Below are 523128 nucleotides of genomic sequence, written 5' to 3'. Positions count from 1 at the left end.
AAAAACCATTTTGAAACACAATCACTTGGAACCAGATATAACCTTATATTAGTTTTCACAATGTTTGACACAAGGATAATAGAAAAGGGGGTATCAAAAACAAATGTCAAAAAACTTTAAACTGATACTGTGTCATCTCAATCTGACCAAGATTCTCCAGCCACTACATCAAATGATTGTTTTAAGTTACACCAAAAACAAAACAAAAAAAATCCTTCAAGTATTTTTTCTCAATTTTAGCTTTTTAGCTCATAAAATGGTAGACACAAGATGGCAGCATTCACTAAGCAACCAAATTATTTGTGTTCTTTGTAAAGTGACTTTACAATTTAATCGTGAATCTCTTAATTTTGTAATTCCATAAAAGTAAGGCTTTTAATCCACTGAAGAAATAAATAAGGCAATAGCTGCAGGGGAGAGTGAGGAAGGGGCAAAATCGAAGAGGTGAACACCTTAGAAGATCCTCTTAGAATCCCAAGGTCCCATGAAACCCCAAAGAACCTGAGAGATCACCTAGTCCAATTCAGCATTCAAGTTATTATTGCCTAGAAGTCAAATGACGTCTTCAAAGTCACACAACCAGTATGTGTGACCAAAACTTGCTAATATGCCACACCACTTATTGCCTGGGAAGGAGTCAATGGCATATCGAAATGGCAAAAGAAAGAGAAGTGCACTAACATTAGATATTGGTTTAAATTCCAGCTCTGCTAGTTATATGTGCAGTAAATAATCTCTCTGAGCTGCAGTTTTCTGATCTGCAAAGTGGAAAAAAGAATATCTAAATTCTAGGTTTGTTGTGAGAACTGAATGATTTAAATGTAGAACCGACCACAGCCTCTCTCACAGGGCAGGCCCTCCAAAAATGTTAGCTCTCTTCCCTGGTCAGAATCCATTTAGATGAGCAGTTGGCTAAGCCTGATTTTGCTGTGTCCTGATCCCTACCCCTACACAACAGTAGACTGATAGGAGGCCTACCACTGTGCACAAGTGGCTTTGCATTTTTGTGTATGGCTCTCATTTGAAGGCTTCTAATTGAATATTAAAAATTCATAGAAACTGTTGGGTGTAGTGGCTCAGGCCTGTAATCTCAGGACTTTGGGAGGTAGAGGTGGAAGGATCACTTGAGACCAGGAGTTCAAGACAAGCCTGGGCAACATAGCAAACCCTATCTTTACAAAAAATAAAAAAAAATATATATATGAACTTTGCATTCTTCTCCAAAATACTAATGCACTTGTTTAATTTTTAATTTTAATTTTTTAGAGACAAGGTCTCACTCTGTCACCCAGGTTGGAGTTCAGTGGCACAATCCTGACTCATTGCAGCCTTGACCTTTGAGGCTCAAGCTATCTTTCCACTCTGGCTTCCTAAGTAACTGTGACTACAGGCGCACGCCACTATGCCCAGCTAATTTTTAAATTGTTTTTGTAGAGATGGGGTCTTGCTATTTTGCACAGGCTGGTCTCAAATTCCTGCACTCAAGTAATAATCCCCCTGTCCCAACCTCCCAAAGTGCTGGGATTACAGGTGTGCGCCATTCTGCCCATCTAATGAACTTGTTTGAAATAAAAATGTTTTCCCTCTTCAAATCTTCAAGTAAAAGGGATGTGTTTCAGCTTTTGGTACTCACTGGAAAAACAAAAACAAACCCTTTTTGGTAAACCCATGAAGCCTACACTTCTCAGTTTGCCAAAGGTTGTGTGGGCACGTGGGTGCCAAGTATAGAAAGCTACAAGATAGACATGGCACATCATGTCTCTAATACAACATTTAGAAGTCCATTAAATGTACTGTCTTGATATAATAAATAGTTGTACAGTAAGTGAAAGATACCGAGGGACTTACAAAATTTAGGAAGACAACTTAGAGAAAAAAAATGAACAAAATGTAGGCATTCATTAAGTATATAATCTCAGTTCCCACTATTACTGAAATTAAAAAACTGAATTTTTCAGAATCTTTGTCAACCTTAGATGGATATACGAGCTCAAAATTCATATTCAACTTCAAAAAAATTATTCTGTCAACATGCTATTTATTAGGGACAAGTCAGAGATGTGCTTACATATAATTCCTGTGCTACCAGGTAGATAACCAGAGAAAGGCCACATGTATGTTTACATATGCACAAAAAGGATGGCATGTACCCGAAACCATAAATGAAAGGAAATTACAGGTAAAATTAAAGATCATAACCTTAAAAAAGTAAATCTATGAATCTACAAGGATATAAAGGAAATCTTTTTATGATTTTTGGGTGGGAAATCCTTCCCAGGTGTGACACTAAAATCTACAAGCCATCAAAGGTAAATAGTTATAAAACTTAGAACAAAGTTTTAAAATTTCTTACATAATAAAATAGAACACAAACAAAAGGCAGATGATACATATGAACTATTTCCAACACAAAAGGGTCAAAATGTTGAAAGTAAAAAAGGTCTTGTAAATCAAGGGAAAGAAAAGGATCGGGAAATGACAGGAATAGGTAAGCTACAAAAGAATACAAACAGCTCCACCAAAACCAAATACTAATATATATATTTACCATGTGCCTGGCCCTGTGGTAGTATTTTTCATAATGAATTCATTTAAAACTCACACTACAGTTCTAAGAAGTATGTCCCATTATCACTCTGTACTGCAACAGATTAGGAAACTAAGGCACATAAAAAAATAATTTGTCCAACCTCACACAGCCAGTAAGTATGGAAACCAGGATTTGAATTGGACAGACTAGTACTCCATTTCAGGCTCTTACCTGCAATACTGTATCATCATCTGTAGGTACCAAGAAGAGGGACAATTTGTGTTTACGGAGCACTTTTATTTTAAGAGTAATTATGACATGGTAACTCCTTTGTACTAGACTTAAAACAAAGTAAATTTATTCCTTTCACATGAAGAGGAGTTATGTACTTTTTTTTGTATACAAGCAGATAGTACTATTAACTTTGTATTAATGGTCACCAGGAGTAATTACTACTAAACTATCAGAACTGCCAGGAGTTATACAACCATTCTGTTTCTCTTAATCCTCCTATCACTTGTGATGATGAGTACCAACTATGCAAACTTGGGTGGCAATAAGGATTCAGAGTTTGTGGCTAAGGAACAATGCGAAGGCAGTAGCTTACAAATGATAAATATGCATGATTAAATACCTTCCTCTATGTAACAAAGCAAGGCAGAATTAGGATCAACACTTTCAAGGGCAAACTAGTATATATGAAGTTTAAAGACAAGTAGTTTCTCCAGTGAAAATTTTAGTTAAAAGTATTAACAACAAAAATGCAATATCGATACTGACAATTCAAAATATCACTTTATTATACTTGGGGTCTAAGTTTTGGTTTCATAACACAAAAGAACTGAAAAGTTAGGTAGCCCCAACAATAAATATTCAAATTTCACACAAGGAAAGTCAATTTACTCTAGGATAACACAATATTTAAAAATCATTTGTTAATTTATATGTGGGAAATAAATCTCGCTCCTATAGGTAAAAATATTTTTCACAAAAATATTTAGGGGAAAAAGAGTTACATTATTGATGTTATCTGAACAGAATTTGGCAAAGTCTTAAAAAATGGGTTGTTGCTTCCTTATCACTATCTAGCTCTCCAATCCCGTTTCATTACATAATATGTTATGCTTTTTCTCTTAGAGACAGAAATATAACCAGGCAGGCACATCTATAAAGAAAATCAAATGCACAAAAGCAACCCATATCCCCATATCAAGTTCTACCTGAGGTTATAAATGGGCACAACCAAACTGGTCAAATGCCTCTAGAAAGAAAGGCAAAGAGCACTGTTTATGCTGTATTTAGAAATAGTGGAAATTCACATTTGCAGTCACTTTGTCAGTCACTTGAACAAGAATATAAGCACTGACATTTCAAAATGTTAAATGTGTACGTGATTTGTAAACAGTTACTGTCAACTAACAAAAATTTGCCAAATAACCACAGAAGGCACTATAGCTTTAATGAATATCAGCTAAATTTAAAAAGAGTAAAGAGAATGAACTCCCTTGACCTAAAAGAGTTTGTTAAATCCTGAAGAGGTTAATGATGACACTTATCAACTAATATAAATAATAACTTTAGGAGGACATTATAAGCAGACGGAAAGAGTTTTGGTAGTTGAATAATTTATTATTGGAGTCTTGTAAGACTATATGAAACAAATTACTTTTAGGGAAAAAGTTATATGGAGAGGTAAGGTGTTACATGAATGTGCTGCATTCTGAGTGGAGAAATGGGGAAGACACTGGGCCTCTCATACACTGTGATCCACTTTAGAAAACAATTTGTGCTATCAAATGAATTTTAAATCCCACATATCCTATGGCTCCACATTTCCACTCATGGTGTAGATGCACCCTAAGGAAACACCTTATACAAAGGGACATGTACAAAAATATTCACTGCATTGTTTTATTTAAAAGCAAAGAATGGGAAAGACCAAATGTATTAATAGGAAAATTGCTTTTTTCTTTTTAAAGTAAAATCAACTGTGGCATATTCACGTTGCATGATACCATGAAACGATTAAAATGAAATGAACTAAAACTATAGGTACAAACATAAGTTCAAAGAATGTCAGAATGTTTAGTCAAAAAGCAGAATGAACTCTGTGTAACTCTATGAACTCAATGTAACGAATATAAAAATTTAAAAACCACACAAGCATGGATGGGAAGGGTATATACCTATTTCAGGTTAGTAACTACCTCTGGAGAGGGAAATGAAAGGGATTGGTTAAGACAGAGAAGGGACTTCAAATCACATCTGTATTATTTTATTTTATTTATTTTATTTTTTTTTGAGACAGAGTCTCGCTCTGTCGTCCAGGTCCAGATTAGAGGTCAGTGGCGCGATCTCAGCTCACTGCAAGCTCCACCTCCCGGGTTCACGCCATTCTCCTGCCTCAGCCTCCGGAGTAGCTGGGACTACAGGTGCCCACCACCGCTCCCAGCTAATTTTTTGTATTTTTAGTAGAGACGGGGTTTCACCGTGTTAGCCAGGATGGTCTCGATCTCCTGACCTCGTGATCTGCCCGTCTCAGCCTCCCAAAGTGCTGGGTTTACAGGCGTGAGCCACCGCGCCCGGCCTATTTTATTTTTAAAAAAGATCTCCAGCCAATATAACAAAGGTTAGCAATTATTAAGTCTGAGTGGTAAGTAGTGAGTGTTATAATGCTCCTTTTTTGCTTATGACATTTTTCATTTAAAATGTCCTAAAAATAAATGAGAATAACATTAAAAAATGTGGATATATTTGAAATTAAGATTAGAAACTTAGTATTAGGCTGGGTGCGGTGGCTCATGCCTGTAATCCCAGCACTTTGGGAAGCTGAGGCAGGTGGATCACTTAAGGTCAGGAGTTCGAGACCAGCCTGGCCAACATGGTGAAACCCCGTCTCTACCAAAATACAAAAATTAGCCTGGCGTGGTGGTGCGCACCTGTAATCCCAGTTACTCGGGAGGCTAAGGTAGGAGAATCCCTGGAATCCGGGAGGCAGAGGTTGCAGTGAGCTGAGATTGCACCGCTGTACTCCAGCCTGGGCGACAGAACGAGACTCCCTCTCAAAAAGAGAAAAGAAGAAACTTAGTACTGATCCCAGGAGGAACAGGAAGCTTGAGTAATAGAGGAACACATTTTAAGAGAAGCCAGGGAGAATGATTTTAGCTACAATATAGATTAACCCTGTTCTAGCAAACAAAATGTTGAAAGTTTGGATGGACAGTGACTAGAGTTTACACAAAGAATTAAAAGGTGAACGCTGAAAAGGAGAAAAGATATTCCATTCATTCAATCTCCAGACTGGATACTATGTACAGAGAGCACTGTTCTAGGTAATAGGTATACATGAGTGAACTAAGCAGATGGGATCCTAGAACCTAAAATGCTTACATTCTAGTGCAGAGACAAAATATACAAGGTAATTACTGATAGCAGTATGTGCTGTGAAACCGGTAATATTAACAGCAAACCCTTAAAAAGTTACTTATTATTTACTAAGCACTATTCCCAATGCTTTAAGTATATTAATTCATTTAATCCCCATAAAAGCAGTATTATATAGTTTGTAGATGAGGAAACTGAGGCAGAGGAAGATTAAGCAGTAGCAAGACTAGTAAGGGGTAGAGTTAAGATCTGAACTCAGGTAGTGTTGGTTCCAGGGCCCTTGGTATCAGCCACTACTTGTACTTCACGTAGAAATGAATAGATTAATATAACAGAAAGTAACTAACTGGGGGAAGCCAATTCAATACAGGAATGGTCAGGGAAAAGGTAAGGGCCGTGAGAGTTGGTAGAGTTATGAGAGGACACACTGAAGGTGCAGGTAGTGCTTGCTACCACTAACTATAGGAAATACAACTGGGAAGAAAATGGATTTGATGGCAGAAAGATGACTTTGGTTTTGCATAGTTAATTTTAAGGTGTCTTCAGGACATTTAGGTGGAGAAATCTAACAGAAAATTGGATATATAGACTTGGAGCTCAGGAAAGAAGTCAGTTAATGTTATTTTTTGGTGGAGAATCACTATATAGATCGAAGTTTTGAGTTATCAGTGTCAATGAAGTTGCCCACAGGCCTTCATTGAAAAGAGTGGGTGTGGGATAGAATCCCTAGGGAACACTGACCCCTGAAGAACTGAGGAGGAAAGTGGAAGATCACAAAGAGTCTACATGATTTGGTAACAAAGTTAGCAGGAGATGCAAAGTTAGAGGAAGGTTGTCATAATGAAAAAGTGTGTAGGCCACAGAAGCCAGTAAGGAAAGACAGGGAGAGGCTAGAGGTTTAGGAGGAAAGAAAGGTAGTAAGAAGGAAAATCTGAAGAAGTGGGATGAAATGAGAAAATGTTATCAGAAGCACAAACTGGTGAATAAGCCTGAAGTGTATTCATTATCCTCAGAAACTGAAGGGAATGTGGCAGGAAAAGGAGGGAATTCATACCTAATAAATTTCTTCTATTTTACCCAGAACCTATTTGCTAGAAGTGAGGGAGCTGGGATGGCTGCACAGCTTGTGGAGAATGGTGAGTGAGTCACTAAGGGGTGGATCATTAAGGCCAACACCAACATTCAGGACTGTTTTGGCACAGTCCTTCCAAGAAGTCTGTAGACTAACAAGACTGGGGGTTTCTCTAATTCTTTGACTGGGGATTGTAATGAGCGAGAGTGACGCAAATGAGAAAGCTCAGATGCTACTTGTCTATGGAATAGGCTAAATGTTTTTTTCACAGTCATTTCCAGATCTGACTTTTTATCACTGTATGGTATAGTAGCTTAAGAAATGTAATTAAAAATGCCAAATCAAAACATAAAAACTTGGAAATTAGGAATGCTAGAGTACTAAAAGAACTATATATATACCTTAATGTAATAGCGATCCTAGTTTAAGTCAAAGCAAAAGCTAAAGGAAGTGTTTTCACAGAACCAAAGCAGGGGAGATGTGGGAGACAAGCAGCTCCTGTGCCCACCACAGAAGCGGGGGAATGGCTTGCCCAGCTTCTCTGAGGATGGCATGGTGCTGGTACATAGAAAATTCTAGAGAAGGTCAGACGCAGTGGCTCATGCCTGTAATCCCAGGACTTTCAGAGGCTGAGGCAGGTGGATCACTTGAGGTCAGAAGAGTGAGACGAGCCTGGCCAACATGGCAAAACCTCATCTCTACTAAAAATACAAAAATTAGCTGGGTGTGGTGGCGCGTGCCTGTAATCCCACCTACGTGGGAGGCTGATGCATGAGAATCGCTTGAACCCGGGAGGTGCAGACGGCAGTGAGCTGAGACTGTGCCACTGCACTCCAGCCTGGGTGACAGAGCGAGACTCTGTCTAAAAAAAAAAAAAAAAAAAAAAAAAAGAAATTCTAGAGAATATGATATCCTGAAGACTAAAGATGTTGGGTACACTGAGAGATACAACTTTTGGCAAGGACATGAGCTAATTCATGGCAAGCACTAGCAAAATGGTAGTGGGCAGTGGGTTAGAGAAAGACAAAACTGGAAGATCATGAAAGGGCTATTCTTGAACTCATGAGGAGATCCTGGATAATCCTGGGGATAACCTGGTAAGATTCTAAAGGGGTTGAGATATTGGCAGATGTAGGTAAGAGACAATGCAAGAAAGTCAGGGCCATTAATGTAACTCTAAACCTGAAGTTAATGATCTCCTAATATAGCCCTAGTGAGGGTAAAATGTATTTTGCCTTAATTCTGAACCTACCATAGTCCAGGGTTATATTGAGAGCTCCCTATGTATGTGCTAAATGCAGGATTGAAATAAATAACTCATGGTGTAATATGATCCGATTGGAACGAGGTAAAATCTCTTTTAAAGACTACACAGAGGCCGGGCGCGGTGGCTCAAGCCTGTAATCCCAGCACTTTGGGAGGCCGAGGCGGGCGGATCACAAGGTCAGGAGATCGAGACCACAGTGAAACCCCGTCTCTACTAAAAATACAAAAAATTAGCCGGGCGCAGTGGCGGGCGCCTGTAGTCCCAGCTACTCAGGAGGCTGAGGCAGGAGAATGGCGGGAACCCGGGAGGCGGAGCTTGCAGTGAGCCGAGATTGCGCCACTGCACTCCAGCCTGGGCAACAGCGTGAGACTCCGTCTCAAAAAAAAAAAAAAAAAAAAGACTACACAGAGGGCCAGGAGTGGTGGCTCGCGCCTGTAATACCAGCACTTTGGGAAGCTGAGGTGGGTGGATCACTTGAGGTCAGGAGTTCGAGACCAGGCTGGCCAACATGGTGAAACCCCATCTCTACTAAAAATACAAAAATTAGCCAGGCATGGTAGCAGGCACCTGTAATCCCAGCTACTTGGAAGGCTGAAGCAGGAGAATTGCTTGAATCCAGGAGGTAGAGGTTGCAGTGAGCCAAGATGGTGCCACTGCATGCCAGCCAGGGCGACAGAGTGAGAGTCCATCTCAAAAAGAAAAAAAAAAAAAAGACTACACGGAGGTAGAGTACGGTGGCACACGCCTGTAGTCCCGGCTACCACAAGAAAGGATCCCTTGGGCTCAGGAGTTTGAGGGTGCAGTAAACTACAATAGTGCCACTGCATTCCAGTCTGGATGACAGAGCAAGACCCTGCCTCTTAAAAAATAAAAAATAATAGTAATAATAAAAAAAAAAACTACATGGAGGAAAGAAAACCCCAAACTCGTATTAACATCTAGTCATGTTCTAAGAAATAAACAGCAAAGAGCATTGAAAAGGTTTGGATTCCTGGAAATTGAGCCATAGATAATAAGGACATGAGAGGACAGCTTAACAGGCAGTAACAGAAAATATAGATTTTTTTTGTTTGTTTCCATCCTGAATTGGTTACAATTCATTTTTTTAAAAATAATTCATTCTTTTATTTATTTATTTTTTTTGAGACGGAGTCATGCACTGTCGCCCAGGCTGGAGTGCAGTAGTGCAATCTCGGCTCACTGCAAGCTCTGCTCCTCTCACACGCCATTCTCCTGCTCAGCCTCCCAAGTATCTGGGACTACAGGCACGAACCACCACGCATGGCTAATTTTTTGTACTTTTAGTAGAAACGGGGTTTCACCGTGTTAGCCAGGATGGTCTCTATCTCTTGACCTTGTGATCCGCCCGCCTCGGCCTCCCAAAGTGCTGGGATTACAGGCGTGAGCCACTGCGCCCAGCTGATTCATTCTTTTAAAAGTGATCTGCTTAGAGATGCTTTTAAGGTACAAAATCAGCTAAAGGGAACTGGTCAGAAGGAGAAAGATCACTTATTCAGTCTTGACCTCAGAGTTATCTCATATATAATTACCATAAAAGTAAATTACTTCTCATATAGGGTATACCAAAGACATTATCAATAATTGGAAAGTAAGATATTGTGTAATAGAAAATTTGGCTGACCTTTGTCCCTGGGTAGGCAGCTTCTAAATTTTTGGGATTTCTGGACTGATGGAAATGTCTTTGTCATTCATGGTGGGTCCTGATAGTGTACGCTAATGCGGTTACTCATGGTGGATACTTTATGTTAAGATGGTGATTCCGGATGGGGATTGGCTGGGAAGACTAAACATGTTAATTAGAAAGTTGGGACTTTGAGGAATGTGATAATCAGTCTGACTTCCAAGGAAGGTAGTGAGGCTAGATATTGAATTCAATTGCATGGCCAATGATTCAATTAACCATGCCAATGTAATGGGATCCCAATAAAAACTCTTAACACTGAAGCTTGGGTGAGCCTCCCTGATTGTCTGCAAATTGCTCTGCAAATTAACAAATGCCAATGTGCAGGAAAGACAATACATCTTGACCTCACGGGGAGAGAACAAAAGCTTTGCATCTGGGACATGCCCAGACCTTACCCTGTGTGTCTCTCCTTTTGGCTAGTTCTGATTTGTATTCTTTTGGCACAATAAAGCTCTAATGGTGAGTCTAATTGTGAGTTATTCTAGTCAATTAAACCCGAGGGAACCTCCAAATTTGTAGCCAGCTGATCAGAAGGGTGGTCTGGTGGCTGAAGTGAGGGCAGTCTTGTGTAGGACTTATCTGGCCTAACTGCACATTAGTGTCAAAAGTCATTGTGGGTGCATAATCTAGTTTCATTAGGTTATATTCTTTCATGTATTTTGTGCTACATTCACAGCATGATAATGTTGGTAGTTCATAAGTAAAGGTGAACATCATTATGAGCATAATCTTGATTTCTAAAATTTAGCCATTCAGAATGCCATCAATGAGTAGGCATTTGCTTTACAGACTTTGGCAAGTGTTGGACTGTTTATAAGAAATCCTCAGTCTTATGGTATTTTAGCTAGACTCTGATGCGGTGTTTCCTCCATGCTTTCAAAATTTGATTTTACTTGATATATTTTTCTCTACACTACTAATATATGACTAAATGAACATCTATCTCTGTACTTTTTACCCATGACCAACATTTCATTTTTATCATAGGGTCACAAGGAAAATCCTTTACAGGTCTTAAAGGTACAAAGCTCTATCATCAAAGCAAAATTCATGCTGGGCTCCTGGCACATTAATCCACCTAATGGTTCTTTGATGGCTTAAAATGTGAAACTTCACACTCTCTAGCATTTGAATCAGTAGATCTAACATGACCTATTTCCTTCCTACACCAAAAAATCTGTTTCCTTTATGGGATTTTAATTTAGGTTACAATTGGTAGACATTCGGTTTCATAACTACTAATGTGCCACCCTTTATTTCTTGAATTGCCAACTACATTTTTTTCTAACAAAGGATCACAGCCCTCTCTCAAGAAAGCACCTAAGGATTATGTTAGAAGGAAAAGGCTAGAAAATGTTTGATTTCTTCTTTCAGTCTAAGAGCATTTTTATGGCCAGTAAAAATAGCTTAAAAACAGCTTGAGGTAGAACAGGTGCTGTCTTTCAGTTGCCATCATCTACCTTCATACTCTATAAAAGGATGTAAACAACAAAGTGAAAACAATTTTACAGCCTGAAGGTGCTGCTGCTGGGCATGGGTGAACACTGCTAAAAAGCTCACAATTTCTCATAGTTCACACTATATACTATATGTATAGAGCTAGCAGATACAATTTCTCTTTAAAGTACCTGTCCAATTTAATTGGCTCAGCTTCCTATGGCTTTGCACAAAATGCAAAAATTCAATGGGTTTAATGCACTTCAGACTTGATTTTTTTTGTGGCTTTATTTCCCAGCTATGTCTACCAGATCAAATTGTTTTAGTAGTTATTCCTATTTAACACATGGGTTTCTTTACAATTGTCTCACTGGAGCTCAAGGGAGCATACAGTTTTCTATTTTTGTTGTCATTCATTTTCTACCTGTTAAGGAAAGCTGTGGTTTAGCCAGCACTCTGAAAGTACTGGAATAAAAAAACGTTCTATTATCTCTCTCGGTGACCCCAAGCTGAAGTCTGACATCTGATGTGCCAAGTAATCAATCAGTCACTGTATATTTTTAAACTACTTCAAAAAAACTGTATGTGATCTCTGTTGATGTGTCTGCTATTGCAGAGGTAGCTACATAACTTTCTAAGCATTTGAAAATAAATGAAAAGAGAGAAAATTTAAAATTAACAAAGCATGTTGAACAATGATTTATAAACACTATAAAGCAGTGACTCTTAATTATTTTTGGGCCATGAAAGGATTCCTCTTGAAAAATCTTATTAAACCCAAGGATCCTCTCCTCAGAAATGCAGCAGTCACATGTGCTTACTCACACGTGTATGTTCACAGTTTACACATGCTTTTAGGGGTTGCTTGGTTCTCCAGAAACCTATACATGAATCTTAGTAATAACTCCCTTTATCTATGTATATAATAATAAAATGATATGCATATTTATAAGATGACAGATTTGCATCATATATATTAGATAATGTAACAGATTTGCATCATATATATTATATAATGTGACAGTTATATTATCCAAGTCACTTTATAACATACATATATAAAATATAAAACAAGGGTTAAGTAGGATTCATATATAGGCTTCTGGAGAACTAAGACCATGGAAACATGTATTTATTATATAAACTTGCTCTGTTCAAGTGAGAAGGTGGGGATGAGTAGAGCAGTGTTAACTGGGCTTCAGGCTTTCTTATGTTTCCTGAAGTACTTTGTGGTACTCTGGGGCTTAGAGGAACTCAGTTTGGAAAAAATAAATTATATTAACTGTATTAAAGATCTCAGTTATTAATCAGAAGGAGGGTTGGTCAGCTGTGAAAGTTATGGCAAGATTTAGAGATGATGATTTTGTTGGTTCTGTTTCATTCCCACCTTTTGTCCCCTACAACCAGAGGGGGATCACAGAGCAGAAATGAAAACTATACAAAGCAGTAGAGACATCAAAAGAATGCAGAAACAAGCAATGCTACATAATTTCAGAGGAGGAAGAGCTGTATGTGAAAATGACATTTAACTCAGCTCTGAGAAGATTTTCATCTTATACATCTTTCTTTGCTTCTTGAATACTTTATATATATATATATATAACTTGTTACTTGTAAATCTAACTTTCTTTCCTGATGCGAGTTATGACAAAGCCATACTGCTATTAACACACACTATGCTTTCATCAAATGGTATTTTAATCTGCTTTACAAAATGAAATGAAAACAATATAATGGCAGTTGCTAGGTTCGTGATTATGTAAACAGGTAAATGCTAAATGAGTGTCTGTTCTTCTATTTTAAATACTCATATACAAAATAAAAAATCTTGAGGAAAACATTTAAAAAATACTCTCTGTTCTATTTTTGCAACTTTCTATAAATCTGTAATTATTTCAAAACAAGAGATTAAAAACAAAATAAAAAAATACTAGCATATATCTGCTATTAACACATTTGAAAAATACAGATGGTATAAAAAAGTCAATACAAGTTTTAAATACAAGCTTACCCATAATCTGAAATATAATTATGAAGTGGGATATTATCTTATGTATCCTTAAAAGGAAAATATTTTAAATTGCTTTGTATAAATCTTAAAAATTAATGGAAAAATCCTTTAAGAGAAAAATAATTCCTTTTAATAATGGCCTAAAATGTATATCTTTAGAAGATAGAAAATTTTTAATGATTTCAATCTACTTATAAGACCTCAAGTATAAGTTTCTCAAAATTAAAAAACTGAGCAAACAGTAAATCATGTTTATTTAAAATATAGTATTTAATTTCTTTATCTAATGGTTTATTAACCAAAAAATTTAAGTGCACATCTAGGCTGCAATAAAAACTGAAAACCTGTATGAGAATGAAAATTTGCAGAGTGAATGTGTGTGACTGAAGCTTAGACAGAAAAGAGAAAGATCTGGCAGTAGGGTGGGAAAGGGAGCAGAGTGCCAAGAGAGGGAAGGACGGAGGCAGAGAGACTGAAAGAGGTGAAGCCAGGGAGACACACAGAGAGACAGAAAGGTAGGGAGAAAGAGAGGCACGGAGTAGCAAAAGGATGAGAGGGAGAAGAAAGAAGGGCACACAGAGAAACAGACAAAGGAAGAGGGAATGATGGACAGAGACTAACAGATAGGGACAGGAAGAGACCAAGACACAGTGGGAAAGCAAGATACAGAGAATGGGAGATACTGAAACAGACAGGGAGTGAGAGAGGGTCAGAGGGGCAGAAAAGGAAAGGCTGAAAGAAAGAGAAAGAAAAGAGAAAGGGAGGGAGAAAGATAAAAGAGAGAGAGAGAGAGATTAAGATAGATTTAGTCAGAAAGGGAGAGACACCCTGAAACACCAGGTAGATGAACAGAAAGGGGGACAGATTGAGACAAAGTGGGAAAGACAAATGTAGAGGGAGAGGGGGAGAAAAATGGGTGGGGATAGGGAGAACGGAAGATGGAGGGAGAGACAAGATAAATCAAGAGGGAGAGACAAATATTTAGAAAGTCAAACAGAAAAAGAGAGGGAGGGCAGGATAGAAGCACACCGACAAACAGAAACCTAAAGGAAAAAGAAGAAATGAAAATGAGGAAAAGTATGAAAAAGAAAAGCAGAATGTGACAAAGGATGGATAAAAGCAGTTGTAAGTAAGAACTAAGAGTATGTGCTGCTTATTTTAATTTTTTTCATGTATAGTTCTCAATATAAAACTTAAAATCTGAGGCTTAAAAATAATGAAATTCTCTTGGCATTAGGGTGAAGCAATGCATCTGATAAAAGACCCTAATTTTAATAATAGCTATTAATATTTTGATGACCCTAATTACTTACACAGTTGGGAATCAGAAATAGACAAAAGAAAGAGCAATGACATTCAGCATTGATAAAAGGCCATTTAGTGATTTTCTTCCTATTTCCTCTAAAAAAGAGATGAATTATTTCGTAAGAATAAAATAATTGTTTCATAAACGGAGGGGGAAGGAATTCATATCATAACAATTCCAAATGCTGTTAAAATTTCAGCTAATTCCAGATAAAAAGCAAGCAAAACTCTCAAAAACCTTCTAAACAATTCAATTATACGAAAATGACATGTGCTATTCAGTATCACCTACATGATGAGATTTCAGTTTTGAGGAATCAAAATATCGAGGTAAATGTCAAAGTTTTCAGACTGTATAATTAGGAATCAGATACTCCTCAAAAATTACATAGTTTGATTAGCATTTGCTCTCTTTTGCAATGTGATATCTGATTACGCTAATCATAGCAATGACAGATCTAGGTTTTGCTGTTACAAGCACTTTAAAAATTATTCCACCTCTTCCCCCAAAAGGGTAGCACACCATTACCATGAGTTTTGAAAGTTAAGATTCTTAGCTTCTTAATTTCCAAAAGTCTCATTCATATTGTATTTGTTCCACAATAAAATTTTTAAAATTGAACAAGTCATATAGTATGTCTATTTTAAGATGAACTTCAAAGAGAAGTCATTTTTCCAACTGACAATTTGCTGTGCTATACACAAACACCGATTAGCACACAGGTAAACCATTCTATCAGTAAGTTACAAGAAGTATCAAACATGTGAGGGACTGGGAGAAGAAACTAGTGCTACAGCTGAGAAGTAAATGACGCTACTTTTCACTCCATCAACCTAAACAAATATATCTTTGCAAAAATAAACAAAAACAATTTTAAAAGGCTCTCACTTTCAACATGGTGGAATTTTATCACACATCCTCTAACAAAAATTATGGTACTAAGTGGACATGAATACTTCTTCATGTATCAGATTACCTTCTATACAAATTTAGCAAATGAATTAAGAGTCACATACCTTCATTGTATTGGTATTTGCTTCATTATACAGAGTTAAGAAGATGTTCTTTCCATAGTACCTGTAAACTGCTGCTCTGCATTGCTCCTCTACAGAGCTCACTGCACACATCCAGCTGATTAGTCAGGCATTGGGAGTGCCTGCTACAGCAGTCTAAAGCACTTGCTGAGGACTCAGACAATAGAAAGTCAACAGCTGTATGTTGTGATGTCAGTAACACTCTAGCCAGTCACCACCCAGAATATCTGAAATGCATCAGAAGCTATATTGAGCTCTTCATTAGCAATTCAGAAGCAATGATGCAAAAGCCCATGAAACTGTGAATATGCAAAGACTGTCAGGATTTTTGAGATTTCTCGCTATTAAAATATTGTTGCACAATGATGCCTGATCCCAGGTTGAAGAAAAAAAGTTGAGACAACCATATTTTTCTGTAATTCCTTAAAGAACAAGCCATAAATAATTTAGGTATGGTTAATATGTCATTTTTAAATTACTCTCTTTGACACTTCTAATATCACTAACAAAAAGCCTTAAAAAAGGCAATTTGTCTATGATAACCAACTTCCTGTGACAGTTTTGCATCTTCCAACTGACTTTACCTGTCACAAAGAAAGAAAATGAATTAACAGCACAATTCCTTATTTCTTAATCTGTTTTTGCTAAAATTAAAATAAGCTTGCTTATTTCTGGCAAGAGCATTACTTCTTCATACCAACAGATGGAGATAGCAGTAGAGCTGCAATCTGAGGACAATTCTGCCTCGTGTCAGATGCTTGTTGGCTATATTAGCTCAAGTGGTGGACTTACAAGAAAAGGAATCAACCAAAATCGAATTTAAAAAACCAGGTTTAATAATTATAAGGCAAACAAATAAGATAAAGAAAACAGAATACTAATTGTATCTATTGGGCAACACACTGAACCAGATGAGTATGTTTTCCGGATTCTAGCTATTGTTTTCAGTGATAGCTGGTACAGCATGCGCCTCTGTTTCCCATTTTGTTAAACAAAGATCATACTTTCCAAAAGCATATAGGGATGTTGTAAGGATCCATCAGACAATGCTCATATATTACCTGCACTACGTGAAGAAAGATCTATACACCACTAACCAGAAATCCCACTTTTCCATGTCACTAAAATGTTAAGTCATGTAGAGTTTATATAACCTTACGGATTAATAAACCAGCAGTGCTCTTTATACCAATTTGACAAACACTGAAAGATACCAGCTTTATAGTATAATGTGAAAAAATATTAACACCTTTTCAAAAATGCTCAGCCCTAGAAGTAGACTGTTGAAAATACATGAAAATCCACAAAATCTTCCCAAATCTTCAAACAACAAAGGTGATGAGGCAGCTAACAACACTGAGACTTATCTGAGAGGCTTCCCACTGATTTACGTAAAATTTCTCCAGTATACAATCTTTTACTGCACCCTGCACTTTCTGGTAAAAATCAAGTGCCAGCCTAGGTACCCAAAAAACAAATATCCAAGCCCCTGACCTTTCCATGACGAGTTTCCGCTTTTGCCAAAGGGTATAAATAATTCTTTTCTCAGATAAAATCTTTGTTACTTATGAGAAACATATTTCAAGGCAGCTTTTCTTAAAAACTGTAATAGAAACTCTTGTTATGAAACAGATGGACAAGCTAAAATGCAGAATAATGAAACAACCCACTTACATTGTAGCAAAAACAAATGAACATTTTCTACTACATTTCAAAAGATTCTCTTTCCAAGCTTTGGAAATTGTTAGGCAGGCCTTATAAACTCAAGTAATTGTGAATTAGTAAAAAGTCATAATTTAAAATATCTTAAAATACAGTTTTATTGCTGTCAAGTAGAGGTTTTCCTCTAATTATGAACGGAAGCAACTTAGCTGTTAATAGTGAGATTTTAGTGACAAAAAACTGTTAATTTAGGAATAATCTACAACTTGTTAATAAGACAGAATCTTATCTTTAATATTCTTTTTGGATGCTACACCAGTAATTGTATGAGTTGGCTTTGTCTCTACCTTACAAATGTTAAAACACAAATAGTGAAACAGGTTTAGGTTTGTAATGATGTTGTGGAACTGTGCTTAAACATGCTACCATGGTCAGGTAATGATAACTTTCAAATAAACCCTCAATAACAGAAATTTGAGTTAATATTCATTTATTTTTTTAGACAGAATCTCGTTCTGTCACCCAGGCTGGAGAGCAGGGGCGCAATCTCAGCTCACTGCAACCTCTGCCTCCCAGGTTCAAGTGATCCTCCTGCTTCAGCCTCCCAAGTAGCTGGGATTACAGGCACCCGCCACCACAACTGGCTAATATTTGTATTTTTACTAGAGATGGTGTTTCACCATGTTGGCCAGGCTGGTCTTGAACTCCTGACCTCAAGTGATCCACCTGCTTTGGCCTCCCAAAGTGCTGGGATTACAGGTGTGAGCCACCACGCCCAGCTGAAATCTGAGTTAATAAAATTTAACTTTTTGCTTGCACCTTAAATTTTGTGCTATCCATTTTGGAAAGTCCAGCAACAACTTCTGCAAAAACAGAAGTACACTGACTCTACAGGGTTTACCTGTAGTTATAAGGCAAAAAGATAATTCCCATCTGAATGATAGGAACTGGGGCAACTATGGGACTAATATCAGAAATTTTATTATCTAAATCTAATTACTGACATGGCTGATAAACTTTCTTCTTAATTTTTCTGGTGCCTTAGCTCTTGTGGAACTTTAAGATCTCAACCTTTACAGGTAAAGACAACATTTGAACCTAATTCTCTCACATACTTCCTAATACATTCTAAACAAAAACAGCAAATGATTACTATAGCCAAGGGCCATCTTACGGTAACAATTTTTTAAAGAAATTTTAACACATCTTTTGAAGGAGAAACTCAATTATTTTGCAACCACTAATGTAATCACTAATTCTGGCAAGGATCATAAATATATGACAAAATCTGTTAGATGAGAGATGGTCACTGAACAAGATATTCTTTGGTTACTGATAACTTTTAATTTCAAAGGTATGTTCATTACCAGCAGACTCTACCTTAATCAAGTGATCAAATTTAACATCACCAATAATCAGGCAGGCTAACCTTTTACGCCTCCTGATATAATGCAACAGGGAAAAAAATCACCTATGCTGTATCTCCAAAAATATTTAATCTGAATCTAATCATGAAACAATCAGATAAATTCAAACTGTGAACCTACAAGACAGCTAGCTTTAATGCTGAAAAAAATCAGTATTATGGGAAAAAAACCGGGAAAATTACAGAAGACTAGAGAGACCTGTAAACAAAATGTAAAGTGTTATATTTGATTAGATTCGGGAATCTGAGGAGCAACTGAAGTAGTATATACACGGTTGGTATATTAAATGATTACATTTTATAAATGTTAAATTTCTTGGGTGTGATAAAAATACATTAGCCAGAGAAACAGACACACATAGAGAGAGAAAGCAAATGTGCCAAAATGTTAAGAAGTGGTGAAGACAGAAGGCTATATCTGTGTGTCTATTTTATAACTTTAAACTTTTCTGTGAAACCCTTTCCAGTAGGCCTTTCATTTTCTTTTTGAAGTAAAGATCTATATTTACTGCAGCATTTTTTATTAAGAATTTAAAACATTTTAAAAACAGGTTAGGATTTTTTTTTTTTACAATGCTATGGGGGCAGAAGGAGACCATTATATAGCAATAAACCTCTATTAGCAAATATACAACATTCTCCTATTAACTATATACAGTACTGTAATTTGAAGTAAAAATACCTCACTTTGAAATATAAAAATAGAATGCAGAGGATGTTATCCTCCTAAAGGAGGGTTCTTTTCCACTACTCCATACCACGCTGTGTGGGTTTCTGGCCCTCCCAGCTTCCCGCGTTCCCTGCACCCTGTACTGAGTAAGTTGATCTCCCCAAGTGGTATTCTGTAGCAGAGTCACTGCCAACAGCCCAGGGACACAAAAAGACCAAGGCGTTTCAACTCTGGAAGCTTCCTCATTCCCTTAAGATTCTGCTTTTACTGAACATAAAATTGTAATAACCTAAAAGGAGGTAAGAAATTCACTTCCTATGATTTTAAATTTTCATTAAAATTAAAACCATTAACTAATTTGTATTTATTTATTTATTTGAGACAGTCTTGCTCTGTTGCCCAGGCTGGAGTGCAATGGCACAATATCGGCTCACTGCAACCTCCGCCTCCCAGGTTCAGGCAATTCTCCTGGCTCAGCCTCCCTAGTAGCTGGGATTACAGGTGTGCGCCACCACGCCCGGCTAATTTTTTGTATTTTTAGTAGAAACAGGGCTTCACCATGTTAGCCAGGCTGGTCTCGAATTCATGATCTCAGGTGATCCGCCCACCTGGGCCTCCCAAACTGCTGGGATTACAGGTGTGAGCCACCGCGCCTAGCAAGATGGAAGGATTTTTAAAAGGAGGGAATAAATCAAGAGGTATGGATATACAGTTACAAAGGACTCATCCATTATCTCATTTAGTCCTTAAAATTCTGAGGAAAAAATCAATTCACCAAGATAATTTGATGTCAAGGCTTAGAGTCAACATAATTCTTAAGAATCTAAGTTGAGGATAATGATGCAAAGTAATTAAGAATATAAACTGAGAGATTTTACAATAATTTAGATGTAAGGTACCATGAGTTAAGGTCAGAGTGTTAACTGGGAAAGAACAATGAAGACAGTGGAGAGACACTTCAAAGCAAAATTTAGAAGGCTAATAAAAATTCAAAAACTTGAAAACCTAGATAAATTAAAGAATGTTGATGCCACTAGAAGTAGGAAATTTGGCATGGTCAACTGGAATAGGGGCAAAAATACTAACTTCTACTCTTGTTCACCACTGACCAAAAGCAAATAAACAAACATTAAGCAGATAAACAACCCTAAATCATCCTCTTCAACTTAACATGTCATAGAGAGGAGATACTACTTACTACTAAGTGGTGAGGAAAGATTGTGGTATTACTCAGATAGTCAGGTGAAGTCAATCAACAGTCCACAACCAATGGTGCAATGAGGTATCCAAAGTTCCAGCATCAAAGACTACACAGATAATTATAGAAGTAAGGCACCAAGACCGTTGAGGGTAAAGTGAAATGTTCCACAGGTGGGAAATGGAATTGAATTATGAGTATAAGGAAGGACTCATGAGAGTTCCCCTACTGTGGATCTACAGGCAAACAGGACAGACAATGCTCTCAAGGATCTTATACCCCACTTTCTACATACAGTATCTCTGGGCTCCACCCTCACTAATACTGTAATATAGGTAACCATTATTAGTTCCTGCTTAGATTTACCCAAGAGACTTCTTACTGGTCTGCAGCCTTTAAAATGGTTCTGCTTCCCTCTAATTTATTCTTTATACCATAGATGGTCTAATATAAGATATAAACATTATAAAAGAGTAGTAAGTGCCAGGACAGGGGAACTAAAGGATGCCATGGAAGTATCTGAGGGGGACACTGAAAGCCAGTCTTTGAAGGTCAAATAATGTTTTGTGGATGAACTAACATTTAAGCTATCATTTGAAAGAATTAGCCAGGGAAAGAAGACAAAGAATTAGAGGAAGAAAGAACAATACGAACAAGACCCAAAAAGCATTAGGAAGAGTGGATTTGAAAGTAGCTCAGCAAGGCAACAGCTTCAAGTTCAAGGAATGAGTGAATTTCAGAGTAGCTCAGCAAGGCAAGAGCTTCAAGTTCAAGGAAAGCTAAGAGTTTATTGTTGTTTTAAAACAATAAAGCTGAAGATGTAAGTAGGAGCAGACAGGCAAGGCCTTGTGAGTGAAGTTTAAGAGCTAGGACTTTTCCTGAGACTCATTAGGGAGATAATGAAGACAATTAGGGGAGTGACATGTACAGATTTTTCACTTAAAGGGTGACAGCTGATGCCAATCAAATGGATGAGTCCTCTAAGGGAGAGTATATTAAGAGAACAAGCAAAGAAATCAATGGTTGACTCCAGGGGAATAAGAAAAATTCTATTTAGAGCAAGCCCCAATAATACTGCAACAAAAATATCAATAATAAATACAAGTATCTCTTGTGACTCTATTCAATCTTAGTTCAAATAGGGAGAGCTCTGATAGCAAAGCTTACTGTGTCATGAAAATTTTTCTGGCTTCTGAGCTCAGATAACAAGAGTTTAGGTAACAACATACCTGGTACCTCAAGCCTTTATCACTCATCCATTCATTTATTTAGAGACAGGGTCTCCCTCTTGCTCAAGCTGGAGTGCCGTGGTGTGATCTCAGCTCACTGCAACCTCCAGCTCCTGGGCTCAAGCCATCCTCCCACGTAAACCTCCCGAGTAGCTAGGACTAAAGGGTGCATGCCACCATGCCCGACTAATTTTTGTAGAGATGGGTTTTTGCTATATTGCCCAGGCTGGTCTGGGCTCAAGTGATCCGCCTGTCTCGGCCTCTCAAAGTGCTGGGATTACAACAGTGCTGCGCGAGCCACTATGCCTGGCCCCTATTTTTAAAGATGTTTTATTGGAAATAATTTTAGAATTGGAGAAAAGTTGCAAAAATAGCACAGACATCCTGTATATACCTCATCCAACTTCCCCTTCTAACATGTTACATAATTATAGTACAATTACTGATATCAGAAAATTATAACACTATTAACTAATACTACAGACCTTATTTAGATTCCTTAAGCAAATGTCACCAGTTTCATGATTAGATTAGGCATTTTTGGCAGGGACACCACGGAAGTGAAATTGTGCCCTTTCAGTACATTAGGGAACACATGACATTGGCGTGTCTCAGATTACTAGTGATTTCTACTTTACCTGGTTAAGGGGGTATGTGCCATTTCCCCCCACCTGCTGCCCCATAGTTACCATTTTTCTCTTTGTAATTCACATCTTGTGGGGAGATATTTTGTTACCTTGAAAATATCCTGCTTTTCATCACAAATTCTCCCATTGAGTATCCACCGATAGTTCTTGCATGCAATATTTATTACAGTGTTGTCTGCCTAATGATGGTTTTTATTTCTCTCTTTTCAGCTATGCTAACTGGAATTCCATGTAAGAAAGAGCTGTCCTTCCTATCCCTCCCATCTATCTTATCTACCTAAATGCCTGTACATGTGTTTTATTTTGTGGGTTATAATCTAATATTATCATTATTTTGTTTCTCAAATTATCCCAGTTTGGGCCATTGGGAGTTCCACCAGATTGGCTCCTGTTGTCCTTTCAACATGCTTTCATCGTTTTTTGAATTACTTTCTGGCACCACATGATGTTTCAGGCACATCTTGTATTATTCTTGCCCCCAGACTCAACCATTTTTCCAAGGACCCATGGTTCCCTTTACTGGAGAATGGCATTTAAAGAAGATCTGAACACTAATGTGCTTACTAGGGTATCATTCCTCTGGCTCTCTCAGGACAGAGCTCGGGAATATGTGTATGTACAGTATACACATATTCACACATCTGTATTATGTATTTTTGTATTCATACATCATACGTATATTAAAAACCATGACTTCATATGGATACCTCAAACTCCAGTCAATGAACATAGCGTTAATTCTAGCCTACTCCTATCTTAATCTGTAACTTCTTTAGACAACAATGAGAAGTCTGACTTTCATTATCTACAATATATTCACTTATTTTTAAAACTTTACACAAAAGGCAGTTTCATAATTCCTAAGTGATACCTCTGTGAGAAACACATTTACTACTTACAATATTTGTTTTTTGTCTTGTGTTTAGCTTTAGAATACCTATCAAAATACAGTTTTCCAAAGTTACTTAATTCTTTTCTTCCCCACTCAAGTCAGTGTTATTCATTGACTTCATAATCAAGTTAATATTGTTCATCTGTTAGTGCTTGCATTACATTTTGGGCTCCTTTCTCCATACCTGCCAATATCCAAGTTGATTTCTGTTATTTCTGAAGACTATGTAAAAAATTACCAGGGTTCTGAGAGTCAAAGTCATAATAAAAAATTACAGTCAGAGAAGTGCTGCTCCCTATCCCTACTATCTTATTCCCATTACTCCCAATCTTTCTATACCATTCTCATGTATTCCCTGTAAGAAACTAGTTTCACTAGTTTCTAGTTTATCATTTTGGTATTTCTTTTGCACAATAAGTTGACATCTGTGCCTGTATTTCCCTGCTTCATAAAGAGTAGCATATTATAGATACTCTTCATACTTTATTCCCTTAATTGCACTGCAAGTAGTTCAGAGATTTTCCTCATTCTTTCTTACAGTGACACAGTACTACTCCATTGTGCGGCTGTACCATCATTTATTCAATCATTCTCCTGAATGGGTATTTAAGCTACTTGCAATATTTCGTAATTACAAACACTCCTAAAATGGATACACTTCTTTAGAGAAGATTCCTAGAATTGGGATTGTTGGGTCAAAAGATAACTGCATATGTCAACTTATTAGGCACTGCTCTCCAGAAAAAGGGCTATGCCAGTGTGCACTTTTACCAGCAGTATAGGAAAGTGCCTCGCAACAAAATTAGCTGACATTCTTTTTAGTTTTCACTAATCTGACAGACGAGGAATGGTGTCTCAGTGCTGTTTTACTTTTTTTTTTTTTTTTTTTGAGATGAAGTTTCGCTCTTGTTGCCCAGGCTGGAGTACAATGGCGCAATCTCAGCTCGCCATAACTTCTGCCTCCCAAGTTCAAGCGATTCTCCTGCCTCAGCCTCCTAAGTAGATGGGATTACAGGCACCTGCCACAACGACTGGCTAATTTTTGTATTTTTAGTAGAGATGAGGTTTCTCCATGTTGGTCAGGCTGGTCTCGAACTCTCGACCTCGGGTGATCCACCCACCTTGGCCTCTCCAAGTGTTGGGATTACAGGTGTGAGCTTATTTCTCCGTATGAACTTAAAACTTTTTATGTGCTTAAGGCCCAGTTTTCATTGTTTGTGAGTTGTCCATCTATGTATTTTCCCCATTTTTTCTATCAGGTCTTTGGTCCTTTGTTGCTCAGGGTTTTTTTTTTTTTTTTTTGGTTATTTAATTATTAAGAGTTCTTTATATATCAGGGATATGGCTTTTCAGCCTTTTGGCTAAAATCAAGTGTAGTATATTACTGCTATAAGCCTTTTGGCTAAGGTATATGTAGAAAAAATTTTCTTCGAGTGTGTCAGTTTGGTTTTTTGACTTTTTTTCATGTTGGTTTTTGCCATGTAAAATTTTCTTATTTTTACGTAGATGTGTTTGTCAATCTTTGGTTGTCTCTGCATTTTGAATCATAGCCCAAAAGCCTTTTTCATTCACAAAGGTTAAAGAAGAAAACATGGGTTTTCTTATATGGTCTTTTTTTCTCTCTCTTTAAACATTTAGATCCTTAACCTGTTTGGAGGGTTTTTTTTTTTTTTGGTAACAGCTAATTATTGGATATAATTTATATAGCATACATTCATCCATTTAATTTCATTCGGTGTCTTGTTCAGTGGCTTTTAGCATATTCATACAGTTGTGTAGCCATCACTATAAATTTAAGAACATTTTCATTATTCCAATGAGAAACTACTATACCTTTTATCAGTCACCCCTCTTTAAACCAAACTCCCTTAGCCCCCAGCAACCACTAATCTACTTTCTCACTTTACAGATTTGCCCTTCATTGACATTTCATATAAATGAAATGGTACCCAGATATCTGAATGTCCCAGATAATAAATGATACCACTGAATAAATAGTACTGAGATATTTAGAAAGAAATAACATTAGATACATCTTGTGTATTATACATCTTGTGCCATGTATAAGAATAAACACAACATATACACAAGTGTTCATAGCATTATTCGTAACAGCCAAAAAATTCAAACTCATATGTGTATTAACTGATAATTGGATAAGCAGAGTGTGCTGTGGTATGTCCATACAATGAAACATAATTCAGCAATAAAAAGAAAAGCTGTGATACATGCTACAATGTGCGTGAAACTTGAAAACATTATACTAAGTGAAATAAAGCAGTCACAAAAGACCACAGATTGCAGGAGAACTGGTTGAACCTGGGAGGTCAAGGTTGCAGTGAGCCAAGATCACGCCATTGCACTCCAGTCAAAACCAAAAAAGTTTGGGTCGAGATATTTCGAATTTTTTTGCATTTAGGAATTTCTTCATTATTTTCATTGCGGCCTTAATCCAAAATCTGAAATGCTTCAATAAGCATTTACTTTGTGCATCATATGACTGCTTAAAAAGTTTTGAATTTTGGAGCCTTTCAGATTAGGAATACTCAACCCGTATTATATAATCTGCAGAGATGGTCTTTCTTCTTTACCCATTCTTATGCCTCTAATCAATGTATCTAACTATATTGGTTAATACCTCCATTATAATGTTGAACAGCATTAAGATAGTGCACATTTGCCTTGTATAATGCACATTTGCCTTGTTTCTGTATATTGTGGAAATACTTCCAGTATTTCCCATTATATATAAGACTCCTGGCTTTAGGACTAAGATATATAAATTTCATCATTTCAAAAATGTATCCCACAATCCCTATTTGAGAGAGAGAGGGAGAGAGAGAGAGAGAGAGAGAGAGAGAGAGAGAGAGAGAGAGAGAGAGAGAGAGAACGAGCACAAAATGGGTGGATCTTGTTGAAGGCTCCTTCAGCACCTATGGAAATAATGAGTTTTCCTCACAAATCTATCAATAGGGAGTATGCTAATGAGTATCCTAGTATTAAGCCAGTCCTGCATCCCTGAAATAAATCTCACATGGTCGTGGTATATCACCTCATAATGATAATATTTAATTCAGTATTTCTACATCAATATTCTTATGCGATGCTGATTTATAGTTTTCTTCAATGCTGTTCTTACCAGGTTTAAGTATCAATAGTATATTTGTTTCACAGAAATTCAGAAGCTTTCCAGCATTTCCAGTGCTCAGGAACAATTTATGCAGCAGTGGGACTATCTGGTCTCTGAAGGTCTGATAGAATTGCTTGGTGAAACCATTCAGGTCTAATGCTTTTTGGTGGGATAGTTTAGTAGTATTCTTTCTTTTATGGAAATTAGTCTGTCCAACTTCTTTAACTCCATGTTGGTAATCTGCATTTCCCTAGAAAATTACTCATTTCATCTAGGTTTCCAAATAACTGCAGTGAGGTCTGCTAAGTAGTCTCTTGTGATTTTAAAATTTTTAAAAAATTTTTAGTGGTTATTTACCACTTTCTTATCTTATTTTGCATATCTATGTTTTACTCCTTTCCTTTACATGATTAAGTTAACTAACCGTTTGTCTATTTTCATAATTTAAAACTTTCAGAATACAGATTTATTAGGTCTTGTTTTTCTATTCCCTACCTCATTAATTTCTGCTTTTATCTTTATTATTTCCTTCTAGGCATGCTGTTTAGGTTTACTTTGTTTTCCTAAATTTTGTTTTGAGCTCAAAATTTAATCCATTTATGTTCATTTTTTCAGATAAATGTGTTTACTGCTATAAATTTCTTTATTAAAGCACCATATTACTGGGATGTTTTACAAGATTCCTATTTTAATAGTGCCCTCTTCTGTCAGTATAGCAAAGTCCTGCCAATTATTTGTTTTGTTGTGAGGGGAACAGTTGGCTATGAATTCTGTAACTTAACTTTGTGGTTCTCTTTGTTTTGCTGCATTCTGAATCTCCTCCTTTGCTTTATTACCTTTTCACCACTCAACTGCCAAAGGGTGCTTCTCCTCTACTTATGTACCTTCTTTTTCTCCCCTAGAAGCTATGCACTTTGAAGACTGCCTCTTCAGATTGTATGTATTTTTCTTTTGATTTTTTAGGCAGAGTCTTGCTGTGTCACCCAGGCTAGAGTGCAGTGGCGTGATCTCGGCTCACTGCAAACTCTGCCTCCCAGGTTCAAGCAATTCTCCTGCCTCAGTCTCCCGAGTAGCTAGGATTACAGGCGCCCGCCACTGCGCCCAGCTAAGTTTTGTATTTTTCAGTAGAGACGGGGTTTCACCATCTTGGCCAGGCTGGTCTTGAACTCCTGACCTCACGATTCACCTGCCTCGGCCTCCCAAGATTATGTATTTTTAAGTCCCTCCGCTGTAATCCCTACTCTTACTCTATTTGGATACCTTAAAAAAAAAAAAAAAGAATTTTCAGACTTAGGGTAGACTTTTTCTGGCTGAACATTTAGATAACGTTAAGATTCCCTCTCCATTTTGTCTCCATTTTTCTTTGCCTATGCTTGCCACAAAGTCTTGTGGCAGGCAGGAGATGAACGGGAGTATGAGAGATCACATGCCAGGATCTGCTGAGTGCTCTCTTTTTAGTTACAGTAATACTGAATTCTTAGACTCTCTTCAAGTTATGCTGTCTTCAAATTCTGTATAGATTTTTTTCCTTCCTATTCTATATTTATTTGAAGGAAAATTGGGAGGCAGTAGATCCATGACCACTACTGTCTTTAGTTATTTGGAAGTCCTCCTTGAAAATTTTCTTTTGGTAACAGCTTATCGACATACAAACGACATGTCATATAACTGCCCATTTAAAGTGTATAATTCCATACTTTTTAGTATACTCATAGTTATGTAACAATCACAATCAATTTTAGAATATTTTCATCATCCCATAGAGCAAATGCCCTCTTTAGCTATTGCCTCCTGATTCCTCCATTCCCCATCCAGACCGAGACAACCACTGATCTACTATCTCTATAGATTTACCTATTCTAGCCATTTTATATAAATGGTATCATACAATATATGGTCTTTTGTGGCTGACTTCCTTCACTTAGCACAGTGATATCGAGAGTCATCCATGCTGTAGGATTTATCAGCAATTCATTCTTTATCGTGAAAATAATATTCCATTTTATGGATACACCACATTTTGTTTATCCATTTGTCAGCTGATAACATTTGGCTTGTTTCCATCTATTGATTATTATAAATATGCTGCTATGAACATTCATGTACTATCCAAATTTTTGTGAGAACACGTTTTCATTTCTCTTGGCTATATATCTGGGTTGACTTGATGGGTAAAATGACAACCCTGTTTCCCCAGCAATTTTGTACAATTTAACATTCCCAACAACAACGTAGGACGGTCCAATTTCTGCACATCCTTACCAATTCTTATGTGTTTTATTTTATTATAGTCATCCTAGTGGGTATGAAGTCATATCTCATTGTGGTTTTGATTTCAATTTTGGTTTTGATTTACATTTTCTTGATGGCTAAAATGTTGAGTATCTTTCCATGTGCTTATTGGCCTTATGTGTATCTTCTCTGGGAAAATATCTATTCATATCACTTGCCCCTTTTAAATTGGGTTATGTGTCTTTACTACTGAGTCATAAGAGCTTCTCATGTATTCTGTATACAAGTCCTTTTTCATTTTTTAAAATTTTGCAGGCTGGGGCCAGGTGCAGTGGCTCATGCCTGTAATCCCAGCACTTTGGGAGGCCAAGGCGGTGGGTCACTTGAGGTCAGGAGTTTAAGACCAGCCTGGCTAACATGGTGAAACTCTGTCTCTACAAAAAAAAAAAAAAAAAAAAAAATTAGCCGGGTGTGGTGGTGTGCCTGTAATCCCAGCTACCTGGGAGGCCAAGGCAGGAGAATTGTTTGAACCTGGGAGGTGGAGGTTGCAGTGAGCTGAGACGGCACCACTGCATGCCAGCCTGGATGATGAAGTGAGACTGTGTCTCAAAATAAATACAATAAATTAAAATAAAATTGTGCAGGCCAAGTGTAGTGGCTCACGCCTATAATTCTAGCACTCTGGGAAGCCAAGGTGGGTAGATCGCTTGAGTCCAGGAGTTCGAGACTAGCCTAGGCAGCATGGTAAAACCCCATTTCTACAAAACATACAAAAATTAGCTGATATGGTGGAGTGTGCCTGTAGTCCTAGCTCCATTGGGGGCTGAGGTGAAAGGATTGCTTGAGCCCCAGAGGAAGAGGCTGCAGTGAGCTGTGATTGTGCCACTGCACTCTGGCCTGGGCCACAGAGTGAGACCCTGTCTTAAAAAAAATAAATAAAATTAGGCTGGGTTCAGTGGCTCACGTCTGTAATCCTAGCACTCTGGGAGGCTGAGGCAGGTGAACTGCCTGAGCTCAGGAGTTCGAGACCAGCCTGGGCAACATGGCGAAACCCGGTCTCTACTAAAATACAAAAAATTAGCTGGGTGTGGCAGTGTGTGCCTGTAGTCCCAGCTACTCAGGAGGCTGAGGGAGGAGAATTGGTTGAACCAGGGAGGTGGAGGTTGCAGTGAGCTGAGATTGCGCCACTGCACTCCAGCCTGGATGACAGAGCAAGACTCCGTCTCTAATAAATAAATAATAAAAAATAATAAAATAAAATTTTGCTAGTAAATATCCTGTAAATCTTTTATCAGATACATAGTTTGCGAATATTTTCTTCCATCTGTGAAAATATTTCACTTTCTTGATGGCATCCTATAAAATATAAAACTTTTTAATTTGGTGAAATCCAGTTTATCTGAAATTGACATACTTGAAAAACATTTTTCAACAAACATTTTATATTCCTCATTAACTTAAAAAATATGTTGCAACTCCAGGAATTTCTGGCAGTATAGGCATGTTTTAAAAAGCACTGTATAGTTATTTTTGGCCTCAAGAATAGTAAATCAAAAATGCTAATAAGTATATTGACTTTTCTGACGGGTCGAAATGCAATTTTTGATCAAGTCATTGCCTAAATGAGTCTTCCTACCATTAGGCTACAACACACATGTTGAAAATACCTTTGTGACACTTTAGGCTAGATGATATTTTTAAAAAGAAAATAGTTTTAAAATTAAGACAATAAAGCTAAATAAAAGAGCAAAGGACCTGAAACAATAAAACTGTACATTTGATGGCATGTAAGAGCAACAAGGACTTCGTCAATACTGGCAAGAAGCTTTATTACACATAATCTCTACAACGAAGTCTGTGAATTACTTAATTTCTATCTTCTTGTGCTCATTTCTACAATTCTGGGAGAACTAATTTTTATCCTAGGCCCTCAGTTGTAAAGGGGAACTGATTATAACATTAGGTTTAGGATGCATAATGCAATCAATAATTTTTTTTTTCCAAAAAGGTTTTCCTTTCCCTTTGAATATATAAACCAGTTTTCCCTCCTCTTTTTAGCTGCTAAGTTATACAAAATAGTTTCTTGAGAGGCTGATGGTAATTGTGACACAGTCATCTAATCACTAACAGAAATCAAATGAAAGATTTTTTTTTTTTTGCAAGTACATGGGCCACAAAGTAGAAGGCAGTATTTGCTTATGTATTCCTACAGTATACAGACACATCATTACACATGGAAGATAACACTTTAGACAATACTTTACTACCCTATATGACATTTAACACTGAGATCATTTAACTTGTATAGCAAATAATGAAAGGTCAGAGAATTATTCTAGATGCAGTTGGTGGAACACAAGCTTAAGTGGCAGAAAATAAGAATAATTTAGCTGTTTAAAATTCCTTATCTCAAATACCCTAGTAAATAAAAGATATGTTTATAATCAATAATTAATTCAAAATCATCAGCTGAGGAAATAGATTTTTCTATTTATTGAATGAAAACAACAAATGGATCAAGAGTTAACACTTAAAAAAGCTTACTGGCCAGGCGTGGTGGCTCACACCTGTAACCCCAGCACTGTGGGAGGCCAAGGCAGGCAGATCACGAGGTCAAGAGATCGAGACCATCCTGGCTAACACGGTGAAACCCAGTCTCTACTAAAAATACAAAAAATTGGTGAGGCATGGTGGCGGATGCCTGTAGTCCCAGCTACTCGGGAGGCTGAGGCAGGAGAATGGCGTGAACCCGGGAGGCGGAGCTTGCAGTGAGCTGAGATTGCGCCACTGCACTCCAGCCTGGGCGACAGAACGAGACTCCCTCTCGATAAATAAATAAATAAATAAATAAGAGCTTACGATATGAAAGGTATGTTCTAAGCATTCCCTGTGAGGCAAGCTGTACTAACATCCTTATCTCTGAGTTGGGAAAACTAAGACACAGATAGGTTAAGTAAATTGTTTAAGGTCACACAACTAGTGAGTGGTAGAGTCTAGTATCTGAAGTGAGCGGTCTGGCTCTATAATCCATGTGCTTAACTACTTTGATATGCCACCTATTTCTCTGTGATTATGAATTTTTTTTTTTTTTGAGATGGACTCTTATTCTGTTGCCCAGACTAGAGTGCAGTGGCATAATCTTGGCTCACTGCAACCTCTGCCTCCCAGGTTCAAGCGATTCTCCTACCTCAGCCTCCCAAGTAGCTGGGACGACAGGCATGCGCCACCATGCCTGGCTAATTTTTGTATTTTTAGTAGAGATGGGGTTTCAGTATGTTGTCCAGGCTGGTCTTGAACTCCTGACCTTGTGATTCACCCGCCTCGGCCTCCCAAAGTGCTGGGATTACAAGCATGAGCTGCCGTGCCCAGCAGTAATTGTGGAATTTAAAAAAATCTTCTATATTCTTAATAGTTTTAACTGACAAACATCACCATCTACTCTGATTTATTCCTACAGAGTCGGGCAAATCTAGCCCATGTACTCCAGAGTATTAAACCAGTGAAACTTAAATAGGCTACAGTAAAAACTGCAGGACTTTGTAAGTGATTGGACTGGAGGAGATAAAGGAGATATGATGCCCAAGTTTCTGGTTTGAGGGACTGGGTATACAGAGTGAGAATTAAGATCAGGATTTCCTGAGATGGGGGTGGGGGAGGAGGAAGTCTTCCCTTCACTGTCCTTTTACACATTCTTTGACTTTTAGGGCAGTGAAATCTCAAGACTGAGTGGTTGGACCTCATCCACTTGAGTCTGTTTCCCTTACTGGCCAAGTGACAACTCCTTATCCCTTTCTTCCGAGAGGTCACCAATACGCCCTATGAATAGAATTGTTTTTTAAATGAAAAACTGTTTTTTAAAAAAAATACTGTTAAACTTGTATGAATACTGAACTCCATCTCAAAGGTTAAAAAAACTGTCACTAGGCCAGGCACAGGGGCTCACGCCTGTAATTCCAGCACTTTGAGAGGCCAAGGCGGGTAGATCACCTGAGGTCAGGAGTTCAAGACCAGCCTGGCGAACATGGTGAAACCCTGTCTCTACTAAAAATACAAAAAATTAGCTGGCTGTAGTGACAGACGCCTGTAATACCAGCTACTTGGGAGGCCGACGCAGGAGAACCACTTGAACCCGGGCGGCGGAGCTTGCAGTGAGCCAAGATCGCGCCACTGAATTCCAGCCTGGGTGGCAGAGCGAGACTCCATTTCAAAAAAACAAAAACAAAAACAAAAAGACAAGCAAACGAACAAAAAAAACCTGTGGCCAGGTGCACTGGCTCACTCCTGTAATCCCAGCACTTTGGGAGGCCAAGGTGGGCGGATCACTTAAGCCCAGGAGTTTGAGACCAGCCTGGGCAACACGGTGAAACCCCATATCTACAAAAAATTAGTGGACATGATGGCATGTGCTTATAGTCCCAGCTACCCGGGAGGCTGAGGTGGGAGAATCACCTGAGTCTGGGGAAGTTGAGGCTGCAGCGAGGCGTGATTGAGCCACTGCACTTCAGCCTGGGTTATAGAGTAAGGCCCTGTCACAAACAAACAAAAACAAAAAAACACAAAAATGTGGCCAGGCATGGTGGTTCAGGCCTGTAATCTCAGCACTCTGGGAGGCCAAGGCAGGAGGATCCCTTGAGACCAGGAGTTCAAGACCAGCCTGGTCAAAAGAGTAAGATCCTGTCTCTCCCCCCAACAACAACAAAAAAAACAACAAAAAACAAAAAGCCAGGTGTGATACACGCCTGTAGTCCCAGTTACCTGGGAGTCTGAGGTGCGAGAATCACCTGAGCCCAGGAATTTGAGGTTGTAGTGAGCTATGACTGTGCCTCTGCACTCCAGCCTGGGCAACAGAGTGAGACCTTGTCGCTAAAAAAATAAAAAACAAAAAAACAAAGGTAAAAAATAGAAAAACTAGCTCCAGGAAAATCCTGAAATGAGAACAGTAGATGACTCTTAGTCATGGTTTACCCTTTCGATGAAAAAAACCTGTTAGTTTAAATATTTAATTAAAGATTTTAAAATTTTACTTTACTTTTTTAAAGGGAAGATAAAAGAGATGCATCTTGATATACTCTAGGATACTAAGCTCTAGAGGTGAACAGGTGAAATACTCAGATATACCATTCTCACCAGAATACTGGTCACGCAGTAAACCCCTCGTCCCCTTCCCCACATTGGTAAAAGGTCACAGTTTGGGAGTGAAAAGTAAAGCTTATGAGTGTACGTGTATGCATATACATAATGTACTCATTCATCTTTGGGAAAAATCAAGTTACTATCTATATATATGACTCAAGAAATTAACAGTACCCAAAGTACCTGGGTGTGTAATTCCAAGGAATAAGTACTAATTAATTATATTGGGCTCTAACTGGATGAAGTGTATAAAGAGAAGCAGGACTGTTAGAAGACAGCAGAGACTACCTGTCTATGGGCTGCAGATTGGTAGGATACTGCTCAGTTACTGCAAAAAATTCATACATTCATCTGTATCCCAAGCACTATTACAGATACTTTTGAAATTAAAAAGAAATTCTTTCACACTTGAAAAAGCTGAGAACTTGACCACAAAGACAAGTAGTAGAGCCAGTAGTGCCAATACCAGCAAGGAAGAAAGCATCTTGCTGGGGTTTACATTTTTTTTTCTGAGACGGAGTCCCGCTCTGTTGCCCAGGCTGAAGTGCAATGGCACTATCTCGGCTCAGTGCAACCTCTGCCTCCCGCGTTCAAGTAATTCTTCCGCCCCAGCCTGCTGAGTAGCTGGGATTACAGGTATCCGCCATCATGTTGGCTAATCTTCCTATTTTTGTAGAGACGGGGTTTCACCAAGCTGGCCAGGCTGGTCTTGAACTCCCGAACTCAGGTGATCTGCCCGCCTTGGCCTCCCAAAGTGCTGGGATTACAGGCATGAGCCACCATGCTGGGCTTACAGTTTTGATCATTTCCTTCCCTAGGACCATCCAAACAACTAACAAACCTTAATCTGAACCTCTTGCTCAACAAACAGCCTTCTAATTAATAGTCTGGATTTCCATGCAGATTAACCTGAAGAAGAAAATATACTGGTAATGCTGACAGAAGCACTACTCAACTTTCACAGTAAATTAATAATCTGGCATTCGGATTTATTCAGTCTCTGCAAACATCATTAGCATATATAACCTGAGCTTATTTTATGTGAATCTACAAAAACAAAATTTCTGAGTTCTCAAAGTTGAGGCCACAAGCACTGTATTTCAGTAATGTAAACGATGCCTTGTAAGATCTCTGGGTAGTACCACTCTTACTCCCTAACTTATCCCCTTTCACATAAAGACGCTATGTAAGATAGTACAAAGAGTTTTACAAATATTCTGGATTAGCATTACAAAACAATTGCCAAGTTTTTTTAAAAGAAAAAAATCCCCCTGCTTCCCCCCCAAAACCAAGGGTGTGTCTAGCTCAGGGAAGGTAGAAGTTGTTCAGGGTAGACAATCAGATAAAATAAGATGCAAATACAATATATAAATCATAAGTTACTTATTTTTAAAAAAGTTTTCAATTTTACTATACATATATCTGAAGTTAAGTTTCAAATGTATCTGTTGGGAGAAAAGCTGAGTGTTGGGAGAGAAGCTGAGGCAGGGCTTGCCTGTTGGCTAGATTTGCTGGCTCCTTGCTTCTAGCACTCCCATTATCTCAAGTAGCCATATGTTTCCCATTCACTTGATACACCGTTTCCTTTCAACCCCCACATCTCACCACCTGTTTCTTTCTTTGATCACCAATAAACAGCATAGGCTCCCAGAGCTCAGGGCCTTCACAGCCTCCACACCAGCCATGGGCCCCTGGTCCCACTTTCTCTCTCAAACTGTCTTTTTCTCATTCCTTTGACTCCACCAACTCATCGCCCCCAAGACCTGGTGTTGGGTCTGATCACCCCAACATGTATCTTTTTATTGTACAAGGCAGTGATTTAGTTTCTTATTGTTGAAACTGAAAAAAAAAAAAAAAAAAAAAAAAAGAAAAAGAAAAAAATCAAGTCTGGCTGTGAGCAGTAATTTCTACTAATTAAAATTTAATAATTACTATTAAGTTATATTTTTAATTTTGCAAGTAAAGAAGAAAAAGATGAACATACCTGAGAGAAACAGCCAAAGAAATGAACAGGTAGTCCAAGGCAAAGAAATGAAAGATTTTTGATTGAAGAAAAGCAATTTTTAAAAAAGCAGCATTTTTGAACTAGATCCAATGGCACGTGCCTGTAGTCCCAGTTACTTAGGAGGCTAAGGCAGAAGGATTCCTTGAGCCCAGGATAAGTCCAGCCTGGGCAACATAATGAGATCTTGTCTCTTAAATAAATAAATAAAACATTTTTTTTCATTGGCAGGGACAGAAGATAACTTTGCCAAGTGCAAGGAGGGCTCAGCAAATGTACACTCTCATAAACTGTTGTGAAAAATGGTCCAAACTCTTTGGAGGTCAGTTTACCAGTATGTATCAAAAGCCTTATACTGAATATATCTTTGATCCAGGAAGACCACTTAGAGAAAGTTTATCCTAAAGAAAAAACTACAACATACATCAAAGTGTTGTTTTAACAGACTGAAAAACTGTACACAGTAGAACTGGCTGTGTTAAATGGAAATACAGTACATTCAATAAAATCAGAAATGTCCTTACTGGCAGCAAAGAGGATAATGATATTTTAAGTGAAACAAAAAAGTAGACCATAAAATGGTATGCACAGTATGATCTGATTTTTAGTTAAAATAAGAAAAAGGAATACCTTATCCATTTTGCGGTAACTACTTGCCAGGCAATGTGGAAAATACACTTTTAAAAGTTTGGAAGGTTATACACCAAATGTTAACAGTAAATAGTAATTTATTGGTGGCTAGTTTTCATATTTTTGCTTATCTGTATTTTGTCCTCTATGAATATGTATTAATATTTATTTTTAAAATATAAACAAAATCTATGTGCTAAGACCTATATATGTGGGAAATGTGACTCTTTGAGACCAATCTTACTCTACTCTGCACTGTAGAAATTTTTCTGCAACATTTAGAGGATTCAGCACTTTGGGAGGCAGAAGCCAGGTGGATCACCTGAGGTCAGGAGTTCGAGACCAGCCTGGCCAAATGGTGAAACCCCATCTCTACCAAAAATACAAAAATTAGCCGGGCATAGTGGTGCACACCTATAATCCCAGATACTTGGGAGGCTGAGGCAGGAGAATCGCTTGAACCTGGGAGACAGAGGTTGCACTGAGCCAAGATTGCGCCACTGCATTCCAGCTTGGGCGACAGAGTGAGACTCTGTCTCAAAAACAAAGCAAAACAAAAAAAGGAAATTTTTCTGCAACATTTAAATTCACCATTTGCAGAATGCACATTTCATTTATCTCCTTTCTAAGTACAATATTACACATGGTAAGAAAGCAGCTGCATATAACTTACTGCCTAGGTAGAGGTACAAAATATACAGTAATATAGTTTGGATATTTATCCCGTTCAAATTTCATGTTGAAATATAATCCCCAATGTTGGAGGTGGGACCTGTTGGGAGGTGTTTGGGTCACAGGGGGAGATTCTTCATGAATGTCTTGGTGCTGTCCTTGTGATGATGAGTGAGTTTTTGCTCTGAGATCACGGAGGATGTGATTCATGTGGCACCTCCCCACTCTCTCTTGTTCCTGCTCTCGCCGTGTGATGTGCCTGCTTTCCTACCCTCCCTATGATTGTAAGCTCCTTGAAGCCCTCAGCAGGAGCAGATGCTGGCACCATGTTTCCTGTACAGCCTGCAGAACACTGAGCCTAAACAAACCACTTTTCTTTATAAATTACCCATGCTCAGGTATTCTTTAATAGCAATGCAAGAATGGACTAACACATATAGAATAATACATGAGCTAAACTGTAACCATAAAAAAATTAAGGCTGGTATTGTACAGCTAGCTTATTTTTAGTGGTTGGTCTTTTCCTCCCATCACAGGATTATAAAAGTATTCCACTGGGCTTTGGGTACTTACCCCACCCTAGTCCTAACTTATTTAAAAAATAGTAATGGCTATTATTATGGAGTCCTAAAAAGATATTTGTTATGATTTTATACCAAATACCTTGCCAAAAATTTTAAATGGCTACTAAAGAGCTAAAAAGTATACAATCAAATCAAATAAATAAATAACCCTTACCAAAAGGAAGACATATGCTAACCAAGACCGCTGATACAGAATTGACAGACCAAATCTGGGCCTAGGAGTCATGGCAGCAAGAGCAAAACGGAACAAGATATGTACACAGTTCTCATTCGCAGAAAATCAGGAAATGTATCAAAGTTTTTAGAACAAAGACTTTTCTTGCTTTAAATTAAAAGGCAATTCTTAAGTTTGCTTTGGCAGTGCATAAGCAAAAATTATATTATACAGCCCCAGCACAAGAGTGACACACATGCACACATTTATTCCCCATGCTAAGGATTTCAGAGTGCCTCAGTGTGATCTCATCGACTAACTGTTAGTTGTAATGGGTAAATGAAAAAATTAGGTTATCAGCCAAATGAAATAAAAACACTCACATAAGACATTTCTGCCAATCATTGCCAAAAATGGTACACAATAGTGAGGATGACCAAATAACTTATCCAAACTGGAATACTTTTCATAATGAAAGGGGATACTATTATTTTTGCTGGGCAGCAGGTAATGTGGTTGCCCTAGTTATCAACCTGACAGCAAATGGTAAAGGCAGAAAGTAAAAGGATAAAATGGTCCATTTATTTCCATAAGAAATTAAATAAAAGGAACAGTTAACATTTACTGAGGTTGAAACAGGAAGTTTTCCTTTGGTAAAGATTAATTTATCCCAACCAGATAAGGTTAGTTGACTTAGCACAGTTGGCTTTAAAAAGATACCTGATAAAGTATGGGACTAAAGTAGGAATGTAAAGGTGAAAGCACCTGGCCACTTAAAATCAGTTCAACTGTGCAAGTCTTCATGAACCTGAAGGTGTAAATAAATTTGAGATGGAAAGTGTTATACAATTAAGGAGATAAGATTTTTTAAGTCTAGATATTGGTAAGTGAGCTCCCAATTTGCAACAAATGGTGTAAGTCTAAGACTTATGGCTTAGTGTATCTGATGCCAAGTCCTACCAAAATTATAGTCTGGATTACTAGAAGAAATGCAACTAGAAAAAGAAAATAATAAGCAACCAAATAATTAAGAACTAGCATTGACAGAATAAGTCATATCATCTAACACTCAATTTCATCTTTTTTTTTGATAGGACTAGTATGTTGTTAATATACTACAGACTATATGTTGTATGATTTCCAAAAAGTTCTTGACCAAATATCCTATAGAAGCTTTGGGGATCATGGTCAAACACATAATTGAAAGATGTTGGCTATAAAGATCAAATGTAAAGCCTAGATGCCCATCTGCCTCATTCCTACAAAAAGCTATTAGTCACCTGCTGTGAAGATAGAGAAAGAAAATTAATAAAAGACAGATTTCATTGTAACTATCTGAGATCATGAGATGTTGTCCAATGGGCTGTTTCTCTTTAAGTATCTCTAATTCCTTTAGCCATTCACTGTGTTTAGGGTGTCTAGACTTTTGTTGAGACATTCTGGTGACCATTCCTCTAGACTAACTTTGTCAATTTTTCCTTTAAAACTTGGTTGCCTTTAATGTAACAGATGTGGCTGGACTCGTTCACAGTACAGGAGAGAAATATTTGCCATAAACAAAACACCAAGCATATAATTCAGTTAATTTTTTAACGGTCATTTTATTGTTTTATACTAAGTTGACAGTTGTTTTCTCAGAACTGGGTCAAATCTTCTTACCGCTTGTGTAGTTGATTTTTCTAAAGTTAAATGTAGTTTATTATATTCTAGTTAATACAACTTTTAAGCTTGGTTTTTTGTTTTTGAGACAGGGCCTTGCTTTCATCACCTAGGCTGGAGTGCAGTGGTTCTGATGGCTCGCTACAGCCTTGACATCTTGGGCTCAGGTGATGCTTCCAACTCGGCTTCCTGAGAAGCTGGGACCACAGGCACTTGCCACCACAACCAGCTAATTTTTTATATTTTTAGTGGAGACGGGTTTTCGCCATGTTGCCCAGCCCGGTCATGAACTCCTGGGCTCAAATGATCCGTCTGTCCTGGCCTACCAAAGTGCTGGGATTTCAAGTGTGAGCCACCATGTCCCACCAAGCTTAATGTTTTTTAAAATGTCATTTGCTATTTTATTCTGTTTTCTCCTAGGTTAACAGACCAGGGAGACCTGAAAACTATCTTTGGATAATGAAAAGCTCCCACAAAATATAAAACTCATCTGGAGGCAGAACTGGAACCAACAGATAAAATGGAATCAGGACTTTGGCTCACTAAAGAGAGAAAAATTAGTTATAGATAAAGTTGTCCATCAATGGAATAGGTTATCTCACAGAATGTACAGTGCAGAGATTCCTGCTATCAGAAGCATTCTTTAGAAATATGGTGGAGTCAGACAGTTAGATGAGATCACCTGTGATCTAGTAAGTCAAGTAATGCTATGATAATGAACCCTTAAAACTTATTGGATTAACAGAAAGACTTTTGTCTTGGTTGCACCACACATTTGTTACCACTCAGGAGACAAGCACAGAAGTTAGCAAACTAGGGCCTGTGGCCTGTTTCTGTATGTCCCTTGTACTAAGAACGATTTTCATATTTATATTTATTATCTGCCTTCCATGTCATGACCCAGAGACTCAGGAAGCTTTAAGTTTGGGGTTCCTGGCTTCTTTCTGTAAGTGGCTCTGCCTTCTTAACATACAGCCTCCACAACAGTCTCTCCTCACACTCCAGAATGAGTCACCTGGTACCACCTAAGTACAACGGGACTGGGAAGTATACTGTTCCAGATGCCCAGAAAGCAGAACTGAGTACAGATAAGCACCTTAAGTCTCTACCACAACTTGTATATTTTTTATTCTTATCCAAAGATTCTACGATTCTAAATATTTCAACTCTAATTTTCATTTTTAGTGCAAATTTTAGTGAAATGGTTTACATGAAAGATTCAGAAAGAGCCTATAATCCTAGCACTTTGGAAAGCTGAGGCGGGCTGATCACGAGGTCAGGAGATTGAGACCATCCTGGCCAACATGGTGAAACCCCGTGTCTACTAAAAACACAAAATTTAGCCAGGTGTGGTGGCACGCACCTATAGTCCCAGCTACCCGGGAGGTTGAGGTGGGAGAATCACTTGAATTAGAGAGGCAGAGGCTGCTGTGAGCAGTGATAGCACCATTGCACTCCAGCCTGAAAAAAGATGCAGAAAGAAATGTGTCAAAATATCATGGATGGTGGTAAAGTAAAAATGCTTTATGGTTGAGTTAGACCTGAGACAAAGGGAATCTAAGTATCACCTGCAGCATGTTTAAATTCTTTGGTTTACATAGTCTTCAATTTTTAGTATGCTCACAATGTTACTAATAAACCCTAAAAACTTGAAATTTTAAACATTTTCCACTTAAGAGTGGAAAAATCCTGCAGAAAAATATATACAGGTGCCGACCCTGTATATATTCCCCCATCACTGCAGGGAAAATTTGTCATTTGGTCATTTCAAAATCTCAACCCTCTCACTGAATTGATTTAGTAAGTTATGGAACAGATGCGAACTGAATTATACATAATGATAGTGAAATATTTAAAAGTTTTGGTCAACTCTTATCTACTGGGCAGAGCATAAATTAAGAGTAATTCTTTTTCCTTTATTTTAGTTAACCAAATGTTTCATTACTTAGACGAATTTATTACTAAGAGAAAGCTATAGTCAGCTCCACATTCCAAAAACATAAAGAGCTCTGCCAGGGCACACTTCAAACATTCATGGAGACAGACAGGTCCTTAAATCAACTAGTGATAAGAGACAACCAACCACTAAACAATTGCCTAAAATATTGAATTGCAGACAGTAATAAATAGTTGGATCCTACTGCAGGAAGGAGGGAAATGAGATGGTCCGAGGGGCTCGGCACAAGTATCTAATAATTGATAATACAGAGATTAAGGCATATAAATATACTTCTAGTCAAGAGTTGATATTTCAAAAGCAACAAAAATAATATAAATGAGAAGAAATGCAGGATGGACCTGGTGATTTTCTACTATCCCAAAATATCTCAGGGGACAAAAGAACAATTTAGTAAGGAATGCAAGATGGTAATACATTTTGTAGGCCAAGCATAGTGACTCATGCCTGTAATCCCAGCACTTTGGGAAGGTGAGGTGGGAGGATTGCTTGAGCCCCGGAATTTGAGACCAGTCTCAACATGGTGAGACCCTACTTCTACAAAAAAAATTTTTTTTTTAAATTAGCTGGATGTGGTGGCATGCACCTATAGCCCCAGCTGTGTGGGAGGCTGACATGGGAGGATCACTTGAGCCGGGGAGGTCGAGACTGCAGTGAGTTGTGATCATGCCACTGCACTCCAGCCTGGGTGACCAAGCGAGGCGCTGTCGCCAACAACCACACACACACACACACACACACACACACACTTTGTGGAATCATAAATACCAGTGATAAGGTATTTTACTTTTAAGATTTCGTAAAACAATTTTAAAGTTAAGATAGGCTAAAAAGTAGTAACCTTTTACACTTTTTAAATTACATTTTGACTTTCAGAGAAGAAAATCCTTAAGGAATCCTAAAAGGAAGCCGATTATCATTTTAAATGTTTAAAAATACGTTTAACCACCTTAGAAACAAAATACTGACCAAATCACCACGAAATATGTACAGAAACCTTTGTTTGATAAAAATTTTAAGTTGCCAAGACAGTACTGAAATGTTCATCCCTAAATCTCCCCAAACTACATTTTCTGTACTCAGTCTATAATAACATACACATTAATAAATGGCTCAACTGCCACAGCTCCAAAGATGTTCAATAAAATTTTTAACTGTTGGATTACTGGCTACTCATTTCTTTAGCTCCCATTCCAAGGTAGTGATAAAACAATGACAATAAAGACTAACACTTAAATGCCATATGCTCGGTGAGTGCCAAGTACATTTACATGGATTAAGCCATTTAATCCTCAAAATAACCCACTAAGACAGGTTATTTATTATAAGACATTTACTCTCATTTTACAAATGGGAAAACAACAGCAAGCAAGGTTTGTAAAACTCCCCAATATCTTAAAGATATTAAATACAGGAGGCAGGATACTGATCAAGTTATTCCAAATTTAGATAGCTGTGCTGTCTATTAAGTTAGCTACCAGCCACAAACAGCTATTTAGTATTAAATAAAATTAAAAATTCAGTTCTTTAGTTACACTAGACACATTTCAACTGCTCAGCAGGCATATATGGCTAGTGGCCACCATGTTGAGCAGTACAGATATGAAACAATTCCATCACTGTATAAATCTCTATTGGAGGGTACCAATGTGTGAAAACTGATGTTTTCATATCAGCTGCTTATGATGTGTACTTAAAGAACTGGCATTACACTTGAACCAATTAATCTATAACTCAATATTTCTAATGTTTTATTGTTATTTTTCTCCTAACTCATTATCATTTATCATTATCCACCATATCTCTTAAAATACGTACTTCTCTAGCCCTTTGGGCTCCATGCAACTCAAAGAATTACATAGTTTTAATGTATTCTAAGATCTGATGTCATTCCTTTGTACATGGGCCCATGTTTTTTGTTCAACATATTTTTTTTTTTTTTTGAGACGGAGTCTCGCTCTGTCACCCAGGCTGCAGTGCAGTGGCCGGATCTCAGCTCACTGCAAGCTCTGCCTCCCGGGTTCACGCCATTCTCCTGCCTCAGCCTCCCGAGTAGCTGGGACTACAGGCGCCCGCCACCTCGCCCGGCTAGTTTTTTGTATTTTTTAGTAGAGACGGGGTTTCACCGTGTTAGCCAGGATGGTCTCGATCTCCTGATGTCGTGATCCACCCGTCTCGGCCTCCCAAAGTGCTGGGATTACAGGCTTGAGCCACCGCGTGTTCAACATATATTAACTACACTTACTACCCTCTATTATTTTTGTCTCTTGAATGCCTTGTTCCTCCACCTCTCCTGGTAATAATACCACTCAACGTAAGCAGCCTTGCCTGGCACTTAAGTTCCACTTCCAGCCCCAGGGGTGAGAACATGACCTAGACATGAACTATACTCCAGTCTCTGGCCACAATTCAGTGTTGAACATGTAACTTAAGCTGGGTCATTCAGAATATGCCATATGATCTTCCTTGCCACTGGCTCATTACTATCGGGATCAAGAGCCATAAGGACCAAGTAAGTCAGGATTTACAGCAACCAATTTTTCCTGGCAACATGAATGCAGTTGACTACAGAATACCTGTGGAGAAGAAATAAGACTCGGATTATACCACCTAAGACCTGAACCTGGCTGCTGCTTAACTTCTGGACCTGGCATTCAGATGAGTTTAGTAAATTCCCCCACTCGCTGAGTTTGTATGCTTTGGATTTGTATCACTTACAATTTAAAGTGCAGGAGCAGAATAATCAGAGATAAAGAGTTTTAAGCCCCTTGGTATAGTATGTGAAGAAAAAGATACAAAGGATATACTTATGTTAAATATGGACAGTAAAAAGAAAAAAAAAAGTAAAATTAGTAGAGGAAAAAAACAGCAATAAACTAACAACAAAATATTTCCTTAAGGTTACTAAATTGCTAATTACCACTGTAGAATAAGTAAAACCATAAGGGCACTTATCCTAGAATTCTAGATCTGGATCTTCGTAGAGGTTCAAAAGTCACTGATCAAGAAAGAAAAAAGGCTGCAAGATCCTACGTTTCAGTCTTCATCAGAGAATCTAAGCAGAGGAATTTTAATGTTTTTTTTTTTTTTCTATATGAATTCTAGTAAGTGTTGCTTCAAAATGACAGTTTTGGGCCGGGCGCAGTGGCTCACGCCTGTAATCACAACACTTTGGGAGGCCAAGGCGGGCAGATCACGAGGTCAGGAGATTGAGATCATCCTGGCTAACATGGTGAAACCCCATCTCTACTAAAAATACAAAAAATTAGCCGGGTGTGGTGGTGGGCGCCTGTAGTCCCAGCTCAGGAGGCTGAGGCAGGAGAATGGCGAGAAACCGGGAGGCGGGGCTTGTAGTAAGCCGAGATTGCACCACTGCACTCCAGCCTAGGGGACAGAGCGAGACTCCATCTCAAAAATAAATAAATAAATAAATAAATAAATAAATAAATAAATAAAAAATCGGACATAGCACATGCTTAATAAATGATCAATCAATTGCTACTCTTAAACATAGATTACTAGGTCTAGTTGACTTTTTCATTTTTTGGTCATATATGTTCTGTTTTCAAAAAACAGCTCTGATGAGATATTATTCACATACCATGCAATAGCATATTACTACCGAATGGTATAAAACCCATTAAATGGCTTTTGTATATTCAGAGTAGTGTGACCCTCACTACGATCAATTTTAGAACATTTTTATTACCACAAAAAACAACCCCACTGCTCTTAGTCATCACCCGCTAATTCCCTCCATTCTCTCGACACTAATTTACTTTGTGTCTCTACAGATTTGCCTATTCTGGACATTTTGTATGCCTGGAATCATATAGTACATGGTCCTCTGTAACTGTCTTCTTTTACTTAGCATGTTTTCAAGGTTCATTCACATTGGAACACGTAACAACACCTCATTCCTTCCCTCCCCTCCACCCCCGCCCCCTGCTTGGGACAGGGTCTTGTTCCGTTGCACAGGTTGGAGTACAGTGGCAAGATCATGGCTCACTGCAGCCTCAACCTTCTGGGATAACGTGATCTTCCTGCCTCAGCTTCCCATGTAGCTGGGACCAGAAGTGTATGCCACCATGCCCAGCTAATTTTTTTTTATTTTTATTTTTGTAGAAATTATGTTGTCCAGGCTGGTCTCAAACTCCTGGACTGAAGCACTCCTCCTGCCTTGGCCTCCCAAAGTGCTAGGATTACGCCTAGCTTTTCACTGTTTTTTATTGTCATACAATATTCTACTGCATGGATATACCACATTTTGCTTATCCATTCATCAGTTGATGGATATTTGGGTTGTTTCTACTTTTTCACTATGATAAATAATGCTGCTATAAATATCCGTGTACAAGTTTTGCTTGGTCATATTTTCATTTCCGTTAGTTATATACCTAGGAGTGGAATTCCTGGGTCATATGGTAACTCATGTTTACTTATTTAAGTGTTTAACAAATTGAGGAACTTCCGGACTCTCCAAAACGACCACACCCTTTCAATTCCTACTGGCAGTATATGAGGATTCCAATTTGTCTACATCCTTTTCAACTGTTATTATCTGATTTTATAATTATAGACATTATAGACACAGTGGTATCTCACTATGGCTTTGATTTGCATTTCCATCATGACAGATGATATCTATTTTACCTTTTTTTTTTTTTTTTTTTGAGATGGAGTCTTGCTCTGTCGCCCAGGCTGGAGAGCAGTGGCGCCATCTCTGCTCACTGCAAGCTCCGCCTCCTGGGTTCACGCCATTCTCCTGCCTCAGCCTCCCGAGTAGCTGGGACTACAGACACCCGCCACCACGCCCGGCTAATTTTTTGTATTTTTAGTGGAGATGCGGTTTCACTGTGTTAGCCAGGATGGTCTATTTTACTTTTAAGTTTACTACTGTATGTCACAGGAGGAGTGTGTGTCATCGAAACAAAAGAAGTTTGCCTATTTGCTAGGACAGAACGGACATGGACCACTTAGCAGTAGTTTGCGAGGGTTTCTGTGACAAAGTATGACAAACTGGGTAGCTTAAACAACAAAAATTTATCTTTGCACAGTTCTGACGGTAAAATCAAGGTGTTGGCAGGGGTGGTTCCTTATAATGGTCAAGTAGGATCTGTTCCAGGCCTCTATACTTGGCTTGTCAATGGCCATTTTCATGTTCATGTGGCATTTTTCCTGTATGAATAACTGTCTCCAAATTTCTCCTTTTTATAGACATCAGTTATTAATACATTGAAACAAGGGCCCACCCCTAATCCACAGCTTGATGAGAATGCAAAATGGTATAGCCACCTTAGAAAACTGGCAGTTTCTCAAAAGGTTAAACATAGTTATCATATGCCCCAGCAAGTCTACTCCTAGACATACAACCAAGAGATATGAAAACATACATCCACATAAAAACTTGTCCAAGAATGTTTACAGCAGTGATGCTCACAATAACCAAAAAACAGAAACAACCCAAATATCCATCAACTGAATGCATAAGTTATATATCCATTCAAACGCATATTATTCAGAAATAAAAAGGAATGAAGTACCGATTCATGCTACAACATGGATGAATCCCAAAAACATTAAGCTAAAAAAAGCATCCAGTTGCAAAATACCACATACTATATGATTACATGTATATGAAATGTCCAGAATAGGCAAATCTATAGAGACAGAAAAGTATATTAGTGGTTGCCGAGGACTGGGGAAGAGGGAGAATGTGGAAGGGACTGCTAATGGGTATGGGGTTCCTTTTTGGAGAGATGAAAATGTTCCATAATTAGATTATTGTGACAGTTGCATAACTGTGAATATATAAAAACTGAATGAACTGTACACTTTAATAGGGTTAATTTTATGGTACGAGAATTATATCTCAATACAGTTGTTTAAAAAACCAGCAGAGGCTGGGCCCTGTGGCTCATGCCTGTAATCCCAGCACTTTGGGAAGCCGAGGTGGGCGGATCACCTGAAGTCAGAAGTTCGAGACCAACCTGGCCAACATGGCGAAACCCTGTCTCTACCAAAAATACAAAAATTAGCCGGGCGTGGTGGCTCACACCTATAATCCCAGCTACTTGGGAGGCTGAGGCAAGAGAATAGCTTGACCTGGGAGGCGGAGGTTGCAGTGAGCTGCGATTGTTCCACTGCACTCCAGCCTGGGTGACAGAGCAAGACTCCGTATCAAAAACAAACAAACAAACAAACAAAAAACACATACAAAAACCCCAGCAGAACAGCAGAATATTAACATTGGCCACTTTCAGCATGATTCATATAAGTCAGGTTATATACAAACTTGTAAAAAAAAAAATCACATTTTGAAACCTCCTTATAGAAATTTATAACAGTGCTTGATCGAGAGCATCAGCTTGACTGACATTCAAATATTTTGATGCTCCTGAATCCCTGATTTCTGCAACTGCTAGACATCTCAATTCCTGCCTACTCCTCTTTCCATGGTGATGACTTGGAAACATTATTATCTGGATCTGTTGAAATTTTGTACAAATCACTGCTGTTTGGCTTTTGCCAGAATATATTTATTGTGATCCTAAAAAGCACAAATGTCACTTTATAAAAAAGGAACCGAGGGTTGTACTTCATTTGAGTATGAAATATACTGAGTTTCCTCCCATTTGGCTGAACTTTAGTTCAGAAAGACTCTTTCAAATATTTAAGCAAACATAATCTAGATAACCAAGAAATCTATTCATAGAATGGATGCCAAGCAATATTAGAGCCAGGCACGGTGCCTCATGCCTGTAATCCCAGCACTTTGGGAGGCCAAGGCAGGTAGACCAGTTGAGTTAAGGAGCTCAAGACCACCCTGGGCAACACAATGAGACCCTGTCTCTACAAAAATTAACCGGATGTGGTAGCACATGTCTGTGGTCCCAGCTATTAAGTAGGCTGAAGTAGGTGGATCTCTTGAGCCCAAGAGGGTGAGGCTGCAGTGAGCTATGATCATGCCACAGCACTCCAGCCTGGGCAACAGAGTGAGAGACTGTCTCTGAGGAAAAAGAAAAAGCAATGTTAACAACAAACTACCTATCAAACTGTTCTGCTTCACAAAATTTACTTCATTTAAAAATATATCCGGGTTGCGGCCGGGCGCGGTGGCTCAAGCCTGTAATCCCAGCACTTTGGGAGGCCGAGACGGGCGGATCATGAGGTCAGGAGATCGAGACCATCCTGGCTAATACGGTGAAACCCCGTCTCTACTAAAAAAACCAAAAAACTAGCCGGGCGAAGTGGCGGGTGCCTGTAGTCCCAGCTACTCGGGAGGCTGAGGCAGGAGAATGGCGTGAACCCGAGAGGAGGAGCTTGCAGTGAGCTGAGATCCGGCCACTGCACTCCAGCCTGGGTGACAGAGCAAGACTCCGTCTCAAAAAAAAAAAAAAAAAAAAAAAAAAAAAAAAAAAAAAATCCGGGTTGCAAAATGAGTAAGAAATTACAACTTTCTAAAAACTCTACTTTTTCAAGTCATTACAGTATAGAAAGTCAACTCACACTGCAGTGCCAATGATGACCTGGGATTTTAAGAACCAATATCTCTATCAACTTCCTCCAAAGCCACCCTTAATTAATACGCAATCTAAATAAATATAGTATTTTTGCTATCAAAAAAGTACCTAGGGTCAACTATCAGATTGTCACTCTCAAGTTACTCATTAGAAATTCTGAAGCTATGACTGGTTGACTTAGTGTATAGTGTGAAGAATTTAAATTCTGGATTAGGCCGGTGTGGTGGCTCATGCCTGTAATCTCAGCACTTTGGCAGGATGAGGCGGATAGATCACTTGAGGTCAGGAGTTCGAGACCAGCCTTTCCAACATGGTAAAACCCCGTCTCTACTAAAAAGACAAAAATGAGCCAGGCGTGGTGGTGTGTGCCTATAATTCCAGCTATTTGGGAGAGTGAGCTGGGAGAATTGCTTGAACCCGGGAGGCAGAGGTTGCAATGAGCCGAGATCACGCTAATGCACTCCAGCCTGGGCGAGAGAATAAGACCCTGTCCCTCCCCGCCCCATCAAAAAAGAAAAAAGAATTCTGGATTAGGTCAAGCCATAAGTTAAAAGAGATGTAGGTATGCTTTCATAATTATTATAGCATATATTTTATTATTAAATCTTACAATGCTGAAAGCAAAATCCCTTGCACAGTAGACACAAAAACTTTACTAAATAAACTGAAATTATTTTTCATTTATATGATGGACAATTTATGCTAACTTTTCAATTTTGCAATTAGACTCTAAGCAGCTTATGTTAATTTATGATACAGTCAAATACTAGCATCAACAAACGAGCTATCATTTTCATATTAAAATAAACATTTGCCTTCAAGGTAATACTGAGTTAAACAAAATCTGAAGTTTAATGAATCAGATAATGAAAACAACTCTCAAATCAGTTTACAATAATTTTTGACATTTCACTCAAAAAATTTAGAAAGCTCTAGAACCAGAAAGAAACCAGAAAGATACACCCCCGATCTCAAACAGCACTCACTCTAGGAATTCCATTTGAAAAGATTCTCCAAATGCCTCACAATGTAAAAGGAGAAAACTATAAATTATATATGACTTTGCTAATGTGAGTCTGAAATAACTATCAGTGCTCACATGCAATTCAACGTGATTTAACTTTTAATGCACACTCAATTATTTGGTAATATCTTAATTACTTGGCATAATCAAAGAATGAGTATATTTTCTAGATGACTGTTGCACTGTTTTTTGTTTTTTGTTTTTTTTAAATTCTTTTACAAACAAAATACCAGGGTGCAATACAACAACCTTGGCAGTTTTTTCTTTTAGTAGGTACAAGGACAATTCATCCTATGTTAAATGGTCCTGAATAGTTTTAAACTACTTAATACCTTTTATAGTTCTCTTTCCTTCTTTGATTTTAGTTATCAGTTTCTGCTGCTAGAGCAGCTACAGCGGGCAGCCTCTCCCACTTCTAATTTTGTTTCTAATTTTCTATGAGAAAAAACAAACCTGTCAGTCTGCCTGCATCTCCTACTAACCTACTGTCATCGCATTGGCTAGATAAAAGTGTTAATGATAGAACGGCAGGGAATCACTACTATGTGCCTATGATCTTAAAACTATGATCAATGATGAAATTATAGATTCCCTCAGCCACCTGTCCATAAATGAACTTACAAATTTGGATTACATGGTATAGGTCCCTTGTCCACTGGTGGATGGATTTATTTTTTTCTTAACCTTCATGACTTCAGTAAATACAGAAGGTCTTCTAAGTACATAGTTGCTGTAAGCAACTAACAATTCTAAGAACATTACAAAGTCTGAACAAAATATAGAGTAGAATTGTAGTATGCCTGACAAGCTATCCATTTTGAAAATTTCCCCAATAATCCCATTTAATGTTGGGGATAAAGGCATATGAATTGACTTGATTCCTAAAATGATTTATACTTGATACAAGCATAAAGTTGAACTTTTATAAATGACATAAGATGATAAGCCCTTTCTAAAATTACAGTATAGGTGTTAATTGCTAATGAAGTGTTAATTGCTAATGAAGTACAAGTGATACAAACTTCATTTAAGTCAATTCTCTTAAACTGCCACCTATTTTACCACTGGGTTCTCCATTTCAGTAGCAAGATAAAAGCAACAAAAACATGGTAGAGCAGCTGTATGAAAGCTGCTTGCCTAAGAAAAGACATAAAGAAATTTCCATATACTACAAATAAAACTTAAATGCTAGACTAAAAACACGCTTTATCCTTTCTTTGCTTTAATTAAGTATCAGAATCAGCATTCATTAAAAAGAAAATAAACACAAAGAGCTGTGGAGTGTGTAAAAAAAAATTTCGTGTAACACAGAATGACAACCAAAAAATTTCATTTGTAATTTATCATATGGACTTAACAAAACTTCAGCTGGAAAAGACATTCCAGATCATGAAAAGAAGATTTTAAACTTGGGTCTTATTGAATATAAACTGTCATTCTAAACGCTATGAGAAGTAGAACTGACAATAATCTTTACCAAAGAACAAACAAAAATTTATAACTACAAAAGTTACACATCTTTGTGTTAAGGGTAATTCATATGTAATGTATTCTTATTTAAATGAGGTGAAAATCAAACATACAATTGACCATTATAAAGGTACAATTTAGTAGTATTTAGTCTATTCACAATGTTTGTCTCTACCAGCTATCTAGTTTCAAAACTTTTTCATTACCCTGTAAAACACCCATTCCCATTTAAGGAATAACTATTTTTCCCTTCCCCCAACTCCTGGTAAACTCTAACCTGTTTTCTGTCTCTCAATTTGCCCATTGTAAATATATCATATAAAATGAACTATATAAGCTGGGCATCCCTTGAGCCCAGGAGTTCCAGTTCAGCCTCAGCAATAGAGCAAGACCCTCCGTTTTTTTTTTTTTTTTGAGGCGGAGTTTCGCTTTAGTCGCCCAGGCTGGAGTGCAATGGCGCAATCTCAGCTCACTGCAACATCGACCTCCCGAGTTCAAGGGATTCTCCTGCCTCAGCCTCAGCCTCCCAAGTAGGTGGGATTACAGGCACCCGCCATCACACCCAGCTAATTTTTGTATTTTTAGTAGAGACAGGGTTTCATCAGTTGACCAGGATGGTCTAGAACTCCTGACTTCAGGTGATCCACCTGCTTCAGCCTCCCAAAGTGCTGGGATTATAGGCGTGAGCCAAGACTCTATTTTTTTTAAAAAAAAAACCAAACCAAAACAAAACCATACAATATGTGTTCTTTAAAATTAAATGACTTCATATGCTGCATATGCATATAAATGCATTCTAGGAAAGATACATACTTAATTACACCTAATTAATATAAACACCTACTTACCTAAAGTCAATTAAGAGTTAAAAAGGTTAATCCTAGTTTCAATACAAATGTTGAAAACTTTTTTAAAAAGGAGATGACTTTAAATAATCTTCTTCCTGCTCTTATTACTGAGAACAAGAAATCATAAAAAGTTTGACAGTATTAAATTGACTGAATTTTGTATTAACAAAATTTCAAAAACTAGGAATAAAGAAATGTAGGACTAAGAAGTAGATTATTGTGCACTGCATGTTAGCAGGTATTACTTATTTGAAGATTTAAAACATTCTTAAATTACTAAATAGAGACAATACCAGAAGCCATAAACAGAAAGGAAAAATTAACTGTGTATTTATATAATAAAATACTATTCTGTAATAAAAATATTCATATGTGCAATAAAATGGATAAATCTGAAAAACATGTTGAGTGGAAGAAGCCCTACACAGAGTATATACTGTATAATTTCATTTATGTAAATCCTAGAACAGGAAAAGAATCGGAAATTTTGGTTGCTGCCTCTTGAGGTATGGTGCAGGGGGAGCGATGACTGGGAAGGAAAATGAGGGAACTTTCTTGGGTGACAGCAATGTTCTATATCTCGATGGATGTACGGGTTGTAGAGATGTATACAATTTGTCAAAAACTAACTGAATGACATATTTATGATTTGTGCATTTTTCTGAATGCATGTGTACCTTTAAAAAGCAATCAAACATTGAAATCTAGTTAAGGATATGCGTACCCAAGTGTTTAGGGGGTGATGTATACTATTATAATACCTGCAACTTAATTTACAATGCATAAAACATGGATTAATATGGGAGAAAGCAAAAAGAACAAAAGGTTAACAACTGTAAAATTGAGTAATTCATCAAATTTTGTGTACATTTGGAAAATTTCAAAATAAAATGAAATATCAGATTGGCAACAGATCTCTCAACAGCAATCTAGATGTTAGAAGATACTAGAGATATGTCTAAGTACAAAAGGAACATGATTCTGTACTTAGCATTCTATGCATCAATCAAGTCTGATGTCAGAAAAAAGACTTCAGGCCGGGGAGGTGGCTCACGCCTGTAATCCCAAAACTTTGGGAGGCCAAGTCAGGTGGATCATGAGGTCAGGATATCAAGACCATCCTGGCCAACATGGTGAAAGCCCGTCTCTACTAAAAATACAAAAATAGGCTGGGTGTGGTGGCACGTGCCTGTAGTCCCAGGTACTCGGGAGACTGAGGCAGGAGAATAGTTTGAACCCAGGAAGCAGAGAATGCACTGAGCTGAGATCGTGCCACGGCACTCCAGAGTGAGACTCCGTCTCAAGAAAAAAGAAAAGAAAAGAAAAAAGACTTCAGACATGTAAGTTCTCAGAAGGTTTATTTCCTAAGCAACCTTCCTCGGGAAAATATCTCAGACTATTACCTAGACAAATGAATGTAAAAAACAAAAGAAGGATCCAGAAGATCCAGCAAACAGTTGATTCAACCTAGTAGGGCAGTGAAGGAATGAGACCTGTGAGCAGGACATAAGATTCCAGGAGAAAATCTCATGGAAACACAGACTGGATAATCTTGAGGATTGCTGATGGTGCACTATTGTTTGTCAACCAGAAAAAAAAAAAAAAAAAAAAAAAAGGCAATTAGAAACTCCATAAAAAAAAAAAAATTCGAGGACAGTCATGCTTCTAATGTGTAACAAGTAACAATGTGGCATAATTCTGATAAACTGATGGAAGCATCAAAAAAATCCATTTGATTTTTGGTGCTAGAAACATTCTCTTCAAGTAACTCATGAATCCTGACAATAAAACAGAGGATGAGAATGATAGTCAAATGCAGACCCACCATACTGATTTCTATGTGTATGTACTGTTTTGATTTTTTTAAATACTACTTGAGAAAAAGTTCTAAAAAATTAATTTTAGAAATGTAGTTCTACACAGGCTCAGTTTCTTATCCCATGCCTGCCACCAAAATGTTTATAATTTGTCAAGCATACTGAACAATATGATGTGTTTCAGTTCAAAAGATAGAGAAGTTATCAAAATTACTCGAGATAAAACCAATCCGACCATCCTCTTTCTCAACTTATCAAAATGATCTTAAAGAAAGGTTTTTAAAATGTCCTTCAAAACATTTCTTGGCAGGGCGTGGTGATTCATGGCTGTAATCCCAACATTTTGGGAGGCCAGGAGTTTGAGACCAGCCTCGACAACATGGCGGAACTCCATCTCTACTAAATACAAAAATTAGCCAGGCGTGGTAGCACACACCTGTAATCTTGGCTACTCAGGAGGCTGAGGCAGGAGAATGTCCTGAATCTGGGAGGTGGAGGTTGCAGAGAGCCAAGATAGTGACACTGCACTCTAGCCTAACCATTTCTTTTCTGTGGTCAAACCATCCTGAGTAAGACAAAAACTAAAATCACAAAGATAACATCATGGTCTGGTTGCCTGGCTCTGTGATAACATCTCATGTGCTTTGGGTACTGAATCTAGCGTCTTAGCAACAATATGTAATACAACCTGGTAAGCCTAAGAAGGGTGCCAAACAGCCAAGGGGAATATAAAGGGGAGATAATTACTTACTGAGGACATTTATAGAATTACTCCTTCGGCCGGGCGCGGTGGCTCAAGCCTGTAATCCCAGCACTTTGGGAGGCCGAGACGGGCGGATCACGAAGTCAGGAGATCGAGACCATCCTGGCTAACACGGTGAAACCCCGTCTCTACCAAAAAATACAAAAAACTAGCCGGGCGAGGTGGCGGCGCCTGTAGTCCCAGCTACTCGGGAGGCTGAGGCAGGAGAATGGCGTGAACCCGGGAGGCGGAGCTTGCAGTGAGCCGGATCTCGGCCACTGCACTCCAGCCTGGGCGGCAGAGGGAGACTCCGTCTCAAAAAAAAAAAAAAAAAAAAAAAAAAAAAAAAAAAAAAGAATTACTCCTTCATCATTTCCCCCTTTTTAGCACAAGTGAGCCAGGCAGGAGGGTCTTGAGTGCAAAGTCTCCCATCCCTATTCCCATCCCATCTATTCTATTCTCTTAAGGGTGGAGAGGGAAGGGAAGGGAAGAGGGGACAGGTGACATTGATACTGATGCACTTTTAGGAAAACATCTCATTTGTGTCTCGGACCAGGTGGATTTCTTCTCCCCTGCCTATCCCCTTCCTCCCTATATCCAAAAAAAGAACAGAAAAGAGAACAGAACAAAAATTTATCAGGTAATCTTCAGACCCTGAAACAAAGAAATACAACGTAGAGACAAACATTCTCTTTAGGAATGCGCTCTTGTCACTAGAATAGTTCAAGCAAAGAATAAAAATATTATCTGCCTGACTTCAGATACCCATAGGCTCTTGCTCAAAAGGCATAAGCCAGGCATCTCCTCTTCCCCTATTCTGATATCCTCTGGAAGAAGGCAAGGAAAAGCAGACAATTTTAGGCAAAGCTGCCCAGGTGATTGCCCCTGGATGTGTCCCACACCACTGAGGTTGGATCGGATGACTTCTCACATTCTAATAGCTGAGATTTATCAGTCTGTCTAAATGCAGGTAATTTTGTTTAAGAAAAACTATGGCATCTTTCGTTTAAACACTAAGAAGACAGGAAATCCTTGATATATGGAGATTAAAGATTGGGGTTTAGATGTCACAAGTGTACCCCCAAATCCACTACATTTGGGATGAAGCGATAACTGTGGGAATGATTCACTTAACTAATGAATACACCTAGCTGACAGCCCAGAACCACAACTCCAGTCTTCTTTATGTATTCGTTATTTTAATTCACAATTGTCTACAGGAAAACACTGCTGAACTTCAGTAAACAAGTGTACTTGCAACTTCATCCAAGTATATACTTCTTTCATGGCCTTTGCACTTTCTGTTCCTTCCATCCAAAACATTCTTCCCTGATATACCTCACAGCTTGTTCCTTCATTTCATTCAGGTGTTTACTTGAATGTCAAGAGCTGTTGCTCTGACCACCCTGTGTAAAATAGGCCCTACACTCCATTTCATCATGTTCTAACCTTTCAACCTCCTTTTTTAAAATCATTGCAATAGTTTCTATCTGACACTCTATTATACATAAATATTTCATTCTTTGTCTCACTCACCAGAAAATAAGATCCATGAGGACAAGTACTCTCTGCTTTATATATGCAGTACAAGGCACATAGTAAATTATCAACAAATATTTCATGAATGAATGCTGAGTGGATCCATAATGTCCTGGGTGGGCAACAATCCTATCACTTTAGTTTTGCAGATATATTCAAAATTAAAATTACCATTGGAATAATAGACTTTTAATGACAGGAATTTATTTTATAGAACTTTATATATGATTTGGGCCAGTATTTATGGAATCATTAAGGAGGTGGGGTTATTTACATTTTATTTGATTAACAGAGAAAATACATGCTAAAGCATCATGCTCTATCACCCAGGATGGAGTGCGGTGGTGTGATCTCAGCTCACTGCAATCTCATGCCTCAGAGCCTCCCAAGCAGCTGGGATTAACAGGAGTGCACCACCATGCCCAGCTAATTTTTTGTATTTTTAGTAGAGACAAGGGTTTTGCCAAGTTGCCCCAGCTGGTCTCGAGTTCCTGGCCTTAAGTATTCTGCCCGCCTCAGCCTCCCAAACTGCTGGGATTACAGGCGTGAGTGAGCCACCGTGCCTGGCCCTGTGCTCTACTTTAATGCAGAATTTTTGCAGTTTCCTTCATTCTTCAACAGTTGATAGTGGAGTTAGGGTGAGTGGCAAATGGTTTTAAAGGTGCTGCTAATTTTATTCCTCCATTTCTGGAAATTTTTACCTTTTTTTTTGTTAGCCCTTTCCTTTCCTTTATTTGTTTGACATCATTTGTAGTTAAAAGGCCTGATAATAGGAAACTATATGAATACAGTCAACTCACTGTAGATACCACTACAATAAACTAAAGTTTCATGCTGAGACTACTAAGAGTTTGTCAAGTTGTGTTTGCCCCTACTGCAGTAACTCTAATAAACACAACTTTGATCAACACATTTTTTTCTGGTGTCCTTTTTGGGGAGTCAGTTGACAGTTAAATGTCTATATGATGTGTTTTTACTATATAAGTATATTTAAAATTCCAACCTCTCTCATTTCCCAACTATTTGTACCTTTCACTGGAAAAAAATTAGCTAATCCTATAGAGAGAGGTCAACAAGTATAAATGAACGAAAACAGCATAATTTCTTTAGTGGTTTCCACATACCAAAACGTTTACAGGCATTATCTTGTTTCCTCCTTACAAAATCCCTAAAAGGAGATGTCATTATCTTCATTTTATAAATGAAGAAACAGACTGAGAGGCTAAGTAACTTAACTTGTTCAGCTGTTAAGTGGCAGAGCTGTGAATTTCAATTAGGTCTCTGAGTTTCCAAACACATACTTGTTTCCATTCAACATGTGGTTCTCAAAGTGTGGTCTAAGGACCACTGCAGGGTCACCACGATCCTTTCAAAGGGTTCATGAGGTCTTCCCCTTTTTATCTTTGTATCTACGCTTGGCCAAAATTGTCTTCTTATATTTCAATCCAAACCACGTATATCAGAATGAATGCAAAAGCAAGTATGTGAACCCAGCCATCTTCTTAAGTCAGACATTAAGGAAATTTGCAGAAATGTTAAACAATGGGATTCTTCTTTTTTAAAGTTATTTTGCATAAAACATGGTATTTATGTAAACTTGCAATAAGTGTATCATTATTAATCATTAAATATTTAAAAAAATTTCTCATTTAATATTTTTAAAATGGCAATACTATCCACATTGACTTATATATTTGACATAAACCCAATTAAAATCCAAGGTGGCTTCTTTGCAGAAATTGGCAACCTGACCCTAAATTATATAGAATAATAAATGGGATCTGGAATAGCCAAAGAAAGACAAAAAGAAAAAAAAAACTCGAAAAAGAAGAACAGAATTGGAGCTCTCATATATCCCAATTTCAAAACTTGCTACAAAGGTACATAATCAAACGGTGTGGCACTGGAATTATGACAGACATAGAAATCAATGAAATAGAATTGAAAGTCCAGAAATAAAACACATTTTTTGATCAATCAATTTTCAACCACAGTGCCAAGACAATTCAATGGGGAAAGAACAATCTTTTCAACAAATGGTGCAGAAAACTAGATATTCACATATAGAAATAAATCTGAACCCCTACCTCACACCATACACAAAAATTAATCATCCATTTGACATATTACAGAGAGTGTATCCTCCCCAAGTTGGTGGTCTTTTACTGTTGATCTCCTCACATTCCATTTCCATTGCTTTAAAACATTTAGACCAGGCACAGTGGCTCACACCTGCAATCCCAGCACTTTGGGAGGCTGAGGCAGGGGATCACTTGAAGTCAGGAGTTTGAGACTAGTCTAGCCAACATGGTGAAATCCCATCTCTACTAAAAACATAAATATTAGCAGGGCATGGTGGCACATGCTTGTAATCTCAGCTACTCAGAAGGCTGAAGCAGGAGATTTGCTTGAACCTGGGAGGTGGAGGTTGTGGTGAGCCAAGATTGCGGCACCGCACTCTAGCCTGGGCTACAGAGTGAGACTCCGTCTCAAAAAAACAAACATTTAATACTTTTGGTCATATGGTAACCATAGTGTAACTTAAGCATTTACATTACCCTCTTCCCTCAAATTAGTTATCATCTCCCAGTTTGATGCTTGTTATGTCATCATAGGGGAAGAAATCTTTTATTTCATCTTAAAGATAATATGCTTACAATATAAACATCTGGTTGAAAAATGCCTCTTGACAAAACCATATTACAGCAACCGGACAATGAAAAATGCAGACAACAGATTCTTTCTAGTTTAAATGACGAGGAGTTAAAAAATGAAAGAACAGCAAGACCTAACAAAAGGACAATGAGAAAAGAACTGGCATTTAGAAAAAAACAAGGCACACAAAGTGAAAACAAAAACTGTAACTTGGATTTGTTCAGTGTTAGAGGTATTTCTATTGTGCTCTATACATGCGAACATGGCTTAGTAATAATAACACAATTGAACTATGTTAAATATATGAATGGTATTTTACAGAGGATATTCGTTTAAAAACAGGTATTTTTCCCCCTTAGTACTATACAGGAACACACACAGGTTGTGCATTCCTAATCTGAAAATGTGAAATCCAATATGCTCCAAAATCCAATAGTTTTGAACACCAACATGACAATACCAGTAGAAAATTCCACACCTGACCTTACATGATGAGTTGCAGTCAAAACTTTGTTTTATGCAAACAATTATTTAAAATAGTGTATAAAATTATCTTTAGGCTATGAGTATAAGGTACATATGAAACAAATAAATTTCCTGTTTAAATTTGGGTCTCATCCCAAAGATATCTCAATATTCCAAAATCTGAAAAAATCCAATACACTTCTGGTCTCACAAATTTCAGGTAAAAAATACTCAACCTATATGCACTTCAGAAACATTGCTTTTCTTTTTTTCTTTTACTATTTTTTTTTAAACAAATTGAAGGTTTGTGGCAACTCTTGAGTCGAGCATATCGATCACTACCATTTCCCCAACATGTGCTCACTTCATGTCTCTGTGTAATTGTTTGGTAATTCTTGCAATATTTCAAACTCTTTCATTATTATGTCTGGTGATGGTGAGCTGCAATCAGTGATCTTTGACCTTACCACTGTAATTGTTTTAGGGGACCACAAGCCACACCCATATAAGACAGTGAACTTAGTTGATAAATGCTGTAGGTGTTCTGATTGTGCCACCAACTGGCTAATGCCCCATCTCTTCTCCCTCTCTTTGGTCATACCTATTCACAATATTGAAATTAGGTCAATTGGCCAGGTGTGGTGGCTTACCCTGTAATCCCAGCACTTTGGGAGGCCAAGGCAGGCGGATCACGAGGTCAGGAGATCAAGACCATCCTGGCTAACACAGTGAAACCCTGTCTCTATTAAAAATACAAAAAATTAGCTGGGTGTGGTGGTGGGTGCCTGTAGCCCCAGTGACTTCAGAGGCAGAGGCTGAGGCAGCAGAATGGCATGAACACAGGAGGTGGAGCTTGCAGTGAGCCGAGATTGCACCACTGCACTCCAGCCTGGGTGACAGAGCAAGACTCCCTCTCAAAAAAAAGAAATTAGGTCAGTTAATAACCCTGCGATGGCCTCCACATGTTTAAGTGAAAGTAAGAGTCACAGATCTCTCACTTTAAATCAAAAGTTAGAAATGATTAAGCTTAGCAAGAAAGGCCTGTTGAAAGGTGAGACAGGCTGAAAGCCTAGGCCTCAAGCTAGGCCTCTTTGCATCAAACAGTTACCCAAGCTGTGAATGCAAAGGAAAAGTTCTTGAAAGAAGTAAAAATTGCTACTCCAGTGAACACACAGATGGTAAGAAAGCAAAATAGCCTTATTGCTGATATGGAGGTTTCAGGGGTCCAGACAGATGATCAAACCAGCCACCATATTCCCTTAGGCAAAAGTCTAACCCAGTAGAAGGCACTCTCTTCAATTCTATAAAGGTTGAGAGAGATAAGGAAGCTGCAGAAGTTGAAAGCTAACAAAGACTGATTTATGAGGTTTAGGGAAAATGACACCATCTCCATAACGTAAACATGCAACGTGAAGCAGCAAGTGTTGAAGAAGCTGCAGCAAATTACCCAGAAGATCTAAGATCATTGATGAAGGTGGTCACTAAACAACAGATTTTCAATGTAGACAAAACAGCTTTCTATTGGAAGATGCTATTCTAGGACTTTCATAGAGAGAAGTCAATGCCCTGCTTCAAAGCTTCAAAAGACAAGTTGACTCTCATTAGAAGCTGATGGAGACGCTTAACTTTAAGTTGAAGCCAGTGCTCATTTAACATTCTGAAAATTCTAGGGCCATTAAGAACTATGCTAAAAGTACTCTGCCTGTGTACTTTTATAGAGCCTGTGCTCCATAAATGAAACAAAGCCTGGATGACAGCACATCTGTTTGCAACAGGTATGCTATTTACGAATACTTAAAATCCTCTGTTGACACCTACTGCTCAGTAGACTCCTTTTAAAAGACTCCTTTTAAAAGAAGACTCCTTTTAAAGCATTTACTGTTCATTGATAAAGTACCTTGTCACCCAAGAGCTCTGATGGAGATGTAAAAAGAAATGAATGTTTTTTTGCCTGCTAACACAACAGTATTTTTCAGCCCATGTGTCAATGATTAATTTCTATTTTTAAGTCTCATATTTATGAAATACACTATGTAAGTCTACATGGCTGCCAAAGATAGTAATTCCTCTGATGCACTGGGTAAAGTAAGCTAAAAACCTTCTGGAAAGGATTCATCATGCTAGATGCCATTAACAACATTTGTGGGCATGGTGGCTCATGCCTGTAATCCCAACACTGGGAGGCTGAGGCAGGATTGCTTGAGGCCAGGAGTTTGAGACCAGCCTGGGCTACAGAGCAAGACCCTGTCCCTACAAAAATAAATAAATAAATAAAAATAAAAACAGACAGATGTGGTGGCATGCACCAGCAAAGAAGTGGGAGAACTGCTAGAGCCCCAAAGTTCAAGGTTACAATGAGCTATGACAGCAGCACTACACTCCAACCTGGGCAACAGAGCAAGACCTCCATGTCTTAAAAGAACATTTATGATTCATGGGAGGAGGTCAAAATATCAACGTTTAAAAATTTTTATTTTTTGACCACCTAGGCATCTGTGAAGTTACAAAATATCAACAAGAGTCTGGAAGAAATCGATTTCAACCTTCATGGATGACTTGGAGGGGTTCAAGACTACCCCGGGTAAAGTAACTACAGATGTGGTGGAAATTGTAAGAGAACTAGAATCAGAAGTGGGGCTTAAAGATGTGTTTGAATTGTTGCTCATTATATCATTTGTTCACGATTATGGATGAGCAAAGAATGTGATTTCTTGAGATGGACTCTACTCCTAGTTAAGTCTATTTCTGTAAGCATTGTTGAAATAGCAACAAAGGATTTAGAATATTACACAAACTTAGTTGTAAAGTAGTAGGAAAATTGGAGAGGACTGACTACAATTTTGAAAGAAGTTCTACTGTGGGTAAAATGCTTTCCAACAGCAGCACATGCTATCGAGAAATCTTTCACGAAAGGAAGTGCCCATCAACGTGGACACTGCTGTCATTGTTGTCTTATTTTCAGATATTGCCACAGTCACTCCAACCTTCAGCAACAACCATCTTGATCGGTCAGCAGCCACCAACACTGAAGCAAGACTCTCCACCAGCAAAAAGATTACAACCTGCTGAAGGCTCAGATGATTATTAGAAGTTTTTAGCAATATTTAAAAATTAAGATATGTGCATTTTTTAGACACAATGCTCTTCACACTTTAAATAGACTACAGAATTATATAAAACTCTTTTTTTTTTAAAAGTGATAACGTCAGTAGTAAACCTAACTTTCAAATGCACTGGGATACCAAAAAAGGTATATAACTCACTTTTTCATGGTTGTCTGGAACTGAACTCGCAGTATCTCCTAGGTGTGCCTGCAATTCTTTTGGGATCCATTCTAGTTGCTGTATCAACACAATCACGCACTGCATAATGACATTTCAGTCAACAATGGACTACATCATAAGACTATGTTGGTGAAAAATTCCTAGCACCTAAGGATTATCACAGCCTTCGTAACACATTACTCACATGTTTATGGTGATGCTGGTGTAAACCTACCGCATTGCTATATGCATATGACTATATGAAAGTATAGCACATACATATGTACAGCACATAATACTTGATAATGGTAATAAATGACTGTGATACTGATTTATGCATTTACTACACTTATTATTTTAGAGTGTACTCCTTCTATTTAAAACATTAGATTAAAAATTAGATTAAAAATTATATTTTAAAAATTGTATTAAAAATTATATAAAATAATTAGAAGTTAATTGTCAAACAGCTCAAGGAGGTCCTTCAAGAAGTATTCCAGAAAAAGACATTAACACCAAGATGATAGATTCATGTGTGTAATTGTCTTTGAAGACCTTCCGGTGGGACAAGATACAAAGATGGAAGACAATGATACTGATAATCCTGACCACATGCACAGGCCTAGGCTAATGCATGTGTTTACATTTTAGTTTTTAACAAAAAATTTTAAAGGAAAAACAACAACAACAACAAAAACTTTTAGGCCAGGTGCACTGGCTCACGTTTGTAATCCAAGCACGTTGGGAGGCTGAGGTGGGTGGGTCACCTGAGGTCAGGAGTTCAAGACCAGCCTGGCCAACATGGTGAAACCCTGTCTCTACCAAAAATACAAAAATTAGCCGGGCATGGTGGTGGGCACCTGTAGTCCCAGCTACTCGGGAGGATGAGGCAGGAGAATCGCTTGAATCCAGGAGGTGGAGGTTGCACTGAGCCAAGATCGTGCCACTGCACTCCAGCCTGGGTGACGGTGATGACAGCAAAACTCCTTCACAAAAACAAACAAACGAATCCCCAAAAATTGTAAAACAGAAAATGCTTATAGGGCAAGGATATAAAGAAAAAATATTTTTGTACAGCTGTACTATGTCTATTTTAAGCTAAGTGTTACTACAAAAGGGTCAAAACTTAAAATTTTAAAAAATTTATAAAGTAAAAAGTTATAGCAAACTTAATTTTTTAGATAGAAAAATATTTTATAAATTTAGTGAAACCCAAGTATACAGCATTTATAAAGTCTACAATGGTGTACGATTATGTCAGAGGCCTCTGCATCCACTCACTGGCTCACCTAAAATAATTTCCAGTGCTGCAAGCCACATTCATTGTAAGTGCCTTAGGCATACTATTTAAAAATATTTTATACCTTATTTTTACTGTACCTTGTCTTTATTTAGATATACAGATACTTAACCATGATGTTAGAATTGCCTACAGTATTTAGTGTAGTAGCATACTGTATAGGTTTGTAGCCCAGGAGCAACAGGCCATACATACCATATAATTTAAGTATCTATAAGGCTATATACCATGTAGGTTTGTGTAAGCACACTCCATGATGTTGGCACAACAAAACTGTCTAATGACACATTTCTCAGAACTTATCCCTAATGTTAAACAACGTGTGACTGCAGTTTGTTCCTTTTTTTATAGCAGCGTAGTATACCATGGTATGGATGTATCACAGTTCAACAATTCATGCAGCAAAGGACATCTGGGTTGTTCCCAGTAAAAAACAAATAGATATGCAGTAATTCTGTATGAAGGAAGCTTCTTTCCCAAGAGCATGTTACAAATGAGAGCCCACTGGGCACAGTGGCTCATGCCTGTAATCCCAGCTACTAGGGAGGCTAAGGCAGGAGAATCGCTTGAGTCCAGGAGGAAGAGGTTGCAGTGAGCCAAGACCACAACACTACACTCCAGCCTGGGCAACAGAGCGAGACTCTGTCTCAAAAAAATAAAAAAAAATAAAAAAAAAAATTAAATAAAATAGAGGCTTACTAAAATGAAGGCCTAGGCTGTGGGCATGATGGCTCATGCCTGTAATCCCAGCACTTTGGGAGGCCAAGGTGGGCAGATCACTCGAGGTCAGGAGTTCGAGACCACCCTGGCCAATATGGCAAAACATCGTCTCTACTAAAAATACAAAAATTAGCCAGCATGGTGGCTTGTGCCTGTAGTCCCAGCTACCTGGGGGACTGAGGAAGGAGAATTGCTTGAATCTGGGAGGCAGAGGTTGCAGCGGGCCAAGATTGTGCCACTGCACTCCAGCCTGGGCGACAGAGTGAGACTTCGTCTCAAAAATAAATAAATAAATAAATAAAAAGAAAGACTAATGCTCACTTTAGCTATTGTTTTGTACACATGTTGTATACATGTACAAAGAAGTTTGATTTCGCAACAGTAAGACTTTTTTTTTTTTAAATTCCAGAGCTTCTCTCCCCACTGAGGGGCAAGGTAACAAAGTAAATCCACAGTTAAGCTACCTCAGACTGTAAGGTGGTAGTTTACTCTAGTTATGGAACTTGTTTCTGTCCTAAGAGCACCAGGGACCTGTTTTGTGGAAAATAATTTTTCCCCAGATGGTACAGGGGGTGAGGAGGATGGTTATGGGATGAAACTGTTCTATCTCAGATCTTTAGGCATTAGATTCTCATAAGAAGCACGCCACCTAGATCCCTTGCATGTGCAGTTCACAATAGGGTTTGCAATCATATGAGAATCTAATGCCTCCGCTGATCTGACAGGAGGCAGAGCTCAGGTGGTGATATTCACGGTTCACTCACACACCTCCTGCTGTGTGGCCCAGTTCCTAAGGGCTGGGGACCCCTGCCTTAAAGGACAGGTTAGCGAAGTTAATTGTACAACTAACCCACAAAAGTAATTTATATTTGTCATTCATGAAACTAATGTTGTGAGAAGTCAAATTCGCTATTTTAAAACCTTAGATCAGACAATATCAAGTTATTCCCTCTTGAGAATGGTCAAGAATAAAAACAAAGGTAGTTTATTTTCTCTACTTAATTTCTTTGTCAGACGAAGTCATTATAGGGAGTTGTAGATAAAAACTTTAGTAAAGCAAACATCATTTAAACACGCTGTGCAATCTACTATTCATGAAACAGGCTGGGTGCAGTGGCTTATGCCCGTAATTCCAGCACTTTGGCAGGCCAAGGCAGGAGCATCGCTTGAGCCCAGGAGGTGGGAGACCAGCCTGGGTAACACAGTAAGAACCTGTCTCTACTAAATTAAAAAATTAGCCATGTGCCTGTAGTCCTAGTGACAAGCTTGTAGTCCTAGTTACTTGGGAGCATAAGATGGGAGGCTCACTTGAGCCTCAGAGTTTAAGGCTGTGGTAAGCTATGATCCTGTCGCTGCACTCCAGTCTGGGTGACAGGGTGAAACCTGTCTCTTAAAAAAATAAAAAATGAAATGAGGTGGCTCAAAAACCTTACAACTTTCCTAAAAAAGTGAGCTGACAGGTAGAAATTTGGAAAAAACTCACAAATATAAAATTCACAAGTCAAAGAGGGAACAAAGATCATAAACTATAGGTTTTCAAAATTCTCAGAAAAAGAAATTTAAGTTAATATGTGTGTATGGAGACTAAGAATGGGTAAGATGAGGCAAAATATTAAAGATAAAACCTAGATATAAAAAAACAAATTGCTGGAAAATAAGGTATAAAACTAGCTTTGGGCCAGGATTTAGTTTCATCTCTATTTCAACCCTCAGCCAATAACTAATTGAATTAAATTCTGGAAATGACATACCTTCATGAGGACACCAATGTCTTATTAGGTACAAGCAAATGTGTTTAATTATATAACTTCCTTATTTGAGAAGCAAAGTTAACGTGACAAAATTTTGTTTAATTATATGATTTAATTCTTTGCACATGTCCATATTATTAAACAGTACAGGAAGTCTTAAGAATTAAGTCTTAAGATGATTTTTTTTTAAAGTTTACAATTATACAGAGAAAAAACTGACTTCCTTCTCTTCACAATAGCTATCTCATTCCATTTTATTTATTTATTTATTTATTTATTTATTTATTTATTTATTTTTGAGACAAAGTCTTGCTCTGTCGCCAGGCTGGAGTGCAGTGGCGCAATCTCGGCTCACCGCAACCTCCACCTCCCAGGTTCAAGCGATTCTCCTGACTCAGCTTCCCAAGTAGCTGGGACTACAGGCGCCCACCGACACGCCCTACTAATTTTTGTATTTTTAGTAGAGATCGGGTTTCACCATACTGGCCAGGCAAACTGCTGACCTTCTGATCTGCCTGTCTCGGCCTCCCAAAGTGCTGGGATTACAGGCGTGAACCACCCCGCCCGACCCTTCATTTTAGTTATCTTAAGTTATAAGAAATAAATTATCCCTATATGCAAATGTGGTTATAAAGACAGAGTATTGATTCTGCGGTTTGGTGCTGCAATAGCTATTTGAAAATTACATTACCATTTGTTACCACGCCTCCTTGACACACTAATTCCCCAACTTATTTACAACAGAATATGGAAAGTCAATAGTGAAATTTTCTAATTCAAATAGCAATAGTATTTTACAAACCTATCAAGCCTTGTTCATCACTGTAACATTTTCCAAGAATGGGAAAAACAAAACTGCTACCAATTTTCACTACTTTATTGCTGAGAAATTAAAACTTAATACTAACTCAAATGGATGAAATTAGGTATACTAAAGTACCAGTTCAAAAAAAGAAAAAAAAAAACCTATTACTTGCAATGCACGGCAATGCACATCTTCTGCATAATATTTGACAAAGCTCATTTCAAGTTTATATAATTTTCTATTGCTACTATCATGTAACACCTCCTTGGAGGAGCACCCATTTGTACGAGGTCCAATGACTTGGGAGGCCCACCGTATATACCGCAGCTCATTGTTTTGCTTAAGGTGCAGCTTGTTTTGAACTCTGACTGTGCATTCCTGTCAGAAAAGACTTCGTAACATAACCATCTTCATGCTAACCTTAAATTTGTTTAACTATAGAAATTCTAAGAACACTATTATGTGTGAAGAGTCAGTAAATTTTCAGAAATGCCTAGGAAGAGAAAGGAATAGCATCTCTCACGAGTTGTTTCACAGAAAAGGAACACTCAAGTGTTGATAAATAAGGAGAATTAAAAAACAGCAACAAAACTGTAGTCACATATGGTCATAACAATTTCAAATGATTTGCTTAATCTTAACTGTGTATTAAATAGTTCAAATGTTGCCTGGTAGCACAATGAATATGGATAGCATGTATATAAACTAGAGCTTGAAACATGTATCAGCTAAATAAAATTTAAAAGATATTACAATAGCTAACCACTACATGAAGTACACTAATTATTATTCCCAATAATCCATTTGAAATATATTCCACAGATACTTGTATTTTAATTCAAAGTCAAAAAAACTTCCATAAGGGAATCAAAAGTAGCCGCAAACTGTGCTTAAGTCACTATACAAATTAATACGCCTATGGTACTCTTCAGTAACAGAATGTGTTCGAAGGCTGCAACACCACCCTCAGTATAGGAACAACAATCCCATTCTCTAAATATGCATGAAAATAATAACAGTTAATATTTAATTGCACAAACTGTGTCAGGCTCAATGCTAGGGGATTTACATATTTTATCTCTAATTTTCTGTCTTCTTTGTTTTTAAGATGGAGTTTCACTCTTGTTGCCCAGGCTGGAGTTCAATGGCCTGATCTCCACTCACCACTGCCTCCCTGGTTAAGCAATTCTCCTGCCTCAGCCTCCTGAGTAGCTGAGATTACAGGTGCCCACCACCACACGCAACTAATTTTTTGTATTTTTAGTAGAGACAGGGTTTCTCCATGTTGGTCAGGCTGGTCTCCAACTCCCGACCTCAGGTGATCCGCCTGCCTCAGCCTCCCAAAGTGCTAGGATTACAGGTGTGAGCCACTGTGCCCAGCCGTTACTATATATTTATCTCTAATTTTCATAACTTCTTAAGTTAAGCATTATCATCCTCATTTTACAGATGAGGAAACCGAACTGAGGTTCATGGAGGGATCCAACAGCCAGGAAGAAAATGTAGACGACTCCTAAATTTTCAACAGTCTTTTCTCTATATAAATCACTCAAGATCTGAAAGTATCAATTGTATAATTTATCAATTAACTCTTAAGTTTTGGAAAATACTATGCTGGCAGCTGGCAATATATGTTACAGGAACTTTGTGGGGGATCTCAGGGGACTTACCTTTTAAGGCTATCTATTTATTTTTTTGAGATGATGTTCTGCTATACTGCCTAGGCTGGCCTTGAACTCCTGGGCTCAAGTGATCCTCTCACCTCATACTCCTGAGTAGCAGGGACTACAGGTGACTACTATATGGCTGGCAATTTTCATTTCTTAATAGATACCCAAATTTCCTCCAGGACCCGAACATATCTATGTCAATCCTGTATCCAGGTGTACTAGTTATGGAATATAGAAGACCATTAAGCCACCATAGTCTTCTCAGACCCTGAAGAAATGATCAAAACTCAGATATTTCTTCAGAACCCAGGTTTATTCTGCCAACAAGTAAACCTCAGAAATGAGCCTAGAATTTTAACTCTGATCACAGGTATGTCTACTACAGACTATAGAATCCATGATTTAAAGACATATTCTTCCAGGCATAAAAGCAGAGTGGTATTTGAAAAGACAAGCACTTGATCAAAACGTGATGAGGAAATCATAACAGAATGCCCTAAAAATAGCCAAATATGCCAAATTTTTAGAAATTGAGACGTGTCCAATTATTCCTGTCAGACTGGTATCCTACTAAATACTTAGAAGATCTTGTTTCAAATATTATAAATGGGTAGACGTCCAGTTTGACTTTAACCATCTTTTCATTTAAAAGTTTTTGTCATCAATGACATTTAAGCTAAAAAGGGTTTCTTAAAGTTACAATTAGGTAAACTATAACCATGAAGATATATATAAAGAAAATTTTATTAGAAAAACCATTTGCTGTTCACGAATCCTAATTTGGAAAGCACCTCTTCACCTTTTACTTAGTTAACTTACTATCCCAGGACAATTACACACGGAGCATGATAGTCCCAATAATTTAAGTTTCTTTATAAAAACAAGCTCAACAGAGGCATCCTTTGGACCTAGTCACAACAACAAAACAAAACACCAAAAAACTTCAAAGCACACAAAGATTTGTTGGCAGCCTAAGGCTCAGTCATCAAAACGTGTGTAAATCAGATCCCGGGGGACCGTGACACTGACAGTCATTCAACTTTCTTTTTAATATTCCCATTGTGCTTTTGCTGATACCACAGGGAAAATGTACCTACATTTCACCAACCGGTCGAAGCTGAAAATTCTCTTGGTGCAAGGCCAGGGGATGCGGCCGTGGGAGCCCGGGGCACCGGCGCCAGCCACCCGAGAGAGCAGCACCACGCTCCTGGCAGGCCTGCTGAGGCTGGCTCCCGAGTCCCTGGGGCTGCAAGAGCAGCCGCGGAGGCAGCAGCAGCCATGGCAGGCACTCGGGAACCTTTCCCCTGCCTCCTCCGCTAGGCCTCGAGGGGTTTGTTTTTCACATGGCCCCCGAGTGGGGGCGGTGGGCACAAGGTAGTGGCTGCAGCTGCAGCCGCAGCCGCAGCCGCGGGCCAGGCGAGACTGGCTCACTCGGAACCCGACCTAACGGCGGGCTGGCAGCAGCGGGACGTCGGAAGGCCCTGGCTGGAGCGCCGACGACGCGGCGGGGAAGGCCACCTTCTCACACACCGCATCTCTCCCCTGCCTGCCTCCTTCTCCGTTAGCGCTACCGGTTGGCGGGCGGGGGAGGGGAGCGAGGCGCGTTATTCCCGGGGAGCTGGACGGGGGAGGGGAGGGCATCTCTTACCCGCGTTACTGAGGAGGAGGAGGCGGTTGGAGCGCGGCGCGGCGGGGCGACGGCGGGGCTGGGTGGGTGCAAGTAAGAGTCTTACGAAAGGGAATTAACCCCATCACCAGCCCGGACACCGGCTCCAGCGGCAGCCGCGGCTGGCAGAATCCCGCCCCTTCCCACCACGCACTAGCCCCGCCTCTTCGTTCTCTTTGAGCGGCAGCCGACTACTCATAGGTTGTACGTCCCCGGAGTGACTTGGGTGTTGCCCAATCACGCTTGAAAAAACTGCCTTCTCTCCACCCCTTTACCTCCTCCCAGGCCTCAGAGAGCCTTGCCAAATCTTCCTCCAACCTCAAGAGAAAAAGAACCAATCCGTGATAAGTAACCGCCCTTGAAGGGCGCAAAAGCCAACCAATGGTAAAACTAGGAGGACAGCCATTTTGCCCACTTGTAAAAGAGCTACCTTTTCCCACGAGTTGGATCCTGAGGTGAGGGAGTTTCGTGAGTTTTTACTGACTCGAGGTATTTAAAAGACAACCATATTTCCTCAGGGGGTATTCATAGTGCTTTTTAGGGGTAAAGGAAAATTATCCTCCATGTGGGGCGAAGTGAGGCATGCTGCTTAAGGGCTTGGCTCCTCCCCTTAGCGCTAACGGGTTCTGAAACGAACACCTGGTTTCTCCAGCGTCAGTGGCGGAGGGCGGGTCAGTGCTCTTTTCGACCTGGAGTGGACTACAATTCCCAATACGCTTTTCCCCTGCTCATACCCTCTCCTCCGTTCACCTGTCGCGGTGGTTGGCTGGAATTGTAGTTCCTGAGAGGTACCCATGCCGCCGCCTCAGCCAATGAAAAGGGACAGAGTTTTGAATGACTTGGAATTAGGGAGGAGAACGAGTTGTCGCGAGGCTATACTGAGCCCTTTTCGCAACCCTAGCAGGAGAGAAATGATGGAAGAAGGGTAAGCAGAAGAGTTTCCTCAAAACACCATACGGGTTTTAAATTATTAGTACGTATTTGAACTCGTCTACTTTCACGTAGTCCCGTTGAACGTCACTTCCGCTTAGGGGCGGACACGTCCCAAACCTGTGGCGGGAGTTGGAGATGCTGCGGCGAATACGCCAGGTGTGACTGTTTGGAAGTGGCGTGGCGGGCAAGTCGCTAGTTTCTTGCATGGGAGATAAAAAGTTGAACGGAATTTAATGGCATTTTAAGAAAGAGTGGGTGACATGGGATGGGGGTAATTCCCAGGGCCCTCATACTGTCTCCACCCCGGCCTTCAATCCCGGGCGTCTCGGCCTGCTGGCTCTTAGATTGCACGGCTAAATTTGTAGAAAGTACCTCTAATGCCTTTAGTCTTCGCGTGGTCAGTTCGAACTGTAAAGACAGGGCTCCGAAGTTCTGAACTAACTCCTCCCACATTTACAGACACACTTTTTTTTTTTTTTTTCTTTTGAGACGAAGTCTTGCTCTGTCGCCAGGATGGAGTGCAGTGGCGAGATCTCGGCTCACTGCAACCCTCGCCTCCGGGGTTCACGCCATTCTCCTGTCTCAGCCTCCCGAGTACTGGGATTACAGGCGTGCGCCACCACGCCTGGCTAATTTTTTTGTATTTTTAGTAGAGACGGGGTTTCACCGCGTTAGCCAGGATGATCTCGATCTCCTGACCTCGTGATCTGCCCACCTTGGCCTCCCAAAGTGCTGGGTTACAGGCGTGAGCCACCGCGCCCGGCCCCAAACACACTTCTAAAGTCAGCTTTGAAGGAAAAAAGTCACATAAAAGGGCTTTTCTGTTTTTAGGATTGATAATCAAGAGTGGCCCCATCACCATTCTTTGAATAACGACCATTTATTAAACGAGTGGCGGACAGGCGCGGTGGCTCAGGCCTGTAATCCTAGTACTTTGGGAGGCCGAGGCGGGCGGATTACTTGAGGTCAGGAGTTCGAGATCAGCCTGGGCAACATGGTGAAACCCTGTGTCTACCAAAAAAACACACACACACATTAGCGGACGTGGTGGCAGGGATCTGTAGTCACAGCTACATGGGAGGCTGAGGCAGGAGAATCGCTTGAACTTGAGAATCGCGCCACTGCACTCCTGCCTGGGTGACAGAGCGAGACTCCATCTCAAAACAAAATCAAAAACAAAAAACGTGACCACAGGGTGCCAACTATAATACACCGATGAATAAAGGCATCACTAAAAGGGTTAAGGAACCCACAGCCTAATAATCTTAGCACGGTCAGGCCCTGGATTATGCCTCCTTCAGAGTTCAAGGGTGACTGTATAAGGTCCCCAGGAAAACTTATTGAATAAAGGAGATGCAAGTTACAGAAAAGACTTTTTCCCTCCCTATGCGTGTGCCCTTTATTCTTAAACTCTTATCTTTATTATTTTGACTGAGACTTTCTCAGATAAATTCTAATTCAGTTTACTACATGATTTTACTGAGATTTTCTCTTATAAATCCTCTTGTATTTATGGTATGAGCGCTTACACTGTATAGACTTTGTGGGTAGAGCAGTGCCTAAAAAGACAGGCGCCTTGTCCAAAAGTTGTGAGGAAGAGAGAGGCTAAACAAAATTGTAATGTCACTTACTCTTTTTATCTCTCTCTAAGTGAAGTCTTTAGTCACATTTTGTATGTTTACATTCTCTTTACATTCTACCTTTGGATTAAAACAAGCACGTTTTCCTCTTTGCATTATTTTTACTAAAGCACTAATAAATCTGTGTCCAATACTCATGAGTGATGTTTATATACAAAGTAGATGGTAAATTTTATAGTGTAATCCTGCTAGATATAGGAATGTAACCATACCTTGCAGCAAGACATTTTTGTAGATCTACCAGGCAAAGTGTTGTCTCTTGCTTTTTAATGCAATTAGGATATTCAGTGATAATTTAGCAATGCAGTCTTCTGTAGATGCTTAGTTTTTTTTTATTTGTTTGTGTCGGGAGTTCTTCAGTGTAAATCGAGTCACTAAACAGTAATGATGGCCATCATTTTACTGAGTTTCATTTGAGCCAGAAATGATGTTTTGTGTGATAAGTACATTTTCCTTGCAACAATCTGTTAAGTCTTCTTGACATTTTTATAGTTGAAAAAAGTGAGGCTCAATGAAGTTAAATAAGAATTGTAGAGGTCTGACCTGGTGGCTCACACCTGTAATCCCAGCACTTTGAGATGTCAAGGCAAGAGAATCACTTGAGTCTAGCAGTTCTAGACCAGCCTGGGCAACATAGGAAATCTCGGTCTCTACAAAAAATAAAATTAGCTGGGCTTGGTGTTGCATAGCTGTGGTCCAGCTACACAGGAGGCTCAGGTGAGGGAATCGCTGGGACCTAGGAGGTCAAAGCTGCAATGAGCTGTGATTGAGCCACTGCACTCCAGCCTGGGGCAACACAGGAGACTCTATCTCAAACAAGCAAACAAACCAACCAACCAACCAAAAAAAAGAGCTTTAAAGTCTGAGGCCCCTTTTCAATGAATATGAATTGAGATTCATATCCAGGCCTGTCTTGATTCCTGAACTCTTAACGACTGTTCATTTTGCCTCTCAAATTTTTATTAATCCTTCAACATGTGCCAGACACATAGTGATGAGGGAAACAAAATTCCATCCCAGGATTCTGGAGCCAATGGTGGCAGTCACTTCCTCTTTTAAGCCATCTTTTGCCATGTACTTAATACTTAGTCCACACAAGAAAATATAAAAAAGAAAGTAAAGGTCATCTGCAATCCTATTACCTAGAGATGCCACTGTTTACACATACCTCTGTCTTTAGTTACAGATATGGACACATGTTTTATGATATAATGCTTTGCTTTTTTTATATTGAAAAAACTTGCAAGAATGGGCTATGGGTATCAGTATTATCATTTTTGATGGCTACTTTATTGTATAGCTGTAGCATGACCAGTTCCCTGCTGGTGGGTATTTACATTGTTTTCAATTAATAATTTATTTTTTATTGTGTTAAAAACGCATAACACAATTTATCAACTTAATTATTTTTTTTCTTCTTTTATTTTGAGACAGAGCCTTGCTCTGTCTCCCAGACTGGAGTACAGTGGCTTACTGCAACCTCTGCCTCCTGGGTTCAAACGATTCTCATGTCTCAGCCTCCTGAGTAGCTGGGATTACAGGCCTGCACCACCATGCCTGGCTATTGTATTTTTAGTAGAGAGGGGGTTTCACCATGTTAGCCCACGCTGGTCTTGAACTCCTGACCTCAAGTGCTCCACCCACCTCAGCCTCCCAAAGTGCTGGAATTACAGGTGTGAGCCACCGTGCCTGGCCATCTTAACCATTTTTAAGTGTATAGTATGACCCTGAGTCTTCTCTGAGGCCCCACGAATGGGTGCCAGATGATTGTTGACAAAAAGAGTCAAACTCTGTAAAATATGAGGCGATTTATACTGACCCAAATATGAGTGACCATGGCCCCATGACACAGCCCTCAGGAGGTCCTGAGAACATGTGCCCAAGGTGGTTGGGTTACAGCTTGGTTTTATGTATTTTAGGAAGGCATGAGACATCAATCAAATACATTTAAGAAATACATTTGTTTGGTTTAGAAAAGCAGGACAACTCAAAGTGGGGACTTCCAGGCTATAGGTAAATTTAAACATTTTCTGGTTGACAATTGGTTGAGGTTGTCTGAAGACCTGGGATTGACAGAAAGGAATGCTCAGGTTAAAGATAAAAGATTGTAGAGACCAAGTTTTACTGTGCAGAGGAAGCTCTTAGATAGCAGACTTCAGAGAGAGCAGGTTGTAAATTGTTTTTTATTGGACTTAAAAGGGTGTCTGGCTCATAGTTGATTATCTCTTGGATTTGGGAAGGAAGGAAAACAAAGTGGGAAGGGGATTCGCTATAGAATATGGATTTTTCCTACAACAGGCTTTGCAGGACAATTTTAAGGTATGGCAAAGAAATATATTTTGGTGTTAAACGTTTCTTCCTTGTCTCATAATGTTAGGCCAGAGTCAGATTGAAAAGTAAATCACAATATATAGGGTCAAATAAAACCCACCTAATAAGAATTTATGGTTTGTAGGGCATGACTCCCTAGACCCCTTAGGTAGGAATTTGGGTAAGATTAAAAAAATCAGGTTGGGTGCGTTGGCTCACACCTGTAATCCCAGCACTTTGGGAGGCCGAGGCAGGTGGATTACTTGAGGTCAGGAGTTCAAGACTAGCCTGGCCAACAAGGTGAAACCCCGTCCCTACTAAAAATACAAAAATTAGCCTAGTGTGGTGGTGTGCACTTGTAATCCCAGCTACTCAGGAGGCTGAGGCAGGAGAATGGCTTAACGGAGGCTGAGGTTGCAATGAGCCGAGATAGTGCCACTGTACTCCAGCTTGGGCGACACAGCGAGACTCCATCTCAAAAAAAAAAAAAAAAAAAAAAAAAAATCAGAGCTTAGTCCACAAGTACAATTAAATGTACCTTGTGCAATAGATCTCTAGAACTTTTTCATCTTGCAGATGTGAAATTCTATACTTACCAAACAACAACTGCATTTCCCCTGTATCCTTTGCCCCACAGCCACCATTCTATTTTGTTTCTGAATTTGACTACATACTTTAAATACCTCATATAAAAGTGGAATCATGTAGTACACTATTTGACTTTTTGTGGCTAATTTATTTCAGTTTCCATAATGTCTTCAAGGTTCATCGGTGCAGAGCATGATAGGATTTCCTTTTTTTTTTTTTTTTTTTTTTTGAGACAGAGTTTTGCTCTTGTTGCCTAGGCTGGAGTGCAGTGGTATGATCCTGGCCCACTGCAACCTCCTCTTCCTGGGTTCAAGCGATTCTCCTATCTCACCGTCTTGAGTAGCTGGGATTACAGGCACACACCACCACGACCGGCTAATTTTTAAATTTTTGGTGGAGACGGGGTTTCGCTATATTGGCCAGGTAGGTCTCGAACTCCTGACCTCAGGTGATCTGCCCGCCTCGGCCTCCCAAAGTGCTGGGATTACAGGCGTTAGTCATTGTGCCCAGCCCAATCCTGTTTTCATTTCTTTCGGATATGTACCCAGAAGTGCGATTGCTGAACAGATTAGGTTTTATAGGTAACGCTGTCATGTGTGCTCTCTTTGTATGCTTCCCTGATTATCCTTGAATCTAACCTTTTAGAAGTAGGTTTATTTAGCCACAAATACTCTGTGATCTCTAAGTTGCTCTTCAGAAAGGATGTTCCCATTTTCTTTCCTACTAATGGTGTTTGAGATCACCCATTCCCCGTGTTTTACTCTATTCAATCTGATCGTAAACAGCGATGGCTCACTATATTTCATTTGTATCTAGTTGAATTCTATTGATTGTGGAGCATCTTTCTTATGTTTATTATCCTTTGGTGTTGTCTCTTTTAAGTAGCCTGTTGCTGTCATTGTCTCTTAATATTTTTTAAAAATTACTGCATAGGCTGTTAATTCTTTGTCACATATTTCTCACGTCTTTACTCCCATTTTGAAATATCTTTTAACTTTTTAATTTTTTTCTTAGAAGTTTAAATTATTTTAATGTCCAAATCTATCCATCTTTTTTTTTTCTAGCTTCTAATTTATTTGTGATGCTTAGAAATGCTTGCCCCACCCCAGATTAGTAAAAAATACTATGTATCTGATTAAAACTTTTTTTGTATTTTATAATTTAGCTGTAATTTTTTTGGTATAAGGAACAAAATAAAAATCTGTTTTAGGCTAAACCCGATACCATTTAGTAAATTATCTCTCCACACCCATTAATTTAAAATATCATTTTATCATATTCACAATTCTCATTTATACGTGGTTCTTTTTGGACACTGTTCTTTTTCATTGTTCTCTCTTTTCTTTAACTTGTACCATACCCATTATCTTAATTTCTGTAACTTTGTAATAATATGTTTAGGTGTCTAGAGGTAAGGTGTGCTCCCGCTCTTCTTTTTCCGTCATTTTCTTGTTATTTTCAGCTGTTCTTGTAATCTATTAGATTTTTGTCAAGTTAAAAATCTCTGCACTTTTATATTTTAACAAAATGCAAGTTTGACATTTATATAGATACCAAATGTGACTTCTTAAAGAAAGCCAAATATTTCATTTCATAGTAACAATACAGAATTTTTCATGGGTGTCATCGAGGCTCAACGGGTCATTCTATTTTTGTTAAAACATATTTCTATTATAGAATTCTACAGGCCGGTCGCGGTGGTTCACTCCTGTAATCCCAGCACTTTGAGAGGCCGAGGCGGGTGGATCACCAGAGGTCAGGAGTTCGAGACCAGCCTGACCAACATGGTGAAACCACATCTCTACTAAAATACATAAAATTAGCCAGCTATGGTGGTGCATGCCTGTAGTTCCAGCTACTCAGGAGGCTGAGGCAGGAGCTAGAACCCGGGAGGCTAGGGTTGCAGTGACCTGAGATTGTGCCATTGCACTCCAGCCTGGGCAACAAGAGCGAAACTCTTTGTCAAAACAAAAAAAAGAATTCGACCAAAATGGTTACAGTTTAAAAGCCCATCTTATTTTTTAAATTGTATAATCACTTTTTAAATACAGACAGTTGTATTTTGTAGCTGGCTTCCAGGAGAACCTGATAACTTCTAAATGCTCATCTCTAACTTATAACTATTTATCCCACTGTACTTCACAGCCTTCTCCAAGTACTTCAAATTCAGCATGTCCCAAATCATAGCCCATAATCTTTACCACTAAATCTGTTCCTCCTCTCTCTATTCTCTCGTTTGTTTATTTGTTCAAGGAATATTTATTGAGCATCTACTCAAAGAGGTACTGAATAATCAAGACTGTAGGCTGGAGTCTGCCTAGGCTTGATTCTTTGTTGTGTCATTTATTTGTGTTACCTTGGGCAGATTAATTGACCATCTGTGTCTCAGCTTCCTTATCTGTAAAATTGAGATAATAAGAATACGTACCTTAGAGGCTCTTGTGAGGATCAAATGATTTCATATATGTAAAACCCTTAAAATAGTACCTGACACATAATAAGTGTGTGTTGCTTTTTTATTAATATTGTTTCTGTTAATCAGGCTGATGCTAGGTGCTAGAGCCCTGAAATAAAACCATAAGGAAGTCTGTGGTCCCTGATTTATGAAGGCATTCTAACAGAAGTGAGAGACAAAATTGCCAATTACAGTAAATATTTTAAGGAAACCAAGTGGTATTAAGGGAAATTTAGAGGAGTCCAGTTGGGAGCTATTGTGCTAATCCTGTTGAGCGGTGATGATGGCTTGGGTTTGGTGATAGCAATGGAACTGGGGGAAAAAAAAGGATAGACTTGAGATACATTAATATTTTGGGAATAATGGATAATAAGTGGATTCAACTTGGTGGTTTAGGGAAAGGGAGAAATCAGGAATGAAACCGGTTTGAGTAACTTGCATGGTTGTACTATTTACTGAGACTACAGGGGCACACAGGTTTGGTGAGAAATCAAGACTGGTTTGGGACATTAAAGCTAAAAATGTCTGTGAGATATCCAAAGTGTCAGGTAGGTAATTAGATATAGGAGTCTAAAGCCAAGAGATTATGAATTGTATTACCTGGACTATTTGTGGTAGCCTTCTAAAAAGTTATCCCTGCCCCCACATTCATTTTTCTGAAGTTGACAAAGAAATCTTTGTAAAATAGCAACCTGATTACACTTTAAAAATTGCTTCCAATTCCTTACAGAGAAAAGTCCAAACTCTTAGCATGGCACCTCCTTGACTTGGCCTGTTTTTACTTCTTTACTGCATGTCACGAGGATCTTATTCTTTAGCTATACTAAACTGCTTAGGATTTTCTAAAACTTCTTTTTTCTTTTTCTTTTGAGATGGAGTCTCACTCTGTCGCCCAGGCTGGAGTGCAGTGGCGCGATCTCAGCCTGGCTAATTTTTGTATTTTTAGTAGAGACAGGTATTCACTATGTTGGCCAGGCTGGTCTTGAACTCCTGACCTCAGGTGATCTGCCTGCCTCGGCCTCCCACAGTGCTGGGATTACCCGCATGAGCCACTGTGCCTGGCCAGATTTTCTAAAATCTTTATGCCTTTGCAACTGTGGCTTCTTTCTCCCTGTTGGGGAAACCAGCCCCACACCACCCAGCAGGTACTCCAAGTCCAGCAGAGACAAAGGAATTAAAAAGAGAGAGTTTAAAAGGCAAGTCCAGGGGACTGCAGCGTAGGAGGCTTTCTCAAAGCCCTGAGCTCTCGGCCTCCATCAAATTTACTGGTTTACAAACTCTTTGTTCTTAGGGCAAATGGGAGGGGTAGGAAAGGAAGAGGAAAAGGATTAATCGTTCAATAAGATGTATAGCAGTGGCGGTTTCTGTGAATTTCCTCGAGCCAAGGCGTGAGAAATATGTGAATTGCGAGAGATCTTCTAAAATTTCCTAGCGTAGTGGTTTACAGAAAGAAGTCACCCAATAAGTGGGAATTATTTTATCATTAGACTGAAAACAGTTGCCTGTAGAAAGAAAGTTTGCAATATTCTTCATTTTAAAGTAATTGGAGGCTGAGGTGAAAGGATTGCTTAAGGCCAGGAGTTCCAGACCAGCCTTTGCAATGTAATGAGACCCTATCGCAACAAAAAAAAACAAAAACAAAAACAAAAACAAAAAAAAAACAAAAAAAAAACGTCCTGACCAAGATGGTGTAACCCCGTCTCTACTAAAAATACAAAAATTAGCCAGGCACAGTGGCAGACGCCTATAAGCCCAGCTCCTTGGGAGGCTGAGACAGGAGAATCGCTTGAACCCAGGAGCTGGAGGTTGCAGAGAGACCAGATTGCACCACTGCACTCTAGCCTGGGTGACAGAGCGAGACTCCATCTCAAAAAAAACAAAAAACAAAAACCAATTAGCCGGGTGTGGTGGCAGATGCCTGTAGTCCAAGCTGCTTGAGGGGCTAAGGCAGGAGGTTGTGTGAGCCTAGGAGTTTGAGGTTACAGAGAGCTAATATTGCACCTCTGTACTCCAGGCAGAGTGACAGAGCAAGACTTTGTCTCAAAAAAAAAAAAAATTCATTTTTTCTCTTTGAGGTGGAGTCTTACTCTGTCGCCCAGGCTGGATTACAATGGCATGAACTTGGCTCACTGCAACCTCCGTCTCCTGGGTTCAACCGATCTCCTGCCTCAGCCTCCCCAGTAGCTGTGATTACAGGCAAAGACCTGCCACCACGCCCGGCTAATTTTTTTATGTTTTATTTTTAGTAGAGATGGGGTTTCGCCATGTTGGCCAGGCTGGTCTTGAACACCTTACCTCAAATGATCCACCCTCCTCGGCCTCGCAAAGTGCTGGGATTACAGGTGTGAGCCACCGTGCCCGACCAAAAAAGAAAAAAGAATTTAAGTGGGAAAAAAAAGATTTAATGAAGAGGGAGTGATTACTGATAGGTTCAGTAAGATGAAGACTGAGAATTCCTTACTTGCTTCCTTACTTTTACCTCCAATTCACAGCCTTTATACATACCATATACTCTTCCAAAAACACTCTTTGATCGCTTCCTCTCTGGTTAATGTTGTTCAAGTATCAACTTTGATGTGTGTATATTTAGAAGACTTCCAAACACTTAATCCGAAAAATTAGTCCTGTTCGTATGCTCCTTTAACACCCAGTACTTCCCCTATAGTCTTTCTTCAGAACTGCATGTAATAATATATTTACTATTATATATCCGGAGCCTAGTGCAATGTCTGCTACATGTGAACAACTGAATACTTATTTGTTGAATGCATGAAAAAATGAAATTCAGGGAGTTGGATGATTACTTTTTATGGGATATAACTGTTTATAGGGCCAGTATATTAATATTTAAAATAGATATTTTCAGTGGGATTTAGCCCTGAAGTAGAGATGGAGCATTCATGTGATAAAAAGGGATGAAAGAGCCAAATATAGGTCTTACCTCTGCTGTTAGCTACATGATCTTGGAGTTTTATCTTTCTGGGTCTTGCTCTGTTTAGCTCACTGCAGCCTGGACCTCCCTGGCTCAAGTGATCTTTCTGCTGCTGCCTCCCAAAGTTCTGGGAGTACGAGTGTAATCATCATGCCCAAGCCAGGGTGTTTTATTTTTTTTTTTATCTAAAAAAGATCATACTGTTTGAGTTCATTGTAAATTCACAGGAGGTTGTAAGAAATAATGCAGAGAGATACTGTGGACCTTTCCCTAGTTTCCTCCAGTGGTAACATCTTAGAAAACTACAGTACAACCAAGATATTGACACAGTCAAAATAGAGAACATTTCCATCCCAGGAAGATCCCTCATTTTGCCTTCTTATAGCCACAATCACTTCTATCTCACCCCAACCTAATCACTAAAATATTATACATTTCTAAAATTTTGTCCTTTCAAGTAGGTTGTATAAAATGAAATAAAATAATAAATGGAATTAAAAATAATAAATGGACTCTCCCTGATGAACCACCTAATCTGAGGGACAGAAACAGTTTTCCCTGTCCAACAGTCAGCTCCAAATTCTCCCTCCTGAACCCTGTTATTTTGGAATTTTTGATAGCGACAAACAGAAGTAGGAAGCAAGATTAAGCAAACAAGGAGATAACATGCTGCAGTGCCTCCCAGCAGATAGATCTTCTCAGTAGGGGAAGCATCTAGAATAGCAGCTAAAAGTGTGGCATCTGACATCTATAGCCACGTGACCTGAGTTTGTGACCCAGCTCCATAACAACAAGTTACAGGACTATGGTGGCTGGCAAGATGGCTGAATAGGAACACCTCCAGTCTGCAGCTCCCAGCAAGATAACTCAGAAGGCCGGTGATTTCTGCATTTCCAACTGAGATTCTCAGCTCATCTCATTGGGACTGGTTAGATAGTGGGTGCAGCCCATGGAGGGCAAGCCCAAGCAGGGTGGGGCGTTTCCTCACCCAGGAAGTGCAAGGGATCAGGGAACTCCTTCCCTTAGCCAAGGGACTGTGCCATGAGGAACGGTGCATTCCAGCCCAGATACTACGCTTTTCCCGTGGTCTTTGTATCCCACAGACTAGGAGATTCCCTAGGTTATGTAAACCACCAGGGCCCTGGGTTTCAAGCACAAAACCAGGCGGCCCTTTGGGCAGACACCGAGCTAGCTGCAGGAGTCTTTCATACCGCAGTGGCTCCTGGAACACCAGTGAGACAGAACCATTCACTACCCTGCAAAGGGGGCTGAAACTAGGGAGCCAAGTGGTCTACCTCAGGAGATCCCACCCCCAGGAGGCTAGCAAGCTAAGATCCACTGGCTTGAAATTCTCACTGCCAGCACACATTCTGAAGTCTATCTGGGATGGGTGAGCTTGGTGGGGGGAGGGGCATTTGCCATTACTGAGGCTTGAGTAGGTGGTTTTCCCCTCACAGTGTAAACAAAGCTACTGGGAAGTTTGAACTGGGTGCAGAACCCACCGCAGCACACAAAGCCGCTGTAGCCAGACTGCCTCTCTAGATTCCTCCTCTTTGGGCAGGGCATCTCTGAAAGAAAGGCAGCAGCCCCAGTCAGGGGCTTATAGATAAAATTCCCATCTTCCTGGGACAGAGCACCTTAGGGAAGGGGTGGCTGTGGTCACAGCTTTAGCAGACTTAAACCTTCCTGCCTGTCAGCTCCGAAGACAGCTGCATGTCTCCCAGCACAGTGCTCAAGCTCTGCTAAAGGGTAGACTGTCTCCTCAAGTGAGTCCTTGACCCCTATGCCTCCTGACTGGGAGACACCTCATACAGGAGAGTTCCGGCTGGCATCTGGCAGTGCCCTTCTGGGATGAAGCTTCCAGAGGAAGGAACAGGCAACAACCTTTGCTGTTCTGCGGCTTCTGCTGGTGATACCCAGGCAAACAGAGTCTTGAATGGACCTCTAGCAAACTCCAACAGACCTGCAGCAGAGGGTCCTGACTGTTAGAAGGAAAACTAAAATACAGAAAGGAGTAGCATCAATATCAACAAAAAGGACGCCCATACAAAAACCCATCTGAAGGTCACCAACATCAAAGACCAAAGGTAGATAAATCCACGAAGATGAGGAAAAAACAGCGCAAAAAGGCTGAAAATTCCCAAAACCAGAATGCCTCTTCTCCAAAGAATCACCACTCCTCGCCGGCAAGGGAACAAAACTGGATGGAGAATGAGTTTGATGAATTGACAGAAGTAGGCTTCAGAAGGTGGGTAATAACAAGCTCCTCCAAGCTTAAAGAGCATGTTCTAACCCAAGGCAGGGAAGCTGAGAACTTCAAAAAAAGGTTAGAGGAAAGAGAAAAAAGAATGAAAAGAACGAACAAAGCCTCCAAGAAATATGGGACTATGTGAAAAGTCCAAACCTATTTTTGATTGGTGTACCTGAAAGTGACAGGGAGAATGGAACCAAGTTGGAAAACACACTTAAGGATGTTATCCAGGAAAACTTCCCCAACCTAGCACGACGGGCCAACATTCAAATTCAGGAAATACAGAGAACACCACAGAGATGCTTCTTGAGAAGAGCAACCACAAGACACATAATTGTCAGATTCACCAAGGTTGAAATGAAGGAAAAAATGTTAAGGGCAGCCAGAGAGAAAGATTGGGTTACCCGGGTGACAAAGGGAAGTTCATCAGACTAACAGCGGATCTCTCAGAAACCCTACAAGCCAGAAGAGAGCGGGGTCCAATATTCAACATTCTTTTTTTTTTTTTTTTTTTTTTTTTTTTTTTTTTTTTGAGACGGAGTCTCGCTTTGTCGCCCAGGCTGGAGTGCAGTGGCCGGATCTCAGCTCACTGCAAGCTCCGCCTCCCGGGTTTACGCCATTCTCCTGCCTCAGCCTCCCGAGTAGCTGGGACTACAGGCGCCCGCCACCTCGCCCGGCTAGTTTTTTGTATTTTTAGTAGAGACGGGGTTTCACCATATTAGCCAGGATGGTCTCGATCTCCTGACCTCGTGATCTGCCCGTCTCGGCCTCCCAAAGTGCTGGGATTACAGGCTTGAGCCACCGCGCCCGGCCTCAACATTCTTAAGGAAAAGAATTTTCAACCCAGAATTTCATATCCAGCCAAACTAAGCTTCATAAGCAAAGGTGAAATAAAATCCTTTGCAGACAAACAATTGCTGAGAGATTTTGTCACCACCAGGCCTGCCTTACAAGAGCTCCTGAAGGAAGCAGTAAACTTGGAAAGAAACAACTGGTACCAGCCACTGCAAAAACATACCAAATTGTAAAGACCATCAACACTATGAAGAAATTGCATCAACTAATGGGCAAAATAACCAGCTAGCATCATAATGACAGGATCAGATTCACCTATAACAATATTAACCTTAAATATAAAAGGGCTAAATGACCCAACTGAAAGACACAGACTGGCAAACTGGATAGAGTGAAGACCCGTCGGTGTGCTGTATTCGGAAGACCCATCTCACGTGCAAAGACACACATAGACTCAAATAAAGGGATGGAGGAATATTTACCAAGCAAATGGAAAGCAAAAGAAAAAAGAAAAAAAAACACAAAAAACAGGAGTTGCAATCCTAGTCTCTGGTAAAACAGACTTTAAACCAGCAAAGATCAAAAGAGATAAGGGCATTATATAATAGTAAAGGGATCAATGCAACAAGAAGACATAACTATCCTAAATATATACGCACCCAATACAGGAGCACCTAGATTCATAAAGCAAGTTCTTAGAGACCTACAAAGAGACTTAGACTCCCATACAGTAGTAGTAGGAGATTTGGAGATTTTAACACATCACTGCCAATATTAGACAGATTAATGAGACAGAAAATTAACAAGGATATTCAGGACTTGAACTCAGCTCAGGGCCAAGCAGACCTAATAGATGTTTATAGAATTCTCCACCCCAAATCAACAGAATATACGTTCTTCTCAGCATCACATCAGACTTATGCTAAAATTGACCACATAATTGGAAGTAATGCACTCCTCAGCAAATGCAAAAGAATGGAAATCATAACAAACAGTCTCTCAGACCACAGTGCAATCAAATTAGAATTCAGGATTAAGAAACTCACTCAAAACCGCACAACTACATGGAAACTGAACAACCTGCTCCTGAATGACTGCTAGGTAAATCACGAAATGAAGGCAGAAATAAGTTCTTTGAAACCAATGGGAACAAAGACACAATGTGCCAGAATCTCTGGGACGTAGCTAAAGCAGCGTTTAAAGGGAAATTTATAGCACTAAATTCACACAGGAGAAAGCGGGAAAGATCTAAAATTGACACCCTGACATCACAAACAAATTCAAAAGCTAGCAGAAGATAAGAAATAACTAAGATCAGAGCAGAATTGAAGGAAATAGAGAACTATTAGTAGCCTACCAACCAGAACAGCCCAGGACCAGACAGATTCACAGCTGAATTTGTACCAGAGGTGCTAAGAGGAGCTGGTACCATTCCTTCTGAAATTATTCCAAACAGTAGAAAAAGAGGGACTCCTACTTAACTCGTTTTATGAGGCCAGCATCATCTTGATACCAAAACCTGGCAGAGACATAACAAAACAAGATGATTTCTGGCCAGTATCCCTGATGAACATCGATGCGAAAATATTCAATAAAATACTGGCAAACCAAATCCAGCAGCACATCACAAAGCTTATCCACCAAGATCAAGTTGGCTTCATCCCTGGGATTCAAGGCTGGTTCAACATACGCAAGTCAATAAATGTAATCCATCACATAAACATAACCAATGACAACACATGATTATCTCAATAGATGCAGAAAGGGCCTTCCATAAAATTCAACATCCCTTCATGCTGAAAAAAACTCTCAATAAACTAGGTATTAATGGAATGTATCTCAAAATAATAAGAACTATTTATGACAAACTCATGGCCAATATCATACTGAATGGGTGAAAGCTGAAAACATTCTCTTTGAAAACCGGCACAAAGGATGCCTTCTTTCACCACTCCTGTTCAACATAGTATGGTAGTTCTGGCCAGGGCAATCAGGCAAGAGAAAGAAATAAAAGGTATTCAGATAGGAAGAGAGGAAGTCAAATTGTCTCTGTTTGCAGATGACATGATTGTATATTTAGAAAACCCCATCATCTCAGCCCCAAATCTTCCTAAGCTAATAAGCAACTTCAGCAGAGTCTCAGGATACAAAATCAGTATGCAAAAATCACAAGCATTTTTATACACTAGAATAGAGAGCCAAAACATATTTGAACTCTCATTCACAATTGCTACAAAGAGAATCAAATACCTAGGAATACAACTTACAATGGAGGTGAAGGATCTCTTCAAGGAGAACTACAAACCACTGCTCAAGGAAATAAGAGAGGGCACAACAAATGGAAAAACATTTCATGCTCATGGATAGGAAGAATCAATATCGTGAAAGTGGCCATACTGCCCAAAGTAACTTACAAATTCAATGCTGTCTCCATCCAGCTACCTTTGACTTTCTTCACAGACTTAGAAAAAACTACTTTAAATTTCATATGAAACCAAAAAAGAGCCCACATAGCCAAGACAATCCTAGGCAAAAAGAACAAAGCTGGAGGCATCGTACTACTGACTTGAAACTATTCTACAAAGCTACAGTAACCAAAGCAGCATGGTACTGGTACCAAAACAGATATATAGATCAGAACACAGGCCTCAGAAATAATACTACACATCTACAACCATCTGATCTTTGACAAACCTGACAAAAACAAGAAATGGGGAAAGGATTCCCTATTGATTCCCTGTTTAATAAATGGTGTTGGGAAAACTGGCTAGCAGAAAACTGAAACAGGACCCCTTCCTTACACCTTATCCAAAAATTAACTCAAGATGGATTAAAGACTTAAACATAAGACCTAAAACCATAAAAACCTTAGAGGAAAACCTAGGCAATACCATTCAGGACATAGGCATGTGCAAAGACTTCATGTTTTCGCTTTTAGTGTTATCTAAAGCCATACCATAACCCAAAATTACAAAGATTTGCTCTTGTGTTTTCCCCTTGAAGTTTTATAGTTTTAGCTGTTATTTTTTTATTTTTATTTTTTAGCTGTTATGTTTTTTTTTTTTTTTTTTTTTTTTTTTTTTTTGAGACGGAGTCTCGCTCTGTCACCCAGGCTGGAGTGCAGTGGCCGGATCTCAGCTCACTGCAAGCTCCGCCTCCCGGGTTCACGCCATTCTCCTGCCTCAGCCTCCTGAGTAGCTGGGACTATAGGCGCCTGCCACCTCGCCCGGCTAAGTTTTTGTATTTTTTTTTAGTAGAGACGGGGTTTCACTGTGTTACCCAGGATGGTCTCGATCTCCTGACCTCATGATCCGCCCGTCTCGGCCTCCCAAAGTGCTGGGATTACAGGCTTGAGCCACCGCGCCCGGCCTAGCTGTTATGTTTTAATCTTTGTTCCATTTCAAGTTAATTTTCATATGCAGCTGAGGTGGGGGTTTAATTTCATTCTTTTATATGGACATCTAGTTGTCTCAGCACTATTTGTTGAAAAAGTTACTCTTTGCCTATTGAATCCTCTTAGCACCCTTGTCAAAACTCAATTGACTGTAAATGTAAGGGCTTGTTTCTGGACTTTCAGTTCTGTTCCATTGACCTAGCTGGTTGTCATTATGCTAGTAGTGCTACACTGTCTTGATTGTTATCACTTTGTAGTAAATTTTACAACCAGGAAGTAGAAGTCCTCTAGCTTTGTTCATTTTCAAGATTGTTTTGGCTATTCTGGGTTCCTTGCATTTCCATATGAATTTTAGGATCAGCTTGTCAGTGATTGAATCTTGAAAGTGTAATCAGCTGTGATTCCTGAAATAAGCCCACTTCAGTCTTGGTGTCTTAGTCTTTTAGTTACTGCTATATTCGGTTTGCTAATATTTTGTTTACCTATGAATATGAGAGATTGTATTATGTATGTTTTTTCTTGTAATGTGCTTGTGAGATTGTTTAGGCTGGCTTCACACAATGAGCTTGAAAATAATACTCCTGTCTTTGCACCAAATGGGTCAGATTTGTTTATTGTGTTCTTGAAATCATCTTTATCCTGTTACAATTTTAATCAGCTTGCATAATCAATTACTGAGAGACATGTGTTAAACTTTTCCACTGTGGTTATAGATAGATATGGTTGTGTCAAATTTTCCTTTTACTTTTATCAGTTTTTGCCTTGTATATTTATTAAGATATATTTCGTAGCTAAATTTTTCTAATAAATATTTTATCATTATAAAATGCTCTTGTTTATTTTAATAATTTTTTTTTTTTTGCCTGAAACCTATGTTATAATGTAAAGCAATACCAGCTATACTTTGGCATGTATGTCTTTTTTAATTCTTTTACTTTCAATGTTTATGAATCCTTCTATTTAAGGATATGTCTTTTAAAAGCAGCATGTAAATTTATATATTTTTTAATTTAATATAGGAATCTTTTCATTTGTTTTTAGTCCATTTACATTTAATATCTTTTCTAATTTACTAATTTGTATCTATTCTGCAGTAAATTTCATCCAATACATTCTTAATTAAAAAAAAAAAATTATCTCCCCAAAGTGTATATAGTTGTCTTCACCAGCCATTTACTTTTTATTTCCAAAATAAGTCTCTAGGTAGTGTGTTTTAACAATATCTGATTCTCCTCAATACAATTCTACTATTTACTTAAATGAGTCAGTGAATTCCAGTTGAATTTGCCTTGTTCTCAATTGAGTACAAAAACACTGTCTTGATCTAAAAGATGGAAAATAAATACTTCCTTCATTCTTTTTTTCAAGTGTTGCTTACCAAGCGAATTGCTTAGAAAATAAGTTCTACTAGATTTTGCTTTCACTAAATTTCCCTAGCCAATATTGTCATTTTGATTTTAATAACATGGTATTAAAAATTATGTATTGCTGGTGCAGACACAGTTGCGTGAGGGGTTTCTGCCATCATCAGTACTGTGTAGCAGAGCTAGTTCCTCTCCCTCTCAGCCGCGCAGGTTTGGACATATTTGACTTTCCCCCCAGGTTGAATTGACCAAAGCAATGGTGATGGAGAAGCCTACTCCCCTGCTGGTTGGGTGGAAATTTGTGAGACAGCATTACGCACTGGTGAACCAGGCCCTAGACATGCTGCATAGATTTTATGGAAAGAACTCTTCTCATGTCCATGGGGGATTGGATTCAAATGGAAAGCCAGCAGATGCAGTCTTTGACAGAAAGAAATCCACAGGAAAGTGATGTCACAAAACTTCACCAGCTGCCACACCAAGATTCTCCATGTTGATGCTTATGCTATGCTAAATAATGGTGTGGTAGTCCAGGTGATGGTGCTTCTCTCTAACAACAACCAGGCTTTGAGGAGATTCATGCAGATGTTTGTACTTGCTCCTGAGGGGTCTATTGCATGTCAGTTCTATGTTCATAATGATATCCTCAGACACCAAGATGGGTTTGTCACTGAGCCTCAGGAGGAGTCTGAAGAAGAAGTAGAGGAACCTGAAGAAAGACAGCAATCACCTCTGATTCTGGAACTTTCTATGATCAGGCAATTGTCAGTAATGACATGGAAGAACATTTAGAGGAGCCAGTTGCTGAACTGGAGCCTGATCCTGAACCAGAACCAGAACAAGAACATGTATCTGAAATCCAAGAGGAAAAGTTTGAGCTTGTATTAGAAGAAGCTGCTCCTGAGGATGCTCAGAAGAGTTCTCTAGCACCTGCAGACATATCTCAGACAGTATAGGAAGACTTGAGGACATTTTCTTGGGCATCTGTGACCAGTAACAACCTTCCACCCAGTGGAGCTGTTCCAGTTACTGGGATACCTCCTCATGTTTGCAAAGTACTAGCTTCACAGCCCTGTACAGAGTCTAAGCCTGAATCTCAGGTTCCACCACAGAGACCTCAAAGGGATCAAAGAATACGAGAACAACAAATAAATATTCCTCCCCAAAAGGGACCCAGAGCAATCTGTGAGGCTGGTGAGCAAGGTGACATTGAACCCCGAAGAATGGTGAGACACCCTGACAGTCACCAACTCTTCATGGGCAACCTGCTTCATAAAGTAGACAAATCAGAGCTTAAAGATTTCTTTCAAAATTATGGGAACATGGTGGAGTTGCACCTAACAGTGGTGGGAAATTACCCAATTTTGATTTTGTTGTGTTTGATGATTCTGAGCCTGTTCAGAAGGTCCTTAGCAACAGGTCCATCATGTTCAGAGGTGAGGTCCGTCTGATTGTGGAAGAGAAGAAGACTCATCTGCCAGGGAAGGGGACCCACGAGATGATCGCCTTTGTGGACCTGGAGGCCCTTTAGGTGGGCTGGGTGGTGGAATGAGAGGCCCTCCTTGTGGAGGCATGGTACAGAAAGCAGGATTTGGAGTGGGAAGGTGGCTTGCTCCACGGCAGTGAATCTTCATGGATCTTCAGGCGGCCATATGAACCCTAGTTCCTACAGAATGGTGAATTTCTTCGACCAGCCTTTGGTATCTTGGAGTATGACCCCAGTTTGTTATAAACTGCTTTAGTTAGTATAATTTTACTTCTTCTGTGTGTTAATGGTGTGTGCTCCTTCTCCCTCTCTTCCCTTTCCTGGCCTTTAGTCTTTCACTTCCAATTTTGTGGAATGATATTTTAGGAGTAATGGATTTTTAAAGAAGAAGAAGAAGAAGAAGAAGAAAAAAAAAAGACCAAATTTCCTTGCTTATTTTGCACGTACAGACTGGATTTTTTTTCTAACAGCCATTTCCCCAAAGGAATGTGTCTTGCGTTATTGCTGACATTTGGTACATTTCATTCATTGGAATATTTCTTACTTTCTGTGTTTTCAAAAACCTGTGAGAAATACAGGATTTGATAACATTTTGAAGGCAGGAAAACCCCAAACTGTTTCTTCTTTGAGAGTCATGACCACTTTCTGGTGTGGAGAAATTGCCATTGGAAAATTTGACAATTTTGATTCTCACTGGTAATGTTTAAAAACTGAATAAAAGGAATATAATTTTTATTTTGATATAGGATCATGAAACATTTCTAAAACCTGTTTTTACAGTGGGTTTGGAAAATTTGCCAATTTTGATTCTGACTGGTATGTTTAAAATTTGGAAAATTTGACAATTTTGATCTCGCTGGTATGTTTAAAAACTGAATAAAAGGAATAGAATTTTTCTTCTGATGTAGGATCACAAAACAGTTCTAAAACCTACTGTTTTTACCATTGAAATTTCAATTGTGATATAGGTTTTAAATGTCTAGAATGCAACTAGATAGGCTTTTCTTGAACTGTTAGTTTTTTTGAAGTAGAGTTTTTTCATGTTTAATTTGTATTTGTAAAAAAACAAAAGACAAAATATTCCCAAAACCCAGATAACAACCGTAACAAAACTGTTGTGCCTTCTGTTTATCTTTTAGATTTGGCAATTGTTTAAAGAAAAATAATTTTTTAATATCTGGATTTGTTGTATTAGGTTCAGAGTATGTGGGGAATTGTAGAAACCCTCTTTTATCATCTTGTATGTCTTCTGTTAACATGTCTGTTATATCTTATTCTAAAATTGAGTCTCAAGCTAGAATCCCTTTGAAGACAGATGCTTCTATAGAGGTTCTTTGACCTAAATGGTTCAGCATTTGTAGTAAGTTTTATTCTGGTGTCTAATCAGACTCCTATTCATAGCCCGTAAGAAGGAATGTGACTTTAAATGGTCTTTGCTGATGTGCTCCTGTCCACATTATTTTTTCTTTAAGTCATAGCCATATGGTAAATTTTCTGTTTTGTTATGGTTCTCTTTAATTGATGGGCATGCAGTGGGTGTTTCTTGGAAATGGTTAATGATTATTAAAATCTTTCCAGAAGAAAAATTTTTTAAAAAGTATGTATTGCTGGTTTCATTTTGATAGGCTTCCCCCGCCTTACTGCAAGTAAATTAATATACATATATTGAATAAAACCTTTTAAGCTAAACCTGTGAACTGAATACAGTATTCATGATTAAAGAGATATGCACATTATTATAACTGTTAATTTCTTGGTAATCTAGAATGAAGATAAAATCTGCATCTTCTTTTATTAATGTAACGTTGGTTACAACTGACTTTTTGTAGCAATTAAATCTATGTGGCCCAACCTACATGAGATATTCGTTGTTATACCTTTTTTACTTTAGATCCTATAAATAGAAAATAATATTTTAAAAATTATTTTTAGGATTAACAAAAACATTCATGTTCTATTCATTAGATTGTACCACTACATGTTTTTAAGTTCTTTATGTATCCAAATATCTACTTAAATCATCAATGAGCCACACTATAATCTTAAGTTCAACTGAAATTTTTTTCTGTACATTTTCATAATGTTTTAGATTTCTTTAATCTTCACATTTAAATAACTATTTTTTCTCTTATTTGTGACTATTAAAACAAATTTTTGATTAATATAACTTTAGTTTCATTGTTTATTTTTAAAAATATTGTGCCTGAGTCAGTCCTCATAAAAATAAATCATGTAAGTGGCAGAGTGACCCCAAGTTACCACATTTTTTTGGAGTGTCTATTAAAATTTTTAGTAAAATCGTAAAGTGCAAAGGAGTCGTTTTGCTTTGTTTTGTTATTCTCCCTCTCCCCCTCTCTCTTTCTTCTTTTCTTTTCCTTTCCTTTCCTTTCCCCTTCCCTTCCCTTCCCTTCCCTTCCCTTCCCTCCCCTCCCCTTCCCTTCCCTCCCCTCCCCTCCCCTCCCCTCCCCTCCCCTCCTCTTCCCTCCCCTCCCCTCCCCTCCCCTCCCCTCCCCTCCCCTCCCCTCCCCTCCCGAGTGCAGTGACAAGATCATAGTTCCAATTCCTGGGCTTAAGCAGTCCTCTCAAGCCTCCCAAGTAGTTGGGACTACAGGCATGCACCCCCACAACCGGCTAATTTTATGATCTTTTGTAAGCAACAGGATCTCGATATTTGCCCTGGCTGATCTTCAGCTCCTGTCCTCAAACTATTCTCCTGCCTCAACCTCCCAAAGTGTTGGGATTACAGTGATGAGCCACTGCACCCAGCAAAGAAAAAAAAAAAAGGAGTCTTAAATAAAGATGATAAACAGCAAAATTATTTTAAGTTTTTACTTCTTGCCAGTGTTCCACCCTGAAACATTGCATCCTTCATCCCATTGACCCTAAAAAGTGCTTCTGAAACTCCTGTTACTTCTGGAAAGTGGACATGGTTTTCTGCTGCTGTTAGCCTTGCCAGAATGAATTTTACTTAATCTCTGCTCCTTTGAGTTTTGACTTTCTAAAGTCCACAATAGGTATATCTGATTAGTAGCTCCAAGGCAGGCTGGGAAAGTGATATTTCTCATGTGTATCCAGCCTCTATCTCTCCCTATAGGAACTTAGGCTCATATATTTTCAAGCATACCTGACATTTCCACTTCGTATCTTATAACCATCTCAAAGGATATCTATTGATCATTTTTCTCCCCTATTTATTTATTCTGTAGTCCTCACTATCCCAGCCAATTGCATCACTAACTCACTCCATCACTCTAGGTCCACATTTTGATTCTACGTTTCTCTTATTCTCTATGTGTACTGCATCAGCAGGTGCTGTTTGCTTTACCTCTGATACACTTCCTGAATCTTTTCAGTTTCACTGTTAAAGGTTTTTTGCCTTGTCTGTTGCAACCTGAAAACAGTTTTTCTGCTTTCATGCTTTCCCTTTTTGCTCCATTCTCTATTCCTTGCTAAGTTTTGTTATGGGGGTGGTGGTGTTGAGAGGGTCCTATGGAGGCCCACTCATAAGTGTTTATGAGGACCTTATTCAGACAGAACTGACTCATAAATCATTTCTGAATTCCGTTGTCTACTGAAGCAGTGGAGGCTTTGTTGACTGGCCAAATCCTGTAAGAATATTTATCTCCTGGCTCCTTATTAATATCTTTGTCTCCTTCAGGTGTTTTTTGAAATGTAAGTCAGATTGTGTCATTCCCCTGTTTAAACCTTCCATGGAGTACTGTCCAATAGAACTTTGAGTGAAGAGAGAAATGTTCTGTATCTTTACTATTAAATATCATAGCTTGGACCAGACATATGTTACTGTTGAGCCCTTGAAACATGGCTGGTGAAACTGGAGAACCGAATTTTCAAATTTGAATAGTCCCATTTGCTTAATGGTGTATAGGACAGCAAACTCCATTAGCATTCCTTCCTTCTTAAAAAGGAATCCAAAGTTATTATCAAGGCTGTATATGATTTGGCTCTTGTTTATCTCGGTAGCTTCATCTTATACCATTCCCTCCTTTGGGTCATCAGCCACATTGGCTTTTTTTTTTTCTTTATTTTTGAGATGGAGTCTCGCTCTGTTACCCAAGCTGGAGTGCAGTGGTGTGATCTCAGCTCACTGCAACTTCCTCCTCCTGAGTTCAAGTGATTGTCATGCCAGGATTACAGGCATGTGCCACCACACCCAGCTAATTTTTGTATTTTTAGTAAAGACAGTGTTTCGCCACATTGACCAGGCTGGTCTCGAACTCCTGACCTTGTGATCCACCCACCTCGGCTTCCCAGACTGCTGGGATTACAGGCGTGAGCCACTGCGCCTGGCCCGCAAACTTTTTTTAAAAGATGAAATGAGATAATATATAAACAGAAGGCAGGGTACCATCTAAATACAAAATATTATTATTTGATAGGCATTGTAGTGTAGTGGTATAATAGGACATTTTCTTCCAGTGAGAATATGATTTAATTTATAAGAATTTACAGATATATGAAATTTTTATGTCATAGAAAATTAAAATAACATCTGTGGAAAACCAGGGGGTGAGATAACATCTGTGGAAAACCAGGGGGTGAGGAAGGTGTTAATCAGGCAGAGTTATACTGTGGATTCAGCTCATTTAAAAAATTAATTTTAATATTTAAACAATTTAATAATACATTAATTACGATAAATTTGATTTTGTAGTTAATGTCTTTGTATTTTATAATTTTTTAAAATGCAGCTTTACCTCACTCTTAGAAAATCTGGTGTGATATGAAAATGTGGATCCATAAAAGGATAAATTATTAAAGGACTCATCTTTCTCTAGCAGATTCATCCCTTATTTTAAAAATTATACAATTTGTGGAAAATGTAGTTGTATTTGTAATTTATTAGTAATACATTTGTGGCATTAAGCTGGTGTATGGTATTAGGGCTTGAAATAGTGCATGCTGAGTTCCTAGAGAGTGCATTAAGTGATTGTTTTCAAACTCAGTGCTGTGAATTTTCTTAGTAGCTTACTGTGAGAATATGATTTAGTTTATATAAATGGTATGTCAAAGCTATTAATAAGTGCTTTAATATTATTTATATGTGATTCTGTAACATACTTAGTAATATCTATTTCTTACACCCCTCCCTTTTTTGTTGTTTCTTTGTTTTTTAGGATCATCATGCCTAGGGTTCATAACATAAAAACGTCTCTCACACCTCACATTTCTTGTGTGACAAGTGAATCTGAGAAACTGCTGGACTTTTTGCCTGACAGACTAAGAGCAAAGCTGCTTCCATTCCAGAAAGATGGCATCATTTTTGCCCTCAAAAGAAATGGCAGGTAAAATTCTTCTTTTAAGACATGCTAAAAATGTTAAATTCCTGGCAAGTGTATTAAAAACAAAGTTCTGTTCAAACTATTCTTTTCAAACAATCTTTTTTTGGTAGAATTGATTGTGACTAAGTTAGCTTTATCCATTTACTATGGTTGACTTATACTTCATGTTGAAATATGCCGAACCAATTGTGATTTCTTAAGAGAAAGTATGTTCAGTTATCTTAATAATTTCAGTTACCAGATATTCTCAGCAACTCATATATTGACAGTTTTCTAGAATGTTGCTTTCACATGAAACCAATTCAACTTACTTCCATCGTTTTTTGTTTTTTTTTGTCTCTTACCAGAAGGATTTTTTTTTTTTTTTTTTTTTAACAGACTCTGCCCTTTTACCCAGGCTGGAGTGTAGTGGCATGATCTTGGCTCACTGCAACCTCTGTCTCTTGGGTTTAAGTGATTCTGCCACATCAGCCTCCTGAATAGCTGGAACTATGGGGTGCACACCACCACACCCGGGTAATTTTTGTTTTTGTTTTGTTTTTTTTAGGGATGGGTTTTCACCATGTTGCCCAGGCTGGTCAAACTCCTGGGCTCAAGTGATCCTTCTGCCTTGCCTCCCAAAGTGCTGAGATTACAGGCATGAGCCACTGCACCCATCCATTGTATTTTTATTCATTTTATTTTTCACCTTAGATTTAGCAACTTCTGGGTGTGTCTTATGAGTACCTTATAGTACTGTCTGTATTTCTTTACTTCTTTCAAACTTCATGATAGTTATATGATCTCTTCCATCAACTTGGGCCATTATATGGTTTTCTATATTTTAAGGATAGCATTGTCTTAGTTCCACAGTCACATATATCATGTACTTTCTCTTCAACATTTTATTATGAACAATTTAAAAAACATACAACGAAATTGAAAGAATGTTAGAGTAAATGCTTGGTAGAGTCAACACACGCAGTTTATTATTAACATTTTGCCATGCTTGGTCTATCACGTATTTATCTATTAATCCATCCCTCTATCCTTCTACCCCATCAGTCCGTTTTATTATTTTCATTTATTTCAAAGTAAATTACAAACATTATTATACTTTCTCATATATACTTAAGTATATGTATGATTAACCAGAGTTCATATTTGTTTACAGATTTTTTTCTGTTGTGATTTAATTAATGAAATGTACAAACCTTGACAAATGCATATACTTTTATAACCCAAACCCATCATCCTAGAAAGTTACTTCATTCCCTTTCTGAGTCAGTCCCCACTCTCACATTGATCTGATGTTTTTTATTTTGCCTGTTTTTAGTGGTTTATATAAATGGAATCCAGTTGTATGTGCTGTTTATGAAAAACTTTTTTAAATTGTTGTAGTCTTATTGAGATTCATGTATTAGTAGTTTGTTTATATTGTACACATTTGTATTTATAACTGTTAGTTGACACTTAAGGTTATATACCTGCTGTTTTTCACCTTACACCTGTATCTTCTCAGTTTCTCCACTCTAGACATCACTTCTGTAGATTTCCATTGCTTTTATGGAGTTAGAAAAGTTGTACTCTTTCATATTCACATTGTTAACCGTCCTCAAATTCCTGAAGATTCAGTCACAAATGACATTTTAAACTGCCATTTGACAGCCTTTAGCTCCTTTAGGTATTTCATATTTTGTGTGGTTGGGCTTCTCACTATGGCAGAGTAGAAAGAACATACGCTTTAGGTTTAGACTTGGTTTAAATCTGAGCCACTTACTATTTCTGTGATGCTGTGCATGCTTCTTTAACAATTCATACTTCAGATTCATTAACTATAAAATGGATTTTATAATCCTAATTACTGTGGTTAGAAAAGAAGACCGAGTTCTTCATAATGGTGAAATAAAATGCCTTTTCCCTTTTTTGTATCTAGACTTAGTAATTTCCAAACACTTGTCCCTGGACTGTTAACCAGTCCTAACAAAATATGGATACATGTAGCAAAATGAGAAAATAAAAACTGTGCTGTTCATAAAGCAAAATTCATTCATTTTAGAGAACCTTCATTTATTTTGAGCTTAAGTCTTCTCTTTTGGAGGCTTAGAATTGTCCTTTCTTTTCTGAAAACATGATGTTAGTTGCGGAAAGTTTTTATTATATTATTTGGCAAATGAAAACTGGGGAAATGTTTCCCATCAAGTTTTTTGTTTACTTGACCATGAAATAGTAATTTCAGGATTTAAAAATAATTTCAGGATATATTTTATCTTGAGTTCATTCTTCAGTAATATTTTCGTTGGCAATATAGGTCTGCTTTAATAGTTATTTTTTTCTTAGCACTTAGAAGGTTGTATCCTCCTGTCTTCTGGCTTCCATAATTGTCATTGATAATATACCCCTGAGTCTCAAAATAGCACCTTACAGATGACTTATTTATTACAAAGGGAAAAATTACAAAATGGCCAAGCTTGGTATTGCTAATAGTGGGATAGCCACATGCTTAATGTGGTGCACAGAAGAGACATAACATTACCTTATGTGGTGTTCTTACTGGAAACATTTGATCTGGGAATCATGGTGAAACTGTCCAACTAATCCAGAATGTAGAACATTTTTTCATGCCAACTGACTTGGACTCTTCAAAGGATTCAGTGTCATCAAAATCAAAGGAAGTAGTGTATCAAGGAAAGTCTCTAAATTGAGAGAGACCTCTAATAACCATACCATCTAAAAGTAATGCACAAGCCTTGGTTAGATCCTGGATCAGTAAAAAGAAAAACTTTAGGGAATGCTTTTAAGATCACTGGGAAAATTTCATCTGGACTCTATTTAGATGATGTTATTGGATTAACGTTGATTATCTTAGATGAGGTAATGGTGTTGTCATTGAATAGAAGAATGTTCTTGTTTCTAATAAATGCATGATAAAGAATTTTCAGACAATAACAATAGTGCTATTGTTAGTGCTATACTTTCTACATTTTCCCAAAAGGGAAGGACTTATGTTCAGAAACATTTTGAGTGGATGAGCCAAAATGTTAACAGTGTGAATTTAGTGAGTAGTATATTCTGGTGGGTGTCTTCATTGGTGAGTGGTATAATCTGCGGGGTATGCTCATTGAATTATTCTTTTTTGCTTTTCTGTGAGTTTGAAATTTTTTTAAATAAAAAAAAAATCCGTCCAATTTTTGTTCCTTTGTGCATCATCTGACTTGAAGATTTTCTTGTCTTTGGAGTTCTGCAGTTTCACTATACTTTATTCAGTATGGTTTTCTTTTTATTTATCCTATTTAGGATTATTGTGCCTTTTAAATCTGGGATTTGTGTTTGTTGATTCTAGGAGATTCTCAGCTATTCCCTCTTCAAATATTGCTTCTCCCCCATTTGTTTTGTCTGCTGCAATTCCAGTTAGATTTATACTTGACCTTTTTCTTTCATCCTATGCCTCTATTAATGTCTCTTATATATTTTCTGTTTATTACATTATGACTGTTTTCAAGTTCTCTTATACAATTCATAACCAGCTGGTCTAATCTGCTGTTTAACCAACCTATTCAGTTTTTTTAAAGTACTTTTTATTTTATTTTATTTTTTACTGATATGTAATTTACATGGACAAAGGTATACAGATTGTGAATGTACAGCTTGAGGAATTTTCACAGTGTAGCATCACCAAGATCGAGAAATAGAACATTGCCAGCATCACAGAAACCTCCCTCTTATCCCTTCCAATCGTTACTACTTCCTTTCTCTCGAAAAGTAACCACTATCCTGACTTCTAACATTATAGATTGCTTTGCCTGTTCAACTATATTATTGTAATTGTATATTCTTTTGTATCTTGTTTTTCTCAACATTATTGTGAGATCAATCTATGTTTTTGTATGTGGTTGTAGTTCGTTCATTCTCATTGCCATGTAAGATTCCATCTTGTGAATATACCATAATTTATTCATGCCACTGTGGAGCATTTGGGTTATTTCTAGTTTGGGGCTCATAAAATAGTAATGATATGAATGTTCTCATACAAATCTTTTGGTGAACGTATATACACACTTTGATGTGTATCTACGAAGAAGAATTGTTGGATCATAGGGTGTGCGTGTATTCCATTTTAGTAGATAATGCCTATATTAGTTTGCTAGGACTATCATAAAAGCATACTGCAACTAGGTGGCTTAAACAACAGAAATTTATTTTCCCACAGTTTTGGAGGCTAGCAGTCCAAAATTAAGGTGTTGGCAGGGTTGATTCCTCTTGAGAGCTGTGAAGGAATTGTCTTTTCCAGGGCTCTCTTCTTGACTTGTAGGCTACTGTTTTCTTCCTATTTCTATTCAAATTATCTTCCCTCTGTTTATGTCTCTAGTTCCAAATTTGCCTTTTTTGTATGGACACTAGTCATATTCGGTACATTGGTGATACCCTAATGACTTCATCTTAAGTAATTATGTCTGCAGTGACCATATTTCCAAATAAGGTCACATTTTGAGGTACTGGGGGTTTGAACTTCAGCATATGAATTTTGGCGATATGTAATTCAACCCATACCTCTGCTAAACATTTTCCAATGTAATTTCACCAATTTTTTCTTGTATCAACAGTGTTTAAGAGTTCCATTTATATCTCATCCTCACCAACACTTCATTTTGCCTATCTTTATTTTCATTTTAGATATTCTGGTAGGTATATAGTGATGTATATTGCGGTTTTTATTTACATTTCTCTGATGATAAGTAAAATGTAATACCTTATCATATGCTTATTAGTCATTTGGACATCTTTTGTTAAGTGCCTGTTCATGTCTAATCTGTTTTTCTTCTGGATTGTCTATTTGCCTTTTTCTTATTGTTTTGTAGGAGTCCTTTTGTCAGATTTATATTCTGGATATGAGTCTTTTATCAGGTATATTTATTGCAAGTAAATTTTCTCAGGTTGTGTTTTGCCTTTTCCTTGTCTTAATGATGTCTTCTGATAAGCAGAGATTCTCAATTTTAATGTCATCTTACATCATCTTTATCCGTATTCGTTCTATACCTGGCACTTTTTTTTTTTTTTTTTTTTTTTGAGACAGAGTCTTGCTCTGTCTCCCAGGCTGGAGTGCAGTGGCCCTATCTCTGCTCAGTGCAACCTCCACCTCATGGGTTTAAGCAATTCTCCTGCCTCAGCCTCCCGAATAGCTGGGACTACAGACGTCTGCCACCACACCCAGCTAAGTTTTGTATTTTTAGTGGAGACGGGGTTTCACCATGTTGGCCAGGCTGCTCTCAAACTCCTGACCTTGTGATCCACCCGCCTCTGCCTTCCAAAGTGTTGGGATTACAAGTGTGAGCCACCGTGCCCGGTCTGGCTGTCACTTCTTTGATCAAATTTTAAAAATCTTTGTCTACTATGAGGTCATGAAGAGATTTCCTGTGTTTTCTTCTAAAAGCTTTATTGTTTTAATTTTTACATTAATTTGATTTACAATCTACTTTGAATTGTTTTGTGTATATGGTATGAAGTAGACATCAGGATTGATTACTTATTTATTTATTTATTTATTTATTTATTTTTTGAGACAGAGTCTCGCTATCTCCCAGGCTGGAGTACAGTGGCGCGATCTCGGCTCACTGCAACCTCTGCCTCCCGAGTTCAGGTGATTCTCCTGCATCGGTCTCCCGAGTAGCTGGGATTACAGGTGCACACCACCATGACCAGCTAATTTTTGTATTTTTAGTAGAGACAAAGTTTTACCATGTTGGCCTGGCTCATCCCGAACTCCTGACCTCCACTGATCTGCCCGCCTTGGCCTCCCAAAGTACTGGGATTACAAGTGTGAGCCACTGTGCTCGGCCTCACTTACTTATTTTTAAGTTTATTTTTACATATGAATGTCTACTTGATCTAGCACAATTTATTGAAAAGACTTTTTCCTACTGCATTGTAATGTTACTTTTGTCATAAATCAAGTAATTTTATGTGTATACCTTTCTAGGTAAGTGCTGTCTAATGGAACTTTCCACTGTGATGGAAATATTCTTTATGTATACTGTTCAATTCAGTAGCTATTCACTGCAGATGGCTATTGAGTACTTGAAGTGTGACTAGTGCAACTAATGATTGCATTTTTAATTTTACTAATTTTAATTAATTCAAATTTAAATAGTCACATGTTTAGTACCTACCATATGGAATAGTGCAGTTGTAGATTCTTTGTTTTGTTTCTCTGTTTGCAGTCTTTGTGTCAGTACCATACTTCTTCATGCTTCTTACTGTAGCTTTATAATAAATATTCTGGTATCAGATAGTATAAATCTTTCAGCCTTACTCTTTTTCAAAATTGTCTCAGCTATTATTGACTCTTTGAATTACATGTAAATTGTAGAAGTCATTTATCAGTTTTCACAAAAAAATTTGCTAGGATTGTGAATGAAGTTTTATTGCATCTATAGATCAGTTTGGTGATAATTGATATATTTATAATATGGAGTATTTCATTCCGTGAACACGAATTATTTTTACATTTACTTAATTGCTTTTTTGGTGTCCTGTATACCTCTTATCTTTTTTGTTGTGTGCTGCAGTTTTGATATTTTGCATTTAGCCATATTCAAGCTTACTGATGTTATTTTTACTGTTAATTAATTTATTGAATTCTCTTAAGGATGAGACCATCACTCAATATACTTGAAATCAGAAACCACTCAATTTCTTTCTTGATAAGCAAGGGAGAACTGTGCTTCTTAGCCATGACTTTCTAAACAAAGCAAAGAGTTGGTATTGCACTGGGCTTTAGAAGCCTGGAGACTTTCAAAAACAGGAGTGTTTAAGGACTGTGTGAAATTTCTGTGTATACTTTAGGGATTAGCTGACTACCAGAGAACAGTTAGTCCTTTCTTTTCTTGAAATTGGAGAATACGGACTTTTAACTTTCTGTTCTTAATTTCAGAAAGTGTATTTTTAAGTCCAATTCAGCTCTGCCTGCTTATGTTGGTAGTGTCTTTTTTTGCTATGTTTTGATTCTGTCTTATTTCTGTAAATATTTACAACATACTTATTTATGTAAGTCATACTTATTTACATTCTTTGAAGTCCTTTAGAGGTTAATTTTGCCTTTTATTGTTGTATGTGATGGTTTATTTCCCAGTGTATTTGCAGATGTCTTAAATTTTGTTTTAATAAATAATCTTAATCTGTGGGTTTTGTTTTTTTGTTTTTCTAAGACAGAGGTTTGCTCTTGTTGCCCAGGCTGGAGTGCAATGGCACCATCTTGGCTCACTGCAACCTCTGCCTCCTGTGTTCAAGCGATTCTCCTGCCTCAGCCTTCTGAGTAGCTGGGATGACAATCGCATGCCACCACGCCTGGCTAATTTTTTAAATATTTTTAGTAGAGATGGGGTTTCGTCATGTTGGCTAGGCTGGTCTCGAACTCCTGATCTCAGGTGATCCACCCACCTGAGCCTCCCAAAGAGTTGGGATTACAGGCGTGAGCCACCACGCCTGGCCAGTCTGTGGAAATTTTGAGAGATGTAAATGAGTAAGTTCTTCAATGGAGGATTTGCAAAATTAGATTCTTGGCTTGCAGTTTCCCAGGTCACACAGGTAATATAAATTCAAACCTCAAGTTCATTTTTAGGTAGGCTTACTATTATGAATTTCGATCATTAATTTTCATCTCCTGCCAAGCTTTAAGTTTCCTTATTAGCTTAAAAAATTAAGTATAGTTTAATTTAATAAAATATATGGATTTTAGGTGCACAGTTTTGTAGATTCTGATACACTGAATACCCCTGTGTTTTCAAAAACCTCCGTCAAGATATAAAACATTACCATCATCCAAAGTAGGCCTCTTTCTAAACAATCCCATCCTCCTACATTAAAATCACTGATCTGACTTCTGTCACTAAAGTATATTTTTTATAGTTACTTGCTGCTCTATTTTTTCAACTTTTTGAAGTAATTTCAAATGTACAGAAAAGTCACAAAAATATAGAATAACTTTTATGTATATTTTACTTAGAGTCACAAATTTTTAACATTTTGCCACATTTACTTTATTATTCTCTCAGTCTATACAAACACACACATACATGTATATACACCTATGCTTGCATTCATCATGTTCCTTTAATTTGCAATACTGGCTGCTCTGCCTATGGAGTAGCCATTCTTTTATTCCTTTACTTTCCTAATAAACTTGCTTTAAAAATAATAATAATATGCTATAGTATAGTATGTATTTTTTTAAAATAAAGACATTCTCTTACATAGACACAGCACAGTTACCACATTTAAGAATTTAACTTTTTATTTTTTTTTATTCTTAGTTTTGTTTTTTTAGAAACACGATCTTACTCTGTCACGTAGGCTGGAGTACAATGGCACAATCATTGCTCACTGTAACCTTGTATTCCCGGACCCAAGTGATCCTCTCACCTCAGCCTCCCAAGTTGCTAGTATTACAGGTGCACACCACTGTGCACAATGTCTTTTTTTGTAGACAGAGTTCTGCTATGTTGCGCAGTCTGATATTGAACTCCTGGCCCCATGTGATCTTCCTGCTTTGGCCTCCCAGAGTGCTAGAATTACAGGCATGAGCCATTGCATGTGGCTGGAATTTAACTATTATACAATACTTTAATATACTTATATTTTGTCAGTTGTCCCTATACTGTCCTTTATAGCATGTTTTTTGTTCAGTGTGAAGATCTAATCCAGGATCACTTATTGCATTTAATGATATCTTTTTGTTTCCTTTAATGTGGGACAGTTCCTTACCCTTTCATGACACTGGCCTCAACTTATTTTTATGTTTCATCACAATGAGATTTAGATTATGCAATCTTTCCTGCATCAGTACATAGTGAGATTGAGGTCATATGCTTTTCAGGGTATTATTTTGAGTTCCTTAGCCCCAAGGCCAAGTTCCTGGCCAAAGTTTGGTCCAGTATCACTGCATAGTTAACTGTTTTTTCTTCTCACAGTTGTTTAGTATGTAACAATTAACATGAGATATTGTGACCATGCAAATATGCTGCTCCTTCTCTGATTTTCCCTCTCTTGGATTTAGCATACATAGATGGTTCCTGTTCAAATCAAATTTTGTCATGATGGCTGTAAAATGATTTATTAATTGGCATTTATTATAAAGAAGTGCCCCCCTTCTGCCCCTCTCCTCTCTCCTTTCCTTCCTTTCTTTCCTTTATTTTCCTTTCTTCCTTCCTTTTTTTTTTTTTTTTTTTTGAGATGGAGTCTTGCTCTGTCGCCCAGGCTGGAGTGCGGTGGCCTGATCTCGGCAAGTTCCGCCTCCCGGGTTCATGCCGTTCTCCAGATTACAGGCGTGAGCCACCGCGCCCGGCCCTCCCTCCCTCCCTCCAACTGTCCCTCCCTCCCTCCTTCCTTCATTCCTTCGCTCCTTCCTATTTCTGTCCATCTATTCATCAGAGATCCAGTGGCAAAAGAAAACAAACTGGAACTAGATTTAGATGGACTCATGAATTTGTTACTGTATCGTATCTTAGTTTTCTCTGTTTTGGAACATGCTACAAACAGAATCATGCAGTTTATGTGGATCCTCTCTCACTCAACATAATGTTTTAGCAATTTCATCTATGTTGTTTTACCTCTGAATATGTCACAATTATTTTGTTCATTTACTTGGTGATGGACATTTGGGTTGGCTCTGGTGTAGGGCTCTTACGAATAATGATGGTCTTAACATTCTTAGATGAGTCCATCTGTGGACATGTTTTCAATTCTTTTGCTAGAGGAGTCTGCTTTAACTTTATTTAAAAACTGCCCAACTTTTTCCCATGAATCAATATATAAGAGTTCTAGATGATCCACATCTCTGTCAACATTTGATATTGTTAGCCTTTTTTATTTTAGGCATTCAAAATGAATGGCTATTCGAGAGGTAGCTTATTATGTTTCACTTTGTACTTTCTTAATGATGTTGAACATGTTTCCCTGTACTTACCAATCATCCTTGTATAGTTATATATGTTATATACAGCATATAATAGATATATTATAAAGTGTTGTAATGTTTTGCTCTTGTTTTAATAGGGTTGCGTTTTTATTATTTATTGGAAGTTCTTTTCATATTCTAGATATAAGACTTTTGGCAGATATATATCTTGTGAATATTTTCCCTAGTCTGTAGCCTCCTTTTGATTTTCCTTCTCATATGGTATTCTAATGAACAGAAAATTTTAACTTAAAAAAATTAACTTCATCAAGTTTTCCTTTTATAGTTAGTGCTCTCTATATTCAAACAAGTCATTTCATACCTCAGGATTACAAAATCATCTTGTGTTTTCTTCCGGAAGCTTTATAGTTTTCCTTTTTCTATTTTGATGTATATATATATATATAGATAGATAGATAGATAGATTCGATCTCAATTTTTAAATACGGGGTGAGGTAAGAGTTCTAGGTTCTGTTTTCTTTCATACTAGTATCTAGTTATTTCAGCACCATTTGTAGAAAAGTCTATCATTCCCATAAATTACCTTGGCACTTTAGTGAAAAATTGATTGACCACATATGTCTAAATCTATTTCCTGTTTGTTTCCTTTTGCCACTGAATCTCTTTTTCTGTTGTCACCCTTCTTCCATTTTCATTTAAGCGCCAGCTTTCTTAGGCTCAAGCTTTATTTAGGACTCTTATTTCTGCTATCTATTTCTATTAGGTCTAGGGCGTTATTCTTGTTGCTCTGCACGGTTCTTCAGTCCTAAGGTTCTTTGTTGGTGGCTTCTATAGACACCTTCAATGTGGCATGTGTTTTTATCACTCATCACTGTGTGTTTGACTTTCTCTTTGTAAGTTTTCATTGACTATTGTAAATTACCTTTACTTTTTCTTCAGACTGGTGCTACATTTTAAAAGATAATGTTTTACCTAATTTAGCATTTCTAGGTGTTTGCAAAAGGAGGGATTTTTAGAATATCTAAACCACCATAGTACTGGGAACAGAAACCTTACAGTTAAATCTTCATTCATTCTGGATTACACTCTTTATCATAATAAAATATCCTTATTATAAAAATCACTTAATTCTTTCCTTTCGTCCTCTGAATGTGATCTCTAATTAGTATCCCAACAACCGTTTCATTCTGTCCATGCTTTCCTAGCATGCCTTTAACCATCTTCTTATTTTCAACATTTTTGAAACCTTTAGATGAATTTTTATGTTACAAGGTTAGGTTTCACTTTGTTACTTAGTTTGTCTTTGCTCTTAAGTAACAGTGTTAAACTCACTTTCATTCATCGATATTAGAGTTATATGTAGTCTTTATGCAATTATCATAGTATTTGCTATGGTTTCTGTTGCCTAAAAATATGTTTTTATATGATCACTCTATGATCCATTAAATATGTCATTATATAATCCATGTTTTCCTGTTTTCGTTTAGTATACACCATTAGTAATATAAAGGTTTGGTTTGGAATCCATTGGTTATCTTTATAACTAATGTTTTGTGTGATATAGTTGGTTCTCTATTTTATTGCTTATTGTTTTCTTACTCCCAGTTATATGCAATGACATTGGTATATTGCCTTTTTCTCCCTCTCTGTCCTTTCTGAGCACATGATATCGATTGGTTAAATTATTTTTTTGATGTTCACCTTTATATCTTTAATAATACTTGCACTTTTCATTTATAAAAATACATGGCTGGGCGTGGTGGCTCATGCCTGTAATCCTAGCAATTTGGGAGGCCGAGGTGCGCGGATCACGAGGTCAGGAGATCGAGACCACCCTGGCTAACACAGTGACACCCCATCTCTAAAAATACAAAAAAAATTATCCGGGCCTGGTGGCGTGCACCTGTAATCCCAGCTACTCGGGCTGCTGAGGCAGGGGAATTGCTTGAACCAGGGAGGTGGAGGTTGCAGTGAGCGAAGATTGCGCCACTGCATTCCAACCTGGGCGACAGAGCGAGACTATGTCTCAAAAAAAAAAAAAAAAAAAAAAAGCCGGGCATGGTGGCATATTACTGTAATCCCAGCTACTCGGGAGGCTGAGGCAGGAGAATCCCATGAACCTAGGAGGTGGAAGTTGCAGTGAGCCAAGATCGTGCCACTGCGTTCCAGCCTGGGTAACAGAGCAAGACTCTGTCTCAAAAAAAATAAGTAAAAAAAAAAATACGCTTTCCTTTCGCTGCTGGGGCTGCAGCCATGAGTATGCTCAGGCTTCAGAAGAGGCTCGCCTCTAGTGTCCTCCGCTGTGGCAAGCAGGTCTGGTTAGACCCCAGTGAGACCATTGAAATCGCCAATGCCAACTCCCGTCAGCAGATCCGAAAGCTGATCAAAGATGGGCTGGTCATCCGCAAGCCTGTGACTGTCCATTCCCGAACGCGATGCAGGACAAATACCTTGGCCCGCCGGAAGCCAGGCACATGGGCATAGGTAATCGGAAGGGTACAGCCAATGCCGGAATGCCAGAGAAGGTCACGTGGATGAGGAGAATGAGGATTCTGCGCCGGCTGCTCAGAAGATACCGTGAGTCTGAGAAGATTGATCGCCACATGTATCACAACCTGTACCTGAAGGTGAAGGGGAATGTGTTCAAAAACAAGCGTATTCTCATGGAACACATCCACAAGCTAAAGGCAGACAAGGCCCACAAGAAGCTCCTGGCTGACCAGGCTGAGGCCCCAGGTCTAAGACCAAGGAAGCACGCAAGCGCCTGAAGAGCGCCTCCAGGCCAAGAAGGAAGAGATCATCAAGACTTAGTCCAAGGAGGAAGAGACCAAGAAATAAAAGCTCCCCCTTTGTCTGTACATACTGGCCTCCGTGATTACATAGATCAGCCATTAAAATAAAACAAGCCTTTTTCTGCAAAAAAAAAAAAAAAAAAAGAAATACGTTATTTTCTTTACCAACTTTAAACTTTGCCTTTGTTCCTCTTTACCTTCAATTTCTGTGTTGTGATTATTTATAACTTACGTTGTCCTCTGTAAACCAGATTATTTAAATAGTTAAGTATTTTCATTGCTTCCCTCGGTCCCTTCTGTTTCTGCACAGTGTCCTTTGGTTGAAGTTATCAAAGTTTTTTTAAAAAGACCTAGGTCTGTTAACAGTGACTCATGCCTATAATCCCATCATTTTGGGAGGCTGAGGCGGGAGAGTCACTTGAGCCCAGGAGTTCAAGACTTGCCTAGGCAGCATAACGAGACCCTGTCTTGAATGAATGAATGAATGAATGAATAAATACCTAAATAAGTAAATAAGTAATGTGAGGCCAGGTGTGGTGGCCAACTCCTGTAATCCCAGTACTTTGGGAGGCCAAGGCAGGTGGATCACCTGAGATCAGGAGTTCAAGACCAGCCTGGCTAACATGGTAAGACCTCGTCTCTACTAAATATACAAAAAATTAGTCAGCATGGTGGTGTGTGCCTGTAGTCCCAGCTACGCAGGAGGCTGAGGCAGGAGAGAATTGCTTGAACCTGGGAGGCAGAGGTTGCAGTGAGCCGAGATCGCATCACTGCACTCCAGCCTGGGCAACAGAGTGAGATTCTGTCTCAAACAAAAGAAGTAATGTGAAGTCTGTTCCCTAATTTCTTGTACTTTATTTATGTATTTCCTTCTTTGTTTCCTTCTTTTTTGATAACTTAAGAGATTTATATATTTTTGGAATACATGTGATAATTTGATATATTCATATAATGTGGAAAGTTCAAATTGGGGTAATTGGGATATCCATCACCTTAAATATTTATTTTTTCTTTATGTTAGGAACATTCAAATTTTTCTCTTCTAGCTATTTTGAAATGTACAATAGATGAATGCTAACTATAGTCAGCCTACTGATCTACCAAACGTTAGGTCTTATTTCTTCTAACTGTATATTTGTACCCATTAATCAATCTCTTCATCCTCCCCTTCCCAACCACTAGTAGCCACTAAGGTACTCTGTACCTTTGTGAGATTCGCTTTTTGAGCTCCCACATATGAGTGCGAACATGTGATATTTGTCTTTCTGTGCTTGGCTTATTTCACTTAGCATCATGACCTCCAGTTCCATCCATGTTGCTGCAGATGAGAGGATTTTATTCTTGTTTGTGGCTGAATAATATACATTTTGTGTGTGTGTGTGTGTGTGTGTGTGTGTGTGTGTGTGTATCACATTTTCTTTTTCCATTCATCTACTCATGGTCATTTTAAGTTGATTACACATTTTGGCTATTGAGAACATTGCTACAGTAACATAAGAGTGCAGATACCTCTTGATTTCTTTTTTTTTTTGGATATATACCCAGTAGTGGAATTGCTGGATCATTGATATTTGTATTTTTAGTTTCTTGAGGAACCTCCATATTGGTTTCCATAGCAGCTGTCCTGATTTACATTCCTACCAACAGAGTGCAAGGATTCCCCTTTCTCTACATCTTTACCAACATCCCTTATTCTCAATTTTTTTGATAAAAGCGATTTTAACTGCGGTGAGATTATATCTCATTGTGGTTTTGATTTGCTTTTCTCTGATGATTAGTGATGTGTAACATTTTTATATACCTGTTGGCAGTTTATATATCTTCCTTGAGAATTGTCTGTTTAGATCTTTTGTCCATTTTTTCATTGGAGTTTTTTTTTTTTTTTTTTGCTATAAGTTTCTTAGATATTCTGCCTATTAATTTCTCATCAGATAGACATTTTGCAAATATTTTCTCTCTTGTATTCTAAAACTATCCTTTCTCTCACTTTATAATTACGCATCTGTTAGGTAAGAAATTCCTCAGACCCACTTTATTTCCTTTTGTAGGAAGCGCTCACTGTTTGCTGTAGACTAGTCTGAGGGCTCGCTGAAATTTTTTCTACTTGGAAGTGATCAGTTTTTTACCTCACTACCCATTTTTTGCAGTCCAGTACTAGAATATGTCTTGGCATTGACCTTTATGTTTCTCTTTTTCTTGGATGTGCCATATTCTTTTATTTTCTAGTTTACATTTTTCTTCTATTTCTGGGAACTATTATATTGAGAACAGTTTTTTACTTTTTTCATTTTGGCTTGCTTCTTTGAAGACTTCAAATATGCTTGTATTTCTTAATTTGTCTTGGCCTATTTATATCACTGGTTTTTTTCTCGTTTCCCTTCTTAATTTTTTTTTTCTCCATAACCCCCCCTTTTTTTTGTTTAAATTCTTTTTGAAAATATCCTTTTCAATCCTATTCTGTGTGTACTTTCCTGTTTTAGTAGTACCTGTTCTGTCTTCTGCTTCCATTTGACCTTCATTTCAGTTTTGTTTATTTATGTATTTTATTATTTCTCTGACCTGTAAATTCACATTTTATTTCTTCATGTTTTTGACCATAGCGCCCCTGAGCTCCTGCATCTTCTCTTTATGTTTTCTGTGTTATAGAGGTGATTGCTTCTTTAAGTTTATACTTGTGGCAATATAGTTGACTATAATTTTCATCTGCTTCATAACTTTTTCTTGTGTGTTTCCATTTGATTTTTTTCTTTCCTTCATTTTATTTGTAGAATTCCTTTTTTAAGAATGACTGCTCATCATACAATGAGGAACATTTTTTCCTGCGCATACTGTTTGCAAAAGTCATCTTGGAGGGCTAGAGCAATGTTATAGACTAACACCTATTCTCCTTATGACACTGTTTTTGTATGTAATTGATTTCTTTTGCTATGACACTATTTTTGTATGTAATTGATTTCTTTTGATTATATAGCATACTTTGTTTTATTATGCTATATAGAATAATCAAATATATATGCTATATAGTATAATCAAATATAATATGCTATATTTGATTATATAGCGTACTTTGTTTTATTATGATTTGCTTTATCGTGCTTTGTATATATTGTGTTTTTTACAAATTGTGCTTTGCATATATTGTGGTTTTTACAAATTGTGCTTTGCATATATTGTGGTTTTTACAAATTGTGCTATATAGTATAATCAAATATAGTATACTATATAGTATAATCAAATATATATGCTATACAGTATAATCAAATATAGTATGCTAATTTGTTTGCTAATAGTATGCTATAGTATGCTATAGTATGCTAATATACTATAGCATAATTTGTTTCATTATAATTTGCTTTATTGATTATATAGTATAATCATATAGTATGCTATATTTGATTATATAGCATACTTTGTTTCATTATAATTTGCTTTATTGTGCTTTGCATATATTGTGGTTTTTACAAGTTGAAGGTTTGTGGTATCTGCATTGAGCACATCTTTTGGAACCATTTTTCTAACAGCGAGTGTTAGGTTTGTGTCTGTGTGTCATATTTTGGTAATTCTCAATATTTCAAACCATTTCATTATTTATGGTGATCAGTAATTAGTGATCTTTGAGTTTACTATTATAATTGTTTTGGGGTGCCATGAATGATACCAATTCATATAAGATGGTGAACCTAATGGATAAATATTGTGTGTGTTCTAACTGCTCCACTGACTGGCTCTTCCTCTGTCGTTTCCTCTCCACAGGCCTCTATATTCCCTAAGACAAAACAATATTGAAATTAGGTCAGTTAATAACCCTGCAGTGGGCTGTAAGTGTTCAAGTAGAAGGAAGGATCATACATCTCTCACTTTAAATCAAAAGCTAGAAATGATCATGCTTAGTGAGGAAGGCAGGTCGAAGTGGATATAGGCTGAAAGCTAGGCCTCCTGTGCCAGTTAGCCCAAGTTGTGGATTACAAAGGAAAAGTTCTTGAGGGAAATGAAATGTGCTCCTCCAATAAATAAATGAGAGATAAGAAAGCGAAACAGCCTTATTACAGATGTGGAGAAAGTTTCAGTGGTGTGTATAGAATATCAAACCAGTCACAACATTGCCTTATAGCAAAGCCTAATCCAGAGCAAGGCCCTAACTCTTTTCAGTTTTATGAAGGCTGAGAGGTGAGAAAACTGCAGAAGAAAAATTTGGAGCTAAAGAGTTTGGTTCATGAGGATTAAGGAAAAATGCCATCTTCATAACATAAATGTGCAAGGTGAAGCAGCAGGTGCTGATGTAGAAGCTGCAGCAGGTTACTCAGATCTAGCTAAGATCATTGATGAAAGTGACTACACTAAATAACAGATTTTGAATGTAGATGAAACAGACTTCTATTGGATGAAGATACCATCTAAAACTTTCATAGTTAGAGAGAAGTCAATGCCTGGCTTAAAAGCTTTAAAAGATAGGTTTTCTTGTTAGGGGCTAATGCAGCTGGTGACATTAAGGTGAAGCCAGTGCCCATTGACCATCTGAATATCCTAGGACACTTCAGATTTATCCTAAATCTACTCTGCCTGTGTTCTATAAATAGAACAACAAAGCCTGGATGACAGTACATCTCTTTGTAGCGTGGTTTACTGAATATTTTAAGTCTACCATTGAGACCTACTGCTCAGAAAAAATATTCCTTTCAAAATATTATAACTCATTGACAATGGACCTGGTCACCCAAGAGCTCTATTGCAGACGTACAAGATGAATGTTGTTTTCGTGCCTGGTAACACAGCATCCATTCTGTAGCCCATGTATCAGGGAGTAATTTTGACTTTTAGGTCTTAATATTTAAGAAATACATTTTGTAAGGCTGTAGTTGCCAAAGATAATTATTCCTCTGATGGAACTGGACAGAGTAAATTGAAAACATTCCGGAAAGGATTATTCTAGGTGCCATTAAGGACATTCATGATTCATAGGAGGAGGTTAAAATGTCAAATCAATAGGAATTTGGAAGAAGTTGATTCCAATCCTCATGGATTACTTGGAGGGGTTCAAGATTTCAGTAGAGGGGGCTGGGTGCAGTGGCTTGCCTGTAATCCCAGCACTTTGGGAGGCCAAGCGGGTGGATCACCTGAGGTCAGGAGTTTTGAGACCAGCCTGGTCAACATGGCAAAACCCCATCTCTACTAAAAATACAAAAATTAGCCAGGCATGATGGCAACCACCTGTGATCCCAGCTACTCAGAAGGCTGAGGCAGGAGAATTGCTTGAACCCACTGAGATCACACCACTGCACGCTAACCTGCTCAACAGAGCAAGATTCCTCTTATATTGGAAAAAAAAAAAAAAAAGACTTCAGTGGAGAAAGTAACTGCAGATGTGGAAATAGCAAGAGAATTAGAATTAGAAGTGGAGCCTGAAGATGTGACTAAATTGTTGCAATCTCACATTAAAACTTGAATGGATGAGGAATTGCTTCCTATGGATGAACAAAGAAAGTGGTTTCTTGAGATGGAATCTACTCCTGGTGAAGATGCTGTGAGCATTGTTGAAATGACAACAAAAGATTTAGAATAAAACGTATACCGAGTAGATAAAGCATCAGCAGGTTGGAGAGTATTATTTCAATTTTGAAAGAACTTCTGTTACTAAAATGCTTTCAAACAGCAGTGCATGCTTTGAGAAATCTTTCATGAAAGAAAGAGTCAATTGATGTGGCATAAGTCATTGTTGCCTTATTTTCAAGAAATTGCCACAGCTGTCACACCCTTCAGCAACCACCACCTCGATTAGTCAGCAGCCATCAACAAACATTGAGGTAAAACCCTTCACTCTCCATATTTATCTCTGGATATGTGTATTTGTGAATATACATGGTTAATAATTGATAAATATATTAATACATGAAATTTTTAGTATACAGTTGAACAAGAATGTTTCTTATTTGTCATTTATTTATTCACGTCTAAGGAGATGTAAGAAGAAAATGTAATCCAAAAAGATTACAACTCTCTAAACAATCACATGTTCATTACCATTTTTTAGCAATGTTTTAAAACTAAGATATGTACATTGTTTTAGACATGCTATTGCATACTTAATAGGCTACATTATGGTGTAAACAGAGCTTTAATATACACTGGGAAACAAGTCTGTGTGACTCACCTTTTTATGACATTAGCTTTATTGAGGTGATCTGGAATGAAACCCACAATATCTCCAAGGTATGCCTGTATCAGTCTGACAGTATTGTGACCAACTATAAAGATTAAATGCCATGTTTATGACAGCACCCTGTACAGTGCCTCTAGGGGAGCAGACACTGTAAATAGTGACTGCTATAATAATTATTATAATAATCTATCTCATTTTGGGCTGAACTCACAATATCTTGGAGGTATGCCTGTATCTTCTGAATCAAAAGAAAGATGGCTAGCAAGGCAAAGTCTCTCATACATTCCCCTGCCTTAATGTGACTACTTCCTACATTCAGCATTTGTTGTTGAGCCTTGCCTGCTTTTCTTCTCCTCTACCCAGACTGGCCCCAGCAATAGACAGTGGACATATCATCCTGCGTTGCTGCTAAGAAGGGATTCTTGACTTTGCAACACAGCTATTCCTCCTACTTTGAAACTCTGTTTGGCTGTTATGTTATGTTATGTCATGTCATGTTATGTTTGTTTTGTTTTGTTTCTCTGAGATGTATAGCCTGAAGTGTTCTTTCTAGGTATACTCCTTCAGTTATTGGGGTTTTTAAAGTATATTTATTTTTTAATTTATTTTTATTTTATTGAGACAGTCTTACTCTGTTGTCCAGGCTGGAGTGCGGTGGCGCAGTCTTGGCTCACTGCAACCTCTGCCTCCCAGGTTCAAGTGATCCTCCCACCTCTCCCTCGTGAGTAGCTGGGATTTACAGGTGCCCACCACCTCGCCTGGCTAATTTATATATATATATATTAAAAAATTTTTTTTTATTATTATACTTTAAGTTCTAGGGTACATGTGCACAACGTGCAGGTTTGTTACATATGTATACATGTGCCATGTTGGTGTGCTGCACCCATTAACTCGTCATTTACATTAGGTATATCTCCTAATGCTATCCCTCCCCCCTACCCCCTCCCCATAATAGGCTCCGGTGTGTGATGTTCCTCTTCCTGTGTCCAACTGATCTAATTGTTGAATTCCCACCTATGACGGAGAACATGCGGTGTTTGGTTTTCTGTTCTTATGATAGTTTGCTGAGAATGATGGTTTCCAGCTGCATCTATGTCCCTACAAAGGGCACAAACTCATCCTTTTTTATGGCTGCATAGTATTCCATAGTGTATATGTGCCACATTTTCTTAATCCAGTCTGTCACTGATGGACATTTGGGTTGATTCCAAGTCTTTGCTATTGTGAATAGTGCCGCAATAAACATACGTGTGCATGTGTCTTTATAGCAGCATGGTTTATAATCCTTTGGGTATATACCCAGTAATGGGATGGCTGGGTCAAATGGTATTTCTAGTTCTAGATCCTTGAGGAATCGCCACACTGTCTTCCACAATGGTTGAACTAGTTTACAGTCCCACCAACAGTGTAAAAGTTTTCCTATTTCTCCACATCCTCTCCAATACCTGTTGTTTCCTGATTTTTTAATGATTGCCATTCTAACTGGTGTGAGATGGTGTCTCACAGTGGTTTTGATTTGCATTTCCCTGATGGCTAGTGATGATGAGCATTTTTTCATGTGTCTGTTGGCTGTATGAATGTCGTCTTTTGAGAAGTGTCTGTTCATATCCTTTGCCCACTTTATGATGGGGTTATTTGTTTTTTTCTTGTAAATTTGTTTGAGTTCTTTGTAGGTTCTGGACATTAGCCCTTTGTCAGATGAGTAGATTGCAAAAATTTTCTCCCATTGTGTAGGTTGCCTGTTCACTCTGATGGTAGTGTCTTTTGCTGTACAGAAGCTCTTTAGTTTAATTAGATCCCATTTGTCAGTTTTGGCTTTTGCTGTCATTGCTTTTGGTGTTTTAGACATGAAGTCCTTGCCCATGCCTATGTCCTGAATGGTATTACCTAGGTTTTCCTCTAGGGTTTTTATGGTTTTAGGTCTAACATTTATGTCTCTAATCCATCTTGAATTAATTTTCATATAAGGAGTAAGGAAAGGATCCAGTTTCAGCTTTCTACTTATGGCTAGCCAATTTTCTCAGTACCATTTATTAAATAGGGAATCCTTTCCCCATTTCTTGTTTTTGTCAGGTTTGTCAAAGATCAGATGGTTGTAGATGTGTGGTATTATTTCTGAGGGCTCTGTTCTGTTCCATTGGTCTAAATCTCTGTTTTGGTACCAGTACCATGCTGTTTTGGTTACTGTAGCCTTGTAGTATAGTTTGAAGTCAGGTAGCGTGATGCCTTCAGCTTTGTTCTTTTGGGTTAGGACTGTCTTGGTAATGCAGGCTCTTTTTTGGTTCCATATGAACTTTAAAGCAGTTTTTTCCAATTCTGTGAAGAAAGTCATTGGTAGCTTAATGAGGATGGCATTGAATCTATAAATTACCTTGGGCATTATGGCCATTTTCACAATATTGATTCTTCCTATCCATGAGCATGGTATGTTCTTCCATTTGTTTGTGTCCTCTTTTATTTCACTGAGCAGTGGTTTGTAGTTCTCCTTGAAGAGGTCCTTTACATCCTGCAGGGGCCCTTGAAAACAGAATGCTAAGAATAGATAGGGCTCAAGGACAGTATCTCCAATTGAACTTTTAATGAACTCCCGTAGGCGCCAAGAAGGCGGACAAATAAGGAAGAGCATAGAGACAAGGAACTAAGCAGAAGGTTACATCTGGGTAAAGAAAATTTGTTTTGCATTGTGTTCTTTCTGCTGACGTGGGGTTTATGGAGTATAAATAAAGTGAGGCGGAGGCTCTGAGGGCGGCCGCCGTCTTCTCTGTTTGTCTTTTGTGTCTGTTCATTCTCCACCCCCACCCCCAGCACGGTCCCCAATAACATCCCTTGTAAGTTGGATTCCTAGGTATTTTATTCTCTTTGAAGCTACTGTGAATGGGAGTTCATTCATGATTTGGCTCTCTGTTTGTCTGTTACTGGTGTATAAGAATGCTTGTGATTTTTGCACATCGATTCTGTATCCTGAGACTTTGCTGAAGTTACTTACCAGCTTAAGGAGATTTTGGTCTGAGACGATGGGGTTTTCTAAATATACAATCATGTCATCTGCAAATAGGGACAATTTGACTTCTTCTTTTCCTAACTGAATACTCTTTATTTCTTTCTCTTGCCTGATTGCCCTGGCCAGAACTTCCAAGGCTATGTTGAATAGGAGTTGTGAGAGAGGGCATCCCTGTCTTGTGCCAGTTTTCAAAGGGAATGCTTCCAGTTTTTGCCCATTCAGTATGATATTGGCTGTGGGTTTGTCATAAATAGCTCTTATTATTTGGAGATACGTTCCATCAATACCGAATTTATTGAGAGTTTTTAACATGAAGGGCTGTTGAATTTTTGTCAAAGGCCTTTTCTGCATCTTGAGATACTCATGTGGTTTTTGTTTTTGGTTCTGGTTCATATGCTGGATTATGTTTATTGATTTGCGTATGTTGAACCAGCCTTGCATCTCAGGGATGAAGCCCACTTGATCATGGTGGATAAGTTTTTTGATGTGCTGCTGGATTCGGTTTGCCAGTATTTTATTGAGATTTTTTGCATCGATGTTCATCAGGGATATTGGTCTAAAATTCTCTTTTTTTGTTATGTCTCTGCCAGGCTTTGGTATCAGGATGATGTTGGCCTCATGAAATGAGTTAGGGAGGATTCCCTCTTTCTCTATACGTTGGAATAGTTTCAGAAGGAATGGTACCAGCTCCTCCTTGTACCTCTGGTAGAATTTGGCTGTGAAACCGTCTGGTCCTGGACTTTTTTTGGTTGGTAGGCTATTAATTATTACCTCGATTTCAGAGCCTGCTATTGTTCTATTTAAGGATTCAGCTTCTTCCTGATTTAGTCTTGGGAGAGTGTAAGTGTCCAGGAAATTATCCATTTCTTCTAGGTTTTCTAGTTTATTTGCATAGAGGTGTTTATGGTATTCTCTGATGGTAGTTTGTATTTCTGTGGGGTCGGTGGTGATATTCCCTTTATCATTTTTTATTGCGTCTATTTGATCCTTCTGTCTTTTCTTCTTTATTAGTCTTGCTAGCGGTCTATCAATTTTGTTGATCTTTTCAAAAAACCTTCTCCTGGATTCATTGAATTTTGGAGGGTTTTTTTGTGTCTCTATCTCCTTCAGTTCTGCTCTGATCTTACTTATTTCTTGCCTTCTGCGAGCTTTTGAATATGTTTGCTCTTGCTTCTCTAGTTCTTTTAATTGTGATGTTAGGGTGTCAGTTTTACATCTTTCCTGCTTTCTCTTATGGGCATTTAGTGCTATAAATTTCCCTCTACACACTGCTTTAAATGTGTCCCAGAGATTCTGGTATGTTGTATCTTAGTTCTGATTGGTTTCAAATAACATCTTTATTTCTGCCTTCATTGTATTATGTACCCAGTAGTCATTCAGGAGCTGGTTGTTCAGTTTACATGTAGTTGAGCGGTTTTGATTGAGTTTCTTAGTCCTGAGTTCTAGTTTGATTGCACTGTGGTCTGAGAGACAGTTTGTTATAATTTCTGTTCTTGTACATTTGCTGAGTAGTGCTTTACTTCGAACTATGTTTTCAAGTTTGGAATAAGTTCGATGTGGTGCTGAGAAGAATGTATATTCTGTTGATTGGGGGTGGAGAGTTCTGTAGATGTCTATTAGGTCTGCATGGTGCAGAGTTGAGTTCAATTCCTGGATATCCTTGTTAACTTTCTGTCTTGTTGATCTGTCTTATGTTGACAGTGGGGTGTTAAAGTCTCCCATTATTATTGTATGGGAGTCTAAGTCTCTTTGTAAGTCTCTAAGGACTTGCTTTATGAATCTGGGTGCTCCTGTATTAGGTGCATATATATTTAGGATAGTTATCTCTTCCTGATGAATTGATCCCTTTACCATTATGTAATGACCTTCTTTGTCTCTTTTGATCTTTGATGGTTTAAAGTCTGTTTTATCAGAGACTAGGATTGCAACCCCTGCTTTTTTTTGCTTTCCATTTGCTTGGTAGATCTTCCTCCATCTCTTTATTTTGAGCCTATGTGTGTCTCTGCATGTGAGATGGGTCTCCTGAATACAGCAAACTGATGGTTTTTGACTCTATCCAATTTGCCAGTCTGTGTCTTTTAATTGGACCATTTAGTCCATTTACATTTAAGGTTAATATTGTTATGTGTGAACTTGATCCTGTCATTATGATATTAGCTGGTTGTTTTGCTCTTTAGTTGATGCAGTTTCTTCCTAGCATCAATGATCTTTACATTTTGGCACGTTTTTGCGATGGCTGGTACCTGTTGTTCCTTTCCATGTTTAGTGCTTCCTTCAGGATCTCTTGTGGGGTAGGCCTGGTGGTGACAAAATCTCTAAGCATTTGCTTGTCTGTAAAGGATTTTATTTCTCCTTCCCTTATGAAACTTAATGTGGCTGGATATGAAATTCTGGGTTGAAAATTCTTTTCTTTGAGAATGTTGAATATTGGCCCCCACTCTCTTCTGGCTTGTAGAGTTTCTGCTGAGAGATCTGCTGTTAGTCTGATCTGCTTCCCTTTGTGGGTAACCCAACCTTCCTCTCTAGCTGCCCTTAACATTTTTTCCTTCATTTCAACTTTGGTGAATCTGACAATTATGTGTCTTGGAGTTGCTCTTCTCGAGGAGTATCTTTGTGGCATTCTCTGTATTTCCTGAATTTGAATGTTGGCCTGCCTTACTAGGTTGGGGAAGTTCTCCTGGGTGATATCCTGCAGAGTGTTTTCCAACTTGGTTCCATTTTCCCCGTTAGTTTGAGGCACACCAATCAGACGTAGATTTGGTCTTTTCACATAATCCCATATTTCTTGGAGGCTTTGTTCATTTCTTTTCACTCTTTTTTCTCTACACTTCTCTTTTTGCTTCATTTCATTCATTTGATCTTCAATCACTGATACTCTTTCTTCCAGTTGATCGAGTTGGTTATTGAAGCTTGTGCATTTGTCACGTAGTTCTCGTGTCATGGTTTTCATCTCTATCAGTTCTTTCAATGTCTTCTCTGCATTGATTATTCTAATTATCCATTCATCCATTATTTTTTCAAGGTTTTTACTTTCTTTGTGCTGGGTACGTAGTTCCTCCTTTAGCCCTGAGAAGTTTGATCGACTGAAGCCTTCTTCTCTCAACTCGTCAAAGTCATTCTCCGTCCAGCTTTGTTCCAGTGCTGGCGATGAGCTGCGTTCCTTTGGAGGGTGAGATGCACTCTGATTTTTTGAAGTTCCAGCCTTTCTGCACTGCTTTCCCCCCATCTTTGTGGTTTTATCTGCCTTTGGTCTTTGATGATGGTGACGTACTGATGGGGTTTTGGTGTGGGTGTCCTTTCTGTTTGTTCGTTTTCCTTCTGACAGTCAGGACCCTCAGCTGCGGGTCTGTTGGAGTTTGCTTGAGGTCCACTCCAGACCCTGTTTGCCTGGGTATCAGCAGTGGAGGCTGCAGAAGATAGAATATTGCTGAACAGCGAGTATTGCTGTCTGATTCTTGCTCTGGAAGCTTCGTCTCAGGGGTGTACCCAGCCGTGTGAGGTGTGAGGTGTGAGGTGTCGGTCTGCACCTAGTGGGGGATGTCTCCCAGTTAGGCTACTCAGGGGTCAGGGACCCACTTGAGCAGGCAGTCTGTCCGTTCTCAGATCTCAGCCTCCATGCTGGGAGAACCACTGCTCTTTTCAAAGCTGCCCAAATTTTTTATATTTTTGGTAGAGGCGGGGTTTCACCATATTGGCCAGGCTGATCTCCAACTCCTAATCTGAAGTGATCTGCCCACTTTGACCTCCCAAAGTGCTGGGATTACAGGTGTGAGCCACTGTAATACTTAAAATATTTATTAAATATTTAAATTAAATTAATTAATTAATTTTATTAATATTTATTAAATATTTAAAAACCCCGCCAGGTTTTTGAAATATTTAGTATTTTGGTAAACTATATTTTTGTTTTGCCATTTGAGATTTTTAGGTTTCTCCCAGTTTTTTCATAGATATGAAATAACCATGCATTAAATCTTTGAATCTCTGCTCCATCAAGCTTAGTGTTAGATACATTACCTAATTTTTTATTAATGAGTGTGTATGTGATATATTTATTTCTGAATATGTATGTTTGTGAATATAAATGGTTAAAAATAGTTGACAAATGTATTAATACATGAAATTTTTAGTATACAGTTGAACAAGAACATTTGCTACTTGTCATGTACTTATTCAGGAGATGTAAGAAGCCTGTGATTGAATGAAATTATTTGGCTTAGCATTGTACATTTTCTTTTTTGCCTTTCTCATTAGTTCATACTCTTTGTATGGATATTGTTCTGAAATAAAGTGAATTTTATTTTTTCTGGAAATCCTGGCAGAGCAATTTGTTTTAATTGTCTATCTGGGGCAGAAAAGACTTTGTGGTATTTAAGGCATTTGCAAAAACGATAAGAGAAGATTTCATAGTAATTTTTATTCTTTAAAAGTATCACTTGATGACAACCTAATTTCTTTCATTGTTTTCTTTTCTCTCCTAAAATTGAAGTTTTCTGTTACATTACCCATTTAGGTGTGCTCCTTTTGTTGTCTTATAATCCTCAATTATTTGGCTGACTGTAGATTGAATTTTTGCATCAGTAAACAAAAATTTTGAAATACCTGGTGGTTTCCCTATAAGAAGATTCTTTGTTAAATTATTTTAAGGGCATAAATTTCCTTGTGTATCATCTCAACCTAACAAGGTAAGGGTAATTAAGTGAAAGTATGAATGAATCCTAAGTATAAGAAAATAAAAAAGCCAAAAGAGGTAAGTCACAAAAATTTACGAGTTAATTGCATACTGCCTGATTTATCTAATTTATGAGAAACCATATCTTGGCATTCTGTATTAATTTGATCTGTAGATTAACATTATTGTTTTGTGCCCTCTTCAAGCAGAGTGGGTCCTGTAAGAGTGTCTGTAGAGACTTGGCTGTCCATGTCTGAAAGTGTTATGCATGCATGTATCAATAGGTGCCCTTTTTTTTTTTTCTTTTTTTGGAGACAGATTCTCACTCTCTCGCCCAGGCTGGAGTGCAGTGGCACAATCTCGGCTCACTGCAACCTCCACCTCCTGGGTTCAAGTGATTCTCCCGCCTCAGCCTTCTGAGTAGCTGGAGTTACAGGCACCCACCATCATGTCCAGCTAATTTTTGTATTTTTGTAGAGATGGGTTTTCACCATGTTGGCCAGGCTGGTCTTGAACTCTGGACATCAAGTAATCTGCCTGCCTCAGCCTCACAAAGTGCTGGGATTACAGGCATGAGCCACTGCGCCCGGCCAATAGGTGTACTTTTTAAACAGATGAACTTAACTGCTGTTTTCATTGTAGATAAACCTTCCACTTTATCAGACTCTTGATCTGAAAGTACCCTTCTACAATTCTCTAGCCAGTGAATTTCGGAATAATGTTAAGTTGCATTGGTGAACATATATAAATTTCTGTTGGAGATATGCATATATAAGAACAAAACTGGAATGCCACTACATACATACCCACCGGAATGACTGCATAAAAAAAAAAAGACAATACCAGCAAGGATATGAAACAATGTTAACTGTCTTATACTATTGTTAGAAGGGTAAATTGGCACAACTACTTTGGAAAACTGTTTGGCAGTGTCTACACTGAACATACGTGTTTTCTGAGAGCTAGTAATCCTTGCTGTAGGTATATAAGTATATATAACATATATAAGTATATATACACATATATGTTTACATATATACATACGTAACATAAAATATACATATACACGTAACCTGTATACATAAACATGTATTAAGTACATACAAACATATATAACACATATATGTTTATATATATAATAAGGTAATAGCAGCCCTATTCATAATAGTTAAAAATAGCAGCCTTATTCATAATAGTTAACTTCAGCTGTCTATCCACCCTATAATGGGAGATAATCATGGTATATTCACATAATGGAAAACTTAAAACAATGAGAATGAACAAATTTATAGCTACCATAACAACTGTTTGAATTTTTCAAACATAGTGTTGAGTGAAAGAAACCAGCCATGAAAGACATATTAATTGTACATACATACATGAAGTGTATTTGTCCATTTACATAAGAGTTATATAAGATACTAATTTATGCATAACCACTTATATGAAATATAAATAACATATTAATCTGTGGTGTTCAATGTCAGTCAGTGGCCAGCATTCGGTGGAGGTGTGGGTATCGTGAAAGGATAGGCCACAAGAGAGGCTTTGGGGGGTGTTGATAATATTGTTTCTTTAACTTTGTGCTATTTACGTGGGTATGTTCTCTTTATGAAAAATTCTGAATTTTCTTAAGCCATATACTTGAGATTTGCATAATTTCTGTGTTTTTAATACTTCAGTAACATTTAGTAAAAATATTAAATGTGCTTTGCTTTTCATTATATATACATTCAATGTATGTATGTATATTTGTGTGTGTGTGTATATATGTATATTTTTAAGCATAGACACTATCGAAATAGTTCTATTTTAGGTAATTTATCAAAAAGAAAACAAATTCTAATAAGCAATAAATAAGTGTGTGTGTTTGTTTTATGTGTGTATATGTGTGTGTGTGTTTCCAGACTGAACTGTTAACACTCTTTTTTCTTTTTTTGTTTTTTGAGACAGGGTCTCATTTGTCACTCAGGTTGGAGTGTGGTGGCATGGTCATGGCTCAATGCAACCTTGACTTTGAGGGCTCAAACAGTCCTCCTCCCACATCAGCCTCCTGAGTTGTAACCACAGGCACATACCATCGTACCTGGCTAATAATTTTTTGGAGACATGGAGTCTCACTGGTGTTGCCCAGGCTGGTCTCCAACTCCTGGACTTAAGCAGTCCTCCAGCCTTGGCCTCCCAAAGGGCTGAAATTACAGACCTGAGCCACCACACCTGGGCTACTCTATTTTCTTATACTACTTCATTTGACAATTTTAGCAGGAAATAGAAATTTACTCAGATGATTCAACTTAAAAGATTTTAGTGGGAAACTGTTTCAGAAGTGTAAGGTTAAGAGAGCCAACACTTAGTTTTACTTACCAAGAAACCGGCAATAGATAGCAACCAGTCCTGACCATTCCTAGGCCTGAGAGAACAAGTATAGCCCAGTGGGCCCTGGAGCTAAGGAAGAGGGCCCGCAGGCAGGATCCAGCTACTACCAGACCTTCCTCTACCATTCCTTCTTCCTGTTGTATAATCTCCAGCTGGTACCTCCATTGATCAAACTCCATTTGAAGCTAGTTTTTAAGGGAGAATTCTGTAGGAGAGAGCAAACTGAGAATAATCAGCATAACTACTTAGACTTTGGAAAACTCCAGAGAATTAGTATAGACTATGACTTTGTTTCCCCCCCTAATCACCTTTTGCCTCTGTATTTCCATTTTGGGTAATTTTCTTGTTACATATACATATCCATCCATCTTTCTCCTTATTTCTGGTTATGTATATGTATATTTACACATAACAGAGAAGAAGACATACTACACAGCAAGTAAAATGAAAAACACTAAATTTAAAATCACTAATTAAAAAGTGATGATGCATAAGCAAATATGATAAGAGTTTAAAATAGTAAAATATGTTATTAGAAATATAGAGAACGTAGGCATGGTGGCTTATGTCTGTAATCCCAGCACTTTGGGATGCCAAGGTGGAGGATAGCTTGAGCCCAGGAATTTGAGACCAGTCTGGGCAACATAGTGAGGCTGTGTCTATAAAAAATTTATTTTAAGTAAAAATTAAACATTAGCCAGGCATGGTGGCACATGCCTATAATCCCAAGCTACTTGAGAGGCTGATGCGGAAGGATCTCTTGAGCCTGGGAGGTCAAGGCTGTAGTCAGCCATGATCACACCACTGCACTCCAGCCTGGGAGACAGAGTGAGACCCAGTCTCAAAAAAAAAAAAAAAAAAAAAAGAAAAGAAAAGAAAAGAAATATGGAGAGGTAAGTATTTGTTGGATTTTCTGGTTTTCTCCCAACTGAGGTCTGTAACATAATTACCCCGTGTTTAGTACCGTTAAGAAAATGTACAAAGTACAGTACTGCCTTTTGTTTTATCTAAACATTTTTGTTATAGGAATTTTCAAGTGTATGTAGAAGTACAGAGAGGAGTATAAGAACTCCTTGTATGGTTATTACACAACTTTAATAATTGTGAACATTTTGCTAGTTATTGATTGTTGTTTCCTGTTCCTTATCTACAGACATACTTTTCTTTCTCTGGAATGTTTAAAAGTAAATTTAAGAAATATTTTACCCATAAATACTTATGTTATTTTAATCTCTAACAAATAAGAAACTTTTCTCATCCATACAATGTTATTTATGACAGCTATCAAAATTTAATTGCTCAATATATCTAATACTTGGTCCATATTAAAATGTCCCCACTTATTTCAAAAGTGTTTTCATGCTCTTGGTTTATTCATATGATCCATACAAGCTCCACACATTGAGTTTAGTTGTCTCTTTAACTTTTATTAGATCAGCAAACTCATTAAACGTTTTAATTTTTTTTCTTTTTTTTCTTTTGAGATGTAGTCTCGCTCTGTTGTCCAGGCTGCAGTACAATGGTGTGATCTTGGCTCACTGCAACCTCCACCTCCTGGGTTCAAGCGATTCTCCTGCCTTAGCCTCATGAGTAGCTAGGATCACAGGCACCTGTCACCATGTCTGGCTAATTTTGGTGTTTTTAGTAGAGATTGGGTTTTACCATGTTGACCAGGATGGTCTTGATCTCGTGAACTCAGGTGATCCTTTCGCCTCAGCCTCCCAAAGTGCTGGGATTACAGCTGTGAGCCACTGCACCTAGCCAAAATTTTAGTATTTTTATTTGCCTTATTAGCCACTTTAATTTTTTCTTTGGTTAATTTGAATATCCATTAGCACTTTGTATGTTTTCGTGAATCCCCAAAATAAACTAATGAAATAACTTTAAAACTTGGCCTTTCTGGAAAGTATCTGTGTAGTGCTTAGCATTGCTTTAACTACTTCATAACACTGGGATAGCACAAAAGAAGCATGAGCTTTGGCCAAAGCTGGCTTTAGGTTCTGTTCATTCCATCCATGTCAAGAGTATGCCCATGCTACCATTATGATCACGGGTATACTCTTAAAACTCTATGAAATTGAGCATGACAACATGATGCCCAGTTCAAAAGATATAGTCAAGAAGCGTTAGATTTAATTATTGTGAGTTAGTTATTTACATATTTATGAATAGATGAATCGTCTCTGCAAACCGAGGCTTTCAAAATGACTGCAGACAGAGAAGTGGATGGAGGGCAGGAAGAGGATCCTATCTAGCAGTGAAGATGTAAATGAGACCCCAATGTTAAGTGAATGCTTCATGTGTAAGTATAGACTGTAAGAAAGGGTTCTTTTTTCCCATTCAGAAACTAGAAATTAGGGAATAGTTACAAAATGCAGAAGAATGTGTTCATTTCTAACAATTAAAACTGGCTACTAGGTAAGTGAATGGTTGATTCCGTTGTTAGGCATCAACAAATGAGGAAACCAACAAATGAAGTGCAAGGTAGAACAGCCCTTTTGTCTGCAGACCAAACATGCTATGGTTCTTACTAGTTCATGAAGGCAGAGGCACATGGCAAGTATCATCCTGAAAGTCAGTGTGTGAATGGGAGTGCAGGGGTGGTGTGTTTTTGGATTAAGGTAATGCCCTTTTGAGTTTCATCTCAATTCTCGGTTTATGATACCTCACTGGTATGTATAAAACCTTTCTTTCCCCTACCTTAGAAGAAATAACTTTGAACACCTAGATATTGAACTCTCAGCTTATCATAGTAACTGTACTATATTTAATCCAAACTACAGGTATTCTCGAAAATATTTCAGTATCTGTCCTTGTATTAGTCCTTTTAGTATTGCTATAAAGGAATATGTGATGCTGGGTAATTTATAAAGAAAATAAGTTTATTTGACTCACGGTTCTGCAGGCCGTACTAGCATAATACCAGCATCTACTTGGCTACTGGTGAGACCTCAGGAAGCTTTTACTCATAGTGGAAGGTTAGGAGCAGGCATGTCATATGGTGAGAGAGGGAGCAAGAGAGAGAGGAGGTGCCAGCTTCTTTCTAATGATCAGATTTCATGGTAACTAAACGTGTGAGAATTCACTTCTAACCGTGGAGAGAGCACCATGCCCCCATGAGCCAGATTCCTCCCACAAGACCCTACATCCACCTTTGGGGATCACATTTTAATAAGAGATTTGGAGGGGACAAACATCTAAATTATATCAATCCCTTAAGGAGGAAATTTAAGGCTAGAGTCGGGTTGAGTCAAACATGGCAGAATCCAATGAATTTATATTATTTACTAAAACTGAACTGAAACTAATTGTTGGTTTTAGCATTCTAGATTAGTTTTCTCTTTTTTTGTTTGTTTGTTCATTTTTGAAATGGGGTCTTGCTGTGTCTCCCAGGCTGGAGTGCAGGGGTGCTGTCATGGTTCACTGCAATCTCTGCTTTCCAGGCTCGTGTGATCCTCCTGCCTCAGCTTCCCAAGTAGCTGAGACTACAGACACACGCCACCACGCCCTGCTATTTTTTGTATTTCTGTTTTTGGTAGAGACAGGGTTTCACTATGTTGCACAGTCTGGTCTCAGACTCCTGAGATCAATCGATCTGCCTGTCTCAGCCTCCCAAAGTGCGGGAATTACAAGCATGAGCCTCTGCGTGTGACCAAATTAGTTTTTATAAGTGTGTCTATCAGGCAAGGTAAGTTTCTTCTATAAAAAGGAATATTTTTATATTGGGTAGGATGGGAGCTTTGCAACTGAGAAAGTGACTTCTACCCTGGGCCACACTGCCACCTGGGGGTCTAAAAGAAAGATGGCCATTGTGTCATAGCCAGAAATATTTGACAATGACCTTGGTTCTATTTAAGACAAATACCAAGACACCATTATCTATTCATAGGCACCAGAATAAATTCTGTGGGTTTACCTAATGATGCGGGTACACTATTATGAAAATACATTTTAAAATCGAATGTGTACTTCCATATTCTTTTCCTTTCCATCTTTTTAAAAAAATCTTATTACCAAGTATCTTGAGACAAAGACAGTGTGCATTACCTGAGTCCTTTCATATGTATACTACTACTTAGTACTTATAAAGAGCATTATGTGGGCAATGGTAATAGTTTTCCAGTTATGCCATAAAATTGATTAGTAAATCAGTGTCCTTTTCCCAGCTCAAATTCTTTGATCATAAAAATAGATTTTTGTGGTATTGGTATGTATGCATATGTTTATTTTAGGTCTTTTTGGTAGATGAGTTGCTGTTACTAAATATGCCATTGGATTATTTGATCCTTTATGTATAACTGAAGGACAAATATTTTATGATTTCACTTACATGAGGTACCTAGAATATTCAAATTCATAGAAACAGAAAATAGAAGGTGGCTACCAGAGTTTATGGAGATGGGACATCATGAGAATTATCATTTAATGGGTAGAGTTTTAGTTTGGGATGATAAAGTTCAGGAGATGGATAGTTGTGATGGTTGCACAACAAAGTGAATGTACTTAATGTGCCATTCGACTGTATATTTAAAATGCTTAAAATAGTAAATTTTATGTTATCTATTTTACCGTAATAAAAATAGTACAGCTGTACTAGTAATATTAAATGGTCTACTTTCTTAGGGTATAGGAATGAATAAAGTGAATTTGATTTTCAAAAGCACATATTATATGCTAAACGTGTTACATATATAAGACTACAACCCTATGACGTATATACTTATTACTAGCTCTCCTTTACCTGTAAACAAACCATGTTGAGCTTAAAGTGGTTCATTTATACAAATTTATTAACAACCTCCTGTTTGTTCAACTCTCAGTATAATTTGTCTGAGGTATAAATAAGACTTATAAGCCAGTAACAGAGGGGCTGATATTTCAACCTATTTCTGCTTGACTCTCTGTTCCACCACTCTGCCTTCCATGAGAATATTGCAGATTCTTGTTATGATGAAATACAGACATGGCATTCTGTTATACCATTGATTCTGACATGTCATAATGCAAGACTAGGGGAAAAAAGTCATATAGTGACAATGCAAGCATGCTGAGATAATCCCAACCTTGTGAACATCTGTGAGTTTTAAACAGGTCATTTCTAATTTGAATACACTATGAGATAGAAATGTTTCATATACTATGTAGTTATCTATGACAGTATGTTTTGTTTTAAATTAGTTTCCCATCAGATATAAAGTTGGTGCTTTTCTTTATAATGCCACAAGTCTCTGGAGTCTCTCAGGGAAGAATTTTATTCTTGTATTTATTTGCTGTTTCACTTTACATTCCTTCATTTCTGTTTTTTCTTTCTTCCTTTGGGAGCCTTCGTCCTTCCAGTGACAGAAGACTGAAGTTGTCTCTTCATGATAAATAATTCAATGAAAATGTCAGAATATAATAATTTCCAAAGTCTAGTCATGGAATGACTGATTTTTGGTAATGCTAAAGGCAAAATAACTTTAGCCTATACCATAAAAAAGATCTGGATATTCCCTTTGTATTTTCAGTAACTTGATTTTACATATACCCTTTCCATTACCCTTCAGAAGTGGAATGTTTGATGTACTATGGAGAAAACCAAATCAGTTCTACATTTCGTGAACCCTATTACTTAACTATCTTTAGTAGCCATGGAAATAATTCCCCAGTAAATATATGGTTACTAAATCACTGCCTAATTACCTTTCTTTACATTCAAAAATGACTATTTGATAAAATACAAAGTTTTTAAAAAGTTATGATATTTTGTTACAGTGAGGCAATTTATATGTTTTCTTAACATCTCCCCAAAAGTCTGAAACACACTGAATGCTTCTTTGGAAGCCAAGGAGCTTGTTGCTGACATAGTAATAATTTGGTTGTTTGCACATTTTATAAAATACTAAAATGTTCCAAGTTACCATATTCCTTAAATAACTCATGGTAAGATGTTATCGCTGAAGTGTTAGCTTGTGTGTAGGAGGGAAATTATATGTTACAGTGTTATATAAAACTGACTCATATGAGTAGGTGAAAGATCCCAAGAATACCAGGACACCCACACTAGAAAAAGCCAATATGTACGCTTTCTCTTTACACTATGTTCTAGCAGGCTGCTTAATGGAACTGTATATTCATTAAAGAAATTTCTGTAATTTCTTTCATTGCCTTGGTGAGTATCTTTCTGGTTAAAAAAAAAAAGTGAAATTTTGTGATCATTAAAAAAATTATTTTCTGTAGGACAAAAAAGCTTGACTCAGTATTTGAAGTAATTAACTTCTCTATGCTTCAGTTTTTGTTTTGTTTTGTTTTGAGATGGAGTCTCACTCTGTCATCCAGACTGGAGTGCAGTGGTGTGATCTTGGATCACTGAAACCTCCGCCTCCTGAGTTCAAGCAATCCTCCTGCCTCAGCCTCCCGAGTAGCTGGGATTACAGGCGCCCACCATCACTCCCAGCTAATTTTTGTATTTTTTAGTAGAGATGGGGTTTCACCATATCGGTCAGGCTAGTCTCAAACTCCTGACTTCAGGTGATCCACCCACCTGGGCCTCCCAAAGTGCTGGGATTACAGGCGTGAGCCACTGCTTCCAGCCTGCTTCAGTTTTTTAATTAGTTAAAATCAAAAGAATAAAACATACCTACTTTTAGAGTATTTTAGAAGTCTTTTCTTTTCTTTTCTTTTCTTTTTTGAGACAGTCCAGGTTGGAGTGCAGTGTTGCGATCTCAGCTCACCTCAACTTCCGTCTCCCAGGTTCAACCGATTCTCCTGCCTCAGCCTCCCGAGTAGTTGGGATTACAGGTGCCCACCACCATGCCTGGCTAATTTTTGTATTTTTAGTAGAGATGGGGTTTTGACATGTTTGTGAGGCTGGTCTCAAACTCCTGACCTCAGGTGATCTGCCTGCCTCAGTCTCCCAAAGTGCTGGGATTACAGGCGTGAATCACCATGCCCAACCTAGAATATTTCTTTTCTTTTTTTCTTTTTTTTTTTGAGACAAGAGTCTCGCTCTGTCGCCCAGGCTGGAGTGCAGCGCGATATCAGCTCCATCTCCCAGGTTCACGCCATTCTCCTGCCTCGGCCTCCCGAGTAGGTGGGACTACAGGCGCCCACCACCATGCCCACTAATTTTTTGTGTTTTTTAGTAGAGATGGGGTTTCACCGTGTTGGCCAGGTTGGTCTCGATCTCCTGACCTCGTGATCTGCCCTCCTCGGCCTCCCAAACTGCTGGGATTACAGGCGTGAGCCACTGTGCCTGGCCCAAATATCCTTAACTGTATTTGTTATCCAAAATACTGTTTTGGTTGAATATCACAAGTTAGATTTTGCTTGTATGGAGAATTTTTTGTTGGTGTTTGTTTTTTAAAGAATGGTTCTGAGGTTCTTTCACAACGTGCTAACTAAGCCTTATTGTTTTATTGGAATTCTCGTTCTATTTTTAACCAACATTCTTTGTCTAAACTGAGAATCTCAACCAATACTTAAGAAAAAATTCTATTTTGTTGAGAAGAATGTAAACCCCCTTTGAAGACAGCAAAAGGGTAGCTCTTGTGACATAGACCTTCTATAAGACATTTTCATTAATGGTTTTCAGTTACTACAAGATCTCTGTGATGGTGATGGTGTTATTCTGACTCTTTCAGAGAGAAAGCTGTGGCTGTGAGAGATAAAGTAACCTGCCCCTCTAATGCAGAGTTGGGATTCGAACATAAGTCTGTCCGACAAAACCCCTGCCCTTCAATTTCTGAGTGCTATAACCATAATATATCTGCATTTGTGTATAAATATTTTTCCTTCCTTTCTGTATGGGTGTTTACATGTGTAGCATACATGTGCTTCCTGTATTATTGCATGCCTGTCTCCGCCTCCAGTGCAAAAAGAAAAGTTTGTCCCTGCTATCTTCTCAAAATGGGATGCAATTCAAACTGAATTAATTCTGTTATACATTAGTATGGTTAAATTTTCCAGATTTAAAAAATGAATTTAAATTTATTAATTGTGTTCTTAATTGATAATGATTAAAATAACCCTCCTTATGATAGTTATTTATATTAGAATTTCCATACTTGATCATGTAACTAAAGCTGTGATCAAATAATTAACATTATTTTTACAGATTGTTTATTTGTTTTAGTAAAGAGGACTCATGAAATAATTTTAAGTAAATCCAAATTTTTGGGATGTATATGTTTATCACATATGTGTGTGTGTGTGTGTGTGTCTACATTTGTGTTTGTGGGTGTATCAGATTAAATTTTAATTAAGATTCGTTGTACACTTAGAAAAATACTGATTTGTAAATCTTTCTAAGCCGTTTCTTAGTCAGTGGAAACTTAATTTGATCAGGGTCTTCAGAAGTTTAGTTTTGAATTGTAATCAGTCATAACTGTAACTATAGCGATCATTCCTTGGATTTATGTGGCATCTTTATTTTTTATAATTTAATACTTTAATGTGTATGATTTCATTGTAGTTGTCACTCCTACTGTATGGAGATAGTAGACTGAAGGAGATAATTCTTGATAATTTTCTCAGTGTTGCATGATATCAAAGATAGAAATAGAATTCAGGACAGTTATGACCACTGATCCTTAGTTCTCTCCACTGAATCATTGTTTGCAAATATGTCTGTCAGATCTCTGAGAATTTTTTACTTTGCCTTTTTAGCTTAATGATAAAATAAGTTCTATAGGCAAAAACTTATTTCTCATAATACTTTCTCGTTGCATTGACATTTTCATAAGATTGGACTTTGTTCCTTAAACCAGTGTTCTACAACTTAGGGTCCAAATACCGTTTTTGCTTTCTGGTGGCAGTTCAAATAAATGTCCACTGAGCGGCTATATATTGGCCACAGAGGCCCTTAGAATACAGAAATGAATAAGACATTGTCTTGTCTTCAAGAAATGCATTGCCTAGCTGCGGAACATATATAAATTTTGTTACATTGTATAGATATCACAGTGGAAGTGTGTTGAAAATACATAGAGTATACTGGTTGAAGATGGCGTGAAAGGAAAATTCATCTTGGAATGCTTCTCAGGGGACTAATGTCTAAACTGGGTTTCGAAGGACAAATATGCATTTACTAACTAGCTAGGGTGAGATATGGGAAGGGAATTTTTATGAGGTCATTTCAGGTAAAAGGAACATAATGATTAGGGAAACATTATACAGAAGAGTAATCCACATATATTCCAGAAGATGTTTTTAAGCATGTTTCTTCTTGCTTTTTAAGTAAAAATTTTGTGGTAATTAGAGCATTTATCAAGTAGTGCTTGTACTGATCTAAGCTTCTATCCATCTGTGATCATGGATAAGCATTAAGGTGGCAGTAATAAATGGTAAAGTAACTGAGTAGCAGGTAATAAAAGGGAAATAGAAGAATAAGATGCCTGGATTATCTACCAACTTTAAAAAGAAAAGGTAACTATATGTTTTCTAAGATATAAATTCTGTAGAAGACTAATTTATTCGACACATATATATTGAGCTTGTATCCCCACTTCACAAACCGTAAAACTAAAGCACAGAGGTAAAGTAATCTGCCTAAGCTTACCAGTATAAATGGACAAGGCAGCTTGCATTTTGATTCTAAGCCAGTGCTTAAAGAACTTGAAAAAAGGCCGGGTACGGTGGCTCATGCCTGTAATCCCAGCACTTTTAGGAGGCCGAGGCGGGTGGATCACGAGGTCAGGAGATTGAGACCATCCTGACTAACACGGTGAAACGCCGTCTCTACTAAAAATACAAAAAATTAGACGGGCGTTGTCTAGGAGAATGGCCTGAGCCCAGGAGGCGGAGTTTGCAGTGAGCCGAGATCCACTGGGCGATAGAGCGAGACTCAGTCTCAAAAAAAAAAAAAAGAATTTGAGGCCGGGCGCGGTGGCTCAAGCCTGTAATCCCAGCACTTTGGGAGGCCAAGGCGGGCGGATCACGAGGTCAGGAGATGGATACTATCCTGGCTAACATGGTGAAACCCCGTCTCTACTAAAAAAATACAAAAAACTAGCTGGGCGAGGTGGCGGGTGCCTGTAGTCCCAGCTACTCGGGAGGCTGAGGCAGGAGAATGGCGTAAACTTGGGAGGCGGAGCTTGCAGTGAGCTGAGATCGGGCCACTGCACTCCAGCCCGGATGACAGAGCCAAAAAAAAAAAAAAAAAGAATTTGAAAAATGCTCAGAGGGTCTGGAGTGCTGTTAATGAGCGAGAGACACAAAGTAAGGCTGAAAGCTTGGCTGTGAAGAGGTGGAACAGAATGGCTGGAAGCTAGAGAGGCAAAGTAAGGACCAAGGAGGCATTTTTGTTTGTTTTTAAGATGGTTAATGCTTAACATGTATAAATGCTGATAAAAATTATCCAGCAAAGAGAGATATTTAGAAAGTACAGATGAAAGAAGGGGGGATCCTCAGTAGTAAAGGTTTCTGAGAATGTAAGAGGGGTTAGGACCTAGAACACCAATTTAGAGTTTGCCAGAAGGGACACCCCAAGGGAGGACAGACATGGGCATAGTACAGATGAAGAGTTAAGGTTTGTATTGGGAAATTTAAGGTTGTTCATTTATTTCATGTATTGGCCTATTGGGCTGCTTTGCTTGTGCACATTGTCCTTTAAGTATCTCTGATATACCTGAAACAACAACCTCATATGGATTAGAAGTGCTCTTTGACATTCATTTCAGAGTCTTAACTGTAGATATGGACAAGGAGGGGTTGGTATTTGGGAGTCTTAAGAAAGTTCTGACTGCCTGGTACAAAGGAAAAAGTGAGATAATGCTGTGCTCATTTGTTTAAATGGGAGCAGAGAATGAAAGCCACTCAAGCCTGGGTCTAGGAGATGTGGCGAGAAATACACATTAAGCCATAGGAAGAGGAATTGGACCAAGAGAAACATAGTTCCTACAGCTCATCTACCTTAAAGGTAATGAAAACCTATCATGTAAAATAATAGAATAGCATCACACTTAAAGAATCTAACCTTTTTTCTTAGTGCTTTTATATGCAATAACCTTTCAGATCACAAATCATAAAGCCAGGCACGGTGGCTCATGCCTGTAATCCCAGCACTATGGGAGGCCGTCACAGGTGGATCACTTGCACTTGAGCACAGGAGTTTGAGACCAGCCTGGGCAACATGGTGAAATCCCGTCTCTACAAAAAATACAAAAATTAGCTGAGTGCAGTGATGTGTGCCTGTATTCCCAGCTACTCAGGAGTCTGAGGCAGAAGAACTGGTTGAGCCTGGGAGATGGAGGTTGTAGTGAGCCGAGATTGTGCCATCACACTCTAGCCTGGGCAACTGGAGTGAAACCCTGTCTCAAAAAAAAAAAAAAAAAAAAAAATCAAGACAAATCTTAGAATTCTAAAGCTGAAGGATCCTTATATACTATTATGGATCATTTAATAAAAAAGAGAACTGACACATCAAAGTTGAGTGATTAATCCAAGATTCCAAACACAGCTTTTAGTGGCAAGGTCAGAACTCAAACCACAAGTTTTTAACTCACAGTTTACTGCCTTTCCACCACACCATGCTTCCCTTTAAGCATGACCCTCGCCTCTCCATCTTCTTCTTTTTTTTATTTTTTTGAGACGGAGTATCACTCTGTTGCCAAGGCTGGAGTGTAGTGGCATGATCTCAGCTCACTGCAACCTCCACCTCCTGGGTTCAAGCTATTCTCCTGCCTCAGCCTCTCGAGCAGCTGGGACTACAGGTGCCTGCCACCATGCCCAGCTAATTTTTGTATTTTTAGTAGAGATAGTGTTTTGCCATGTTGGCCAGGCTGGTCTCAAACTCCTGACCTCAGGTGATCTGCCTGCCTCAGCCTCCCAAAGTGCTGGGATTACAGGCATGAGCCACCGTGCCTGGCCCATCCATTTTTCATATATTGTGTTTTTCAGATTCTGTGCTATTTTAGTGAGTCCTTAGCACTTATTTGATAGTTCTCTTCAAATACCTAATTTAAATGGTCAGCTACTTGGTCTGCAAAATGTCTGTTAGGTGAAACCATCAAATTTATTTTGTTATTTTGTTTCAATAAATATGATGAGCTTGTTTTCATGTTTGTTGTCTGCATAAACGTCTTCTTTTGAGAAGTGTCTGTTCATATTCTTCGCCCACTTTTTGATGTGGTTGGTTTTTTTTTCTTGTAAATTTGTTTAAGTTCTTAGTAGATTCTGGATATTGGCCCTTTGTCAGATGGATAGATTGCAAAAATTTTCTCCCATTCTGTAGGTTGCCTGTTCACTCTGATGATAGTTTCTTTTGCTGTGCAGAAGCTCTTTAGTTTAATTAGATCCCAGTTGTCAATTTTGGCTTTTGTTGCCATTGCTTTTGGTGTTTTAGTCATGAAGTCTTTGACATTTCCTGTTTTGTTTTTTAAATTCCTGTGTTTTCTTTTGGTGGATTGAATCAGTTTTCAGAACATGAACTGAATATTTATGTGAAGTTGAAAATAAACGTTTAATAACTTAGACTTGTACTTTTGGATATAGATTTCATTTTGTTGTCATAGGAACCAAATGGGTAAGATAATGACAAAATTAGGTAACAGTCAGTTAAGGGGGAAATGTTTACATGAGCTTTAAAACAGGACCAGAACTAAAGATTTCTGAATCTTTGATATTTTACCTTGGTGTTCTTTGATAAGTCTGCTTTGGATTCATTATCTTCATTGATGGAATGAAGAGGTTTATCAAACAGGGATCGTTTGCAAAATACCTCCCACACATGAGGAACTGAGTATACCATTTCATTTATCAACTTCTTCGATTCTGTTCTTTTGCTCTCCTGTAGACTGAAATGCCTTCTACTGCCCCATTTTTAGTTTCTCTTGGTGATAGCATGCCCTCCAGGCTGAGGCTATTTTTTAGTTCATCCTGCCTGCCCAGACTAACAGAGCTTCTAACTATATGGCATTTGAGTGGTTTGTGTAATTTTCTTTTGAAACAGAGGTGGTGTCCCAGCACATCTAAACAAAGTCCCATTCGGCAACTCTTGTTAGCTATTAAAATATTAAATAAAAGACAGATCCTTATACCCCAGCAGTCAGATGATTGGCATGTCCAAGCTGTGGAATAAGTTCATGGCTTAGTTGCCTTTCCTACTGTAGATCTTAATAACTACCTGTCAGTTTCTCTTGAAATCAACTTGCAGGCACCAGGCAGGTAACATATACCAATGTGGCAGGTTGATTGCAAAGCAGCACTAGCCTCATATCTCAGGGGGACAGCTGCTTCTCAGCTTTAGCCAATTATTGCCATGGTAGAGTACCCATCCAACATTGCCAAATTTCTCACTTTGTAAAGGTTTTTTGTGAATTACTCTGATTTTGAAATGTTAGCAACTAATGTGAATTTCCCAAGCACTCTGAGGCTAAAGCAGATCCTTCTGTAAACCAGACTGTGAGTTTGCAACTTCCACCCTAAGGAGAACAGTGTGACATGGATCCCTGTGCCTCCACATTGCTTCACCTGCCACCACTACCAGTCTTAGCCAGCTCTGAAGACATATAAGGGCACTGGGGCTGTTAGGAAGGAAGAAAAACCAAAGGAGGTAGGAACTTGTTTAGTTCTGTGTGTTACCTCAGGTCCTATACTCTTCCCCTTTGAAGGGGAAAAGTGTTTATGTTTAGAAATAAAAGCCTATGTTCCTCTGAGAAACACTTTCTTTTCATGTATGATAACTCAATTTTGTTTTAAGATTGACCTTACCTGTCTGTTGAAATTGACCATAGCACATCCCTTGATCCTTGAGATTTTACTATTCAACCTGTTTTTCTGTTTTTGTTGTTGTTCTTTTCACTTCCTGAAATTAGGAGAGTAGTACATATTTGTATCTTCCACAGACGATACAAACTTTAAGATGTAGAAGCTTATGGTTTTATAGATGAGTGGATTTGGAACTCTTCCCTTCAGGGTCAATGTACTTGACTGTCTGAATTAAACTTGGTTCCCAAGTTAATAACTCCCAAGCTAATAAGTCAATTTTTGTGAGTAGTTCTAAGGTACACTTCTGTCGATCAAGAAAAACTTTCTGGTATACTTTTGTGGAAAAATAGAAGAAAAGATAGGGGTAACAGGCAGTTGTTAAGTAAGACCTAAAGGTGACTGGGTGTGGTGGTTCATACCTGTAATCTTAGCACTTTGGGAGGCCGAGGCGGGCGGATCACCTGAGGTCAGGAGTTCGAGATCAGCCTGCTCAACATGGTGAAACCCCATCTCTATGATAAACAAAAAAATTAGCTGGGCGTGGTGATGGGCACCTGGAATCCCAGCTATTCAGGAGGCTGAGGCAGGAGAATCACTTGAACCTGGGGCAGAGGTTGCAGTGAGCCGAAATCGCACCTCTGCGCTCCAGCCTGTGTGTCAAGAGTGAAACTCTGTCTCAAAAAAAAACAAAAACAAAAACAAAAAAAAAGACATATTCCTATCTTTTGGAAAGATAGGAATATTGTAAGTGACCAATGAAAATTTCTAGTTACTGATGCCATACTTCCAATACATTGTTTTAAATGTTTTATATATACAAAACAGAATAGGATTAATATAATGAATCTTTATGTACCTATCACAAGCTTCAACAGTTACCAGCTCAAGTATACACACCCCAACCCCTGTGCCTCCCACTGGAGATATATTTATATTTAATTTTTAGTAACTTAAAACAATTTTTTTTTTAGAGTTAGAGTCTCACTGTGTTCCCCAGGCTAGTCTTGAACTCCTGGCTTCAAGCTGTCCTCCCACTTCAGCCTCCTAAGTAGCTGAGACTTCAGGCTCATGCCGCTGCATCCAGCTTTGATATTTTTTTTAAAAGCAAATCTCAGACTTACATGAGATTAACCTTTAAAACTTTGTTTCACGTGACATTTCAATTAATTTCCTCTGAGGAGGGAAGAGTTATTTGTGAATGAGCTAGAGAAAAGACAATAATAGAATAAAGAATAATTAGTGCCAGACGTGGTGGCTCATACCTGTAATCCCAGCACTTTGGGAGGATGAGGTGGGTGGGTTACCTGAGGTCAGGAGTTTAAGACCAGCCTGGCCTACATGGCGAAACCCTGTCTTTACTAAAAATACAAAAACTAGCCAGGTATGGTGGCGGGCACCTGTAATCCCGCTAGTAGGGATGCTGAGGCAGGAGAATCACTTGAACCTGGGAGGCAGAGGTTGCAGTGAGCCGATAGTGCCACTACACTCCAGCCTGGGCAACAGAGGGAGACTGAAAAAGAAAGAAAGAGAGAAAGAAAGAGAGAGAGAGGGAGAGAGGAAAAGAGAAAGAAAGAAAGGAGGGAAGGAGGAAGGGAAGGGAGGAGGGAAGGAAGGAAGGAAAGAAGGGAAGAAAATTAAAGAAAGGACAGAGTTAAGGAAAAATTATTATAATATGAAAGTTGCCTGAGAAGAGGCTACAGAAAGTTGCCTGAGAATAGGCTACATTTACCATGACTTTAAATACTGTGTGTACTTATATATGTCTACTCTTTTTAGTTACATGGAATTATAGCCAAAGATTATTTCTGTACTGGATGCAGCCCCTGGGAAGAAGCTTTCAAAGTGACCCGTAGGGTTTCATTTATAGGGAAGGAGGAGCTTGGAGTACTTATAATCAACTGAAGTAGAAAAGGCTTTTAAACTAATAGATTTGTTGTGGGAAGTGTCCATCAGTGCCTTTATGTTTTTACCTGGTCCTTGAAGTTTTTATTTGTGGTACAGCAGTTTATTCATATATTTGTATGAATATCTGAAACTTGAACAAATAAGGTAATTAATGTTTTTAGTCTACTTTAAATTGCATTTGCCTTCTATTTTGAATTCCCATCCAATTTCCTTTGCTATTCTTTAGAACTAATCCAGTTCTATCCCCTACCTCTAAAACTTTTAAATTTACTTATTATTGAAATTTAGTCTTTTCCAGGCTAGGAGTATTTACTGAATCTTACTTTGCCTGGAGACTGCTAAATGATGTATATGTTTTAAATTATTTAATCCTGCTAACAGTCTTTTCAGATGTATACTATATTTTCCATTTTGCTAGTGAAGAAACTAGGTTCAATGAATTTAAGGTTTCTCAGACAGAAAGTGGCAGAACCTCTATTTGAACCATTTTTTTGACTTCAGAACTAGTATCATCACCAGTGCCCACGATGCTACTCAGAGCTGTCTAGTCCAGGTACAGTGTTTTCTGCTTATAAGCTTATGATTTTAGACTCATAGTACTAAACTATAGATTACAATTATCTATAGCAAAAGACCTGCTTTATGAACTTCTCAAATTTGTCTGTTTTGTCTTGTTTGGTTTGGTTTGAGATGGAGTTTTGCTCTTGTTGCCTAGGCTGGAGTGCAATAGTGTGACCTCTGCTCACTACAACCTCCACCTCCCGTGTTCAAGCGATTATCCTGCCTCAGCCTCCCGAACAGCTGGGATTACAGGAATGCACCGCCAAACCCGGCTAATTTTTTGTATTTTTACTAGAGACGGAGTTTCTCCATGTTGGTCAGGCTGGTCTTGAACTCCCAACCTCAGGTGATCCGCCCAACTTGGCCTCCCAAAGTGCTGGGATTACAGGCGTGAGCCACCATGCCTGGCCAAATTTATCTTAAAGGCATGTTGTTTATCACTTATTTGGTTGTGAAGGTCAAACAAGTATACCAGCCATTTTTATTTATAGCAGAATATATGAATAATGTACACATGAGCTATACAGGAGTGATGAAAGTGATTATATAAAGTTTTCACACCCACCCTTAAGGGGAATATCAGCTTCAATGATCATTTTCAGGCCTGTTCTCTATTGCTATCCAATAGAGCTTTCTGCAGTGATAGAAATGTTTTGTATCTGCAGATGTCTAATACAGCACCTGTTAGCTAGTATGGTTATTGAGAACTAAAAAGGTTACTAAACCATGACTAAGGGACTGAATGTTTTATTTTATTGCCTTTTAGTTAATTTAAATTAAGTAAAAATTCATCACTAGTGGCTGCCATATTGAACAGCACAGCTCTATAAGATTATAGTTTGTATTATGATTTATATGTATTGTAAAATATATTCATTTTAAGGCAAAAATAGAATACTTGATTTCATTTCTTTTTCTGAGATTCTTGTTGGGGCAAGAAGTGTAATTTGTTAAATTCAGTGCCTACTACCTTTGAAGAAAATAAGAAAATTGCCTTAGGTACTAAAGATTCATGGAACTAAACTTACTTTGGTTTATTTTATGCAGTTTCATCAAGCAGCAAGTTATAAATATTACATAATTGATAATGCTTCTGGATGAGTGGAAATTTTCAGGCTCAAAAGTTAGCTGTTTTGTCCAGGCTCGGTGGCTCACACCTATAATCCCAGCACTTTTGGAGGCTGAGTGAGGCAGATCACCTGATGTCAAGAGTTCAATACCAGCCTGGTCAACATGGTAAAACCTCATTTCTACTAAAAGTATTTTTAAAAAATTAGCTGGGCATGGTGGCAGGCACCTGTAAGCCCAATTACTCAGGAGACTGAGGCAGGAGAATTGCTTGAACCCAGCAGGCAGAGGTTGCAGTGAGCTGAGACCATGCCACTGCTCTCCAACCTGGATGGCAGAACGAGACTCCATCTCAAAAAAAAAAAAAAAAAAAAGTTAGCTGTTTGATCAATTTGCTAATATTTAAGCAGTAGACAGAAAAACTAAACTAAAAGTTATCATTGGAGAAGGGACTTCTTGCAGCTACAGGTGTAAAACATTGTCAAATAGCAATTCTGAGCCAAGTCAGGAAGGGACATTTAAAAATTACACACACCCTGACCCTCTTTCCACACCCCCTGACCCTCTTTCCACACCCACAACCCCTGCTGCATTCATCACCTTCTCACCCTTGAATATTCTGATATGTTTCCCTTTCTGTTTCAAGGTACTTTGTATAATGGGAAATCTTACTGATAGTAGTGAGGTACCCATGAGAATGAGATTGGCAGGAAAAAATACTTGAGAACCAGAGTTTTAGACTTTAATATTTAGGATGAATCAATGAAAGATTTGTTACTTGAAATTTTTCTATTTTTATTTTTTTAAAAAAATATTTTTGCTGCTGTCAAATTAATATAAATAAATCAACCCAAAGATTCCTTTTTCTTAGTTGTTTTCAGAGTTGGTACCCCAGAAGTTTATGTTGTCATTCTAAAGTTAACTATGTTGTTAGAAGGTTTGCTTCATAAGGAGAATTTCTAGATATGTTAAGCTCTGGAACAGGATGAAAACTTTTTTCTTTGTGCATATCTTACTTTTTTAGATCTTTATGTTTTTCAGATTTTAAAAAGCAGATAGAGAACACAATTGCTTTATAAAAAATCAAAGACAGTGATAAAATTCCTCAATGGAGCAAAGGATCCTAATTTCTTCTGTTAGGGCCTTTCTTTGACAGAATTATAATAGGACATTTATAATAAGAGGAAATTATAGTGATATTCTTTCTTCTCTGGGCATGGTATGCTTCTTCCTTTGTCCTTTGATTTGAGCTTCAAATTTTACTAGGCAAGCTGGGCACTGACATTGTCTCAATAAGCTGAAAGTGTATTAAAACGAGATGAAGAGATGAGTTTTATAAGCCTATTGGTGACATCGTAGCCCCAAATAGCTCATGTATATGGGAGTAGTCTTATGTTCAAGAGAAGAATGAGGCAGAAAGAATTTAAAAAGTAAAATGATTAAACTTTCTGCGTAGCTACCAATTCCATTAATACAGTATTAGGCCTGTCTGAACTGTGACAGTCTGGGAGTCTGTCACATATATAAGAAATAGTCATGATCACTTTCATTTAGTTTTTATCGGTTACCTAAGAGAAGATGATAAGAAGTATCATGACTGGGGAAGAGAGGGTTCAAAACACTTAGATTACAATCTACAAACCACAGTGTCTTTGGGAGTTAGGAGACCTGGGTTCTTGTTTTAGTTTGAATATTAATTAGGTGTCTGACCTTGAGCAGTGATTTAACCTGCCTTGATCAGAGTTTTATTTTTTTCTTTCTGTCCCTTTTTATAATTTGGAAATATTTGATTACAGTAAAAATAATGTGTGTAAGGTATTGTTTCTACTATAGCAAAATAATAAATTTAGCATACATCACCCTACAACTCGATTTGAAAATACAGGAATATTAGTGGTACTATTGAATTTAGTACTGGGTGGATTAGAATAGATCTCTGTGTCTCCTCATAAACTTTTTTGTTGTTTTCTTCCCCCCACTTAGATCTAGGGACTGTTTGGAAGAATTTTCTGATTCTAAATAGTTTTTATTCCTAGAATCATTTTCTTCTGTCATCAGTAGAGTTCAATATCCCTGAAGTACCAATTTCAAAAGTGGTTAACATGGTATATAATAAATGTGATCATTTTTCTCTGAACTCTAAACGTAACATCTTTTTTGCATGTCTAGTAGAAATATATGCAGCATGTCTAAAATCAATTGCTATTACACATTCACTGTAATAGCTATGAAGATTCCAGTTGCCTTTGTTTTGCAGCCTTGGCAAAAAAGACTTTTTTATGCATGAGTCTAAAATTCATGTGAAATGCAAAGGATCCAAGATAGCCAAAACAATTTTGAGAAAGTGTCATACTTCTGATTTTGAAACTATAGCTATAGTAATGAATGAAGACTATAAGTACTGGCATAAAGAGAGACCTATAGATGATCAATGGAATAGAATTGAGAGTCTAGAAATAAATGCATACATCTATGGTCAGTTGATTTCAACAAGTATGCTGACTCAATGGGGGAAAGAATAGTATTTTCAACAAATAGTGCTGCAACAACAGTTAACTCACATACAAAAAAACTTTACACTTTTCACAAAAAATAACTCAAAATAAATCAAAGATATAAGAGCTAGAACTTGAAAGAAAAGCTAAGTGAGGCCGGGCGTGGTAGCTCATGCCTGTAATCCCAGCACTTTGGGAGGCCAAGGCGTGTGGATCACGAGGTCAGGAGATCGAGACCATCCTGGCTAACACGGTGAAACCCTGTCTCTACTAAAAATACAAAAAATTAGCCGGGCGTGGTGGCGGGTGCCTGTAGGCCCTGCTACTCGGGAGGCTGAGGCAGGAGAATGGCGTGAACCCAGGAGGTGGAGCTTGCAGTGAGCCGAGATCGCGCCACTGCACTCCAGTCTGGGAGACAGAGCGAGACTCTGTCTCAAAAAAAAAAAGAAAGAAAGAAAGAAAGAAAACCTAAGTGTAAATTTTTGTGACTTGTTAGGAGGCAGTAGCTTCATAGATAAGACACCTAAAAACATACAGCCAAATTAAAAGTACATAAACTGAATTTCATTAAAATAAGAAACTTCTGTGCTTTAAAGGGCATCATCAATGAAGTGTAAAGATAACCCACAGACTAGGAACAAATATTTGCAAATCATGCTTCTGATAAGGGACTTGTATTAAGAATATATAAACAACTTATAACTCAGCAATAAAAAGATAACTCAATTAAAAAATGGGCAAAGGATATGAATAGACGGGCATCATCAATAAAGTGTAAAGATAACCCAGAGACTAGGAACAAATATTTGAAAATCATGTTTCTGATAAGGGACTTTGTATCAAGGATATATAAGCAACTTATAACTCAGCAATAAAAAGATAACTCAATTAAAAAATGGGCAAAAAATATGAATAGACATTTATCCAAAGAGGATATACAAATTGCCAATAAGTTCATGAAAAGATGCTGAACATCTTTAATCTCACCCATGAGGGTGGCTATAATCAAAAAGAAGGACAATAGTAAATGTGACAATAGTAAGTGTTGACAAGGATGTGGATTAATTGAAATCCTCATGCACTCCTAATTGGAATGTAAAATAGTGCAGCCACTTTGAAAAACAGTTTGGTAGTTCCTCACAAAGGTATGCATAAAGTTACCACATAATCCAGCACTTCCACTTGTACATGTATTGTATCCAAGAAAATTGAGAATATGTGGTGACAAAAACATGTATACAATTGGTCTTTCACTATTTTTTATGTTATCCTAAAAGCAGAATGAAGCCAAATAGTCATGGACAAACAAATGTGCTGAATCCATAAAATGGACTAGTATCCATGAAATGGAATAGTAATATACTGTATCACATGGATGAACCTTGAAAACATCATGCTGAGTTAAGGAAGCCAGACATAAGAGGCCACTTATTGTATGATGGCGTATTTATGAAATGTCCTGGAATTAGATAGATGGTTGCACAACTTTGTGAATACATTAAAATCTGCATTGTATGCTTTATAAGAGTGAATTTCATGGCAAGTGAATTATATTGCCATTAAAAATATTGAATTTACCAATTTTCTCCTCAATCCTGCCCCTCCTACAGTCTTCTCTATTTCAAAATCTAGCGACCATTTGAAAGGTGTTCTACTGTCAGAGGGAATAGATTCTTAAATGAGAATGAGATCCAGAGGCAGTCAATAGAGTGATAATTTGAGGTTCCTTAGGAATAGACTGTACCCCAATCCTGTAGTTTGCATCCGTGTAAAAAATTCTTTGGCCAGGCATCTAGTAATATAACAATCTAATTCCAGATGAATCTGTAAGTATGGCTTTCTGGTTCCTTTGGAAAGATCACTACAGCTTCCCATGGCTGGCATTCTCAGGATGAATGAGAACTACTTCACCCATAAAATTAGCTATTAATACAGTCTGCCCCAAAGCACCTCCCATCTCTCCTCTAAAAATGGATTGTCATAAATAGTGCTTTAACAGAATGGCTATGACAACACTGTTAGCTTTCACCAAAATCTGTTTCTTATTCTTATTGAGTATATAGCTAGCCTACTTTTCTCCACTTTCCTTACAGGTAATGTAAGGCCATGTGACTGAGTTCTAGCCAATGAAATATTAGCAGAAGACACTTCCTACATGTGTTTTTTTGCTTTTCCCCCTTGCCAGCTAGATGGAGAACCTAGGTGTTGGCAAAACCTCAAGATGGAAGGAGCATAGATTCCTAAGTTACCTCATGGAGGAGAACTGCATGCCAATCATTAACACCTTCTCCTACTACTATGTGATTGGGAAATAAATTCCTTTTTCAGATGAGTTCTCACATGTTTTGGAGTCTATTTGCTATATAGCCAAGTCTACCCTAATCAACATACCAGCTGAATGTAATTCTCACAAAAAATAATGACAAAAAAAGAAAAATCTTCAAAGACAGTATCACGACAGGTAGTGAACTAAACAAATAAAATAACTTTAATCCAAGGAAATAAGCAAAGTAGATTTTGGAATTTAATTAATCCTTTGGAGATGTGAAATATTTTATCCATAAACAATAATCAACTAGAGATATTGGCAGGCTGAAATTTTAAAATATCAGTAGTTGGCCTCAGTAGCAGTATGGAGTCATTTGAAGGGTGAACTAGAAGGTTGAAAAAGGAAATCTTCTAGTTAGAAAGTATAAGAAGGCAGCCGGGCGTGGTGGCTCACTCCTGTAATCCCAGCACTTTGGGAGGCCAAGGCAGGTGGATCACCTGAAGTCAGGGGTTCAAATCCATCCTGGCCAACTTGGCAAAACCCCGTCTCTACTAAAAGTACAAAATTAGCCGGGGATGGTAGCGCATTCTTGTAATTCCAGTCACTTGGGCGGGTGAGGCAGGAGAATCACTTGAACCTGGGAGGTGGAGGTTGCAGTGAGCCAAAATTGTGCCATTGCCCTTCAACCTGGGCAACAGGAGCAAAACTCTGTCTCAAAAAAAAAAAAAAAAAAAAAAAAAAAGAAGTATAAGAAGGCATTGTGATCCCATTCAGTGGCCAGGCACACTGAAAGAGTTTGAGCAGGTAATTGACATGAAGATAGTTTTCATTTGTCTATTCTTCTTGACCCAGCCTAAGTTATATATACCTCTTGTATATAATTGTTCTGTGGGTTCTGGTGCCTCTTTTGTTGGTTGAAATAAAAAAATAACAAGACTGTTGGATTTGGAGAATGGCAATGGAAAATTTGCTGTCCTAATATTCTCCATTCTAAATTGTAGTAGCGCATTGAGAGAGACCCAAGACCACAGCACAATTCACAATTACAAAGATACAGAATCACCCTAAGTGCCCATCAGCCAATGAGTGGATAAAGAGTGTGGTATGTATATACCATGCAATACTACTTAACCATGAAAGAGAATGAAAAATGTCTTTTGCAGCAACCTGGATGGAACTAGAGGTCATTATCCTAAGTGAAGTAACTCAGGAATGGAAAACTAAATACCATATGTTCTCACTTATAAGTAGAAGTTAAGTCATGGGTATGCAAAGGCATACGGAGTGGTATAATGGACCTTAGAGACTCAGAAGGGGGAGAATGGGAAGGGGGTGAGGGATGAAAAGTCATCTTTGGAGTACAGTGTACACTATTTGGGTGATTAGTAGACTAAAAGCCCAGGCTTTACCACCCTACAATTAATCTACGTAACCAGAAATCACTTGTATTCCTAAAGCTCTTTAGATCGTTAAATTAAAAAAAAAAAATAAAGATTTAAAAAGAGAGAGAGACCCAATAAATTAATAATGAGAGCCTGGTCACTATCTGTGAAAGGCTCCAAAACACTGTTTTTATATAATATGAATGTTGATATGGTTTGGCTGTGTCCCCATTCAAATCTCAACTTGAATTGTATCTCCCAGAATTCCCATGTGTTGTGGGAGGCTGTACTGCCTAAAAATGGCTGCACCAATATTTCCCATTACACCTGTTCTTCATGGAAGGGACCCAGCGGGAGGTAATTGAATCGTGGGGGCCAGTCTTTCCCTTGCTATTCTCGTGATAGTGAACAAGTCTCATGAGATCTGTTGGGTTTATCAGGGGATCCACTTTTGCTTCTTCCTAATTTTTCTTTTGCTGCCGCCATGTAAGAAGTGACTTTCACCTCCCATCATAATTCTGAGGTCTGGAGATTGTTCCCTCAGATCCTTCAAGTGATTCTTTACCTGTACTTTGGTAGTTTGCTCACTGGGATGCATTGAAGAGTACTAAGCTAAAGACTTGAAGGGATCTTTGTATGTAATAGATATGGATATCTCTCTCATGTGAACTTTAATTGTCTTGGCCTTCCCAGATGCTCAGCTCCACCTCTTCAACTCACAGAGACTGTGGATATTCTGACACTCCATCTGGGTTCCCCCTGGAAGCTCTTCTCTAGGCTTACTCTTTGGCTTTCATAGGGCTAACATCTTTTGATTGCTGTCTTTCATGCATCACTGCCCTTTGTTGTCTCATGTCCAGTATCTTAGAACCCATTGTTTAACTTATTTTGCATGGTTTTTTTGTGTCTTTGTTTTCAGATTTAGATAGCAGGATAAATCCAGTCTGTCACTCTCTTGGCTAGAACTCTTTCTATAGTTTTAAGAGTCTCATAAAAGCAATATGAGAAGGCTCTGAAGCTCAATTGCTTCAGTTTAAATGCTGGGTCTTCTACTATTAGCTGTTTGACCTTGGATGTTACTTAACCTCTCTGAGCCTCAGTTTTCTAATCTATAATAGGAACATAAAATTTTTTAATATCATAGGGCGTTTTTGAGGATTAAAAGAGGTAATGCATATGAAATACTTCAAATATTGCCTGTTATATAAGCTCTCAATAAATGAGTTAATTTAATTTTTTATTTTATTTTATTTTATTTATTGTTTTTGAGATGGAGTCTCGCTCTGTCGCCCAGGCTGGAGTGCAGTGGCACCATCTTGGCTCACTGCAAGCTCTGCCTCCCAGAATAAACGAGTTATTCTAAAGTAAAATTTCTAATGCAAGAGACTCCACCTTTGGAAGGAGACAGATGTTGGTTTCATTATCAGCTGTACCACTTATTGTGACCTTATTTAGCCTTTGTTAATCTCATTTTACTCGTTACAGAATGTGGACCAGGTACCATGGCTAATGCCTGCAATCCCAGCACTTTGGGAGGATGAGGTGGGAGGATTACTTGAGCCCAGGAGTTTGAGACCAGCCTGGACAACAGAGTGAGACCCTGTCTCTACAAAATATACAAAAATTAGTCATATATAGTTGTCTTTGCCTATAGTCCCAGGTACTCAGGAGGCTGCGGCTGGAGGATTGCTTCAGTCTGTGAGTTCAAGGCTATGGTGACCCAAGGTTTTGCCACTGCACTGCAGCCTGGATGATAGAGACCGTGCCTCAAAAAAAGAAATAAATGTGGATGATAATAAACCTACTTATTAAATAGTTATATGGATAAAATAAAATGGTGTTTGTAAAGCACTTGGCACAGTGCCTGGCACAGATGAGTTACTCAGTGATTATTGTTCCAGTTATCTATTGATGCATAATAAAGTGCCCCAAAGCTTAGTGTCTTAAAATAATTCTTTTTTTTTTCTTTTTTTATTTTTTGAGATGGAATCTCACTGTGTCGCCCAAGCTGAAGTGCAGTGGAGTAATCTCGACTCACTGCAACCTCTGCCTCCCAGGTTCAAGTGATTCTCCTGTCTCAGCCTCTCGAGTAGCTGGGATTACAGGCACCCACCACCACACTCGGCTAATTTTTGTATTTTTAGTAGAGACGGGGTTTCCGCATATTGACCAGGATGGTCTCGAACTACAGACCTCAGGTGATCTGCCCACCTTGTCCTCCCAAAGTGCTGGAATTACAGGCATGAGCCACCACGCCCAGCCAAAACAATTCTTGAAATACCATTGCTTGTTTTATTATCTGTAATGGTTCAGGGGTTTGGTTGGGCTCTCTCGGGATTTCTCATTGCAATTGTATTGGATGGTGTCATCTTGAGGCTTTCCTAGTCACATGTCTGTCAGTTGATTTAGGTTGTTTGCTGGAACCTCACCTGGTGCTATGGACACCCTCATTTGATCTCTTTAGTTCCTCATAGTATGGTTACTGAATTCCAAGAACAAACTTCCCACGAGGATCAAGCGGGAAGACCACCGTTTATGACAGCCTCAGAAATCACCTAGTATTACAGTGTAATTGTAATCACCTAGTATTACAATGTACTAGGTTATTTTTATTGTAGTCATAGGCCCATATAATCTCCAGAGGTGGGAACATAGACTCCTCTCTTGGTAGGGTGAGGGTAAATGTCACCTTGCAAGAAGAACATGTGTAATGGGAAATATTGGTGCAGCCATTTTTAGACAGTACAGTCTGCCACAGTTAGCTATTATTCATGTGCATGTTTACATGTATGCACACATTTCACATAAAATTTTGGGTCCTCTCCCCTTCTTTACAGAGTTTTCCATGTACTTTTTGTGAGCTCTTTTGTTCATATCTGAAGTACCTATGGCCAACATTCTTCTACTTGCGTTCTTCTGGCTTCTGTTTGAGCCTTACAAATCATTATTAGTCTTTAATCAGAGTGCATGAAGTCTATCTTTTGAGACTAATACATTAATTCCTTCTCATTTTTATCATTAATGAATACTTTGCCCACTCATGTGTTTGTGGAGGACATCAGCAATTGGCATAAAGTCTTTACTCCTGTTTCTTGTGGTTCACATATGATTGCTTATAATGTGTGTTATAGTGAATGTCTTAGTATTTTCCAACTGTTGTTCAACTGAAGTATCTTTTATTACTTTACAAAGAGACTGAATTCCAGATTGATGTGATTGAAGTTTCATCATAAGATTACTTTGAGATTTTTCAAAGTAAATGTATGGCTGTTCAGATAAATGTCAACTTTTTATTGATGTCAACTCAACAATTAATTGCCAAGAGTGGTTTTCATTAAAATTGGTATGCAGCTGAGAGCGCAGGAAATCTTTGTTAAAAGAGGAAAGATCATGAATCATAATGCCTAGTTCTTATCTAATTAGGCTATTTGTGTACTTTTCTATCTCTTTTAATCTTGCTTAAGCCCGACAGACCTGGAGATCTGGCCAAAAACAACAACTCTAAAATATTAAATATTAAAAGAGCTCAACTATTTCCTTTTCCTTTGTAATTTAGCATACATATTGGGAAGTTGGGTCTGTTCTCTCCAGATGGCAAAAATATGGCAACTCTTCATCTTTGTACAGTACTCTAGAGTTTCCAAAATTACTTTAACTAAATGGGCTTTCTAGTTTAATACATTTCAGTATAATAAAAAGAATATGGCTTCTGGTACAAAATGGTAGAATAAGTAACCACTGTCATTTCCCTTGTTTCCCTCTCAAAATCTCATTAAAACTCACTATAAGTATAAAAAATAAACCTATGACAGTGAAAAGAGATTGGTCATTTGTAGATAAAAAGGTTCAGCAAAGTTTTTGAAGATTGCTGACAGCTGAAATAGAAAAAGAGGAAGTTCCAGCCCAGAGTACAAAATAGAAGGAAACTTATTGGAGCTTGGAGCTGATTTTTCTACATATCCAACAGCAGAAGGGATAAAACACAACATATTACCTAGAATTATAAGTCTACCCCTTCATCCTTATTATAAATGAACCACCAGTGATCCTCCATTATAGGAAGCAAATGAGCATCTTGAAAGAGGGAGACTGTCCTCAGAAGAAGCAGATTATTCAGGGAACATAAGATACTTTAGAAAAAGTACTCTGAGAAACATAGAGAACGCTGAAAAAGCCACAGCATTTATAAAATGAAAAATGGCTATGAAAAATGAATAGGCTGAGAATAGGAAAGAGCTCTTATAAATCAAGAGTATGATTCTTGATATTTTAAAAATTAATAAAGTGTTGGCCAGGCACAGTGGCTCACATCTGTAATCCCAACACCTTGGGAGGCCATGGTGGGCAGATCACCTGAGGTCAGGAGTTCAAGACCAGCTTGCCAAACATGGTAAAACCCCATCTCTACGAAAAATACAAAAATTAGCCAGGTTTGGTGGCATGCGCCTGTAATCCTAGCTGCTCAGGAGGATGAGACAGGAGAATAATTTGAACCTGGGAGGCGGAGGTTGCAGTGAGCCGAGATTGTGCCACTGCACTCCAGCCTGGGTGACAGAGTGAGAGTCTCTCTCAAAAAATAAATAAATAAATAAATAAATAAATAAATAAATAAATAAAATAAATAAAGGGTTGAAACAAACAACCCAAAAAGACAGAAAAATAGAGGAAAAAAAATTAAACAGAGCAATCCAAGATGTTAAACACATAGCTAAGAGATACTTCATAAAGAGAAAACAAAATAACAAAATTGAACATTAAATTGAAGGAATTATCAAATAAGTTTTATAAGGAAAATTTTCACTTCTTATTTTTCCAGCTCATACCTTTTCTACTCCAGCTCCAACAATTAGTCAACACTACCAGGACCTACAATCTATTTATCCTTCCAAACGCTACACCTTTGCCCAGTCTCTCACTCTCCTGATAGTCTCTTTTCTTCATACCTAGATTAAATTCCATGGTTAATCATTCTAATAATTTCCTCAAATACACTCGCAAATTTCTTGCTCCCTCTTATTTTCTGTCCTCATGTGGCTAGGACAATTCTGGTTAAATCTGACTTTCCATCAAGCTTGTTCCTGTATGCCCATGCTTCTAATGGTGGTTGCAGAAAAACCTGCCGATTATTCTAGCTTTAAATTCATCCTCTGGCTGGGTGGCAGTCATACTATACTGCACTATTCATTCCTATCATTCTCCATGACAACTATTTCTTTCTTTCTCCCATGTCCTCAAATTTCTAACACCTCCTCCTGCATCTTAACACCCAGTTGATGACACTGCTTCCTCCGTTTCCAAGGAAACGAAGCTATCAGACAAGAAGTGTTACAAGCTCTCTATATCTACTCATGTCTCTGCTTTTTTACCCCTGTATTTTATCATCTCCCCCAATACCCTGGATGAACTATCCGTCTGTTGATTCTGTCATACAGTTTCTTTTTTTTTTTTTTTTGGAGATTGAGTTTCACTCTTGTTGCCCAGGCTGGAGTGCAATGGTGCAATCAGCTCACTGGAACATCTGCCTCCTGGCTTCAAGCGATTCTCCTGCCTCAGCCTCCCAAATTGCTGGGATTACAGGCACCCACCACTATGCCCAGCTAAGTTTTTGTATTTTTAGTAGAGATGGGGTTTCAGCATGTTCACCAGGCTGGTCTCCTGACCAACTCCTGACCTCATGTGATCCACCCTCCTCAGCCTCCCAAAGTGCTGGGATTATAGGTGTGAGTCACCGCACCTGGCTGTGTCATGCAATTTTTTTATTTTCCTTTCCTCTTCTTTTCTTTTTCTTTGTTCTTTTTTTTTTTTTTTTGGGATGGAGTCTTGCTTTGTCACCCAGGCTATAGTGCAGTGGCACGGTCTCGACTTACTGCAACCTCTGCCTCTTGGGTTCAAGCAATTCTACTGCCTCAGCCTCCCGAGTAGCTGAGATTACAGGCACCCGCCACTGCACTCAGCTAATTTTTGTATTTTTAGTAGAGACAGGGTTTCACCATCTTGGCCATGCTGGTCTCAAACTCCTGACCTCATGATCCACCCGCCTCAGCCTCCCATAGTGCTGGGATTACAGGCATGAGCCACTGCGCCTGGCCCTTGTCATGCAATTTCAACCATTGCCTCTTATTATGTACTCAAGAACATTGCCCTGGCAGTTCTATAGATTTTCCCCCACTCAATCTGTTCTCTATTGATCGTTCTTATTACCATAAAAGCATTTTCCCGTTTATTTATTTACTTATTTATTTAGATGGAGTCTCACTGTGTCACCCAGGCTGGAGTGCAGTGAGCCATTTTGGCCCACTGCAACCTCCACCTCCCAGGTTCAAGTGATTCTCCTGCCTAAGCCTCCCCATTAGCTGGAACTACAGGAGTTTGCCAACATGACTGGCTAATTTTTGTATTTTTAGTAGAGATGGGGATTCATCATGTTGGCCAGGCTGATCTCTAACTCCTGACCTCAAGTGATCCACCTGCCTCGGCCTCCCAAAATGCTGGAATTATAGGCATGAGCCACCATGCCCGGCCTGTTTTTCCCTTTAAAAACAAAGCAACCAAACCAACCTACTCTTGACTGCATATTCTCCTCCAGTTACCACTATATTTCTCTACTTCTTTACTGCAAAATTCCATATAATAATTATCTGTATTCGCTGTTTCTGGTTTTCAGCTCCTATTCTTGTTGAGTTTTCATGCTAACCATAACACCAAAACTACCCTTATGGAGGCTACTAATAATCCCCAGTGTGGCTAAATCCAGTGATCATTGCTCATTTCTTATTTTATCAAAACTATTATCATAATTTGAGACATATGTTTTCTTACCTTTTTGATTGTATCCTCTCCCCCATGCCCACTGCTTTAATAGCTTATTGCAGTATAATCTACATATAAAATTTAACACATACCTGAATAATTTGTGTTATAAACTATATAGTTTGATCAGTTTTAGCAAGCATCACTAGAATTGTTTTAGAATTTCCATTTTACCAAAAAGTTTGTGCCTATTTGTAATCAGTTAATCCTTGCCCCCTCCTCCAGACCCAGTCAACAAATGATCTTGCTTTTTTTCCTTCTTTACAGTTTACCTTTTCTATAAATTTCACATAGTTGAAGTAATATACTGTCTAATCTTTTTTTTTTTTTAAGTTCCTATTGTTTTTCCAGTCACGGGTTCTCTGGCAAACTATATAATCTTTTGTGTCTGGCTTTTGTTTCCAGGTTCGTCCTTGTACAAATCAGTAGTTTGTTCCTTCTTATTGCCGAGTATTTTGTTGTATGGGTAAACTACATTTTGTTTATAAATTTACTAATTGATGGAGATTTGTATTGTTTCCACTTCGGGGCTATTATGTGTATAGATGTTATGAACATTCCCATGCAATTCTGGATATATGTTTTCATTTCTCTGGCATGAAAATCTCAGAGTAGGATTACTGGGTTGTATGTTAACTGTATATATTATATAACCTCCTAAGACAATGCCAAGTCGTTTTCTAAAGTGGCTATACGATTTTACATTCCCTATGGCAATATATGAGGGTTCCAGTTTCTCCTCATTCTTATCAGCTCTTGTTTTTTGTCTTTTTGATTATAGCCATTCTAATAATGTGTATTTCATTGTGGCTTTCATTTGCATTTCCATATAAGTAATGATGTTGAACAACTTTTCATATGCTTGTTTGCCATTACATATTGTCTCTAGTGAATTGTCTATTCACATATTTTACCTAAGTTTTAATTGGGTTGTCTGTCTTCTTCTTAAATAATTCTTTATATATTCTTCTTACATAGCTTTTATCAAATACAAGATTTGAAAATATTTTCTCCCAGTTTGTGACTTGTTTCTTTATTTTGTTCATCCAATACAGGATATTACATTGCATTTAATTATTGTGTCTCTTTAGTCTCTTCATTCTGTGGTAGTTTCTTAGTCTTTCCTTATCCTTCATGACCTTGATACTTTTGAAAAGTACTGATCAGTACTTTGTTGGATGTCCCTGATTTCGGATTTGTCTGATGTTCTTTCACTTTAGACTGAGATGATGGACTTTTGGGGCGACTACCACAGAGATGATGCATCTGTTTCTGTTTGACTCCATTCTTTTGTGTTAAACAAATGCCTTTTGCTTACCAATGTACTTTTTTTCTTTTTTTTATGCTTTAAGTTCTAGGGTACATGTGCACAACATGCAGGTTTGTTACATAGGTATGTATGTGCCACATTGGTTTGCTGCACCCATCAACTCATCATTTACATTAGGTATTTCTTCTAATGCTATTCCTCCCCTAACCCCCACACCCTGACAGGCCCCACTATGTGATGTGTCCCCCCCACCCCCGTTGTCCATGTGTTCTCATTGTTCAACTCCCACTTATGTGTGAGAACATGCAGTGTTTGGTTTTCTGTCCTTGTGATAGTTTGCTGAGCATGATGGTTTCCAGCTTCTTCCATGTCCCTGCAAAGGACATGAACTCATCCTTTTTTATGGCTGCATAGTATTCCATGGTGTATATGTGCCACATTTTCTTTTCTTTTTTCTTTTGAGATGGAGTCTCACTCTGTAGCCCAGGCTGGAGTGCAGCGGCGTGATCTCGGCTCATGGCAACTCCGCCTCTCCTGCCTCAGCCTCCGAGTAGCTGGGACTACAGGCACCCGCCATCACGCCGGGCTATTTTTTTGTATTTTTAGTAGAGATGGAGTTTCACAGTGTTAGCTAGGATGGTCTCGATTTCCTGACCTCGTGATCCGCCCCATCAGCCTCCCAAAGTGCTGGGATTACAGGCCTGAGCCACCACGCCCGGCTCACATTTTCTTTATCCAGTCTGTTATTGTGGACATTTGGGTTGGTTCCAAGACTTTGCTATTGTGAATAGTGCCCCAATAAACATACGTTTGCATGTGTCTTTATAAATCATGTTTAGCATGATTTATAATCCTTCAGGTATATACCCAGTTAATAGGATTGCTGGGTCAAATGGTATTTCTAGTTCTAGATCCTTGAGGAATCACCACACTGTCTTCCACAGTGGTTGACCTAATTTACACTCCCACCAACAGTGTAAAAGCTTTCCTGTTTCTCTACATAATTTCCAGCGTGTATTGTTTCCTGACTTTTTAATGATCATCATTCTAACTGGTGTGAGATGGTATCTCATTGTGGTTTTGATTTGCATTTCTCAAACGACCAGTGATGATGAGCATTTTTTCATATGTTTGTTGGCTCCATAAATGTCTTCTTTTGAGAAGTGTTTTTTCATATCCTTTGCACAGTTTTGGATGGGGTTGTTTGTTTTTTTTCCTGTAAATTTGTTTAAGTTCTTTGCAGATTCTGGATATTAGCCCTTTTTCAGATGGGTAGATTGCAAAAATTTTCTCCCATTCTGTAGAGTGCCTGTTCACTCTGCTTATAGTTTCTTTTGCTGTGCAGAAGTTCTTTAGTTTAATTAGATCCCATGTGTCAATTTTGGCTTTTGTTGCCATTGCTTTTGGTGTGTTAGTCCTGAAGTCTCTGCCCATGCCTGTGTCCTGAATGGTATCGCCTAGGTTTTCTTCTAATGTTTTTATGGTTTTAGGTCTTACATTTAAGTCTTTAATCCATCTTGAGTTAATTTTTATACAAGGTGTAAGGAAGGGATCCAGTTTTAGCTTTCTACATAAGGCTGTATGTCCCTCATTGTTCAGTGTCCCTCGTTTCAGATTTGTCTTATGTTCCTTCACTTTAGACTCAGATGATGGACTTTTAGGGAGATTGCCACAGAGATGATGCATCTGTTTCTCTTTGACTCCGTTCTTTTGTGTTAAAACAAATGCCTTTTGCTTACCAATGTAAATGTTTAGCCTTTTTAAAAGTCTTTTTTTTCTTAGTTGTTTCTCTAGGAATTATAATACATATTTTTAACATATCTCAGTCTACTTCAGTTTAACATTGACTTAATTCTGACTTAATTCTGGTAAAATATAGCAGTTTTGTTCCAGTATCACTCTATTTCTTTCCCTTTGTGGTATTGTCTTGTATTATACATGTATATATTATATATAAGAATATAGTGTTATAATATTTGATTTTAAAATCTTTTTTAAATAAAGAGAAAAAAGAAAAATATATGTGTATGCATGTGTGTATTGTCTTTTATATTTATATTTATATTAATATATACTCAAATATTTACCTTTGTAAAACATACATAAAACTACTGTAAGATAGGTCTGCCAGCAACAAATTCTCTCAGTTTTTGTTTTTCTGAGAATGTCTTTGTTTCACCTTCAGTTTTGAAGGGCAGTTTTGCTGGATGTGGGAGTCTTGGTTGGCAGTATGTTTTCTTTCTACACTATGAATGTCATTCGATTGCCCTCTTACCTCCATTGGTCTGATGAAAAGTCAGCCTCTAGTAGTATCATTGCTTCTAGTACATGATTAATTGTTTTTCTCTTGCTGCTTTTAATATTTATTCTTTGTCTCTATCTTTAAACAGTTTGACCCTGATGCATCTATGTGTGCTTCTTTTATGTGTTTATCTTACTTGGGATTCATTGAGCTTCTTGGGTCTGAGAGTAAATGTTTTTCTTCAGATTTGGGAAGTTTTGGACCCTGATTTTTCCATATTTTTTTCCGCCCCTTTCTCTCTTTTTCTGGGCCTTCCATTACATGAATGTTGGGATGCTTTACATTGTCCCAAAGGTCTCTGTCTGAGGCTTCGTTCCTTTTTCTTCAATCTTTTATTCTCTGTTTACCTCATATTGGATAATTTCTATTGCTCTGTCAAATTCACTATTTTTTCTCATAAGTTCGTGATCCCAGTATTAGTTTCCATTTGCTGCATAACAAATTACCACAATCTTAGTAGCGTAAAATGATACCCATTTGTCACTCACAGTTTGTAGGTTAGAAGTCTGGCATGGCATGGCTGGATACCCTGCTCAGAATATCACAAGGCTGAATGAAAGTGTTAGCTGGACTGAGTTCTCATCTGGAGGATCCATGGAAAAAATCTGTTTCCAAGCTCCTTTTTGTTCACAGAATTTATTTCCTTACTGCTGTAGGAGTGAGGTGCCTGTTTCTTTGCTTGGTGTCAGCCTAGCTTAATCTCAGATCCCAAGGACCATCCACATTTCTTACCATATGGGCTCCCCCATCTTCAAGCCAGCAATAGCATATAGCATCCTTCTTGCACAGTTGACTGTTGAGCAATGTAAGAGTTAGGGGTGCTGGTCCCTCAGACAGTTGAAAATCTGTATATACTTTTTTTTTTTTTTTTTTTTTTTTTTTTGAGACAGAGCCTTGCTCTGTCGCCCAGGCTGGTATGCAGTGGTGCAATCTCAGCTCACTGCAACCTGTGCCTCCTGGGTTCAAGTGATTCTCATTTTTGGTAGAGATGGGGTTTCACCATATTGGACTGTGGTAAAATAGACATACTTATTTTTTATCTCAAGAGAGATGGTCAGAAAGTTCAGGAAAACAAAATAACTAGATAAGAAAGTTAGTGTCCAAAAAACGTTTTGTAGATTAAAAGTAATATGATTTTGAGGAATTTATGGAATATAAGAAAAGAGACTTCTCCTGGCCTTGATGTAGATAGTAGGGAAGAAATATAACCTGAGATCACAGCTTGGTTCTGCTCTGAACAATACATAAATCCTGAGACTACATTGTGTATTAATTTTTTTATTAGCATTCACCTTATATCTGAAGTCTGGAAGTCTTAATTATTTTTCCAGAATATAACATAAATTTCATCGGCCTGAAAAATATTTTTTAAAAGTAGAGGTGATAGAAGTTGGGAGGGACAGGCATGGTCACTGTGACTAAAAATCTTCATCCTATGTAGTGGTTCTGAAATTTTGTTGCACATTAAAATCACTTGAGAAGCTTTCAAAATCTTGATCCCCAAACTTCATCAAACTGCATCATACCAGTTAAATAAAAATCCTTGCTGGCAGGGAAAGCTAGGTATCTGTTTGTGGTTTTCAGTTTGCCAGGTGATTCCAGTGTATAGTCAAATTTGAGAACCATAAGGCTAAAGTTCACAGAAATAGTCCTAGAATCTTAAATATATTTTCTAAAATCACGAATGTGATGAGTGCTAGAATCATTCTTACAACTATTACCACTGGGAAAAGGAAGGCGGAGGTGAGGTAGGAGGGTGCTGGAAGTGAACCAAAATTTTTTTTTTAGTGGAAAGCCAAATCTCTTAGTGGGATGTGGCAATAAAACAAGATTCTGCGTTTTGCTTCAAAGTTAATCCGTTAGTTATTTTATCTTACTTGCAAAGAGGAAATGTCCCTTTAGTCATGTTCTTAATTTTATGAGAATCTCTGCCATCTTTTTTTATATAGATTGAGTTAGAGCTAGATCAATGAGGTCGTTATGAATAAATTATTATCTGGATGTTAAAATCAACTTCATTTGGCAAACATAGTTGATATTTATTAGTGCATAGGCAAAGTATTCCATAAAAGATACTTTAACAAATGTAGTTTCCTCTGACAGACTTTAGATACAAAGTTACACCCTAGTAGTCCTTGGAACCTGTCATTTGTCTTTCATGGCAAAAAACTTAAGAAGAAGCTCAGCTTTTTAAATTTCTTATAGTATCCATATTTGCTACATGTTAGCAAATACAGATAATATAACGTACAAAATAATTATGGATTTACTTTAAATTTTATAGTAATTAGAAGGTAAATATATTTCAGCCTTCTCCTTTTTTATCTGACTCAGCCTGTATCAGCCTTGATTGTGCATTTGAATCACCTGCGGAGTTTTCAAAGTCAGTCTCATCTTTTTAGAAGTTCTTCATTAACATTAAAAGAGCCCAGTGCTCTTTCTGGCCTCAGAGATATTCATTAGAGCCCAGTGTTCTGGCCTCAGAGCTATTTTTCTAGTCAGGTTGAAATTTAAGAATATGGATTTATGGTTTTCTCTTTCCACAGAAGGCAATAGTTAATGTCTACAGTTAATGCATAATGGAGTTGTAAAATAAGTATGTTATTTAAGATTATCAAGGTTGTCTTCAGGAGTGGGATTGGGACTTGAGGTGAGAAGGGATCAAGATGGAGGCATTCGCTCTTTACTATAATCTCTTCCATACTATGTCTTTTTAAAAATAAAAACTATGACCATGAAATACAATTACAAAAAAATTTTTTTTTTGAGACAAAGAGTTTTGTTCTTGTTACCCATGCTAGAGTGCAATGGTGCGAAATCGGCTCACTGCACCCTCCGCCTCCTGAGTTCAAGTGATTCTCCTGCCTCGGTCTTCTGAGTAGCTGGGATTACAGGTGCCCGCCACAATGCCTGTCTATTTTTTGTGTTTTTAGTAGATATGGAGTTTCACCACATTGGCCAGGCTGGTCTTGAACTCCTGACCTCAGGTGATCCACCCGCCTCAGCCTCCCAATAAAAAATTTGTATACATGAAAATACTGCTTTCCATGTTAGGCAGGGTTTCCAGAGAAACAGAACCAATAGTATATATATATATAGAGGAAGAAATTTATTGTGAGGGATTGACTCAAGCAATTATGGAGACTGGGAAGTCCTGTGATATGCCATCAGCAAACTGGAGGAAAATTGGTGGTGATATTCAGTTCAAGTCTGAAGGCCCAAGAATCAGGAGCACACATGTCCCAGGGGAAGAGAACATGTATTTCCCAGCTCAAGCAGAGATCAAATACACCCTTCCTCTACCTTTTTTTCTATTCACACCCTCCACTGATTAGATGGTACCCACTCACATTGATGAGAGTGGATGTTTACACAGTCTACTGATTGAAGGGATAATCTTTTCTGGAAACATCCTCACAGACATACCCAGAAATAATGTTTTGCCATCCCTTAGCCCAGTCATGTTGATACACCAAATTAACTCTATCACATTCCCTTATATTTTGTAGCAATAGGATGTTTTTTATGAGAATCGAAATTTATGAACTCTGTAAGTTAGAGTGTGGTTATTTTGTATGAAAAAATAATTTTAAACTTAAAATCATTTTAGAAAGTCTCTCCTTGATTTTTTAAAGTAAGCTTTTTTACTAAAGTATATCATATGTGCAGAAAGGGCCCACATCATAAGTGAACAGCTCTGTGAATTGCTCACAAATGGAACATTCCTGTGTAACCAGCATCTAAATAGGAAATAGGTATTGCCCAAATCCAGGACGTTTATGATGTGTTCCTTCCAGTCACTATTCCTCATCTCCAAAATACTGTTCTGCCTTTGTACATCATTGAATAGTTTGTTTCTGAACATTATGCAAATAGAATGATATATTGTGCGCTCATTTGTGTTTTGCTTTCTTCACTGAGCATTATGTTTATTTTTATTTATTTATTGAGACGGAGTCTTGCCCTGTTGCCCAGGCTGGAGTGCAGTGGCGTGATCTCGGCTCACTGCAAGCTCCGCCTCCCGGGTTCATGCCGTTCTCCTGTCTCAGCCTCCTGAGTATCTGGGACTACAGGCGCGCGCCACCACGCCCGGCTAATTTTTTGTATTTTTAGTAGAGATGGGGTTTCACTGTGTTAGCCAAAGATGGTCTCGATCTCCTGACCTCATGATCCGCCTACCTCGGCCTCCCAAAGTGCTGGGATTACAGGCGTGAGCCACTGCGCCCGGCCCATTATGTTTATTAACTTTATCTTGTCATGTTGTGTAGTTGTAGATAGTTCCTTCTCATTGCTATATGAAATTCTGTATCAAGAATGTGCCACCGGTGGCTCACGCCTGTAATCCCAGCACTTTGGGAGGCCGAGGTGGGTGGGTCATGAGGTCAGGAGTTCGAGACCAGCCTGACCAACATGGTGAAACCCCATCTCTACTAAAAGTACAAAAATTAGCCGGGCATGGTGGTGGGCACCTGTAATCCCAGCTACTTAGGAAGCTGAGGCGGGAGAATCTCTTGAACCCAGGAGGTGGAGGTTGCAGTGAGCCCTGATCACACCACTGCACTCCAGCCTGGGCAACAGAGCGAGACTCTATGTCTAAAAAAGAATATGCCACAATTTATCTGTTCTAGTATTGATGAACATTTGTGTTGTTTCCATTTTAATCTATTATGAATAGTACTGCTATGAAAATTCTCTAGCCTTGTAGTATAGTTTGAAGTTGGGTAACATGATGCTTCCAGCCTTATTCTTTTTGCTTAGGATTGCATTGGCTATTGGGGTTTTTTTTTTTGTTTTGTTTCATGTCAATTTTAAAATAGTTTTTTTTGGCTCTATGAAGAATGCCATTGGTAGTTTCATAGGAATAACATTGAACCTGTACATTGTTTTGGGCACTATGGCCATTTTAATGATATTGATTCTTTGTATGCATGAGCGTGAAATGTTCTTCCATTTGTTTGTATCTTCTCTGATTTCTTTGAGCAGTGTTTCGTAATTCTCATTGTAGAGATCTTTCACCTCCCTCGTTAGATACATTCCTAGGTAATTTATTCTTTTTATGGCAGTTGTGAATGGGATTGCCTTTCTGATTTGGCTCTTGGTTTGGCTGTTGTTGGTGTATGGGGATGCTAGTGATTTTTGTACATTGATTTTGTATCCTGCCAATTTGAAGTTGTTTATCAGATAGAGGAGCTTTGGGTATGCAAGGCTACATGAACCAAAACAGCATGGTGCTGCTACAAAACAGGCACATAGACCAATGGAACAGAATAGTGAGCTCATAAATAAGGCTGCACATCTCTGACTATCTGACAAAATCAAGCAATGGGGGAAAAACTCTCTATTCAATAAATGGTGCTGGGATAACTGGCTAGACATATGTAGAAGATTGAAACTGGACCCGTTCCTTACACCACACTCAAAAATCAACTCAAGGCAGGTTAAAGACTCAAATGTAAAACCCAAAACTATAAAAAGCCTGGAAGACAATCTAGGCAGTACCATCCTAGACACAAGAATGGGCAAAGATTCCATGATAAAGATACCAATAGCAATTGCAAGGAAAGCAGAAGTTGACAAGTGAGATCTAATTAAACTTACAGCCTTCTACACAGCAAAGAACTGTCAACAGAGTAAAGAGGCAATCTTCAGAATGGGAGAAATGTATTTTCAAACTATGCATCTCACAAAGGTCTAATATCCACCATGTATAAGGAAATTAAGCAAATTCACAAGAGAAAAATAACCCTATTAAAAAGTGGGCAAATGACATGAACAAACACTTCTCAAAAGAAGACATACTTATTGCCAACAAGCATATAAAAACTCAATATCACTGATAATTTTGCAGTTTTTTGAATTGCAAAAAAATGCAAATCAAAACCACAGTGAGATATCATCGCACACCAGTCAGAATGGCTATTACTAAAAAGTGAAAAAAGTCACAAATGTGGGCAAAGTTACGGAGAAAAGGAATATGCTGTTGGTGGAAGTGTTAATTAGTTCAACCATTGTGGAAAGCAGTATGGTGATTCCTCAAAGAGCTAAAAGCAGAACTACCATTTGACTTAGCAATCCCATTACTGGGTATATACCCAGAAGAATATAAATCATTCTGCTATAAAGACATATGCATGTGAATGTTCACTGTAACACTATTCACAATAACAAAGACATGGAATCAACTTAAATGCACATCACTGACAGACTGAATAAAGAAAATGTGATACATATATACTATGGAATACTATGTAGCCATAAAAAAGAACAAGATCATGTCTTTTGCAGGAACATGTATGGAGCTAGAGGCCATGGTCCTTAGCAAACTAACGCAGGCACAAAAACCAAATACCACATGTTCTCACTTGTAAGTGGGAGTGAAATGATAAGAACTTATGAACACAAAGAAGGGGAAACAATCGAAACTGGGGTCTACTTGAAGGGGGAGGGTGGGAGGAGAGAGAGGAGCAAAAAAGATAACTATTGGGTACTAGGCTTAATATGTGGGTTATGAAATAATATGTACAACAAACCCCTGTGACAAATGTTTACCTCTGTAACAAACCTTCACATGTACCCCCAAACCTAAAATACAAATTTTTAAAAAAGTTTACTCTTAAAAAATAAAAAAATTAAAAAAGAAAATTCTGTGTGTATCTTTTCTATTGCTGCATTGCCTAAAATTTAAGTTTAGGATCTTTTGCCAAGGAAAACACAATCAGATGATGAAAATAAGTAAGAAATTAGCTTTTCATTTACAAAAACTCCATGTGTAGTTTTAAGAATGCATATATAATGTGCACCTTTCTTGTTGAGCTTAGATTAGTTTATATTCTATCTTCTGAACAGTTTGGCCTGTGAAGTACACTCATATTTAATGGAAAAACAGAATTTGTGATAGTAAATCTAGATATTTATAAATTAACCTCTGTTGCCTCAGGTTTTGTGCCAGCCCAGAGGATTAAAATGACAAAGAGTAACAGGTTTTGATTCTGATAACTGAGCTATAAGGGAAACTATGTTCCTTTAAATATTCACTTCTAGTCCTGTGTTTTGAGGGCTCCTGCACATCGATCACCATTTTAACTGATAGATTATCTTCCTTCTCCAATGATTCAGAACATGCAGTCTAAAAGTGGCTTTATTCTTAAACCCTAGTTCTCTCCTAATTTACTTCTTCAGCCTTTGCTCATTCAGTCTTCTCTTTGTTTTCTTATAGCCTTCCATTTTCATTTTGTGGGCAGCCATTTGACTTTGTTCCTCTGCCAAAGTATCACCAACAGCAAGCAAGGGACTCAGATCCGCTTGTTAACATTTGGGACATCTAACATATTTCCTCAGGGACAACCCTGCCTGAGGTTGCCCTGGATAAATTTTCCACCCCCAATTTTTTTCTTTTCTTTTTTATGAGACGGAGTCTTGCTGTGTTGCCCAGGCTGGAGTGCAGTGGCATGATCTTGGCTCACTGCAACCTGTGCCTCCCGGGTTCAAGCAATTCTCCTGCCTTAGCCTCCCGAGCATCTGAGATTACAGGCATCTGCCACCACACCTGGCTAATTTATTTTTTTTTTGTTTTTTGTTTTTTGTGTTTTTTTGAGACAGAGTCTTGCCGTCACCCAGGCTGGAGTGCAGTGGCGCAAACTGGGCTCGCTGCAAGCTCCGCCTCCCAGGTTCATACCATTTTCCTGCTTCAGCCTCCCGAGTAGCTGGGACTACAGGCGCCAGTTACCATGCCCGGCTAATTTTTTTGTTTTGTTTTGTTTTGTTTTGTTTTGTTTTTTTAAGTACAGACGACGGGGTTTCACTGTGTTAGCCAGGATGGTCTCAATCTACTGACCTCATGATCTGTCCACCTTGGCCTCCCAAAGTGCTGGGATTACAGGTGTGAACCACGGCGCCTGGCCGATTTTTTTGTTTTGTTTTGTTTTGAGACAAGTCTTGCTCTGTCCGGGCTGGAGTGCAGTGGTGCTATCTCAGCTCACTGCAACCTCCGCCTCCCAGGTTCAAGCAATTCTCCTGCCTTAGCCTCCCAGGTAGCTGGAATTACAGGTACACATCACCATGCCCAGCTAATTTTTTTTATTTTAGTACAGACAGGGTTTCACCAGGTTGGCTAAGATGGTCTCCATCTCCTGACCTCTTGATCTGCCCGCCTCGGCCTCCCAAAGTGCCGGGATTACAGGCATGAGCCACCGCGCCCGACCACACCTGGCTAATTTTTGTGATTTTAGTAGAGATGGGGTTTCGCCATGTTGGCCAGACTGGTCTCGAACTCCTGTCCTCAGGTAATCTGCCTGCCTTGGCCTCCCAAAGTGCTGAGATTACAGGCGTGAGCCACTGCGCCCAGCCCAAAATTGTTTTCACTTGTCAAATTCATCTAGGGTTTTTGAATCTGAGAATTTTTACCTTCTACCACAGGGTAGGCCTATCTTGGGTTCTCCCTGCAAGGAGTAAGTCTATATGTCCTATTTTTGATCAACTGCTTTTTTAACTCTGATTTCTTTGCGTTTTTTGTTTTGTTTTTTTTTGTTTGTTTGTTTTGGTTTGGTTTGGTTTTTTTTTGAGACAGGGTCTCACTTTGTTGCCCGTGCTGGAGTGCATTGGTGCAAACACGGTTCACTGCGGTATCAACCTCCCAGGCTCAAACAATCCACCCACCTCAGCACCCCAAGTAACTGGGATTACAGGCGCATGTCACCACACCTGGCTAATTTTTGTATTTTCTGTAGAGACAAGAGTTTCACTATGTTGCCCAGGCTGGGAACTCTGATTTCTTCTTTATGTCAAGGTCTTCTATCTTGGGGGTTCATTCATCCTTATCCCCCTGTTATCTGCCTCAGTTTAGCTAGACCTGCCAGAGTTTCAGCCCAGCATACATAGGTTAGGCCACTCACCTTGGATACCTTTGTTAGTCTCCCCAGCTGTAAACTGATGACTTCGTGGAGCAGGGGAAAAATAAGCACTTCAATCTAGCTTGTCCTTATTTTCCAGAGGCACAGACTCCTAATGCCAAATAACCATGACTATTTGAAGTCGGGGGTGAGGGAGATTTTCCTCTGGTTCACTTGGAACAGTGACATAGAATGTTCCTGCTAGCCTCTGAAGAGTATTGACCTCCTATTTAAGACACAGCCCTTCAACTCTAACTCCTAACTTTTTGTTGTTGTTGACTTTCTGCCCTCATTTGAGACGTTTTAGATAAGACTTCCCTACATTTCTGACATTCCTATTTGGGCCAGCCGAAGCCTAGAGGAGGGGAAGAATGGAAGAATAGTTGATTTAAAAGGGTAAGCTCTACCTAAGTGCCCAGTATTACCATCTATGAATATGAATACCTGGCATTCATAAGTGTTAACAATCCAACTTGTCATCTATGGTTAACTCTTAAAACCATAAAGTTTACCAAACTTTATATTCATCTTGTCATTATTATCAGGAAATCTTTCTTATAAAATTTCTTTTAAAATTTCTTATAAAGTCTTTCTTATAAAATTTCATTTTACTGTAGTTTATCGATTAGGTGTTATGTTTATTGCTGATCTTGACTCAAAATTTTAGAACCCAAAAAGCAGCATCACTTCTATAACTTGATGAAAGCATTAAAAATTCCTGTTTTCATGTAATGTTTTATATATTTGAGTGAATGTGTATTTCTTTTTTAAATTCCTCTAGAAATATTTGAATTTATTTATTTTTTTACTATGGTCTATTTGGGATTATTATTATTATTATTATTATTATTTTCTGAGGTGGAGTTTTTGCTCTTGTTGCCCAGGCTGGAGTTCAGTGGCGTGATCTCAGCTCACTGCAACCTCCGCCTCCTGGGTTCAAGTGATTCTCCTGCCTCAGCCTCCCGAGTAGCTGGGATTACAGGCATGCACCACCACACCCGGCTAATTTTGTATTTTTAGTAGAGACGGGGTTTCTCTGTGTTGGTCGGGTTGGTCTCAAACTCCCGTCCTCAGGTGATCCACCCATCCCGGCCTCCCAAAGTGCTGGGATTACAGGTGTGAGCCACTGTGCCCGGACTTTTTAAAACCATTTTTAAGCCTTTACCTTGGCTCATGGTATATGGTTCAGTGTTATATACTTTCATAATGTACAACTATTTAAATTTGGTGTATATTTTTCATTTCCACCAGCAAATACATGAGGTTCTAGTCACTTTGCATCCTTGCCAGCATTTGGTATTATAAGTCCTTTTAATTTTAGACATTCTAGTAGGTATATCATTTCACTATGGTTTTAATTGGCAGTTTTCAGATGATTAATGATGACGACAACATTGTCTTGACTTACTGGCTATCTGTACATTTTTGTTAGTCAAGCATTTGCCCAAATCTTTTGCCTATTTTAAAAATTGGATTGTCTGTCTCCTTATTATTGAATTATAAAAGGTGTTTATATATTCTGGATATAAGTTCTTTATCAGCTATTATATTTTCTCCCAGCCTGTGCCTTGTCTTTGAAGTGCCTTTCAAAGAACAGATATTAATTTTGATGAAGTCCAATTTATTTTTCATACTTTTTGTGTCTTCTCTAAGAGAAAGCCTAACTCAAGATCGCAAATATACATACAAAATTCAAATATATATGTAAATACATAAATTATATATAATAATATATAGTAATATATAATTGATATATATCATCTACATTTTTTTACATATATATACACACATATACACATTGAGACAGAGTTTCACTGTATCATTCAGTCTGGAATGCAGTGGTGTGATCACAGCTCACTGCAGCCTCAACTCTCTGAGCTCAAGCAATCCTCCCACTTCAGCCTCCCAAGTAGCTGGGATTATAGGTATGTGCCACACCACACTCAGCTCGTTTTTATTTTATTTAATTAATTAATTAATTTTTTGTGAGGATAGAGTCTCACATCATTGCTGAGGCTGGCCTCAAGCTCCTGGGCTCAAGCAGTCCTCCTGCCTCAGCCTCCCAAAGTGCTGGGATTGTAGGCATGAGCCACTGATTCAAGCTGATATTCTATATTTTCTTTCACAAGTTGTTCCATTTTTTCTATAGTTTTACATATAGATCTGTGTTTCTACTTAAATTTTGTATATGGTATGAGGTATGGGTTGAGAGTTTTCTTTTTGTTTTTACATATGGAAATCCAGTTATTCTATCACCATTTGTTGAAATGACTGTCCTTTCCCCACCAAATTATTTTCTCAAAAATCATTTGTAAAAAATCATTTGACCATATATGGATGGATTTATTTTTCAACTGTATCCTGTTTTATTAATCTATTTATTATTCTTATGCAAATACCACATTGTTTAGATTATTGCAGTTCTGTAGTAAATATTGAAATTTGATTAGTCTTATATTGAGAAAACTCTACTTTCAGCTGAAATTTTTCTGTCTGTAAATTCTACCTATTAATCCAATTTATGTCCTCTAAAACAAGATTACTTCCTGTTTTATCTGACAGTTCATCTATTTGAACAAATGTTTATACATTTTAATCTGGACCAAGCCTCTATATGCTCTAAAACTCTGCACCTTACTATGTGTTTGGGTTTTTTTAAAATATTTTAAACCTCCCAGGTTCAAGTGATTCTCCTGCCTCAGCCTCCGAGTAGTTGTCACTACAGGTATGCATTACCAAGCCCAGCTAATTTTTGTATTTTTTAGTATAGATGAGGTTTCCCGATGTTGGCCAGGCTGGTCTTGAACTCCTGACCTTAGGTGATCCACTTGCCTCGGCCTTGCAAAGTGCTGGGATTACAGGCATGAGCCACTGCACCTGGCTTCATCATTAAATCTTTGCCATGGCCTATGTCCAGAATCGTATTTCCGAGGTTTTCTTCTAGGGTTTTTATAGTTTTAGGTTTTACACGTAAGTCTTTTTTTTTTTTTTTTTTTTTTTTTTTTTTGAGAAGGAGTCTCGCTCTGTCACCCAGGCTGGAGTGCAGTGGTGCGATCTCGGCTCACTGCAAGCGCCACCTCCCAGGTCCATGCCATTCTCCTGCCTCAGCCTCCTGAGTTGCTGGGACTACAGGTGCTGCCACCATGCCCGGCTAATTTTTTGTGTTTTTAGTAGAGACAGGATTTTACCGTTTTAGCCAGGATGGTCTCCATCTCCTGACCTCGTGATCCACCCGCCTTGATCTCCCAAAGTGCTAGGATTACAGGCATGAGCCACCGCACCTGGCACATCTAAGTCTTTAATACATTTTGAGTTGATTTTCTTATATGATCAAAGGAAGATATCCAGTTTCAATCTTCTACATATGGCTAGCCAGTTATCCCAGCACCATTTATTGAATAAGGGTTCTTTACCATGTTGCTTATTTTTTTAACTTTGTTGAAGACCAGATAGTTATAGGTGTGAGGCCTTATTTTTGGACTTTCTATTCTGTTCTATTGGTCTATGTGTTTTTGTGCCAGTACCATGCTGTTTTGGTTACTATAGCCTTTTAGTATAGTTTGATGTCAGGTAACATGATGCTTTCAGCTTTGTTCTTTTTACTTTTAATTGCCTTGAGTATTAAAGCTTTTTTTTTGGGGGGGGGGTTCCATATGAATTTTAAAATAGCTATTTCTAATTCTGTGAAGAATATCATTGGCAGTTTCAGAGGAATAGTATAGAATCTGTAAATTGCTTTGAGCAATGTGGCTGTTTTACAATATTGATTCATACTATGCATGAGCGTGGAATGTTTTTCCATTTGTTTGTTTTCTTTGAGCAGTGTTTTGTCATTCTTGTTGAGATCCTTCACCTCCCTCATTAACTGTATTCCTAGGTATTTTATTCTTTTTGCGCTGCTGTGGATGAATTGGGCTCTTGATTTGGTTCTCAGCTTGGACATTGTTTGTGTATAGAAATGCTGCTGATTTTTGTACGTTGATGTTGTATCTTGTAGCATTGCTTAAGTTGTTCATCAGATCTAGGAGCTTTTGGGAGAGACTGTCGAGTTTTCCAGGTATAGAATTATATCATCTGCAACAGAGATAGTTTGACTTCTTCTCTTCCTCCTTGGATGCTTTTTATTTCTTTCTCTTGCTTGATTGCTCTGGTTAGGACTTCTAGTACTATGTTGAATAGGAGTGGTGAGAGTGGGCATCTTGTCTTGCTCTGGTTCTAAAGGGGAAGGCTTCCAGCTTTTGCCTATTCAGTATGATGTTGGCTGTGGGTTTGTTGTAGATGGCTCTTATTATTTTGAGATACGTTCCTTTGATGCCTAGTTTGTTGAGCTTTTTCATGTGAAGTAATGTTGAATTTTATTGAAAACCTTTTCTGTATCTATTGGGATCATCACGTGGTTTTTGTTTTTAGTTCCATTGATGTGGTTAATCATATTTATTGATTTGCATATATATATATATTTTTTTTCTTTTTTTTTTGAGATGGAGTCTCGCTGTGTCGCCCAGGCTAGAGTGTAGTGGCATGATCTCGGCTCACTACAAGCTCCGCCTCCTGGGTTCACGCCTTTCTCCTGCCTCAGCCTCCCAAGTAGCTGGAACTACAGGTGCCCAACACCACACCCAGCTAATTTTTTTGTATTTTTTAGTAGAGATTGCGTTTCACCATGTTAGCCAGGAGGGTCTTGATCTCCTGACCTCATGATCTGCCTGCCTCGGCCTCCCAAAGTGCTGGGATTACAGGTGTGAGCCACCACGCCAAGCCGATTTGCATATGTTGAACCAATCTTGCATCCCAAGGATAAAACCTACTTGATCATGGTGGATTAGCTTTTGATGTGCTGCTGGATTCTGTTTGCTAGTATTTCGTCAATGATTTTAGCTTCTGTGCACATCAAGGATATTGGCCTGATTTTTTTTGTTATTGTATCTCTGCCAGGTTTTGGTATTAGGATGATGCTGGCCTCATAGAATGAGTTAGGGAGGAGTCCCTCCCCCTCAATTTTTTGGTATAGTTTTAATAGGAATAATGCCAGCTCTTCTTTATACATCTGGTAGAATTTGGCTGTCAATTCTTCTTGTCCAGGGCTTTTTCTGCTTGGTAGGCTTTTTATTACTGAATTGGTTTTGGAACCTGTCATTGGTCTTTTCAGGGATCCAGTTTCTCCCTGGCTTAATCTTGAGAGGGTTGTATGTTTCCAGAAATTTATCTGTTTCTTCTAGGTTTTCTAGTTTGTTTGCAAACAGATGTTCGTTGTAGTCTCTGAGGGTTTTTTGTGTATCTGTGGGGTCAATGGTAATGTCCCCTTTGTCATTTCTGATTGTGTTTATTTGGATCTTCTCTTTTTTTCTTTATCAGCCTACCTAGTGGTCTATTTATTTATTCTTTCAAAAAACCAATCCCTGGATTCATTGATCTTTTGTATGGTTTTTTTGCGTGTCTCAGTTTCCTTCAGTTCAGCTCTGACTTTGATTATTTCTTGTCTTCTATATCTTTGGGGTTGGTTTGCTCTTGTTTCTCTATTTCCTCTAGGTATGATGTTAGGTTACTTCAGATCTTTCTAACTTTTTGATGTGGGTGTTTAGCACTGTAAACTTCCCTCTTAACACTGCTTTAGCTGGGTTCCAGAGATTCTGGTATATTGTGTCTTTGTTCTCATTCATTTCAAAGAATTTCTTTCTTGATTTCTGCTTTGATTTCATTTTTTACCCAAAAGTCATGTGGGAGCAGGTTGTTTAATTTCTGTCGTTTACAGTTTTTTGACTATGGAAAAATCTACTCACGGCAGAGCCATGTAGCCTACTGTCATTTCTTTTTCTTACACAATATTTTCATCTTCTGGAGTAATTGGTTTATTCACTTGCTTAACTTTGTATGTTTTTTATTATTAATTAAACCAAAACTAACTTCTACTTGGGTAAATCTCTTCTCAATACTTTCAGACACGTTAAGTATTCTATCATTTTTATCTTTTACATGTCTCATCCAGAGACTTCTGACCCTTTCAGTACAATTTGTTGCTGGGTATGCTGCATAGCTGTTGTTTTGCTTTTTTCTTCACCTCATCATCCTGGAGATTTTATTCACCACTCTTTTGTTGAATTTCAGGGAGCTAACGTTGCATGAAAAATGCTTTGAGAACCTTGCATGTCTTAAAATGTTTTTGTTTCATGCTAACATTTGATTGATAGCACAACTAGGTATATAATCCTGGCCTGTAAATTTTTTTTCTCAGAATTTGTGGGTATTGCTCGCTCTGTCATCTAGCTTCTGGAATTACTATTTAAATCCATTGACATTATATGCTCCATATTTTTCTAAGCTTTCTTGTTCTGATACCTCATCATTCGTATGCAGTCTTTTGTATCATAGGTACCTTTTGTATGAAATCTTTTTCTGGAAGCTTTTAGGATCTCCTGTTTTCCTCATTGTTCTGAAATTTCATAGGAGTGGCTTTAGGGTTAGAGTTATTTTCAGACTTTGTGCTGGGCACTGGTTTGACCCATTGGATGTAGAAACTGATTTTCTTTCGTTTGGGGATTTTAAGTATTTATTTATTTATTTTGAGATAGAGTCTTGCACTGTCACCCAGGCTGGAGTGCAGTGGCACAATATTGGCTCATTGCAACCTCTGCATCCCAGTTTCAAGTGATACACTCGTCTCAGCCTTCCCAGGAGCTGGGATTACAGGTGCCTTCCACCACGCTCAGCTACTTTTAGTATTTTTAGTAGAGACAGGGTTTCACCATATTAGCCAGTCTGGTCTTGAATGCCTGACCTCAAGTGGTCCGCCCACCTCAGCATCCCAGAATGCTGGGATCACAGATGTGAGCCACCATGCCCAGGCTAGTTTGGGGATTTTAAAAGAATTATTACCATTAATATTACTTGTATTCTTTTTTATTTTATTTTCTTTCTTTCTACATTGTTCAGATACTAGATGCCTTGGAATTGATCCTTTAATGTTCTTATCTCTTTATCCTGTTTTTCAACTCATCTTTTTGCTCTGTTTTGTGAAAATTTTCCTCAACTCTATTTTCTAGTACTTCTATCGAGCTTTTATATTAATGCTATTATATTTAATTCAAAGAGCCGTCTTTTTTTTTTCTTTGAGTATTTTCTTTTGCTAGTATTCTCTTCTTGTCTCATGAGTGAGACTTCTTGGAAGGTACTAATGACAACTTTTCTCTGTTTATTTTCTTTTTAAATCATCAGTGTTTTCTCCAACTTGCTTTTTTAAAAAGAGTTTTGCATTCTGTCCCTCATGTTATTAGCTGTTCTTAAATGTCTAATGATCCATCTCTGTCTGCTTCAGTTTAAGATCAGGACAGCAAAAAGGCAGTCAGAAGCACCCTGACTAAATGAGGTTGTGGGGTTGTTGACTGCAGTGTTGCTGTAGATTATTTGGCTGAGTTGATCTCTTGGAGGAACTCTTGATGGTAGCATATTTAGATCATTTATTGTGGGCTGGTCTGAGAAGATACTTTCAGACTTTTACCTGAAAAATACAAAACTAGCTGTCAGTTTTCTTTAAATTAGGAAAGAAGCCTGGAAGTTTTCCTCAAATTTTGTAAAGCCTCACCTATTTCTCCTATTTTCAGTTCATATCCCCTCACCCTCCACTGTGACTAGTGTTCCAACTCTAGAAATCCTCTGGGTAGTAGATGAAATTGTGTCCACTGAAAAAATATGTTGAAATCTTAATCCCTAGTACCTGGGAATGTGACTTTATTTGAAAATAAGGTTTTTGCAGATGCGATCAATTTAAGATGAGACCATACTAGATTAGAGTGAACTCTAAATCCAGTGACTAGTGACTTACAAGGAGAGTTGTTTTATTTGTTTTTTTGAGACAGGGTCTCACTTTGTCGCTGGCTGGAGTGCAGTGGCGCGATCTTGGCTCACTGCAACCTCTGCCTGGGTTCAAGCACTTCTCCTGTGTCAGCCTCACTAGTAGCAGGGATTACAGGCACCTGCCACCACATCTGGCTAATTTTTGTATTTTTAGTAGAGACAGGATTTCACCATGTTGGCCAGGCTGGTGTCAAACTCCTAACCTCAGGTGATCAGCCCGCCTCAGCCTCCCAAAGTGCTGGGATTACAGGCGTGATCCACTGAGCCTGGCCAGGGGAGATATTTAAACATAGAAAAACACAAGGAATAATGCCATGTAAGCAGAATGGCAGAGATTAGAATGGTGTGCCTACAAACCAAGGAACACCAAGGATTCCAGGCATCCACCAGCAGATAGGAAGGAAGCATGGAACAGATTCTCTTCAAAGCCTCCAGAAAGAACCAACCCTGTCGATATCTTGATTTTAGATTTCTGGCCTCCAGAACTGTGAGAAGACAAATTTATTTTGTTTTAAACCACCCATTTTGTGGTACTTTTTTACAGTAGCCCTTGGAAATGGGAATACTCTGCTTCACCCTCTTTAGAGAAGAAAGTCAGACTTCTAATGAAATGTGAGAAAACTTTGTATTAAGTAGGGGATCTGTAAATCTAATTATTTTACAAACTTTTAACCAATCGTTCTATTTTCTTCACATCTTCACCCCCCACCCCTCTCAGTAATACCTTTTTTCTGTCATTTTCTGGGCTCTTTGGGGATCATCAGTGCCAATCAGGTTGCTTTTCTAGCCCGTCCCCTGCTGAAGTAGAATTCCCCATTCTTTTCTGTTAAGGCACTTTTCTATTGTTCATCTCCTTTCCACCTTCTGGAATTTACTTACTATTTTCTCCTTCTGTCCTGTGGGTTTATGCCCCTGCCTCCCACCCCTTTATTTTAAGAAACTTACCAGAAGAATATGGCACTCTAGAAGCCAAGTAAAAATATTTTCAACCAGGAGACAATGAACAACTGTAACAAATGATGCTGAGAAGTCTAATAAAATGAGGACTGAGAAATGACCATTTGATTTGGCAAGATATATCATTCATGGCTTTGACAAGAGTAACTGTGATGGAGCAGTAGGGGATAAAGCCTCACTTGAGTGGGTTCAAGAGAGGTGAGAGGAAAGGAGAAACAGTGAGTATAGATTACTGTCTCAGGAATTTATCTTATAAGGGAAGCAGAGAAACGTAGCTATCAGGAAAACTGGGGTCAAGAGAATTAAAAGAAAAAAAAATAATAGAATAGAATAGACAACCAAGTAAGTGTCTTACTGACTTTATGAATGTGATACCTTGCAGGCAGATAAAAATGTGATTCAGGAATTTAGAAATCAATTCAAGACAATGAATAAAAATAAGAAAGAAGCCATGCATGAACATAATGATAAATGTAGAAATGAATAGGGTTCTCATGTGTAAATTGTAGAGAGATGAGGGAAATTTTGCATGGCCAGAACCTTGGGAAACATTATTTTAGAAAGCAAAAAGGAATAAAATAAAATAAAAAAGAAAGTATTCAAGAAGGAGAACAAGAAGCCGAGGGGAAAGACATTAACCACAGAGTAAATGGGTTGACAATATAAAATACCATAAAGATGTTGCAAAAGAAGAGGGCTAAAAGACCACCATACTAAGTAATTATCAGGTCACTTGTGAACATCATTCAAAAATGGTTAAGAAGATTGTAGATAGTGAAAAGTGGAGGCAACAGTTATAGAGTAGTCAGAGAGGAATTTTGGTAGCAAAGAAAAGTTTAAAAGTAGGGCAGGAGCTATGAAATATGTTGGAAATCTGGAAGAGTGAGGAAGGAGTCAACAGTGAGAAAGAAAATAAGAAAGATGACTAATGGAAGCCTTCAAGTGCTACTATAAAAGGGGGAAAATATGGCTAATAAGACTTTTTACTTTATAGAAATTTCATACCATATTTGACTACAAATGAAGTCTACTTTGTAAAAGGAGGCCTCTCCATAATTACAGTTATCCACAGAAATAAAAATTGCTTTTTTTCCTCATTGGAAAATGTCAAATAGGATCTGAGTTATAGGGTTTTTAACCTGCAGCTAAAAAGAAAACTTCCTTCATTAAAGACAATCCATTGTATTTGCCAAATCTGGTTTGGTGTGCCAACAGCTACACAATTCTATCAGAATTCTACAAGCAGTTCAGTTTTCCATAGTTACAAAAAGTAAATGATATTCTTTGTTTCAAATTCATTGTTAATTGCTTTAATTGTAATTTATCCAGCTTGACTACAGACTTCAAAAAGCAGCTTTCCATTTCAGAGTCGATTCCAGAACCTTGAGGCTCCTTACATTAATCGTCCACTTACAATATCAAGACATACAGACTCCAGTGTTTGCAGCAGCCATATCTTTGGTTGCACACACTCGGTGTTTGCTCTTTTTAATCCAAATTCTGATACAGATAGAAAAATAGAAACTAAACAGCATTATACTTTCCTGAGAATCATTTTAAACACCAGCTAAATTACTGAAGACGCATAGAACTGAACAATATGTATCTAACTTGAAATTTTCCTTTAATTTCTTTACATTAAAACATCTTTTTCTATAATACTTACATCTCTTTTGAATAAATTATGTTGATATAAAGAAAATAGGAAAACTCTCCAAAAGAATATTTTGATTATGCCGAGAATTTAATGAGGCGCACAGATATAAGAAGAGCACTCTTACTCTCTTTGGAATCGTAAGTACAGGATTCAGGACATGAAAATAGATCTACTTTATCAATTGCCATGCACACTTCAGCCTCAGAAGTAGGGTGTTAGCTCAAAGAGAATTGGCCCCATTTGGACATTCATATGTAGTCTGTCCTTAATTAGGAATCAATCACAACCTATTCTTTTATATGGTATATTTGACCAACACTAGCTTAATTAACATTAATTTAATAAACTCCCCCCACTACTTCACCATAGACTAAGTTACAAGGATCCTGCGTTCAGTGGACCAAGTCACAGCATATTTTTCAGCCATAGTGATGTCTAAAAATATTTTTCCCTAAACTGTAAAACAAGTGCAACATGATAAAATGGCCTTTATTTATCTGTTTTAATTTTACTAATTTTTTGAATTGATAATAACTCCACATGTATACCATTAAAGAGGTACAAAAGTGGACAGTCTCTCTCCAATCCCTATTCCTCAAGAGTATCCCAGATACTGGCAACTCTGGAGGCAGAAAGTTACTAATTTGTTGTGTAGCCTTCTAGAAATATCCTCTATAAGTTATATATATATCATATTTATATAAGATATATGATAGATATCATATATTTATATATTTATATAAGATATGTGATATATGTAATATATTTATATAAGATATATATGATATATATATCTTACATAAAATCTAAAATGTACACAAAAGGTACATGTATATGTATATGGAGAGAGAGCAAGTTAAAGTTTTCAGAATCAAAACAAACTCAATTGTGTTAAAAACCCTATCAAAGGCAAAACCTAACAAACAGAGCCAGGGAAGGCTGTGAAGGGAGGGTTCTTATACACAAATGCCTGATAAAAACTACCACCAAAGACTGCAAAAACCACAATTTACCACAAAGGCCATCCAACCTTATACAAAATAATACTTCTGGGTATTCTGGGTGCACTGCCTATGGGGTAGCCCTATAATTTTTTTCATTAAAAGAAAAAAAAAAAAAAACCTTTGTGAGGACATTTGCCCAACAACTGTCTTCAGACTGGTGCCATCCTTGTTACTGATTCTCATGACCAAGGATAGTTATCTCAAAACAATTTCTTGTTTAGAACTTGTATATGAGTACAATCCTTATTTTACCCTTAAAAACCTTTGTTTTCTGTTATCTCCCTGAAGATGCACAGTTTACTATGGCATGCATATTCCCATTTCAGTGCCTATTTCCAAATAAACATCATTTTCTCTCAGAGTCTTCTCTGTTATTTAGATTCTCTCTCTCTCTCTGTACACACACACACACACACACAATGTGTGTATGTCACATATAATCTACGATTTATACCTTTCCTAATCTTATGTAAAATCCAAAATGTACACAAAATAGTGTTGTAACATCATGAAAACTAAGAAAAGGAAAACTTTGGTTGAAAATAAGAAAAAAAAAAAAAAGGCCAGGCACGGTGGCTTACGCCTGTAATCCTAGCATTTTGGGAGGCTGAGGCGGGCAGATCACGAGGTCAGAAGATCGAGAATATCCTGGCTAACACGGTGAAACCCCATCTCTACTAAAAATAGAAAAAAATTAGCCGGGCGTGGTGGCAGGTGACTGTAGTCCCAGCTACTCAGGAGGCTGAGGCAGGAGAATGGCGTGAACCCGGGAGGCAGAGGTTGCAGTGAGTCAAGATCGCACCACTGCACTCCAGCCTGGGTGACAGAGCGAGACTCCATCTCAAACAAGAAGAAGAAAAAAAAAGAATTATTATTTTCTTTGCTTTGGCAAATGACAGGTATATATAGTTAGGAAAACCTTCATTGTCAACTCTCATCTATCTCAGCCTCTTTGTAGTGTCTCAGGTGGAACCACTGTTTCCTAGAAAAGCTCCTCTAGGCCCCTCAGCTTTTCTGATTCTTCTTTAAGCTCTCATCTCTGCCTCTTTTCCTTGTACCTCCTCCTCTGCCCACCCTCTTCAGTGTTCAGTCTTTAGTCATTTTCAATTCTTGTTTCACCTAAATTCCTGAGGCTATCATCCATTCTCATAGTTTTAAGTACCATCCATATATAAGTCCTAAATCTGTACATTTGGATCTTGGCATATGCTCCAGATCCAAACTTAATAGCTCCTTTTGAACTTTTTTCCTGGATATTCTGAGGTTATTATGACATACAATGCATGTTGATATTTGAAACTAAAGCTAATTAAGCCCTAGATTAAAAAACAAACAAACAAAAACCTCTAAATGCATTAAACAATTTGAGTCTGTGTTTTTTATTCTTGGGCCAGAAGTTTCTGTTTAAAATAAAAACTACAAAACAATAGTGTAGCCATCCCTTGGTATATGCAGAAGATTGGTTCTAGTACTCCAATGGATACGAAAACCCACAGATGCTCAGGTCCTTCATGTAAAATGGCATAGTATTTGCACATAACCTACATATGTCTTCCCATATACTTTAAATTATCTCTAGATTACTTATAATACTTAATACAATGTAAATGCTATGTAAATAATTGTACTGTATTTTTATTTGTCTTGTTTTTGTTACATTGCTATTTTGTTGTTTCTTTAAAAATATTTTTGATCTATGGTTGGTTGAATCCACAGATATAAAACCTGTGGAAATAGAGGGCTGATTTTATCTTGGTTGCATATCAAATTAGTCTGTTGCATTTCTGTAAAAGCTTAAAGCTCTTGTTAACGAGCATTTAATTATAAATACCCTAGATCTCTGTACTCAGTTTCCTAGTCTCATGTGTTTTTGTAAAAATGTACCTTGAAATTATTACAACCTTCCCTGGCTCTGTTAGGTTTTGCCTTTGGTAGGGTTTTTAACACAACTGAATTTGTTTTGATTCTGAAAACTTTAACTTGCTGTCTCTCCATATACATATATATGTACCTTTAACTCTCTCTCCATACATATGTACGTTTTGTGTACATTTTACATTTTACATAAGATGTATATATCATATATATACAAGTGTTTTTGTGAAAAGTAAACCAAGCTGTGATGAGATGAGGAAAGACAGTAGTTTGTAAATGGAAAAGTGTCATAAAATCTTTATTGCTGTTGTCAGTAAATAAATATTGGCAACAGATATAAGGAAGTTGCAGAGGATAGTAGCTTCAAATTTAGCCATTATAAACTGAAGGGAAGTGTGATTGACCTTCAAACCTGGTTGTATAAACACTTTGAATTAGGATGTTGTACAATAACAGAAATACAACTCAAAATGGGTTAATCACTACAGAGATCACATAACACATAACAAGAGTGGGATGGATCTAGGATTGGTTAATTCGCCGGCCTATTCATGTCATCTTTCTACTTTGTCATCCTTAGCAGCTTCAGACATCATATCCTTACTCAGCAATGTTCAGAAGCACATGGAAGGATATATCCAAAGAGTTCTAAGGTCTCTTAACAGGGAAGGAAAAGAGAAAGCTTTAGGTGAAGCAGCCCGTATTTGCTGCGTATGTTATAACTTTGAAAAACTAGTTAAAGTAACATTCAGTGTTTTGTTTTGTTTTAGTTCTTTTTACCCATTATGAAACATCAGTAATATACAGGAAAGACATAAAAGCTTGTAATAATTTCAGGGTACATAAGAGATCTAGAGTAATACAAATAAATCCTTGTGTATTCTAAAAACCTAATGAATTTTTAAAAAGAACTGCCTTTTCTGTTCATAAGCTTTAAAAAAATTGAAGTAGTCTCTAATGCTTGATAATATCTTGAAAATATTATGCTTCATTAGTCTGACTCCATTAGCAGAAAATTGCTGTATAACTTTCACTAATAAAGAACAAAATAGGAAATAGTCTCTGCATCTTACTAGAAGGTTTGAAAAAAAGGTATACCTCAGCTGCTTTGAGAGAATTTATTATTTTCAAGATGTATAATAATTCCCACTGAGCCATTCTTTCACACATTAGCTTTTACACAATTATTTATTCATAAAACTGCAGATCAAAAAACTTGATTATGTCTGCAGGAACTAGTAGAACATTTTTAGGGCTTAATTAGATAATATTTATTAGAATATTTTGGAGTTAAAAACAAAACTATGTTTTATATAAAAAAGCAACAAAAAGTAAGCCAGGTCTGCTTGATTTATTCTATAATGATTTTATAAAGTAGTAAAAATGACTTACAATATTGAAATTACTTCATTAATAAAGATGTGGATATAATTGATACCTAAGTGTTGATAGATGGAGGAATAAGTGAAATAGTTTTGTTACAAACTGAGTACGTCTCTTAGAATATAACGTGACACCAACGTTTTGTCTACCAATCAGCTGTAGGTGAAGCAGCCCATATCTAGCCCATATTTAGTCTAGTTGTTTTGATTTATTGAATTATATGCCAGGAAAACCTGAGCATTTCTGTTATAGTCTCTATATTGTGGACATGCAGAGGTTAGAGCAAGTATATATCAAAAATTGTTTTTCAATTTCAGTAGCCATCAAATACACATTATTATTTATTTAGTCATTCGCAAAACATACCTTTGAGCATCAAGCACAGTGCTAAGCCCTTAGGTTAAGCGAGAGATAATCATATAAACAAGTGTACCAAATGTTATTGATGTTACGGTATAGGTTTTTTTAGAGGCAGAAGAAGGGCACAGTCACTTCTTTTTTAAAAAATTACAGATTCAGAGGGGTACATGTATACGTTTGGTACACAAGTATATTGCATAATGGGAGGGTTTGGGCTTCTGGTGAACCCATCACCCAAATAGTGAACATGCTCAATAGATAGTTTTTCAACCCTTGCCCCCCCTTGCCTTTACCCCCTTTCGGAATCCCCAGTGTCCTTGTTCGTCTTTATGTTTACGTGTATACCCATTGATCAGCTCCCACTTATAAGTGAGAACGTGAGGTATTTGATTTTCTGCTTCTGAGTTATTTTAATTTCAGTAACCATTAGGATAATGGTCTCTAGTTGCATGCATGTTGTTGCAAAGGACATCATTTTGTTCTCTTTTGTGGTAGTATTCCATGGTGTATATACACTAAATTTTCTTTGTTCAGTCCACTGTTGATGGACACTTAGGTTGATTCCATGACTTTGCTATTGTAAATAGTGCTGTGATAAATATATGAGTGCAGGTGTCTTCTTGATAAAACACTTTCTTTTGCTATGGATAAATACCCAGTAGTAGGATTTCTGAACTGGCAATTCTACTTTTAGTTCTGTGAGAAAACTCCTTACTGCTTTCCATCGGGGTTGAACTAATTTACACCCACCTCCCCGCTCTGCAGTGTATAAGTGTCTCTTTTCTTCATATTCTTGGCAGTGTCTGTTATATTTTTTTTCTTTTTTTTTGAGACAAGGTCTCACTCTGTCACCCAGGTTGATGTGCAGTGGCATGATCAGGGCTCATCGGAGCCTCAACCTCTGGGGCTCACGCAATCTTCCCACCTCAGCCCCCCAAGTAGCTGTGACTACAGGTGTGCACCATCATGCCCAGCTAACTTTTTGTAATTTTAATAGAGATGGGGTTTCACCATGTTACCTAGGCTGGTCTTGAACTCTTAGACTCAAGCAGTCTGCCCACACTGGCCTCCCAAAGTGCTGGGATTACAGGTGTGAGCCACCACACCTGGCCTGTTTTTTGACTTCTTAATGATAGCCATTCTGACTGGTGTGAGATGGTATCTTATTGTGGTTTCAATTTGCATTTGTCCAATGATAGTGATGTTGAGCATTTTTTCATGTTTGTTGGCAACTTGTATGTCTTTTGAGAAGTGTCTGTTCATGTCCTTTGCCCACTTTTCAATGGGGTTGTTTCTCCTTGTTGTTTCGTTCCAGTTCCTTATACAGTCTAGATATTGGTCCTTTTTCAGATGCATAGTTTGCAAATATTTTCTCCCATTCTGTAAGTCATCTATTTACTCTGTTGATTGTTTCTTTTGCTGTGCAAGTCCCATTTGCCTATTTTTTGTTTTGTTGCATTTACTTTTGAGGTCTTAGTCATAAATTCTTTGCCTAGTCCAGTGTCTAGAAGAGATTTTCCTAGATTTTCTTCTAGGAATTTTATAGTTTGAAGTCTTACATTTAAGTAATTAAACCATTTTGAGTTAATTTTTATATATGGTGATATGTAGGGTTCCAGTTTCATTCTTCTGCATATGGCTGTACAGTTACCCCAGTACCATTTATTGAATATAGAGTCCTTTCCCCATTGCTTGTTTTTGTCAGCTTTGTCAAAGATTAGGTGGTTGTAGTTGTGTGGTCTTATTTCAGGGCTCTCTATCCTGTTCCATTGGTCTGTGTGTCTGTTTTTGTACCAATACCATGCTGTTTTGGTTACTGTAGCCCTGTTGTGTAGTTTGAAGTTCGGTAGTGCGATGCCTCCAGCTTTGTTCTTTTTGCTTAGAATTACCTGGGCTGTTGGGGCTCTTTTTTGTTTCATATGAATTTTAAAATAGTTTTCTCTAGTCCTGTGAAGAATATCATTGGTAGTTTGATAGGAATAGCATTGAATCTGTACTTTTCTTTAGGCAGTATGGCCATTTTAATGATATTGATTGTTTGTATCCATGAGCATGAGATGTTTTTCCATTTGTTTGTGTCATCTATGAGTTCTTTCATTGGTGTTTCATACAGTTCTCCTTATAGAGATCTTTCTTTTCACCTCCTTAGTTAAATGTATTCCTAGGTATTTTATTTTTTATGTGTGCCTATTGTAAATGGGATTGAAGTCTTTATTTGACTTTCAGCTTGAACATTATTGGTGTATAGAAATGCTACTGATTTTTGTATGTTGATTTTGTATCCTGAAACTTAACTGAAGTTGTTTATCAGGTCTAAGAGTGTTTTGGAAGGATCTTTAGAGTTTTCTAGGTATAAAATTATGTCATCAATGAACAAAGATGATTTGAGTTCCTCTTTTTCTATTTGGATGCTTTCTATTTCTTTCTCTTCCTCTGGCTAGGACTTCCAGTTCTGTGTTGAATAGGAGTAGTGAGAGTAGACATATTAGTCTCATTCCAGTTCGTTGGTGGAACACTTTCAGCATTTCCCCATTCAGTATGATGTTGGCTGTGGGTTTGTCATAGATGGCTCTTATTATTTTGAGGTATATCCCTGATGCCTAATTTGTTGAGAGGGTTTTTTTTTTTTTAATCATAAAGGGATATTGGAGTTTATCAAATGCTTTCTCAGCATCTATGAAGATGATCATGTGTTTTTTGTTTTTAATTCTGTCTATGCGGTGATTTAGTTTGGATATCTTCTCCAAATTTCATGTTGAAATGTAATCCCCAATGTTGGAGTTAAGGCCTGGTGGGAGATGTTTGGATCATGAGGGTGGATCACTCATGAATAGCTTGGTGCTTTCCTCGCAATAGTGAGTTCTGTGAGACCTGGTTGTTTGAAAGTGTGTGACACCTCCCCACTCATTCTCTTTCTCCTATGTTTGCCTTGTGATGTGTCTGCTCCCCCTTCACCTCCCACTATGATTGTAAGTTTCCTATGGCCCTTACCAGAAGCAGATGCCAACACCACACTTACTGTACTGCCTGCAGAACCATGAGCCAATTAAACCTCTTTTCTTTATAAATTACTGAGCCTCAGGCATTTCTTTATAGCAATGGAAGAATGACCTACTACATGTGTATTATGCAATAAAGATTACATTGAGAAAGAATGGACTGGCCGGGTGTGGTGGTTCATGCCTGTAATCCCAGCACTTTGGGAGGCTGAGGCGGGTAGATCACCTGAGGTCAGGAGTTCGAGACCAGTCGGATCAACGTGGTGAAACTCCCGTCTCTACTAAAAATACAAAAATTAGCTGGGTGTAGTGGCATGCACCTGTAATCCCAGCTACTCAGGAGACTGAGGCAGGAGAATTGCTTGAACCCAGGAGGCAGAGGTTGCAGTGAGCCAAGATCGTGCCGTTGCACTCCAGCCTGGGTGACAAGAGCGAAACTGTCTTAAAAAAAAAAAAGAAAGAAAGAAAGTCTGGGTGCAGTTGCTCACGTCTGTAATCCCAGCACATTGGGAGGCTGAGGTGGCCAGTCCGGAGATCGAGACCATCCTGGCTAACACAGTGAATCCCTTTCTCTGCTAAAAATACAAAAAATTAGCCGGACATGGTGGTGGGCACCTGTAGTCCCGGCTACTCGGGAGGCTGAGGCAGGAGAATCGCTTGAACCTGGGAGCCAGAGGTTGCAGCAGTGAGTCAAGATAGCGCCACTGTACTCCAGCCTGGGTGACAGAGCGAGACTCCATCTCAAAAAAAAAAAAAAAGAAAGAAAGAAAGAATGGACTAACACGTGTATATGCAATAAAGGTTACATTAAGAAAAACATTGCCTGAAATCAAGATTAATGCATAACTCAGGAGCAGTCCTCATATGTGATTAATCACTGAAGTCATTTCAAAGGAAAAATATTTTCCAAAAGCTTCATTGTTTACTTAAAATTTTTGTATCATGTTAAATATGTACAAACCAAAACTAGATTAAAAAATTTCATATGCTTACAGCTTTTAGGAAATATTTTCAAAATACGAACAAATTTTCAAAAGTAAATATAAATAAGACAAAATAAAAACAGTTAACAATATTAATTTAATATGATAGTATTATTTGGCAGATGCTAAACTGATGCTATTGAGGTTTTATGGCCAAAACTAATAGCCTCATGTCTCTTAAATATTTAAAGTTTATTCATATCCTACACTTCCTTTTTTAATGATGAGGAATTGAGTTCAGCTGCATATAATAATAGCTAAAATATATTGGACTATTTTCTCCTGCAGTTAACAGGATTTTAGAGCTATGCCTTTCCAATCTTCTTGTCCTTTTCTGCCTAGTAGATCACAAGGTAGCTATTACAGTTCGAGATTTGGCATCATTGCTTGATGCAGGAAGAAAGGAAGAGGAAAAAACGGCATGTGCCAACTGAGTCCGACCCTATTTTCACAGGCTTTCCCAAAATCACCACCGAGTGATGTTGACTAAGGCCTCATTGGCCACATTTTGTCATAAAACCACACCTAGTTGAAAAAGAGATTGGAAAAGGAGAGGTTCAGTTCACCACAGGCCCCCCCCACCCACAGGGTGTGTTAGTGAGGGGGAAGGGGAGAAGGGATTTTGGAAAAGCAACATTTAGCTCTACCACAAATTCTAAGACCATTTTTAATCAGGGGTGATTTGGAAGCACTATAGCCATCTTCATCACATAAAGATCACATCAGCTTTGGGGTGTTACTGAAATCTCTATCAAGTAGGTATCTAACTATGTCTGCAATCAGGGAAAGAAAAATGCTTCATATTTGCTCTCATAATTACTGATAATTAAAGTTTAAATTTTAAAAGCTAAAAGAAATCAGTTCCCTAATGAGTATGATGTTCTCCATGCACGCACCCCTATTGCCAGGTGATGTCTCAATTCCACACTTCCCTAAGTCCGACTATTGTAAAAACCTCTATTTACTCTGCATTCTGCAATAAGAAGTATTTAATATAGGTAAATGGGAAGGGATTTCTCATTTAATCCTAAATGCAAAAGGGACCACTAAATGTACATATGTCTGATTTTAAAGTAGTTGTTCAGATGACCCAGAATATACTTACAGTAATATTTTTTGGAATTTAATCTAAGTGACTTAACAGTTAACAAAGAAAATTTGAGTTCCTGAGGCCGGGCGCGGTGGCTCACGCCTGTAATCCCAGCACTTTGGGAGGCCGAGGCGGGCGGATCACAAGGTCAGGAGATCGAGACCACAGTGAAACCCCGTCTCTACTAAAAATACAAAAAATTAGCCAGGCGCGGTGGTGGGCGCCTGTAGTCCCAGCTACTCAGGAGGCTGAGGCAGGAGAATGGCGTGAACTCGGGAGGCGGAGCTTGCAGTGAGCCGAGATCGCGCCACTGCACTCCAGCCTGGGCGACAGCGCGAGACTCCGTCTCAAAAAAAAAAAAAAAAAAATTTGAGTTCCTTACAAGTTCATAAATTATTGTCCACAGGCCAAACCAGGCCCACCAGTTATGTTTATAAATAAAGTTTTGTTGGAACACAACCCTGCTCATTCATTTATGTGTTGTCATTGGCTGCTTTTCTGGTATAAGAACAGAGTTGAGTAGTTGTGACAGACATTACATGCATGACCTGTAAAGCCTGAAATATTTACCATCAGAAAAAACTTGCCAACCCCTGCCTTAGAATATATTGGTGAACAACCTTTTAAGAATTAGTGACCTAAAGAAAGTTTCTGGTACAGTGCCAAAAGTTATGACTTTAGTTTGATACATACAACCTTCTATTAAGACTAGATGAGGCTGAGGTGGGCAGATCATGAGGTCAGGAGTTTGAGACCAGCCTGGCCAACATGGTGAAATGCCGTATCTACTAAAAATACAACAAATTAGCCGGGCATGGTGATGTGTGCCTGTAATCCCAGCTACTTGGGAGGCTGAGGCAGGAGAATCACTTGAACCCAGGAGGCAGAGGTTGCAATGAGCTGAGATCATGCCATTGCACTCCAGCCTGGGTAACAGAGCAAGACTCCATCTAGAGAAAAAAAAACAAAAAGACTGGACGAAGAAACAAAATATGGATTTAACAGAAGAGTGAACTCATAGAGTCCATGCTAATAGGATGTTATTTATTTATTTATTTTTATTATTACTATTTTTGAGATGAAGTCTTGCTCTGTTGCCCAGGCTGGCGTGCAGTGGTGTGATCTTGGCTCACTGCAACCTCTTCCTCCCAGGTTCAAGCAATTCTTCTGCCTCAGCCTTCCGAGTAGCTGGGATTATAGGTGGCCGCTTCAACGCTTGGCTAATTTTTGTATTCTCAGTAGAGATCGGTTTTCACCATGTTGGCCAGGCTGGTCTCAAACTCTTGACCTCATGATCCGCCTGCCTCGGCCTTCCAAAGTGCTGGGATTACAGGCATGAGCCACCACGCCCAGCCGGGATGTAATTTAATAGGAATAAATTCAAAGTCCTAAGTTCAAAATTGAGAAAAATACGAATACCTTTTTGAAAAACAAATTAGGTCCTGTACACTGAAAGAGCTGCAGTGACATGGAGATCACCAGTTACAGAAATGGTAGTCTCGAATTGATAGAATATTGTATTTTGTCCCTTCCCCGTGATCCACGTACCAAGATCTTTCTCATTCAAAAGCATGTTATTGGCATTCCTTACAAACAGCACTCAAACAACAACACAGTTATAAGTGAACAACATAGAATACTAGGCAATACTACATATTTTTAGTAACAATACTAGACATTTTTCATTTTTGTCATCATATTGTGAGTTAAAGTGCCTAAGAGAGTCTGCTGTCTAACCTTGTATGCCCCTCTCTTAAGAGTATAAGTAGCATGCCTGTAAAAAGACAATATAAAAAAAACCCTCCAGTTTATATGTGTTCACCCTTATTCCTTCCAGGGTGCAGCTTAGTGAGTCTTACTCTAAACCTTGAGCCTGCGATCTTATTTCCTATAACATTGTTCATGTTTTAAAAACCTGTGAATTTTTGTCAGTGGCATACTTAATATGTTGCCACCCATTGAATGTACACTTTAATACTATCTGAGGTTGCAGTTTTAAAACACTGTATTTCTGATCTATAATTCAAATATGCTTATAAATAAATAGACTTCTAGAAGGATACATAAGAAAGTAGGTCCAGAGGTTGCTTCTGGGAAGGTGCCTGGGGAGCTGGGAGACCAGGTGACAGGGTGAAGAGAAATGTTTCACTGTATATTCTATTGTGCCTTTTTACTGTTGGTCAGTGTACATGTATGGCCATTCAAGTAAATCAGTGAAATGTCTTTGAAAACCTGTATCTTCTCCAGAATCATCGTCTAACCTAGGCATAGTCCATTTGCAAATCATACAACTATGACAAGCCAAAGATTTAACAAGTGCACCGAACATGGTGTGATTAGGTGGTTGTCATCACTTAGAGAAAATACTTTAATTAGTTGGATAGGTATATGAAAACCAGTTTACACAGAAATCCAAGGAGAACTGATCAGTAAAAAAAAAAGTGACAAAAGAAATGGTTTTTGTTTGTTCAAAGGAGGTAGAAAAAAAGAGTAAGGGCAAAAAAATGCAATGAAATGTGCAGCACAAGGCTTGATACCTTTAACAGTGGAAGTCAAGAGTCAGAAGCTAGTAGATGAAATTAAGAACAGGCATGTAGGGCCAGGTGTGGTGGCTCACGCCTGTAATCCCAGCACTTTGGGAGGCTGAGGCCGGTGGATCACGAGGTCAGGAGATTGAGACCATCCTGGCTAACACGGTGAAACCCCGTCTCTACTAAAAATACAAAAAACAAAAATACAAAAAAAAAAATACAAAAAATTAGCCAGGTATGGTGGCGGGCACCTGTAGTCCCAGCTACTTGGGAGGCTGAGGCAGGAGAATGGCGTGAACCAGGGCGGCAGAGCTGGCAGTGAGCCGAGATCGCGCCACTGCACTCCAGCCTGGGCGACAGAGCGAGACTCCATCTGAAAAAAATAAATAAAAAATAAAAATAAAAAAAAAAGAACAGGCATGTAAAATGTGGAGAGCAAATGGACATGATCCTTATTGCTGCAATTTTCCAAATATATGAAATTCATAAATGTGCAAGATATGGAGAAACAGCCACTTCTGCTACATGTGCAGACAATGACCCTCAGTATGTGTCTCCTCCGTGTATATGTTTCAGGGGAGGAGAGGTAAGAGAAAGGGTTATATGGTAACTTCCAGCATTCCTCTTGATCTAGGGCTATAAAAGCAGCAGAATACTATATCTTATTGAAAGCGCAGCAAACAGGACATTTCCAGAATGGAAAGCAGGCATGGAAGCCCACTGTATCCCTAGCATGTGTTCACAGTTACCAATGGAAACAATGGTTACTTTTAGTAGCCCTCCTGCTAAAATAACTTAAATTAGAAATGGGTTCTTGGCTGAAGAAATTAAGCAAGATTTCTGGTTAAAAAGTTTTAAGAAGAGGAGGAGCTACATGAGCATGTTCAAATGCCATCTTTAACTATAATAGAAATCTTTCATATTTCTTCAACAGGATACACCCATGCTAAAGTGAAAATAAAAGGTTTTTCTTTTCCTTTTCTATCCTTTTTTTTTTTTTTTTTTTTGGAGACAGGGTCTGGCTCTGTTGCCCAACCTGAAGTGCAGTGGTACAATCATGCCTCACTGTAGATTAAACCTCCTGGGCTCAAGGAGTTCTCCTACCTCAGTCTCCCAAGTAGCTGGGGCTAGAGGCACACACCACTACACTTGCCTAGTTTTTTATTTTGATTTTTAGTGGAGAGGAGGTCTTGCTATGTTGCCCAGGCTTATCTCAAATTGGTACACTAAAGTGATCCTCCCACCTCAGCTTACCAAAGTGCTGGGGTTATAGTCATGAGCCACCTTGTGCGGTCTCTCGGTTTTGTTGGTTTGTTTTTGTTTGTTTGTTTGTTTGTTTAGATGCAGTCTCACTCTGTTTCCTATACTGGAACACAGAAGCATGATAATAATAGCTCACTACAGACTCAACCTCCTGGGCTCAAGGGATCCTCCTGCCTCAGCATCCCGAGTAGCTGAGACTACGGGCATGGATAACACAGCTGGCAAATATTTTTTAATTTTAAATTTTTTCTTTTTTGTTTTTGTGGGTACAGAGTAAGTGTATATATATTTATGGGGTACATGAACTATTTTGATATAGGCATACAATATATAATAAGCAGATGTATCACCTCAGGCATTTATTATGTTACAAACAATCCAATTATAGTCTTTTAATTATTTTTAAATGTACAATTAAATTATTATTGACTATAGTCACCCTATTGTGCTATCGAATACTAGATATTATTCATTCTATTTTTATTTACCCATTAACCATCCCGACTTTCCCCCAACCTCACCACTACCCTTCCCAGCCTCTAATAATCATCATTCTATTCTCTATCTCCATGAGTTCAATTGTCTTAATTTTGAGGTCCCACACATAAGTGAGAATGCAAAGTTTGTCTTTCTGTGCCTGGCTTATTGCACGTAATATAATGATCTCTAGTTCCACCCATGTTGTTGCAAATGACAGGATCTCATTCTTTTTTATGGTGAATTGTACTCCATTGTGTATATGTACCACATTTATCTTTTCATCTGTTGATGGACATATAGGTTGTTTCCAAATCTTGGCTATTGTGAATAGTGCTGCAATAAACATGGGAGTACAGATATCTTTTGGTATACTAATTTCCTTCCCTTTGGGTATATACCTAGCAGTAGGATTGCTGGATCAGATAGAAGCTCTATTTTTAGTTTTTGTGTGGAACCTCCAAATTGTTCTCCATAGTGGTTATACTATTTTACATTCCCACCAGCAGTGTACAAGTGTTCCCTTTTCTCCATATCCTTGTCAGCATTTGTTGTTGCCTTTCATTTTAACTGGAGTGAGATGGTATCTCATTATAGTTTTGATTTGCATTTCTCTGATGATCAGTGATGTTGAGCACATTTTCATATAACTATTTGCCCTTTGTCTTCCTTTGAAAAATACCATCTTTTGTCCATTTAAAAAATTGGATTATTAGATTTTTTTTCCTGAAGAGTTGTTTGAGCTTCTTCTTTATTCTAGTTATTAATCCCTTGTCAGATGGATAGTTTGCAAATATTTTCTCCCATTCTGTGGGTTGTCTCTTTGTGGATTGTTTCCTTTTGTGTGCAGAAGCATTTTAACTTGATATGATCCCATTTGTCCATTTTATTTAGTTGCCTGTGTTTGTGGGATATTACTCAAGAAACCTTTGCCCAGCCAGGCACCGTGGTTCACCCCTGTAATCCCAGCACTTTGGGAGGCCGAGGCAGGTGGATCATTTGAGGTCAGGAGTTTGAGATCAGCCTGGCCAAAATGGTGAAACCGTGTCTCTACTAAAAATACAAAAATTATCCGGGTGTGGTGGTGTGCACCTGTAGTCCTAGCTACTCGGGAGGCTGAGACATGAGAATCACTTGAACGTGGGAGGCAGGGGTTGTAGTGAGCCAAGATTGCACCCCTGCACTCCAGCCTGGGTGACAGAGTGAAATTGTGTCTCAAAAAAAGAAAAAAGAAAAAAAAGAAACCTTTGCCCATTCTTGTGTCCTGGAGTATCACTTCAGTGTTTCCTGATTTGAGGTCTTAGATTTGAGTCTTTAATCCATTTTGATTTGATTTTTGTTTATGGTGAGAGATAGGGGTCTGATTTAATTCTTCTGTGTGTGAATATCCAGTTTTCCAGCACCATTTATTGAAGAGACTGTCCTTTCTCCCAGTATATGTTTTTGACAGCTTTGTCCAAAATGAGTTCACTGTACATGTATGGATTTGTTTCTGGGTTCTCTATTCTGTTCCTTTGGTCTGTGTGTCTGTATTTATGCTAGTACCTTGCTGGTGACAGTAGCTCTGTAGTACAATTTGAAGTCAGGTAATGTGATTCCTCCAGTTTTGTTCTTTTTGCTCAGGATGGCTTTGGCTATTCTGGGTCTTTTGTGGTTCCATATAAATTTTAGAGTTGTGTTTTCTGTTTCTGTGAAGAGTGTACTTTTTTTTTTTTTTTTTTGTAGAGACAGGGTCATGCTGTGTTGTCCAGGCTGATCTCAGTCCTCCATTCAAGCAATCCTGCCTCAGCCTCCCAAAGCACTGGGATTATGGACATAAGCCACTACACGCAGCTTAGTATCTTTTACATAACTGGACATTCCTTCTCATTCTCTTTTGCTGGATTCTTCCCCTCTCTTGACTTCTCGTTGTAGTTCTCCAAGGCTTTTTTTGCCTTGTGGTAAAAAAACACAATGTAAAATTTACTACCTTAACCATTTTAATTTTACAATATAGTAGTGTTAACTATACCTTATTATGTTTTTTCCTCTATATAAGCTCCCCTTTTCCTCTTCCCTTCTCTCTATACTCTTCCTTCCTAGGTGATCACAGCTAGTCCCTCGACTAAAATATCATCTATTTTGCTTTAGAGTAATTTCAGCTTCCCATCTCCTTACCTCCCTTCAGTTTTGCATATTCAGATTTTTGGATTATGTCCCTTCTGTTTCTAGAGTCTTTATTTAGAGTATATGTGGTCCACTAAATTATCACATATCAAGCTTCATTGCTTACCAGATTCCCTTTCATTTTCTCCTATCTTGAATCTATATTAAGATGTTTTTATTGTTTGGTTATTTTCTCAAGTATTTTTACTGAGATAGTTTGCTTTAGTGGTGTAATTTTGGTAATCTTGAATAGCCTCAAACATCTTTTTGCCATCCCGTAACCAATCGGGGATATCTCGGCTGAGTATAAGATTCGTAACTTCTAGGCTGGGCACGGTGGCTCACGCCTGTAATCCCAGCACTTTGGGAGGCCAAGGCGGGCAGATCATGAGATCAGGAGTTTGAGACCAGCCTGGCCACTGTAGTGAAATCCCGTCTCTACTAAAAAATATATATATATATATACAAAAATTAGCTGGGCATGGTGGCGGGCACCTATAATCCCAGCTACTCGGGAGGCTGAGGCAGGAGAATCGCTTGAACCCGGGAGGCAGAGGTTTCATTGAGCCAAGATCATGCCATTGCACTGCAGCCAGGACAACAGAGTGAGACTCCATCTGAAAAAAAAAAGATTCATGACTTCTGCTGCTTTTTGTTTCAGTTAGTTTAGATCCTGTTGCATTGTATTCTAGCTTCTAGAGTTGATGATTAGTCCAGTACCCGTCCTAGTTTTCCCTTTATGGATAATTTTTCTTTCTTTCTGGACACTTGTAAGATTTTTTCTTTATTTGTAAAATTAATGAATTTTACAAGGGTAAAATAGATACTTGTCTTTTCTCTTTAATCCATCCTGAAACTTGGTTTCCCTTTTCACTTATCCACCAAAAGCTAGCCCAGAGAAATTTTCCTTTATTATTTACTTAATCGTTACCTCTCCTCCATCTGGTGCTTTTTCTCTTTTTGAACACCTGTATTTTGTAAAATAGGTCTTTTGGGACTATCTTCAAGTCTTTCTATTCCTTCAGTATTTCCATTTATTTAGCTTCCTGTTCTGTGCTTTGAGATAATCCATGTACTGCATCTTCCAGTCTCTTTATTTAGCTGTCAATAATGATCATCTTAAAAAAAAAAATTCATGTTCTCGTTTTGCTTTGAAATCTATACATGAATCTTCCCGGAAAAAAAAAAAAAAAAAAAATCATGTTTTTCCAAGTATTGCTTTTTAGTTTTCTAGTCTCTCAACTTGTTTACAAAGAACGTAATAAATTTTTTACTCTTACATATGTTTTAAATTTCCATTAAAGTATTTGAATTTTATTTTTTATAAAGATATTTACTAGGGCCCGGTGCAGTGGCTCATGCCTATAATCTCAGCAGTTTGGGAGGCCTAGATGGGTGGATCACATGAGTCCAGAAGTTCTAGACCAACCTGAACAACATAGTAAAACCCTGTCTCTACAAATAAAAAAATTAGCTGGGTGTGGTGGCACACACCTGTAGTCCCAGCTACTTTGGAGGCTGAGGTGGAAGGATCATTACAGGTCAAGACTGCAGTGAGCTGTGATCATGCCACTGCCCTCTAGCCTGAGTGACAAAGGGAGACTGTCTCAAAACAAAGAAACCAAAAAACATATTTGTTCGGTAAGCTGACCGAATAATGAAATTTTTTGAATAATGAAATTTCATTTTCATTTAACTGTAATGTATTCCTTGGTTATATATTTACTCCAAATGCTTAATTTGTTGTTGTTGTTGTTGTTGTTTTTGAGACGGAATCTCACTCTGTTGCCCAAGCTGGAGTGCAGTGGCATGATCTTGGCTCATCACTGCAACCTCTGCCTCCCAGGTTCAAGCGTTTCTCCTGCCTCAGCCTCTCAAGTAGCTGGGACTATAGGGGCACGCCATCACACCTGGCTAATTTTTTATTTTTAGTACAGACGGGGTTTCACCATGTTGGCCAGGCTGGTCTTGTACTCCTGACCTCAGATGATCCACTCTCCTCGCCTTCCCAAAGTGCTGGGATTACAGGCATTAGCCACCGTGCCCAGCCATAATTTGTATTTTATATAGAGAAATCAATCTTATAAGATTATATAATGTCAAGACTACTGGGAATAAAGGAAGAATAAAATAGAAAAAGTAGTTTTTGGCCGGGCGCGGTGGCTCAAGCCTGTAATCCCAGCACTTTGGGAGGCCGAGACGGGCGGATCACGAGGTCAGGAGATCGAGACCATCCTGGCTAATACGGTGAAACCCCGTCTCTACTAAAAATACAAAAAAAAAAAAAACTAGCCGGGCGAGGTGGTGGGCGCCTGTAGTCCCAGCTACTAGGGAGGCTGAGGCAGGAGAATGGCGTAAACCCGGGAGGCGGAGCTTGCAGTGAGCTGAGATCCGGCCACTGCACTCCATCCTGGGCGACAGAGCAAGACTCCATCTCAAAAAATAAAAATAAAAATAAATTAAAAAAAAAAAGAAAAAGTAGTTTTTTTCCTGCCTTTTTTTTTTTTTAGTTTTGTTTTGCTTTGTTTCAGAGATAGGATCTCCCCCTGTTGTCCAGGCTGGAGTACAGTGGGACAATCACAGCTCAGTGTAGCTTCCAATTCCTGGTCTCAATCTGTCCTCCCACCTCACCCTCCTGAGCCACTGGGATAACAGGCATGAGCCACTGTACCTGGCCTCTTGCCAATTTTTTAAATATTCCAGCACTTTTTTTAGGTTGTCTGGAAATATCCTCAGTTAAGGGATTGGTTTTCCCCCTTATCATATGTTTGCTGTCTCAAAGGAACACCCGGTAATCCTGACCATGCCTGCTATTCTTTCCCTTTGCCCTTTGTTTTTCTGCTACTTTATACTTGAGTTTATGCCCCATCCTCAATTATCATTGCATAGAATTTGTTTCTATAGGTTAATAAGGAAGAACTGAGAAAATAAAGTTTAGCAAAGTGATAGAAATAAAAACTCAGTGGCTGGGTGCAGTGGCTCACGCCTGGAATCCCAGCACTTTGGGAGGCCGAGGCGGGCAGATCATGAGGTCAGGAGATCAAGACCATCCTGGCTAACACGGTGAAACCCCGTCTCTACTAAAACTACAAAAAACTAGCCGGGCGTGGTGGCGGGTGCTTGTAGTCCCAGCTACTTGGGAGTTTGAGGCAGGAGAACTATGTGAACCCAGGAGGCAGAGCTTGCAGTGAGCGGAGATCACGCCACTGCACTCCAGCCTGCGTGACAGAGCAAGACTCTGTCTCAAAAAAAAAAAGAAATAAAAACTCAGCTTAAAGGTAGGCTTAGCAGATATACTATAGCATATGTAGTTATGTGTTTAACTTATGCTAATATGTAATTCACACTTATTTTCTTACATTTTAATGCAGCATTCTTCTCTTTATAGAGAAGACCAATCTTAAGGTTTAAGGATGAGGAGGGTGGTCATTGGTACAATCACTTACCACTTTACTCACATTTTTGAAGGGTCATTGTACCCTTCATGGGCAGGCTGTGGGAACAGCACATCTGAAGCTCTAACACTCCCACATAGCCATATGCCTTTGGCAGCTGGAGAGTCATATAAAATCAGCCCTGACCCGTGTTCTCATACTTATAAACACCTCTCTCTGGCTTACTACTTTAGTATTTATGAACTACTTTGTGGCAAGCTACTTAATCAGAACTTTAAAAATGGTTCACTTTGGCCAGGCACGGTTGCTCACGCCTGTAATCCCAGCACTTTGGGAGGCTGAGGTGGGCGAAACACGAGGTCAAGAGATCGATACCATCCTGAGCAACATGGTGAAACCCCATCTCTACTAAAAATACAAAAATTAGATGGGCGTGGTGGCACGCACCTGTAGCCCCAGGTACTCAGGAGGCTGAGGCAGGAGAATCACTTGAACCTGAGAGATGGAAATTGCAGTGAGCCGAGATCCCGCCACTGCACTTCAGCCTGGTGACACAGTGAGACTCCGTCTCAAAAAAAAAAAAAAAGTTCACTTTGATAATTAATTTTTTTTTTTTATTTTTTCCAGGTGTATGGTTGCTGATGAAGTAAGTGTTTCAATGGTTTTTATGTCTTTTATAAGATTACACAGCTAGTTTTTGGTGTCTACTATTTTCCATGTACTCTTTCTCCATACAACTATATGTCTATATATGGGAATGGGGGGAGAGAGAAAGATGGGAGGGTGAGAAGGGAGGGGAGAGGGAATGAGAATGAATGAATGTGTGTGTTTGTGTGTGTGTGTTTGCAAGACATGCATCTGATACATATATTAATATTAACATTAGTGACCCCAAATTGTTATCCAGGATGCAGGAATGAGCTTTGAAATGCAGCCTGCCCAAAAAGCTTTTCTGTTATAATAGTACTTGCTTAAAAGCTAAAGGTTATTGTTACTTGTTTCCTATGAGTTTGAAATGTAGTGCTGAAATGGTATTTTATTATCACTCAACAGTTTGATACATTTAAATGGCATGTGCTTATATGTATCTCTATTCGTATTTTCTCTCTGAAATAGAGGCTCTTGTTACATGAACCATGATATTCTTTGTGTACATTCTCAGAGTAATATAAATCAATAAAGTTCTAATTTTTAACAACACTTTGAGAAATATGTTGCTTTTTTTCATTATATCTTTAAGAATAACAGCAAAATGGCTGGGCTCGGTGGCAATGACTCTTTTTCTAACTATAACATCTAGTCTAAATAAATGCCTATTGAATGAATGAAGAGTTCAAATTAAAAAATTAGGTAATTATAAATCAGCATGAACTATGAACCCCTATATCCACATTTCTATATAGGACTCATGTTATTCCTTAAAGAAATCCTTGAATTCTCTATTCATGTTTTTCCTTAAAAAGAGACTACAGGCCGGGCATGGTGGCTCATGCCTGTAATCCTAGCACTTTGGGAGGCTGAGGTGGGTGGATCACGAGGTCAAGAGATGGAAATCATCTTGGCCAAAATGGTGAAACCCTTTCTCTACTAAAAATACAAAAATTAGCTGGGCGTGCTGGTGGGTGCCTGTAGTCTCAGCTACTCGGGAGGCTGAGGCAGGAGAATTGCTTTAACTCGGGAGGCGGAGGTTGCAGTGAGCCGAGATCGTGCCATTGCACTCCAACCTGGGCGACAGAGCCAGATTCTGTCTTTAAAAAAAAAAAAAAAGGGACTACTACAGAGATAAGCCATTGGTGGGAGTCTATATGTAAGCACAACTAAATCACAATTAATTGGGAGAATTTTTTGATGATTCCACTTCTATTTTTTAACAATTCAGTTTCCATTTCCTTCATTTCTAATATATTTTGAAAAGTGTATGTTTTGCTGTTATTTTTTTTTTTTTTCCTTCTTTTTGAGACAGAGTCTCACTCTGTGCCCAAGCTGGAGGCAGTAGTGCGATCTCGGCTCACTGCAAGCTCTGCCTCCTGGGTTCACACCATTCTCCTGCCTCAGCCTCCCGAGTAGCTGGGACTACCAGCGCCCGCCACCACACCTGGCTAATTTTTTGTATTTTTAGTGTAGATGGGGTTTCACCACGTTAGCCGGGATGGTCTCAAACTCCTGACCTCATGATCCACCCGCCTCTGCCTCCCAAAGTGTTGGGATTACAGGCATGAGCCACCATGCCCGGCCTGTAGTCTCTTTTTAAGGAAAAATATGAATAGAGAATTTAAGGATTTCCTTAAGGAATAACATGAGTCCTATATAGAAATGTGGATATAGGGGTTCATAGTTCATGCTGATTTATAATTACCTAATTTTTTAATTTGAACTCTTCATTCATTCAATAGGCATTTATTTAGACTAGATGTTATAGTTAGAAAAAGAGTCATTGCCAGTGAAGAACTTAGCAATATAATTGGAGAAAGAAGACATAGACATCTGGGAAACAATAAACATAAATTTTTCTTTTGAAACAGGATGAATTCTTTTGTTCTTTGTTTTTTGAGTCGGAGTCTCGCTCTGTCGCCCAGACTGGAGTGCAGTGGTGCAATCTAGGCTCACTGCAAGTTTCGCGTCCCGGGTTCATGCCATTCTCTTGCCTTAGCCTCCCGAGTAGCTGGGACTACAGGTGCCCGCCACTACGCCCAGCTAATTTTTTGTAATTTTAGTAGAGACAAGGTTTCACTGTGTTAGCCAGGATGGTCTCAATCTCCTGACCTCAGGTGATATGCCCGCCTCAGTCTCCCAAAGTGCTGGGATTATAGGCGTGAGCCACCGTGCCTGGCCTGAAACAGGATGAGCTCTAAACGGCTCTTCATAAGTTAATTAATTTGAAAGTCCAAATGACTGAAAGAGACTTAAATGTTTTTAGTCCCTGAGTATGTTTTCAACAAATAGAAATGTGAACTCATTCTCCAAAACCTCACGACTAGCCATAAGTATTTCCTCTTACATAATATACAGGTATAGAAAATATATGTCATATATGTATATGTATGTGTATAAATTTTTTTCCAAACAGACCAGTTTTATGTCCACAGAAAATATATTATAAAAGGTAACAAGGCCGGGCGCGGTGGCTCACGCCTGTAATCCCAGCACTTTGGGAGGCCGAGGCGGGCGGATCACAAGGTCAGGAGATCGAGACCACGGTGAAACCCCGTCTCTACTAAAAATACAAAAAATTAGCCGGGCGCGGTTGTGGGCGCCTGTAGTCCCAGCTACTCGGGAGGCTGAGGCAGGAGAATGGCGTGAACCCGGGAGGCGGAGCTTGCAGTGAGCCGAGATCGCGCCACTGTACTCCAGCCTGGGCGACAGAGCAAGACTCCGTCTCAAAAAAAAAAAAAAAAAAAAAAAAGGTAACAAATAGTATCCTTTATGATTCCCACAAGTAAGTCATGGTGAAAAATCTTAGCAGTTATGGTACACCATTGGTACTTTGGTCCTCGCTTTGATGTTGTAGAAATTTAGATGGGCCTTAAATCTATGGAATTCAGCATGGATTGAGATAAACACTTGATCTGCACCATAACCCTTCTGATACGGTTTGGCTGTGTCCCCATACAAATCTCATCTTGAATTGTAGCTCCCATAATTCCCACGTGTGATGGGAGGGGTGACCCAGTGGAGGATAGTTGAATCATGGGGGTGGGTCTCTCCCCTGCTGTTCTCATGGTAGTAAGTCTCATGAGATCTGATGGTTTTATAAATGGGAGTTCCCCTGTGCACGCTGTCTTGCATGCTGCAGTATCAAAGATGTGACTTTGCTCCTTTTTTGCCTTCCACCATGATGGTGGAGCCTCCCTAGCCATGTGGTGGAACCATGAATTAAACCCCTTTCCTTAATAAATTACCCAGACTCGGGTGTGCCTTTATTGGCAGTGTGAGAACAGACTAATACACCTTCTTAACTCTTACATTCTCTAACAAACCATTATCCTCAGTTAACATCAGTTAACGAGTATGCAGAGTTCATGAACCCTTAGCCAGCAGGAGTCTTCCCATTGTACAAATCACTTTTCCATTTCTTATTATTTACAATTACATAGCACTTTTCACATTTGACTAATTCACATGTTGTCATCTTCTTTCAAAACCTTCTTTTTAATTGAATAAATGTCAAAATCTGTTTAATATTTCCTCAATACTTAAAAAAACTCCACTTTTCTGTCCATCATAATTACTTAATTACTTCTCTCTTTTCACCAGCATTTTTGAAGACCCGTTATTTTACACCTATTTGACTTGACAGGGTTTATGATGTTATATTTTATTAATTATGTTTATTAAGAAAAAATTCTCAACTTTATACATTAATATAAGAATCAGGCCATAGAAATAAACAGAATGGCATATAAGACTTAAGATCACAGCTCATAACCCCTAATAATCTATTTAGTGGTAGGGTTGGAGTGCCATTTTTATGGAATCTTACCATGTCAGTGTTGATGAAAGTTCATAAATTAAATGTGCTGAAGTAAAAAGAACTTGTATATATGTAAATTATATGAACTCTGGTTTAACCTTCATTCTATTTTCTAATATTGCTTTTCTTCTCTTGCTCTTATCATAAAACAGTGGTGAAGCCAGAAAAGGAAGTACAATTTATAATTTGAAGGTCAACCACTTTTTGATTTGTAAATTAAAAATAGATTTTCATGTGATGACTGTTTGACTCATCAAACAGTGAAAAGCCTTGGGAGAGCAATTTTACATCTGTGTTATTGAACCTACTTTTTTGTAAACACTTGAATACCCACTTGAAGTATTGTGTAATGTAGCTGTCTGCTGTGATCTTTTCTCCCTAGCTTTAGAAACAAATGACGTCCTTCACTGGTATTATTCCACCTTCTCTCAGTATCTTTTCATTGTTACCTTTTTCTTTTCTTTTTTTTTTTTTTTTAATAAGACCTAGGGTACATGTGCACAACATGCAGGTTTGTTACATAGATATACATGTACCATGTTGGTTTGCTGCATCCATCAACTCGTCATTTACGTTAGGTATTTATCCTAATGCTATCCCTCCCCCAGCCCCGCACCCCCTGACAGGCCCCAGTGTGTGATATTCCCTGCCCTGTGTCCAAGTGTTCTCATCGTTCAGTTCCCACCTAAGAGTGAGAACATGTGGTGTTTGATTTTCTGTCTTTGAGATAGTTTGCTGAGAATGATGGTTTCCAGCTTTATCCATGTCTGTGCAAAGAACATGAATTCATCCTTTTTTATGGCTTCATAGCATTCCATGGTGTATATGTGTCACATTTTCTTAATCCAGTCTATCATTGATGAACATTTGGGTTGGTTATTGTGAATAGTGCCCCAATAAACATATATGTGCATGTGTCTTTATAGTAGCATGATTTATAATCCTTTGGATATATACCCACTAATGGGATCACTGGGTCAAATGGTATTTCTAGTTCTAGATCCTTCAGGAATAGCCACACTGTTTTCCACAATGGTTGAACTAGTTTACAGTCCCACCAACAGTGTAAAAGTGTTCCTATTTCTCTACATCCTCTCCAGCACCTGTTGTTTCCTGACTTTTTAATGATCGCCATTCTAACTGGCGTGAGATAGTATCTCACAGTGGTTTTGATTTGCATTTCTCTGATGAGCAGTGATGATGAGCATTTTTTCATGTGTCTGTTGGCTGCATAAATGTCTTCTTTTGAGAAGTATCTGTTCATATCCTTTGCCCACTTTTTAATGGGGTTGTTTGATTTTTTTTCTTGTAAATTAGTTTGAGTTCTTTGTAGATTCTGGATATTAGCCCTTTGTCACATGGGTAGATTGCAAGAATTTTCTCCCATTCTGTAGGTTCCCTGTTCACTCAGATGATAGTTTCTTTTGCCATACAGAAGCTCTTTAGTTTAATTAGATCCCATTTGTCAATTTTGACTTTTGTTGCCATTGCTTTTGGTGTGTTAGTCATGAAGTCCTTGCCCATGCCTATGTCCTGAATGGTATTGCCTAGGTTTTCTTCTAGGGTTTTTTTTTTTTAATGTTGAAAATTATAAAACTTTATTGAAGGGCATAAAAGATATAAACAGACAGATATACCATGTTCATAAATACAAAGCCTTGGTATTATAAATAAGACCATTCTCCTCAAATTGATCTTATAAATTCAATGCAGTTATTTTCTTTTTTTATTATTATTATTTATTTTTATTTTTATTTTTATTTTTTGAGACAGAGTCTCACTCTGTCACCCAGGCTGGAGTGCAGTGGCCGGATCTCAGCTCACTGCAAGCTCCACCTCCCAGGTTTACACCATTCTCCTGCCTCAGCCTCCCGAGTAGCTGGGACTACAGGTGCCTGGCTATTTTTTTTGTATTTTTTAGTAGAGACGGGGTTTCACTATGTTAGCCAGGATGGTTTTGATCTTCTGACCTCATGATCTGCCCATCTCGGCCTCCCAAAGTGCTGGGATTACAGGCTTGAGCCACCGCGCCCGGCCGTTCTTTTTTTATTATTATTATGTTCTAGGGTACATGTGCACAATGTGCAGGTTTGTTACATATGTATACCTGTGCCATGTTGGTGTACTGCACCCATTAACTCGTTATTTACATTAGGTATATCTCCTAATGCTATCCCTCCCCCCCCCACACCACATGACAGGCCCCAGTGTGTGGTGTTCCCCTTCCTGTGTCCAAGTGTTCTCATTGTTCATTTCCCACCTGAGTGAGAACTTGCGGTGTTTGGTTTTTGGTCCTTGTGATAGCTTGCTGAGAATGATGGTTTCCAACTTTATCCATGTCCCTACAAAGGACATGAACTCATCCTTTTTTATGGCTGCATAGTATTCCATGGTATATATGTGCCACATTTTCTTTTTTTTTTTTTTTTTTTTTTTTTGAGACGGAGTCTCGCTCTGTAGCCCAGGCTGGAGTGCAGTGGCCGGATCTCAGCTCACTGCAAGCTCCGCCTCCCGGGTTCACGCCATTCTCCTGCCTCAGCCTCCCGAGTAGCTGGGACTACAGGCGCCTGCCACCTCGCCTGGCTAGTTTTTTGTATTTCTTAGTAGAGACGGGGTTTCACCGTGTTAGCCAGGATGGTCTCGATCTCCTGACCTCGTGATCCGCCCGAATGTGCCACATTTTCTTAATCCAGTCTATCATTGATGGACATTTGGGTTGGTTCCAAATCTTTGCTATTGTGAATAGTGTCGCAGTAAACATACGCGTGCATGTGTCTTTATAGCAGCATGATTTATAGTCCTTTGGGTATATACCCAGTAATGGAATGACTGGGTCAGATGGTATTTCTAATTCTAGATCCTTGAGGAATCACCACACTGTCTTCCACAATGGTTGAACTAGTTTACAGTCCCACCGATAGGTAAAAGTGTTCCTATTTCTTCTCCACATCCTCTCCAGCACCTGTTGTTTCCTGACTTTTTAATGATTGCCGTTCTAACTGGTATGAGATGGTATCTCATTGTGGTTTTGATTTGCATTTCTCTGATGGCCAGTGGTGATGAGCATTTTTTTCATTTGTCTGTTGGCTGCATAAATGTCTTCTTTTGAGAAGTGTCTGTTTATATCCTTCGCCCACTTTTTGATGGGGTTGTTTGTTTGTTTTTTCTTGTAAATTTGTTTGAGTTCTTTGTAGATTCTGGATATTAGCCCTTTGTCACATGGGTAGATTGCCAACATTTTCTCCCATTCTGTAGGTTGCCTGTTCACTCTGATGGTAGTTTCTTTTGCTATGCAGAAGCTCTTTAGTTTAATTAGATCCCATTTGTCAATTTTCACTTTTGTTGCCATTGCTTTTGGTGTTTTAGACATGAAGTCCTTGCCCATGCCTGTGTCCTGAATGGTATTGCCTAGGTTTTCTTCTAGGGTTTTTATGGTGTTAGGTCTAACATTTAAGTCTTCAATCCATCTTGAATTAACTTTTGTGTAAGGTGTAAGGAAGGGATCCAGTTTCAGCTTTCTACATCTGGCTAGCCAATTTTCCCAGCACCATTTATTAAATAGGGAATCCTTTCCCCATTTCTTGTTTTTCTCAGGTTTGGCAAAGATCAGATGGTTGTAGATGTGTGGTATTATTTCTGAGGGCTCTGTTCTGTTCCATTAGTCTATATGTTTTGGTACCAGTACCATGCTGTTTTGGTTACTGTAGCCTTGTAGTATAGTTTGAAGTCAGGTAGCGTGATGCCTCCAGCTTTGTTCTTTTGGCTTAGGATTGACTTGGCAATGAGGGCTCTTTTTTGGTTCCATATGAACTTTAAGGTAGTTTTTCCAATTCTGTGAAGAAAGTCATTGGTAGCTTGATGGGGATGACATTGAATCTATAAATTACCTTGGGCATTATGGCCATTTTCATGATATTGATTCTTCCTATCCATGAGCATGGAATGTTCTTCCATGTGTTTGTGTCCTCTTTTATTTCATTGAGCAGTGGTTTGTAGTTCTCCTTGAAGAGGTCCTTCACATCCCTTGTAAGTTGGATTCCTAGGTATTTTATTCTCTTTGAAGCAATTGTGAATGGTAGTTCACTCATGATTTGGCTCTCTCTTTGTCTGTTATTGGTGTATAAGAATGCTTGTGATTTTTGCACATTGATTTTGTATCCTGAGACTTTGCTAAAGTTGCTTATCAGCTGAAGGAGATTTGGGCTGAGACGATGGGGTTTTCTAAATATACAATCATGTCATCTGCAAACAGTGACAATTTGACTTCTTCTTTTCCTAATTGAATACCCTTTATTTCTTTCTCTTGCCTGATTGCCCTGGCCAGAACTTCCAACATTATGTTGAATAGAAGTGGTGAGAGAGGGCATCCCTGTCTTGTGCCAGTTTTCAGAGGGAATGCTTCCAGTATTTGCCCATTCAGTATGATATTGGCTGTGGGTTTGTCATAAATAGCTCTTATTATTTTGATATACGTTCCATCAATACCTAGTTTATTTAGAATTTTTAGCATGAAGGGCTGTTGAATTTTGTTGAAGGCCTTTTTTGGCATCTGTTGAGATAATCATGTGACTTTTGTCACTGGTTCTGTTTATATGCTGGATTACGTTTATTGATTTGCACATGTTGAACCAGTCTTGCATCCCAGGGATGAAGCCGATTTGATCACGGTGGATAAGCTTTTTGATGTGCTGCTGGTTTCTGTTTGCCAGTATTTTATTGAGGATTTTTGCATTGATGTTCATCAAGGATATTGGTCTAAAATTCCCTTTTTTTGTTGTATCTCTACCAGGCTTTGGTATCAGGATGATGCTGGTCTCATAAAAAGAGTTAGGGAGGATTCCCTCTTTTTCTATTGGTTGGAATAGTATTAGAAGGAATGGTCCCAGCTCCTCTTTGTATCTCTGGTAGAATTCAGCTGTGAATCCGTCTGGTCCTGGACTTTTTTGGGTTGGTAGGCTATTATTGCCTCAATTTCAGAGCCTGTTATTGGTCTATTCAGAGATTCAACTTCTTCCTGGTTTAGTCTTGGGAGGGTATTTGCGTCCAGGAATTTATCCATTTCTTCTAGATTTTCTAGTTTATTTGCATAGAGGTGTTTTTAGTATTCTCTGATGGTAGTTTGCATTTCTGTGGGATCGGTGGTGATGTACCTTTTATCATTTTTTACTGTGTCTATTTCATTCTTCTCTCTTTTCTTCTTTATTAGTCTTGCTAGCAGTCTATCAATTTTGTTGATCTTTTCAAAAAACCAGCTCCTGGATTCATTGATTTTTTTTGAAGGGTGTTTTGTGTCTCTATCTCCTTCAGTTCTGCTCTGATCTTAGTTATTTCTTGCCTTCCGCTAGCTTTTGAATTTGTGTGCTGTTGCTTTTCTAGTTCTTTTACTTGTGATGTTAGGGTGTTGATTTTAGATCTTTTCTGCTTTCTTTTATGGGCATTTAGTGTTTAAAATTTCCCTCTACACACTCCTTTAAAGGTGTCCCAGAGATTCTGGTATGTTGTGTCTTTGTTCTCATTGGTTTCAAAGAACATCTTTATTTCTGCCTTCATTTTGTTATTTACCCAGTAGTCATTCAGGAGCAGATTGTTCAGTTTCCATGTAGTTGTGCGGTTTTGAGTGAGTGTCTTAATCCTGAGTTCTAATTTGTTTGCACTGAGGTCTGAGAGACAGTTTGTTGTGATTCCTGTTCTTTTACATTTGCTGAGGAGTGCTTTACTTCCAATTATGTGGTCAATTTTAGAATAAGTGTGATGTGCTGAGAAGAATGTATATTCTGTTGATTTGGGGTGGAGAGTTCTGTAGATGTCTATTAGGTCTGCTTGGCGCAGAGATGAGTTCAAGTCTTGGATATCCCTGTTAACCTTCTGTCTTGTTGATCTCTCTAATATTGACAGTGGGGTGTCAAAGTCTCCTGTTATTATTGTGTGGGAGTCTAGGTCTCTTTGTAGGTCTCTAAGGACTTGCTTTATGAATCTGGGTGCTCCTGTATTGGGTGCAGTATATTTAGGATAGTTAGCTCTTCTTGTTGAATGGATCCCTTTACCATTATGTAATGGCCTTCTTTGTCTCTTTTGATCTTTGTTGGTTTAAAGTGTTTTTTATCAGAGACTGGGATTGCAACCCCTGCCTTTTTTTTTTTTTTTTTTTTTTTTTTTTGCTTTCCATTCGCTTGGCAGATCTTCCTCCATCCCTTTATTTTGAGCCTATGTATGTCTTTGCAGGTGAGATGGATCTCTTGAATACAGCACACTGATGTATCTTGACTTTTTATCCAATTTGCCAGTCTGTGTCTTTTAATTGGGACATTTTGCCCATTTACATTTAAGATTAATATTGTTATGTGTGAATTTGATCCTGTCATTATGATGTTAGCGGTTATTTTGCCCGTTAATTGATGCAGTTTCTTCATAGCATCGATGGTCTTTACAATTTGGCATGTTTTTGCAGTGGCTGGTACCGGTTGATTCTTTCCATGTTTAGTGCTTCCTTCAGGAGCTCTTGTAATGCAGGCCTGGTGGTGACAGAATCTCTCAGCATTTTCTTGTCTGTGAAGAATTTTGTTTCTCCTTCACTTATGAAGCTTAGTTTGACTGGATATGAAATTCTGGGTTAAGTAAATTGCCCAAGGACATATAACTAGAAGATGCCAGGACCTGAAATTTGACCTGAAGTCAAATAATTGGAGTGATTCAGCTCCAACTCTCACTATCAATTTCTTTTACAGTTCCCAGGTACCAAACTTTCTATTTTTGAAATAGGACTCTTGAGGACAGAATTTGGAAGACACAGGACTCAAAGGAATAAGACGGTAACGTTAGAATGAAGGTGATCGAGTTAAGATTTTGTGTTGGTGAGACTACACGGTAGTCCTTTAAGTCAGTGTCACCTGTGTGCTTACTTCCTTGCTTCTTAGTCCAACTTTATTATTTTTGAATGTGCTTTTTTTTAAAAAAAAAACTTAATTTAAAACAATTTTAGATTTACATAATTGTTAGAAAGATATTACAGAGTTCCTGTATACCCACACCCAGTTTCCCCTATTATTGATATCTTAGATTAGTATGGTACATTTGTCTCAATTAATGACCCAATATTAATATATTATTGTTAACTGCAGACCATACTTTATGCAGGTTTTCTCAGTTTTTCTCTCATGTCCTTTTTTTTAAAAAAAGAAAAAAACAACTACGATTTCATCCAGGAACACATTACTACATATATTAGTAATGTCTCTTTAGGCTTCTCTGGGTTGTAACAATTTCTCACACTCCCTTTGTTTTTGAAGACCTTTACAGTCCTGAAAATTAATGGTTAAGTACTTTGTAGAATGTCCCTTATTTGGGATTCAACTGGTGTTTTCCTCATGGTTATACTAGGGTAATATGTTTTTGGTGGGGAAGACCATAGAGATGAAGTACTGTTGTCATCACATCATACAAAGTATGCATACTGTCAATATGATTTATCACTGTTAATGTTAATCCTGATCACCTGGCTTAAAGTAGTGTTTGCCAGCTTTTCTTACTGAAAAGTTACTCATTTTTTCCCCCTTTTTTATACTGAATTTTTGGGAAGAAAGTAAGTATGCACAGCCTGTACTTAAGGAATGGAGAGTTGTGTTTTACTTTTTTTTTTATTTTTTTTTTGAGATGGAGTCTCACTCTGTCACCCAGGATGGAGTGCAATGGCACAATCTCGGCTCACTGCAACCTCCACCTCCCGGGTTCAAGTGATTCTCCTGCCTCAGCCTCCTGAGTAGTTGGGATTACAGGCACCCACCACTACGCCTGGCTAATTTTTGTATTTTTAGTAGAGACGGGCTTTCGCCATGTTGGTCAGGCTGGTCTCAAACTCCTGACCTCAAGTGATCCGCCCACCTCAGCCTCCCAAAGTGCTGGGTTTACAGGTGTGAGCCACCGTGCCTGGTTGTGTTTTACTTTCTTAAGCTTGTAGTAGTCAGAGTTCTTTAGAGGGACAGAACTAATAGAATAGATACATATATAAAGGGGAGTTTATTAAATATTAACTCACACAATCACAGGGTCCCACGAGAGGCCATCAGCATTCTGAGGAACGAGGAAGCCAGTTCTAGTTCCAAAACTGAAGAAGTTGGAGTCCAGTGTTCAAGGACAGGAAGCATCTATCTAGCACAGCAGAAAGATGTAGGCTGGAAGGCTAGGCCAGTCTCTCTTCTCACGTTTTTCTGCCTGCTTATATTCTAGCCATGATGGCAGCTGATTATATTGTGCCCACCCAGATTAAGGGTAGGTCTGCCTTTGTCAGCCTGCTGACTCAAATGTTAATATTCTTTGGCAATACCCTCACATACACACCCAGGGTCAATACTTTGTATCCTTCAGTCCAATCAAGTTGACACTCAGTATTAACCATCACAAAGCTGGAGTAAATACATAAATTATTTGGAATTCATTCATTCATTTATTTACTTAATCATGTATTTATATCATTGTGGACTCATGGATATTAATTGTATACTTTGAGTTATAATTCATTACTACTTTCTTGTTGCTCAAATCGTTTCAGCTTTGGCCATTGGGAACCCACTCCTGTGTCCCTTTGACATAACCCCTTCATTTTGGAAGTTTTTTGTTTTGTTTTTGTTGTTTGAGCATTTTCTTACTTTCTGGTACTACAGGATGCTTCAGGCTCATCTTGTGCGTTTCTGGTCCCAGTCTAGAATCAGTCATTTCTCCAAAAAAAACCTAATTTCATTTTACTGAAGATTAATACTAGAATGAGGACCTGGGCGTTCCATTTCTCCGGGAGTGTCCTTCCTTCTAGGTTCTATGAGCTTGTAGAGCAAGGAGATTATGTATACTAACTTGTGTGTGTATTTATACATAGATATACACATATATATTTATATATGTGTGTATATATGTGTGTGTGTGTGTGTATATATATATGTACATGTATAGCAGGGTGTGAAGGCCAGCAATCCTTGATGTTCCTTGGTTTGCAGATGCTGTGCACATGTATTGCTATGCACACACATTGCTATGCACACACGTTGTTATGCACACACATTGTGTATCTGTCATCTTTAACCCTAACAGTGGGTCCCACCGTCTGCCATCTATTTACTTAATTGCTAATTTCCACTATACATGAATAGCGATTTCACAGTTGTTAACGTGTACCTCTATGGGAAAAAACTTTATTAGCTAGAGCATGATATAATGTACAGTTCCTTTTGACTTTATTATTACAGACTCCATTCATTTCCAGTGTTACTCAGGTCAGCACCTTATTCCCCCACACCCTCCAGTGAGGGTATTTCAGACATTTGTAATACATATACATTCTTTTATCACATTTTGTTTTCCATCCTGGTATCCTTGACCTCCTCAGTTATTTTTAAAATATTTGCGTATATTCAGGTTTACTCTTTATGTGATAAAGTTCTATGGATTTTCACAAATGCGTAATGTCTTGTATTCATCATTATAGTATCATACAGAACAGTTTCACTAACCTACACAATCCCTTGTGCCTCATTTATTCAATTTCCCCTAGGGCTGAACCCCTGGTAACCACTGATATGTTTAACAACTTTATAGTTGTGCCTTTTCCAGAATGTCATATAACTAGAATCCTATATTGTTTAATATTTACAGACTAGCTTTATTAACTTAGCAATATGCATTAAAATTCATCCGTGTCTTTTCGTAGCTTGATGGCTGTTTCTTTTCATCACTGATTTTTATTCCATTGGATGTACCACCGTTTGTTTTTTCATTCACAAAGTTGAAAGGACATCTTCGTTGCTTCCAATTTTTGACAATAAAGCTGCTGTACATACTCACATGTAAGTTTTTGTGTCATCATAGGTTTTCAAATCTAGGAGTGTGAAACTGCTAGATCATAGAGTGTGCCATAAGATAGTACCACAAACTGGGTGGCTTAAAATAACTGAAATTTTTACTCTCATAGCTGGAGGCTAGAAGTCTGAAATAGGTGTCAGCAGGGTAGATTTCTTCCGATGTTTTTGAGGGATAATCTGTTCCATGCCTTTCTCCTACTTTCCAGTGAAGGCCAGCAATCCTCGACATTCCTTGGTTTGCAGATGGATCACTTCATTGTCTGCCTCTGTCTTCACATGCCATTCTCCCAGAGTGTCTATGCCTCTTCCCTTATAAGGACACTAGTCAGATTGAATTAAGGTTACTCTACTATGACCTCATTTTAGCTAATTATGTCTGCAGCAAACCTATTTTTAAATAAATAAGGTCATATTCTGAAATACTAGAGGTTAGAACTTCAATATATCTTTTGGGAGGGAATTACCCAATTCAACCCATAACATACGGTAAGACTATATTTTTTAACAGAAATTGTCCAACTGTGTTTTGTATTGGCTGTACCATTTTCCGTTTCCATTAGCAGTGAATGACAGTTCCGCTTGCTCTGCATCCTCACTAGCAGTTGGTGTTATCATTTTTCTTTTAGCTATTCTAAAGTATGTGTAGTAGTATCTCATTTTCATTTGTAATTCTCTATTCACCTATGTTGTTGAGGATCTTTTCATATGCTTATCTGCCATCTGCATATCTTCTTAGGTGAGGTCTCTTCAGATCTTTTACCCATGTTTAAATTGTATTGTTTCTTTTTTTGTTGTTGAGTTTTAAGAGTTCTTTGTATATTTTAAGTATAAGTCTTTATTAGATATGTTTTAGGCTGGGCACGGTGGCTCACACCTGTAATCCCAGCACTTTGGGAGGCCAAGGCAGCCAGATCACCCGAGGTCAGGAGTTTGAGACCAGCCTGGCCAACATGGTAAAACCCCCTCTCTATCAAAAATACAAAAATTAGCCAGGTGTGGTGGCAGGCGCCTCTAATCCCAGTTACTCAGGAGGCTGAGGCAGGAGATTTGCTTGAACCTGGGAGGCAGAGGCTGCAGTGAGCTGAGATTACGCCATTGCACTCCAGCCTGGACGACAAGAGCGAAACTCTATCTCAAAAAAAAAAAAAAAAAAGATATGTTTTAATATTTTCTTCCAGTCTGTGGCTTGTCTTTTCATTCTCTTAACAGTGTCTTTCACAGAGCAGAAGTTTAGTTTAGTTTAGTTTAGTTTTGTTTTGTTTTTTTATGTAGTCTTACTCTGTTGCCCAGGCTGGAGTGTAGTGGCGTGATCTCAGCTCACTGCAGCCTCCTGATCCTGGGTTCAAGCAGTTCTCCTGTCTCTGCCTCCTGAGTAGCTGGGACAACAGGAACTGGCCACCACTCCCAGCTAATTTTTGTATTTTTAGTCAAAACAGGATTTCGCATGTTGGCTCGTCTGGTCTCAAAATCCTGACCTCAGGTGATCGGCCCACCTTGGCCTTTCAAAGTGCTGAGATTACAGGCCTATAGAGTAAAGCACTACACAGGCTAGCCCCTACCTGTTTCTTCCATTTTCTTCTGCTATTCCCTGGCAGAAATTCTAGAGACAGTTCCATCTATTTATTGTAATCTTTACCAATTACTATTTACATCACACTGGACCAGTTAATTGATCTCTCAGCTTCAACTGTCTCTTGTTTAAAGTAGGCAGTAATAATACTTTTGCCATTGGATTGCTTATGTAAAGCATAGGAGGAATACAACAACAAATGTTAGTTTTCTTTTTTTCTTCTGTTATCAAACACTGTGACCTTCTCTCTTTCTCCTCCTCTCCTCTCTCCTCTCCTCTCCTCTCCTCTCCTCTCCTCTCTCCTCTCTCCCCTCCCCACCCCTCCCCTTGCCCCTCCCCTCCCTTCCCCTCCCCTTTCTCCTCCCCTCCCTTCCCCTCCCCTCTCTTTTTTTTTGACAGAGTCTTACCCAGGCTGGAGTGCGGTGGAGCAGTCTCAGTTCACTGCAACCTCCATCTCCTGTGTTGAAGTGATTCTCATGCCTCAGCCTCCCGAGTAGCTGGGATTACAGGCATGCACCGCTACACCCAGCTAATTTTTGTATTTTTAGTAGAGACGGGATTTTGCCATGTTGGCCAGGCTAGTCTTGAACTCCTGGCCTCAAGTGATCCGCCTGCCTCGGCCTCCCAATGTGCTGCAATTACAGGTGTGAGCCACTGCACCCAGCCCATCATGACTTTTTATGCTTTACTATTTCTATGTAATTCTTTCTCTGATTAACTCCTTTCCTTCTGCATCTCATATTTTTCTCAAGTCCATCTAAAAAGTAATCCTTCAAAACATTCTTCAGATATCACTACCTCTATTTGCCATCTCTGGTTGCCTTTTGGTTCCTGTCTGCTCTCACTTCTGCTGCAGTTTGAATCATATCCTACGACACTTGTCTGGTTTTCTCCACAGATTGGAACTCCTAGGAGCCATGTGTACTTACCACAGTGCCTGGGAATATATTTCTAGTTAATGCCTCCTGAACAAATTAATGAATTTTTATTAATTTATTCTTTTTGTTGACTTAAGATCACTTGAACTAGTCAGAAAAAAGAAAAGATCTCATCACCTAGACAAACAGAGGTCTTGTCTATCAGTAATGAGTGCTTTTTTTTTTTTTTTTTTTGAGATGGAATCTTGCTTTTATCGCCTAGGCTGGAGTACAGTGGCATGATCATAGCTCACTGCAGCCTTGAACTCCTAGGCTCAAGCAATCCTCCTGCCTTAGCCTCCCAAGTAGCTAGGACTACAGGTGTGTGTCACCACATCTGGCTAATTTTTAAATTTTTTTTTAGGGACAGGGTCTCACTGTGTTGCCCAGGCTGGTCTCAAACTCCTAGCCTTAAGCAATCCTCCTGCCTCAGCCTTCCAAAGTGCTAGGATTACCCATGTGATCCACTGCACCTGGCCTTTTTTTTTTTTTTTTTTTTTTGAGACAGAGTCTCACTCTGTCGCTCAGGCTGGAGTGCAGTGGCGCGATCTCGGCTCACTGCAAGCTCCATCTCCCAGGTTCACACCATTCTCCTGCCTCAGCCTCCCAAGTAGCTGGGACTACAGGCACCTGCCACCACTCGCAGCAAATTTTTTGGTATTTTTAGTAGAGAGGTTTCACCACGTTAGCCAGGATGGTCTCCATCACCTGACCTCGTGATCCGCCCACCTCGGCCTCCCAAAGTGCTGTGATTATAGGCGTGAGCCACTGCACGTGGCCAGCACCTGACGTTTTAACCAGTGCTTTAAATCAGGTCCATACCTACTACCACCCACCCCCCAGTTATTCTAAGCATGGAGGTAAAGTAGCAGATATTCCTTTAAGTGGGTTTGGGGTTTGTGGATTGTTTTGATCCCGTCTGACTCCTATAACAAAAATACAATAGACAGATGGCTTAACCAACAAACATTTATTTCTCACAGTTCTGGGGCCTGGGAAGTCTAAGATCAAGGCACCAATGGATTCAGTATCTGATGGTTTATAGACAGCCATCTTCTTGATGTGTCACATGGCAGAACGGGTGAGATTGCTCTCTGAAGTCTTAAGTTTCTCTTTTTTTTTTTTTTTTTTTGAGACAGAGTCTCACTCTGTCACCCAGGCTGGCACAGTGGCACCATCTCGGCTCACTGCAATCTCTGCTTCCCAGGTTCAGGTGATTCTCGTGCCTCAGCCTCCCAAGTAGCTGGGATTACAGGCACCTGCCACCACACCTGGCTAATTTTTGTATTTTTAGTAGACATGGGGTTTCACCATGGCTGATCTTGAACTCCTGGCCTTAAGTGTTCTGCCTGCCTTGGCCTCCCAAAGTGTTAGAATTACAGGCGTGAGCCACTGCTCCTGGGCTGAAGTCTCTTAAAAGGACACTGATCCCATTCATGAGGGCCCCACCCTTATGACTTAACCTCCAAAAGCCTCCACCTCCACATGCATTGGGAGTTAGAGATTTTAACATGAATTCTTTTGGGGAAAAAACATTCAGCCCTTGACAGGAATCTTTTCAAAAACTTTATTAAAATGTCTAGCGTACAGTATTGTTGGTTTTCTAAATAAGTTTAAGTCATTTCTCTGCCTAAAAATTTATCTTGAACACTAGCAAAGTGCAAATGCAATTGATTGCATCTTCAATTTTAAAGAAATCTATCCTGGTTTCTTTGGAAGCTGATGTAATTTTGTTTAGAGCTCCTGCTGTTTTGCACAACTGGTTTATTGTGGTGTTATCTCAATAGTCTTAGACAAAATTCAAAATGAAAAGCAGAGGTGGCAGTGATGGTGAATTAAACCGTACCCAGATACATACAGACACAAAGCGTCCTCCTGGAATTTAATGTTTAAGTTCACATGAGCATTTGAAAAGCACAAAGCACTAATAGCATCATCTCACCCTAAGTATTGTTATTACATTAATACATTAACACCTCCAAGTGTGTCATAAAGAGGATGTTGCAAACATTCCTACCATACCAGTTTTTATTAAATGAAATGTTCTTTATGACTAGCAATTGTTTAAAAATGGAAAGAATGGTTAAAATTAAATATCACCCTGTATCCTCCTTTTTCTTTTTGAGTAATGAGCTTAAATTTTGATAAAACTTAAAAGTCCAAAGAAGCCACAACTTTATTGGTGTGTTAGTTCGTTCTCCTGCTATAAAGAAACACCTGAGACTGGGTAATTTATAAAGAAGAGAGGTTTAATTGACTCACAGTTCCATATGGCTGGGAGAGGCCTCAAGAAGCTTAAAGTTATGGCAGAAGGCACCTCTTCATAGGGTGGCAGGAGAGAGAGAATGAGTGCAAGCAGGGGAAATAATGCCAGATGCTTCTAAAACCATCAGATCTCATGAGACTCACTCATTATCATGCAAACAGCATGAGGGAAACCCCCACCATGATCCAGTTACCTCCACCTGGTCCCACCCTTGACACATTCTGATTATTACAATTCAAGGTGAGATTTGGGTGGGGACACAGAGCCAAATCACACCAATTGGCCTCTTCCCACATCTGTATTGGGAACTGGACAACTGTGAATGTACATAAAGGCTCCCAACTTTTCATATAGAGTAGCTAGGGGTGGTTATCAATACATGTCTTAACTCTTTGTACTAAAACATTTTAAAGCCATTTTTTCCTGTATCCATTTTACTCCTGTATTCAACAAATAAATATTATTGAGTCTTCTATTTGATAAGTTCTTAGAAATATGGATTAAGAAACATGCCTTCATTTGCAGCAACCTGGTGATATTGGAGATTATTATTCTAAGTGAAGTAACTCAAGAATGGAAAACCAAACATCATACGTTCTCACTCTTAAGTGAGAGCTAAGCTATGAGGATGCAAAGGGCATACGAATGACACAATGAACTTTGGGGACGTGGGGAAAGGGTGGGAAGCAGATGAGGGATAAAAGAGTAAAATTGAGTGCAGTATATACTGCTTGGGCGATGGGTGCACCAAAATCTCACAAATCACCACTAAAGAACTTACTCTTGTAACCAAACACTACCTGTTCTCCAATAAACTATGGAAATAAAAAAATTTTTTTAAAGATTATAGAACAATAGGTATAAAATGAGCTTGTTTTTGTTTAAGCCACGCCCCTCAAAACACACAAAATTATAGCTATTTATCTGTATGTGTATAAAGACCTTCAAGTATATTTTTTTAAAAAAAAAGAAACATGCCCTCCCTCTAATCAAGTAAGAATGAGTGAGGGGTGTATATCTCTGTGTGGTATCTGTAAAATGTAGGGTACTAGAAATATTGGAAGTGAAGTTTACAATCATAAATTCTATGATACTGTTGTGGGAGGAACCATTAATTTCATATTGATTAAGTTGGAAGGGTTTGTGGAGGAGGTCGATTGGAAGTGGGTCTTGTAGAAGAAGTACGTGGAAAACCAGCATTGAAAAAATGAAAATTGGGTGTGGTGGCTTACTCCTGTAATCCCAGCACTTTGGGAGGCCAAGGCGGGTGGATCACAAGGTCAGGAGATCAAGACCATTCTGGCTAACACAGTGAAACTCCGTCTCTACTAAAAATGCAAAAAATTAGCCAGACGTGGTGGTGGGCGCCTATAGTCCCAGCTACCTGGGAGACTGAGGCAGGAGAATGTCATGAACCTGGGAGGTGGACCTTGCAGTGAGCGGAGATCGCGCCACTGCACTCCAGCCTGGGCGACAGAGCGAAACTCTCAAAAAAGAAAAAAAAAAAAAGAAGAAAAGTAAAAACGAAAATTGAGTAGTTTATTGACTGAGCAACCCTCAATGATTTGCAAGCCCTGTTTCACAGACCTGTCTTTCACAGAACTGAGGTTGAGACAGGGTATGGGGCTATGAGGTCCCCACTTTACTTCAGCTATAGTGGTCTCACTTTTTCTGCTTTACAAATGTTGAGTTTCTTTGTAATATTTTATTTGAAAAAAACTTGCATTGCTTTAAAAAAAAGTCTAAGATGGACTTTTCTTGATTCTTAGCTTCTTTGTGTATTCTTCTTATATATTATAGTGAGGCAAAGTGTGTCTGTTTCTCTTAACCTTTATCTAATTTTACTCATCAGTGATTGAAAAGTTTTCAGTAGAATGATTTAATCTTTGACATTTTCTGCAGGTTCTAATATTCTTATAGTGCTTTCAGTTTTTTAAACATTAATTTAGAAAGTCAAACTATTAATAGAATATATTTGTAGTGATGGCAATGTTTTACTGTTCTGAAATTTTATATATTTAAGCCTATAGGAAATGAGATATTTCAAGAGAGTCAGAGTTTTTAGGATAGCCAGGCATTCTGTTTTTTTTGCCATAACAGTTTGGAAAGAAACATTTTTTTTCAAATACTTTCTATATATTTCTGATTTTTTAAACATTGTACTGTGAACATAATTTAACCTTTTTGTTACTCAAAGTTACCAACTACTGAGACAAGTTAGGCCCTTTACTTAATCTAATAGAGTGTTTTAAGTTATGTGTCTGCATCTTATGTTTTATTTTCACTCCTCCAAAGCCTTTTTCTTCTCTGTCCTAAGTGAGTTTCCAGGCAAAATGAAATGACTCTTTATCTATTTTTTTTAATGTTGGTACTGAGGCTATTACTGATAAATAATATTATAAAAGTAAATATTACAAATAATATTTACAAATGAATAAATGCTGTCTGCTGAAATTTTCTGCTATTTTTCAATACATTTTTATTTGAAATTTATATTTTAGATTATTTTATAATATATCATTAATTCATGGATTGAGTTAGCTATCTTTTTAATTTTTAATTTTTGTGGGTACATAGTAGATGTATATATTTATGGGGTATGGTATATAAGATATTTTCATACAGGCATACAGTGTGTAATAATCACCTTAAGGTAAATGGGATATCCATCTCCTCAAGCATTTATCCTTTGTGTTGTAACAATCCAAATATACTCTTAGTTATTTTCATATGTACAATTTAATTAACTAGTCACCCAGCTATCTTACTTTTTTATTTCAATATTGATTCCTACCATTTACTACTTTATTTCAACATTTTCATAGTATTTTGTTATTTTATTTTAACTTATTAGTTTATGACATGATGTTAACCATGAATTTAATTAACTATTTTCACTGCTTTTAATGCCACTAATATTTCAGTAAAATAAAATGAAGCCCAGATTTGGGCTTAACATATTCATTTTCCCATAAAAACTAACTTTCATCATTTATTGTTTATTGTTGTAGTTATTAGTACATAGCAAATAACATTTATTTTGATTCTTAACCCAATTTGAAATTTTTTTCTTAGGAAGATATTTTTAGATAACCTTCTCATTAACTTTTCTGAAGTTCATTATGTATTGCATTTTCTCTAATCAACTGGTTCTACAAAATTAAAGTCATTTTAAAATTTTGACATGAATAATATTTAATAAATGAGGGATGTGACTAGCAGATGATGACATTATCAGTTTGACATATCTCATTTCTTTTTATAGATTAAAAGTGAATTCCTTAAGTAATAATTGACAGACTGTGCTCTTTTGAGTACATTCTACATATAGATTAATTTAAGAAATTTGGAGCTATTATTAATTCTACTAGAAAACAAAAGAACAGAGAAGTTATTCAATAATAACCTGTTATTATTGGTTATTATAACTAATAATTAAACATATTATTGAATAACTTCTCAGTTAATTCATGCTATTGAATAACAGAGAAGTTATTCAATAATATATTTAGTTGTATTGGAAAAACAAGGGACATCTCTATCTAATAAAAATGTCAGAAACTAAATATTTTTCACCTTATCATACTACTACCCTGGAGGTCATGGTGACATTGCATTATAGGAAAAGTTATCTATCACTATGTTTAATGCAGAAACAATTTATGCAGATGCTACCCTAGAGAAGAAAACCATGTGGTTTAGACCCAGGAAACTACCTTGACAATGGGATGGTTGTTTTTTTTCTTTTTTTTTTTTTTAGGTTCTAGATCTTCATTAACTTTTCCAGATTTGTGATTTTTTGGTTTTCTCTCTCTTGTTCATGTGCGCACTCTCAAACACAAGCACACACACAGTGATTGTTTATAAAGACTTGACATCAATCCTTAAGGCAGGCTTCCCAAAAGCAGATACAGACAGGTCCTTCAGGGAGTGAAGTCCTCGTGGGGACATGGGCACACCGGGATGAGAGGACCTCAGCTAAGGAGCAGGGCCCGCCTCCAATCCACTGTCTACTCGGGGATATGGCTGCCACCAGTCCTGAGTTGTTGAGAGAAGCCAGGAATCACATTTTTACACAGATCTGATTTTTAAACACTGTAAACTGAGGTTCTTACCATACAGGTCCAAGAGATCATACTATGGGCCACCACTATGAGCCTCCCATCCTAAAGTATGAGTTCTGAGCTCCAGCTTGGAAATACCAAGGTAATTAGCGCACATTTGCATGGCTATTTTTGTGAAGCAGCGTTGGGGTGGTTTTTAGAGTAAAAATCATCTGTGCAAATGTTCTTTAAATATATAAAAATTAATTTTTTTTTTTTTGAGACGGAGTCTCGCTTTGTCACCCAGGCTGGAGTGCAGTGGCATAATCTCTACTAACTGCAAGCTCCGTCTCCTGGGTTAACGCCATTCTCCTGCCTCAGCCTCCTGAGTAGCTGGGACTACAGGCGCCCGCCACCACACCCAGCTAATTTTTTTTGTATTTTTAGTAGAGACGGGGTTTCACCGTGTTAGCCAGGATGGCCCCGATCTCCTGACCTCGTGATCCGCCCACCTTGGCCTCCCAGAGTGCTGGGATTATAGGCGTGAGCCACCACGCCCAGCCTAAAAATTAATTTTTAAATAATAAATACTTTAAAAGAATTGATGGTTTCTCTTTCTTTTCCTTAGTAGTCCTGGTTTTTTTCTTTTATTACCTAACTCAATTTAAACAGCAAATTTTACTTTTGGTAACATTCCATGTCTTTTTCTTAGAATAACAAATTGATTTTGCTGTCTCAGTTGATTCACATTCTTGTTTTCATTTCTGCACATAATACCCAGCCTAATCTCAGAATTCAGTGGAGCTTCCTTTATGTTTTAACTTTTGAAAACTATCTACTCAACTCAAATTAGGGCTCAATTTTTAGTCAATTGTGGCATTTTGGCAAGTGGCAGAGGATGTGATTAACCAGCATTTTGTTTTCCTCTTGCTTATTTCCTTTTACATTTTATATGACGATTTAGTAACCATTAGGTAAGTTAATTTTTACTTTTCTAAAAAAAAAACTTTCACAAAGACTTCCTTTCTTTCTCCTTCTTTTTAATATATACGAGACCCATCTTAAAAGGGTGTACGTTCTGAATCTGAGTAGAGAATCTCCATCATTGTTTAATTAACATTTCAAAAAATTACCTAGTTGAGATTTGGAATTCTTTCTAATGGTTTATTCTAAAGAAATTGCTATGTGTGAACACATGAATTGACAGATTAATCCAAGTACTTGTTCAACCAAAACTATCCTAATAACCTGCAAACATTTTGTCTCAAGTTGTTGATGGATGTGCTTTTGATTCCTTACTTTGAAAGCAGAAATAATTTTCCCTTTGTTACAAATAAGTGATGGCCTTGTTTATTTACTTTACTCCCACCAGAATTTTATGTGTCATTGTGTAACTGTAGAACATAGTATTTTAATATACTAATCTGAATTTCAATACAAGGTTCTTTATTTTCTAATTATGTTGTCTTCAAGTTAATTATAGTGCTGCCACATTAAAAAGGATATAAAGCATCACGCTGTAATTATTTATGATACTAAGCAAGGGATTTATTCATCTTATCTTTTATAAAATCTCCAACTGAACTTATCTGTGGTCCTTAATGGCAGTAATCAAGTTTGCCAAGTGCAAATGCTTCTTATCTGCTCTTTGTTTCCTAATCCTTATTTTCATATACTTTGAAACACCCTTTTGTTTACATTTGTGATCAACAAATTCGGTGTTAGTAAACAACATAGAAAATTTAGTATTTTTCATATACTCTTTTTTGAAGAATATGTTATGTTTTGTTTCCCTGTGTTCATTACATATAGAAATTTTAGTGATGTAAGTTATTGTTCTTCCAATTTGTTAAACAGTTAAGATTGATCATTGAGGCTTATATATAGCCTCAATGTGTGACAGTGTGGATACAAATCAAGTGGGAAGACACCTGAGACCTGGGATCTCATACTAGTTTTGCATCAGCCAGCTGTGATTTAAATAATTTAACTTCTCTGTGTCTGCTTGTTTTATAAAATGTGCCTCATTCAGGATTTACTCTAGTTTTGAAATAACATGGTTTTGTGCTGTTAAGACATTTACTATTGTCTAAGAGGAGAGACTATAAATGGTTACATACATTTTATAAAACTAATTATATAAAATCAACATAACTAATACTTAACCTTAGGAGTAATTTTGTCTCTTTAAGTTCAATCATGAATAGTTTGAACATAATATGATTTGCTTAATGAATTTTACAGGTCCTTATAATATCAAACTTTTTATTAACTGTATAATCCAACTAATTTTACATTGGAAAATTATTTTGATAATACATTTTTTTTAAGACAGTCTTGCTCTGTCACCCAGGCTGGAGTGTAGTGGTTTAGTCTAGGCTCACTGTAGCCTCAACCTCCTGGGTTCAAGCAATCCTTCTGCCTCAGCCTCCAAGTAGCTGGAACTACAGGTGCGTGCTGCCACGCCCAGCTAATTTTTTGTACTTTTTAAAAATAGAGACAGGGTTTCACCATGTTGGCCAGGCTGGTCTTGAACTCCTGGGCTCAAGCGATCCACCTATGTCAGCCTCCCAAAGTGCTGGGATTACAGCCATGAGCCATCACATCCAGCTAATAATACTCTTAAATAAAACGTTTGATAAATATTTTCTTTTAAAATATTTTAGGCTTTATTATTAATTAGCATTTATTTATTTTTTTAATTTAGATGGGTCTAGGAAAGACAATCCAGGCAATTGGAATTGCTTACTTCTATAAAGAGGAATGGCCTCTGTTAATAGTGGTCCCTTCGTCTCTGAGGTACCCTTGGACAGAAGAGATTGAAAAATGGATCCCAGAGCTAAGTCCAGAAGAAATCAATGTTATTCAGAATAAAACTGATGTTAGGTAAGAACCACTTTTTAATCTTTAAGAAAAAAAGTCTTCCTTGTGTGTACCTGGTATGTATTCATGTTTTAGAATGCAATATCACCTATAGATCATAATTTAGAAGTGGAATAAGTAGTATGGATAATTTTATTTTACATTTTAAAATATGAATTATTTATCTAAAACCCAACAGTATATTTTATTTCTAAGTTCCTTTATGGTACATTTTTAAAGTAAAAGTAAAATATGTATACTTTTAAAGATATATATATATATACACTTTATATGTACCTTAAACATATTTGAAACTATCTTAAGGTTCAAAAATAAATCTCACAACTTTTCATTGACTGACTTGAAGCTTTGTGATCTTTTATTGTCAGCAACTTTAGTAGATTTTGCTTTCCAATTTGTTAATTAATATGCAAGTTTTGTGTATGACTCATTAGTAAGTTTGATTTTCCTTATTTATAATTTTAATATTTTATATCTTGAAAATATTTGCTTTGTGTTTATTGGAGGCTCTCACTCTAAAATCTGTTATAGTGTTGTTAGTATTTTTTTCCTCATTTTGCTTTCTAGCCATTAGAATAAGACAACCAGTTTGAATATTGATGAGCTGTTACATGGAATGTGTAGGTGATTCATACAAATTATTTCTCTGGAGGTTCAAAGTTATCTATTTCTGAACCTTAAATAAAAAGCAGTACATCTACTGAAATAAATATCTGTTAATACTTAGATTTTTTAATTTTGGTATTATTGTACTGTATTTTATTCTCTAAGACTATTAACATAAAAGGTATATGTAAAAATAAAGTTGTCTTATGAATGTGGAAGGAGGAAGCACAAAATGTATGGAGGGCCTTTTCACTTTCAACTTGGCAGTGCTAATTCAGTGGAATATATCTTTATGGGCCCAAGAAAATCTGAACTCTATTTACATGATTAAAATGAAAAAACTGCTATCTTATTCTAATCATGATAAATAAATCTCTCCAATAAAACCACATGAAATTGAAAAGACTTACAAATTTAGAGAATGTAGAATTTTTGAAGACCTCCAAAACCATCATGTTAGTTATACCTTATTTATTTAATGTAATTAATTACTTTTTTTTTTTTTTTTTTTTTGGAGGCGACATCTCACTCTGTCGCCCAGGCTGGAATACAGTGGCACCATGTTGACTCACTACAACCTCTGCCTCCTGGGTTCAAGGGATTCTCCTACCTCAGCCTCCTAAGTAGCTGGGATTACAGGAACCACCAACCACGCCTGGCTGACTTTTTAAATTTTTAGTAGAGACGGGGTTTCACCATGTTGGTCAGGCTGGTCTCAAACTCCTGACCTCATGTGATCCGCCCACCTTGGCTTCCCAAAGTGCTGGGATTACAGGCATGAGCCACTGCACCTGGCTGATATACCTTATTTAAATGTTCATATTTAAATTTTCTTAAAATGACTCTTCTGTCATCTTTTATAGCTACTAGGGCTAGTTTTTATATTATTTTGAAAATATACTCTTGCAGTTAAATGGTGGATAATATTTTTATTTGAATTGTATTTGGGATATGTTAGATATATCTACAACTCCAGAGTAGAAGTTTCCTGGAGGATGTTAGTTAAGGACAGAAAACTACCCAGGGTCTTCCAGGTACTTAAAGAAACAGGTTTAGGTGTATACCAATATGTCCACCACAAATACCTATACTTTCCTTCTGGCTTATATCAGTTATGCTTGGACTGTTTACTAGTCAAGACATGGTAGGACAGAAGCTACAGACTGCTGCAGTGGCCTTTGAAGCCATTGTCTCCTATATGTTGCGCTCAATATACCTAAGTTAGATAGTAATAGTAATTAATCCAGTACTTTTCTTCTTCAGGCTCTTCCTGGTGTTTGAATACAGTGAGAAAATTATAGGTCTCGGCCAGGCGCAGTGGCTTACGCCTGTAATCCCAGCATTTTGGGAGGCCAAGGTGGGTGGATCACGAGGTCAGAAATCTAGACCATCCCGGCTAACACAATGAAACCCCGTCTCTACTAAAAATACAAAAAATTAGCCAGGTATGGTGGCGGACGCCTGTAATCCCAGCTACTCGGGAGGCTGAGGCAGGAGAATGGCGTGAACCCGGGAGGCGGAGCTTGCGATGAGCCGAGAGAGAGCTTGCGGTGAGCCGAGATAGCACCACTGCACTCCAGCCTGGGCGACAGAGCGAGACTCTGTCTCAAAAAAAACCAAGAAAATTATAGGTCTCTGTATTAAGTAGATTAATCCAGGGCTTAAAATGCAGTTGCCCTAGTGGTTCTAGCTGCTTAGGACCTCTACCTTTTCTGTTAGAGGACAGAGAATTGCAGAAGACTGGCTCTGTCCTGTATTTTTTCTGGTGATATAGAAAATGCAAAAGTGATATGTCTTAGTATTAATGAATTTATTTGTCTATTTCATTCTACAAACTTTATTTGGGATCATAGCACTGTGTATGAATACTACTAAAAGATGAGTAAGACACATTCCCTGCCCTTACCAATCTCATGATATGGTAACAGACATAAATATGTAAATGAATAATTTATTGACAGCAAGATAAAGAATATTACAGATGTGTGAATTATAGAAATTTGAAGATCAGGGATCATTTTAGCTCAATGGCTCTTGATGTGAGGTGGTACCCGCCTCTTCTAACCACACTTCACACTTCATCACCTTAGGTCCAGGAACTTTTTTGTTGTCACAGTGACTTGTCCACTGTCCCTTAATGGATAGGACCAGGAAGTGAAACTCTGCAATGCACTCAACAGCCCTGTACATCTGTTCTGCTACTGGTATTTTGAGCAGGAGGGGCTGTTCAGTGCACCGCAGAGCTTCACTTAGTCCTGCTCAAAATACCAGTAGCATCTGGATTGAAAAACTGCTATCTTATTTGTGTGAAGGTTTCATTAAGAGTCAACTAGTATTTAATTATCCATTTTATGCATGATCCTAGGTACACAGAAGCAAATATTGTCAGAACGTAATGTGACTTGTTGGATGTCAAAATCTTTCAAAGATCATTTGACTAAAACTTTGGTTTTGGTTATGCAAGACTGTAAATTTTGGATCCTGTTTTATTAGATTTGAGGATTGTGAAATCTTAAGAGTTTCAGTAATAGTACCATCTCCTTTTATTTTTCCTCTATTCTGCTTTCTTCTCCTGTGTGTTTTTTCACAATAGAGTTGTATTGTTTATGATAACGTCATTACTGAGATATTTTTTAAGTACATGGATTTTCTTTTCTAGGAGAATATCGACCAGTAAAGTGACAGTTCTGGGTTATGGTCTCTTAACCGCAGATGCAGAGACTTTGATAGATGCACTGAATAACCAGAACTTCAAAGTAGTTATAGTGGATGAATCACACTACATGAAATCCAGAAATGCAACTCGCAGCAGGATTTTATTGCCAGTAGTACAGAAAGCCAGACGAGCCATTCTTCTTACAGGAACACCAGCTTTAGGAAGGCCTGAAGAGGTATTACAATCCTTATACTCTGAACTTAAAAGAAGAGAAGGGAGGTAGGAGGGATATTGAATTAACCACCTGTTTTGCAATTTTTGATTTCAAATTAGATGCCTCAAATGCTAGAGGAGTACATTGGGAATTTCTAGATAGTACGTATGTTTTATCATGGCTATTTTAATCTATTTACATTTAAACTTTAGCCAGGCTTGTAGGTGTGTATAAAAAACAGCTTTTATCTTTATGATAAGGCTTCCATACATAGTACAACTGTATAATATTCTTCACAATGTGTTCCTGAGGTTCTTCTATGGTCTTAATCTTCATTTATCCTATCTATTTTACATTATAAGCTGCTTAGGATTGGGATTGAATCTACCTTATTTCTTTTACATTGCATTGCAGAACTTCTTTCTGTTCTTTCACTTTAAGATTCACATTTGGGAAAGTAAAGAGAAACTAAAGCTTATGTGCAGACCAGATAAGGTATCTGCCTAGAATGAAAGAATAAGGCATGCATTTGATATCCCATTTAGCTTTTGCTACTCTAAGAGATGGGTAGTATATGGAGTGGTTAAAGAGTTAGGAAGAAGACATGATGGAAGAAATGTCTGTAAGTTTTAGTGTTCCTTAAGGAAATTCTGTTTACTAATGAACACTGAATCATGGAAAAACATGGGTTGTCTTGTAGGGTTGCTGGGAGAATTAAAGGTAATACTGCTTTGAAAGTACCTCACCCTGTGCCTTGTCACATAGTCACTCAACATATGGTAGCCAATATTATGTTAATTTTTGAGCCAAGCCTGGGTGACAGCTATTATCATTGCCTGTCTAACAGTATTACCTAAGCTCTACTTTCAATTCTATCCTGGAAATCTTGTGAGATACATATAAAAGTACATAGATAGTGATGATAAAATGTTTAATTTTACCTTTTACAGTTTTTTCTCTTGGATACCCACTGACAGTGCTGTAGCTCCAAGTAATTGACATATGTCCCCAAATTATGTCATTGAATAATAGGGGTGATTATATCCTTTAAAAAAAAATCATGAAACATATCCTTCAAGATACTCAGTCCTACTGAGTCCAGTGAGTAGGCTGGACTCAGTAACTCATGCCTGTAATCCCAGCACTTTGGGAAGCTGAGGCGAGTGGATCACTTGAGGCCAGAAGTTCAAGACCAGCCTGGCCAGCATTGGTGAAACCCCATCTTTACTAAAAATACAAAATTAGCTGGGCATGGTGGCCTGGCCTGTAGTTCCAGCTACCCGGGAGGCTGAGGCAAGAGAATCACTTGAACCTAGGAGGCCAAGGTTGCGGTGAGCTGAGATCTGACCATTGCACTCCAGCCTGAGCGACAGAGTGAGACTCTGTCTCAAAAAAAAAAAAAAAAAACCATACATTTTAAATGATGATAACAAAATAAATACTCATCTACTTATTATCGAGCATAAGAAATAGAACATTGACAATACAACAGTGGCTCTTACATCCTACTCTTATCACATGTCATTACTTTTCACTCTTCACCTATGGTAGCCACTATTCAAACCAAGGGTAAATACCAATTTTGTGAGTCCTAATGATTGTACAATTTGTGTTTGGGATTTTTTTTAAGAAAAACAATATAAAATTTGAAATTCTAAGTTAGGAGTTTTGAAATTAGGAAGTGTGAGTTCTCTCATTTTGTTTTTCTTTCTTTCTTTCTTTCTTTTTTTTTTTTTAAGACAGAGTCTCACTCTGTTGCCCAGGCTGGAGTGCAGTGGCATGATCTCAGCTCACAGCAACCTCCACCTCCCAGGTTCAAGCAGTTCTTCCACCTCAGCCTCCCGAGTAGCTAGGATTACAGGTGCGTGCCACCACGCCTGGCACATTTTTGTATTTTTAGTAGAGACTGGATTTTACCATGTTGGCCAGTCTGCTTTCAAACTCCTGGCCTCAAGTGATCTACCCATCTTAGCCTCCCAAAGGGCTGGGATTACAGGTTTGAGCCACCGCGCCCAGTCTATTTCCACTCTAATCTTTATTGTGACCTTCTTTCCATTTGCTGTGTGTTGTTTGCCCTTACTTTTCCAGTGTGTTAAGGTGAAAAATCAGGTTATTGATTTGAGTTCTTCTTGTTTAACATAGGCATATGCAACTATTAATTTCCCTCTTAGCACTATTTTTGCTGCAACTCATGTTTTGGTATGCTGTGTTCTCAATTTCCCTTATCTCAAAGTGTTTTCTAATTTCCTTTGTGATTTCTTCTTTGGCCCATTGGTTATTTCTGAATATGTTGTCATATTAAACGGACATAAAGCACTGAAGTCACTTTAGAAAAATTTAGGAGTTACTTAAAACGTTACTGTATCACCCAATAATTTTATTCTTAGGTGTATACCCAAGAGAACTGAAAACAAGTTCTCACCAGAAATTATATACTCATGTGTATAGTTACATAGTAGCATTATTCATGATATTCAAAGAGTGGGAACAAGTAAAATACTCATCAATTGATGAATGTATAAACAAATGTGATATAGCCATACAATGGAATTATTTGGACCTAAAGAGGAATGAAATACTATATATGCTATAACATGAATTAACTTTGAAAGCACTATGCTGGGTGAAATAAGCCAGATACAAAAGGCTGCATATTGTATGATTCTATTTATATGAAATGCCCAGAATAGGCCAAGTCATAGAGACCGAAAGTGGATTAGTAGGTGGCAGAATTAGAAGAGAGGAGAAATAGGCAGTGGCTACTAATGGGTATGGAGGTTTTTTGGGGGATGATAAAAATATTATAGAATTAGTCATGATTGGTGCACAACTGTGTGAATCTATTGAAAGCCACTGAATTATGTTCTTTAAAAGTTTGAATAGTATATGAATTACATGTCACAATAAAGCTGTTGGTTTTAAAAAATATATTAAAATAATGAGACAGTACTCTGTGCAGCCTATCAGAGTTGTAAAAATGAAAATGTTTCATGATACTATTGATGGGAGTGTAAATTGGGATAATCTTACTGGGCAACATGGTAACATTATCAAACTTTAAAACAGTATATACCTTAGAATCAGCTATTCCATTTCTAAATATAATCCTACATCACCTCTAATAGAAATGCAAATGGATGGATGAATGAATGGATGGATGAATGGATAGATGATTAATAGATATACTACACCTATATATTCATATATATATATATACACACACACACACACACAAAGTTATATGAAGTTGTTAGTATTAGTAACTTCATAAAAGCTAGAAATAGGCCGGGCGTGGTGGCTTATACCTGTAATCCCAGCACTTTGGGAGGCCGAGGCGGGTGGATCACGAGGTCAGGAGACCGAGATCATCCTGGCCAATAAGGTGAAACCCCGTCTCTACTAAAAATGCAAAAACAAAATTAGCCGGGCGTGGGAGTGGTCACCTGTAGTCCCAGCTACTCGGGAGACTGAGGTGAGAGAATGGCGTGAACCCTGGAGGCGGAGCTTGCAGTGAGCCGAGATTGCGCCGCTGCACTCCAGCCTGAGCGACAGAGCGAGACTCTGTCTCAAAAACAAATAAATAAAATGCTGGAAATAGCCTATATGTCCAATATCAGGAGTCTGTTTAAATATTTTACAGTACATCTACATCATAATGGGTTGCTATTCAGTTTTGTTTTTGTTTTTGTTTTTTTTTTTTATACTTTTTGTGCTAGGGTACATGTGCACAAGATGCAGGTTTGTTACATATGTATACATGTGCCATGTTGGTGTGCTGCACCCATTAACTCGTCATTTACATTAGGTATATCTCCTAATGCTATCCCTCCCCCCTCCCCCCTCCCCCCTCCCCCCACACCACAACAGGCCCCGGTGTGTGATGTTCCCCTTCCTGTGTCCGAATGAACTCATTGTTCAATTCCCACCTATGAGTGAGAAAATGCGGTGTTTGGTTTTCTGTTCTTGCGATAGTTTGCTGAGAATGCCATTCAGTTTTTAAATAGTGCATTATTATTATATTGTTTATATAAGGCTTTAAAACTAAATAAAAATAGACACGTGTACTTTAAAAGTGTCTGAGACATGTTTTATGGGACAAAATTCTAGTTGTGTAACAATATATATGATATGATCCTCTTTATGTGAATAAATGTATGCTTATATCAACATAGAAAAATGTGTATTTATACAACACATGATGATTACCCCGATGAATAAAAGGGAGAGGACTTGAGAAAGAAAGAGTTGGATTTTCTTTTATACTTCCTACTATTTTGTTAAATGGTTTTATCATTGTAATAATAATTTACTTGAAAATATTGCAACATATTATGAACACTTGTATTGTTATAGCTTTTCATGCAGATTGAAGCTCTCTTTCCACAAAAATTTGGAAGATGGACCGACTATGCAAAAAGATACTGTAATGCACGCATCAGGTAAGACAAACTATTTTCCATAAGCTTTTTCCTTACATATTTACTGTGAACATTGCTTTATTAATCATTCTTTATTCCAGTGTTTTACAAATTTGTGGTAGCTATGAAATAATTGGTGGATTTTTTTTTTTTTTTGAGACGGAGTCTCGCTCTGTTGCCCAGGCTGGAGTGCAGTGGCCGGATCTCAGCTCACTGCAAACTCCGGCTCCTGGGTTTACGCCATTCTCCTGCCTCAGCCTCCCGAGTAGCTGGGACTACAGGCGCCCGCCACCTTGCCCGGCTGGTTTTTTGTGTTTTTTTAGTAGAGATGGGGTTTCACCATGTTAGCCAGGATGGTCTTGATCTCCTGACTTCGTGATCCACCCGTCTCGGCCTCCCAAAGTGCTGGGATTACAGGCTTGAGCCACCGCGCCCGGCAATTGGTGGATTATTATGTATAGGTGGATGAACTATATGTAAAATAAATAAAAGTAATAGATAATGGCAAAGTCTTCCTTTATTTTTATTTTTTGCTTTCTACTTTTTATTTTTGAAATTTTTTATTTTTATTGGCTACATTTACATGTACATTATACAAAAGTAAAAAGTGTTTCTTCCACTCTTGTCTCTCAGCCAACCATTTCCCTTCGCGTGTAACCATTGTTGGCACTTTCTTTTGTATCCTTCTGAAGATACTCTTTGGGTGAGCAAGCATGTATAATACAAAACATGATTATATGTGTATAATATTACTTCATTTTATTTCAACATATATAGCACAATTTGTGTATTATTCTGCAGCTCGCTTTCTTCATCTAGTATGTATTGTAGATCTTTCCATATCAGTTACTCAAAGAGCTTTGATATTCATTTTATTTTATTTTATAGTATTTTTTTCAGACGGAGTCTCTCTCTGTTGCGCAGGCTGGATGGAGTGCAGTGGTATAATCTCGGCTCACTGCAACCTCTGCTTCTGATGTTCAAGCAGTTCTCCTGCCTCAGCCTCCTGAGTAGCTGAGATTACAGGCATGCGCCACCATGCCCGGCTAATTTTTGTTATTTTTACTAGAGATGGGGTTTCACCATGTTGGCCAGGCTGGTCTCGAACTCCTGACCTCAGGTGATTCGCCTGCCTTGGCCTCCCGAAGTGCTGGGATTACAGGCATGAGCCACCACGCCCAGCCTGATATTCATTTTAAATGCTGCATCTATTATACCGTTTAGAATTTATTTATGCAGTCTACTCTTAGTGGACGTTTATAGTATATAGCTATGCATACAATGCAGCAGTGAATATCTTTGCACATGTTGAGAGGTAGTATTTTATAGTTCTGAAGAACATGGAAATTTAGAGCTAGACCACTCTAATGTGTTTTATTTTCACATCTACTATTGTGGAATGCTTCATTTTAGAAAAGTAACTTTATCTCCTCATACCTCAGTTTCTTCAGCTCAAAAAAAATGGCAAAGTATTATGCCTGCCTTGGAGAGTTATTATGAGACTTATATTACCTAATATTTATAAAGTGCTTGAACAGTGACCATACGTAGGGAGTACTCGATAGTTGTTAGCTATTTTCATATTTCATGCCATATACACAGGGGAAGAAAATCTTAAGATAAAGTTATAGAAGTGAAATTGCTAGTTTAAAGGGCATGTGCATTTTTATATTATTAGATTTTTCCAAATCATGCTCCATGGAAGACACAGCTTTTTATATTTCTACCAGCCCTATGCCAGATTGTTTCTTTTTCCATACCTTTCAAACATAGTGAAATATAAATTATTTTATTCTTGGCCAATGTGAACTGATAGTAGCTTTAATACACTTTTGTCCATTATGTCATTAAATGCATTTGAGCATTTTTTTTCACACATACGTGTTACTTGTACTTTTTTTCTGTCAGTTGTCTGTGCGTGCTGCTTGCCCTGTCTTCTAAATGTATTGGCTTTTTTCTTGATATGCTGAATATCTTTATATATTACAAAAATAATCTCTTTGTATGTGATATGAGTCTCTCATGGTTTTTTCCCAATGCATTTTTTTTTTATAATTCCTTTAAATAACACCACATGGTCATGGTTTTCTGATGCTTTTTAAAGAGCTCCAAAGTACAAAGATAAAATTCTTCTAAATTGTTTCTATGAAGTCAAACACTTAATACCAAAATCAGACAAGATAGCACAAAAATGAAAACGAGTCTACAAATGCAGAAATCCTCAATATTAATAGATTAATGAAATCCAGAAACTCATTAAAAACCTAATATATTGATTATATGCAAATGACTTTCACATTAGGAATTCAAGGAAAGTTGAATATTAAGAAACATATCAATATAATTCGCCATATTAATAATGACAAAGAGAAACCTCATCATCTCTATACGTGCTGGGAAGTCCTTAGGTAAAATATAGCATTTACCCTCCCCGTATTTTTGGGGGTTTTTTTGTTTTTGTTTTTGTTTTTTGAGACGGAGTCTCACTCTGTCGCCCAGGCTGGAGTGCAGTGGCACGATCATGGCTCACTGCAACCTCCGCCTCCTAGGTTCAAGCAATTCTCCTGCTTCAGCCTCCGAGTAGCTGGGACTACAGCCGTGCGCTAATTTTTGTTTGTTTGTTTTGTTTTGTTTTGTATGTTTAGTAGAGACAGGGTTTCACATATTGGCCAGGCTGGTCTCGAATTCCTGACCTCAGGTGATCCACCTGCCACAACCTCCCAAAGTGCTGGGATTACAGGCGTGAGCTACCACGCCCAGCCAACATTTACCCTTGATTACAGTTTTAATAAATTTAGGGTATATATGTGTAAGTGTGTCTTTACATATATATGTGTGTATATGTTTATGGGTGTCTTTCAATCCCAAAACAACTACCACATGAAACACTAAAATCAGGCGCGTGCCACCATACCTGGCTAATTTTTGTATTTTTAGTAGAGACGGGAGTTTCACCATGTTGGCCAGGCTGGTCTTGAACTCCTGACCTCGTGATCTGCCCACTTCGGCCTCCCAAAGTGCTGGGATTATAGGCGTGAGCTACCACACCCAGCCAAGATTTTACTTTTTTCTGAATTTATTTGTAGATATAATATATTCAAATAAGAATATTCTCCTTGTAGATCCAGAAAATTGATTCTGAATATTGCTTATTTGAAAAAATAAATAAGCAACAATTGTCAAGAAAGTTATGAAACACTAGAGTATAAAAAGGGGGCCCAACACAGCGGCTCATGCCTGTTGTAATCCCAGCACTTTGAGAGGCCGAGCCGGGTGGATCACCTGAGGTCAGGAGTTCGAGACCAGTTTGGCCAACATGGTGAAACCCCGTCTCTAATAAAAATACAAAAATTAACTGGGTGTGGTGGTGGGCACCTGTAATCCCAGCTACTCAGGAGGCTGAGGCAGGAGAATCGCTAGAACCCAGGAGGTGGCGGTTGTAGTGAGCCAAAATTGCACTGTTGCCCTCCAGCCTGGGTGACAAGAGCAAGACTCTGTCTTAAAGAAAAAAAGGGAAAGGGATTCTTTCCCCTCTTCTTTTGAAATTGTTTATTTTTATTGGCTAGATTTACATGTACATTATACGAAAGTAAAAAGTAAGTGTTTCTTCCACTCTTGTCTCTCAGCCAACCATTTCCCTTCACATATAACCAGTGTTGGCACTTTCTTTTGTATCCTTCTGAAGGATAAATAAATTCCAGATGAGTGAAATATTTAAACATTATTAAATAAAACCCTAAATAAAACAGAGGACTTCTTTTATAACTTTGTTGTAGGGAAGTCATAAAAAGGAATATATTTGATTGTGTAAGAATTTCAAAGGTGTCACCCTTCTGGAAAATATATATAAAGTAAAAAGAAATTTCTAATTAAGGAAAAATTATTTATGTGTTGCAAATGAAAGAGAAGGCTAATTTCAATGACTGAGAAAAATGTGCAAAAAATGTAAACAAATAATTGATAGAAAAGGAAATACAAATAGGTTTTGCCTGCATAAATCTAATTGATAAAAGAAATGTAAATTGAAACTATAGTAAGACAAATTTTTAACTATTATAGTTATAAAAATTATAACGTTTAACAAAACAGTATATCAATGAGCATATGAAGAAAAAAGAACTGTCTTACATTGTTGAAAGGAATGTAATGGCTATACCATCTATTTGGGGTTTTTTTTGAGACAGGGTCTTGCTTTGTCACTCAGGTTGGAGTGCAGTGGCACAGTCATGGCTCACTGCAGCCTCAGCTGACTTGGCTCAAGTGATCCTCCCACCTCAGCCTCCCTAGTAGCTGAGGCTACAGGGATCCACCATGTCTGGCTAATTCTTTGTGTGTGTGTTTTTGTTGTTGTTGTTGTTTCTGAGACAGAGTCTTGCTCTGTTACCCAGGCTGGAGTGCAGTGGCATGATCTTGGCTCACTGCAACCTCTGCCTCCCGGGTTCAAGCGATTCTCCTGCCTCAGCCTCCCAAGTAGCTGGGATTACAGGCATGTGCCACCACACCCAGCTAATTTTTGTATTTTTAGTAGAGACGGGTTTCACCACATTGGTGAAGCTGGTCCCAAACTCCTGACCTCAGGTGATCTGCCCGCTTTGGCCTCCCAAAGTGCTGGGATTACAGGCGTGAGCCACCACACCTGGCAGTTTTTAAAAATTTTTTGTAGAGATGGGGTCTCACTGCATTGCCCAGGCTTGTCTGGAACTCTGAGCTCGAGTGATCCTCCCACCTCAGCACACTTAAGTGCTGGAATTACAGTCATGAGCCACCCTGCCTGACCTATACCATCTATTAATAGAAATTTCACTATAGCTACCAAACATTGAAAAGCCCATACACTTAACCTAGCAATTAAAATTTAAGTTTATCCTATACTTGTTCATATATACTATTTTATGTAATTGTTCATGTATGTTCTTATACATGTGTGTTCACATATTTATTAAATACACAACATATAGATATACACATACACACATATGCACATATGCAAAATTTAAATTGCATGTTTAATAAATAATACATGATTGGATAACAACTAGTTGTAGAGAACTTACTGTAAATTATTGTACATCCATACAATGGAATACTGTGTAATCTTGATGCAACTTATTTCTAAGATATAGTGTTGAAAGAAAAGGAAATTACAGAAAATTTTGTTATCTTTTGTATTTTTTAAAACGTGTATGTGTAAAACACACACACTGATTTTCCCTAGATACCTTGAAATTGTCAACATGGTAACCTCTGATGCCCCTGACCCAACTGACAGTCTCTGAGACTTCTCTATAGAAGCCACTGGGCACTGTGGAGTCCACTTTGCATGCTATTAGTTTAACTGTTCAGCATAATGTGATTACCCAGCTGGCTGGAGATTTATAACAAGAGACCACTTTGCAGTGGCATGTGATCAGTTTGATAGGGAATTTGACCTGCATTGTGTTCCTCACTGGAGTGAGTTACTAGCTAGAAGCTCTTTGAGGGCAGAACACTTGTTTTTTCCAGTATTCTATTCCCAGTGGCTAACATGGCACCTGGCACATGATATCCAATGTGTATTCAATTATTGAATACTAGATCTGGGGGGTTTTTTTGTATGCTAGATCCATGTAACTTCTTGACATGAATAACATTATTCATCTGCTAAATTCACAGATGTTGTCAAACTAATAGGGTTACTCAGATATAACTTAAAATTGCTCTGAAAATTGACATAGTATTAAAAAACACGCAGCACAATCATCTTGGAGAAGGATTTCTTATACTTTAGATTTGGAGCTTCTGGAATAAAAGGGCTGAACTAAGTGCTTTGGGTAATCTTTCCCAGCTTAAAGTTTGGTTCCTTCATATTGACTTTAAAAATCATGAGCAAAATAGGGATTCTTCTTATAAGTGAAATGCTAAGAGGAGTTTTTACGTAACTGACACTGTTACATTTATTTTACTACTTCTGTTTAAAGAAAAAAATAGACAAACCAGTATAATTTGGCTACTTTCTATTAAGAATTTTAAGTTAATATAGTTTTGTGACTTGGACTGAGAGAGTTTTATGACACAAAGTTCTTAGTTGTTTTTCTGGTAACTGGGGGCATAATTAATTTGCTAACATCAGTTCTGATTAAACTATAAATCCATTTAGATGCCAGTTTGACCAAAGTACTAACTCTTTAGTCTTTACCAAGTGTTTTTTTTTTTTTTTTTAACAATACATGGAAATGACTATAATGATTTTGCTACAGTGCCACAAATTAATATCCCTTCCCTCCACTTGGAAATAAACAGTAACAAATGTAGTAAACACTGTAAGTTGCCTACCCCGTCTTCCTTCCAAACAGATTCCTGATTTACTTCAGGTATATATACAAATCTATAGGACTCTGGGAAAGTTGACTTTGTATCCTTTTTCGCTGGTGGATTCTGGTCATTCTAAGCCAGTTAGCACATAATATTCTTCAGACAACTGTTAGTGGTCTAGGGTTGGTCATGTGCCAAGCATGCTGAAGAAGGGCTTTGTTTCAAGGATGGAGGACAAGATAAGCATCTTAAGCTGAATATGAACAAAGAAGCATGTTGTCCTACCTGCTGCTGGTAGCTGTCTTCTGACCATGTTGGGTATCGGGTTTAGATGAGGCAAGCTTTTTAATGGCACAGTGAAGAGGTGCAAGGAATCCAAGAGTTGACCAATCCAAGAGCCTTTCTGGACTCTGAATTCCTTTTATTCATGTTGTAAAACATTCCTTTTTTTATTAAGCGGTCTTGATTCAGAGTTTCAGTTGCTTATAGCCAAAAACCATGGTTCCTGGCACATTATTTCTAAATATTCATTTTGTTCCTATCATAGGTCTTTTTTTTTTTTTTTTCATGGTGCTGGGTATTGTTGGGAAGCTCTTAATCATAATTCTTGCAGACTATAAATGCCAAAAGTTTGCCGACATAAAATAAACATACTTATCTGTATTTATCTTCTAGAGTCTGGAACAACCTATGTGGTCAATAAGCATTTCTTTTTTCTGTTTCATGACTAGGACTTGTCATATGACAATAGAAAGAGACAGTACACCTGTCTCTTTCTTACTTAATGCCTACTCTGTTTCATTAAGAGATTAAAATTCATCTCTGTGAAATGCTTTATGATTGTGGAGGACATGTTCTGTTTTCTGGAGAAAGCCATTTCAAGATTAATATCATGCTTCTCAAAAGGCATTTTCTTTCAGGTTCCATTTCAGAAGTTTTATGTTATTCCTTTACTTCTTTACCTTGAAAGCACTATGGTTCCATAGACTCTAATTCAGCTCAAGTCACTTCCTGGCATTTTAAGTTAGTCTGTGGAATGCTATATATTTTTCCATAATGTTTTGATTCTGTGAAGGTGTCATTTTCACACTATAATTTTGCAGAATGCAAATTTTGGTTAGTTATTCAGTTCTAGACCCATATTTTATATTTGAAATGTCATGACTGTATTCAAAATAAGTTAAGTGAAGCTTCAGCAAGGGGTTTGCTTTTATAAAGTGTATTAAATACCTAAGTAATGACAAACAGAAATGTACTACTGCAAATGTAGTTCAGGGATGAGAAGTCAGGGTATAGGTAACCAACTACCTGGTTTGACTTGAGACAGACAGCAGAAGTATTACTCAGCCAGAACATCTCTTATCCAAAATGCCTTACATCATTCACTTTACAGGGTTATATTTAGAGGAAGCTATAAATACAAATATGATTTGGAGAAGGCAACATATTCAGTTGTCAACCATTAGCACATTGTATGATCAATTGTTAAAACTAAAAGACTTTGGAGATCACCCAGTTCCCCTCTGTCATTTTGTAAGCACTTGGTAAGTTTAAATGGCTTACTCTATCTCACTTTCTTTTATGTTTTCTTTTTCCCCCTGGAAGTAATGAAGACTTAGGGAATGGCAACTTTAATAAATAGTCTTTTACATAGACAAAGAGGACATATAGATAACCCAGCCAAGCATCCTGTTATCAGCAGCTGTCTTCAAAAAGTATGCTGTGGGAAGACATATTGGTCTTCCCTAATATTATATTTTTGTTTTTGTTGTTTTCTTTTGTTTGAGACAGAGTCTTGCTCTTTTGCCTGCGCTGGAGTGCAGTGGTGCAATCTCTGCTTGCTGCAACCTCCGCCTCCCGGGTTCAAGCAATTCTTCTGCCTCAGCCTCCCAAATAGCTGGGACTGCAGGCATGCGCCACCACACCAGGCAATTTTTTGTATTTTTAGTGAAGACAGAGTTTCACCATGTTGGCCAAGCTGGTCTTGAACTCCGGACCTCAAGCCATCCGCCCACCTCAGCTTCCCAAAATGCTGGGATTTACAGGCATGAGCCACAGCACCCAGCCTCTTCCAATGGTGTGTGATTCATCAGTTTTTTTAGTCTTCTCTGTCATTGATATTTTGTACCAGTTCCACCTCTAAGGAGAATTCGTTGTCTCAATTTTTATGAGAGGAAAAATGCTGCATGATAATACACATTAGAAGTATTTATAGCCATACCTAAAGATTGTTAATTAATGGGTCATTGTCAGCTTCAAGAAATGTCTCGAGGGAGAGCATCAGGATAAATAGCTAATGCATGCAGGGCTTGATACCTAGGTGATGGGTTGATAGGTACAGCAAACCACATGGCACTCATTTACCTGTGTAACAAGCCTGTACATCCTGCACGTGTATCCTGGAACTTTAAATTAAATTAAATTAAATTTTATTTATTTATTTATTTATTTATTTATTGTTGAGATGGAATCTTGCTCTGTTGCCCAGGCTGGAGTGCAGTGGTGCAATCTCAGCACACTACAACCTCCATCTCCCAGGTTCAAGTGATTCTCCTGCCTCAGCCTCCTGAGTAGCTGGGACTACAGGCGTGTGCCACCATGCCTGGCTAAATTTTTGTATTTTTAGTAGAGACGGGGTTTTACATGTTAGCCACGATGGTCTCGATCTCCTGACTTCGTGATCCACCTGCCTCGGCCTCCCGAAGTGTTAGGATTATAGGTGTGAGCCACCGCGCCTGGCCTAAGTTAAATTAAATTTTTTAAAAAATGTCTCTTATGGAATTGTGCTGTCCCTCCTTTGTCCTCAGCATTGTTGCATTTAATGTTCTCACCCATGACTAAATAGAGGTTGTGTCTATTCCATTTGCAAATGGTTCAAATCTGAGAGAAATGGTTAATATAGTGGATGGCAGAGATATGTTTGAAAAACAATTAGATAAATATTAATAGAATATGTATTCTGCATTGAGATTTAGAAAGTCAGCTTTGTGTGGAAGGGATTTGAGAAACCCTCACCTATTTATCAATAGTTCAGTTCTAAAAGATTTGTAGTTTTGAATAACCTTAGGCTAAATTGGAGTAAGGGATGGTTCTACTTCATTCATTGATTAGACTGCATCTAGAGTACAGTTTAATTTTGAATTTATCCATTCATTCTGAAAGTATTTTAGGATGCCTCTTATATGCTAAGCCATGTGGTAGCCATCAGATATGCATTAGGGAACAAGACACACATAGTCCAGCCTTCACTTGAGTTTTCAAGTCAAATACTAATCTAGTTGAATATTCTAGAACTAAAAGAAGAGAGTTTCAAGACAGTGATGGAATTAGGTAGGGATAATATACAGAGTCTTGTTCTTCATAATGGCAATAAGAAGGCATTGCAGGGTATTTTGGTTTTTAATTGTCAGTATTATAGGTTCTTAAATTGCAGTAAAATATGCATAACAAAATTTATCATTTAGTATTTTTAAATGTACAATTCAGTAGATATAGTTGCCTATATGTATATGTTTTAGGTTTTTTAACTGCAGTAAAATATGTACAACAAAATTTACCATTTAAACATTTTTAAATGTACAATTCAGTGACCTTCAGTACATTCTAATGTGTTTCACTACATTCTGTTGTTGTGCAACCATTACCACTCTTCATCATCAGAACTTTTTCATCATTCCAAATTGCAACTCTGTACCCATTAAATAATTGTCCCCATTTCCCCTTCCCCAGGCCCTATAATGTGAAACTTAAAGCATGAAACATACATCATTAGATTTACAAATTTGATTTATTATCTAAGATATTTCACATGGTTCAAAATTCTAAACCTATAAAAGAGTATACACATTGAAAAACCCCTCTTACCTAAATTCTTCTCCCTATAGGCAACTGTATGTGGTTTTAATCTTTTCTCAGAAACTGTGTGCATATTCAAGCAAATTCATATGTTTTAAAAAGATTGTAATGTAAGCATAAACATTGTTTCGTACTTTCCCCTTTTGTCTTTTTTTCATATACATAAATAACTTCCTCCTTTTTATGGTTGCATGTCATTATATCATTGGAAATATACTGTACTTTTGGGGATGGCAGGAAGTTGTGAGTTTGCATTGTACGGTTTATATTTTCTCTGTGGAATGGGAAGGACAATCATATGTTCAGTGAAATGGAAAAATAGAGGGTTAAAGGTTTCATGAAAGTTGATGTGGTTTGAAATTTTGCCAAATGAGAATGAGATTAGTGTGGTAGGATTGTTAACAGCTCTAGTAACCATTTGAGATCAGCAACTCCAGATTTGTAATGGAACCAGTTCTCTAAGGTACAATTTCTCCAGCCACACCCAGCAGCCTGGATACAGGCCTGGAAAAGGCTTCAGGCCTTTTTGATCCTGAAGTTGGATCCATTCAAGATTGGATTTTTTCAACAGCTTATGATGCATGGACTGTGAGACAAGGGAACTTAATTTGTATTAATAAGAACAAAGGTAATGTATGAACTCTGAAATCAAAAGGGCTGAGGAAAGATGTGAAGACAAAAAAATATAATGGATTTGGAAATGAGAGGAGTCAGTTGACTGAAAGGTATTGATGCGATAGTAAAGACCATAGTGAGTATAAATGAACAAGCAACTTCGAAGAATGGGGTAAGTAGAGAGTGGAATGTCTGAATTTACCAGGTAGAATGGTTTCTTAGGACCTGGTTATAACCATAGGGATAGTTGGAGTAGATTTTAGAAGGTCCGGCAGGGCGCGGTGGCTCACGCCTGTAATCCCAGCACTTTGGGAGGCCGCAACGGGCAGATCACAAGGTCGGGAGATTGAGACCATCCTGGCTAACACAGTGAAACCCCATCTCTACTAAAAATATGAAAAAATTAGCCGGGCATGGTGGCGGTCGCGTGTAGTGCCAGCTACTCTGGAGGCTGAATCAGGAGAGTGGTGTGAACCCGGGAAGCGGAGCTTGCAGTGAGCCGAGACTGCACCACTGCACTCCAGCCTGGGCGATAAGAGTGAGACTCCGTCTCAAAAAAAAAAAAGATTTTAGAAGGTCATTGAAGACAATAAGTGTGGGGAACTAAGAGGGAACTAGGAGCCATATTTTAAGCATTTTAACAAATGAAAACATATCTGGGAAAGGGTGACCAGAATAATGAGAGGAATCTCATATTCAGTTCTACAAATGTCTAATGTTATTGATTGCCTACTATATTTAAGATATTATTTCAGAGCTGCCAGCAATACAAAGATGAATAAGACATAGTACTTGATCTTATGAAGCCTATAGGAATTTGAAAACAAGAAGCCCTAAAGGGAATAGGTTTTTAAATATTTAAAGATCTGTCATGTTTTAAAAGAATTAGACTTCTGTCTTTGTGACCTCAGAGAGCAAAACTAGTATCAAGCAGTGGAACTTAATCCTGATGTAGATTTTGGCTTAATATAAGAACTTTTAAAATATATATACTTACATATGTAGCACTATAACAATAAAAATGGAAAGGAAAAATACCATAATTCTGCTATACTAACAAGTAAACTGTTTTCATTTTTTATTTCTACTCTTGTCTATATATCTAATAATTATTACATAGTTTTATCTATCTTACATGTAATGAATGCTATCATCTGCTAATTTTCTCTTAGCAATGCCTTGTCCCATACGTTAACATTGTCTTTATAAGTTGTTTGATTTTCTTTACTTTTATTAATTTAAAGATGGTTTATTGCATTTGGGAAAGTTATCCATACTTATTTTAACAAACCACACATAGAAAAAACATTTTTTTAGAAAAGTAAAAGTCTCCTAGTCCCTGATAAAACAGACTTTAAACCAACAAAGATCAAAAGAGACAAAGAAGGCCATTACTATAATGGTAAAGGGATCCATTCAACAAGAAGAGCTAACTGTCCTGAATATATATGCACCCCATACAGGAGCACCCAGATTCATAAAGCAAGTCCTTAGAGACCTACAAAGAGACCTAGACTCCCACACAATAGTAATGGGAGACTTTAACACCCCACTGTCAATATTAGACAGATCAACGAGACAGAAGGTTAACAAGGATATCCAGGACTTGAGCACAGCTCTGCACCAAGCAGACCTAATAGACATCTACAGAATTCTCCACCCCAAATCCACAGAATATACATTCTTCTTAGCACCACATCGCATTTACTCTAAAATTGACTACATGATTGGAAGTAAAACACTCCTCAGCAAATGTAAAAGAACAGAAATTACAACAAACTCTCAGACCACAGTGTGATCAAATTAGAACTCAGGATTAAGAAACTCACTTAAAACTGCCCAACTACATGGAAACTGGATAATCTGCTCCTGAATGACTACTGGGTAAATAACAAAATGAAGGCAGAAATAAAGATGTTCTTTGAAACCAATGAGAACAAAGACACAACATATCAGAATCTCTGGGACACATTTAAAGCAGTATGTAGAGGGAAATTCATAGCACTAAATGCCCATAAGAGAAAGCAGGAAAGATCTAAAATCGATACCCTAACATCACAGTTAAAAGAACTAGAGAAGCAAGAGCAAACAAATTCAAAAGCTAGCGGAAGGCAAGAAATAACTAAGATCAGAGCAGAACTGAAGGAGATAGAGACACAAAAAAAACAAAATCAGTGATTCAAAAAAAATCAGTGAATCCAGGAGCTGGTTTTTTGAAAAGATCAACAAAATTGATAGACTGCTAGCAAGACTAATAAAGAGGAAAAGAGAGAAGAATCAAATAGATGCAATAAAAAATGATAAAAGGGATATCACCACTGATCCCACAGAAATACAAACTTCCATCAGAGAATACTATAAACACCTCTACGCAAATAAACTAGAAAATCTAGAAGAAATGGATAAATTCCTGGACGCATACACCCTCCCAAGATTAAACCATGAAGAAGTTGAATCTCTGAATAGACCAATAACAGGCTCTGAAATTGAGGCAATAATAGCCTACCAACCCAAAAAAGTCCAGGACCAGACAGATTCACAGCCAAATTCTACCAGTGGTACAAAGAGGAGCTGGTGCCACTCCTTCTGAAACTATTCCAAACAACAGAAAAAGAGGGAATCCTCCCTAACTCATTTTACGAGGCCAGCCTCATCCTGATACCAAAGCCTGGAAGAGACACGACAGAAAAAGAGAATTTTAGACTAATATCCCTGATGAACATCGATGCGAAAATCCTCAGTAAAATAGGGGCAAACCAAATCCAGCAGCACAGGAAAGAGCTTATCCACCATGATCAAGTCACCTTCATCCCTGGGATGCAAGGCTGGTTCAACATACGCAAATGAGTAAACATAATCCATCACATAAACGGAACCAACAACAAAAGCCACATGACTATCTCAATAGATGCAAAAAAGGCCTTCAACAAAATTCAACAGCCCTTCATGCCAAAAACTCTGAGTAAACTAGGTATTTATGGAACGCATCTCAAAATAATAAGAGCTATTTATGATAAACCACAGCCAATATCATACTGAATGGCCTAAACCTGGAAGCATTCCCTTTGAAAACCAGCACAAGACAAGGATGCACTCTCTGACCACTCCTATTCAACATAGTGTTGGAAGTTCTGGCCAGGGCAATCAGGCAAGAGAAAGAAATAAAGGGTATTCAATTAGGAAAAGAGGAAGTCAAATTGTCACTGTTTGCAGATGACATGATTATATATTTAGAAAACCCCATCGTCTCAGCCCAAAATTCCTTCAGCTGATAAGCAACTTCAGCAAAGTCTCAGGATACAAAATCAATGTGCAAAAATGACAAGCATTCCTATAAACCATTAACAGAGAGCCAAATCATGAGTGAACTACCATTCATCATTGTTACAAAGGGAATAAAATACCTAGGAATCCAACTTACAAGGGATGTGAAGGACCTCTTCAAGGAGAACTACAAACCATTGCTCAATGAAATAAAAGAGGACACAAACAAATGGAAGAACATTCTATGGTCATGGATAGGAAGAATCAATATCATAAAAATGGCCATACTGCCCAAGGTGATTCAGTGCCATCCCCATCAAGCTACCAATGACTTTCTTCACAGAATTGGAAAAAAAACTACTTTAAAGTTCATATGGAACCAAAAAAGAGCCTGCATTGCCAAGACAATCCTAAGCCAAAAGAACAAAGCTGGAGGCATCATGCTACCTGACTTCAAGCTATACTACAGGGCTACAATAACCAAAACAGCATGGTACTGGTACCAAAACAGAGATATAGACCAATGGAACAGAACAGAGGCCTCAGAAAGACCACCACACATCTACAACCATCTGATCTTTGACAAACCTGAGAAAAACAAGAAATGGGGAAAGGATTAACTGTTTAATAAGTGGTGCTGAGAAAACTCGCTAGCCATATGTAGAAAGCTGAAACTGGATCCCTTCCTTACACCTTATACAAAAAATGATTCAAGATGGATTAAATACTTAAATGTTAGACCTAAAACCATAAAAACCCTAGAAGAAAACCTAGGCAATACCATTCAGGACATAGGCATGGGCAAGGGCCTCATGACTAAAACACCCAAAGCAATGGCAACAAAAGCCAAAATAGATAAGTGGGATCTAATTAAACGAAAGGGCTTCTGCACAGCAAAAGAAACTATCATCAAAGTAAATAGGCACCCTACAAAGTGGGAGAAAATTTTTGCAATCTACCCATCTGAAAAAGGGCTAATATTCAGAATCTGCAAAGAACTTAAACAAATTTATAAGAAAAAATCAACCTCATCCAAAAGTGGGCAAAGGATATGAACAGACACTTCTCAAAAGAGGACATTTATTCAGCCAACAGACACATGAAAAAATGCTCATCATCACTGCTCATCAGAGAAATGCAAATCAAAACCACTGTGAGATACTATCTCACACCAGTTAGAATGGTGATCATTAAAAGTCAGGAAACAACACATGCTGGATAGGATGTGGAGAAATAGGAACACTTTTACACTGTTGCTGGGAGTATAAACTAGTTCAACCATTGTGGAAGACAGTGTAGGATCTAGAACTAGAAATACCATTTGACCCAGCCATCCCATTACTGGGTATATACCCAAAGGATTATAAACCATGCTGCTATAAAGACACATGCCCATGTATGTTTATTGTTTATTGTGGCACTATTCACAATAGCAAAGACTTGGAACCAACCCAAATGTCCATCAATGATAGACTGGGTTAAGAAAATGTGACACATATATACCGTGGAATGCTATGCAGCCATAAAAAAGGATGAGTTCATGTCCTTTGCAGGGACATGGGTGAAACTGGAAACCATCATTCTCAGCAAACTATCACAAGGACAGAAAACCAAACACTGTATGTTCTCACTCCTAGGTGGGAATTGAACAGTGAGAATGCTTGGACACAGGGCAGGGAACATCACACATGGGGGCTTGTCGAGGGATGGGGGCCTGGGGGGTGCAGATAGCATTAGGAGAAATACCTAATGTAAATGATGAGTTGATGGGTGCAGCAAACCAACGTGGCACATGTATACCTATGTAACAAACCTGCACGTTGTGCACATGTACCCTAGAACTTAAAGTATAATAAAGAAAGATCAGTTTTAGTTAAAAAAAAAAAAAAGTAAAAGTCAACTGTTGTGCTTTCATAACTTTCCCTCTAGATAGCTTCTCTACTTAAGTACATAAAGAAGGATGAATTGATAGATAAGCAATTTTATATAAATAGGATCATATTGTACACACTTTTCTGTAAAATGCCTTTTTCACTTAATACTGTTTTAGGACATTTTTTGATACCAGTAACTAAAATACATAATTTTTATTGACTATATGATTATATTTTATATATAAGATACTATACCATGTGCTTTAGATGTATTTATTTATTTAGGCTATTTTAATATTTTTTATTAAGGGCTATAAAAATACCCAGAAAGATAAATAAATGTGATGCAATGATATCTGTCCTAATATGAAGAACTTTCTTTCACTGCATTGTTTTCCTTCACAATGGCCTTCAAATCACAGGAGGCAGTGATTCCATGCCATTTCCTCTTCTTTTATTACACACTACAGGATTTCTGAATCAGTATCCCCGCCCTCAGTCTTCTCTTTATAAATCAAAGTCACTTTCAATCCACCAGTTAAAGGGAGCGTATTTTTTTATCTTCCACGAAGAGGGCTCTTTGTTTCACAACTGGATCATAATGCAAAAGAGTCAGTTTTTCCTTCAGTCGGTTTCTCTTGGTGTTGAAGCAGAAACCTGTCCCAGCTTGGCTCACCATTCTCACCAAAATGTTTTTTGACTTGCTCTTGGCAAAGAAGACGACGGAGAGGGACATGGTGACCACCCCTGGACAGTCTCCATCACTCTAGATGTATTATCTTTAATTCCTTCAACAGTTCTACAAGATAGATGATAGTAGGTCCATTTTATAAATGAGGAAGCTGTGTTTGGAAAGGTTAAGTAACTTGTCAAGTCACGTCACTAAAAAGTGAAAGAACAAGAGTGTAAACACCCTTTAACACCCCTTTTCTCCCATTCTCCTTCCAGTATTTGAATTATTTGGTAATTCAGTGGCCGTGTTTGTATTATTGACTAAGTATATTAAATTAATGGACTAAATAAATTAATATTGTTCTCTACTAAATCAAGCAGTTGACTGTTCCTTTCTTTGTCAACTTTTTGTTTACCTTGTAATTTACTTTTTTCCCATCTGTTTGGTTTTCTATACAGCTACTGCTGCTTTTTCACTGAAAGACTCCAACCAATCTGTCAACTTCCAACATGTCTTATAAGCACATAAAATAATCTTTTTTCTTTTTCCTGGAGATTTTCCTCCCACAGCCTTCTGTTATGCTCCAGTCTAAACCAGTTTTTCTTTAGGCATGGCACAAAGCTGTCACCCTGAATTTCCTTGGGCCATTCTGCTCTGTTGGATCCTCACATTCCTGGATTTCATGACTTTTATTTCTTAGTTTACTCCCTGATGTTTTAAATATTTTATTATGGAAAAAATTAACATATAGAAAAGTACATCCTGTAGTATAATGAACCCCCCATGTACTCATCACCCAGCTTCAACAATTATTATCTCACGACCAGTTTTGTTTTTGCTGTGCTCCCATGTACCTCCTCTACCCCATATTATTTTGAAGGAAATCCTAGAGATTGTATTTTTTCTATAAAATGTTTCACTATATATCTCTAAAGAGTAAGGAAGGACTGTTCTCTTTTTTGAGACGGAGTCTTGCTCTGTCGCCACGTCGGAGTGCAGTGGCACAGTCTCTGCTCACTGCCACTGCTGCCTCCTGGGTTCAAGCGATTCCCCTGCCTCAGCCTCCCGAGTAGCTGGGACTACAGGTGTGCACCACCACGCCTGGCTAATTTTTTGTATTTTAGTAGAGACGGAGTTTGACCGTGTTGGCCAGGATAGTCTCAATCTCCTGACCTCATGATCTGCCCGCCTCAGCCTCCCAAAGTGCTGGGATTACAAGCATGAGCCACCACGCCCGGCCAGGACTGTTCTTAAAAATAATTATGCATGGCTTAATATGTAAGTCATGGGTTAATAGGTGCAGCAAACCACCATGGCACACGTTTACCTGTGTAACAAACCTGCACATTCTGCACATGTATCCTAGAACTTAAAGTAAAATTAAAAAAAAAAAACTATAAATATTAATCCCCATTTAAAAAGTAATTATAATACCATTATTATACCTTAAAAATTAAAATTAATTGCGTTAAATCCCTTGATTGCATTAAAAATGCAGCAAATGCTTGGGTGTTGGATGCACCAAAATCTCACAAATCACCACTGAAGAACTTATTCATGTAACCAAATACCACCTGTACCCCAGTAACCTATGGAAAAGCACAAGCATGCACACACACATAAAACATATTTAATTTTACATAATTAAAATGCACTTTTTTTGGGCCGGGCGCGGTGGCTCAAGCCTGTAATCCCAGCACTTTGGGAGGCCGAGACGGGCGGATCACGAGGTCAGGAGATCGAGACCATCCTGGCTAACACCGTGAAACCCCGTCTCTACTAAAATGCAAAAAAACTAGCTCGGCGAGGTGGCGGGCGCCTGTAGTCCCAGCTACTTGGCAGGCTGAGGCAGGAGAATGGCGTGAACCCGGGAGGCGGAGCTTGCAGTGAGCTGAGATCCGGCCACTACACTCCAGCCTGGGTGACAGAGCAAGACTCCGTCTCAAAATAAATAAATAAGGCCGGGCGCGGTGGCTCAAGCCTGTAATCCCAGCACTTTGGGAGGCCGAGACGGGCGGATCACGAGGTCAGGAGTTCGAGACCATCCTGGCTAACACGGTGAAACCCCGTCTCTACTAAAAAATACAAAAAACTAGCCGGGCGAGGTGGCGGGCGCCTGTAGTCCCGGCTACTCGGGAGGCTGAGGCAGGAGAATGGCGTAAAAACCCGGGAGGCAGAGCTTGCAGTGAGCTGAGATCCGGCCACTGCACTCCAGCCTGGGCGACACAGCGAGACTCCGTCTCAAAAATAAATAAATAAATAAATAAATAAATAAATAAAATAAATAAAATGCACTTTTTATGTTACAAAAAATGCAGTAAAGGTTGAAATTTTCAGTTGTTTTGTGAATATATAATTTTACTATTTTGTGGGGTTCTTTTTAGTTTTTTCCCTGTAGTTTGTATAGATCAGTACCCAAATAAGGCTCACATATAGCAAATGATAGATGTTACTGAAGTCTTGGGTTTCTCTTTTATTTCCTTATTTATTTATTTTTCCATTGTGGAAGAATCTAAATTGTTTTTGTAATCTAGATTCTGCTGCCTGCATCCTCATGGTGTTGTTTAACATGTTGCTTTTTCCTCTGTATTGCCATATTCGTATTTAGATCTAGAAACTTCTAATATTTGGAGACAATTCTCCTTTGTAGTGATGTTTTCTTCTGTTAGGAGATATCTAAAGCCTCTCTTTTTATGTTAGCAACTGTCAATGTTCAGTACATTATTTATTAAGTCATTGGACATTGCAGAATGGTGATATTCTAACACACTTTCTTCATTTGATAGTTGGCATGCCTCATGGCCGGGTGCTGTGGCTCTTGCCTGTAATCCCAGCACTTTTAGAGGCCGAGGTGGGTGAATCACGAGGTCAGGAGATTGAAACCATCCTGGCTAACATGGTGAAACCCCGTCTTTACTAAAAATACAAAAACAAAATTAGCTGGGCATGGTGGCGGGTGCCTATAGTCCCAGCTACTCGGGAGGCTGAGGCAGGAGAATAGCGTGAACCCGGGAGGCGGAGCTTGCAGTGAGCGGAGATCACGCCACTGCACTCCAGCCTGAGGACTCCATCTCAAAAACAAAAAAAAACAAATAGTTGGCATGCCTCTGTAAAAGAAAACCTCCTCATCATTTATTATTTGGACATTCGCTGGTTCAGTTTGTTTAAGAAAGGCAGGATAGGGCCGGGCGCGGTGGCTCATGCGTGTAATCCCAGCACTGGGAGGCCGAGGTGGGCGGATCAGGAGGTCAGGAGATCAAGACCATCCTGGCGAACACGGTGAAACCCCGTCTCTACTAAAAATACAAAAAAATTAGCCGGGCGTGGTGGTGGGCGCCTGTAGTCCCAGCTTCTAGGGAGGCTGAGGCAGGAGAATGGCGTGAACCCGGGAGGCGGAGCTTGCAGTGAGCCCAGATCGCGCCACTGCATTCCAGCCTGGGCGACAGAGCAAGCCTCCGTCTCAAAAAAAAAAAAAAAAAAAAAAAAAAGGCAGGATAAATTTTTTCCTTCTCATTTATTAATTTTCAATGTAATAAGTTGTTCCGTCAGCAACTTACAATGGTGTCCAGTGCTCTTTATTTTCAAAGTTGGCAAGTTTAAGTCCTTCAACTTTGTTCTTTTTCAAGGTTGTTTTGGCTGTTCTTTCACTTGCATTTTTATATAAATTTCTGTATCAGCTTGTCAATTTCAGCAAAGAAGTCAGCTGGAATTTTGATAGAAATTGCTTTGAATCTGTAGATTAACTTGGGGAGTTTGGCTTCTTTATAATAGTAAGTTTTCAAATTCATGAACAGTAATTAATTTCTTTCCATTTATTTAATTTAAAAAGAAATCCTACAGTGTTGTGTAGCTTTCAGTGTGTAAGTCTTACATTTTAAAAATCAGGTTGAGGGCCGGACGCAGTGGCTCACGCCTATAATCCCAGCACTTTGGGAGGCTGAGGTGGATCACCTGAGATCAGGAGTTCAAGACCAGCCTGGCCAACATGGCGAAACCCATGTCTCTACTTAAAATATAAAAATTAGCTGGGTGTGGTGGTGCATGCCTGTAATCTCAGCTGCTCAGGAGGCTGAGACAGGAGAATTGCTTGGACCCCGGAGGCAGAGGTTGCAGTGAACTGAGAACACACCACTGCACTCCAGTCTGGGTGACAAAGCAAGACTCCATCTCAAAAAAAAAAAAAGAAAAGAAAAGAAAAAATCAAGGTGAGGAAAGACCCTTTCTAATTCTAGTTTACTGAGTATTTGTGGGTTTTTATTTTTAACTCATTTTTTTAAATCAATTTTATTTATAATCTTTATTGATCATCAAATTGTCCCTCCTTTGACAAATGGGACCATCTCCAATTACTTTGTAATTTACATTCTACTCTTTTCATGATGATACCTTTATTCCACTTTCAGAGCACTTTGATAGTTCAGTATTTAATGAGCAAGTGTGTTCTGTTTATCTGGGCTGTTCTTTGTCAATTCTGTTTGTAATTTGTCATCATCATTTCACTCTGAGTAATTTCAGTTTTTCAGTGTGTCCTCCTATAACTTCCACACTCCATTATTTCCCTCTGGTGTGTTAACAATTAGATTGGCTCCCCTTTCTAAATCTTATCTAGTGTATAATACTCTTCTTGGATGATACAACCAGAACTAAACATTCTGTTACGTTTGCAGGGCACTATTATTTGATATAAGAACAGAGTGTCCTAAATTTTCCCCCATTTCTGTCATGTGTCAAACTGTTTCATTGTGAAACTCATGTGGTGGGAAAGCAAAATATTACAACTATTTTAGAAAACAGTTTGATAATTTGTTTATAATTTTTTATAAAGTTAAACTTACAAGACCTGCAAAACACTAACAAAAAATAAAAGAAGACCTGAAATGAATGGAGTGGTATACCATGTTCGTGGACAAGGAGACTAAAACAAAAGAAACTTTTTTTTTTTTTTTTTTTTTTTGAGACAGAGTTTTGCTCTTGTTGCCCAGGCTGGAGTGCAGTGGCACAATCTTGGCTCACTGCAACCTCTGCCTCCCAGGTTCAAGCAATTCTTATGTCTCAGCCTCCCAAGTAGCTGGGATTACAAGTGCCTGCCACCCTCACAGCTAAGTTTTGTATTTTTAGTAGAGATAGGGTTTTGCCATGTTAGCCAGGCTGGTCTTGCACTCCTGACCTCAGGTGATCCACCTGCCTTAACCTCCCAAAGTGCTGGGATTACAGGTGTGAGCCACTGCGCCTGGCCAAAAAAAAAATTTTTTTAAGAGACAGGATCTTCTGCAACCTGGGTGACAGAACAAGACTCCGTCTGAAAAAAAAAAAGAGACAGGATCTTGCTCAGTCACCCAAGCTGAAGTGCAGTAGCACAATCATAGCTTACTGTAGCCTCAACTTCCTGGGCTCAAGCAATCCTCCTGTCTCAACCTCCCAAGTAGTGAGGACTACAGGAGCACGACACCATGCTTGGCTAATTGTTTTTCATTTTTTACAGAGATTGGGCCTATGTTGTTGCCCAGACTGGTCTCGAGCTCCTGGCCTCCAGCAGTTCTCCCACCTTGACCTCCCAAAGTGTTGGGATTACAGGCATGAGTCACCGTGCCTGACCTCAATATTTTTTAAATGGCAGTTTCCCTCAAATTGTTCTGTAGATTCTGTGCAATAACAATCAAACTCGAGTAAGATTTTTGTAGAAATTGACATTTTAAATCTAAAATTGATATGCAAAGGCAAAGGATAGGCAAAGGAACTTCAAAAAAGAAGAAAAGAATAAGAGTCACACTATTTTTCCTTACAGTCATCAATCAGGAGACACATGTAAATTACTGGAACATATAGAATCTAGAAATAGACCCATATATGTGATCAATGTATAGAATCTAGAAATAGACCCATATATGTGATCAGTTGATTTTTGACAATATGCAAGACAGGTCACTGGAGAAAAGCTAGTCTTTTCAACACATGCTCTTGGAACAATTGGACATCCATATGTGAAAACAAGAAGAAACCCAAACTATATCTTACACAATATGCAAAATTTAATGATAAATGGATTGTATATTTGGGACTTTGGGTTAGGCAAGGATTTTTTTAGACGGGTACAAACTTCATGAACCATAAAAGACAAAAGTGATGAATTTCACCTCATCAGAACTTAAAATGTCTCTCCCCAACTCTGTTAAGAGGTGAATAGACAAGCCATAAACTTAGAGAGAAATTTGTAAACTACATATTTGATAAAGGAATATATAAATTTATAAGTACACAAAAGGAATTTTTAAAATAATATATTAAAAATTCTCAGCTGGGCAGGGTGGCTCACGCCTGTAATCCCAGCACTTTGGGAGGCAAGGTGGGCGGATCACCTGAGGTCAGGAGTTCGAGACCAGCCTGGCCAACATGGCAAAACCCCATGTCTACTGAAAAAAAACTACAAATATTAGCCAGGCATGGTGGCACATGCCTGTAGTCCTAGCCACTCAGGAGGCTGAGGCAGGAGAATCGGTTGAACCTGGCAGGCAGAGGTTGCAGTGAACTGAGATCGTGCCACTGCCCGCCATTTTGGGTGACAGAGTGAGACTCTGTCTCAAAAAAAAATTCCCAAACTCAGTAATAAGAAAACAAAATAATTAATTTTTAAAAGGGTTAAAAGATTTAGAAAGACACTTGACCTAAGGCGATACACAAAAGTCAAATAAGCACATGAAAAGATGCCCAAGACCTTAGTCGTCAGAGAAATGCGAGTTAAAATCACAGTGAGGTACCAGTACACATGCATTAGAATGATGGCAAGGTTACTGAACAACTGGAACTTTCTGCTGGGAATTACATTGCTTACATTGCTGCTGGGAATGCAAAATGTTCAACCACTTTGGAAACATTTTGGCATACACTGACCATACAAATCAGAAATCCTACTGATCCTACTGCTCGGTATTTAGTAAAGATAAATGAAAACATATGTTCACTCAGAAATCTGTATGCAACTGTTTATAGTAGCTTTATTTATAATCACCTAAAACTGGAATAATCCAAATGTCCTTCAACTAAAGGGATTGCAGAAATTGTGATATAGCCATACAATGGACTGTATTACTTAACAATAAAAAGCAACAAACTATTAATATACCCAATAACATATATAACTTTCAAATGCAATATGCTAAGTGAAAGAAATAAGATTTAAAAGGCTACTTACTGTATAATTCTATTTATATTATATAACATTCTGGAATGTGCAGAACTACTAGGGCAAAAAACGAATTAATGGTTGCCAGGAGCCAGGGACGAGAGGAAAGGATTGCTACAAGAGGCACAAGAGAACCTAACTTTAAAAAATCAGAGGGTGATTTCCAAAGTCAAAAGTTAACTCTGCATGTGTATGTGTGTGTGTTCATGAACACAAATAAGCATACATGTTCTGGCCATAAACTTCCTGTTTCATCATTGTAAGCTAATGTTAAATTCTACTGGGAAATGCCTCTTTTTATATTATATATGATCAAAAGTAGATTAAAAGGCATATGCTAATTCTTTCAATTTAGAAAAGGATAAATGAATTTTTACTTACTTTGTAAAACTGAATGAGAAAATAATTATTCTAACCTCAAAAGAAGGTTCACGTTTCATAATGTCTTCAGAGACATTTACAATTTTTTGGTTGTTGTTGCTAATTTTAGTTTGTTAGGAATTAAGTATCCTTTTGTTTTAAACCTACACCCAAAGCATACTGCTTATACTTTGTCCTTAAAAATATTTTTCTTACTCATTTACACCTTTTCTCTTTCTTCTATGCACTTTACCTCTTTGATAATGCATTTACAAATTTGTTTTATAATTTTCTTTCCTTGCCATAAAACTATGGACCCTAATCTTCAGAATCTTTCACTTTTAGCTGGGCCTGGTGGCATGTGCCTGTAGTCCCAGCTACTTGGTGGCTGAAACAGGATCATCACTTGGGCCCAGGAGATCAAGCTACAGTGCACTATGGTTGTGCCTGTGAATGGCCACTGTATTCTAGCCTGTGCAACATAGTGAGAGCCCATCTGTTGGGGGGAAAAAAAGAATCACTCACTTTTTAGGCCATTTCAGGACCCTAGGAGGGAGTTTTGGCAGTTTTCACAGGATCATATGTACCTATCAAATTTATACAAGTAGACACTTTTAATATATTAAAAGATCTCTTTTCCGCACAACTTCCTCTTCTCATATTTTTCCTTGTATTTTGTGATTGTGGAGTTATCACCAAGCGTTGTTCGGATCAGGCTAAGAAGAAATTATATTAGGGGTATGTTTGGTTTTGATTTAGTGGGCTATATTTATGTATTTAGTTAGGTTATTGCTAGCCAACCTAGTATAGGAATGGCTTCCAGAAATAATCCTGGTACTGGCTAAGTGGACATATTGCAGTGCGAACGTGTCTTATGGTGCCAAATGCTGGGAACATGTGAGTACTGGAAGAGAAGCAAGGTTGAAATTTAGAGAGCCAGAGGATAATCTGCAAATAATTCTTTCAATTCTTATAGCCTATATTTGACAGAAATTTGATAGAGGTTTTTTTTTTTTCAAATTTGATTATAATTAGAAATATATGTACACACAGAGTATGACAGTGAATTATGAACTTGAAATAAATTTTAAAAAATTATCATTGGTAAACAAAATTCGATCATCCATGATTGAGTAAAGACTGAAGTATCCTATTTCTCAAATATTTCAAAGTTATTGTCACCTGAAGAGGCACTCAAAGCGTAAGCAGTGAACAATGTTGAAAAAACATTATAGATGTGATGAGTGGTTAATTTAGAAAGTGTTATTTTTCTGGATTTAGGAACATCTGTAAGCATTTATAAATTTTTTGTTTTGTGTAATTTGTGGTTTTTTCATTATAGACTCAGATTTGTACTTAATTTTTTATTTGTGATTCTGTATAAGTAACAAAAGTGTCTAACTCTAAAAAGGGCTCATTGTATCTTTACTGGCCAATTCTGTCAGTCAAGTTGTGCCTATGCCTGCTGGGCACTTGCCAGTCTCCTCAACTCTGTATACACCCCATTTTAAAGCGTTGTTTTTTAGTGTACTGCCAATGCATGAATTATATTCATGTTACTATACTAAGCATTATGTATATTTTAAAACTTACATGAAAGAGAAGCTAATTTAGAAACCTGAGATAAGAATACAATATATAGAGAAAGTTCCTTCTGCCCCTCAGTGGGTTGACTCGAACGTCTCTGGAGTCTACCCATCCCCACACTTTGGAGACCAATGCTATGAAGTGGGAGCTATTGAAGGTATTTTTTTTAAGGTTCTTTTTACTTCATTGAATTTTAATTACAAAAGCATTATTTGCTTATTGTAAACTTTCAGATAGACAAAGTGAAAACAAAATGAGGTTACAAGACCCCAGTTTTCATGTAACCTTTTCAGTCTCTACCACTATGACCCCGAAGGTATGCAGTGTATCATATCTTGATGTGTATTCTTCTGGAACTGCTTCCATTATTATACAGACATACATATATACACACATCTACACACCTACATAATCCTTCATACCAAACATATTACTCTGAGACTTCCATTTTTAATTTAACACATTATCTTCGACATTCATCTTACCCCTTACATAAAGATCTAAATGATTCTTAGGAATAGTTGCTTAATAGTCCATAGTTGGCATGCCCCACATTTTATTCAACCGTCCCCCAAACAGTGGATCTTCCCATTTTATACATGTAGGAATTGAGAATTAAGAAAAATAAAGGCCAGAACCTAAAGTTAGGAATGTTACCTAGTCCCAGAATCTCCTGCTTTTTGTGTAGCTGCCCCCAGCACACACAGACACACACACACACACAAAATAGTGTGTAAATAGCATAGGAAAATAATCCCAAGAAATATATTTAATATAATTTTTATATTATTAGGTAAAAGTTGGCTTTTAGTAAAGCAAGACTTTGGAGTCAGACTGCCCAACTTCAAATCTCAGCACCACTATTACTATCCATGAGATGTTGGGCAAATTCTTCAAATTCAGCAAATTTAAAGAGACTAGGGGTTTACAGGTGGCACCTCTTCTAGTCCTCTCTAATCCCTCTTACTTCCCCTTTGCACCCCAAACATGAGGCTGGGGTTTTGGGAAATATGGTGGTGTTACCAGTCTTTAGAACAAATGCCACCACTCCAAGCTGTAGATGAAAGAGATGTGGATGGGGAGAGTGGGTAACAAGAAATAATTCCTCTAAACCATGGTTCATACTAGGCATATGGCTTAGGATCAACCAGTGGCATAAGACCCAGGAGGCAACTAGCAAAAACTTATCTCAATAGTGTACCCTCTCCTGCAGCAGTAAGGAAACCTCATTGTTACAGACTGGGTCCTGGCATTATGACACCCTGAAAATAGATTGCTCAGACTTCAAAACAGATTTGCATTTTGGGAGTACAACTATTGGTACTCTGCAGGAGGCAAGTGTGGCTATGTGGTTAGCCTGTTTGAAGACACTTGTATGTTGTCTTTGCCAGCATGTAGCAGTCATACCAAAAGACCTCCAGCTAGCATACTGTACACCTGTACAATGTCTCATGTAAGTGGAGAGTGTGCTTAAGAATCTGTTTTAATGGCAAACACTGCATTTTCAACAAAACAAAACAAAAAACACCACCTACCAACTTCTTCCCAATATTGATAGTTCTGAATGTTAGATTTTTTTTTGTAACCATGTGATCAAAATATACCTAAGTGTAACAATGGAAAAATAGGTGCAGAATAGGTGTTGGCAAGTATTTTCCCATTTTTATTAGTGTGTGAATTTTTAATATAAATATAGGGACACAATACATTAAAGGAAGTCAAAATATTTTAATGAACAAGTTTCAGCAATTTAATTTATAACAATTATAAGTAAATCCATTAAAATTTTTATATAGTGACAGCACTTAGATTTTTTAAACAAGTAAATTTCTTTTTGATGACAACTAAGTGGTATGTGTATAATTTTATCATACAGTAGTTTCCATTCATTCACTATAGTTATGTAATTGACTCTACATGCAAGTATATCTTTTTTTTTTTCTTTTTTTGAGATGGAGTCTCGCTCTGTTGCCAGGCTAGAGTGCAGTGGCGCGATCTCGGCTCACTGCAACCGCTGCTTCCCGGGTTCAAGCAATTCTTCTGCCTCAGCCTCCTGAGTAGCTGGGACTACAGGCGCACACCACCACGCCTGGCTAAATTTTGTATTTTTAGTAGAGACAGGGTTTCACTGTGTTGGCCAGGATGCTCTCGATCTCTTGACCTTGTGATCTGCCCGCCTCAGCCTCCCAAACTGCTGGGATTATAGGCGTGAGCCACCGCTCCCAGCTACAAGTATATCTTTTTTAATATTGTGTGTATTGTTTATGTTTAATATTTATTTTTTAAAAAGCGAATAAATAAAAATGAGTTTCACATTTCTCAAATTGACACCTATTTATGCTAAAATGCACCCAGTATTTTTTATCCAGTAAAATGGATAGTTACTTAAATTATTAATATTAGTAATCATAATCCAACCTAACAGGAATTTTTTATTTGTTAATTATTCTCTAACAGCTGTTTTCAATAGTGGGTAGTATGGACCCCTAAGAGATGATTGGAAATTTTATGGGGTGGTATTTTGGTTGTCACATTGATAGGGATGTGTTATTGGATCAATTGTCGTAACGTGTAAGTTCAATTGATCCACTAGATTTCAACCCTTCTCTTAACATTTGTTCACAGTACTTGGCACTTTGAGCTTCTGATTTTCTCAAAAGTCTAGAGAGTAACTTGTCTTTTGCAAGCAGTTTAAGTTATCACTTCCTTTCTTTTGCCAAGTCAGTTACCACTTGTCTGTCTGCATTATGCCTTCTAAATATTTCTTCGAATCACTTATTCTCTGATGTCTCCTCTCTCATTCTGTCTTTCATAGTAGTTTTTGTGTTCTTTTATTTTATCCCTTTGCTGTCCATGCAGCAAAGGGTTGGAAAGGAAGAAGTATTTCAAAGGAAGAAGAGACCACCGTGTAATCCATCTGCTATGCTTTAACAGCTCTATTGGAGATCATATCTCCTCCTAGAGGGCACAGAAAATGTTCTGGGTGGTTTTGGTTATTATAATGACTGGCTGACGCACTGGCAGTTCATGCCTACTTTATGGATAGATCTGCTAAAACACCACCATGTGTGAGCCCACCCAAAATGCCAATGACACCTCCATTTACAAACAGTGACCTAGTGCAATTCAGAGTCATCAGTTCATCACAGCCTTGTATTAACTCAGTGTAAACAGTATGCTTAGACACTAACATCTTCTCTAGTTTAGAGTAGTGTCAAATCTTATTCATTACTGTTTTTCAGGCTGAGCTTTTTGAAACTAATGTTCATTCAGAAATAACAATGAAAACAGTGTCATGGCTCCTTATTAAAAGGAAGAACACATTGGATAAATTGTTTTCTTAACTCCAACATTCAATTTTGCTACATGTTTTGTCTTCATTTTAACAGATATTTTGGTAAAAGACCTCAGTGGGATTGTAGAGGGGCATCAAATCTTAATGAACTTCACCAGCTATTAAGTGACATAATGATTAGAAGATTAAAGACTGAAGTTTTAACCCAGCTACCCCCTAAAGTCAGACAACGTATTCCATTTGATCTTCCATCAGCAGCAGCCAAGGTGAGAACCCTTGCTTGACTGAAAGTCTAACTTTAAATAATTTTGAATTATACTATTAAAGATGATACATATTTCATATTTCACAGAAGGAAAGGTTTGCTTTCTTAAAATAGGTTTAATTAATAGAGCCTATAAATTGGTTTTGTATTTCAGCAAGAAAGCAGGAAGAATTCAATTTTATTCATCAGATACATAAAAAGACAAGGTAACCTAGTGGTTTAAGAAAAAAAGTATTTTTGCTGAAAAAAGAACTTCAATTGCAACAGAGATGTAGTATTAAGAATTCTAAATATCGGCCAGGCACGGTGGCTCATGCCTGTAATCCCAGCACTTTGGGAGGCTGAGGCGGATGGATCACCTGAGGTCAGGAGTTTGAGACCAGCTGGCCAAGATGGTGAAAACTCGTCTCTACTAAAAATACAAAAATTAGTTGGGTGTGGTGGCACGTGCCCATAATCCCAGCTACTCGGGAGGCTGAGGCATGAGAATCAGCTTGAACCCAGGAGGCAGAGGTTGCAGTAAGCCAAGATCACACCATGGCACTTCAGCCTGGGTGACAGAGTGAGACTCCATCTCAAAAGAAAAAAAGAATTCTAAATAGAAGGTGTGAAACCCAATAATTAGCGAGGGAAATTGGGGTCCTTGCTCTAGAATTTCTTTTTAAAGTATGAATAACTGTCTTCTAGAATAACTTCATGCAGCCCTATTCTTGAAATTCTGAAACTCTGTGATCATGTTTAAGACGTGAAATTCAGTATATCAGAAAACCAGTTTACTAATCCTTACCTAATCCTTATCCATGTTTATTTTTAGAGAATGCAGTGTTTGAAATTTCTGCAAATCTGAAAATGACTTTATTAACAGTTTTTCATTGTTATCTTGAAAGCATATGAGCATTTTGTAAACATTGAGCAATGTTACTTCTAAAATAAGAACAATCTGATTTTCTTATCTATTATTTTAGCATTAGAAAGAAAAAATAAAATGGAATCAACATGATTGTATTTTTACTTGATATTAATTTTATTTAATATTCTCCATCTTTATTTAAACCAAACCACATCTTTTTACAAAAGTACTTAGCTGCCGTATACATTTTTACTACTCTGCTTTCTTATGTTTCTTATGTCCACTTTACAGAATGCATCTTCTTAAGAAGTTATAGGCCAGGGCCCGGTGGCTCACGCCTGTAGTCCCAGCACTTTGGGAGGCCGAGGCGGGCAGATCACCTGAGGTTGGGAGTTCAAGACCAGCCTGACCAATATGGAGAAATCCTGTCTCTATTAAAACTACAAAATTAGCTGGATGTGGTGGCGCATGCCTGTAATCCCAGCTACTGGGGAGGCTGAGGCAGGAGAATCACTTGAACCCAGGAGGTGGAGGTTGCAGTGAGCCGAGATTGCACGACTGCACTCCAACCTGGGCAACAAGAGCGAGACTCTGTCTCACATACAAAAAAAAAAAAAGAAGAAAGTATAATTGTTTGATTTATGCTGTTAGCAGAGGGCTTTGTTTTCACCCACAGCTTATCATTGGTTTCTATAATTTTGAAAATGTGACTGACTTACCTCTGTGTTGATGTTTTTAAATGAACATGTTGGAATCTTTGATAATTTTCTTTTTATATCTTTCTATAGAGAAAAGGAAAAATGATTCATGATTGCATTAATTTGTTCTGTTCATTATGCTATATTCCTAAACAATGTTATTTTTTCCCACATAGGAATTGAATACCAGCTTTGAAGAGTGGGAAAAAATAATGAGAACTCCAAATTCAGGTGCCATGGAGACAGTCATGGGGTTGATAACTCGCATGTTTAAACAAACTGCTATTGCCAAGGTACTCTTTGCTGGGCCATCATGTATTTGTCTTCATACAAATTATTCAATGTATTTTACTGTTTTTAATTAAGCAAGTTATTTATATATTGCAGAATTTCTTTGCTGTTGTTTAACTCTTTTTTTTTTTTTTTTTTTGAGTTGGGAGCCTCACTGTGTCACCCTGGCTGGAGTGCACTGGCATGATCTTGGCTCCCTGCAGTCTCCACCTCCCAGGTTCAAGCCATTCTCCTGCCTCAGTCTCCCAAGTAGTTGGGACTACAGGCACATGCCAACATGCCCAGCCTGTTTAACTCTTTTTTTATGGAAAAATTCAGACATATTCATATTCCAACCATATATTTATCTTTTCCAATATACAGGTATATTTTGATGCGAGAGGATACTATACATTATACTTTCTCATTTAAATTATATATATATATATATATTTTTTTTTTCCATCTTTTTCTTTCTTTTTTTTTCTAAAACAGAGCCTCACTCTGTTGCCCAGGCTGGAGTGCAGTGGCTCGATCTCAGCTCACTGCAACCTCCACCTCCGAGGTTCAAGCAATTCTCCTGCCTCAGCCTCCCAAGTAGCTGGGATTCCAGGCATGCTCCTCCACGCCTGGCAAATTTTTTTTTAATACTTTTAGCAGAGATGGGGTCCATCATGTTGGCCAGGCTGGTCTTGAACTCCTGACCTCAAGTGATCCACCCACCTTGGCTTCTCAAACTGCTGGGATTACAGTTAAAAGCCACAGTGCCCGACCTATATTCATCTTTATTATTAGTATTCCCATGGTTTTACTACATTATTACTGCAAATAATCTTTTTTTATTTGTCAGTCATCTTTCTTTGATATTCCATGTTCAGTGCCCTACAGAGGTAATTTTGCCACTTTCTGTTTGTCTAAAAGTGAAAAATATAGGATTTTAGAATTTAGTAAAATTAGTATAACTGTCAAGTAAACTTATCATATATTTGTGGTAGTTGTTTTTTTTACCACCATGGTAGAACCTGTAAATACTGACGAGTGTCACCCCTCTTGATTCTGAGATTTTTTTGTAACATAATTTTTTAAGATGAGGATTATTGAGGTATATTTACATAAAGTGAAATTTATCCTTTTAAAATGTACAGTTGGGCCAGACGTGGTAGTGTGCATGTAGTCCTAGTTACTTGGGAGGCTGAGGAGGGAAGATCGCTTAGCCCAGAAGATCTTAGCTACCATGAGCTATGATTGTGCCACTGCACTCCAGCTTTGGCAACAGAGCAAGACTCTGTCTCTAAAATAAAATAAAATAAAACAAAATGCAATACAATATAATACAATACAATAAAAATGTGTGGTTGGATGAGGCTTGACAAATGTGTATAGTTAAGTAACCACCAGTACCATGAAGATAGAGATATTTCTGTCATGCCAAAAAGTTCCCTCATGTACCTTCGTAGCATTTCCCCTCCACCCATCCCTATACCTTGGCAATCACAGATATGCTTTCTGTCACTATAGTTTTACATTTTCCAGAATGTCACAAAAATGGAACAATAGCATGTAGCCTTGTGTCTGGCTTCTTTCGCTTAGCATAAAGCTTTTGAGATTGATTCAGTTTGTTGTATATGTTATGACTTTTTCCTTTTTATTGCTTTCCTTACATCCTCCAATGTATGGGAACAAAACTTAAAAAAAATGTTTTTTGAGAGATAGAGTCTTGCTCTGTCACCCAGGCTGAAGTGCAGTGGCACAATCATAACTCACTGCAGTTTCAAACACCTGGGCTCTAGGGATCCTTCTGCCTCAGCCTCCCGAAGCACTGGGATTATAGGTATCAGCTACCTCATCTGGCCCCTAAAATGTTTTTCTTTTTAATTCCTTCACCAATTAATGGACATTTGGAATATTTTTGTTTTAGACTATTGTAAGTAAAAGTGATATAATCATTCACGTACAGGCCTTTATATAGTCATATATTTTCATTTTCCTTGAGTAAATACCTGGAAATAGAACTGGTAAGTCATAAGAAAAGTATAGATTCCACTTTATTAAAAAAACTGCCAAATTGTTTTTCAAAGTAGCTATATTATTTTGCATTTCTACTGACATTGTATGAGAGTTCCATTCGATATCTTTGTCAGCACTGGGTATTGCCATCTTTTTAATTTTAGCCATTCTTGTGGGCATGTAGTGGCATCCCATTGTGCTTTTAATTTTTCTTTTCCTGATGACTAATGGTGTTGACCATGTTTTTCGGTGCCTTTTGTCTATTCATTTTCTTTTGTGAAGTATCTGTTCATATTGAGTCCATATTTATATGGGGTAATAAGAACTCTTTATTTTGGAAACAAGTTCTCTAATATACATATCTTTTACAAATATGTCCTCCAAGTCTATGGATTTGATTTCTGTTTTATTAACATTGTCTTTCAGAGAACACAAGTTTAAAATTTGGAACCAACCTAGTATATCAATTTTTTTCTTTTTTTTTTTTCTTTTTTTTTTTTTGTATTGTGAGTCCTAAGAAATTTTTGCCTAAGTTCACAAAGATATTCTCTTATATTTTCTTCTAAAAACGCCATAGATTTAGGTTATCAGTCATGTGCTACTTAATCAAATTTCAGTCAACAAAACAGCACATATACAACGCTGGTCTCATAAGATTATAATAGAACATATATAGAAACAATAAATGGCACTTAACGTTGCATTGCAGATCAAGTAGAAGAAATAATTGGTATTCAGTAATGGTGCCAGGTCCTTTGGTTTTTCATATGAGAAAAATATATAAATAAAAATACATATACCAGATAGGTTTGTGTAAGTACACTCTGTGATGTTCTCACAATGACAACATTACCTAACAATGCATTTCTGAGAACATACCCCATAGCTAAGTGATAGATGACTTAGATGTAGATCTATAAACTATTATTTTGTAGCATATAATTCTTTTATGCTACAAAAATAAAAAAATCAGAACCTCTACCTTTATTTTGTAGCATATTATATGCTACATATAATACTACATAGAATATGTATAATATGTATACTACATATTATATGCTACATATAATATGCTACAAAATAAAGGCAGACGTTCCGATTTTTTTGTTTTGATTTGTCGTTTTACATATGGATTTTCAATTTCAAGTGACTGTTACAACATTCATTAGAACACAAAAGACTATTTTGCCCTCCTTAAATTTCCTTGGCACCTTCATCAAAAATAAATTGGCAACATATGTGTAGGTCTGTATGTGAACTCTATTCTCATTTATTGGTCTATTCATCAGCTTTATATACAATGACTTGATTACTGTAGCTTTATAATAAGTCTTGAAGGCCAGGTCCAGTGGCTCACGCCTATAATCCCAGCACTTTGGGAGGCCGAGGCAGGTGGATCACTTGAGGTCAGGAGTTTGAGACCAGTCTGACTAACATGGCAAAACCCCGTCTCTACTAAAAATACAAAAATTAGCTGGGCATGGTGGTGCACACTTGTAATCCCAGCTACTCAGGAGGCTGAGACAGGAGAATTGCTTGAACCCAGGAGGCAGAGGTTGCAGTGAGCCAAGATCATGGCACTGCACTCCAACCTGGTCAACAGAGCAAGACTCCATCTCAAAAAAATAAATAAACCTTGAAATTATACATTGTTTACCTTACTATATTCCTTTTCAATATTGTTTTGCCTTTTGTACGTCCTTTGCTTTTCTATATGAATTTTAGAATCAGCATTTTAAGTGTATACAATTTTGTTGGAATTGTGTTGGATCTGTTGACTAATTTGGAAGAATTTACTTCTGAATAATATTTAGTCTTCTAGTCCCTGAAAAGAGTATCGTTCACCTTTAATTTATCACCACAACGTTCTCTAGTTTTTTGAATACATTCTGTTAGATTTATCCATAGGTATTTTGTGTCCTTTTATGCTCCTGTAAATGGCATTTTTTAATGTAAATTTCCAAGTTTCTGTTGCTAAGTATAGAATTATTATTGATTTTCATATAACCTTTTATTATATGACCTTGCTGAACTCCTTCTATTAGTTATTGTGGATTTTTGGTTAATTATAGAAGATAGAAGATCATTTTGCCTGCACATAAAGACTTTTATTTCTTCCTTGTAATATGTATGCCTTTTATTTATTTGTTTTGCCTATTACGTTGAAGGAAGACTAGTACAATTTTGGATAGAAATGATAGGACTGAACCGCCTTACCTTGTAGCCAGTCTTAGGGGGAAGGCATTTAGTCTTTCACCATTAAATATGATGTTATTGCGGCCGGGCACGGTGGCTCATGCCTGTAATCCCAGCACTTTGGGAGGCTGAGGCGGGCGGATCATAAGGTCAGGAGATCGCGACCATCCTGGCTAACACGGTGAAACTCCGTCTCTACTAAAAAATACAAAAAATTAGCCGGGCATGGTGGCAGGCGCCTGTAAACCCAGCCACACGGGAGGCTGAGGCAGGAGAATGGCATGAACCCGGGAGGCGGAGCTTGCAGTGAGGCGACATCGCGCCACTGCACTCCAGCCTGGGCGACAGAGCAAGACTTGTCTCAAAAAAAATAAGAAATAAAAATAAAAAATGATATTATTACTAAGGTTTTCATAGATGACTTTTCTTATGTAGAGGAAACGTCCTTCTTTTTCTGGTTTGTTTAAAGAAGAGATGGAACATATGAACTTTTTTTCCTTTGGTGGAGAAGGGGAAGAAGAGGTGGTTATTATAAAAGTGGATATGAAGAAAATAGCTAAAGTTCTAACACTGCTGTAAGTGAAAGAACTAGGCTTTTATGAATGTTCACCCAGGCGTGGTGGCTCACATCTCTAATCCCAGCACTTTGGGAAGCCGAGGTGGGAGGGTCCCTTAAGCTTAGGAGTTCAAGATCAGGCTGGGTAACTAACGGAGGAAGACCTTGTCTCTATTCTATAAAAAACAAACAAAAAAAGAACAAAATTTTTTCAGAAACAAAATTTAAAGAAAAAAGAAAGAAAGTTCACAATAAAAGGGGTCCTGACACAGGGGAGTTTATACCCTCTCACTAGCTTTATTTTCACTGGCATCTACCAGGTGCTAGCTGGGAGTCCTGAGAACATATCCGTTAGAGGAGCACAAGTTCAAAACTGCCTGTTTTCAATACCCCTTTCTTACACTAAACAAAAGCCTTAAGCCATTGTGGAAGAGGCAGAGTACCCCCTCCTCCAACTTCAAAGCCTGGTCTGCGATGGACTGCTTCTGGTGGTGGGATAGGGACAAATGCTGCCTACCCCTGGGGAGTGGGCAGGAAACCCTGTTGGACTCAGGACCCTGCACTGATATAAGGCAGAGATCTGTTACTGCCAGGGGAGAGGCAGAGACCGCTTTAGCACCACCTGCAGTTACAAGACATAGTTTTGTTAGCGGTGAGGGGCAGGAACACCAAGAAAGTCCCACCCCCAAGGCTCAGCTGCAGCAAAAAATTTGTCTTATGCTGAGTTGGTACCAGGAGACTTGAAAGGTCCTCCAACCCCCACTAAGAACTTAACACTGAGAAACCTTCAAGATCAGTCTACCACTGGGAAAGAGAGATACCCCTCTATAATACAGGCATGCAGGACTACTGAAAGCTGAGTGTGGCAGGAACACTTAGCAAAACCCTTGACACACAGTATTACAAGGTAGAAGTATCCCATTGCTGGGGGAATTTGAGGTTCATGGTGCTCCAGAGGTAAATGTAACAAGAGAACCTAAACAGAACTCAGTGCTGACTATATTCACTCAGTCCCCTCCCCCACCATATTATCACCACAAAGGAAGAAGCATGCTCAATTCTGGATGTAACTGTCATTTCCTCACTCTGTACTGTCCTTCTACACATAACTCCTAGCATTCAATAGAAATTGCAAAATAACAAAAAAGACATTTAAAAAAACAACCATTGCCAAGAGATAAAGCAACTGATAAAGCCAGATGCAGAAATGACCCACATTGTAGAACTATTAGACAAGGGCTTTAAAATAGCTCTGAATAATATGTTAAAGAATCAAATTTTAAAGATAAACAATATGCATGAAAAGATGGAGAATTTTAGAATTAGTATGAAAATTATAAGACAGTAAAATGGAAATACTAGAAATAGAAAACACAGTATCAGTTATAAGCCAATAGTAGAGATAAAATATAATCATAAAAAATCTGGCCGGGTGTGGTGGCTCACACCTGTAATCCTAGTGCTTCAGGAAGCTGAGGCAGGCAGATGGCTCAAGCCCAGGAATTCGAGACCAGACTGAGCAACAAGGCAAAAACCCGTCTCTACTGAAAATACAAAAATTAGCTGAGTGTGGTGGTACATGTCTGTGGTACCACTACTCAGGAGGCTGAGGTGGGAGAATCACTTGAGCCCAGGAGGCAGAAGTTACAATGAGCTGTGATCATGCCACTGCACTCTAGCCTGGACAACAGAGTGAGTGAGACCCTGTCTCAAAAATTAAAAAATAAATAAAATAAAATAAAATTCATTCATTAAAACATTTGGCCGGCACAGTGGCTCACGCCTGTAATGCCAGCAGTTTGAGAGGTTGAGGTGGGAGGATTACTTGAGGCCAGGAGTTAAGAGACCAGCCTGGCCAACATGGTGAGACCCCATCTCTACTAATAAATACAAAATCAGCTGGGCCCAGTGACTGATGCCTGTAATGCCAGCACTTTTGGAGACCAAGATGGGAGGATCATTTGAGGTCAGGAGTTCGAGACCAGCCTGACCAACATGGCGAAACCCATCTCTACCAGAAATACAAACAATTAGCCAGGTGTGGTGGTGCTTGCTTATAATCACAGCTACTCGGGAGGCTGAGGCAGGAGAATTGCTTGAACCCAGGAAGCGGATATTGCAGTGAGCCAAGATTGTGCCACTGCATTCCAGCCTGGGTGACAGAGTAAGACTCTGTCTTTAAAAAAAAAACAAAAAACAAACAAACAAAAAAAAAAAACCAGGTGCGGTGGCTCACGCCTGTAATCCCAGCACTTTGGGAGGTCAAGACGGGCAGATCACGAGATCAGGAGATCAAGACCATCCTGGCTAACACGGTGAAACCCTGTCTCCACTAAAAATGCAAAAGAAAAATTAGCCGGGTGTGGTGGTGGATGCCTGTAGTCCCATCTTCTCGGGAGGCTGAGGCAGGAGAATGGCATGAACCCGGGAGGCAGAGCTTGCAGTGAGCTGAGATCGTGCCACTGCACTCCAGCCTGGGCAACAGAGCGAGACTCCATCTCAAAAAAAAAAAAAAAAATGTCAGATATAAAAAAAGGATAAAAAGGGACAAGGAAAGCCTATGGAATACGATAAAGTGTCCAAATACTTAAATTTGGGATATTCCAGAAGGAGAAGAGATGGACAAAGGCATAGAAAAATTATTTAATTATATAATAGTTTAAAACTTACCAAGTCTAGCAAGAGCTTTAGACATCCAGATACAGGAAGCTCAAAGACTTATCAAATAGATACAACCTGAAAAGGTCTGCAAGGCACATTGTTGTCAAAAGTCAAAGACAAAGGGAGAATTATAAAAGCAGCAAGAGAAAAACATCAAATCACATATAAGAGAATGCTCAACAGAGTAAAAGCAGATTTCTCAAAAGAAACCTTACAGGCAAGGAGACACTGGGATAATATATTCAATTTGCTGAAAGGAAGAGGAAAAAAGCTTTCAGCCAAAAATACTATACCCAACAAAGCTGTCCTTCAAAAGTAGAGGAGAAATAAAATATTTCTCAGACAAGGAAAAACTGAAGGAATTTATCATCACTAGAACAGCCCTATAAGAAAAGCTTAACGAGGCCGGGCACGGTGGCTCAAGCCTGTAATCCCAGCACTTTGGGAGGCCGAGACAGGTGGATCACGAGGTCAGGAGATCAAGACCATCCTGGTGAACACGGTGAAACCCCGTCTCTACTAAAAAATACAAAAAACTAGCCGGGTGATGTGGCGGGCGCCTGTAGTCCCAGCTACTCGGGAGGCTGAGGCAGGAGAATGGCGTGAACCCGGGAGGTGGAGCTTGCAGTGAGCTGAGATCCGGCCACTGCACTCCAGCCTGGGCGACAGAGCGAGACTCCGTCTCCAAAAAAAAAAAAAAAAAAAGAAAAGCTTAACGGAGCCCTACACCTGGAAAAAATTAATTACATCCACCATCATGAAAACACATGAAAGTACAAAACTCATTGGTAGGGCAGATACGCAAATGAGGAAAAGAAAGGACTTAAATGTTACTACTGCAGAAAGCCACCAAACCATAAGAGAGAAAGAAAGGAACAAATATAGAAAACAACGATGAAACAATTAACAAAACGGCAGGAATAAGTCCTCACATATAAAACATAACGTTAAATGTTAATGGGTTGAATTCTTCACTTTAAAGATACAGGCTGGCTGAATGGATTTTTTTAAAACAACATCGCCCAATTGTATGCTGCCTATAAGAAATTCACTTCATCTGTAAAGACATATATAGACTGAAAGCAAAGAGATGGAAAAAGATGTTCCACACAAAGAGAAACCTAAAGTGAGCAGGAATAGCTATACTTATCAGGAAAAGCAAGCCTTATGTCAAATAGTAAAAGGGGCCAGGCACAGTGGCTCACACCTGTAATCCCAGCGCTTTGGGAGGCCAAGGCAGGTGGATCATATGAGGTCAGGAGTTTGAGACCAACCTGCAAACATGGTGAAACCCCGTCTCTACTAAAACTATAAACATTAGCTGGGCACGGTGGCACACACCTGTAATCCCAGCTACTTGGGAGGCTGAGGCAGGAGAATTGCTTGAACCCAGGGAGGTGGAGGTTGCAGTGAGCGCCGAGATCGCACCACTGTACTCCAGCCTGGGCGACAGAGGGAGACCCCATCTCAAAAAAAAAAAAGAAACTTGAAACTGATTGTTTTAAAAGAATAAAACTTGTAAAACTTAAAAATAGAGAAGAAACTAATTTACCCATGTCAGCAGTAAAATAGAATAAAAAGACTGTCACTACAGACCCTATAGGCATTAAAAAGATAAGAGAATATCATTAACAACTTTATGTCAAGAAAGCCAACAAAATTTATATGAATATATAGATTCCATAAATATCACAGCTGACTCAAAAAGAAATTAAAAACCTGAATAACCCTGTATCAACTAGAAAAGTTCAATTCATAGTAAAAATCATCCTATAATGAAAATTTGAGGCCTCAATGGTTTCATTGCTATATTCCATTGAATAATGTAAAAAGTAAAACCAATTCTAAAAATTTCTTAGAAAACCAAAAAGAAAGAAATACCTCCCAACTAATTTTATAAATTCAGGATTACTCTGATACCAAGACCAGACAAACACATAATAAGAAAACTATAGGTCAGTGTTCTTAATGAATTTGAAAGTCCTTAACAAAATATTAGCAAATTAAATCCACCAGTATGTAAAAAAGTATACCAGCAATACAAAGTTTGACAGTGAATTAATCAATCACTGTAAATCATCACATGAACAATATAAAAATTAAAAACCATATGATTATCTCAATATAAACATTTGACAAAATTCAATATCCATTCATGACAAAACCTGTCAACAAATCAGGAATAGAAAGGAACTTCTTTGGCCAGGTGCGGTGGCTCACGCCTATAATCCCAGCACTTTGGGAAGCTGAGGCGGGCGGATCACCTGAGGTCGGGAGTTTGAGACCAGCCTGACCAACATGGAAAAACCCTGTCTTTACTAAAAGTACAAAACTGGCCGGGCATGGTGGCACATGCCTAAATCCCAGCTACTAAGGAGACTGAGGCAGGAGAATCGCTTGAACCTGGGAGGCGGAGGTTGCAGTGAGCCGATATTGTGCCATTGCACTCTAGCCTGGGCAACAAGAGAGAAACTGCGTCTCAAAAAAAAAAAAAAGAAAGAAAGAAAGGAACTTCCTTATCCTAATAAAAGGCAATTATGAAAACTTACATTTAACATCATACTTAATGTAGAAAGACTGATGCTCTTTCTCTAAGATCAGGAACAAGACGAGAGAGCCTTTCCTCATCACTTCTCTTTAACATTGTTCTGGTTCTAGTCTTAGCTGTGCATTAAGGCTAGACAAAGAAATACAAGGTATACATATTGAAAAGCGGTAAGTAAAATTGTCCATATTCACAGGCAGCATTATCCACATACAAAATCGAAGAGTGATTTTATCAAAGTCACAGAATTCATGTTCAACATATAAAAATCATTTCTAGTTCCATATATCAGCAATAACAATTGGAAACTGAAATTTTAAAAATATGATTTGAAATAGCATCCAAAATCATGAACTAATTTAGAATAAAGTCAACAAAAATATGTACTGAAAACTACAAAGCATTGTTTAGAGCAAGTAAAGCAAACTTAAATAAACAACAGATAGATTATGTTCATGAATCAGAAGATTCAATATTGTTAAGATGTCGGTTCTCTGTAAATTTTTATATTCAATGCAGTGTTAATCAAAATCCTTGTAGTCTTTCTTGTATAAATTGACACACTAAATATAAATTTTTTGTGGCAATACAAAGGACTTACTATAGCCAAAACAATTTTGAACGAGTCATACTACATTATATAAATACTTAATAAGAAGTTAAATTAATGAATCAGAAAAGAGAGTCCAGAAGTAGAACCTCACATAGATTGTCAGTTGATCTGTTAAGAAAGAAGACAAGATAACTCAATGGGAAATTATAGTTTTCAATAATGGATAGTAAGACAATAGGATATCCATAAGGAAAAAAAGAAGTCTTGAACATTATTTCACACCAGACATAAAAATTAACTTGAAATGAGTCATAGAATTAAATATGAGAGCTAAAATTATAAAATTCTTAGGAGCATACATATGTAAAAATATTCCCAACTTTTGGGGAGGACAGTGTTTTATTTAGGATACAGAAAGTACAAACTTTAAAGAAAAAATTAAGATTAAAAACTTGAACACATGGTGGTAAAAAAAAAAGTATGTCGTATGAAAGACACTGTTCGGAAAATGAAAATGCAAAACATAGATTGGAAGAAAATATTTTCAATATATTCTCCTTGTTTCATTTTCCCATGTCTTAATTTTCAGTTTGATCGTAATTTTTTGTTAGATCAGTGTTCATTGTTTACAGTATAATAACTCTGTTAAACATCTCACTGGTGAGCTATAATTAAATTTTTTTCTTTGACAACTATTGTTTTTCCTAGAGTTAATAACTCTCTTGTTTTTTGCTTGTTTGCTTACTTAATTTTCTTTGTATATGATACTGAATACAGAATGCTTGCTTAAGGAAAAAGAACATATATGAGAACCTTTTAGATCATTTCTTGTCTGTGGTTAAAAAACCCTGGTTGGGGCCGGGTGCGGTGGCTCCTGCCTGTAATCCCAGCACTTTGGGAGGCCAAGGCAGGCAGATCACAAGGTCAGGAGTTCGAGACCAGCCTGGCCAGCATGGTGAAAGCCCCCATCTCTACTAAAAATACAAAAATTAGCTGGGCATGGTGGCGTGTGCCTGTAATCCCAGGTACTCGGGAGGTTGAGGCAGGAGAATCACTTGAACTCAGGAGGTGGAGGTTGCAGTAAGCTAAGATGGTGCCACTGCACTCCAACCTGGTTGACAGAGTGAGACTCCATCTCAAACAAACAAACAAAAAACCCTGGTTTGAAGTCAGAAGTGTTGACAATCAATAGGAATCTGGCATCTAATTCCTAGGATTCTTGAAGGAAAAGAAAAGAGAAGAAAAGTAGTTGTCCATAAATTAGGTCATGTTCCCAAAGATTAATGGCAGCAGCAGGCCAGTCCTTGTCTCACCAGTTCCCTAGAGTTTTTAGTCATTTCATTCCTTCTCTAATAGAACTTCTGTCGTCAACCACCTATGGAAATTGGAACTGTGTATTTCTATTCCTGAGCTACAGCCAGAAATAATTAATTCAAGCTATGACCAAATTGGAATTCTTAATACATTTTCCCCAGAAATATTACTGATATTTAGTAGAGTCTATAGTAACTGTGAATAATACAGTTTACCTACATTATAGATTAAATAGGCTTTGCAGGAGGTAGCTAGTTATCAACTACATTTAATATTGATTCTGTGAAAAAAATTAGTTTCAGAGTTCTCCCAAACCAGTTTGTAAATGAACTTGAAATACCACAGATTATGATTTGATTATTATATTGTACGTATACCAGCGTTGGTGCTTCCTTTCTTTGATTAAATGTTTTCCTATTAATTCAATACATATTTATTGATTGCCTACTATGTAGCAAGGTGCTAGGGAGGTATGGTGAACACAGTGTCTTCCTCTCAAGGAACTTGCAATCTGTTGGGGAAGACCATGAAATAAATGTTCAACTACAGTAGAGTATATTTAGTGCTTCAAAAACAGGATGCTTATGAAAGTACATGAGAGAAAATACCTGGCCCAGTCTTGAGGGTGCAAGAAAGACATCCCAAGGAATGAACAAATGAGATTTAGCCTGCCAGAGGGAGAGAGTAAAATAGGAAGGAGATGGGCTGGTGGAATGTATTTCAGGCGATTGAAACAGTTTGTGGAAACTCACAGAATAACCAGGAAAGACATATTCAGGGAACCAAAAGTAGGTCAACATGCCTGAAGCATAGTCCTAGAGAGGAGTTCTCCAGCCTGGGCAACATAGTGAGACCGCACCTCTACAAAAAATTAAACATGGCCAGGTGCAGTGGCTCAAGCCTATAATCCCAGCACTTTGGGAGGCCTAAGTGGGCAGATCACTTGAGGTCAAGAGTTCGAGATGAACCTGGCCAACATGGTGAAACTCCATCTCTACTAAAAATACAAAAATTAGCTGGGCATGGTGGTGCGTGCCTATAATCCCAGATACTCGGGAAGCTGGGGCAGGAGCATTGCTTGAACCCAGGAGGTGGAGGTTGCAGTGAGCTGAGATGGTATCACTTCACTCCAGCCTGGGCAACAAGAGTGAAACTCGTTGTCTCAAAAAAATATATATTAAACATATTAATTGGGCATGGTGGCATGTGCCTTTACTCCCAGCCACTTGAGAGGCTGAGTTGGAAGGATCACTTAAACCCAGGAGGTCAAGGCTGCAGTGAGCCATGGTCATGCCACTGCATTCTAGCCTGGGTGACAGAGCAAGATACTGTCTCAAAAAGAGGAATTCTGACTGAGATTAGGCTGGAGGTCAATGAGAGCTGTAACTACATTATGAAAGTCACAGTTCATAATTTGTAATTTATTCTAAAGGTTCTCAGCAGTCAGGTACAGTGACCTGGAGTAAAATAATCAAATTTGGGCTTTAGAGGAATAACTGTAGCTGTGTGGAGAATGTATTGGAAGCAATAACTAATAGGCAGAGAATCCACTTAGGATGCTCACTGATAATCTAGATGAACAATGCTGGTGATCTATACCAAGGTAGTGGCTGTATCATATCTTAACTGGGAAAGGAATAATTCAAGATAGATTAAGGCAGTGCAATCAGTAGACATTGGTGATTGACTGAGTGTGGAGGTGAGGGAAAAGGTCAAATCTAGATTTCTTGCTTGATCAACTGGGTTGATATTTCTGCCATTCATCAAAATTGTGAAAAAATAGGAGATACATTTTGTGCCCAGACCCCCATTAAGCATGATCTGTGCCAAACACAACAAGGTGCAGGCTGTTAGATAGTAAAAATTTTCTTTGTACTCTGTAGCATCATTTTAGAAATACTTTTGTTTTCTATGAATCGTTTGAAAAATTATGTTGAGGAATTTGAAGATAATTTAAAACCACCTGATGATGGATTTTTTTTTAATCTTGATAAGAATAAGAAGGAAAAATTTAAAGAGAATAATGAGTTTTCAAGTAAATAGATTGGTGTAAATATGCAGCTACTTATAGGATATGCTATTTTAAGGGCATATACTTAATTATTGCTTACAGTAAAATGAATTCCTCATTATTCGTGGTGTTTAATTTTTAAAAGGCTATAATTCCATAATAAATACATAAATGTATGAAGTATGAAATCTTGTTCTTGCCAAACTGAAGAAATGAATGCTTTCTCTATTCTTTTTTTTAAACACTGTTCACTAATTGTGGTTAGAGAGCATTGGGCCTAGAGAGTATTGGGTCATCTTTCCTCTTCCTTTGCTCTAGACGGAGATATGCCTAAAGCCTTCCAAACAAATGGGTCTCTATCTATCCTAATTTTATAGATCTTCAAGATAAAAGATTTCTTTCTCTGCTGTAATCTTTTCTTTGCCTCATAACATACACACTGTTCTAGGCAGACAAGAGGAAAGTACAGGGCTTCAAATTAGGTCATATCAGCAAATTAGGTCATATTGTTAATAAATTTTAATATGTACAGTGCTACGCTACAGAATTATGGTATTGGCATGTATTATTTATGTACTATATAAACATTTATGCTAGTCTACCTTTTGAAGTACTTCTTAGGAGGACAGAGTATATTTTAAGTATGTTTATTATCTCCTTAGTGGTGTTATTAGATTATCAAGGTTTCTTTCTCAGGTAGTTCTTAATGAAAACAAATAATGGTAATGATAAATAGTAAATAATGATGATAGGGAGGGCTTCCAGTGGAAATGGGAAAGGGCCACAAGGAGAAGGAAACTTCCAGCTGAACTCTAATAATTTCGACCAAGTACAAATTTTCCTAGGCAGAAACCTGGGGAGGGGGATGGTGTTCGAGGGGGATGGTGCTCAAGCAGAATGGGAAGTGCAGATACAAGCACCCAAGCAGCTGTAGGCAGAGCAGGGGAGGCTTGTAGCCTGGGGCAAGAGCTGCCTGGATGTAAACTCTGTGTTGTTGGTGGAGCACAATGGGAGTGAGACTGGCCTTGCTGGCTGCCTGGGAGCTGAATGAGGCCTGTCACTGCAGGCGTTCCCCCACTTCCCTGGAGACCTGTATGACACAGCAGAGGCAGCCATAATCTCCCTAGGAACATAAGTCCGTTAGCCTGAGAACCACGCTCCCAGCCCCTAGGGTGGATGCAGCAGACCCAGCCCAAGGAGAGTCTGAGCTCAGACACAACTAACCCTGCCACCTGATGGTCTTCTCTACCCGCCCCGGTAACAGAAGACAAAAGACATAATCTCTTAGAATCTATGTAGTCCTGCCCATCTCCGGAGAAAGTGGAATACTTATCCAGGACTTCAGGACAAGCTTGTATGCCCCCTATACTGCTGCAGCTGATGTTCTCTTGAAAGCGCCCCCTACTGGCTGTCGGCCAGCCAATCAAGCCATTACAGCCACTCAGAACAACCCTGCTCCAGAAAAGGAGGAAAGAACAGCTAATTCCACTGCCTGTAACATCCTGGCTAACCAGAGGTCCTGAGTCTGTCCATGTGACAAATTCACTGCTAGCACAATCAGCATTCAGGAAAACCAGTGCACTAAACAAAACTACAACCAAGGACCCTCACAGAGTCCATTTCACTGCCTTACTACCTTCACCAGAGCAGGTGATGGTATGCACAGCTGAGAGACCTGAAGACCGATCACATCACAGGACTCTTTGCAGACACTTCCCAGTACCAGCCCGGAGGCCAGTAGCTCTGCTGGGGTGGCTAGACGCATGAGAGCAATAACAATCACTGCAGTCTGGCTCTCAGAAAGCCCCATCTCTAGGGGAAGGGGACGAGCACCACATCAAGGGATCACCCTGTGGGACAAAAGAATCTGAACAGCAACCCTTGAGCCCCAGATGTTTCCTCTGACATGGTCTATCCAAATGAGAAGGAACCAGAAAAACAATTCTGGTAATATGACAAAGCAAGGTTCTTTAACATCCCTAAAAAATCACACTAACTCACCAGCAATGGATCCAAACTAAGAAGAAATCTGAAGTGCCAGAAAAAGAATTCAGAGGTCAATTATTAAGTTCCTCAAGGAGGCATCAGAGAAAGGTAAAAACCGACTTACATAATATTTTGTTGTTGTTGAGACAGAGTTTCACTCTGTCACCCAGGCTGGGTGCAGTGGTACGATCTTGGCTCACTGCACCCTCTGCCTCCTGGGTTTAAGCAATTATCATGCCTCAGCCTCCCCAGTAGCTGGGACAACAGGCGCGCACCACCACACGCAGCTAATTTTTGTATTTTTAGTAGAGATAGGGTTTCACCATGTTGGCCAGGCTGATCTCGACTCCTGACCTCAGATTATGCACCCACCTCAGCTCCCCAAAGGGCTAGGATTACAGGCATGGGCCACCAAGCCCAGCCAATAAATTTTAAAAACAATGCAGGATATGGACAAAAAAGTCTCCAGAGAAATAGATATCATAAAGAAAAGACAATCATAACTTCTGGAAATGAAAGAAACACTTAGAGAAATATAAAATACACTGTAAACTTACAACAATATAATTGAACAAGTAGAATAAAGAACTTCAGAGATTGAAGACAAGGCTTTCAAATTAATGCAATCTGACAAAGACAAAGAAAAAAGAATTTTTAAAAATGAACAAAGCCTCCAAGAAGTTTGGGATTACGTTAAATGACCAAACCTAAGAATAATTAAGAATAGCCAGGTGCTATGACTCATGCCTATAATCCCAGCACTTTGGGAAGCCGAGGGGAGTGGATCACTTGAGGTCAGGAGTTCAAGACGAGCCTGGCCAACATGGTGAGACCCTGTCTCTACTAAACATACAAAAATTAGCTAGGTGTGGTGGCGCACGCCAGTAATACTAGCTACTTGGGAGACTGAAGCTGGAGAATTGCTTGAATCCAGAAGGCAGAGGTTGCCTTGAGCCGAGATCATGCCACTGCACTCCACCCTGGGTGACAGAGTGAGACTCCATCTTAAAAAAAAAAAAAGAAGACGAAGAAGAATTAAGAATAATTGATGTTCCTGGGCCAGGTGCGGTGGCTCACACCTGTATTCCCAGCACTTTGGGAGGCCGAGGCAGGTGGATCACCTGAGGTCATGAGTCCAAGCGCAGCCTGGCCAGCATGGTGAAACCCCATCTCTACTAAAAATACAAAAAATTATCCGGGTGCAGTGGTATGCACCTGTAATCCCAGCTACTCGGGAGGCTGAGGCATGAGAATGGCTTGAACCTGGGGGGCAGAGGTTGCAGTGAGCCAAGAACACACCACTACACTCCAGCCTGGGTGACAGAATAATTGTTCCCTAGGAAGAAGAAAAGTCTAAAAGTTTGGAAAACTTATTTCAGGGAATAATCAAGGAAACCATCCCTGACCTTGTTAGAGATCTAGACATCCAAATATAAGAAATTCAAAGAACACCCAGGAAATTCATCGCAAAAAGATCGTGAAACTAAATCTTGAATCAAATCCTTGAAATACACCAAAACAGAACCTCCTTAAAGCATAAATCTCACAGGGCCTATAAAACAATGACACAATGGGAGGGGGAAGAAAAAAAAACCAAAAAACCAAACCCAAGGTATTCAGGCAACAACTAGCACTCTTAATAGAATAGTACCTCACATCTCAATACTGACATTGACTGTAAATGGCCTAAATGCTGCACTTAAATGATACAGAATGGCAGAATGAGTAAGAATTCATCAGGCTGGGCACGGTGGCTCACGCCTGTAATCCCAGCACTTTGGGAGGCCAAGGCAGGCAGATCATGAGGTCAGGAGATCAAGACCATCGTGGCTAACACGGTGAAACCCCGTCTCTACTAAAAATAAAAATTAAAAAAAAAATTAACCCGGTGTGGTGGTGGCCACCTGTAGTCCCAGCTACTCTGGAGGCTGAAGCAGAAGAATGGTGTGAACCCGGGAGGTGGAGCTTACAGTGAGCCGAGATTGCACCACTGCACTCCAGCCTGGGCGACACAGCAAGATAGTCTCAAAAAAAAAAAAAAAAAGAATTCATCAACCAAGTCTCTGCTGTCTTCAGGAGACTCACCTAACACATAAGGATTCACATAAACTTAAGGTAAAGGGGTGTAAAAAGATAGTCCATGTAAATGGACACCAAAAGTGAGCAGGAGTAGCTATCTTTATATCAGAAAAAAAACAGACTTTAAAGCAACAACAGTTAAAAGAGACAAAGAGGGACATTATATAATGATGAAAGGACTAGTCCAACAGGAAGATACCACAATCCTAAATACATATGCACCTAACACTGCAGCTCCCAAACTTTTGAAACAATTACTGCTAGACCTAAGAAATTAGATAGACTGCAACACAATAGAGGGGGACTTCAGTACTCCACTGACAGCACTAGACAGGTCATCAAGACAGAAAGTCAACAAAGAAACAGTGGATTTAAACTATACCTTAGAATAAATGGACATAACAGATAGGTACATAACATTCTGCAGTTGTACCCTAGAACAAAAGGACTTAACAGATATTTAGAAAACATTCTACCCAACAGCTGCAGAATATACATTATATTCATCAGCATAGTAACATTCTCTAAGATAGACCATATGATAGGCCACAAAACAAGCCTTAATAAATTTCACAAAGTCGAATGTTTTTGTTTTTGAGACGGGGTCTTGCTCTGTTGCCCACGCTGGAGTGCAGTGGCACAGTCTCGACTCACCACAACCTCCGCCTCTTGGGTTCAAGTGATTTTCCTGCCTTAGCCTCCTGTGAAGCTGAGATTACAGGCATGCTCCGCCACTCCCAGCTAATTTTTGTATTTTTAGTAGAGACGGGGTCTCACTATATTGGCTAGACTGATCTTGACCTTCAGGCCCCAAGTGATCCACCTGACTTGGCCTCCCAAAATGCTACGATTACAGGCATAAGCCACCAAACCCAGCCAAAAAATCAAAGTATATCAAGTACTCTCTCAGACCACAGTGGAATAAAATTATAAATCAACTCCAGGGCTGGGCATAGTGACTCATGCCTGTAATCCCAGCACTGTGGGATACTGAGGTGGGTAGATCATAAGTTCGGGAGTTCAAGACCGGCCTGGCCAACATGGCAAAACCCCATCTCTACTAAAACTACAAAAATTAGCCAGGAGCAGTGGCAGGCACCTATAATCCCAGCTGCTCAGGAGGCTGAGGCAGGAGAATCGCTTGAACCTGGGCGGCAGAGGTTGCAGTGAGCTGAGATTGCGCCACTACACTTCAGCCCGGGCAATAGAGTGAGACTCCATCTTAAAAACTAAAAAAGAAATCAACTACAAAGAAACCCTCAAAACCATGCAGATATATGAAAATTAAATAGTCTGTTCCTGAATGATCACTGAGTCAACAATAAAATCAAGATTGAAATTTACAAATTCCTTGAACTGAATGATAATAGTGACACAACCTATCAAAACCTCTAGGATACAGCAAAAACAGTGCTAAGAGGAAAGATCATAGCATTAAATGTCTGCATCAAAAACTCTGAAAAAGCACTAATAAGACAATCTAAGGTCATAGCTAAAGAAACTAGAAAAACAAGAACAAACCAGACCCAAACCCAGCAGAAGAAAAGAAATAAAAGAGCAGAAGTAAATGAAATTGAAACAACACACACACAAACAAGTTCTTTAAAAATATAAATCAAGTTGATAGACCATTAGTGAGGCTAACCAAGAAAAGAGAGAAGATCCAAGTAGGCTCAATTAGAAATGAAACAGAAGATACTACAACCGATACCACAGAAATACAAATGATTATTCATGGCTGCTGTTAACACCTTTATGTGCACAAACTAGAAAACCTAGAAGACATGGATAAATTCCTGGAATTACACAACCCTCCTAGATTAAACCAGGAAGAAATAGAGACTCTGAACAGACCCATAACAAGCGGCAACATTGAAATTTAAAAATCATTTAAAAATTGCCAACAAAAAAAAGTTCAGGACCAGATGGATTCACAACTGAATTCTATCAGACTTCCAAAGAATTGGTACCAATCCTATTGAAACTATTCCAAAAGACAAAGCAGGAATCCTCCCTAAATCATTCTACGAAAGCAGTATCACCCTAACACCAAAACCAGGAAAGGATATAACAAAAAATGAAAACTACAGACCAGTATTTCTAATGAACACAGATGCAAAAATCCTCAACAAAATACTAGCTAACCCAAATCCAACAGTATATCAAAAAGATAATCCACCATGATCAAGTGGGTTTCATATTGGGGATGCTGGGATGGCTTAACACGCACAGGCCAATAAATGTTATACATCACATAAATAGAATTAAAAACAAAAATTACCTGATCATCTCGATAGATGCAGAAAAGACATTTGACAAAATCCAGCATCCTTTCGTGATTAAAACCCTCAGAAAATCGTCATAGAGGGAACATATTTTAAGATAATAAAAGCCATCTATGACAAACCCACAGCCAACATTATACTGAATGGGGAAAAGTTGAAAGCATTCCCCCTGTGAACTGAAACAAGGCAAGGATGCCCACTTTGACCACTTATATTCAACATAGTACTGAAAGTCCTAGCCAGAGCAGTCGGACAAGAGAAAGAAATAAAGGGCATCTATGTCAGTAAAGAGAAAGTCAAACTGTCATGGTTCACCAGTGATATGATCGTATACCCAGAAAACCCTAAAGACTCATCCAGAGAGCTCCTAGATCTGATAAATGAATTCAGTAAAGTTTCAGGATACAAAATCAATGTACACAAATCAGTAGCACTGCTATACACTAACAGTGACCAAGCCAAGAATCAAGTCAAGAACTGAAGCCCTTTTGCAGTAGCTGCAAAAAAAAAAAAAAAAAAAAAGAGGAAAGAAATATACCTAACCAAGGACCCGAAAGACCTCTACGAGGAAAACTACAAAACACTGCTGAAGGAAATCACAGACAACACAAACAAATGGAAACACGTCAACACATCCCATGCTTGTGGATGGATAGAATCAATATTGTGAAAATAATCATATGGCCAAAAACAATCAACAAATTCAATGCAATTCCCATTGAAATAACCATCATCATTCCTCACAGAACTAGAAAAAACAATCCTAAAATTCATATGAAACCAAAAACTCGTAGCCAAAGCAGGACTAAGCAAAAAGAACAAATCCAGAGGCATCACATTACATGACTTTGAACTGTACAATAAGGTTGTAGTCACCAAAACAGCATGGTACTTGTGTAAAAATGGGCACATAGACCAATGGTATAGAGTAGAGAACCCAGAAATAACGCCAAATAATTATAGCCAGCTGATCTTCGACAAAGCAAACGGAAAGATAAAGTGGGGAAAGAACATTCTATTCAAATAAATGGTGCTGGGATAATTGGCAAGCCACACGTAGGAGAATGAAACTGTATCCTCATCTCTCACCTGATACATAGATCAACTCAAGATGGATCAAATACTTAAATCTGACCTGAAACAATAAAAATTCTAGAAGATAACAGTGGAAAACCCCTTCTAGACATTGGCCTAGGCAAAGAGCTCATGACCAAGAACCCAAAAGCAAATACAACAAAAACAAAGATAAATAGATGAGACTTAAATAAATTTAAAAGCTTCTGCACAGCAAAAGGAACAGTCAGCAGAGTAAACAGACAACCCACAGAGTGGGAGAAAATCTTCACAAACCATGCCTCCAATAAAGGACTAATAGCCAGAATCTACAAGAAATGCAAACAAGTCAGCAAGAAAAAAAATAACAATAATCCCATCAAAAAGTGGGCTAAGTACATAAATAGACAAATTCTCAAAGAAGATATGCAAATGGCAAAAAAAACATGAAAAAATGCTCATCATCACCTATTATCAGGGAAATGCAAATTAAAACCACAGTATAATACCACCTTGTTCCTGCAAGAATGGCTATCATTTAAAAATCAAAAAATAAGGCCGAGTGCAGTGGCTCACACCTGTAATCCCAACACTTCAGGAGGCCAAGGCAGGCAGATCACTTGAGGCTAGGAGTTTGAGACCAGTCTGGACAATATGGTGAAACCCCGTCTCTACTAAAAATACAAAAATTAGCCGGGTGTAGTGGCGTGTGCCTGTAGTCCCAGATACTCAGGAGATTGAGGAAGGAGAATTGCGTGAACCCAGGATTTGGAGGTTGCAGTGAGCCGAGATTGCACCACTGCACTCCAGCCTGGGTGACAAAGCAAGACTCCCTCTCAAAAAGAAAAAGAAAACGCAAAGGCATAAGAATGATACAATGGGACTTTGGGGACTTGGAGGAAGGGTGAGAGGTGTGTAAGAGATAAAAGACGTGTAACTGGGTGCAGTGTACACTGCCCAGGTGATAGGTGCACCATAATCTCAGAAATCACACCTAAAGAACTTATCCATGTACCAAACACCACCTGTTTCCCCAAAAACCTATTAAAATAAAAATAAATAAATAAAAATAAAATAAAATAATGGAACTTTTTTTAAAAATAATGATGATAAATAGTAAACAAAGGAATGAACCAAAAATAATCAATGTTACCAGTACAAAGTCAATTAGTGGAGAATCTCCAATAATTAGGAGAATTACTTTTCTTCTATGTCATTGTTTTTGTTGCTTTGTAATATATGTTGAGAATACAATGGATGAAAATGAACACATTCTTCAGATTTGTGATCAGCATAATACTTTCCTAGAAAAAAAACCAGATACCTGTGTTACGTATGGTCTGGCCATCTCTCAATTCAAGTACATTACAACAGGTACCACAACAATGCCTCATTTTTAGAAGAAACCATTTTGGGAGAAATGCCAGTTATTTTTCTATGAAAAGGATTAAAGCCAACCCATAATTTAAAATTTCTTGTCACTAGAGGGATGGCAGCATTCCTTCGTGCCTTAACAACTTTCCAGAAGGCAAATTACTTTAAACACGTTTCCATTATGCACAAAGTGTGTTTCCTCTTTAATTGCCTCAGCAGCTTAGCACAGGTGGAATCCTATTTATAATATGCAGTGAGGTATAATGAGGCCACTGCAATATTCCCTGCCGCACCGGGTCTGGGAAGATATGAGACTGAAGAGCGCTTCTTCTTGTGCCGTTTCTGTAGTTTCGGAAAGGATCTCTGGCTCTGAATTGGGGACACTCTGCCTCCTCTTCATTAGCAGGAAATAGTCAGCAATAATCAATACAGTGCAAACAAAATAATGTTACCATTTTAGAGGATAAAAGAGTATATTAACCATATGGAGATGTGGCATGGAGGAAGGCTTTATTAAAGATAAGGAAATAAATCCACTTGAGAAGGAGTGTTCTAAGGTTTTTGAGGTGGCAAGAATGGATAGGTTGGAATCACAAATAGAGGAGTTTACCATAGAAAAAGAAGAAATAACCTCTCTGCCAGGCACGGTGGCTCACGCCTGTAATCCCAGCACTTTGGGAGGCCAAGGCGGGCAGATCACCTGAGGCCAGGAGTTCAAGCAGACCAGCCTGACCAACATGGAGAAACCCCGTCTCTACTAAAAATACAAAATTAGCCAGGCGTGGTGGTGCATGCCTATAATCCCAGCTGCTCAGGAGGCTGAGGCAGGATAATTGCTTAAACCCGGGAGGCAGAGGCTGCAGTGAGCTGAGATTGCACCATTGCACTCCAGCCTAGGCAACAAGAGCAAAACTCTGTCTCAAGAAAAAAAAAAAAAAAAAAGAAGAAGAAATAACCTCTCTTGTTACAAAAGGAAAGGAAGTGAGGATGAGTAAAGTAAGGAAAGGTAACAGAATTCTCAGATGTGATTCTATTTTCTTTGGGCAAGGGGTGGTTTGAGAGCTGGGAGTCATAGGTTATGATGTTGAAATAGTTTTTGCAGTTTACTGGAGAAATATGCTAATAATAGGAGCTAATACTTTGTAATGTCCACTATGTGCCAAGCACTAATCCAAACATATTTCATGGACTAACTTATTTAATTTTCACCACAACCCTATGCAGTATAGGTACTTTTATCTTCTTTTATAGATGAGAAAATTAAACCACAGAGATTAAGTGACTCTCAATGTCTCTCACATTGTAAATGATGGAGCTAGTATTCAAACCCAGACTGTCTGGCTCCAGAGTCCATGTGCTTGGCCATCATTCTACAAGGATAGCTAAATAGACATAATATTTGTTAATGACCCTGGATTAATGTGTTACCTATTTTTCTATTAGTGATTTTTTTAAGGGTCAGAGTCTTGCTCTGTTGTCCAGGCTGCAGTGCAGTGGTGTGATCGTGGCTCACTGCATCCTCTAACTTCCAGGCTCAAGCTGTCCTCCCACCACAGCCTAATGACTAGCTGGGACTACAGGCATGAGCCATCATGCCTGGCTCCCTATTAGTGATTTTTCAACATCCCTGAATAGGCATGGAAAAGATGCAGACTTTAAAGTCTGTACATTCTGTGTGTTTTGATTTTTAACACCCAAATAAGGTTTATTCATGAACAAATAAATAAATAAACCTCACCAAATAAGGTTTATTCTGTACTTATTGCCATGACTAGTGGATGGAGTTTAGAAATAAATCAAGAATGTTTTTAATAATTGAATTCAGTTTTAAAAGAATTAGATTAGCTGTTTTGTTTGTTTGAGACAGGGCCTCACTCTGTCACCCAGGCTGAAGTGCAGTGGCACAATCACAGCTCACTGCAGCCTCAACCTCCTAGGCTCAAGCAGTCCTTCTGCCCCAGCCTCCCAAGTAGCTGGGAGTACAGACAGGCACATGCCACCACACCCGGCTAATTTTTAAATTTTTTGTAGATACAGGCTCCCACTATGTTGCCCAGGCTGGTCTCAAACTCCTGGGCTTGAGCAGTCCTCCTGCCCCAGCCTCCCAAAGTGCTGGGATTATAGCCATGTGTCACTGTGTCAGGCCTAGATTAGCTGTTTTGATCAATGACTTTTATGATCAAACTTCCACGAAAATAACTTTCTTAAAGTTCATAATAGTATTGACTTTACTTTGTCAAAATTTGTGTGAATTTTGGGTAAATGGAATTATGTCATTCCATTCCAAATGGAATGCTGTCTCATGTATCCTTGCCAAGTTGATTGATTGATTGATTGATTGATGGATAATGATTGCTTTATTATAACTTGTTCTGAAAACCTTACGGAAAGATTTAGGATCCCAGGGTTTTTTTGTAAAATTGTGTTGGTTAAGATATTAAATTGGAATTACCTTTTTCACAGGGGATTGTATCCCATCTACCCTTCAGTGTGCTGCTTGTGGAACTCCGTCAGTGTCAAAAGATTCAATGTATTAGAGGCATTAGATTTGTATTTGCAGATATATTTATAAGGAAGTAAAACATTCTTTGAGATAAGAAAATAATACTTTTGATAGTTCACTGGAACCATCTTTTGAAGTGAAATTATTGTTTCTTTGGGAAAATTTGGGCATGAGGCTCTGTAAAAATGTTCAAAGCCCTGACATTATGGTATGGAAACTGCTAGTCTTCTCCTGAAGGCTGTCTCCTACCAGATTTCAAAATGTTTACTAACAGATTTGAAAATGTTTTTTCAGGCTGATGAAAAAGTTTCTAAATTAAAAACTGTCGGCAAAGGGGGAAGGGATACTGGAAGACAATGTCTAGCCTTCGTTTTGTGGTGAGCTGCAGAAGCTAGGCAAGGAGTAAACAAACAATGCATATTCTCTTTTACTTTGGTACTTGCCTCTGCTTATTTAAGATAATTTTAAAGGATAGAAAGTAAATCAACTATCACAAAAGAAATAAGTTATTAAGGAACAGTATAAGATGAGGTAGATAAATGAATAAAAATAAGAGAGCGTATCAACTGATGAATGGATAAATAAAATGCATATATATTCGTACAGTGGAATATTATTTGACATTAAAAAATAAATGAAGTGCTGATGTATGCTACAACATGGATTGGAAACCATTACACTAAGTTAAAGAAGCTGCCTCAGAAAACACACATATGATTCCATTTATATGGCATGTCCAACAGAGTCAAATCCATAGAGACAGAAAGTTAATTAGTGTTCACCTAGAGTTGAAATGATGGGGAGCTGGGGTATGACAGCTGAGAGGTAAAGGAATTCTTTTTAGGGTAATGAAAAGGTCCTAACATTGTTAGGTTGTGATTGTTGTGATGATACACAATTCTGCAAATGTACTAAAAGCCATTGAATTGTACACTTAAAAGAGTGAATTTTATGGCATGGGAATTATATCACAATGAAGCTATTTTTTAAAAAAGAGAGAGAACCTAGGTTCTTCTGTCTTTTGTTGTCTGACCCAGTTCGCTGCTTGCCCTCAACAGCTCCTATTATAGCCCCAAGATGACTGCTGCGTTCCAGGATATCAGATATGAAGTGCAGCCCATAATGTCTAAAGCAAGGAAAAGTGTTCCTAAGAGTGCCTTTGTCAGGGAGGATGTTTTTTTGAAACCCTCAGCAGACTCCTTAGGTGTCATATTAGTCAGAATCATTTGCAGGGGAAATGAAAATGCTAGGTTTGCTTAGACCAATCACAATTCACCTGTGACTAAGAAGACATTAAAAGAGCTTTAAAAAAAAAAGAGTGTAAAAGGTCATGCGATATCTGAACAAAACTGTCATTTGACTGGGTTCTGAGGACTTCAGGACTTAAAGGGAAGCTTTCTTTGTGCTCACACTCTCTTAGCTGTAAGTTATAGCTGTTAAAGAAAAGATTATTCTGACTTGTTAAAAACAGTAGGGAAGACTACTCAAGACTATTGCAGTATAGAGGTCAACTGTTTTGCAATAGGCGAGAGAGGTTGAGCTCAATTCCAAATGCAAGGACAAGTAGAGGTTTATAGCCAGCAAGTAGGTTGAGAGAGTTGATGAATGGAAAATTACTAAGAGGAGACCTGAAGGAGATTCTTGCTAAAGACAGGCCAAGGCTTTATACATCCAAAGGTGTGGAATGAGGAACTACATCCAATATCAAGAGTGGGGGGATTTTCACTGAAATGACTTAGTAGGGTTCTTATAAGACTGGGCTATGCAGGCCTGGCAAGGATAGGATGGACACAGAAGACCAAGGTGAAGGCTTAGTTGCACAGAGGGCTCAGGAGAGCCTAACTAAAGTTAGATCAAAGGAGAGTCTTTGTCATAGTTCAGTTTTGATGTTTTTGTCTTTCTTTTTTTTCTTTCTTTTTATTTGATTAAAAGCCAACAATTTGAAATCAAATAACTTTTATCAGTTCTTCAGTGCAATATAGATTTTTCTTTAACTACTTTTACCTCAGAAAGTAAAATGTATACCTCTTCACTGAAAAAAAAATGAATATTCTCTTTATTGTTGTATTTTATTTTATTTATTTATTTATTTTGAGATGGAGATTTGCTCTTGTTGCTCAGGCTGGAGTGCAATGGTGCAATCTCAGGTCACCGCAACCTCTACCTCCCGGGCTCAAACGGTTCTCCCACCTCAGCCTCCCGAGTAGCTGGACCACAGGCATGCACCATCACGCCTGGCTAATTTTATATTTTCAGTAGAGACAGGGTTTCTCCATGTTGGTCAGGCTGGTCCCTAACTCCAGACCTCGGGTGATCCTTCCACCTCGGCCTCCCAAAGTGCTGGGATTACAGGCGTGAGCAACCGCACCTGGCCTGCATTTTTTTAAATAAGATATAATGTATAATTAATTACTTAAATTAGACCTTTGACTAACAGGCTCATTACTAACAGATCAATTCTAGTAAAATAAAATAGAGTTTTGAACACATGCATTTTCTGCAACTTCTGTGAAACCTGAACCGGCATAACCAAGACGTTAATTATTATGAGAACCTGCCATTCCACATACTATGTGCTTAAGATCGTTTGGAAGCAAATTCCTGTTCAGATAATTTCAAATCTGACAATGCAGTGATAGTTTTTATTAGGATAAAATCAAAATAGTTAAAATGCATGCATAGTACATTTTAAAATGAAAATCTGTGTAATCCCCAGCTTAAGAACCTAAGAGAATCCCAAAAGTTCATTTGTAACTTTTGATGTTTTGCTATACTAAACACATTTTCTCCTAAAAAGCAGTATCACAAATGATGGTTAAGTTGCTTTGTTAGTCCTAAGAGCCTATTTAGCCAGTTATGTAATTGAGCTTTATAATAATGTTAGGAACCATAAACCTTTTTGAAGCACTAGTGGAAAGGAGTGGGAAAAGGGGGCTTGAACTTTGGCATCAGCATCTCTGGTCGTGATGGAAGCAGGTGATATCAGTGGAGGAGACTCTAACAAAAATTGCTCACTTGGGAAGAGGAGGGGGAATCCATCTGAGACTAGAGGTTTAGCAATTATATAGTTTGTAAATCTGGACTGGATAGTAATGAATGTACCTTAAAAGTACTCCATCTTGACATGTACATTTTGAAAGGCTTATCACAGTAAATATAGCTCTTTAGGCAAACATGCACTTTATTAAAATGGTTCAGTTGCCATGACAACATATCCGGAATTTATAGCTCCTTGTTTTGACAGTACTTCATTTCCACTTTCCAAGGCACTGAAATCCAAGGCTAAAGTTCTTAACAGCCCCTTCTCTCATTGTATGATGAATTTCTGTGGTTTAGAAAACTTAGACATGCAAAATGTCATTTGCAGAATCTGTCACGTGACTTTATAGTCATATATATGAATTTTAAGTAGGTATTTTTCAGTTTCGAAATGCCTTCTTTATAATTTTTTATTACCAAACCTACATAGTATCATAGTTTAATGACCAGAGATCCAAAAAATAACAGTCCTCTAACCTTATTTCCCAAAGGCAACAACCTTCTTTTCTTTCAGCTGATTTTTTTTTTTTTTAAGTATTTACTTCAAATCCCTCAACACCATACTTATATTGCTGCTTGGTTTGTATTACTATTTGCTTTGTAATTTTAGCTCTCATCAGTTGCCTTCTTAATACGGAAGATAAAATTTTAGCCCTTTCTGTTATTTCCATCCTTCCATGAAAGTGATAGTCATAGTTTTACTGATTTTATAGCAACTTATTACCAATTTTGGCTTGATCAGTATGCACCATGTTTATTATTAGAACCATATTTACAACATTTACAGGTGAAATATATGCTATGGATATGTTTTCTTCCACAATTCATTTTATTTTCTTTGGCATTAATAATTATAAACGTTTTTATTTTCTTCTTTTATTAGTTTTCTGTGTAGTTGTCACTAATTCATCCTCAAAGTTTCCCCTAGTTATTTAACCTCCTCCCATTATCTTTAAACATTAAGCATTGTATTAATCTCATCTTCTTAAAGAAATTTCCCCTGGTTCCTTCTGATTAGCTCCAGTCTGAACTGTTACTCTTTAGGCCTGCTGCAGAGCTCTCATCCTAGAGATTTTCACCTCTTTCCTTTATATTATTTTCTTTCTTTGTTTACTTCCTTGTTTTGTTGGAGGATTTTCTCCATTAGCCTCCCAAGAAATGGTATATTGGAAGCAAATTATTTGCATTCCTTGCGTATTTGAAAATATTATTATTCTATCTGATTTTTAATTAGCTGGATATAAAATTTAGGGAAATCATTTTCTCTCATTTCTGGTATTGGTATTGAGAAATCCAATACAATTCAGAATTGTTACTCTATTTTGATTCTATGAAATCTTTTCTTCCCTTTCTGGAAGCTTATAGAATCATTTCTGTGTCCCAGTGTTCTAAAATTTCTTGATAATGAGCCTCGTTCTGGGTCTGTTTTCATTCATTGTGAAAGACACGAAGTGGGTCTTTTCCATTTTTCATTTTGGAAACTCATGCCCTTCAGTTATGTAGAACTTTATTTCTTTGATTATTTTTGTTGGTTTTTCTTCTCTGTTTGTTCTCTGAGAATTTTATTATGCCTATATTTTCATACATTGCCCTCATGACCTGATCCCCTAATTATTTTATATTTTATATTTCTTTTTTTTTTTTTTTTTTTTTTGAGACAGAGTCTCATTCTGTTGCCCAGGCTGGAGAGCAGTGACGTAATCTCGGCTCACTGCAACCTCCACCTCCCAGGTTCAAGCGATTCTCCTGCCTTGGCCTCCCGAGTAGCTGGGATTACAGGCGCGTGCCAACACGCCTGGCTAATTTTTGTATTTTTGGTAGAGATGGGGTTTCACCATGTTGGCCAGGCTGGTCTTGAACTCCTGACCTCGAGTGATCCGCCCGCCTCGGCCTCCCAAAGTGCTGGGATTACAGGCGTGAGCCACCATGCCTGGCCTACATATTTTCTGTCCACTTTCTGGGAGATTTCCTTAGCTTAGTAACCAATGAATTATCCATTTCTGCTATTATATTTTTCATTTCTGAGAGTACTTTTTTCTCCTCTTTATATATCTCTCTCTCTTTTTTTTTTTTTTCTGGAAAATGGTCTTGTTTTATAAATGCAATCTCTTCCAGTTTTCTTAGCTCTGTATATTTGATCTGTTCATACATGTTGCTTTCTACAAATATCTATTGATCTTTGGTTGGTTGCTTATATTTACAAGAAAGACACTAACCACTGACTAGAAGCTCTGCACATGTATATGATTTATAGACTATGGCCTTCAATAAAGGGTGTTCTGAATGGGATGTCTCCTTGGGAAACCCCTGATAGCAGTATCTTTAGTTTTTTCTCTTGGCTGGTCAGATTCCTTAGAAAAGAATCACTTTATATGATTCTACTCTCTTGCCTGAAGGACATAAGCCTGTTTCTGTTTGGGGAAGTATAGGGGTAAGAAGGCTGGGAGAGAGGGGCAGATCTCAGCATTTATTTTGTAACTTTCATGTAATCCCCATGAATTTTGTAGGATATACTTATCATCAATATAGGATTCCTCCATCCAAATACCCTCTATTTTATCCACTCCAGAGAATAAGTCTGTAGTTTTCTACCAGAATGGTTATAGTAGTTACTTATTGTATGGCATAGGTAGAGAGAAGGTAAATAGCAGTATTGTACATAATCAACTACTTAAACATTATTTCAGCAGATCCTTCTAGCCACACCTGTCCCCATTCCAGAGGTGTCATTTTCTGAACCTTTTTAGATGACTGCAGCATAATTCAAGTGCTTCTCCAGTTTCCATAGCCAGTTTAGGATCTGTGAGATTGGTTAATCAGTTGTCAGTCATTATGTACTTCTTAGCTTCCAAAGTTTTGTTGCTATTGACTTTTCTCCAGTTCTCTTTGTCCCTCTACACTTAGATATCTTTTAAACATAGCATTGAGATGGAGCAGAAGTTAAATGTGGTCAGCCTGGTATCTTTTTCCAAAAGTTGTAAATAACCAGATTTTTTAAAGTTAAAAGATACATATATTCATATTTTAAACTTAATTCATGCGATCCTCTTTAATTCCTATTTATTTCATACCAAATTGATTTTTCACTCTTACTAAGTAACTTGGCCTCAAGTTACCTATTAATCTGAACTTTTTAAATTTTCTTCCTTCTACCTCACAATTGTTCTATATGTCCCCCTGTTCTCTCAGACCTCACTACTGTTGTCTTCATCCCATCACTCCAGCCTCTTCTGGAACCTTCTCCATCCCAGAGATACGCTAAATGACCTCATTTCCATTTATCTTAATCTGTGTGCTCCTTGAACTGCCTATTTGTAAGTCCACCTAAGTTTCTTAAGTAAAAAACAAAAACAAAAACAAAACAACTTTCCTTAAACCTTACTCTTTTCAGTCTTCCCTTTAAAAAAAAAAAAAAAGTGCTCTTCATCTGATTTTTTTTGCTCTCTATTTTCTCCTTAACTCTGTCCTACTTAGTCTTATATGTAAACTTTTTTGAAAATCACCTTCTAAACAAAACTGCCAACTCCTTCTTGATCATAGCCTACTTGACTACCTCCTTTCCGTTGAAACCCATTGTTGTGTTGTTTTTTAATTCTTCTAATTCTTGTCTTCTTCTCGTTTAACTGCTCAGGTTTTTCCCTTCTTGTCCCTCTTCTTCAACATTTTCCTTATATGTGGGCTTCTACTTCCTTAGGCTACCTAGAGAACAGTGCAGCTAAAAGTTCATATTTGCTGATTTTCAAGCCGCTTTATTAAAAGTGACAAATTTTAAATAATCACTTTTATGACACTAATAAGGTTTACCTTTTAATATTTAGGCAGGTGCTGTAAAGGATTATATTAAGATGATGCTTCAGAATGATTCACTTAAATTTCTGGTTTTTGCTCACCATTTAAGCATGCTCCAAGCTTGCACAGAAGCAGTCATCGAAAATAAGGTATGTTGCTATTTTTTAATTAAATACTTTTTAGAATGCATATTTTTACTATACTAAACTTCAGTTGTAGTCTCATAATTGAGGAGTTTTTTTACTTCTTTAGATGATGGTATATAAATTATTACACATTTTTCTTGAAAATTATATTAGTATTATATGTGATATACTATTAAATTTTCTCTTTTCTTAACTGATCTCATAATTTTCCACTGACCAAATTATCTAGATTGATTAAAAATATGCTGCCATGATAGGCTATAATGTGAATTTCATTTTTGTTCCTGGATATACCATTTTAGAGTGGCATAGGTGGTTAAACGTTAGACTTTCTATTTACCTGCATGGTGGCCTTTGAATGTGGGTGACATAGAGAGGAAAGAAAGAATGAATTTGGCCAATGTTAGTACCCAACTGCAGTCATACCATTTAAACTTCCAGGCAGTGTATGGAAAATGATTACTAAAATTTAGTGTAGATGTATTTGAAACATATGGCCTAAGTAATTTATCAGGTTAGCTCCATCAAGCCATGTGGCTTTACTGCATCTTCTTAGGTCTACCTTGATTTCCAGTAGTCCACCAGTGAGTGGCAACATCTTCCTTTGTTTCTATCAAAGATAAAAACTTAGCATACATTGTTTAAACATTAGTTAATATGTTCATTAATATTACCAAAGAAATACTTCTAGTATTTCCTCCATAGGAAGAGTTATAATAAAGTGCTGTACATTAAAAGGTACTTTCTCACTGATTATATAGTTTCTGATAAACACCCTCTAAGAGTTAATTAACCTTAATATTTTTTAAATGATTGGGCAAGAAATTAAATTCCTAATATTTTTCTTATTCTGATTCCATTATACCTTAAAACTACTGGGATCGATTCGAAGTATGGTAGTCTTTTTTTCTTACATCCATTTTACTGATATGTTTAGAATCCCATTTAGCTTTACTAAGAGTTAAAAATGTAGATATAGGCCAGGTGCGGTGGCTCACACCTGTAATCCCAGCACTTTGGGAGGCTGAGGGGAACGGATCACCTGAGGTCGGGAGTTCCAGACCAGCCTGACCAACATGGAGAAACCCCGTCTCTACTAAAAATACAGAATTAGCCGGGCGTGGTGGCACATGCCTGTAATCGCAGCTACTCGGGAGACTGAGGCAGGAGAATCGCTTGAACCTAGGAGGAGGCAGAGGTTGCAGTGAGCTGAAATCCCGCCACTGCACTCCAGCCTTGGCAATAAGAGCAAAACTTCTTCTCAAAAAGAAAAAAAAGATATTTATGGGGTTGGAGGTGAATTTTTCCCCAACTCTCCCTACCCTGACAATGTATTTTCTTTAGAAAGACCCTCAGAGGATTTTATAATCTTCCTTAATGGCTATTAAATGGTTCATTGGTCAACGTATACTTGCTCTTTGAGGACAGAACATTAATACGGGACATTCTTTTTAATAATTAACTTGGATATTCCCTTATAAAAGTGAATATTCATATGTTCCAACTATTCAAGGCTATATTTTCTATAGCAGTACATATATGAATAAGGTTTTTTGAAATTTAGGACTATTTTTAGAAGTTGGATAGTGACTTCTTTTTAGCTATTCTAACACATAGTGATAACCCCCTTTTCTCAACTCAAATCATTCTTAAAGACAGCAATGTTCAGTTTAACACTTAATGTTTCCCTACATTTTTTTTTTTTTTTTTTTTTTTTTTTTTTTTTTTTTTGAGACGGAGTCTCGCTCTGTCGCCCAGGCTAGAGTGCAGTGGCGCGATCTCGGCTCACTGCAAGCTGCGCCTCCCGGGTTTACGCCATTCTCCTGCCTCAGCCTCCTGAGTAGCTGGGACTACAGGCGCCCGCCACCGCGCCGGGCTAATTTTTTTTTTTTTTTCTTGTATTTTTAGTAGAGACGGGGTTTCACCGTGGTCTCGATCTCCTGACCTTGTGATCCGCCCGCCTCGGCCTCCCAAAATGCTGAGATTACAGGCGTAAGCCACCGCGCCCGGCCTGTTTCCCTGCTTTTTAAAAATGTGTGTGGTTGCATCAGTGCCCCACCTCACTGGAGATGACCGTATCACATATTTCTTTTAAGTTTAATAATGTGTAAAACCAGAATTCAAACGATAGATTAAAAGCTCTGTTTTCTGGCTGGGCACAACGAGGCGGGCGGATCACGAGGTCAGGAGATGGAGACCATCCTGGCTAACACTGTGAAACCCCGTCTCTACTAAAAATACAAAAAATTAGACACGCATGGTGGCAGGCGCCTGTAATCCCAGCGGCTCGGGAGGCTGAGGCAGGAGAATGGTGTGAACCCGGGAGGTGGAGCTTGCATTGAGCAGAGATCGTGCCACTATACTCCAGCCTGGGCGACAGAGCAAGACTCCGTCTCAGAAAAATAAATAAATAAATAAAGCTCTATTTTCCCAGTTAATATTTGAGATATTTCAGAAATAAATGTACTACTCTTCATGAATCCATAATTTGTGGGCAGAATCATCTTTCTCTTTTCTCACGTCTGGCTTTATTTTCACTTTAGAATTAGTGATCTTAAAACTTTAGAGTTAGTCTGATCCATGGTTTAAAGTTGCATGTCAATTTACGTAGAATATTACTGAAGACAGCATTAGCTTAATTCATAAAAGATATGTGGAGCTTCAGCTATATACAAGGCATTGCCCTTGGCATTGATGGGATAAAGATGAATTAGACATAGACTCTACCCTCAAGTAGCTTAAAAGATTAAAAAAATAAGAAATTGTTATAAGAAGCTATTTAAAAACTTGGTAAGATTCTTCTTGTATAACATTTAGCAATCTGTCATCTTAACCAAGTTCCATTTTGTTATGTGACCGTAAAAATAAGCTGTAAAATATGTAAAATGAGATGGGTACATAGGGGTTTGTCCTAATTTTGCCGTTTCCCTTGTTGATGCTAGACTCGTTACATTAGGATAGATGGAGGTGTTTCATCTTCAGAAAGAATACATCTGGTTAATCAGTTTCAAAAGGATCCTGACACTCGTGTGGCTATCCTAAGCATTCAAGCTGCTGGCCAGGTAAGAAATTTTCAATGAAATGTCATTGAAATAAGAAAAAAGGCCATTCACTATAACTTTGGTTTATAAACTTATAATTTTCTATCTTGATGCCTTGTATAATAAATATTAATTCTTCTTCAGAGAGTTCCAGAAAGTATAATAGAAAGAGGCCTTGAAGTCTTTGACACAGATCTCCTAAATTTTCAGGGAAAGTATGTCTTTGAAAGAATATACTTTCAAAGAAGAGTAAGAAGTGTATAGTTAATTTGATTGTAATCTTTTTACGTGACCTTTTTTCCTTCCTTTGAATTTGTATAGGCTTTTCCCATACCTGTCTCATATCCAACCCCTCACTTACTTGATTAGGTTTGAAGGCAAGTAAACAGAAATTCAGATTAAGACTGACTTAAATACACAAAGTTTAATTCTCTTATGTAGACAGTCCAGGCCTAGCATGATGTTTGCACAAAGTCCTTAGGACCTACACCCCTTCTCGCTATCTGCTTTACCACTCTTAGCAAGTATCTCTTATCTAAAAGGGCTGCTAGAGCTTCATCATATCTGCAGTTCAAGCAGCTGCCTGAAGAAAAGCACACTGCATCTCACTGTCTTGTAGTTAGTCCCACAACCACACCTAATTTCAAGGGAAGCTGGGAAGAGTATCCTTTTTTCCATGTAGCTCCGCTAAAAATTGGGTGTTATGTTACAAAGGAATAAGAGAAGGATAGATATTAGGGAAAGTAATGGCAGTCTCTGCCACAGTAGATAAGAGGGGATCTTCTGGACTGTTTTTCTGCTAACATTCTAAAATATTTTGTTGTAAATGTCTAAGCTAGGATATTTAACATAGGGAAAAGTAATTGAGCATACTGCTGTTCAACCAAGCTGATACATGCCAAAGATCTGCTTTTACCCAGCTAATTAAAATATATAAAATTGTATACAGAGAGAAACTTTTATGAGGATGAAGCAGTTCCACAATTCACTGGGAGTTCTAACCAAAAGGACGGTTGTCTCAATGCTTCCCTCACGTTCAGTTAACCTTCCAATAATCGGAGTTATTTATCTGTTAGACTATTCCAACCATAGAGAATATCATCAAAAAGGGCTTAGAATTAGAAATGAAGTACTTAGAGCTAGGGAGGTGCTAAGTAGGAGAAAGCCAGACGGGAGAGTCTAGGACCTTTTGAAATTAATAATGTATGGGGCACTTACATTTTATTCAAAGCTGTTTCTGAAGACCTTATATAAATCAAGACTCATATACTTTAGGACTGATATCTCCATAGGAATAAAGGAAAGTAGAAAGGTCTTTGTTCTTGGTACTGTGAATCTTACATTATCGTTTAGCAGCTGCTTAGAGTGGTATTGATCTTGCCAGCATATTTTCCCTTTATGCTTGTATAGTCAAACGATGCTTTTTATAAAATTAAAGATGGCTCTCTTTAAAAACTACTTTTTATTGTTTCTGCATTATTTCTAATATTCTGTGGCATTTTCAGTCCTAAATAGCAGCATAGTTTAATATGTGTCTCTGTATTTTTATTACCTCTAACTTCTTTTTCAGAGACTGATTTTCAGTAAGTTTTTCAGCTTGAGAACTAGTACCACCATTTAATTAATGCTAGCATGATTTTGTTATGTGACATGAAAATATTTTAAGTGAAAATAACATATCAAAATAATAGCAGTCACAAAAGTCACTCACAGGAGTTTGGTGCGTGTGAACAACAAACAGCATTGATTAAATAATACTCTGAAAAAATGGCACATATTTCTGTTTACCACCTAATGTCATTTTACTGCTATATGGCTATAGCATAAGCATGGTTCACATTTCATTCAGCCTACCAACATTAAAGTCATGCATTTTTTGACACATTGTTTAGTTTGACACATTTTTTAGTTTGAGGGTTTTGCATTATTTCATATATTGATTATAAAGCAAGACTTAGTTAATGTTTTTATGTCACACTATTTGAAATTCATGAAAATGCAGTTGTACAGAAAATGCAATTGCATTGTATATATTGAGACATAGGCAGTAAATTTCAGCTCTTTGGAATATAACATGAGAAATATCACAGGAAGAAAATGGTATAACCAGAGACATTTTTTTCTTGCTTTATAACATGACAGTGTGAATTAAATGAAGAGGATGTAAATGCTGTCTGCCTAGTTGCTATAGATACCATATGTTGGAAATTGTATTCTCATTTATAAAGTATTTTATTAGATTTTCCAGTGGTAATGTGAATCCATTCATCATCAGAGAATAAAGTGATTTAGTTTATATACTTCCATCAAGCTGACTTTTGAAATTTTGAAATACCTTTCAAATGTGTTTTTTGTAGTTCACCTAGCTATGCTATGTTGCATTAAACGTTCTTCATTTGCCTTTCATGAATTAAATCTTAATTTGGCCTAAAATAAACAACTAATTTGTTTTCAAGTCCTTCAGTGTTCTCCATTTAACATGTTCAGAAAGACTTTATTATATATGGCTGTATGTTACATTCTCAATTTATTTGCATCTCAATTTATTTGCTTTATTTCACTTAGGGATTAACATTTACTGCGGCAAGTCATGTTGTATTTGCTGAGTTGTATTGGGACCCTGGACATATAAAACAAGCAGAAGACCGAGCTCACAGAATTGGCCAGTGCAGTTCTGTGAATATTCACTACCTTATTGCAAATGGAACTCTAGACACCCTTATGTGGGGAATGTTGAATCGCAAGGTAAAGCTTGAATTTAAATCAAGTTAGCAGCTTACTTATTATTAACCATAGCCAACTGAGTTAAGAGGCTGAGTTTTAGTGTTTTCAGGCAAAGGATACTTAAGTACATCAAGATGATGATAATAATAGAGACCAAGTTAAGAAAAGGCTTCAATAGTAGTACCTTGCCTGCTCTCCTCTGTAATAAGAGAGGCATGAATTTCCACATATTCCTGTTATCTTCTAAGCCCTTCTACTACATTAGAGGGACAATGATGGGATTGGCTAGCAAGGAAACATAATGTCGCACCATTGCACTCCAGCCTGGGCAAGACTGTGTCTCAAAAAAAAAAAAAAAGGATTAGATGATTTCTGGGTTAGTTTGTTTGGGCAGCCATAACAAAGTACCATAGATTGGGTAGTTTATAAATAATAGAAATTTATTTCTCACACTTCTGGAGGCTAGAAGTCTGAGATTAGGATGCCAGTGTGGTTGAGTTCTGGTGAGGACCCTCTTCCAAATTGCTGACTACTGCTTTCCCATTGTGGAAAGAGGTCAAGAAAGCTCTTTGGGGTCTCTTTTATAGGGGACTAAGCCCATTCATGAGGGCTCCACCTTCATGACCTAATCACCTCCCAAAAGCCCCACATCTGAACACCACCAACATTGGGAGTTAGGATTTTAACATCTGAATTTGGGGGGGATACAAGCATTCAGCCCATAGCACTGTTTTTCAATTAAGTGTTTTTAAAGCACTGAATGTAGATATTCAAAATGGCCAATCTTATGTTGGTTAAGTTTCAAAGCATATAAATATTAGAATAAAAGTTTTTATGAAGAAAGTGAATAGTATAATTTCTCAAGTTAGACTTTTTCTCATTAAGCATGGAACCATTGACTGGGTAATGGGTTATAATTTTGGATAATTATTGCTATGGTTTGAATGTTCATTCCCTCTAAAACTTACTTTGAAACTTAATCCCCACTGTGGCAGTATTGAGAGGTAGGCCATTAAGAGGTGATTGGCCTTCTTTCCCACCCTCTTCTAAAAAAAAGAAAAAAAGGTGATTGGGTCATGAGGGCTCTGCCCTCATGAATGGATTAATCCATTCATGGATTGAGGGATTAATGGGTTATCATAAGAGTGGGCCTGGTGGCTTTATTGGAAGAGGAAGAGAGACCTAAGCTAGCACCACTCAGCCCCCTCCCCATAAGATGGCCTGTGCTGTCTCAGAACTCTGCAGGTACCCACCAGCAAGAAGCCTTCACCAGATGTGGCCCCTCAACCTTAACTTCTCAGCTTCCATAAGAAATAAGTTCATTTTCTTTATATATTACACAATTTCAGATATTATGTTATAAGCAAAAGAAAACATACTAGATGTCAATGAAGAGTCAAACTGTAAAATATTTTAAGAGATTTACTCTGAGCCAAATATGAGTGACAGTGGCTCATGACACAGCCCCAGGAGATTCTGAGAACTTGTGCCATAGGTGGTTGGGCTACAGCTTGGTTTTATGCAAGGTGGGGTGGAGGGAGGCATTGGTTCCAGATCACAGGTGGATTCAAAGATTTTCTGGTTGGCAGTTGATTGAAAGAGTTTATCTGAAGACTTGGAATACCTGGGTTAAGATAAGGAGTTGTGGAGACCAAGGTTCTTCTTAGGCAGATGAAGCATGCAGGTAGCAGGCTTCAGACAGAATAGATTGTAAATATTTCTTATTAGACTTTTTTTTTTTTTTTTGAGAGATGGAGTCTTACTCTGTCGCCTAGGCTGGAGCACAGTAGCGTGATCTCAGCTCACTGCAACCTCTGCTTCCCGGGTTCAAACAATTCTCCTGCCTCAGCCTCCTGACCAGCTGGGACTACAGGTGCCCACCACCATGCCCAACTGAGTTTTGTATTTTTAGTAGAGATGGGGTTTCACCATATTGACCAGGCTGGTCTCAAACTCCTGACCTTGTGATCCGCCCACCTCAGCCTCCCAAAGTGCTGGGATTACAGGCATGAGCCACCACTCCTGGCCTCTTATTAGACTTTAAAAGGTGCCAGAATCCTTAGTTAATTCTCTCTGGGATCAGGATAAAGACCTGGAAAGGAACGGGGATTCTCTACAGAATGTAAATTTTCCCCACAAGAGAGAGCTCTGCAGAGCCATTTCATACAAAAGAAATATATTAGGGAGTAAAAGGTTTCCATTTGTTTTAGGGCCTGCTATCTGTCATGTTGGTGTCTTATTGCTACAAAGAATCTGTTTTGTCAGTCTTACTATCTCTATTTTAATGTTAATGCTGGTCAGCTTTTTTGAGATGGAGTCTCACTCTGTCACACAGGAGTGCGGTAGCAGGATCTCAGCTTACTGCAACCTCCGCCTCCCGAGTTCAAGTGATTCTCCTGCCTTACCCTCCCAAGGAGCTGGCATCACAGGTGTCTGCCACCATGCCCGGCTAATTTTTCTATTTTTAGTAGAGATGGGATTTCTCCATGTTGGGCGGGCTGGTCTCAAATTCCTGACCTCAGGTGATCAGCCCCCCTCGGCCTCCCAAAGTATTGGGATTACAGGCGTGAGCCACTGCGCCTGGCCTGTTTCAGGTTTACTTTAGAATGCTCTTTGCCAAGAGGAGGAATCCATTTAGTTGGTTGGGAGGCTTATAATTTTATTTTTGGTTTACAAAGATAATTATACTAATGAAGCCCATGCTATGTTGGAACAGTGAGATTTTCTTAGTGGGTAGCTTATGATTTAAATGCAAAATCAAGTTACTTAGTGAATTTCAGCTGTGAGGTGAACTGCTGAAAAATTCATTTACTTTTTCCTTTTGTAGGCTCAAGTTACAGGGAGCACACTGAATGGTAGGAAGGAAAAAATTCAGGCTGAGGAAGGTGATAAGGAAAAATGGGATTTCCTGCAGTTTGCTGAAGCTTGGACTCCAAATGACAGTTCTGAAGAGTTAAGGAAGGAAGCTTTGTTCACTCACGTAAGATTATATGCCTTACTCTTTTTTATTTTTATTTTTTTTTAGTATCCTGAAACCATAACTTTGTATGTATGGTTTTAAATAGCAACTCTTAATTATTTATGGTATTGAAAGGAAACTTCACATAAAGCTGGAACCCCCTTAGAACCAAAAATTAACATTGTTTTCCAACAGTTTTCATACTTACTGTTCAGCTCCTCAGATAAACTGAATAAAATTCACAGTTCAGAAGAAAATATAGGAGGCTATCTTTATGACACTGAGAATAGGGAAGCATATATTAAATGTGCCTTAAAACGTGCAAATAATAAAGAAAAAGATTCAGATATTTGAGTATATCGAAATCAAAGGTTTTGTTATACAAAATGTCCTGTATATAAGTCACACACTCAGTAAAGATATTTGCATTACAGTGTCCAAAGTATTTGAAGAATTTATACAACTCAATTAGTAAAGCATAAACAAGTCAACAGAAAAATAGGCAAAGAGCTGGGCATGGTGGCTGACACCTGTAATCCCAGCATTTTGGGTGGCTGAGGCAGGCGGATCACCTGAGGTCAGGAGTTTGAGACTAGCCTGGTCAACATGGTGAAACCCTGTCTCTACTAAAAATACAAAAATTAGCTGGGTGTGTTGGTGCACACCTGTAATCCCAGCTACTTGAGAGGCTGAGGCACAGAAATCGCTTGAACCACCTGAACCAGGAAGGCAGAGGTTCCCATGAGCTGAGATTGTATTGCTACACTCCAGGCTGGGCAACAGAGTGAGACTGTGTCTCTGTCTCAAAAATAAAAAAAAGAAAGAAGAAAAAAAAGAAAAATAGGCAAAGAATATGAGCATCAGAGGATACCTGAATAGCCAATAAACATGAAAAGAAGCTCTACCTCACTAAAATAAGGCAAATTGTAAAGATAATTTTCCTCTTTACTATTTATTAGTAAGTAATTAGCGGTCTAACAATTTCAAAGTATGTGACCCCCCCCCATTCCCAAAACTTGTTACTGAGTGGTTTTAGCATTCATTAATGATATTTGCATGAATCACCTTTGAAATGGTCTTTCTTTTTTTTTCTTTTTTTTGAGACAGAGTCTCGCACTGTCGACCTGGCTGAAGTACAATGGCGTGATCTCAGCTCGCTGCAACCTCTGTCTCCCGGGTTCAGGCGATTCTCCTGCCTCAGTCTCCCAAGTAACTGATACACAGATGCCTGCCACCATGCCTGGCTAATTTTTTGTATTTTTAGTAGAGACAGGGTTTCACTATGTTGGCCATGTTGGTGTCGAACTGCTGACCTTGTGATCCGCCCACCTCGGCCTTCCAAAATGCTGGGATTACAGGCTTGAGCCACCGCGCCCGGCCTGAAATGTTTTTTCTAATTCCGTCATTGCTTCTATATTTATTAGTTGTCATTTTTCTATAAAGAAGACATTTACCTCCCTGCTTTGAAAAAATATGACTATGGACCAGGCGTGGTGGCTCACAGACCTGTAATCCAGCCCTTTGGGAAGCTGAGGTGGGTGGATCAGTTGAGGTCAGGAGTTCGAGATCAGCCTGGCCAACATGGTGAAACTGCATTCCTACTAAAAAAAATACAAAAAAAAAAAAAAAAATTAGCCAGGCATCATGTCACATGCCTGTACTCCCAGCTACTCGGGAGACTGAGGCAGGAGAATCACTTAAATCCAGGAAGTGGAGGTTTTGGTGAGCCGAGATCACGCACCACACTCCAGCCTGGGTGATGGAGTGAGACTCTGTCTAAAAAAAAAGAAAAAATTACTGTGAACTTAGGGGTTTCAATTATTGTTATTATTTAATGTGTTATAATCCTTTACCTTTTTTTCTTTTTAAGCTTAGATCTGGCTAATGGGCCGGGCGCGGTGGCTCAAGCCTGTAATCCCAGCACTTTGGGAGGCCGAGACGGGCGGATCACGAGGCCAGGAGATCGAGAGACGATCCCGGCTAACACGGTGAAACCCAGTCTCTACTAAAATACAAAAAAACTAGCCGGGCGAGGTGGCGGGCGCCTGTAGTCCCAGCTACTCGGGAGGCTGAGGCAGGAGAATGGCGTAAACCCGGGAGGCGGAGCTTGCAGTGAGCTGAGATCCGGCCACTGCACTCCAGCCTGGGTGACAGAGCAAGACTCCGTCTCAAAAAAAAAAAAAAAAAAAAAAGATCTGGCTAATGAAAGCTCCTTTAAACTGGCTCCTTTTTAAAAAAAACACATCCTTATAATTCTCTGAGTGCTTCCTTGCTTTCTGGCACACAATATATAACAGGTTCACCTTAATTTTTTTGCCCCAGACCTGGAATTGGCCCATTTCTTTAAGGAGCACTTATTCCCTTTACTGTGGAGTGATATTTAGAAATTAGGATTTTTTTGTTGTTCCTCTGGGCTGTCATTGCCTCTAGGCTCTTTTCAATGTACAGAATATTTTCTCACGCATATATAAGGATACATGCACAAAGATCTTTATTGTGTCATTTTTTAGAATGCAAAAAATGGAAACAACCAAAATGCCCATCAATAGAAGAATGGATATGTAGATTGTCATATCTTGTAAAATGCTATTTAGAAGTTAAAGTAAATGAGTTATATTTATATGTATCAACATGATGAGATCTTGAAAACACAAAGTTGCTTTTTTTTTTTTTTTTTTTTTTTGAGACGGAGTCTCGCTCTGTCGCCCAGGCTGGAGTGCAGTGGCCGGATCTCAGCTCACTGCAAGCTCCGCCTCCCGGGTTCACGTCATTCTCCTGCCTCAGCCTCCCGAGTAGCTGGGACTACAGGCGCCCGCCACCTCGCCCGGCTAGTTTTTTTTTTGTATTTTTTAGTAGAGACGGGGTTTCACCGTGTTAGCCAGGATGGTCTCGATCTCCTGACCTCGTGATCCGCCCATCTCGGCCTCCCAAAGTGCTGGGATTATAGGCTTGAGCCACCGCGCCCGGCCACAAAGTTGCTTTAAAAACACATGGCACACACACAGTATAGTCTATATTTATGAGTACACATATGTAGTAAAACATAAACACACATTGGAAGAATATATATCAAATTTATAAAATTTGTTACCTCTGGTAGAGGAGAATGGATGTGGGGAACAATAAAAGTGTGATAGCAGCTTCAGCAAAAATGTTTTATTTCTTTTATTTTATAAAAAGATCAGAAGTACAATATTAATATTTGTAAATTTTCAATGGTGGATACATAGATTTTTGTTGTATTCATTATACATTTCTATATGTAAAAATCCCCCAGTCTCACCTCTAACAAATGCTATTTAGAGATTATTTATAAATTTAGTAAGAAATAATATATTAGAGAAATTTGTAATTTATAATGTCTGCTGTTTCCTAGCCTTTTTTTTTTTTTTTTTTAATTCTTATTTTTTTAAAAGACAGGCTCTCTGCCTATCACCCAGGCTGGAGTCCAGTGGCATGATTATAGCTCACTGCAGCTTCAAAGTCCTGGACTCAAGAGATTCTCCCATCTCAGCCTCCCAAGTAGCTAGGACCACAGGCATGTGTTACTATGACTGGCTAATTTTTTATGTTTCGTAGAGACAGAGTCTCACTACATGGCTCAGGCTGGTCTCAAACTTCTGGCCTCAAGCAATCCTCCCACCTCTGCATCCCAAAACACAGAGATTGGAAGCATGAACTGCCACCACTCTTGGCCTTCTAGTCTTTTTGGGGTAATATGGTGTCAGAGTTACAGAGAGTTTAATTTTAATTTTTCAAAGAACTGATCAGAAATTATAGGAATAAAATTAATATTTACATTTTTTCTGATAATACAAAATTTAAAATTTAATGTGAAGTTTAATTTCATAAAAATACATTATGTGGAATCGTATTAATTTTTAATTATCTTATTTGGAGGTCTAGTACAATTTTTTTTCTAGAATATTAGAATATAATTCTGTGAAATATTGCTAAAAAATAGATCATTTATAATCGCGTTTAAAAAACGAGTTTTCTTTTTTCTTTTTTTTTCTTTTTGGAGATGGAGTCTTACTCAGTCGCCAGGCTGGAGTGCAGTGGCACAATCTCGGCTCACTGCAAACTCCGCCTGCCGGGTTCAAGCAATTCTCTTGCCTCAGCCTCCCAAGTAGCTGAGACAACAAGCACATGCCGCCATGCCTGGCTAATTTTTTGTATTTTAGTAAAGACGGGGTTTCACCCTGTTGCCCAGGCTGGTCTCCAACTCCTGAGCTCAGGCAATCTGCCCACCTCGGCCTCCCAAAGTGCTAGGATTACAGGCATGAGCCACCGCGCCCAACCAAGTTTTCTTTCAACAATGCTTATTATATTATATTCTGGTCTACAATAAAGTGAATAGAAATCCTAGCTATTTTTAAAATATATAAATAAACCTATGATTTGTGGCTGTTCTTTCTCTAAAACTTCCTATCAAACTATTTTTACCAGTTCATTTCTAAGATAGGTATTAAGAATTTGAAATAAATCTTCCTACATATGTATATGTTTATTGTTTTTAAAAGTTTATCTGAAGAAAATATATATTTCTGTACACAATTTTAAAAAATCACCCATACCAAATTTTACTTTCTTGAGTTAGGTATATCTTTCATGGTTCAGTGTTGTCTTATATGTTTTCCAATACTTGTCTTTATACAAATGCAGTTTGATGTGAATTGGAATCCTAGAATGTAGGGATCTTTTGTTTGTTTTGGTTCATTTTGCTTTGTTGGTATTTATTTGTTATATGGCCAGCATGTGAACTGTGCTTTGATTGACTTTAGGTGGGTGTGCCCTCTCACCACTCTGTCTATACCCTCCCAGCTTCATGCAGTTTAAGAAATGTTCAATTGGCCGGGCGCCGTGGCTCAAGCCTGTAAACCCAGGACTTTGGGAGGCCGAGATGGGCGGATAACGAGGTCAGGAGATCGAGACCATCCTGGCTAACACAGTGAAACCCCGTCTCTGCTAAAAAAATACAAAAAACTAGCCCAGCGAGGTGACGGGCGCCTGTAGTCCCAGCTACTCCGGAGGCTGAGGCAGGAGAATGGCGTAATCCTGGGAGGCGGAGCTTGCAGTGAGCCGAGATCGCCCCACTGCACCCAAGTCAATAATATATTCAATATATTCAATATATACTTATTTTATACTTATATTATTATTGAGTAATATATTCAATATATACTTGACTATATAATATTCAATAATATATTCAAGTATATATAGTACACATATAGTGTATATATACACTTGAATATATATTATTCAAGCATTTGAATAATACCTTAAATGAAACTAATCCACACAAATGTATGAGTGACAATTCTTTACCCATGCTAGATGTATTTACATTTTTTAAGAAATTACACTATTTATTAACCCAAATGAAACTCAAATTGAAGTCCAACTCAAGTAAAAAGAAAAAATTCCATCACCACAAGGAAAGATACTTTTGCACAGCCCAGTTGGCTGTCCCATAAGTAAGCAGTTCTGCCTTGGAATCCATCACCAGGGTCACTGCCTAAGATGTGGTCAGTCCAATTTCCACTGCTTCTTCCCTTCTTCTACTTCTGAATGTGTCTGACTTCTAAGTACTATTTTGGCTTTGAGGTGTTTTGATTTCCCTACAGTGGCTTCCATTGAGTGATAGTGTAGGTCATCTCCAGGCGGGAGAATGGCATGGATAATATTAGTGTATGTTATTTCTAAGCAACGAAAGGCTGTTTCTGAATAAAGCAAGCTGAGTGGAGTATTCAAATAGGGAGCCTCCTTCTGTCTCTGGTTTTCATTTTGCTACCATCATCTAACAAGTATCTCTTCCTCTAGCTCTAGCTGTGGGAAATTGGGGCCCTTCCCTTAACCTCTTTAGGGTCTTTTCTTATCCCCTTTTGCTCCTTTCTCCAATAATCAGCAACATTATATATCTAGCCATTTGAGTCCCTAGGTTACTAGGTGGCTTCTAAGCCCCCTTTCATCCATTATATATAAACTATAAAGTATCCTAAGAGAAACTTGGTACATAAATGATTCATAGGTGAGCAAAAAAAAAAAAAAAAAGTACTCTAATATAGTGTGGGTAATGAGTTCTGCTTGTGGTTAGGACATGTCTGCTTTCTGCTCAGCCTCTCTTCTTTTAATCTCAATGAGCCAGAGCTACTTCTATTTCCTTACTTCATACAGTAGTTATCTTTACATTTTGAGATGAATCTCTAGGAAATTCACAAATACAGCCAGAACGACTACTTCCAGTCATTTCTTGCTACCTCTTGCATCAGCCCACTCTACAGTCTCTGCTTTCCTTTGCCAGTTGTTTTGTGTGCTCTTAGTTCAATGTGTCCTAGCGTTCCTTGCCTTCATTAGCCTCTCCCCATTTGCCTGCTTTCCTCACCCTGCTTCTGTCCGAGCCTCTTTGGCTTGCCTTTTCTCCATCACAATCATCCTTAAGTTCCCTGGCCTGCTGCCTCAAGGGCTTCTAGATCATCCTTTACCCAAAGGAAATTTACATTTCAAACACTTACATTTGCATTAAAAATGAGTAGAATGGTTGCTTGTCTGCTGCAAAAAATTGTATGTAGTTAGGAGAGCTCTTCAGAATTATTATTAAATTTAAAAATATGCCCTCAGGCCAGAGCTTGGTGGCTCTTGCCCGTAATCCAAGCACTTTGGGAGGCCAAGTCTCCCTTGAGCCCAGGTGTTTGAGACCTGCCTGGGCAACATGGCTACACCTTGTCTCTGTAAAAATAAATTTAAAAAAATAAGAAAATTAGCTGGGCATGGTGGTACACACGTGTAGTCCCAGCCACTTAGGAGTCTGAGGTGGGAGGATCACTCAAACTCAGGAGGATGATTGTACCACTGTACTCCAGACTGGGCAACAGAGTGAGACCCTGTCTCAAAAACAAAGACAAAACAAAGTTCTCAAAATTCAAAAAGAAACCGCATTTTTTATTAAATGCCAACATTGTATGAAATGTTTGCTTTGTTGTGGTAAAAAGTACAAATTAAAAATGTCTCACATATACAAAAAATAACCTTTTTTTCCTGCATATTGTCCAATTGAATAAATGGTAACAGCAAAAAGAAAGTTGACCACAGGAGCTGTGGCATTCGTGAAATCTAAGTCCCTCTTGTCCAAAATCTCTTCTTTCTGAATATGGTAAAGAACTGGTTTCTTAGGGTAACACATCTTAAATATTTATTTAATATATATTTTAGGAATTCGAAGAACTTTGTAGTTATTATATAATTAGTCTGCATAACAGCCTAATTAATAAGGACATGAGAGTAGCCTCATGGTTACAGAGAGAGACACACAAATGTCTCTGTCGTAGTTCTTGTCACATGACCAGGATAATTTAGGCATGTGGATACATTGTAGGGTGAGAAGGGCAGCATTTATTGTGTGAAAAGGGAAAAAAGGGAAACAGGGACTCTCAGCAAAGTGAGAGTCCTGCGAGCAGGCTTCGCGTTTCATGGATTGAATCCCCTGTTACCACCCAGGAACAGGAGAGGCCAGGCTCCTCCTTCCTGCAATGGGTGCTAACTCCCCAAGGCTCCACCCCATCCTCCCAGTGCCCAGGCAGGTTGGAGATTCTCCAAGGAGCCTTTTTACCTCACTTGTCTCAATAGCTTACATAACATTATGTTATTATTAGACATTTGTCTTATTTACTTTTATGACTTTAATACACTCAATAATAATGACTAACATCTATTGAGTTGTTATTTCTTGCAGCCATTGTGCTAAGCCCTTAATATTCAGGATCTTTCTTTTAAAAATAAACTTATTTAAATAAAGATGGGAATCTCACCATGTTCTCCAGGCTGGTCTCGAACTCCTAGGCTCAAGCAATCCTCCCACCTCAGCCTCCCAAAATGTTGGGATTACAGACCTGAGGACCACTCCAGGCTCATGATCTTATTTAACCTTCAGAGCAGCATCATGAGGAAGATACTATTAACTTGCCTCACTAAATCTGAGAAAGGTTACATAATCTGCCCAAGGTCATACAGCCAATAAGTGGCACAGCTGGGGCAGAAAGTGCCAGACCTTTCTGCTCCAAAGTCTGTTCTCATAACTTTGCCACTCTATACTAGGTGCATTAGAGTTAACATATCGTGGGACTTCAACAAATGTGTGTGGAATGAATACAACATTGAAAAACTTCAATTTGGTTTAGCCAGGTTTCTAGGATGTAAGCCACATACAGGACATTCAAAAATCATTCATTATATAAACATTTATTAAGATTATATGAAATACAAGTCAAAACCACAATGAGATACCACGTCACACCCACTAGGATGACTAAAATAAAAAAGACAAGTATTGTCTATGATGTAGAGAAATTAGAAGACTCATATATTGTTGGTAGGAATGTAAAATGATGCAACCATTTTGTAAAACCATCTGGGAGTTCCTCAACATGTTAGACATAGAGTTACCATATGACCCAGCAATTGTACTTCCAAGGGAATTGAGAACATCTGTCTACCCAAAAATTTGGACGTGGACATTATGGCAGCATGATTAATAGTAGCCAAAAAAAGTAGGACCAGTCCAGATGTTTATAAATTGATGAATGGGTAAATAAAGTGTGGTTAATCCCTATGTTACCAGAAAGGGGTCTCAATCCAGACCTTAAGAGAGAAGGTTATTGGATCTCATGCAAGAAGGAATTCAGGGTGAGTCTACAAAGTAAAGTGAAATGATGTTTATTAGAGAAGTAAAGAAACTAAAGAATGGCTACTCTATAGGCAGAGCTGTGGCATGGGCTGCTTGACTGAGTGTACTTATGGTATTTCTTGATTATATGCCAAACAAGGGATGGATTAGTCATGAGTTTTCCAGGGTTGCAAGTTCCTGGAACTGAAGGTTCCTCCCCTTTTTAGACCATATAGAGTAACTTCCAGATGTTTCCGTGGCATTTGTAAACTCTTTTGGTGCTGGTGGGAATATCTTTTAGCATGCGAACGCATTATAATTAGCATATAATGAGCTGTGAGGATGACCAGAGGTCTCTTTCATTACCATCTTGGTTTTGGTGGGTCTTGGCTGGCTTCTTTATTGCATCCTGTTTTATCAGCAGGGTCTTTGGGAAAAGACTTGTGTGTTGTGAAACCAGTCCTGCCAGGCTCCTGTCTCATCCTATGACTAAGAATGCCTAACATCCTTGAAATGCAACCCAGCAGGTCTCAGCCTCATTTTACCCTGCCCCTATTCAAGATGGAGTTGTTCTCGTTCAAATGCCTCTGACACATACAGTGGAATATTATTTGGCTTTAAAAAGTATACATGCGCTGGGCCTGGTGACTCACGCTTGTAATCCCAGCACTTTAGGAGACTGAGGCAGGTGGATCACCTGAGGTCGGGAGTTCAAGGCCAGCCTGACCAACAGGGAGAAACCCCTTCTCTACTAAAATTACAAAATTCGCTGGGCGTGCGCCTGTAATCCCAGCTACTTGGGAGGCTGAGGCAGGAGAACTACTTGAACCCGGGAGGCAAAGGTTGCAGTGAGCTGAGTTTGCACCACTGCACTCCAGCCTGGGCAACAGAGTGAGATGCTGTCTCAAAAACAAACAAACAAAAAGACACATACTATACCATGGATGACATGGATGAACCCTGAAAATTTGTTAAGTGAAAGAAGCAGGACAGGCCACTTCTTGTATAGCTCTTTTTATTCAGATTAGCCGGAATAGGCAAATCTGTAGAGACACAAAGTAGACAAGTACTTGCTAAGAGATTCAAGGAGAGGATGGACAGTGACTGCTGTCAAAGAACAGAATTTAGCCTGAAAAACATGGCAAAACCCTGTCTTTACAAAAAATACAAAAATTAGATGGGCGTGGTGGCACATACCTGTAGTCCCAGCTACTCAGGAAGCTGAGGTGAGAGGATCACCAGAGCCCAGGTCGAGTCTGTAGTGAGCCATGATTTCTCCACTGCACTCCAGCCTGGGTGACAGAGTAAGACCCTGTCTCAAAAACAAAAAAAACAAAAGAACAATATTTTAACGAATTGACTTTTAAATATCTGATTGGGTTTTTTTGTTTGAGGAGGGTTGTTTTTGTTTTTAAGAGACAGACTCTCACTCTGTTGCCCAGGATTGTTCAGTGGAGAGGTCATAGTTCACTGCATCCTCAAAATCCTGGGCTCCAGTGATCCTCCTGCCTCAGCCTCCCAAGTAGCCAGGACTATCATCATGCCACCATGCCAGGTTAATTTTTTATTTTTTGTAGAGATGGAGGTCTCCTTATGTTGCTCAGGCTGGTATCAAATTCCTCAGCTCAAGCAATCCGCCTGCCTGAACCTTTCAAACTGTTGGGATTATAGGTGTTAGCCACTGCACCTGGCCCTGACTGGCTTTTATTAGCAAGTCATGAATTGGGCAGCATCCCATTTATGAACTAGAATTATGCTTCACTAAGCTGAGCAGAGCAGAGTGGGTGAGTTTTATAGGCAGAAAAGGAGAAACAGGGAACAGAAAAGAAAGCAGAAACAAGGAAGAAAAGCCAGATTAATGGTTTAAAAGTTATTTTCCTTGTAGGGGTAAAGCAGAGAGGACTTCCTCATCATGCTGGTTCAGGTTGACTGGGCCCCTTTTGATTGCTGTGAATCTCCTGGGGTGTGTGTGTGTGTGTGTGTGTGTGTGTGTGTGTGTGTGTTGTTTTGTTTTTTTTAAACTGCCCTGTTTTTAAGTTCAGTTTGATTAAGTGGCACCTAGCATGTGTTACTCCATCCTGGTTTGCTCTGGTCTTTTGGGTCCTAGTGTAGGAGCTCAGACTAAAACAATGGCTTCACATACATTTTATTTAACATTGCCTAATGAATATAGGGTTTCTTTCTAAGGGTAATGAAAATATCCTATGGCCGGACGCGGTGGCTCACGCCTGTAATCCCAGCACCTTGGGAGGCCGAGGCAGGGAGATCACCAGGTCAGGATACCAAGACCAGCCTGGCCAACATGGTGAAATCCCATCTCTACTAAAAATACAAAAAAATTAGCTAGGTGTGGCAGCGGGTGCTTGTAGTCCCAGCTGCTCGGGAGGCTGAGGCAGGAGAATGGTGTGAACCCAGGAGGCGGAGGTTGCAGTAAGCCCAGATCACGCCACTGTACTCCAACCTGGGCGACAGAGCGAGACTCTGTCTCAAAGAAAAAAAAAAGAAAAAAGAAAATGTTCTACAATTAATAAAGTCTGAATATACTAAAATCATTGAACTGGACACTTTAAAAGGATGAATTTTATGGTATATGGATTACATCTCAATAAAGCTGTTTTTTGTTTTATTTTTTTCAACACTGAGTCTCACTCTTGCCCAGGCTGGAGTGCAGTGGCATGATCTTGGCTCACTGCAACTTCCGCCTCCCAGGTTCAAATGATTCTCCTGCCTCAGCCTCCCGAGTAGCTGGGATTACAGGTGTGAGCCACCACGCCCATCCACAGCTGTTATTTTTTTTAAAAGACTATATGCTAAATTTTGAGAATGCAAAGATAAGGAAAATAGTTAACTTTCCTGTGGAGTTTACTTTTTAGTGGAAAACAACAATTGTAAACAAATCATTTTAATGCAATATGATAAATATGAAAATAGAGACATGTAAGTCAGGCCCTAGGAACACAGGACAGAATAAATAACTACTTGGAGCATTTGAGAAAGTTTCCCTTAGGAAATATCTGAACTGAATTTTGAAGGATGAATTCAAAGGCAGTAGGTCCAATTTCAGGCAGAGGGAACACCAAAAACATGCCAGAAAGCACAGAGATATGAACAAATATTAATTGTTCTGAGAATGTGAAATCTGCACAAATATGTGAGCTTAGGGCTTATGGGAAGTGAGTTGAAGGAGAGGAAGCCTAAAACTTTGGCAGTAACCAGTTGGAGAGGAATTCACACTTGCCATGCCAAAAAGTGAGACCTGATTCTGGCGGTATGTAGTGTCATGAGAGGTTTTTAAGCAGATAAATAACATGATCAGATTTATGTCTTCAAAAGGTAACCCTAATGGTAGTGTGGAAACAAATGGAAGAGTGAACAGACAGAAGTTCTTGGAGGCAGTGCTACTTGGGGAATGGATTACAGTCATACACCACATAATGATGTTTTGGTCAACTACGATCACATACAATGGAAGTCTCACAAGGTTATAATGGAACTGAAAAGTTCCTATCACCTGGTGAGGTTGTAGCCATAGTAATATGGTAGCACAGTGCATTACCCTTTCTATGTTTAGATACACAAATACTCACCATGTGATACAGTTTCCTGTAGTATTCAGTACTGTAACTGCTGTACAGGTTTGTAGTCTAGGAGTAATAGGCTATGCCAGGTAGTCTAGGTGTGTAGTATGCTATACCATCTAGGTTTGTGAAGTACACTCTGTGATGTTGGCACAACTGCACAATCACCTAAAGACACATTTCTCAGAATGTGTCTGTATCTCCATTGTTAAGCATAGTATAGTCTCTCATCTAGTTTCAGTCTATGGTGAAGGGACCTCTCTCTCCCCACTGCCTGTCCAGGCTTTCTCCCCCTGATTTTTTAGAGCCTGAGAACTTGATTGGGTCACAGTTCAAAGTAGGTGAGTTGCTGTTCCCCCAGGAGACATGCTTCTCCTTTGCTTTCTGCCTCCACTGTGAGTGAGCACAGCAAACAAGCCTGTGTTGGCAGGCCCTACCACCTCTTCTGCTGCTAGATCTGTGCTGACAAGTTAGGAAGTCTAGTTTTGACCTTGGGTTCTAGCTGGGTTCTTCAGTATTCCTTTTACCAGAATTTTACTTTGGTGCTATCAGGCACTTACAGGTCTATTAATAAAGCCAGTTCCTTTTTATTCATGAGGCTATTAGTATATATAAAACTCCTTTGTCAAGGATTCCTAGAGGGGATTTGAGGCGCTATAACCACCCTAAATTCCTAACAGTAGTAGTGACAATAGAGAGGCGAAAAATGCCAGACATTTCAGCAGTAGAATCAATAACATGAGACCTGAGTGGAATCCTATCTAATAGCAGTGTGGAAAGAGTAGAAGGGATTGAAGGAGGCACTTAAGGAAAACACCACAGCCAACAGCATGCAGGTAGATAAGGAGAGGACAAATTCAAACAGTGGAAAGAGATCCAGTTTAGTCTAAAACTGGAGATTCCATGCAGAGGACTTTATAGTTAATTTGGATGAGGAGTGAAGAGCCGAAAGATTGTGGTGGTAGAAGAGGAGCTGGCTTAAGGACAGAGGTGAAGGGTTCACTCAGGACATCTTGAGTTTGAGGTGTCTCTGAACCTCAGCTGTTGTCCAAGAGTCATTTGGAGCTCAGCTTTAGAGCTTAAAGAGAAATGATGGTACATAGGTACACACTAGACATAAGTGGATTAATGTAACTCCCTGAGTTACATTCTAATACTCTATATGTTATATGATATTTTGCTATAAATTCTCATTGTCATTATTGGAAGAGACAGCCATTCCCAAAGACATTAGCTATACTACTTTTGATGTCATGGGATTTTTTTCTATGGGGGCACATAGGAAGGTGTGTTACATAGGTAAACATGTGTCACAGGGGTTTGTTATACATATTATTTCATCACCCAGGTATTAAGCGCAGTACCCAATAGTTATCTTTTCTGTTCCTCTCCTTCACGCAATATCCCCCCTCAAGTAGACCCTAGTATCTGTTGTTTCCTTCTTTGTGTTCGTAAGTTCTCATTATGTAGCTCCGATTTTGTATTAGTCCATTTTCATGCTGCTGATAAAGACATACCCAAGACTGGGAAGAAAAAGGGGTTTTTTTGTTTCTTTTGTTTTTTTGAGACGGAGTCCTGCTCTGTTGCCAGGCTGGAGCGTAGTGGCACGATCTAGGCTCAATGCAACCTCCGCCTCCTGGCTTCAAGCAATCTCCTGCCCCAGACTCCCAAGAAGCTGGGACTACAGGCGCGCACCGCCATGCCCAGCTAATTTTTGTATTTTTAGTAAAGACGGGGTTTCACCATGTTGGCCAGGCTGGCCTCGAACTCCTGACCTCGTGATCTGCCCACCTCAGCCTCCCAAAGTGCTGGGATTACAGGTGTAAGCCACCGTGTCCAGCGGAAAAAGAGGTTTAATTGGAATCACAGTTCCACAAGGCTGAGGAGGCCTCAGAATCATGGCAGGAGGTGAAAGGCACTTCTTACATGGTGGTGGCAAGAGAAAATGAGAAGGAAGCAAAAGTGGAAACCCCTGATAAAACCATCAGATCTCATGAGACTTATTCACTATCACAAGAATAGCACAGGAAAGACCAGCCCCCATGATTCAATTACCTCCTGCTGTGTCCCGCCTACGACACATGGGAATTCTGGGAGATACAATTCAAGTTGAGATTTGGGTGGAGACACAGCCAAACTATATCATTCCGCCCCTGGCCCCCTCCAAATCTTATGTCCTCACATTTCAAAACTAATATGCCTTCCCAAAAGTCCCCCAACATCTTAATTCATTTCAGTATTAACCCAGAAGTCCACAGTCCGAAGTCTCATCTGAGACAAGGGAAGTCCCTTCTGCCAATGAGCCTGTAAAATCAGAAGCAAGTTAGGTACTTCCTAGATACAGTGGGGGTACAGGTTAAATATAGCTGTTCCAAATGGGAGAAGTTGGCCTAAACGAAGGGGATACAGGGCCCATGCAAGTCTGAAATCCAGTGAGGCAGTCAAATTTTAAAGCTCCAAAAAGATCTCTTTCAACTCCAGGTCTCATATCCAGGTCACACTGATACAAAAGGTAAGTTCCAATGGCTTTGGGCAGCTCTGCCCCTGTGGCTTTGTAGGGTACAGCTTCCCTCACGGCTGCTTTCACAAGCTGGCATTGAGTGTCTACGGCTTCTCCAGGAGCATGGTGCAAGCTGTCAGTGGATCTACCATTCTGGGGTCTGGAGGACGGTGGCCCTCTTTTCACAGCTCCACTAGGCAGTGCCCTAGTAGGGACCCTGTGTGAAGGCTCCAACCCCACATTTCCCTTCCACACTACCCTAGCAGAGGCTCTCCAAGAGGGCCTCACCCCTATAGCAAACTTTTGCATAGGCATCCAGTTGTTTCCATACATCTTCTGAAATCCAGGTGGAAGTTCCCAAACTTCAATTCTTGACTTCTGTGCACCCACAGGCTCAACACCACATGGAAGCTGCCAAGGCTTGGGGCTTCCATCCTCTGAAGCCACACCCCAAGCTGTACATTGGCCCCTTTCAGCCATGGCCGGAGCAGCTGGGATACAGGGAACCAAGTCCCTAGGATGCACACAGCACAGGGACCCTGGACCTGGCCCATGAAACCACTTTTTCCTCCTGGGCCCCCTGACCTGTGATGGGAGGGGCTACCATGAAGGTCTGTGACATGCCCTAGAGACATTTTCCCCATGGTTTTGGGAATTAACATTAGGCTCCTTGCTACTTATGCAAATTTCTGCAGCTGGCTTGAATTTCTCCCAAAAAGTTTTGTTTTCTGTCACATAGTCAGGCTGCAAATTTTCCAAACTTCTATACTCTGCTTCCCTTATAAAACTGAATGCCTTTAACAGCACCCAAGTCACCTCTTGAATGCTTTGCTCCTTAGAAATTTCTTCTGCCAGATACCCTAAATCATCTCTCTCAAGTTGAAAGTTCCATAAATCTCTAGGGTAGGGGCAAAATGCCACCAGTCTCTGCTAAAACATAACAAGAGTCGCCTTTGCTCCAATTCCCAACAAATTCCTCATCCCCATCTGAGACCACCTCAGCCTGGATTTTATTGTCCATATTGCTATCAGCATTTTGGGCACAGCCATTCAACAAGTCTCTAGGAAGTTCTAAACTTTCCCACATTTTCTTGTCTTTTTCTAAGCCCTTCAAACTGTTCCAGTCTCTACCTGTTACCCAGTTCCAAAGTCACTTCCACATTTTCAGGTATCTTGTCAGCAACACCCCACTCTACTGGTACTGGTTTACTGTATTAGTCCGTTTTCGTGCTGCTGATAAAGGCATACTTGAGACTGGGAAGAAAAAGAGGTTTAATTTGACTTAACGTTCCACATGACTGGGGAGGCCTCAGAATCACGGCAGGCAGCGAAAGGCACTTCTTATATGGCAGCGGCAAGAGAAAATGAGAAGGAAGCAAAAGCGGAAACCCATGATAAACCCATCAGATCTCATGAGACTCACTTGCTATCACTAGACTAGCACAGGAAAGACTGGCCCCCATGATTCAATTACATTCCCCTAGGTCCCTCCCACAATATGTGGGAATTCTGTGAGATGCAATTCAAATTGAGATTTGGGTGGGGACACAGCCAAACCATATCACATTTATAAGTGAGAACATGTGGTATTTGGTTTTCTGTTCTTGCATTAGTTTGCTAAGGATAATAGCCTCCAGCTCCATCCATGTTCCCATAAAAGACATATCATTCTTTTTTATGGCTACATGGTATTCCATGATGTATAAGTACCACATTTTCTTTATTTAGCCTGTCATCAACATGCATGTCTGTTGATTCCATGTCTTTGCTATTGTGAATAGTGCTACAGTGAACATTCCTGTGCATGTGTCTTTATGGTAGAATGATTTCTATTCCTCTGAGTATATAACCAGTAATGGGATTGCTGGGTCGAATGATAGTTCTTCTACTTTTAGCCCTTTGAAGAACTGCCATACTGCTTTCCACAATGGTTGAACTATTTTACACTCCCACCAACAGTGTATGTGTTCCCTTTTCTCTGCAACCTTGCCCACATCTGTTATTCTTTTCGCTTTTTAATAATAGCCATTCTGACTAGTGTGAGATGGTATCTCACTGTGGTTTTGATTTGCATTTCTCTAGTGATCAGTAATATTGAACTTTTCTTCATATACTTGTTGGCTGCATGTATGTCTTCTTTTGAGAAGTGTCTGTTCATTTCCTTTGCCCACTTTTTTGTTGGTGGTGGTGGTGGTGAGACAGAGTCTCGCTCTGTCACCCAGGCTGGAGTGCGGTAGTACAATCTTGGCTTACTGCAGCTTCCGGCTCCCAGGTTCAAGTAATCTCATGCCTCAACCTCCCAAGTAGCTGGTACTACAGGTACATGCCACCATGCTCAGCTAATTTTTGTATTGTTTGTAAAGATAGGGTTTCACAATTTTGGCCAGGCTAGTCTCAAATTACTGACCTCAGGTGATCCACCCATCTCTGCCTCCCATAGTGCTGAGATTATAGCTATGAGCCACCACACTGGGCCCTTCACCCACTTTTTTTTTTTTTTTTTTTTTTGGTGGTGTTGTTGTTGAGACAGAGTCTTGCTCTGCCGCCCAGGCTGGAGTGCAGTGGCCGGATCTCAGCTCACTGCAAGCTCCGCCTCCCGGGTTTACGCCATTCTCCTGCCTCAGCCTCCCGAGTAGCTGGGACTATAGGCACCCACCACCTCGCCCGGCTAGTTTTTTGTATTTTTAAAGTAGAGACGGGGTTTCACCATGTCAGCCAGGATGGTCTCGATCTCCTGACCTCGTGATCCGCCCGTCTCGGCCTCCCAAAGTGCTGGGATTACAGGCTTGAGCCACCGCGCCCGGCCCTTCACCCACTTTTTAATGGAAGTTTTTGTTTTTCTCTTGTAAATTTGTTTAAGTTTCGTATAGATGCTGGATATTAGACCTTTGTCAGGTGCATAATTTTCAAATACTTTATTCCTTTCTGTAAGTTGTCTGTTTACTCTGTTGATAGTTTATTTTGCTGTGCAGAAGCTCTTAAGTTTAATTAGATCCCACTTGTCAACTTTTGCTTTTGTTAAGATTGCTTTTGGTGTTGTCATGAGAACTTTGCCCATTCCTTTGTCCAGAATGGTATTGCCTATGTTGTCTCCCAGGGCTTTTATACTTTTGGGCCTGGAGGCTCTGTACAGGGAGTTGCTGAGCAGCTACTGGCTCAGCATCTACTGGCTGCATAGCTCTGGTGGGGGATGGCTAGAGCCCCAGGCTTGGAAGACCTACCCAATGAGCAGATATGGGAATGGGCACCCATGTAACAGTCTGGCCAGTTTTCCGTAGGGCTACTGAAGTATGCTGAGGGCCCCTCCAGTCCCTAGTCACCTCGGATTTTCCAGTACCTAGAGGTATCACCAGCGAAGTCCGCGAAACGCAAAGATGGCAGCTTATCCCGCCCTCTGGAGCTTCCTCCCAGGAAGGTACAGGCCTGTTACTGGTCCAGAGGCTCCTGAATGAGGTAGCTGGTGACCCGGTTGGGAGGTTCTGTCCAGTGAGGAGGAATGGGTTTGGGGAGTCACTTAAAAAAAGCAGTCTGGCCACGTTTTGGTAGAGCAGCTGTGCTGTGCTGGGGGATCCCTTCTACCCTCCACACTCCATTCCGCTTGGACTGTCCAAAAGCGGGAAGACTGGAACGGCTAAGGTGCAAACAGCAAACATGGCGACCAGCCCCTCCCCTCAGGACCTCCTTCTTAGGGAGATGCAGTGCCGCGTCTGGTAGCTGACTGGAATTTTAGAGGTGTCATGGAAGTGAGTTGCCGTGGAAGTGGGGCCTGCAGGCTGTTGCTGCTCATCCACCTGCATTCAGCCTCTTTCCTAGAGATATGTACAGGAGTCTAACCTCCCACTTCATGGGACACCGCACCTGGCTAAGACCATGTCTCTAAAAAAAAAAATAATAAGTAGTAGTAGCATTTTATTTTTTACTACTTTGGGTTTTTTAAAAAAATCAAAATGTGTTTTATTTTGTGTGTTTTGTTTTCTGTCTACCTGCAGGGAAACACTAGTTGTGCCTAAGAGTGGATATTGTCAGTATTTTATTCAGCTGTATGGGAATAAACATTTTGGAAAATCTGAAAAAAAAAAAACAGTCATTTCTTTCTTAGAATAATTTAAATCTATTTTTTCAGTTAGATGATTAAAACCCTACTTGTGTCACTCTATCTCCTTTGAAAACAGACTCTTGTTGACTTGTTTACAAATGCTCATGAGGGCTGTTTAGTTCCAGTTCCAATCATCAATCCTCTATGGTTCAAGAGACCAGCATGATGTCCCAATCACCCATTTGTAAAACAGGTTTATTAATTTTTTCAGGAACAGGGGCCAAATGACATGAGGCAGTAATGGTTCCTACCAGAGCTGCCCTTTGATCAAAGTCTATTAAACCTGACATCAGTGCTTTTGTTGGTAGCCTGTGCTTCCCTGGAATAGCACCAAGCTTTGAAGTGCTTTATTTTTTATGAGTTTTACTAGATTTTTTTTTCCCCTCTCCTTCAGTTCTAATAACTGACTTTTAATCCTATCATCATGGCCAGGGGATTTGTCTGTAAAGACCAGTAGTTTGCTATGGTGAAAAACAGGGCAAATAGATTAGGACTCTGAACTTTCCAGATAAAAACGTTCATTTTTGCCATCTTAAGCATTTTGCAGTTTGTATTCCCAGTACTTCTCACCAAAAGCAGTATTTTTCTTTTGTTTTTCAAAAACAATATTGAACAAAAGACAGGAACCCAATAACTGAGTTTCAGCTGTATAACTGAAGAGAGGAATATGTTCTTCTATCTTCCACTTTCCTTATGACATGGGCATGTTATTGTAATTATATTTTCCTCATAAGTTTTGTGATAAAAATTACCATAGGCTTAGATCACTCTTCCTCCTCTAAGGAGCAGGGAGTCATGTTATTGATGAATCTAACATTTTTGGAAAATATGCATTTTTTTGGAAAGCATTCTGTTTGCAGTTATTTCTTACTACCTTTTCCCCAAATTCTTTAGTCAGTGAATCTACTAACAGCTGTAGCAGTGTTGCCAGCTCTACTAAAAGAGAACACTTTATGAAAAATTAACAAAAAAGGACAAAGAAGAGTCATTAGAAGCATCTTACAGATATTTATATTTGATATCTGTATCTACAAATTAGTATCTTATTTAAGGTCACCTTTTTCTTTTATAAACCACACATGTTCCCAATACCTGCTTGAGTCTCCATGAGTTGATGGTGATATGTCTCTGTCTTAAAACATCAAGGATGGCCAGGCGCGGTGGCTCATGCCTATAGTCCCAGCACTTTGGGAGGCTGAGGTGGGTGGTTCACCTGAGGTCAGGAGTTTGAGACCAACCTGGCCAACATGGTGAAACCTCATGTCTACTAAAAATACAAAAAATTAGCCGGGCGTGGTGGCAGGTGCCTGTAATCCCAGCTACTCGGGAGGCTGAGGCAGGAGAATTGCTTGAACCTGACAGGCGGAGGTTGCAGTGAGCTAAGATCGTTCCATTGCACTCCAGCCTGGGCAACAAGAGCAAAACTCCATCTCAAAAAAAAAAAATCAAGGATAATGTGTTTTGTTTTAAACTGACCTATGTGACCTTTGGGTCCTGCCAGTATAGTAATTTCCTAGCCATTCAAATCCATGTGCTTTTTCTACTTACCTTATCAACAGTTTCCCTCTTTTTTGATTGTGTGACCCTACTTGTCATTTGCAGTCTTATGAGAAATTATCCAAACTCCAGTTACAGTGACAGACAGATGAGCTCAGCTAGCACATTTTGTGCCTGCACAGCACTCTGTGCTGGCATTCTTCAGTTTGTAAAAATTATTATTTCAAAGAGGCCAGAGGGATTCTCATGAATTATGTAAGAGAGTTCATGTATTTGCTTCTCCTTAAAAAGGGTGTCACCATGCATGTGTATATTCACATATAAATTATCAATCCCTCTTTATGTGCAGAAAATTAAGGAAAGAAATGAAGCTATTAGGGCTGGTGTGATGACTCACGCCTGTAAGCCCAGCACTTTGGGAGGCCGAGGCAGGCGGATCACCTGAGGTCAGGAGTTCGAGACCAGCCTGGCCAACATGGTGAAACCCTGTCTCTACTAAAAATGCAAAAAATTAGCGGGGCATGGTGGCGGGCACCTGTAATCCCAGCTACTTGGGAGGCAGAGGCAGAAGAATGGCTTGAACCTGGGAGGCGGAAGTTGCGGTGAGCCGAGATCACACCATTGTACTCCAGCCTGAGCAACAGAGTGAGACTCTGTCTCAAAAAAACAAAAACAAAAACAAAAAGAAGAAAACAAAAGAAAGAGGGCTATTAAAACCACAAGTGCATCTTCAGATTTTTTTTTTTTTGAGACAGAGTCTGGCTCTGTCGCCCAGGCTGGAGTGCAGTGACGTGATCCTGGCTCACTGCAAGCTCTGCCTCCCGGGTTCACGCCATTCTCCTGCCTCAGCCTCCCGAGTAGCTGGGACTACAGGCGCCCGCCACCACGCCCGGCTAATTTTTGGTATTTTTAGTAGAGACAGGGTTTCACCATGTTAGCCAGGATGGTCTCGATCTCCTGACCTCTTGATCCTCCCGCCTTGGCCTCCCAAAGTGCTGGGATTACAGGCGCGAGCCACCGTGCCCGGCCCCAGATGTTTTATTCTACTCTCTTAAACCCAGCCTTTGGTGGGTCCTGAATTTTTGAAACTATGGGGACAATAAAGAACTGCTCCCCACAAAACACACACAATGCAGAAAAATGACAATTTCAGGGGCTTCCCAAGCTCACAGAAGACCATCCAGGGTCTTGTGAGAAGCCTATAGACTCCAAATTCAGAACTCATATTCAGGCCTGGCACCTATAATTCAAGCATTTTGGGAGGCCGAGGTAGGTGAATTGCCTGAGCTCAGGAGTTCAAGACCAGCCTGCCCAACATGGTGAAACCCTGTTTCTTTTCGTTTTTTGTTGTTGTTGTTGTTGTTGTTGTTGTTGTTGTTGTTGTTGTTGTTTTTAGACGGAGTTTCAATCTTGTTGCCCAGGCTGGAGTGCAATGATGCGATCTTGGCTCACCGCAACCTCCACCTCCCAGGTTCAAGTGATTCTCCTGCCTCAGCCTCCCGAGTAGCTGGGATTACAGGCATGTGCCACCATGCCCAGCTATATTTGTATTTTTAGTAGAGATGGGTTTTCTCCATGTTGGTCAGGCTGGTCTCAAACTGCCAACCTCAGGTGATCCGCCCACCTCAGCCTCCTGAAGTGCTGGGATTACGGTGTAAGCCACAGCACCCGGCCTCTGTCTCTGCTAAAAATACAAAAAACTAGCCAGGCATGGTGGCACATGCTTGTAGTCCCAGCTGCTCAGGAGACTGAGGCACAAGAATCACTTGAACCAGGGAGGTGGAGGTTGCAGTGAGCCAAGATTGTGCCATTTCACTCCAGCCTGGGCAACAGAGTGAGATTCTGTCTCAAAAAAACAAAGCAAAAAATCATTTTCAGTAAACCAGGAGCCCCTCTTTGTTTTCATCCAGCAGGTATAATTATCTTTAGAATATATCAAAGAGATTTTCTCACTTGTTTTTCTGTTAGTCATAGCTGCTAAATGTCAAAGAGACCTCATCAGTCAACTTCCTGCTGATTGCCCAGAGGCTACGATCAGAAAGCACAACTGATGACATGGATCAGGTTTCTCACTGATTACCTAGTAGGAAATCCTTACTCCTTTTAGGCCTTCCAGCTTATGGCAGCCCTGTGGCCAGGACCCTAACTTGTAAGGTTTACTTCCTGTGACAGCATTCATCATTGTTCAGTTTAGCCATCATAACATTAGCCATAGCTAATCTTGTCCTCTCCTTTTGCTAACATTGTATTCTTAAGAGTATCTTTTGGTTCACAATATTATTAAAATAATTTCCTTTCTACCTTTTCCCTTGTTTTCTGGATTTTATGTACTAAAGCCTTAATTTTATTACTTAAGTGTAATGTTCTATTTTAGAACATCACCTATACTGATTACTCCCATGCACTGTTCATAAACTACCATAATGGCAGAAGTATGCATCAATTTCTCATACTGTCAGTCACTACTAACCTTACCTCTCAACCTGCCTTCAGCACATAATGAGAATTCTCAAATGCTATTTTCCCAAAATAAGTCATTGCTTAAATAGTAAAATAAGTTATTTTTAAAATAGCTTAATTAAATAGCTTAGTTAAGAAGATCAGCTGTAAAGCTGGTATATGAAGGCCCTGAGAATTCTTTTTTTGGGGCGGAGGTTTCTTTAGTTGTTTTGTTTGTTTATTTTTGAGATGGAGTATGCTCTGTCATCTAGGCTGGAGGGCAGTGGCGCAATCTCAGCTCATTGTAACCTCCACTTCCTGGAGTCAAGTGATTCTCGTGCCTCAGCCTCCCAAGTAGCTGGGATTACAAGCACCCACCACCATGCATGACTAATTTTTTTGTATTTTTAGTAGAGACCGGGTTTCACTGTGTTGGCCAGGCTGGTTTCGAACTCCTGACCTCAAGTGATCTGGCCACCTTGGCCTCTCAATGTGCTGAGATTACAGGCGTGAGCCCTCACACCTGGCTAATTTTTGTGTTTTTAGTAGAGATGGGGTTTTGACATGTTGTCCAGGCTGGTTTGATCTGTTTGACCAGATCAAGTGATCTGCCTGCCTTGGCCTCCCAAAGTGCTGGGATTACAGGCATGAGCCACCACACTCAGCCTTCTTTGTTCTGTTTTGTTGTTGGGAAGGTTTCTTTTGTTTTAACAAATGTTGCAATTGTTTTTTTGTTTTTTGGGTTTTTTTGGTGGGAAAATGGAGATATAAGTCATTAAAGAAACAGATTCTTTAAAATATAGAATGGGACAAAAGATTCAAGTATTTTTTAAACATTATTCAGTATAGATGACAGTGGACTATTACACATTTTATATATATAGCTATGCTGACATCAGTTTGTTTTATTTGCTCTTCTTAAGAAAAAAAAATTTAAGGCCAGGCATGGTGGCTCATGCTTTTAATTCCAGCACTTTGGGAGGCTAAGGCAGAAGGATCGCTTGAGCCCAGGAGTTCAAGACCAGCCCAGGCAACATAGGGAGACCCTTGTCTAAACAACAACAACAACAAAAGTTAACCAGGCATGGCAACATGCACCTATAGTCCCAGCTACTCAGGAGACTGAGGCAAGAGGATCTCTTGAGCCCAGAAGGCTAAGGCTGCAGTGAGCTGTGATCGCACTACTGTAGTGAGACCCTGCTTCAGAGAGAAAAAAGAAATTTTTTTAAGTATAGAAAGAGAGGTGGTTGAGGTTATGGTTAAGGCATTAAATTGAAAACAAACAGATTAAGAAAGATTCCTTAATTAATGGTAAGTTTTTGTTTGTTTGTTTGTTTGTTTTTTAGATGGAGTCTCACTCTGTCGCCCAGGCTGGAGTGCAGTGGCGCAATCTCGGCTCGCTGCAACCTCTGCCTGCTGGGTTCCCTGCCTCAGCCTCCCAAGTAGCTGGGATTACAGGCACGCGACACCACGCACAGCTAATTTTTGTATTTTTAGTAGAGACGGGGTTTCACCATCTTGGCCAAGCTGATCTTTAAATCCTGACCTCGTGATCCACCCACCTTGGCCTCCCAAAGTGCTGGGATTACAGGCGTGAGCCACCGCACCTGGTCTCTTTAGCACCTTTCTCTGACCAGCTCCGTGGGTGGTAGCTAACATTGTGTCGTCTGTGGAGTCTGTGGAGAAACTGACTAGACCAAGCAAAAACTTGTGGAGACTGAAGGAGATCATAAAGGAGTCGGTGATGATGCTACAGTGAAGTCTCCCATGTGGAACTCCTGATGGCATTTTAGCATCTTATTAAATATCAGTTGATAACAAAAGGCCACCAGGCACTGAGGATAACCTCTCATGTGAAAAACAGAAACCAAAACAAACATCCAAGCCAAGAATGAGAAACAAAAGCAACAGAGACAATGTAATGAGCTGAAGAAAATGTAAAAACAAAACAAAAAACTACCATCAGTAGCCACAGAGAAGTAAAAATATTGTGCTCATGAAACAAGAATAAGAAAAAGGAAAAATCAGAGAATACAAGCTCTTAGAGCTTAAAACTTTAATACCAGAAATTAATAATTAAATAAGGAAAGAAAGAAGGATAATGAAGAAATTACCCAGAAGTAGAACAAAGATATAGAAAAAGTGAAGAAAATTAAACAATCTGTTCAGAAACTTTTTTCTTAATAGGAGGTCTAGAAAGATAAGATAGAGGAAGAAAAAAATAATTTAAGAAAACTTCCCAGGACGGAAGGACACAAGTTAATCTGATTGAAAGAAAGTACCTGCTGAGCACTTTGGGAGGCCGAGGTGGGCAGATCATGAGGTCAGGAGATGGAGACCATCCTGGCTAACACGGTAAAACCTGTCTCTACTAAAAATACAAAAAATTAGCCAGGCGTAGTGGCGAGCGACTGTAGTCCCAGCTACTCGGGAGGCTGAGGCAGGAGAATGGCGTGAACCCAGGAGACAGAGCTTGTAGTGAGCTCACGCCAATGCACTCCAGCCTGGGCGACAGAGCAAGATTGTCTCAAAAAAAAAAAAAAAAGGAAGTACCTACTGAAAGCCAGGTGCAGTGGTACGCCTGTAGGTCCCAGCTACTTAGGATGCTGAGGCAGGAGGATTGCTTGTGCCCTAGGAGTTTGAGCCCCATCTGGGTAACACTGAGACCCCATCTCTTTAAAAAAATAAAAAATTAAAAAAGAAAGTACCTACTGAGCATCTACTATAATGAATGGGAAACCAAAACACACACTAAAGCCATCACTCTTCTGATTTTTTGCTTTGAGTTTTTTTCTGGATATCTTTTACTCAATCGACCATTAATTTTGTTCCCTTGTTTTCTGTCCTTTTTACCTTTTCTTTGTGAACTACCTCTATGTGGCATGACATCCACTTTTATGATTTTATCCACCTGCATGTCCATGATTGTTCTCCAATACCTACATCCAATTCTCTCTCTCTTTTTTTTTTTTTTTTTTTTTTTTTGGAGACAGAGTCTCTCTCTGTCACCCAGGCTGGAGTTCAGTGGCACCACTTGGCTCCCTGCAACCTCTGCTTCCCGGGTTCAAGTGATTATCATGCCTCAGCCTCCCAAGAAGCTGGAATTACAGGCGTGCGCACCATGCGCAGCTACTTTTTGTATTTTTTGTAGAGCTGGGGTTTCACCATGTTGGCTAGGCTGGTCTGGAACTCCTGACCTCAAGTGATTCGCCCACCTCACCCTCCCAAAGTGCTGGGATTACAGGCATGAGCCACCATGCCTGGCCTCAGTTGACTCTCTCATGGACTCCAAACCTGCTTCCTGGAATCCTCTACCCCAGTACCACTAGTTCTCATACATTTCTAAAAGTGAACTTGTTTCCTTATCTCTTGTTTTTTGGTCTTCTAATGAACCTATTTATCTTTCTGTATTTTCTATTGCAGTAACTGAAAATATCATCCCTACCATGTTATAAGTCAAAAATCTAGGAGTCTGAGGATTACTCTAGGCCCCTGCATCTTCCTCATCCCTCATGTTCAATCAGCATGTCCCATCAGATCTTGCTGATAGCCCCATATGTCCTGAGTTCTCAGGAACCCTCCTATTCCCCATTCATCCCTCAAGGAAGGGACAATCAAGGGTCATTAGACATTTGAAGAGAAAATCTATAGCATGAAAAAGGTAAGCAAAAGTAAACTAATACACAGATTGATCCTGAAGATAATTAAAAAAAAACTCTTAAGTAGTAGTTTCAGATTTGAAATTATATTGCCTATAAAAATAAAATGAGAATATGGTTAAAAAAAAATAGAGAATAACAAGGAACTTTTAGATGGTAAAAATATAACTGCCAAACTAAAATAATAAGGGTTGAAAGATAAGTAGAGGAAAACTAAGAGTTTACAGGGTAAAAAGACAAAAAGAAGGAAAATATAGTAAAAGATGAGACATAAATGTATAAGTCTAACATTCTACTAATAGGAATGCCAGGAAAAGAGAAAAGAGAAAATTAACAGAAAGGAACTATCAAAGAATAATAAAAATTTTCAAGAGCTAAAGATAGTAGTATTCAAAATAAGGTATCTTCGGTGCTGAGCAGAATTTTTAAAGGCACATGAATATAGATTATATAGAGGTAGATCACTGTGAAATTTTAAAACACCAGAAATAAAAGTTCCTGAAGAGCCCTAAAAGAAAGCAAAAAGGTGCAGCCTACCAAGAAACAACATCTTCAGCATCAACAGATGTTGGAAGAAACAGAACAATGCCTTTAAGGATTTGAGAGGTCAGGCATGGTGGGTGGCTCATGCCTGTAATTACACCACTTTGGGAGGCCAAGACAGGTGGATTACTTGAGCTCAGCAGTTCAAGACCAGCCTGGGCAACATGTTGAAACTCAGCCTCTACAAAAAATACAAAAATTAACCAGGCATGGTGGCATGCTCCTGTAGTCCCAGCTAGTTGGGAGGCTGAGGCAGGAGGATCACTTGAATCCAGGAGGTCAAGACTCCAGTGAGCTGTAATTGCACCACTGCCCTCCAACCTGGGTGACACAGCAAGACCCTGTCTCAGAAAGGAAGGATTCGAGGAGAATCATATGCCCAGCAAAACTACTGAATAAGGATGAGGACAAAATCAACTCATTTCTAGATAGGCAAGGACAGAAAGTTTACCTCTCTTGGAAATACAGTATGGTTTAACTAGAAATAGCTGATAGAATTTGTTCATGTTTGCTGAACATTTGCTAGTATTTTCAAAATTCTGCAAGCTCTCTTTGCAGTTTTATTGTATAGAATAGAATATTTTCTTTAAATGTTTAATTCTATTTGTTTCTTTGTTACCTTTTTTGTTTTTAAGAGATAGGATCTTGCCATATTGCCTAGACTGGGACTCCTGGACTCAAGCAATCCTCCTTCCTCAGCCTCCTAAGTAGCTAGGACTACAGGCACACGCCACCACACCTGGCTAATTTTTCTGTTGTTTGTAGAGACAGGATCTTGCTATGTTGTCAAGGCTGGTCTTGAACTCCTTGTATCAAACAATCCTCCTGTCTTGGCTTCCCAATGAACTGGACTACAGGCATGAGCCACTGCACTCAGCCTGTTACCTTTTTTTTAAAACACCAACTTCATCAGTCTATTAATCTCTTTGCTTTCCTCCACCCTTTTTTTTTTTTTTTTTTTTTTTTTTTTGACATGGAGTCTCACTCTGTCACCCAGGCTGGAGTGCAGTGGTGCAGTGTTGGCTTATGCAACCTCCACCTCCCAGGTTCAAGCGATTCTTCTGCCTCAGTCTCCCATGTAGCTGGGACTACCGGTGCATGCCACCACACCCAGCTAATTTTTGTATTATTAGTAGAGACAGGGTTTCATCATGTTGGCCAGGCTGGTCTCGAACTCCTGACCTCGTGATCCGCCCGCCTCAGCTTCCCAAAGTGCTGGGATTACAAGCATGAGCCACTACGTCTGACCGACCCTTTCTTTAATTTCCCTTATGCATTGTTTTAAAAATCATATCTCGTGGTTAATGATTTCATTCTTTATATTTATCTGAATTCTGTATATTTCACAACTAATTAGATAACTTTTTATAGTATTTGAGAATGTATAAATTAGCCATGCAAAATAAGAGTTCTACATTATTTGGAGTAGTGGGGTAGGGGAGAGTTTTTTTCCCTATGATAACATTTTTTTTTGTTTTTTTTTTTTGAGATGGAGTCTTGCTCTGTCGCCCGGACTGGAGTGCAGTGGCCGGATCTCAGCTCACTACAAGCTCCACCTACCAGGTTTACGCCATTCTACTGCCTCAGCCTCCCGAGTAGCTGGGACTACAGGCGCCCGCCACCTCGCCCGGCTAGTTTTTTTTGTATTTTTTAGTAGAGACGGGGTTTCACCGTGTTAGCCAGGATGGTCTCGATCTCCTGACCTCGTGATCCGCCCGTCTTGGCCTCCCAAAGTGCTGGGATTACAGGCTTGAGCCACTGCGCCCGGCCGATAACATGTTTTAATTTTACAAATAAGGGAACAGCCTAAATTTTCCTTCCTTATTTTTTCGCTTCCTTTTTTTTTTTTTTTTTTTTTTTTTTTTTTAATTTTTATACTGTGGTAACATAAAATTTGCCATTTTAACCATTTTTAAGTGTACAGTTAGTGGCATTACATTCACAGTGTTGTGCACCCACCACCAGTATTTCCAAAAATTTTCCATTACCCCAGAGAGTCTATAATTATTTAGCAATCACTCTCCATTTGCCCTTCCCCTCCAGCCTCTGGTAACCACTAATCTTTCTGTTTTTATGAATTGTATAATTCTTTCTCATACAGTACCACTAAGAAGTACAGATAATATTCACTTTGTAAAATATCATTTATAATATATGGTATTTTGCTATCATTATCTACAGGGTCTGTCTTAGTTATCTATTACTGCATAACAAATTGCTCCAAAACTTAGTGTCTTAAGACAATAGCCATGTATTATTTCTTATAGTTTCTATGGGTGCAGGATTCAACCAGGGTACAACAGGGATGACATGTCTCCTCCATGATGACTGTGGCCTTTCCTGGAAGACACCCACGCTAGGGGCTGATAACTTCTCTGAAGGCTTGTTCACTCATGTGTCTGGCAATTGGTGCTGTCACCTGGGAGCTTTTCTGGGGCTGTCAACTGGAACACTGCAGGCTTTCTCCATGTGGCCTGGGTTTCCTCACACCAATGGTGTCTAGGTTCCCAAGGCAAGTGTCCCAAGAGAGAAAGAAAGGGAGTGACAGAGGGCCAGCCAAGTTGAAGCCATATTACTTTCAATGACCTAGCCTCAGAAGTCACATAGCATCGGCTGGGCATGGTGACTCACGCCTATAATCCCAGCACTTTGGGGGCCCAGGGCGGGTGAATCACCTCAGGTCAGGAGTTCAAGACGAGGGCCAACATGATGAAACCCCGTCTCTACTGAAAATACAAAAATTAGCTGGGCGTAGTGGTGAACGCCTGTAATCCCAGCTACTTTTGGGAGGCTGAGGCAGGAGAATTGCTTGAACCTGGGAGGCGGAGGTTGCAGTGAGCCAAGATTGCACCATTGTACTCCAACCTGGGCGACAAGAGCGAAAAACTCTGCCTCAAAAAAAAAAAAAAAAAAAAAAAGTCACACAGCATTATTTTAACTGCATTCTGTTGGGTGAGACAGTTACAAAGGTCTACTCAGGTTCAAGGAAGAAGAACATAGATCCCACCTCTCAATGGAGGCATGTCAGTGTCACATTGTAAGAAGAGCATATGAAATGACATAAGAATTGGTGTGACCATCATTGAAAATATATTCGGCCACAGCGTGTTTCTAACATAGCTCCCAACTGCACCTCTAAAACTAAATCCTTTAATTTACCCTCACTGTAGCTAATAAACCATGGAGACAGGTATCCTACTTTCTGTAATAGGAAACTGAGATTCACACATTGAAAAGATGAAAAACATGCAATGGTATAGCTGTTCTTAAAAAAAAATACATTTCTTGAAAACAAGGTTATTATTAAAATGTGTCTACTAAAGAAGCTGTCCTAATTAACAGGTTTTTTTGTTGTTTTTTTTCCCCCCCAGGGTCTCACTCTCTTGCCTCAGCTGAAGTGCAGTGGCACAGTCACAGTTCACTGTAGCCTCAACCTCTCAGGCTCCAGCATTCTTCCCACCTCAGCTCCCCAAGTAGCTGGGACTACAGGTGCACGCCACCACTCCTGGCTAATTTTTGTTTTGGGGTTTTTTTTGGTTTTTTGGGTTTTTTTTTTGTAGCAACAGGGTTTCACCATGTTGCCCAAGCTAGTCTTGAACTCCTGGGCTCAGGCAATCCTGCCATCGCAGCCTCCCAAAGTGCTAGGATTATGGGCATGAGCCACCACACCCAGCCTAATTAACAGCTTCCTGGTCAAGATGCTTCTTGGTCAAGAAAACATTTTCATATGAATAACATTATGTATGAACATTGTGTTTATAGCTTGGGTGTGAAAGCGTTTTTTTAGGTCCTTGATTGTCCTGAAATATTTGAATACACAATTGCCTTTTTTCCCCTGACATACATTTAGGGTAATGTATTAAGTATATTTTTATTATATAACTGCTCTAACCAAGTTATCTTACCTCTCTAAAGCTGCAGTTTCCTCCTTCAAAATGTGATAATAATAATAGTATTGACCTCACAGAACTGACATGAGGATTAAATGAGTTAATATATGTAAAATGCTTGGCACACAATAAGTGCTAAGAAAAAAGTTAAGACACAGGAAGTACATGGATATGTTTTACATATATATGTATGTATATATGAAGAGTCATACATATATATGTATGTATATATGAATTCATTTCCAAAAGGTATTTAAAGGATAAGGCAATATGGTTAATTAAAATATTTTGTTAAGCTCTTTTATGTAAGAAGAACATATTAGATTGCTTCTTACTTTGATAACTACTGTTTGCTTTTCCTAGTTCGAAAAAGAAAAACAGCATGATATTCGATCATTTTTTTTACCACAACCTAAAAAAAGACAGTTGATGACCTCCTGTGATGAATCAAAGAGATTCCAGGAGGAAAATACTGTAGTGTCATCAGACCCTACAAAAACAGCTGCAGGAGATACCATCGATTATGAAAGTGATGTTGAACCTGAAACTAAAAGATTGAAATTGGCCACCTCAGATGACCACTGCAGTCCCTCGGAAGAGATACCATCCCAGTCCAGGGAAATCAGAACTCCACTCATGGAAAGTGTCCAGGAGGCCAAGGCCCAGTCAGCCACCCCAGCCTTTCCTGTAGAGGGCTGGCAGTGTCGTTTCTGCACATATATCAATAATTCAGTGTTACCTTATTGCGAAATGTGTGAGAATCCTCAAGGCAGTGCTGGTGAGTATATAGAAGGTGACCATGGAGGTAAGGGCTGTTAGTGGTGTCTTCAGATAACCTGTGCTTATAGAGACTGCTGTTATCCACAGATAGTGTGACTCAGCACAACTTTAGCTTTTAAATTGGAATAAGAGCTTCATATAGTGAAGAATGAATTTATCCCTTGTGGAATGTGAAAAGCTCCTGGTTCTGTCAAGAATGTATATCCCCAAACGTCTGTGATATGGCATTAATTTGGCACAAATGGACATTTCTGATTAATGTCAGCAGGATATGAATTCAGTGGGCAGGAATAGAAGCTCTGTTGCTATGGTAGCAAATATGCCTTATACTCATAGACTTACTATTTTCTCTCCTCTGTAGCTAATACTTGTTTTTAAGGAAATTGTGGATTATTTTTATGTTTAAATAGCAAAATAATGTAATGTCGCTTCTTTGCCTAGTCAGTATACATTGTGCCATGGTTTTTGCTTTTCAAAGCATCAAAATTGCTCTATGGATCAGTCTTCATTTGTGAACCGATTTGATGTCTGGCTTTTTTGAGTTTATTCTTTTTTAAAACATATTATTTTAAAGTTAGAAATCATAAATATACCTCAAGTATGTTTTTATAGCATGGGATACCATTTTCTGATGTTTAGTTTCTGAAATGATTATTAATACCCATGGTTGTCATACGTCCGTATTCTTGTTTCCAATTCTATAGAGCATTTTTATAGTAATAAAAATGCCAAGCTGACAGTTTTGGAAACTGGAAGTACACATTTTATTTTATCATTTGTAATAATTGTACACATCTAATTTTGCATCATACATTAATTCTTCAAAATATTGGCATTGACAAAGACTCAGCTAAGATATAAATTCTGATATTGCAGTTCCTTCCTCCTGCCTTGCTCTTCTCTCTGTCTGAATTTTGATTTGAAGGAAAATGTAGGGAGGAGCTGAGTCTTCCCTCTTTCACTTTGGGTGCTTCTACCAAAATTGACAAGTCTGCCATGTGGGTGGTGGTTATATTTGTATGTGGGCACCTGTTGTCTGTGAACTAAATTGGAATCACATGCTTATTCCATGTAATATCTCTGTCACAATTAGCATGATTCCATGCAATTCCCAACTGCTACAGGCAATAAAAATAAGTTCTATTGTGACTATGAAATAATGTCAGTTCACATTAAATGTATAAGTTGAATGATTTAGCAACAAAAGTCATAATTTAATATGGGTTTTATAGTTCTGATTTTTCCTTTGTGATACCAAGAGCAACAATGAAAATTTCTAGACCTGGGATTTAATAAGGAATCTCTCAAGCAACTTAAAAAAATAAAAACTACCTTTTGTGAATATGAAAGTCTGATTAGAGAGAAATAGATAGTCTATGTAACAGTGATATTACTATATATAAAAATATAATTATTAGATTTATATTTCTACCGCTACCACATCTAATACCCAAATCTTCTCCTCCCTGTTCTTTACTACATCATGCTAAAAACCTGGGCTGTATCTTTGGTCTCTTGCTCACCTCCCACACTCAACCCATCAGGTAACCTCCAAATAAATCTTGATTCCAACCACTTTATCTTTATTGCTACCATCCTACTCTAAAGCCACTATCTTTCTCCCAGACCTCAACAGTCTCCATATTAATCTGATCCTTCAGTGCACAGCAGCCAAAGTGATCCTTTATTCCTTTGCCTAAAACTCTTTAATGGCTTCCAGTTACATTTAGAATATTTAGACCAAGAATATAGGCCCGAGTCGAAGCTTCCTAGATCCATGAACAGCTCTCAGCTCAAATGGGACTCCTTTCAGAGCTTGGTCCTCATGACTTTTGCTATAGGAGTGCTCTCCAAAACCTTCTTACAAAAAAAAAACCTTAGTTGTGTCTTTATCTGAAAATATACTATTTACCTATTTGTTTATTTTATTGTCATTCTCTGCCATTTAGAATGGAGTCTAGAATGCAGGGATTTCTCTGTCCTGTTCCTGCTGTCTCTTCAGCATCTAGAATAGTACTGGGCATATAGTAGGCTCCTGATAAATGTTTTGAACATATGAATAAACATTATTCACTTTGTTTCTTTCTATAAGACCTACCTGTTACATTCTTTTTACTTTTAAATGTAAATTATTACATTTTTGTAATAATTTTTATTTTAATAGTTATGCAAATAGATAGCCTCAACCATATCCAGGATAAAAACGAGGATGATTCTCAGAAAGACACCTCCAAAAAGGTTCAAACTATCTCAGACTGTGAAAAAAAAGCCCTTGCACAGTCAGAACCTGACCAGTTGGCTGACAGCAAGGAAGAGACATCAAAAATTGAGAAAGAAGATGGACTTACATCCCAGCAAGGTAATGGTAAGTCTTGTTTCCATTTCTAGCATCCAAGTAATAACCATATACTTTCACACATAATACTGTTATTAGATTAGTAATTACTACCTTGTTCCAGGTTCCTTTTACTCTCTTTTATATTAAAAAATATCAACCATTTGTAACTACATACTTAAACACCAGATGGCTGGAAGAGCTGAGTATGTCTGTTGGCATTCAGACATTACACATAGAGCAAAACCGATAAATAGCTACATGTGCTGCCACCAGGCCTGTTGCCCAGCCTCAACCAAGCCTAGCTCATTCACACAGTAAGGGTGTTGTTTTGATATTTGGGAGGTGCTTTGGACAAAACAGTAAGACTGACAGATAATTAACTAACACTTAGCATATCATTAATCCTTTACACAAAAATTGTTGTAAATGGTTGCACTTAATTAGCATATTTTTTAAAAAGTATTTTAAAGAAAATGTTTTTAGGGAACATGATGTCAAGACTGTATGAATCATGACTGCATTTGGAGCCAACCATACAGTGTTTCAGATTTATTTACTTTTTGGTTGATTCCTTTCATTATTTATAGCTGTGATGGTTAGCAAATACCAGCCTGTATGTCATACTTCACTATCATTTATGGGCCAGCTGGCAAGAGACTGAGTACTTTTGGGTTATTTTCCTTGTTACTCATTTAGTGACCATAGTAACATACAGGTTGATATTCTTATTAACACAAACCCAATAGTTGGGATGAGACTGTTGAAGTTTTTCTTCTAAGTTAGTTGCTATTAAACACTAATACAATTTAGAGTCTGACTCATAGCTTTAAAATGAAATGTTCATTTAAGAATTTCTGAGCTCAAGGCATCCTCCTTTCTTCTTCTCTCAGCCTTCCTTCTAACTCCTCAAGGTCTTCCCAAAGAATATCTTGGAATGGATCTGTTTAGGTCTGTTCATTTTAACAGCTTTTAAGTAGACAGTGTAGACTCAGGTGGGTTATACTCTTTGGTGTCTCTAGTTTTCTTTATCTTACTGTGAGAAACTCTCAAGTGCTGATGAAACTCTGGTTATGGGACAGCATATGGCTCAGTGAACTAAATAGCAGACTAGGAACCAACACCTGGCAATTGTCATCAACGGGGCTATGGATCTCTTCATCTATGGCAGGGAAATATTGGCTTGTTAGTTGTACGTTGGTCTCTTGATGAAAACATGTTAGCTTGTACTTACAAATGCTTTTTAGAAATCACTTTGGGGAGGCTGAGGCAGGAGAATGGCGTGAACCCAGGAGGCGGAGCTTGCAGTGAGCTGAGATCCGGCCACTGCACTCCAGCCTGGGCGACAGAGCGAGACTCCGTCTCAAAAAAAAAAAAAAAAAAAAAAAAGAAATCACTTTGAAGTTCTGTTCTGCCAATGAAATTTGCTTTGGCCTCATTCACTCCAGACAATGCCAGCATTTACCCCTTACCTATTCCTGTTTCCCTTTTTTGACTTTTCAGATCATTGGGCTGAGAATTCCACATAAGAGGTATGCTTCACATCTTTCCACTAACATGAATTTCAATGAAAAACAAACAGAAAACAAAGGAAGCACACTATGTTAAATGCTTATTCTACCTACATATGCTCTTTTAGAACCAGAGTGATATGTACTACTCTAGAACTGTAGTTTTGTTCTCTCTGGAATTCCAGGAGTTTGGAAGAATAACCATAGGTGCATTATCTATAGTCTCAAATCATTAATTTACACTTCATGGCAACACTGAAAAGAAAAATATGTTCCCTAATGTAGCTGATAGCTATCAAGAATTAATATCAACTGATTTGGAATTGTTACAGTTATTTTTATCAAAGAATGGCTTCTGATCTTTAAGCATTAATGCATAGTTCTTCAAAGAAAACTGCCAATTAAGCTATGACACAATACCTTAATGTTAGCCCAGACCAGGCCACATCATCCTCTGTTGCTTTGGCATTTCTTTCATGTGCTCTGAGGGATTTGGCAATTTCTCCTGCTGTCAGTTGCTTTCTTTGGCATGTAATAGGCAACCCTTTTGAACATCTCAGTAACCAAATGTAAGACATCTTCCTCTATTTGCAGAGCTCTCGTTTCCTTTGGTACCATGAAGCACTCCATTATTCCTTTACAAGAAAATAAGATATTTTGGTTATTCCTCCAGTGATACACATATCAAGTTTATGCTTTCCTGGTCTGTATCCAAGTTTTATGGTATATATGATAACTTTTCATTTCAATACCAAATCATAGTGAAAAAATTTAAAGACATTTTAAAGGTAATAAAGTCAATACATATAGTAACAACAATGCATATACCTCATGTGTAGTGTAGAAGTGACAATAGTATTACAGCTATGACTCAGCTTATGCATACTAAGGCAAAGACAACTGTTTTACAACTGCCACATGGCCAGCAATGATTGTAAAATGCCATCGTTGTTATTGACTGTAAGACATGCCAGTTTCAGAGATGTTAAAGTACATTTTTCAATTTACAAAATAAGGGAATAATTCATAAATCAGGTTTGTAAAGTGGTCAGTGCCTTGATTAGAAAAATAATAGTATGATGACATTGCCAAGTAGAATGGCAAACAAATCATAGACTTCTAGGTCTGGGAAAGTACTTTAAAAGATCACTGAGGAACTGTGAGAGAAGGTAAGAGCACAGACTCTGGAGCCAGCTTGCAGGTTTTATGTCCTCTTACTAGGCATGTGACCATAAGTTAGCGTGCCTCAGTTTCTTCCTATGTAAAATGCACTATTTATTTCTGAAAGGTATTACTGTATGTACCTAAAACAGTGCCTCGCACATTGTGTGTGCTCACTAAATGTTAACTCTAATTATTATTTAGACCTGCATTGATAATCCTGTATCTCCTGCAAAATATATTGGACAGTAGGACTAAGAAAGGGCTAAATAAGAAGAGATTATCAGAAAAGAAGCTTGTCTACTTATCTTCTTTTGTGAATGTCAGGCACCAGGCTCCAGGGAATCAGGCATTTAAGTGGCCCTCAATATAGCGATGTTGCTGCTAATAATCAAAATGGTGCTTATTCAGCCTCAAATCTACTCTAGCAAAAGGAATAGATTAGTCTAAACTTCAAGACCAATAACAGCTCTTATTGGTGGAAATTCTTCCTTATGCCTACCTAACTTGTATTTTTTCAGCTAATTCTGAATCTGTTTGTTTCTTGTTAGGTCATTAGCAAAAATGTAAAACAATTGGTTACCATATAAGCCGATATGCTCTTCAATGGCCTACTGTGGTAGTTTTATTTCAAGGCTAGACAATTACTTTTTGTTAAATATATTGATATTTTTGATATAGCTATTTCATCATTCTAACCTACACATGATTTAAATAAGCTATTTTAGGTAGAGAGTAGATAAGCCTTCAGGTTCTCTTTTGTCTTCTTTAATAGAACAGTTGAAGAGTTCAGACACTTTGCCAGTGTATGACACCTTAATGTTTTGTGCAAGTAGGAATACTGACCGGATTCACATCTATACTAAGGTAAGCGTCATGCAGAGTCTGTAACTTGAAACATAAAAAAAGACTTCCTTTTTTCACTTTTCAGTGGAGATACTTAATTTTATTAACAATGAGATAAGCATCTAGTTATTTTCCTCCTTAAAGCTAATTCTCAAATTTCTGTGTTAAATCTAAAGACAATGAGAGGTAAAACCACACAGTCTTTAAGAACATAGACTTCAGGGCCAGACTGCCTCAGTTCAAATCTGTTAGTATGTAATCTTGGACACATTACTCAACTGCTGTGTGCTTCAATTTCCTCAACTGTAAAATGTGGTTTACCCCATTTATGTGATTATTACACATTGTATGCCAGTATCAAATTATCTCATGCATCCCATAAGTATATAAACCTACTCTGTACCCTTAAAAATTAAAAATTGTTAAAATAATAAAAAATAAAATGCAGACAGGATTTGTTGCAAAGATAAAATGAGCTGAGTCTTGTAAAGCACTTAGGACAGTGCCTGGCCTACATGAACTCTCCATAAATGTTAATCCTGCACTGATCACTTGCAGCAGCAGGAGCAGCAGCGTCTTTACAGAAGCCTAGACCTGCCCATTCATGTTGAGTAAATGCTAGGAAGCTTGTGTCAGATGATTGCTGATTCCTGCCATAGGCTAGCTTAGTAGTACCCAAACTTTTTAGACTCAGGACCTCTTTGCACTCCTAAAATTTATTGAGAACCCCAAAGACCTTTTGTTTATATAGGTTATATCTATTGATGTCTACTATATTTGAAATTAAAATGGAGCTTCTCAAAAATATTCATTTATGGTCGGGTGTGGTGGCTCACGCCTGTAATCCCAGCACTTGGAGAGGCTGAGGTGGGTGGATCACCTGAGGTCAGGAGTTTGAGATCAGCCTGGCCAACATGGCGAAACCCCTCTCTACTAAAAATACGAAAATTAGCTGGGTGTGGTAGCGAGTGTCTTTAATCCCAGCTACTCGGGAGGCTGAGGCAGGAGAATCGTGTAAACATGGAAGGTACAGGTTGCAGTGAGCCAAGATCGTGCCACTGCACTCCAGCCTGGGCGGCAAAATGACACTCTGTCTCAAAAAAAAAAAAAATTTTTTTCATTTATTCACTTAAATGTGAATAATTAACAATTACATTTTTCTATTTTTTTTTTTTTCTCACCCTGTTGCCCAGGCTGGAGTGCAGTGGCACCATCTCAGCTCACTGCAACCTCCACCTCCTGGGTTCAAATGATTCTCCTGCCTCAGCCTCCAGGTAGCTGAGACTGCAGGCACCTGCCACCACACCTGGCTAATTTTTGTATTTTTAGTAGAGATGAGGTTTCACCATATTGGCTAGGCTGGTCTCGAACTCCTGACCTTGTGATCCGCCCACCTCAGACTCCCAAAGTGCTGGGATTACAGGTGTGAGCCACCACACCTGGCCATTTTTTTGTTTGGTTGTTTTTTTTTTTTAGAGAGAAAGGGCCCTTTTTTTTTTTTTTTTTTTTTTTTGAGACAGAATGTCTTGCTGTGTTGCCCAGACTGGTCTCAAACTCCTGGGTTCAAACAGTCTTCCACCTCAGCCTCCTAAAGGTGCTAGGATTACAGGCGTGAGCCACCATGCTTGGCCAACAATTATTTTTAAGTGAGGAAATGCATATTTTAAGATAAATAAACCCATTATATATTTATATAAATAACTTTTTTTATTTAAAATAATTATATTTTCCAAGTCAAAAAAATATTTAGTGAGAAGATTGTCATTGTTTTACATGTTGAGCAATTTTCTCTAAAGTCTTAATGGAAAACAGTGGGATTCCGGTATCTGTCTCTGTGTTAGTTTGTTGAGACAGCATTTCATGTAGCCACTGGAAAAAGTCACCATACGTTTGTGAAAGAATGAGAGTGGAAAAGGCAAACAGTATCTTGCTATTGGTATGAAAACACGACTTTCTGAAAGTGAGAATCTATGGCCTGGATAGATTATTAATACTTTTATTTGGTCTAAAATTTTAAATTTCTTTTTTTTTTTTTTTGAGACGGAGTCTAGCTCTGTCACCCAGGTTGGAGTGCAGTGGCACAATCTCGGTTCACTGTAACCTCCGCCTCCCAGGTTCAAGCGATTCTCCTGCCTCAGCCTCCCGAGTAGCTGGGATTGCAGCGCCCACCACCACACCCAGCTAATTTTTCTATTTTTAGTAGAGACAGGGTTCCACTGTGTTGTCCAGGCTGGTCTTGAACTCCCGACCTCGTGATCTGCCTGCCTCGGCCTCCCAAAGTGCTGGGATTACAAATGTGAGCCACTGCACCCGGCCTAAAGTTTTAAATTTCTAATCTTTATAAGTATAATAAGATAGTATTTGAAACTTTTAAAACTCATGGTCCATTATATCGATGTTTAAAAGATAATATGTTGGAGATGACCAAACTTTCCGTTACAGGTTTTCTACTAAACCAAATATAGATATAGATAGATAGTGTACCATGTAATAATCTTCTCTTAGGAGGAGATGGCTAGGATCATGAATACCAGCATCCCCAAGCAGCCTCTAGCATAGGACAATAACTGAGAGAGAGACACCAAGAACCAAGCCAGGCAGTAATCAATTCTCCTCTTACAGGTGTGGAGCCTGATCTACCATGTGGAGCCTCTGACATGGTGAACCAGGCTACAGGGAGCACCAGTGACTCCTTTATTCATCTTGAGGCAGGTTTAAGTGCCTGAGCCACCCTCATCCCCCATGTTGGGAGAGCTTTAGGCCATGCTTCTTTCTCAGACCATCACAGGAGAGGGACAGAGAAATGGTCCCAAGAGGGGCTTGAAGGTAGACAAAACCAAAGGACAAACACCAGGCAGAGCATACCACAGAAATCCAGAAGCTCTTAAATTCTTTAATCTTTTTTAACTCTATACAGTGAAAGCTCTGCCTCTTGGATTACCTGATCAGTGTTGTATCCCTGTTGGGGTGCAGACAGAGAACTGCAGGCTCCTGATAGAGGGTATAATGCACCTGCTGCCAAACCAAACCACAGCGACCACCTCGCTGACCCGTATTCAGGCTCTGCCGCCAGCCTAGTAGCCTGCTTCTTCTTGACATTTCTGTTAATGGTATCAAATATAGTTTTATGACTGTTCTAAATACTTACATGTCTCTTTACCATAAAATGTTATCACCCAAATAATTTTCCAAACACAAGACACTGAGCAGATGAATTGTTGACATATCTTTTCACAACCAGAGTAGAGCTGAAATGAAAGCTTTCCTTTTCACCTTAAAAGAGCTGAAGTAAGGCTGGGCACAGTGGCTCATGCGTGTAATCCCAACTCTTTGGGAGGCCGAGGCAGGCGGATCACCTGAGGTGAGGAATTTGCGACCAGCCTGACCAATATGGTGAAACCCCGACTCTACTAAAAATACAAAAATCAGCCGGGCGTGATGGCAGGCACCCGTAATCCCAGCTACTTGGGAGGCTGAGGCAGGAGAATCACTTGAACCCGGGAGGTACAGGTTGCAGTGAGCCAAGATTGTGCCACTGCACTCCAGCCTGGGCAACAGAGTGAGACTCTGTCTAAAAAAATAAAAATAAAATAAAATAATTCCTAGTTCACGGCCTAAAAGGATACCCCTTTAAAGGAAGAGTAGTAACAGACATTTAGCATCCTGTGTCGTATTAGAACTGTTCATTTCAGCCAGAATCCCATGTCTATATCAGGGTTTAGAATTACATACCAATTTTTTTTTTTTTTTTCTGAGATGGAGTCTCTCTCTGCTGCCCAGGCTGGAGTGCAGTGGCGGGATCTCGACTCACTGCAACCTCTGCCTCCGGGGTTCAAGCAGTTCTCCTGCCTCAGCCTCCAGAGTAGCTGGGATTACAGGCACGTGCCACCACGCCCAGCTAATTTTTGTATTTTTTGTAGAGACAGGGTTTCACCATGTTGGTCAGGCTCATTTCGTGCTCCTGACCTTGTGATCCTCCCGCCTTGGCCTCCCAAAGTGCTGGGATTACAGGCGTGAGCCACTGCACCTGGCCTCAAAATTTTTAATCAGTGCATACTTTTTGTATGTTTTTCTCTAAAGTAATTGTGGGAGCTGTAACTTTTTTTTTTTTTTAACTGAGAGAATATGAGTTCAACTATTGATAAAGTAGATTTTCGTATGAGAGATTCTTCCCATTTATAAAGGAAATACCTCTACTGCACCGCTGTATGTGGTTACTTTGTACCCTTAAGATTTCAGAGGCTGGGCATGGTGGCTCATTCCTGTAATCCTAGCACTTTGGAAGGCTGAGGTGGAAGAATCACTTGAGCCCAGGAGTTCAAGGTGTTAGGATCACATGAGCCCAGCAGCCTGGGCAACATGGTGAAACCCTGTCTCTACAAAAAATAGAAAAAAATTAGTCAGGTGTGGTGGAATTTGTGCCTGTAATTCCAGCTACTTGGGAGGCTGAGGTGGGAGGATCACATGGGCCCAGGAGGTTGAGGCTGCAGTGAGCCGAGATCACGCTGTTGCACTCCAGCCTGGGTGACAGAGTGATACCTTGTCTCAAAAAAAAAAAAGGGAAAAAAAAGATTTCAGGATGTTGTGCACCGATGGTTGGGACCTAAATGCAGTTCCACTTACTCTCCAGGTGGTACTATTGGCAGACAGTCCTCATTGACTGATACTGTGACATTGCTTTGGGGGAGCAAATTTTTAAGTAACTTCTCTAGAATTGATCTTTCTGCCTTCTCTTTACTTCCTTGTTCCTGTAACAATGGACAGACTTATCATTTGGTGAAGGTTATTCAGACTATTCCTTGATACCCTTCTTTGACGTGGTACTTATGTTGTCAGTGAGTATAAAGAAGTTTATTTGCAAATTTGGGAATGGTTGTGCTACTGTTAACTTCAAGGATATAATATTCTTCTATGTTAATTTGCAGTGTATAATTTTATTGTTTTGATACGTATTTCCAAGATTAGTCAATAGAAAAGAGTATGACACAGCAGTAAACAAAGCATTCCAGGCTGAAGGCAATAACCTCGGGGTAGGCATGGGCAGTGGAAGCACCCAGTGTGGTAGAGAGCCTGCCTCCCCTTCTTGGCTCACAGTTTCTCCAGAGGAGCCATTTTGGTGGACCCTTGTCTAGAATGTGTCACCTCAGTTTTTCTTTTAGGAGACTAGGCATATTGCGTCAAAATATAATTATTTTCATTTAAAATAGTTTCTAGTGCCTATACAAAAATGGATTGTTAGTGTCTTCCTAATCTATCATCAGGGTGGAAAACAGATGAGCTGTAATTTCATTCCTTTGGATATAAAATTAGACCTTTGGGAAGATTTACCAGCAAGCTTTCAGCTGAAACAAAATCGCTCACTGGTAAGAATAGTTTTAAATAAAATGGCTTTATTTACTTTAAATAAACTTGTTTTAATAATTTTAATGATCATTTTGAGTTTAAGTTTAAAAAAGCACTTTGTGTCATATTATAGAGTCAAATCACTGGTTGCATTTTCTTCAGTCTAGGTGGTGCCTATTAATTACCCGGTGCTAAGAATATATGTGAAATCTGTTTCCTTGGCAAATGATCACACCTACAGTTGCTGTTTCTGTGGATAGAATCATCCTCACATTATTTAATTTCTCATTCACAGGATTAGCAACTGTGATATTTGTATCTGCTAGAATCACATTTTTTCTACTAAGGTTAAGTTCTAACAATGACAAATTCCAAGAGCAGAGATAATACCTTATTGGGTGATTCTTGATTCATTAGCAGAAACACCAGCATGCAGCTCCAGGCCAAGTTCCTGCCAGGGAGGTCTTAACACTCATCTGTGGTTGATTTTCCTTCACTGCCAAGAAGGGTCATCATGCGCAGGGGCTAACCCAGCATGCTGTGTGCCATTTTTACAAGAAAATGGTGATTATTTTTTTTACCATTTGAGTGGAAATGAAGCATTGCCCATAGGTCAGCTATACCTGTTTTAAATGAAAAGGGAACAGTAAGCTATTTATTTGGAATAATCTAATCCTGATTCTCAGAGTCCCAAAAAATAGCCAGTTATATATACTTGACTGGTAACCCTACTAAAAATGTCCCAGATTTATTGATTTTCTTTTCCTGTGAAAACTTAGGCATCATTTACAAAGCAATTCTCAGATGTTGCACTATCATTCTGTCACCTAGTTTTGCCTTGACCCCAGCTGGGATATGTACTTCCAGACCTTTTTTTGGTCTCAATAAGCATATTATCACTGTTGATCTATGTGTGTTAAGGGCATACACTGCATGTCCTGAAACATGCCTTTAGAGAAGCTTTGGATTGAAAAAGATCTCTTGGCTGGGTGTGATGGCTCACTGCTGTAATGCCAACACTTAAGGAGGGTGAGGTAGGAGGATCACTTGGGCCCAGGAGTTTAAGAGCAGCCTGGGCAACATAGTGAGACCCTGTCTCTACAGAAAATAGAAAAACTAGCCAGGTGTGATGGCATGTGCCTGTAGTCCCAGCTACTTAGGAAACTAAGGCAGCAGGAGGACTGCTGGAGGTCAAGGCTGCAGTGAGCCGTGATCATGCCACTGCACTCCAGCCTGGGCAACAGAGCAAGACCTTATCAAAAAGAAAAAAAAAAGTATCTCTTGAGAATGCCGTAGGTAGTTCACAATAAAGATATGAAAATTGCGTCAGATTGAAGAAAGCATTAGGTTGTGGAACTCAAAAGCCTATTTGGGGGACATAACAAAATAGCAGTTTTCTGATGTTATAAATAGGCTCACTTTCAAAGGAAGATGACTGTGAGCTGTTAACTCTTTTTATTATCTCATTTTCTGCCAGATTTTGAGATTTGTTCGAGAATGGAGTAGTCTAACTGCCATGAAGCAAAGAATAATCAGGAAAAGTGGACAGCTATTCTGTAGCCCAATTCTTGCTTTGGAAGAGATCACAAAGCAACAAACCAAACAAAATTGCACCAAAAGGTATGAGTTGTCTTTTTTTTTAAATTTTGTATTATATTACTTTTCATGGTTCTTTCTACAGGAGGGTCTGAGGCATCTTTTGGAACTATTAATGAAATCCTGATGAGTTATGAGAAAATTATGCATAAAATCACAGCCATATTATTTCATAATGACATAATTATATGTTTAGTGAATTTGATAAAATCTGCTAAAAGAGATCAGGTTGTCCAGATCTTACTCTCCATGAGTCCCATTCATCAACAAAAAGACCAGAGTCACAGGATGGTGCAACCTATGACCTGCCAAGCCTGGGACACTTATTAGCAACAGGAATACATTTTACTCTTAGAACATCAGAGCATGCCTCTGGACCCCATCTGCTTGGCCCCGCTGTGGGGGAGTATGATGCTGTGCAGCAAGGGAGCTGGTTCTGTTTGAATGCATCACCACCCAAGTAATGGAAGATAACTATAATCAGGTCCATGATTAGAAATGAAATAAAAGGAAAGGTTGACTGTCAGATATTTGTGACTGTTTTGCCCTTATCATTACAGGTTCCTTTCTAATCTCTGTACATTTGATTTCCTTCCTTGCCATCACAATCATCTTTATCAACTCAAGTCTCTCCGTGTGTGATCTCAAATCCCCGTTCTTTGTAAACTCTTTTCTTAGCATGAAGCAAGGATTATCAGGAAAAGTGGTCTGCTGTTTTGTAGCCCAGTCCTTGCTTTTGAAAGAGATTGCAGGCTGGGTGCCGTGGCTCATGCCTGTAATCCCAACACTTTGAGAGGCCAGGGTGGGTAGATTGCATGAGCCCAGGAGTTCAGTGATCAGCCTAGGAAACATAGGGAGACCCTGTCTCTATAAAAAAATAAAAATTAGCCAGGTGGCACACTCCTATAGTTCTGGCTACTCAGGAGGCTGAGGTGGGAGGATCACTTGAACCTGGGAGGTTGAGGCTGCAGTGAACTGAGATTGTACCACTGCACTCCAGCCTGGGCAACAGAGTGAGACCCTGTCTCAAACAAAACAAAACAAAACAAAGAAATTGCAAAGCAACAAAGCAAACGGCAGCATTGGCAGAGAAAGCCCTTTAACTCTTGCTGCCTCCATACACCGGTAATCTCTCTTCATCCTTGTATTTCATCAGTTTGTCAGAGAGGTTTCCTTTCTCTAGCTTTTTCCATGCACACAGGTGAAAAAAAATCCAGGGGTTTGTGGGGGGAGCAAGGGACCGAGAACATGGTTGATTTAAATAAATTATGATAGTTCCATATAGTGAAAATCTTTTCCACTGTTTCAAAGTATGGCATATAGCACATTTATTTGTTTGTAAGAACAAGGAATAATACTTATGATAAATTGTTAAAGGTAGATATAAATTATTAAAAAAAAAGGATGGAGACACAAACTTTACTATTTGCACAACTTGCTATTACTGACATAGAAATTGTCTAGAAGGATACCTTAGAAATTTATCACGGGTTTCTCTTGGACAGTGGTTTTCAATTGGGAGCAATTTGGTCCCCTAGGGTGGTAGTGTCTGGAGACATTTTAAATTGTCTCAAGTAAGGGATGTGACTAGGGAGTATCTAGTGGGTAGAGATCCAGGATGCTGCTGAGAATCCTACAGTGAACAGGATTGCACCCCCCAAAACAGAATTATCCATTTCAAAATGTCTATATTACCACTGTTGAGAAATCTTGCTCTAGGGCATAAAACTTGAGGATTTGTGGAGGTAGTAGGGACTTTATACTTTATGCCAAGATTACAAACTCATTTGACTAAAAACAAAACAAGAATCACAAATCAATGAATGAGGTCAGTTATAAAACTAGAAAAGGATGAGATGGGCTGAGACTATGTCAAACAGGCAGATTTGGAACCCATGAAGTCATTCAAATTCAGATTTAAAAATAAAATATTGGGCTGGGCATGGTGGCTCATGCCTATAATTCCAGCACTTTGGGAGGCCAAGGAGGACAGATTTCTTGAGCCCGGAGTTCAAGACCAGCCTCTGGGCAACATGGCAAAACCCCATCTCTACGAAAAACAGATAAATTAGCCAGGCATGGTGGTGCATGCCTGTAGTCCTAGCTACTTTGGAGACTGAGGCGGGAGGATCACCTGATCCCCTGGAGGTCGAGGCTGCAGTGACCCATGATTGCGCCACTGCACTTCAGCCTGGGAGACAGAATGAGACCCTGTCTCAGAAATAAAATAAAACAAAAATTAAATTAAAATTAAATTAAATTAATGAAATTTAAAAATACTGGCTAGCCATGGTGGCTCACACCTGTAATCCTAGCACTTTGGAAAGCCAAGGTGGAAAGATCACTTGAGGCCAAGAGCTTGAGACCAGACTGGTTAACATAGCGAGACTCTATCTCCACAAAAACCCAAAAAAGAGCCAGGTATGGTGGGTCACGCCTGCAGTCCCAGCCATTCGGGAGGCTGAGACAGGAGGATCACCTGAGCCCAGGAGGTCAAGGCTGCGATGAGCTGTGATCATGCCACTGCACTCCAGCCTGGGTGATAGAGCAAGACCCTGTCTCAAAATGAATAAATAAATTTAAAATGCTGTATGAGTATAGTAAATTGATACTGTATGAGTACAGTAAAGCCCTTTGACTAATTGAATTTATCTATAAGTTGCCAGTTTTGGACTCTTGGCCTGAACTCTTCTGTAACGGTTGATTTTTTTTCCCATGGGCATGTGCCATTTTCTATAAAAATACATTTAAAATATATGTGTTACATATTTTTATATATATATATACACACACACACATGCTTACACATAAGTGCACACATACACACACACATATATCAAAAAGCACAATGCCTATTTTATTTTTCTCAATACTTCCAGTCCTCTCAATCTTTCTCATTTTTGTAACCAGTCTTTGTTGACCTTCTCTTTCTCACATGATCATAATTCTCTTCATAACTGAATTTCTAGCTATTTCTAGATATGCCCTATTATTTCTTCTCCATTGGACATGGATGACCACTTAAAGTACCAACTGAGAAAGGTGACTGATCAGATTTAAAAGCAAAAGTCAATTCATAAAACCAAAGTCAGACACACCATGTTATTTATAAAATTATATATAGATAATATATTAAGAATATAACTTGTGTTAACAAGCAGCAGATTAATCAGATTTGTAGTTTTTAGAATACAGCAGTATTCTAAATGTAAAAATACATTGTATTTTTTAGCTCTAGCAGCAGTTGGGAGATTAGATCAAAAAGGGCAAGACTCAAAGTGGGGAGATAAGTTACATTTTTCTATCGCTGCCATAACAAATTACCACAAATTTAGCAGCTTAAAACAACACACATTTATTATCTCACCCTTCTATAAGTAAGAAGTCCAAGTTGGCTGTTACTAGTTTTCTAGTAATGCTCTGGATTTTACAAGGCAGAAATCAAAGTGTTGGCTGGCTGGGCTCTAGTTGATAAGCTTGGAAAAGAATTCACCTCCAAGCTCACTAAGATTGTTGGCAGAACTCAGTTCCTTGCAGTTGTAGATCTGAGGTTCCTGTTTATTCCTGGCTGTCAGCTGGACTGTCAGCTACTAGAGCCCTCTCTGTGGTCCTAGCACGTGGACCTCTACATATTTCTCCTTGGAATCTCTCTGCCTTCCTCTTCTGCTTTTAAGGGTTCAAGTGATTACATTGGGCCCGCTCAGTAATCTCCCTATCTTAAAGTGAGCTGATTAGTAACCTAATTATATCTGTAAAGTCCTTTTATAGCATTATCTAAATTAATGATTGATTAAATAACCTGGGGACAGGAATCCTAGAGGGTATCTTAAAATTCTGCCTGCTACACAAGTTAAAAGACTATTCTAGTATACCTGGAGAAAAATGATGAGGACCTATATTAAGTGATTACAATGGGAATCAGGAAAGAGAATGAAGAGAGCTATTAAGGAGGTATGTCTAGAGACTTGGTGACTGATTATAGAGAGGCAGAGAGAGAGAGGCCCCCAGGGAAACCAACTTAGCAACATCATGAAATGAAACCTCTGTACCTGCAGCAGGGAGATACTATCAGGAAGCATTCTGATTCTTGCTGCAGAACCCAAAGTAAGTCTCAGTAATTTGGAATAACCATGTATCTCTGAAAGCAAATGTGAAATATGCTGTTGAATAGCAGCATTGAGTGGCAGTCTGTATGAGGACCAGTTAGACACTGTCCTATCAATTTATTTTCTAGAGAAACTGAATCAGAGAGTCTCCAGACCTAGAAACATCAGGCTCAGTAAAGAGTGAGGTATTAGATTGAAAACTGAAACTCCCCAGACCCTCTTTTTGGCGCAGCTTTCAGATTGACAGCAGCGACATTTTACTTCCTAAACAGGAGGTTAGAGGATTTCTTTCTTAAAAGTATTGAATGGTTCTGAAAAAAGACCTATAGTTAACTGACTTTGGGCATTCCCCCAAATGCAATGGCTAGGTCTCCAACCAGATTATCCGCCAGTGATGTCCACCAGTTTGCAGGCCCCATCCAAGCTCAGAGCTTGCAGTCAGCTTTTAAATATCTCACTTTTACATGTGAATGGAAGCCAAGATTACCAGCCATTGTTATGGTTACCAGTACCATTTATCAGAGGCAGGCCTAATTCACTTGGAGCCCTGTCATGTTTAGGATGCCAATTGTTTAATCACTAGTTATAGCTGAGCTCCAAAGCAGGTCAGAAATCCAGAGCCCAAGATTGTGTTCATTGATGTGGGCCACTTTGCGACGTACACTCTTCTTGCAAAAATTGCTATCTTCCACTCCCGTCCCTATCCAGGAATTTGTTTAGTAGACAACATCCTTCCTTCTCTATTTACTAAAATTGGGATTTACCATAATCCTTTTGGGAGTTGGTGAACTTCCTCGCAAACCTCAGCAGAAAATTAAGTATTGGCAACTTGCAACTACATTTGAAAAGTTGTCAGCTCCCTTTTTTGGAATTGGTTCATCTGTTTCTTGTGGTTTCCCAAAATTTATTCTTAAACCTCTTGTAGGAAAGCAAAAGGTTATTTTTAGTTTCTAAATCTCTGACTAGATTTCTCAGCATCTTTTAAAGTTACTGAATTAGGTTTTTAAGCTTTTAAACATTGAATAATAATACCTCAGGCAAGGCTTAATATCCCATTGCCCCTAAAGCTAGGAAGCTTTTGAGTTCATTTAGAATTCACAGAAATACTTTCCCGAGTGCATTTTCCAAGGGAATAAAATGGTTGAAGAAATTGTTGGAGGTGGGGCCAGAGAAGGAGGAAGTTTGAGAACTAAAAGGGCAAGTAAAAGAACTCTACAACAATTTACTGTGCTTTAACTACTACTACTACTGCCCAGACTGGAGCACGATGGCTTAATTTCCTTTTTGCTCTAAGAAAGACATGCAAGTAGAGTGCAAACATGTAAAAAGATATTCCCCCTTACTCTTAATAGGAATGCAAATTTTAAAATCTACAATGAGATACCTATCACTATTAGCAGAGACTTTAAAAATGACATTGTGCTAGTGAAAGAGAAGAAACAGATACTCTTATTTGTTGCTGGTGGACACGTACACTGGTATAACCTTAGAGGAAAGACAGTTGTCAAAATCTACCCACATTTAAAACACCTAAGACCTTTGACCAAGGAATTCTATTTCCAGGGATTTATTCTACAGATACATAATGTGTAGAAAATATCATATATAACGATATCTATTACAGCATTGTTTGTGATAGCAAAGACTGGAAACAACCTAAATGTCCATTTATCAGAGACTGGTCAAATATATGGTTTATCCATATAATGGAATAACATGGAGCCATTAAAAAGAATAGGGAAACTATGAATCCTAATAAGGAAAGATCTCTGAGAAGCATGTTTTGGTAAAAAGAGCAAGGTGAAGATCAGTATATATGCTATGCTATTATTTATTTCTAAAAATAAAAGGTATAATGAAGAATGAGTGCTAGTGGGTATGGGTATCTTTTTGTTTCATTTTTTGTTTTTGTTTGAGACAGGGTCTCAATCTATTGCGCAGGCTGGAGTGCACTGGCATGATCTCAGCTCACTGCAACCTCTGCCTCTGGGGTTCAAGTGATTCTCCTGCCCCTGCCTCCCGAGTAGCTGGGACTGCAGGTGCACACCACCATGCCCGGCTAACTTTTGTATTTTTAGTTGAGACAAGGTTTTACCATGTTGGCCATTCTGGTCTCGAACTCCTGACCTCAAATGATCCACCCGCCTTGGCCTCTCAAAGTGCCAGGATTACACACGTGAGCCACTGCACCCAGCCTCAGGTTTCTTTTTGGAGTGATGAAAATATTCTGGAATTAGTGGTGATGGTTGTACAACCTTGTGAATATACTAAAATGCACTTAATTGTAAACTTTTAATCGGTAAATTTTATGCCATGTAAATGATGTATCAATGGAAATGCAAAAATAAGTAAATAAAAGGTATACACCTATACTCAGAAAAGAAATAAACTATTTATTTATTTATTTATTTATTTATTTATTTATTTTGAGACAGAGTCTCTCTCTGTCACCCAGGCTGGAGTGCAGTGGCGCAATCTCAGCTCACTGCAGCCTCCATCTTCCTGGGTCAAGTGGTTCTCCTGCCTCAGCCTCCCGTGTAGCTGGGATTACAGGCATACACCACTATGCCCAGCTAATTTTTGTACTTTTAGTAGAGACAGGGTTTCACCATGTGAATGTGTGAAAAGATATTCCCCATTACTCTTAATAGGAATGCAAATTTTAAAATCTATGATGAGATACTTATCACTATTAGCAGAGACTAATATGTTGGCCAGGCTGGTCTCAAACTCCTGACCTCAGGAGACCCACCCACCTTGGCCTCCCAGAGTGCTGGGATTACAGGTGTGAGCCACCATGCCAGGCCAAAAATAAACTATTTCTAAAATGAGCCAGACACTGTGGCTCACACCTGTAATACCAGCACTTTGGGAGGCTGAGACGGGCTGAGACAGGCCTCGCATGGTGGTGCATGCCCGTAATCCCAGCTCTGGGGGGCTGAGGCATGAGAATAGCTTAAACCCAGAAGGCAGAGGTTGCAATGAGCCAAGATAGTGTCACTGCACTCCAGCCTGGGCGGCAGAGTGAGACCCTGTCTCAAAAAATAAAATAAAATAAAACAAAGTAAAATAAATTAAATTAATCAGCCTTTCTGCAAAGATGAATTCGCATGTCTGTGAGAGATAGGGAAATACACTATTTTTCTAATGATATCCAGAGTTCCTAAAAGATCTTTTGGTCTAATTGGTGAGGGACATATTGTACACATCCCAGGGATGTCAGTCAGACTCCAGTTACTGCTCTCTCAGTGTGATGGCTTCCAGAAGACATGCAACAAAATGACTCAAGGTCATTTTGAGTCAAAAAAAAATAAAAACAAAACTGGCAACAGAGGTAACTTTTGGGGAGGGGCAAAAGGAAGAAAGGAGTGAGAGAGAAAATTATTCATCACCATAAACACACTTGTTTGCCTTTTGAGTTTAGAACCATGTGCTTATATCACCTAATCAAAAATGAATAAAATAGTTTATTTAAAAAAGGAAACGTGTTTGTTAAATCTATCCTAATAACATAAAGCAAATTTCTAAAATTTTACCTACAATTGCACAATTCCATTTTGATTGAACTTTAATTTTATTGTCAAGCTGCCTAATTAAGAAGCATTCAATAATATTAAGAAATTCATGTTTAAACTAATTTCCAAAAAAGTCTATCATAGGTGTAAACCACCAGAGAAAGTAGGCCAATTAATATAATTGGAAGGAATTAATTGGGTAATTGCATTTCACCAACTTAAATTCCCCCATCACCTTTAATCGGAATAACTTATCTTTACTTCTAGTCCCTGAACCATTGTGTGGTATTGTTAGTGTTGGGTAATAAGGTTCTGAATCCCACGTCAAGGGTGGCTTTATTTCTGTGGAAGAATCCATAAACCCTATATGGGCTGATAATAAGGGAAACAACCTTCAGATTACAGAAGATGTGATTGAACCCAGTTAACTGAAAAGAGACTCAGTTTACCCAAACACTGATACACCATTATAACTGACTAAGGTGATTTGGAGAAGCCTTGAAGGGATGACCAAGAGGGAAGTAAAATACAGTTAGAGATTTTCTGCACAGCTTGCCAAGCAGTTTCCTTAAGGCTGTCAGTTGTGCGTGTATTTGATCATTTCTTATTCTCACACCCACTCCTCTTTCCCCTAAATGAAAATTGGTCCAAAGGATATTGAATGACTCTTGGATTTCTTAGAAAAAGAAATCTGAGACAACTAATTTGGAACAAAGAAATGTATTTCTCACATAATGAACACCAAGATAAAGGGTAAAAATTCCATTTTCTAACTTGAGTTTTAGCACAGTGAATAGAATTGTGCTTGCTTTTTCTTCTATTGCTTTTGCAAGGAACAATGTGAACATGCAATAGAGACTTTTTTTCATGAGATAGAGGGAATCTATTTAACATATCATTGTTTCAGATACATAACCAAAGAAGATGTTGCCATAGCTTCAGTGGATAAAGTGAAGAATACTGGGGGCCATGTCCGTCTGATCACAAAGGAGTCCAGGCCACAGGATCCTTTCACAAAGTAAGGTTTTTCTACTACTAGTATATAGTAGTACTAATTCCACTTCTTTACATTTTGATATTCAAAATAATGTCTCACCTTTGCGTGACCACTTTAGACGTTACAAAGAACTTTCACAAGATAGTAGCTCTTCAGTTGTCCTAGCAACCTGTTGAGGTACCTGGTGTCCTCATTTTAAACATTAAAGATGAGGAAGGACACTGAGACCAGGTGGACTAAGTAACCTGCCCCACGGCTTGGGGGTAGATGCCAGGAGACCTGAGGTTAAATCTGGGCTCTGTCCCTCAATCTTGAGCTCCATCATTAGAAGTTTTTCTTTTAACTCTTTCAAACAACCATGGAAAAATAGAGCAGCTGTTGTTACTTCCCAAGTAGGACTTTCTAACAAAATTGAGTAGTGTACCTTTTCTTTTATTCTAACAAATTGAGCACATATCCTATTATGTTTTGTATCCTAGCATGTTTAATTTCATCAACTCTGCGTTTACCTGTAGGAGCCAGTCTTCTGTTCTAATTCCTATCAGCACTGTCAGCTATTTCACTCTGTCACTTTATGGCTGTGACTCTGTTTCCTGTGTGCAAGCAGAGGCTGGAGGAGAGAGTTTGTAATGACTTCTCTGAGCTAATGAGGTGTGTGACCCCATATATTTAAGGAGCAGGGTAGCCACTAAGCTTTAGTTGGAGTTTTACATTAGGCTGTCCTTTCCCAGCCTGAAGAAGCATTTTCTAACAGCTTCTCCAGATGTTTTACATGTTTTCATGTTTCACATGTTTCCAGATCATTTAACACGAGAGCATCTAAATTCCCAAGAGAGGCAACATATTTATATTCAAATTAATTTTTGTAACACACCATTCTTCCTTACATGGCATGGAATATAGAGTGCTGACTATAGCTATTTTATTTCTACACTGTGATCCGTGTTTACTATTTATCCGTATAGAAACTTTGATAACCTTTATATGAAGCAATTACTATTTAGAGTATTCATTCATTAGTTACCTATTCAGTGTTTTTTCAATTGTAGAAAATTTCTTGAAGATGGAGCCTGTGTCCCATTTCTAAATCCATACACAGTGCAGGCACATCTCACTGTGAAGCCCTCTACATCCAAAGGCTATTTGCAAGCTGTGGATAATGAAGGAAATCCACTTTGCCTTCACTGTCAGCAACCCACTTGCCAGACTAAGCAAGCGTGTAAAGTGAACGCTTGGGATTCACGGTTTTGCTCTCTGAAATGTCAGGAAGAGTTTTGGATTCGATCTAATAACAGCTACCTGCGAGCCAAAGTATTTGAAACTGAACGTGGTGTGTGTCAGCTCTGTAATGTGAATGCACAAGAACTCTTTTTACGTCTGAGAGATGCCCCTAAAAGTCAGAGGAAGAAACTTCTGGATGCTACCTGGACTTCAAAGCTCCCATTAGAACAGGTAAGTTATAATCATGTGATAGATAGAAGGCAGCATTGTACTGAGTAATGAATATTGACTCTCTAACTTTATTTTTTACATTTTAACATGGAAATATTCAAATATATAAAAGGAGAGAAAATAATGGACCCATATATCCATCAGCCAGCTTTAACAGTTTCCAGCATTTTGGCATTGATTTTTGTCTGCCATTGACTCACTTGTTTGTTTCTCCTAGAATATTTTATTTTATTTTATTTATTAATTTTTTTTTTTTTTTTTTTTTTTGAGACAGAGTTTCACCCTTGTCACCCAGGCTGGAGTGCAGTGGCGCAATCTCAGCTCACTGCAACCTCTGCCACCTGGGTTCAAGTGATTCTCGTGCCTCAGCCTCCCGAGTAGCTGGGATCACAGGCATGTGCCACCACGCCTAGCTAATTTTTGTATTTTTAGTAGAGACGGGGTTTTGCCATGTTGGCCAGGCTGGTTTTGAACCCCTGACCTCAAGTGATCCACCCGCCTCAGCCTCCCAAACTGCTGGGATTACAGGCATGAGCCGTCACGCCCGGCCATCTCCTAGATTATTTTAAAGAAAATTCCAGACATTTCTTTTCACTCTTGAATATTTTCATTCTGTATCTCTCACAGGTAAAGACCTCCTTCCTTACTTCTATCCTTCCTTTCCTCTCCCTCACCTCTTCCCCCCTCCCTCTTCCCCTTTCTCTCTCTCTCCCTTCCTTTTCTCCTTTCCTCCTGCACTCTTTCCTAGTCCTCATTTCCTTTCCTCTCTTTCTTTTAAATATAATCCCAGTACGAGTTATCACACCCAACACAATTATAATTCCTTAATTATACTAAGTCTATGCTTGGTTTCCCAGGTTGTCTCAAAAACGCCTTTTGGCAGGCGCAGTGGCTCATACCTGTAATCCTAACACTTTGGGAGGCCAAGGCAGGTGGATCACCTGAGGTCAGGAGTTTGAGACCAGCCTGGCCAATATGGAGAAACCCCATCTCTACTAAAAGTATAAAAATTTAGCCAGGCGTGGTGGCGGGCACCCGTAATCCCAACTACTCGGGGGCTGAGGCAGAAGAATCGCTTGAACCTGAGAGGCAGAAGTTGCAGTGAGCCAGGATCACGCCACTGCACTCCAGCTTGGGCAACAGAGCAAGACTCGTCTCCAAAAAAAAAAAAAAAAGCATTTTATAGTTACTTTGTTCAGATTAGTATCAAAATGTCACCCACATAGTATATTTGATTATAATGCTTCTTATGCTTCATTTAATCTATAATAGCACCCCATTCCTTTTTTATACTATCAATGGCTGAATATACTGGATCATTTGCCATTCCGGATTTGTCTCCCTGTATCGCAAGGTATTGTTTGACATGTTCTTCTATTCCCCCAATTTTCTGAATAATAATTGTAAGATCTAGAGGCTTAATTTCATTCTCATTCAGTTATTTTGGGAAAAGATCTTAACAGGTGGTGCAGTGTATCAAGAGGCACCTATGGTCTGGCAATTCCCCTTTCCATATGTTAATATTGAATGACAAGGGGCAGACAGATAACCCAGAAATGTAGTCCATCACAATCAGAAGGCTATGTATGTGTATATACACTCACATACATATATGTGTTCATTGCATTGAAAAATGTAATTTTAATACACCAATTTATGACAAATTATTATTTATAGCACACTATCATCAGTATTCACTTTCATTTCCAAAATTCAGTTGGATTTCTAATCTTGCTATCTGAACAATTCTAAATTTCAAAGCAAGCCAGGCTTTGGCTCATACCTGTAATCCCAGTACTTTGAGAGGCCAAGGTGGGAAGATTGCTTGAGCCAAGAGTTATCAGCCTGAGCAACATAGTGGAACCCCTTTTTTCCAAAAAAAAAGAAAAGCAAAGCAAAATTAACCGGGTGTGGTAGCATGCACCTGTAGTCCCAGCTACTTGGTTGGCTGAGATAGGAGGATTGCTTGAGTCCAGAAGGTCAAGGCTGCAGTGAGCTGTGATAGTGCCACTGCACTCCAGCCTGGGCAACAGAGCGAGACCCCATCTCTAAATAAAATATAATTTTGTAGTGTGCTTAATTTAAGAAGAATCACCCCTCAGCCACTGTCTGCCCACTAAAATATTGGATGAATTCCTTCCAGTTAGACAAATTATGTATTTTTATTTACCTAGGACAGTGTTGCTGAATTATGAGCAAATGAATTAATCAGCATTTCTGTAAAAATGAATTAGCATGTCTCTGAGAGATAGGGAAATACACTATTTCTCTAATGCTATCCAGAGTTCCTGAAAGATCTTTTGGTCTAATTGGTGAGGGACATATTGTACACATCCCAGGGATGTCAGTCAGACTCCAGTTACTGCTCTCTCAGTGTGATGGCTTCCAGAAGACATGCAACAAAATGACTCAAGGTCATTGAAAGCAACCTGTCCAGGAATGCAGAAGTAATATAATAGACATCCAAAACAAAAGTGCTCTGAGAATAAGGAACACAATAGGCTCGAATTAGGTAGGACTAGTTAAAGAGAGTGATTTTATACACACACACATATATATATATATATATATATTTTTTTTTTTTGAGATTGGGTCTGGGGTCTCACTGTGTTGCTCAGGATGATGTTGAACTCCTGGACCAAGCGATCCTTCTGCCTCAGCCTCCCAAACATCTGGGATTACAGGCATGCACTACCACATCAAGTGATTCTTTCAAGAGGTGGGCAAATTTCGGATATCCAAGAGTGGCCCCAAGTGATTTGCCTTACAGTTGCTTGGAAAAACTAAAGAAGCATCTTCTGAATTATTGAGTCTGTCAGAGTGGGGGCTGCTCAGAGAGAAGGAATTGGTTTAAAAAGGCAAAGCCAAAATGGATTTTTTTTCCTAAGACTATGCCATTTGCTTGATGCACAAGACCGCCATTTGTAGTAGCTTCTTACAATGCCAACCTCGAAAACAAAAATCAATACATTCTTCTAACAGTAGTTGGGAAGTTCAGCACAGAAGAGAAGATAAGGCAGGCAGTAACAAAGGTCAGCTGGACAAAGTTTACTGCTCCAACTTGCTGCCTCTTGTGACTCCTCATGGGCCAGCACTATTGATCAGGTCATTGTGCCTGACACGCTTTCTTAAACAGGCTTTATACATAATCATGGGTTCCCAAGGCCAGCAGCCGTTAAGTTGAAGGAAATAAAAGCAAGTGCCACACTCATCTCTGTGATATTTAGACAACTGCATTTCCATGGTGTGAGTTGGTTTTACTACCTCAGGTAAAATGATAAAATACATCCCATTTTAATGTAGGTTATCACTGATTAAATATAAAATGTGTATATATGGACTGGCCTAAATAAAGGCTACTTTAAATGGTCATCTTTAATTATTCCAAATATGCAAGTTACAGATATTTGTTCTAGAAATTTCATTCCAGTTCACGTAACTTGGAAAGTTCTCTGGTGAATAGTATAAAAGTTTTAGGTAATAGCTATTGACATTAAACTGCCATTGTGTAGTGACAAAAGCATTTAGGTCAACAATTAAAGATTGTTTGACTCAGTAGTATTGAGAAGTTTTAAATTTCTAACCTATTGTTATGCTTTTCTTAGATTTGGTTTAGTGAATATATAAACTAACTTACAGGTGCAGAAAAACCAGTTTTTCCCAATCTGTCAGGAGTCTTGGTATTTTATATTTTCTTGTAATTCTTTCAAAATGAGATAAGGGAGAAAAAAAACACATCTTATTGCTTTCAAACTTCAAACAGAGGGTTTTTTTCTACTCACAATAAAAGCTATTCAAAGCTCTCCTGATGTATTTTTCCCCATGATTTTCCTGTATAAACATGATTGCACAATGCAAAACCAACAAACACTTCTTGCAGTATATGTTGAAAATTGCTGACTTGTATTCTTATTGCAGCTAAATGAAATGATAAGAAACCCAGGGGAAGGACATTTCTGGCAGGTGGATCACATCAAGCCAGTGTATGGGGGAGGAGGACAGTGTTCCCTGGACAACCTGCAGACTCTCTGCACAGTCTGTCACAAAGAGGTCAGTGAAGCTCTCATATAGCTTTGACTGCATCCTGAGAAGTCAGATGGAAAATTGTGCACACAGGTGTGGAAGATTATGTGGATGAATTTATTCCTGGTCTGAGATTCAAGGCGCATTTTACTCCTTTCATCATCTAACACTTGCCTTTCCTCTCAAGGCCCGTGTCACAGATGCAAGAAAAGCTGCTTCCCTTTTCATTCATTCTAGGACCAAGACATTTGCACCACTACCAAGAAAGAAATGAATACAATTTACATATTGTCTTGATCAGACCCAAACTTCCAGTTTGGTGAATTGGGGCAGTGATACATGTTTGCATATAACTAAGGATATCCTGAAATATCTGAAAACATTGATAAGTTATCTCTAGGACCAACTCAGTTCAACATACAAAGGTTTCATTGCTGGCCAAAGTATGAAACCAATTAACTCTGCCCCATCTTTTGGTAGTTACTTACCTGTTGCTTAGAATGAGAGGGAAAAAAACACATACTATTGTTTATCTACCAGGATAAATTTTTTACAGGCAGTCCAGTAAAAGGTAATGGGATTTACCTGTTGAGATCATCTTAGAAATATTCAATATGCAACTTCGTATTCAACTTTTTTTCAGTTACAGCAAGATCTAAGCATTTCTCATGTTCTCTAACCATTCATAACTTACATCATCTAAAATGACTGCATAATACAATATTCTATTGAGCAGATCTCTACTGTACTTTACTTAACCATTCCCATACTGATTAATACTTATTTAAATTTTTCTGCTTTTATACATCATGCCACCAAGCACACTTTTTGTAAACAAAACTGTTTTCTGCATTTTGAGGTCATTCCTTAAGGTAGATTATCATGTGTAAAAATCACTGAGTCAAAAGTATTTGGATATTTTTGACAATGTAGGAATTTATCACCAAACTGTTTTCCAAAGAACTTTACTCATTTATGACCCCAGAAGCCCACTTAACTGCCACTGGGTATGGTCAGTGGGTGCCATTGTGGTGCAAGGGGAGAAAGGCCTGAAATTGTTTTGTTTGCTAAAGACACTGATGTTTTAAAAAGATGCTAATCAGTTATATTTAAATTTTTGAGAACTATTTCAGATCCTTTGCCAATGTTTATAATATATGAACTCTTTACTACTCTTTTTTTTTTTTTTTAAGACGGAATATCGCTCTGTCACCCATGCTGGAGAGCAGTAGCGTGATCTCAGCACGATCTCGGCTCACTGCAACTCCGCCTCCCGCCTCCCGGGTTCAAGCTTATTCTCCTACCTCAGCCTCCTGAGTAGCTGGGATTACAGGCACCCGCCACCACACCCAGCTGATTTTTATGTTTTGAGTAGAGACAGGGTTTCACCATGTTGTCCAGGCTGGTCTCGAATTTCTGACCTCAGATGATCCACCCACCTCGGCCTCCCAAAGTGTTGGGATTACAGGTGTGAGCCACCGCCCCCCACCATAAGCTTCTCTTCTGTCCTTACTCTTTCCACGTGGATCACCTCACATGGACTTCAGGTGGAAAAAAAAAAGTCATCTGATTTCTCAGCTGTGCAAGTTAGTAGCAAATTCAAGACCTATATGAGAATTAAGAAGTAGCCAAAGAAAATGCAGCCCTTTCTGTAATTATTTTTTTAGATTCTCATGAAAAATGTTACTTGTGGGATTAGTGGAAGAATCCAGTTCTGGTCTGCGTCATTTTATTTTCTATACCAGCTCATCTGTTGAGTTGGAAATGGCCTCTGGGATCAGAGAATAGGAAGTGGGTAGATTTTCTTCACTGGGTAGTCCCAAGTTGCCTTAAGAACTCCCACTTGGGGAGGCCGAGGCAGGTGGATCACCTGAGGTCAGGAGTTCGAGACCAGCCTGGCCAACATGGCAAAAACCCCGTCTCTACTAAAAATACAAAAATTAGCTGGGTGTGGTGGCAGGTGCCTATAATCCCAGCTACTCTGGAGGCTGAGGCTGGAGAATCGCTTGAACCTGGGAGACAGAGGTTGCAGTGAGCTGAGATCACACCACTTCACTCCAGCCTAGGCGAAAGAGCAAAACTCCATCTCAAAAAAAAAAAAAGAAAAACACTCCCGCTTAGATGGGAGAATCAGGGCCTCCCTATTCTCCAAATGAGGAATTCATGCTCTCACTGGGTAGCAAGACATCCCCTAAGTTGTATGTTTTCTCCTGCTACGTTGGTCCTAAGAACCTAGGACCTCAGGGACTTGCCAGAGCTGCCGAGATACTCTGCCTTGTCGTTTGGTAACTCTTTAATAGCCAGCCACTGGGAAATGGGTGTACTGACAGTGTAGATTTTCCAGACTAACAATACAAAGAGTTTTTGAGCTTCTGTAGCCAGTGCTTTTTTCCTAACATGTATACATGCATATTTTTTAACTTTTAGAGAACTGCCAGACAAGCTAAGGAAAGAAGCCAGGTGAGAAGACAATCTCTAGCATCAAAGCATGGATCAGACATCACACGATTTTTGGTGAAGAAGTAAAGTAGAAAAAGATATGAATGAATGACAAATGTTTTACATGTGGAAGACTTTAATACAAAAGTTTTCCATGTTTGTTTAATATATTAAGAGTAAAAATTTTCTGAACAAAAATCAAGAACTCAAATTCTCTTGTACTAATTATTTTAGTGTTAATTACATTTTGAAAGTACTTAACAGAAACTAAGATACAATACTAAATATTTCTGTGGCCTTTTTGATTTGATGCAGACTCGCAATTATGTTTCAGCAATGTTTTGTTAAGCTCTTTACCCCTAATATGCCTAATCACTGTATTGTGCATAGATGGTGTTTAAAAAATGTACTCTCAATTACCTAAAAATGCTTCTGGATTGGTATTGTTCTGGACTGTCATGGGTATGAATGGAACATTGTAAAACCTCATGGGAAATTTCAGACACAAATCATTATTTGGGAATTCTGGGCCAAGCATTACCAGCTTGCTTAGGGTTCAAGAGAGATTGTACACTGAATACCTCCAGAATGAGCTTGGGGTACACATTTTGGGTGTTGCTTTTCTTGCTTTTTTAGCCAGTCATCTTTATCAAAAATATCCTTTTCAAAATGAAATACCTATGGTGTTTGCGGACAATTTGGGGGTTCTGTGTAAAGTAATTGTTAAAACTATTAAATAACTGAAAACATAAAATGTAAAATGCCACTTAAGCTTGAATATCTTTTTTAAAAAATGAATCAAACTATGCTTACTGTTGGCTGGGCGCCGTGGCTCACACGTGTAATCCCAGCACTTTGGGAGGCCAGAGCGGGCAGATCATGAGGTCAGGAGATAGATTGAGACCATCCTAGCTAATAAGGTGAAACCTCATCTCTACTAAAAATACAAAAAAGTAGCCAGGCATGGTGTCGCACACCTGTAATTTCAGCTACTCAGGAGGCTGAGGCAGGAGAATGGCTTGAACCTGGGAGGCGGAGCTTGCAGTGAGCCAAGATCACGCCACTGCACTCCAGCCTAGGCGACAGAGCGAGACTCCGTCTCAAAACAAACAAACAAACAAACTAGGCGTACTGTCAAAATACTCTTTGTCTTCTGGTTCTCATTTTCTGTTTTTAAAACCCTCTGTTATTAAAGGTATGTTTCTGGTACTTCTTTTAAAAAGAGTGATGATGATAAAACACTTTATAATAAGGCATAATCAGATGGTTATATGCATTTAAAGATACAGTGATAACATTAAAATGTAATTGACATAAAATAAGAGTGATAATGAAACAAACCCGGGGCCTAATCCTGCAATATGTCAGAATCATGAGAGCAAAGAGTCAGAACTATACAAAATACAGGACCAAGGAAGAATTACATTCCCAAAAGGGAGCTGTTTGTAAATACTACTAGGACATACACTTCTTTAGTTTGAGCATTTTCCCATGTTAATTAATAGCTAGTGTTTTACAACATAAAGGACTTGTTTTTAGAAAGATTAAACAATCAAAGATTATACCACCACAGTTGTTCCTCAGGTTCTATTTCATTATATGAGATCAAATCATGTTGGTTATTTTATAAATGAAGTTGGGCTTTCTTTGGCCTCCTTTCTGCTTAGTTGGTCAGGCTCTCTTTGCAGTTTTCTGCCTCATTGCTAAGGTAACCTAGGATTTGTCATGGTTGAGAGCCAAGAAGCAGGCACGCTGCCTTTCCTCCAGCATGGGGTGTTTGCAAGCAATGTCTAAGTAGGTCAAATTTGAGGGGAACTCGCTCTTCAGATCACACTAAGGTGATAATTCTAAGGAGAAAGTTCTCACATGTAAGAACTGTGTGATGATTTGAGGTGAAACAATCTATGAAGCTAGGCTCAGTCTATACCAGGTTTCAGAATTCTAATTAAAAATGCCATAAGGAGCAGTGAGCATTTGCTGTACAGGATGCTGACTGGCTCATCCCCATCCCTTCCTGACATGTCTCAGAGCTTTGTGTCCTGCCTTCCCCTAACTTGGTTTGCATTACTTGTGGGGCACATTGAGACGAAGGGTTCTGAGACTGAAAATAAAGATAGAGATTGATCTAATAACCAAGACCAAAAGGGCATCTTGAGGAGACTGTTCTTTCCTCCTCACAATCTGAAACAGAAGCTCCCCACTATGTAGGCAAATGGGATGTTAGGACAGAGGGACACAGAAAGTATCAGAGCAAGCAGCAGATCCTGAGTGCAGAAAGAAGTGCAGATGCCCCCCAGGAAGAAGATAGCTGCTGCCACTCTGGAGATGGAGTGAAAAACACAGGTGGGTAGAATGAGTGTAAAAGAATAGGCCCGGCTCTGAAAAGACTCAGAAGGTGCAAGATACAGTTGAGGCTAAGAAAACAACAACAAAAAAAGGCTCTGGCCAGGTGTGATGGCACTTGCCTGTAGTCCTATCTACTCAGGAGGCTGAAGTAGGAGGGTCACTTAAGCCCAGGGCTTCATGACCAGCCTGGCCCCATCTCAAAAAAGAAAAAAGGCTCTGGATCCAGGGAACAGAGCTGGGAAGTGGTAGCTGAGGAAGGAACCCGCTTACGATAGAAAACCACATGAAAATATGCCTGTGGGTAGGGGTAGGGTGGGGAGGACTTCCGGAGCATGGTGGGCTCACACACTCAAACCGCACAGTCAGCATCAGGCTGGCCTGCCTTCCTGTTCCCGTCACTGGGTGACATTGATCCCAGACACATTCTGATGACTAGTAACGTTGCTTTTAGTAGCCCCAGAGCCAGGAAGAAGAATTCATATGGAATTGTTAAAGACGCCCACTCTTAGCGTTAATTACAGCGCAACATACATTTCTTGAGGAGATTTTCCTGGGACAAGTGAATACCCTCTACATTTTCTTAACTGGATGGAAAAAGGATTTTCTGCCCAGACATCTTGCTAATAAATCAAATCTCTTCTTCAGATTCTTGAGTGAAACATTTAAAATACAGTTTCTTTAGAAATAAAAAAGTATGAGGCATTTTAAATTACGTGACAAAGAAGTCAATGCTCTTGCGCTCTTTACAGTAAATAGACTGTGTTTACTCATAGGATACAGAATCATGGCTCTCAAACATCAAAAATAAATCGTAGAAATAGTATCTCATGGCCGGGCGCGGTGGCTCAAGCCTGTAATCCCAGCACTTTGGGAGGCCGAGACGGGCGGATCACGAGGTCAGGAGATCGAGACCATCCTGGGTAACACGGTGAAACCCCGTCTCTACTAAAAATACAAAAACTTAGCCGGGCGAGGTGGCGGGCGCCTGTAGTCCCAGCTACTCGGGAGGCTGAGGCAGGAGAATGGCGTAAACCCCGGGAGGCGGAGCTTGCAGTGAGCTGAGATCCGGCCACTGCACTCCAGCCTGGGTGACAGAGCGAGACTCCGTCTCAAAAAAAAAAAAAAAAAAATAGTATCTCATTTTCTGTTGCATATTATTAGCCTGTCTCTCATTCCATCATTTGTTCTTTTGAACTGGAAAATTGTGGGCTCCTAGTCACTGCACTAATCTAACTGAATATCCAACTACCAGAAAAACTTTTTTCCCATCTCAAGTTTGTCAGTTGCTTTATACGGTTAAGGGTGTTTTTGCCACCCTGGTTGTGTTCATAATTACCACTGAGAAATGTCACTGTTATTAAAATACATTCTGTGTTCCAACTACCTGCCTCTCTGCCTTAGCAGTTTCTCTCCCACCTCCCTCAAATCATTGACTAAGGTCTTTCTGGCAGTAGCTTCTAGCTATTTTCTGGAAACTGGCCTCTGGTACACCTTAAAAATATTGTTAATTATTCCACATTTGCTAACGTGTTTATATTTCATGGTCTCTCTGCTCTTACACATCTGCCTTCCCTGCAACTAGATGTCATCATTAGGTTGGAGAACCGCCAGACACCTAAACTATATGAAGCTAAAGTCTAAGAAAGAGCCCATCCAGGCTGGGCTCATTGGCTCGCACCTGTAATCCCAGAACTCTAGGAGGCCAAAGCGGGTGGATCACAAGGCCGGGAGATCGAGATCATCCTGGCTAACATGGTGAAACCCTGTCTCTACTAAAAATAAAATTAAAAAAACAAAATTAGCCAGGCATGGTGGCAGGCGCCTGTAGTCCCAGCTACTTGGGAGGCTGAGGCAGGAGAATGGTGTGAACCCGGGAGGCAGAGCTTGCAGTGAGCTGAGATCTGGCCACTGCACTCCAGCCTGGGCGACAGAGCGAGACTCTGCCTCAAAAAAACAAAAACAAAAACCATCCTAGCACTTTGGGAGGCCGAGGCGGGTGGATTACCTGAGGTCAAGAGTTCAAGACCAGCCTGGTCAACCTGGTAAAACCCCGTCTCTACTAAAAATACAGAAAGTTAGCCAAGTGTGGTGGTGGACGCCTGTAATCCCAGCTACTTGGGAGGCTGAGCCAGGAGAATTGCTTGAACTTAGGAGGCAGAGATTGTGGTGAGCCGAGATTGCACCATTGCACTCCAGCCCAGGCAACAAGAGCGAGACTCCATCTCAGGGAAAAAAAAAAAAAAAAAAAAAAAAGCCCAACGTCATTTCAACTTAGCCTCCACAATGAGCTAAAGAAAGCACTCTTGTGCTGCCTGAATCTAGCAAGTGCTTGGCATGCATCATTTACACACAGATGCCACAGACACAGTCCAATCTTCTTGGTGTAACCCAGATTGCTATGCTTCAGCTTACAGCCTTTGCAATCCTGCAGAAATGTTTTTACAGAACTATGACTTAATTTATGTCTTGGCTTTCATCAAATGGATATTTTTTAAAGCCATACATGAAATATTGCTATGTGGTTTTTGTTCTTCTTACTGTTTTGAAAACTGCTCTTAGGAGGTTTAGGAAGGATAATTTCGAATGCCTCTCTCCTCACATCAAACTGGGGACCAGCTGAGAAATGAGACGCAGAAATCAGACAGATGGAATTGACAATGTCAGTTTTTAAGTTAATAAAAGAGAATTTGAAATCATGCATGAATCTGCAGCACCCATCAAGCTCTCTAATACTTAGGGCCTCCGTGTTCAACTGGGACCCTGGGGTAGCCCCCGTGCAGGAAAGTAAGAGTTAATCTATCCTGGAGGACAAGCAAACTTACCCCAAAACCCATGCCTGCAGTCACTTGACTTCATCTTGGGGACAATGAGAGAAGGATCCCCAGGCCAAACTTGAGGGCTTCTATCCTCAGCACATAAAAGCAGTCTGTTCTGTAGACAGGCTGATCAGAGAGAAAGGGAGCAGGCGTTTTCATCCTCCATTGCTTCTCCCAAATTTACCAATCGGATAAGTCACTCTGCTTCCTTTAGGGAGGAGGAAGTGAGGATAGAGAGAGGCCAAACATTTCTTCTTTTAGCCAAACTTGAGGTGTGAGGAAGAGGTATTTCATGTTGCATCACTGTATGCCATCTTGTGCATACAGCATGATGACAAAATCAGTTCCTATTAAAATACCATTGCTCAAATACTACCCTAACCCTGGACCCTGGTCATGTGTCCACTAGTCTTGAACTCCCCTTGGGCCTTAGAAACCATCTGCCACCCTGACATCAATGCCTGCCCTTTCTCCAGCCTAATGTGCATCTCTGTGGCCTATTTGGTTCCTGTGCCTGCTGCAGCTTGTAAGTAAAAATGAATCCTGGGGCCGGGCGCGGTGGCTCAAGCCTGTAATCCCAGCACTTTGGGAGGCCAAGACGGGTGGATCACGAGGTCAGCAGATCGAGACCATCCTGGCTAACACAGTGAAACCCCGTCTCTACTAAAAAATACAAAAAACTAGCCGGGCGGGGTGCCGGGTACCTGTAGTCCCAGCTACTCAGGAGGCTGAGGCAGGAGAATGGCGTAAACCCGGGAGGTGGAGCTTGCAGTGAGCCGAGATCCTGCCACTGCACTCCCGCCTGGGCGACAGAGCGAGACTCTGTCTCAAAAAAAAAAAAAATGAATCCCTTTCTTAGTGTGCCATATGCCAGTGTGGTTTCATATTAGTAGTTAAGTAGAGGTCAGGCAGCTGATTTTGTTCAAATCCTGGCAAGGGTGTTTTTGCTTTTTTTAAAAAAAGGTATTTGTGAATTATGACCACTAATCACAATTAACTATAAAACATGTTGTGTTTCTAGACCGGTACAATCCAACATAAATATAATACAAGCCATATATGTAATTTTTATTGTGGTAAAATTTATCATTTTAATTGTTTTTAAATGTACAGTTCAGTGGTATTAAGTACATTCACATTATTGTGTAACTATCATCACCATGCGTCTCCAGAACTTTTTTATTGTCCCATACTGAAACTCTGCACTCATGAAACTCTTTCCCCAGTTCTTGGTAACCACCTAATATAGTTTGACTATTTGCCCCCACCCAAATCTCATGTTGAATTGTAATCTGAAGTCTGGAGGTGGGGCCTGGTGGGAGGTGTTTGGGTCATGGGGGCAGATCCCTCATGGCTTGGTGCTGTCTTCATGATAATGAATTCTTACCAGATCTGGTTCTTTAAATGTGTGTGGCAACTTCCCCGCCGCTCTCTCTCTCATTTGCTCCTGCTTTCACCGGGTGACATGCCTGATCCCCCATGACCTTTCGCCATGATTGTAAGCTTCCTGAGGCCTCCCTAGAAGCTGAGCAGATGCCAGCACCATGCTTCCTATAAAGACTGCAGGACCATGAGCCAAATAACCTCTTTTTTTGTTTGTTTTTGTTTTTTGAGATGGAATCTTGCTCTTGCAGTGGTGCAATCTCAGCTCACTGCAGCCTCCGTGTTCTGGGTTCAAGTGATTCTCCTGCCTCAGCCTCCCGAGTAGCTGGGATTACAGGCATCTGCCACCATGCCTGGCTAATTTTTGTACTTTTAGTAGAGATGGGGTTTAGCCATGTTGGCCAGGCTGGTCTCAAACTTCTGACCTCAGGTGACCCGCCCACCTCAGCCTCCCAAAGTGCTGGGATTACAGGTGTGAGCCACCACACCTAGCGCTAAGCATCTTTTCTTTATAAATTACCCAGTCTCAGGTATTTCCTTACAACAATGTAAGAATAGTGGAAAACACCACTATTCTACTTTTTGTCAGTATGTATTTGACTAATAATCTAGGCACCTCATATAAGTGCAGTCATACAATATTTGTCCTTTTGTGTCTGGCCTATTTCACTTATCATTATGTCCTCAGGGTTTATCCGCGTTGAAGCATGTGTCAGAATCTCCTTCCTATTTTAGGCCAAATAATATTTCATTATTATCTACCATGGACATTGGGGTTAGGTCCACCTTTCAGTTGTTGTGAATAATGCTGCTGTGAACATGAGTATGCACATGCCTGTTTGAAACTCCGTTTTCAGTTCTTTGGGGTATGTACCCAAAAGTGGAATTGCTGGAACAAATAAGTCTAGTTTAATATTTTGAGGAAATGCTACATTATTTTCTACAGCTGCAACATTTTACATTCCCACCAGCAATGCACAAGGGTTCCAATTTCTCCACATCCTCACCAACACTTTATGTTTTGCTTCGTTTTATAGTAGCAATCCTAATGGGTTTGAAATAGTATCTCACTGTGGTCTTGATTTGCTTTTCCCTAATGATTAGTGATGTTGAGCATCTTTTCATATTATTATTGGCCATTCATATATTACTGTTGGAGAAATATCTATTCAAGTCCTATACCCATTTTTGAATTGAATTATTTGCTAATTTATTGTTGAGTTTTAGGAGTTATTTATATCTTCTGGACATTAATTACTTACCAGATATGTGATTTGCAAATCTTCTCTCTTATCCTGTGAATTGTCGTTTTACTCAGTTGAATGAACTTTACTCCAAAAGTTTTAAATTTTTTATGAAGCCCAATTTGTCTGTTATTTCTTTTGTTGCCTGTGCTTTTGATGTCAGATCTAGGAAGTCATTGCCAAGTCCAATGCCTTGAAGCCTTTCCCCTGTGTTTTCTTCTAAGGGTTTTATAGTTTTAGTTCCTACATTTAAGTCTTTGATCTATTTCATGTTAATTTTTGTATTTAGCATTAGCTAAGGCCCAACTTCCTTCTTTTACATGTAGATGTGTAGTTTCCCCAGCACCATTTGTTGAAAAGACTGTCCTTTCCCCATTAAATGATCTTAGCACCCTTGTTGGAAATCATTTGATTTCCAACAAGTATGGATCTATTTCTGGGCTCTGTACTTTATTCCATTGGTCTGTATGTCTGCCTTTATGCCAGTACTACACTGTTTTGATTACTGTAACTCTGTAGTAAATTTCGAGATCAGGAAATGTGAGGCCTCTGATTTCTTTACAAGATTGTTTTGGCTATTTGGGGTCCCTTGAGATTCCATATAAATTTTAGGATGGACTTTTCTATTTCCACAGAAATATCAGTAAGATTTTGATAGGTGTGTTAGGCCATTCTTGTGTCACTATAAAGAAATACCTGGGCTGGGTGCCATGACTCACACCTGTAATCCCAGCACTTTGGGAGGCAAAGGTGGGCGGATCACCTGAGGTTAGGAGTTCAAGACCAGCCCGACAAACTTAGAGAAACCCTGTTTCTACTAAAAATACAAAATTAGCTGGGCATGGTGGTGCATGCTTGTAAATCCCAGCTACTCGGGAGGCTGAGGCAGAAGAATCACTTGAACCCAGGAGGTGGAGGTTCCGGTGAGCGAAGATCACACCATTGCACTCCAGCCTGGGCAACAAGAGCGAACCTCCGTCTCAAAAAAAAAAAAAAAAAAGAAAGAAAAAAGAAAAAGAAATACCCGAGGCTGGGTAATTTATAAAGAAAATATGTTTAATTGGATCACAGTTCTGCAGACTATACCAGCATGGCTCCAGCCTCTCCTTCTGGTGAGGGCCTCAGGAACCTTATACTCACGGCAGAAGGCAAAGGAGGAGCCAGTGTTTCATATGGTGAGAGCAGGAGGAGGTACCACATATTTTTAAACCACCAGATCTCACAAGAACTCATTGTCACAAGGACAGCACCAAGCCATGAGGGGTCTGCCCTCATGACCCAATGCTTGCTTCCACACCGCACCTCCAACATTGGGATTACATTTCAACATGAGATTTGGAGGGGACAAATATCCAAACCATATCAATAAACAATGCATTGAATCTGTAGATCACTTTGAGTAGTATTGACACATTAACTATATTAAGTGTTCCAATCCATGAACATGGAATGTGTTTTCATTTATTTATTTATATCTTCTATAATTTCTTTCAGCAATGTTTGTAGTTTTTAGTTTATAGGTCTTTCCCTTTCACGGTTAATTCCTACATATTTTATTCTTTTTGATGCTAGTATAAATATAATTGTTTTTAAATTTCCTTTTCAATTGGTTCATTTTTAATGTATAGAAATGAAACTTATTTTTGCACGTTTTATATTCTGCATCTTTGCTAAATTCATTTATTAGTTTTTACAGAGTTTTTAAAATGTGGAATCTCTAGGGGTTTCTGTGTTAAGATCATGTTGTCTGCAAACAGATAATTTTACTTCATCCTTTCCGATTTCAGTGCCTTTTCTTTTTTTTTTTTTTTTCTTGCCTAATTGCTCTGGCTAGAACTTCCGTTAGTGCTGAATGGAAATGGTGAAAGCAGGCATGTCTTGTTCCTAATCTTAGAAGAAAGGCTTTATCCTTGCTGGAGATATTTCTTCACATGGTTTTGATCTACTGTCTCACATCCTTTCATTTCAACCTATAGGACTCCCTTTAGCATTTCTTGCAGAGTTAGTCTAGTGGTAATAAGCTCTCTCAGCTTTTATTTATTCTGAAATATTTTAATTGCTCCCTCATTTTTGATGGACAGTTTTGCCAGATATAAGAATCTTGGTTGGCCATTTTATTTCTTGCAGCACTTTGAATATATCAGCCCACTGCCTTCTGGCCTCCAAGACTTCTGATGAGAAATATGCTGATAATTTTTTTGAGCACCCTTTAGTGTGATGAATGACTTCTGTTTTGCTGATTTTAAGATTCTCTCTGTGTTTGGTGTTTGACAAATTCTTTTATTTTTTTTTAATTTTATTTAGGAGAATGTGTGTCATTGTGGGTTTGCTTGTCTCTCTCTTCTCCTTCTGTAACTCACAAACTGCATATGTTTGTCTGCTTTATGGTGTCTTACAGATCTCACAGGCTCTGTTCACTTTTCTTTAATATTTTTTCTTTCTTGTTCCTCAGGCGATAATTTTTTTTATTTATTTTTTATTATTATACTTTTAAGTTCTAGGGTACATGTGCATAACGTGCAGGTTTGTTACGTATGTATACATGTGCCATGTTGGTGTGCTGCACCCATCAACTCGTCAGCACCCATCAACTCATCATTTACATCAGGAATAACTCCCAATGCCATCCCTCCCCCTTCCCCCCTCCCCCCTCCCCATGATAGGCCCCGGTGTGTGATGTTCCCCTTCCCGAGTCCAAGTGATCTCATTGTTCAGTTCCCACCTATGAGTGAGAACATGCAGTGTTTGGTTTTCTGTTCTTGTGATAGTTTGCTGAGAATGATGGTTTCCAGCTGCATCCATGTCCCTACAAAGGACACAAACTCATCCTTTTTTATGGCTGCATCATATTCCATGGTGTATATGTGCCACATTTTCTTAATCCAGTCTGTCACTGATGGACATTTGGGTTGATTCCAAGTCTTTGCTATTGTGAATAGTGCCACAATAAACATACGTGTGCATGTGTCTTTATAGCAGCATGATTTATAATCCTTTGGGTATATACCCAGTAATGGGATGGCTGGGTCATATGGTATTTCTAGTTTCAGATCCTTGAGGAATTGCCATACTGTTTTCCACAATGGTTGAACTAGTTTACAATCCCACCAACAGTGTAAAAGTGTTCCTATTTCTCCACATCCTCTCCAGCACCTGTTGTTTCCTGACTTTTTAATGATTGCCGTTCTAACTGGTGTGAGATGGTATCTCATTGTGGTTTTGATTTGCATTTCTCCGATGGTGAGTGATGATGAGCATTTTTTCATGCGTTTGTTGGCTGTATGAATGCCTTCTTTTGAGAAGTGTCTGTTCATATCCTTTGCCCACTTTTTGATGGGGTTGTTTTTTTCTTGTACATTTGATTGAGTTCTTTGTAGGTTCTGGATATTAGCCCTTTGTCAGATGAGTAGATTGCAAAAATTTTCTCCCATTCTGTAGGTTGCCTGTTCACTCTGATGGTAGTTTCTTTAGCTGTGCAGAAGCTCTTTAGTTTAATTAGATCCCATTTGTCAATTTTGGCTTTTGTTGCCATTGCTTTTGGTGTTTTGGACATGAAGTCCTTGCCCATGTCAGGCAATAATTTCAATTGTACTTTTCTTCACATTCACTGATTTTCTCTTCTGCTTGTTCAAATATGCTTTTGAATCCCTCTAATAAAATTTTCATTTCAGTTATTGTACTTCTCAGCTCCAAAAAAAAAATTTTTGTTTTTTCTGAGAGAGTCTCACTCTATGCCCAGGCTAGAATGCAGTGGCTCAATCTCAGCTCACTGTAACCTCTACCTCCCAGGTTCAAGCAGTTCTTGGGCCTCAGCCTCCCAAATAGATGGGACTATAGGGATGCACCACCACACCCAGATAATTTTTATATTTTTAGTAGAGACAGGGTTTCCCCGTGTTGGCCAGGTTGGTCTCAAACTCCTAACCTCAGGTGATCTGCCCACCTCAGCCTCCCAAAGTGCTGGGATTACAGGCATGAGCCACCACGCCTGGCTCAAAATTTCTTTTTTGTTCCTTTTATGTTTTCTATTTCTTTACTGATAATTCCATATTGTTCATACATCATTTTCTTGACTTTGTCCACCTCTTCCTTTAGGTCTTAGAACATCTTTAAGACAGTTGTCTTTGTCTAGGAAAAAGTTTTCTACTGCTTGGTCTTTCTCAGAGATTATGTCTGGTGAGTTAATTTTTTCCTTTGAATTAGCTATACTTTCCTGTTTCTTTTTATGCCTTGTAATTTTTGTTGAAAACTGGACATTTGAATTTTATATTTTGGCTAGTTCTGGAAATCAGAGTCTCCTCTTCCCCAAGGTTTGTGGCTTATTGGGTTTTGTTATTGCTGTTGTTTTTTGTTTTTGTTTTGTTTTGTTTTTCGTTTTTTGTTTCTGAGACAGAGTCTCGCTCTGTCGCCCAGGCTGAAGTGCAGTGGCACGATCTCAGCTCACTGCAACCTCCACCTCCTGGGTTCAAGAGATTCTTCTGCCTCAGCCTCTTGAGTAGCTGGGACTACAGGTGTGCACCACCATGCCTGCTAATTTTTTTGTATTTTTAGTAAAGACAGGGCTTCACCATATTGGCCAGGCTGGTCTCAAACTCCTGACCTCATGACCCGCCCACCTTGACCTCCCAAACTGTTGGGATTACAGGCGTGAGGCACTGCGCTCGCCCTGTTGTTGCTGTTCTTACTGTAGTAGGGTGACTTTGTGCCAGGCATTCACCCAAGGTGTAAATTTAATCTCTTCTTGGGTATTTTCTGAGCCTAAATCTTTCCCTGGACATATGTAGTGACTTTCTGAATTCCCTATATATGCAGCTGCTTTTTGATGTTCCATTGTTCAAATGTGGCTTCCAAAAGGGAAAAGAAGGAATAACGAAGGGGGCAGGAGATAACAGGCTCTGGGTCTTTAAATATTCTGAAACCTACTTCACATGGTGAGGTTGCAACAGTGGAACCTGCCTCTGTGTCTTCACCTCCATGATCAGAAGCAGCATTCAGAACATAGATCCCTGATATCTGGAAGACAAGGTCCTTATTCCCTTCTCTAACTTCCACAAGCTGTGTGCAAGCTGCACCAGGCACACATGCATGACTGACTCCCATGGAGCTGGGAAAAGGGGATGGTTAGCCACTACCATGCAAAGAGCTGAAATTGACCAAAATTCATTGCAATTTACTGTCCAAGCCTTCCTTTGGCAGCTGCAAGCCTTTGAATAGACTCCAGAGCTCCAAAATAGTTACATCAAACAGATTCTGCCAGTGTAATTATCTAGATAGGGAGACAGAGTCCTATATTTCCCACGCTACCATCTTGCCTGATGTCATCCACATATATAGTTTTAAATTTTTTAGTAGCTTCTTTAAAAAGTGAAAAGGAACAGATAAATATTTTAACAATATATTTCACTTAAACCATTGTATTCAAAATATTATTTTAACATGTAACAATATAAAAATTGGTGATTTTTATACTAAATATTTCAAAATACATTTTGTATACCTAGAGAACATCTCAAAGACGCTAAATTTTCAATGACTAAAGTGAAATGTATCACTACCAAAACAATAATGTTGTGCTTCGCAGAAAAATATTTTATTCTGCTTTAGTTTCTAAATTAAAATTTAACAAAATTAAAAATTCAGTTCCTCAGTCTCAGTAGCCACCTGTGGCAGTGGCTGCTGTACTGGCAGCACGGCTATAAGCACCCACTTCCAAAATGGGATGTGTGAGGTAAGGTTTGATTTGGTTCTCTTGTTTGTTGTTGTTGTTGTTGTCGTCGTCGTTGTTGTTCTTGTTGTGGGGGCTGTGGGGGACGGAGTCTTTCTGTGTCCCGCAGGCTGGAGTACAGTTGCGTAATCTTGGCTCACTGCAACCTCTGCCTCCTAGGTTCAAGCAATTCTCCTGCCTCAGCCTCCCTAGTAGTTGGGATTACAGGCACCCGCCACCATGCCCAGCTAATTTTTTTGCGTATTTAGTAGAGACCAGGTTTCGCCATGTTGGCCAGACTGGTCTCCAACTCCTGACCTCAGGTGATCCGCCCGCCTCGGCCTCGCAGAGTGCTGGGATCACAGGCGTGAGCCACTGTGCCCGGCCGGGTTTACTGAAGGGCATTCTGTTCCTTCCTTTTTCAAAACGCGCACTGGATTAGGTGAGACGGTTCCCATGCAAAGAAGGCTTCAATCTGTAGAAGGCTGGGAAGTCGCTGTTAAAACAGAAGCCTCCACAGGGAATCCCTCCATCCCTCCTAAGACTAACCCTCGACATGTGGGTGAGTGGTTCTGTCTTCTAGGCCATAAGCTTCCAGCAGGGAGAGATGGGCGTGTGCACAGCCATTTTGTGCTCGTCTTCTGTTCTGGAAGCAGCAACATTTCATTCTCAGTCCAGCATAGAGCCTGCCACTTCCGGTAACAGCAGTGCTGGCAGCAGCTTCGGCTTCATTTTACAACCCTGAGAAGTTCTGCCCTGTTTGTGGGGATTCGTGCTGTGAACATCCATGCAGTAGAATTCCTGCTGCTTGCAGGAAGTTTTTAATAGAGCTGATTGAGCAAGACAAAGAGGACGTCTGAATTTTTTTAGGTTTTTAATTTTTCAAATTTAGTACAAGATGATAAGCCTCAGGAAATGCAGATTAAAACCGTAGTAAGAGGCCAGGCACAGTGGCTCATAACTGTAATCCCAGCATTTTGGGAGGCTGAGGCAGGCAGATTGCCTGAGCTCAGGAGTTTGAGAGCAGCCTGGCCAACATGGTGAAACCCCATCTCTACTAAAAATACAAAAAATTAGCCGGGCGTAGTGGCACGCGTCTGTAGTCCCAGCTACTGGGGAGGCTGAGGCAGGGGTTGCAGTGAGCCGAGATCTCACCACTGCACTCCAGCTGGGCAACAGAGTGAGGTTCTGTCTCCAAAACAAAACCATAAAATGATACTATTTTACAACCGTCAAATTGGTAAAAGAAAAAAAACTTGTCTTTGTCAACAGCCATCCAAGAGCCTGTAAGGATATGGACTAAAGCGAACCCTCATCCAGAACTAGTTGGACTGTAAATTAGTTCAGCCGCTTGGGAATACAACTGGACATTATCAAATGAAGTCAAAGGTGCAGATCCTTCACTGAATGTACACACTGGAGAAACTGCATGTGATGGAGGAGTCACTCCCCAGGTTGCTCAGAGAGCACTGTTTGTAACAGCAAAAAGTCGGTTATGAACCCAAATGTTCATAACAGAAGAATGGATACATTGGATATATTCACATAATAAAATACTATACAGCTGTGAAAATCAATGAAGTTATGTCTATCAACATGGTGATGTCACATATACAAAGTACCACACAAATCAGGATGAATACATACACTGTGATTTCACTTACAAGATCAAAAAGAACCTAAACTGGATAGCAGCCCAGGCGCGGTGGCTCATGCCTGTAATCCCAACACTTTGGGAGGCCGAGGTGGGCAGACAGCTTGAGGCCAGGAGTTCAAGACCAGCCTGGCCAACATGGTGAAATACTATCTCTAGAAAAAATTTTAAAATTAGCTGGGCATGGTGGTGTGCACCTGTAGTCCCAGGCGTTTGGAGGCTGAGTGAGGTAGGAGGATGACTTGAGCCCAGCAGGTCAAGGCTGCAGTGAGCCGTGACTCAGTCACTACACTCCAGCCTGGGCAACAGAGCGAAATCTCTGTCTCAAAAAAAAACAAAAACAAAAAAACCTCAACTTGATAGTGTATTGTTTGGGAATACATTCCTATGTGGTGAAACTATAAAGAGAAGCAAGGCAGCCTGCTTGTGGTGGCTCACACCTGTAATCCCAACACTTTGGGAGGCAGAGGTGGGAGGATTGCTTGAGGCCAGGAGTTCAAGACCAACCTGGGCAACAGAGCAAGACTCCTTGTCTACAAAAAAATTTTAAACATTAGCTGGGTGTGGTGGTGCACACCTGTAGTCCCAGCTACTCAGGAAGCTGAGGTGGAAGGACCTCTTGAGGCCAAGACTTAGAGGTTACGGTGAGCCATGATCACTCACTGCACTCCAGCCTGGGCAACAGAGTGAGACCCTGTCTGTTAAAAAAAAAAAAAAAAGAGGCTGGGTGCGGTGGCTCACGCCTGTAATCCCAGCACTTTGGAGGCCAAGGCAGGCAGATCACGAGGTTGGGAGATGGAGACCATCCTGGCTAACACAGTGAAACCCTGTCTCTACTAAAAATAGAAAAAAAAAAAAAATAGCTGGGCATGGTGGCGGGTGCCTGTAGTCCCAGCTACTCGGGAGGCTGAGGCAGGAGAATGGCGTGAACCCAGGAGGTGGAGCTTGCAGTGAGCAGAGATCATGACACTGCACTCCAGCCTGGGCAACAGAGCAAGACTCCATCTCAAAGAAAAAAAAAAGAGAGAAGTGAAGCACTGGTTAAGAGAAAACCCTTAGAGTGGTTACCTGTTTCCATGCTCTGAAGTTTGGTTGAAGTCACAGTGATCACTGCCATTCTGTATACCTTCCAACATACACAAATTTGGAAATCTGAACTATTTCATAACAGAAATGCCACCTAGCTTAGCTAAAAGGAATTATAGGAAATATACTTCTCTATAGACTCATGTGCATGCTCAATTAATTAGTCACATATTATATATCATGTAGGTGTTTAAAGAGCAATGTAAATAAAACATGGTCCCTGCCCCTCAAGAATGTGCCATCTAGCAGACTGAGAGGCTTGCCCATCTGTGGCACAATGTATCCTGACAGTCACAGCTGGCCTCCTCTGTGCAGGCATGAGGTATTAATTAGATTAGCTAGCATGAAGGCTCTGCCGTATTAAGGAAGTGTAATGGGGGGTGGCTTATAAGTGGGGGTGTCCGAGGAGTGGGCCTGACCAATTGGTAAACTGGATGATTAGTTTGAAATGGCAGGATTTCAAATACATGCTTCACCCATTGTGTAGTTTTGCTGAAATCAGTCCTGAATCTTAGGGGTTCTGTGGCAAGTAAAAGGCAGATATCATATCCTCGTTTTGCCACTGGAAGAATTGAGACATTTTCTGGCTTACTCTGGTCAGAAATCTTGGTGCATGGAAATATCCCAGAGGAACCCCGGTGGGTTTATACTTCGTTCTGTGTGTCCTGGTGTTTAACAAGCTGAGCGTGCTCAACCTCGGGAAGTGTAGGTCTCCTTGGGTGGCACTGGCTTCCAGGCCTGCGGGGAGCATCATTTTGGAGCCCATGCCAGTATTTTATGGGTAAATTTTTCATCCAGCATCCTACTCCCACCTCCCCCAAACCCTCTTGATTCTGAGCAGCCATGGGCCAGGCCTTTGCACCTAACAGGTAACATTTTGATAGGTGTATTGCTGGACGGCTCAAGAGCACATGGATCTTTAAAAGGAAGCAAATCAGGGTAGCTGAGAAAAAAACACCAATTCCAGTGCTCAGTGGGAATTTATAGAATTCCTACTAAGGCATCTGCTCTATGGACTATTTTATCAGTCTGACTAACGCAGGGACCAAATACATCCTCACAGTTACTTGACATGATCTCTGCCCTTACTTGTTATTATTCTATTTTTATGGTTATTTTTATTAACAAGAAAACTATTGTTTCTAGTGAACTTAAGATGGCTAAATATCAAACCTAACAATTTAGGATGTTTTCCCAGAGTCTTCCAATCATTCCTCCAAAAAATGAGGGAGCATTTGATTCCTAACTTCCTCTTCTCCCTTCCCACGACAAGCCATAGAATTATAAGCACAGGCATAAATATCTTCCAGCTGATTAAATGGTGTCCTGCCAAAAGAAGATTTGTTTTGAGTGTAATTTTTTGGATGCTCTTCTAAAGGAGAATGATCTTTCTTTAGAGGCCTCCATGGAAACGCAGTATGACATTTTCCATTCTTTCAGAAAAGGGGAACAAAAGAACTATCTTCCTGTTGAAATCAAGAAATCGAGGGTCGGAGGATCCTGAGCTGTCCAGAACCCTATGACTGAGTCAGCTGATAATTCCTGTAAGAACTTGGCGTTTTCGAAGCCGCCGGACCGGATAAGTCCGGAGGTCCAAAGCAGCCGCCCAGATCAAGTCCCGCAGTGGAAGCACCTCCTCCCCTCCTCCCTCCAAATCAGGAAATGTGCTCAGAGCTAGGTTTGGGGATAATTTAAACAGACAGTCCTTGTTCCCTGCCCAGCACATTCCCGTCTGGTGGGAGCTGAAAGCCGCAGCAGGGAAGGGTCTGTCCCTCTGAGGGTCAGGAACATAACGGGGCTGCAGCGTTCGGTCCCTTTAGCTCTTCTGGGTGCCCTGCTTCTCCTGACCCTGGAACCCAACCCTGTGCTCCTGGAACTTACGTACCATTCCCTTCCTGTCAAATGTGAGCCTTCTGTGAAAAACAGTGCCTGGTTGAAGTTTCCCTGCGAAGCCTGCTTGTTTCAGACACTGAGATCTGCTAAGGGCCCAGATGGCAGGGTCTCTGACCAGCCTCCTGTCGTTGAAAAAGGCTGTCTTTTGTTGAGAGGATGCATTAAATCCTTCTCGGTGGGGTCAGCCCCAGTCCCTGCATAAATACCTCCTGTGGATTCGGTCTTGAAGGATGGGTGGATCCCAAAAGGAGGGCACCCTTCCTGAGCTCCAGAAGACGTTCCTCAGCTCTTTCCTGTACTATACGCAGCTCTGGCTGCATAGACGCCATTTATCCTTTCCACTACTGCAGGCCAGCAGGCCCTGTGAGAAACGAGTGATGAACACGACCGTGTTTCTGCAGCACTTGCCTACCTGTGACTCCCAGAAACAGTAGCATCCGTGTACCTGGAGAGCAGCAGCCCCAGGGGGCATCTTCCCACGGCCACACTTCCAGCCTGGCCTTCCCTAAACCCCCTTCCACGCAGCCACTAGAGCGGTGGGTTTGATCACTGAGAGGCTAAATCTCTGTCACGTGACTGAATGACCTACTGACCATCTGTCATTATTTTAGGGAAATATTTGTTAAAAGGATTTTTTTATAAAGACAGGTGACTTTCCTAAATGCTCATGTAAATGAAATAAAGAGTTTTAAAAAATTACCACTCACAACCATAAATATCCTTTTCTGTTGTGTGTGTGTACCCACACATACGTATACAGATACACACAAGACATACACAATAAAACTGCAGTGTTATAAAGGTTCTCATAAATTGGAAATTGGCTTCTGTCCTCCACTCAGGCCCTGGCTAAAGCTCTTATCCTACTGGGAGGAGAGGAGACACAAAGGGGCTAGCGAGGTCAGGTGGCAAAAGGGAAGGCCCCACTGAGGCCCGGGGTGGAGAGGCACAAGTGGGACTCCGCGTTCCCTCATCCTCCCGAACTCATGCCTTCAAACCCGGCTGTAAGATCCAAAATTGTCCCCATCACTATGCAAGCTGCTGCCAGTCTGCATAAGCCAGACCAGCTGGGGGCTCCCAGATGGACCCTCAGACTCAGGCCTCAGGCTTGACGGGCTGCCTGCAGCCTTTGCGTTGACCGCTCGATAATGCAATCCTGCATCTTCTGTGATGGAAACTTTTAGTCCCACACTAGGATAGAAATATATACTATTTTTATTTTATTTCATTTATTTATTTTTGAGACAGAGCCTCACTCTGTCACCCAGGCTGGAGTGCAGTGGCACCATGTCGGCTCACTACAAGCTCTGCCTCCCAGGCTCAAGTGATTCTCCTGCCTCAGCCTCCCGAGTAGCTGGGATTACAGGCACGCGCCACCACGCCTGGCTAATTTTTGTATTTTTAGTAGAGACAGGGTTTCACCATGTTGGCCAGGCTGGTCTCAAACTCCTGACCTCAAATGATCCACCAGCCTCAGCCTCCCGAAGTGCTAGGATTACAGGCGTGAGCCACTGCGCCTGGCCTGAACTATGTTTTTTAAATAGTAAAATGAACAGCAGTGTACCTCCCACCTATCTTAAAAAATGAAGTATTCCCTCTGCCTTTAAACCTGGTCCCCTGCCGCCCAAGTACATTCCCTTTCCCTCCCTGTAAACACTCACTCTCCTGAGTTGTGTGGAAAGCAGCCCCTTGCTTTTCTTTATGGGAGTGCCACATATGTGCATGTTCCTAAACAGGTTATTGTTGAGTTACTTGTTTTTGACCTTTAGATAATGAAATTGTACTGCATATATGCCCCTGTGACATGCTTCTGCCACTCGATTTTACGTTTGTGATACATACTCACCATGCCAATAAGTGTAATAATAGTCGTTCATTTCTTTTCACTATTCTCTGATAAAAAATAATTATCCTTTCCACTGTTGAAGGACATCAATTTCCAGTCTGTGATTTCTCTAAAGTGCTGCCGTGAACATGGCTGTTCATGTCTCCTGGCGTCCATGTGTGCAAACATTTTCACACTTGGATGTGCATCAGTCACCTGAAGGGCTTGCTGAAACCCAGGTTGCTGGGCCCCAGCCCTAGAGTTTCTGGCTCAGGAAGTCTAGCGGCTGGAGAATTTGCATTTCTAACAAGTTCCCCCGTGATACTGACGCTGCTGGTCTAGGGACCACTGCCCTAAAGTACATCCCAGGAGCAGAGTTACACGCTGTAGGGTGTGTATTTGTTCAAACCTTTTAGGTAATGCAAAATTATTTTCCAAAGTTGAACCAATTTGCAGTCTTGCCAGCAATGAAAATGAGTTCCTGTTGCTCAGAATCCTTGTCAACATTTGAATATTGTCTAACTTCAAAATGTGTGCCCATCTGGTATGTGTGAAATAGTGTCTCATGATTTTGATTTGCATTTTTCTAAATACTAATGAGGTTGAAATTTATCCTATGTGTTTTGCTCACTCCTCTTTCCTCTTCTATGACAGACCTGTTCCTATCTTTGTGTGTGTATGTGTAGTTTGCTATTAAGTTTTTAGTCTTTTCTTACTGATTCAAGGGAGGGATTGTAAAGTCTGTTCTGCACAATAATCCATATTGGTTGTCTAGGTGCAAATTTATTTTCCTAGTCTGTAGCTTGTCTTTTCTCACTCTGTATTTTCTTTTCTTTTCTTTTCTTTTTTTTTTGAGATGGACTCTTGCTCTGTCGCCCAGGCTGGAATGCTGTGGCACGATCTTGGCTCACTGCAAGCTCCGCTTCCTGGGTTCACGCCATTCTCCTGCCTCAGCCTCCTGCGTAGCTTGGACTACAGGTGCCAACCACCACGCCTGGCTAATTTTTTTCTATTTTTTTTTAGTAAAGACGGTGTTTCACCGTGTCAGCCAGGATGGTCTCACTCTCCTGACCTCATGATCCACCACCTCAGCCTCCCAAAGTGCTGGGATTACAGGCGTGAGCCACTGCGCCTGGCCTCATTCTGTATTTTCTTTCTTTGTTAAACAGAAGTCCTTAATACTAATGGAGTCAAATGTATCCATCTTTTCCTTTGTGGTTCATATTCTTTGTGTTTCCTTTACGGTTCATAATTCCTTTGTATTTATTTAAGAAGACCTCCCTACTTTGGAATTTTAAAGCTACTTTCCTACATAATATTCTAAATGTTTTATGTATTTGTGTTTTACAGAACAGTATTTAGTCTACCAGAAATTGATTTTTGAGTAGGGAGTGATATTGGGATCCAATTTTATTTTTCCTCTTGGGATACAAGGATAACTTCTCATTCTTGTATGAGAGGTTTATTAACTATCTCGTCTTTTCCCACTGATCTGCCTTGCTGTCTCTATCAAAACTCAAGTTTCCTTATATGGACAGGTCTGCTTCTGAACTCTCTATCTGTTCTATTGGACTACTTTAAGTCAGTGCCACGCTCCTTTTTTTTTTTTAACTTCTGTTTTTTGAGACAGGGTCTACCTCTGTCACTGAGGCTGGAGTGCAGTGCAATCTCAGCTCACTGCAACCTCAGCCTCTCAAGTAGCTGAGATGGCAGGCACATGCCACCAAGCCTGGCTAATCTTTCCTTTTTTTTTTTTTTAGACAGGTGTCACTCTGTCACCCCAGCTGGAGTGCAGTGGCACGATCACATCTCACTGAGCCTTGACCTCCTGGGCTCAGCCTCCCAAGTAGCTGGGACCATAAGCATGCATCACCACATCCAGCTAATTGTTATTTTTTGTAGAGACAGGGTTTTGCCATGTTACCTAGACTGGACTCAAACTCCAGGGCTCAAGAAATCCACCTGCTTCGGCTTCCCAAAGTGCTAGGGTTACAGACCTGAGCCACTGTACCCAGCCATTTTTACTATTTTCTTTTTATAGAGATGGGTTCTCACTATGTTGTCCAGGCTGGCCTTGAACTCCTGGGCTCAAGTGATTCTCCTACCTCAGCCTTCCAAAGTGCTGAGATTATAGGTGTGAGCCACCATGTGCAGCCTGAACTTTTGCTTTTAATTGACCATAAGAATTGTACATATTTATGGGGTACAGTGTAATGTTTTCATACAAGTATATATTGTGTACTAATCAAATCAGGGTAATGAGCATATCCATCACCTCAAACACTGTGCAGGAAGTCAGGGACCCTGAATGGAGGGACTGGCTGGAGCCACAGTAGAGGAACATAAATTGTGAAGATTTCATGGACATTTATCAGTTCCCAAATAATACTTTTATAATTTCTTATGCTTGTCTTTACTTTAATCTCTTAATCCTGTTATCTTCATAAGCTGAGGATGTACGTCACCTCAGGACCACTGTGATAATTGTGTTAACTGTACAAATTGATTGTAAAATGTGTGTATGAACAATATGAAATCAGTGCACCTTGAAAAAGAACAGAATAACAGCGATTTTTAGGGAACAAGGGAAGACAACCATAAGGTCTGACTGCCTGCGGGGCTGGGCAAAAAGAGCCACATTTTTCTTTTTGCAGAGAGCCTATAAACAGATGTGCAAGTACGAGAGATATTGCTACATTATTTTCCTAGCAAGGAATATTAATACCCTGGGAAAGGAATGCACTGCAGGGAGGTTTATAAACAGCAGCTCTGGGAATGTCTGTCTTATGTGGTTGAGATAAGGACTGAGATATGCCCTGGTCTCCTGCAGTACCCTCAGGCTTACTAGGGTGGGGAAAAACTCCATCCTGGTACATTTGTGGTCAGACTGGTTCTCTGCTCTCGAACCCTGTTTTCTGTTAGTTAAGATGTTTATCAAGACAATACGTGCACTGCTGAACATAGACCTTTATCAGTAGTTCTGCTTTTGCCCTCTGCCTTGTGATCTTTGTTAGACCCGTATTAGTAGTTCTGCTTTTTGCCCTTGGAAGCATGTGATCTTTGTATCTACTCCCTGTTCTTACACCCCCTCCCCTTTTGAAACCCTTAATAAAAACTTGCTGGTCTGAGACTCAGGTGGGCATCTCGGTCCTACCGATATGTGATGTCACCCCTGGTGGCCCAGCTGTAAAATTCCTCTCTCTGTACTGTCTCTCTTTATTTCTCAGCTGGCCGACACTTACAGAAAATAGAAAGAACCTATGTTGAAATATTGGGGACAGGTTCCCCCAATAAAACACTTGTCATTTCTTTGTGGTAAGAATATTCAAAATCCTCTCTTCTAGCTATTTTGAAATAAACAATACAGTATTGTTAACTATAGTCACCCTACTGTGCAATAAAACAGCAGAACTTATTTCTTGTATTTAACTGTAACTTTGTACCCATTAACCGACTTCTTCCATTTCCCCCTGTCCCCTACCACCTCCCCAGCCTCTGGTAACTACTATTCTACTCTCCACTTCTATGATATCAACTTCTTCAGATACCTGATATGAGAGCATGTGGTATTTGTTCTTCTGTGCCTGGCTTATTCACTTAACATTATATCCTGTCTGTTCATCTATGTTGTCCCAAATCACAGGATTTCATTCTTTTTTTAAAATCACTGAATAGTATTCCATTGTGTATGTGCACCATGTTTTTGTTTTTTTTTGTTGTTGTTGTTTTTGTTTTTTTTTTTTTTTTTTTTTTGAGACAGAGTCTGCCTCTGTCACCCAGGCATGGAGTGCTGTGGTGCAATCTCAGCTCACTGCAACCTCTGTCTCCTGGGTTCAAGGGATTCTCATACCTCAGCCTCCCGAGTAGCTGGGATAACAGGCATGTGCCAACAGGCTGAGCTAATTTTTGTATTTTTAGTAGATGCGAGGTTTTACTATGTTGTCCAAGATGGTCTTGAACTTTTGACCTCAAGCGATCCACCCACCTTGGCCTCCAAAAGTGCTGGGATAATAGGTATGAGCCACCACGCCAGGCCACGCATCGCATTTTTTTTAATCCATTCATCTGCTGATGGACACTTTGGTTGATTCCACATCTTAGCTGTTGTGAACACTGCTGCAATAAACATGGGAGTGCAGATATCTCTTTAATATGCTGATTTCCTTTCCTTTGGTTAGACACCCTGTAGGGGGATTGTTGGATCATAGGGTAGTACCATACTCTTTTATAGTACAGCATTACTAAGTCTAACTATCTTATAGAGCAATATCCATGACCCTATTCTTCAAGAATTGCTTGGTTGTTCATGGCCTTTTGCACTTCTATCTACAATTCAGATTCAACTCTTCTAATTCCACCAAAAAACAAACACCAAAAAAATATTTTGGTGATTTTGTTTGGAATTATATGTCACTGTCGGGAGAATGGACATCTTTAGGGTACCTTATCTTTCTGTACAAGAACAAGGGTATGTCACCAAAATAATATAACAATGGCAATACTGACATTCTCAACTTAATGTCTTTTAATTCTTTTTCAGTAAAGATTCATGATTTTCTCTCTGGAAACCTTGCATATCTTTTGCCAAATTTATCAGTAGCTCTCTACCATGTCTGATAGAGTTCAAATTTGAAAAACTAGAATTCATATTTGAAAACCTATCTCCTAATTGAAAATGTATCCCCTAAATCAGCTCTATGGCCGTTTTGCCAAGTTCTGTCCTAAGAAGTGACCTAACATAGCTTTTGTCTTTTCTCTCCATCAGCACACACAGAAGAAAGGAAAAGTTAAGTGGGTAGCAGGGGAATGGGCCACTCATAATTTCTACTTAACACAGATTTTTTTTTACCTGTGAGAAAAATGATCTGCTCTAAGAACATATACAATTTGGATATTTGCAGAGGTCTCAGATGGAATCTTCAGTGACAAGGCCACATCTATCCCAGCTCACTCAAGCATTTTTGGTTGCATTGTTTCTATTACAACCCAGGTGGATCCTTGCTGGGCTCCTGCCAGCAGCTTCCACACACCTGGAGTGGATCAGCTTTTCCTGCACTTTTGCTTCTATGCCAACTCCTGGGAGCAGCTGTCTACCAGGACACAGCTGGGGAGCTGACAAACACAAAAAAAAGCATGTTTGGCTCCCCAGCCAGATGGCAAGGCCTGAAACCCCTGACCGTTTTGGAAAGGTTTGCTTTACTGATGGGATAACATTAACCCTGCTAGCACCTGTGTCGGGGAAGCCTTCTTACCATGTCCCTCGGTGGCAGGGAGGGAGCCCACACACTTTTTCAGGGTAGTTTGCTCGCCTGGACTAACCCCCAGCGGGAATTTCAGCCTCTTGTTTGAGTCTCTAAGAGGACAGCCATTGCTTGCATTTTTTTCCCCAAAGTCACAACAGGAGTCAAGAAAAACAATGAAGAGTATTCCTAGGCTCCGGAGTCCCCCTGCTGTCAGTGGAAAGCCCTGTGCAGAGACAGTCACCTGCCACTGGGACAGGGCAGGATAGGGCATGTCCCCACCCAGGCTCAGTGGCAACAGAAGCCCTTGGGTGGGACTCAGCCACAGCCAGAGAGAAGGCTGGGCCTCCCACCGTCACACTCCCTTCACTCCCAGAATAGTTGAGGATGTTTGGGAAATTCACACTCTAAAAATAATTCATTTTTTCATATAGGCAAGATAACAGCAGAGCGACAGTGCGTTACTAAGAATGCGGTTCCCTTGTTATGTAACATGGGCAAAAATAGTGTTTGGGGCCAAAATAGGGCTGAGAAAGAGGAATGTGAACAAACAGCATGGACAAGTCATTATTTACTCAAATCGTCCTGTGGCTGGGGGGCTTTGGAAGAGCTTTGATGGTGTCCCATCACTGATTACCCAGGTCGGACTGGCCTCTGTCCACAGCCAAGGCCACCTTTCTGAAGCAAAGTTGAATGGAAGCAAAGGTGTCTGTAGAGGAGGCTGTTTAAGGCAAGGCCCTGGCCCAGCAAATAGGCAGGCGGGGAGACTCCTGGATGAGTGAGGACGGAGACTGCCTCCTGGGACACCATCCCATTTTGGGGCACATGCTGAAGAAGAGGGGCCATCCCAGAGCACAGGTCGCGCAGAGCTCCTGTCATGGCGCTTGGGGGTGGGCTGGTGGCAGGGCCCCAACCCTGAGGGGCTGGGCCACGTCCCCACCCTCTCTGGATGCGGTCCCAAGTTGGGTGTCTTCCGGTTCAGCTGCATCCTTGGCTGCTAAGCTAAGGCCAAGAGCGCTCCCTGCAGGAGGAGGCACTGTTCACTTTGGAGGGATCTATCCATGACAGCCTGTCAGACCTCACAAGCTGCCAGGGGGAAGAGTTCGGTCTCTGCCCATAGAGTTGGCAGAGAAGTTGTGCTTAGATGAAGTAGCTTGAGTTTGTGCTACAAGAACTAGCCAAGTCCCACTTTTGAGAACCAGAGAAATGCCAGCGGCAGAGTCCTTGGGCTTCCGGGAGCTAATATTCTCAAGCGTAGTCTCATGATGCCCGATGGTCATATATTAGAGGCCGGAAGATTTAAACACAAGAGTGGGGCCCCTTTTCCCAGAGAGGCATCGAGGCATCATCCATCCATCCATCCATCCACCCACCCCTATCCGTTACAGTGTGCCCAGAAGAAAGGAGCTGGCAGTAGGGGCCAGGGCAGTAGACAGGGCCACCTGTTGGACTGAGGCAAACTGGCGGCTGCTTCATGACCTTCGCCCCTTCCACATCCTGCCCACCAATGCCTGGCAAGGAGCAGTGCAAGAAACCCAAACCGCAACTGGCTTGGGGCAGAAGTTTTAAGGGCACCCACCCTGCTAGCAAAGGAGTACTGACCTTCCCAGACTGCCCTCGAGGCAGCCCTTCTCTGTTCTTTCCCAGTAAGTATTTGCCTCTCTCTGAATGCATTTGCTCCTCTGCATAGACAGACACAACAGTCGCCTCTTAGTCCTCATCTTGTCATCCTAGTGGCATTTGACACAGCTGATCAATTCCTGCCCTCTTGAAGTATGTTTTCTCTTAGCTTCTAAGACATCACGTTTGGTTTTCCTTCTGCTTCAGTAACTATTTCTTCTTCATCTTTTCTGCCGGTCCTTGTCCTCCTCTTCCTCTCTGGCTCAATCCCCAGACCTCTTCTGCTTGGGTGACCTCATACTGTCCCTGGCTTAAGTATTATCTAAGTTTCCCAATTTATTATATTATAAGCCCTAACCCTTTCCTTAAGCTCCAAAAGTACACAGCCAACCACTTGGGTATTAGTTATCTATTGCTGCCGAATAAATTACCCCCAAATTTAGCAGTTTAAAATACACATCTTACACAGTTTCTGAGAGTTAGTCATCTGGGAGTGGCTTAGCTGGTAGTCCAGGCCCAAGGTCCCTCCTGAGGCTGCAGTTACCTGCAGGCTGGGAGGATCCACTTCCAAGTTCACTCACGTGGCTGTTGGCAGGGACCTTCCATTCCGCACCATGTGGGCCTCTCTTTAGGAACCAAAATAGAAGTTGCAATGGCTCCTATAACCTAACCTTGGGAGTGACATTCCAACACTTCCTCCATGTTCTGTTGGTCAGAGACTAACCCTGGTACAATGGGTGTGGGCTTGGGGGGCTACACAGGGTGTGAGTTGGAGGCAGGAGGCTGGCCACCACAGCCATCTAATAAACTTCTCAAAATTAACATGCCCTAAGCTCGAGCTCAGCACTCGCAGCAGCCCCACAACTTGCTCTTCCCTGTCTTCCCCATTGTAGTAAATGACAGCATCATTCACTCAGGTCCCAAACCTTCAAGTCATCCTTCACTCTCAGACCCTCGCTGAATCCATTGGTAAATTCTGCGCATTCCGCCTTCAAGATCTGTATCATCTCTGATCCCTTTTATGCTCCATGGCTACCACACCAGTCCAGAGTGCTCTCACCTCCCCTCTTCCCACTAGTTTCACTACTTCCACCCCAGCCTCTGCAGTGTATTCACCACACAGTGGCCAAAGGGATTTTTTTTTCCTTTCTTTTTCTTTTTTTGAGACAAAGAGTCTCACTCTGTTGCCCAGGCTGGAGTGCAGTGGCACGATCTCGGCTCACTGCAACCTCCGCCTCCCGGGTTCAAGCAATTCTCCTGCCTCAGCCTCTAGAGTAGCTGGGACTACAGGTGGGCGTCACCACGCCCGGCTAATTTTTAAATTTTTAGTAGAGATGGGGGTTTCACCATGTTGACCAGGATGGTCTCAATCTCCTGACAGATGATCCGCCCACCTCAGCCTCCCAAAGTGCTGGGATTATAGGCACGAGCCACTGCACCCGGCCCCAAAGAGATTTTTAAATGTCACATCATGACATTCCTTGATTCAAACTCTCCAATGACTTCCCTTCTTAGTCAAGAAAACAAATCTCAACTCCGTGCGGCTGTACGCATCTGGCCCTTGCACGTCTACAACTCTCTTTCCTGCCCCTCTTCCCCTCACTCCCCTCCAGCCACACCGGCCTTCCTTCTGTGCTTCCCATGTGCCGGGTACACCCCTGCCTCAGGCTTTTCATTGGCCAGTCCCTGTCTGCAATCTTCTCCTAGTCATCTATACACAGGACTGCCTCCTCACTTGTCTCTGCCCAACTGTCACCACCAAATGTCATAAGCCCTCCCTTATCACCTCCTAGAAGGCAGACTCCCTCCCTAGACCAGCTGCTGACACTTGGTGTCCCATACTGTGAGCTTCCTGAGCACCAGGTCTTCCACGTTCTAGTCACTGCTGTCTCCCTGATGCCTAGAACAGTACCTGGCGCATAGCAGATACTGAATAAACATTTGCTGGACTAATGAATGAAATATAAACATAAATGCGTAGGGTTTTAAAATACTCCAACTTGAAGAAAAATCTGAATTATTCCAGTGGTACAGGAATGTATGGGGGTGGGAGGGCCCCAGAGAGGCCATTTCACAAGCATGTGCACCTCTTAGGAGCACAGTCTCAGGCACTCAGGATTAAAAAACACTATAATTGCCACCTTCCTTCTAAGGAGCAGACAGTTTCGCTCAAGATCTAGGACAGCTGTGTACTTTCTTAGCCTCTCCTCTCCTGCCAGTGTGGCCTTTCTAAAACCCACCATGTCACTCCCCTGCACAAAACCCTTCAGCGACTCACTACCGCCCCAAAGGCAAAGCCCTAACTAACTTATAGCTGCGGCTTCCCCCGAACTTCTTGGTCTTGCCTTAGTTCACCTCACCATCTTCATTTCTTGCCCCTTCCCACTCTAGATACCATACTTCAGCCAAATAGAAAGGTTGGCTGCTCCCCACATAGACATTTCCCCTTATTTCTGGGATTTTGCCCATTCCGTTCCTCTGCCTGTAACATGCTTTCCGTCCCCTCCTGTCAGTTACCTTTTGCCCCAACTCTCACCCTAGAGCGAGCTTCTTCACAGTGGCCTCCAGGCTCCTGGCAAGAAGGGAGGGCAAGCCCCAGTGTGCAAGGACTTGTTAAGTCTCTGTCTGTTGACCAAAGAAAGACACAGCCGAGACCAGATTGGAGAGGTGGAGAAATAAAGCACCTCACAATGAAAATCGTGATTTCACTGCACACAGGGCTAGAGGAACGCCTGGTTCTCTGCAAGCCATTTCCCACCCGCCCCCCTCATGCTTTCCCAAGTGCCTGCTCAGCTTCTGGTCTCAATCCCAAAATCACATCCTCTGGGGTAATTTTCCTGATCCCCAAAGCCTGGGTGAAGAACGTTTCCTAAACACTTTATGATACTGCTGCATTTATTACTCCGTACTGCCAATGAATACACGAATGTAGGATTACATTCAATTATTTGTAGGAGAAGTGCAGGCCCTCTGATCCACATGGCGGAGGTGACTCTACTCAACATTTTGTGGCACATGGTGTCAGTTCTCCCTATAAGGGAGTGTGTTTTGGTTTCTGTTTTATCTTCATTGCTCGTACTGTACCTGACACAAAGTGGGTACTGAAAAATATCTGTGAAATAAATACGTAACTACAATAAAATAAAATAAAATAAAATGGAGTACTTTAAAAAGGCACAAACAATGTTCTTGAGACCACTGCCTTGTTAGGCTCAGCAGGCTGCAAACATTAGAGCTGAGACCGCACAAAACTATGTGAAATGAGAATGAAATGCCTCAGCAGGAGAAAATGAGAGAAACACCACAGAAAGCGACACTTTCCTTTTATTAGATTCACAATGCTTTGTAACACCCAACCTCTCCTTTGTAGAATTTTTCTTTGTTAGAAAACAGACAAACTGTGTCCTTAGGAACCATCTTCTACTTGGTCCAGCGCTGGCCTCAGGCCGCCTGCATCTGCGTGGACCAGTAAGAATGAAGTCCAGCGGCCTAGAGAAAAGCGTCATAAACTGGAAGGTCATCCCCCAGGGCCTCCCCGACTTCACACACACAGAGACGTGTGTGTGTCGCACACACATTATATATAGAGATATGTATTTTTTTTTTTTTTACAAAAAATAAAATAATTTGCACAGCTCTATTAATTCTTTAAAATTACACAGGCAAGGTTTATGCTTCAGTATAACCATTTTTACTTTGGATTGAAGTGAGAATTTTAGGCCTAAAAATAACTTAAGATTACCAAGCAGAGGCCATCTAGCGACACAGACACAAGACATCTTGAGCTCCATGAAACTAGAAATGTGGTGATGTCATCCTCACACAGGGGGCTACACATCCCCATCGATTATTTTAACTAAAATACAAAAGCAAAATAGTGTGTTAAAATAATCCTCTACTCAGTGCATTAGCACATATACCAAATTATACTATCTGCATGACAGTCTCTAGGTACCAAGACTGTATTTTTGCAAGTGCTATTCTCTACTTCATTAAACAGAGTACCCAGCCAGCAACCACAAAAAAGGAACGCATGCTGTACAGCAAGAGAAGGGGAGGGAGACGATTTTCAGGGTGATAACTTACATGGCAACCAAAAGGAAAATAAGTAAGACAAACCTCACAAGATAGATATAAAACTAATTTGCAGTGACATTTGATATGTAGTTTTATCAGAAGTAATACATTTAGGTTACAGTTATGTGAAAAAGAGAAACTATATGAAATTATAGGCTTTCTCCTAGAATATCCAAAATGCTTATCAACAGTTAATTAGTACAAGAAAGATGACCACCAGGTGACTGAATAGACAGAATGACATGTAGTATTTTAAAAACACAGATTCTGGGACTAGAAGCTACCACCAAAATATCCAGAAATCTGAGTTAACAGGTCCTTTACTTTGCACACTTGCTGCTGATATATAGAACCACGAAGTGTTAGCACAGACCACAAATGCAACCGCTAGCCTAGCGGCCCTCACAGAAGAGAAGGCGATGAACACCATCCCGCCAGGGTGAGGACAGGGAGTGTCGGATGCGTTTGTGTTTCCCCCCATATACAAAGGCCATCTCTAGCGCGGAAATCTCTCAACAGCTCAAGCCCATTCTCGCTGCCTCCTCCGTGAAACAACAGAGCTCAAGCTTGGTGCTGGGAAGTCTTTCTGATGCTGGTTTGATTTCTGATCACCCAAATGGACAGGGCGCTCTCCAGGACCTCCCAGGTTCTCCCTGGCACCTTCCCTCCCGCAGGAGGAGGCAGCACTGTCACTGACGCCACCAACGAGTAATGCTCCAAGAATCAGAAGAAGGAGGTATCTGATGAAAAGGCACCTGCAAGTCTAAAGTCCTCTTTGGTGAGAACACTGTACATCCGCTGAGGCAGAGCTTTGGAGTAGGGAGCAGGGCGCGGCACAGTGGTGCGCAAAATGAATTCCCGGCCGGCAGGGGGTGGGAAGTCTGACACGGAGTTCTGCCTTCTTTCCTCTGGGGAGCCCATTCTCTTCGATTCCTCCTCTGGTGGAGTCATGGCTGCAGCCTGGAAAAGAATCAAATGCTAAAGCCAAAAGCAGGTCAAATGCTAAACTCAGATGCTTTTGAAGGACAGGTGATTTAATATGATAAAGATATGAAAATGCCCCAAGTTACTCAGTAATGCAGTCAGCTATATGTTAAGATTACTCAAAAACCACATTAACACAGCAAATGCAAGAAGCTGGAGACACTGCATGAGCAGCCGGGCTGGAGACAGACAGGAGGGATGATGACTGCCAGGCAATCTGCTCTGAGGAGAGAAAGCCATATTCAGACATCTGATAAAAAAGGACCTCGGAGCTGTGCTGCTTTCTACGTTTCTTCCAGCGATGACCCAAGTCTACATTTGATAGCCTTAGTCCAGTAAGGAGCTGTTTTTCTCCAGAGTGAAAAGATGATTTTCATCTTGACTCTGGGTCAGAAGTTTTAATCGATTCTTTTTAAGGTTCACTTGCCAAATTAAAAGTAGGAGCACTGGTCTTGCTTGCTGGGCAGCTAATGTGATGCCGAAGTGATAGAGCCCCATATGGCAACCGCACAAGAGAAGTTCTCAGTATTAAAGGCATCTATTTTTTCATTGAAATGACATAAAATGCATATTCATTTACAGCCTACAATTTTAATTCTTATTACTATACTTTTTTTGATACCATCAATTTGGAAAAAAATTTGTTTTGGCAATGAAAACATGAAATCATGTTGCGCTAAGTATCAGCAAGAAAGGTAAGCCAAATCCAGACTGTGAGAGAGGTGGTTAGTGTTAATGACCTTATGAAGTTCGAGGAATGGGAAGGAACAAGGAACTATGAGGGGCAAAGGCTATTTTGTTACCTCATCAGAAGATTCAGTCAGCTTGAGAAGGGGTGAGAAAAGAAACAGTGATGAAAGGGAAACAAGCAAGATGGTTTAAATCGGGCTAGACAAGGGAGTTCAGGATTATTTCAAAGACAGCATGCACTACATTAAGGAACACGATCCTATCAAAAGAATATTCAAGACAAAGTCACACCACACACAGCACACCTAGCTGTCAACTACAGCAAACATCTACTACTACTCATGCATCCATGGCTCAACAGGTGACATATGATGTCATTTAATGGGAGAAATGACCAACAGAAACCTAGCTCTTTTACTGGGAATTACAATGCTTAAAAAAAAAAAAAGTGTTCATGGCTTGAAAAATAGATATTCCAGTGAATTTAGGAATAGGTGCCTAAAAGTTATTCAATCTAGCAAGTCTGAAGCAAAATCCAGTTAGTCATTTATTTGCTGAATTCCATTTAAGTATGTACATACCAAGGACACCTGTAATCATAAGGCTCATTACTATTTATAATTTTAAGGAAAAGTTATAAATATATAAAATTACTATGTTATAAAAATGCCAAGTGAAATTACATCACAACTTTTTAAAAAAAAGTGTTAAAATCTTGACTAATTAGTAAAATTGATACAAAGTATCAGCTAATGAAAATAAAAGTTACATGAATAAATTCTAACAGTTTACTTCAGCCAGACATTTAAGTACTGAGTTTAAAAATGAACCAATCAGATGCTTGTTATGTTGATTAAGACAGTCTATCAATTCCCTGAAAACACTGACTACAAGGTCTGAAAACTTTTAAAATTTTTTCTTAAATGACATAATGTAGATGAATGTACAATTTCAGTAGCCATTAAGGGAGTTAGCTATACAATGAGGCTACAAAAAGATGACATACTATGTTCCTGTATTTAGTGATTTTGAAAGATAAGTATATTAAGTGGAAAACAAGAATAACAAAGTAATTATATAATATAACCATTTTAAAATTTATACATATGTATCTACTAGATGTTAAATCATCAATGGGTAGTGAGATTATGTGATTAATATGTTCTTATAATTTTCTAGGCCAGGTGTGGTGGCTCACACACACGTATAACCTCAGCACTTTGGGAGGCTGAGGAAGGAGGATTGCGTGAAACCAGGAGTTCTAGATCAGCCTGGGCAACAAAGTGAGACCCCGTCCCTACAAAAAATACAAAAATTAGCTGGGCGTGGTGGTGCATGCCTGTGGTTCTAGCCTCTTGGGAGGTTGAAGAGAGAGGATTGCTTAAACCTAGAAGTTCAAGGCTGCAGTGAGCTATGATCGTGCCACCGCACTCCAGCCTGGACTACAGAGTGAGACCCTCTATTTAAAAAAGTGAATAAATAAATATAAAATTTCCTATACTGTTAAAGTTTTACTTGCAGTCAGTAGAGGGGGTAAGGAGGTTATTTCTATTTTGGGGAAAATAATTTTGTTCAGTTATCTAAAATAAGTAACAGTCTCAGGACTAAAGATATAAATACTTCAGATTTTAAATCCTCTTAACACATAACTTTTTGTTTTTTTGAGATGGAGTTTTATCGCCTAGGACAGAGTGCAGTGGCACGATCTCAGCTCACTGCAACCTCTGCCTCTTGTGATTCTCCTGCCTCAGCCTCCCAAGTAGCTGAGATTACAGGTGCTCGCCACCACGCCCAGCTAATTTTTGTATTTTTAGTAGAGACAGGGTTTCACCACGTTGGCCAGGCTGGTCTTGAACTCCTGACCTCAGGTGATCCACCCACCTCGGCCTCCAAAAGTGCTGGGAATACAGGTGTGAGCCACCATGCCCAGCCAACACGTCACTTTTTAAAAATGATCAAAGAGGAAGGAATTTTTGCAATACGAGGAACATTCATATGGGTGGCTAACAAGGAAATGTGCTTGTAAGCTTCTGGGTAGTGAACTGGATAGATATTATCAGATGTGGAACCAAACTCAGTTCTTGTTTTCATGCCAGAGACAAAAACAAAATAAATCAGAGCAAGTATCTATTATTCATTTGAAATTCTGAAGTTTAAGGAGCTGCCCCACAAACAAACTGAGATTTGAGCTCTTGCTAAGAATTCCTATCGGTGTATCTGGCTATGAATTTGAATATATTAACTAGCTGTATTCCAGACCAACTCTATGGGGATTAGCCAGTTGTTATTCCCTGTGTAGACCTACAGAAATTATTTTTCTTATTTGTTTCTGAAAATTACACTCTCACAACTGGGTCATTCTAGTGTAATCACAGTGCCATAGAAGGGGAGGTGTGTAATTAGTGCACATCATAATACCTTTATCAGAATTCCTAATATTAATGAGCACTGAACTGAGAATTATCTGTGGGATGCCAGAGCCCTTAACCAGTAACCAAGATACTATATAATTTTAAAACCTTTACTTTCACTACTCTAGTAGTGCTGAAATCTGCCCTAAAAATCTGAAGTTTTTCCTCTTCTTTTCTAGGAAACCTCAAAGGTAGATCTCCTCACCATTACAAGCACAATTATATTTATAATTTAAGCTGAGTTGTGAATCCACTTTGCCCCACATGGGGTTTAAAGATGGTAAAACTGAACTCCATTCTAATTTGAAAGTTCCTATTTTTTTCCCACAGCACAACTCTGGCCATTGCTAACTGAGTCCCTGCCAACTTCTATAACAATGGATTTTGGACTCTTCTAATTTTTAAAATTTAGGTCCTAGAATATACTTATCATTTTAATTCAACATGTAGGAAATCAAATGGATTTCAAAGACTCAGAAGTCATTGTTTCTTCAGTGTTCAAACCCAATGCCCAGGCTTACACTCAGGTGACATGAGTGTGATCAGCCATGTGTGGGAACTAAGACAGCCTCTTCTCGAGTAGAGGTTTGGAGAGATCATGATGGAGTCAATAATGATTCTCACATACCCTCTGAGCATTCACAAACAGCTTGTGAATGATCCTGCCAGCATGTCCTCTTCCTGCACCGGTGACTAACACTTCAGGCTGCTCCAGCAGGCAACTCACAAACCTAGGAGAGAGAGACAGGCAACGAAAGGATGGAAAGTGAGCTGTCCAGGCCACTGGGCGTCCATCCTCCCACAGGAGTTTTGTGGACAAATCCTCAAGCTGATACTGGCTAAACCCAACAAAGTTGGAGTGAAATTTTACAGCAAGATAGATTGACATTTGCAATTATTATCAACTTAACTGACAATCTTCCTACTTTTTCGCCTGTGTTAATAAAAAATTTTTAAAGCCCATCTCTGTCAAAGTGTAAGAAAAAAGTCTATTTTTTTCAGACTAGCTTAGAAAATGCTACAGTTAATAAAAGATGAAAAAAATTTTGTATGATATAAACTAAGTTACATTTATCCAATAAAAGCAATGATCCATATTTGTTTTTGTTTTTTTTTAAGGGGTATGTGTCTGTGTGTGCATGCACACGTGCACATATGCTTAAAATACTTGTGTTGGGCAAAGTCGCAATTGTAAACTGTTCCATTAGATGCTGGAAACACTGAACTTCCAAGTATGTCACAGATAACATATGGTGGAACTAACAGAGTTGAAGGCACAAAGCCACCAAGCCTGCACCACCTGCTCTTAATTCATACTACTATTTTAGAAACAAGTCCCTTGATTACAGCTTATTCTTCTCATTTAAAAGGAAGAAATTTTCAAGAGCAAAGTAGTCTAGGAGAAAACTTCACTCAACAAAAGACATAAAATGTAAACATGAACTTGTTAAAAGACAGCAAATGCCTTGCCATACAATATTAACTATTTAGCATCAATAATGCCATTTCTTATGGAAAGGCTCATGAAAAATTTTAAATGACAAATTTAAGCCACTGAACAAGCTAATTTGTAAACACTTTATCACACAGTAAAACAATATTGCCCTTCCAAATAACATGGGCAAAAAATGAACAGGACCTCACACTGATCTAAGCTCCACTGGTAATGGTGTTGAGTCTCATAAAGAGAATGCCCCAATCATTTGCTTCATCTGAGAAAAGCCATCTGGTCACTCTTTCAAAACATAATTGCAAGGTGCATAGGATGTGTACCTTTGCTATCACAAATCTTGTTTAAAATAAACAACTAGGAACAGTAAGCAGAAATGGTTTCAGCACCTGCACCCTGTGGTCAAGGAATAGTAACAGCTGCAAACAAAGTTTTGGGGCAGGGTGAGCAACACAGTTAACAGCTCCTCCACAAGAAATTACAGACACCACATCTCCAAGAGCAAACCAAGGAATCCCTAAAAAAGGAGGCTCTAGGAGACTGTTTCTAAAAGTGGGAAGAATGGAAACACCTGGTAGAGACTCAGAAATACAGGAGAGGTCAAATGTTATGATAATTATTTCTGTCTCTAGACAATGCTTGTTTCAAATAATATATGAGTACCACAAAAGAGTCTCAATATCCTATTACAATTTTTCTTAAGAGAGTGGTGGCTTTTCCTACTGCAGACAAAACCGAATTAGCCAAATAGCAATTACCTTTCAAGATCTTCCTTTTCCTCCTCCTGTTCACATTTCTCAGTTCCAAACTTGGCTTTTAGTGACCGAGCTCTTGCAATGAGAGCTTCCACATTAGTAATCTGGTGAATGATTTCCTGGTGGTGGAAAAGGAAGAGGCATACGTTGGGAGATGGCAAAAAAGCAAAGCCCTTTGAAAATGCATCTTAAAAATTATTTTTGCCAACTGAGGAGAACACTTGGCAAGATTCTGACACTACATCAAACTTACTTCCAATTTCTTGTCTTCTGGATTGGGGAAGTGCAAAACTTTACTGGAATGGGATATTATCTGCTTTATGATCTTCTTAACTGAAGAAATGTTTTCCAGACTTTCTATTTTAAAGAAGATTAAAGCCAGCATTAAATAAATTAAGCAAAATATACTTTCACTTTGGAAATGACTAATGACTAGTTAAATATGACATTTACCTTCTTCCTTTACCTTGAGTACAGCTGCATGAATCACAGAAGGTAACAGGTGCCGAGCAAGGTCTGCAGGTTTCTGGATTGCCAGATAGTGCAGCACCTGAAGGAGGGGCAGCGCACACAAATGATCAGCACAGGTGTCAAAGGATGAAGCAGCCACTTACAGAAGTGCAAATCCTCAGCCACTTGTCTTAATCCTTAACAAGACAGCACTCCTCCAGGCAGCCAGCCACGACCCCAAAGGTGAGGATAATGTTACTGAAAGCACCTCAGAACTTCAATCTTTAATAATGACAAATATTCTGTTTTTTCCTGCTTTCATATGTAATACATGCAAATAAGGAAAATACAAAGAAAATTAAAACTACCGATAAATTATAATACCGAGAGATAATAATCATTAACAGTGGAGCGTTTCATTTTAAGACACAGAATACACATACTAAGGGCACTAATATTGTATATGTAAAATACTGCCTTTTAACCTGCTTTTCTCATTTAATATTTCTAAACAGTGTTAGTGACTTTCCACACATTTTTTGGTTTTAGTTGTTTTGGTTTTTTTTTCCAATTCTTATTATAAGAATACAGAGAAGTATGTACAAAACACAGACCCTACCTTTAGGCTACTTATTTGACAGTAGTAAAGATAAAAGAAGTATAACCCTATAAATATGTGTAATTCTTTTACATCAATAAACAAAATTTTAAGAAGTATAATCTCATAATGTGAGTCTGACTGATAAATGCTCATGGACTTCAAAATTTAAAAAATACAGGTGATGCAGAAATTTTCCTGAAATCCTAATTCCCCAAAACCACATTTTCATGTTTATCCTCGCAAACTACTTGTATGTCCATTTAAACAGAGAGATGCAGATGCATATGTAATTTCTTAACAAAAATTAATAACTTACATACTGTTTTATTATTTGCTTTGTTTATTTAATGACTTGTGGTAGACTTTCCTTTTTTTTTTTTTTTTTTGGCTTGGAGAGTTTTGTCTGATTTGAAACTTCTTTAAATTAAGAAATATACATACTAGAGTATTAGAAATAGTTTAAAGAAAACACCAGCTTAGGAAACAGAATGTTACCAGGCTTTTCCAAGTCCTCCTGTGTACCCTCCATCCCCAGAATTAACTACAAATCATTCTTTTGCTTTTCTTTATAGTTTTTTTCTTTCACATATGTAGCCTTAAATAATATACTGTTTACTTTTGTCTACTTTTGACCTTTATATTAATGGAATGTTTCTGTTTATACCCTTCAGTGAGTTGCTTTTTAATTCAGTATTGTTTTTGATATTCGTATACCATTCCAATATGCCACAGTTTACTCATTTTCACTGCTGTGTTAAAATGTTCCTACACTAATAGTGGATAGCTCCTCAGTTTTTGGCTATAACAAATAATGCTCCTAATACATTATCGCACATATTTCCTGGTGCAAATGGCACATGTACAACAATTACTTTAGGATATATACCTAAAAATTGAAGTAGGAAATGTACAAGATAATTACCCTACAAAGCGTTTCAATAGATTTACATTCTTATCTAGAGTAATGAGTTCCCTCTGTTGTACCTCCTTGCTAACACCTGCCTTTCTGAATTTTGTTTTCCTTAATTCACAGGAAAACAAATTTGCAGGAACAACACGAAATATGTTATCACCCATTACCTGGATTCACATATGAACTGTCTCCCTCCTGTTCTGGACCCCTTGCTCTTTCTCTGCTCTCGTGTGTGTACACACTACAGACATAAACTTGTTTCAAATAATTTCAGAATAAGTCACATACTCATGTCCCTTATCCCAAAATATGTGTATTTCCTAAAATTAAAAATATTTTATTATATAATCAAAATGCAAATGATTCTGATTATATACAATAAATTTAACACTGATAAAATAATTGTAATCTAATCTACTATCTTTATTGCAGTTTTGTCAACTGACCCCATATGTGTCTTTTTTTTTTTTTTTTTTGAGACAGGGTCTTTCTCTGTTGCCCAGACTGGAGTGCAGTGGTGTGATCTTGGCTCCCCGCAACCTCCACCTCCCAGGCTCAAGTGATTCTCCTGCCTCAGCCTCCCAAGTAGCGAGGACTACAGGCACGCAGCCACTACTGCCCGGCTAATTTTTGTATTTTTAGTAAAGACGGAGTTTCACCATATTGGCCAGGCTGGTCTCGAACTCCCAACCTCAAATTATCCACCTACCTCAACCTCCCAAAGTACTGAGATTACAGGCGTGAGCCACCACGCCCGGCCGCATAATGTGTCTTTTATGACCCTTTCCCTCAACCACTACACATCTTGGTAAGGATCATCCATTGCCTTTAGTTGTCATAGCTCTTTAATCTCAAGTAATCTGGAACAGCTTTTCACTGTTTTTTTACAACATTTACATTTTGAGTATAGTTTCCTCTGCCTCCGAACTTTTTGGCTAACTAAATTCCATACTGTATTCAGATTTCCTTAGTTTCTAAAAACTGAGCTATAACTCACATAGCATAAAATTCACCACTTTAAAATGGGTAACTTCAGTGGTTTTTAGCGTATTTGCAAGGTTATGTTACCATCACCATTATCTAATTCCAGAACATTTTCTTTCATCTCCCCCAAAAGAAACACAGTACCCCAAAGCAACCACTCCCGATTTCCCCCCTTCCCAATCTCCATTGCTGCCAACTACTAATCTAACTTACTGTCTCTATGGACTTGCCTATTCTAGACCTTTCGTATAAATGGAACAATGCAATATGCGGCCCATTGTTTTCTGGCTTTCACGTAGCATAATATTTTCAAGGTTCATCCATGTTGTAACACATATCAGTGGTTCATTCCTTTTTATGGCTGAATAATACTCCATTGCATGGACAGACCATATTTGGCTTATCCATTCATCACTGATAGACATTTGGGTTTATTGTATTTTGTGGCTGTCATGAATAATGCTGTCAGCATGTATGTATGTACACGGTTTCCTTAGTTTTTATCTAATGTCATTTTCCTGCTCCAGGATCCCCTTCAAGATACCACATTATGTTTAGCTGTCATATTTCTAGGCTCCTCTTGGCTGTGACAGTTCTCAGATGTTCCTTGTTTTTACTGACCTTGATAGTTTTGAGTTCTGGTCAAATATTTCATAAAAATTCCCTCAATTATGGTTTATCTGATGTTTTTTGCTCATGATGAAGCTGGGTTATGTATTTCTGGGAGGAAGACCAGAGAGGTAAAGTGCCACTGTCATCACATCATGTCAAGAGTACATACTGCCAGTATGGCTTAGCCTGTGGATGTTAACCTTCATCACCTGGCTGAGACAGTGTCAGTGGGTTGCTGCCCTGTAACGCCACTCCTTTTCCCCTCTCTGTGTACCGTGCTCTCTGGGAGGAACGCACTACGTGCAGCACACACTTGCGGAGTGGGAATTAGCTTCACCTCCTTGAGGGTGGAGTATCTAGATACATTTAGAATTCTGCACAGGAGATTTGTCTCTTCTGTCCCATTAATTTATATATCCAATCAATTATTTTTATCAGTATGAACTCAAGGATATTTATTTTGTACTCTGAGTTACAATCCAATATTATTTTATTTTGTTGTTCAAACTGTTTCAGTCTTGGCCAGTTGGGAACTCTGATTTCAGTTGGCTCACGTGTCTTTAATATGCTCCCAAAATTGTGCAAATTTTTCTTTTTTCAAACTCTTTTAAAAATAGAATGTTCCTCATTTTGGGTTCATCTAATGTTCCCTCACAATTAGACTCAGATTTTACATGCCTAGACCAAATAGCATATAAGTGGTATTGGGTACGTCAGAGTATCACAGCCCAATGTGTACGATCTCCATTTACTCCTCATTTGTGATGTTAATTTGGAGATACTGTCCTATTTCTCCACTTTCCTTGCAATGCAGACGCATTCTATAGAGAAACACTTAAAAATCATGCAAGATGATGCTCTTCAAATTTCCACCTAGACTTAATATCTATTCATGATTCTTGCTGAACCAATCTTTACTATGAACATGGTTACAAAATGAAGACTTCCAAGTCCAACATATCCTCTACATTTACCAATCATCTTTTTTCTGTAGGAAATGACCTCCCCTTTCCTCTAGTTCTTTGTTTATCCATTAATTATCAATATGGTTCCAAGAATTCCTATTTTTTCCAACGGTTTATAATCATTCCTGTCCTTAAATATTTAGAACTCAAATTGTCCCAGATTTGGCCAATGTGAGTCCCTTCAAGTTAGCTCTCTATGAAATGCCCCCATCTTTTTTAAAAGCACTTCCCTTACTGTCTAGCAATCCAGGATGTTCCAGGTTCATCTTGTACCTTCCTTGCCTCAACCTTGAAATCAGTCATTTTTCTGAGGAAAGCATAGTTACTAAAAGTAACCACAAGGAATGTGTAAAAAAAAATCAAGCTACGTGTGCTCACTGCTATGAGGGTGTCAGTGCTTCTAGACTCTTTCAGAAGAAAGCCGGGGAATGTTTGCTTGTATATATGCGTACACACAAATACTTACTATGTCCATACCCACACACCTATCCATATATTAAAAACCCGTAAGTCCACACCAATACCTCCAATTCCAATTCATTGACACTGGGTTCTTCCTTGCCTTCCTTCATTTCATATTTGCATCTCACTTCCGCAGTAAGAAATTCTGACTTCCAACAACACCAACACATTTAGTTACTCACTTCGCCCAACCAATAATGCATTTCTGAAAGTTTCAGAATTGCTCTATCCATATCACTACAAAAAACAAGCTTAGATAATAGGGTTCAAGATTTTTTTTTTTGTTTTTGCGATGGAGTCTCACTCTGTCACCCAGGCTGTAGTGCAGTGATGCGATCTTGCCTCACTGCAACCTCCGCCTCCCAGGTTCAAGCGATTCTCCTGCCTCAGCCTCTTGAGTAGCTGGGGTTACAGACGTGTGCTACCACCCCCAGCTAACTTTTATATTTTCAGTGGAGATGGGGTTTCACCATGTTGGGCAGGCTGGTCTCGAACTCCTGACCTCAGGTGATCCACTCGCCTCGGCCTCCCAAAGTGCTAAGATTACAGGCGTGAGCCACCGCACCTGACCTCAAGATATTTTTGTAGTCCCATCCTCCACCACAACTGAGAGTATAGAGTCAAACACATTTGATGTGTCCATAAATCACTTGGATTAGATTTTCCATCCTCCCTTCACCAATCCCTGTCGGTGTGATTATGTTACTTATTTAAAATACAGCTGGATTAATGTGTCTCAACTTGCTTTCAGGTTTAGGTTATTTTTCCTCTTTCCATCCTTGTTGATTTATTTTTTAGAATAAGTAAAGCACAGGTTATAGCACAGTGGCTCACACCTGTAATCCCAGCACGTTGGGAAGCTGAGGCAGGAGAATTGCTTCAGGCCAGGAGTTTGAGATCAGCCTGGGCAACACAGTGAGATCTAATCGCTATAAAAAATTAAGAAAAATAATTAGTTGGGCATCATGGTGTTCACCTGTAGTCCTAGCTACTAGGGAAACTGGGCCAGGAGAATCACTTGAGCCTAGGAGTCTGAGGGCTATCTTTCTATTGTTCAAGTGTGTTTTTGAGAAGCGTTTTATTTTCTTCATTAAGATTTCAAACATTTTCTGTTAAGCATTTTACCTTTTTTCCCCTTACAATGAAAATTATATTTAGATCTTCTAAATGGTTATTAGTGTATATGAATGCTACTGATTACTGTAAGTTAACTATATATCCTGCTGCCTTGCAGGATTCTTCTGTTTTCATTAGTTTTAACACTGACTTTTTGAATTTTCCAATTTACAGTCCTATCACTGCAAACAGAGTTCTTCTTTCAACTCCCATAACTCCGCTTTCTCTTGCTAATTACACTAGCTAATAACTGCAGAACAATTTTGATTGGCAGTGGAGATGGCAGGCATCCTTACTTTGTTCCTGACCTTAGTGACCCCCTATGGCTTCCCCAATTAAGATGCTGTGTTTAGGACTAAAGTTTCTATATGTTTTCTTATTTTAAGGAAGTAGCCATCTATTCCACTCTTTTCCCAAGAGTTTTAAGTTAAATGTATCAAAAGCTTTTTCAGCACAAATGGAGATAATGATATAATTTTCTGCTTAGACCTATTAATGAAGCAAATTATATAAACAGACTTCTAAATAATCATCTCATATTTGATCAACATGTATTATGTTCTTAAAATGATATTAGAGTCTGTTTACTTCAGATTTTGCATTAAATTTCTTAAGTATTATTGGTCTGCTATTTTTAAAGATATGCTATCTTTATCAGGTTTAGGTACCAATGTTATAGTTGCTTCATAGAAGCTGGAAAATTTCCTCCAATTATCATGTGTTGAAATAATTTATGTAGCATTGAGACTATATGGTTTCTTGATATTTAGTTGAATTTCCCTGTGAAACTATCTGGGCCTGGTTCTTTTTAATGTGGTAGTTCCTTGATAATTGTCTCTATGAAAATTTGTCTGTTTATACTTTCTGTTTTTACTGGGGTTAGTTTTGATATAAATTCTATTTTTGGTAGGAATTTCCCTAGGAAATTGTCTAATTCAACTTGGTTTTCAAATTCACATACACAGAGATGTGCAAAGCAGTATTTTTAACACATTTCCTCTGTATCAGTAGTTATTAATATGTGCCCTTTTTGTCATTTATTTTATTTTACATATGTGCTTTCCCCTTTTTTCTTGATTAAATTAGCTAATGGCTTCTCTATTTTGTTGACTTTAAAAGAACTAGATTGAACTCATTCATTTCATCTGTTTTCACCACCCTCTCCTTTTCATTTGCTTCCTTTTGTTTTCTTTTGATTTGACTTTTTTTTTCTCGGGTTTTTAGTTAGGAATTTAATTCATTTATTTTCATTCTTTTGTTTTTACTGATATAGGTGTTAGGGCTATGAAAGTTCCTTTCATCAATTTCTTAAGTATAGCCTATACGTTCTCATATGTAGTGTTTTCATTCTCATTGTTTTGCAAAAATTCTGTACTTTCAATTTGTATTTTCCCCTTTCACCCATATTGTTTAATAGAAAGTTTGTATTCCATTAATTTTCTAGCCTAAGTGAGTGGTAGGCTATACCATCTGGGTCTGTATGAGTACACACTATGATGTTCCCATGATGACAAAACTGCCTAACGAGGAGCTTCTCAAAATGCATCCTCTTTGTTAAGCCATAGGACTGTATTAGTTCTGTCTTAGTGTTCTGATTTTTCTCCTTAAAGGAAACTAATGAATTGAATATTCCTACTTTTCTTGTCTTTCATTTATACTACTTTCTCTTCAATTTCTTTACTGCTATATTTCATCTTCGTCCTCCTGGTTGTTTCCCACTTTTCTTCAATGCCTTTTATAAATTTTAAATATAAATCTATTCTCTTTTGGGCCTCCTGTAATTTAGTCTTCATTTTTTATATGGTTGTCTTTTTTTCTTTTACTTCTATCCTGAGCTAAATCAGTTGCGGTTTCATTTCTTTGTGGGTTTTTTTGGTCCATCTCTGTTCTTGATTTTAGTATTTCTTATTAAACATGGTTTTTTCATATCCTCCTTAACTGTTTGAGGATATCTGATTCAGTTTGGAATGTTATGTTACAATTTTCTTCTGTTTTGTGACTGATTTTCTGGGAAATATTTTCATTAGCTGAAATGATCTGATTTTCATTTTCTGTTTTGTAAAGTAGTTTTATATGGATACGGTCTGTTCCATTCCATTCCTAGTAATATCACAAATAGCTTCAAAGTGCCCTCTTCTGAAGTTTCTTTAATGGACAGAGGGGGGTGAGGGAGGCTGGTTGTCTTGTTTTCCTTTCATTTCTGCAAGATCCTTAATTTTCCCCTCTTATTTCCTTTTTTCCCATCATTCCCATCCACTGCTTCTTTGTGTATCTGATCTTCTCCAAGGCTCCATTTCTAGTCCTGTTTACATTCAAGCCCCTTCCCTGTGGCAAGTGCTGTGAACTAGCAAACCCTACCTGTGTTCAGTGTTTCGGCATGTAGTGTTAGGCTCTCTCTTTCTGGGGTGACTTTGTGTTTCATCTAAGTCTTCTGTATCTCTTGGCTCTTTGTCTTTTCCTGCCCCCTACTCACTATATCTACATAGACTTATAGCAGTGGTAGCTCCACTGGAATTTGGTTTCTTTCTATTTACTGTTAATTTGAAGGTCATTGAAATTTCTGTCTCTTAGTAACGCTGAATGCATGGATTTATTTACTTATTGATTTCATGGGACTTTTTTGGGGGGCTGGAGGAGGTAGGAAGGTGTGCAGGGCAATTCAATATCAGGCAGGTGCCACTATATTCTCCATAACTCCAAATGTTTTTCAATAGCTGCTGCAAAGCTGGCCGCTAAGGTATATACCATAATTTATTGAACCAAGTCCCCGTTGTTGGAAACTTTGGTTGTTTCTACTTTTTCACTTAAGAACTTTGTTGAACATCATTCATATACATAGGTCTTTGTATACAATTTCTCATTATTTCCTTAATAAATGTTGTGGTAATAATGGAAACTGCTAGCTTAAAGGACATACCCATTTTTAACACTTTTAACATATACTCTGAGACAGTTCAATGGTAAGCAGTCTGTTTAAACTATGCATGTCTGTTATTTGCCCTATTTGCAACTAGTTCTAGAATCTTAAATGTGAAAGTAGATATATAAAAGGCTCATTGAATTTCAATGCTTTGCACCTCAAGTGTGTCCAGAGCTCTCATGTCTATGACAGTGAGTTCCTAAATTGCAAGAACAGTAATTTGCATTTTAGTATTAGAGACTCAAATCTCAATTACCTTTTCTGCTTCCCGTGTATCATCAAAGAGTCTCCTTTGCCTTCTAGCAGGAACTGGCTTAGCTGTTTCCCAGGCTTCTACCCACATATTGCTTGGAATCTTCATCCGAGCACTCAGTTCTCCTTTCAGCACCACGTTGCCCTTTTCATCGATCACCTCCTCTTCAACATAATCCCGGGGTGAATACCACCTCACAAAATCTTCCAGGGAGCAACCTGGATTAGCTGCCTAAAATAAGACCAAAAAATTCAGCAGAATCAAACGAAAATCAACAGTTACTGATAAGCCTGTTTGCAAAATTGTATTTTCAAAAAAAAGCCTATCTAATCTTTACAATCTAATATGTAAAATGAATTTGGATGTCACCTTTAAAACAGGTCAGATGTTAAAGTACCAAAATAATTTTATTTTTATTTTCTCAGCTTTATAGAAAAATAAAACACTTTCAGGCTGGGCGCGGTGGCTCAAGCCTGTAATCCCAGCACTTTGGGAGGCTGAGACGGGCGGATCACGAGGTCAGGAGATCGAGACCATCCTGGCGAACACGGTGAAACCCTGTCTCTATTAAGAAATACAAAAAACTAGCCGGGCGAGGTGGCGGGCGCCTGTAGTCCCAGCTACTCGGGAGGCTGAGGCCGGAGAATGGCGTAAACCCGGGAGGCGGAGCTTGCAGTGAGCTGAGATCCGGCCACTGCACTCCAGCCTGGGTGACAGAGCGAGACTCCGTCTCAAAAAAAAAAAAAAAAAAAAAAAAGAAAAATAAAACACTTTCATTCAATGAATTTGGATATAAAAACTCGATGTAAAGAGAAAATCATTTTCTTAAACATATTATGTGCTATATAACTTAGTAAACGAAAACATATTCATTCAATGAATTTGGATATAAAAACTCGATGTAAAGAGAAAATCATTTCCTTAAACACATTATGTGTTACACAACTTAGTTTAATATTACAATATAATGACTACTCAATACTAAGAAAAGTAAAAATTAAATAATACACCACATGATCAGAATAACACAGTGATGGAAAAGTTCTGTTCTTCTTTTCCTCAATAAATCAACACTGGTTCTGCAATAAATATCGGCTAACCTCAAAACTGTTCTATTCTGCCATCAAATTCTTATACTTTATATAACAAATTACCATCAAATTAATCGGTTTTGTGCTGTTAAGCAGCTGGAATTCAAACTACTGTTTTTCACGCTTCTGGAACCAAACTGATTAAAGTTTACTCAGTGGATAGTTCTATAGGACTAATGATGATGTATGCCAAAAACTTTTCAGTGATTCTAACTTCAAGCCTGGAAAAAAAAACGAGGCTTCCCAGTGTTTGTGGTAAGGCACAGAGGTCTTTCTGCAAGTGTTCCAGTGATGTACTAGTAGAGTCCTAAGGATGGGCATGAAAACTACCATGATGAGAATGTTCCAGTGATGTACTAGTAGAGTCCTCAGGATGGGCATGAAAACTACCATGATGAGAATGTTCTGTCTTAAATATGAAGAGTAAAACTACCAGTTTCTCCTCACTGGGCTCAAGGGCTACCAGCATGACTATCCCTACCATCTTAGGATATACCCCTCAGGGCATATCCCCTAGAAGATCCTTCACTGACTGTCAACAACACAAACATAAAAGGGTTATGATACAGTCCATGGCAAAAGCAGTGGGTCAAGATTATTTCATGATACTGGGTGACTCAGGATTCATGTACAAAGATCTAGATCTTAGTCAGTCAACATCATACCCACATGAAAACATCCTAGGAAACCAGAGGCCTGGAGTAAAGAGCATAAACTTCAAAAGAAAATAATATTCACTCACACACTATAGATTGTATTAAAGAAAGGCATTTCATACCAAAATTCTTCCTTCTGGTTGTCCTTACTATACCAGGCTGAACACAGCTACCAACAGAAGGCCAAGGCTCACTTGAGCTTTTCTTCTCTTTATTGTTAAAGGTATGTACCACAAGGGCATGCTCCAGAATCCACCCTCTCCTTCTGGAATTCTGAGGTGTAGGTGTAGGTGCCCAGGCCCATATTAGTATGTTTCCAATACTCTGGGACCTCTCAACAGCCCCTAATACTAACTCATCCCTATACAAAAAGTAAAGGCAACCATATCTGTTTTAGAATAACTACGTATTTCCTTAAATGTATTATCTGATTTCGACCTATGGGCATGTATGTAAGTTGACTATTTAAATTACTGTCTATTTTCTGGTTAAAACAATGTCAAGAAAGATTTGTAGGTACCCAGGTTAGCCCAAATAGTCTAATGAATCACAGTTTTGCTGAAGGGCAGTGTTAGAGGAACTATGTAGAACCTTACCAAGAGGGACTAGTATGTTTCCACAGGGAAAAACTTTCACAGTTCCTATTTGGAATGTCCTCCCATGCATGCCTCTGCAAAGACACTGTAGCAGGATAGGAACAGATGACTCTGAAGGCAGCTAGAGGTCAGATGGAAAATTACTGCTGCGGAGGCTGGTATTTCCTGCTGTGCATACACACCTTAAGTCAATTCCCTTCTCTACCTTTTGGTCTGACATGTGCCCCAAGAGCCAACTGGCTTCTCTTTATCCACTGTACCAACTAATTGTTTTAAAGCAACTTATCTCTTTCCTGTCACATGGCAGTGTAGAACTTGCAGACTTTCTGTATCATTTTAGTCTCCAAGGAAACCATACAGCTCTTAAGAGGTTCACTGAAGAGTTTTTCATTTAGTAAAGATGGGTAAAATAAGCAGGAAACAAAAGGCTCCCTTTACTGTCACTTAAAAAGGATGAAAGTGGCATAGGTGTTTGTGGAGTGTTTATGTTTAAAAATAATACAGAAGTGTTTCAGAGAAAAATCAAACTCACACTGGCCTAAACAGTATAGAAGCAAGACTGAGTAGGGGCAATGGATTGGGAAGGTGGAGGCCACCACAGGTTAAAGAGGGAAGTTTGGGCCTGGGGATAGTTCAGACTATCAGCAGTAGGAAAGGAAGCCCTGTAGCCCATGGGGCTACCCACTTGGGGTTTTAAAATATACATGGACTTGCCTTTGTTTTCAAAAATAAAAGTCCTTTCTTCATTCCTAGTTTTTAAGCTAATAAGCCAAATGTCACCATTCCCTGAATCCTATATGTTCGAAATACTGACCTATATCCAACCCTAAAATATTCTTCAGATAGCAAATGCCTACTCATCTGAAATAGTGACTCTTCTGAGAAACCTTTCATGACCTACTCAGCAGAGTCAGTCTTTTTGACCCTGTCTTCCTAAGAGAACTCATGACAATTCCTTACATATCTCCTCCCACAACCTCAATCGACTGTAATTGAGGGTAAGCACTGTATTTCTTAACTCATCTAATCACAGTGCAAGGCACACAATAGGTACTCAAAAGTTCGCTGAGTGAAGTGACCCATGTTAAATCCTAAGTTTCCTAAAAGTCTTCATTAAATTGGCTGAACACAAAGAAACCACTGCAATTCACATATAGAATGATTCTATTCTCAACCTTCAACTATTAATAACACTGGATCTTTGCTTTTTTAAAACTTCAGAAACAAGTATGACTATGTCCTCTGGGGGGATGGTGGCAGAGTGCTGAACTACTAATGAAATCCAAACACTTAACAAAAAGACATTTGCCTTTATACCACTTTACAGAGTGACTTTCACAGTTTCATCCCAGAATAGCTCAAAATAGACCCCAGAGCTCTGCAAGTGTGACCCACCTTAAAAGACTCCATATCTGAGAGCAGACAGGCACTCTGCATGCGTGCTCGGAGGTGAGCCCCTTCTGCCGATGTACCTAATTTAGCTAAAACCTCAGACTGCTCTTCTAGCAGATCTTCTGTCATAGGTGCTGGTTCCTGTGAAGCACAAAAGGACAAAGCTCACAAACAGTCCTTTTTAGAAAAAGAAATACCATAAAAATAGAATAAAGACAACAATCATTTCAGCTCTAGCAGTCACAAGAGGAGTATTTTTAAAAATCCAGAGAAATGCCTAAGTTTTTTAGAACTTACATTAAAAAAGGAACAAATTAAGAAAAATAAATATCACTTTCAGGCTTTCTCCCCATCACAGGTAAGATTACCATGTTTCCCTTGACAAGGATTGATAGTAAAAGACAAAGGAATTTGGGTCCACTAAGCAACATTTTCCTGCCTGTTACTGACAAAGAAATGAAGTCCTAACGATATTATTATATATGCCGTCACTAGTTGCAACAAAATTTTAATTATAATAGAAATGGTTTGATATAGAAACAATGGGAAAGAATTGCTCTAACAGGGCCGGGTGATCCTAGCACTTTGGGAGGCCGAGGCGGGCGCATCATGAGGTCAGGACATTGAGGCCATCCTGGCTAACACAGTGAAACCCCGTCTCTACTAAAAATACAAAAACAAAAATTAGGCGTGGGGGCGGGTGCCTGTAGTCCCAGCTACTTGGGAGGCTGAGTTGAGAGAATGGTGTGAACCCAGGAGGTGGAGCTTGCTGTGAGCTGGAGTGGAGCCACTGCAATCCAGCCTCGGCAACAGAGTGAGACTCCATCTCAAAAAAAAAAAAAAAATTGCTCTAACAATGATCATCTCTGGTTATAGAACTATGAGTTTTTATTTTCTTTTCTCTACAATGAACGTGCATCACTTTTAATTATCCTGCAAGTACTAAGCAAGAATCTCACACTGAGATTTAGGGTTGAATAGCAACTAGTAACTAGTATTATATACTGGTTAAGAGCTTGGGCTCCAAAAACTATATGCTATGTGTTTGAATCCCAGCTTTGTGACCTTGGGCAATCACTCAACCCTCTTGTGACTCACTACTGTGAAGAAGAGATCCTGGCACATGCTCAAGACATACTAGCAATTAAAGACAAAATACTTAGATTATATTATAAGCTTCCTACTTTCTTTTTGAATAAGGGTCAGTATACTTCTCAAAGTATTTCAGTCAAGTTCACAAATTATATTCAATCTCTTATGAAGGAGTATACTCAAGAGCAGAGGCCTTCATTCTTTCTATTAAGAAGGGGCTACATTTCATTGGCCTACAGCCCTGAAATCACAGGATGGGAGGGAAAGAAAGAGATATTGAGAGGACACTGACTATCTCTCCCACTTGGAAATTTGAGCCACCTGTAAGTATAGAAGAACATGATAAAGAGGAGAATAAACAGCAAGTTGCATGTGGGCCATACATTTTCACATATACTGTTTCTGAATATGCCCAAAGCTTTCTTATATACAGGACCCATGGGATCACTGAGAGGGGTCAGGGAATTTTGCAAGTGATGAAAATGAGACGCAGAGATAAAGCGCCTTGCCCAGGATCACCAAGTGGCAAAACTACCAAGCAGCAAACAGAAAAGAGAATCCAGGACATCAGTTTAATGCTGACTTTAAGAATTACTAGCTTGAGGCTGGGCATCATGGCTCAAGCCTGTAATCCCAGCACTTTGGGAGGCTGAGGCAGACACATCACTTGAGGTCAGGAGTTCAAGCCCAGTCTGGCCAACATGGCGAAACTCCATCTCTACTTAAAAAAAAAAAAAAAAAAAAAAGATACAAAAATTAGCCGGGCATGGTGTATGCCTATAATCCCAGCTACTCAGGAGGCTGAGGCAGGATAATCGCTTGAACCCAGAAGGTGGAGGTTGCAGTGAACTGAGATCACGCCACTGCATTCAGGCCTCGGTAACAGAGCAAGACTCCCGTCACACACACACACACACACACACACAAAAGAATTACTAGCTTGGTTCCAATCCACTGGCTAAGGACATTTTCTTCTAGCCCTGGCTCTAGTACATTGGGGTAAAGTCTTCAAACTTTTTCTAGCCATGTATTTTATGTTGTGACCTAAGTCTACATAAATGGAACACAGAAGTATGTTTGAATTCTTATGAAGCAACTATATAAAGTCTTATTATTTTTCAGTGAAGAGGCAACTGATTAATGGCATATTTTGAGCCAACTTCTAAAGCTTGAAATTACATTGGTTTCAACTGGGATCATTTTGAATTCCAACCATTTCATATAAGTACACTTATAATGATTACAATTCAAATAAAATTAACCTAAAATAAGAAAGTAAAATGGATGAAAATTTTGCCTAGATTTACCTAAAGGCAAAATATAAAAATTAATTTCTAAATACATAAAATGTACATTGAAAGAAGAGTAAGTCAATCCAGATTTAGACTATACATTCAAATGTGAAAATTCAAGCATCTGAAATAAGGGAGGGAGCACAGGCCTTTGAAGAAAAATAAAGCACTAAATTTAAAAAGTATTATTTTTATTTCAGGAAAGAAGCAGCCCGGGCTTCCAAAATAACTTTTTCAGACTGTTTATTAACCCAGTCAAACCAAGGAAACAAATGTACAATTAGCTTATTAAAAACAGGGACTCCAACCTGGGCAATAAAGTAAGACCCTGTCTCTCAAAAAATTAAATAAGTAGCTGGGCATGGTGGTGGGCGCCTATAATTCTAGCTAGTTAGGAAGCTGAGGTGGGAGGACCACTTCAGCCTGGGAAATTGAGGCTGCAGTGAGCTATGACTGAGCCACCGCACTTCAGCCTGGGCAACAGAGTGAGACCCCAAGTCAAAAAAAAAGAGGTGGGGGAAGGGACTAGAACTAATTAAAATCTGGAAGGAGAAAGGATACAAAAAAAAATTAACCTTTGCTGAACACTTACATGCCAAGTGCTTTCAAATATGATATGTGATTTAATCCTGAACAAATTAGAATAATATAAACTATTATTGCTTTTTAAGAATTCAATATTTATTAAACAGATAAAGAAGTAGGGTTTTAAAACTGCAGATGTGTTAGAAGAAGATAGAAACACTTGGCCGGGCGCAGTGGCTCACGCCTGTAATCCCAGCACTTTGGGAGGCCGAGACGGGCGGATCACGAGGTCAAGAGATCAAGACCATCCCGGCTAACACGGTGAAACCCCGTCTCTACCAAAAATATAAAAAAAATTAGCTGGGTGTGGTGGTGGGTGCCTGTAGTCCCAGCTACTCGGGAGGCTGAGGCAGGAGGATGGCGTGAACCCGGGAGGCGGAGCTTGCAGTGAGCCGAGATCAAGCCACTACACTCCAGCCTGGGCGACAGAGCGAGACTCCGTCTCAAAAAAAAAAAAAGATAGAAACACTTTCATTTTTCCTTTTTTAAAGACTGTTTTCTTTTTTTTTTTTTTTGAGACAGAGTCTCACTCTGTCGCCCAGGCTGAAGTGCAGTGGCATGATCTCAGCTCACTGTAACCTTCACCTCCTGGGTTCAAGCAAGCAATTCTCATGTCTCAGTCTCCCCAGTTGCTGGGGTACAGACATGCACCACCATGCCCAGCTAATTTTTGTATTTGTAGTACAGACAGGGTTTCATCATGTTGGCCAGGCTCGTCTTGGTCTCCAGACCTCAGGTGATCCACCTGCCTCGGCCTCCCAGAGTGCCTCCCAGATTACAGGCGTGAGTGACCTCTCCCAGCCCTAAACAACTTTTTAGAAGTATAATCAACATACAATAATTTAAAGGCACGTTTGATAAATTTTCATATGTGTGTGTTTATACCCCCATGAAATAATCACACAATCAAGATACTGAATATATTCATTACCTCAGAAATTTCCTTATGCCCATTATTTTTGGAATGTCCATTAAGAGTGAATGGATAAACAAACTGTTGTATATCTATGCAAGGGAAAACTACTAAACCTAAAAATGTATGAACTATTGATACATACAGTTGTGAATCTCAAGATAATTATGCTGAAAGAATACACACAAAAAATGTTATTCCATTTGCATAAAATTCTAGAATATGGAAATTAATCTATTACTGTGTTTTAAGATGAGAAAAACAAGGCTCAGAAAGGAAACATAGCTTGTACTAGCAATACTGTTAATAAATGGTGATGAAGGATATTAATCCAGTTCTGCTAGATCCTAAAACCCAGGTCTATACAAGACCTCAATACCTACTGCATTCTCCATAGGAAGGTTAGAACAAATATACACTTGGAGTCAGGGGCGATGGCTCAAGCCTGTAATCCCAGCACTTTGGGAGGCCAAGGTGGGCAGATCACTTGAGGTCAGGAGTTCAAGACCAGCCTGGCCAACATGGTGAAATCCCATCTCTATTAAAAATACAAAAATTAGTCAGGCTTAGTGGCAGGCACCTGTAATCCCAGCTACTCAGGAGGCTGAGGCACAAGAATCACTTGAACCCAGCAGGCAGAAGCTGCAGTGAGCCAAGATCACAATCGCACCACTGCACTCCAGCCTGGGTGACAGAGCGAGACCCTGTCTTCAAAAAAAAAGGAACAAATATGCACTTATATACTTGGTTTCTAGCATTAGAAGATTCTGTTCTAATACTAAAATTTAATCACGAAAAACCTAAATTCTAACTTACTTTTAAAAAGGTATAATAAAGCAAATAGCATAAGGGCTATCAAAAACAAAACAAAAACCAAACCTACTAAATTATACCTGGCAAAGAAACAATATAAGCATGGATAATAAAGTTAACAGAATTCATGTTTCAAATTATTATTTACTTCACTATACCTGGTACTTTACTAAAATTCGTAACTATTAAAGCATATTATCATATACCACAAAAAATCCAAGTTGAGGGATATAATGCAAAGCACACAACTCCCTTTACAAATATTATAATTCATCAACCCATTTCAGAATATAAAGACTAGTTACAAAAACTAAGTAATCCTTGCATCTTGAGGGGCAATAATAGCCACTTATGTAAGAAAATGTCTTCAGAAGAATAATAGCTAAAAATTGTTTATTTTGAATTAGACATTATGTTAATCACTTATCAGGTACCATGTCATTTAAATGATGTAGGAAGTACTATGAACTTATAGTTGAAAAAACTAAGGCAAAGAAAGATAAAATATGTATACCCCAAGTCATACATATGCTAAGTGGCAGAAATGGAATTTGAACTCAGGCAATCTAACTCCACTGACAGTGTTCCTAACTATCATGCTGTGAGCAAATGATATAAGAACTACGTAAAACTAGAATAATTACTAGAGGTTGAGAAGCACGTGTGTGAATGTGTGTGTTCACTGTTAATAAATGGTGATGTAGACCAGCCTGGCCTTCAGAAAAATACAATCTAAAACACTGAGAGACTATTTTTGACCATCATGTTAGCAAAAATTTATATGGTTGGTAATACCAATTGTTTATAAGAAATTAAGGCTGGGTGGCCGGGTGCGGTGGCTCAAGCCTGTAATCCCAGCACTTTGGGAGGCCGAGGCGGGTGGATCACGAGGTCAGGAGATCGAGACTATCCTGGCTAACATGGTGAAACCCCGTCTCTACTAAAAATACAAAAACCTAGCCGGGCGTGGTGGTGGGCGCCTGTAGTCCCAGCTACTTGGGAGGCTGAGGCGGGAGAATGGCGTGAACCCGGGAGGCGGAGCTTGCAGTGAGCCGAGATCAGCCACTGCACTCCAGCCTGGGAGACACAGCGAGACTCCATCTCAAAAAAAAAAAAAAAAAAAAAAAAAAAAAGAAATTGAGGCTGGGCACAGTGGCTCATGCCTATAATCCCAGCACTTTGGGAAACCGAAACAGAGGATCGCTTGAGGTCAGGAGTTTAGGACCAGCCTGGGCAACATAGCAAGACTCCATCTTTACAAAAATTTTAAAAGTGAAAAACTCAGCCTGGCATGATGGTGAGCACTTAATAGTCCCAGCTACTTGGGAGGCTGATGTAGGAGGATCACTTGAGCCCAGCAGGTAAGGCTGCAGTGAGCCATGATCATGCCACTGCATTCCAGCCTAGGAAACAGAATGAGATCCTGTCTCAAAAAAAAAAAAAAAAAAAAAAAAAAAAAAAATCCATAAAACCGTGTGTGTGTGTGTGTGTGTGTGTGTGTGTGTGTGTGTGTGTGTTGGTGAGGGGTGGTATGAAGAGAGGTTAGCTAATGGGTACAAACAGAAGGAATAAGTTCTAATGTTCAATAGTAAAGTAAGGTGACTGGCTAACAACAATGTATTGTATATTGCAAAATAACTAGAAGAAAAAACTTGAAATGTTCCCAACACATAAAATGATACACAAGTGACAGATTTATCAATCACTTTGAGGAGGAGGAGGAGAAGGAGGAAGAAGAAGAAAGTGAATAGATAAGCAACAAAATACTTGCAATAAAAGTATCTAAGGACTCATATCCAGAATATATGAAGAATTCCTACAAAGTAATAAGAAAAAAAAGACAACTGCTTTAAAAAAAAAATAGCCAAAGGCCTTGAACAGGCTTTTCACCAAGAAGATAGACAAATGGGCAATAAGTATATGAAAATCTCTATATGCTTCAGGAAAATGTAAAACCACAAGATCCTACCTCCTACCCTTCAGAAAGGCAAAAATTAAAATGACCAAAAACATCAAGTGTGCAGAAAAGAGTTAACATTGCAGGTCGGAGACTGCCATTCTTAGAAAGACCTGCTTGCAAAGTTGGCCTTTGACTAGCATCTGAGAACCCGGATTTTGAGAAGGTTTCCACCATTCCCAGAACTGATAAAAATGACTCACTATGCCTAAACAGTTTGTGCAAATAATATGGTGTTTGCTGAACACCTGCTTTCTTTATGGGAGTCTAGGATTTTGGTATGGTTAACCCTAAGCTTAAGCAAAGGATGCCTACTTGGCCAGCCCCTACTGATAACTCCCACTGCTGTGCCTCTAACAAGCTTCCCGGGGAAGATGACATTTCACACATGTGGTCACAATTTGTTGCAACAGGAATTAAGTGCACTCTGTGTAACTATACTATGAGAAGCTTTTTGGAAGCTTAAGCCTCATTTCTTCCAAACTTCATCCCATGTGCCTTTTCTCTTTGCTGATTTTCCTGCAATAAATTTTAGCCATGAGCACGATTACAGGCTAAGTTCTATGTATGAGTCTTCCTAGAAAATCACTAAACCTGGGAATGGTCTTGAGAACCCACCAAATTGGGAGGATTATGTAGAATAACTACACTACTGTAAATTGTTGGTGAGAAGGTTAACTAGTTCAACCACTTTGGGAGACTATTTAGATACATCTACTAAAGCCAAAACATATTTGCACCATATAGTCCAACAACTCTACTCTTAGGAATATATCCAAAAGAAAATGAGTGCCTGTGTCTACCAAAAGAAACAAGAATGTTCACAGCAGCTTTATTCATATTAGCCCAAAGTGAAAACAACCCAAATACCCACCAACAGGTGAATGGATAAACAAATTGTGACAAATTCATAGAATAGAGTACTATGAAGTAATAACACATACACAAACACTGAAGCCTGCAACAAGGATGAATCTCAAAAATGGTAGTTAAATAAAAAAGCTCAATGGTATATAATGTATGATTATACAATGAAAGAGTATACAATGTATGATCACATTTATATACAAAAGAGTAAGCAAAGTATGCCATTTAAAAGGTTCAAAAACTGGCAAAACTAACCTATGGTGATTAAAAGTTAGAGAAAGAGTTGCTGGAGGGGAATACTGGACTTCACTATCCAATGCATCTGGCTATTTAATTTAAATAAATTAAAATTAAAAATTTAATTCCTTAGAAACATTAGCCACATTTCAAGCACTCAGTAGTTACATTTGGATAATGGCTATTGTATTGAATGGGAAAGACAGAGAATGTAGAGCATTTCCACCTTCACAGAAGGTTTTATTTATCAGCACTGTTCTAGGATGATAGGAATTTTCTATATCTTGATCTGGGAAGTAGTTACATGCATGTATCAATATGAAAAAACTCACCAAGCAGTATACTAAAGATTTGTGCGCTTTTTATTTTTTTATTTTTATTTTTTGAGACAGGGTCTTGCTCTGCTGCCCAGGCTGGAGTGCAATGGTGCAATCATAGCTCACTGCAATCCCTGCCTCCCGGACCCAAGCCATCCTCCCACCTGAGCCTCCCGAGTAGCTGGGATTACAGCCATACACTACCACGCTCAGCTAATTTCTGTATTTTTTGTAGAGATGGGGTTTTGTCATGTTCCTCAGTCTGGTCTTTAACTTTTGAGCTTAAGAAATCTGCCCATCTTGGCCTCCCAAAATGCTGGGATTACAGGCGTGAGCTACCATGCCCAGCCAAGATTTGTACACTTTATTATATTAAGTTATAACTCAAAAATTAAGTAAATACATGAACGTATGTTTTTAAAATGACCAGCAGAAAACACATACAATACATATAACTGTAGATTCACATCTAAAATATGAAGAATTCATATAAATCAGTAAGAACAGGAGAGCAACCTAAAAGAAAAATCATAGGTGATTCACAGGAAAGGATGGCTAACATATTAAAAGATGCTCAGGTTCATGAAAATTCAGAAAAATACAATCTAAAACACTGAGAGACTATTTTTGACCATCATGTTAGCAAAAATTTATATGGTTGGTAATACCGATTGTTTATAAGAAATTGAGGCTGAGCATAGTGGCTCATGCCTATAATCCCAGCACTTTGGGAAACCGAAACAGAGGATCGCTTGAGGTCAGGAGTTTAGGACCAGCCTGGGCAACATAGCAAGACTCCATCTTTACAAAAATTTTAAAAGTGAAAAACTCAGCCTGGCATGATGGTGAGCACTTAATAGTCCCAGCTACTTGGGAGGCTGATGTAGGAGGATCACTGGAGCCCAGCCACTGCATTCCAGCCTAGGCAACAGAATGAGATCCTGTCTCAAAAAAAAAAAAAAAAAATCCATAAAACCATGTATTAATATGTACACGCATATATGTATTATACATCAATGCATTGAAACAGGTATAAGAAATATAACCCAAACCAATAATACTTGTTAGTTACTAGTTACTTCAAGGCATGTGAGTCAAAATTAGTGGATGGTGGCTTTCACTTTTTTTTTTTTTCTTTTTTTTGGGACAGGGTCTTGCTCTGTTGCCTAGGCTGGAGTACGGTGACACAATCACAGTTCACTGCAGCCTCAACCTCCTAAGCTCAACTGATGCTTCCACCTCAGCCTCCCAAGTAGCTGCAACTACAGGTGCATGCTACCCCACCGGGCTAATTTTTTTTTTTTTTTTTTTTTTGGTAGACACAGGGTTTCGCCATGTTGCCCAGGCTGGTCTTGAACTCCTGGGCTCAAGCAATCCGCTCCCACCTCGGTCTCCCAAAGTGTCGGCATTACAGGCACTGAGCCACTATACCCAGCCTCTTTCATTTTTACTAGATTACAATTTTCACAATAAAATGTTTTCAGGCCAAGCACAGTGGCTCATGTCTATAATCCTAGCACTTTGGGAGGTCGAGGCAGGCAGATGGCTTGAGTTCAGGAATTTAAGAACAGCCTGGACAACAGGGTGAAACCTCACCTCTACAAAAACCACAAAAAATTAGCCAGGCATGATGGCATGCACCTGTAGTTCCAGCTACTTGAGAAGCTGTGGTGGGAGGATCGCTTGAGCCCAGGAGGTCAAGGCTGCAGTAAGGCATGGTCATGCCACTGCACTCCCCACCTGGGCGACAAAGAGAGACTCTGAGTCAAAAAAAACAAAACAAAACAAAACAAAACCCATAAAAACAACTATTGCTGCTGCTGTTTTTGAGTTATTGCTGTTCTACATCCTAATGGTGTATATGGCTTCAAACTATATTTTTGAGCAGATAAAAGCTAATCATATAATTGAAGGATATTTACTTCTGTTCTCTCTACATATTTTTGGATTTTCTTTTTCTTTTTTCAAATCAATAAATTTTTATTCAAGGAATTCCATGATTGTGGAATTCCTGAAGAATGTCGTGATTTCTTCCACTGTCCATCAAGGTCACTTTAGATCCTCTAAAGAGCTGGAGTCAAAAGATTTATCTTCAAGTTAGCCCTTTCTAATGAAACTGAGGCTTATTTTAATCCAGTTGTCCTGTTAGCCCATAATTCTTTTATTTTGGCCTCTGTCGTCTCCTTTTAATATGGATATACTGAAAAAGACTTCAAAATTCACCAAGAGTCTTTGGGATCTAATTTCTTCAACCAATTTACTTTAGGGTCCTTTTTACTGTAGGTGATGGATCTGCCTGGTTCTCAATTTGACACCCTAAGCGATCATACTCAAGAATAGTACAGATGTGTGGAATACGCCAACACCTTTAACTCCAGACATCATGTTCTCAAGATAAAAGCCTTTAAAACAAAAAGCCATCATATGTATCAAGTCAACATGAAATTGGAATGCAAAATCAATACTGCTGAGGATTCCCCTCATATCCCATGCTGTTTAACTATCTCTTCGACAGTCCTAGAATCAATTTTTTTTTTTTAGTAAGAGACAGGGTCTATCTTTGTTACCCAGGCTGGAGTACAGTGGTGCCATCAAAGCTCAGTGCAGCCTCTAACTTCTGGGCTCAATCCTCCTGCCTCAGCCTCCTCTTTCTGAGTAGCTGCAACTACAGACACATGACCCAATACTCAGCTAATTTTTAAATTTTTGTGGAGATGAGGTGTTTGTTACTTTCTTGCACAAGCTGGTCTTGAACTCCTAGCTTCAAGAAATACTCCCACCTCGCTGTGGGGATTGCAGGCTTGAGCCACTGTGCCTGGCCTGGGACCAACCTTTATGGCTATCAGTACTCCCATCAGTTAATTGTGTCAGGTATCATAATATCCCTTCTTATATGTATCAAAACTCATACTGAACAATGAGTTCTGGGTTGCAAAAGAGGATTTATTTTTTGCACCTATTTATAAGTCTTTGTCCACAAGTTAAACAAAAACATACATAAGTGCAGTTGGATTTTCTTTTTTAAACATCTGAGCATTCACCACTCAGTTTAACAAATAATAAACCACCTTATATATGATGAGGTGATCTACTTAAACTTCAAAACATTTCTCAATTACAGAAATGGCAAACCTAAAAACCCCAAAAGTTTACTTAGATTTCTTTAATCTTTAAACATAGACTTTGTTCAAGCTTTTAAAAATCCTTGATTAAATCAAGACCACATTTATCTATGTCATTGGGAAATCTTTACCTTTAGTTTCTTTAAACATAGTCTATATGTTTATTTTTAGACATAAACTTTTTTTTTTTTCTTCTGAGACCAAGTCTCGCTCTGTTGCCCAGGCTGGAGTGCAGTGGTGCGATCTTGGCTCACTGCAACCTCCGACTGCTGGCTTCAAATGATTCTCCTGCCTCAGCCTCCCCAGTAGCTGGAAATACAGGTGTGCACCACAGCGCCCAGCTAATTTTTGTACTTTTAGTAGAGACGGGGTTTCACCATGTTGGCCAGACTTGTCTTGAACTCCTGACCTCAGGTGATCTGCCCACTGCGGCCTCCCTAAGTGCTAGGATTACAGGCGTAAGGCACCGCACCTGGCCTAAACATAGACTTTTTAGAGAATTTTCCTTACCCCAAGCACTATCTTCTACTAGGATGAAGTTATATAAACCATAAAATAAATTAAAATGGAAAGAACTAGTGCATCCTACCTGGGTTACTGGAATGTAGAGAGGTTCTCCATTATGCAGCAGTGTAAGTTTCCCATGCTGATAGAGCCGTCCTTCCGGCCTTAAATTTGCCATCTCCTTAGGTCCTCCTTTCTTGCCACTCTCTTGTCCATTTCCTTTAAGTTCTTCAGTATCACTTAGGCATTCAAAAAATTCTTCTTCGCTGTCACTCCAGGAATCCCAAGATTTTCCTACCTCTCCCTTGTCCTTATCTGTTTCTTTTAGATCATCTGGCCCCAAATGGTCTCCTGCTTTTCCAGCATCCCCTGGATATATATTAGTGACATTATCTGAAGCACTTGACTTTTTCCCCTCATCACGTGCCTTCTTTCTTTCAATACAACAATTTAACATCTTAAGAAAAGAGAAATAACATTTATAGTTGAATTAGTTACAGAAAAATAAAAATCTACCTACTGCTTGAATATTTAATTTTCACTCTCCACTTCTCAGGACATTGTGAACTGCAGTGACTACTGACTATAGATAACCTACAGCAGCACCATGAGAACATCATGTAACCCATTATTACATTTAGTATTAGAATAATCTCTGATTAAATCAAGACCACATTTATCTATGTCATTGAGAAATCTTTACCTGTAGTTTCTGATGCAGTAAACAACACCTCAGATCTGGGGGTCCACTTGCTAATCTATCAAATAAAGTAAGAAGAAAAGACAGCTTAGTTTTAGTAAAATTGCTTCAGATATGATTATTTTCTATACTACCATAATTTTTAGCTATATTGATAAGAAATCAAAACTACATTTCCACACGTAAGTGAATTCCAGAGGGGGAGCACATAGAATTAAAAGATGAAAATTTATTTTATACTCCTAGTCCACAAATCACCAACAGCAAATATAACAGATACTTCAAAACATAACAGCAAATTAGTGATAGTTTTCAGGCCAATAAAAACTCAAAATGAGAAAAAGTCCCTGAACCCCCTTCTAGGAAGTACTAGCACACAGTATTTCACACCATACAAAATAAATCAGTTTGTGTATTCAGTGCTAAATTCTTACAGTGGATTCTCACTGTAAAAACCACGATCTCCACCTGTATTTCAATAGGACCTCAGACTGTCTCTAGTTCTAGGTTCCTCTAGACCACTAGGTTCCCAGCAATCAGCCAGAGGCACTCTCTCACATTCAACATGCTTCTGGGTCTGTAAAACGTTCCAGAGCAAACTGTCTAGAACCAAGAGAGAATCCAGCTAAGCAGAGATTGGAAAATGATATAAATGTTTTTGGATCAGTAATCATTTTATATTGCTCATAATCATGATTCTCCTATCTTAGCATGGGTAGATGAGCACTAAACTATGCAATATCAACCTATGTGCTAATGAAAATGTTCTGTTTGATTAAGTAAAATGTCAATTACAAAATACAGGTTTATTACAAAAGACTTCGAAAATACATAAAAGTATAAAGAACAAAATAAAAATATAATTTCACACTGGAAAAAACTGATAGCATTTCATGTTATTTATAATCTTTTTCCTGTACAAATATAGCAACATAATTAAAAGCACTTTGTATATGTATTAGTATATTATACTTTATTAGAAACAATATGAACATCTGTTATTAAAGATTCTTGGGGAAAAAATTGTAATCAATCTGTAATTTTCTATTATAGAGATACAGTACAATTTATTTATTCTTTTATGTTTGATATTTAGGTTTTGCCTTTTTTTCTATTATATTAATAAATTTGCTGCAGTGAACACCTCTAACATAAATCATGTCTAAGCGTCTTGCCACTTTCTTAGGGCAGATTTCCTAGAAGAGGGAAAAATAGGTCAAAAGTCAAATGTCTGCTAACAAACAAAATCCTATCTAAACAACTGAAAATTGAAATTATTACCCTGGAATTAGAAAGTTGTTTTCCCATCGGAAACGCATTTCAAGAACAAATTCCTGCCAGAGGTGTGCCACTCCTTTCAACCCTCCATGGTAAAAATTGATCATACAGAGACACAAAGCCAATTTGTATGTTAAACTGTCAGATGGTGCAGACTTGAACTGATTGTAGAGATTCTAAATTTAACGAAATAGAAACAAAGCAAACTTGTTACCAAAATATTTTACACATATAATTGAAGAGTTCATAGGGAGAGATTTTAGTTCTAAAATTAACCTATCCCACCTAAACTAGGCATTATCAAATGTCTAATACACTACTGCATAAACTATTCTTAGGCAGTCCCACATTTTCAAGATTTCTACTAAGATTAAAAACATAAAGCTATAGTTTAATGAAGCTAAAGTTGTAGCTTTCAATTTCTTCTGTGGAATCTCTAGGAAATATTCCAAATTTCATGTGTTGTTTTAAAAATCTTTTAATTACAAAATGAGGATGTCTAAACAAACAAATATCATAACTGTCTAAACTGAAAATGTAAAAAGCCTTTGCTTTTTTCTCTCACCTCATGAAATCTACTTTTCAACAATAACTGTAAAGTTTGACATATATCTACTCTTGTCATTTAAATTCTTCCACTTCTTAATTTTTCAAAGACTAAACAAAGAGACCATGAAAATTTACCTAATTTTACACATTTTACTTCATTAAAGAGTTTTCCATTTACTAACTAGTTTTAAAATATAGAAAAGAATCTGTTGAAAAACATAAATTTAATGATTTCACCAAAACTCTACAATGAGAGAAATCCTACAGCTGTGTAGAGTATATTCATGCTATTTTTTCATTGTTTCCAGAAAAATTCTTGCTACTCAAAATGTGTATCTGTGCTAGTTATCTAGGTGGAAACCATGATCTCCCATCCAAAATTCCCAAGGTGATTTTTAAAATAAAAAGATATTAAGCTATTAAACTAGAAATATATAGAACCTCTAGAAATTCAGTGCATTTAAAACATTTTAATATTAAACCCCAAATCAACTTACATAGTCTTCACTCTCTGATGGAGGATAATTATTATCTGTTGAAGTAGTTACATCTAATGGTTTCTCAGAAACAGCATCAGGGAATAAGAACTTGAAGGAAAGGAAAAAAAACAATCGTGTTTTAGACCACATTTCCTATTTTGTTGACTTTTATAACTCATATAGACATTATTTAACTTTTTAATGGTTTTGCTGCTCTAACAATAGAAATGTTCCAGTTGTATTGGCCAGTTTGTTCTACAATCTCAATTTTTTTCTATTTTTCCTTGAAAATACACAAGGTTTCAGTGACTAGCCAATTTTAGAAATTAGAATTCTTTTCTTAAAAGTAATCACTTGATTCTGTAAGCTGAATGGTGCAAAAGCAAAATCTCATCACTGTGACTTCATGCTCATCCAAGGCCATTACATTTTTTTAGTTACTACTATTTAAAAAACAAAACCATAAAAGACAATTTAAAAACACCCATGTAGTCATGAGGATCTGAAGAGTTATATCATCCACAGGCTTTCATATATAGACTACTAAGAGATGATATTCAAAACCCACAATTTTATTTTATGATACCCCTGGAAAGTAGGAAGCAGTCTAAACCTATAATAACCGACGTACCTTTTCCATGTGGTTTCTGTTTATATGTACGTGTAGGAGTGGTCAAAACAATCCAGTGTACATGACAACTAAGCTACATGATTTGAATAACATTCTTTAAGAATACAGTCTTAAAAAGGAGGCTCTCTACAGAAATTTATTTATAGTCCTTTTACCACTGTTCCTCTCAATTGTTTTGTGGTATTGCTGATTAGTAATTCCTCTCACTATGTATACTTTGCCACATATTATAGAACATGTCCAACACTTTTAAAAATTAGATGACCTACTATGTGCCAAGTGCCAGTACCAGGCACAATTACCAGCATTGTCCTATTCTCATACAACTGTTTGGGCTAAGTATCACTGCCCACATCTTACGACGTACAAGCTAAAAAGTTGGCTAAGAGTTTTGTTCAGACAAATGGTAGATAAGATTAACATTAAGTTTCCAAGTCCAGTTTTCTTTTCAACACTTTTCTTGAAGGTTCTTCCCAATGCACAAATTTCCAGGAATATTATTTTAACCACAATTACAGTAAAAATAGCTATCATTTATCAAAGGCCCATATATGCCAGGCAGTGTCACAGAAGATCCTGTAATCCTCACAGCAATCTCGCAAGGCTTTGTTAGCCAGATTTTATAGATGAGGAAACTGAAGTGACTTATTCAAAGTCACGCAGTAAGTCATGCAGACATTAAACCATGGTGTGGATGCCCCCAGGCTGGGGCCATTCCATCCTGTTATACCTAGGAGCCACCTTAGCCCTCTACTTATCTCCCTCTCATTCTCACTAAAAGCTTTCTCTCAACTACTGTCAAAGCAACTTTTCAAAAATATAATTCTGGGGCCAGGTGCAGTGGCTCACGCCTGTAATTCCAGCAGTTTGGGAGGCCGAGGCGGGCGGATTATGAGGTCAGGAGATCAAGACCATCCTGGCTAACACGGTGAAACCCCATCTCTACTAAAAAAATACAAAAAATTAGCCAGGCGTGGTGGCACGCAACTGTAGTTCCAGCTACTAGGGAGGCTGAGGCAGGAAAATCGCTTGAACCCAGGAGGTGGAGGTTGCAGTGAGCCGAGACGCGCAACTGCACTCCAGTCTGGGTGACAGAGCGAGACTTCATCTCAAAAAAAAAAGAAAAAAAATTCTAATCATTTTGATCTTCTACTTAAACTGCAAGATAAAAGCCAGTGCTTCAGCATGGCAGGTTATCTACTACTTCTCCAGCCTCAACCCTGGTCACGCTCTGGGAAGCACCCTACAAAATGTCAACTGTTCAGCATGCTCTCGAACCTCTGCTATTCCTCTGCTTCTAAAGCCTTCTTTTCATCAAGATTCAGCTCAAATGTCCCTCTTCATGAAGCCTTCCCTGATTCCCACTGCCCAGACAGGGACAAATGCACCTCTGCTGTGCTCTCACAGCCCCCTTGCCAGATTTCTCACGTGCAACATGGTATCATAAGTACTATTTACTTTCCTTCTCACCACTAAACTAGTAGGAATTTTCTATATGTGGTAACTGTTTCACTCATTTTATATTCCAAAGTCACTGTCTACCACATAGAAGGAGCTGAATATATAATGAATAAATGATTCTGCAGATAGACCTATAAAGACAGAACATTTAATTACCAGGAGAATAGTATTGAGGACATCATTATTTAGCGGTGACTCCTCTACACCTCTGTGTTTTCGGATTTTCTTCTTTGCAGTGTGTACCATATTTGAAACTGATAATTTATGAATTGGAACTGATGCCGGCTCTGTCAATTTTGACAAAGCATGAGTTATATCAGCAGTTTCTAAAAAAAGAACAGAAATAAATATAAATTATATCGCCAACCTTAGCAGGTGAAAGTGATGAACAAATTGATGATTGTATAGAATATTTTACTCATTCTTTTTACTAGTGTTACATGGTCTTGGAATTATAAAATATTAATATACACATTCAGCTTTATGTGCAAGCATGAGTGACAATGGTGTCACACAAATTATTTCTCCCCAGGAGACTTCAAAATTTAACCTCTAAAACTCTACTTTTCAAAATATTTTACATTTTTGGTGGAAAGAACTTATTAAATGCCCTTAATGTCTTAACAAGCACTGGGTATAGCCTGGAAAGGAACTGTAGCTGTCTAGTCCATCAAAACTTGATTCTCCAACTTAATTCAAAATGAGAAAATAGATGAAAAGTTGCTGAAAAATGTGCCAAGGAAAAAGAGGAAGACATCTGAAGGTAATGTTAAAAAAAAAATGTAGGTTACCTTTGCCTTCTTCCTCAAATGCGGATCGTCCAAGAATCTCATCAGTTGACTCCTTTCGACGGCAAATTTTAAAAAATTCAGTGACAAAATCACCTATGTAGGAAAAAAGTTATCATTTTTGACACTTAAGTGAAAAAACAAAATCAGTCCTATAAATTATGTTTTCCACAAAAGCTATTAAGATATGGTAGAAAGTAAAACCATTCAGTTTTTCCATTGAAAAAGGCAAGAATTAATCCTATATCAAAGGTAGCCTTGTTCTTTTCTTTCTCTCCATGTCCCAGGATATTTAAAAAGCTTTTCCTTAGAATTCCTTCTAGAAGGAAAGAAAAAAATAATTGTACCTAATAGTACTTACTATATGCCTCAATGAGACCCAGCATCCATCTGTCATTAAGTTACATAAGTAACAAGAACTTACTCTAGGTATGTAGTAATCTTTCCCCAACTGCTACTCTACTAGAATCTAAATCCATTAATAAATAAAATAAAGAAGAAACACTAAAGATATGTTTCTAGAGGATTAGGAAATCATGTAGGATAAATATATTTCAGTTTCTGCTACATATTAATGGTATTCTTTCTGTCATTATTATTATTTTTGAGACAGAGTCTTACTCAGTCGCCCACGCTGGAGTGCAGTGGCACAATCATGGCTCACTGCAGCCTTGACCTCCCAGGCTCAGGTGATCCTCCCACCTCAGCCTCCTGGGTAGGCTGGGACTGCAGGTGTGCATCACCATGCCCAGCTAATTTTTGTATTTTTTGTAGAGACGAGGTTTTGCCAGTTGCCAACGCTGGACTCAAACTCCTGGGCTCAAGCAATCCGCCTGCCTCAGCCTCTCAAAGTGCCGGGATTATAGGCATAAGCCATTGCACCCAGCTGTCTGTCATTATTATAAAAAGAGGTAAAGTGATTTGAATCTTCTAAAGAGCAACAATGTTTACACAAATAAAGGAATGCTTGACAAATACCATCAGTACTAAGATACATCAAGTACATCTAAATTTTATAATTCACCAACTAATTCTGAATTAACCCATAACTTTTTGGGGGCTTCCTCAGAAAGGTAGGAAAAGTCTATAATCTAGTCATACAAAATATTATAAGAAGTAAGGTAAGATCATGGAACATTAAACTAAAATGAGAATACTTTCAATTCTAAGATCCTCAGCAAATATCACAGAGTCACAAAATGAGGAATAATAATGTTACTAAGAAGCAACTTAGTACGTAAACATAATATGTAGTAATTCAATGATTAAACAACAGAAAGCATTTACTGTTCATTTACTATAACAAAGGCACTGTTAAATGTGATATATATACATGCACACAGGTACATAATCTCATTTGATCCTCCCAATAACCCTATGAAGTAAGTACTAATGTTATCTCTATTTTACTTATGAGGACTCTGGGGCTTAAAAAGATTAAGAAACTTGACCAATGTGGTCAATCTAGGATTTGAACTGAGGTCTGTCCAACTGTAAAACTCTTGACATTGACTCTACACTGTTGCCCTAAAACCCCAGACAAATTCGCCAATGGTGGACTTATACATTATACATCTTTGTTTTCGCTATTATATAGTTAGCACAAATAGCAACTACTAATCAGCATTTGACAAATAGCATATGAATGATAAAGAGCCCAAGAAAACAATGCTTTAGAGAAATGCATCATTACTGTCATAATAAATATTTGGTAACTCCATCAGTTAAATGGTAATATATCAAGTGATAGGGAGTTAAGGTAGCATAGATGAACATTAAAAAAAGGAGAAAATATTATGTGTACTAAATATAAGGAGGAAAAAGATGACAAGGCACATTGAGGAGATGGGTTCAAAAGACTTCATGAAAGAGATACACCTAAAAAAAGAGAAGGGGACGAATCCCAGACATAAGATACAATAATAGTATCTGAATAGCAATTAATATTTTTCAAAGTACTTCCATTTATGTTATTTCACTTGATCCCTCAAATAACCTTGTGAGGTGTATAAGATTATTCACATTTCTTTTCCCATATCAGAAATAGGCTGCAGATGTGACACAACTCTACAGAAGGGCTCTAATGTGCACTATCAAAAACAGTGCTCTTCAGGCTGGGCGTGGTGGCTCACTCCTGTAATGCTAGCATCTTGGGAGGCCGAGGCGGGTGGATCACGAGGTCAGGAGATCAAAACCATCCTGGCTAACATGGTGAAACCCCGTCTCTACTAAAAACACAAAAAATTAGCGGGCGTGGGGGTTGGCGCCTGTAATCCCAGCTACTCAGGAGGCTGAGCAGGAGAATGGCGTGAACCCGGGAGGTGGAGCTTGCAGTGAGCTGAGATGGCGCCACAGAACTCCAGCCTAAGTGACAGAGTGAGACTCCATCTCAAAAACAAAACAAAAAAAAGAGCGTCAGAAAAATAAAGCTGAGATAATGAGAAAATAATGGAGAATTTGCTGGCACTATGCAAAAAAGGATTCACTGCTACTGGCAATGATTTTTTTCCTACATGGTGTTAACTGAGGAGGTGACAAAGTACAAAGAATGTATGCAGTGTTTCTGATTTGGAAGTTAAGCAGATCAGTGGTATTTCAGGAATGGAGCATAATACACCTTACCTAGCAAACACTGAGGATTCTCAGCTTTTCGAACTCTAACAGACCAATGCGGAGCTTGAATAGGATCCAAATCACTAAAACGCAAACCAATAAACATAAGATCCTAATTATGACAATCTGCAAGATTCATGAACTTATTAAAATGCAGTCTAATGAAAACATAGAAGGACAAGCAATCCATTTAGCCTCCCTTAAACTTACTCTTATCCAGATACATAGAGCCATTTGGATAAGTTTTTAAAAAATAACATCATAAGAAATCAAAGTCCTTAGACAATAAAACACAAAAGGGAACACTAAAATCAAAAGAAAACAATAAAAAATGCACATAAAAATTACTAGCAATTTGAGAGTTATTCTACTGAAGTTTTTAAATCTCATTGTATTACTACTCTTAACATACTTACGAATAAACATCATTATCCACAATGATCCCTTCAGTCAGATGAGGCCATGTAGTAGCTAAATGGAGTTCACTAAAGTAAAACATAAAATACAACCAAAAGCTTTAATACTGACTCAGCAATTATATTTAATACTTCTAGAAAACTATTCCAAGAAAACAAAAGTATGTTACAGTGGCATTATTTATAATACAACAAACTGGAAACAACTTATTTAGCAAATGGTAGCACATTCTTATGAAGTTAATGTTTTGCAAACATTAATCTCATTATACATAATAGTCAAAAAGCATAAATAACCCACCAACTAATGAATGGATAAACAAAATGTGGCATATCCATACAAGGGTATATTTACAGTCATAAAAAGCACAGAAGTACCTTAATTCCCCCTTATCCACAGCCTCACTTTCTGCAGTTTTAGTTACCCTAAATCAACTGCAGTCTGAAAATATTAAGTGAAAAATTCCAGAAAAAAAAATCCATAAATTTAAAATTGCATGTTGTTCTGAGTAGCATGGTGAAATCTTGTGCCATCCCACCGCAGTAGGTGAATCATCCCTTTGTCCAGTGTATCTACACTGTCTATGCTATCTGCCCTGTTATTCACTTACTAACTGTCTTGGTGATCAGAGAGATCACAAGAAGAATGTCATGGTACAATGAGATATACTGAGAGAGATAGATCACATTCACATAACTTTTATTAAGGAAGAATGTGCATGGTACAATGAGATATACTGAGAGAGACAGATCACATTCACATAACTTTTATTAAGGTATATTGTTATAGCTGTTCTATGTTATTATTAGTTATTATTGTCAATCACTTACTGTGCCTAATTTATATTTATTTTATGTATTTATTTATTTTGTATTACTACATCACCTGGAAATCTTACTGTGCCAAATTTATAAATTAAATTTTACTACTTATATGTATGCATAGGAAAAAACAATGTATTTAGTGTGTGGTACTGTCCATGGTTTCAGTCATCCACCGGGGATCTTGCAACATACCAGCTGTGGATAAGGGGTGACTACTGTACTGATTCATGCTACAAGATGGACAAACCTTGAAAACATGCTAATTAAAAGAAGTGAGACACAAAGAAAGCCACATGTCGTATGATTCCATTTATACAAAATGTCCAGAATAGGTAAATTCAAAGAGACAGAAAGTAGATCAGTGTTTGCCTAGAGTCAGAGGGCTGAGAAGACTAGGGGGAAATGATGGCTAAGAGGTGAAGAATTTCTTTTTAAGGTTATGAAAATGTTCTGGAATTAGATGATTATGATGGTTGCACAGCTCTGTAAATATTAAAAACCATTGAATTGTACACTTTTAAATAGCGAATTTTATGGCAGGTAAATTATATCTCAAGTTTCAAAAATGTTATAGATCAGGAGTTGGCAAACATTTTCTATAAAGAGCCAGAGAGTAAGTATCTTAGGCTTTGTGAACCATGTACAGTCTGTTTTATTTTTTTTCTTTTATAACCTTTAAAAATGTAAACACCATCCTGACTTCACTGACCATACAAAAACAGGCTAATGGCCAGATCTGGCCCAAAGGATACAGTTTGCTGAATTATAGATGAATATTAAATCTCAGAAAGTTTTCATGTAAAATTATAAAATAAAGAAAGCAAATGTAGGTCTTTCTTTCTTTTTTTGAGACGGAGTCTTGCTCTGTTGCCCAGGTTGGAGTGCAGTGGTGTGATCTTAGCTCACTGCAACCTCTGCCTGCCAGGTTCAAGTGATTCTTGTGCCTCAACCTCTTGAGTAGCTGGTATTACAGGTGTGCACAACCACACCCATTTAATTTTTATATTCTTTCATAGAGACGGGGTTTCGCCACGTTGGTCAGGCTGGTCTTTAATACCTGACCTCAGGAGTCGCCCACTGCAGCCTCCCAAAGTGCTAGGATTACAGGCATGAGCCTGTGCCTGGCCCAGGTGTACATCTTTCTTTATTTCCAGTACTACATTCATCCCAGCAGGCTATAGCATCATAAAGCACAGTAAAATCAATATCAATATAAATTTGAAGTAAAATATTCCCACAATTCAAATGACAGGTTGAAATTCTCACCTAATAGGATCTTCGCAGGCACCAAATGGTAACTTGCCAAACTCCAAACCTCCAACTTCTCCTCCTACAAGGGCATCTATGTCTAAACAAAAGAAATATTTTTCCATCATTTGGGAAAAAATACAGAAGAGTCTATTCTAGTTCAGCCCTTTGGAATATTATAGCTTTAAAAGTGTCTACAAGAGAACACATATAGCAAGTTAGCAAGTTAGAGCAAGTTACAGCATACGTAGTCTAACAAATATTTGACTTCCCCAGAGAATGTTATAGTAAAAGGGCACACTTATTTCCTATTTATCCAATATTTCATTCAGGCCATGTATTTTAAATTTTGCCCTTCTCAAATATTCCTTAAATATTACTCAAGAGAATATTACTTCTGTAATTTTTTTGCATTTTAAAAGAATGTAATTAATATAATCCAAAAAGAGTATCCAAGTATTTAAAAATCTATTCACCAACTACATTAATCAGTTTTGCTGTCAGTAATTTCTGAATAGGAAATTAGTACATTTGTCATCATTAATAACATTATATTTTGGTTGACAGTAAATGGAAATATATAAATCAGAAAAGAACCTCCTTTCCATTATGAATGGCACACTAGACTAGAAGAAAACTTAGAAGGTAAATCATTCCTCTTAGTTCTGTCTCTCCTGAGGAAGTAATAAGCATTTCTAAAAGTCATCAAAAGAATTTTTTTTCTCTTTGAAATAATACAAATTGTGATGTTTAATTATTCACATTACACAAGGATTTCCTAAAATTAAAGCCTACTGAGTTAAGAAAACTTCCCATATTTGCTAAAATCACATCTGATATTTATCTACATCCTAAGTAAATGATTTAAAATTAGTCATCAAATATGAATCAATTACTTGATTCGGTAAATTTTCTCAAGTCAATTCCATTTTTCCAGCTAAAGAATGCTTATAATAAGAAAGATCACAATGACTAGCATTGTTACAAGTGAGTTTGTAAAAGTTCAAAATTACGAGCACATTTTTATAAATTAGTAAATTAAAAATTATTACTAAAATATAACTGTTTTAGCTGAATTAAAAAGGGAGAAGCAACTCGTGGAATGAAAAGCGTATTGGGCTTGGAGTTTGACTAGTGTTTGTACGCAAACTTTATCACATGGTGACCATATGACTTTAAGCCACTTACGTGAGTTCTTTAAAAAACTTACAATCTAAGAAACTTACATCTCTAAGAAGGATAATAATACATGTCTTGGGCCGGGCACAATGGCTCAAACCTCTAATTCCAGCACTTTGGGAAGGTGGGGAGGGTGGATCACCTGAGGTCAGGAGTTCGAGATCAACCTGGCCAACATGGTGAAACCCCGTATCTACTAAAAAATACAAAAATTATCCAGGCATGGTGGCGCATACCTGTACTCAGGAGGCGGAGGCTGAGGCAGGAGAATCGCTTGAACCCAGGAGGCAGAGGTTGCAGTGAGCCGAGATCATGCCACTGCACTCCAGCCTGGGTGACAGAGCAAGACTCTCTCAAAAAACAAAAGATAATAATAATAATTGTCTCATAGGTAAGTGAAAATTATACAAAATAGGATATAAAATATGAAAAGCACAGTGTCTTGTCCATATTATATTACATGTTCAGTCCCTTTCCCCTTATAAAGGAAAATGTTAAGAATTTATATGACTTTCAACTTACTGAGGGAGAAGGTTAATATTTTTAATCCCCATTTTAAAAACTTGACAATAGAAGATTAACAAAGACCTTATTGGCAATCTTATAATGCTAAGGTTCTAACTCTTGGGCTTCTTCACAGATCACGAGCAGACAACACTACCTTAGGAAAGCTTTAAAACTGCTTTGTAAGAGAGTAGCCTTGGGGGAAAAAAAAGTAAGATAAGAATGGAAACTTCTAACTAGATGTATACTATAACTTGTCCAGTGGGTACTGTTATCTGGGAACTAAAATCACCAACACAAACATTTGCGTGTTTCTTCTGATATAAATCTAAAGCTTAGCTTTTATTTCTCTGTTGTAGTTTAGATACGGTCCTTTCATAGTGTACATTAGAGTTGCAAATTATTTTGTGATATATAAAATAAAATAGTAGTAGTACATATAACTGCCAAAAGCTAAGGATATATTACATTAAAAAAAAAATTTTTTTTGAGACAGAGTCTCACTCTGTCACCTAGGCTGGAGTACAGTGGTACAATGTCGGCTCACTGCAACCTCCACCTCCCAGGTTCAAGGGATTCTTCTGCCTCCGCCTCCCGAGTAGCTGGGATTACAGGCTCCTGCCACTGCACCTGGCTAATTTTTATATTTTTAGTAGAGACAAGGTTTCACCATGTTGGCCAGGCTGGTCTTGAACTCCTGACCTCAGGTCATCTGCCTGCCTTGGCTTCCCAAAGTGCTGGGATTACAGGTGTGAGTCACCATGCCTGGCCTGTATTATATTAATTTTTATATCATCTCATGCCTACCAATTATTTTCAATCCTATAACTAGCCAACTACTTAGAACAAAAATAAACAATAAAGAATATTAGTTTATTTTATTTCTCTTTAGGGGAGGTAGATTAAAAAATGTTTTCAAGCTAGTGAAATTCTTGTATTTTATAAGTTTGTGTTATATTCCTTATTAGATGGGCTTCAATATAATCAAACATATGAAAGAAACACCCATGAATCAAAATGTTAATTAGGACATATGTCCATGAAACTGAGGTAATGTGTTGTTCATATTGCTGTCCTTAGCACTGCCTAGTCTATTACAGGTTAATAATTAATAATTGTTGAATGAATCTGTTTATCAAGGGTAAGCAGGCAAATTGATTTTGATTATATTTCTATAACATACAAGTTAATTATTATTTTCCCCTACATATATTTTTCTTCTCTGCTTTCCTTGTTTAGCCCCCTTTCTTGAAACAATACTCTCTTTAAAGTTTTTTGCATGTCTGTTCTCATTTTATGAGGGTGAGCTGAGAACAGCTCTGCTCTTATAATAGTCTAAAAACAGACATGTTAATCATTCGCTACATTTATGGCATATGATGTGCCACAGCAAGGGGTGCCTTATAGAAGGCTTTTAAAGACAGATTGTCAAACATAGAGTATTACTATCTCTAGAAAACCCACAGTTTTTCTTTAAGAGAAAAAAAATGATAAGGGCAATGAAAGCAACAATATTACATTTAAAATGAATCACAAATATTTCTAATGTAAAACACTTGAAACTCTTGTTAAGTAATTTTAATTTCTGAATGTATCTTCTTTTCCATTTATATTCAGTAAGTTAAATATAGTTCTAAATGCTCTCACCTGGAGGTTGCTGAGGCCAAAAATACTGTTGCCAATCTTGAAGTACATAGGTGAATCGAATAGCAATACTAACTGGAGGCAATGGAGTTAAAGGACATCCCTAGGAAATACATGCAAAGACAATATCATGTAAATGCTGGTACCCTTTCGTATTAATTCAACATCAAAATTTCAAACTTATGGAACGGATTAATACTACCTTTATGAAACCTGGATTTTCAGATTCTAGTGTTAAACAACAGGGTGCATATTCTAGTTATTAAAAACATGATATTCTAGCCATTCGAAAGGAAAAATAAGTCACTGAAGTCATTAGAGCCACAGATGCAAAACTTAGGAAATCCTTTTCACAGAAGAAATTTTCACAGTCCAAAAGCTCAAGAAGTGGATCAGGGATGAACAAGAGGAAAGATCCTATACTAAGCAACAGTACTGGCAATTTTGAGACCGGGTTTTTAAAAATGGAAAAGTAAACTTTCCAAAGAATCACTGTATTTTTGTCCACATATTTGTGTGTACAGAAGGATTTCCATAATTTCTGCATACTGCTTCCACAAATGTTTTCATTTGATGTAGCTAAAAAAAGTTTCTAAAACAATGTCATAGCTTTAAAATAAAGCTGTTTAAACTGTTATTAGAAAAAGAGATATTACATTCTATTAAGCAAAATGTTCTTTAAAGTATCTTTTACTGTTTTAATCATAAAACACCATTTCTTACTATTCACTTCAGACATATTAAATGTGAAAAAAAGGTGATTCATTTTTCAAATAAGTAAAAGTATTAGAAAAGTATAAGACTTGGTTTGGGGAGAGAATGTCTCTTCTTTCTTTTAAATGAAAATAAACTCAAATGAAAGCCAGCCTTGAATATTTAACCAAAATTTCAGACTAAGAGAAATGAATGCTCACTCACACAAAATAGATTAACGAATCAGTTAACAAAAGAAAACTTAGATTTATCTGTCAATTCATGAAAAATCACAAAACCTAATACTGTCATTTAAACATCCTATGACCTCAGCTTTCCTTCATAATGCTTAATCTGAACTAATATAAAATAGGACTTAAATATGCATAGGAATCACCTAGGGAACTTGTGAAATGCAGATTCAATACTCTTCTGCATATCTAACCAGTTTCCAGATGCTGCTGTTCAGGAGACTACACTTTGAGTGCAAAGGAATACATGACATTTACATTTAGCTCAGCAGCAGCATCTATAAATGTCACTAGTAGCTTTAAGAACACAAACTCAGTCTGAAGTCACAAGAGTAGATAGCTGCTCCCAAAAAACTGAATTCAGTTTTGGGCTCCTGTGCCCAACAGCAAGGTGAGATTTTGGCTGGTCAGTGTATCAACTTTTTAGTCATGTCCAGAGATCAAATGAGCATTCACCTATAATAAGGGGTAAATGTTCTAGAAGCCATAACAAGGCCACTTTGACACATGACCTCTGATCCAGTCACACAGATAAATACAAAAACAGATTCCCAGAAAGAAAGAATTAGGGCCAGGCACGGTGGCTCACGCCTGTAATCCCAGCACTTTGGGAGGCCAAGGCGGGTGGATCATTTGAAGTCAGGAGTTCAAGACCAGCCTGGCCAACATGGTGAAACCCCATCTCTACTAAAAATACAAAAACTAGCCGGGCAGTAGTGATGTGTGCCTGTAATCCCAGCTGTTTGGGAGGCTGAGGCAGGAGAATCGCTTGATCGCAGGAGGCAGAGGTTGCAGTGCCTCACCACTGCAGTCCAGCCTGGATGATAGAGTAAGACCCCATCTCAAAAAAAAAGAAAAGAAAAGAAAAGAAAAGAAAAGAAGAGAAGAGAAGAGAAGAGAAGAGAAGAGAAGAGAAGAGAAGAGAAGAGAAGAGAAGATAAAAGAAAAGAAGGGAGGGAGGGAGGGAGGGAGGAAAGGAAAGGAAAGGAAGAAAGGGGAGAGAGAGAGAGAGACAGAGATGAGAGAGAGAGAGAGAGAGAGTAAGAAAGAAGGAAGGAAGGAGGGAGGGACGGAAAGAAGGAAGGAAGGAAGGAAGGAAGGAGGGAGGGAGGGAGGGAGGGAGGGAGGGAGGGAGGAAGGAAGGAAGGAAGGAAGGAAGGAAGGAAGGAAGGAAGGAAGGAAGGAAGGAAGGAAGGATTAGGATGAAAAATGATGGAAATATCTTTGTGGACCCTGGAGGATAACTGGGGTTCAAGGCACATGCCTTAAGGTATGGAAGGCGGCACTGACAATCTAGGATGAAACCAAAAGGGCTCAGTCCAGAATGAGGGCATTGCAAGACTCTCTGCTTAAGCCAGACATTGGGACAGGTCACTCCTGCTTGGCACAACGGCTTTATTGGAAGGTATGGGACTGGGGGCTATTGTGTGAAGGGAAAAAACCCTCACCTGCATGTGGTGAGCAAGCAACCCAAGATTCTAAGACCAGTTATCAAAACCCCAACATTACTACAGAGCAAGAGACTCCAAACACTATTTTAAGACCTAGTTCTGAAATATTCTGCAGGTAGGGAGTAACCATAAAACTACAAAATCACTAGAGAGGATGGATGGGAGTGAACATTAAAAATTTAAAATGAAACTCATTCAAAATGAGCCTACAAACTAAACTTCTCAAAACATAAAAAAGTAGTTCTAAAAGAGACAAACATCCAAATCAACAGTCATAATATAATACCATAAAATGTAAAGAACATCTCAAGAACTAAGAATGTCTAAACTGAAAAAGAAAAGACGATGAAGTTATGAGAGTTTTCAAATATTTACAGGATTAAACTTAAGCGCCCAAACCAGCTCTTAAATTCAATTTTCTCAAATCAATTTTGAGAGATGTTTCTTATCAAAAAAATAAGTTTTAGGTTTGTCAGATGATGAGATAAACTGATTAAAAACTTTTTTTAAAGTACTGCTAATAAATAGCCAAGATCTAAGTTAGGTTCCAGAGATCAATGTATTCCCTACCTTCAAAAAAGAGATGTGACATAAAAGATCTGAAGATAATATTCATTAATGATTTCTTAAGAAGAAAGACTAAGGCCCAGCGCAGTGGCTCACACCCGTTATCTTGGTACTTTGGGAGGCTGAGCAGGCGGACTGCTTGAGCCTAGGAGTTTAAGACCAGCCAGAGCAACATGGTGAAACCCTGTCTCTACAAAAAATATAAAGATTAGCTGTGTGTGGTGATGCACACCTACAGTCCCAACTACTCAGGAGGCAGAGGTGGGAAGATTCAGTGACCCCAGGAGGTTGAGGCTACAGTGAGCCATAATCATGCCCTACACTGCAGCCTGGGTGATAGAGTGAGACCCTGTCTCAAAAAAAAAGAAAAGAGGAAGAGAAAGAAGAGGAAGAGGAGGAGGAAGAGGAGGAGGAAGAGGAAGAAGAAGAAGAAGAAGAAGAAATGAGGCATTGATATTTCCATGTGACCAGAAACTTGATCTAAAAATTTTAAATATAATTGAAGACTTATGGTAAGAGCAAAGGAAAAATAATGGAGAAGATACTAATACATACTTGCCTTTTACAAAAATTTCCCAAACTATATGTGGAATTAAACAGTACCCACAGCACTTCAGAGCCCAGAAGGTTTTTGAAAAGACTATTACATATATACATGGAATTCTCTAAAATCGAAGCATCTGTAATTTTTCTAATGGAGATAATCACAAGCCACTGCTAACAGTTGTCACTTTGAGGAGACAGGTGGAGAGGTAAAAGAAGCTTTTACTTTAATTTCCTAACCTGGTAAATGCATTACATTTTTTTAACATCAAAGGGATTTATGTAGTTGGTAATAATCCTACCAGCACACTATTTAGGTCCTCAACACTAAAAACATACCTTTATGATTAAATTCTAATCCTAAATATCTTTCTAACAAATGTTACCTATTTAAAAATAAATTTCAGCAATTTTTTCTTAGAATTCTTTTTCTTTTGAAAATTCTCAAACCTTCAGAAAGGTTGGAAAACTAGTACAATGAACACCCATATGACTTTCACAGAGCTCATAATCATTAACACTTTGCCACACATACACATATATATATTAAGCATATGACATTTTTTTGGCTGAATCTTCTGAAAAAGGTAGGCATTATAACAATTCACCCTTAAATACGTTAGCATGTAATTCCTAAGAACAAGGACATTATTCTATACAACTATAATATAATTATCACACTCAATAAATTTAACATTGATACTATTTTCAATATACAGTCCGTATTAAAATCATCCCAATTGTCCCAATAATGTCCTTACTGACTATTTTGTTTCGATAAAGGATCCAATCAAGAATCATGCATTGCATTTAGCTGTCAGGTCCCATTATCTCCTTAAATCTAAATTGCTTCCAGTCTTTATTTTGCCTATCATCATACTGACCAGTTACTGCTACAAAACAGGGCTCACTTTGGAAATATGTGATTGCTTCCTCATGGTTTGATTTATAGTATGTTAAACATTTTGGCAGGAATGCCACATATGTAATTATATATCAAAATTAATATATTTACTTATAATCAATATACTTCATTATAATATACATATAATCAATATCCTAATCAATATACTTATATATTTAAGTGCTAAAGCTGCCACTATCTCACATAAGTGGCCAAATGCGATTAACAGCCATCACACGACACATGATGTCAGTTTATTAATCAACTGTGAGATAGTGTCATGTTCAGCACTTAACATACTCCAAATTTAAATCAGCATCCTAATAACCTAAGAGTAATATTTCTCTAAGTAGAGGATCCCCTCCACTACTTGGTTATCTAGCTTTCTCTATCTTCTAGAGGTATTCACAAACAGCTCCTCAACTTAAGCCCTAATCAGCCCCATTCCCCCAAGCCCCCCAGAGCAGCACAGGCAAGTCCTCCATAGCTACAGACAGTGTTGTTATAGAATATAAGAATATATTTAGCATGTCCCATTTAGCCCTGCTGCTCTCAGGCCTAGGATATAAGCCAGATTAACCATGAAAATTAAATCAAAGAAAGATTTGAGGGAAAAAATGCAATTCAGAACCCAAAGGGTTTAGACCTTAAGGAGTTCATAGTCAAATGCTTCAAATGCTCAAACAAGCAGCTACCTGAGCCCCATTAAGCTTGGGAGACTGGCAATATTGCCAACAGAGGACAAGGAGTAAAAGATACACGGTCAATAAATGCTAACAGACCGAACAAACAAACAAGTCAGTTGTTGCTTTAGCATTAGTACACTACAAATATAACTGGATATTTTGTTTATTTGAAATTACAAAGTAATTTGTGTAGTCACTTAAAGCTTTCTTCCAAGCAATTACATTATCAATATTATAGAGAACTGTTTCTATATGCTGAAAAAAATGATCAAATCTCTACTTTTATCTGGATCTCGGATAAGACTGATAATATCAATCCCAACTCACGATCTTTGATTTGAAGATATCCAGCAGACCTGATAAGTGAGTGTACTGATTTGGCACTTTTCTAAGATGAACCATTTCGAAGTCAGTTCGTACACCAGGACCTTGACATTCTCCTACATACATTCTTCGCCATTTGTGGTGAATTTGCACGAAGAGTGGCACCTGACTGCAGGACATGATTAAATAGGAATAGAATACAAGCTCATTGAACATTAAACCTGAACCTCAAATTTTTTCCAAATTATTTTAATCTCAAGAATTTAAAAGCACTAAACTGGAAACACAACAAAAACACAGGTTTGTGTTTATAACAAAGACATTCTGAGTTCCTTTTTCTCCCTATACTACTAAACTACAGAAACTATCATCTAGAAGTACTTTGATTAGTCTGAAAAATTGTTTTAGAACAGCCAACTAAAAGTCAGAAAACATCAGAATGAAAACTGTCTTGCATAAAAGTGATTATTTCATATTAGTCTTTCCAAATTAATAATAAAACCTAACTCACAGGTATTAAACAATATAAATTAAGCCAATATTGTGGTGAAATATTTTTCACATCATTTAAAGACAAAGTAGGGCTCCTAAGCACAAGGAGGTTGTGATGTGCCTTACAGAGAAAATACATGTTAATACATGCATTTTCCCAGAAGCGTCGTTCATGCACAAGTTACATCGCTTTTGGCTACAAGTTCAATGTTAATGACTCAACATTGTATATTAAATAAGCTATCTTTAAACAGAAACACACATAAGAGAAGGTTATGTATTAACTGGTTGACAAAAAATGTGGCCAGAAGCTTGAAGGAACCGCATTTCTCCTTGGAGAAATAGGTGAGGAATTGATAACTTAGTGTTGGTGGCAACTTTAAAGCACACAACTACCTTAAATAACAAGAAAGGACTGCACAGATACATCCCCAAGTTAATAATCCTACAGCAGTAACTATTCTAGCAAAATTATTCACTTAGGATACACCACGGAGTACATCCACTAAAATAAATTAATTATTCCCCAGTAGATTTAGAGTATCATAGTCTATTCAATACGCAAATGAAATACAATTCAAAACAGCAGAATAGTGATTAAACAAATTTCATCTTCTTCAATACTTCCAATTAAGAATAGGGTCTAAAGGTACTGAAAATTAACTTTTAAAAAAGTTATTCCAAATAACACACTGAATTATTTCAGGAAGATTACCTTTAGAAATGGCCTCCATTTAGGTTTTACTAGTTTTGTCCTTATATACCAAATTCCAGTATAAAAATATGCAGGTATATTGTTAAAAGAAAAATTTTCTTTTTTTTTTTTTTTTTTTTTTTTTGAGACGGAGTCTCACGCTGTTGCCCAGGCTGGAGTGCAGTGGCACGATCTCGGCTCACTGCAAGCTCCGCCTCCCGGGTTCCCGCCATTCTCCTGCCTCAGCCTCCTGAGTAGCTGGGACTACAGGCGCCCGCCACCGCGCCCGGCTAATTTTTTGTATTTTTAGTAGAGACGGGGTTTCACTGTGGTCTCGATCTCCTGACCTTGTGATCCGCCCGCCTCGGCCTCCCAAAGTGCTGGGATTACAGGCTTGAGCCACCGCGCCCGGCCAAAAGAAAAATTTTCAACTAATTAAACTTAATGGAGTTTAAGGCAGGGCACAGTAGCTTATGCCTAAAATCCTAGCACTCTGGAAGGCTGAGGTGGGCGGATCATCTGAGGTCAGGAGTTTGAGACCAGCCTGGTCAACACAGTGAAACCCCATCTCTACTGAAAATTTAAAAAATAAAAATAAAATCAGCCAAGGGTGGTGCACACCTGTACTCCCAGATACTCGGGAGGCTGAGGCAGAAGAGTCACTTGAACTCAAGATGTGGAGGCTGCAGTGAGCCCAGACCGTGCCACTGCACTCCAGCCTGGGCGACAGAGCAAGACTGTGTCTCAAAAAAATAAATAAATAAATAAAACATTTATTTGAGCAAAGAATGAGTTGAGAATCACATAGTCTTCAGAACCAGTGGAGGTTCAGACAGATCAGCTCTGTAAGGTGGGCAGGCAGCATTTATAGACAGAAAATGGAAGTAAGGTACAGAAACAGCTTGATTGGTTACAGTTCCGAGTTTGCTTTATTTGTGCATGCTCTGATCAGTTGGCCTGTGATTGACTGAACCTAAGCTGCTGTGATTGGCTGGGACTCAGTGAATTGTTCCAAAAGTATACTCCCAAATTAAGCTTTCAGTTTGTACATGAAATAAGTTAGGTAGCAGTTCTTTATACAGGGAGCAGGTACAGAGGTAACCTCAAGACAAATTTAGTTTAACAATATATATGCACTAAGTTCCTAATTACAACAAAAAAGCTAACATTTAATAACTGTTTGCCTTCATAAATTACTGTTAAAAACAGTTTTTTGGTCTAGGTTTTAAAAAACGTCCACTCACCAGCCAGTGTTTCCCAAGGCAATAGAAACAGAACTCAGAAGAAGGTTGCACTTAGATTCGCTGAGAACAGCATCACTGTGTGCCGCGGGAGCAATCACCACGAACTCACGCAGCCCATACCTTAAAAAACAGAATTAACTGCATTAAACAGGGGAAACCTCAGAACAAAAATCCATTACTTGAAAAACACAAAAAAATTTCCCTACAGAAAATTTAACAAGTCAGGTTCAAACTACAGGTGTTTCTTTTGATGGCAACCGAACCTACAAGAACTCAATTTTAAGAAGCACTTCTATCATCCACCTACTAGTTCCCCTCTATTCTTTACAAATTAGAAACAATTAGAAACAATCTGCTGAAATCTAAATTTGATTCGACTAAAATAGGCTCAGATATATTTGCATGCCCATCTCTCTCTCTCTGTCTCTCTCTGTGTGTGTGTGTGTGTGTGTGTGTGAAAGAGAGAGACTTTTTCCGCTTTGCCTACTTTATGTTGTATACTCATGTGTTTACCAACAAGTTGATCACACGGGTGTATTCATAAGACCACTGTAATATTGATGTCACTGTTGCTGCTTGAGAAAAAAGGTCAACAGCTGATTCCTTAAACAACTGTCACAGAATGGCTGGGCTGAGAACGCTGCCCAGAGCCCTGCAGCTGGTGGGAGAGGTGTCTGGTGGGAGAGGTGTGGGTGGGAGAGGTGTCTGATGCCTCGGTCTGCTGCTTCACATCTCTCACTTGAGAGTTTCTTCTGGTTTCATACTGTTTAACCCCTCTGTGCTTTAGCAGCTGTGACCTTGCCTTCATTGCTTCATCCAGTGCAGGTCTGAGTTACTGAAGACACCAAAGTGTTTCTCTTTCAGCTTGAAAACCAGGCAGGTTTACATATGGGTTTCAGTGTATTTGCCTTTGAACCCTTAACTAAACTTTAGCCTTTTGGCTGGTGTTGAATACCTTTAGCTGGGGTGACCTGGGACGGTGCTGCGGTTTACCGTCTCCAGCTCTGGCCTTTCCAGAACCCTTGTGGAGGGCAGTGTCAGCTGCAGGTTTTATCATCATATTGCAGTTTGAGGTCACCACTATTTGGGGGACAAGCTTGCGTCCTGCTGAGGGGCAGGGTTTTCAGCAGAGGGTCAGTGGTGGGGCTGAGCCATTGTGGAGGTGGCCCCAGGGGTTGTATGGCCATGCGCATGGCCATGCTCTAACACACTCCGTGTGGCCTGCTCAGAGTTGGATGCCACCTTTGGGCAAGGTTTACAGTCTATTTTCTGAAGTTTTAAGTATTTTAAGAGGTATTGAGACTAATGAATATAATAGTTCAGTAATTTAAATGTTTATTTTTAATGAAAGCTTTTTTATTAAAAAGAAGCTAATTGACATGGAAATGTCAGTGAAATTTCTTACCTGCAAAGAAAGTGAATATTTTGTATTTAAGTAAACTATAATGAGCACATTTTAAGAATAAAGAAATCTGATATTTGAAAGGAAAAAAAGAAACGATTTGCTGAAATCACAAGGACCATTAAACGATAGTTTTGCCTTCAAAGTTAAGTTTACGAGATAAAAGAAGAAAGCAAGTATTGAAACTTTGCTTTAATGAACTGATACCACTAAGTCTGCAAATGAAGAAGGTTTGACAGATTCCCTAAACTGCAGGAAAATTATCAGCAATGATGTATATGTCCTTTCTAAATGTGAGAACACAGTTTACTAAGTATCCTAATTAAGGAATTCTTGTGTTCTTTTACTCAATAACACATTAAAAAGGGGTAAAAAATTATCATAAAACAGCTTAATCTTGCTATGACATCTACATTAATTAAAACTTCTCATTCAGTTGCCATATCCTTTAAAGTCACAAATTTGCTGCCAAACTTTTATGAAAATATACAGTCAAATTGATTATCTTGTCTACTGAAAATCCCTCTTATTCACTCTTTAATGTATTTATATTTAATATTTTTTGAATCAAGAAAATAACTTATGAGAGATATTACTCATTTGCCTAATTTATTACCTCTGGTATATAAAGAGTTATTAATGCTTATTTTTATAAACATCCTACTCAAGAAATCCCCCAAACAGGAGTAATGATTTAAAAAATTAAGTCTAATTCATAATGTTTATTATTTACATGACAAAAACTTACTTCATTTCCTTACCCTACCTCCACCCTCCTAGCCCTGAAATCAAAATTAGTTATGTAGAGACAGCATAAAATAATGAAAATAATCTAGAGCTTTAAAAACTAAGCTCTAAAGATCTTTGAAAAATAGTTTTCTTTTTTTCAAATGTCCCTGGAAGAAAGAAAACAAAACAAAACAAGTGAACATCCCCCTGTTCCATCCTCTGTACTTGTATAAAATCCCTGTCAACAGTCTCTTGGTTATTCTTCCACAAATGTTCCATTTACCGCATAACCACTCTACCCTCAAATATGATTATACTATTTGTATATACTTTGTAAAGCTTCTTTTCAAAGGACAGTACCCTACTGATCAGGACTTTTATTTCCAGTTTTATGCTGCTGCAACCATACTGCAACTGTCTTTCTACATGTGTATCTCTATAACAAATTTCTAGTGGTTGCTGGATAAAGTAACATTTGCATTTTTACACTGATAGCTGTTCCAACCTTCTTACTATAAACACACACAATGCCACTGTATACAAGCCATGAATAACAAGCCAAACTGAAGTGCAATTTATCTGCAATCTACCTTCTATCCCCTAAGCCTTTCTTTCCTCTTTCTATTGATAAAATATCTCCCTCTCATCCACTCTACTACCATTAGTAAATACCCAAATCCTGACAAGTTATTTAAAGATTTGCCTTGCCAGGTGTGGTGGCTCACACCTGTAATGCCAGTATCTTGGCAGGCCAAGGCAGGAGGATCACTTGAGCTTAGGAGTTCAAGACCAGCCTAGGCAACATAGCAAGACCCACTCTCTATAAAAAATTGTAAAAATTAGTTGGGCATGGTGGAGAGCACCTGTAGTCCCAGCAGCTTGGGAGGCTGATGTGGGATAACAGATTGAGGCGAGAAGGTCAAGGCTGTAGTGAGCCATAATGATACCACTGCACTCCAGCCTGGAAAGCAGAGTGAGACCTCATCTCAAAAAAAAAAAAAAAAAAAAAGATTTACCTCAAATATCACCCCATCACTCTTGATAAATGTACTCTCTTCTTTATGATCTTCAAAATGTCAATATAAGGCATTACTTTTTCCCCAATAGTTCTACTTGAATCCTGAGACTATGTCTTCATCGAAAGTAAACAAACATTAAGTGGGAGGTTTAAAAAAAAAAAAAAGCAAAAATCAACAACAACAAAAAAAAACAACCAACCTGATTTTAAAATGGGCAAAGGACTTGGATCGATGTCACTCAAAAGAAAATATACAAAGGCTGGGAGCGGTGGCCCACAGCTGTAATCCCAGCACTTTGGGAGGCTGAGGCAGGTGGATCATGAAGTCAGGAGATTGAGACCATCCTGGCTAACATGGTGAAACCCCGTCTCTACTAAAAAAATACAAAAAAATTAGGCGGGTGTGGTGGTGGGTGCCTGTAGTCCCAACTACTTGGGAAGCTGAGGCAGGAAAATGGTGTGAACCCAGGAGGCAGAGCTTGCAGTGAGCCGAGATCACACCACTGCACTCCAGCCTGGGCGACAGAGCAAGACCCCATCTCAAAAAAAAAAAAAAAACAGAGAAAAAGAAAAAGAAAAGAAAACATGAAAATGGCAAATAAGCACATGAAAAAATCCTCAATATCACTAATCTTAGAGGAACACAAATCAGATCTACTATGACATACCACCTCATAACCATTAGGATGGCTATTACCAAAGAAACCAACAATAAGTGTTAGCAAGGATGCAGAGAAATTAAAATCCTTGGGCATTGCTGGTAGAAATATAAAACAGCTAAGCAGTATAGATTATTTTTTAAAATGAACACTAGCCATTTGATCCAGAGAAATGAAAACAGAGATTGAAATAGATATTTGTGCACCCATGTCCATAACAGAGTTATTCACAGTAGCCAAAAGGGAGAAACAATCCAAATGTCCATCAACAGATGAATGGATCAATGTGGTATATACATACAATGGAATATTATTTAGCCTTAAAAAGAATAAAATCTGATACATATTGCAACACAGCTGAACTTAGAAGACATTATGCTAGGTGAAATAAAAGCCAGTGAAAAAAGGGCAAATGTTACATGATTCCACTTACATGAGGTACTAAAAGAATCAAAGTCATAGAGAGAAAGTAGAATGCTGGTTCCAGTGGCTAAGAGGGAGAGGAGAGAAGTCATTGTTTAATGGTTACAGAGTTTCAGTATGGGATGATAAAGTTCTGGAGGATAGTGGTTGCACAAAAATGTGAATGTACTCAATACCACTGAACTGTACAGTTAGAAATGGTTAAAATGGCAAATTTTGTTATGGATGTTTCACCACAATAAAAAAGTTAAATATAAAAGAATGAGAAAAAACTAATACACATTTTATAGAATAAGAAATATAAATAGTTAATAAGTCTATTAAGAGATGTTCAATCTCATGATTAAAAAATAAAAATTAAAGAAGATATCACTGTGGCAAAAAATATAAAATACCGATAGACTCCAGTGTTGGCAAGAGTGCTGGGATATGCCACAGGTGGTGATATAAACTTTAAAAGCATTTTTAGGCTGAGATGGGAAGATCGCTTGAGGTCAGAAGTTCAAGACCAGCCTGGGAAACATAGTGAGACCCCATCTCTACAAAAAATTTAAAAATTAGCTTTGCATGGTGGTGTGCACCTGTACTCCTAGCTACTCAGGTGGCTGAGACAGGAGGATCACTTGAGCCCAGGAAGTCGACACTGCAGGGAGTCATGATCACACCACTGCACTCCAGCCTGGTGACAGAGCAAGGCCCTGTCTCTTAATAAAAAATTTAAAAAAAACATTTTTGGAGAGCAAAAGGGCAGAATATATCAATATTTAAAATGGACAAAACTCAAATGAAGTACACATATCTTTATATCTATGCTACAAAACCATTCATACAAATGCAAAAAGGTGTACATACAGTGATATTCACTATAATATTTTAATTCAATTGTAAAAATCTAGAAACAACCTAAATATTTTTCAACAGAGGAATGGCAAAATAATTACGGTTACCACCACCAATACCACCACACACACACATAATAAAGAGATATTCTATATTCACGGATAGGAAGATAATATTATCAAGATATCAGTTCTTTCCAAGTTCATCTACAGATTTAATGCAATCTCAATCAAAATCTCAGCAAGTTGTCATGAGGATATCCACAAACTGATTCTAAAGTTTATAAGCAGAAGCAAAAAAAGACTCAAAGTAGCCAATAAAATATTGAAGAAGAAAGTTGGAGAACTAACACTATCAAACTTCAAGCAATACTATAAAGCTATAGAAATCAATACAGTGTGGTAACGGCAAAAGAACAGACAAATGGAGATCAATGGAACAGAATAGAGAAGCTAGAAATAAACCCACATAAGTATAGTCAACTAATCTCTGAAAAGGAACAGAGGCAATACAATGGAGATAGTCTTTTCAACAAATGGTGCTAGAACAACTGGGCATCCACATGCAAAAAAATTAATCTAGACAGGCTTTACATTCTCCACAAAAACTAACTTAAAATGGATTACAGATCTGAATATAATGAAAAGTTATAAAACTCCTAGAACACAGAATAAAATCTAGATAACTTCGGGTTTGTTGATGACCTTTCAGATGCAACACCAAAGGCACAATCCAGGAAAGAACAACCTGATACGCTAGACTTCATTAAAATTAAAAATTTCTGCTCTGCAAAAGACACTGTCAAGAGAATGAAAGAGACAACCATAGTCTGGGAGAAAATATCTGCAAAAGATTTCAGATAGAGGACTGTTATCTGGAATCTACAGAGAACTCTTAAAACTCAAAAATAAGAACATAATTCAAGTTTAAAAAAAAAAAAAAAGGCCCAAAGGCTTCAACCAGACACCTCACCCAAGAAGATATAAAGATAGCAAACAACTATATGAAAAGATGTTCCATATCACATGTAATCAGGGAAGTGAAATTAAAACAACAGTCAGAGACCACTACATACCTACTAGGGTGAGTTTCATTACTAAATCTTTATAGTTCCTACAATTTCTAGCCCAGTAACTTAAATTTATTAGATCAAATGTATCAACACAAATTAAAATGTCACAATTGCACTTCTTAATAAAAGAACTGTTTCATCTGAATAACAGACTGCATATGTCTACTAAATACTATATTTAAATATAAATGTGTCTTAGCATCCCATCCTCCAAATGAGAAAGGTAGGACAATCAACTATTCATTTTTAGTTTCAGATGCATTTTTCTTTTCTGCACCAATAAAGACCAAAAGTAACAACAACAAAAAGTTAGCCAATATTTGATATATTTGTTGTTACTCTCACATAGGCAAATCATAAAACCATACCACTTACTTTGAATGTTCCCATTCTACAACTCTCACATATATTACTTTAGAAAGAAATAGATTAAGGACCTTTAAAAAAAATGGTATAAAAAAGTTAAATACCTATCACTTACAAAAATACCTGGGAAATTGGAGGTGTTCAAACAACAATTCATTTTTTGAATTTATTTTTAGTAATTTTTTTAGATATTACAATACACATCTTTAATTTATAATGTATTCAGGTTATTCCAGTAAAATCTAGCAATTTTATACAGTATAGCTCCATTCCCTCCCTCTCTTCCTTTGTGCGATATTGTCATATATATTACATATTACATGTATGTTATAAACCCAACAATACAGTGCTGTCACTATTGCTTAAGCAATCTTACGCTTTTTTTTAAAATTATGAGAATATATTTATTGTATTTACTAGAGTATTTCCAATGCTCTTCATTCCTTCCTATGGATTCAAGTTACCCTCTATTTCTTTTAGTATTACTTGTAAGGCAAGGATGAATTCTGTCAATCTTTGTTTACATGACAATGTCATTATTTCACCTTTATTTTTGAAATATAGTTTCACTGGATATAGAATTCTTGGTCAACAATGGTTTCTTTTTCCCCCCTTTCAGAACTTTGTGTCACTGCACTGTCCTCTGGCCTCCATTGTTTCTGATGAGAAGTCAGTCAAGAGTATTGTTCTCTTGTAAATGACAAGTCATTTTTCTCTTGCTGCCTACAAGATTTTCTTTCCATCTAGGGATTCAGCAGGTTGCCCATACTATGTCTGGGGGTGGTTCTCTTTTGTGTTTATCCTACTTAAAATTCACTAAGACTTCTGGTTCTGAGTGTTTTTAATCAAATTTGGAAAATTCTCAGCCATTATTTCTTCAAATTTGTTTTTCTACCACTTTCTTTCTCTTCACCTGGGAGTCCCATTACATGCATGCTTTGGAACACTTGACACTGACCTACAGATCTCAGAGGTTTTGTTCTTTTGTCTTCTCCAAACTTCTTTCTCTGCTCTTCGGACTGGACAATTTCTGTTAATCTTTCAAATCTCCCAACTCTTTCTTCTATCATCTCAGATCTGCTTTTGAGCTCATGTGAAGAAAGTGCATTTCAATTATACTTTTCAACTCTGGAGTTTCCATTTGTTTTTTTTGTTGTTGTTGTTGTTGTTTTGTTTGTTTTGTTTTTTGAGATGGAGTTTCACTCTGCTGCCCAGGCTGGAGTGCCATGGCAGTATCTCAACTTACTGCAGCCTCCCCATCCTGGGTTCAAGTGATTCTCCTACCTCAGCCTCCCGAGTAGCTGGGACTATGGGCTACCCATACCACCACACCCAGCTAATTTTTTTTATTTATTTATTTATTTATTTATTCATTTATTTTTGTATTTTTAGTAGAGACGGGGTTTCACCATGTTGCTCAGGCTAGTCTTGAACTCTTGACCTCGAGTGATCTGCCCACCTCAGCCTCCCAAAGTGGTGGGATTATAGGCATGAGCTACCACACCTGGCCACCATTTGGTTCTTTATTATAGTTTCTATTTATTGAGATTCCTATGTAACTCATTGTTAGTATTTAATTCTTCGAAAACCCTTTCCTTCAATTCTCTCTACATACTTGTAATAAATGTTTTGATGTTATTGCTAAATCTAATATCAAGACCCACTAAGAGCCCATTTCTACTATTTTTTCCCCTTGCATGGGTCACACTTTCCTGTTTCATTGTACATCTAGTAATTTGTGGTTGAAAACTGAAAAAAAATCACAAAAATGAGTCTTTCTTTCTTTTCTTTTTTTTTTTTTGAGATGGAGTCTCACACTGTTGCCCGTGCTGGTATGCAGTGGCACTATCTTGGCTCACTGCAACCTCTGTCTCCTGGGTTCAAGCAATTCTCCTGCCTCAACCTCCCAAGTAGCTGGGACTACAGGCGTGCACCACCACGTCCAGCTAATTTTTGTATTTTTAGTAGGGACAGGGTTTCACTATGTTGGCCAGGTTGGTCTTGAACTCCAGACCTCGTGACCCACCCGCCTCAGCCTCCCAAAGTACTGGGATTACAGGCATGAGCCACCGTACCCAGCCGAAAATGAATATTTCTTAAAAGCCATAATAATTATTCAACTACACAGTCTTCACAAGATTATTTGTGGATTGTTCCTTTGTGGTGACCAACAAAGCATGACTAACGCTAAAGGCCCAAAGACAACGCCCGACACAAAGGCAGAGCCATGGGGACAAAAATGTGTCCTCCCTTAAACCTAGCTGTGCTTTCAGTATATTGTTCAACTCTCAATGGAGCCTCTCCAGGCATCTACAGCTTTCACACTGTTACTTTCTGTATTAGTTCATATTGCTGCTGTAATAAATTATTACAAGTTTGGTGACTTAAAACAACAAAGATTGATCATCCTATAGTTCTGCAGGTCAGAAGTCTGAAACGGGTCTCACGAGGCTAAATTCAAGGTGGCAGCAAGGCTGTATCCCTTCGGGAGGCTCTAACGGAGAACCCATTCCAGTTTCTAGAGGCTTACCCTCATTACTTGGCTCATGGCCCTCTTCTTTCATCTTAAAAACCTACATCACTGGGACCAGTTCTTTTCATACTGCTATGACACTAACTCTCCTCTGTCTCCCTCTTCCACTTTTAAGAACTCCTGTGATTATACTGGGTCCACCCAGATAATCCAGGATAAATCTCCCTACCTTAAAGTCTATTGTTAAGCAATGTTAATACCATATGCTCCCTTAATTCCTTTTGCCACATAATTTATATTCACAGGTTCTAAGATTTAGGTCATGGACCATCTCTGGGGGCTAGCAGGGTTCGTTATCTTGCCTACCACACCTTCCTATTAAAATCTCTGCTCATGAATTTCCATTTGGACATAAATGTTTGCTACGGTTAAAGTCTGTGTCATTTCCAGGGCTATTTATATTATCATGAAGCATAATAATCAAGAGAAAAAATCTGTAATGATGGTTTCAGGAAACACCCACTAGAAGATATTTAAAGGAAAAAAAAGAAAAGTATTTAAAGGATAGGTATATTAGAAGGGTGAAACACATCCAGTAAAACACATCATTAAGATCAATTACATTGCCAAGAACATAAAATTTATCATGCCCATATATCTTTTAAAGTCCACCTTTATAAAACACCCTTAACAAAGTTAAATAGGCTTGGAGCTAATCTGGGAGGTGCTTGATATGAAAACTGAAGCCAGAAGATCTCAAAATAGATATAGATCAATAGTTCAACTTGAACTACCAAAATTGAGCATTGGACATAAATACCAAAAATCTATTTTCTAGAATTGATTTGAAAATATAAATTAATCATACATTATTTTAAAATCACTCTGACAGGGTCAATCTATACTAATTGTATATTTATGGTATAAATAAGTACAGATGCATATATTGCAAAATCATTTTCAAATTTTCACTGTCATTGCTTTAATTCTGGTTTAACTTTTTAAAATTCAAATTTAAATAAATGTATAGGTGAAAACTTCTGTGTCTGTTATTCTTCAGTATCTCTGAAGCATTACAAGTAATTTGTATCCTTGAAATTTTTGAGAAATGTATTTATTAGCAATTACAATAAAAATTATATGAATAAAACAGAAAGAGAACATTACGAAATCCTCTTAAGATGTCCGGTTCACATTAGTCTTAAAATACCCATATACCAAAGTCCTTCTCATTTCCCATTCCCAACCCTCTACTGCTATACCCAACCTTACCAAACTACCTACAAGTTTCAAAAGTTCATTTAAACATCATCACCTCTACTAATTCTGCCTCAAGTATCTTTTTACCTAACTTATTAGTTAACCTTATTCACCTGGCTTATTCTCACGTGTCTTTCAGGATTCAGGTGTACCTTGTCTAGAAACATTGTCCTGACTTAATCTGTCTGAATTACAGGTACCTCTTATGAGTTTCCATCAAACCTGTGTTCTGCCCTCTATGAGAGCATTTATCACAAAATGTTATTGTTGTCTAGTCCCTTATCTGTCTTTCTACTAATCCCAAAGATTACTAAGGCAGGAACCATGTTCTATCCTTGAAATTCCTGTATCTGGATCACAGTAAATGTTTAAAAATAATGTTTGCTGAATAAAAGAAAATGCACACACATTTAATATGCTTAATTTTTAAACAGTTCTCAAAAGCTTTGTTGTTGGCTTCCTAAACTTTAAGAAAGTTCAAGTAAGACAAAACTGAATGTGACTTCCAACCATATGGCAAACTAACATGACACAGGCCCCCCTTGCCCCAAAACACACAAAAACATACCTGATCAAATATGACAATGTTGTAAAAATACACAGCTGAATTTGAAAAAATAAAAAGGAGATTCCTGGGTAACAGAAACAAAGAGTATACTGAAAGGCAAAAGCGAGCGTAGAAGGTGACTGAAAAATACCAGGGGATGATAAGCTTTGGCTATAGGCCCCAACAGTTGGGCACTGGGAACTGGGATTTTACAGGGTAAGCCTTTTACTGTTAAAAGTCTGTTAGTTTGACCTATAAAACTGTTTGCAAAACTGACTATGCTGTGCTAGACTGGAGAGAACAAGAATGATGGAAGAAAAGTCTGTTTATGTCTGACAATACCATATATTTTAGCCTAGCAGTCATAATATGAATTATATAACTCTGAGATGATGAGGTACACCCAGACCAGGGAAAGTGGTCTCTGGCATGCATCCAGATTAGGCTATGTCCAAGAATGCCCCAGTCTCACAATAATAAATATAAATAAGTCTAGGCCCAGAAACTAGGCTTCCAGAAGCACAATATCACTCAGATATTATCCGTAACTGTGCCTCTGCTTATAAGGCCCTGGGACTTGGAAGCTGCATATCTTTCTGATGAAATTACCAATCTCTCTGCTATATAACCTAAACACAAAAGCTTCCTTATATATCCTTTAGATTTGGATTTACTGCATCAATCCAAATCACTACGGAGGTTGTAATGTTTTGAATGACCTCTCAGGGATATGGGTATACATGAGACAAGGTACTGGAACTGAGACTTCTGCTTAAATCCTGGACCCTAGAAGGAACTGCCACCTGAATAAAGTGAGAATGCCAGGCCCAGAAAGTTTCAAAGGCAAATTCTATCAGTTAAAAAAAAAATCAATTTTACACACTCTCTCAAAGAAAATAAAAGAGAACAAAATACTTTCTGACTTCACATTATGAGGCCAACATTACTGATTCCAAAACCAAAGCATGAGAAAACTAAAGACTAACATCCCTCATGAACATAAACACTGAAGTCCTCAACAAACTATTAGCATATCAAATACAGCAATATGCATACATATACATATACACACACACACACAGAGAGAGAGAGAGAAAGAGAGAGAAAGAAATACAAATTACACCACAAAGAAGTGGAGTTTATCTTGAGAATGCAAAGCTGGTTATATATACAAAAATCAATCAATGCAATCAACATATTAAAAATCTAAAGAAAATAAATCATATCAATTTAAACAGAAAAAGGATTTGACAAAATTCAACATCCATTCATAATAAAAACTCAGCAAAGCAGGAACAAAAGGGAACTTTCTCAATCTGATAAAGAGCATCTACAAAAAAATACACAGCTAACATCATACTTAATAGTAAAAGACTAAATGCTGTCCCTCTGAGATGAGGAGCTCTTATTCAATATTTTACTGGAAGCCCTGGCCAGTTTTAAAAAGAAAAAAAAAAAAACATGAACAGACGGCTTGATGGTATACAATTTTTAAAAAATACATATTTTAAAAAAAGAACTGAGATTAGAAAGGAAATAATACTATTCATATTCAGAGACAGTGATTATATACATAGAAAATCCCAAAGAAATGACAACTCCTAGAACTAGTAATTGTGTTTAGCAAGGTTACAGGATACAAGGTCAACCCCTCAAAATCAGCCATATCCCTACATACTAGAAACGAACAATTGGAAATGAAAAAAAATTTTTTTAATATCATTACAATAGCTCCTTTATTAAAAAGCAACAAGTAGAAACATATAACATTTACAGGATCTTCGTGCTGAAAACTGTAAGACACTGCTGAAAGAAATCAGGTAACATCTAAATATCAAAATGGATAAATTGGGATTAGGGGTTTTTCGAAAGAATACTACAGGCCACTGCTACCCCTTTTGCCAGCTAGGTAATGGATCTGCTACCACCATCCCCAGCATCCATAAACAGCTGCTTTCACCTTAAAATTTTGAATAATTCCAAAATAAAATAATTTTTTTAATAGGAGAAAGATTTGTGACCTAGAGCAAAAAGTCCTCAGATATGGCCAAAAACACAATCCATACAATTAAAAATTGATAAAACTGAACTTCATTCAATTTTAAAATTTTTGTTCTAGAAAAGACATCATAAGAGAAATTAAAAGATAAGTTACAGTCTTATCTGTTACAGATAAGCTTTTCATTTCTCTTAGCGATGTCTTTTCTAGAAAATTTTTGGAAATCACACATTATAAAAAAGATTTATATCCAAAGTACACAACGAACTCTTAAAACTTAACAGTAAGAAAACAATCCCCCAACTCCAAAAAAGAAAACAAATAACCCAATTAAAATATGTGCAAAAGACTTAGACACTGTAATATAGAGAAGATATAAATGGACAAACACACAAAAGATGTTCAAAATTAAAATTAGGATGAGATACCACTATGCACCTACTAGGAATGGCTAAAAACAAATACTGATAATACCAAGTGCTGGTAAGGATGTAGAAACTGGAATTTTCATACATTATTGATGGGAATGCAAAATGGTACAGCTACTCTAGAAATGTCTGCAGTTTCCTATAAACATACAGTTACCACATGACTTAGCAATCCTACTCTAGGTATCTACCCAAGTGAACTGAAAATGTGTTTTCACACAAAAATCTGTATACAAATATTTATAGTATAGCTCTATATAAAAATGCCAAAACCTAAAAACAATCCTAATAACCCTCAACAAATGAATGAGTAAACAGTGTGGTATATCCTTATAATAAAATACTACTCAGCAATAAAAAGGAACAAACTATTGATAAGTAGAATCACCTCAAAGAACTTCAAAGGCACCATGCTGAGTTTTAAAAGCCAGTCACCCATGGTTACATACAGTAGAATTCTATTTATATGACTCTCTCAAAAGGACAAAACTATAGTGACCAAGAAAGATCAGGGATTCCAAGGATTATGTGGGGAGTATGGTCAGGTACAGTGGCTCACGCCTATAATCCCAGCACTTTGGGAGGCTGAGGTGGGAGGATCACTTGAGGCCAGGAGTTTAAGAGCAGCCCAGGCAACATAACAAGACACTGTCTCTACAAAAAAATTAAAAACCAACTTAGCTGGGCATGGTGGTGTGCGCCTGTAGTCCTAGCTACTCAAAAGGCTGAGGCAGAAGGATCACTTGAGCCCAGGAGTTCAAGGCTACAGTACCCATGACTGCACCAATGCATTCCAGCCTGGGTGACAAAGCGAGACCTGTCTCTTAAAAAAAAAAAAAAAAGTGGGAAGGATGTGTCTATGCTTACTAAGAGACAAAAGGGACAATAGGGCTTTTTTTGGCAGCAGAGGTAAGGGGTGTTATAGAACTGTTGTATCTCCTGATGTTGGTACTAGTGAAAAACTATATAAAGTGCTGAAGTTCAGAGAACTGCTCACCTCCACAAAAAGTCCAATTTTACTATGTTAATTTTAAAAATATTTTAAAAAGTAAATGGAAAGGTTACAAAAACCACCCTACTAACAAGTTATTTATATTAATATATAGAAAGGTTTCATTACTTCATTTAATATTTAGACTATGGACTATGTAACAGTTTGAGGAAATACATATCAAAAAGCTGAAATCATGTTAATAGCATTTAGATTTTGATAAACATACTAGGTGCCATTATCTTATTTGATCCTCATAACTGCCTTGAAAGTGCATATTATTTATTATTCTTAGTTTACCAGTGTAGAAACAAACTACAAGAAATTAAGTAACTTGCCCAGAGTTGCAGAGATACTAAGTACCTGAGTTAGGAATTAAACCTAATTCATTATGTAGCCAAACAGTAAGTGTTCAATTAATGTTGAATGAATGAATGAATGAATGCATACAAAGCTCGTGCTCTGATACTATGGTGCCTTCTGATAAATTTAATCATATTAAATGTATATATTCATATTTTAAAAGGCCAGAATAGAATGTGGAAGGATTAAATTAAATTTAATATAATTATTACATCTTTTTTAGTTAATTGCTTAAGTGAACAAAAGGTCATACTAAAAGAGGAATATTTATGAAACACTATCCCGTTTACCTGCATTTACAAATAATTTTCTTTTTTTAAAGTGCTACACAGCCTATTTGCTATACGAAATGAAGAAAAACATAAACACAGATTAATATCATTTTCCCCTCCCTTAGAATTCTTTAATTTGAAAAAAATCAAAAGACCAACTGATACCAATGGAACAATTTCAAACCAGTATATAAACTTTCTTTAACCAGGTCTCCTTTCTTAAACATATACTCTTTACTAGGGCCATTTTGGTGGTAGCATGTTTTAAGACCACTCCATCCAAAATAAATAAAAGTTCACAGACACTTGGAATAATTGAAAAAGACACAAAAGACCTTTTAAATGTGATGCAAATAGTCCCCCTTATCTGTGGGAGGTCAGTTCCAAGACCCCTAGTGGATGCTTGAAACTGCAGATGATATTGAACCCTGTATGTACTGTTTTTTCTCTATGTATCTGTACCAATAGAACAGTTATGACAATATTTTGTAACAAAAGTTACATAAATGTGGTCTCTCTCTCTCTCTGTCTCTCTCAAGATATCTTATTTTACTATACTCACCCTTCTTGTGATCTGTCAATCTGATAACCAAGGTGACTACTAAGGGCCTAAGGGGCAGGTAGTGTATACATTGTAGATACACTGGACAAAGGCATGATTCACCTCCAGGACAGAACGGCCCAAGACTTCACCATACTACTCAGAACAGCATGCAATTTAAAACTTGTTGTTTTTGTCTGAAATGTTCCATTTAATATTTTCAGACTACACGTGACCACAGGTAACTGAAAGCACAGAAAGCAAAACTGCAGATAAGAGGGGGAAGACTACCTCTTACATTAATGTGTCACATTTATAGTTTAGACACAGTGAGTTTTGATTTTATCATATAACAGATCAATATCCAATATACTGAGTTTATTTCAATATTCAATAATATGTATTAACATTTCTATGATATTTAAATGTTCTTGTCATGCTTGTCATGAGACTACAGTTAAGCACTACCCTGGATTATGAAATATATTGTGCAGAAAACATGAACCAGCAGGGCTGTGACTGTGTATCCTTAAAAAAGCCTGCCTGTGGCCGGGCGCAGTGGCTCACGCCTGTAATCCCAGCACTTTGGGAGGCCGAGGCGGGTGGATCACGAGGTCAGGAGATCGAGACCATCCTGGCTAACACCGTGAAACCCCATCTCTACTAAAAATACAAAAAAATAGCTGGGCATGGTGGTAGGCACGTGTAGTCCCAGCTACTTGGGAGGCTGAGGGAGGAGAATGGCGTGATCCCGGGAGGCAGAGGTTGCAGTGAGCCGAGATCACGCCACTGTACTCCAGCCTGGGTGACACAGCAAGACTGCATCTCAAAAAAAAAAAAAAAAAAAGCCGGCCGGGCGCGGTGGCTCAAGCCTGTAATCCCAGCACTTTGGGAGACCGAGATGGGCGGATCACAAGGTCAGGAGATCAAGACCATCCTGGCTAACACGGTGAAACCCCGTCTCTACTAAAAAATACAAAAATCTAGCCGGGCGAGGTGGCGGGCGCCTGTAGTCCCAGCTACTCGGGAGGCTGAGGCAGGAGAATGGCGTAAACCTGGGAGGCGGAGCTTGCAGTGAGCTGAGATACGGCCACTGCACTCCAGCCTGGGAGACAGAGGGAGACTCCGACTCAAAAAAAAAAAAAAAAAAAAAAGCCTGCTTGCAGAAAGGAAATCCGTATACTGAAGGGAAATCTCTACTCCCATGTTTACTGCAGCAGTATTCACAATAACCAAGATATGGAATCAACCTAAGTACCCATCAACAGATGAATGAATAAAGAAAATGTGGTACATATACACAATGGAATATTATTTAGCCATAAAAAAGAATGAAATCCTGTCATTTACAACAACATAGAAGGAACTGAAAGACATTTAAGTGAAATAAGCCAGGCACAGAAAGACTAGTATTGCACATGTTTTCACTAATATGTGGGAGCTTAAAAAAAAAAATGAACTCACAGAGATAAGAGAATAGAATGATGTTAGTGTCTTATGGATAGTCATTTGAAGTGTGTAAACATGGGTTAGAAGTGGGAAACTGGGTAGAAGTTTTATAAGAAGATTTAAGATGGCCAGGGAGCTTAAAAAGGCTAGCTATGAGAGGTGATACAGAGTTGACATATCTCTAAGTAGAATTACCAGATGCTTAGAAGGGTAGTGGGGAGTGGGGCATAAAGAGGGGATGGTTAATGGGACAAAAATACAGTTGGATAGAAGTAAGACCTAGAGTTCAGTAGCAAAATAGGGCGCCTATAGTTAATAACAATTTGTTGTATATTTCAAGATAAATAAAAGAATGGAATTGGAACGTTTAATTGGGGAATCCATCACCTCAAGCATTTATCATTTCTTTTGAAGATGAATATGTACAACTATTACATATGTAAAACTATTATATATCCATAATAATTAAAAACAAAAAACAAAAAGAAAAAACAAACCAAAAAAATAAAAAATAAATAAAAGCCTGCTTGCAAGGTTAGCTCTTGGCCGACAGCTGGGAATTGGGATTTGGGTAGGGTTCTCACCATTTCCAGAACTGATTAAGCTGCTCACTAAGCCTAAGTTGTTTATGCAAACAATGTAATTTATGCTGAACACCTGCTTTCCTTCTGTGAGCCTGAAATTTTGGTATATACCAGTGAAAGGGTGCTTATATGACCAGCCCCCTAATTAAAAACCTGGGGTGCTGAGCCTCTAACACTGTCTCTGATAGATAATGTTTCATATACGTCGTCACAACTTGTTGCTGAGGGCACTGAGTACATCTTGCCTGACTCCATTAGGAAAGAACTCTTAAAAGCTTGTACTTCCTCTGGACTTTGCCTCATGTGCTTCCTTCCCTTTGCAGATTTTGCCCTGCATCCTGTCTCTGCAATAAATCAGCTGCAATTAAATGCTGAGTCTTCTGAGTCTCCTTACCAAATCGGTGAACTTGGGGACAGTGTTGAGGTCCCCCGCAACACGCATACTAAAAGGTATCTGAGTAAAATATATACCTACCATCTTACCAGGCAATGTGCTCTTGGAGGAAAGTCGTTATTCATACACAGCAAATCTTGCATAGATTGTGGAATAACATCTACAAAAACATTTGATAATGAAAAAGTTAGTATGTTCATGATCAGGCAGAGTTTTATAATATGCTTTGAGGAAACACGTGTCTTGCTAGACCATGCAGTTTTGATATTGCTTTAAGATTCATATCTAAAGATAGCTTGAGTACAGGGAGAGGGATTTCTCATTTTTTTTTCTTCAAACAAAAGTAGCCTATAAAAAAGACATATGCCACTCCCATGTTTAAAATATTGTTTTGCTTCTGAGTCATGACTCACACAATTCCTCACCCTTACCAGAAAGCTTTGTTTTATTTACTCTTCTTGGCCTTACCTTGCCTCTACTTTTATTCAACATTCTATTTAGAGATATGTCAACTCTGTATAACCTTCCATAGCAAGCCTTTTTAGGCCCCCTGTCCATCTTAAATGTTCTTGTAAAACTTCTACCTGGCTTCCCACTTCTAAACCATGTTTACACACTTAAATTACTATCCATGATACGGTACTAACATCAAAGATCATTATACTCATAAACACATGATAAATTCAATGCATAAAAAATAGTATCCATTCATAAAAACAATTTTTGTTATATAGCTATCATTGCTTAGCAAATGTATACTTTTTATTTTGCTAAAAGACTAAAGAGAATGCTAACGATTTGATGCTTTTCAGACCAAAAGCAATAGGCAACTCCAACAAAATAAATGATTAGTGCTCAAATCTCCTGACCTCTGATAATATAGTTTTAAATGCGTATCTGTAAAACTGAGCTAATGGTTTGGCTTGTAACTCCCACCATCAGTTATAGCCTCAATCAACCAAATTAAAAGAAAACTGCACTTTATATGTACACATGCAACGATGCCTTAACTAGCCTAAAATTCATTCACCTTTCGCTGGGCCCAGGGGTTCCAAGCCTGTAATCCCAGCACTTTGGAAGGCCGAGGCAGGATCACCTGAGGTCAGGAGTTCAAGACCAGCCTGGCCAACATAACAAAACCCTGTCTCTACTAAAAATACAAAAAAAAACTGGGTGTGGTGGTTGGTGCCTGTAATCTCAGCAACCTGGGAGGCTGAGGCAGGAGAACTGCTTGAACCTGGGAGGCGGAGGTTGCAGTGAGCCGAGACCGGAGGTTGCAGTGAGCCGAGATCGCGCCATTGCACTCCAGCCTGGACAACAAGAGCGAAACTCCGTCTCAAAAAAAAAAAAAAAAAGAAAAAAATCATTCGCCTTCATTGTACCACAGTCTCCTTCATCTGTTCATCTCAGACCTCTGATTCTAAGCCTCCTTTTACTACAGCAGTTTTTCCTTGATGTATGGTCTTCCCTTAAATTAACAGCACTTAAATTTTCGCTACTGAATAGTTTCTTCATTAATTGGCAGAATGTTGAACCTAAAAATTGCTGGCCATTATGAGACCTCCCACCAACTGCACACACTTCCCTCTTCATCTTAAAGTTCTCATATTCACATTCTGGCTTAATTATTTTATTTTGCTGTATAATTCCTTCCATATATGTATATATGGTTAGTGTTATCTGCCCTGGTTTATGAATCTGAATGCACATATTATCTAATTGTTTTGTTTCTAAGAAGAATATACATAATAGAAAAGGTGTCATAATTCTATTCCTACACAAGAAAAAGCACAGATTGTTTTCAGGTCTGAGCTTACAAATGACAATCTATTACGATCAGAAAAAATTTAACACATTCTACCTATTTATTTGCTTAGTGAATGAAGAAGGGTATTTGACTGGCAGCTCCAAAGTTCATGTTTATTCAGTATCTTGCTCACTCACTGTTATGCACTAGTTTATCTCAGGACAGAAGATTTGGATGATTTGACCTATTAACAATCATAGACACCATTTATTGAGTACCTGGCATGGGTCAGGTACTGAGATAGTTGCTTAGGTACAATTTCTCATTAAATCTGCACTTAGTAGATTTAATACTATCTTCAGGTAGTATTACTTCATTTTACAATTGAAATAACTCAAGCTTAGAAGGGTCAACTAACTAGCAAGTAGAAAAAATAAAATTTTAATCCACTTGTTTTGACTCCAAAATCTGGAGTCAATCCAAAATACTACCCTCTAATCAACAGATTTTCCTTTATTTGTAATCCTTCAAAGCCAAAGTTACTTGCTTAATTCTCCTTCTCTAATTTCCCAATTAACAGTGATCTTTTCTCCTCTGAATTCCAACAGAACTTTATCTGTACTTCAGGATGCACTTATCACTTTTTACCTATTACTGTTACTTACTTATGTATCTTATCTTCCCTACTGGAATGTAAGTTTCATTTAAGTTTGGGTTCTACAGGGCTTGGAAAAGTACCTGGTACATGTTAGGTACTCAATAAATATGAGCTGATTTAATTAATTAAAAAATGAATGACACTGTAATTCATCCTCTACCTCAGATGTGGTGAAACAACTTTGCCTATGTAAAACAGTTCCAGAGGAACTGACACTACAGAAGAAAACTAAATTCGTCATTCAAAATTACAGCCAATCTTAAAAATCAGAAGTTAATTATTATTATACAGAAATAACTTACCCTCTAATAACTCATCCTTTCCTTCTTTATCAGTGGACTCTTGTACAAGATAATGATGAGTGACTGAGAACTTGAAGTCAGCAAAGAAAATTTCATCTGATTTCTCTTCCCATGTGCCAGAAGTAAATATACCCTACATGTAACAATAAAATGGAAAAATATTTACCTTAATGAACAGCTATCATTATACTTACTAACGACAGGGATATTTTCCCCTTTTTCTGCCCTATAAATATCCTCCATACAAAGAAAAAAGAAAAACATAAAAGTGAATACAACCAAGAGAAAATTATTTTATTTTATTTTATTTATTTTTTTTTTTGAGACGGAGTCTCGCTCTGTCGCCCAGGCTGGGGTGCAGTGGCCGGATCTCAGCTCACTGCAAGCTCCGCCTCCCGGGTTCACGCCATTCTCCTGCCTCAGCCTCCCGAGTAGCTGGGACTACAGGCGCCCGCCACCTCGCCCGGCTAGTTTTTTGTATTTTTTAGTAGAGACGGGGTTTCACCGTGTTAGCCAGGATGGTCTCGATCTCCTGACCTCGTGATCCGCCCGTCTCGGCCTCCCAAAGTGCTGGGATTACAGGCGTGAGCCACCGCGCCCGGCCGAGAAAATTATTTTATAAATGATTTATCACAGTGTTCCTTTAAAAAGAAATTTCTCCTAGAATATTAACTATCAAGTGACTTACAAAGATCAATATTTTTTTCAAGGATGTCTCTATATAAAATCATGAATACATCACTATATATTAATAATACAGCATATAGCATTATTTGACACCAGAAACTGCTTCATAAAGAAGCAGTCTGCACAATCAATTTAATGGCATGACACCTGTAGCACTTATTTCACAGATTCCTGCTTCTTTATCAAGCTTTGGCATTCAAGTCTTTCCATTTGAACAGCAACTTCTTGAATGGAAAGCATATATTAACTAAGAGTTCCAAAGAATTCCTTAGTTATACATAACCCTAACCATAAAAAAGGATTTTTCCCACAGGGCTTCTAATCTCCCATAGTTACTTTTTCCAATGGAGAGGTAAACAGTCATTACAGCATAGCACCACTACGAGGCAGGAAATACCAACCAAGCAACTAGCTAAGCACAGATAGCCCCAAACTAGACTGAAAATATATAAGCAACAAATCTGTGAGTTACTATTTTTAAAATGTTTTCATGGCCATCCCTAGTGTAAACACCTGAATGTTTTATATATATTCCTGGAAAGATATTTAAAATTCTAAATTAAATGAAATCCTATTTTAAGTGTCCTAAGTATATATTACTACATAAGTACATCAAATATCAATCTTTTCATTAGGATTTGAATTGTCATGTATGATATACATCCAAAATCATAATTTTTTTTATTATGCTTTAAGTTCTAGGATACACGTGCAGAACATGCAAGTTTGTTACATAGGTATACACGTGCCATAGCGGTTTGCTGCACCCATCAACCCGTCATCTACATTAGGTATTTCTCCTAATGCTATCCCTCCCCTGGCCCTTTCCTCCCCCAACAGGTCCCAGTGTGTGACGTTCCCCTCCCTATGTCACGTGTTCTCATTGTTCAACTCCCACTTATGAGTGAGAACATGCAGCGTTTGGTTTTCTGTTCCTGTGTTAGTTTGCTGAGAATGATGGTTTCCAGCTTCATCCATGTCCCTGCAAAGGACATGAACTCATCCTTTTTATGGCTGCATAGTATTCCATGGTATATATGTACCACATTTTCTTAATCCAGTCTATCATTGATGGACATTTGGGTTGGTTCCAAGTCTATGCTATTGTGAACAGTGCTGCAATAAACATACGTGTGCCTGTGTCTTTATAGTATAATTATTTATAATCCTTTGGGTATAGACCTAGTAATGGGATTGCTTGGTCAAGGAAATAAGAGAGGACACAAACAAATGGAAAAACATTCCATGCTCATGGATGAGAAGAATCAATACTATGAAAATGGCCACACTGCCCAAAGTAATTTATAGATTCAATGCTATCCCCATCAAACTACCATTGGCTTTCTTCACAGAATTAGAAAAAACTAAATGTCATATGGAACCAAAAAAGCCCTCATATAGCCAAGACAATCCTAAGCAAAAAGAACAAAGCTGGAGGTGTTGGGAGACCCCCTGAAGCTATTGCTATGGAATAAAAGATGAAATGCTCCTGATTATTGTAAATACAAAATTGCATGCAGGATTGTGTAAAGACAATGCCAGCCTGGACTGCCAGAATGAGCCAACAGCACGTGATGTTCTTCCCCTGCAGAGAGCCTACGAATGGACGTGCAGTCAGGGACATTTCACATCACCAAGATTCCTATCCCAGAAAAGCAGATGTTCATAGCTCTGGGAATAGAATGCGACCCTTGTGGAGAGTCTATAAACGGACGCTTGAGGAGCGCCTGTCCATATGGATAAGACAGGGCTATAAACGCCCTCACCTTGCCATGGATCTTCTAGGCCTCTTTAGGGTTAAGGCATACTCCCTTCTGAGAATTTCTGGTCTAACCGGTTGTCTAGCTTCATGTCCTGTTTCTATGGATTGTTTGTAACCAGCTTTTGCTGCAACTATTACTGCTGAATAATATCTTGCTAATCACAGGTTATGGAAAGACTGTGTTTCTGTTTGAAGGCTCTGTTAGAAATTACTGATGCACACACTATATTGTAAATTCTTATCTCTGTATATTGTACTTCTGCATACAGATGTTATGTTAAAGAATTACTTCATCCCCATGTGACCATCTCACCTCATAATCAAATGACCCTAAATCCCTCACTAACCTACCCTCCCCTCACTAAAATTAATAATAAATGCTGGTATATCCAGTGCATTGTTGGCACCACGGGACCAGAAGGCAGTGACCCCCCTGGACCCAGCTTTCACTATCTTGTGTGTGTCTATTATTTCTTGACCTGCTGATCTGCCTGGGAACAAAGAAAGAGCCCTGTTCCATTGCAGGATGCAGGCCAGATCCCACAATATGGAGGCATCACACTACCTGACTTCAAACTATACTACAAAGCTACAGTAATCAAAACAGCATGGTACTGGTACCAAAACAGAAATATAGACCAAGGGAACAGAACAGAGGCCTCAGAAATAACAAGACACATTTACAACCATCTGATCTTTGATAAACCTGACAAAAACAAGCAATGGGGAAAGGATTCCCTTTTAATAAATGGTATTGGGAAAACTGGCTATCCATATGCAGAAAACTGAAAGTGGACCCCTTCCTTATACCTCATACAAAAATTAATTCAAGATGGATTAAAGACTTAAACGTAAGACCTAAAGCCATAGAAACCCTAGAAGAAAACCTAGGCAATACCACTTAGGACATAGGCATGGGCAAAGACTTCATGATTAAAACACCAAAAGCAATGGTAACAAATGGGATCTAATTACTAAAGAGCTTCTGCACAGCAAAAGAAACTATCATCAGAGTGAACAGGCAACCTACAGAATGGGAGAAAATTTTTGCAATCTATCCATCTGACAAAGGGCTAATGGATCCAGAATCTACAAATAAACAAATTTACTAGAAAAAAACAACCCCATCAAAAAGTGGGCGGAGAATTTATTTTTTTCTTTTTTTTGAGACCAAGTCTCGCTCTGTCACCCAGGCTGGAGTGCAGTGGTGTGATCTCGGTTCACTGCAACCTCCGCCTCCTAGGTTTAAGCGATTCTCCTGCATCAGTCTCCCGTGTTGCTGGGATTGCAGGTATGCACCACCATGCCTGGCTAATTTTTGTATTTTTAGTAGAGACCAGGTTTCACTATGTTGGCCAGGCTGGTCTTGAACTCTTGACCTCAAGTTATCTGCCCACCTCAGCCTCCCAAAGTGGTGGGATTACAGGCATGAGCCACCACATCTGGCCAAAAATCATAATTTTTATGTGTGGGGTGGGTTTCTTTACCATGAGGTTGACCTGTGTTAAATCAAGGCATCAATGGCCTATACAAAAGGCTCAAGAGCCAATAAGTAATATGATAATGTACATAAGAGTTTGTTACGCTAGAAGAAATGTCCAATATAAAGCAGTGATAGCTAAAACGAGGTAAAAGAAAGTCCAGAAAAGGAGAGAGAAATTCCTTTTTCAAGTTTGCAGTAAATCTAAAATACTCTTTTTAAATGATACAGTGATACTGTCTGACCCTAATTCTGGATTCTGGTACTATTGTCAACCTTACTGACATCTATCTAGAGGAAGATTTGATTGTATTCAATAAGCGACAAGGCAACCAAGTTCTGTCTCCAAAACAGACTCAACTGATAAACAACACTCTAACATCCCATATTCAATTCCATCAGGATATAGTCATTTGATACCAAATTCCAGTATGGTGAATTTTTTAATCATCATGTTCAGCAAAAAAGTTAGATATGAAGAGTGATACTGTATGAGTCTAGCTATAAAAAGCTTAAGAGCAGGAAAAACTAAAATATACAGTGAAAGAAGTCAAAACTGCGATTACCTCTGGGATTGAAAAACAAGCAATCTTTCTGGGATAATGAAAATGTTCTATATTTTTATATGAATGGTGGTAACATGGGTATATACATTTGTTAAAACAATTATATACATGAGCTCTGTAAACTTTGCTGTGTATAAATCATAACCCAACAAATTTAAAAAATCAATAAAATATCCCTTAAAAATGAGATAAAGAAGTGGAAAAATAACTTCTGAGGAAAATGTGAGTGTTGGTGAGAAGAAGATGCTCTTTTTCCAAAAGAAAAGACAGTAATGGCAATTATGTAACAACGGCATGCTACTAATCATAATTTGGCACCAACAATCCTTTCCACTTATCTTTCTACCTACTCAATAAACATTAGGTAACTAAGATAGAGTCTAAGTCATAACTTTGGAGGGCCAAAGACCTCAGTAAGATAAAGATCACTGCCTTAGTTAACCCCTTCACAATATGTTTCCTGGACTGTTTTAATAGCCTTCCATCCTTCTACGTCGTTAACTTCCTAAAATACAAATATGCTATTTTTCCTCCTCCACTTAAATTATTCAACAACTTTCCATAATCAATAATAGTGACCTCTATCAGTAAAAATCTAATTATACACCTCCATATATTTATTTCCAATTATGTATTATAGTATTACACATATTGTATAAAAACAAAAAAACTGACATTAAAAGGATATAAAAATGTAACATAATTAGAAGTTATAATACACAAATATTTCAACATGAGCACATTGGTGGAAATACAAAGCTTACAGATCTGACCCTATTCCTTTCCAGTTTTACCCCCACATCAACCTTCCATCTTCCTTGTGTTACAACTATGCCTAACAACTTGTTTTTCCCCAGAGGCATGCTTTCTTCATAAACCTGTGCGTAGGCTATTCCTATTGCTCTTCTCTGCTTCATTCTTTTAGTATACTTTTAGCTCATTCTTCAAAACTCAACCTAAATATTAATTCCTATTGAAAATGTGCCTTTGATTATTTTCAAGCAGTTAGTGATTATTTCTTAGCATCTTGTTCAAATACAAGAACAATACCTTATTCTAATTGCTTATTTATACGTCTATTTCTCCACTAGATTGTGAAAAGCAAAGACTATTGTTCTACTCATATTTGCAGCCCAGTACTTAACAGTACTTACATGCTTAATATGTATTTAGGGAATTACCTTTGTTCAGTATTAATAATAACCCCTACAACTTCCAAAGGTACTAGAAAATATTTCCTAACCAGTATGTTATCCAGTAACGTACTGGATATCCATATATTTGAGTAATATATACACTGTGATCTAACAAGTTGAAATAGCATACAACCCCATCATGTCTTGAACTGCTGCAACAACTAGATATCCACATGCAAAAGAACAAAGTTGGATCTTTGTCTTACTCTAGACTTCAAAATTAACTAAAAATGGATTGCAGATCTAAATGTAAGAGCTAAAACTATAGATACCATCAAGAAAGTAAAAGGATGACTCACAATGATACATGCTGCAACATAGAGAATGGGAGAAAATATCTGCAAATTATGTACCCCATAGGGACTTGTATCCAGAATATATAAAGAACTCTTACAATTGGATAAGGAGAAGACAACCCAATTTTATTACTATTTTTATTTTCTGAGGCGTTTCACTCTTGTTGCCCAGGTTGGAGTGCAATGGAGTGATCTTGGCTCATTGCAATCTCTGCCTCCCGGGTTCAAGTGATTCTCCTGCCTCAGCCTCCCAAGTAGCTGGGATTACAGGCATGCACCACGACATTTGGCTGTTTTATTTTTAGTAGAGACAGGGTTTCACCATGTTGGTCGGGCTAGCCGCAAACTCCTGACCTCAGATGATCCACCGCCTTGGCCTCCCAAAGTGCTGGGATTACAGGAATGAGCCACTGCACCTGGCCGACAACCAAAATTTAAAATGGGCAAAGGACCTGAAAAGACATTTCTCTAAAAAAGGTATACAGGGGCCGGGCGCGGTGGCTCAAGCCTGTAATCCCAGCACTTTGGGAGGCCGAGACGGGCGGATCACGAGGTCAGGAGATCGAGACCATCCTGGGTAACACAGTGAAACCCCGTCTCTACTAAAAATACAAAAAAACTTAGCGGGGCGAGGTGGCAGGCGCCTGTAGTCCCAGCTACTCGGGAGGCTGAGGCAGGAGAATGGCGTGAACCCAGGAGGCAGAGCTTGCAGTGAGCTGAGATCCGGCCACTGCACTCCAGCCTGGGTGACAGAGCGAGACTCCGTCTCAAAAAAAAAAAAAAAAAAAAAAAAAAGGTATACAAACAGCCAATAAAAACATCAAAAGATGTTCAAACATCATCAGCCATTAGGGAAATGCAAATCAAAACCACAATGAGATACTACTTCATATCTACTAGGATGGCTATAATTAAAACAAAAACAAGAACAAAAACAAAAAATAGTGTTGGACACAGTGGCTGACACCTATAATGCCAGCACTTTGAGAGGCTGAGGCAGGAGGACTGCTTGAGGCCAAGAGTTTAAGACCAGCCTGAGAAACAATGAGACCCCATCCCTAACCGAAAAAAAAATTTTTTTTGAGTGTGTTGGTACATGCCTATAGTCCTACCTACTTGGAAGGCTGAGGCAGGAGGATCACTTGAGACCCAGGAGTTTGAGATTACAGTGAACTATGATTGTGGCACTGCAATCCAGCCTGGGCAATAGAGCAAGACCTTGCCTCTAAAAAATAAAGATAAAAATAAAAATTTTTCTCAGGAGTCCTATACATGGCTGGTAGAAATGTAAAATCAAAGAGCCACTCTGGAAAACAGTCTGGCAGGTCCTCAAAAGGTTAAAAATAAACTTAAGATCCAGAAACTCTACTCCTAGATATACAGCCAAAAGAAATAAAAACATACGTCCACCCAAAAACTTAATGCTATAAATGCTCACAGCATTACTCACAGTAACCAAAAGGTGGAAACAACTCAAATTCCCACCAATAGGCAAAGATAAATGTGGTATATCCCTAAAATGAAATATTATTCAGCAATGAAAACAATCAGCCCTCCATATCTGCAGATTCCATATCCCTAGATTCAACCAACTATGGGCTGAAAATATTCAGAAAAAAACCCATCAATACAACAATTTAAAATAATATATATGTATTTTTAAAAATACTTATACAGCATTTACATTGTATTAGGTATTATACGTAATCCAGAGAGGATTTAATGTGTGGGATAATGTGTGTAGGCCATCTGCTAATATGCCATTTTATATAAGGGACTTGAGCATCCAGGAATTTTGGTATCCACAACAGGGATAGGGGAATGGTGTCTTGGAACCAGTCCCCCCAAGGATACCAAGGGATGACTACACTGATAAATGGCACAATATGACAAACCTGGAAAACATTATGTCAGGTGAAAGAAGCCAGTTACAAAAGTGTACATATTGGCCAGGCACGGTGGCTCACGCCTGTAATTCCAGCACTTTGGGAGGCCGAGGCGGGTGGATCACCTGAGGTCAGGTGATCATGACAATTTGAGATTAATAAATAGTTTCTAACCATTGAACAAAAACAACCCAGTCATCTAGATACATTCCACTCCATACAGGTGGCCTGGCTGGCCTTCAGCCGGATCAAGATCATCCCACTAAAAGCACAAAAGCACAGAAAGGAATGATATCAAGGCTCAGTCCAGAAGCCCTTTTGTATGCAACTTTTGACTTTCGTTCCACAAGGGAAATTCAGAAACAAAGGGGAACTTGAGATAGTCCTTCTTCAGTTACCAAGAACCACAATTCATCCAGACAACATTCAACTACCTAAGAACTGTCATAGGAAGAGATCCTGAGCAAAGGGGACACAGCCAACTGTTAAGTGAAAAACCAGACCAAATATAAGAAGAAATCCTCAGGGAAAAGAATCAGCCAGGTATTGATTCACGTAGGCATGAGGTACATTGGTTAACACAAATAAGCCTTCTTTAAAGGAAACAAGTACCCTTTAGCATCATCTCAGGCACTCAGATCTAATAGGCACTTGGGCCTACCTTAGCAGTCAAAATTTATACTCCTTTCTGAGCCAGCCTGGCTTCATTTTAAGCCTGTGTATTTTATTTCCTGATCTGACCTTCTCCTCTGTATATATGATCTTCTCATCTGCTCATAAATATGTATCACATTTACGTATATCCACCAAGGATTTTAATTACTCCAATTGCATATACTTGAAGTTCATTATAAGTATTTTTTTTAAGTAAAAGCAGACTGTACAAATTAATTTCCTGCTCTTCAGGATAGGATACTCACATCTCTAAGTACCTACTAAGCCAGATAATTCATGTATGTGTGTGCCTGTGCATACATAAAATCTTTTAACACTGAAATTAAACTTACATGAGGTTAAGGATTAACCTCATTCTATGGATGAGAAAAGGTTAAGAGACTGAAAAACCTGTCCCAGGTTACCAAACTATTAAGTGGTAAACTGATTTGTCGTATCATTTACCAATAGCGTAAGTGGACGTGATTAAGGACATAACTAAGGACATGATTGGATAAATGCCAGATGAGTAAGCCATCAGTAGATTTGTGAAGAAAATTGGATCCCTGTTAGCCTTTAGGTAAGGTAAAACTGATAAGAACAGATGAGGATTTGGGGCAGGAAATTGAACTGCGAATTTAGGAAACAACCCAGCTCAGCTAAAGTTCCCTATCGGGGAGTAGAGAAAAAAGGTGGAGAAATTAGGGACCTGACCATGGAAGCCTATGAATATCAGTCCTAGTTCAGACTACCCTGTAGGCAATGGAAAGCCATTGAAGGCTTCTGTGAAGGATCATAATATAATGACAGCATTAGTTCAGGAGAAGTCATCTGAACACACTGGAAGGAGAAAAACAAATGAGAAAGAGAAGGTAAGGAAGGGGAAAGCATGGAGAAGTAATAAAGACAATCAGAAAGTAGTATAGAGGCCAGGTGTGGTGACTTAGGCCTGTAATTGCAGCACTTTGGGAGGCCAAGATGGGAGGATCACTGGAGCCCAGGAGTTCAAGACCATCCTGGACAACACAGTGAAACCACATTTCTGGCTGGGCACAGTGGCTCACGCCTGAAATCCCAGCACTGTGGGAGGCTGAGGCGGGCGGATCACAAGATCAAGAAATCGATACCATTCTGGCCAACATGGTGAAACCCCGTCTCTACTAAAAAATTTTTAAAAAATTAGCCAGGCGTGGTGGCGCGTGCCTGTAATCCCAGCTACTCAGGAGGCTGAGGCAGGAGAATTGCTTGAACCTGGGACGTAGAGGTTGCAGTGAGCCAAGATCGTGCCACTGCACTCCAGCCTGGGCGACAGAGCGAGACTCCATCTTTAAAAAAAAAAAGAAACCACATTTCTACAAAAAATAAAAAAATTAGTGAGGTGTGTTGGCATATGCCTGTGGTCCCAGCTACTCTAGAGGCTGAGGCAGAGGATCACTTGATCCCAGGAGGTCAAGGCTGCACTCCAGCCTGGGCAACACAGCAACACTGTGTCTCAAGAAAAGAAAAGAAGAGGGAGAGGGAGAGGAAGGAGGGGAGGGGAGAAGGGAAGTAAGTAAAAATGAATCCTGGGGCCGGGCGCAGTGGCTCATGCCTGTAATCCCAGCACTTTAGGAGGCTGAGGCGGGTAGATCAGGAGGTCAGGAGATCGAGACATCCTGGCTAACATGGTGAAACCCTGTCTCTATTTAAAATACAAAAAATTAGCTGGGCGTGGTGGCACATGCCTGTAGTACCAGCTACTCGGGAGGCTGAGGCAGGAGAATCACTTGAACCCAGGAGGCAGAGGTTGCAGTGAGCCGAGATTGTGCCACTGCACTCCAGCCTGGCAACAGAATGAGACCCCGTCTCAAAAAAAAAAAAAAAAAAATTCTGTTACAGAAATATTCATACAAACATGCAAGAGTAGTATTCACAAGGAGAAGGAGATTGGTGGGCTCAAATGAAAATGTCTACAGAGACTGACACTCCGTGACCACACGATGAAATAAAAAAAGTTTTTTGATCCTATGAATCCCACGAATTTTAGTTCCTCACTCTCAAATGAGTAGCTAGAGATCATCAGATATTTGAGGAAAACCCCCATATGAAGGAAACAGTAACCCCCAATAAGAAAAAGACAAATATGCAAGAGTATGTAGAACAATGCTTACCACCACAGTACCTTAACTGCAAAAACTGGAAAGTAAATATTCTTCAATAGGAATATGTATAAACCCATCATGATAATCATACAACAGACTACAATGCAAGCGTTAAAGTAACAAGAGATGTTTATGTCCTATCTTGCAAACACGCCAAGATACAGTTTTAAAAAAGAAGATAACTGTAATAAAAAGTGATTGATCTTTTTTTCAAGGTATAATGTATGCACATGGAACTGTTAAAAGTTGTTCTGAAAAGTAGATGGAGAAGTGAAGAGGAGGGGACTATCACTTTTTTATACATATGCATCATTTGGTGTGGTTACATTATTTTTATAATTAAAGGTCTCTAAAATTTTTTAATGAAAGAATTTGCTACTCAAAAAGTAGAAAATAACAAGGGAAACAATGGGAACTGGTTCCATAGGACAGTCTTCTAGGCCCCTAGACAGATGCCTTGCCCTAAAATATTTCCCCATATAATTTTAAAGTGTTGACTTAACTTTTCTTACATTTTTCTGAAATTCCAGAAGCATTTTTTTTTAACGTTAAAAACCTGAGGACTAAATGATGCAAAGTGTGGAGTCCTGATTAGTAAGCAACAAGGAAGGGTTCCCAGGCGGGGGAGAAAAATTTTTCCAAGAGACAACTAATCACAAACAACCTGCTGGCACAACATTCTGTTCCCAAATACCTCACCCGTACATGGCTCCTTTGTCATGACCCTACAAAACTTCCCTCCACGGCCGGGCGCGGTGGCTCACGCCTGTAATCCTAGCAGTTTGGGGGGCTGAGGCGGGCGGATCACTAGGTCAGGAGATCGAGACCATCCTGGCAAACATGGTGAAACCCCATCTCTACTAAAAATACAAATATTAGCCAGGCGTGGTGGCAGGCACCTGTACTCCCAGCTACTCGGGAGGCTGAGGCAGGAGAATGGCATGAACCTGGGGGGGGGGGCGGAGCTTGCAGTGAGTGGACATCACGCCACTGCACTCCAGCCTGGGCGACAAAGCAAGACTCTGTCTCACAAAAACAAAACAAAAACAAAAACAAAAACAAAACAAAAACTTCCCTCCAGCTCCTGCCCCTTAGTAGACAGCCCCTTCTCTGCTGTGCTGCCAGTATCATATCTTCATACTTTCTCTAATACATACTTCCTCTAAATATATCTACGTACTTTCTCTAAATCTGCCTGTCTTTACCTACAACTGTCTTGGTAAATCCTTTACTGTCCAAGACACTGGCCCCAGCCAGTGGCACCTGCAACATTTTGGTGGCCCTTCTGGGGAGTGCTTGGGGACTGCTTGGGGAGCTCTCTCTTACTGTCTGCATTTCCTCTCCTCCAACTCCAGTATCTTGATGGACAGTGCCCAAGCCTGGAGACAACTGAAGGTTCCTGGCCAGGGCCAGTAAAAAGATGTCTGACTCGCTACCCAATCGGGTAAGAATTCAAAGTTTGCTTTCCTTTTTAGTCTTCTGGCAGACAAAGTCTAGTATTCCTCCGGCAATGAACGACAGGTGGCCAGGGCCACTCCCCGGTGTAGCCTGAAGGCTAGGGCCTGAACAGATTTGGCTGCCTTACCCAGAAAGGATAGGAGAGAGCCTGTCCTTTCTGGTCAAAAGTCCCCAAACCCTAAGTTCGGCATAACTGGCGGCAGAAGCTCGACCAGGGCTAACCTATAAACATTTGGCGGAACTCAGATATCCTCTTTCTCACTCTCCCACATAAGGCAGCCAATCCTCCTGCTCTAGACATCTTAAGCCAGGTAATCCCAAACAGCACCAGGACAGTGAGTCTTCTCTCAACCCTTTCCCCTCCTACCTGGATTGAGCACCCAGCGCAATTTGTACCTAGACTAACCTGGGGTCTCTCACCTAGTGTTCATCCAGTGTAAGGCCCTAGTGCCAGGAGATCCTTGCCAGTAGGTGGAATGCCCCTTTGGAAAGTGCACCGAGAAGTCCCTCAGCAATGTGAGTGGATCCCTTATCCCTTGGTGGGATGCCCTGGGAGAAACTGCAGTTTGCATCCCCAGCAGACATTTTTTACAGTCCCATCATGGGACAAAGCCCCTCAGTTCCCTCACACTCACCCCTGTACTATATTTTAAAGCACTGGGATAAATTTAACCCTCAGACTCTCAAAAAGAAATGTCTAATTTTCTTTTAGCATGACTGCTATGCAAGAAATTCTCAAATTAACCTCCTCAGTCTTTTATAACTGAGAGTAGAATGAGGAGGACAGGGCTAAAGAGAAAGAAAAACACAGGAACACGAGTCAGGCTCAATTGCTGGCTGCTTTATAAGCCCCCAGCCTCCTCTAGGTTTCCCTAAGGACACTCCTCCAGGTAACTGCCACCGGTGCAGAAGGCCAGGCCACTAGAAGGCAAACTGCCCCAATGAGATACATGGGAAAGAACCCTGTACAGTTTGTCCCTCTGTCACATGCTCAGTCATTAAAAACAGAACTGCCTGAGGGCCAAAGGGCCCCCAGGACAATCCCAAACACTTATGGCCTTGAGCTGAGGGGTCTCTCTGCCCTACCTGGCTTCCAAATCAGACATTGGCATCAACAAAACAAAGCCAAGGGTAACTCTGTAGGATGCAAATGAAATTATAAATTTCCCTTTTGGGTTCAAGAGCTGCCTACTCTGTACTAATCTCCTTTCCTGAGCAACATTCCTCCAAATTCTGTTGGGTAATGGGGGCAAATGCACTCCCTCTCTCCATCCAAAAGAAAAAAATCACACCCCTTTATATTACTTGAGGGACCAATTACCATTCTCCCACCAGTCTTGGGTAATGTCTAAATATTCCACATCCCTTTGGGGCAAAAATATACTTTCCAAGATGGGTGTCTGCTTAATATTTACCCAATCTCTGAATTAATCTTTCCCTCTAATAGCCCTATTTCTCCCAGGAAAGCTACCTAAATCTTTAACCAATAACTTCAACCTAGATAGTCCTACCCCTGGGCTTAAAGATAGCCCACACTTACTCAGACAGACCCTAGCAGGAAACCTAACTGGGCAATCTCTTGAAAGGGGATAACTTCTACAGTATGTAGACAACTTCCCTATCTGCTCCCCTTCACAGGCTCACACAGCAATAGGTAATACAAACCATAACTCACTAACAGAAGAAAAATAATTTATGCCTAATTAAAGGTTATAATGGTAAAGAGGTATTGTTGGTAAGGAAGGTTATAAAAAAGTATTTTATATGAGAAAGAATCTTGTATGGTAATTTCTTGTCTTAAAGTAAAATAACTGGTTGTTTAAAAATAAGGGATGTTCAGGACAAGTCAAAAAAAGTCCAAGCATATAATAGATGGTCTACGTAAGTCACAAGAAAATCGTGACAGGAAATTTATAAAAAGAATATTGTATGTAATTAAAGCATAATAGTCTCTCTAAAATTCGTTCCCTATGTTGCATCTAATTAAATTCAAACACTTTTTCATCAAGTTTGACTTCCAGGTTACCCAAATGGGCTTCCAATAAGGACAAAAAGACACATTGCAAAAGGTTTTTTCCCTTTTTGATACCTGGCTTAAAAAACAAAACTTTCTCTTCTAGAATTCTACAGTTTCACCTACAAATGACACTGCAAATGGGATATCAGTCTCTCCCCAAAGATGCCTGCTACCTTTATGAATCTTCCCTGGATTCAGTTGAATGCTAGTTATGTCTTAACGTGCTCCCCTTCTCTGATAAGCCCTGCCTCCAACAAGATCCAATATCTGGCTGAGCACCGTGGCTCATGCCTATAATCCCAGCACTTTGGGAGGCTGAGGTAGGAGGATCACTTGAGGTCAGGAGTTTGAGACTAGCCTGGTCAACATGGTGAAACCCCATCTCTACTAATACAAAAAAGTAGCCAGGCATGGTGATGTGCACCTGTGGTCACAGCTACTTGGGAGGCTGAAGCATGAGAACTGCTTGAACCCTAGAGGTGGAGGTTGCAATGGGCCAAGATCATGCTACCAGATTTCAGCCTGGGCGATAAAGCGAGACTCATCTAAAAAAAAAAAAAAGAAAGAAAGAAAAAAAGATCCAATGCAATATCCTAAGTCCCACAATCCAGGACAATGACCCATAGAGTCTCCTGACAGACCAACAGCCATCGGCAGGGCCAGTGCCATACCCACGGTTAGCAGGATGCGGTTGGGAGATGAGACCTCCACCCCCAATGTCAGAGACTTGTCATTGTTGTTCTGCTGGGGGGGAATGTGGAATCCTGATAGGTAAGCAACAATAAGGAAGGTGAGCACGTAGCCCCAGGAACATAACCTCATCCTGCACTTAGCCCCCTCCAGCCCCTTCCTCTTTACAGACAGCCCCTTCTCTGCTGTGCTGCACCTTGCACCCTTGCAACGTATCTTTGTATCTTCATACTTTCTCTAATAAACCTTCCTTTTTTTAAAAAAAACCTACGACTGTTTTGGTAAATTATGTTACTACCTGCAACACCAGCCCCAGCCACTTGCACCCACAACAGAAAGGAATTCAAAGATAGGAGCCTAAAAGAAGTTTCTCTGAATATTTTAGTAAAATACGAAACCAAACTAATCCATTCAAATATTCAAATATTTTATTCATCCATTCAAATATTTTAAATAAATTAATAAAACTGCTTCCCACTGATTAGGATTAGCATGGTACTTTGGACACGGGATGAAGATGGGGGTAGAGACTGGAAGCAAAGGAAAAAAGTGGGTAATTTTGGAGCATTTAAGGGCCAGTAAAATGAGGCTCTGGACCTCAAGGCCAGGATACTAGGATTATGAAAATGGGTAAGAAGGTAGAAGGGTATCAAGGACAAATTTCACCAACTTAAAAACTACCAGATCTGTATGTGAGTAAACTGTGACTTCCACACAAACCCGTAGTCTCTATCATACAAACTGTCCCAAAAGTACATGTTCAAGTAAGCCTGTGCATATATATTGTCAAAATGAAACATATTAATTTTTAAAATAAATATATACCAAAATATTTTTAAACGTTAGCTTTTATTTAACCTTTTTGGGGTCATGGACTCCTCTGAGTATCTGACAAAAGTTGTGGACCATCTCCCAAGAAAATTCACATTCAAAATGAAGAATGCATACAATTCAAAGAGACCCAAGACTCTGGATTAAGAATTCCCTTTATAGGCCAGGCACAATGGCTCACGCTTGTAATCCCAACACTTTGGGCAAATCACAAGGTCAAGAGTTTGAGACCAGCCTAACCAACATGGAGAAAGCCCGTCTCTAGTAAAAATACAAAATTAGCCAGGCATGGTGGCAGGCACCTGTAATCCCAGATACTCGGGAGGCTGAAGCAGGAGAATTGCTTGAATCCAGGAGGCGGAGGTTGCAGTGAGCCGAGATCACACCACTACACTCCAGCCTGGAGACAGAGCTAGACTCTGTCTCAAAAAAAAAAAAAAAGAATTCCCTTTATAGGCCAGGAGTTTCAGACCAGTCTGGATAACATTTCAGGACCCCATTTCTACTTTAAAAACTAAAGACAGAAAGAACACCCATTATATACCATGGTAAAGTCCTATCCACAATGAGCTATATGGCTTTTAAACTGGTTGAACTCTAACTGCCTGAACAGTTCCAAGTCATTAGCTACACATGTTGACCTAAAAGAAGAAGCTGAGGCAAAATTAACAGAGGGAATTTGTTTGGGCCAAAGTTGAGGACTGCAGCCCAGGACATATTTCCAAGCTGCCTTGGGGAGTACTCTGTCTGCCTCTGTTACAAACAGGTTTTTAAAGGAAACAAGGAGTGGGCTGATACAAAGTTGTTTGACAGGAATTCTCATTGGTTTACAGAGATAATATTGATTAGTGATTGCCTATACACTGTTAAACTACAGGGTATGAATTATAATATCCATCATATGGCATTGTATGGCTACTTGGCATCAATTAACAACCCACGTAGCAAGTGGCTTCAAGGTAATTATTCAGCTCAGGAGAGGTGAGACTGCTGTCACATTTTAAATGACTCTCTGTGATGGATAATTTAAAGAAGCTCCCATTCTTCAGACAAAAAGTTTTTTTTCCTTTCCTGGAGGGAGGCACAGAAAGAATGACAGCTGAGATAAAATGACTGTGGAGTAAAGGGAAAAGGGTTTAACAATCTGGAGGTGAGGGAGGGCAGGGGGAGAACGTTGTTTTAATAAACAGGAAGTGAGGGGGATAATTCGTACTGCACAGTAGGCTCTCCACAAATAAATGAATGAAAAAATGAATAAAACAAAAGAACAAAAAGAAGTAGTTGAGAGGATGAACAGTCTTTTATGACATGGCCCCAGAAGTAGAAAGAAAAAATTAATATTTTATTTGCTACCCTGTAAACGTATCTTAAACATATCCGTTCTATAGAAAAATGCAACTGAAATTCTCAACAACCATTTTTACAAAGTTTTAGAAAATGACTCATCCATAAAACTTGCCAATTTACATAAAATTAATTAGATGGAAAAATCAAATTTACTAAATCAAAAACCTAAAGGGAAAAATTACTAAAGAAAAAAAGTACAGAAAATGGTTAATTATAAAACTAAATGCAGAAAAATTCAACCACAGTTATTTTAAAACGTACCAGACCAACCAGAAGACTTTCCATCTTCTGTATAATGCTTTTAAAAATGCCACCATCACCATATTTTAACAAAATTCCCAGGTAAGTAAATGTGGTGTGTTTACACTGCATATCTTATACAAAGTGAACATGCCGAGTTCAAGGGGTTACTCGTGTATTCTGGGGAGTCAATCAACAAACATGTACTAAGCATACACCAGGCAATGTGTCATGTATGTAATAAATGAACTATCAAATTAACTGTTATTACTAATGATACCAAATTACACCCTCTGTATGCCAGACCATAAAAAAGGTTAAGAGTCACCGCAATAGAGATGTAACTGCCAAAATCCCCCATAAATGATTACGGCTTTGTTAATTTTTTGTGAAAAATCTTTTTTTGTTGCATTTGTTATAACAAAATGTGATCCCTACCCAGTCAAGTGGTAAAATTTAAGTTAGGGTGTCATGTAATGAAAATGAGTATTAATTTATGAAAAGCTCTCACAGGAGACTGATGTTTTGTTGTTTAGAATCACAGTGAAATTTCATTACATCACTGTCTAAAATAAGTATGGATTTTTTTTTTTTTTTTTTTGAGATGGAGTCTCACTCTATCACCCAGGCAGGAGTACAGTGGCGCAATCTCAGCTCACTGCAACCTCTGCCTCCCCGGTTCAAACGACTCTCTGCCTCAGTCTCCCAAGTAGCTGGGATTACAGGTGTCTGCCACCATACCCAGCTAATTTTTGTATTTTTAGCAGAGACAGGGTTTCATCACGTTGGCCAGGCTGGTCTTGAACTCCTGACCTCAGGTGATCTGCCCGCCTCAGCCTCCCAAAGTGATGGGATTACAGCCGTGAGCCACAGCGCGCAGCCTCTTTTTTTTTTTTTAAGAGAGATTTTTATAGTCTACTTCCTTTAGTGGCATGTATCTTAAACCAAATTTAAGTTCAAAGTAAAATTCATAATGTATTTTGAAAATTTCACTTATCACACTGAGAGAATAATTTATCACACATTTAGTTATCATGCTATAACTAAATGGTAAATCATTAAAAATATACAAAAGAATTAGGAAATAATAGAACTAAAAATGTGTACAGAAATATTTTATTCTTATCTATCTCAGAATTAAACTTGAGCTTTCTCAGCCAGAATCTATTACATAAAGCTTTCCCCCAGCTAGGTGCTATGCTTTTAGCTGCCAGGTGCTCTAAGAAACAATGAATCATTTTTATTGCAATAGATTGTTAAATAATTCTATGTTTATATTCTACTCTACTTAAGCAAATATCATTTTACTGACTCTAGTAAATACTTGTAAGAGGCCAGGCTCAGTGGATCACACCTGTAATCCTAGCATTTTGGGAGGCTGAGGCAGGAGAATCACTTGAGTCCAGGAATTCAAGAGTAGCCTGGGCAATATGGTGAGACATTGTTTCTACAGAAAAAAAAAATTCAACCAATTACTGGGCATGGTGGCATGTACCTGTAGTCCCAGCTACTCAGGAGCCTGAGGTAGAAGGATAACCTGAGTCCAGGAGGCTGAGGCTCCATCCAGTGAGCCAAGATTGTACCACCACACTCTAGCCTGGGTAACAGCAAGACCCTCTCTCAAAAATAATAACAGCAATTAAGACAGAAAGACAAAAATAAATAATGACTAACAGTAACTGAGACAGCACAATGCCACAAAGCAAATGAGCAACAGAATTCGGATTCCAACACAAGCTGTACAACTTTAGAGTGCATATTCTTCATCACCTATGTATGCTATTCTGCCTCTTAAAGATATCTCCTATTTTTATATTACAATAATAAAAATGTTGACAACAATAACAGCAAAAAACTCCCGAAACTTCCAATTCGAATGAATCGGAGATATAACAAAACACCAATTTTTTTTCTTCTACATAATATCCAAAGAAGCTATAGACACTATGGTTACAATTTAAAGGAAAAATAAAAATGAAGAGGGAAAAAAAACAAACTACAAACCTTATCTTACATGTCCCATTACAACAAGGTTGTGAGCAGCTCAATGTTGCTTTTGTTTTTATTTACTTCATTTCAGAAACACTGCATTCTCATCAGTGACTGATCCTCAACCTTCTATAGTTTCAAAAAACTTCAGCTTTGAGAAAACATACACTCTCCCATATTAATACTCCATAAAACACCGAAATGTTTGGAGATAATGCAAATAAAGGAATCTAAACTGTTTATATAAAGTTTATATAAGTCCCAAATTTGACTTATTGTCATAACTTAGTTTGGGAAGTTTCTAATTGAGAAAATGTATAATTCAAATTCATCTTAAATTTGCCATATGAACTTTAAAGTACTGAAATGCCATTCCAATCTACTGAGTGGGTATGAAAAATGTGAACTCATTTCAACATTACTGTAGTCATTATTCTTCTATTAATACTCTAAAGTTAATTCTTCTTCCATGAATTTTTCAGGGACATACGAGTCAGTCACTGACTAAACAGTTCTATTACTGGATTATGACATACCTAAACTTAACATTTCATTAAAAGTACTTAAAATTTTTGCTAAATAGAATCATAAAATTACAAAGCTAAAAGGAACTTAAAAGGTCATTTCTTTATTTCCCTTGCCTTCAAGAAGGATCATACTCATACCACCAAGATTTTTATCTATTTTATAAAGCCCCAGACAACAGAATCCCAAAATCTGCCTTAGAAACCTATTTTAATACTCATTCGAAGTAATTTTACTCACGCTTAAATTGCTGAAACCAAAAAGGACACAGTAAAGTAGAACCAACATGGGTTTTGAAGGCAACACCTAACTTTAATCCCGTTTATACCAAAACTACTGGCAAAATGACACTGGGCAAATTACAGTACCACTCAAAGCCTTATTTCTTGTCCATAAAATGGGGTTATAACTAACTGTTGAAATCTGTTTAAGGATTAAATTAACAGACACAGTCCCAACTATAGTGCATGATACCAATACCATACCTGGTGCTCAATAATTGCCATTTCCTTCCCTTTTAAAATCATTTCCCAGCACTTTGGGTTCTGGTAATGGTGAAGCAACTTGGTCAGATACACTTTCCTATAAAATCTGGACAAAAACACCATTTTTCAATGCTCTGGAGAGAGACCAAATGCAGACAGAAGCTGAGAAGAGTTTACCCATGAAAAAAAGAAAGTGTATCTGACAACAGGCACTTGTTTATACCTTTTTGTCTAACAGCAATTCTCAAACTTTCTGGACTCAGGACCCCCTTACACTCTTAAAAATTACTGGCCGGGTGCAGTGGCTCACGCCTGTAATCCCAGCACGTTGGGAGGCTGAGGCAGGCAGATCACAAGGTCAAAAGATTGAGACCATTCTGGCCAACATGGTGAAACCTCGTCTCTACTAAAAATACAAAAAAAAAAATTAGCTGGGCATGGTGGCATGCACCTATAGTCCCAGCTACTCAGGATACCAAGGCAAGAGAATCACTTGAACCAGGGAGGCAAAGGTTGCCGTGAGCCGAGATTGCACCACTGCACTCCAGCCTAGTGACAGAGTGAGACTCCCTCTCAAAAAAAAAAAAAAAAAAGAAAAGAAAAATAAATTTCTGAAGATCCCGCATTAGAAATTTTAAGAGATCCTTTCATAGTTCGAAAGCAGGACATTTAAGTTTTCATGCACACATGAGATGTGCCTCCCTCAAACATTGTCACAACATCGGTACATTACCATCTGACATGAAAATACAAAAAAACTGAAAGGAAAAAAATTGCAATTTATTAATTCATTACAAACAATGAACTTTTTATATCTTTTTTTTTTTTTTTTTTTTTTTTTTTTTTTTTTTTTGAGACGGAGTCTCACTCTGTCGCCCAGGCTGGAGTGCAGTGGCACAATCTCGGCTCACTGCAAGCTCCGCTCCGCCTCCCGGGTTCACGCCATTCTCCTGCCTCAGCTTCCCAAGTAGCTGGGACTACAGGCGCACGCCACCACGCCCGGCTAATTTTTTTGTAATTTTAGTAGAGACGGGGTTTCACCATGTTAGCCAGGATGGTCTCGAACTCCTGACCTCGTGATCCACCCGCCTCGGCCTCCCAAAGTGCTGGGATTACAGGCTTGAGCCACCGCGCCCGGCCGAACTTTTTATATCTTAACATATAAGTTGTAATGACATTTTCTGGAACAAACAAAAATATTAATGAGAAGAGTAGCCCTGTTCTACCTTTTTGCAAATCTGTTTAATGTATAGTTTTTAAAAAGTTAACTGTACTCTCATATCTGCTTCTGCAATGAATCACTGCAATCCATTGTTCTAGTTGAAGTACATGAAGAAAATTTGGCCTCAAGTACACACGTACCTAACTGGAAAAGGCAGGGACCCTGATCACCCCTTGCAAAGCTCTCAGAGACAACCGTCCTCAGATCACACACTGAGAATTGCTGATCTACGGGGGCTCTAATCTGTGTACCACTTGGGAAGCAGCAAGATACAGCTCTACCGAATTTAGGTGACACCAGACAATGTTTGAGGTTGACAGGGCAGTTCTAACATTGAGGTGTAAATTCTGGAAAGGAAGAAGCCAACAGGGGCTAAGTCACCAAAATTTATGTATAAACTGTCCCAAACCTTGGCTATCTGCTAAACTATGCATGTGCAGAGGAGATTCTAGGGTACAATGACAAAGAAAGAGCTAGAAAGAAAAGATTTCAGCTGCTGCCATCACTGAAAAGAGAATGCAGTTTTAATCCAGCCAAGCAAAACACTCACTAGAACCAAAAAAAAAAACTCTTCAGAGGAACACAACATAAATGTTAGAAAGTTTATGAATGAAAATTTATGCTTACATTATAAATAAAATGTAGACTACATTTCGTCTCTACACTTCATAATGTAAGCATGAAACTTTAAAATTACTGGATAAACATACCAAAATAAAAACACCTCAGAAAAAAAACCAAAAAAACAAAAAAACAGCAAAATGTGACCTATATTCAAAAAAAAACACAAAAAAACAAAAACAAAAACAAAAAACAGTCAACAGAAACCAACCCCAAAAAGACCTAGTCATGCAACTTGCATTAGACTAGCTATAATAAATACACTCAAGGACTACAGAAACTATTTTCAAAACAAACTTAGAGATGAGGAATCTCAGAGAATTGAAAATTACTCATAAGAATCAAATGAAAATTCTAGACCTAAAAAGTATAACTGAATTGAAAAATACAGCAGGTAGGCTTAACAGCAAGTCGGAATCAACAGAAGAAAGAATAAATGAACTCGAAATCAAGATAAACTATCCAACCTAAAGAACAGAGAGAAAAAAGACTGACAGCAGAACCTCAGAGACCTACCTGGGGGTCGGGATCAACAAGTCAAATGTTAAGTATAGCTTAAGTCACAGAAAAAGAGTAGAGAATGGGGCAAAAAAAAAATTGAAGATATAATGACCTAACACGCCCCCAATGTGGTGAAAAACAAAAATTTATCCAATATCAATATAAACCCTATGCAGCAAAAATACAAAGAAAACATATCTGTGCACATCACAGTCAGATGGCTTAAGTAAAATTTTTTTAAAGAAAAGAATCTCAAAAGCAGCTAGAGAAAAACAAAGTCAAACAAAAATATGAATATATCTACCTTCTCCTTAGAAACTACAGAGAACAGAAGACAATGGAACTACATCTTTATAGAAGTGGAAAAAATAACCATCAAGCCAGCACTCTTAAGCAAAACTATCCTTCAAAAATATGGCAAAATCTTTCAGGAAAACAAAAACAAAATTTGTAGCCAGCCAAAAGTACGGCAGTTCCCCAGAAAGTTAAAAATAGAATCATCAAATAATTCAGCAATTCCACTTCTGGGTATAAACATAAAAGCACTGAAAGCAGGAACCTGACAGATATTTGTACATTCATGTTCATAGCAGCATTATTTATAATGGCTAAAAGGTAGAAGCAATCCAAGCAACAAGGAGTTCTTGTTTAATGGGTAGTTTCAGTTTGTGCTGATGAAATAAGTTCTGGATGTGGATGGTGGCAATGATTGCACAATAATGTGAAAGTACTAAATGCCACTAAATTTTACACTTAAAAATTGTTAAAATGGTAAATCTTATATTTTACAACAAAAAAATTGTTTTAAATCAACATAATTTACCATATTCAGAAAATAAAAAAGAAAAACCATATGATTATCTCAATAGATGCTAAATAAGATTTTACTAACTTGAATACTCATTTACAACAAAAACAAAATACTTTCAGCAAATTAAGAAAATAATTTACTCAGTCTTCTGGACACCTATTAAAAAACCTACAGTTAACCTAAGTTTTGAAGCACTGAACATTTCCCCCACCTCAAATTTAACGAGGGCAAGGATGTCTCCTTGCAGCAGTTCTACTCAACATGTTACTGAAGGTTTGGGATAGTACAATAATAGTAATAAAGGTATAAAAATTGGAAAGTAAAACTGTACCCTATTTGTGTGCAACATAACTATTAATGTAGAAAAATGCAGAAGAATTAAATGATTATGATTTAAAATAGGTGTGTTTAGCCAGGTATTATGACACAAAGTTAACATACAAAATTTTACTGTGTATCTAAGTACTAGCAACGAACAACTGGAAAACAAAACTAAAAAACAATTCCATTTATTTTTGCATCATACAACATAAAATGCTGAGTAATAAAGTTAACAAAGGATATACAAGACCTCTACCAAAACTGCAAAATGTTGCTGAGAAAAATTAAAGATGACCTAAATAAATGGAGAGATGTGCCATGTTCATGATTGGACGTTTCAAGACTGTTAAAATGTCTCCAAAGTGATCTACAAATTCAACACAATCCCAATTACAGTCTCAGTATAATCATACTCCTTTTTATAATAATAAGCAAGCCTATTCTAAAATTCATAATTGAAACACAAAAGATCTAAAATCTTGGGAAAACAACAAAGATGGAGAATTTACATTAACATCAGGATTTACTAAAAAGCCATTCAATGGTTCTCAGCTGGGGCCAATTTTGTCCCTCAGCAGGCATTTGGCAATATCTGGATACGATTTTGGTTGTCACAACTGGAAAAACGTTACTGGCATCTAGCAGGTAGATATCAAAGATACTATTAAATATCTGACAATGCATAAGACAGCCTCACAACAATGGGGCCTAAAATGTCAATAGTGCCAAGGTTGAGAAATCCGAAACTACAGTAATCAAGACAATATAGGCCAGGCGCAGTGCCTCATGCCTACAATCCCAGCACTCTGGGAAGCCGAGGCGGGTGGATCACCTGAGGTCAAGAGTTCAAGACCAGCCTGGCCAACATGGTAAACCCTGTCTCTACTAAAAATAAAAGAGCAGCCAGGCGCGGTGGCAGGTGCCTGTAATCTCAGCTACTGGGGAGGCTGAGGCGGGAGAATAGCTTGAACCTGAGAGGCGGAGGCTGCAGTGAGCCAAGATTGAGCACTCCAGCCTGGGTGACAGAGTAAGACTCTGTCTCAAAAAAAAAAAAAAAAAAAAAAAAAAAAGACAATATGGTATTGACATACGGATAGTCAAATAGATTAATGAAACAGAATGCAGACTCCAGAAGTAGACTTCTTAGGTCAACTATTCAATAAAGGTGACAAAGCAACCCAATGGAAAAAGTGTTTTCCAAAGGAGGTTCTAGAACAACAGGATATCCATATGCAAAAAAAAAAAAAGAAAGAAGAAACTTGATCTCTACTTCCCTCCATAAAGTATTGCTCAAAATAAATCACAGACCTAAACAAAAGTTAAATGATACATTGATAAAGTTGCTAGAAAACTGCATTAAAAAGATCTTCACAACTTAGCAAAACTACTGAGAAAAGACTTAAAAGCAGAATATATAATACAAAAAAAAAAAACACTAAAAGAACTCCTACAACTCAATAAAAACAAAATCCAATCTTTAAAATGGATAAAGAACTTGAAAAAGACATTTCACAAAGGAAGATAAACAAATGGCTAAGTGCATGAAAATTCAAAGTGGTCAGTATTAATATCATCATAGAAATACAAACTAAAACCAAAATGAGAAATATAAATTAAAAGCACAAACTACATACCCATTAAGATGACTAAAATATACAAGACTGCAAACAACTGATTGTTGGTGAAAATGTAGAGCAACACAACCTCCCATGTATTGATGGTGGGCAGGTAAACAGTACAAAAAGCTCTAGCTGTTTCTTATAAAGTTACACCTATCCTACTACCCAATGATTCCAGTCCTAGGCATTTACTCAAGAGAAATAAAAACATAAGTCCACAAAAGGCCTCATACAATAAGGTTCTGCTTTATTCCTAATAGTATGTAAGTGGACAAGTGAAAGAAAACATGTATATTCATAAAACAGACCACTTATTACACAGTGATAAAGAGAAATGAAATTCTGATATGTACAACAACCTAGATGAATCTAAAAACATTATGGTGAGTAAAGGATGTCAGGGACATTTATGGTCACCTAAATGTAAAATTCTAGAGCAGGTGACAGTAATGTATGTTTATTAAAAAAAAAAAAAAAAAAAAAGGCTGGGCCCAGTGGTTCACACCTGTAATCCCAGCACTTTGGGAGGCCAGGGCAAGCGGATTGCTTTAGGCCAGGAATTGGAAATCAGCCTGGCCAACATGGCGAAAATACAAAATACCAGAAACACAAAAATAGCCAGGCAAGGTGGCACATGCCTGTAGTCTGAGTTTCTTGGGAAGCTAAGGCATGTGAATTGCTTGAACCAGGGAGGCAGAGGTTGCAATGAGCCGAGATCACATCACAGCACTCCAGCCTGGGTGACACAGCAAGACTCTGTCTCAAAAAATAATAATAATAATAATAATAATAATAATAATAATAGCAGATGACTGGAGGGCATGGGAATTAACCAGAAAGGGTCACTAAGGATCTTCCTGGGGTAACAGAGCTGTCCTCTATCTTGATAGGAGTGTAAGTTATACCCATGTGAACATTTGTCAAAATCAAGCAGTTAAGTTTTATGCATTACAATGCATATAAATCTTACCCAAAAAAACTATCTAAAAAATCTAGTGGAGGCAGGGGATTAAACAGAGGTACCACTCAAACAAGAAATGGCAAAGTATTAATTATTGACGCTAAGTGATGGGTACATGGGCGTTCATTATACTATAATATTCATTATACTTATTCATTATACTGTTCACCTTATGTATGTTTGAAATTTTCCATAATTAAAGGTTTTAATAAAATAATTTCCCTTAATTCCCCCTCAGTGGAGGAAGAAAATTAATAATCACTGTCCTTCATATAAATTAAAATCTTCTGGCCGGGCGCGGTGGCTCAAGCCTGTAATCCCAGCACTTTGGGAGGCCGAGACGGGCGGATCACGAGGTCAGGAGATTGAGACCATCCTGGCTAGCACGGTGAAACCCCGTCTCTACTAAAAAATACAAAAAACTAGCCGGGCGAGGTGGCGGGCGCCTGTAGTCCCAGCTACTCGGGAGGCTGAGGCAGGAGAATGGCGTAAACCCGGGAGGCGGAGCTTGCAGTGAGCTGAGATCCGGCCACTGCACTCCCGCCTGGGCGACAGAGCGAGACTCCGTCTCAAAAAAAAAAAAAAATCTTCTAAGGAAGTCTCTAAACTTTCTTTTCTACACCAAACAATCCCTGTCCTCTACACTTTCTTCCTATTCATCATAGTTACAGCTCACCTTGAAATCTGCCCATATTTTCTATATCTTATTTATGTACTACTATCTAGTAGGGAGAAACAGACTGGAACTAACACTTCATTAGCCTCTACTACATGCCTGGCAGTATGCTACCTACTTTAAATAATTACCACTTAAATTCCAAAACTGAATTTAGCATCTAAAACTTTAACCCTTAGAGTGACTTTAGGTAACACTAATTGACTGTACATTTCAAAATAGCTAAAAGAAAGTAATTTGTATGTTCCTAGCATAAAGATAAATATTTAAGGGTTCCCAATTACACTGATTTGATTATATGAATGTATCAAATTATCACATGTACCCCAAAATATGTACATCATATATCAATTTAAAAATTAATAATAATATAAAATTTTAATGTTTCTTTACTGATCACCCTCACTAGAATTTATGTTCAACGGCAACACTGATCTTATCTTGTTCACAATTTCTTCACATCAGGCACATAGCAGATACTCAGTAAATACACGTAAATCAAAGAATGAAAGAATATCAGAGCTCCTAAGTACCCGATCTAGCTCTCTTTTTGGTAGTGTAAATCATTTCCTATTCTAGCTATATCCAGCTTATTTTGCCTTTAATCTTATTGGCATCTATATCAATTGTTATGTATGTGTTTCAAGTGGAATAGAATGACCCGTGTTTGAAAGTGTCACATTTTCTTTATTCACACACGTAATGTAGTAAATCAATTTATATATTGCCAAGAGTCTTTAAATGATGTATTCCTTATATGTAGTCTTACTTTTTCTGTTCATATTGATACAAATAAGGAGATTTTTTTTCCTTAAGAGACCAGGTCTCACTATGTTGCCTGGCTTCCTAATGCATTTTGACAGTGTCTTTTTTGATAGTATCACCATCACAAAGCTGAAAAACCCTAGCAAATATTGAGAACTCAAAGTTCCTAACACAGGGTAAATTATAATTAAATTACCATTGAATTAATAATTACTGAGTTAATAAGTTATCACTGAGTTAGTAGTATTGAGTTGTAATAAAACCAACCATAAATTTTATTTCAAAAGAATTTATCTAACAAACTAAGCATCTACATAAACTTAAAATCAAATTGTTAGATCCCTTCACAGTGAATCTAGGTTTGTTCTCAGAGTACATTCTTCATTAAACATTTGGGATGTGGCTTATGAATAAAACTACCAATACTTTAGATTAGAATTTGATTTCTATCTCAATTTCAAAGAGTAATTTTTTCATCTTAAATAAAATCCTTAAAACATCCGTAAGTTAAAAAGTTTAAAACAGCAGGGTGATGTTACTAGTGATATTCTAAAATACAAAAACTGAGTGAAATAGTTGTTAACTACAGTAAATCAGTGGTTAAGTACTAGAATTTTCCTCATTCGTTAAGCAAAATATGCTACCAAAGAAGCTGGTCACTGCAATGTTTCTCTGACAAACTAAAAAACTTTTAAAAATATGTTTTAACATTCCAAGGGAGACGGCAAAAGAGAAGCAAATTTCACTCACAAAGAATCACTCACAAGAATATTTTATATATATATATATAACTTTATTATTTAAACATTTCACAAATGTCTTACATATATCATTTGCCACAGATTTAAATCCAAATTCTTCCAAATGCCATTTGATGTTCATAGATTATACATAACTTTAAAAAACATTTAATTCAAATGTGCCAAATGCAGCAAAGGGCTGGAAAATAGAGGTTTCAAAGTAAATAGTCATTTAGAGACACCAGCAAATAGATCTGACCTTTTCAAGTGGCTTTCCCAAAGAGTTTCCAATCAGTTTCCAGTCATTCAAGACTTCTTCAACTTTGGAAATAAACCTAGGAAGTGGGGAGAAAGCTTCTAAATACAACAGCACACATTTTTTCCTATTATTATATAATTTCTTTAAAAAGGTATTTTTTATATTTTAACAATTTGACCAGAGAGGACTCAGTACACCTAGTATTGCTAACTTCATTTATGGATATGGGGTAAGACAAATAATCTTTCATTCAAGAATTCTTAGGTTTTGATTCATTTATATCTACTGCTTACCCAACAAAAGCATTCTGCCTTCCACAAAATGTAAATTGAGAATTAACGAATTTCTATTAAAATGAATAAAACAAATTTGGGGCACAAATAAAAACTGACAGACTAAAATGATACTATTAAAGATAATTATGGGCTGGGTGCAGAGGCTCATGCCTGTAATCCCAGCCCTGTGGAAGGCCGAGGTGGGCAGGTCACCTGAGGTTGGGAGTTTAAGACTAGCCTATCACAAATACAAAAAAAATTAGCCCGGTATGGTGACACACATCTGTAATCCCAGCTATGCAAGAGGCTGAGGCACAAAAATCACATAGAAGCAGACATTGCAGTGAGCAGAGATCGTGCCACTGCACTCCAGCCTGGGCGACAGAGCGAGATTCCATCTCAAAAATAAATAAATAAAATTATGAAACCAATAATCTCTCTCCTACCCAAAATAACTGACCTACTTAAATAAACTTTTCCTTTAAATATATTAGGAATTCCCTGATTTACTCCCCCCACCCCAACAAAAAAAGAAAGTATTATTTGGGAACTTGGTTCATGAAACTAAAACAAGTTTTAATGGACAGCTGACAAGAAATTACAAGTAAATATGTCAATTTTAAGGATAACTGACAGATCTTAAAACTATTCACTAATCTTTAAATCCAATGATCAAGAAGGCCTATTAAAAAGAGAACTGAATTTTGACTAGCAACATGTTCAACATCACTAAATGAAAACTGTCAAGTCTCAGTCAAAGACACATTCAGAAGACTTGTTATTACTCTAAGTTGACTTCTTATATAAGCTAAGTATGATGCAATCTAACAGCAACATTGCTCCCTAAACACCTAGGAAGTACTACTAGAGTACTAGAGTTAATTTTAGTCAAACTGTATGAAAAGGCAACAGATTTTTTTCTTCAGTGACATTATGAACTAATATTTATGTTTTAAGGTAGTAATAATAAATCTATGATTCATCTGAGGCTTCTTAGTAAATCCTCTTTAAAATTAAATGCAGTATCAATTCATACACTAATTCATGGCAGGGGGTCAGTGATGACAATTAGTAGGTTTGAAAATGAGTGCTCTAGAAACAAGTTTACATGTTTACCAAAAAGAAAAAATTTAAATATATCCATAGGCAAGCAAAAATTTGCATGAAATGTATACTATATTTATGAAAGCAAAAAAACTGGAAGTTACCTCAATGCCCAACTGCAGCAAACCCTTGTAAATTAATGGTATGTTCATCCACTCCGAGGACTAATATGCACCCATTAAAAATCATGTCAGTCAAAAGAAAATACACAAAGGCCAGGCACAGTGACTCACGCCTGTAATCCCAGCACTGTGGGAGGCCAAGGCAGGTGGATCACAAGGTCAGGAGTTCAAGACCAGTTTGTTCAAGACGGTGAAACCCCATCTCTACTAAAAATACAACAAAAATTAGCTGGGCACAGTGGCACGATCCCAGCTACTCAGAAGGCTGATGCAAGAGAACTGGTTGAACCCAGGTGGCACAGGTTGCAGTGAGCCAAAATTGTGCCACTGCACCCCAGCCTGGGCGATAGAGTGAGACTCTGTCTCAAAAAAAAAAAAAAAAAAAAGAAAAGAAATATTAATATTTGATCCAAATAACACAGGTTAAAAGGAAATACGTCCAAAAATTAACAGTAGTTATTTCCTGTGGTAAGTTTACAGGTGATTTTTATATTTTATTCTACCATAAGGCATTATTGTTACAGTTATATAAGAAATTTTTTTTTGTTTTTTTTTTTTTGAGACAGTGTCTGAACTCTGTCACCTAGGCTGGAATGCAGTGGTGTAATCACGGCTCACTGCAGTCTTGTCCTCCAGGACTCAAGCAATCCTTCTATCTCAGCCTCCTGGCTAGCTGGGACTACAGGTGCACATCACCACACCCAGCTAGCTTTTGTATTTTTAGTAGAGACAAGGTTTCACCATGCTGCCCCAGCTCCTCTTGAACTCCTCAGCTCAAGTGATCCGCCTGCCTCAGCCTCCCTAAGTGCTGGGATCAGGCATGAGCCACTATGCGCGGCCAGGAATGTCTTAAAATACTTATTATAAGAATAATGAATTCTATCAATACTAGCTAAGAGACTTGGACTTTATCCTACAAGTATTGAGATTTGACTAGAAAAACTAAGTAATTTTTCCCTTAAAAGCTCTCAGGAAATGAAGGGTCATTTCCTGATTCCTTATTCTATATTAGGTCCCTTTGTTATAGGTTCTTATAAGACCAGGTTTCCTTCCCTTTCTAGCTCTTACATAAACTCATAATTACACACTTGTATTACTTGATTTGTGTCTGTAATGCACTAGACTGTACATTTAGTAAGAGCAGAAACGGTACCTGTTTTACTAACCACCACATCCCTAAATCCCTAATATGCACTGTGCTTGACACATGGGGATTCAATAAATATTATGTCAATGAACAAACGATAAAAAGAGTTATGGGCTTCTATACAGTTCTCTCAATAAATGATCTACATAGTTCATAACATATTGTATTAATAAGATCTTTCATTTAAAATTAAACTCAAGGTTTGTGACTTCAAAGTCTTAACATTTTTTCTCATGCATTGTAAAATGCACACTACAAACAGTATAAAAGCCAAAAACAGAATTTTCTACTTTGCAATAGTTCTTATAACTACATTAATAATTATTTCCATATGCAAAGCTAAAGGACTTAATATTCCACTTCAGGATATTTTTAACTAAGGGAAAGTGATCATTTTTCCATTCAAAACTCTGATGTTTGCCTACCCCCACCCTCCAAGATTTGAATTACATTTTTCTAACTACCTTCAAGACATCAAATTATTTCAAAATCAACAGGTTCAAAACAGGTTCAAATCTTCTCACTTTGACACTTCCTTATCTTCATTCTTTAAGGCAAAAAACTGCAGTTCACATTTGATTTTTCCCACTCTTAACGTATCATCAAGCTTATTACCTAAATCTTCTCTGAAATATGTTACAATCCTCCCTTCTAGGCTCCCTTTGTATTCCAGTCCACAAATCACCATCCTAATTACGAATCAAGTTAAGTCTCCTGCCATTATTCTACACCATGTCCTAAAACCACTCTCATCATATCACCTGGCCACTCTAAAATCAAGGGTCTCTCACTATTGTCTTAACCAGTGGTTCTTTCTAAGTGCAGTCTCCTGACCAGCAGCATCTGAATTCCCTGAGACCGTGTTACAGAAGCAAAATTTTTAGTCCCACCTCAGACCTACAGAATCAGAAACTCTGAGAATGGTGTCCAGCAATCTATGACTCTGATGTAAAGTATGAGAATCACTGGTCATAGGAATACTGAATCTGAATTCCTGCATTTAGTTTGGGAAGATGTCCATAACCCAATCCCATCTTCCTCATTAACCTTATTTATTTCCCTTCAATAGACAGTCTTCACTCTAGTAAAGATACAAGTCCCTTCAAAGGTTCATTCTCACCTGTGTCTCTGCCCATGTCAGTCCATTCTCATGTTTAACCAACCACTTCCCACTTTCAAGGCCCAGCTCATTTCCTATGTTTTCTATGAAAATATCTCCAACTATTGTAGCCCACAATATCACCCCTATTTAAATAATAATTATTTTAATTATTATTTTTATAGGTAGTATAAATTGGCTTACATTTTAACTATTTGCTGTTTGTTGTTTTTTAAAAATATATGGGTCAAGTTTCTGCTTTTCCCTTTGTAGATAGCTCTGGACACCCAGTACCTGCTCAGTGAAATCTTGCCAGTGTGGTTATGTCTTACTGATCATTTTATGAAGGGTACCACAGGTCTATTATTCCAATAAGGACCACCTAATGACACAACATCCACAAATTTCCTCTCCCAACCAGAAAGATTATAAAATGTTATAACAGCGTAAACACTGACTTCGACACCCAGAAAACTGAAGGCTTTCTGTGACACTCAACAGAAACCTTCTCGATCTAAGCTATCACTCCTCCATAAACTTGGCTTTCAACTAATTTCAGTGATAGAACAGTTTCACCCAGACAGCTGTTCATCTGAGTTTGATAAGCACAGGAAGCCTGGACACAGTACCCACTGAAATGTAACAACTTAAATCAAAGCATTCCAAAGCCATATGCAGACTTTTTAAAAAGGTTATTCTAAAAGACAGGATAGGCCAGGCGCGGAGGCTCACGCCTGTAATCTCAACATTTTGGGCGGCCGAGGCTTGAGTCCAGGAGTTCAAGACTAGCCTGGGCAACACAACGAGATCTTTTTTTTTTTTTTTTTTTTTGAGACGGAGTCTCGCTCTATTGCCCAGGCTGGAGTGCAGTGGCCGGATCTCAGCTCACTGCAAGCTCCGCCTCCCGGGTTCACGCCATTCTCCTGCCTCAGCCTCCCGAGTAGCTGGGACTACAGACGCTCGCCACCTCGCCTGGCTAGTTTTTTGTATTTTTTTAGTAGAGACGGGGTTTCACCGTGTTAGCCAGGATGGTCTCGATCTCCTGACCTCGTGATCCGCCCATCTCGGCCTCCCAAAGTGCTGGGATTACAGGCTTGAGCCACCGCGCCCGGCCCCTCACAACGAGATCTTTAAAAAATTAGTTTGGCGTGATGGCGCGTGCCTGTGGCCCCAGCTCCTCCAGAGGCTAAAGCGGGAGCATCACCTGAGCCTAGGAGTTCGAGGCCGCAGTGAGCTATGACCTCGCCACTGCACTCCAGCCTGGGCGACAGACTGAGACTCTGTCTCCAAAAATAAATAAAAATAAAAAATTAAAGACAGCATGGAGATGGTGGGAGTGTGACAGACGGACAACCACCAATACTCTGAAGAAAGACTTCCTCCTGAAAAGGGTATACCAACGTATACGGGATGGGGTGGGGGACGCACCTGCCAAGTTTACTGCTTACGATAATGAGTTAAACGGTAATGAAAACCGGAACGGGTGTTGCAGCCTCGGAAATTGTTCTTGCGAGTGGGTAACAACCAGAAAACCAAAGTCTAAGGAAAGCGGTCTGACAGTAGAGAAAACAAAACTCTGGGAGAGCCTGAGCCTCAAGGATTGGCTGACGGGGGCGGGCCGCGTCTTCCCAGACGCGAGACGCGGAAGAGGCTTGCGGTTGACCAGAGAAGAGAGGAGGAGGGGACCCGGGACCCATGGTATTACCGTTCCCGCAGAAGTGGCGTCACTTGTGGTGTGTCTGGGGTCAGGGAAGCGGCTAGGGGACTCCAGGGCCCATGGGAGCTGGCAACCAAAAATGCGATTCACTCACCTTTCCCATTCCGAGGCAGTGGTGAAGTCCGTGATCTCAAATACCTCGGATTCGGGCTGCGGGAAGGGGAATAAAAGAAAATGAAATTAAGCCCCAAGGAGACGACATGGAGGAACGAATTTAGATAGTGACTAGGATTAAGTAGGGAGCAAAGAAATCACCTCACTGTCAGCAGCCATCTTGAGGAGCGCCGGACCGGGCGCTAAGCCTGCCGGGAAGAAGAGCGAAAGAGATGGGGAAGCTGGATGGTGAGTTGCCGTGGGCGGGGTCTGGGCGGGGCTCCGGGCGGCCCCGCCCCCTGACTCCCCGCCCCCTGTTCCTGAGTCGCCCTGGTAAGTAGGAGTGCTGCTTCTTCGTCTGGGTCTGGAAGACTTTAGTCCGCCCTCAACTGGTTAATAAAACTCCGCTGTAGCTGGTTTAATAAAACTTGAAAATTTCCTGTAATGAATACAGAAAGGGAACAGAAGCAAGGTGGTAGGACAAGACCTTAAACTCATGTGGATAAGATTGGATTAAAAGACCTAAAGCCTGTTGGGTTTGTTTTCATTCAACCACTATTTGTAGTTAGTACCAGTTGGCTTACATTGTAACGATTGGGTTTGTTTTCATTCAACCTCTATTTATTGATTGCAGCGCACTAAGCTAGGTGCTGTAATACTCACCACTTCTACCCTGCGCCCCCTGACCCTGTAAGAACTTGCCTAGTTGATTGTCCCGAAATAAAATCATACTTGTTACCTGGTTTCTGGGAAGAGCAACATGCTGTTCAACAAACGCTTCATTTTTTAAGTTGTTGAAGAACAGAAGGGGTGTCAGCTAGCAGTTAAGAATTCTCTTCCTGAAATATTTACAAATGAAATGCTGCCACATCTGGGGTTTGCCTCAAAGGAATGGGAAGGAGAAAAGAGTAAGGCTAGGAATGAAATAAAAGTTATGAGTGGATAATTGTTTAAACCAGTGATATACTATTTCCTCTACTTTTGTTTAGGTTTGAATGTTTACATAATTAAAAGTTTTTAAAAATTTAATCTCATTTAATGAGTTTTGCAACCCACAGAGGGAATTTGGAGGTGGGGAACTGGGAGATACAGCCTCAGTGATAAAAATTATTATTGGCTGGGCGTGGTGGCTCACACCTGTCATCCCAGAACTTAGAGAGGCCAAGGCAGATGGATCGGTAGGTCAAGAGATCAAGACCATCCTGGCCAACATGGGGAAACCCCATCTCTGCTAAAAATACAAAAATTAGCTGGGCATGGTGGCACACGCCTGTAGTCCCAACTACTCAGGAGGCTGAGGCAGGAGAATCACTTGAACCTGGGAGGCGGAGGTTGCAGTGAGCTGGAATCGCACCCTTGCACTCCAGCCTGGTGACAGAGCAAGACTCCATCTCAAAAAAAAAATTATTATTATTATTATTTATTAATTAATTTATTTTTTTGAGATGGAGTCTCACTCTGTTGCCCAGGCCGAAGTGCAGGGGACAATCTCTGCTCACTACAACCTACACCTCCCAGGCTCAAGTGATCCTCCCTCCTCAGCCTGCCGAGTAGCTGAGACCACAGGCTCAAGCCACCATGCCTGGCTAGTATTTTGTATTTTTGGTAGAGACAGGGTTTCACCATGCTACCCAGGCTGGTCTTGAACTCCTGAGCTCAAGTGCTCACCCGCCTCAGCCTCCCAAAGTGCTGGGATTATAGGTGTGAGTCACCGCACCCAGCCAAAAATTATTAATCTTAAAATAAGAATGAAAGATATCATTCTTTTTTAGTGATGTAGATAGACCAGATGAGGAAACTAAACATTAGAAGAATTTTGACAACAGGTTGTTACTGCTAGTGCCAAGCCTTGAACTCCTGTCTCTTGATGATCCTTGTGGTTTCTATCCACTACACTAGTGAGGAAGTATGGGTTACTACTGCAGCAATCTTTCCCAAAACATCTCAACTTGCACCTTCACTCACTTACAGGCATTCATTAAACACCCACTACAAGCCAATCACTATGTTAGGCTCCAGGGATATGAAAATGTATTGTAGGTACAGAGTTTGACTTCAAAGAACTCAGGGTCTTGTAGAAGAACTGGAACTTTGCTGCATGAGCAGAGAGAAGAGGTGCCACATATGTCAACATGGCTATTAGCAATGTGGAGGCCAGTGGTAACCTTGACAAGAAGAATCTTGGAGGAGAGCTGAAGGATAAGATAGAGGCAAGCGAGTTAGGGGTGGGGAAGGCTTCTAAGCAGAGGAAATAACTTATCCAGAGGCTCAAAGGTAGAAAAGTCTGATTCATCTAATGAACTGAAGGAGTGTCTTGCACCTAGAACACAGTGTTTGTGATAGAGTTGAAGAGATTGGCATGAGCCATATCACATAGGGCCTTCTACACCAGGGTTGGACTTTATTTTAAGTACACTGGAAATCACTGAAGTGTTTTAAGCAAAAGAGCAATGTAATCCAGTTCACATTTTGCAAATGTCTGGATGCTACACGAAGAATACATGGGAGGGGGCAAAAGAAGAAGAAAGAATAGCTGGAGACTATTAAAACATCCAGTGAGAGAGGGTGGAGAATCTTTGACTAGAGTAGTCAACAGGCAAAGTGAACTAATTTGATATGTATTTTGGAGGTAGGTCAGACAAGACTTGTTACTGTATTGAATTCAGGGATAAGGAAAAGGTAAGAATCAAGGATAATTTTCAGATATCTGGCCTAAGCAACTGTGTGAGGATGGTGCCATTTCCTGAGATGGGGAAAAGTGGAAGGAGCAAGAAAACAAGAGTTGAATTTGGCAGATGTTAAGTTTGACAAGCTTGTCAGATAGTTTAGGGGAGATGTCAAGGAGAAAATTGAGTGTAGGAATAGGACTCAGAGGCAGGACCTGGGGTTGAGATGGTATTTTAAATCACAAGTCTAGGTGAGGTGATTCCAGAAAAGAATATAGAAAGAGAAGAAGTGGCACCTCATATAAAGTCCTGAAGAAATTCTATATTTAGAGAATAGATAGAGGAAAAATATCTAGCAAAGGGAGAGAAAGAATAGAAGTGGCTAGAGAAATAGAAGGCAAACAAAGAAAGAGTGATGGTGTAGAACCCAAGGGAGAAAACTACTTCAAAAGGTAAATATGGACCGCTGCTGAAAAAGCAAGTAAGAGAGGAACGTAGTCTAGGATGATTGGTTGTTTTTTTTGTTTGTTTTGTTTTGTTTTTGTTTTGTGTGTGTGTGTGGGTTTTTGTTTGTTTGCCTTTAGAGCAGAGTAAGCAGACCTGTTGGTATGGTGGTGGAAATACTCTAGGAGAGAGAGAGATTGATGGCCAAGAGGAAATGGGAGAGCTGAAGGAAACAATTCCTAATAAGGTGAGAAGAAAGGAAATCCACAGAGCTGGTAGTCACATAGCTCCAAGGGACACTACTCACATTGTGTTCTGAAGTCTTGCTTCAGGAAGTGCCACCCGCAGAGAACTCCTTGTGAATCACACCCCTTGGATTTGTGCATCCGGGCAGTGGAGGAATTCAGAGCCCACGCAGCAAGAGGGAATGAAGCATATGTGGTGAGGCTGGCCTTTTTTGAGAAGAGAAAGAAGGAAAGGAAAAGATGGATATAGACATAGGGAGATTTGTGCATATAAAAGGAAAACAGTTTCTTGTTCACTTATGTGTTAATATTCTCCTCAAGTGAAGAAAGTCGTTGGGTTTTAAGATCAGATAGATCTGGGTTCAGTCATTTATTAACTATATAACTTTGGGAAAATTACTTAACTCCTCTGAACCTGTTTCTCCAATAGTAAAATGGGACTTGTAATACCTATTTCTACATAGGATTTGGCCAAGTTCTATGTTCATATGTAAAATGGTCAGCACAATGTCCTGGCATGTAACAGATGATCGATTATCATACTCACATTTATAATGAATGTACCAGGAAAACCACGAAGTGCTACTCACGTGTAAGGCATTATTGTTTTTCCTTCCAGCTTAGCCATGAAGAAGTGTCAATACATAAAAAAGTCAGAAACTAAAAAAATCACGAAAGCTTCATCGCATGAAGCTAAATTTTAGAAGCTGCATGAAACAGCCTATCAGGTTGCTAGGTAAAGTTTTCTTCCAAGATATTTTTGGCTTCTTGCCTTCTCCCAGGAGAAATTTTTAAAATCAGTTATTTGTTAAACCAAAGTGCGAAGCCAGGATGCTAATGATGTAAAATACCCAGGGGAGACATACTTTTATTAGATTTCACTGGTTCACAAGGCAGAAAAGATTGTTTCTTCAGTATTAAGAGCTATTTTGCTACACATCCAAAGGCAAGGGCTTTTCCATTCAAGTGCATTTCCTTTCTGGCACAATTCAGTTATATTTTGAGGTGTTGTCAATAATGGCCACAGGGAGATAGTCTAATGCATAGGCAATTTAAGGGATTAGAAGCCTGGAAAAATCACCCTCAGCTTAGTCCTCAGAGGAATGTAGGGGCATAACAGTTTAATTAGATCTTAGTTATAGAGCAAACATTGTTTGTGAAAGGAGCAACAACTATGAGACTGACTATAGCATCCTCATCTATCTGGATGGCCTTTATGCAGGGACAATCAAGAATTCTCTGTGAGAACCAGTGCAGTAGAAGGTGCAGCTGGAAGAGGAAGACTTGTATGAGAACAAGAAACTCTTCGGATAAAAATTCTCTAAGTCAAAATTATCGGACAGCATTTTTTCATTCATTTGGTCATATCTATCGAGTGTCTGCTGTCTTGGCACTATGGTCAATCCTCTGGAGGGATTCAAAGAAGCTCTGCCTGTTGGGTTCTCACAGTCTGAGAATCTAGGGATAAGACATAAATAACTATATATGGTTTTTAAAGGGATGCATGATGGCTATCCAACTTCTTAAAGCTCTTTGTAAAATCAACGTCAGAAAAAAATTCAAGGACTTTTCAGAACACATACATAATATCTTATGTGTTTTTTTTTTTTTTTAAAAGTAGTCCACTATCGATTGAACCAGAAAGCAGTATAGTCACCTAGGCAAGGCATCTCCAAAGAATTTAATTTTTTTCTCTTTTCAGGTCAGACGGGTAATACACTGACATTGTAACAAAGTTCAAGGGTGGCACATCTCACACATGCGCGTGAACACCCAGTCATCATGTTCATGAACTACAAAAGGATCACGAATCTCCATAGAATTTCAAGAGAAATGATGCAATCTTCATTCACTCACCTGTCATTTTTTCACTCAGAAAAGATTTGTTAAAGGCAGCTGCTATGTGCCTGGCACTGTTCCAAAAACTGGGAAACAAAAATATAAAAACAAGGTGCCTGCCCTCAGGAAGTTTCAAATATAAAGTAACTGAATTCTTCTAAACGGTAATAATAAGTCAAGAGCAGCTAATTTCAGTCCTTAAGTTTGTAATTTGTTGTCTGGCAGGTTTGAATAAGACATAACTGCTAACAGGTTGATTTAGTTTGCTCAAGTTTATGTGTTTCTAGTTTTAAAAATATTTTAATGGATCTTCAACAGAGAATGTGAGAAACAAAATAGTTAATTGAAGAATCATGAGAATTACATAAAGTTTAGAGAATAAGCATATTCTGCTAAGCGAGTACATGTGAGCATATATCTATATACAACTAATTACTATATTTCACACAGACATATTCTTATTTAAACTCTAATCTTTCCTAATTCAGAATGGGGAACTATTCTAGCTGCAGATGATTAACAAATGAGGCCGAATGCAGTGGCTCATGCCTGTAATCCCAGCACTTTGAGAGGCCGAGGCAGGCAGATCACCTAAGGTCAGGAGTTTGAGACCAGCCTGGCCAACACGGTGAAACCCCGTCTCTAATACAAATACCAAAAAAATTAGCCAGGCGTGGTGGTGTGCTCCTGTAATCCCAGCTGCTCAGTAAGCTGAGGTATGAGAATTGCTTGAACCTGGGAGGCAGAGGTTGCAGTGAAACGAAATCGTGCCATTGCACTCCAGCCTGGGCGACAGTCTAAAAAAAAAAAAAAAAAAAAAGCAAAGTTTTAGACCTAATCCTGACTCTCTTCATCTGTTTCCTATTGCTTATAACAAAATGTCTGGAAACTGGGTATTGTATGAAGAAAGAAATTTCTTATAGTTGGCCGGGCGCGGTGGCTCAAGCCTGTAATCCCAGCACTTTGGGAGGCCGAGACGGGCGGATCACGAGGTCAGGAGATCGAGACCATCCTGGCTAACACGGTGAAACCCCGTCTCTACTAAAAATACAAAAAACTAGCCGGGCGAGGTGGCGGGCGCCTGTAGTCCCAGCTACTCGGGAGGCTGAGGCAGGAGAATGGCGTAAACCCGGGAGGCGGAGCTTGCAGTGAGCTGAGATCCGGTCACTGCACTCCAGCCCGGGCTACAGAGCGAGACTCCGTCTCAAAAAAAAAAAAAAGAAATTTCTTATAGTTATATGGAAGCTGAGAAGCCCAAGGTCAAGGAGGCATCACATGAGGAGAGGGCTGAGTGTGCTAGCTTAGATCTCTTCTTCTTCCTCAAAGCCACCAGTTCCACTCCCACGATAACCCATTAATCCATTAACCTATTAATTGATTAATCTGTAAGTGGATTAATCCATTCATGAAGCCAGAGAACTCATGATCCAATCACCTCTTAAAGGCCCCACCTCTTACATTGCCACATCGGAGATTAAGTTTTAACATGAGTTTTGGAAGGAACATTCAAACCGTAGCACTGCCTTTCTTTTGTGTCACATTGCTCTGAGTCCCAGTAACTACTTTCACAGCAATAACATCACCAAATGCTTGCTGGTCTGCTCCTCAGATTTTTTTAAACATCCACTTCAGTCTAATTACTAACGTTTAAAGATTTCCATCTCAGCCGGGCGCAGTGGCTCACGCCTGTAATCCCAGCACTTTGGGAGGCCGAGGCAGGAGGATCACGAGGTCAGTAGATCGAGACCATCCTGGCTAACACGATGAACCCTGTCTCTACTACAAAAATACGAAAATCTTAGCTGGGCATGGTGGTGGGCGCCTGTAGTCCCAGCTACTTGGGAGGCTGAGGCAGGAGAATGGCATGAACCTGGGAGGTGGAGGTTGCAGTGAGCTGAGATAGCACCACTGCACTCCAGTCTGGGTGACAGAGCAAGACTCCATCTCAAAAGAAAAAAGATTTCCATCTCTACCGCTTCTGCTATGTTGTTGCAGTCGATCTTGCATCTTCCATTTATGTCTGTTGTTTGGAGATACTTACCACTATTTATCACCAAAGATACAGCCTGGGAATCTGTATTTTAATTTAAATTGTCTAAGTATGAGACAAGTAATAGAAATGTCATAGGAATGTCTTCTCATTGTAAAAAGTTCAAATGATATGCATAAAATGAATGCCTTCCTTGACTGTCTTTCCAATGCACATACTCCGAAGATATAATGATTGATACTAGTTAAGTATGAATCTTTTCAGATGCTTTCCTATGCTGTTACATACATATTTGCATATAAATAGTTTTTACCTTTTCTTTTATCAATATTTTGCACAAATAAGGATGTCTGTCACTTGATATGTACACTCCTCTAAGTACTTTACTCCTATTAATTCATTTAATTTTCATAATAACCCTATAAGATATACACTATTGTCATACAACCCTATTTTATAGATGAGGAAACTGAGGCAGAAAGAACATAGACGACTTGCCCAAGTCACTCACCTAGTAGGTGGTAGGGCTGATCCCTGAAGATGTTCTCTGAATTCCTTCATCATACTGGTATCATATGATATGCATTATTTACCAATTCACTTTTTTTACTTAAGTATATGACTTGGAGCCCATTTAAGACGCGATATAAGCTCTTTCCTCCTTTCTTATGCTGTTGCACAGTATTCCAAACTCCAATGCATGGATATACCACCTTTTGTTTAACTGTCTTCTAAGTTTTGACACACAGACCATTTACTATTGACTGATAACTTGCTGTCAATGACAGTCTTAGATGGGTGAGAAGTTTATGGGGGTTCATTTTACTATACTGTTTACTTAGTACATTTGAAATTTTCATAATAAACATTTAAAAATATGGTCATGTAGGAATTATTGTAGGGTAAATACTGAGAAATGGAAATGCTGGGTTGAAGAGTATGTGCATTTTGCAATGTAATAGGAGCAGATTGCAATGTCTAAAATGGACTTCATTAATTTACATACTTACTAATAATATATGAGTACATATTTCCCTACAACATTTAAAACTATTAATCTTTTATACATTTGGCAATATGAGCAAAAATGGGTTGATTTGCATTTCTCTTGTCAAATTAAACAATTTTAGGCCAAGTGCAGTGGCTCACATCTGTAATCTCAGCACCTTGGGAGGCCGAGGTGGGTTGGATCACTTGAGCTCAGGAATTCAAGACCAGCCTGAGCAACTTGGTGAAATCCTGTCTCTACAAAGAATACAAAAATTAGCCGGGCATGGTGGCTTGTGCCTATAGTCCCAGCTACACAGGAGGCTGAGGTGGGAGGATGGCTTGAGCCCAGGAGGCAGAGGTTGCAGTGAACCAAGACTGTGTCACTGCACTGTGGCCTGGATGACAGAGTGAGACCCTATCTCAAAAAAAAAAAAATAAAAATAGAAAATAAACAAAACTATTTTATATGTGATTTTTAGCCACATGTATTCCTCTCCTCTAAAGAATGATTTCAAATATTTTGCTTCTTTTTCTGTGGAATTGCAAGAATCTGTGTTTTTATAAACTCTCTCCAGATGAAGCTAATAGTCAACCATATTTGGGAGCTAGGGCTTTAAGGGATGGTCATCTTTGGCTCTATGCCATAAAGTTGGGAACCTCCCTGCTCACATTGCCTTTCTGAGTCATAAAACACCTTAGTTAATGAAATTGGCAGCCATCCATTCAGAGTTACAGGAAATCCTGTTCCTTCACATTTCTCCAAGCGTCTGCGACTCTTGGCCCAGACCAGAGTGCAGTGGCGCGATCTGCTCACTGCAACCTCTGCCTCCCAGGTTCAAGCAGTTCTCCTGCCTCAGTCTCCCGAGTAGCTAGGATTACAGGCGTGTGCCACCACACCCAGCTAATTTTTGTATTTTTAGTAGAGACGGGGTTTCACTATGTTGGCCAGGCTGGTCTGGAGCCCCTGACCTCAAGTGATCCGCCGGCCTCGGCCTCCCAAAGTGCAGGGATTACAGGTGTGAGCCACCGCGCTTGGCCCCTCAGTGGTCTTTTACCTCTCTTCTCAGCCCACTGAGATGCCCTAGTTATCTTGCACCCTTTCTTCCATCTTCTATTTCTTCCTGATACCATCTTTTTTTTTTTTTTTTTTTTTTTTTTTTTTTTTTTTTTTGAGACGGAGTCTCGCTGTGTCGCCCAGGCTGGAGTGCAGTGGCCGGATCTCAGCTCACTGCAAGCTCTGCCTCCCGGGTTTTTACGCCATTCTCCTGCCTCAGCCTCCCGAGTAGCCGGGACTACAGGCGCCCGCCACCGCGCCCGTCTAGTTTTTTGTATTTTTTAGTAGAGACGGGGTTTCACCGTGTTAGCCAGGATGGTCTCGAACTCCTGACCTCGTGATCCGCCCGTCTCGGCCTCCCAAAGTGCTGGGATTACAGGCTTGAGCCACCGCGCCCGGCCGATACCATCTTTTAAATGGAAAAAAAAAAAAGAGATTTTGGGCAAAGTGTTCCGAGGAAATTTGTGTTCCTTGAAAGCAACAGACTTCTTCATGGTCTTCCTGAAAAATCTTTCACCTTTTCCAAGTGTGTTGCAAGGGACAAATAGGTCATGCTTAACATGCAGAAGATGTAGCTCACATTCGAACCAGTGCTGTCTCAGCAAAAAAGCTCTTTTTTAGAACCTTAAATACCTTTAATCATTTTTAACTCAATTCATTGGGGTCACCCAAGCATTTCAAAATTATTCATAGTGTTCGTCTCTTACAGCTAGCATTAGATTCAAAATGATAATTGTCATCCTTTTCAAGGTCCTCCTTTCCAGCATCTCATCTGACACTAGTTTCCTGAAATTATTTCTCCTCCTTTCCACCCAGCCAGAATATAATAAACACATAGCTCTGCTGAGAACCTGAGCTTCTGCTAGAGTGAGCAAAATGCCACTGCGTGAAATTCTCTAAGAAACTTTTTTTTTTTTGAGATGGAGTCTTGCTCTGTTGCCCAGGCTGGAGTGCAGTGGCGCAATCTTGCCTCACTGCAACCTCCGCCTCCTGGGTTCACACCATTCTCCTGCCTCAGCATCCCGAGTAGCTGGGTTTACAGGTGTCCACCACCATGCCTGGCTAATTTTTTAAAATATTTCTGGTAGAGACAGGATTTTACCAAATCAGTCAGGCTGCTCTTGAACTCCTGACCTCAGGTGATCCGCCTGCCTCGGCTTCCCAAAGCACTAGGATTACAGGCATGAGTCACCGTGCCTGGCCTCTCTGAGAAACTTCTATGTGTAAAACACATAACCACAACAGAGGAAACAAAGGTAATTAAAACACATTTCTAATCCTCCACAAACTGGAATCTAATGGAGAGATAAAACAACTCCAAACAAGACTGGCTTTGTTATGTGTTGTAATAGAAATAGGAAAAGGCATGGGAATAGAATGGCTTGGGGCTTGGGAGGGAATATAGCTGAAGGAGGAGTATAGCTGAAGGAAGGCCGGCGTTTGAACGTGTTGACCACCAGAGGGAAGACTTGACTACTGTCATGATTCTTGTTTCTTTCTTAATTTTTCTTGTGTAAATAAATTGTTGGCTGGGTGTGGTGGCTCACGCCTGTAATCCCAACACTTAGGGAGGCAGAGGTGGGCGGATCACATGAGGCCAGGAGTTTGAGACCAGCCTGGCCAACATGGTAAAACACCGTCTCTACTAATAATACAAAAATTAGGACAGCTGCCTTAACTCCTTCCTGCCCAATATTTACATATTCAGTAAAAAGTAAATTGGCCCCATACGTATTCATCTTCCATAACACTACCAGATCTTTATAGGAAAGAGAAAAAAAAAAAACAAAAACCGAGAAGCCTGTAGTTGTCTATATTTAACTATGATCAGAGTGAGGGGAAATGAAAGTGTTAGAACTAGACTCCTTCAGGGTCTAGTTTGTGCTTAGCCCTCCTACTTCAATGCTAACACCTTCCCACCCTCCTTCTGTCTGTAACACTACCAGATCTTCATAGAAAAGAGAAAAAAAAAAAAAAAACAATAAGCCTGTAGTTGTCTGTACTTAACTGTGATCAGAGTGAGGGGAAATGGAAGCGTTGCAATTCTGGTTCTAGAGCATCTTTAATCATAATCTATAAAAATGCTAACGCAAATTGGTTTCTTTGGACCAAACAAATAACAGATGTCTACAGGCAAGCAGTCACTTCCCAATGCCTTTTATTTCACTCTGCCTTAGTTAAAAAAAAAAAAAAAAAAAAAAAGTGCTCATAAGAATGTCCTTCAACCAGAGCACTTTTAAAGTCATTTATATTTTTTGCCTTTGAAGTTTCCACTCATTGGCAGATAGGCAAACCAAGCACCAACTGCTTTGACATTCACCTCTGACTTCCATTTTTGTGCCCTACAATCTTTTCTCTATAAAGCTATTGATGTGATCTTTTAAAAAACCAAGTCAGACCCTATCATTTCCTTGAGTAAAATATTCTAATAGCTTCATATTGCATTTGGAATAAAATCAAACATCTTACTATTATCTATGAATCCCTTCAGAGTCTATTTTGTGCTTAGCCTTGCTACTTCAATTCTAACATCGTCCCCACCCTCCTTCTTTCTGTAACTTGAGCATTTTATATATATATACGTGCCTCAGGACCTTTGCACAAGTGTCCCCACTACCTAGAAGTTTCTGCCCCCAACTCTTCAAAGGGCTGGCTGCTGCTTTTCAATCAAGTAACAGATGAAATGTCGCCTTTTCAGGAGATCTTCCATGAGTGCACAATCTAATAAAATTCCCCTCTTGTCCACAACTGTCAGTCTCTATTACTTTAATTTTCTTCATAGCATTTATAGCCAGTTATTATTACCTTTACTGTTTATTTGCTTATCTTATCTACTTTGTTTTTCTGATATTTCTCTAGTGCTTATAGTAATACTTTGCACAAAAAAAGGAAACTCAAGATACAGTGTTGAGAACAGGTTCAGCAGCTCACACCTGTAATCCCAGCACTTTGGGAGGCCGAGGCGAGTGGATCACTTGAGGCCAGGAGTTTGAGACCAAGATGGGGACACTCCATCACTACTAAAAAATACAAAAATTAGCTGGGCATGGTGGTGCACACCTGTAATCCCAACTACTCAGGAGGCTGAGGCACGAGAATCACTTGAACTCAGGAGGCAGTGAGCTGACATCACACCACTGCGCTCCAGCCTGGGCAACTGAGTGAGACTCTGTCTCAAAAAGAAAAGAAAAAGATATAGTGTTGAATGAAAGAATGAATGAATGGGTAGGTCTCCTTCCTTCCTTCAGGCACACTTTCAGGTAATTTCACCCAGTCCCATGGCCTTATGTCATCCATATGTAGACGACTCTCAGATTTTTCTCTTGCACCCAAATAGCACCCTTGAACTTCCATATCCAGTTGCTTACATGATATCAATTCTTGGAAGACTAACAAATATCCCAAACTTAAGTAGGTCCAAAACATAACTCTTGGTTCTTTTGCCCTAAACTTTCCTCTAGCACTATCTGTATCTCAGTAAATACATCCTGTTGAAAGACAAAATTACAACAAATTTAATTTAAAGATATCAAATGGGCTTATTTTCAATTCTATCATAAGGCAACACTTTATTCTATAAAGTAGAATAAGTGTTTCAATGAGCTAAATGGAAAAAGTTGCTTTTATAGACATAGAAGGACCAAAGAAAGCAGAAACCAAGAACCAAAAGCAAATTTTCATCATTTCAAAGTTACTTCCCTTGTAAGGCAGGAACAGAACAGAGAAATAGAAAAATAACTTAGTGGTTAACATCAAGTTACTTCAAGTTATCTTTTGTGTAAGGATTAAAGACTGGTGAAACTTCATTATTATGCCAATTGAAACTGGTCTATTTGGGAAATTAGGCTATTTTCTCTCCTAATTTCTCGGAAGGACTGACAACAACTCAGTTTTGGTTTGGTGTGTCATAGAACCTCACCATGAGTGACTCCATTTTGATTTAGTCTGGTCTGTTGGGGTCTGGTGCAGGAGCTTAATCTAAAACTATAGCCTTCTATAATTTTTATTTAACAACCTCCTCCATTTATACTGTTGCTGAAGTCTGAACATTAAGCCTTCCTTGATTCCTTTCTATCCTTCACCTCCCAATTCCAATCCTCTTAACATAACCTATTAATTCTACTTCCAAAATAGATTTCAAATAGTCCACTTTAGAACTGGAACAGGGCCGGGCACGGTGGCTCACGCCTGTAATCCCAGCACTTTGGGAGGCCGAGGCAGGCGGATCACAAGGTCAGGAGATCGAGACCACGGTGAAACCCCGTCTCTACTAAAAATACAAAAAATTAGCCGGGCGCGGTTGTGGGCGCCTGTAGTCCCAGCTACTCGGGAGGCTGAGGCAGGAGAATGGCGTGAACCCGGGAGGCGGAGCTTGCAGTGAGCCGAGATCGCGCCACTGCACTCCAGCCTGGGCGACAGAGCGAGACTCCGTCTCAAAAAAAAAAAAAAAAAAAAAAAAAGAACTGGAACAGAAACTATCACTTGCAAAGCCAACTCTTTCCTGACTCAAAACAAATAAATTGTACCAAATCATGATGTGCAAAACAAACTGTCTAAGCTTAATTCAGAGTCACATCTACCAAAACAAGTCCACAGTCATGGTAATTTTACGTAGATTCACATGTTCTAAAGATAAGCCCACTGACTGTTGAAGCAATGCACCTACTTTACAGATTCCCTGCCAAACTGTCCTGTGACGAATTCCAGTACTTAAAACTCTAAGTATCCTTTCCTAACGCCCCCTTTTTGAGACACCTCTCCCCTTTGCTCAGCAACTTTAATATATCCATCTCCTTTTCTTATAATGAACCGTTTACCTGGTGGTTTTGTATAGGGATTTCAACAATTTCTGTCTCTCCTCATGGCTACCATTCTAGTCGGCCTCTATCATCTCCCATCTGGATTTCCAGCAAAGTCTTCTAAACAATCTTTCTGCCTCTCTTGTTGAAATTGTCTTTGCAAAAATTATAACTGTGAATAGAAACTATCCCAGCAAAGAAAAGCCCAGGACCCGATGGCTTCACTGCTGAATTTCACCAAATACTTAAAGAGGAAATAATATCAATTCTATTCAAAGTGTTCCAAAAAAATAGAGGAGGAGGGAATATTTCCAAACTCATTCTAGTAGGGCAGCATTACCCTTATACAAAAATCAGACAAAGACACATCAAAAAAAGAAAACTATAGGCCAATATATCTGACAAACAGATACAAAAACCCTCAACAAAATAGTGACAAATCAAGTTCAAGAACACATTAAAGGCCGGGCGCGGTGGCTCAAGCCTGTAATCCCAGCACTTTGGGAGGCCGAGACCGGCAGATCACGAGGTCAGGAGATCGAGACCATCCTGGCTAACCCAGTGAAACCCCGTCTCTACTAAAAAATACAAAAAACTAGCCGGGCGAGGCGGCGGGCGCCTGTAGTCCCAGCTACTCGGGAGGCTGAGACAGGAGAATGGCGTGAACCCGGGAGGCGGAGCTTGCAGTGAGCTGAGATCCGGCCACTGCACTCCAGCCTGGGCGACAGACCGAGACTCCGTCTCAAAAAAAAAAAAAAAAAGAACACATTAAAAAGATTCATCATGACCAAGTGAGATTTATCCCGGGGATGCAAGAATGGTTCAACATATGTGAATAAATCAGTGTGATACATCATATCAACAGAATGAAGGACGAAAACCATATGATCATTTCAATTGACACTGAAAAGCATTTGATAAATTCAACATCCTTTCATGACAAAAACTCTCAAAAAACTGGGGATAGAGAGAAGATACCTCAATACAATGAAAGCATAGACCCATGGCTAGTATCATACTGAATGAGGAAAAACTGAAGGCCTTTCCTCCAATAACTGGAACAAGGCAAGGATAGCCACTTTCACCACTGTTATTCAACATAGTACCAGAAATCTTTGTTGGTGTTATTGTTGTTGTTGTTGAGCCAGAGTCTTGCTCTTGTCACCCAGGCTGGAGTGCAATGGCACTATCTTGGCTCACTGCAACCTCTGCCACCCGGGTTCGAGCCTCTCCTGCCTCAGCCTCCTGAGTAGCTGGGATTACAGGCGCCCACCACCATGCCCGGCTAATTTTTGTACTTTTAGTAGAGACGGTGTTTCACCATGTTGGCCAGGCTGGTCTCGAACTCCTGACCTCAGGTGATCCACCTGCCTCAGCCTCCCAAAGTGCTGGGATTACAGGCATGAGCCACCACACCCAGCCCCAGAAATCTTTGCTAGAACAATAAGACAAAAGAAGGAAATAAAGGACAGCCAAATTGGGAAGGAAGAAGTCAAAGTATCCTTGTTTGCAGATATGATCTTATATTTGGAAAAACCTAAAGACTCCATAGGAAAACTACTAGAACTGATAAACAAATTCAGTAAAGTTGCAGGATAAAAAAAATCAACATACAAAAATCAGTAGCATTTGTATGTTATCAGTAAATAATTTGAAAAAGTATCAAGAAAGTAACCCCATTTACAACAGTTACAAATAAAATACCTAGAAATAAACTTAACCAAAGAAATGAAAAATCTGTACAATGAAAACCATATCCAGGCATGGTGGCTCATGTCTGTAATCCCAGCACTTTGGGATACCAAGGTGGGTGGATCACTTGAGGCCAGGAGTTGACACCAGCCTAGCCAACATGGTCAAACTCCATCTCTACTAAAAATACAAAAATTAGTCAGGCATGGTGGTGCACACCTGTAATCCCAGCACTCAGGAGGCTGAGGCAGGAGAATTGCTTGGACCAGCAGAGGTTGCAATGAGCCAAGATGGCACCACTGCACTCCAGCCTAAGTGACAGAGTGAGACTCTGTCTCAAAACAAACAAACCAACCAACCAACCATAAAACGTTGATGCAAGAAATTGAAGAGGACACAAAGAAATGGAAAAACATTGCATGTTAATGTATTAAAAGAATTGATATTGTTAAAATGTCCATACTACTCAAAACAATCTATAGATTTAATGCAATCCCTACCAAAATACCATGACCTTCTTCACAGAAATAGAAAAAACAATCCTAAAATATATATGGAACTATAGAAGACCCCAAATTGCCAAAGGTATCCTGAACAAAAAGAAGAAAACTGGAGGAATCACATTACCTGACTTCAAATTATACTACAAGCTATAGTAACCAAAACAGCATGGTACTGGCATATATGCAGACACCAATGGAACAGAATAGATAACCCGGAAATAAATCTCTGTACATTTACAGCCAACTTATTTTCAAAAAAGAAACCAAGAACATACATTAAGGAAAGGACAATCTCTTCAATAAATGGTGCTGGGAAAACTGGATATCCAAATGCAGAAGAATGAATCCAGACCCCTATCTCTCACCATATACAAAAATCAAATCAAAATGGATTAACGACTTAAATCTAAGACCTGAAACTATGAAACTACTGAAGGAAAACATAGGGGAAACTCTCCAGGACATTGGTCTGGGCAAAGATTTCTTGAGTAATACCCCACAGGCACAGCAACCAAAGCTGTAATTGACAAATGGGATCACACCAAGTTAGAAAGCTTCTGCACAGCAAAGGAAACAATCAACAAAGCAAAGAGGCAACCCACAGAATGGGAGAAAATATTTGCAAACAACTCATCTGACAAGGAATTAATAGCCATATTATATAAGTAGCTGAAACAGATTAATAGGAAAAAAATCGAATAATCCTATTTAAAAAATAGGAAAAAGATTTGAATACACATTTCTCAAACGAAGACATACAAATGAGAAACAGGCATATGAAAAGGTGCTCAACATCACTGATCATCAGAGAAATGCAAATCAAATCTACAGTGAGATATTATCTCACCCCAGTTAAAATGGCCTTTCTCCAAAAATAGGCAATAACAAATGCTGGTAAGGCTGTGGAGAAAAAGGAACCCTTATGTACTGTTGGTGGGAATATGAATTAGTAAAACTACTCTGGATAACAGTATAGAGGTTCCTCAAAAAACTAAAAATTGAGCTACCATGTGATCCAGTAATCTCACTGCTAGTTATATACCCAAAAGAAAAGAAATCACTATATCAAAGAGATGTCTGCATTCCTGCGTTTGTTGCAGCACTGTTTACGATACCTAAGATTTGGAAACAACCTAAGTGTCCATCAACAAATGAATGGATAAAGAAAATGTGATACATACACACAATGGAACACTATTCAGCCGTAAAAAGAATGAGATTCACTCATTTGTAGCAACATGAATGGAAGTAGAGATCATTATGTTAAGTGAAACAAGCCTGGCACAGAAAGACAAACATCACATATTCTCTTTTACTTGTGGGATCTAAGAATCAAAACAACTGAACTCATGGACATATAGAGAGTAGAAGAATGGTTACCAGAGGCTGGGAAGGGTAGTGGGGGTTGGTTGGGGAGGGTGAGATGGTTAATGTGTACAAAAATATAGTTAGATAGAATGAATAAGATCTAGTATTTGATAGCACATCAGGGTGACTACAGTGAACAATAATTTATTGTAAATTTTAAACTAAAAGAATATAAATGGAATGGTCATAACAGAGAAATGATAAATACTTGAAATGATAGATACTCTCCATTTATCCTGATGTGATTATTTATACATGTTATGCCTGTATCAAAGTTTCTTATGTAACCTGTATCACCTACTATGGTCTCATAAAAATTAAAAATTAAAACAAAATTATAACTGTGTGAGAAAGCCAATCTGATTCCATGTTGCTTCTAACCTCAGTGGTTTTGCTAACTTTGAAACAAAGAGAGTAACAGTCCCTCCCTGAAACTAACCCCCTCCTTGCTTGGGGACTGAAACCACCACAAGGTTAGGATTATGGGATGGGCTTGAATTCCACTAAGATGTAGGCATAGTTAAATGATAACCAGCCATTGTTCCCTAGTTTGCCTTTGTGTAACCACTTACTGCTCAAGAGTTCAGTAGCTGGGAAGCCACAAGATTTGCAACTTCCACAATTGCTCCTATAGATAACATCACCATTGTCAAAACCTAAGATTGGTCTTTCAGATATTTTTAGACTTTTGCATTTTGGTGACTGACTGACTCCACCCAGACCTGTGACTCATATCTAGAGACTGACTCCCACCCAGAAACTCCCACCAGAAACTGATTCAGCACATGAACACAGTTTGAATACTCCTACGGCTTCCTCTCCTACTGATCAGCAGCACCCATTCCCTATCCCCTCCCTGCCAAATTATCCTTAAAAACTGTATCCTCTGAGTTCTCAAGGAAGTGGATTTGAGAACTATCTCCCATTCTTCTGCTCATCTGGCCCTACAATAATTAATCTTGTTCTTTACTGCAAAACCTGCTGTTCTAAGTGCATTGGCTTTTTTGGGCCAGTGAAAAACCTGTCAGGCTGCTACATGATTGCCTTCCTTCAATTTGTTCTCTTGATTGTGAATCTTGCTAAAGAAGGATTTTGGGGGTGAGGGGTTGGTCTGCTTTCTGTTTCATTGGTTATACTCTTTACTTTGTTATTTGCTTTCACCTATTTACGTCTTCTACATTCTTCTGTTTATAGCTTCTTCAGATGGAATCTTTGAAGGTCAATAGCTTTAGCCCTTTATTCTCTCTTCTAATATAATTATTGAGGCTATCAGTTTCTCTCTAGGTGCTACTCTTACCATAGCCAACGAGTTTTAATATGTTGTATTTTTATTGTCATTCACTTCAAGATATTTTAAAATTCTGCAAATGATTTCTTCTTTGATCCCTGGCTTTCTTAGAAGTATGTGTACAATTTCCAAATATTTGAGATTTTACTAGATATCATATTGTTATCTAATTTACATTGTAAAATTTCAATATTTTGAAATTTATTGAGAACTGGTGTGGTACAGCATATGCTCTATCTTGTTGACTACACTGCATTCACTTGAAAAGAATATATATTCCATAGTTTTTGTGTCTGGAATTCTATACACATCTATTAGGTAATAGTGACTGATTTTCTATGTTGTTACTAACCTTTTCGGTATATTTAGTCTCCTGATTCCTTAAAAGGAGTATTAAAATCTCCAGCTAGTATTGTGACATCCCTTTTTTTCCTTCAATTACGTCCATTTTTGCTTCACATTCATGATTGTTGTGATTTCCTGATGAATTGATTCCTTTACCATTATGAAACATTTCTCTTTATCTCTGGTAATACTCTTTGCCTTGAAGTCTATTTTATCGGATATTAATATAGCCACACCAACTTTGCTTTGGTTGGTTTCTGCATGGTATATCTTTTGCAATCTGTTCACTTGCAAACTATCTATGGCTTTATATTTACAACATGTCTCATATATAGCATGTAATGTGGGTCTTCTGGTTTTTTTGTTTGTTTGTTTGTTTGAGAAAGAGTCTCACTCTGCTGCCCAGGCTGGAGTGCAATGGCACGATCTCAGCTCACTGCAACCTCC

General features: G+C 38.8%; 2 protein-coding genes, 3 long non-coding RNA genes, 3 other non-coding genes and 3 pseudogenes across 32 annotated transcripts; 6 read left to right on the top strand and 5 right to left on the bottom strand.

Moving 5' to 3' along the window:
• The first annotated feature begins 71211 nt into the window (after window positions 1–71211).
• Window positions 71212–365347, top strand: LOC105492641 (zinc finger RANBP2-type containing 3). 17 transcript variants are annotated; one of them, XM_071072653.1, is made up of 21 exons: window positions 71212–71336; window positions 96165–96332; window positions 198456–198474; window positions 223648–223826; window positions 227089–227320; window positions 231653–231738; window positions 260806–260977; window positions 262701–262817; window positions 294775–294894; window positions 297834–297953; window positions 300498–300677; window positions 303484–303636; window positions 334846–335260; window positions 337427–337627; window positions 341045–341136; window positions 346377–346478; window positions 347936–348078; window positions 356583–356693; window positions 357722–358124; window positions 362043–362174; window positions 364575–365347. In XM_071072653.1, the coding sequence occupies exons 1-21, from the start codon at window positions 71263–71265 to the stop codon at window positions 364671–364673; spliced, it is 3318 nt and encodes a 1105-aa protein (XP_070928754.1). In that variant the 5' UTR covers window positions 71212–71262; the 3' UTR covers window positions 364674–365347. The 17 variants fall into 17 exon arrangements, with proteins under 17 accessions (XP_070928754.1, XP_070928758.1, XP_070928753.1 ...); XM_071072657.1 differs by lacking the exon at window positions 71212–71336 and adding an exon at window positions 71351–71370; XM_071072652.1 differs by lacking the exon at window positions 71212–71336 and adding an exon at window positions 71559–71806 and having other exon boundaries at window positions 337427–337621.
• On the top strand, window positions 89559–91169 carry LOC139357085 (ras GTPase-activating protein-binding protein 1 pseudogene; annotated as a pseudogene).
• Window positions 108256–109161, top strand: LOC139357086 (large ribosomal subunit protein eL19-like; annotated as a pseudogene).
• Window positions 141378–147951, top strand: LOC112428592 (uncharacterized). Its single transcript, XR_003020619.2, has 2 exons — window positions 141378–142610; window positions 147031–147951. It is a non-coding gene; the product is annotated as an uncharacterized lncRNA (long non-coding RNA).
• On the bottom strand, window positions 247903–248415 carry LOC112428591 (large ribosomal subunit protein bL33m pseudogene; annotated as a pseudogene).
• LOC139357089 (uncharacterized) lies at window positions 309636–369984 on the bottom strand. 2 transcript variants are annotated; one of them, XR_011609706.1, is made up of 5 exons: window positions 369755–369984; window positions 346849–347081; window positions 344057–344216; window positions 339529–339743; window positions 309636–313592 (listed from the first exon to the last, which is right to left on the bottom strand). It is a non-coding gene; the product is annotated as an uncharacterized lncRNA (long non-coding RNA). The 2 variants fall into 2 exon arrangements; XR_011609705.1 differs by lacking the exon at window positions 309636–313592 and having other exon boundaries at window positions 337621–339743.
• A 24719-nt stretch (window positions 369985–394703) lies between these two features.
• LOC105492555 (RAB3 GTPase activating protein catalytic subunit 1) lies at window positions 394704–503730 on the bottom strand. Of its 7 annotated transcripts, XM_011759774.3 has the most exons (26): window positions 503621–503730; window positions 503460–503515; window positions 497902–497977; window positions 469156–469288; window positions 466530–466608; window positions 448639–448758; window positions 446212–446377; window positions 440793–440892; window positions 437481–437562; window positions 435390–435458; window positions 434983–435056; window positions 432364–432456; window positions 431729–431898; window positions 429499–429588; window positions 428456–428628; window positions 427178–427232; window positions 426560–426931; window positions 414779–414916; window positions 411044–411271; window positions 402218–402314; window positions 402018–402121; window positions 401768–401883; window positions 400188–400290; window positions 397262–397282; window positions 396230–396434; window positions 394704–395253 (listed from the first exon to the last, which is right to left on the bottom strand). In XM_011759774.3, the coding sequence occupies exons 1-26, from the start codon at window positions 503636–503638 to the stop codon at window positions 395228–395230; spliced, it is 2964 nt and encodes a 987-aa protein (XP_011758076.2). In that variant the 5' UTR covers window positions 503639–503730; the 3' UTR covers window positions 394704–395227. The 7 variants fall into 7 exon arrangements, with proteins under 7 accessions (XP_011758076.2, XP_011758075.2, XP_011758078.2 ...); XM_011759773.3 differs by having other exon boundaries at window positions 394704–396434; window positions 503621–503729; XM_011759776.3 differs by lacking the exon at window positions 397262–397282 and having other exon boundaries at window positions 503621–503729.
• Window positions 425727–425854, bottom strand: LOC112428612 (small nucleolar RNA SNORA40). Its single transcript, XR_003020650.1, has one exon. It is a non-coding gene; the product is annotated as a small nucleolar RNA SNORA40 (small nucleolar RNA).
• On the top strand, window positions 462313–469326 carry LOC139357087 (uncharacterized). 2 transcript variants are annotated; one of them, XR_011609702.1, is made up of 3 exons: window positions 462313–462399; window positions 466378–466504; window positions 469189–469326. It is a non-coding gene; the product is annotated as an uncharacterized lncRNA (long non-coding RNA). The 2 variants fall into 2 exon arrangements; XR_011609703.1 differs by lacking the exon at window positions 462313–462399 and adding an exon at window positions 462628–462763.
• Window positions 490047–490147, top strand: LOC112428619 (small nucleolar RNA U13). The gene has a single exon (XR_003020656.2). It is a non-coding gene; the product is annotated as a small nucleolar RNA U13 (small nucleolar RNA).
• A 4784-nt stretch (window positions 503731–508514) lies between the features above and the next one.
• LOC112428614 (small nucleolar RNA U13) lies at window positions 508515–508618 on the bottom strand. The gene has a single exon (XR_003020652.1). It is a non-coding gene; the product is annotated as a small nucleolar RNA U13 (small nucleolar RNA).
• Window positions 508619–523128: the final 14510 nt, after the last annotated feature.

This window comes from Macaca nemestrina, chromosome 11, assembly GCF_043159975.1.
Source record: "Macaca nemestrina isolate mMacNem1 chromosome 11, mMacNem.hap1, whole genome shotgun sequence".
Taxonomy (NCBI): Eukaryota; Metazoa; Chordata; class Mammalia; order Primates; family Cercopithecidae; genus Macaca; species Macaca nemestrina.
This window is presented reverse-complemented; position numbering and strand designations above follow the sequence as displayed.

Excerpts from the sequence above, each read along its gene's own strand:
- LOC105492641 (XM_071072651.1), top strand. The coding sequence starts at position 71,676 with ATGCCGCCGCCTCAGCCAATGAAAAGGGACAGAGTTTTGAATGACTTG. Across the intron at positions 297,954-300,497 it reads GCATTCAAGCTGCTGGCCAG|GGATTAACATTTACTGCGGC; the intron begins GTAAGAAATTTT and ends TATTTCACTTAG. Across the intron at positions 300,678-303,483 it reads GGGGAATGTTGAATCGCAAG|GCTCAAGTTACAGGGAGCAC; the intron begins GTAAAGCTTGAA and ends TTCCTTTTGTAG.
- LOC105492555 (XM_011759773.3), bottom strand. Across the intron at positions 432,457-434,982 it reads GAATCCTCAGTGTTTGCTAG|GTGATTTTGTCACTGAATTT; the intron begins GTAAGGTGTATT and ends TTTCCTACATAG. Across the intron at positions 402,315-411,043 it reads ATACACGGGAAGCAGAAAAG|GTGCTGCACTATCTGGCAAT; the intron begins GTAATTGAGATT and ends CCCCTCCTTCAG.